At 42.2% G+C, this 576,716-nt stretch overlaps 3 protein-coding genes and 1 long non-coding RNA gene across 11 annotated transcripts; 2 read left to right on the top strand and 2 right to left on the bottom strand.

The window, feature by feature from the left end:
• Positions 1-4,499: 4,499 nt before the first annotated feature.
• SAP130 (Sin3A associated protein 130) lies at positions 4,500-36,552 on the bottom strand. 5 transcript variants are annotated; one of them, XM_067538866.1, is made up of 21 exons: positions 36,427-36,552; positions 34,894-35,011; positions 33,110-33,345; positions 31,985-32,143; positions 29,487-29,598; positions 22,987-23,111; positions 22,084-22,208; positions 21,105-21,255; positions 20,035-20,125; positions 19,644-19,748; positions 18,006-18,147; positions 17,627-17,748; positions 15,747-16,049; positions 14,455-14,629; positions 12,609-12,713; positions 11,169-11,530; positions 10,115-10,360; positions 9,650-9,775; positions 8,034-8,137; positions 6,714-6,827; positions 4,500-6,514 (listed from the first exon to the last, which is right to left on the bottom strand). In XM_067538866.1, exons 2-21 carry the CDS (start codon positions 35,003-35,005, stop codon positions 6,356-6,358), a joined length of 3,174 nt encoding a protein of 1,057 aa, XP_067394967.1. In that variant the 5' UTR covers positions 35,006-35,011; positions 36,427-36,552; the 3' UTR covers positions 4,500-6,355. The 5 variants fall into 5 exon arrangements, with proteins under 5 accessions (XP_067394967.1, XP_067394964.1, XP_067394965.1 ...); XM_067538863.1 differs by having other exon boundaries at positions 10,115-10,363; XM_067538864.1 differs by having other exon boundaries at positions 14,455-14,632.
• UGGT1 (UDP-glucose glycoprotein glucosyltransferase 1) lies at positions 36,102-121,962 on the top strand. Of its 4 annotated transcripts, none has more exons than XM_067538857.1 (42): positions 36,102-37,895; positions 40,576-41,046; positions 46,772-46,909; positions 50,774-50,856; positions 51,453-51,583; positions 52,865-52,977; positions 55,742-55,916; positions 57,518-57,614; positions 59,466-59,544; positions 59,808-59,908; positions 62,626-62,725; positions 64,716-64,776; positions 68,375-68,466; positions 69,309-69,459; positions 72,497-72,616; positions 73,253-73,338; positions 73,764-73,899; positions 74,934-75,065; positions 80,467-80,631; positions 80,834-80,954; positions 81,794-81,892; positions 84,241-84,264; positions 84,812-84,906; positions 86,713-86,919; positions 87,919-88,050; positions 89,103-89,233; positions 93,189-93,284; positions 95,067-95,169; positions 96,762-96,841; positions 97,728-97,917; positions 100,624-100,782; positions 105,791-105,876; positions 106,253-106,337; positions 108,215-108,303; positions 108,859-108,963; positions 109,882-109,966; positions 112,277-112,459; positions 113,862-114,022; positions 114,539-114,653; positions 116,921-117,037; positions 118,431-118,599; positions 119,654-121,962. In XM_067538857.1, the coding sequence occupies exons 2-42, from the start codon at positions 41,039-41,041 to the stop codon at positions 119,677-119,679; spliced, it is 4,626 nt and encodes a 1,541-aa protein (XP_067394958.1). In that variant the 5' UTR covers positions 36,102-37,895; positions 40,576-41,038; the 3' UTR covers positions 119,680-121,962. The 4 variants fall into 4 exon arrangements, with proteins under 4 accessions (XP_067394958.1, XP_067394959.1, XP_067394960.1 ...); XM_067538858.1 differs by having other exon boundaries at positions 36,103-37,895; positions 40,576-40,892; XM_067538859.1 differs by lacking the exon at positions 40,576-41,046 and having other exon boundaries at positions 36,103-37,895.
• Positions 121,963-163,274: 41,312 nt separating this feature from the next.
• HS6ST1 (heparan sulfate 6-O-sulfotransferase 1) lies at positions 163,275-437,938 on the bottom strand. Its single transcript, XM_067538867.1, has 2 exons — positions 437,035-437,938; positions 163,275-170,516 (listed from the first exon to the last, which is right to left on the bottom strand). The coding sequence occupies exons 1-2, from the start codon at positions 437,550-437,552 to the stop codon at positions 169,808-169,810; spliced, it is 1,227 nt and encodes a 408-aa protein (XP_067394968.1). The 5' UTR covers positions 437,553-437,938; the 3' UTR covers positions 163,275-169,807.
• Positions 437,939-533,037: 95,099 nt separating this feature from the next.
• On the top strand, positions 533,038-534,947 carry LOC137146980 (uncharacterized). Its single transcript, XR_010918116.1, has 3 exons — positions 533,038-533,167; positions 534,388-534,467; positions 534,792-534,947. It is a non-coding gene; the product is annotated as an uncharacterized lncRNA (long non-coding RNA).
• The last annotated feature ends 41,769 nt before the right edge of the window (positions 534,948-576,716 follow it).

Genomic DNA, 576,716 nt, shown 5'->3' on the forward strand with positions numbered 1-576,716 from the left:
ATTCCCCTCTTCTCACTTTGTGCATGGCTGATCTGTACAAAGCTATTTAATCCTCTTACAACAGATGCTCACTGTTACTCTCACAACCTTAATAACCCAGTTGTTTACAAACATCAAGGGCAAGAGTGGGTCTAGAGCAGGATACTAAAGACAATAGAAAACATGTCACTGCAGCCCTGTCACTGACTTCTTGTAGGGTATGCGTAAGTGTCTTCACATTTGTATATTACTGTACCCTTTGTAGTATCAGTAATTTGGCACCTGAGTGTGCATGAGACATGAAGTGGCTTTAAAGCACTTAACGTTGTAGATGAAAAACTTAATAGTACAAGCTATTGTAATTCAATCAGAATTCATCAGAATTTGAGTCTTAGCAATATGTAAGAAGACAACTTTAAAAAAAGCCTCAATGCTTTTGAACTGTTCACATACTGTACTTAGTAATTTATGCAAGTTGAAAAGGCTTGCTACTGAAGCAGGTAGCATTTAATCTTTTTAAATTGCTACTGAATTATGAAGGTGAGGGATTAAAAGCACTGGTTTGAACCACTTATTGTGTAAACTTCCTAAACATTTCTGCAAAAGCAACTCACTTCTGAACAGTGAAAATCCCCTCTTGCACATTGTCTGCCAATCATCCTGAAGTGATGCAATGAGTCAATTATATAGCTATAATGAGGAATAGCAAAGTGTCATTCATTCACAAACCTAAATAAGGCTTTGTACCAAGTTGATACCCTCATTTTTTTCATCATCCCTTCCTCCCACTCTGCCAAAAAAAAAAAAAAGGGGGGGGGGTGGAAAAAGATACTGAGGCAGAGGAAGTAAGACTATGCTATAATGTTCATAAATTTTGCAGAACAAAAGTTGTCTTGGGGACCAGGACTGTGTGTCTTGCTTTAGGGACATTGCAGATTTATGGTACTATGGAAATAAGACCCTGGTCCAGCAAAATGAAGAATGTGTTTAAATCTTTGGACACTGACTTTGATGGGGCTACTCACATGTAAAACTATGCACATGAGTAAAGACATGTCTACATGGGGAAACTGACCAGAGTAGCTCCCTCTGTGAACACTTATTCCAGAAAACAAGTGAGTTTATTCTGGAATAATTATTCCACTTTGGAAGTGCACCCATTATTCCAGAATAGAAATTACTTTTTAGAGTGTTCATAGCGGGAGCTATGGCAGATTAGATTATTCTGCAATAGCTAGCCTATCAGTTCCCTGCGTAGACAATCCCTAAGTCTTTACAGGATCTGAGCCTAGGTTTGTAACCGAACAAAGGGCTATGGTAATAAAGTTGCTTTGGCTCAGCTTTAGGATAAAGACAGCGCCCTATTTATACAATGGAAGCAGAATCATTAAGACTTTGAGAGCTATTTGTATGCTAATCCCGACCCTTCCGTATCTTTTTCACCTATTCAAAATCTAAGGAAAAATATTTTTGTCTTTCAAGTCCTTGAATTAATTTCAAAATATAAACTTATTCATACATAATAATAGCAAGAAATAGGTCAAAATGTTAGTGTCCTGAAGCTATAGAGAATTCAAACAAAACAAAAGGAAGAAATTACGTAGCCTGTATTTTTTAATAGTTTAAGAAATACTTTGACGTAGGATGCATTGTTGACCACTATGCAGGCAACTTTAAGGCTGGCAGAGTAGTAAGAGCTGGGTTTGAGTTGTAAAAACACTTGAAAACTAGTTAATCCTATTGTTGTGTTGACCATCCTGACTACAAGTTTAGCATATAATTATTTTAAACTTGTTTTTATTTTAGTTGTGCAAATTTCTATCAACCAGCTTATAAAGTTGTCATTTTGTAATGTCGCTGAAACCAAAAACTTCATTCATAACCTCTCCCAAGTGGTAGCTTGAGTAGATTTTAAAATAGCGAAGCTTCTTGAAGCTAAATAAGAATACTGTTTGGGGTTTTTCTAGAGCGGTCATCACTGTAGTTTCTAAGCACTGACTTACAATATGTTCTTTCACATTTGCACTTCTGCAGCACTTTCTAGGGGACAAAATGTTTTACAAATATTAAGCAATCTGTATAACATTCCATTTTACAGGTGAGGAGACTGAAATATGGAGGTTAAGGTTGGGGCTTTTGAAAAGGTCTAAGCAGCCACTGAATTTTAATGGGATTTGGGTGCCAGGTTCTCTGAAAAATCCCAGTTTAGCGTCTCGTCTAAGGACACACAGGAAGTCAATGCAGAGAATAGGGAAAAGAACTCGAGCCTCTGGCCTCTAGTTTTGTACCTTAACCAGGAGATTGTTGCCCCCACCCCTTAACGTTTAGTCTATACTTAACATTCCAATTATGTAGCTGCATCACTCAGGGTCATGCAAAATCCATACCAAAGCATCAGTTAGTAACCTAATTCCTGCTGTAGATATGACTAGGCTGCTAGAAGAATGTTTCTATCAACCTAGCTCCCTTTACTAGAGGAAGTGGCGTACCTACTATGACAGAAAACCCTTTTGTAGGAAGAGTCCACACTGGTGCTACAGTGCTGTAGCACCTGTAGTGTAGACAAACCCTCAGAAAGCTACCTACCCAAGTCCTGATATCAGTTCCATTCCTCCTCCAAAGATTTTTGCAGCCACCAGACTAGCAGGATCTGATGGGAGTGGGAATGTAGCAAGGAGCTGAATGATGGGACTCATCCAACTTCAATGGTTGTAAAATCTGTTATTTTAAATGTAAAAGTAAAGATTCTGTCTTTCTTCTGCTATTTGAGGGCATTTAGGCTGTTGCTTATTCTACAGTGGTTTTCCACTGTGCAATGTATATTGCTGCTAATGACAGCACCAGAACCGCCACTACTGAAACATGTAATCTCTTTGGCAACCCTGAACATTACTACAAATCACAGTATGATCATTTTTATGTGTGAAGAGCTGTTAATGGTCAAATGTTATCCTGCTTGGCTTCTTGTGCTGAAGATGTGACCTATTCTTGAAGTCTTATAAGTATTCCAGGAACCTAGTCAGTTGAATCAACATACGAAAAAGGAAACTGAGGCCATGTCCGGGGGCTGTGGCCAAGAGAAGAGCTGCATGGCATGGCCAGGGCACGGCCAGGGGCCGAGACTGCAGCTGGGGGGTGGGTCTGGGAGTGGAACCGTGGGTGAGGGCGGGGCCTGAGCAGAGTGGTACTCCCTTCCTGTGGTACTCCCTTCCATGGGGGCTGGTTCAGACCTTAGTGTGCCCCCCTGCATGTTGCTTTCCACCCCACTCAGGGGGTGCACCCCCCAGTTTGGGGACCTGTGCTCTCTGGGATGAAAGCTAGAGTACTTTGAATAAGGCACTTTCTAGTAAAGCATAATGGTGGCAAACACTAGGCATTGCTTATAGGAGAGAGGGGAGCATATGCCTGTGAGCCAAAAACTAAATCTTAGTTCTAGGTATTTATGTTGGGAAAAATCTTTTCATCTCTCTGTCTTCTTTCACATCACAGCAGCATTGTGAAGAATAAGGAGTGTAGTGTGTGGAAGACTTGGAACTGAATGGGAGAAATATCAAGAATGCATCCCATTTCACCCCAGAGAGGTTGCCAATATACTATCCAGAAGCACTTTGGAATTAAAAAGTAGTATCACTGAAACACACTCACAACCAAACTTAATTTAGGAACTCCCTAATGACTGTAGTAGAAATGGGATTATTGGTTTCACAATAGTTTGTTAGCTGCCAATAAAGAACGAACTACTAGTGTTTCCTCTGAAGAAAAGCTAAGGCCTCAAGCTCCAGGAGCTGTAAGTCAGCCTAGATGAGTTGACAGATGTAGGAAAATCTTGTACAAGAACTACTGGCTCTGCCAGTATTGTATCACACTTTCCAGTGCTCCAGCCCTTACCCAAAATGCTAAAACTTCATTTACATTTCTTCGGGTTGCCAGAAGAGGTGGCAAAATGCTGTGAGGATTGCTACTGTTTCAAGGAAAAAAAGTCAGGTTTTATCCCCAGTACAGCATCCCACACACCTGAATTCAGAGAGCTCAGTCCAGATGCATCCTTCAAGCCAGCTGGTGTAAATTGGTATACGGTAACTCTGTTGAAGACAATGGAGCACCACTAGTTTGCAGTAGCTGAAGGTCTGGCCCAAGACTGATGCAGAAAAAAGTTAGAGATGCAGTATCAAGTTACAGGCAAACAAAATTTCACAACTTTTTTTAAAATTATTTGAGCACAAAGTGGCTCTTAGCTGCTTCTTGTTACTGCTTAAAAACAGTAACTTCCTCAGCACTAAATGGACTCTGAAGTTGCCTGTATATTTAAGGAATTTCAGCCTTCCATCCAAAAAATGAAGATCTTTGATATAAATTGATGTATAGTAACAATCCCACTTATTACAGAAACCATTTAGGCTTAGATGATAATGTCCTAGTTGAAAGGATTACATTAACAATAGCTTTTTGGAATAAAACAACAAAGCACCTAAGAAGATGACCTATAATGTCAAATACATAGTGTTCATGTAAAACAACCGTATCTGATTATGACAAATTATTTGGTCAGAAAGCCATTTGCTGCAGAATCCTGGCAGTTAGACTGAAAGGAGAATTTGCTGCTCGTGATAGATAAAATTGAGTATTTCTAACTTCCAGTAAAACCTAGGTTTAGCTGAGCAGATTCATTCTTCAGAGAGTTTATATTAATTTATGCCAAACAGTGTTTTGACCAAGTTATGTGCATTTCCCAGCATTCAAGACAGCTCTTGTCTGAACCATAAGCAAAACAACTGATAAATGATTTGGTCCCAGTGTTTTATTATATACAGCTAGCCTTCCACATTTTGTAGTATGAAAAATTAATTCTTTTATCTCTTTGCAGAATTACAATTTTACAAGCCTGTAAGTACATATTTGAAAAAGCTTTCAATGGTATTGTAATGACCTTTTTATTCTTCTCCCCACACAGAACGTTAGCAGCTGTTCCCACACCACAATTTAATTCTGTTCCATATTAGCCAAAGTTACTGTAACATTAGAAATGTATTCTGGAGTTGTACATTTTAAAAATAAAACTAGAGTCGGATCAGAATGAGATTGTTGTCCTGGTAGATGGGTCTTAAATATGATGCTGCTTCTTCATCTGTAATAAAGTTTTATTCCAATTCAGTGCTTCCAGTCCTCCTAATCTCTCTCTACTGCAAAATGAAACAGCTCTTCTGGACTAATTTCAGATAACCAAAAAAGTACACTGAGTTTCCAGTGACTATTAGCCACCTGAAGATTAGAACTCCAAATGAAAACTGAATTACTTCCTAAAGCAAGGTGGTATCATGAAAGTTTGTGTACTGTTCAGTTACTCAGAATTAATAACTCTGCATTAGAGTATTAATAACTGCATTAGAGGATGAGTTTGACAACCCTTATGGAGACTCAAGATAAAACTGAAAACCACACTTGCACCTATATTGGCTGAAACCCCAATTAACTCTTTCATGAAGAAGAGGCAGATTTTTTTTTCCAAAATCCAGCTCCTCCTCCCTGCAATGTCTTTCAGGGGATGTGTTTCTTTTAGAGCTTAGGGGTTGCATATTTTTTTAGCATAAAAATATACAAACAGCTCAGGTACAAAAGCCTCCAAGTCCTTTATTAATGTTTTCAGAATGTATGTGGTACATACAATTAACAGTATCACACCAGCTACAGGAAGTACTATGTTGGAAGAGAAGTACTTCAAAACAAGTATGAGAGCACCAACATGGACACACACAACAGATACTATAAAATCACTTTGAATTGGTTCTTTAAAAAAAAAAAAAAAAATTGACAGCTAGGACTTCAGAACCATGAGATTCTATATGTGGTGGATCTCCTAGTGCAATGGCACTGGTTTAAGAAGCTCCCTCAGACACTGGAAAGTCAGAAGCACTGAATGGGGGGGGAGGGGGGGCTGTAAACTGGAAGTGGTGTTATTTTCAGTGGTTTGAAACACTCACAGCCATCTGAGCCAATGCTTTCAAATCAGATTCTTGAGGTCTCCTGCAGGAATCCATGGACAAACCTGTAAGTTGCCTCTAACTGGAAATTGAAAAGGGGACTGTCCATCACACAGTGCATCACGAGTACCAATTTGTAGGCACTGACATCGGGAGAGTTAAACAAACGTGACTGCAAGGAGTTTAAAAAGGGATAAGCCTGAGAAAGAAATCTTTGTTCATTATGACAGATCAATGCCAATCCCTCCCGGGCACTGGGCTCCACACATTCATCTGTATTCTTTAGAACTCATCATTTTTATTCAGATGCTCTACTTAAAAATGAACCCAAAATAAAAAAAGACTGAACTCCATTCTGTACACATTTCTCCATTTCCAGAGTCCTTATTCTTCTGGCTTTAGACCTTCTCCTTTCGCTTTAATTTGGACACTTTCTTGACAGTTCCATTCTTGTTTAAGAGCTTCAGAACACGCTCCTTGTGATCCAAGACCTTCAGCATGGAGTCTCGAGCCTCACTGATCTGATCCATCACAAGTTTGCACCTCTGCATATTCCCCTGAAATACACACCACGGTCATTAAAAGCAGAACTCACTCTCATTTCCAAGTCTAAGTCACCTTTGAATAATCACACTTGAAATACACTTCTAATATTTCCCCCCATCTTTGGCAGTTAGTAAGAATTGCATGATAGGTAGGACTAGAATGAGTTTATAATTAAGAGTAAAGTAGACATACTGAGTCATCAGCTTCTACCTGTATTAGTTCATTTATCCGATGCAAGTCATCATCAGTTGCTGCCTTTTTCTTGGGGATTATCCCTTCCTGCAGGGAGGTGAGGCGCTCATACACGTCATGCTCCAGGTTAGTCTAGAAAGACATGAGATCTTAGTGAGAATGCCCATCATTGGAACGCACAACATTCCTCCATGTTAAGAAAATTATTCACAATTGAGGCTATTCTGCTCCTCTCTCAGCTACTCATGTTAGTTATTCATGAGATGGAGCTTTTGATGCAGAGTGATGTTATTCTTCATCATGATATAACAGGATTGCTCCACTTTTGAATGAGCATGGATCCTAACTATATGCACTCTGGCTCTTGTCCTGGAAACAAATGCTTTGAAAAATTCAGAGGGGTACAAATTGCACCCCCACATCTGAATCCAAAGCAGCCCATATCCTTCTCAAATGCAGAGCTGCTTCCCTTATTTCCCTGAGCACTATTCTGGGAATGCAGATGTTTGGTGGAGATTGGTGCTAGAATGCAGAGCAACGACCTCACCCTCACCCCAAAACAGAAATGTCTAAGAATATGGAGCAGTGCTGCCTCCTCCTATCAGCAGTACATCCAAAACAAACACGTATTCAGCCCTGTGCATCAACGGAGGGAGTTGCCAGTTTTGAGCATCTGTACAGAATGCATCAGCTCTTATGTCTAGATGAAAACCACCACCACTCTGAAGTTTCTGAACCACATGCACAGAGCACTGCACGGGTACACAAATGTGGATCTGCATCCACCACAATCAGGTTACCTCCAACCGCCATCTGCAGTGTAATCATCCACACCTGCACACACACGCAGCTCTGGGGCCCCCAATCAGCTGTATGGAGGCCATCCCTGCTGCAGTTTCTGCCATTGATCAGCCCCACGGAACAATTGATGGGGGGCTTCCCCTGTGGGCTGCCAATCAGCTATTGGGCAGCTGCCTGGAGGAGCTGGTCACATGGAACAGCTGATCAGCGGCCAGCCCCCATCTCAAGCCTCAAAGGCTATAAGTTGCAGACAGCTGCTTACCCGCATCCAATCCATCATCTGCAAAAAAATGATCTGTGGATATCCACATATAAAGCGGATGTCTGCGGATTTGCAAGGCTCTACACATGCAACACATTTCTGATAACTGGAGATCATATGGCCAGCGCTTTACAGCCACTACAGACCAAACAGTTTGAGATACTCCAGTGTCTTATATTGTTTTTAATTTGTGATGCTTACAAAAAAGCTAATGCTCATCTTGGAGCGCTCTGGCTTTTCCCATGTTGTAGGAATGGCAATCCCCATTCACTTACCAACTGCAGTAACTGTGCTGCACAAAGATGGACTTTCCAACCTTGCGCACGACAGGATACTCCTTTCTGATTGGCAATCTCCTGCAGCATAGCCTTCTTCTCTTCTAAAATCAAAGAACACAAACCTGACATGTTTAACATAGGAACAAAAGACAGTCATGAGATTGTAAGCTTTTTTCTTCCACATGCTCCAATGAGAAGTGAACACAGGTCATTTGGTCAGGAGAGCAATATCTACTCGCGTGCCAGATATCTGAAGGCTGCACACACATGGAAATGGGCAGCAGAACCAGGGAGGTGGTGTGTGGCAGGATGACAGCAGGGTTAATGCTCCCGCTATGGAAATAAAGTGTGAGCTGATCTATGTTTCTGCCTCTACATGTCATTTGTACCTGGGAAGGTACAAACAGGGCAGCCCAGCCCTGCTCCTCTGCTGGCCCAACCCCCTCAGTACCAGGGAGCGGAGATGGAGGCTGGAGTGGGGAAGGGGCAGCCGGGCAGAGTCATGTAATTCTGGGGCTGGAGGATGGTTGTTCCCAGAGCCAGTTGTATAAAAGCAGCAGCTAGCTGCTCTGGGTGCCTGCCCAGACTGCCATGTATCTCCAAGGCCAAGATGAGTGCCTACCCCACCATCTTCCCTCACCCCTCCACTGTCTGAGTCCCTCTGTGCCCCAGGCTCCTCAGCGCACACCCCAAGGCCCAATCCTCAGCCCCCACATTCAGAGCAAACTTCTGCTGCTTCTCTGTGGAGGGGCTGCGTGTGTGTGTGTGTGTGTGTGTGTGTGTGTGTGTGTGTGTGTGTGTGTGTGTGTGTGTGTGTGTGTGTGTGTGTGTGTGTGTGTGTGTGTGGGGGGGGGGGGGGGGGGGGGGAATTCTGTGTTGATTTTTCCTGTCTTGAAACAGTAGACCTCAAAGATCTGTGTGTGGAGACTGAAGGTTTGTCTCACACCTATCCACAACTACAAGTCATTTCCTCTTATAGACATGCTTATAACCACAGCAACAAGCATAGTCAGATATGCACAGTCCTCAAAAGCCCTTGGATCGACAGTCTCTATTTTCCTAATGTTAGAGAGAGATGCTAAAAATGGAAACATCTGTCAGTTGACAAGATGAGTTATTCTGAAACCAGAACGGTAGTTTTGCGCTAACTTGGCATGTTTACTTGCTGATCAGCAAAGCGTGCATCTCAGAGTGCTGCAGTGTACATCTACTTTTAGCACATTTTCATTAGTAGGTTTCTCCTGTTGCTGATAGAACATATTGTTCAACAGACACATGCCATAACAGTTTTCTGTCATCTGCAATATGCTGGCTATTCTTGGTGTGTATTAATTTCCTCTACAGGATGAAAGGTCAGACCTGTTGAAGTGTGACTGTCTCCCTCTACTGTCTAGAGGTCTGACGAGAGATAGCACTATTGTTAGCTAGTGGAAGTTTTCCTTTAACTCACACAATGAATGTATCTGAGCAGGAAACAACTTCTATTTGCCGCACTACAGCTACTTAATTCCTTTCTCTACATGACTACAACCACTCATAAAGCCAACTGATCACAGAATTACGTAATGCAATGCATCAATGGCAATAGGAAATCCCATAAAAAGGAAACCAACCTTTCACTCTGACATCACTGTATCTCTGAAAGTGGTGATAGGCAGCCTTCCAGGGGTTGCGATAGTGACGGAGCAGTGTGATAGGAGGTCTTGGACGCACAGGGACGTACCTCACACCTTCTTCATCTAAAAAGGAGCCAAGAGAAACAACTGTCTGCAGTATCAACTAGAAGAGTCTGGCATGATCCAGTGATTTAAGCAGCAGACCAGGAAGCAGCAAATGCTGAGTTATCTCAGCTCAGGTGCCAATTCCCTCTCTGGGGTTGGATAAGCTACTTAACATTTTACAAGTGGTGAAACTATGAGAAACAGATGTTTTGAAAAGTACAAAGGAAGTGCTATTAATTCATAGCTCGGGTTTCTTGTTTAACTTAACAAACAGCGCTAATTTGGAGGAAAAGAGAAGGAAGAATAGAGCAGCTATTTGAGCAGAGAGAGCACAGTTACCATCAGAGGTGCCATTACCTATATACTCTTTTGGAGGGGACTTGCGCTTTTCTGCTTTCACCAACAGACTTTTGGCAGTGGATTTCTCATCATCAGTGCTATTAGTCTCCATCATGTCTCCTTCTTCTGTAGAGATTACATGCTGTTGTTTCCGGGGCTTTTTCCTTGGAGAGGCACCTGGTGGCAAGTCGTTCGGGGGCACTGAAAGGTTGTTGGCCAGCAATGTAAGAGATGGAGACATGGTATTTGTAGTCAATGGAGGAACTGCTAAGATAGAAGTAGGAAGAGAAAAGTTTAAGAGTCTGATAGTCACCAAGACAGAGCAACTGTATGTCAGCTAGTGTGAAAGTGACAAGCTAATACTGTCTAAGAAGTGGTGTCAGAGTGATACCTACCATGAAAACAATTACATTTTGCTGGGGGAAAGAAGGCCTATTAGCTGTCCAAGAAAAAGGAACTTAAACACTGTCTTTATGGAGAAGAAGGAAATCTATGCTTAAGGGTTTTAATATCAGTTTTGTATGATTTGAAGTCAGATTTTACCACTCTGTTGTTACCTCAGTCTCTCCTCCTCTCAAGACATATGAAGTAGCCAAACAATTGTACAAGAAAATACATGAAACTAGGCTCCACTTTTAAAGGGCAAGGGTTCAGCACCTTCTCTGCAAACTTAAATTTAAGATGGACAGTTCATGGTCATATTCTTTACAATGCCCTCCCCTGCTATGACTAAGAAACTGATTTCAAACCCATTTATCTATAAATATTCCTTGCTTAGGAATCAGTAGGATCTTCACTTTCAATTCCAGTTGTCACTGGGACACTAGCCCATCAGAACTTCACACCCATTTATGTTACTGAAAACAAGATTCAAACAAGTTTGTAGACTCTGGACTTACACTGAAATAAAATAGGAACAAGAGGACCTTTAGAAATTATTTGAAGTTTGCCAATCATTGCAGTCAGCCTTTCTGTACCACTATCCAAGAGAGTTTCAGGTTGGCTTTGGTGAAGACCTTACCATCACTCCCCAGAAAAAGAGTGACTTCATTTAGTTTAATCAGAAGCCTACCTGAGACTGGTCGCAATATGTCCATTGGTTCCACTTCCTCTTTGATTTTTATCTCTGGTGCTGCAGGTCCCAATACTGTGGAGAGGGCCCCACTCATGGTTGATGGAGGTGGAGGAGCAGCCACAATTGTGGTAGAAGAGGCTGGAGCAGCTGGAACTGCTCCTGGAATGGTTGACAGAGGTGCTGAGGGTTGAGAAGGTGGACTAGCTGCTGCAATAATTGTTGGAATGGCAGATGGAGGTTGCTGAGAGGTAGGTGGGACTGCAATGGTGGGCTGCTCGTTGCTTTGATTGGACACTGCCTCCATAGACACAGTGACTGGAGTAGCCATAGAGACATGGATTTCTGGTTTAGGCTTGGAACTAAAACAAAAACTAGTGTTAGTTTAATCCACTCAACATAAGTGCTGCTGCCACAACTTCCTACCACAGACAAAGTCTGTAAAATTAATGAACTAGCTTTGGAGCTAGGTCTTTCAGAAAACCCAATTTTTCTGCCCAGTATATGTTGTTTACCCAAGTAACGTGGAATACTTTGGGAGAAAGTAGCATTTCATCTTATTTTCACTCATTTTGATTTTTCCTATTTGCTATGAAAGCTAAAAGCTGAAAATTCACTTCAAATTGTTCATCCTTAACTCACATGACATCCAGATATTTTACACTGATCTCACAAGTGATCAGGAGATTGATTTCTTATGCAATGAGATTTTGGTATCATTAGCAGTCTCATGACTAGGTCAAAATTAAAAATAAAAATAATCTATGGCAGGGGAGGTGATGGAAAAAGTGGGATGACACACATTCTTCTCTGATTTGGATCATGAAATTGGAAAGGTGGCTCTATCTGAACCCTCTATAGCATTCATTTCCAGGCACCATGACCTAAGAGCTATAGGACCTTTGCTTTACTTTTAAGACAGAATGCCAGGAATTTTTTTCCTTGTGCATTATCAATGGTGATTGCTGAGCCTGTCTTCTATAAGCATATTGATACCAACACTAGTCACCTCCCTGCTGAAGGTTAATTGGCTAGCCAAATGGAAAACACTGTCTGTGAAGAATTAATTTTCTATTCATCAAACCCAAACAGAAATATTACGAAGCCCTTCCTTTTAAATAAACATTTGATGAAACAATAAATGTTAAAATAATTAACTTCCAGTGATAATGAGATGTTTTAAGGGCTTAGGATCTTGTACATCTTTACAAGTGTACTATGTAAAACACCAAAACAATTACATCAGTTGAAAGTACAACTCTGATGCAATACAATTATTCATTTAAGTTTCTATTTTACTTCACAATGAATGTGTGTCATTTTTACACAATATTTTTCACACACCCTTCTCTCCATCTAAATTTCATTGGGTTTGGGTTTGGCTCTGGCTCATTATACAGGGGACACCGTCATGTACAGTTTGCTGTTTGAAATCCTTACCCAGCAGGTCTGGGCGATCCAGATGTACTCCGCATAGAGCTCTCCATACGGGTACTAGCTACTTCAGAAGGCTGAGGGGGGATCAGACTCTTCCGGACTGCCAGTCTGAAAGACACAGATAAGCCTGAAATTGCTGCTGCTCAGGTACATTGCCCTTATAAACCTGAACGCTAATGAAGGCAGAAGAAAGTCTGTATCTCTTGCTGCCACAAATGGAATAGGTTGTCTTCCTGTGCTATTTGCATTGCACTCCTAAGGTGGTGATGGATTAATACAGTTATGATCAGATAATTAAACAGGATTCGCTTCTAGCATTTCTTCAAAGAAGGCTTCCTATTTTATCTCCCTGAAAGAGTAAATCCAAGCCATTGGTTTCCTCTCACCCATTTTGAGAACTTCTCCACAGAATGCCAAGGATCCCTACCAATTTTGCTGTCAATCTGCCACCATCACTGTGTTGAGGACACCAGCCTCCAACTGTGGAGAATGGGAAATCTACCACCACAGAGAAGGGGCCACCATTCCGCCAAGGCTTCCCAAGGCTCAGCAAACCACCCAGACCTCACATTGCTCTCAGCTGTGAGATTACGAAGGTGAGTCCTGACGGCTGAATGAGCATTTCTCACACGGCAGCATAATCCTATACTGGAAAACTAGTGAGTCTGGCAGACACACGTGGCGATCACTATAAAATACTTGAATAATCCCATAAGATTTAATTCTGAGACGATCCAATCCCCACAACCCCCCCCACGACCATTCTAGGAAGCAACAGACCTTTCAAGGTGACCTACATAAACAGAAAATTGGGCTATTGTCCTTTTTTCTGTTTCTTTATAATTTATGTTTTTTAATAAGACTGAAGTTTCTGTTTTTTAAAAAAGACCTTAAATATCAGGTATGTCAAGTCTAGTCTTGTAGGGCTCATTGGGAGTCTCAAAAGCTGAAGGCAAACTTTTTTAGCCCCTAATTGGCAGGAATGAGTTATTGAATCTAAAATTTCTTCCCCATCCTATCTATTCAGGCATTTGAATTAAAAAAAACAGTCTAAAGTTAAAGCTATAGTCCTCTCTTTGCTAATCAGGTTTCACTTTCATGCCATTTCTGTGTTATAATCTTACTCTTTCTCCAGTCATCCATAGAGTCTTCCAGGAAAAGCAGGGCAGACAAAAACTGAATTTCTAATTATAAAAAAGTGCACATATATATATATATATTTTTTTTTAAAACAAGAAGCAGAAAAAAGTGCCTCAAATATTTTGTTTCCCCAAGCAGGTCACATTTAAGAGCTGGTGTCAAACTGTCCTTCTATACCCATTACTGACAACAGGATATGACTCAGTCATCTGTCCTAAAATGCAACCTGGATGAAGTGTGTATTTCATAGAGATGGGCATTTTACTTGCATCCTGCACTGGTTGAATTCTCTTACAAGACCCTGCCCACTCTCACTGAAGTACACGTTTCTTCTATTTGGACTAGACCAGTGGTGCCCAACCTTATTACACAGGAGGGCCATATAAACCAAAGCACAACACTGTGTGGGCCAAACAGATTCTACAGATTTTAATAAGATTTAAAAAGTCAGCGGTATTAATTTATGTTTTAAGTTCAGCTTGTTTTGTATGTAGTTAGATAGACTGTTTCTTTGTACAGTACTGCCTATTTACCCACTTGTGTATGCATGATGACAAAATGCTAATGAATCAACCATTAGTATATTGTGTTGAAGCAGGCTGCGGGCCTTATGAAATGCTCTAGTGGGCCATGTATGGCTCACATGTTGGGCACCCCTGGACTAGACTGAGCAGAAGAGCAGCTACATGCCAAGTCTAGTCCTACTCACCCATCTGTGGCTGGTTTCTTCCGGAGGATGCTGGGGCGTGGGGATGAGCCCTGGGCAGGTGCGCTGGCGCTGGCATTCTGGCTGTGGGTTTGCACCACTGTAGTCGCGGTTGGAGCTGCATTGAATGTGTTGCTAATAGGATTGGCCACAATGGTGGCTCCATCTGCCAAGACCACTGCTGGGAAGCATAAAAGGGACATGAAGGAAAAGGAGAGAGAGAGGCAGAACAGAACAAACAGAAGATGGGGAAAGCAGCTGTTATTAAAAGAAACACTTGATGAGAATGTAGGTATTTGTATATTTTCTCCCCAAGCTCTCTCCTAGTTTTGAAGTGTAGCGTACTTAGTGAATGTAACCTACTGTACAAAGCAACTGAGTAACAACCTTCCCTAGGGGAGATAAAAGCCATCTCCTGCCTAACTGTTGCTAGGTAAGACTAGCTTTCCAAGAAAAATGGAAGGGGCAGAGCTTGCCAGGGAAGAATGTTGGTGTGAATGCATCACTATATGCATATGAGGAGCACACTTCCAAGAATTTCACGTCTTTGACAATGCACTTGTAAATAAGGCACTGTCTCATAGTGCTGTGTCCTGACCTTCTGCCAGGATTTGGCCAACTTAGTTCACCATTGATCCAGGACATTTAGGCAGGTGAGAAGTAGATACTTGACAACATTTGCCTACCAGCCAGCTGAGTGACTAGAGTGGTTTCTGAGGTGCCAAATGCCTTTTCCTCAGAAAGTCTTCAGGATAGTTGGACTGATGTTTTTCTCACATGAGGGATTTTTCCCAGGGTAGTCTAGATGGTGAAGGTATTTTGCAGTCACTGTTCAAAGTGTGACCGTAATGGTTTTCATGTCTCAGGCAATTTATAGGCAATATATCCTACCTGTGAGAACAGCTAACCTTCCTGAGGAGACTCATCCTCATGCAGAGGTTTGTCAGGTTCTTCAGCTGCAGTGGCACTTACAGGTTTAAGTCATAACATTGTCAGACCAATACTAACGTCAACCACCAAATCACTAAAATCTGCTTGTAACCTGATCATGTAATTTTGGCTTTTATATAATAGAAGAAAAAAAAATCTACTGAGAGTGCACATTAGTGTATTACCACTGTAGCTTTATAAAGGTTTGTGCTGTATAAAGACTACTGCTCATAAGGGTGTGGCTTCCCAGAGAGTTAGACTAGCTAAAATACTTCAATCGACTGAGAAGCTGGATGTGAATTCAAGGCTCAGTTGCTCCCTTGAATAGAGCCCGTACATAGCTTGCACTAGTTGGCTGAAGTTACCTGAAGTCTTTGTTTCTGTTTGTGGCTGCTGAGCACTGATTGGTGCAGGCTGGAGTCCTTGTGTGCCAATTGGTGCAGCTGGGTGGAGTCCCTGTGTTCCAATTGGCGCTGGCTGGATCCCCTGTGCACTGATAGGCGCTGGCTGGATCCCCTGTGCACTGATAGGCGCTGGCTGGATCCCCTGGATGTGACGGGCATGAGATGCATCTACAGTCATCAGCTGCATGGGATTGAGGTGCACAGTGGAGGCCACTCCTACACCAGTCTGAGCTGTGATGGCAGAGTTGGGGGCCTGAGCTGAAACTGAGAACAGTGACATGAACATCTAATTATTTCCACCCCAACAGACTACTTCATTTTCCTATGGTGCACAGTGAGGGATTCTAAACACTATTTGGATTTTAATTTAAGATAGAGCAATTTGCTTAAGCATCTGCAATCTACTGTTGAAGGTAACAGAATTTGACTAAGATTTTTCCTGCACAAACTAACTCCACAGATTGCTTGGAGCCGTAAGAAATTCAGATGCCTTAATTTTGCATTTATAATGTCTGTCTGTTGCCACAAGATAAATTTAACTGAAACACTAATTAGAAGGTGGGATGCCACAGGAGGAAGGGAGCAAAGCCTTTGTTTAAAAGAATCCGGTCAAGTTGTTCTTTAACTCACAAGTTTAAAAATTAGCCATTGGAAGCTTGCAACTAACTGAAATCTGTATCCTATCCCAGACAGTTTGGTCTCTACTTTTGCCACCGACGTGTTACTTAGGAGTCCTTTGAGTGTCAAAACACAAATATTTTCATTTTTTGAAAAAAAGGAAAACTGCACTAAAGCATTTAATTTACAAAGAGGCTTGTAAACTGGTAACAGGTAGGTCAAGTTTTGAACCTACTAACGTGAATTAAAAGAGTAAAAGATCTGTGATAGTTTACAAAAGCAGAGGGAGGAGTAGAATCCAAATGTGGAATGCTTTTAAAATATGGTTTAGTTTAAAATTTTCCCTAATTTCATCTCATCCTAAATACTTTACACTACAACTGCATGAACTGGTTTGTTCTTAAGCCCAACCCATTATTCAACACCCACAATGCTGTGGAATTTAAAGCTTAAGGCAGAATGGTGCTCCAAAATATAAGCTCTCTTTTTAAAGAGTTATTTCTAGATCTCACGATTGCAATGCTAACCATGAAAACAAGAACTATGTGAACTGACATAGTGTTGTATTTCTGAGTCTGCAGGCAGCTTTAATCAATAGCCAGAGATGTGAACTGCTCCATTTTTGTCAATGGAGTATTAACTCTGAAGCCTAAATCCTAACTTATATAGTTAACTTTCACTGCTGATCAGTTCACAAGAAAGAACCCACTAACGTACTTATCTCACCATTCTAAAAGCCTCCTCAAGGTACCAAAGACCCCACTTTTCATCTACCCTGCTGCAAAAGCCTCCAGATTCTCAACTGGAACCTCAGCATCCATGATGCATTTATGTATTGTTAATGATACGTAAATGCAATAGCACACTGAAAACTCCAAGTGTGGGGACAGTGGGCAGCAAATTGAATGTAATATCACAATAAATAATACGGGACTACAGTACTGAAGTTAGTGACATCAGAGACCAGAGCAACTCCCAGTTATGGAGACCCATAACTTCATCAGCAAAACTGCGTATGTAAGGTAAAAGGAGTGCGAAAAAATATGGGGGGCGGGAGACACATCAAGGAGGTTTGGCTCTGGATAAACACCCAAATTTGTTTAGCAGAATCTCGGTGGACCAGTACCCTGAACTCCACTGAATATTTCTACCAGTCAGGCCTGGCATACTCTTATTGCTGCTCCAAGACTCCTCTAAAAGTCACTTGCATGGCAATTCCTTACCAGGGTATTGGCGGATGGTGGACACAGAGCTGGTGATGGGGGTGTAAGTGTGTGCAGCCAAAGGGTAGGCAGAAGGCGGATACGTTGGTAAGAAGTACTGGAATTGGACCGGCACTGACTGCCTACAGATATGAAGATACAGCAAATGTCAGACAAAAAATTACAATTTGCACCCACCTCTTCAACCCAGTGTTCAGACCACCTTCCCTTAGCAAGAGTATCAATTAGCCCCAACTATTCTAGAGATCCCTTTTAGTTAGCTAAATTCAGAAACCCCAAACCCACATAAGCATTTGCCACCACGTCAATTTATGCATATAATAAGCCTCTAGCAGAGAAGCAGCCAGGCACTCTATTCAGAGAATTCTTTCCCACCTACCTGTTGTCGCTTCTGGTTTCCATTGCGACTGGGTTTGGAGATGCTCGGTGTCCAGCTATGGGAATGAGATTACTCCTCTCTGCAGTATAATCAGACTGGATACGAGGAGAAGTGTGCGTGATTTGCTGAGGAACCACCTTAGCTGCACAATGAAAACAAGAAGCCAATTAACTGCCAGACTGGGGAAGAGGACAAATACAGAAAAGGAGGGTTTGAAATCCAGACACTTAAACTCATCCCAGTGACAGTGACCAGTCTTTATTTCACGAGCAACAGGGCAGAATCAGAGAAGGAATGGAAACTCTTATTCATTTATAATGTGTGCCCGTAGGGCTCTAAGTGCACATATAAAAAACACATAATACTTTATATCAAATTAAGTTACCTCAATCCTTGAATAATTTTAATTTTTCATGATCAGCCCTTTTCCCCTTTGCCAATAGCTTGAGTGGACAGAGCTTCAGGGAACAATATAAGGGTCAATCCAAATGGTGGAAAAGGAGAGGACAGAAATTTCAATGAGAGCAAGCAAAACCCAGGAGGGCCATGGGACTTGCCAGTTGCAACTGGTGAGTGGAGACCAGGCTTCCCTTTCCAGGCCCTACAGGAAGCTTTTTAAGAAAACTACAACGTCCTTCAGAGATAAGAAGTGGCTGAAGACAAACATAGCTTGCTGGAATAAATTCAAACGCAAATTCAACATGGCCAAAGTTTAGACCTTTACTATTTGTAGAGACTGAAAGTTGGGATGCAGAGTGTTGAACAAGCAAGTGAAGATGCATAAAATTTGGTACTTGGCCTTTACTGATATTAAGCAAACAAACGATTTTACACTTGATATTGGAATTTCTGCTAGTCAGAAATTGAGTTTGCCTCCAGCCATGGTAGAGGTTCCCTAGAGACAAAGCATACCTCGTGTTACCATTCTCCATCTCTGCATGGGGAAACAACTAGTTGTATTTCTGTAAGGGTTTCATGAAAAAATTGGCTAACAGAAATATAGCCATAGACCTGCCAGTACTCTGGTTTTACAACTTTTCTTCTATGAAACAAAACACCTAACTCAAGATGCTTTTCTAACCTGAAAGTTAACAACACTACCTTTAGTCAGCAGCAAGAAATTTAAGAATTTCTGAGCAACACTATTAGAAACAGATATCTCAGCCACAATCCACATCTAGGTGATATGATGGTGAATGAGGACACAAACTGGACTAAATGCCCTACTCTCAAACACACACTGGTCAAATGTGACTAAGCTCCAGCTAAAACTTCTAGAAATAGTGGATGACTTACTCCTTCACTGAGGTGAGGAAGACATATTTATATATCCCTTAGTAGGTATATCCCTCAGTACATCATACTGCATAGTAGGACGTTCCAGGAGGCTCAAGTTTGTTTGGAATAAAGACTCAAGTGAGGCGCTCTATAGTTAACTAGACTAACCAAGTGCTTCCAGAACTCTTCCCTGCATCATTTAAAAATCTACATCTCTCCCAACTTAGATTGATTTTTTTTTTAAATGTATCTTTTTCACTTTGCAGGTAATACAGATGCCCTAGACCATCCTGGATGCACATGTAAAGAGCGACATCAGCTGAATTACATGCATTCCCATGAGAAGCTGAAATCACTCACCAACTGGGATGTTTGAGGTGGTCACAGCAGTGGCATGGGAAGAGTGGGAGGGCATTGTCATGGTGACAATTGTACTTGTAGGAGCTTGGGTGTGAGACACTGAACCTGAAAGACAGAGAGTGATGCTAGAGATTTCTATGCAGCTCTATCCCCCTAATATCCACATCATAAACAGAGAGAGAAAACTAGAGAACAAGCATTAGGCAATTTCTATCCAGTCATTCCTTCCCCCGCCCCCCATGTTCCTCCAACCCAACAAAAACAGTCCACATCCTAACTAGGGACAGGATCTCTGATAACTATTTGCAGAATGAAGATGTTCTGTCACCCTTTGTCACCTCACAACTTCATGGAGAAGTGGTGTTCCCGTTACTGAGCTGTGAATACTCACCAGCTGTGGTAGCTGAGGCAATTGTATTGGTTGCCAAAATAGGTGCCACAGTTGCTGCCGCCACCGGAGTACCAGTACTAAAAATGGTTTTCTAGAGAAAAGGAAGTTTCATGTCAAGAGAAATTTACTGATATATTTTACATTTATTTGCTTTAAAATCATATTGCATCTGTTCTTAACAGTACAGAGCACCACTTCCTAGCCTAACTTTAAATCTTGTTCATCACTTACTCTGGGCCATCAAGACGTTGTGGTTCAAAGCAATAGAGAAATATGGGGTACGGCTGTAAAAAAACAATTGTGGACCACTATTTTCTCATGGAAACCGCAGTTTCCAATGTTCATCACCTCTTTTTCACAATGCCACTCAATGAAATTTGGCATAGTGCCCCCTCTGTATGATGGCCAAGAAGCCAGGCCAAAATTCACTGAGGGCCATTGCAACTTGGGACATGTGGTAGGAGCAGTGGTGGAGCCAGATGAAAAGAAGGACAGGGCTGGGCTCTCTGTGCTGGTCAGGGCTGAGTTCTCTAGAGGGCTTGCACCATTCAATGCCTCAGCTTTGTGTCGAGTGTCGCCGTTTGCACTCGGTCTTGCTAGTGCTGGCCTCACACTTCACCCAGATGCGACTCTGCTTCTGTGAGCAGCAGCAGCTTCTGCATGACCACACCTTTCGTTGCTGCTGGTAAGTGCAGCCACTTTGGGGCTAGGGCTTTTCTCTCCTATACAGCGATGGGATAAAGAAATCCTGCTGACGCGAGCACCCTCCAAATGGCCTCCCGGGATCTCTGAGTTTGGGCTGGCTCTCCCCCCGGCAGCCTGCCACCTACACACACTGCTGCCCTCCCCTCCAGCCGACCGCCCACACCCAATTTATCGCCTTCCCCTGCCACACCCACCCAGCAGACCACCCAACCACCTGACATTTGCCCATACACCATTTGCACTGACCGCACCAAAACTGCAAGATGAACAAGTGTGTCCATAACTTTTGAACCTAAAAAAATCACAAATTTTTCAGAGTCTTAACTATGGAAGAAACTACACTGATCTCATCTCTTGGGATTTACCTGAGCCATGGTATGGAGCTGCTGTTTTGGTGTTCCTATGGCTGGATGAGATGGCAATGTGATCCGAGTTGCCGTGTCCCGTGGCTGTGCAGGGCGCTGAATGCTAATAGCTGCAGAAGGTGGATGCTGCTGGATAGACAGGGTGGGCCGACTAGGAAAAGATAAAAGGACATTCAGAGAAGTACCCTTTATTTCATACCCAGAGAGTTAAAACAAGGTACAACGCAAGTAGTGACATCACATCCATTTGTCTTCTCTTTTAGGGCTACATTACTATCAAATACATGTTACCAAAGTGATAGAATTTGCAGAATTGCCTGCTGTATAATTCTTATTCTGCATCTTCCCCAGGTCCCTAGCTGGGAAACACAGAGATTCCTGAGTATCTAGAGATACAAACATGAGCAAAACAAACTAATTTCAATTTCTCCCCACACCTGAGATATTTTGAGTATTCCAACATTCATATGCCATTTTCTACAGCAACTTCTGCTAGAAGAGGATAGGACTGAATTATTCAGGTGCTCCTATGGCAAATGAGTAACCCCAGTTCCTTGGGAAACATATCGGTCAATGAGCTCCCGTTTATCTGTTTTTCTCTCTTGGAACAGGAAATAATACTTAGTATTTACTGTGCTTTTCATTTACAGAGCTACAAGCATTTCATACAGATGGGTAAGCATTATTATCCTTATCTTACAGATAAACCCACTGAGACAAAGGGTAAGTGATGTGCCTAAGGTCACACAGCAAGTCACTGGCAGAGCAGAGCAAAGAATCCATATCTCCTAACTCACTAATATGTGCTGTATCAATTGGACCTCAGAAGAGATTTCACTCCAATTCCTGTATAAAATTTCTGACATTCACAGGGTTATCAGTTCTGGACTCCTAGTACCCACTACTCCCCTTCATGCTGTCTTTGTGAATGTCAGGAATCTTAGGGCTCCTCAAGACACTCTCCTTAATATATATTTACCTAAGGGTTGACTCGGTAGCATGTGCGGCTGTTGTAGTAATAACTGGAGACTGAGCTCTTGTGGCTGAGACTGTTGCTATTACAGCAGGAGGGATGGTGCTTGAGGTCGTCACAGGAGGACGAGACTGTAAAGATAAAAGAATAATAAAAGCAAGTCACAATGATGCAAGACAGTAGCTGGGAAACACTTTGATAAAGCCAATTTTCCTGGATCTCAGTATAAGATACTGGCACTTGGAGATGTTCCAAGACTTTAAGACTCTTCTGTGAACTCCAAAGAAGCTCTGGCCTGGTTTTCAGAGCAGAAGCGTCAGAGGCAGTTGATGATCAAAGGCAGTTAAAAGACCAGATTTGTATGGAAACTGTTCCAATGATGCAGAACTTCCATATGCTATTAAAAAATGTTTTTTATATTGATGCATTCCATTCACGACTATCCAAGGTAATCTATACTGTACACAGATATGCAAACATGGTTATATTTGGATATAACTATACAAATATTCACATTTCTTATATATGTGTGGACTCAGACAGTCACATGAGCGCACCCCCCCAATCTCATTTTAAATATATATATTTCCAGGTCCAGTATTTAGCTTTATATCACTCCGATTAAGCTGATTTAAAGTTTGAGTATAAAGTAACAGCACAAACTCAAGCCAGGCCTTTTTGGACTGAAATAAAGTTTTCAAGCATTTTCAAAATGAGAACTTTTCCAGAGCTTAAGCCATCTGTAGACAGTTTAAAGGTCTGTAATCTCCAACTCACAGCCTACAAAAAAAGCTTGTAAAGCTTTCTGCATGATGCTGCCAATGCAGACTTCATAAGGCTGGTATGTGAGTGGATGCTCCCCAAAAGTCAGAAAGATCTCTGAATGAACCGTAATCAACTGCTGCTTGCCTGGATTGGTTGATGAATGATGTGCTGAACAGCTGGCTGAGCTGTAGCTGCATTTGGCAACTGTGAAGCTGGCCTCAGGACTGTGGTTACTTTAGAGCTGGACATCACAGCAGCAGCTGCCGCACCTGGAGAACAAAGCATGTGTGTTATTGCAAAACACATCAAAATGATTGCATTACCAATATACAGAGGGGCATGTAAAATTAAGAAGGTCGTAGAGGAGTTTTTAAACTTAGGGCTGGGGGAATGCCAATGTGGAGGAGCACGCAGTTTGGACAGAGACATCCCTTAGGGGATTTATTAAAGGGGATTCTCTATATCCTAGGAAAGAGGAGAGGACAGAAGTTGATAAAGTATAGGTAGGAACTGAAGAGAAACAGTCAGATAAAAAAAAAAAAGAGTCCCATTCAATTACATCACATGAAGGCAGGCAACTAAATTTTGACAAATATTATAAGCACTTGTATACAGATACTATGAGTCTAAATATTAACTTAGTCTAAATATTAACTGGGTGAACTTGAGTGCCTGGTATTAAATGAGGACATTTATATAAAAGCATCCTAGAAACTTGGTGGAACAATGATAATCAACACGACATGATAATACCAGGGTACAAAATATACAGGAAAGACAGAGGAGGTTGTGCTGGTGGGGGAATGGCACTATAGGTGAAAGAGAGCACAGCAGAGTCAAATATAGTAAAAATCTTAAATGAATAAAACCATACGATAGTATCTCGATGGATAGAAATTCCACGCTTGAATAATAAGAGCATAGCACTAGGAATATACTGCCGACAACCTCACCAGTGAAATGCTCAGGAAGATTAGGCTGGCTACAAAAACAGAAAACTCAGAAATAATAGGGGATTTCAACTATCCCCATATTTTCTGGGTACGTCACCTCAGGACGGGATGCAGAGATAAAATTTCTAGACACTATTAATAACAGCTTCTTGAAGCAGCTAGGCCTGGAACCCACAAGGGGAGAGGCAATTCTTGATTTTGTCTTAAGTGGCAAGAGATGAATACAGCTGAACTGGTCAGTAATAGAGACCATAATATAAATTAAATTTAACATCCCTGTGAGGGGAAAATACCAAAGAAACGCACCTCATTAGTATTTAACTTTAAAAAGGGGAAGTACACCAAAATGAGAAAGCTAGTTAAATGGAAATAGAAGGAACAGTCACAAGAATGAAATGCCTGTAAGCTGCATGAAAACCTTTTAAAGACACCATAACAGAGGCTCAAGCTATATGTATACCCCAAATAAAAATAAAACAGTAAGAGGAGCAAAACAAACAAAAAAAGTACCACCATGGCTCAACAGAGTAAAAGATGCAGTTAGAGGCAAAATTACATCTGTTAAAAATCGGATGTCAAAACCTACTGAAGAAAACAGAGAGCAGCATGAACTCTGGCGAGTAAAATGAAAAAGTCTAGTTAGGCTGACCAAAAAAGAATTTGAAGAACAACTAGCAGAAGACAAAAAAAGTAACAGCAAAAAAAAAATGTAAGTACATCAAAAGCAGGAAGCCCGCCAAAAAAAATCAGTGGGGCCACTGGTTGATTAAGGTGCTAAAAGAGCAAGGAAGACAACGCCATTAAGGAGATGCTAAATGAATTCCTTGCATCAGTTTTCACTGCAGAGCATGTGAAGGAGATTCCTCATATTCGTTACCTAAAAAGAATAGCTCAGGTGCGGGAACTGTCCCAGAGGGAGATGTGAAGAGAGGTTTTGGAACAAATTGATACATTAAAAAGTAGTAAGTTTCACCAGGACCAGATTGTATTCACCCAAGAGTTCTGAAGGAACTCAGAAAATATGAAATTGCAGAACTACTAATTGTGGTATGTAGCCTATTGCTCAAATCAGCCTCTATATCAGATGACTGGAGAATAGCTAACATAATGCCAATTTTTAAAAAAAGGCTCCAGAGGCAATCCTGGCAATTATAGGCAGTGAACAAAATTTCAGTAGCAGACAAACTGATTGAAGCGCTAATAAAGAACAGAATTATCAAACACTTAGATGAACACGTTTTGTTGGGAAAGAGTCAACATGGCTTTTGTAAAAGGAAATCATGCCTCGCCAATGTATTAGAATTCTTTGAGGTGGAAGTCAAAAAACATGTTGACAAGAGTGATCCAGTGGATATAATATACTTAGATTTTTAGAAAGCCTTTGACAAGGTCCATCACCAAAGGCTCTTAAGCAGAGTAAGCAGCCATGGGATTAAAGGGAAGGTCCTCTCCTGGATCAGTAACTGGTTAAAAGACAGAAAACAAAGAAAAGGAATAAATGGTCAGTTTTCACAGTGGAGAGAGGTAAGCTGCAGAGTTCCCCAAGGATTTGTATTGGAGTCTAGGCTGTTTAACATATTCATAAATGATCTGGAAAAGTGGTAAACAGTGAGGGGGCAAAGTCTGCAGACGATACAAAATGACTCAAGATAGTTAAGTCCACAGCTGATTGTGAAGAGTTACAAAGGGATCTCATAAAACTGGGTGACTGGTCAAAAAAATGGCAGATGAAATTAATTGCTGATAAATACAAAGTAATGCATATTGGAAAACATAATCCCAATCATACATACAAAATGATGGGGTCAAAATTAGCTTTTACTACTCAAGAAGGATCTTGGAGTCATCTGAAAACATCTGCTCAACGTGCAGCAGCAGTCAAAAAAGCTAACAGAATGTTAAGAACCATTAGGAAAAGGATAGATAATCAGACAGAAAATATAATACCACTATATAAATCCATAGCATGTTCACACCTTGAATACTGCATGCAGTTCTGATCGCCTCAGCTCAAAAAAGATATATTAGAATTGGAAGAAGAACAGAGAAAGGCAAAAAAAATTATTAGGATGTGGAACAACTTCTATATGAGGCGAAATTAAAAACACTGGGATCGTTCAGTTAGAAAAGAGATGACTAAGGGGGGATATGATAGAGGTCTATAAAATCATGAATGGTATGGGAAAGTGAGTAAGAAAGTGTTTTTACTCCTTCACATAACACAAGAACCAAGGGTGACCCAATTAAATTAATAGGCAGCAGATTGAAAACAAACATAAGGAAGTACTTCTTCACACAATGTACAGTCAACCTGTAGAACTCATTGCTGGGGATGTTGTAAAAGCCAAAATTATAACTGATTTAAAAAAAAAGAATTAGATAAGCTCATGGAGAATAGGTCCAACAATGGCTATTAGCCAAGATGACAGGGACAAGTCATGGAAATCAGGTTGGTCAGACTTCTATGATCAGATGATTGATTCTGTGGATGTGGGGAAAGCAGTGGATGTGAAATATCTTGACTTTAGCAAAGCTTTTGATATGATCTCCCACAATATTCTTATCAGCAAGTTAAAGAAGTATGGGTTGGATGAATGGACTATACAGTGGATAGAAAGCTAGCTAGATCATCGGGCTCAACGAGTAGTGATCAACAGCTCCATGTCTAGTTAGCAGCTGCTAACAAGTGGAGTGCCCCAGAGGTCAGTGCTGCAGCCAGTTTTGTTTAACATCTTCATTAATGATGTGGAGGATGGGGTGGATTGCACCCTCAACAAGTTCACTGGGGGAGAGTGATAGATACAGTGGAGGGCAGGGATAGGATACAGAGTGACCTAGACAAATTAGATGATTGGGCCAAAAGAATTTGATGAGGTTCATCAAGGATAAATGCAGAGCCCTACACTTAGGACAGAAGAATCCCATGCACTACTACAGACTGAGGACCAACTGGTTAGGCAGCAGTTCAGCAGAAAAGGACAAGAAGCTGGATATGAGTCAACAGTGTGCCCTTATTTCCAAGAAGGCTAATGGCATATGGGGCTGCTTAAGTAGGAGCACTGTTAGCAGATTGAGGGAAGTGATTATTCCCCTCTATTCAGCACTGGTGAGGCCACATTTGGAGTACTGTGTCCAGTTTTGGGCCCCCCCACTACAAAAAGGATGTGGACAAGTTAGAGAGAGTCCAGCAGAGGGCAACAAAATGATTAGGGGGCTGGAGCACATGACTTATGAGGAGAGCTGACATAACTAGGCTTGTTTAACCTGCAGAAGAATGAGGAGGATTTGATAGCAGTCTTTAACTACTTGAAAGGGAGTTCCAAGGAGGATGGAGCTAGTCTGTTCTCAGTGGTAGTAGATGACAGAATTAGGTGCAATGGTCTCAAGTTGCAGTGGGGGAGGTCTAGATTGGATATTAGGAAAAAAAAATTTCACTAGGAGGGTGATGAAGCGCTGGAATGGATTATCTAGGAAGGTGGTGGAATCTCCATCCTTAGAGGTTTTTAAGGTATGGCTTGACAAAACCTGGCTGGGATGATTTAATTGGGGTTGGTCCTGTTTTGAGCAGGGAGTTGGACTAGATGACCTCCTGAGGACCCATCCAACCCTAATCTTCCATGCCTCTATGATGCAACCCCGTACTTTGGGTGTCGCTAAGGCTCTGACTGCCAGGAGCTGGGACTAGATCGTTTGATAATTGCCCTGTTCTCAAGCATCTGGCACTAGCCAGTGTCAGAAAACAGGATACTGGTCTAGATGGATCATTGGTCTGAATCACTATGGCCACTCTTATGTTCTTATTTTGTACTTCTAGTTTTCATTCAAGTGATGCAAACTTCAAAATTAAGGCTAACAATAATGATATTCAAGGGATACAGAAAGGTTTTTTTGGCTTTTATTATTAATCCCAGAAAAGCCATTCTGCTTTGTTGGTCCTTTTCCAATTTCTTACATTTAATGTTATTTTATAAATCTGATCTTTTTCAATTCCAAACTATTGAACTAAGTGAGTAGGAGTAATTGAATATTACATGTTAGATTCATATGTAAAAAGTGATCTAGCAATTGTAACATATCTGCATTTGCCAAACTGCAAAGGAAAGATGAATGCGCAATAAATGGAGGCTACTTTTTAAAACACCACAGCACAATCCATGGTTTCAGTTCAGTAATTTGTCTACCGTTTGCTGTGCCAAAGTGATCAGACAGCTACAGTGTGAAAAAATTGCTTCTCTGATTTTAGTCATCACCCAAGACGTCAAGCATTTCAACAGCAATTTTAGCTTATAGGAAAAATTAACTGTGTGTTTGCAAGAGGATCACGAACATAATGATTCAATGCAAATAATATGCAGTCAAATCATTTGATGGGATGGAAACATACACTATTGAATGAAGTCTGCAGAAATTGTAAATAATTTAACAAAAAGAAAATATGAACAAGACATTGGAATCGGACAGGCTGAAAATAAAATAAGCATAAAGTGAAAATACAAAGAGCAATTTATATTAAAGTGGGTTCCCCACAAAGCTCAAATAGACAAACTAAATGCTCAAAAAACAATGACGAAAATAGGTACATGAAAGGATAGGCTTTAAAGACTGTAAATATAGCTACACATTCTTTCCCATCTACTGTGATGTAGGACAGTTTTGCATATGCAACATATTGCATGCACAAATATAGGATCACAAAGTACAGCGTGCCCAGAGTACATACTGTTTAGAGCTGTATACCTGTTTGTGAACAAAAATCACTATTAAGAATGTAGAGCAAATTTTTTAAAAATATTAGCGTAAAGTTTTAGATTTCTTTCCTGAGCAATATTGTGATCCAAAAATACACATGCTCCATGAAAGTACAGAAAAGAGGGAGATGGAAACAAAATTTTGGTAGGTGTTTTTCAGTATCAGTCTGGCTTAACCTAAGACTGGAAGCCCAATTCATACACCTTAAGGATAAACCTGCTATCAGAAGCCTATCCCTCAAAGATCTCTCACACTAGCTGACCCGGCCTTTCCTCTTAAAGCAAGTGATCTCCTGCTTTCAAGCTACAGAAAGAGGCTGAAGTCACAACAGCCAAAATCATGGGAGAAGAGACAAAAGTCTGCACAGCTAGAACAGTTAGCTCAGACATATATTGTGACGGCTGGATAGGAAACCAATTGTGAGGCACAGCACCACTCAATATAGCAACATGCATGACAAGGAATAGGAATGATATTGTGACAGCTGGATAGGAAACCAATTGTGAGGCACAGCAAGGAAGTAGGAGAGAGCAATTTTGAATGATAGACCTACCTAAACTATGCCATGTTTTCTAAAATACCCCACTGTTTTGCCAGCACAGTGTTAAAATAGAAGAGATTTAGTTGGGGTTGGCCCTGCTTTGAGCAGGGGGTTGGACTAGATGATCTCCTGAGGTCCCTTCCAACCCATATCTTTTATAATTCTATGATAATATGCTGGCAGCCCCCAGGCCACAGCACCTAACCAGCAATAGGCAGTTTTAGACAACATAACTCACTTAAAATGTCAGCAGCTACCGGTAGCCCTGTCTGCACTAGCATTCTTACTGCTGGAGTGGCACCCACATTAACAAAAGTAGGAAATTTTAAAGGAAAAAAAAAATTCAGGTAGATGCAGCCTCCCTGAGCAAGTGTGAAAAGGAGCCATTGTGCTGACTTCACCTCGGGGTAAGTGAGAAGCTCCAATGTGTAAAGGGGGGCCAGGAGCACTACTTCGGATGATAGACATCTGAACATTTGTTGCCATGATATGATGCAAGTTACTGGGATGTCCCTGCAGGAAAAAAAAAAGGATTCCATGAGAAATGTTGACCAGAGAGAAAGATCACATTCACAGGTAATTGCCCACATTAAAACATCAAAGGCAACAACAAACCACATTTAACAGTTTTGTGGAAATACACCAGTATACAGAGGCATTACAAATGAGAGAGGGTAGAGACGGACATTTCTGTAGGATGAAGCTACAACCTCCTTCCATTTTCTATGGAAAATCTCAAACACACATCTATTCAAGCAAGTATGTGTCGGTCATCAATTTCTCTCCTCCCAAGTCACTGTCCCATTTCAATTGGGCAGGTGGCATTTCTGCATCTGATGATCTCTTTAGACAGTTTCATATCATCCCTTCAGCCGAATCAATAGAAATATAGGAAATGGGGAAGAAATGAAACATATTAAATTAAGGCCTCATGTTTCATTTATAACTGCCTTTCTAGACATATTTATGAACGCCACTTATAAAGAAATAATTGGCACGAATCCCTAGAAGTTAGAAACACCTACCCTAAAAACTCATGTACTTGCTAACAAATAAAGTTTATTAGGTATCACACTTATGTTATATTATGTTTCATAAAACACTTTGTTAACCTAATGGTACTTCACTTGCTAAAACTAAGTATTTGTTTTGGCAAACTAGCACTGAAATGCAAGAATCAGAACTGTGCTTTGGCATTAACTCCTTGACAGGCATTCTCACCAAAGCCTTGCCTACTCTCAAAGCTTTCAGAAGTTCTCCATTATTGGTCTGGTGCAGGATAGCACTGATGTGGCTACACAAAAGCAGAACTAGTGTAAACCAGATGCTTACCAATACATCAACTGGACTTACCCTGAATAGAACAAGGCAACAAGGAGTTAAAAAACCAGCATCCGTTTACACTAGCACATCTGTTGGTGCAGCTGCAGAAGGGGGAGATTTGAAGAAAATGCTCAGCTACAGACACAGCCCTTCATTATTTCAGTCTGCTTGCAGGTCAGTATGCTACCACTTTATTTGTTATGTCAAATGGAATCTCAAAATGAAAACTAGTGGCTTTCTAAATGAGTAAATAACAACTTCACCTTTGCAGAAGAAGGGATTGTGCTTTGTACTGAAGAATGAGTATGAATCAGCAAATTTATACAGATTTCTCTGGCCCCAGTTTATCAGATAGAGCACTGGAGATGCAACAGTCATCTGCCCAGCGTTTTTATGGGGTGGGGCTCCACCACCTTTGCTTCATCTCCTGACTCAACTGCATTTTTCTTATACATTAGTGGAGATGTCTGCTCCCATCTCCACGCTCTTGTGATGGGTACTAATACTTTGGGGAGCAATAATGGAATACAGTAGAGGCTTGTTTGCAGCAACATCTTGTAAGAGCAACCACTGCTTATGAGCAACATTTCCCCTGGGAATACTTCCTCTGCTGTGAATTGTCCACTCAGTAACAGCAACACAGCTGCTGCACAACAGCAACATTTGTGACATTGTGATTCACATCCAGGGCGGAAATGGAGGAGATGTAAAACTGCATCTTCCCACTCCCCTCCTGATCCTGGCCCATCAGTGCAGCCCCAAGCCACACAGCTCCAAGCCACTTGCCCAGACTGATGGAGCCTGCATAGAGAACATGTGCAGGGGCAGTTTGGGGGGAGGGTATGGAAGAGAGGGGTTTTTCAGGGAGTGAGCAGCAGATGTGCTGCTGGAAGGTTTCCTCCTTCCTTCCTTAGTGGCTGGCTTGCAGGAGGAGTGGGAGGTGGTGGTGCTATTTTGCAGTGGGGGGTATCGGGGAACCCCTCTGTGCACTGCGCTTTCCTCTCCATCTCAGTTGCTGGCGGCAGAGTGTGGGTGTGCTCTTTTGCAGTGAGGTGTCAGGTGACCCCTTCCCCAGGGTACTGACCTGTCCCCTTCCCCCTCCTGTCTCTGCTGTTCGTGCTAGGAGCTGCCCCTCTGCCCCCATTGCTGTGCATGGTGCCCTTCCCAGCCATTCATCCCTTGCCAGGGTGAAGCATGCAGTTGCCAGTGGCAGTGTGCTCAGCTGGTCCCTGGCAGCCAGGCTCAGTCAGTCATTTTGCTGCCCAGGGGCTCCCCTGAAAAACCCAGGGTGCCCTTGCCCCATTCCCTCCAAATATGGGCTTCCTCCATTCCCCTCCCACAACATGGCTGCCCCACTCCTTCCGAAACACCCTTAACTCTTCATCCGTCTTTGGTCAGATGACACTTCCCATAACACCAACAGCCGTTTAGAAGCAACATAGCAAAAGGGCACAGATAGTTGCTACTAATGAGTGTCTACTGTAGTTCATCCCCCTTCCTAGGTCTCTGCTTCTGGACAGAGGACTATCAACCAACATCCCACTTTATTAAATAGCAAAAAAGGGAAAAATAAAACCTGTTGTCCACTGATTGTTGCCACAGGAATAGCTGAGGCCTGTGGGATACTGCTTTCCATGGTTACTGCAACCTGCCCAGGAACCTTGGTGGGAGCTGACAGAGCAGAGGGGGGTGCAGGAGCAATGGGTCGGCTGGGCATGGTGGGCTTCGGAGGAGGCTGCAAGGAACAAGAAAAACAGCGACAACTCAATACAAGGAAGTAGAGCTCTCACCTCCGAAATCACAGCCGCGTGAGGTTTGTATCAATAGCACCTACAGGATGTGTGTGGTTTGGGGGAAGGGAAGAAGCATGGGCCGCTACAGACCACTCCACTTTCAACTTAGAGAGACTGGAAGGAAAGGCTAAGGCCCTCTCCTTGCGGACACAACTTAGCACAGCAGGACCCCAATCATGTCTAGACACTCTGGGAGCTACCACAGAGCAAACAAACATCACAAAATACCGACAATCAGACAAATAATAAAAACATTAATCTCCCCTTTCTCTTCCTTTCTTAACCTGTGGATTTTCTAGGCAATTTCTCCTCTGCCAATTAGATCTTAGATCACGTTTAGTTAAGGCGTTAGACGGAAAAAGAGAAAATAGCTGTAATCAGCTCTTTGCTCAAGTTACAGCCATCCCTTACACAGGTCTCCTCCTCCTCCTGTCCTCTTAGCCCCATCCTCACAAAAAGGATTCTGCCCAGCTGCAGGAATTGCCTAGTTTGTGCATGATTCTCCATTGCTCCATAACATCATTCTAATGCTCTATTTATATGCACATTGACATTCTTTTCTCCCTCTTCCAGGAATGAATGGGGGGGTTGTAAAATTCATTTAGATTATCCTTAATCCCGGAAATAAATAAGTAGAAAAGCCACAGAATACTCCATAGGGACAGCAATGTTCCCAATCTGCCATCAGGAGTACAGGCACCATACAGAAGAGACACATATTCACAGAATAAGATCACAGAAAAGAGCTGAAATAAATAAATAAAGCAATTTATAGAAAATAACATTTTAGTCAAGAAGTAAATGATATGCAATGGATGTTAGCCTAGAGCTGTTTAACTGCACTGGGAAAAACTAAAATAAACCACTGGAGAAGATGATAATGAACTCATTCACAGCCACCGTATTACCTTCATAAGTCCCTCCGAAAAGGAAAGTGGCACTGCTGGGGTCAGATGTGCCGGTGGAGCTGTCACTGTAACTGCAGCGGCAGACTGGACAGCATGGTGCGGTGTCAACATCTGAACCTGTGGGTATGGCCGAACAACCACTGGTTCCTGCTTCTCTTCACGAGACTGTAGAGAGCTACCAGGGCCCACATGCTCTCTGGGAGCAACTTCTGACTCTCGATTAGATTCATCACTCACTGGTGAGGAAAGAAAAAAGGAACTCTAAGAAAGAGGATAAAAATGGGTAAAAAGTACACACTCGTTGCCCACAACCCTAGATATGGAGTGCCCAAATGTATACATACAAAGGGAATTTGTTTAAAACCTCCTGAACAAGAGACATTCACTAATCCTGGTATGATAAACCTGCTCCAAAAACGAGTCTCCAAAATGTCATAAATCCTCCTGCAAAGGAGCTCTGCATTCCTTTTAGAGACCTAAGGATTATCCCCATATGTCATGGTCTAACCCAAGTCACTCACAAGGCCCAATCATCCTTCTTAAAATAAATCTCTAACTGTAACCTCTCTTTAAAGTGAATAATTGAATTTAAAGGAACAAAATAAATGGATCAAGGCCATCAGGCAAATGACTTAGGCCTCATGACATGGATTCAATTTAATTTTTTATTAAAGACTTCACTAAATGCTAGATTGTCCAACTACATCATCTAATTAAAAGTAAGAATAATGAGAAGTGTCAAAGCAAAAAACTACAATAATCAGAACAAAAAACTTCCACCGTGGCAGTGATAATTAGACTAAAACTGGAATTTCTATTTCCATCTCATAAATTTATAAGAGTGCAGGAGGCTCAGCTGTAAAGTGTATTTTAAACACTAGTTATCTTTAGGCAATCAAAACCTACATAGAATGTGTTATATACTTACTGTACAACTCTCAGAATCTCCTACCATAATTACGCATTTGAATACTAAAAACGTATTTCCTTCCATCTTACTCTATAAGATCAGATCGACTTACTGCTGGAGGCATCAGTAATGTGGCAACTCTCACTACTCAGGCCCTGATCCTGCAATGAGCTCCAGGTCGGGGCAGGCATCTGGTAGCACAGACCTCATTGCAGAATTGGGACCTAAGACATCAAACACCAGTCAAGAGTTATGGAGATAATGAAACAATAACAGGTATTTCTAAAGTGGATTTGAAAACTATTGGACATTTAGTCTCATTTAGCAAATAATTAAAGGAACACTGACAAATAAAAATGGATTTTTTAAAAAATCCACTTTCTGAGAGTGTCCCTTTAATACATCAGCTAATCATACAGTTCTATTTAGAGGTGAACATGGTTTGTGTTTACTTGTGTCTGGTTTCCTCTGAAGCCGCTCCAATAGTTCCCACCTACCTGTAATTTATTTGCATTTCCTCAATGGAAAGCCCAACTAGTATGTCTTACACCAACTATAATTTACTTTTTAGATAATTTCTAAACGGGTTTATGGTCAAAATGTTTTTGCTATAACACTGTTTTCCTAATGCAACTTGCATGTTCCCAGCCCATTCTGATCCAGCATCATATGCGGGGAGTGGAAGAAGAGCTTCTTACAATTCTTCAAATTAGTATACCTACATATATCAGAGTTCAAGTCATGTCTGCCCTTGATGTGCTCAATCATCTCAATAAAATTCTGCAGAGCATGCATAGAATTAAGCCATTTGTCTCAAAATTCCCCAGAATGAAGTTAAACAGTAGGAAACATGAAACTCCAATAGCTGTCGTACCTGTGGTTGTTGGGTTTATCAGTCCTGTAGATCCACTGGTGGAAATTGAGGGTGGTGCTTGTCCTAGTCCTGCAGGAGGGGCTCCAGAACGGGGAAACTGCTGAGAACTCATTTCCACCTGTGCAACGTGAGGAACATTTTAAAGTTGTGGTTCTTAACCTTTCCAAACTACTGTACCCCTTTCAGGAGTCTGATCTGTCTGGCATATCCCACGTTTCACCTCCCTTAAAAACTACTTAATTATAAAATCAGACATAAAAATACAAAAAAGTGTCATAGCACATTATTACTGAAAAATTGCTTACTTTCTCATTTTGTCTGTATGACATTTTAGTTTGTACGGACTTCGCTAGAGCTTTTTATGTAGCCTGTTGTAAAACCAGGCACCTATCGAGAAGAGTTGATGTACTCCCTGGAAAACCTTTGTGTACCTCTAGGATACGTGCACCCCTGGTTGAAAACCACTGTTTTAAAGCAACATAATTCTAGCAATATGCTCAACATAAAACGCTAGAGCTGACCCTGATGAGATTGACCCCTCCCATATCATCCAGGTGACAATTTGTAACACAGCCCTGGAAGAATGACCATGAATCTTAATGGGGAAAAAACTGGATTGCAAGTACGCTCGGTCTCGCTTGGCGATGGAAGCCGGGCAGCGGTGCACCCCTGTGACTCACGCCGCTTCCAGTCTGATCCCCGGGCGCGCGGCCTTCAGCTGGGTTGTGGATGAGAGACCCCAGATTGGGGGTGGGGAGGGAATCGTTTCCCAAACCGGCACTGCGCGGAGAACATGGGCAGCGCTCCGTACACAGCACAGCGATTGTGCAGCAGCCCGGAGCGCCTCAGCTTTACGCAGCCCGCTGCAATGGGCACCCGCTCCGAGGGGGGTCCCCAGGCACCCCTGGCCTGCAGCGGGGACCAGCCCTGCGCGAAGAGCCAGAAGCCGTAACAACGGGGACCCCCCATCACCCGGCGGCTACTCGCGCCTCCATCCGGTCCGCGGACTGGATGGAGTAGGGCAAACGTCATCACTAGCGCCGCGCCAATCCAGACTGACGATAGGCCACGAGCCAATCGAACGCAGAGCTGGGATAGTGCCCTCAGCCAATCCAGAGCCCGTCCCACTGATGACCTCCCGAGAGAGCTATCCAATGGGATAAGAACCTGCGGGCCAAGAGAGAGCAAGTCTCCACGATAGGTTCCGCCTCCTGTCGCTGTGAGGGACGCCGCCGCGCAGAGCCCGGATGTTAATAAGCAATAAAGCGCAGCGCCAGCAGCGGCCCCCACAAGCCGCCAGCCATTCGCACCCGCGGGCCGACTAAAACGAGCGCGGGCAGGCCCCCGCCAAGGAACCCCTCGCGCCTGGCCCCCGCGAAGCCGCAGCAGGGTCTGGTCCCCTCCTGTCAGCTTCCCGCGATCATCTCCCGCCGGGTCCGCTCCGGTCGCCCGGAGTCCGGCTTCGACAACCCTTTTCGGGGTTTTCGGCCGCCGGACCTCACCACGCACGGACCCCTCCCTGAGCCGGCCTACCTGCTGCCCCGCGCGCGGTGAGGCCTTGCGCAGCTGCCTGAGGACCCGTTTCTCCCGCTGACACCGATGCTCAGCCCGAAGCTCCTTCCAGTCCACCGCCGCAGCTACCCTCCTCCTGATTGGCGCCGGTCGGTCCCGCCCATAGCCGCGTTATCCCCGCCCAGCCCGCTCAGCGATTGGCTGAAACGGCGGCATCGAAGGGGCTTCTGGGAAATGTAGTTCAAACCGAGGGCGCCTCTGAGACAATTTCACCAGATTGCAGAAGGCGGGGCCTGAGTTTGCGCAGCGATTGGTCAAGATAGCAGCGCCGCTGGGCCTTTCGGGAAATAGAGTTTGGCTCAAGGGTGCTAACGAGGCAATCCCGCGAGACGCTGGTTGCCGGGCGATGATGCCTAGCGCGACAAGCTTTCTACCCCCGTGGCCTGCCTGTATGCTGGGTCGCTCGCAGTCGCTGTTAATGCAGCCTTGAGTGAGTGCTGCTGCCGCCGCAGGCCTCTGGCGCTGGAACCTCGCCCTTCAGTGTGCGGCTGTGCAATGGTTTGGACCGGGCCCGATTCCCCTGGCTGCATCATGCGGCTTGAGGCCCCTTGGCTGGCACACGGCTATGGCCCGAGATGGGAAGCGAGCTGTTGCTTTGTCCGGAAGATACCAAGCTGTGAGGGGCTGCTCAAACTAATAAATATTTATTCATAATCTTGTTAACACCTGTAAACGTTCATACGAACAAAATAACATTTCAGTAAACCAAGAACATCTACCTAATCACTAATCCTAGCAGGAAAACCCTTAGGGACTCAGAGGAATGTGAATTAGCTTGCAAGAGAGGAGATAGATATATGTAAGGCCCTACTAGAACTGCAGGATGATTGTCAAATAATTGTGACTAAATTACAGACAAGACATGGAAAATTGCAGAGAAGTAATTAATGGACCTTTTATTGTTTCTAGTAATTTGGAAAACATGCTCCCATCAGCTGTGGGCAGGCTTTCCCATAGTCAGCAACCTGGCTGAGGACTTTGGTTCCTGCTGTCTGCCATGCGTGGGGCAGACAGCGAGGTTCCTGCCATTAGCCATGTGCCTGGCGTGGCTCCTGCTGTCAGCTGCTCAGCTGACAAAATTATGGTATAAGCCTAATATTACAGAATTTACAGTTTCCGTAATATATCAAATTAGATAGGGCCTTATACTGATGGGAAGGCTGTGGAGATGGAAGATGGTTAGGTTTGGTTTTGGAGGTGATGGGGATGTAGACCTAATAATAGGACCTGATCTCTTTTCATCAGCAGAAAAAGTGGTTAATGTCCTTATCCATTTTACAGCTGAGGAAATTGAGGCACAGAAATTGTGATTTGCCTAAGGTCACTCAGGAAGCCCGTGGCAGTGGAAGAGCCAGGAACAGAATCCAGGTCTCCCAAGTCGCATTCCAATAACATGGAAGTGTTTGGGTAGTAGAGGAGTGACTGAAAAGGTAGGTGGCACCTTCATGGGTCTTAAATGATTTGTTTTTTCAGAGATTGGGATGGGAAGCAGGCTGGGGTTTTGAGGGGCAGAGGAGGGTGTGCCTGTGGTGGGAAGTTTGGCAGCATTGTGTCTGGGGCCTTGCAGAGCAGTGGTTAGAATATATTTTTGTGACAACGTCTGAGCTTCTTCCATCAATTCTCTGGTGCCAGTGAGGATGTTGATTGTTTTTTTTCCCTAAGCTACTGAGCCTCTATCAGGTTCAGTGGATTTTGGCTCCTTGACCACTAATTGCTGGACAGCTACTGAGTCCTCAGCAAGAACATCCTGGACAGTAACAACCGCACCTGGGTCCAAGGTATTCTGTATGGTTGCTGTTCAGGACTTAAAATAGAATCCTAGAAAATTAGAGTTGGAAGGGACCTCAGGAGGTCATCTAGTCCAACCCCCTGCCAAATCATTCTAGCCAGGGCTCTGTCAAGCCACAGCTTAAAAACTCTAAAGATGGAGATTCCACCACCTCCCTAGGTAACCCATTCTTCACCACCCTCCTAGTGAAAAACTTTTTCCTAATAGCTAACCTAGACCTTCCCCACTGCAACTTGAAACCATTTCTCCTAGTTTTCTCATCTACTAGTGAGAACAGCCTAGCTTCATCCTCCTTGGAACCCCCTTTCAGGTAGTTAAAGGCTGCTATCAAATCCCCCCCCTCATTCTTTTCTTTTGCAGACTAAACAAGCCCAGTTCCCTCAGCCTCTCCTCATAAGTCATGTGCTCCAGCCCCCTAATCATTTTGGTTGCCCTCCGCTGCACTCTCTCTAACTTGTCCACATCCTTTTTGTAGTGGGGGGCCCAAAACTCGACACAATACTCCAGATGCAGCCTCACCAATGCCGAATAGAGGGGAATAATCACTTCCCTCGATCTGCTGGCAATGCTCTTACTAATGCAGCCCAATATGCTATTAACCTTCTTGGCAATCAGGGCACACTGCTGACTCCTATCCAGCTTCTTATACACTAACCTTTTCTGCTGAACTCTAGCTTGTCGGTCCCCAGTCTGTAGCTGTGCATGGGATTCTTCCGTCCTAAGTGCAGGACTCTGCACTTGTCCTTGTTGAATCTCATCAGATTTCTTTTGGCCCAATCCTACAATTTGTCTAGTTCACTCTGTATCCTATCCGTACCTTCCAGGGTATCTACCACTCCCCCTAGCTTAGTGTCATCTGCAGACTTGCTAAGAGTGCAATCTACCCCTTCTTCCAGATCATTAATGAAGATGTTGAACAAAACCAGCCCCAGGACTGACACCTGTGGCACTCTGCTTGTGACCGGCTGCCAGCTAGACATGGAGCCATTGATCACTACCCGTTGAGCCCGATGATCTAGCCAGCTCTCTATCCATTTTATAGTCCATTCATCCAACCCATACTACTTGAACTTACTGATAAGAATACTGTGAGACTGTATCAAAAGCTTTGCTAAAGTCAAGGTATATCATGTCCACTGCTTTCCCCACATCCACAGAGCCAGTCACTTCTTCATAGAAGGTAATCAGGTTGGTTAGGCATGACTTGCCCTTGGTGAATCTGTGTTGACTGTTCCTGATCACCTTCCTCTCTTCCAAGTGCCTTAAAATGGATTCCTTGAGGACCTGCTCCATGATTTTTCCAGGGATTGAGGTGAGGCTGACCAGTCTATAGTCCCCTGGATCCTCTTTCTTCCCTTTCCTGAAGATAGGCACTATTTGCCTTTTTCCAATCATCAGGGACCTCCCCCAATTACCCTGAGCTTTCAAAGATAATAGCCAATGGCTCTGAAATCACATCGGTTAATTCCCTCAGCACCCTCACATGCATTGCATCTGGGTCCATAGACTTGTGTATGTCCAATCTAAATAGTCCTGAACCTGTTCCTGGTGGCTTTGATCTCAGGGTGGGCAAGTTGGGCTTTATTCTGTTCTGTAGTGAAGTCTGCTTGGGTGGCTATTTAACCATGCTGGTATTGGCCTTTACTTGTGTATAGTCCTGCTCACTTTCATCTGGGCCTGGATAATATCCTTTCTAGCCTAATATTTCAGCTCATGCACCTGAAAAACTCTAAAAGGCTGGGTTCAGTTTCTGGGATCTGGCCATTAGCTCATGTCTGATTTCCTTGGCTGGGTACAAAACATCCTTCACTCCAGATACCAGTAAGCTAATTTTTTCCATTACTTACACCAGGCAATTTATGAGAATAGATAATTACACTAATCTCAAGAGCTCTATAAACCCAGCCCCTGCCCTGCTGTTACACAAGTAGCCTGCTGCCTTTAACACCTCAGAATGCAGAGGCCTCACAGTTAGATGGGCAGCAATTGCCCCCCTCCAGGACCAAAGTTTCAGAAGTGTTTACTGCGGGGGGGCCCCCATCTTTAGACACCCCTAGCCAGAGAGTCAGACAGGCTGAGCCACTGCGTCCCCTGCCTGTGGGGCAGAGTCACCCTCCCAGCAAAGCAGCCGCTGCTGTCATGTAGGGGGTAGAGCTGTCGCTGCTCACGCACTGCACTGATTTAATGGGGGATTGAGGAAGCCTCCTCATTTGTGGGCGAGGGGCATTTCTAGCCGGAGTAACGCGTCTCTCCCCCAAGGCAGCGGTTTTCCCGCACGTTCCCTCCTTCTCTCTCTCCCTCCCTCCCTCCCTCCCTCGTAGTCTGGAAGACTCCGTCTCCCGCTCCAGGCCAGTCCTGCCTCAAGGCCTCGGACCCTGATGGAGCAGAAGTAAATTCAATCACCCCGGCCTGGCGCCTCCTTAAAACAACCTCCGCCCCACATTCAAGCTGGCTGTCGGGCGACGCTCTAGCCGCTCCCCAGGGTTACTCTCCGCATCTCTGTGGCAGTCGGTCTCCATGTATCCGGCCTCAGGGCGGAAGAGGAAGCGGGCTGCCCGGCCGGAAGGAACCTACCCGGAGGAGCGGCGGCGCGCGGCGGCTGACTGAAGCCGGAAGGGAGCGTGGCGGCCGCTCACAGGTGCAATAACTGCAGCAGCTCGGGGACTCCGGACATTCGCACAGCAGGTTCCTTAGGCAGCGCGCGCCCCCTCCGCTGGAGCTCGGGTCGCGCGCCCCTGCGCCTGGCGGTCCCTCGGCGCCCCAGGAGCCCGTCCCTGTCCCCGCATGCGGTGGTGGGCTGCGCCTGCCGGGAGCGCCTTCTCTCGGGGGGGAGGGGAGTGAGGAACAGGGGGATCATGGTGTGTTCGAAGGCTGCAGATGTTCTCGCAGGGAGGCGGGGAGGAGACCCCGAACAGTGCTTGGGGCAGGCAGGTCTCAGCTGGAGGGCGACGTTGGTCAAGTCACAGCTCGTTTGTCCCTGCCACCCTTGCGCATAGGCTGGAGTTGTGGGGACAGGCCTTACCCCGACAGACGGGCTAGGCTTTGCCCTGCTTCACAACCCACAGGTGCCCGCTGACCATCTTCTGTGTCACTTGCTATCTGTCCTGCTTGCTGGGGTCCAGCCTGGCCTTGGGCCCAAGGACTATGCTGTGATGGGGAGAGCGTCACCTGTGCAAGCTGAGTCTGTGTGAAGTGCTACATGATCCTAGCGTGGCTTGGTGCTCAGCATGGTGCAATGAGTTCTGCATTGCACTACTGTACGGTTCATTTCTGTTTGAACACATTGACAGTAATGTAGAAGACTCATTACTGGAGGGAATAACTCTGCACCACAGCAACAGCTCTCGCTGCCCTGTTACGATGTGGGGTGTAGAGGGCACTCTTTCCTGTAATGACAATCTTGTAGAGGGAGTGTTAAACTGGTCACAGGTTTTTAGCTTTAGTGGAAATATACTGATTTCCAAACCACCCTGAGGCGGTCCTGTGCTTTATTCACACACACAGACAATTTGGGAGAGATTTTCAAAGGCAGATGGGTGAGTTGGGGAATCTAACTCCACTTGAAAGTCAATGGGAGGAGTGAGGCATCTTCCTCCCCTTTTTGTCTGAAAATCTCCTCATTTATTATTAATAAATAGGACTTACGGGGAGCACACTTCATTTGTATTTGGAAACTAAGTTGGTTAGTGAACTAGGTGTCAGAAGATATAGATCCTCGTCCTACCTCTGGCAGTGGTTTGTTGTGTGACTTTGCACACCTCACTTAATCTCTATGTCACTATCTATAAACTAAATAGATACGCACTGCTGTAAAGTTCTTTAGGAGCTAGAGCTTACAAGTACTGGGTTGTTAGGTAGAAGTGATCTCCATCCTATTAAAGCCAATAATTTGTATTCAGGGTAGTGGCTTGAGGTAGACATCTTCTTTATTAGGTTTGTGGTTGCACCTGTGGCTTGGGAACTTGCACCATTACAGTAACAGAAGTGAATATCTGGCTCTCCGTTTCTACAAGAGTTAAGAGGGGCCATGATGCAGAAATGAAACCTTGGTTTGTGTTGTCCTGATTTAACTGTGAAGACTAAGTAGGATTTATGAGGGAGTCTGATGGTTCCAAGGCTGTTCTTCCCGTCAGCTGTGCCTCAGATGATATGAAATATAGATACAAATTGTGGAGAACGTGTACAGTAACATATTTAATTAAACAGCGTCCAACATAGTGAATGTGACACCTGGATGTGGACACAACAGAAGCTTGCAAAATAACCGTGTCAGTTAATTTCTCCTGGTTCTTTTTATAGGATGCCTCTTGCAGCCCTTTTGACAGCCTTGGCTATTCTTATTGAATGTTCATGAGCAGGCCATAACACCAACAGCCTGGGGCATAGCTGTTATCATGCCAGTGTATTCTATACAACCTCCAGAATGAGGGTTTGAGAGAGTTTTTTTCACCTACTGACATCCTGCTAGATCTGTGCTTAAAAACCATGGACAAACTTTCCCTGGTCAAATATGAACTCTGAAGCAGAACCTGGCATGTATATTACTTTTCATTCCCATAGATTCTAAAACACATTACAAATAACAGCCCCTGTCCTGCCAATATTAGTAGGGCTTATTCACACGCAAAAGATTCCCAAACTGGATCCTATGTAGTAGTATAGCATCAATTATCCTAATGTATTGTACTAATCATCTTTGGTCCCAACTAGTCAATTTGGTGACCTTCTGGCCATGCTGTAAAATACATTTGTTTGATGGGATTTTGGAGAAGGTGGAGGTTGTGCTTCTGACATGAAGGCATGGAAGTGGCAGGTTGTGATCTTGCTGAGTGCTGCTGAGACGTAATTTGTGTTAATGTGTTAGGGTTCCCAAAGCCAGATCTCATATTTATTTAGCTTCTTAACTAATATCTCTGTCCCTTTTTTGGGTCTCTGAGTTGCTTCCCAGGGGAGGGGCCTTTTGCCATTCACCTTTCCCTGGAGTGGAATCCTGAGATTCTCTGACTTCTGGATAGAGTTTAGTGCCTAGGTTCAGAGACCTCTGTAACTTGCCCCATACTCAAGAGTCTTGTCATCTGCTTGCTTCTTTCCCTGTGGAAAATGAATTTCCAGGACACTTCAGCAGCTCTGTTAAAAGCCACTCTATTTATGCAGTAGAGAAAAGTGGAAGAAGATTTTAAATGAAACAAACACTTACTTTATAGTGTCAGAGGTCAGCCTATTCTCCTTTCAGTTCTCACAGAGTATGAGAAGTCCTCAGTGTGTCTGTCATTCATGCTGGGTTGTGTGTATTTCCCCCACCCCTCAAACCCCCCACATGTGTTGCCAGGATCCCTTGAAAAACTTTCCCTTGTTTTGTTCTCGGGAGCTGTTACCATATTCAGGGAGCTCAGCCCCTTCCTCATTCTCAAGCCACCCCAGATATTTCTGACCAGTTTGGCTGATGGCAGAATTCCTAGAAATCCAAGCATGGACTAGTCTGGTCAATGGATTGTCTTGGTGATTATTAACCATGTTTTTGTCCATGACAGACGGTCTCCTGCTGTGCCAACATACTGTCTAGACAGGACAGAGTTCATTTTTCTGTTATATCAAAACTATAATAGCAGGACTGCCCCCATCTAAGGGATAGGGCAGTTTTTTTTCAAGAACACGAGAGCAGGTCTCTACCTTACCAAAAAAGATGGCATTAAATCTTTAATTGTACATGTGCAAGAGAAAACCTTGAGACAAGGTTCTATCCAAAAATATTCCCACACAATACACTTCAGAGCTCAAATTATTGGCTTTGGAAGGAAGAGTTGACCTGAGTGGAAACTGAAACAATGTTTCTTGAGTGAGCTCTGGAATGAGATCTAACAGTGCGCTGCACTGATATGCAATAGTTTGGGACAGGAAGGGGCCATCTTGTGAGGCACCGAGCATCCTCTACTTTTGTTGAAGTCCATGGAAGTAGGGGATTAGCCAATAGTGTTGACTGGGCATAGTCTTCCCGCACTATGAACGAAGTACTGCTGCAATCCCACATGCTGGCAACTTGGCCACTTCCCTGGGGCAACATAAAACAGGGATGGTGCAGCTGAGCAGAACACATGTTCATTTAAAACCCTCTTGAATAAATATGACCAAAGTTAAGGATCATATAATGAAGTAAGACTGAGGGAGGGTAGTTATCAGTGGAATGTTTGCTCCTTTAAAGTCACTTTTTTCCAGCTGAGTGAGTTGGTTTGGCATAATGGAAGAGGAAAGTTGTTACTGGCAGAAAGCAGCATGGAAAAGATGCAGGGATTAGACTGAGAGGTGGGTGCAGTGGAGTTATGGGTGGGCCCATTTTAATTAAAACAAACATTTTAATTAAAACAAAATTAAGTTTTGCAAGAGGAGGAAGAAGTGAATGCCAAGATGTAAGCTGGATGGGGATGGCACCATGGGGAATCTAGTAAATGAGGTCTAGAGTTTGAACTTCCGAGGAATGAGACAGGAAGCTAATGGAAGAATTTGAGACTCAGGATGAGACTCAGTCATTGTAGGCAAGAAAGTTAACACTAGTGGTAAGATGGTGAATGGATGGGGCAGTGTGGAGGAGTGGAAAAAAGTATCTAATGGCATTATTTCCATATCTTGTAGCCTATAGCATAGCTTGCCCTTCCATTAGGGCCCTCAGTTTTTGTCCATTGGGCCCTCCCCTCATCCTTAAGTCAGCCTCTAGGGAGAACTGAGGGCTCTTGGCTCCTTGGAAAGTGTATCCCTTAGTGAAGGGACCCATTATATCAATTGTGAACCTACCAGCCCTTCTTTGTAATCTTATTTGGCTCCCATCAGCTTCGAGACTGACTTTGGTCAGGACACCAGCAATATGTCTCTACAATTATAGTGATTAAAAATCCTATGCTTTTTTCATAAGTAGTCAGGAGCTTAGTCTTGCATCTGATTTCAACTTGATGAGTTTGTAATATGCCTTTTCAGGGCACACTGTATGTAGAGGGGTGACTGGCAGCAAAATTATGAAGCAGATACAGAACTCAAAGAATTAGAGGGTGGGTAATATAACTAATGCCAATCAGCATTATTTATGGAAGAGAACTTGTCAAACTTTCTCTTTTGCGTTTGATGATATTACAACTTTAAGTATATTACATAAACGCTATCTTTATCAAACTCCTGTAAGGCATTTTACTTGGCATCACACAACATGTTGATTAAAAACTAGAATGATACAAAACAATGTACATTAAATGGATTAAAAAAGCGGCTGTGGAATCATAATGAAGCAGGTGTGTTTCTAGTGGGGTCCTGCAGGGATTAGTACTTGGCCCTACGCTATTTAGCATTGTCAATGAGCTGAAAGAAAACATATCACTGATGAAGTTTGTAGATGACAGATGCGGTGGGAGTGGCAAATAATTAAGAGGACAGGTCTCAAGTATTTTGAATCTCTTGGTAAACTGGGTGCAAACGATCTGTTTTATAATTTGGCCAAATGTAAATGCATATATCTAGGAACAAAGAATGTAATCCATACTTACAGGATGAGGGACTATCCTGGTAAATAGTGACTCTGAAAAGGGACTTGGGGATTGTGTTGGATAACTGAACATGAACTCCCAATGCGACACTGGTCAAAAGGACTAATGCAGTCCTTGGGTGCATAGATGGGGGAATATCAAATGAAGTAGAGGGGTTAAGTTGAGTTTGTATTTGGCACTGCGATCACTACTAGAATACTGTGTCCAGTTGTCGTGTTCACAGTTAAGGAAGGATTTTAAATTGGAGAGGGTTCAAGGAAGAGCCACAAGAAAGATTAAAGGATTGGGAAATATACCTTATTGTGAGTCTGAGGCTAAACAGACTGAGCTTCTTAACAAAGAAGGTTAAAGGGTGAACTGATCAGTCTATAAGTATCTATATGGGGAAAGAGAAATTTGATAATGGGCTCTTCAATCTAGCAGACAGAAGTCTAACAAGACCGAATGGCTTGCAGTTGAAACTAGAAACTTATGCTTCATTTCCAATTTACATTTTGTCTAACAGTCAGGATAATTAGCCATTGGAACAACTTACCAAGAATTGTTGTGGCTTCATCATTGGCAATTTTTAAATCAAGATTGGAAGTTTTTCTAAGCCATATGCTGCAGGTCAAACAGTAATTATTTTCTATGGCTTATATTATCCTGGTTGTCAGACTAGATGATCACAGAGGTCCCTTCTGGCCTTTGAATCTAGGAATAAATGTGTTTTTTTTTTAAAAATCTGCTTATGCCCTTGTGTTCCCACGATTTTAGGCCTGACTGTAGCTGAGGAGTTTAGTCTTACAATCCTTGTCTCTTACTATTCCTATGTTCTTCGATTTTAAGCCCAGGAGGGACTATAATGACCATCTAGCCTGACTTCCTGCATAACACAGACCATTATATTTCAAATTGAATTTGGATTTACGTTTCAGTTAGATGAGGATTCTGTACAAAAAAAAAATAAATTGAATGTTTCTGAGACAAACTCTTTTTCCCCCCGCCCCAGGCATTTTCTAGAAATGGGAGTTTTTATTGTACTACTTGGAATTTGGTTCGGCTCTTCTCTAGCAAAGGCAGATTCTAAAGCAGTGACAACATCCCTGACTACAAAGTGGCTGTCAACACCTTTGTTACTTGAAGCAAGGTAAGCGTGCAGGCTGTTGCTTTCATTCACAAATCTGAAATGTAGAGGCATACAAATGCTAGCTTGTGTGATAAATCAGAGAGAGACTATAGTAAATCCTACAAGGATATTAATTGGTTTGTCAGCATAACTTAGCAACTAGATGTAAACACTAATGTGCTTTGTCTAAATAGTTTTCCTGTTTTTTCCCCCCAGTATTGTGCCCTTGATAACACAGTGCTGCTCTCATGTCCCTTTTTCCTGTGCCTGTGTTAACAGGCTGGTATACAGTAGAGGGATGCAACAATAATACTCCTTACCCCATCATTCCCACTGCTGCTTCTCTAGCTAGATTATCCCTGTGCTGTGCCCCACTTCATCAGCAGAGAACTCCAACTAGTTGAGGCAGCCTGCTTGTCAGCACAACTGACTTCTGGGCTCTTGCCAACTGTAGCATTCAGCATAGTCTCATAAGCATGTCCAGAGAGCGCAAGCCCTCCCACCTCCTTCAGGTCTGAGCAGTGAGGCTATGCTGTGTATTCTCATGTAGTTCTGATTTGAAAATATGCTGGTATGCTTACACATTCTCTACTGTAAATGAATTAAAGGTGTCAGACGTTAAGTGCTGAATTACTGACAGCGTTGGGTTTAATTCAAGCTCATTTTGATACTCATAAAAGATGAAGGAAACAGTGCAGGAATGTTAGTTTGGAAAAAGTGTGAAGGGGAGAGAGACAGACACCCACCCATTCACCAACCATATCGCTAAGCACCAAACACAATTGGCTCAATCTTGGTTCAAGCCATCACCAACCTTGGCAAATTAAACATGATCACTATTCTTTTTGGAGGGTGTGTGTGAGAGAGTGAAAATATTCCAATACAGCTGATAGACTCTTTTGGATAAGTTGCTCTGTATCATGAATCAACATTTGGCACAGTGTATTACATACCTGAGCTTAAGTATTTTTACCGTTGCCTTCCCCTGGGTAACCTGGCCTGGAGAAAAGATTGTAAAATATAAGAGACTTTTAAATAAGTCACCAAGAACAAAGAAATAGATGTGTTTAAAAAAATAGTGTGGACAATGTTTTAAAAAACTATTCACTTTTAAAACAAAGTGTTTTAAATAGGAACTTTGTAGAAACATTTACAGGAAAATGATACAGGTTGGTAACCAAAATAGGACCTGCTTTCTCTTATGTAAATGCGTATAGAAACAGATCTTATCAGCAGGGGATCTGTGTATAGGAAATCCCTTATAATTAGCAATACCTAAGTGGTTTAATAAAACATCAATGTCAGGAGTATAGTGCTTCTGCGAAACCATCCAACAAGTCCATTTGCCCCCCAAAGCAGGAAAAACAAATTTAAGGAAGGAAACAAGATTTTTTTAAAGAGCTGTTAAAAACAGTGGGGTGGAGAGAGCCTTGAAATTAGGAGAAATACCATTACAAAGGCCTTTTTAAGAAAAAACATTAAGTATAGATGATACCAAGGATGGTATGGTACGTTCCTACCTCACATCTATCAAGCTGAGACTAAAACCTTCAAGTCTAAACAAATGAGGTGGTGGAGAAAGTCCCAATGGTAAAGTAGGTATGAAATATTCTTTGATCATTGGTTCTCAAACTGGAGGTTGTGATCCAACAGGGGGTCGCAACATAGTTATGTGGGGGTTGCAAGTTGTGAGCCCCTGACCTGGCACAGGCCTGTGTGTCCTGACCCTAGTGGAGGAAAGTAGGGGGGAGGGGGTGGGTGGGTGGTGTTATACAGCTACTGTTCACCCCACCCTCAATGTTCCTCCACACACACACACACACACACACACACACCCACCCACCCACCCCCCAACTGTGGGGTGCGAGGAGCAACATCACCTGGGCTGGAGTGTGAGGCAAGCATCAGGAGCAGCTGCTCTCTGCCCTCCCCTTATGCAGCCTAAGTGGGGAAAGTGACCTGGATGCAGGGAGCCCAGATGTTGCTCCACTCTCCCTCACTCACAGCCCCCTAGGGGCGCGGGGAGGAGCAGCGTTCAAGTGTGGAGTAAGTGGCAATTCCAGCCACTTTGTGCATGCGAGTCAGTTTCCTCAGGTGGGTGCAGGAATGGGGGGGTGAGGGGGAGTGCAAGGGTTGGGGCAAGGGGGGGGTCACACTCAGAGGCTTGCTGTGTGAAAGGGGTCACCGACATAAAAAGTTTGAGAATGACTGTTCTTGATGATAAAAAACCCTGTTTTTGTGGGTGAGAGATAGTGAGGTAATGAAGGTCCTAACATGACTAAGATTTAAAGGAATCATCAAAATTGGCACCTTGATAGATTATTCTACAGCCTCATAGGTCTTGTCAGGAAGCTATTCCTGATTTTCAGACCAAGATTTAAAAAAAGGTACTTGAAATTAGATTCTTAAATAAGTATTTAAGAGTTTGTTTTAGACACCATTTGCTATTCAGGTTGCTAAAAATAGCAAGGAAAATGATCCCTGTTGCCATTATTTTAGTATTTTGGTTTGAAGAAGCGATCTGGTGTCAGTACATTTTTATACTGATCATAGCTCCCGAAGAAAAAAGTCTCTGGCAGAGATCAAAACCAGTTGGGCCTGCTAAGGAAACATGATTGGTAAACAGGGGTGCCATAATCTGAAGCCCATCTAAAAGTGGGCTGAATTGTGAGATTCCACTCTAAGAGCAGGTACTGGGCCTGTCACTCAGACATGTACATGGAGAAAGAGATCTCAGAGGTACAGCTGAGCCTGACCCATGACACCACTTACTACAAGAGACCACACATGCACCAGGTCTGCACTGAGAAATTAGGTCAGTATAACTATATCGGTCAGGATGTGACAAATCCACACATCCCTGAGGAACGCAGTCAAACAGACCCAATACCCCATGTAGATAACACTGTTGATGGGAGGACTTCTATATTCACGAGAGGCAGGTACTGTCAACAGAATACTGACCCTGATGGGAGAAGCCCTCCTGTCAGCGTAGAGGATGTCATGACTGAAATGCTACAGTGGTAGTGTGTTAAGGGTAAACCTGCCCTTGAGAAGAGATTAAGTGGGCAAAAGACAAGGAACCCAAAATAAATATTCCAAATGCTAATGAATGCCTTCAGGATAAGTGCTGAATATATCTTAAGACTCTGAGTGGGCTTCAGTATTTACTCCATAGCTCAATGCAAGATAATGGGAGTGTGGATGAAACTCCGGTGCTGAATCCTCCCTCCAGTTTGATTTACTGAAGCTAGTAGAGTGGTTTGCTGCGTAGTTGTCCTCAAGAAGTTCAAATCAGCATTAGCTCAAAATAGATTGAAACTAGGACGCAAATTGCGGTCATGGTTATCTTGCTCCCTCTCTTACCCTGCTGCTACTGGATTTCATAGTCCAAACAAATCTCTGCAGCGTATAATAAACTTTTCATATTAGTCCTGATCAATAAAGTAGCTAGATTTTTCTGTTAGGAATGGTTACAGGATTATTAAAATAGGGGAGATATTTAATTTTTTTAAATGAAATATTCACATAAGTGTTCTATAATTCATTGCATAAATGGTTTCCCCACAAATATTGCTAGCTCAGTAATAAGGGATAGACTAAAACCTCAAGTTATGTACACTTGTGCATTTTAGTGCTCACGATTGTGATGGATTAATAAGTGCTTTACATGTTTCCTCTACGCAGTTCTATTAATGGGCATTTGTCCTTAATTGCCATATTCCTGCTATTCCAGCCTTCTTCCTAATCATGATGTTTGTTTTTCTTAGATGGGCAGACACATGCTAGGGATTAAATGTGCTGTAAGAGATAATTTTATAAAGTACTGTATTTTGAGGGAAACTTCATAAAACAAGTTCTTAAAGATTCCCTCTCTCTGTTCAGTGAATTTTTAGCAGAAGAAGGTCAAGAGAAATTCTGGACTTTTGTTGAGGCCAGTCAAGATATTAGATCGGCAGATCATGGTGGTAAGATTCTGTAACTTTTCCCTTCCTTGATATTAATCAGCGTGGATGAAAAGTAAGCAAAATATTTTATCGTGTATACAATCAGACAAATGGAACATAAACTAAGTTACATAGGTGGAGTTTGTCATGCAGATGACCACCTGAACTGGGCAATCAAATAGCCAGTTGATTAAAGCCAGTCTGTGCTAAAACTGAATTGTCAGGTTGTGTCATGACAAAAAATATTGTAAATTTTTTTCCTTTTGTGTTTGTTGGGAAAAAGTCATTTTGTAAATAGTTGGCAGCTTTTGACTGTGTTCCCTCATTCCTCATGTTTAGGCCCCGATCCTGCAATTGGATCTACAAGGGCAGGTCATTGTACCCATGTGAAGTTACATGGAACTCAGTGTGGATCCAACTGTAGAACTGGGCTCTAACAGAAAGAGAGATGCTTCATATTGTTTAATGAAATTGGCACTTCTTGTTTTAGGTTTTAACTACATTATTGGGTCCCATGCACTGGTCATTTTTGTGAAAATCCATGATTTACAATTAAATGGCCCTCTTCTGCCACAATCTCAAATGCAGGGCTAATTGCTTGTGCTCTGGCTTTGTAGGTACTAATTATTCCTCTTACCATGCAATGCTGAAAGCAGCGTGCCAGAATCTGTCACCGCTGCAGCAGAACTTGTTGAAGTTTTCCTTGTCTTTGCGTTCCTACTCTGCTACAATTCAAGCCTTTCAGCAGGTTAGTACAGAGCAATGGAAGTCATCTAATTACTCAGTGTTTCATAGGATTCAGGAAGTAGCTACTTCAGCTACCTACAGATAGTAAGTTTGTGGCTCAGATGGTAAAAATGAGGTAGTTTGACACTTGTTTTCAAAATAGTAAATGCCTCCATTCCATGTCAGTCAAACTCTCACTTGTTTAGAAAAACAAAGTTACTTTTGAGGTATAAAACCAATTAAATTACTTTAAATATTTTAATGGGAAATTAATGGCGACCTGAAGAGGGGAAAAAAGGAGTTTATACCTTGTTTAGCTTCTTTCAGATGGCTTAACTTTTTAAAAAATCTGATGCTTGCTTCTACTTGAGAAATATTAATGCAAGTCTTTCACTGTTTTGCCAGGAATCTCCCTTCAAGGCCTCAAAGATACAGCTTACACAATACTCAATTAATGTTCTCAAATATATAGAATATACATTTTTATCACAACACAAACTTAACTGTGAATCGTTGTTTTGATTTGGGCATCTCAACTACCAATTCCTTTTTAAATAATTGGGCTTTGTAAGTAACGAGGTAGATAAGTATATAGTTGTCTCTAAGCAACCTTAAATGGTACTTGATTCAAAGAATTGTTTTATTTCTGGACTTAATCAGGTTTCGTGTCCATGGCATGAGTGATGTCACCAGTTCTGTTGTGGAGTTGTAAAGATATTAATCCATGGATGTGGAACTGGGATTAACAAAATCCTTAAATGGAAATTTGCACTTTTATTTTACAGTGCTAGTACATTTTATAGTTTGTTATAAAATATGCACCCTTCTGTAATGTACTTTATTTTAGTAATGGCAGACTTGTGTTCCTTTCTGAGGTGTTTTCCTTTACATCTTGAGTGATTTGTTATGTTTAGAGAGAGTGACCTTTTGGTGCTTAATACATAAGGAATTGCCTGATATGCCAGATTTCTGTGTAAAATAAAACTAATGTTTAAAATTGGAAAAAGAGCCCTATTATAAATACTCTCTGCAAACCATATCATTTGTGAAACTCAGGTATTTCTAAATATTGTCAAATGGGTTTGGTTTACTTTATTTTATTTTGTTTAGCAGGTAGCTTTTAATTATATTAGTACTGGGAAGTTCTACATAATCTTGAGCGCCTTGATTGGGAGCCCAGTATTATTACTGCCCAAAAGTTCTATTAGTTTCATTTTGTAATAAGATAATGTAGTGATTTCTATCATCTTTGTTCTAAGGAAAATTTTACAAACTATATTGTAACACAGATATTTTAATACAGATAGCGGCAGACGAACCTTCGCCAGTGGGTTGTAACTCGTTTTTTGCTGTGCATGGGAAGACGACTTGTGAATTGGATACCCTTGAAATCCTTTTACAAACAGCTTCAGAAAGGTAGTCTTTTATATAATATCTAGGCCAAGCTACATATTAAGGTGGGGAAATTTTATTGAATTCCTGCTTTCCACATACTCTGTTTCCAGGCTATATTTGCCCTTTCTTAGGCAAAGTAAACACCTATTTGCAGTTTGTTCTTTGGTATCAAGCTGGTCAGGAATAATTTGTCTCTTATCCTTCTCACTTTCAAATATTGTACCATAAAGCAAGGATGTTTTAAAAGGATAATAGAAGTGGAAAAGATCTGTAGAAGGGCAGCAGTAATTCTTAGAAATGTGGGAAAGTGTCCATGTAAGGAGAGTTTAAAAAGATTAGGACAATTTAAGAGAAGAGATAAGTAAGAGCTGACCTAATAAAGATAAGTTAATGAAAGGTGCATCTGATTGACTTCTGCTTGACCAATTAACTTTTCTTTAAAAAAAAAAAAAAAAAAAAAAAAAAAAAACACACACAAAGGAAACCCATCAAAAATAAAAGGCAAAACATCTAAAATGGATAGTTCTTCTCCAAACTCCTCCAAAATGCATTTGTAACCAAGCTATTTCTGGTGAGCCAGGATGATGTGAACACAACAGAAAAAGGAGGAGTGGAGGAAGGGTGTGTGTGTGGGGGTGGAATACAGAGAAAGAGTAGTAATACTTAATAAAACAAACGATGTATTAATCCTCGTCTATACCAAAAGTTTAGTCCCATGTTCCCATAGTTCTCTTACCTCTAGAGCAAGTCCAAAGTTTCCTAGGAAGGTAGGCCACAGTTGGTGCCTCATTCTCCCCAAACTCAGAACTGTTATCCCAAGGTGTTTTGCCCCTTTTCTGGAACTGTTTTTTCTGCTAGGGATTTTCTCCTCCTAGTCTTCTTAAGAGTTGCCTCATTTATTTTTCTCTATGGAATGAGCTGGGCCTGGCTTATATAGGCCCAGACCCCTCCCACTCCCAGCAGTCTGTGAGAGGACTGCTTAATTGGAGTCATCTGCTTGCCCCTCTGGTCCCATGTGAGAGTTAACTCTATCACAGCATTATTAATCTTTGGAATTTGCTGCTTCTGGATATTATTGGGGCAAAAATTTTAGGATTAAAAACAATAATTAGGCATTTAATATGAATAATCAGAAAAGCCACAGTTAAACTAATGAGGATAAAAGTTGTAGTGTCCCTCACAAAAGGAGCAAAATTTAGGTATAATAAACAGAGAGGATTCTTTATATGGATTGCTGGACAGAAGTTGTCTCAGAGTTGTTACTACACAGGGTCTGCCTGAATCTTGCTCCAAATTAATCAGTTCTGGAGCAGATTGCTAATAATATAAAAATGTCTGAGAATGTTTTGGACAACATTTTTTTGTTTGACAGCATGTTTTGAACTGCCTGAGGTTAGGCAGGGTAATCACTGTTGCATAACTGTCCATTATGAAGGTTTATGTCTTCCTCTGTATTATGGTGCTGACTCCTGTTGGAGAAAGGATAGTGGAATAGATGCACACCCTGGGTCAGATCTGTGTAGTATGAGGACAGACACACACAGCCATGCTTTAAGCAGCGACTAGAGAACTCACTAAACATGGGAACTTTCTGTTCAGGAAGTCCCCCGCTGCAACTGCTCTCTGCTAACTGTGAAGGATCATAAACTCTCCAACCACTCCAAAATACGGATGTGGTTCCTGTGTTCCTAGGACAGTGATGTGTTAGTATAGTAAGACACTAATCCTTTGACCATGTAAAACACTTTAAATTTAGATATCATATAATATGATATAGTATCATAAAAGACTAGTCAGTGCCACCATATTGTCATTTTACTAAGGCAGTACAATTCTGGACAGCAGAAGGCTTACAAGTTATTTCTGAGAGTGGCTCTGTTGTAAGTGTTGCACATTTTTAAGTCTAGGGCCACAAAAACTAAGAGCTTATGGTGACAAATACATGAGTCTCAGCTCTATTTTCATTCAGATATTATTTAAAACGACACAATAGGTCATCTTAAATTTATTTTACATCATAACTAACAGGATTATGCAAGGAAATAAGTGAGTTGAAATTGGCAGAAAATCCTGGTAACAAAACTAAAAAATGAGACTTTACAAAATCTAATTATTAACAACTTAGAAACTTAAACTACAATCTGTCTTCAGATTCCTCTTTCTCGGTTTTGCAGCTTGACTTTTTGTAAACGTAAAGGTTGGCATCTTTTATTTCTAGTTCATGTGCAGGTGCATAGTATCATCTTGCCCATGCATTGCACTGCTAATGTATTCTGTTGATAAATCCCATTGGGAATATTTTGAACCTTATTTTGGGGCAAGATTTGAAAAGAAGAGGAGAAAATACAAAAGAATATAGAACAAGAAAACTAAGCCTATTGGGATTGGCAATGCCTCTTCAATGTCCGTTTTGCTTAGCTTATTTTATTTTTTAACTAGGACTTATACCTCAATAGCTTATTGAAAACATTAAGCAATTTGTTGCTTATTTATATAAGGCTCATGGTTAGGTGCTTTCCAAAACTCTTTCCCCCAGCTTCATGCAGGTTTATGGCTGAAGACCTTTGGAGCCCTGGTTTTCCATTTTATCAAAGTTTTGCCGCCACACACCAATGAATGATAAGCTTAATAATGAATAGAGAACAGTCTGAGATCTTGTCCTTTGTGAAAAGACACCTAATGGTTATACAGGGAGAAGAAAGAGATTTTGTTGTATCTTGCTCAGTTTCCTCTTTCAAGTGCATTTTAAAACCACAGTGATTTAATTCTTCATGTTTGCTCTTAGGCTGAAGCCTTTTTTGTTCAAAGGAGATCACGAGTACCCACTCTCAAACCCTGAAAGTCCGGTTGTCATACTCTATGCTGAGATTGGCACAGAGGAGTTTTCCAAATTCCACAACCTGCTTGTTTCGAAAGCCAGTGCAGGAGAAATCACTTACATCCTCAGACACTATGTTGCTGTAAGTACTAATACTATTTTGAATCAATTTCTTTGGAATTAGGAAGAGCCTCTGGCTAAGATTTAAAAAAAATGGGTGCCTAAGGTGAGGCTCTGACATCCATGCTCAGGTACTTAAATAAGTGGCCCAGCTTTTGAGAGGCGTGCATCTGGATATAGGATGCTGATTTTAGGCAACCATTTTTAAAATCTTGGCCCATATTTCCTGTTATAGGAATAATTTCTTTGTATTAACTGCAATTTTCAGACAGCATTTCTGGATTCAGACATACCTGTAAAGGCAAATTAAAATTACTTGTATCATTTAAATGTCTAAGAAAAAGAGGTCCTTTTATTATCCAATATTTGCATGGATATGGTGAAACACAGAACATTTGTGGTATGAGCTAGGTGGGTAAAGAGTGAGATGTATTTTCCAAATGGAGGCCACCCCTTTTATATGGAAGTAGGATTGAATGTCATTGCTGAACCATTCACCAGTCCTACTGTGATCTGCTCTTGTTTCTCCCTCCATCCCATCAATCCAGGAAAAAAACAAACCTCCCCCACAACTTTACTTTCTATACTGGTTCTCAAAAGAAATGGTTGTAGAATGAATGTTTAACTCTATATTTTAGTGGCTTACAAGAGTTTTGATCTGTTTAGTTTCTCTTCTTGATGGTGTGGTAGTGTTGATAAAAGCCATATATGTAGTACTTGGGCTGTCCGCCAAATTTGCTATATGTGAAGGTCATCGGTTGGCTCAGTTTTAGTGATGTTTGTACTTTTGGTGAGATACAGCAAAAAGAATAATGTTGTACACCACCCTCCTCTTTTTAAATATAACATGATTCCACGTGACTGAATTCCCATTCTTTGCATAAAATGCTTAATTCTGGGTCTTGGTTATACTAGCCATTTGATTATAATATGTTGTAAGACACATACTTTTATCAAGTGCTCAGAAGTGTCATCTAAAAATCGTGAAACATAAATATATGATCTCCTCTCCTGAAGTGTTAATTGGTTTGACCATTTCTGGGGTATTCCCTATATATTTTTACCATTCAGTGAATGGTGGAGGCTGGAGTATTTTCATTCCCTTGCTTCACAATCGATTGCTTCTCAGAAAAAAAGAACTATTTTTTCCCCCCTTCTGTTCATTTTGATTAAATAAATGTATCCATTTCAAGTTGGTTCAAACATTGGCTTATGCAACATCATTTTTGTTTCATTCTGTTCAGTATTCACAAGATTTATTTTGGACACAGCCATGGATTCCATCACAAAACCATTCACCAGCCCTACCATAATCTGCTCTTTCCCATGATTCTATGTCCTCGTCTTCAGCTAGCCTAACTGCAAAGAGCCTGGCAAGAATATAAGATATATAAATGATTGTTGTACGCCGGCAAAATAACTCATCCTGGAGCCACTTCTTATGTATTTTATATTGTACAAGTTGTCTGAATGCTAAAATAACAGACTTTCATGATCTGGCACTTCAACAACTTTAAATGTGTGTCAATACGAGCTATTTGCTATAGGAAACACTAGCTTAGTTTGTTGTACATCCATACAAAGACATGCAATGTGCGGTGGTTTTGTTACCTTGTCTTACAGAATCCAAGTAAAGAAAAAGTCTACCTGTCAGGCTATGGTGTGGAACTGGCTATTAAAAGCACAGAATATAAGGCCAAGGATGATACACAGGTGAAAGGTGAATTCCTACTTAAAATAAGAATTTTATATAAAAATAATCTGAGTTATAATAAAATGGTTTTATATTTCTTTTCACATGAATAATTTTTCTCCCAGAGGGCAGGAGATGGTGCTCTTCTTCCCTGTCTGAGCTCTGCAGAGCCACCATCTCTTCCTTCCCACACTCCGTGTTGTCGTCGTCCTCCTCCACTAATTTGGGAGCAGGATTACTCTCTTCAGAAGATATTGATGTCATTCTTTAATTAGACTGAGCACTGTTGAGCACCACCAAGGCATTTCTTCTTACTTACCCCTCTCCAGAGCACAGTATGGTTCCTCCATCAGCCTTCCAAGCCCCTGCCACCCAGTGAGATGGAGATTAGACTATTTAAAATTAGTTTTGCCCCTACCACCATCACTGGAGCATGAATAGGGGCAGTCCCCATTTCTGGAAATCTGACACAGAATGGCTAAACTGCATATTAGTTAAATTCATGTGTGAATATGTATTTTATAGAATTGTATTTAAAGATTTTATCTATGTCCATTTAGCAGACATCAGATACTTCTGGATTTTTAAAAAGAAATTGCTACTATCAAAAGTAAATCCAGTTTTTCTAATCTGTTTTAAAATATTAGCATTAACTTGATCACATCTGTACTTGGAAATTAATGTTGTCACTGTTTCTGCCTATATGGCGCTAAATTCAGTAGAGAAATAGTCGTAGTAGTCACACTGCATTTAAATAAATTTCCTTTCATTCAGTAAATACGGATCATTGTTGAGTTAAACAAAACTTATACTTCATGCTGGACGTTTTAGGGTTTGCAGTGTTACCTTTTTTTAAATACTTTGTCAATATTCTCTCTGAGACTCTTACAATAAAATGTTTTGCCATGTACAAAAGTGATCCCTCAAATTATTCTAGATTGAGCAGAGTTCATTCAAATGCCTTTTTTTAAGCCTAAATTACTAATAATCATTTTGAAAATAACTGGCATACTGGAGGAGCATCTGATTAATTTTAATTTAGGAAACTTTTATTCTTGTTACATTAGTGTGTGAGCAGTTCCATTAATGTATCATTACAATTTCACCAATACTTTTGTGTGCTGGTTTATGGAATAGAAGCTGTTTTCACAATCAGAAGGGAAGGAAACACTCTTTAAAAAAAAAAAAAAAAAAAAAAAAAAGAAAACCCCCTCACATTCTGGAGAAAACTGAATCTGTGGGAAGATCTTTTAATAAGCTAAAGTACTTTGTAGAATTGACATATCTATATTACACTGAAAAATCCTCCCACTCTAGTGAGTTCCAGTACTCCCCAATTTTTCCTTTTCTGATCCAACCCTCTTTTTCTTTCTACCGTTGCCGAGTCTTCTCTACATTTAATACAAAAAGGCTGTGGTCTTCTTTGGGGCTCTTAATATCCCTTGCGTAGAGGAGTATAAATTGCAGATTCACTTCTGAACCTCTATTTCTTGTGTTTGTCAGCTAACACAGCACCCTATTTTTAACTTGTTTAAATTTTTAAATTAAATATATGCTAGATACTTAGGGCAGATGTGGTCTAGTATAATAATCATGGGGCTGGGTTGTCAGAAGAACTGGCTTCTATTTCCAGTTTTCAAAATGATTTCCCATATGACCATGGGACGTCTCCCCAGTTGTCCTCATTTGCCCCATCTGTAAAATATGGAGATAACATTTCTTACCCACATTGTGTAAAATACATATCACTCATTTGTATATCTCAGAGTAAATATTCATCATTATGGCTTATTGCTGTTATGTAAAACTAACCAAAGAATATATGTAAAAAACTGCCTTCTAAATAGTGTAGTAATAGTGTTTGCCATGTATATATAGGTACGGAGGTGAATGCTACTGTGATAGGTGAAAATGACCCTATTGATGAAGTGCAAGGATTTCTCTTTGGAAAGCTCAGGTAAGACATTCTTTTGGTAAAAATCTATTGCAGCATGTTACAACTTTCTCTTTTTTTTTTTTTTTTTTTTTTTTGGTTGCAAAATCAAAATCCCAAAACAATCTAGGCAGGCAGTTAGAGTTAAAGAGTTTTAGCAGTGCACTCATAAGAGAACAGAAACGATATGTAACAGAGAATGCTGACATTTTTGGTGTGCTAATTTCTTTGGATTAGCTACAGTTTTACTGATCTAGCCCTAAGGAAGGTCTGTTTTTTCCTTTCAGGCAGTTGTATCCTGACTTGAAGGAAGAACTGAAAGAGCTCAGAAAGCATCTTATTGAAAGTACCAATGAAATGGCACCTTTGAAAGTATGGCAATTACAAGGTAAATTATATGTGGAATAGCGTCTTCATAGTTGTATTGAAATTACATTTATGTAAAAATATGTCCTTTTCATGGTCCCTCAATGCAAGTGATATTTGCTTATAGGAGAGTATACTTAAAGGAGCTCTTAATTGTAAATTCCTAGAATGGCTTGCAGGTTTCAGTTTAAACCTTCTTTGGAAGTAGTAATAGAAGTAGGTTTTAGTAAGTTTCCATACCAACTAAAAGATCCATGAAGTTTTCCTTTTACACAATGACCACATTGCTGGTAGTCAAACACTCTTGATGTTCAGCACTCTTGCATATCTTCTGGAACTGCAGGGTGCCAGCTTATAGTATCTGCAAAGTGTAGAAAAGAAAGTGAGGGAAGTGGAATATCATCTTTTGTCACGCTCACCCTATCTCAGAAGGTTCTGTTTTCTCCAAATCACTGAAAGACTAAACTCAAGATGTTATTTATCCTGATGTCAAAGCTTTCTTTGCCCTCACTTTCGACTACTTTACTCTTTAAGGCCCTGATGATGCCATTGTTTAGATGTATACTTAGCTTTTCTCATGTAAGCAATCCCACTGACTACAACGGGACTACTCCCATAGGTAGAAATAATGATGTGCATATAGTGTTTGCAGAATCAGGGCCTAAGGGCTCAGTCCACTGCGATGCCAAGTACCCTCAATTCCCATTATAGTAGACTTTTTTTCTAGGGAGGAATATAGATAACTCATAGGAAGGAGTGAATGTAGGACCCCAGTCCTGCAAGTTTCTTAGCACTACTTTCAATTTTCATTGTGGTCAACAGAAAAATCCTGTATATATTGATCTGGTATCTTGTACAGTATGATGGCATCAAAAGTTTTCAGTTTAAAAAAGAGAAAAATAAATAAAAATACCACCAATGCAGCCTGTAGCAAGGAGGTGTGGCCTTCATCCGAGCCTGGAAGGAAGGGTCGTGATCCCACTGTTGGACGGATTCGGGAACTGCAGGGCTTAGACTCTGGAAACAGAGGGGTGGGCCCAAGTCAGGAGGCGGGGATATAAAAGCCCAGCCCACCAGCTCAGTCAAAGAAAAGCAGCTGCCAGAGAAGGATGCTCTTTCCCCTGGGTGGTGGCCTGAGCCCAACCCAGGCCCCACAGCAGGACGGTGTGAGCCCTCCACTGGCCAGAGCCTTGAGGGCCTGCCAGGGCTACCAGGCCCTAGCGACTGGGAAGGGCTGCTGGAGACTATTGACTGGGGAAAGCTCCTGGATGCCAGCAATGACCTAGAAGAGCTGCCGGACCTGCCGGAACTGCCTGAGCTCTGGGGGCCAAAGGGACTACCAGGGCCTTGTAACCTGGAAGAGCTTCCATCCGCTGACGGTCCCAAGGAGTTCCCGGGCCTGCCGCCAGACGACGATGAGGGACTGGTGGGACTCCCGCTAGCCACCTGTCCCAGGAAAGCTGAGAGCAACCCCAGACTCCAGGTACCCGGGGATAGGGAGGAAGTAGCCTAGGGGCAGCTGACTAAGGTCTGACTGAGTTACACTTGAACCAATGTCAGCATATTGTGGCTGGAGCCCCGCTGACCCAGTGGCAGAATCCTTTGCCACTGGTAGGCCCCTGAGCTGGGACACAGTGGAGTTGGGTGGGCCTGGGTCCCCCTCCCGCTCCCTCGCCTAGCCACCCTTGAAATGTTTGACTCCTCCTGGACTGCTGCCGAAGAAGCTTCAGACTCCTTTGCCGACCCTGCCCGAGGGCCGAGGGCTACGGACTCCTTTGCTGGCACTGTCCCGCCCGAGGGCAAACCCACTAACTTTCCCCCTTTTGTAAGGAGGTGTGGCCTTCCTCAGAGCCCGGGCCCGAGGAAGGGCCATGATACCCCTGCTGGATGGATTTGCCAGCCTACACAACCAAATGCAAACACCTTATTATTGTAGCATGAATGTTTCCTGGGCTTTTCACCTAATTTTTTTTTTATATTCACTATTTTCACTTCTGCTGCTGCAAAATGTAAACTAATTTAGAGTTCCTGTAAAAGACATCAAGTGAACTTTTCGTTTTCCCTCCCTCATTCGATCCATATTTGAAAAGCTTTCTATATTCTGCGCTTTATTCCCAAGAACGGTTGTAGTAGTTTGTTAAACAGGCCTGTGAGAGGGATGCTAAGGGCCTCTGAGAAACAAATAGCCAAGGCTATTGCATGTACAATATAGTGGCATAGAACCTGCTCTACAAATGCTGCTGGAGAAGAACTGAAATCATTAAATATTTCAGAAAGTTAAGAGCAAAATGATAAATATGCAATGAAATATCTACTTAAATCATGTCATTGTAAGGTCCTTTTGTAAGGGTGCTTGATCCATGAAGCAAGCATCCAGACCACCACAGAGTAGATTTATTCATCCGAGCCATCCAACATTCCTCATGTCTGTGGTTAACTAGAATTCTTAGAGCTGTCTGCAGTTTAGGAAGGGTTTCAGTTTAGGAAGCCATGTTCACAAGGTTGGCTACAAAAGGCTGTAGATCAGGAAGAAGACAAAAGAGAGCACCTAATCGGGACAGACAGAAAATTAAACTTTTAAGATTTCCACGTGCAATAGATCATCCTCTGAAATGTTTGTTTGTGTCCCACGCCTTTGAGTGACATGAATATGGCAATTGTGTGAATTAAATTGGTTTGGCACTAAATGCATTGCTATTTTTAGTTTACAATCCTTGACTTAACTGTTTTCATTTTTAGATCTAAGTTTTCAAACTGCTGCCCGCATCCTGGCTGCTCCCACTGTAGATGCTTTGATGGTCATGAAAGACCTCAGTCAGAACTTTCCTACAAAGGCCAGGTAATTCAGTGCAAAACATCAGGAAGTCTTCTCATTTAATAACTTCCCTAATATTTTTTCTTCTCTCCTGCATGATTAAAAGTGAAGTAGGCCTATTAAATGTTCCTTGGGTCTCCTGTAGCTGAAAATAAATAAGTACAAGTCTTGCACCTGAGAGAATGTCCTTCGTAAAGATCTTTAGCATAAGGTTAGGGGAGTGTACAGTGTTGTCCTTCAGTAGAAGTTGGAATTGACCACTGGAACACTAACGTTACCTACATGATTTATGTGCTCTACAAGCCTTTTTCATATTGTGATCTTACTTGTGGTCCTCAATTGTGTATTAGATTTTTTGCACCAGTTCCCAGAATGCTCCAGGGTGTCTTGGTAATTGGCACAGTGGTTAAGGGGCACATCTGGGGTCAGAGGATGACTGTGTGCCAGGAACTGAGCAAATATACTTCTATGAAAATCTGGAGATGGACAACATCCATGCTGTGATTGGAAATGTGTTTAAACAAGGTTGCTAGCTGGTTTCTCTGACCAGTGTGGAGAGAGTTTTTTTTTAAATTCTTACGATTTGGATGGCAGGAATGATGCAGCAGCTATTGCCGCCCCTTTGACAAAGTGGGAGGTATGCTGGGCACCAAGAGGAAGCCATTTGTTCTACTCCTATCTCTTCCACTGATTGGTGTTAATAATTCTGTGCACTTCACAGCAGTTATTACTGAAAAAAGCCTCATACCCTCTCTTCCCCACCTTTGGCACATGTTTTGGCTCCTGATGTAGGGGTGTGTCTTAGTGCATTCACAGAATGGGCAAGGAATGAAGCAGAGGGCTGCAAGAAGGGAAGACATGTTCTCTTGTGTTTAAGGCATTGGATTGGAATCCCAGAGAACTGGATTCTATTCCTGGTTCTGCCACAGGCTTCCCATATATAATAGTGGCCAAGACTATTGCATACTCATAAGCAGGCTGAATTAAAGATACATGAGCAACCATAATTCTGGCATTTCCCAACTTTTGAGTATTCGACTTTTGAATTTTAACATTCTTTTAACATACAAAAAGCTATGTGATATTTATGTTGTGGGTAGTGCACATAAAGCCTCATTGTGCATGTCTCTGTACTGACATAGAGGTAGATGCTAAAGAGCTTAGAGTCTAAGACAACTGGCAAAATCCAAAGCACAGGAGAAAGGAGGATGCTCCGATATACAACAATGTGCATGTACACATCTGCTGTATATCCTTAGCTTTGTAATTAAATATTGACTTTCCTCAACTTCTCTTCAGTCTAGCCATTAAATGTTGGCTGACTCCCTTAGGCGTTGGCAAGCTCACCATTGCTTTGAGTCTGTTTTTAATATGAAAAGTTTCACAAGTTCTTGGATTCTCTTTATGAAATCTTTGCTGTACTGCTGAAAGTGTTGAAATTGGATTTCTAGTCGCTTAGAATGCTTAAAATATGGTTCTGGCAAGCATTAGATGTGCAGTGGTCTGACACCACATTATAATGCTTAAAGTTGTTACTCTAACACAGTCCTTAATTATCTCTTCTAACTTCTACTTATTTACAAATGAATTTAACTAGAGAAGGTCCCTCTGCACCAATTAAAATTTAAAATGCTGGAATAGAGATATGGTGGTAGCACTCACTTTACAATGATTTCTTGTGCTGAATTGAAGGCTTGGAACATTCCAGAGTTGAAATTTAGTCTTTTCAGTGGTAGTTGCTGCCTGGTGTAGGAGTGTCAAAATACAGGAAAATTTACAGAAGAGTAAATTTTGAAAGAGTTATTTGGCCTATCCTTTTATTACTATTTTAATGATGCCCAAATATGTGTTAAGTGCTTCCTGTTGCAGATAAGACCAGATTCCTGCCATGAGGAGCTTACAAATACATTTCAGACAAAGAATGCAATGTGGGGTGACAAGACAGCAGAGGTGGGGGGATGTTGGAAGGGGAGGACTGGTAGCATCCATCAAATGTGATGTTTTGTTTCCTTAGAGCAATAACAAAAGCAGTTGTTTCCTCGGAACTCAGGACAGAAATTGAAGAGAACCAAAAGGTAATGCTTACAGAAAATTATCCAGTACATTTGTACACTTCACATAGCTTTAAACTTTGAAACTAACCTTTAAAAATTTTCAACACTATTTTTTTGCTGAAAAGTAGAGGCCAAAGTTTTTTCATTTGAATACGTAAAGTTAGGCTCCTAAATCTAAATTTGGGTACAGAATAAAAGTGTCCGGTGTTTCAAATATGCATGAAGGAGCCTAATGTTTCTCACCCACATTTGAAAATACTGGCCAGGACGCCTTAAAATAAAGAAAACGAGAATGTGGAATGTCATTGTGGAATGATGGTATCAGGCTCTCTTCTTCACAGATCCATAACAGGTGTGCTCAATAGTCAAGAGTGTCTGCTTGTCCAATGCTTGTCATTTAATCCTCACGTTCATCAAGGATATTAAGTGTGTCATTTAAGTATCCAGTAATCTGAACTCAGATCTTCAAACCGTACTTGTTTTTCTTTGTAAAATTAATTTAAATTTGGTGAAAATGCTGGATTGACAGCTCTGAGAAAGAAATGCTCTTTTCATCCCTAGAACAGATCTAACACAAGCAGCAGTGCAAATTTTTCTACAGTGCCCTCGTGAAGTGTTTTACTGCTTAGGGATTATAGGGTGCAGTGGTAACTTGTTTTCCATGCCAGTTCAATCCTTAGCTTCTTTATTAAGACTGCTAACAAGTATCAGTTTTGGTGGTGACTTTTGTGGTGATTGTTTGTCGACAAGGTACTGGACTGAAACAACTACTAACGCGTAAACACCTGAACACAAAGACTGTTTTCAGTCACCATTAATCTGAATTGGATTTGACCAAAGTGACAGGGGGGAGGCTCTGAATCCCTTTGTCAGTGCCTTTAGTCAACTAGTCATCCTGGTTAATTTTTAGATTTTTTTTTTTTTTTTTTTTTTTTTTTTTTGTAAAGGAAAAAGGTCTTTGTTTGAATGGAAGTTGAGGCTGAGTTTCTAGCCTCATGTTTTGATAACCATCTGGGTTTTTCCCAAGATGTAAAGAACTGTTGGAAACATGCCATCAGAAGTTTAGACACAAAAATTGCTTAGGCATATTTTTAGATTATATTAAAAAGATGTTTGAGTTGTTGGGGAGGTGTGGCCTTTAGGAAACCTAGGGTTTGGGGAGTAGAAAATAAGGAGCTCTTAATAGGGCTTTGTTGGGCAATGATGTAAAAGGCAGAAGGGACTCTGCCCAATTGTCAAATCCCAGGTGAACTGACAATTAAGGAACATCATTTCTGGATAAGGAAATACCTCGTGATCTCATTTATACAGAAGCAATTTAATATATATCAATAAAACTACATGTTAAACATAGGGCCTGACTCTTCTCTTACATCATTTCTGTGCCTGTGAAACTCTTGACTTACCCTCTTGTTACTGAGTGGAGAAGGAAATTGTGGGCCTCTGTGTAGTAAAGGATTGCTTTATTATTGATATTATTTTGAGGGTGAACAGAAGACGTTTGCAGATTTTGTTTGTTCCTTTACCAGTTGCTTAATAGCCATTTATCAAATATATGGTTTTGTGTGTATTTGTTTTGTCATCAGTACTTTTACATAGGCTCCAGTGTGCCAGTGTTTGATGTAGGAAAATAATAGTTAAGTGGCTCTGATGCAGTGCATTGGGAATTAGGCAAACCATTCCAATTAACCAGTGCCAGGAGTTGTACAATACACTGAAAATGTACCCATTATGACTGTCCAGATAGATGAGTAGAAAATACAGGTTCGAAACAGTAATCAAAGAAAAACAAAGCAATAGTATCTTTCTTATGAGATCTGTAAATTTATTTCACTCTAGCTCCACATTTATAGAAAGGATACAGGTTTGTACACAGCTATTTCTAGCATTAAAATATGAGCAGCAACTGCTCAGATTTATAGACCCAGTTACCCAGTACATTCCAGCTGCTTTGAGCCACTCTGGCAGTACAGAGCAGCCAGGAAGCTTGCTTAAGCCTTTTGCAGATTCCCATTATGGTATGTAAATTCTTTAAGTAGACATTTTAAATAGGTGTCCACAAGAAGGTCTGATCTAACACATATCATGATCAACCAGTTCATGTTACTTTACAGTTTCTTCTTTCTCAACCTTGTTTCAACTCTGTTTGTCCTTTTCACATTATTATTGTCTCTTGTTACCCGCAAGTAGTAACTGAAACAGTATTTCTCCTTTATTACTGTGCCTTTTAACAAAGTTTGTGCAGTAGAATTGCCACTATGTGGCTATGCTAGGGAAGAGACAGAACACTATATTCTCTATAAATTTAAATAATAGACTCTCCAAAATTAGTGGTGGGACAGACTGTTTAGAATTACTTTCAACATATTTAGTCTGTTCTCCTGTTAGTCCCTTGAGCTGTGGCTCATAGATCCATGCTAAATGGGTTGTGTCTAGCTAGAGGTGCTTGGAAAAGTTCTGAAACATTCAAAATTTAGACATAAGATTTTTCGACAAGGCCTAATGACATCCCTAACCTCTGGGGTGTTAAGCTAGCATGGCAGCTTTGTGGCATTAATCAGTTGCCAACCTCATTGTGGCCTAATGGATGGGGCATTGGACTGGAACTCAGGAGACTTGCTCTGCCACTGGCCTGCTGGGTGACCTTGCACAAGTCACTTCACCTCTCTGTGCCTCAGTTTCCTCATATGTAAAATGGGGATAGTGATGGTGACCTCCTTTGTAAAGTGCTTTGAGATGTATGGATGAAAAGCGGTGGATATGAGTGAAGCAATGTTATTTCCTTCATCAACCCTGCAGCCAGTCGCACCACTCAGTATAAGCGACCGCCTCTAGCCCTCAACCAGCACACTCTGATGTTGCCAAGTCAGCAGCAAGCTCCATTAACAAACCCATCCAGCCGCACTCCCACCCTGGAACCAACACCCATCTCAAACCTCACCCTCTCCACCTGACTGTATCCTAAAGCCTTCCTTATTACTTTCCACCACTGCAAAGGATAAGAGATACAGGCTGGCTGGATGGGTTTTCAACTATTTTGTGAGTTCCACTATACTGTTTAAATGAATGATGATGAATCTCTTTAAAATATCTAGAGGGGCAGCCATGTTAGTCTGTATGCAGCAAAAACAATGAGAGTCCTGTAGCACCTTAAAGACTAACAAATTTCTGCAGGACTCTCATTGTTTTTAAAATATCTGCATAGAGATTAGGCTTCCATAGAGCAAATCAGTGGCAGAGCTGGGAACAGAATTTACGTCTCCTGGCTTCCAGTCCAATTTTCCTTTTCTTAATTTTATTCCATTATTCCTCTTTGCTAAATAATTCCTACCTGTCAAATACTTGTAGGTGGCTGCCATATTCTCCCATAGCTATTTCTCCTCCAAGCTATAAGCAATTGGTTGTTTTAACTTAATCCATATATGCTATATTCAAAGTTACCAAAAGGCTGCTGTAGAGAACTAATATGGTGCATTTTGTGGAGTTAATATACAAATGTAAGGACATTAATAGATTTGAAACGATACAGAATAAATGCTATGGAATTTTTTTATGTTTAACATTGATTTTTATTTAGTTTTTAGTATTCGTCTAATGGCTTTGTTACACTTCCCTTCAGTACTTCAAAGGAACATTAGGATTACAATCTGGTGATTCCGCCTTGTTCATCAATGGACTGCACATTGATTTAGACACACAGGACATATTTAGGTATGAATTACTTGTATTTTTTTTTCAGAAAAATTATTATGGTTTAGAATCTTGAAAGTGTGTATATAGATATTAAGCTTGTTTATGAAGAAGTGTGTATTTTTTTTGTAAATTCAGCAGAGAAAGAATAAATGTAAGTCCTACTTCTCCCCTCAACAAGTAAAATATGGAGTTTGGATTGTTGTGGTATCACTGATGCACACTGCTGAGAATATGCTGGAGTTTTCCAAGATTTTTCCATTGTTCCAAGATTTCTAGCTGAAATCTGTGTTTACTGCAATACTTGACACAAGGGTGTGAGCAAAAGAAAATTATTCTCTTACCACTATTCCTGTTGTATACAATTGAGATCTAGTCACTAGTTTTCCAGCTAATTTATTATTTCTTATATTAGTCATTAGCTAGTATTTTAAAGCTGGTGCAAGTCAGTGGTGACCAAGTATTACCTTCTGATGACTGTTTGGTTGTCAGTGAATTATGGTCTCAGTTCACGTTCTAAAATCCACCTTACAGTTGACTTTCTTGTTGGCAGTTTCGACAGAATGGCTAAGTTATGGAGACAAAATTATCTTAACCATCAGAAGGGCAAACCTTCCCTGTTGCTGCCCATTGCTTTGGCCTGTTCTGTGAAAAAATTTTGGACTTGAGTGCTGTCAATCAGGCATCAGTCAGATACATACAAATTCATTTAAAGAGAAAAGCAGAATATTAGTTCTTAAAGGGTAAATCCCTGAAAAAATGTCCATCTGAAACTGCCATATTTGGGCCAGAGTTTAGCCCTAAAAAATCAGTAGTTGTATCTTATTATATGTATGATATTGAATGATTTGTATTCCTTCTAGCTTGTTTGATGTGTTGCGCAATGAAGCTCGTGTAATGGAGGGACTTCACAGTTTAGGAATTGAGGGCCTTTCCTTGCATAATGTTCTAAAGCTAAACATCCAGCCATCAGATTCAGACTACGCTGTGGATATCAGAAGCCCTGCTATTTCAGTGAGTATGTTTTTTTTTAATAAGAGCCAGCCTGTTCAGCAAAAATTGTATTTGAGCTTGGGGCTTTTAGTTGCTCATAAGTAGACCCTTTGTAGCATGTCATACACGTGCAATATTATGTCTTATTTATATGACTAACTAGAACATTGTAGAATGCAGAATTGTAAATTCTTTGCTGTGCAGAATGTCTAATTTAATTGAAATCATGTGACAACATATCATACTGGATTGTAAACTCTTTGGGATACAGTCTGTAGGTATGCAGTAGGTGTTGCCTAATAATGGAGTACAGATAGGTGAGGAAGCACAATTGATAAGGTAGTTAATACAGGAAGGATTCATGTGTTCAGGAATTTGTCTCTTCCCTTAAGCCCATGTGACAAGTGGTATAAGGTTCATCAACTCGTAGGGGACGAAATGAAGGAAAGCATGTAGTGGAGAGAGAGGAAAACGAAATTAAGGGAGCAATAAAGAGAGGAAGGAGATTGAGGAGGTTAGAGAGGAAGTGATAGCAGAGATTAGGTGGGGGTGAGTTTATGGAGGCCCTTGAATGTGAGCGGGGAGGGGGAAGGGTTTGAATAAGATGCTGGGGTAAGGCAGGACAAGATGATGAATTGGTTCAGGGTTAGCCATAGACAGAGGCATCAACACTTCATGACAGCTCCTTGTGAAAGAAATTATAACTACAAAATAGACAGGAGAGTATAACAAGTGGGGGAAAATAAACCCAAATAATCCAGTGCAAGACTTTCATGTCTGAAAAACAGCCCATGTAGCTGAGGAGGAAGCCTGCTTCTGACCAAACTTGCCTACAGCAGCACAATTGAAAACAGAACTTTCTTTGACATCTTGATTGGAGGATATAAGTAGAGATTATACAATGCCCCTTTTTATGTGCAGTTCTCCAACTTTGTAAATTCAACTGAATAAAAATCTAACTAGGAATTCTCATAACAAAAAAAGTGCATGGGAAGATTGAACCAGTCAGACTTGTGCAAAATTGAAAAGGCAAAATAGATATTGGATCCATCATGGAACCACCTACTACTTTTTAATTTAAAATAATTTGCTTTCTAACTTGATGGAACTATTAGAGAATCAGATTAGGAGCACTGTGTATACTTGGCCTTCAGGAGAAAGAAGCAAAAGAAAATCTTATGACTTTTTTGGGAAAAAAAATGTTTACCTGTTACTTTGCAAAGCAATATAGAAGAAAATCCTCTAATTTGGAAAAAGCATCTAGATTATCAGCAAGAGACTGGAATACAATTATGTTAAAGCATAAGGATAGAGTTAGAGTTCATGGTTTACCTGCTCAATTTAAATAGTGAACTCCAGTATCTTTAAAGACAATTTTTCAGAAACATGACAGTGAGATGTTACATCTATTGCTCACCAAGTTAGAATCCACAGTGAAAAGAAACAGAAAGGTCATGGAGGAGCACAGCTTTTTTCTGCTATAAACAACCAGACAGTGCGAAATCAGTCTTCACGTTAGGAAACACCACACACATTGTTTCTAGAGGGATCCCGTTAATGGGAAGCTGGCTTCTTTCAGCATGGCTGTGCAGTTCTCCAGTGCTCCAAGCAGCCATTTCCTGATTTCCTCTTCTTTCTCCTGTTATGCTCTAGGATGTTTTCCTGGAAGTCTTGTGTTTCCAGCTGCCTCTTATCTGTACTCTTAACTCTTGCCTCCTAGCTCAGAACTTTGGGGTTTCCTAACTTGTACCTCTGGGATGTCCCTGAATAAATATGTAATTTTTTAAATTTTTGCTGAATGTGTGGATCAGCCTAAAGCAGGCTCTGTGCATTGTTTAAAAAAAAAAAATACTCTTGGGTAAAAATGAGATGATGAAATGATGAACCTTGCTCTTCTTGCTGTTGACAACTGTCAGATGTTAATACTTTAAATTTCTTACAACCTCAGAAATTAAATAGATAGGAGTGTTTTTAGACAGCTTCCCTCTTCTTCAGGGTAGATAGTATCATTGGTGGTTGGATTCATTGTGATTTAACATGAATTTCAGTTTACTGCTGAATAGATCTAACCCTTTCAAGCCCTTGAATAAATTAAGTGGTCTAAACTGCATGTAATTGCTCTTTGATCTGAAACATCTCAAACACGTTCAGCAATAAAAAAGCAAACTTTTTGGAAACAAACAATGGTTGGAATTCCTTTGAGAGTACTGTGCTTCACTTCTTCACCTTACTGGATTGTCTAAGAAAATCTAAATCAGGTGGAGGGGAGAACCTTTTATTAGAGACTGGCCAGCTGATAAATGTTGTACAACTCCTGAGATGTTGTTCCTCTTACTGTACAGAGGCACAGTAAAAAGTGAAAGTAAATATTAGAGGCACATGTTTTTTTTGCAGGAACTTAAATGGGAGACTAACCCAAGCCACAAACATTAGGAAAATAAAACCAGATCATGTATATCTTTGTTGTGATGAGAAATGGCTTGTCCAAACAAAAAACAAATCCCTAGGATTTATACAGCCTCCTTTTAATACCTGAGAAATGAGTTCTACACCATCGTGTAGTAAAGACTTTCTGGCATTTGGTTAGGTAGTCTCTAGAATCAGAAAACATTAATATACCATTCACAGCTTTCTGCAGCACTGTGGAGCAATACTGACTATAGGTACCTTTCTTTTAAAAGATGAAAGCCATCAAACACTTCTCTGCTCTTACTTTTTTTCAGTCTGGACCTTTATTGCTTTGCCTTTCCCATTTGTGTTTATCCTATTATCATGTCTCTGAGATCAGGCCTTTCAGCATTATAGAGGAAAAATGGAAATGCCAAGAGGAGTGGAAATCTGAAACTATGCATGGTAGAAGAGATGGCAACAGTGGGGAAAACAGATTATCAGAATCTAACCTTTAGCATATCACTTTCAATTGGTGCTTTTCAGGACCAATCAGATTTTATTAAACTAGAATGCTTAATGCAATGCATGTTTTATATTATTTCAAACTGCTCACCTTAACTAATTGCAGGTCATATTAGTTTAACAAACAATGATTTATTTTTCTTAGTGGATCAACAACTTGGAAGTTGATAGCAGGTATAATTCCTGGCCTTCCAGCGTGCAGGAACTGCTGCGCCCCACCTTTCCTGGAGTAATCAGACAAATTAGAAAAAACTTCCACAACTTTGTAAGTAATAACTTAACTAGAAATAAGGTGCACATTTTTAACAGAGAGGGTAATTTAAGCATTGGGACAACTTGGTGGATTCTCTATCACTTGAAAATTTTAAACTGAGGCTGGATGTCTTTAAGAGTGATTCTCTAACTCAACCAAAAATTATGGGTTAGATGCAAGAATTACTGGGTGAAATTCTACTGCCTATGTTATACATGCAGTCAGACTAGATGATCATAATGGTCCTTTCTGATTTCAAAATCTGTTAATTATTGTAATAGTGCTTTTCCATGGATGGGATGAGTGTGAATTTGTAGGAATGCCCTTTTCATGACCTGCTAATGCTTGATGATGGCTAATGAGGTTTTTTGAACTTGTCACTGGAATATCACTTTGCCTCACCTGGAGCACCTTGCAAGATGGCACTGGGCTGAGACTAAGGAAAATCATGTTCAGTTTCCTACTGTACCACAAACTTCCTTTGTGACTGTAGGCAAATCACTTAAGCTGTTTGTGCCAGTCAGTAAAATGTTGATAGTATCTCTGCAGTGACACACAAATAAACCTGTCCTCTTAATCATGAATCATTGTTCTGGCCTTTTTATGGAACAAACTAATGTAAAAACCTTTATTTTGTAATTACCAAAGGTTCTTATAGTGGATCCTTCCCATGACAGTACAGCAGAATTGCTTAATGTGGCTGAGATGTTCTTCAGTAACCACATCCCACTGAGGTAATGCTACATTTTTATGGCAAGGGGTTAGTTTAGCTTTTGTGGCTTTCATGATTATTACAAAGTGCTCATCATTAGCCACCTGGAATGTTGTAGAAATGTTCAACAGTTAAGTGGGCCAGGAGAGCCAATCCCTCCAACAGAACAAAAGAAAACAGAGAAAGAGAGAAACAGTAGGAAAAAGGAGGGCAAAATGATCAAAACATGATTGACTCAAAGTCTTGAAGACATGATGGGATTCTGTGAACCCTGGGGAATGTGCTGTAGAGTCCCTGAATCAGTTATTAAAGTCTGCTTATTAACATACCTAACAAGAACCCTGCTTAAGATTTTTATAATCCTTGGCTGTTCTGTGACTTTTGAGACTTCACTAAGATTTTATTTGCCTAACAGGCTCATGTTCTTTTGAATTGTTTTCTTTACAGGATTGGTCTGGTCTTTGTGGTTGATGATTCAGAAGATGTTGATGGGCTACAAGATGCTGGGGTTGCTCTTCTCAGAGCATTTAATTATGTTGCACAAGAAGTGGATAATAATTATGCCTTCCAGACGGTTATATCTGTAAGTGTTCATAAATTCATGTGTAATATCCCATATATATGAGAGACTGTCTGTGTTATTGGAATAATAGGTCATAAAAGGAATCTGTCATTTCTGCAACTCTGAATCTGTCTAGTTTCTGAAGTGTACTTCATAAACCCTTTTTCCTCTTTAATATTTTTTTGGTTAACATTTTGCTAATGAAAACGAGGATCAAATAGAATTGATTTGGTCTAGATGCTGTGAGAGCAGCACAGTGCCAGTTTTCTGCCACCCTACCTTCCATTCCCTAGTTCTGTCAAAGCACCTCAGTCCTAGCCTGCTGTACCGCTTACTATTGTAGTTCTTGGCTTGTTTTTAGTAGAGACTGTGAATCCTGGCAGGTGAATTTGTTATGGATACTAGGATGAGAAAAGCAAACTCATTTTCACTTGCAGCTGACTGTGTAATCATGTTAACTTAAAATGGTTACAAGATGGACAATTTTTTAAAATTCAGTTAAATTGCTAGTGACGTGAAAACTATGCTTTGTTCCTCCTCAGATTTATTTTGACATATTAATGATTAGTTGCAATTCAAAGAAATAATATTTAGCACACTCAAGAAAGGGAAACACAGATGTTTCCTAATTTACAAGGGGAATGTCGGCCTCCTGGATCATGGTTGCCCCACATATAAGCAAAAGTCCTGGGACATTTCCGAAGAAAATCATGTGGACCTCCTGATTTGTTTAATGTGAGATTTGCTTTACTGCACATTTTTCCTGAAAACATTTGAATCACAAGAAATTACTGCCATTCTGGCCAATACTGAAGTTAGGGAATATAGTGATAGTCTTCTCAGCATAAGAACTCTTAAATTGAGGCATAGCAGGCTAATTTTCAAGACTAGCAGTGTTTCATCATTGGCTTGTATTTATATATAGTCTATCACACAATAAATAAGTTGCCCTACACATTATGTATTAGGAGTTGGAATATAGCTGATATGTTATGTTTGGGAAGGAGAGGAAAAATCAGTCTTGGCTGTAAACCTGCATTGCTTTCCCTCCTCAGATATATAACAAAGTAAAAACTGGAGATCAGCTGAAGGTTGAACATGTGGTTAGCGTTCTCGAGAAGCAATATCCTTACGTAGAAGTGAACAGCATTCTGGGGATTGATTCTGCTTATGATCAAAACAGAAAGGTAAGAATTTTGTGAGATAAAGCATTGTTATCCTGGTATTTCACTGTTACCTTTAAGATATAGTTTACCTTACCTCTTATAATATGATTTCAGCCAGTATACAGAGCACGGTGGAACTCCCACCTGATTTTTTGCACTGATGTATTAGTTTTTCAGAACCAAGTTGCCAAATACAGTTTTCTGCTCTCTTTCTCCAGTGTAGCAAGGCAGCGCTTATTAGTAATAATTTCCCCTCATATGCACAAAAGGGGACGGAAATCATTTTTAATAAATGTGTTGAGTGCCACTTTTTTTTTTTTTTCTTCTTCCCCGCTCCGGCCCCTTTTTGCAGAGCCAGCGGGAGCCCCGCTGCCGCTGGGGGCTCCAGCCCTGCCCAGAGCGCCGGCGCAACAGTCAGCTGGAGCACAGCTGCTGCCGGGGGCTCCGGCCCCGCTTGGGGGCACGGAGCCGGCAGGAGGCCCGCTGCCGCCAGGGACCCCGGCACCGCCTGGAGGGTCCGATGCCGTGACAGCCTCACTGCCGCCGGGGGCCCCGGCACCGCCTGGAGGGTCCGGTGCCGGGGGGAGCTGCTCCGGGGGGAACCCCGCTGCTGCTGGGGGGGCCCGGCACCGCCTGGAGGGTCCGGTGCCGGGGGGAGCTGCTCCGGGGGGACCCCCGCTGCCGCCGGGGGCCCGCTGCCTCCGGGGGCCCCGGCACCGCCTGGAGGGTCCGGTGCCGGGGGGAGCTGCTCCGGGGGGATCCCCGCTGCCGCCGGGGTGCCCCAGCACCGCCTGTGTCCGGTGCCGGGAGAGCCCCGCTGCCTCCAGGGTCCCTGGCACCGCCTGGGGGTCCAGTGCCAGGAGAGCCCCACTGCCGCCGGGAGCCGGTGCCGACCCCCTGGGGGAGCGTCCTCGCTCTACCCCTGGCAGCAGATTGGCGGGAGATCCTCCTCCCGGTACCGGGGATCTCCACCGCCCTTTGGGGGGACCCACGCGGGCTTGCCCCGGGACCCCAGCCCCTTCTCCCTAGGTGGCACATTGCCGCCAGCCTCCGCGTTGGCAGGGGCACTCTCCCACTCCACAGAGTCGGGGGTGGACCCCCGCACAGAGATGCAGACCCGGAGGGGACTCGACGGGTCGTGGCTGGTGCATCTCTGTCCTCGACCCTGCCCGTACCCACGGCGCAGGGGAGTGTCCGCTCTCCATGCGCTGTCCTCGTCCTCGGCACCGGGGATGCTGCTCCGTGCGGAGTGGGATCCGGTGCCGACGGTGCCCTCCGCACTGAGGGGGAGCCGGACAACCCGGACACAGAGCGGAGCAGCTGGATAGGAGCAAGGCTTTAAACCTAAACTCTTTAAAGCCTTGCATATCTGACTCTGTCTGCTCCCCCCCCAATAAGGCACCGAAAATATAGCCCGGCCACCTTAAGTCCGTCAGGGACTTCTTCCTAAGCTACAACACTTAACTACTTAAACTAACTAGGTACTTTGATTAACAAAGAGATAGAAGGGGAATGGCACTTGCAGGGAGCAAGTGCTAGTTCCATCCGACCAGAAAGAAGAGACTGAGGGTGCGTAGGGCCGGCAGTGCCTCATGTGCTGCGGCATGGGTGCAGCACTCCAGGGGGCACCAGAGCCGGCCCTACGGGGGCTGCTAAGGGGAAAAAGTTTCCGGGAACCGTGCACTGTGGCGTGCACACACCTATATTGGAATGGATATGAGCAATCACTCGAAGATAGAATCATTTTTAATAAATGTGTTGAGTATATGTGTTATGAAAAATAAATGTATATGAAATAAAATATGTATATTACAAAAAGCTAACACAAAATCTCATAATGCTCCTTAGGTCACATTTTCATTCTGATAATATTTGTCATTTCAATTCAGTTTGTAACTGCCTTTTGGACAAAACCAACAAGCAGCTGGAATGCATAAAAATAAAATAATGGCAAAAATAAGCCCCCCCCCCCCCTTTTTTTTTTTTTTTTTGATGTGCAGTAACTAACTTGAGATAGCTAGCTAGATTTGGACAAGGGGAACGTAGTGGACATAGTATATCTACACTTTAGCAAGGTATTCAACAGAGTTCCTTGTTGGATTCTTTTAGGGATTGGATCAGTTTGGTTTGGATAACAGTGGAAGAGTCAAGAGTAATTAATTATACTGTGTTAGATGAGATCGGTGTCAGTTAGGGTTCCACAGGGCTTGGCTAGGAGTCTAATATTTAATAACTTCATAAATGATCTACAGGAAAGAATGAATAGTGAGTACATTTGTCAGATTTGAAGATGACCTGAAGCTGGGTAATATGATGAACACTATGGAAATTAAATTAGTTAGGATCTGTGGTGGAGGAATGGACAGAAATCAAATAATTATATGTTATAAAGATAAATGGAAAGTCCACATGTGCGTAAAAAGTCCATGAATAAGTATAAATATGTCTGGTGAGGAAACAACCATAAAAGGACAATTACTAAGTTAGGATGTATACGAAGAAGTGATATTGCAGTATGTTAGGACTAGGAAAGTACTAATTACTTCCTACTATAACTTTGGTAGAGATGAATTTTAGATTATTTGGTGTAGTTCTGGGTTCCATGCATAGCACAAATGTAGCTGTGTGTTCCTGCTCAGCTCATTTTATGTTTTATGTTTTCCACTGTTTTATTTGTTTTTTTCCTTTCCTGGCTGAACCTAACATCTTGATGGTGACTAGTACTTGTATAGCTGGGGAAGTATTTCATAGGTGTCAGAATGCCTTTTAAAAAAAACAAACAAACAAAAAACCAGTCTTCTAAACACTGGGAGATCTTGTCAGTATACAGTAGACGCAACATGATTCTCACCAGTTGACTTCATCAAATGGAACAGGCAGAGCTCTTGATGGGACAAATCCCACCCCTCCTTGTGCTGAGGCAGAGAGGTCTTTGGCAATCAAACTGGTGCTATTTCACTGTAGTGGGGCAAGATTTGAGTAGGAACATGGCACAGTGGGGAACCCAGCTCGGGTGGGGCCTGCCTGTCTGCAGTCACTGTGGGAATTGGGGTAGGAATGAGAAGTTCTGCTGATATGTAAATCTCGGCTTTCTTTCTCTACCCAAACATACATGCAGAGCAGGGAACACTGGGACCATGGAGGCTGCTTCAGCCCATATTCTGGAATTTGGTTAGCTTTCGTCCACCATCTCATCCTGCAAAGTGCTCTGATGCTCATCCCAAGTAATTCATAATGCATGCTGGGAAGATTGATCTAAAACGAGTACATGGTATTAGCTAATCTCCATAATTGGGTTGCCTCTTTTGGCAGGTTGTAACAGTGCTTTGAAAGTTCTGAGGCTAAAGTGGAAGCATGGTAGGAGGAAGGAGGTAAAAGAAAGGAAGGCCATATCTAGTTGCTGGCTAAAACTTTTAGAGTGCAGAGATCATGATTAATCAGGCTAGGGTATGAAACTGGGCTGCTCTTGTATCCCTACTGGACTAGGTGCCCCTGACCCATTGGACTTTTTTCCTCTCCCATAAGATATTTAATTACTGGACTTGGATGTTCAAACAAAGCCCTTTTAAGTACAGAAAAGTTAGTCCCTGAAAGGTTCTCTTAGAGCGAGTGAGAGAGAGAAAGCTGGAGGGATCATTACCTGATACTAGAGATTGTGGCCAGATCTTAAAAGTTGCAAGATCTTTTGCTCAGAAGGAATGATGTCTTAACTTTTAACCTTGATCAGCCCTCTTATAAAAGGATGAAAGGAAAAACACTAATATGGTTTTGTTAAATATCTGCTTGATCTGGCAAAGCTGGGGATATTGTATAAAGAGGATCCTATTTTGGGGTAGATGCTTGTGATGGTTCTCAGAGTACCAGGACTGTGAATCACTTTGTTACCCCCCTTTGCTGCAGTGAGAGGAGACTTGCTTGTGCCTAACTGGGAGTCAGATTCTTGACACCCCCAGCCTCTTAGATACCCAAACAGTCTCTGGGCTGTGCCATCCCTTACTTTGCCTTGCAGGCTAATAGGCGCTCACGGAGCCCCTTTGAACTATTCCCGTGAAGAGTCCAGCCTCTTATCCACTAGATACTCACAGTAATACCAGCTCTCATGTTCTCAAGGGAACAGCGTACACATCAGCTTGCATGATTCATCTCAAGATCAGCTCTTTGTATACTACCACAGTCTTGAGATATATGTATAGTGAAAACAAAAATAAGTTTATCATCAAATGCTCATCCTTCAAGAGAAAGGATAATGGAAACAAAAGGGTTAGATATAATACAAAATCATGACACTATTTCTAGAGACCTTGCTCTGATCTACACTTACCTGGAGATTTGGCAGCTATGCAAGCTACGGAGAGTAGCTTGCATAACTCCCATCGACTGCTGTGCTTCCCTTCTGCGCGGCATTTTCACTTCACTGCACTGCGCTGATGGGAACCGCGTACCCCTCAACACAACGCTATGCCACTTGAGAGGGTGGTTTACTAGCATCAAATTCTTGATCTATTGAACGGGTCATCACTGACTGCTCAATCGATCCAGATAGGTTGATCTGACAGCAACGACTTTGCCGCCATCAGCATAGACATGCCCTAAATTTAACAGGCTAACCTGTCTAAAGAAGTTTATCTCACTCCAAATGTCCTTCACAACATTTCAACCAGGGCAGGTTATGATCATGTTTTCATGAACATAATCATGCTGCCTGATAACTTCCTAGATTCAGGATGAAGGGGTGTCTTCCTTGCCTTCTCTTTATATCCCCCAAAGTTTGTCTGAACACCAGAGTCAGGGTAACCCCTTGTAACTTATTGTCTACTGTGCTGCCTCCCTGTTGATTTCACATTCCCCTGTTGACTTTGTACGTAAATGGGACTTCCATTGTGTTGATTTACAATGCTTAATTTACATGTTGACAGAGAGGGAAATGAATATACTCCCTACCACCATCCTTTGTCTGATAGAAAACCTGTTTGTCACCTCCGCCTGGATACAGGCTTTAGGAACATATTTTCAGTGTGTGTATTATATACACACATAACTCCTTGCATAGTATCTGTACATACATTTCACAGCAATATACGTGCCCAGCATGATCCTGGTTTTCATTTAAGACTGCATGTGATATTTGTCGAAGAACCAGAACTTACATACCAGGATCAAGATATTCTTGGAACCCCCTTGCCAGTTGGCATTGAGGGTCCTAAGGTCACAGTGCTGAATTAGCTTTTAGATTATTGAATATAATAAAAATGGACCATAAGATGGTTAAATGAAATGGGGAACTTGTTGTTTTAACAGTAAACACCAGCTAATGTGTTTTCATAGGATCGTGAAGAATAGTGTATGTTCCAGTGAAGGCACATAATTCTTCTATGCAGTAATGAGATCATGTGGTGATGCTTGTTCTTTCCTTTTATATCAGGAGAGCAGAGGGTACTATGAGCAGGCAGGTGTAGGCCCTCTCCCTATGGTGCTGTTTAATGGAATGCCTTTTCAAAAAGAGCAGCTGGATCCTGATGACCTAGAAACCATAACAATGCAAAAAATCCTGGAAACCACCAGCTTCTTCCAGAGAGCTGTGTACTTGGTAGGTGATGTTTCTAAACTGGGATTTCAAGGGGAGCCTGAAAGGTGAAGTCATGCAAGTTCCTTTAATAAAACAATATCACAAGCAAGGCCTATGTTCACACAAGCCACTTTAATTCACATGATTACTTTGTTTTCAAGCAGTTTAATAAAGATGTTTGTAAAACAGTAGCTTATGCAGCAATTTTTCTTCCTTCCTTCAGGGTGAATTGTCCAGTGATGATGATGTGGTTGACTATATCATGAACCAGCCTAATGTTGTTCCAAGAATCAACTCCAGAATCTTGACATCTGACAGAGAGTACCTAGATCTAACTGCCACTAGTAAGGGACACTTTCAGCTGCAATCAACTCTCTCTGTATAAATATTTAATGACAAGAATTGGCATTTCCCAGTGGAACACCCAATTGCAAAATGTATTATCATTCATACTGTGAGAGGAGAGATTCCAGCCCCCTTGGTGCTAAGGGAGTCAGCCTGTGTCCAGTAACAACATAAACATTTATAGCTATGTCCAATTTTTTCATAGTAATTATGCATTTCTGTTTTTTCCTTCTACATTCTCTAGGGGAATTTAGTGACTCATGAAATTGAGAGATTAATAGCACTAGCAAAAGCTAAGAATAATACAATTATGTACTATGTGAGTTTCAGTAAATGCCGCTCTATTACTAAACCCCTGTTGAGCAGAAACTGATGAGGTCTCCTTGAAATACTTAAGATTTGCTGTAGTACAGATTTCAGTGAAACTTTGCATAGTTAAAATATTAAGCAGTTATACTCCATGCAGAAAGACTGTGTAGAATAATAATACAGTTACAGATGCACATGTGTGATCTTACTTGAATGATTTGGAGAGTAGTAACATAATGGATTTTTAATGCACTTTGCTTTACACAGAGATTTAGTTGAATTGAATGGGACCTGGTACCACTGATTTCAGTTGAACTTTGCATAGGGAGAATGATATGTAATTTCTGGTGTGTCTTGTAACAGTAACATTCGTTCATATATTAGCCATAAACGGTAGAAATCATTGCAAAAACAGCAAGATATTAGGGTAATGTGTGGCTTAAACATCATTAAATGTTGTTGTTTTATTTCTTCTAATGGTATCATCAGTTTCTGCACCTAATGTGTTGTTTTTATCTTTTTCCTGCAGATAACTTTTTTGTGGACGATTTTGCTAGATTTACTGTCTTGGATTCCAAAGATAAAACAGCTGCTGTAGCCAATAGTATGACCTACTTAACAAAGAAAGGTAATAATCATGATAAAATATAAACTGAAATCTACTTCTGTGTTTGTGAAGCTCCTAATACGACTAAGTCTTGACCTTCATTGAGACCTCTGGGGCACTACAGCGATGTAAATTTTAATAACGCACTCTGCTTACTCAGAGCTTTACAAACAGACTACTTGAAGAGAGGATCTTCAGGGAAGGAAAAGTAAAGAGAGAATTTGCGAGGAGGACATAAAAGGAAAGACTTCTCTAAGAACTGGTCTGAAGGCAGGAAGAGGTTGAGACATGGCAGGAAATGGGAGACTATCAGGCATATGTAGCCCATAATAGGTGCAAAGCCAAGAAACTGTAAAAGGTTAAGTAGGAGCAGTAAGGCATTCAGCAGATTCAGAGAAGATTAGGCAGTGAGCTGGTGGATTCTACTAGAGTCCATCAATCTCTCTAGGTTCCTCTATGGCCTTGCCACCAAAGTAATTGAGCTCTTTGGCAAAGAGAATCTATTGCTAACATCCTTTGCAGATATATAAAACTATTTGTCCTCCTTTTTCCCTGGCTCTTCCTCTCCTCTCCCTCCTGAACCACCTGTAACCTATGATTGTCTACTACCATCAAATGATTCTTGCAGCAGTACTGTAGTACTGGTGTACTTATGCTAACATAGGCCCAATCCTGCAACGTGCTGAGCACTCATCTCTATTGAAGTCAGATTTTAAAGATGCGCTGATGAAAACTGAACATGGTATTCCAAGTGACAACGTGCCACTCATTAGAATGCCAATTAACCTCTGGGTCTCCCTGCCATGTGATATTATTTGACAAAGAGCCTAGATAAATATAGAAAGGATTAGATGTCCTTATGAAAAGATATAATTTGCAGTTACATTGGCTAAGATAAAATGTACAAGGGATCAGGACCCTCAGCTTTGTGACCTAAGCCAAACAATAGTTTCCTGAGATACAGAAGAAGCTTGCATTATTGTTCAGTAATCAGATTGACCATTAACCTGGTCTGATCTTGCAAGTCTTGCATTTCTGTGCATGAACTGCTTGGTCAAATTTTTTTATTACTTACATTACAGTTGTAGTCAAAAGACCCTATCAAGGTTGGAACTCCATTGTGCTGCATGATGTACAAACAGATATGATCCCTGATATGAAAAGTTCATAGTCAATCAGCCCTTTGTACGTTCCCATCTTGGCTATTTAAACTTCCTGACTTACCAATACTGTCATGATTTTTTTCTTTTTCCTTCCTATCCTTGGGACTACTCATATGTTAAGTGCCTCTTTCTAGTTTCTGCTGACATTGTCCCCAGGCATTGCCTTCTTCCTATACTGTTAAATGTTCCCATTATTCTGTCCTCTGCTTAGTCATTTCTTCATGTGCAGCCAATTATAACTGTTCCTTGTTTTTCATTGTAGCATTTAAAACAGACACTACATCTCCAAACTGTCATTTCAAAGTACCTTTTCTATTGTAGTGTACAATCTGGATCCGTAAGAAGCAAACATTCCTGTGGAAAGTGGATGACAGCATGCATATTTACTAGCCAGCTGGAGGACCAGTTGCCCATTCACAGCTAGATTTCGTTAAATCTGATTAGCTAGTATCTGATTATACAGAATAATGTGGCATGTTTTCTTTTCTAAATAGTGGAAAAGCCTAGGTGTTGCAGACTCAGCAGTTGATATTCTTCCCTCTGCATTGGTACTGAACTTGTGCTGCCGCTCCTGCTAAGGGTATGTCTACACAGCAGCTGAGAGGGTGATTTCCAGCTCAGGTAGAGCTCTGCTTGCTACCTCTGCTTGAGCTATCCTGTTAAAAATAGCAGCGTGGTAATGGGATGGCAGCTAGCTGGATGCGAACAGTCCCACTGGACCTCCTGGATGCATACTCTGATGGTGAGACTGAGCTGCTGCTCATGCTCACACTGCTATTTTTAGCATGCTAACTTGAGCAGACCTAGCACAGGTATATCTAACTGAGCTGGGAATTACCCTCTCAGCTGCTGTGTAGACGTACCCTAAGTGAAACATAAAAGCAATAGCTGGCCACATCTAGATCATAATATGCCACTTCTTGCAAAAATAGGAGTCTTGGCTCCAGTACCTTCCTCAAGTTCTGTTGTATGGTCACAGTTGGATATAATATTTTGCACTCGTTTAAAAAACAAAACAAAACCCAAGCCTTTATTTAGTGTTGCTGGCAAACAATGCTTGCTCTTACTCTCAATGTTAGCAATTTGGTCACACGATCCCTGCGTATACTATGCTGTACAGCTAGCTCTTTTATATCTGTGGAGTTTGTTATAGAAATTAATAATATTTTCCTTTTCTTCCACTGTTTCCTTTTTCCTTGTGTCCAGGAATGTCCTCCAAGGAGATCTATGGTAACTCAAGCTTTAGCACTTTCTTATGTTGTTATTTTAATACGTTAGGGTTCTTTGGGGATTTTCTGATATCTGTATAATGCTGGCCTCAGAAACCTATAGGTAATAGAAAAACTGTCTGACGCATGTTTGTTTTATTCCTTTAGACTATCTCTCTTTGTACAAAACTGATTCTGTAAACTAAAACTTCAGAAGGGGGAATAAAGCATGTTTGTATCCTTGTGAGAGATTATAGGTTACTTGCAGGTTCTTAGGTTCCTTTACAATTTTTAAATTTACCAGGTAGTCCAATAATAATTCAGTTTAGAAGCAGAATGATGCATGTTCCTCCAATGTGTTAAATCAGAAAATCAATTCTAATCTAATAGTAATACCACTTTTCTTGATACATACAAGTATCACTGCTTAACTTCATCTGCACCTTTCTTTATGGCCCTTTACTTTTGTCAAACCCCTGCATGTTTGTGTGTGTTCCAGTGTAATGCTAGTGTGATAATATTCAGCAGTTGGCTCTGTTCCCAAGTGTTGCATTTTTATTCTTCTACAGATGATTCTTTTGTTAGACCAGTTACTTTTTGGATTGTTGGAGATTTTGATAAACCTTCTGGGAGACAATTGTTATATGATGCCATCAAACATCAGGTAGGTGGTAGCCTTTCATCTTAAAGGGAGATGCAGTGGCTAGAGCACTGGAGTGGGATTCATTTCACACCTCTGTGCCAACATTTCTCCTTCCACCCTTTTTCTGTCTCCTCTGAGATTTTTGGTTGTAGGGACAGTCTCTTACTACATGGGGCCTAGCACAATGGGGCACCCTATCTCAGTTGAGGCCTGTTAGTGCTTATCCTAATGCAAAAAATGGACACCGTTCAGGCTGACAGACCTAATATTGGGAATGCATGTGAGCATTGCACATAACTTCTGCTTTGTCTCTCGCTCATTTGCATTGAAAATGGAATGTTAAAATACATAGGAATTTTTTTCTTCCAGTGTTTTGGACAAAAATTCTGATGTATTTCAATGCAGTACTTGCTCAGAAAATTAATTATACATTCAAATAAACATGTCTGGTGTAATTACTTTTTTTTTTTTTCCCTTTCAATCTCCGGATATTTACCTTCACAAAATACACACAGAGAAATACTAACTGCTCAGAGTGCTACTTAATGTATCTCTCTAATTCCCTCCTCAGGGAAAAGCCTGAGTAAACAGATGAGACTTACACATTGCCCTGGAAGGTGCTGAATTTTCTTTTTCAAGAGTGAGAAAAAAATCAGTTCCTGCATTGTCACAATTGCGGATTTTAACATAAATATATGAAACTTAAAATTTTAACTTAAATTTTCAGACATGTTGGCAATACTCATTAAGGGTTCTAGTTAAGACAATATAGTAATTCATTACAAACCATGAGTCAGGGAGGAGAAGTTTGTTATAGTTGTGGTGGGAACCATGCCTTTGAATTTCTTGACTACGGTTCACTTACACACACAATAACATTTCTCTAATAACTTAGATTTTGTATTTAATATTACTTAGTTGTGGATCACTGTTAATAAAACAGCATGGCCAATTTTCTTTCTTTAATTTTAATTTTTCTGGGTTCTAAATAAGTTAGTGTCTGGCAAGTACTTTGAATTTCTGCAGGCATGCCACCTAAAACTGGGATTTTGTCAGACCTTGTCGATCCTGGTCTTGTCATACTCATGCTGGATCATTACTGGATGAAATCGCTAAAAGAAAACAGATGCCGTGGGAAGTGATGTTGGTGTTGCAGTAGGGGATGCTATTCCTTTCAGTACTTGAACCAGTGCTACTCAAGGGTGTCAGGTGTGCAGAGGTGGTGCTACCTGATGTACCAGCTTTATGATCCTAACCCCTTAGGCTCATTAGTACCCTACAGTGCTTGTTGTAAAAGTAGAGCATTAACTCCAGTTTATCCTGGCTAAATTTCAGCTTGAGTAATTATGTTCTGCCAACCTAAATTATCCTTTAAGAGTGGAAAATATATCTTTCCTGTTTTTCCTAAATAGTCATTTAGTGTTGCCAAGTTTCATTGCTGCGGTGGCTATGCTTCATTATAAAGCAAAGTGATAATACAAAATATACACATAATATATACGGCAATCTGCACGGTGCTTTGGGATCTATTTAGTATCTGGATTAGTAAGCTTTTTGTGACAGGAACCTTGGCTTCATACTTTCTCTAATATTCCAAGCATGCTGGTGCTATGCAAATAATAAATAAGTTAGTTTAAAGTCATTCTTTATCATTAGTCCTGTTAGCCTTGAGCTGCTGACTACCTGATTTGGAATCAATATTTCTCACTAGGCAATACACAGCAGTTTCCTTTTGAATTCCTTTTTATAATAATAGATGTATACCCTTTATCTAAAAACAGACTAGACTTCTAAATGTGTTCTAACCAGCACTTGATTAAAACACAGAAATCCAGTAATCATGTCCGAATTAGCATGATTAATAACCCCAATGAAGATCCAACCAATGAGAACACAGTCATCACCAGGGCCATCTGGGCAGCTTTACAGACACAAACCTCTAACAATGCCAAGAACTTCATCACTAAAATGGCTAAAGAAGAGACTGCAAAGGCACTGGAGGCAGGAGCTGACATCACAGAATTTGCAGTTGGTGTAAGTACTTGTGATGGCTTTCACTATCGCGGGATGCTTTGCTAGCTCTTCTGATGAACTTCTTAGGGTAAATGCAGGTTGTAACTCTCGATTTAATATGCTCACACAAAATGTGAAATAATGCTAGACAGTAATATTGTAAGTCTTGTCCTTAAAGTGTTAATTTTACCAAACTCAGCATGATTTCACAATTGAGAGAAGATTTATTTTATTTGTAAGGCTTTGAAACACAGTAGGTTCTTGATTTTTAAAAATACCTTTTTCTGTGCTAGTCTAGTAAAACACTGTTTAGATTATCTTTCTTCAAAATTATGTCCCAAAAATGCTTCAGATCATTAAATACAAGGCAGAAAACAATAGTTTAAATTAAAGCATCCTGTTATAAGGTCAAAAAGAGAAGGGCTGAGGAATGACAGGCCCACTATTTTTCATTTTAATTACTTTATGCATTTGTTATACACATCTTCCCTTTTCTGGGTGTATGAAGTTTTCAAACAACATAAGGGGAGAGAAAATAAAAGAATAAGAAAATGTGATTTTTAGAACTGCAAAAATTAGCAACGGGGCTTCAAGGCAGGGTAGTTCCTGAAACTATTGCTGAGTCATTTTTTGAAATTAGTTAGGTTTCAATTTGGTGGTGTCTCTTTAATAAGTACAGGAAAAGCAGAAAATGTTTTCAGATTAAACTTGAAAAAATGATACCAAGTCATTAAGGATAAAGAAATTTATAAGAGCCGTTCCGAAGACAAGGCGCTCTCATCAAAAGTGGTCAATTTGTTTGTTTGAAAAGGACAAAAAGAGGCTAGGTTTCAAATAGAGAATAGGAGAAAGGGAATAAAGAGAAAAAGGGTTTGTGGGGTTGTAGCAAATTATGAAGAGGCTTGTAAAAATTTGATAAGTCTGTTTAACAAGTAGTGTCTATCTACCACAGGGCATTTATGCAGAGTCTCTATTATGGTTCCCATTTCAGTGAGAATATTTGTTCTTTTTTTCTTTCAGGGCATGGATGTCAATACTTTTAAAGAGGCCTTTGAATCCCCCAAAGTGGATTTTATTCTGTCTCATGCCATGTACTGCAGGGATGTTCTTAAACTGAAGAAAGGACAGAGGGCAGTGATCAGCAATGGAAGGGTGAGGTCACTTACCAGACTGGGAAACAGGCATATTCAAAATGTAGCAAATAAGGAGGACTTGAGTGACAACAAGGGTCTAGGAATGAGATGCAGAATCTTTCTTCTTTAGATCACTGGTTCAAATCCAGCCCAGGTTAACTGTGGCCAAAGGTTGTTACATCTGATGGCTCTTTGTTCTGTGTGAAATTAGTGGCTGCTGTCAATACAATTTCAACTGGACAAATGTCCAGGTAACAAAAATGTCGGTCGTGACTAGCACAACTTGAAGTACAAGGGCTGAAGGAGCAACAGAGACTGAGCAACCTTTTACCCCAGAGAGGTTAACTCCAGTTCAAGGCTGAGGCAGATTCACTGGGCAGTGTGACAAAGTTGTGCTACTGCTGTCTGTGCTGTACCTCTCCTGGAGGCGGAGAGCTTTAGTGCCCAACTCCCCATCTAGCATCTTCCACAAGCACTATTCAATTTTTTAAATAAATCATCTCGCTGTAATGTTCCACTCTCAAGAATGAAACCTGTTTGTCCACACCAATTAATTATCTTTTTTCTCCTGACTTCAAACAAACAATAACAAATCCAAACAGGTGCCACTAAGCATTGTGTATTTTAGAGTGCTAATTACATTCCCTGTCATGTAGTCATACATTGTAAGTGATGAGTCATAGTGTTTTATTCCTGTCATTGAGGATTCACTGGGCAACTCTCATATATCTGACAGTTTGAGAAATATGATGTGCTAGTGTTCGTTGAACATCTGGATTCTGGTCTAGAAATGCATTGCACCTTCAATAATTTGATCTACTTAATATGATGCGTCTTAGTCGCCAAGTACCCAGTGGATGCTATGAATGTGTATTTCCCATAGCGACTGGTCTGATCCTGCACAGTGCTGAGCACCCTTTGGGAAGTGATTAGTACCCTCAGCTCCCATTGATATTAATGTGACTCAATGGCACTTGCAGGATTGAGACCAAAGTATGTATCTTTAAAATGTCTTTGAATTTTGTATCAGTATAGCATTTGCCTAATAAGTCTACTCCATTTTCTTTGTAGATTATTGGCCCATTGGAAGACAATGAGCTGTTCAATCAGGATGATTTCCACCTCCTAGAGAATATTATACTAAAGACATCAGGACAGAAAATCAAATCACATATTCAGCAACTGGGAGTAGAGGAAGATCTGTAAGTAAATATGAACAGGAACTAAATAGACTGGTTGAAAGCAAGGTTCTGTCAGTAACATGGCCTTCTGCAATGGGAAAAGGGGAAAGGAAGCCAACTGTTGCCTCAGTTTGTATAAAGTGCACATTATACTATAAATAAACAGTCATGTATTCATCTTGCCAATAATAAAATATTTAGAGGAGATAGGGGGAAAAGACATTTTAAGTTGCTGTGTTGGGTTGAATCAGCTTTGATGGCCTTCTGCAGCCCATAAACTCCCGTGCAGGAATAAATTATTAAGGGGATCCGCAGACTATCTAAGCTTTCCAAAGGGGTCCACACCTGCATTTGAAATTTTTTAGGGGTTTGCAAATGAAAAAGGTTGAAAATCACTGCTCTATATTATTAAAATAATCCTCTATACAGCAAGCTTAATGGTATGGGTGCAGAACATTGCTCTGGTAGTCAGGGGGTTCAGGCTCAGGTCTCTTGGCTGGAGGAAAGGGGCTAGAACAGCAACAGTAGGCAGAATGGAAAGAAATAAAAAAAAGAATAAGGGTGGCATCCCAAAAAAGAAAGGACAAAGATTCTCTCTGCACTCAAGCCAGGTAAAGTTAAAACCTTGCTTTAGCGCACCCTGACTACAGAACAGCTCCATGTACCAAGAGAAAAAGAACTTTTTAAATGGGAGAAAAATATGGTTGCTACTCCCTACTGTGGCCTGTGTTTAGAATGAAATCTCTTACTTCCTACAAAAGAATCAATTTGTTCCTAAAAACAGACTTTCTCTGTGATCAATCTCTGTAGTTAAACTGCAAAAGCCTAAATTCACATAATGCTAAAGGCATGGCAACTCGGCTGCTCTTTTTTTTTTTTTTTGCCATTTAAGATTAGGTTTGAAAGGGTTTTAAATCACATGCTCCTGGGTACTTGGATTTTACAGTATATGCAGATGTTGGATTATTACAGTATTTACTTAAAAACAGGAGGAGGAAGAAAATGGGGAAGAGAACATGATATCATGATGCCACAAAGAATACATTTTGCAGATCTATTGGGGTTTAGCTGTTCTTTGCTGATTAGCCTTTAATATTTATTAGACTATTAGATACAAAATACATTTCTGTATCAATAACAGTGACTATATAAGATAAGAGCTTTTTTAAAGTCTTAATTTACCAGCATTTCATGGGGGAACTCAGGAGGGAAAAATGGATGGAGAGACAGATCCATATTAAGGCACTTGGAAGAGAGGAAGGTGATCAGGAATAGTCGACATGGATTCACCCAAGGGGAAGTCATGCCTGACCAACCTGATTGCCTTCTATGAAGAGGTGACTGGCTCAGTGGATGTGGGGAAAGCGGTGGACGTGATATATCTTGACTTTAGCAAAGCTTTTGATACAGTCCCCCACAATATTCTTATCAGCAAGTTAAAGAAGTATGGGTTGGATGAATGGACTATAAAATGTATAGAGAGCTGGCTAGATCATCGGGCTCAACGGGTAGTATCAATGGCTGCCGGTCACAAGTAGAGTGCCCCAGGGGTCGGTCCTGGGGCCGGTTTTGTTCAACATCTTCATTAATGATCTGGAGGATGGGGCAGATTGCACCCTCAGCAACTTTGCAGATGACACTAAGCTACAGGGAGCAGTAGATACCCTGGAAGGTAGGGATAGGATATAGAGTGACCTAGACACATTGGAGGTTTGGGCCAAAAGAAATCTGATGAGATTCAACAAGGACAAGTCAGAGTCCTGCACTTAGGATGGAAGAATCCTATGCCCAGTTACAGACTGGGGACCGACAGGCTAGGCAGCAGTTCTGCAGAAAAGGACCTGGGGGTTACAGTGAATAAAGAAGCTGGATATGAGTCAGCAGTGTGCCCTGGTTGCCAAGAAGGCTAATAGCATAGTAGGAGCATTGCCAGCAGATCGAGGGAAGTGATTATTCCCCTCTATTTGGCATTGGTGAGGCCGCATTTGGAGTATTGTGTCGAGTTTTGGGCCCCCCACTACAAAAATGATGTGGACAAGTTGGAGAGAGTCCAGTGAAGGGCAAAGAAAATGATTAGGGGGCTGGAGCACAAGACTTATGAGGAGAGACTGAGGGAACTAGGCTTGTTTAGTCTGCAAAAGAGAAGAATGAGGGGGGATTTGATAACAGCTTTAACTACCTGAAAGGGGGTTCCAGGGAGGATGGAGCTAGGCTGTTCTCAATGGTAGTAGATGACAGAACAAGGAGAAATGGTCTCAAGTTGCAGTGTGGGATGTCTAGTTTGGATATTAGGAAAAAGTTTTTCACTGGGAGGGTGGTTACCTAGGGAAGTGGTGGAATCTCCATCTTTAGAGGTTTTTAAGATGTGGCTTGACAAAGCCCTGGCTGGGATGATTTAGCTGAGGTTAGTCCTACTTTGAGCAGGGGGTTGGACTAGCTGACCTCCTGAGGTCCCTTCCAACTCTAATCTTCTATGATTCTATATTATGGGTTTATCAAAATGTATTTTTAAAAAATTAATCATCTTCAAGTTCTAAGGAACACACACAAGTTTCCAAAAGACATTGTTTCCTGTACACAGCCATCTGTTTACAGTTTGAGTTTGTAGGATCTCTTGAGTATTCCATTAGTTTAGTTTGTGTAGCCTGCAAAATTCACTCACTTTCCTGTGCCTCTGGCTACCTTTTAAAAGCCAGTAGTGTGCATTTTTTAACATGATCAAAAAGGTTTTTTAAATATAAAGACATTCATTGTTGTGCTGAGATCTTGCACACCACAATTCTATCAGAGTGAGTTTTAATAGTGCCAGAGATCCCATGCCCAGTAAGAGGAATGGGAGAAGGTTTAAGGCCTGTTTCTAGGAGAGGGGCTGGGAGTAAGGGAAGAAGGGTGTGGTTTGAAATTTGGGCACAGCAGAGCCCAGGTTCTAGCAGATGGAGGGCCAGCTTTGTTGAGAGGTTTGGGAATTGGATTTAGCTCTGGATTAGAAAACATACCAGAAATTAGCAGATTTCATCGGGTTTTATGGTTTTGTTATGAATGGCTTGTACAACTGTCACTATAAACCCATGAGACTAGGAGTTAATTATGGAAAAACTGACAGATTCTTAACTACAGCATCACTAGCTGGCACTGCTATAACATGCAATCCAATTTTTATTGTTTAGTATTTAATTCTTCAAATTTATGTTGTCACAGAGTTGGAGTTTACAAGATGTGTTTTTCTTTCATCTGGAAAATGTATATGATACTTAAAATACTAGATTAAATATTCATGAGAATAATAAAAGGGAAATAATTATCCACAATGATTCTTCACTAATTATGGTACTATGTTGCATTCAAATTTGCTTGGAGCACTGGAAAGCAATTCCATGCATCAATGAGAATTTTAGTTTTAAAAAGGAAACTTTTGGAGCAGCCCAGCAAGAGTACTCTGCACTGCAAAGTTATGAGAGCTGGTTTCAAATCATCTCTTACTGAACTGGCAGAGGCTGGACAAACTCTGGAGGCAGCATGTTCAGTCACTAGACATGCAAACTGTTTTGTATTGCTCAACAATTAACCCCTCTGGTACTTAATATAGTGATTTTTTTTCCAAAGAGTCCACTCTAATCTCCCTTTGCTGGTGATAGTGCCTTATGGGTTCCTCAGGGAAATAGTGGAACCGCAGGGTGACAGGAGAAAGTAGGATAATAGCTCCCATATTTTGGGTTAGATTTTAATCTCAGAAGTTTGCACCAGATATTTTCACACTGTTGTGTCTCAAAAATTGCACTACTGCACATATATATTAACAATAAAGATTCTGTAACAACATAATACATTTTTTTTTGTTTTGAAAAAGGCAGTAAAACATATAGTCCATGCACTGAGATTAGAATCTGGGCCTCTTATTTTGTATATGTTAATCTTCAGTAATACTAGGGGAAATACATACATATCTTGGAGTACTTGAAAACCTTCTCTCTTCCAGTGCAAGTGACTTGGTAATGAAGGTGGATGCTCTTCTGTCTGCTCAGCCAAAGGGAGAGGCCAGGATTGAATATCAGTTTTTTGAAGACAGATACAGGTATCAAACTAATGTTAAATTTAAAGTACATTTGTTGAACAGTGTATTTCTTCTTCCTTGTCTTTGATGCATATTAATTAGCTGTATATCTTGTTAAACTCTGAGTCGTCATTTTCATCAAAATGGCAAATCCCATGTGGCCTCCTTGCAGATTTAGTTTTCTGTTATGTAGGTTACTAATCGAATATTTTCAGGACACAGTAATGTTTCAGAGCAGTTTTGTGTTTCACAAAACATAATAAAATAAAAGCATTTAATGAGAAATTGTTTGAGAGCAAGAGCAAATGGCTAGTGCATTTACACACTATGTCACTGTTGTAATAAGTGGGCCTGCAAATTTGCCCTGGTTGTAAACTCAGTCATAAGACGTGAATAAAAGTTCATAAAATGTCACAATAACCTGTAAAAATAAATGTTGAAGAGAAAAGGTGCGAAAGGAAGACAGTCCTTGAGTTATATCTGTAGGCCTTTTTGTTTGTACTAATTCAGTCTGTGTTAAGATCATGTTTGGTAAACAAGAAAAGTGTGGAACCAGAAATCAATAGACCTAAATTGGTGTGTCAGAAATTAGACCTATTTGGTGGACAAAATAATGAGGGAATTGGCCATTCTGCTGATCACTCACTTTTGGGGTCCTTAAAAGAAAAGATTTCACCATCATGGCTGCCACTCCTACTGTGTCTGTGGACCCAGAATCTACCATAACACCACTGGGCCTTTGTCATTCTGATCCTGAGAGATGTCCTGTCCTGACCAGACCAGGCCACAGAAAGGGACCCAGGTGACATCGCCACCTCCACCAGCTCTGGCTAAATCCCACACACTGGAATGTGAAATGAGACTTTGGTTCCTGCTTCCCCACCCCGGTGTCCTTTTTCTTCCTCACATTATTTCTTCTCTTTCCTAGCTCTCTTCTTCTGCTTTCTAAAAAGAATCTGGCTTAGCTGGCCAAAACTGTATATTTTGCAACACTGCCATCAGCCTGTGTGGCCAAAGAGACAGTTCAAAATACTTCCTAGAGCAGATTTTTTAGAAAAACATCTACTCTTGATTTTAAAATTGTCCGTGATTGAGAATCCACCACAACCCTTCGTAAATTGTTCCAGGACTTCAATAGCAACAGCAAAAACAACAGTTCCACCCTGTTTTAGCTAACTTTTTCTCTTTTCCCCAAAAGGGACACTTACTACCATCTTTAGTATCATCTAAGAAACAGTCAAACATGGGGTTTTCCTTTTAAAGACTCTCTACAACTAAAGAGAAAGGGAACAAGGGATATTGCTAGAACAAACGCCTCACTTAAAAACATTTGAAATGTATACTATTAACTGTTTTTTTCCTTCTTTTCTATATCTTTAATAAAAGGTTAAACTTTTAATGGTGTATTTGCCAAAGGACTAAGCAGGGTGAGGTGTCTGTACACCAGATCTTATTTAAAAATTGTTTAATGTTGGACAGTGACAGTCATGTTAATACCTTTGATTCTCTGGGCTAATTTATTCCATCAAAATTAATATATTACCACCCAACCCACAGATACTTAGGCTCACTGACCCCCGTTCAGAAACATACTTAAGCACCTGCATAACTATGCTGAAGTATGTTTGAGTAGTCCCATAAAACACCTTCCTGAATTGGGAATTCGCTGGGTTTTTCATCCACATTCATCCCACATTGGGATTGTAAGAGCAGAGGAGGAACAGAGTTTTTTGTTTATCCATAAATCTGTTAGTTTAAAATGGCTTTTTTAATTCTTGATTTTTGTCCCCTTTTCTTTTTTAGTGCAATTAAACTTAGACCGAAGGAGGGAGAGACCTACTTTGATGTGGTGGCTATTGTTGACCCAGCTACCAGAGATGCTCAAAGACTTGCTCCGTTACTTATGGTATATATACAGCATTGTAATGCATTAATCAGCAGTTAAAACAGTAAAAAGAGTTTTCAACTTTTATAATAGTTTGTTCTGTAGTTATGGATTGTTTCTCTTTCTCCTTAAACGGGTGGTGGGTAGCATAGCTGAAGCCTACAGTACAGTAAAAAAGCATTTACGGTAGCATGAGAATGACAAGATTAGATTGTTGGGATGAGAAAAGCTTCAGTTATGTGAAGTGCAGAGAGTTTGTTAGTCATGTTTTAATGTAACATTTGCTATTCCTTGATGTCATGTTAGTAAAATGATTACTTATTTGAAATCCCAGCTTGTGTTTGAAAACAGAATAAACAGGCTCGAAAATCATGATAGTGGAATTATTAAACGCCGGGGGGGGAAAAAGTCCAGGTTAGAGGTGAGGGGGCTTAGTTTAACTGACTTAAGACCAGTTTCTCAGGAGGACTGTGGGCTTTAATTTTGTAAAGTGCTTTCCATTCTTGGAATGGAAGGCTCTCTAGAAATTCAAAGCACAGAATTGTTAAAATAAAACACTTCATCACTAATAATTAGATCACTAGGTAATTTCTTTAATGGGAAGCCTAACATTAAAAATTTAGGCCATGTCTATACTACAGAACTGACAGCATAGCCCCCTAGTGGAGACGCAGCGCAGGCTAACTGAAGGAGTTCAGCTAGCATAGTAAACCACTTGCCCAACAACATTTGCTAAGATGACAGAGGCACTCTTCTGTCGTCATAGTTTCATCTAACCTGAGGTTTTTGTCAGTATAGCTATGTCAGCAAGAGGGTGTCTCTCTTTCACACACCTATCCAACATAGCAATGCTGGCAAAACTTTGTAGTGTAGACCAGGCCTTAGGCTACGTCTACACTACCAATGTAGAAATACTTGTATACAAAGTGTTCCAAGTGTGGACTGGCAAAGCTGAACTTTGTATTGGTATAGTAAAACCATCCCCCACAAGCGAACAAACTATACTGGTAAAAGTGTAGCTTTGCCTGTATACCGGTGTCTAAACTACAATCTTCTACTAGTGCAGTTATGTCAGTCAGGGATTCCCCTCTTTATACCCCCTGACTGACATAGCTATGCCAGCAAAAGACTAATGTAGACACAGTCCTAGATGACTCCATATTCTACAGTATTTTTCTGTTTTGACGTAAATGATAAAATTAGACTCGCATCTCAGATATTTTTTGAGATTCACTTGGATAGAATATAACATAACTAACTTCAGCATGTTAATGAAAAGCTAATTACAATATAGTATGTAATAAATAATTAAAAAGGCATGTCTCAAATAATACACACTCAAATAATTTTTCATTGGATCATTTTATACAAGTTCAGTTCAACAAACAGTATTTTTGAGGGAGAATCTGTCCACATCTTAGAATATCCCCCAAATCCTGTTTAAAATCATGAGAGCAGATAACGGATTCACTGCACCAATTACATGAAATAAAATTTGTGGAAAGCAGGGTGAGAAGGGAGATTATTAAATGTTCACTAAGGCACAGTCTGCAAAAATAGTAGTCCTCTCTATAGTATGAATTTTAGGGTATATATGTCTTTCATATTTTTAGGTTTTGAACCAACTGATAAACATGAATCTAAGAGTTTTTATGAACTGCCAGTCCAAACTTTCTGACATGCCTCTGAAAAGGTAAGGCATACCATGTTGGGGGGAAAGACCTTAGTAAACACTGCAGTGTTAAAACATTGGTGGTGAACATTTACAAAAGATAAACATGCAATTCTGAAGTCAGCAAAGGCCCCTGAAGGCTACAGTTCTGATTCATGGCAGCTTTGGAAGTTTCAAATTTTGTTTTCATTTCACAATGGAACAAAACTTACCCTTTTGAATGTTCTCGAAAAACCAGAGTTGTGCTGAAATGTCCCTTTAGGATAGAAACATGAGCTTTTCAGTTCAGGAAGTGGGGAGGAGGGGTGTCTGTGTGTGTGTCTGTGTCTAGAAGCTGGTAGGTATGGCACTGGCATGGGATGTTTGGATCCAGCTTCAGTTCCCTGCTCTGCCTGATTCAGAGCGGAGCTTTTCATCCCAGATCACTCTGAATTGGGCAGGGCAGGGACTTGAACATCGATTTCCCACATCTCATGCTGCTCTCTGAACCACCAGCCAATAGAGTGTGAGTGTCTCCTCCTCTCCCATGAAAATTTTATCAAAATCAATATGTCTCAGCATGTTTGGTCACTTTGGTCTCTAGAATCTCTTCTGTGACTTTAACTATAGTGGTTCAAATGCTATATTAAGATATTGTAGCTATTCAATAAAACACTTCTTAGAATTCAATTTCAGTCTAGATTCTTCTGATAAAGTTTTTAATTGGTGAAGATGAAATTCTGACCTATGTTAAGTGTGATTTCTTAAACAAAGAGCCTAAAAATAGAAGGGAACAAAGGTCCAGTAATGGGCTTTCAGAGGGTCTGAGGCTCTTTGGAAAGATGACTGTCAGTGAGAGTTAAAAGGCAGGAACTATTCATAAAACTTGGCAGCAAGATATTCTAGGATTTTCCTTTTGAAATTTCAGCTTTTATCGCTATATTTTGGAGCCCGAGATTTCTTTCACAGCAGATGACAACTTTGCTCCTGGTCCAATTGCCAAATTCTTGGATATGCCTCAGACTCCACTGTTCACTCTGAACCTAAATACACCTGAGAGCTGGATGGTGGAGTCTGTCAGAACGCCGTATGACCTTGATAACATTTATTTAGAGGAGGTAAGACTTCAGCATTTCCTATTATTTAGTGTGTGTTTGTATATGATTTTTCTGGGGCTTGTCTTTGGACTTTTGGAAGCTCAAAACCATTTAATGCTGTGGACAGAGGGGGAAGATGAGGGGAATGCTGCATTTACCCATTCCCACTGTAGTGCAGGTTCCACAGAAAAACTGCATCATATATGTGCAGCATTTCATAGACATAGTCCTAAACTAGAAATAAAACTCTATTATGGGGCCCCTAACTTTTTTTATTTTTAAATTAATTTGTAAAAAAAAAAATTAGTTCTTCTTATAATGCTCCATACAAAATGTCTTGAATTTTTCAAAAAGTATCCTTTCAAAATTTAAGTGTTTTTCAACTCCTGATTTATTATTTAGAGAGATTTTTGGGGTGGGCCTGAGAATATCACCTCAATGTTCAGGCCTGCCCATCTCCTCCCTCCCTTTTCTCTCTGAACATACACCTGTCTGCTGTTTCTCCCTGTTCATTTTCAGTTCTGCTGCTGCTGTTACTGATACCCACTTTCAGGTGCTGGGGAAGAGCATGCACCACCACCAAATAGTGAAACTGACTACATACAAAGGAAACTGGAAACTAAATGTTCTCTTATCTTTTCTTTATAGTGACCGTAACAGTTACCTGTCATAGTAATAGGTCCAACATTTTCAGACAGAAATGAGATTTTTCAATTTGATAGTGACCCTTTCCAGATTTCCAGAAAGAGAGGGAGTAAAAAGAAACAAGAAAAGTGAAATCAAAAGAGGACTCCATGTTTAATCCAAGAACGCTGATAGTAAAATAAAGGAAGAATATCTGTCCGTACTGTCACTGGTTGGCATTTAGAAAAGTGTTACAGGATGGAGTGAATAAACCAATTACGGTTGGCAGTCACGACTTTCTGACTTGCTAGTCTAATAACTGACATTAGCCAATCAGATAATAGATACTAGTGCTGGGGCCTCTTTATGTGCAGTACAAGGTAAACCACATTCACCTAACTAAGTTTAGGAAATTGCTATAAACGATGTAAGGTGAACAGCTCTCATGCTTCAGACTCAAGCTGATAAGCCTGAGTGGATCTGAAAATATCATTTATTTTTTTCCTTTGGGTTAAGCCATTGCACAGTTGACCAGGAACGATTAGATATTTTGTGTGTATCTAGTGTATGTGCAAGATGCCGGATTGAGTGCCCTGGAGGCTGAAGTCCTCTATTTATCCACAGAACAGGTCTGGCATGGGCAGTGGCAGTGCAAGCTTCCCCACCAATGTGCCTCAACCCTGACCTGGAGGAACCACCTCTAGAGGTGAGAGGGTAGTTCAGTCTCCAGAACCATTCAGTCCTGGGCTTGTCTGCTGAGATTGCCAACAGCAGTGCCAGCTGAGAGGGTGGCTCTTATGATATGGACTTCTGTCCACTGCAAAGTAGAGCAAGACCACCAAAATCACTTCAGATAGGTCACTCAATAGCCAACAGTTGGTAACAACTTTTGGCCACTGCCAATCTGGATTACATTCAGACTGAAAATCTTTATAACCTACTACCAATTCACCTTTGTTTTTGCCTCCTTCTGATGTATCGGGTAAAATCCAGTGCCAGTACAGTGCATTAGATAGACCAATGGTTGGCTCTAGCATCAATGATCCTGTCCTGATTGTAAAGCAAATAGTATTTGTATCATTTATTAGTTTATTATCTAATCAATTAAATTATAAATAGGCAACTAAAAGGCCAGTACTAATCATTTTATACCTCTAAATTTATTTTTACCAGTTGTATTTTCCTTTTCTTTGCCTGAACACATGGAAAGATTCTGAGAAAAAGAATCTGAATGTAACTGAGACTTTTCTAATCTAATCACTGTCCCAAGTCACTAAACAATACTTGCACTGTTTTTGTATTTGAAATCTCTGAGATGCAGATCTCTGAAGCTAACAATTAAACTGAGCATTCTGGAGCAGCAGGGAGGTTGGACCATCTCACAAAATATCATAACACTCTGCACAATCAGCAGTCTCCTCAGGAGAAGGTCCAAGCCTAAAGTAGCAAGGGGTTAGGGTTGAGGTGCACTGAGAATTCTGGGTGGGTAATTTTGCTCTGCAGATTTGTCCTGCATTATTTGCAGCCAATTGCATCAATCTCTTTCAGACAGCACTTAACTTACTGTGGGCATTATGAAAATATATCTATGGATATAAAGATTAAATGATTTGTTTTAAATTATTGGGATTGGACTGGACAGAACTCAACAAATCTGGATTCAGTTTCCCTTTCTGTCACAGACTCTGTGTGACTTAGGGCAAGTCACTTGAACACTCTTTACCTAAATTCTCCATTTCCAAATGCTTCTTTTCTCCCACCCTTTGTCCTTTTTGTTTAGACTGTAAGCTTTTCAGGGCAGGGACTGTCTCATACTATGTGGAAATACAGTGCCCAGTTCAGTGGGGTCCTAATCTCTTTTGGGGCCTTTACGTGCTACTTAATACCAATTAATAATAATCCACCCAAAACACCATCCCCTGAATCAAAATAAAAAGTGCTTTTATTTAAAAACAAAAATTGAATTGTGAGAAAATGAGTTAAATATTTTAGAGCATTATTAATCAAGCCACTAGAAAATGTAGCCAGAATAACCGATTTGAGTTATTCCTAAATGCAGCAATGGCTTTTTTTTTTTTTTTTTTTTTTTTTTTTTTGGTGCAGGTGGATAATATAGTAGCTGCAGAATATGAATTGGAGTATCTGCTTCTGGAAGGACACTGCTATGACATAACTACAGGACAACCACCTCGAGGACTCCAGTTCACACTGGGAACTTCAGCCAACCCTGTCACTGTTGACACTATTGTCATGGCCAATTTAGTAAGTGACTGGTGTTATACAGGCAACAAATTACATCCCTCAAGGTTCTATCCTCTGTTGCTCATGATACATGCAAAGTCTATTGGCAAGATCATTTTATTAACATTTTATTAGGTTTATTAGTTCATTTTATTAGGTTGCCTTTTAATATGTTGACAATACACATGTGAATATTGCTTGCAGGTGATGGATCTTGCAGTTTGGTTACAGTTGTGGAAAAATGGTTGGATTATGTTGCTGGCTAGATGTGTTAGAGCACCTTATTCCTAGCACCGTCAAGGCAGAAGTCTTGCTTTTTGGTAGGATTATCAGTTGTCGTTATCAAGATGGTCTTGTTCCCTCCACATTTCGACTTACTGACAGGACTCTTGCAGGTGGTAGTGTGCCATTTTAAGAATATTGGCATGTTGAACGATGGAAAACCAGTCAGTGGTGTAATTTGTCTCCAAAATGATCTTGTAATAGCAACTCATGTCCTCATGACCATGAGGCTTTTTCATTTTAATTCCTTCCTAGTATGGCTTCTTAATCACATCTTGTTCAAAGTACAGTAGTATGATTAGTCACTAGTTTTATTGTTTCTGTTGGCTATCTGTGGAGTGTGAGCTGATCTGAAATTGACCTTATTGATATTTAAACATTTTTGTCATGTTGTCATGGCTATGTTCAACACCAACGTGAGTCTTGTCCAGAGAGGCCTTTGAACCTACCCATTTTTCAGGATTCCCTCATAACATCTTGGATCAGTAGACCTGCTGATCTAACTACTAATTCATAGCTTTACTAAAGTGGATCCTAGGAGTGGAAATAGCAACTTCTTGACACTTGTCTCTGCTTTTTCTCCCCTCCAGCACTTCAAAACACACATTTAAAAAATTTCTCTCTCATTAGTTTCCTTTTCCATTGTCTTTTCTGTGTCTGAACCCCTCTGACCTTCTGGGTAGTTAGAGAGAGAAAGGGGCTTTATTATGTTTTGTTTTCTCTTGTAGTCATAAATTTTATGAACAGCACCTTCTGTTGGGGCTCTAAAAACGGAAAGTACTTGATTTAATTTTAAAAAGCAACCAAGTTGCTGATGGGATGTGCTTCAGAATTGCTAACAAAAGTGTTAACTGTTTAGTCACACTTTTATGTATTTTTTACAAAATTCTACATTTTAAAAACAGGAGATGGCACACTCCTTCATAGTCTGGGAGTACAATGTAGTAAAATCTTATTCTGTGTGCAAGTTAGTGATAGAAAGGTAAGAGATGTATCTTTTGTAAAAATCTACAGAATCATAATTTCAGTGCTGCCACCCTCTGTGGAGTGGTAGGGTATGTGTGCGCCTCTACCTTCCACTCCCAGCTCCAGGTCCTCCTTCAGTTGTTGGAAATTTTGGTAATACAGTATTATCGGAAATGGGTCAAGTTGGGAGAAAGAGCTCTTGCATGATACCCATGAATGCAATGGCATCAAAGAGGACAAATATAGACCAATTATATAGCTATATAGTCGAGAAAAAGTTTAAATATAAACTTTTTAAAAATTATACTTAAACACATGGATGCATTGCTTTCATAAATCATCATCAGTGTTGTCTCTGTCTAGGGCATCACTGATAGACACGTTATCACACTAATCCTCATCTGTGTCGCACTTGCACATTGCACTCTCATAAGGCAGGCTGCTGGCCAAACATTTGCAGGGCAGTGAGCATCTGGTCTTTCCACACAAGCACTTGATTAGCTGAATAATTGATTTGGGAGCGCCTGGTATTTTACACATAAATGGTGTGATCAGTCCATCTTCCAAGACCCATCCATGCCCAATAGGGGAGGGTAGTTTTGGATGTGCTTGATCATCCTGGAGCCATTCCATTGCATGATTATATCTGCTATCAAGAAGACAAATTAATGCACCCCTTGTCAATGGCAATTTTTCTTCATTTGTCTGGTTCCTGGAAAACATTCATCAACATATAGCTTTGTAAGTGTCGTAATGTTGGTCTTCAAATGGTAAACTCCACATATGAATGCCTCCAGTGTGTTTGACTTCATCAGTGACTATCTCAGCTGTTCCAAGCACCTTCAGAGCAAGGAGAAAATCTTTGGAAGCTAAATCAAATACCTTCCAGTAAGACAATCTGGTCTTTCCAGCCAGCCTTCCAGTAGTGTCATGTCCTGAAAGAGCGTGGAAACATGGCAGTGTGGTGGCTTTTAATGATCCAAGTGATAGGAGCACATCTCTGAGGGATATACATCAATTTTGTTCCCCAGCAGCAAACACAAAAACGGAATCTTGCAACAGTCTTGAATAGCGTCTCAAAGGGAGCACTAGAACATCTGTGTCCTGTATAAAACCCTAGACTTTAGTAGCTCTTCTCTCTGTGGTATGGATGGCATACAAGATAATTTTTGTGTCAGCCTCCTCACAGGAATGACGAAGAAATTCCACTGAACAGTGCAATATCTCACGTGTTGAAATTGTTCTTAATTGATGCCTTTGGGCTTACTGCAGAAGGAGCAGGTGGTCTTGAAATGCATGCCATGGGACCTAGTATAAGGTAAGCCTTGCCCACCACTGCCACTTGTTGCAGCATTGTCAACTTTTTCCTGACGCTTGATGTACCTCCTCTCCACCCTTGCCAAATACAGTTGATTGGTGCACTTCCTATAGTATGTAAGGTGCCACCAAATGTCACGTTTAACCTGGTCCTCCAAGGTGATACTCCCCTAAAATACTAGGTACAGTAATCTTGGCATGCCCACTGATGCCTAAAAATAATCAAGACCAAAGTAAAAACAGTAATTTTGTATTAAATTACTTCAGGATTGTATTTAATTATGTTATGTGGCTATGTTCATCCTGTTTGGACATGGATTCCAGTAACTTCTAGTTGGATGCTGACATCCGAATCAGTGCCTCATCACAATTCTTTTGCCATAATAAACAAAGCTGATAATACCACTGAACTGCTTTTTTGCCAGTGATGGCAAATCAATTTGAAGTACCCCTTCTGCTTATAGTAATCTGTAACATTAAAAAAATGAATCAGGTGTCATGTTCTGGGTCTTCACTGATAAGACAGTACTGGCAGTCAAGGGCCATCATCTAAATTTGTGAGGGTTGCGTGTTTGACATGACTGTGTTAAAGTATAATTTTAAAAAATTGATTTTTTAAAAAATATTTTCTCAAATACATATCTACGTAATTGTTCTAGGGTTGGCACCATTGTGGTCAAGGGAGAAAGGCTTTTGAAAGATACTCAACTTGACCCATTTCCAATGACATATTACTGATATTTCCACCAATCGGAGAACCTAGAGTTAAGAGTTAAGTCCCCGTCATCACCCCCACCCCGCCACACCACAAAGGGTGACACCATTGAAATTATGATTCTGTGATTTATATTTCTTTGTACAAATCAAATGACACATCCCTTATCTTCCTGTCATTAACTTGTTCAGAGAATTAGACATGCTTCCAGACTGTCTTTTATGTAATTTTCTGAGGCTATGGCTGCATTAGAGAGTTTACAGCAGCACAGCTGTGCCAATGCAGCTGCGCCACTGTAAGCTCTCTAGTGTAGCCACTCCAAGCTGAGAGAGGAGAGCTCTCCCTTTGGCTTAATTAATCCACCCCCAACGAGCAGTGGTAGCTATGGTCAGCAGGAGAAGCTCTCCTGCCTACATAGTACTGTCCACATCGGTTCTTATTTAGGTGTAACTTATGTCGCTCACGAGGGTGGTTTATTCATATGCCTGGGTGACATAGATTATACCAACATAAATGGTAGTGTAGACATAGCTTCACTGTCTACTAAGGTGAAATATAGGCCTGATAGAAGAACTAATGAGACAGATTTTCACAGCTGATTTTTCTATATTATATAATTTCTACCTCCTTAGCTGGCAACTTCCATAATTTTGCTGTAACATGAACAGTGAGTATTGTGAGTGTGCATGCCTTTGGGGGTGGCTATTTTTAGTTAGCCATGTTGGGGGGGGGGGGAGGACAACGACTACATACTGTATTTATTTGCTTTTAAATGGGAATAGATTTATCTATCTCACTTTACTCCCTTTACTTTCTGATAAGTTGGTCTTTGAATAACTGAGTCTGATGAGATTTGGAAATAGCCTACTAAGCATGCACACTTCATTATTTTCCTTAACTTCAGAAACTTGGACTCTTGTGCTTTTTCTCCAGATATTTGCACTTGCATCTCTTTGATTGTGCAGTTATAATTACACATTTGGCATCAAAATGAAAGAATGTGAGCCTATATGATACATCATCACAAATATTTAGATCCTCAATAGATTTTATCACCTTAACAATGAATTTTCTGATTCTTCTGCAATTAAAATCTAAAACTTGATGGTGTAATAACATACTTTGGTGCATGTGTTTTGCATAGTAATTTTTAAAAAGTTTGTACCAAAGTAGTTTGTTGCACTAAGTGTAGGATGTTAAATCTTCCTGCTTTATCTGTGACTCTGCTCCAAAGAACTTTAATTCAAGTCCCAATCACTGTAGCATCAGAATGAATCAAACATTGTGTACTGAAGTTGGATCTTTTATGGATCATTACAGTGGTTAGCAAGTAGTGGTTAGAAAGATTTTTTTGTTTGTTTGTTTGTTTTTCCTCCAATGGAGGGAATCCAAACAAGTTAGACATTCTGAGTCATCCTTGCAGAAAAACAGGCTCAAAGTCTGTGTTTGGTGTCTGTTCCGACAGTGACTACTTGAAAAAAAATCTCCATCTGTTTGAAAGATTCTACCTGCTCCATGGGTATTCCATACTTTGAAATGGGAAATTTGACTGGAACTGGTAGAACCTTTCCTGTTCTTATTTGGGTTTTGAAGATGAAAGATGTTTTAATCATCTGATTTATGATCAAGTATATACAAATCTAAAATGGCTGATAAAGAAAAATGGTCAAATTGCATACTGCTAGGAAACAATAGCAAAAGTAGTTTAGGTTTTCACCTAAAGCAGTGTGTTGCTTTTTTCCTTTACAGGGCTACTTCCAATTAAAAGCCAATCCTGGGGCTTGGGTTTTGAGACTCAGAAAGGGGAGATCTGAGGACATCTATAGAATCTACAGGTGGGGCTATATGATAACTTTTTGTTTTTGTTCTTGTGAACATTTTAAACTGCACACACACAATATTGGTACATATGTATCTAGCCTTTCCTTTACCAAACAGCAGCTAATTGTTCAATGAAAATTGCATGCCTTGCCAGATACACACTTTGTTACCTGAGATTAAATCTAATAAATTCCCTTTGCAAGCTTGTATGTGTATGTTCACTTAGGGATTTATTGGATAGATTTTTATGGTGTTATGGTTTACACAGGGAGGGAACAACGCTGTTATGACAAAGATCTTTCTGACAAGTGCACATGAAGAAGAAATAGGAAACAAAGTGGCCTTTTTTCTGTGATGATGGTTACAAAGCTAAATATTTTTCATTTCTAGCCATGATGGTACAGATTCTCCACCTGATGCTAATGAAATTACTGTTGTTCTCAACAACTTCAAGAGCAAAATTATTAAAGTGAAGGTGAGTTTGAAAACTGTACTGCAAGAGATCCTCTTGAGCTTGGGTGGTTGGTTTGAGGTCTTGGACAATGGCAGTGGGAACAAAGGTTTTTTAAGAACTAATTATCCCTCCTATAAATTTACATGAGAGGCAATATATGCAAAATAAAGCAGAAGCCTCAAGATACTTAGATTATGCATGCCCTTTCTGGGGGAAGGAATGGCACTATACTGTTATTAAGCTGTTATAACAATACTTCGGTCTTACATGGCCTGCTACAAAGCCTATTGAAATCAATGGGAGAAACTCACTGGGAAGGAAATGGGAAATGGCAATACTCCCATTGATCTCAGTGGTCTGCAGATCAGGTCCCTAATAATGCATTTCATCTGTAGATCTTAAAGCACTTTACAAAGAAGTATCATTATCCCAGTTTTACAGGGGGTAACGGAGGCGCGAAGTAGTTGTGTAAATTGAAGGGCAGGTCAATGGCAGAGATTAGATTAAAATCCAGGTCTTCAGACACTCAGTCTATATCCTGGAACATTGGAACATATTAGCTATTTGATGTTTGCATTGTTAGTATGAAGGTCCCTCTCAAGTCTTACATCAAAAGTACGTGTGTGTGTGTGTGTGTGTGTGTGTGTGTGTGTGTGTGTGTGTGTGTGTGTGTGTGTGTGTGTGTGTGTGTGTGTGTGTGTGTGTGTGTGTGTGTGTGTGTGTGTGTGTGACCGATCTCATTCACAGCTTATAAATAGGAATAAATGGCTTAATTAATTATAAAGCATTGTTCACTTCCAGCACACAGTAGAATACTGTTAATGTGTAACAGCACAATATAATTTATATAAGAAAAGTGAGATGAATTGTAAAATTGGAAAGGAATCATTCTTGTGAATGTCAAGTGGAAGAGAATTTTATCAGTGAGGTGCTAAGTGTGGAAGTGTATTTGTGTGCTGATAGCAGTATTATAGTAGCAGTGACACTAAATACATTTAGGCCCCTTTTATTGTTGTGCATGCAATTAGTGATTGTGTATTCAGAATGAGGGATTTGACATATGGTTGCTCTAAATTACATGCAAATTAGCAACATAATTGTGCTCACTTTTTACAGGCTCAACAGAGCGCAAAATCTTAAATATATCCCTTAATCATGTTTAATATGCTTCCTCCTCCACAGCTAGTAATGATTATATAACAAACATACATCCAGCCAGTCAGTAGTTTAACTACTACTATGGATGTTTTACCCACTGGCTAACTTATACATTATTAAAGACCTGTGCTTAATCTACCTTCTTTCATCAGTGTAATTATAATCAAGGGTGAAAAGCAAATAGCATCAGATAACTATGGAGCTGTCTTGCCCTCAGAGGGCATACAGCAAAAGAAGGCGCAGCTACAAAATGGAACTGGATTAATCCATTGGTGGTGATGGTTGCAGCACATCCTATTCTCTCTTCCTCCCAGAATTTCTATTGTGCATTGGTTTGGCTTTGGTTTTTGGATGTGGCCTTCTTGCCTACTAGATTGAGTTGCTTAGCTCTAGTGCTGCACTCCTAATGTGACCACTGACTCCTTTTGGCCAATATAGAGAGTACTGTTAATTTTTTTCTCCATCATTCAAGATGATGACAAAAATATATTTTGACAAGTTTTAGCCTTCTAAAATAGAAAGTCTTCAGACCTGTGAACTAGTTTGGATTTTGCGTTAAAATTGACTAGTGAAAACTGAATTATTGTCCCTTTTGATATGTCTCTTAATATGTATGTAGATGGAAATCATTCAAACTGATAAACAAAAACATGGAGTGATGATGACTGCTTAGTATGTTATAGCTATTTTCTCAGCTGTTAATAAAATTTGTTGGCTAAAGCAGTGTTCTACATTTGCAGGTTCAGAAGAAACTAGATATGATGAACGAAGATTTACTAAGTGATGGAACCAGTGAGAATGAGTCTGGATTTTGGGAGTCTCTTAAATGGTAAAACAGGTTCTCTGTTCACTAAAATCCTGCAAGTCTGTTGAGACTGAAGGATTGTCTGGTATTTTAATGATGGACTTAAAGTACCAATAATCTATAGCTGTCCTGTTATAAATAGTACTGGGTTTGAGGGTTTAATTTTTAAAACTATACTAACAGTAATTCCTGAGAGTCCACTTTATTCAGCTGTGTAGAATGAGAAGGGCATCGCTTTGTAACTATATTCTCCTCCCTTCCCTCTACAAAGGGTTACTATGTGCTTTTCTTGGTGCCCTTGAACACTGTACATCTTCTAAAGGCCCCACATCACAGATAGCCTCCTTAGGGCTGAAGAGGTCTCATTAACAGGATTCTTTTCAGAGCCCATCCATAATATAAATCAGCTGGCAACAGCCAGCATTCCAAGATCTGAGCACATTGTATCTGCAACATGCTCAACCCCTGCCAGACTGGGAAGAGAGAGATTTGGCTTGGGGGAAAAGCCTAGCTTCCTACATGACACTGCAGACATGTATAAGTATTCTAATAAGGACTTTGTATTTTTCCTGATTTTAGGGGATTTACAGGTGGGCAAAAAAATGATGAAGTGAAGCAGGATAAAGATGACGTGATTAATATATTCTCTGTGGCTTCAGGACACCTGTATGAAAGATTCCTCCGGTTAGTCTAGAGACTGTAATTTTTGTTTCTCAATTGGTAGATTTACTGCTATTGCTGTTACTTAAAAAAGTATTTGGAAGCTGTAGATCCCAACAAATCTCCTTTTCAGTAGTCAGCTGACAGTTTGTTACATATGAATAGTTTGGTGCAGAGTTGTTAAGAGCACTGGCTATTTCATTTGGCATAGGTCTTTTTCCTTAATGTTAAGGGTAATATTTAAAAAAGTGAAATCCAGCAGTAAAACTCCCATTAGATTCAAAACAATTGGAAACTTTAGTGTATGGTATAAACTTGTCTGTTTATGCAGTTGACAGTAAGTGAACCGTTCAGGCAAGCTTTGTTTAGTAGATGTCACTGGGATGCAATATTGTTGTACAATTCTCACTGCTACAAAGCAATATTCATAGAACAAACCTTAAGGCAAAGATAAAAAGTTGATTTTCAAAGCACAAGATATTTATTCTATTACTTTTATTTGTATTCTTACACTATTTTGCTCTTAACAAAAAGCTAATATAGATTTAAGCCTTTTATCTAAATAGATAAAACAATACTGTCCTAATATTTGATTTACTGTTTATTGGATTAGAGAACCACCCACTTGGTATATTCATGCATAAAATGTTCAGTATTTTTAAATAATTATTTTGTACTTAGGTGTTCAAGATAATTTTAATAGGCTGCAGCTGTATATTTTCTTTTTGATGCATAATGGTCAGTAATCTGGCATAAATTGCAGTCACCAGAATAATGTAGGGAAATAGCAATCTAATCTAATCATTACAGAGAGCTTTCTGCAGAGCTGGGATGTACTAACTTTGTTTTAGCACTAACGGTAGTGGTCTCTTACAATTGGGGGAAGTTTTTCCTGTTGATTAAAAGTACAAAATCTTTGTTTGCTTTTTCTGCTTTTAACAGTATAATGATGTTATCTGTGCTGAAACACACTAAGACTCCAGTGAAATTCTGGTTCTTGAAGAACTACTTGTCACCTACGTTCAAGGTTTGTTACTAGATCTTTTACTACAGGTAAAAGTAAAAAATCTTTTCTAAGGGTTATTACATTTGTCATCTTCATACCTCATTTTTTTAGATATCTGTTCTTTGAACAGGTAGGTAAGTCCCATACTTATCAACATGAAAAGCTATGTGTATTAACCTATTGATATCTCTTTATTTTGACAAACAAGAAGTGTAGCTGCAGTCTTATTCTTCTGATGAAGAAGTTTGTGTAAGTGAAGATCAGTTTGACAGTGGGTTAACTTTGTAAGCTGGTATTTAAGGAGGGAGCTGCACATAGTAATAAGCATGGAGTAAGAGAATTCTTCATAACTTTGTTTAGAGATAAAGGTGTGGCTGTTAAACAAAGAAGGCTTCATTTTAAACTGCATAGGGAAGGTGGGTGCGACCTGTGAGATAGGGCGGTAAGGACAGAGCAAGAAGAGAGACAGCTCAGAGACTGGCAATGCCAATGATTAGAGGCATGGGAAACATTGTATGAGAGATTAAAATATTAGGACCTTTAATTTTTTAGGAGAATAATAGATGGCATGAAAGATACATATAAAATCATCAAGGTTATGGAGAAGGCCAGTTGGGCACATGTCCTAAACCAAGAACAAGGGGAAGCCTAATGAAATCAGAAGGCAGCTAATATAAAATTAATGTACGGAAATACTTTTTTTTACATAATACAATTAACCTTTGGCAACAAGAGTTTAGTAGGATTCAAAAAAAGGGATTACACATTTTTTATGACTAAGATGGGGTATATAGATATGACATATCAATCCTGATGCTTCAGGACAACCTTAAATGCCTACTGCTATGAAGAAACATCCTCCATGGGCATGTTAATGCATGATAATCTATTAAGGCAGTTTTATGCTTTCCCCTGATTTATCTGGTATTGGCTACAGACATAACAACATGGGCCTTGGTGGGCCAGGGGTTTCATCTGGTTTGGCTGTTCATTCTAAATGAAGATTCTGTGTTTATACAAAGAAAAATTAACTAAGGGTTAGATTCTGTAACCTTACGGTCTCTGCTGCCCCGGGCCAGAGAACAAATTGTGACTCTCAATTTGTTCCTTCCTTGTTCCAGTGGGGAAGTGCCAGCAGTAGATTACTTCCCCCTCAGTGCAGATTGAGCACCACGGGTGTGTTGGACAAGTAGTCATCTTGGTTTAACCAGGACCTTTTTCCTAAATTAGAAGTATTTTAATATATTAAGACTGTTTGTTGCTTTTTCTTTTCTAGTACACATTTCAAATGGTGCATTGTGACACCTTGGGAGCAATACAAAACCAAAGTCAGCCAGCCAAATCATTTATTGGACTTTCATGCCTAGTTTTTAATACCATTAATTTGTGCCACTATATTGTTTGAGTACTGGGTTTATGTTAAAGTACAGCAGTCCCTAGAGTACTCCATTGCAATTATCAAATAAGTTAGAGGGGGAAAACGGGAAAACATATTAGGTTCTCTAGTCCCAGTTCTCTATTGATCCAATTGCTTTCTAATGTACACATATTAGAATTTTTTCCAGGCTAATTTTAGTTGTTCAAGAGTTCGGGCTTCTCCCACTTCACTTGCGAAAACTTAAACAACCAAGTTGACCTTGCTGTTTGGAATCTTTTCCTGATATTTATCTTACCTTTTTCCCTTTTAGTTTTATTCTAGTATTTCATATTTAACTCAAGTAATCTCTTCTTGTAAATCAATCCCTTCATCTGTGGATCTGTTATAAAATAGATCAGTGTCATAACTATGGGGATGAAGGAATCCCAAGATGTTTAGATGGATTTCTAAGACTACATTCTGACAGTTACATTTATGGTGTGTGACTGTCACACAAAGTTCAGAACATAAGAACTGCTATACTGAGTCAAACCAATGGTCCATCTAGCCCAGTATCCTGTCTTCCAACAGTGACCAAGGCCAGGTGCCTGGCAAACCGAGACTAGGGCCATTTCAGAACATGGTTTTCCATCCCTGCCCATCCTGGTAATAGCCATTGATGGACCTATCCTCCATGAACTTACCTAGTTCTTTTTTGAACTCTGTTGTAGTCTTGGCCTTAACATCCTCTGGCAAGATAGGACTTATGCAGTCAGTTTGCAATAACAATAGAATTCTATTTAGCATAGAACAAAAAACCTATTTTAAAAAAGAATATTTTATGCTTTATCCAATGGCTGCAAAGTCTCTTGGGCCTTTTTTTCTTTTTAAAAATTGTCTTTGCTTCTGTCGTTTTGCTATAACGGGACAAACTCAGAACTACAGTAGAGACAAATCATTTTTCCCCTCCCCAGGAGTTCATTCCATACATGGCAGAGAAATACAATTTCCAGTATGAGCTTGTGCAGTACAAATGGCCACGTTGGCTTCACCAGCAAACAGAGAAACAGCGCATTATCTGGGGTTACAAGATCCTTTTTCTGGATGTGTTGTTCCCACTGGTGGTTGATAAATTCCTGTTTGTGGATGCTGATCAGGTAAGCTATCTGATGGCTTTGGAATCATTGGCAGAAATTACATGGTCAGAGTAAGTATAGTAAATATAGTTCCAGAGGGGTAGCTGTGTTAGCCTGTATACAGCAAAAACAATGGGAGTCCTGTAGCACTTTAAAGACTAACAAATTTAATTTCTTCAGGCATAAGCTTTTGTGGGCTGTAACCTCATCTGACGAAGTGGGTTACAGCCCACGAAAGCTTATGCCTGCAGAAATTAAATTTGTTAGTCTTTAAAGTTCTACAGGACTCTCATTTTTTTATAGTAAATATAGTTAAATACAAAAAAGCTATGTTAAAAGAACATTATGAAGGTTGCAAAGTAAAACACTCAGAAGTTAGAAAATGTGGATATAACTAATAGAAGAGGATAGCACATATCCGATAAGCAGCAATCACTGCACCCCACTGTGTCTAACCTTTGTCGAGCAACAAGGCAGCCAAATTAATGAATTTTATTGGACCAACTTCTGTTGGTGGAAGGGACAAGCTTTCAAGCTTCACAGAGCTCTTCCTCAGGTCAGGAGAGTGGCCAAACTAGATACAAGGTGGGGCAGATTAAGCATAAGGGGCTCACACAAATTATACAAAGCCACTTAAAATGAAGTGGGCAATTAATGCCTCTGCAGTTGATGGACAATAGAGTTAACAGGCTGCAGAGTGGTACAAATCGTTGTAATGGGCCACAAAACCAGCGTCTTTGTTAAATCCAAGGTTTTTAGCTTCCAGCAGAGTTATGATTTTAAATTCCCAGGCTTGTTTGTTGAAAATGTTATACAGGTTTCCTTTGAGGAAGATGACTGAGAGGTCAGGTGTAGAATGATGGCTTTGGGTACATTGCAATCAGACCTATGGCTGGCCTGTGCTGGCTGATTCGGGCTTGGATTAAGGGGCTGTTTAATTGCATTGTTGACGTTCTGGCCCAGCCTGGAGCCTGAGCTCTAGGACCATCCTACTTCACAGGGTCCTATAGTCCAGGCTCCAGCCTGAACCAGCTGGCATGGGCCAGATGCAAGTATTTAACTGCCGTGTAGATATACCCTAAGTCAAGTTATTTGTAGGTACCATGACCTAGATACCAGATTCTCCTTTAATAGATTCTTGTTAGAGTTAAAGCTATTTTACACTCTTTCCATCTTAGTTACTTGAAGAATTATAATGTGCATTATCCTATTCTGATTTGCTTGGGGCAGGGACTTTATCTTGCTCCATTATTACAATGTAGAATGTACTACTAATAAGTAACCCTTCTCTAAATGCTTATTCAACTTTAACTATGGAGTCATAACCCACGCCACAAAAAAACTCCCATAACCCCCATGCCAGTTTGCCAGAGTGTCTATGTCCACACTAAATAGAAATACACTTTCATTTCCTTTTGCTCAGATTGTGCGCACAGACCTCAAAGAGTTAAGAGACTTCAATTTGGATGGTGCACCTTATGGCTATACTCCATTCTGTGAAAGCCGTAGGGAGATGGATGGCTACCGGTTCTGGAAGTCAGGATACTGGGCAAGTCACTTGGCTGGAAGAAAATATCACATCAGGTACTGAAGAATTCAGTTTTACCAGATTCATTATAAGACTCTTGTTTGGATCGATCGATCGATCACTCACTCACACCCCGCACCCCCCAAATGTGAAACACTTGCCCTTGTTGCTGGCACACTGTGGTTGAAGTGCATGTGTATGCAATGAAATCTGTGCTGCTGTGTGTTTGATGGGTTTGCTCAATGCTTTGTTTTTCTGGGCTCCATCATGTAAGCTTGGGCAGCCTCTGAATTTCCCATTTGACACTTTAGGCTAGAGCATTTGCTGTAGCTTTTACAGATTATTGGAACTGTTGTTAGTTGCCAAAAGATCTATCTGACTTAAATGTTGAAGGTAATGAAAGAAGGGATAATGGGACAGCAATACTAGGATATTGTTTCTGAAGAATTTTTGAATGCGTACACCACGACCTAGTTTGTCTGTGAGGGTCCAACTAAGATTACATTGTTTTTTAATTTTGTAACTGAATACATCATTCAGGCTCCGTTATTAATAACTGTGTTTATGTTTAGTGCTCTATATGTTGTGGATCTGAAAAAGTTTAGGAAGATAGCTGCTGGAGACCGGCTAAGAGGACAATATCAAGGTCTAAGTCAAGATCCTAACAGTCTTTCCAACCTTGATCAGGTGCGTGTACACTGATTTTTAGTTTTGCAGTTGGATAGTAGTTTTCAGATACTTGAGACTCTCTTGTCTTTAATTCCTATCCAGATCATCTACCTTTTCTTCTGAAGGCAGTTCTATTTAAAGATTGCAGTTTAATCTGATATTTTATTCAGAGTTGACATATGCTTGCTTTGTTTCTTCATTGCCTCACACACAGTAGTTTTAAACCAATATTGTTCTGATGCCTTTACCAATGCCATGCCTCTAATTGGCTGCATCAGACACAGTGACAACTTTCAACAGCAATAACGTTACCATTATGCTGCAGCACATAATATACATTGGATACTGACCTTTGAAGGTAGAAGTTAGATGTGCGGTGAGTTGAAGGCAGAATAGCTACTTTAGCCTTACATGTGCTTTCTTCTGGTCAGTTGTGTTTAATCTTTTACATTATTTTCATTGACTATTAACTTTTTAATATTTGGTGGAGATTTTACTAAGGTTTCAAAAACACAAAACCAAGCCTCATACAATGGCATTATGGAAGGGGTCCCCAAGAGGAACACTTATATTGTAGCCATTCTGTACTAAGTGCTTTAGTTCTTCAGAGACTGCGTTGACTCTTAAAACTTTGCGCTTCCCACTGAAGTCCTCTCTTATGAGGAAAAAAAAAAATCAATCACACAAGGGCAGCAGCCACAATTCAAGTTTCCTCACTGCCTTGCAGATGGTCTCTCAGTATAAGTTTGACACATCTCTGGGTGTGAGAATTAATTCTCAATGTCCATTTGCTCCTTGGCCTCGCAGTTGAGACAGTCAGCAAGACAATACCAAAAGTGTTATGGAGGCGTCTTTGGTATGGACAAATTTTCTCTTAGGAAGTGTTGTCAGGTCACTAATTCAGTTCATATTTTATAGGACAATGAACAGTTTTTAGATTGTAATGTTGGTTACCACTAGCACTGACCAGATTGGAACTAGGGTTGTGAAGGTGAAAGTCTCTCTAACCCACTACCAAATTCTTGAGCTGTCCAGTCTGTGCTGGATTTTCCTAATTATAGGTCAAAGAAAGCTTATATATATTCAAATACTGACCTTTATAAGGTGCCATGTGCTAAGCTGAATATATGTTAGTGGAGTGACTTTATGCATCTGAATTTTATACAGTATTTTAGAATAATCTTGTGTGTAGGTTACCAATATTTCCATTAGTCTTAGTAGCCAGTGGGACTGTTTTGTCTTCTAAACACCTGAACAAGTACCAAGAGGAGCCTCTTGTTAATATCTCAAGAAAATAACCATTTGAGCTAGTCTAGTCCGACAATGAGGGTTTGATAGCTGGATTCATATCCCTTTATCACATGGAGTTAAAACCTCACATATTCTGACTTGACAAAATGATAAATGAACTGAAAGTTAATTCTGAATACTGAACTTTAAAGTTGATAACTAATTGCTTGTTTAAACAGTCTGAGGTTCTGGTTTTCTCCAAAGAATCTAGCTGCTATTAGGGATGTAAAGGGTTAACAGTTTAAATGTTTAAATGGTAATCAGCTGTTTAAAATGTTTAAACAGCTGATTACCATTTAAAGGGGGGGAGTGGCAGCTGGGCTGGCTCTACACCAGTAAGAGCTGGCAGGAGCTGGGCTGGGCTCCCTGTGAGAGGACGGGGAGACATGGAGCCCAGCGCTGGAGGGTAGCCGCAGCTGAGCTCCGTGTCTTTGCTGGTGGGCAAGCGTGGAGCCCAGTGTGGGGAGGGGGGAGCGAGCCGCAGCTGGGTGGAGGCGTGAAGCCCAGCACCAGAGGTGGGGGTAGCCGCAGCTGGGCAGCTCATGCTGGCAGGGAAGTGCAGAGCTTAGCAGGGGAGGGGCGGTGAGCCCAGCTGGGCTCGTTTCAGCTCCCTGCCAGTGAAAGCTGCCTAGCTCCCATGGCCAGGGGGCGGGATCCCAGCTAGGCAGCTCTCACTTTGCAGTGAGGAGCAGAGCCCAGCACAGCTGCCCCACATCCCCCAGCATTTAATTGGAGAGTTTATTTTTAGAATGTTTAAATGGATTTTAATTAAACTAATTTTTACATCCCTACACTGCTGTAGGTTTTGTTTAGGTAATAATGTTGTCGTTAATCTTTCACTCACTAGAAAGCCCCTATTTTTTGTTCTTGGGTATACAGTAAATACTGCTCTGCAGGTTAGGATTTCTCATAGAGCATCCCTTGGGAATTCTAAAAGATAAATGATTTTTTCTCACTGTTGTAGATACTGCTAATAAATGTTGTCTTTCAAATAGGATTTGCCCAACAACATGATCCATCAGGTGCCTATTAAATCACTGCCCCAGGAGTGGCTTTGGTGTGAAACATGGTGTGATGATTCTTCAAAGAAGAGAGCAAAAACTATTGATCTGGTAAGACTATTATGGCTCATAGGTAGATTTAAATTGAGATATTAGCATTAACTGTTGGTAACTTGCCAAAAAGTAGATATCACTTGCGCTGACATTCACCTTTCACCAAAATGTATTAGTTGGCATCCCAGACACACACAGCAGGGAGAAAGGGCCTTTCCCCAATTGAACTGAGTACATGCCCACTTTCTTTCCTCCTTGTTTTTGTAGACCTGTTGGGCCAGGCTTCATTTCACCCAATGATGGATGCAGCGTGTGCATGTCAGATCAAAGTTTTCCTTCTCCTAGGTAGGCTGCCCTCCCAGACTGAAGAGCTCCACCTTCCCTGAGCTGTCTGGTTATTTTTTAAAGGTGTCAGATACCCACCTTTGGTAAAAACACCTCTACCACATGAAGCCAATTGATTGGGGAGTTTGACTGTCAGAGGCTATCAGAGACACTGGACATTTTATAGATGTTGGGAGTTCCTCATCCCTGGCCATAACAGCTTTTTTGGGAGGTCCTATGGGTATATGAGCATGAAAAAGAGTTACACAAAGGGACAGATTTTGAAATGAAAGCATTGGGCTAGAAGTCAGTCTGTGATGTGACTGACAAAATCCAGGAAGTGCTACTTCAGACACAGGCAGAGGATTAATGAAGATAGCATGGCAGGAGAGGCCAGTATGAAAGAGCTCCACAAGGAAGTGATGGATTGCATCATAGAAGATGGTAAGCAGGTGGATTATAGCGCTGTCTTGGGCAAGCGAAGATGGTGGATGCTTGCATGACAAATGGACCCCAGGAGATGGGAAGAAGATGGAGATAATAGCACTTCCCATCCTCACAGGGGTGTTGTGAGGCCATCAGATACTATGGTGCTGAGGGCCATATACGTACCTTACATAGATTGTCTATGTTCATACTAACCAGCAGTTTTGTCTTTTTGCATTTTGCAACAATTGATTTGCCCCTTCCTCCCTGTATTGTTTTCTTGGCTATCGACAGCAGTGATATTAGCACAAGTTGGGAATATTTTAACTTGTACTCCCTCTGCTACAGCAAGGAAGGGCTTCTTTCAGTTGGTCATTAATGATAGTTGAATTAAAATTATTCTTATCCAGTTGGAAGTGTTCAGTTTTCTTTAAAGGTCAGACAAATTTGGAGCTTGAAAATACTTTAGTGAAGATTTTGAGAGAATGCAGACATCTTTTTTGCATATATGCAAAGATCATCTGTCTCAGTAATGAACTGTTCCAGAGGGGTAGCCGTGTTAGTCTGGTATACAGCAAAAACAATGAGAGTCCTGTAGTACCTTAAAAACTAACAAATTTCTGTGGGCATAAGCTTTTGTGGGGTGCAACCCACTTCGTCAAATGCATGAAGGTGCAAATGAACTGTGTTTCATTTGTAGTGTAATAATCCAATGACCAAAGAGCCCAAGCTTCAGGCAGCTGTGCGCATTGTCCCAGAGTGGCAAGACTATGATCAAGAAATTAAACAGCTATACAGTCATTTCCAGAAAGAGAAAGAAACAGGAACCCTTACTACAACAGATGGGATGAAACAGCAAAACAGAAAAGGTAAATTGTACAGTTTCCCATTTATAAAAATGGCTTTTATTAAAACTAAAAGGTTGCTGCCCTTACAGTGCATAACATAGTGTGTAATGGTATTCTGGTGAATTTCTTCCCTGCTGTTGGAAAATAGTTCATGCTTGACCATTTTAATGCAGGTGTATTACCTCATAGCATGCAGAAGATAACTACTGCCACTGTATGCTTTTGTGACTTTCTTCATTTGGGTTTGGTGGAAGAGTCCACTGCAGATGATGTAGGGAAGAGAAGTTTATTGGCCCCTTCCTTGACATTCTGTGCATTTTTCAATATGCAAATGTCTTAACAGAATCCAGGCTAAACAAAGTGCCTTACAGCTCTGTGAATTGAACAGAATGGGACTTTTTCAGAAGTTGAATGTCATCCCTACTACTGTGGAAGATTTGGCTGAACACAGACTTCAGTCTACCATTGCACATTCTGAATTAGTTTTCAGCAGTAGGTGCATCTGCATCATTGTAGACAATGGCTTAAGCGCTAATGTCGGCAGAACTAAACCATTTTCAACACTGTCGAGAAGGTCTTCATCTCTCTCTAAAGTAAATTATTTGTGAAGCCGATATGAAATACATATCTGTACTTGCTTTGGAATGTATTTTGAATAGTGGCAATATAGAGCTTATACAGTACACTTCGAGTCATCATCAATACTTTGCAAATATTAGTTAAGAAATGCACTTAGAGAGCAGATTTAAAAGTGGGCATAATTTTGACCACAAAAAGCAAGAGGATATATGAAGAGAATTGGTTGGCTGGGATTCATTAACATGAGCACAACCCTTATTAGTTACAACTTAGGGCTGGATGAAGGTTCATAAATTTGAGCCTACCTCTTAATTTTTCAGAAGAAAAATGTTATTTAATACAAAGGATTACTGTCTACAGACTGTCCTTTCAATTCATAGGGGATTCATTTGTGTAACTGTTCTGAGAGAACAATCCATCGGCTTGTAAAGCCAGTTGCGCTCAAATCCAACCTGAAAATGTGATTTTCATCTTATTTTTTTTCCCTCTTCTACAGATCTAGCGGCACATGTGGAATTATGATCCATGGGAAAAAATGAAGTTAGATGGTTCCATAGACAATTTTTATATCAAATGCTAGATTTTTTTCCAGGATGTCTGCAAGACTGCTGAATAACTGAATGAGATGATGATGTATGCATTTTTATTACTTGCCTTTGGGTTGATTTCTGCATAGGCTCATAGTTACTGTTTTTGCACCAGGAGGGGGGAGATAAAAGTGCCCACCGTGAAGTGTAAAATTTCAGTAACAGAACTTCAAAAATACATTGAAAAGCAGCATATCTGTTCATCTAGCTGTTGCCACATACATTACTGCTGGCAATGATTCTATTAGCCACAGATATCTTACTCAAGAGCACATGGAAAATGCATACTGAGTAAGTGGTGAGACAGTAATAGCATGAGAGTCTTTACCTCAAACGAGTGTTTTGAGATGGAGCTAGTTTTTCCAGGCTACATTAAGCTTGGAATTATGCCTTGAACTGGTCTAATGTTGCAACTGCAACTTTCAGATGGTCCATCTTCTACAAGGCGCTGTTCAAATTTGTTCATTATGCCATTGATTCTATTACAAAACAGCAGTTTCATTATTTAAATGGAGACATAGCATGTTTCCTGACTTTTGAAGAGTTGGCTCCGTGCAAAGCTACCCACACCACTTAAAAACAAACATCCACTTGCAGCTGTACATGCTAAAAAGGTTAACAATACTTGGCAATTGATCTAAAAATATCAGGATTTTTTCCTGACTTTTCCTTTCCTCCTAAATTTATTTAAAAATGCCCCGTTTCTCCCTCTACAACCTTTAAAGTTTTTAAACAAATCTGTAGGGCATTAATTCTGCTGCAGTTCATTGTTTCATGAATGTTTTTGCTGTTTATGAAAATCTGTGAAAGTTTTTGATCATGTAAATTTCATTTTTCAAACACAAGATGTCACATCAATAAAATGTTGGAGTTCTTAGGTCTTTCTGTTAGTTCTCACATTCACCCCTCTGTTTCCTTTTGATTTTCTTGGTCCTCTTTACTGTAGAACATAACTGATTCCTTGTTTGCACACTTTTATGCAATAAGTTTCATTTCAATACATAGAACAGAAAATAGCTTTCTCTGAATAACTGCATCTGAGGATTAGTGTCCTTACAGTTTCTTCAGCTGTACATTTTCTAATAAGCCTCTTTCAGGTATTAATTTTAAAAACAAGCCACGGCAGTAGTTCTGCCACAAAAGCACACTTATAAAGTCAATTACGGTCTACTCAGGTGCAATGTCTGTCTATTTTACCACTGCATGTAATTGTGGCGTATATTACCAAAACATTTTAAAACAGAAGTTGCTTTAAGAAAATGTTGATGAGATGAATTGAACAGTTTGGTTTGTAATCAGATAACACTCTACCTTTATGTCCAGACCGCTGTGGAGATGGGAATCCAAGCCTTTCATCCAACGTGAAGAAAAGGCTCCTCCATATTTTATATTTCAACATCCCTGAAAGAGGCATATTTTAAAAATGCAGATCTAGGTTGTCAAAACTGCACACACAGAGAGCCAGTTTTGCATTTAGCTGGCCCATTGTGAGCACATTTAGTTACAGCAATTGTCTATGGAGTGTGTATTTTGTTTTTTTAAGAAATAGCTCCCTAGCATTCTGGCCAAGATGATAGGTTTCTGCATTAGTCTTAGTTTAGCTTCCAGTGTTTTCTTTCCAAAACTCTATGTTCTGTGCTGTTACTCATGATGAAAGCCTACTCTGAATGTCAACAGTTGAGGTAGGTAATTCTCTGAAATCCACTTAAAGATACAAATTGGCTCAAATAACCCTAAATTTGTGTATAGAACTACTGTAGTGTTTTTTGTGTCAGTGTTTTGTGACTGAAGGGACAGATTTATTTTTGGATAGAAAGGTTTTTAGTTTTGCTTATTTTTATAAAAAGTGTCCACTATTTCCCATCACCACCTGATGGTAAGATCATTTTTGGCACTAAAATGGAGCAATGTCCACCAAGGCGGTAGTATCAGATTCACTGGGTCCACTCAGAGAAGATACACAGAGCAGTATGAAGGCCATCTCATGTATACCATCCAGCTGAGTGTCTGGCCATACCCCAGCTAGCACACTATTCGCTTTAGAACAGGGCAGTTGTATTCCCTCATAGCAGTCTCCTGAGTGCTGGACAGAGGGAAAAATGGCTCCCTAGTCCCCCTTTCCATCTACATACAGCAGGATTTGGGCCCAAGAGCTGTTATATTGTGCAAGTGGGATTGAATTTAGGTATTTTACAGGCATTTGCTATGAAAGGCCCCTGGCACTGTGCCCTACACTAACAGGCACAGAAACTAAGGATGTAAAAATTAGTGTGTGTAACTCCCTTGAACCCTTTGTATCCCTGTACTTTCACTGACATCTTTTACATTTTTAAAGCACAGACCTAAAGTGCCTCAGCCTACTTCTAATTGATACATGTGTTACCTACCTGGCAGATAGTTATATTGCACACGCACTTTTAGCAGATCTCCAATACCCAAAGTGACAGCTTAGCACTAGCAAAATAGAGGAAACTGCCTCTCTCGTGACCAAAGCCACACTATGCAGGTGAGTGGGACAGGATTTCATAAACCAGAAATTCACTAAACTGATATTCAGCTCAAATTCCATCATATCTAGGTAACACACCATATGCATCTTCTAGGCAGCAGCTCTTAATGCACTACTCACATACTTAAATTGTCAGAGCTGTATTAATCAAGACTGGAAACTCATTCCAGTGTAAATTTTTATCTAGTTTTATACATTATAAAGTTAGTTTTCCCAATAAAAGGCCAAGGGTCACAGGTGGTAACAGGAACCTCTAGCAACTTAAAACTAATGTTTCCAGTGGATTCTGAACAGCGCGCAAACACGTGTGCCAACTTCAAATTTTTGTTTGTGAAAGCCTTTAATACAAAATCTAATATACTGCCTCTTGCTAGGATTACCCATTTCCAGCTACTGACATTTCATGTCACTCAATGGGCTAGGTTAGCAGCAACTATATTTGAGGAAGTTCATATCTGGGGATTGAGACAGGAAACAAGGTTTAGTCTGCTGTTTAAAAAAAATCCATCCAAGCAGGCAGTAGAAGAGCGCACATTCTGTAAAGGACTGATGTTCATGCTGTGAACATAATCAGCGGCTTGAGGGTAAATGATAAAGGAAATGCAGTACATGTAGTTCGTATGTGGGTCTGTTTGTGTGTAGGTACTGTGGTACTATTAATGAAGTCTTGTTCATGATCAAGCTGGATATTTATTTTTCTATTACTCACTCTTCAATTACAGACCTGGTCTGTCTGATATTTTTCAGGCTGAGTGCCCTAGGAGGAGCATGGTTTGAAGACAAAAACAGTAAATTCTTGAAATATTTAGTTAAGGTGTGAAGTGTAAAATTGCTACTATATAAATCAACTTGTTCTTCAAAATTTAGTTAACTTAGAAAGCTATTAAGCTGGTCAAAGCTATTAAGATAATTTTACGTTCCTCCTGCTTGATAAAGATTATTATTTTCCATTCAACTGGGTCTGATTTAGAGGGAAAAAATGTCAATCACCTGGTATGGAAGCAAGTCATAATCAGTTATGAGCTGACTGAGAAACTTAAAATGAGAGATTCTGCAATTCTTTTGCATTGTTTTAAAAGTTCTGTACCTATTCTGAATAGTCACTATACATGAAGTATATGTACCAGCCACAGTCTGAATATGAAATACTCACCCTGCCTCTCTCTATAATGTAGTTGTTGCAGGTGAGACAAAGTAGAGCAAGGTATTCACTTTCTCTCAGGACTACAGGTAATAGTATCTTCTGATGGGATTGTTTTTTTACAAAATATTTCTTCAGAGGAGATGTTCTCTGAATACAGCTTTCTTTGAACTCCTACAATAGGATCTTAATTTTATTTAAGTAGAGCTATTTCTGATCTGATTGGTTGGGACTATACTCCTGGAACATGTCATCAGTTATACGGGGATAACGGTGAGATATTGCTAAAATGTGACTGAAACTGGCTTGACAATATCTAATTCTGGGTCCCCAGGCTGCTAGGATATGAAAAAAGCCACTCTGCAGCAACGTGATGGCACTGTTAAAGTAAAGCAAACCTTTAAAACTCAGTTGCGATTTTTCTTTCTATGACTGTCACCCTGTGGACACTAATCAAAATGGGGTATAATTTTCTTTTAAAGGAAATTCTGACTGCCCTCCTATTCCAAAATAAAAGACGTGGAGAAGTGTAAAATAAATTGACTAGCTTTTGCAACTTGGGGGAGGGGAAAGTACAAGGAAGGACATTGACAATTGGAAGGATCCAGCTGGGATTTTAAGGAACCTCGATACCTTTTCTAATCTTTTTGCATAATTAATTTCCTGTAATCCTGTTCAACAATACCATGCAGAGTAAAGATGCTGATACTTATTGGTGGGAGTTTTAAATGTCACCTGAACTGAGATTAGTGACTTCCCAGTACTGTGATTTAAAAAAATAAAATCTGTTCAACACAATACATTTTCCCCTTCTCTTCTTTAACATTTCTATCTTATATCAGATCTCCCTGTTTCTTGAGTTCATTAATAGGGCTACTGAGAAGACTACTGCCTGTTAGTCACTTATTTATTTTGTTTTTCATATTTGAGTGCTATTGTGGAAAATATTTGGTAATTTTTAGAGATTTCTAAACTGTAGTGGTTATAACATCCCTCATGCCCAGGCCTAAGCAGATGAAGTCAGGGTAGTTAAGGAGCCTGGCTTTACAGGTTTTTAGATCTATTAACTTTAAGGATGTGAGGTGTTTAAAAGTTAAACACCTATAGAAGTAGTCTGACTTTTTTCTCCATGGAAGATGCTGAGCATCTGCAGCTGTCATTACCTTCCAAAGAAACGCTCGGTGCTCATCTTTGAAAAATCCGTCCATTTATTTAGATGTCTACAAATAGATCTGGAACACTAGCTTTACGTATCCCAGTTTGAAACTTTTGGCCATATAATATGCACCATGATTGACTGTATATAGACAGTTGTGTATGCATAAGAGAGCTTGGCCCACTGCTTTACATTCAGAGTTTATTGTATTGTCTCAGGTAACTGGCAGGCAGATCTTGGTTACAAGTTACCTATATATATTAATATTTTGAAAAGGTCACTTATGACCTAAATATGTCAGTTATTCTGTATAAAAATGTAAAGTTCCTTAATTTTAAACACCACCAGACAGCTGTTTAATAGACTTAACAAGGAGAGCGGATGTGTGGCATGTAGATGGGTGTGAGTAACTCTGAATGCATTCAGTGCCAGAGAGTAAGACAGTCTTAAAAGGAATTTCCAGCAAGGCCTCCAGCTCCCATCAATAATCAGAGCCAACCCTTCAATTAAAGGGTTTATCTCTCTACTTCGAATTAATACAGGAGTGTCAAAATTAATCATAGGCAGGAAAACAGTGAAATGGGACTATGACATGGAATAAATACAACTGCAGCACAAGCCTATGGTAGACTCAAAGGTCATTTTGACAATGCAGCTTATTATACTACATCTTGCTACCTATTGGCTGAAATTCTGCTCTGTTACACTGCTGTAAGCTTGGAATAACACCAGGGGATTTGGCTTTACACTGCTGTAAACATTAGAATTTGCCCCTTGAACATCTTTGCTACCTAATGTGCTACTCAGTGTGGGCAGAGACTACCTCTATGTTTGCTCAGTCTTTCTATTGGGGAGTTAATAGAGGTCAGAACTTCAAAGAGATGCTGCTGTGCAGCAGAGGACTAGAAAAGTAGGTTCTTACTTGTAGTAACCATTAACAGGAAGGGGATACTCGCATTCTTTGCAACATCTCTGACTGTTGAGGATATTTGCTCTTACCATCAGCCTGCACCTTAAGATTCTTTTGAATTCTGCGATGCTATTAGATGCAACAATAGACCTCCTTCCATCTGCAGCTGCCTATAACATTTCATCCCTGGCTAGTCACGGTATTCACAACTTGTAACCACTAGAATTTATAAACACAATTATATTAAGGAACAAGGCCACACATTCTGAAAAAGCTACAACTGGTATCAAAAGCTCTGACTTTCATAACACAGGTTGCCATGAACACATCGCCTCTCTGCTCCTCATTGAAGAGAGTCCAGGTTAAGCACTCTCTTCTGATATTCCAAGCCTTCCATGACATTAGCCTTAGACATGTGAGAAGTTGCATCTGTCTATGACCTTCCTTGATAGTTATATACAATATGAAAGTAGCATTAAAACAAATGTACCCTGAATCCTACACCTCATGCACCAGCTAGGGTATTTGGCACATAAGAGCAAACCAACTCCCATCCACATGAAACAGACAATCTAGTAGACAGAAGCTTCCTAACATACTGTAGTAGGGCTTTATGGAATGCTGTTAAAAAAAAAAATCTCACCATTGCTAAGAGTGCTGAAAACAGCTGATGGAATCAGAGAACTCTCTCTCTTCTATTCTAGGGCTCACAATAGAGGGGATTGTTTTTGTTCAAGCCCCCACATTGCCTTTGTTTTTTGATCTTAAATGTGCCTTTCTCCTAGTTGCCATTAGCACATCATTACTCAATAGCACATCGTTAACAAGACAGAATAAATAATCAGGCCATTAATTAAGATTATTACAGGAATCACTGAAGAGTTAAAACAAACTAATCCCAAATACAGCCAAATGACAATACTCAGGGTGCCCTTGCAAGCAGGACTCTCAGAACTGGAGGTGGAAAGATCCCGTCCACATCTTCTCAGACAAGCTTTAAGAAATGTCATGAAGGTCGTCATCTTGGACTGAGTCTTCTCAGCAGGGATGGACACTGTGCTGTGATTACATACCAGCATTTCAAGAATCTGGAAACAAAACAGAATACATATAAAGCCTCACTGTGGTTTCTGGATTGTGCAAGTTTCCTATCTTGTTAGCATACAGCTGGCTAGTATAAATGGTCTAGTCTAAAATCAGCTGCCATGCCACATTGATTCCATCTGATAGCAGTTTGGTTTCTTAAGGAGTTGGTGCTTTCAGTCATGTTCCTAGCAAACAGACAGTGTCGACAACTGGCACAAATAATAATCCATAGCACCTTCTCTTGGAGGGCTTCACTGGGCTTTGCAAAATGAGGACTGATTTATTCCTCACAATACTGGAGAGAGGGATAGGTAAGTATTTTCCCTGGTTTTCAGGCAGGGAAGCAGAGACACAGAATGGGTGACTTGGCAAAAGTCAAAAAGAACTCCCAGTCCTGTGTCTTCAGCATGAGACCTATCCTCCACTGCTGGCACCTTTGCATTAGTGTCATCAGTTAAATGAAGGATTGAAGGGGAGTGCAGATCAAGCTTATACGCTCACCCCAGAGGTTCTCTCTCCAGCATAGGTTTAGGGAACATTACTTCCCTATCCTCTGGATTAAAACCCATTGCAACTTCTATGCCTTAGGCTTTAAAATTTTGTAATTGTAAATACAGTACATTTCTGAAGTCCCATCCTAGGTACAGCATGTTCCACTTGATTTCCCAAACTGTCTCTATCAATTTCCTCATACCAAGTTTGTACATCTCTTCTATCCTCCCCACATTGTGGAAAAGTCTGTTTACTGAATTTGGAATTAAAGAGGACCGAGACATGGTAGAGAAGCAAGTCTTAGAATTGCACCTTCTGGGTTCCAGAGTTAGTACTGCCACTGGCTCATTCACACCCTTAGGCAAGTCATTTAATCTGTACACCTCAGTTTAACCAGATGTAAAATGGATGCAGTAACATCTGTGTCAGGAAAGGTATTGTGAGAATTTGTGCTTATAAAGGACTTTCAGATCCTAGGATAAAAGTTGCTATGTAAGTGCACAGTAATAAAAATGTCATCTCAGATAAAAATTGCTGTATGTCATTTTGCTGAGTTTTTTCACTACCGCCGTAAGGTGAACAACGAGGGGACTGATGCCATTGAAGGCAGATGCAGAAGAGCCATGCCCATACCCCTTAGTGTTACTGCTTCTTCTAGATCGCCGCTTCTGTTCCATCACTATCTTCTTTCCAGCCCTATCACCCAAAAGATCCTTGCAGTTACACATACATTTGTCACCTCCCACAATTAATGCACAATGCTGCAGTGTCTCTCAGCAACACAGGCTATTGCAGGCACAACACATCTGTCCTCCACACACTATGCTGGCTTTCCATAGAATATCAAGCCAAGGTTCTCCATGGCCTGGGCTCAGGATCTCTCAAAGTTAGCCTAAAGCTCCTCATTCGGACAGTGGCCAGCAACTCTGCTTTGCTGGCACAATGGAATTATACAATAAGGGTAAAGCTCATCTATGAGGAAGCGGAGCTCTCTCCGAATTTGGTTTGAGGCTGTGGAATTAACTCCCCCAAGGAGCTAAAGGTATGTCTAGACTACAAGTGCTAGAGCCGCAGTGCTGCAGTGTAGACATTTGCTACAGTGCCCGAAGCGTTTTTTCCATTACGATAGTAAATCCACAGCCTTGACAGGCGGTAGCTAGGTCAATGAAAGAATTCTTCAGTCAACCTAGCAGCTAAGGCTCCAGTCTCGCACCCTGATCCACCGGGACAGGTCTGTGCTTGTGTGAAGCCCAATTATTTGAACTGAACTCCATGTGTGCACAGGGATTCATCCTTCCTGATCAGTTTGCAAGACTGGGGCCTTAGGCATGAACAGAAAAATTAGAGCTACATGATCAAGTCCATAGGAGACTTCACAGCTGATTCCACTCTTCACCCCCTTTCTTTCCTTTAACATCTCAAACCCAAAACCTATCAAATGCTCAGCTTGTACATTCCGGCCTGAATTCCTATTCAGGGAAGACTGATTTCCTTCCTTTGTGGCATTGCCTATTTTCTCTAGAGTGATTTCCACTCACGGTAGTGGGGTTCCAAGTGCAATGCAATGCCCTAGGATAGGTAGAGGGAATCCAACCCAGGACCTCTGGATCTGAAAGCATGAATTAGAGCTCAAAGACTGTACAGATTCACTCTGCTGTGTGATCCAGCCACTGTGGGTGGATAGAGAGCAACAGTAGGACCCTGTCTACACTTACCTCCGGGATTCGGTGGCAGTCGATGGGAGTTATGCAAGCTACGCAAAAAACTTGCCTAATTCCTGTCGACTTCTGGGCTCCTCTTCTGTGCGCCATCTTCACTGCACTGCGCTGATGGGAACTGTGTTCCCGTCGACGCAGCGCTCCACCACTTGCAAAGGTGGTCTTAGTAAATCGATTTCTGGATCGACTGAGCGGGTCTGCACTGACCGCTCAGTCGATCCAGAGAAATCGATCTGACAGCGGCGACTTTGCTGCCGTCAGTGTAGCCATAGCCTAAGTATACCAGAGTTTTAGCCTCTCAACATTTAGCTACTACACATGGTCGTGTGATAGTGAAAAGACAGAGGATGACTGATCGCTTACTCTACAATTAATTTTCCCATTTCCATTTTAGCTAGCAGCTACAGTATAACTATGCCAGTGTCCACAAGGCCAGCCCATAGGGAAATTCCCTCTTCTATTAGCATTTGTTTTGCCCTCATGTTCTCAGCCATATAGCTATATTTACCCAATCACAAGTATTGCTGACAGATTATGTACTCCATCTTTTTTTGATCTTTGCTGACTTGAAGATAATTAAAAAAGTCCCCCTCTTCCCCTTTCTGTCTGCTGCATGTGTGCCAGCTGCTCATTGAAGAATTCTGTTGAATTATCCGGATTCCAATCAGGAAACAAGTAAAATTGTTTCGGACTACTGGGGTTTATTGTTGACTGGACTTTATCACAATGATTGCTCAGGCATATTGCTCTGTGCTTTGAACACAGTGAAGTTGTTCCCTATTAACCTAATGTTGGGGGTGTGGGGAAATGAAAAATATTTCCTCTGTGTAAAGGCAAGTAATAAATAATCTCAAATACATGTTATAAACTGCAGTTAGGGCCGGCATAGCCATCTCACTTGGGGGCAATCCCAAGACAGACAGCAACCAAAAAGGCTTCCAAAAAGAGAGCATGAGCATAGAGCTGTATATCTTTTGAAACCAGTGCATGATCTTCCTATATCATTATCCATGGCTTTCAGTACCACTCTTTAAAAAAACAGACAACTTCTGACTGAAAATTGTTATCACCTGACCTATTCGGTGCAGTACTATGTGGTAAAATGAGGTGGTGTGCTCAGTCAACAAGCATCCCCCATCTGAGAAGCTACCATTACTTACTACTGGCAACAGGATCCTACCTACATCATTCGGGAGGAAAACAGTTTTACCAACATTTTTTACTTGTTCAGGCATACATGATTTGCCTGGCCATTGCGATCAGGGCATAACTATCCTTAAACTGTTTTAACTGCCTATCTATTTAAACGCAGTGTTTGAAATATTATGTCCCATGTTTTCAAAGATTCATAAAGTTTAAGGCCAGAAAGAACCATTAGATCATCAAGTCTGACATCCTGTATGTCACATGCCATTAAATTTCACCCAGTTACCCCTGTATTGAGCCCAATAACTTATCTGTCTAAAGCAGATCTTCCAGAAAGGCATCCAATCTTCATTTGAAGGAATCAAAAGATGGAGAATCCACCACTTCCCTTGGTAGTTTGTTTCAATATTCATCAATCTCACTATAAAAATGTGTGCCTTATTTCCAATTTGAATTTGTCTGGCTTCAGCCTTCAGTCACTGGGTCTTGTCCTGCCTTTCTCTGCTCAGCTGAAGAGCCCTTTATTACCGGGTATTTTCTCCTCCCTCCCCCCAAAAGGTATCAAGTCACAGCTCTGTCTTCTTTTACATAAGCTAAACAGACTGAGCTGTTTAACATCTCTTACTGTAAAGAATTTTATGTAGCCCTCTAATAATTTTTGTGGCTTATTTCTGCACCCTCTTCAATTTTTCAACATCCTTTTTAAAAATAGTGGACATCACAATGTTACCTCCCAACTCTTACTCACTGATCTCGTTTATTCATCCAAGGACTGCATTGGGAGTTGCTTGTCCACTAAATCCTTTTCAAAATCGCTGCTTCCCAGGGCACAGTCCCCCAGTCTGGCCAGCATTCCTTGATCCAAGCAGTATAACTCTACATTGTGCCATATTGAAACACATTTTGTTTGAATGGGTCCAGTTTACCAAATTACTCTGACTGCCATGTCATCACTTTTTACCACTCCACCAATTTCTGTGGCATCCACAAATTTTACTCAGCTGTGATTTTATGTTTACTGCCATTGGTAAAAATGTTGAATACTGCATGGCCTAGCACTGATCTCTGTGGAACTCACTAGAAACATCTCCATTCAATTTTGATTCCCCATTGATTACTACTATTTGACATCTGTCAGTTCACCAGTTCTTAATCCATTTAATGTGCTTTTTCAATAGCACATCATGCTAATTTTTAAAATCAGATTATCATGTGGTACTAAGTCAAATAACTTACCCTAAATATCATATACTCAGATTTTTGTATGTCTATATTTAACCGCTACAGCAGCACAGCTGCAACAGCACTTCACCACTGTAGCACGAACTACAGCAATGCAAGGGATTCTCCCATCACTGTAGTTAATCCACCTCCCTGAGAGGCAGCAGCTAGGTCAATGGACGAATATGTCCGCCGACCTAGCACTGTCTACACTGAGGATTAGGTCAATGTAGCTACATCTTTCTGGAGTACAGGTTTTTCACACCCGAGAGATGTAGCTATGCCAATATAAATTTTCAGAGTAGACCAGCTCCTTCCCAGTTATCTTTAGAAACAAAACTTGTAATTTCCTCAAAGAACGAAACCAGTTTGGTTTGACAAGTCCGATTTTCCATAAAACCATGCTGACTGCCATGAATTATACTCCCATTCTTTAATTCTTTATTAATCTAATCTCATATCAGCTTTTTAGCCCAGGACTAATGTTAACTGTTATGTTAACTGTTCCTTAATGCACTCAGATACAACAGTAACAAGAACCTATATAGAACAGAACCAGCCTATAGTCACCCAGATCATCCTGCTTGCTCTTTCTGAATATTGATTGTCTCATTGTTTACGTGTACTCCGACATCTGTGTGTATCCATCTGTTGTCTCTTGTCTTAGACTGTAAGCCCCTGGGGCAGGGACAGTTTTTTGTTCTGTGTTTGTACAGTTCCTAGCACAATGGGGTCCCGGTCTGAGACTGGGTATCCTAGGCACTATGGTAATACAAACAAACAATAATAATAAAAACATTGGCATATACTAGCACTCTTCTAGTCTTCTGAAATTTCCCTTGTATTACAAGACTAAATATTACCATCAGCAGGCCAGAGATCTCATCAGCCAACTCTTAGGATTCCTGGATGCAAGTTATCCAGGCCTGCATATGTAAACATGATTGTCCCTAGTAGATGTTGTTTAACATCATCTTTAGTTATTAATGGACTGAAAGGTATTTAGTAATTATGTGATATAAGCACATCATCCTGCTTCTTTCCAAATACATATTATACTTATAGTAACACATTTATAGAATACTTTGGCCTTTTCTGCATCATCATTAACAATTTTACCAACTCCAGTTCCTTATTTTCCTGAGCCCTGAACTGCATTTAAAATCAGTTAAAAGATTTCATTTTTTCTCCAGGGTAAATGAGGCTGTATCTGCCTCTACCACTGGCAGAGGTCAATTAACGGATGGACAGAGACTGAACTACTTCCTCACCCCAAAGGCATCTTTCCAACTCAGTGTTGAGGCAAATTACTGGGGTTGCATGGGAAGAATCTGCACTCCTCTTGACTATTTTTTTATCTGCAAATAAACAAAATATTTTTGTTTTCAAGGGTGTGTCAATCTCGCTCCTTTCATAACTACTAAATTCACTTCAACAAGTTAAAAAAAATCAAAGTAAGACTCCACACTTTTGTCCTTTCAAACTTTATGATATGACATAGCAACAATTTGCATCAACAATTATCTGAGAAGCTGCCTTCTTGCCATCTATCATAGGCCCTGATCCTGAGCTCCCTTATAGAAGGCAATAAGCCATGCCAGCTTTGACAGGAAAACAGCATTCAAAGTTGTGTGTGGTTCTTGAAAGCCATGAAACCAAATTAAACATGGCTGAACATGCACAAATTAAAATTTAACCCAAAAAGGCAAAGGACATGGTTTTCTGCCTGACACAATTTATCACATTTAGATCAGCTGAACGTTTGAGGTAGTTTAGAACCAGAGCATCTCCTATCACCAGAACTGTTGTTAGGGCATATGTAGCCCACAGTGAATTGGTTATCCCTGGCCATTGTTTTACTAGGTTTCCTGACCTGTAGATGGCGCACTTACACTGTTGGAAGTCATTGTGTGAGCTTGCTACTAAGCTTTCTTTTGCACTATAAATTCCCAGCAATGTTTAAACTGGGGAACATATTTGTGGTCTAATGTGGCATTCAGCTCAAAACAAAACAAAACAAAACATTAAAAACCAAAGAAAGGCAACTGGAACTTAGCAATCTTTTTCCAAATCAGCTAAGCTTAGAACTGGAAGTACACATTCTCAGCCCTGTAGCTGTACCATTCCCACTGCATGCGTACTGACAACACACAGTCAAAGGTCATTGCACCCTATAGATCTGCTGTTAAATATTAAAGAAAGATTAAAGAGCAGCCAATTAGGTTTAAAGGTAGCTGTCCTGAGAGTTATTTCTGCTCTCAGGGAAAGAGAGGGGGAAAGTATCAAATCCATGTAAAATCACTGCAGCTTTTTAAAAAAATCAGTAATAGTCTTGGACCCCATTCTACTCTCCTTTAGTCATGATTCTCCATTTTAAATCTAGCGTTACTCCATTGACTTCAAGTAGGGATAACTGAATACATCCTAGTATGACAGCACAATTTGGCCCTTGTTTGTACAAAATCAGCCAGTTTTGGTAAAGTACCTAACTAGTGGACAGGAACTAAGAAATTGCTTTACCAGGGGTCTCCCTAGCTCACTACCCTGTCTCGGACAGTAAGTACAAACAAGCTCTTTTGGAGAAAGATGGGAGAAACAATGTAGAGGACAATTTGGAAGAACCAGCCCAAAGATGATATTTCTTCCTGATTTCTGCCAGACAGAGACTGAATTATGCCCTTAAGTATGAGTTTTATGTCCCTTCCATTTACAGGACAAAACTGCCATGTAAGCAGCAGTTCTTATGCCCATTACCTTCCACTTGGTGAAGTGTAATTGTCTGGCTAATATTAACAGAAATAGACTCCTAAACAGTGTTTCTTTGAATGAGTCACATTTATTTTAATAGCTTTAATTCTGTTCACTGATTTGGATGAAGATTTTGCTTTCTTTTTTGTTTGGCTAACACCAAAGGTTTCATGAGCTTGATTTTGGTTTAATATTTTTAAAATCTAGTCCTGATTTTCATTACTGCAGCATGTCTGCTGAGTTTATTTGAGCTACAACTATGCACTTCCTTTGCCTTCAGATGATCTCTTACAATGTGTCTTTATGTCTCTTTCTGCCTATTTCTAGGGTTGGATCCACTAGGGACAAAAAAAGCCATAGCCATAGGGAATTTGGAAAGAAGAAAACATTAAGCTAAAATGCTATCTTTCCCTCCCCCAATCTTTGAAGTTCTCGCTTTGCCTGCTTTCATTCTGTATTTGCTGGAGAGCTGATGCATAAGGAACCCTTTGCCAGCTCATATCTGTGGAATAATAAATGCCCCTGATCACTTTGTGTTGCTGATCAAAGCAAGAACTGTGTTCTAAAAGCGGAAAAGTGATTTAAAAACAGCTTCAGCCCCATCAAGCACAAGCTTAATATTGTAATCTTTGGGGGTTTTTTTAAAGCTGTCTCAGCAAACCACAGGTATTTCAGGGAAGTGGGGGACGGGAAAGCAGATATTTGACAGCTTCACTTTACCTTTTCAAAGTCTCATTGCAGAAGAGCCTGACCTTGCAACCACTTAAAAGCTGTCTGATGTGTTCATCCACTCATTCATTTATTTTAAGGTTGTAAAGTTTAATGACCAGGCAGCAAAAAACAGACAGGGTTGCTCTCTTGCAGGGGTTTCAAATCAGAATGGTTGCATGGCACATTAACCAAAACACGTGTTCCCATGGGGCACAGAGGCACTACTGTAACAGTGGGCCACATTTCAGAACAGTCGGTTCTGATGGGTGTTGGCTCTGCTTAGGTGGGTAGAAAGGAAGGGATAGCTTTTCATCCTAATGTCTTGAGACTACCAACACCATATTCAGCTAAACTTAATGTAAAAATCTCTTCCTTCCTTTCTAAGAATCTTGGCCTTGCTTACACAGGAAAAATTTAGCAAAAAATCCCCCACTGGTGCTCAGCAGCACCAGTTGAAACCTGTCTGGTGTTGCCACCAGAGGTGGTGTGGTAATGAGCATGCTGGAAACCACCAGCGTCTGCTCTGACGTGGCAGACATGTGAGGTGTTAAACTGGAGAATGACAGGACCAGGCAAGGCAGGGTGGAAGGGAGTCTGTCACTCAGGCCCAACCTAGACTGAGGGAACAAGGCCTGCCTGTGTAACCAAAACGCTCATCAGTGGAGTTAAAAAAGGAGCATCCTGAGGAATTGTTCCTAGTTTTAAAGCCTGTGGACTGGAGCGGAGGTAAAATTCACAGAAGGGAGCCAAGAAGGATGAGGGCTTTGAGAGTTTGTAAAGGTTTGTAAAGGACAAGGGCTTTGAGAGGGCTTGTAAAGTTTCTTCCTGATCGTCCTATTGTCCCCCAAAGCAACAAGCCATAGGGCCCACCCCAAACCCAGGACATCCTCAGGGCTCTCCTCAGTGAGGAAGGATGGTCCAGTGGTTAGGGCACTAGTCTGGGTGTTCAGTTCCCTGCTCTACCACAGACTTCCTGTGCAATCCTGGGCAAGTCACTTAGCCTCTCTATGCTTCAGTTTCCCATTGGTACAAGGGGGATAACAGCACTGCCTTTCTTATGGGGCTGCAGTGTTAGAATAATTACAGCAAAGATTGTGAGACATCCAGATAGTACAATAATGGCAGCCACATAAAAAATACAAGCTAGGCTGGCTGTGTGAGGTCTTGTCTACACACAAACTTGCACCTCTTTAGTTAAACTGGTTCAGTTAAACCAATGTAAATACTTTTATTTCAGCCTGAGTGGCTTACTTCAGTTAACACCAAAACCTAATTGACTGAAAGCTAAACCAAAATAGGAATATCCACACAATTTTTCACATCAGTTTCACTAAACTGGCTTAAACACCAAACCTTAAGTTTAACCAGTGCAACTCTACCTGTAGACAAACACTAGGATGGTCCTGTGCCAAATGTTTGAAGTGTGACAGGTCTGCCCACCATGAAATGCAGTGAACACAGGAGTTCCACCAGGGGTAATGAAGGCCACAGAAGCAGCTTAGATAGATCCATGCAGATATCCATCTGCTGCACAGAGGTCCTGTGGACATGCACCAGCATTGTGCCCCTAGCAGCTTGACTCCAATGGAGCTTAGAGGCTAGTGAGACTCTGGCAGCAGTCGCCTCTGTCACCCCGTGAGCGGCAGGCAATACAGCGCCCAGCCTTTTTCACAACCCACTCATACCCAATGCAGTGCTGTCCAGTGACCACCCTCACACAGATCCTGTCTCCATGGAGACTTGTCTTGGGGGCGGGGGGCCAAAGGAAGGAGGGTGTGGTGCTATGGAGGAGCAAGATCTCCCAGCAGAGGTCCTCCTCTGTATGTGGCTTTTGGGGCGCCATCTGGTCCATTTCCCCCCCTTACTATTAACAAACGAGGTAATACCTTCCGCATGTCTCCCTGGAAGCATCAAAATCTAGAGGATGCAGCAGTCTGCAGTGCCGAGAAAGCTTTCATGAAATGAAGTGATCACTGTGACATCCGATGCAGAGGATTATGGGTTTTGTGTATGAAATATCATAATCCTCTGTGGAAGATGCAAAAATATTCATAGTCCTTGTTGCAAACAATTGCTGCTGGGGCCTTGTGGGGTAGTTGCCCAGAATATCACATAATACACTCCTAAAGACACAGTTAAATCAGATACTAAATGAGCACATTAAACATGGCTGCGATGGCAGAAAAGCTGCTGTATGCACGGACACAAACAAAATCATGGAACTTCTAACTGATGTAACTGACTGAGGCCCTAACTAGTTACAAACTCATGGTCCCATCTGTTGTGTGGAAGGGGTCTAAGAGTCAGGCAGGAGGCTGTTGATTTCTATAGTAATTACAAGCATGAATTTTGCTCACAAAAAAACAGGACTCCAGGCACTAACTTTTCTGGCAAAAGTTGGAGAACAGACAGAAAAAGTCACTGTATGTGTGACAGCTGGAGAGAACCAAAGCCAAGTCCAGAAAACACTTTGCTACTCTTTCCTTTCCTTTTTTTATAGCATGACTCCAAGATAAACCAAAACTGGAATCTTTTATCCAATCCCAACGTGGACACTAGAGATATGGATTTCAAGCAGATGAGATCTGCATCCAACCTCCCCTCATTTGAGTTTGTGGTTTTGCAAAACAAAACCCCATTATGCATCAATCACAGAGGGGCCAGAAATGGATCCAGGCTTCCAAATCTTTCCTTTAACACATATTTTGGGGGCTTGGGGAAATGTAAGCTGGAGCTGGACCAATCTACAGAAGGTGGTTTTACAAACTGAAACAATCCCACTCCACCATCTTTTCTCTCTAGTAAGAATTCGTATCTAAAGTCATAAATATGAATCCAATCTTCAAAACTAATTTGTTATATGTTCTCAGTCTATACATTACATGAAAATTACAAGCAAATAAACAAAGTCTTGTTAAAATCAGTAGCTGTGCCTATCTGATAATAGATATCTATAGCAGAATGAAAAGGACAGGAAAGAATTAATGCACCATCTAATTACAGAACACAATTCAGAACCCTCTTCAACTAATCAAGTGGCAGGATGCAGAGTGACCAAACGGGGGGGAAAACAAAACAAAACCCTCCCTGAAATAGGAAGGGGAGCAGGACAAGCAAAGAAAAACACTATAGTTTAAACAAAATAACCATGGCCTGTTGGTGGACATAGTCATTATTTTGACTCTATTTTTGTCCTTTCATAATTCACTTGTAGTTCTGATTTGCTGTGTCACTAGTGAATTACAAGGTCATTAATAACTCAGGGAAATGAATAATGTATCCGCAGTCAGCCCAATGGAATTCTATATCTGTGTCTGTCTGCATGTGGCGGGGGGTATTTATTATGAGTAAGGCATTTGTGAATGGTAACACCTAATAATATTTTTGGAAATGAATATAATTTTGCAGCTCAGCATTTCTGGAGAAGTACCAAACATGAAAGGTAGTCAATAACCAATTTAAATTCAGACTATTCCCATTTAATATGGAACAAAGGATGTAGAATATCTCTGCTGGAAATTCCATAAAGAATACATTATCTGTAACTATAACAACCAGTCACTGGATGACCAACTAAGTTCAACTGAAGAACATTTATCTAAAAAGTCAAACAATTTCCCTCTCCCCTTACCAAAACCTCTCCAAGAAGCAACTTAAGGGCTTGACTATGCAAGCCTTGTTCAGGTGAGCAGACCCCACTGATTTACATGATATTCATATATGGACTACTCCTTTCATGAAGGGTTTGCAACACTAGGCTTTTATACACTGTCTGTTATCTAAGCACCTTTTAATATACTACAGCTAAATGCATCATCCTTCTGTATCGTAATGCAAAGATTGGACGGCTCCTAAGGTACTTGTTGAATTGTGAGCTAATTAATGAAGAGCACAGAAAATTATAAGATTAAGCCCAGTATTGTCAGCAAATTCTGAATTAGAAAAGGATTATGACAAACTGCCGCATGAGCACATAGCTACTGTTTGAGCTGACTCCAACTTTCATTGTCTACACTTAAGAATTCAGATGCAGAGGAGAGCATCCTAGAGAGGACTTCAGGGTCCTGCCATCTGTCAAAGGTCAAACAAAGGAGCAATTCATGTTTGAGCTCAATGTATTGTACCTGAACACCGATGAACTATAGGGCCAGACATTGCTACAGACAATAACAGGCATCAGTTTTTAGGCATTATCGAGGAACAGGTCCAAAAAAAAGTCTTGGTTTGCATGGTTTCCTTCATTCTCAAAAAGTCCGTCATAAAGGATTGAGTGTAATCTAACCAAGAGCTTCAAAATAATTATCCAAACCAATCAACTGAGGTAGGTCTAAAGAGCTCATCAGATAAAAAATGAAAACATGGTTTCTTCCCTGAGGGTGAATTTCTCCTCCAGTGTGTTGGATATTAGCACAGGTCTATATGCTAATTTTAAGCCCTATTTTGAGGACTTGACTCGTGTACAGGCCTCGTGCTGTCTTTCTGCACAGAGGAATTTCACCATAAAACTAAACAACTCAAGATGACTAGTGCTTAAGAAGCTTAATTTTCATTAATCTGTGGACTATGTCAGCAGTTCCCAAACTGTGGTATGCGTACCACCGGTGGTACGCAGGCCATCTCCCAATGGTACACGTCCACTTGCTGCTGGGGGGGGCTGGCCAGGAGTCGCTCCAATGCCGCCCCCTCACCCTCAGCAGCACGGTGCCTGCTTCCAGCCCCACCCCTTTCCCCCGCCCCTAGAGGTGGTGGTACTACAGATGTTTGCGTTTTATGTTGGTGGTACACAACATGGTAGAGTTTGGGAACCACTGGACTATGTTATGGAAGTGTCATCTGATACTGAGGTTATATTGCCATAATATAGTCACTTGTGAAATAAATAATATACACACAGTGCTATAGAAGTGCATGGCTCTTCACAGATGAATAAAAAACGACGGATCCCTGCAACAAGGAGCATACCATCTAAATTAGCCATAACAAATGATGGATTTATGGAGTTATGAGAAAGAGGTATAATAATACAGGGCCCAGTCCTGTCAGGTGCTGAGCACTCTGGTCCCAACCCAGCAAAGCTCTTAAACATATATTTAACTTTCAGCACAAGTAATCCCAATGATGTCATAGCCTCCTCCTCTTCCTCATCTGACTTTAAATTCATTTATATTGTGGTACTAGTGGCACTCACAATGTTCTGCACACTTCCCCACCATGAGAAGAGAAGAGCTGAAGAGAGCTTCCAGCCGGAAAGCATTGTACATTTACTTACTAATCAACACACAAGGAGAGGAAACAAACACCACAGATAAACTCTCTAAATGCAACGGGTGGACCTCCTGCTTCTCTCCTTGACACTGTTCTGGTATTACTATTTAATTGAACCATATGTAATAAACCAGAGGCCATATACATACAGGGCTTGAGCCAGCTCCCATTGACATGAGTAGGAATTGGATCAAACCCACAGAGACCAATGTCACCAGTGGTGATGGAAGTCAGGATCTTTAGCACCAAAAGCAGAACTCCCTGGCACTCAAAATAAGGGACCAGCTCCCTTTGCTGCTGTGAATCTTGTCCTGTACATGAACCAGCCACTAAAGATGTCTTACACGGTGCTATGATTGCCATAGCAATGATTGTGGGATTTAGCTTGAGAGGTAGGGAAGGGAGGTACCTACAAGAGGATCTCAACTTCAAAAAGTTGTTCACATTATGAAAAATCTTGAGAACCAGTGACTGGAATTACATCCACTACTGGGCTGAAATTGTGTCAACTGCCTCCTTGAATCCTACAAAGTCTGATGAGTCACATTTGCAACTGTTTTATTCCCTCAAACAATTATGGATGGACTTTTTTAGGTCCTGACCCACGGCCCTTTTGAAGTCAATGAAATGACTCTCATTAACTTAGATGGCCTTTAGATCTGAACCTTGATGTCCAGGCTAAACCTATACACACAACACATCCTCTTCAACCAAATGGTACCCAGCTAAAAGGGGAACCAGAAGAGGCATCTAAACTTTCCCAGTGCTGTAGCTCAGTCTAAGATATTACACAATATTCTCCCTATGGGATATCAAGAACTTTTCCAAATGGGCTACAGAGAAAGTAAAAAGACACAACACCCCTATACACACCCTATACATTTGAGGCTCTATTCTGCCACTCTTACTCAAGCTGAGTGGCACCTTATTACATGGCATATACACTCATGGGGACAACTTGGGCACTTACTTAGAGCCAGCTATATATGCAAGTTGAGGGCCTTAGTTCCAGTATTTGACTGTTATTCTTTTCCCTTTCTCATGGGCCAAGTTACAGGATCATCTAAGTTAGGATGAGATGGGAACCATGCCAGTTATACAGCAGTTACACACAGACAAACAGTCATAAAATAGTAAGCTATTAAGTTATCGAGGGTGCCTTTTTTTAAAAGAAAAACTGCTTTTTCCCCTTTCAGACTGAAGGGCAACGGGAAGTCATGCATGCAAACATCTAGCAGCTAACTACATTATTCCCAGTAGCAACCCTGTCCAGGATTGGCCAGTTTTTATGTACAATATGTCATTCCGGAGAGGATTAGGACACCTGTACTGGGTCCCTTTGAAATATAAAAATAAGGAATATTCATCACCAGTTGAAAACCCTTCTTGATTTTTTACCCCTTGCTCCTGCCATTTTCTGACAACAGACCAACATGAAAGCCAATTCCTTTTCCCTTAAATCGTATTTAACTTCTCCATAAGTGTACCGCCAGGATGTACAGATGGAGTGGTCCCTGCACTCCACTGAATGCAAAGACTGCCACTGTGTCTGATCCTTACACAGCCTTTGCTTCCTCACCCTCCCACCCCGGCACAGGGGGCAGGGAAGGTCTGGCCTTTAGGGAGTTTATTGTTCAGTAAAATGAGATTCTAATAGCATTGCCTTGAGCTAGTCACCTTCAGGTGTTGCTCAAACTTCTCCTGCCCCCATAGGGATAAGTTTATGACCCTCATACCTGACCTGCAGCACCCTGGAGATTCCTGAGGAGCCTGCCAGTTCTGACACATTGTGGGATAATTCTGAGACATGCATAGAATTAGGACAATAGACAACCAAACCCAGGATTCTGAAAGTGTAGGAAATGAGTATTAGAGATATCTCTCACAAGCTACCTGATTAGAAGACACTGAAAATTAACTATGTCACCATTGTACGTAAACAAGCTATAGGACTCGCTACCTTTGAAAGACTTACAGACCTCTCAGAACCAAGTTAAGGAGTGCATGTATATACTATACCTATACTCTCCCTGTGTGTAAGCAAGGCACTGTGGCCTTCCTCCGAGCCTGGGCCCGAGGACAAGCTGCAACCCCCCTGCTGGGCAGATCAAGGCCTTGCAAAACCCCCCTGCTGGGCAGAACAAGGCCCTGCAGGCCGAATACCCTGGGAGAAAAGGGGCGGAGCCAGGACAGGAGAGGTCAGTATAAAAGGCCAGCCTAGCAGCTCAGTCAAGGGGAAGCTGCTGCTAGAGACAGATGTGTCTTCCCTGAGACTGCAGTCTGGGCCTGACCCAGGCCCTGTGACTGTGTGGAGCAACTACTCCACTGACCCGCGCCTTCAAGGCCTGCCCAGGCCACCAGGCCCAAGTGACTGGAGAGGGCCGCTGAGCCCGAGTGATTGGGAGCAGTTACCTGAGACCACTAGGTGGGAGAAACCCCCTGAGGCTGGCCTTGACCTGAAGGAGATGCCCAATGTCAGGGAGCCACAAGAGTGGCTACTCTCCACTGATGACCCTGAGGAGTTCCTGGACCTGCTGCTGGTTGATGGTGAGGGACTGGTGGGACTTCCACTCACTGTCTACCCCTGTGACCCAGAAGGAGACAACTGGATGCAGGTCCCCGGGGACTGGTTGGGAAGAAGTAGCCCAGGGACAGCTGACTAGCGAGTGGCTGAGTCTGTGGTCAAACCAGTCAACGTGTTTGTGGCTGGAGCCCCGCTGATTCACTGGCAAACCACTTTGCCACTGATAGGGCCCTGAGCTGGGACTCAGTGGAGTCGGGTGGGCCTGTGTCCCCCTCCTCCCCGTCTCTAACCACCCTGAGAGTGCATGGCTCCTCTGAACCTGCCTGCTGGAGGATATCAAGCTTACCAGCCCTACCTGCCTGAAGGCTGGGGGCTACAGACTGCTTTAGCATGCCCTGCCCTGCTCGAGGGCCGGGGGCTACAGACCGCTTTGTCCTGCTCTGCTCGAGGGCCAAGAGCAACAGACTGTTCAACAGCCCTGCCTGTTGGAAGGCCGGGGCTATGGATTACTTATCAGCCCTGCCCTCCGTGTGGGTCAGAGGACTACAGACTGTGAGGGAAGCCCACCTGGCCAGGGCTAAAGATTTATAATCAGCACTGCTTATTCCCCTTAACCAAGGTGCTGTGGCCTTCCTCAGACCCTGGGCCCAAGGAAGGCTCGCGACACCCCAGCTGGACCGTGCCACCAACCTACACTGTCATCTTTTGCAAACCAAAGCTACATATGGAGGTATACTGAGCCTTTAGCAGTTGTCATTGTAGTGAACAGTCATGTATTGAATGCAATTACTCTGTGTTTTCAGAAGCAATACAGAGTGACTTAACATCTTCCCCTTCTACCTCCTTTCCAAGATCCAGTCACTCCTTTCTAGCACCTCTGGTAAAATACTTGCTTTCAGGCCTGAGTCAACTCCCAGTTTGAATAGTAAAACCACCTCTTTCTCCTCTCCAGCCCCTCTGAGACTTGCCCTCTGCCATCCACACAGAAGGCTACTGCCAAGATCAGCTTCCTCAATTAATCTGACTACATCAATCCCCTTCTATTTCCATTGGATCTGAGGGAAGGAAGGTTGGGATTCTAGCTGTGGCTCAACTTTCTCCACAAACCTCTGACAAAATCTGGGCCATTTTTCCAGGCTTTCCTGCTCACCATGCATAACGGCAGACCCAGCCTACAGTTATGTCACTCCTTAGGACTCTCATACTGACACCCAATGAGGCCCATTGGTATGTCAATTGGGCATTCTACAAATACATTCCAGAGAGTAGAATTTAGTTCAAAATATAATGCAGCTCCTGAACTACAGTACATAAGCCTTATAGAGAACTATCTGAACGCTGATCAGCGGCCTACAAAGAATGTGTCATTTTCAAGTCAGTAACTCTAATATTTAGTCAGAGTTATCTCTGTAATGTCCTCTGGCCATATTAATTAATAGCCTCTTGTCAGACTATAAATCACAGCTCATCCTTTTTCATGTATAACTGTTTGTGAAGCTCAAATTAGAGAATTTCACCTTCTTTTTTAAAATAAGTGAAATTAACCCTGGAAAATTTGCTAATAAAAGGAAAGTGGCTAATATTTTTTATACTGAAAAACCCCACCTTATAACATAATGAGAAAACTTTGGAGAAAAAACAGACCATCTGGAGATATAATAAATCTGATAACTGGCAGCAATCTCAGAATCAAAGACAGAGCTTCATTACATTAGGAAAAATGACTTCTAATTAACTCATGAGGAAAACCTTGTGATTCATTCACCCTAATGGAGTTTGACAGTTCAGTCTTCTTCATCAGTGTCATGAAATCATTGTCCCTCACAAATTATAACTCATTCTCTGCTCTATAGTTTAGGAGAGCATGATAGATTAATTAGGTATTTAACCAGACTGAAGATAATTTTAATGAAGTCTACATTTAACATTCACAAATGTAACCAATTTTTAAAAAGTGCTTAAGAAAACTCTTTTGAGGTAATTAACACTTGCTTTTTTTGAAATCTGCTTCCTTTAGCCTGGATTTATATTCAACTTCATTTGTAAAGAGGAAAATTTGCCAGCCTTTGAACTGTTATGAGCCAGAAACTCTTAGTTTTACTCTTAATGATAATGGACTCTAATACTGGGGCAGAATCAACTCCCACTGCTATGTGACGATATGCATACTGTTTCTTTAAATATGCATGAAGTGGCCAGGCAGCCTGGCTCTTGAAAGGTCTTAGGCAGAAGCTTTACAGTGCAAAATCAAGTGGGACAAAGCAGTTCTAAGGATAACACTGTTTTCCTTTTTCTAAGCAAAGGTCCTTGTTCAGTGTTAGAAGAAAGCATCTTTCTGTGACTCTCTACCGTTACCACAGGACAACACCTTAGCAGGTTTAAAGTACCATAAGAAATAAGTAAACAGCAAGAACAAAAGTTTGGCTTACATGCACCCTTTCTCACACACACTTTTTAAGATGGCAGTTGTCTGAAGTGGCTCAGAAGTTCAGAAATTTAGAAGTCCCAGGGGACAGAGAGATCAATGGTTCAAATGCAGGTGAGATGGTGAAAAGTGCATTAAAGTGCAATTAATTAAAAATCTCTCCAATTCATCACAGGGCTATCACCTCCACATGTGATACATATAAGCACTCTGCTTCTTAATATCTCCAAATTAACAACAGATGTGTCCATCTACTCTTCTTTATGGCACTTTATACTACTAGTTTTATAGGCAGCACGATATGGATCATAGCAACTAAAAATATCTTTTGGTTTCAGAACTTCTCCAGTAGTCTGTGTTTATAATCCATATTGGGTCATAGACATATGTCAGCATATTCACATGGCATAATCATACAATCAGGAATCTGTAGAAGAAAATTATGGGACAAGAAAGTAGAGGATTAAAGTGTATGACAGATTCTCTCATGTAAAAATGACTGGTTAACATGCTACTTTTCTTACATCATCTGTTGTACTCAGATCCAGGAGTGTAATGGGAGTCTAATGCAGACATAACTTTCTCTTTCATTTAGAAGGAGCAAGGAAAAGTCCATTGAAAAGTATAAGTGGGCACTGGTGATGGTATTACTTTATCCTTCACTTTCTCTTCACTATTACTCTCACTAATACTTTCTCTTCACAAGGCACTAGTGCATTCTCTGATGCAGGTAAAAGATCCAGAGGTTTTAATGTCCTTCACTGTATGGGCATATGGAAAGAGGGGGTTAAAGACCAGAGCCCCCTGTCCTGCAAAGTGCTCTATATCAGTTCCATTGACTTCAGGTGGAGTAGCTTGAAGGACTGGGATTTATGATGTATATCAGAAGGAGGATACTTCCTGGAGATAATAGTCAGATGAAGGGTGTGTATGGAAAAAATATTTAGGAGACTGATAGTGGATAGGAAGCCACAATATGGTACAGGGCACCACAGCCAGAACTCAGTGGTACACCATAGTTTGACAGAGTCTTACTCATAGGTAGTCTGAGACGTTCTGCCCACTAGCCATGTGACTGGGCACGAGCAGGCAGTTTGCCATGTGGGAGAGAAACTGGAACCTATCATCATTAGTATTCAGTTTGTCTTTCAGGCCAGAGATGCCCTTTTCGGAGGCAGTTTTTTCTGCCCTTAGGATGTACCAGTCTCTTACTAGTTATGATTTCATGTCACTCATCATGAATCATGATTAGTAAAGTGGATTTGGCACGCTTCAAAGTTGGCTGTGATTTTACATTCATTAACTAGAACACCCTTGACCACACATTCCTCAGAGAATGTAAGTCCCCACTAGTACTTTCATTAAAAAAATAGTAAGATTCCTACAGTGAGTATCCCCCATTAAAAATACGAGCTAGGATGGTGCAACCAAATAACAAAGGGCACAGGAGGTACAAAAGATTTTACAAGGAACCTGGGGGTCAGATATATGCGTAACAATTCACCAAAGGGGGACCACACAAGGTCTCTGTCGATAGCCAGTAACCCACTGATTGTCATAATCATTGTGAAATGTATGTACAGGTAATATTTAAGGACTTAAGATGATAAATTTTAGTATAGATACATAAGTTCTTGGAAGTCAGGTGGGTCGCCAATGGTGACATACATCAGAAATCTTCCTTTCAGGCAGTAGATAGTAGACACCTCTCACCCGCTCTGGTCATCTGTGTATTGTATGCCTCAAAATGTAGGCCTACTATTTGCATACTGAGCCACAGGTAAAAGAAGAGATTGCAAAATCTACAAGAGAGGAAATTCAGAAGATGAAACAAACAGCACATTCATCCTGTTTATGAATAAAGACAAAGGATGGGACTGATATAATTTGAAAGGCAAAGAAACACACAGAATCCCTCAGTTGGGAGGCAAGTTGACAGAGTGTCTGTCTCATGAAAGGGGGATCCCAGCCAACCAGCCCGTAAATCACTGCCAGGATGTTGAGGGAGTGTAAGGGGTTCCTCTGCTGCAGCCCCTCTGCTTCGGTTCCCTTCTGGCCAACAAAGGACTCAGACCATTTGGTTTGCAGTCACCATTGCTTTTATTTACAAGGTGTATGTGAATTCCCACCACCTTACAGTGCCTTGCTTCAGCCAGCAGTCTCTGGGGCTGTTTAGGGAGACAGGCAAATCCTTCACACTCCCTTCCCTCTCTCTCTCTCCAACTCTGAGTCCCCCCGGGAAGTGTCACCAATGGTTCATGGGGTACTAAAGAAAGTTGGCAGACAGATACTGCCCCTACATTTAGCCCTTTGTCTCACTATGGAAGCAAAATTACACTCAGATGGCCTGATTTTCCTCTCATTTACAGTAGTATCAATCAGATGTAACTCCAATGAAACCCATGCTGTCACATGGAAGTAAAAACAGTGTAAAAGTCACAGGCCATTTCAAGACATCTGTTTTGCCACCCATTAGCAGCTGAAAACGCTACAGGGATGGAGGAGGGCGTGGCTCACAGGTTCACCCTCTTACACAGGCTCACAGAGCAACTGAGCAATGAAGAGGTCACAACAGCGAAAACCCCCATACTGGTCTTAAATAAATCTCACAGAATAATGTGCAATTTTACCGGAAGTCAAGAGCACTTGGCATAGACTCATTGAAATGTCAGGCTGGAAGGGACCTTTAGAGATCTGTCAGTCCTGTCTCAGCACAGGGGGAACTGGACTAAGTAAACCTAGATTATCCCTGACAGATGTTTATCCAACCTGTTCTTAGAAACCTTCCATGACAGGGATTCCACAACCTCCCTTGGAAGCCTAGTCCAGTGCTTAACTACCCTTAGAGAATTTTTCTTAATATCTAACCTAAATCTCCCTTGCTGCAGGTTAAGCCCATTACTTTTTGTCCTACCTTCAGTGGACATGGAAAACATTTAATCACCGTCCTCTTTATAACAGCCCTTATCATATTTGAAGGCTGTTATCAAGTCCCCCCTAATTCATTGTTTCTCAAGACTAAACATGCCCACTGTTTTTATCTTTCCTCATAGGTCAGATTTGCTAAACGTTTGATCATTTTTGGTGCTTTCTTCTGGACTCTCTCCAATTTGCCTATTTCTTTCTTAAAATCTGGCACTGAGAACTGGACACAATACTCCAGCGCCAGGTAGAGCATGACAATTACCTCTTGCATCTTACATACAACACTTTTAGAGACATAATATACCTCAGCATATTAGCCTTTTTTGTACCTACATCACATTATTAATTCATGTTCAATTTGTGATCCACTATACGCCTCAGATCCTTTTCAACAGTACCACCACCTTCCTTCCTACGTGTAATACTTTCATCTCATTGACTTCAGTCCAATTTGTTAAGAAAAGCTCATAGGATTAGGCCCAGAGACCAATAAAAGGAAGAGTGCCCACTATTTGAAATATAAAAGGCAACTAAACTACAATTTACCATATCATGAGCATGGGGTCTTCTTCAAATGGACAGAACTGGCTCACTCTATGGTGTTCTCATCAGACGATTGCCTCATGTACTTTTCATGATCTTTCCTCAGTATAAGGCTTAGATTCATAACAGTCCTTAGGTCACAAATAGCATTTTTCATTCATAGATCTCAAATAATCTTAGAGTTTGATAAGATTCAGCTTCACCATTTTACAGGTGGGGAAACCAAGGCACAGAGAAGTGAAGTGATGTGTACAATGTCACACAAGTTAATGCGGAACAAGGAATAAAATGTAATGCCAAGATTTTGTAAAGTGACTAGTTCTTTCAGATGACTGAGTTTTGGGCACCCAATTTGAGATACTGTTCAGGAGATCGATTTTCAGGACTTAGCACCTGCCCTGTCAATCAGGTCTCTAAAGAGTCTGAAATTGGACACATAAAAACTGAAGCACTAGTCATGTTTTAAAATCTTGGCCCAGCTCCCCTGATTCCCAGTATGGTGCATTAGCCTTTAGGCCAGGATACATACTACTAGAGGCAATAGGAGATATTTATTCACTAAATTTTAAAATACATCAGTGAATCCTATTTGTCAAAACGCAAGAGAAATAAAAAAAAAAAATCACTGATTTCCCAGGAAATATTTTAAATGGTTCTTACCTCATACCTGCCAGTTGTCTATAAATTGAGACAGCTGGCTATTTATTACTACATACCTCCTTGAGGTAACACCCCGTCATCTCAAAGATGTGGTGATAAAAATTTATTCATTACTGTTTGCAAAGCATTCAGGTACTATCTTGATGAGCAACATAGAACAGCATAGAAGAAAGCAATTATTCTGTATTCAGTATCAGGTTTGAACAATGAGCAGTAAATAAGGCATGGGAGCCACACATTAAACTGTGGCATTTCCTAAAGTTTGTGTCATTGACTTTGCTGCCTTAGCAACTTTGACAATATTTTTGTATATAATTTCCTACGTTTTTTAAAAAGGAAACTGAAAAAAATAAAACCCCAACAAATTCCATCATGCTGGCATCATATTGACACCCACACAGGTCCTCAGCAGGGTTGGAACCTTCAGATCCACCAAAGAACAATGCCACTTGAGTTTATGGAAGAACTGGTAGCAGTAGTAGGTTGTCATCCTTGATGTGAACCAGCACTAGAAGGGAATGGGACACTTCATCAATGGATTTCTCAGATATTTGCTGACAGCAGAGAAATGGTGAGACTCAGGAATCTTGAATTCCATTTCAAGTTCTGGAGAAGAGTATGCTCTAGGGCATAGTTTCTCAACCTGGGGTACGCGTACCCTTGGGGGTATGCGAGACACAGGCAGGGGATACGCAGCAAAAAACCCATTGAAGGGAGGCAGGCAGCAGCCGCCGGCTTCTGGGGGAGGTGGGAAGCAAGCACTGGCTTCCCACCCGGTCCCACCTCCTAGCTGCCTAGCTGCCACCGGCTTCTTGGGACACCAGGCAGCAGCTGCCGTCTTTTTGGGAAGCTGGGTGGCTGCCACCTGTGCCCTGGCTCTGAGCCGAGAAACAGCCTCCTGCGCCCTGGCTTGAAGATGGGCAGCCGCTGCCTGCCGCCTGTCCACATCCCCAGGGTCCTAGCCTGCACAGAAGTCTCCTCCGCCCCAGCTCGGATTGGGTGGCAGTCACCCACCTCCTGGGTGGCAGCCAGGCTGCAGCCACCTGCAACTTGCCCAGTTGGTAGCTCCCCTCCCCGGTGACCAGAAAGCCAGGCAGAGAGCTCAGCGGTTTGCCCAGTCCTGGAGCCGGGCTCTACTTGCTTTAACTGAGCAGTGAAATTGACAACTATGACAGCCCCAGATTTTACTAGTATAAAAATCTTAAGAGGGGCCCACACAGTGTGATTTGCCCCAGGCCTGCACCTCCCTAGAGATGGCCATGGGAAGTGCTGCTATCCACTCTGGGCCGCTAGTGCCTGCTCATACCTCACAAGTTCCCGCTGGTGTGAGGAGAACACCACGTGACCCCACCATCAGGCCATAGTGATTGGCTGGTGTTGACCTTTGATCCAATTTAGAGGTAGGGGAGGAGGAAGGAGGGGAGAAACAGCAGGGGGTTTTGTGGTCTGCCACATCCATACAGCACTGCAGAACTCAGAATTCTCCTGCTTTACGAGAAATACAGTCATCCAGCAGTAAAGGGGGAAAAGATTGTATTTCTCAGAGTGGAAAATTGAGTGGTGGGGTACTTATTACAATTTTCAGAAGTTAAGAGGTACTTGCTACTTAAAAGGTTGAGAAACACTGTTCTAGGGCAGTGGTTTTCAACTCTTTTCATTTGTGGATCCCTAAACATTTCAAAGGGAGGTGCAGACCCCTTTGGAAATCTTAGACATAGTCTGTGGATCCCCAAGGTCCCTGGACCACAGGTTGAAAAGCCCTGTTCTAGGGAGCACAGAATCTTCTGCTCTTGCTCCCGCCCTTGCTTACTCCTCCACCCAAGCCTGACCCCTTTTGCCCATCTGCTTCAGCCTGTCTCCAGTCTTGTCTCTTTCCCCTGCCGTTCTGGGTTGGAGCATTCTCAGTACAGTCAGAATCTTCAGGGAATGTAGCTGCCAAATCCTAATAAGCCTCCATTGATAATATGCAAACAGATTTTTTTCAAAGGTTTATAACTTGGCCAAATTAGGGCTAATTTTCATGAGTGGCATAAGTGGCATATTTGGGTTGACACCCCTCCCCTCACCAAATTTCAATGCTATGCTCCTAATCATGGGGGTTCTAGAGCTTTTCAATGGAACGGTTTGAAGCATTTTTTTGACATGGACAAAACAATGCTTTTTCCCCTAACCTCGTTCTCAGAAGTCTCTGAGCCATTTTAGTTGAAACTTTGAAAAATAATCAGCAGACACACAGAATGGGAAATTTCATTCTGAACAACTAAAGTTTGGCAAAATTATAAGCCATGGAAAACAGTGTCCTATACTGGGAAGTGTCAGGCAACTTTAAGCATAGGAAGTGTTAACAGCTCCTCCTATAATGTGCCTACGTTTTTAATAAATAGGAATACTATTGTGCTGTGCTGTAGCCATGTTGGTCTCCCGATATTAGAAGGACAAGGTGGGTGAGGGTGGGTGTCTTTTATCTGAAGAAAAAGAGCTCTGTATAAGTGCAAAAGCTTACCTCTCTCAGTAGCAGAAGTTGGTCCAATAAAAGATATTACCTCACCCACCCTGTCTCAGGTACAGTATTGGCATTTGAAATAAGCCTTTTAAAACATTGACTCTCTTGTCAAGCAATTAATCCCAGAGAAGAGATGCTATGGGGAAAAATGCATTTCCCACCCACTTCCCCACTTGCAGTGAGAACACTGCAAACCATCTCTTTGGACTCATGTTGCAGTAATTATAGTTTCCAGGTAACCGAGCATGTCTACCAAGGACTGGAAGCCCAGGGTTAATAGAACTGGAGTTAGTAGACCCTGGGTTTGTTAACCTAGGGCTGGAGTGTCTCCACTCATTTGTAACCCCAGTTTAGGAACTGTTGAACCCTGGGACTCCAGCATCTACACTGCATTATGTGGGCCTGAGTCCAACTCTCCATACTTGAGACTTCATAGCATCCTCCCCAAACGTGGCTGCTCTAACCCTTTCTTCATGGTGCAGTGTGGGAGAACCTGACTGTCCACCAAATTTGTCCAGAGGACAAGGAAAGTAGTCCATAGGATTATGGGATATTTTTGGCAGACTTCCACAGCATGAGTCCAGTGGGGCTGCATCTATAGAGCAACAGGGCTTGAACAGGGTCCCAGCTTGATTCAGGTTTGGACTCTCCACTTCCATGGGGTCCTGGGACCCTCCATCCAAGCCCTGGGTTAGCATGATTTGAGTGTAAATGGAAGTGGGCTAGGCTTGAACCTGAATTTGAACCCTGGAATTACATTGCAGCGCAGACATCTCTAGATAAGGAATCAAAGGGTAATGAGGAAGAACCACACAGGACTATTGGAGAAATACATAGCTATCAAGTAACCTTTATAAAGAAGCCACTGAAAAAACATACCTCAGCTAACGAGATTCCCAAATGGGGGGCTAGGGAGAGCGGAAATAATCAGTAAAATATATTGATTTAGCATCTAATTCTGATCTTCCAACAGATGTTACTGACATTATGAATTGCAAGTGCTTATATTTAATATAGTTCTTCTCCCATGCCGAGAGAGACTAAAATATCTGCATACATAAAAACAAGCAGGAGCCCAAAGGAGACAGACTAACAAGCAACAGTTAACTAATGAAATAACATTTGATGAGGCGATGGTAAAGGCCGTTAGTTGGCATGCATGCAGAGAGCTTTATTTATCAAAATAATTGTTTCTCCCACTAAACTGTCTCAGAAGATTTATGGGTTCTGATTTTCTTGCAGAAGCCCTTAAATGTGCAAATAAAAAGTTAAAGTCTATGCTCTGGGTAAACCATAAAAGAGTAAAAACTCTTGGCCTGGGTCTGGTATGGATAAAGGCTGCAAGATTAACTTTAATGCATTCTTTTCTATTCCACCCCAGAGGGTGGATGGAATATGAAATACATATCCACCTTTATACTACAATTCTCAGACAGGGGAATCCTCTTTGGACTTACTATGGGATCCCATGTGTGACATCTGCAAAAGTGACTGATCACTGTGTGGATCAGCAGGGACCTTGGTTGGGGGGAAGTGTGCTGTAGTCAGCAATCCGTTCCATGAGTGCTTAATTGGTGCCAGGATTTAGCACTTGTCTGTTAGGGATTTTTGCCCACTGGTACAAACCCCCAGTCTAGCTGCACTGCACTAACACAACTCTTTGGGTAGACACATGGCACCAACATGACTGATACCTTTTTAACCATGCTGGGCAGGCCCTATTTTTACCATAACACAGCGCATCTACAGCAGGTTTTGCACTGATGCAGCAGTCTCTAATGTAGACAACCCGTTAGGCAGAGCCTGTGTGATAATGCAGCAGTACAAACTGTGTTAATCTGCAAAGTAAGGCGCCAGGGAGCTATAACGTCTGTGAGTCCAGCACCACGAATACAGACTTGATGCTCTTTGACACAAATCCCCTCTGTTCTCCCCCACAAGTGACACTCCGCTAACACCAGGGAGAGACAAATGCAGCAGCAACAAACCCAGAAAACAACATCACAGCCAGCACAAAAGTTGACAGGGGAAAATAAAGATGGTAACTTACAGAGACCCAAGAAGCTGTATGCTAGCTGAGAGGGGACAAGAAGGAGACTTAAAATCTGCCCATTGTAGTGATCTGGGTTCACAGCAGAAATGCTGGTGAAAAACTTGTGTACAAACCAGCCCAGCCCAGTGCATTCCTGGTGCTTCACTTGTCTGCACAGGTGGTGGCTTTTGGTCTTCTCTTCTCCCAGGTTAACCACATCTTCTGTGCTCTCACAACAGGAAACGAGCCATGTCATGAACTTCTCTGGAGTGAAGGACAAGGCCATTCTCCCACCCAAGCTGCCCTTTGGTAAGAGGAAGGGACCTCTAGACCAGCACAGGAAGTCACCTATCTGCCATATTGAAACTGTCAGAGCACTGCAAACAAGGCAGGACTCCCCTGGCAGCCAGGCAATGTGGAGTCGGCCTTAAAGGGCTACAGCCCCTTAAATGGAACATTGCCACAGTTCAACTCAAACAGAGAGGAAAAGTGCAAGACAGAGAAAGCAGCTCTTTGGCTGTCTGAAGCTGTGAACACTGCCCTTTATAACTACACTGAGCATCATTCACCATAATCACTGATCACAAACTTCCTGAACATCCACTCAACAACCCCCAATCTAAGCTGCCCACACATATCAAATGGTGGGCACGTCCACTCCACCTGTCCAAATTCCATGTGGGCCACACAGATGATGAAAACAATACTGCAGGCTATGTTTCACCACCCTCCACTGCAGACATTGACCACCAGCATTTTGTTGCTGTACATCCCTCAGCACTTGGGACATGGCTGGCATGAGTTTACAATCAAACCGCATGAGCCCTCCCTGTCCTTCACAGAGAAGGATGAAGTGACCTTTTTAAGCTACCAAGACACTCCAAAACAGTCAGTTCTTGCCAAGTGTTATGGCTTGTCAGACACGAGAATAACAGGTTCTAGTCCAGTCCACTCTAGCTGAGTGGCAGGATGGTTCAATGTTTAGGGCACTAGCCTGGGACTTGGGAATCCTGGGTTCTGCCTCAGACTTGGGCAAGTCACTTAGCCTCTCTGTGCCTCAGTTTCCCATCTATACAATGGGGATAATACCACTGCCCTACCTCACAGGAGTATTTTGAGGAGAAATACACTAAAGACTGTGAGACAATCAAATACTATGGTGACAGGGGCCATAATAAGTACCTAAATTAGATATATTTCAGCAAGTGTGAGAACCCCTGCCTGGGAAGGACTCTAGCTCCTATTAAGAATAAACAATTTCTTCATTAAAATATCAGGTTTTTAGGCACTGACAAACTTGTTGACTCCTTAATTTTCATGACCCTCATAGTCAGAGGCAGTTTAGATGTACCTCATGGAGCCTCACAGGCAAACAGCTTTGATTTTGGTGGTTTATTTCCTTCTGGTAGATATTCTCAATTAAAACTCACTCCCCCCAGGGGCAGAATTTACTATACAGAAAATTGTTTCTCTCCAAAACACATTATTTTTGCAGTCACTGAGGGCCAAATTCTGCAATTTTAACTGGAGGTTTGATCACGACACTATATTGAAATATTTAATAGCCTGCAGGAAGACATGGTTAATTGGAATCAGTTTATAAACTCTTATGTGATGTCAAAATATTTCAGATTAAGAAATCACAAGAACATATGTTCAGTGGTAACACATATTTACGGGGACTGTTCTATTATGCAACTTGTCTGACCATTCATTCATTTGGCTGCAAGCTGTTGTTTCTGAAAACGGTGGCTGGTGGTAATAACATGCCCCCAACCTGAGGACTCCAGGGAAAGTCATTCATACTCTTGCAAAGGGCACATGATTTACAAGTGGTGTCACCGAACATGCCAGCAAACGGATGATAGGTTACCACTGACTCATTTCAGGTATCAGATCTCCAACATGAATTAACTAGGCCAGGCCATATGGAATTTCTTTACTGTTTATGACACCACTGAGTATACTATTTGGATTAGGTCGCTATAAGGAAGGATATTTTAATTGGGATCCAGTAATAAGCAGGACATTAAAAGCAGCATGAGTTGCATGTCAATTTTTTAACATTAATATTCAGTTGCTAATCAAACATCTGGATTCCATAACCACGGGCTGACGGAAGAATGCTGTCAGCGGGAAGAACGAAGAAGAAAATTTCTGCTTGTTAAACATTGTGGAAGCATTTGCTATCACTCATGTCTTCTTGGCTGCAGGACAACAGATACTCATCTTCTCTTTATGGCAGTAGTTCTCAACCTTTTCAGACTACTGTACCCCTTTCTGGAGAGTGATTTGTCTTGTGTACCCCAGGTTTCACTTAAAAACTACTTGCTTACAAAATCAGACATAAAAATACAGAAGTGTCATAGCACACTATTACTGCAAAATTGCTTTCTTTCTCATTTTTAACATATCATTATAAAATAAATCAACTGGAATATAAATATTGTACTTACCTTTCAGGGTATAGAGCATTATATAGAGTCATTATATGAAATTTTCATTTGTACTGATTTTGCTATATATGTATCCGGTTGTAAAACTAGGCAAATATCTAAATGGGTTGGTATACCCCCTGGAAGACCTCTGCTTACCCCAAGGGGTATGTGTACCCCTGGTTGAGAACCACTACTCTATGGTAGCCAATTGGGTTATTGATTTAGCAGTTTTTGGTACAGTACCAAGATAACTTTGTGGGTCCATCTAAACCAGTGTTTCTCAATTTCTTTCCCCCCACGGAACCCTTGAGCGCACATACCATATCCTCGGAACCTTTGCGCACCCATGCCATACCCTCGGAACCCTTGCCCGCCCATGCCATACTGTCCGCTGAAAAGTCAAGGAAATCTTCCTCTTTTCGGCGGTGCGGTATTTGCTTGATTCGGCGGCGCACGCTCAGAGCCGTTTTTGGTGGCCCCATCAGCTGATCGGCGGCACCAGATTTTTTTAACATTCGGCAGCGCGGTACAGCTTCTTCGCGGAACCCTTCTGCTCAGCCCGCTGAACCCTAGGGTTCCGCGGAACACCATTTGAGAACCACTGATCTAATCTAAGAATACAGTGAGGTCACTACTGGCAACATTGTCACTGTCATTGACTGGTACTGTGCCTTCTGAATAATGTGACCAATAGCAAGAGCTAGATTCAGGCAAGGGTATCAGAAGTCATTTCTCACAGGGTGAATGAAGCCTTTCAAAAACAGCATCCTCAAAAAGAGAAATTATCAAAAGCACATGCAAAAAAATCCTAAGCAGCAACACTACAGAGCTAAATGCTCAAATCTTCTTCAGATACAGAATGGTCTACACATTATTAGGGACAGTTTATTTTCCCCAATTTATGTGTAGATAGCTGAGCAGTAGAATAGAAACAGAAACCAATTTAGTATGTGTTGATTGTTTCCAAAACTCATTATTTCCAAGATCTGTGACTGAGTGGAAAGTGTTACCTGAGCCTCTTGTTCACCCCAGTCACTGTCAAACTTTGCAGAGCCTTTGGTTGCTTTAATCCATGTAGGCCGATGGGCAGTAATATACTATTCGATGCAATTCATTATTGTTATCTCCCTTTGTGTGCTCGTTTGTATATGAAATTTCATGAAATACTAATTACTACAAACCCAAACGACTCTACGATTATGGGTTGCCATGTATTTTTCGCTTCAGTGTATGCATTGATGTGTTTGAGTTTTCCTCTGTTGTAGATAGAGATGGGCCTGAGCTGCTGTGTTTGGATTGATGAGAATATTCCCTGAGGCTCAGTTATGTTCATATCCAAGATTCTGATGTGGGTTCATCTCTAACTAAAGCCACTGAAATAAAGGGTGGTGTGGTACAATGAAATAGAATGCCAGGCTCTCTCCTTCAAATGCCTCTTGTTCCTTTACAAATTCCATAGTGATAATTCTGTCACCTGGACTCACACTGATAAGTATCTAAAACTATACCTGTATCCTCAATGAAGTCAGTGGGTCTACTCACAGAGCAAGGTGTTGATTTAGGTCCATATCTGCACTCTCTGACTGGGCAAGCTAGAGAGAGCCCTCACTCGTGCCCCAGGGGAAGGGGGGACTGCACTATCCACAGAGAGTCAATTTATAGAGCAACATTGGCACCCAGGTGTGAAACAGACTTGCTCAGCTTTTCTGGTCACAGATACAAAGGTGAAAGGACTGCTAGAAAGAGAGTGGAATGTAAAGACAGGGTTAAAGCAGTGCATGACAGAGACAGAACCAAAGCCCTGACAACTCACCATTACCTCTTCTGAGATGGTGTTGTCAGCTTTTCCATACAGGAAAAGCAGGCCATCACCTGGGACGTCAGAACAGTTAGGGACTGTTTATTATTAGAATAATGGCAGGATGCAGAAAGCGGGGTGGGGAGAGGAGAGAGAGTTTCCAGTTAACCCAAGGCAGCAAATTCCCCAGAGCAGGCACTGGATAGCATAAGAGGACAAAGTATTATAGGAACAGGCTATCTGCCAACATTCTGGCCTGAAGGATAAAGATACATACAGGTATTGAAAAATCTCAAGGATCCTAAAACAAAAAAACCCTCAGGAAGCCCTTCCCTCTCTTACCTCAGTAACTACTTTCCCTACTTCTTTTACCCTGCTCTTAACTCTCTCAGCAACCTTTCTGCTCCTTTCCCCTCCCCAGCTCCGCTTGATTTTTATACCTATCTCAGTTCCTCCTTCAAGGGGGCTTTCGTCTCCCAGCTCACTTTAAGCCTGTGAGCCAGAACCATGCTGGAGATGATACAGAAGCATAGTGTGTAAGCAATAGCAGCTTACAGAGATAAGTGGCTGGGATAGTGCCGCAGGGGTACAAAGGGGAGTATACTTACAGGTGGCAGACATTATAACATTAAAAATCTCAGCATGTGCACCTTACAGTGTCCAAGTGCTTGTGGTTGTACAGCAGACTGGGCAGGGGCCATAACCCCAATCTAGTCAGTTATGCTACCTTAGAGTTATGTGCTCGCCATTCCCGCATGTATACATGCAGCACAGCTCCTGCATGGGTGGGCAGCCAGAATACAGCCACTAGGTTTCAATACCGCTCAAGCTCTCTTCCAATAGTTAGTTGCTGGTGCTACGTGCCATAGAAGTACTCCTATCGGACTCCTCCAATAAGGAGACGGATGCAGTTGTTAAAGAGGTGTTGAAGTGTGATATGCCTGCAGCAAATCCCCCATGCCATATTTTAGAGCAAAATTGGCAGAGTGGTAAGTTTACTAAGCTTTTATTTTAGTTGCTCTAGAAATCAGTAAAAAAAAGATTGCGGGCACCAGCCTTTGTGTGCTTTGTCTGCAGCTCCCAGACATATTCTTTGGCACCCTATGGATCTATGCAACAGGCAATGGAACTACTCCGAGTCAGCACTGTGGGTGACTGAGTGATTTACAACTCAGCCGTTGCAAAGGCAGTGCCCAAACACTGCAGGAGTGACAATGGGAATGCCAAGAATCATCCTAGCACAACGGCTGCCTCACTTACCCTAGGCAGACCTGTTTCCCCCCCCCACCCCCTCCCTATGTGTTCTTCTTACTGAACAAGCGACATTAGTGGAAAAATATTCCTAGCCAAGGGGAAAATAGGTGGAGGGGAGGAGGAGAGAGAGAAAAGAACCCAATCTCCACCCCACTTTTGTGACAGCAGGAGACCATAGCCCCGCTGCCTTGTGTCCAATGACACAATCAGTGCCACCAAGGAGCTGTGTGTGCAGACTCCAATGCACTACATAAAAAAAGTTACTTTCAAAAATACTGGGAAGCCCTTAGTTAAATTAACAGCATGTTAAGGGCTCTCCAACTCAAACCTGATGTTTTGATAGAAAACTGTGCACCCAAACAGAAACCCTTTCAATTGGGTAGCTCCCAGCTGGACTGTGCAGCAGCTCTGAAGGGAATGGCTGGGACATCCCCTCACACCAGCCTTCCCCAGCACCACAATCAGTTCCAACCCCCTTCACTGTCCCTATAGTCCAAGTCTCTCTCTAAGTATTATTATATGATGTGTATTATTGTAGTGCCCAGGAGCCTCAGTCACGGACCATAACCCCACAGTGCTAGGTGCTGCACAAACATAGAACAAAAAGACAGCCCCCACTATAAAGAGCAATCCTGGGTCCCTCCAGATCGGTGCCTGTGAAACAGCAGCACAGTTTCTATTTGGCCCTTTGGGTTTTACAGCACCCTTTAAACCGATGTCCTGCCAAACTCATTTCAGCAGGCACCTGCATCTGGATTGATCCCACTGAAAGCAACCGGCCTTCTCCCCTTCACTTCCTTTGCACCCAGAGGGCAGGGCAGGTTTATTTCCCCTCCTGCCCTGGCACCCCACGCTGCAGCAGCTAGAAGAAACTGCAGGAAACAGTTGGGCACAGGCCCTGCAGAGCCAGCCGGGGCAGATTTGGGGTGGCTCCGTGCACCAGGGAAAGGCGCCGGCACTAAAGCCCTCTCGTGTGCCACAGGTTTCCAGGCAGGGCAGGGCAGGGCAGCCCAGGGGGCACACTGCACAGCTGCCTCCTCCCAGCAGGGAGAGTAGCCACAGGGCCAGTCTTACCTGGGTCACCACTACTGTCACCAGGGGAACCCACAGCGCTGGCTGCTGAGAGCGGGACTCCGTTTTGGATCACGGGAGCGAGGCGCGCTGGGCCGGCCGTTATTTATGCCCTCGCACAGCGCCCCCTGCTGCCTGGACTGGAGTACTGAAGGCAGGCAGCACAGCTGCCTCTCACCGGATAGAAAACCTACGTGTTAGCAATTCTCATAATTGTACTGAAAGGCTCCTTGTTTTTCATTGTATTCTTGAAGCCCTGGAGACCCTGGAGGCAGGAGAAAACAAGAGTCTCTCAGCTTTCTAGCAGTCCTGGCTGCGCAAAGAAGCTTGAACTTGTGACCCCCCCCTTCCTCTCCAGGTGCAAAAGTCAGAAGGCAAATAAAAAATAGACAAAGGGGATGGATGGGTTTTAAAATCCCAGGATTTTTAAGCCAATCTCATGACTGTGCTGGACCTAATGAAGGACTTTTGGCTGCTTGGGGTTGGCCCCACTATAAAGAGGAGATACTAATTTATTGGTTTTGGGTGGTTGGGTTGTTTACAGGAGTGATTTTGTTGGTGGCGGGCTCTTCAATGTTTATAGCCAGAAGGAAGTAAAAAAGGTGGGAAAGTGCTTTAATGGGGAGAATATGCATAGAAGAAAAATATTTGCATGGAGGAAGAGAAGGAGGAGGTGAAGGCAACTGATTGGCTAAATCCAGTAAGTAGTGCCAACTGACTATAAATCTGCTCCTGGAGCTGAGGGGTTCACTCCAGCTCAGGGGGCCAGGAAGTCACTCCGGGTTAGGAGCTCAGCAGAGATGAATTATTGAGTGTTGGTTAGAGTTAGCCTTTTAGGGTTTTTGCCAGATGCCTTTTGCACCCTTATTTCATTTGAAAACTACTGTTGGAACCCTAAGTCAAAATGTGCTTTTTATGGGATTTTAAATTCTCTTTTTTTTTTTATCCTTACACTGTACTGATCACATCTTCCTTCTCTCTCCTCCCTGTATTTGTGAATCCATCATCCCTACTAACCTGGAGCATGACAGACCCATCCATCCCCCCAGTGGTCTCTTTCCAGCATTTTACAGTAGGCACTGATATGCCACATGAAATTGATACAGATTTGTACTTGTGCCCAAATGCAGCTCTCTCTCTTGCCATTCCTCCCTTTTCAAACAAAAACTGTGGAGTGACAACAACCCAATCCCTTGGGCTTCTCTTCAGCCTGGATAATGCCAACATATACAGAACACTTGGTGCCTGGACACAGTGACCCACTACCAAGGTTGAAAGCCCAACCACAGCTATGTATGACCAATTCCCTATACATACTTCAGGTTCACTCAGCCAAACTACCAGCATGATAGCATCAAGCAAAATCCTCCCATTCTTATAAAGCAACAGAACTACTCCTTAGATTGAGCAAGCATTGTATGGGCTGGACTGTCTCTTTCCATTCTGCTCACTAGAAATAGAATGACGATGACCTCAAACAACAGGGCTAGATCTGCAGCTAATCAAACCTAAGCATCCAAAACCAGACTTGCAAGATGTATGTTTAGTCCATTCCTCCTGTTACTTATGCTACTTATATCCAAATATCAATGAAGGAACTTCAGGCAAATTCCATGTGCAATGATCTGTGACCATACATGGATGGGCAGAAGCCAGTTGGTGCTTTCACACTGATGAGGATTTGAATCCTATAGGAGAATAGATAGCAAACTCTGAGATATTGTAGGTACTGCCTTTCAAAATGTTTTGATGATCAAAACACTAGGGATGGTGTTTGTTTAACTTTTTCTCTGTGCCATAAAAGTTTGCTTATTATAGCAAATGATGCACCTCAGTGGATCATTTACTTACTGATGTGCACACGTAAATAGACTTTATTGCTTAACATCCTTTGGCTACAGATGGTACTTGTAACACTCGTGAATACTGAGCAGTCTTTTCAAAGCATGCAGGAGGTCCTCTATCATTTTAAAATGATATGGAAAACAGTTTTGTTGTTCTAAGATAAAGATAAAAAATAAAAAGCCCAATTTCCTAGAACTTTTCAACATTGATTGTACTGCTCCCACTTGCAATATTGGCTTTGAGCTGAAGATGAGGAAGGATGTGGATGTTGCTGATTTTTTCAACCACTATTTACTAATATAAGGGGGGGGGGGAGGGAAGATGGAGGGTGAAACCTAATCATCTCCAGTCGGGGAGCAGTATGATCTTGTGGTTAGACCATGGGACTATGTGTGAGGAGAGCTGGGTTCTAAACCTAGATCTGCAGTAGATTCTCTGCATGACCTTGAATAAATTATTTATCCTCTGTAAGCCTTTGCTGTCTCAGAGTGCCGATTGAGATGGTACTATCATATCAGCACTTATCTGGTAACACCATCAGTGTCTGCAGAACATAACTTGAAATCTAAGTTTGGGGTATTTTTGTAAGTCCTTCTAATATAAAACTGGTGCAGTGATGTCTTCCTGACTCTGCAAAAAGAATTAAGGATCTGATTTTCCACTCACTCCCATCAGTTTTGAAGTCAATGGAGGTATTCCTGATTTACCCATGGTGTGAGAGGAAAATCAGACATTATGGTTCTTAAGGTAGAAAGGTATAGTCCTTAATATGTGATGTTAACTCTGAAGCCTAGTGATGCCCACATAAACACTAGGATGATTAATTATTGCACCACTGGCAATTTTAGCAGAAACATTCAACTACTCTCTGATTGTCAGTGAAGTTTGGGATTGTGGAATGAGCTTTTGTAGAATATCATAATTTCCTCCCTTACTCCTAAACTTTACAACTGGTTTCCCAATAAATAAATAAATAAATTTTAAAAAAATATTAAAAATTGTTGCTGTGCTATTTAACATAGTATATTTTTACTTCCTGCTTGGAAAAGTAACTCAGAATAAAGTTTGTTGTGAATATTTTTGAATATAAGACAATTCATTTCCTGTGAATATTACACAAGTATTGCAGAACAAACATGATTTTGCTGAACATTCCTGCCTGTAAATTTGTACACCAGAATATATTTTGTGTCACACATGAATGGGCTGTACTGCTTCTGTTTCCTTGGTTGGAGTGTAAGTTTTCTGTGCAGAAAATCTGAAACCAAGGGCCTCTATCAGGCCCACTGATAGTTTTATCACCATTTAATACAGCAGAACGAGACATATCACATTGTCAAAATGGCAGCAAATCACTGGAGAATACAGGTTCCAAAAGGCCAATGCAAAGATAACACACACAACAGAGACTCAGTTTTAGGGTTTATTTCATCTGCTAACATTCATTCTTGATCTAGACAAAAACAATTAGATTATTATTTTAATCCATTTTTTTTTTTTGTTGTGGAAAGAAAAGAAAAAAACCGCAACAAACCTCAACGCTTTTTTTGTAAGATGGTATAAATAAATATATAAAGCTTTAAGTGGTACTTGGCTCAAGTTAAACAGTTTTTTTAGTTCCTGAAATGAAAGCAAACCATACAGATTCAGCCCAGTGGAAACACTTAGGTGGATGACCTCAGCCACTATTATTTTAAAAGAAGCTGAATCTGTTTGATCTACAATTGGAGAGAAAACAAGAGTGAAGGGTTTTATTTTAATTTTAGTTTTTACCCTCAGTCACACAATCCCTAGAGATAAGAACTGAATTTTTGGTAGATAAAACACACAAGAAAGGGGAAGGAAATGAATGCCCTGCCTTCATTGTCCATTACGTCTGTTGTACTCCTCATACAGCAGAGTGGAAATTAAAGAGAACACAAGCGAAACCTCAGACAAAAGCAAATGACATCAACACAAAATCAGATCTGTTACCAATAAAACTGGTGGTAAATCCTGTGGCTGCTGTTCATTTGCCTGGCAGACTACACACACACAGAAACTTCACACTGAGTTTTTTAAAAAAAAGCAATTAAAATGAATGAAAAGGGGCAATAAAAATAAGTTAAAACATATTCCAATATGTACAAAACAAATCATGCTCAGAAACCATTTTAATATAAAATTATTCATTATAGTACAGCTCTCTCAATCCAGTATGTGGAAGGGACATCTGGGAGGGATGAGGAAGTGGGGATTTGGGGGAAGAAAAAGGCTTGATTGCAAATAATGCTTTTCATCTTGGATGGCTAAGAATTGTACTGAAAACCACTACCCTTAGGATGGGCAAAGCAAGCTTTAATACCCAGGTGCTTACAAGGAACACATTCATCTTGCCAGAATTTCCGTAGATGGGACAATCAGCCAGCCACAGATAACTGATTGTGTGTGAGGGACCCACTGATCATTGCTTTAACAGGAACTACTGCTAACTGATCTGTGCTTTAAAGGCCTGGCTCTACTATCATTCAGCCAGCAAATCTCATGTTCATTTCTACTACTGGAACATGATATGCTAATATTAACAAAAACAAGAACAAAAGCTAACCCAGCTGCACTGTGATTGAATCAAGCAAATTATGTGGACTGCATGCTGAAACATATCCCTTGAAATACTACATTTAGTAAGCCTGTGCGCAGATTACTGTAGTGCTACCTATTTGTTACCTTCAGAAAATTCCAGAGGGGCAGGATGGCTCAAAGAATTGGTAATAAGGGACAATGGAGCCTTTTAATTCGGTCACAAATTCAAGTGATACCTTGCTCAGTAACGACAAAGTCAATACAATGTGATAACTGTTCAGTGGTCAAGTAAGCAGGTGGTCTCTGTGTCTCAATCTAGTTTCTAATGGGCAAGCATCTACATCTCTATTGATAGCCTTATTTCTTTCTTGCTTGTGTCACCAGCAGAGTAACAAGACTAAAAAGCAAATGACCATGCAGTCTGCAAGACAGGCCCTAAAAGCATTTTGGAGGCTTTTGCTGCTACTGCCTATGCCTTCCTTCTTTTGTGTCTGGACATGGGACTGCCGTTTGCAGGAGTGACACAATCTGAACAACACTAAAATCACTCCAAAATTTTTCTTTAAAAGTGTTCTAACCAAAACTCAGGCAGGGATGCTATGCAAGAGAGGAGGCCAGCCTGAGAAAAAAGGAAATAAACACCAGAAAAATTACCTATGCTAAATGGTATTTCATTCACAAAGAATCCTCTCTTGTAAGATTTTTGTTTGCCTCTATGACTTTGTAGGATATGGCTGACTAGTCAAAATAGCCAGTCACTACTGCACATTCTTCAATGGGTATGGCGATAGGTGGCATCTAATTGTCAGGCGAGTGTTTGAGTGGGCAGGTATCTCATTCAGTATAACCATTCAGATGAGGGCTCATCAGTAACACCACACTTCAAGCAGTGAAGTGTCTCTTTTCAGGAAACTAAAAGCACAAAGGACTTGGTTCTTGCACTTTTTGTGTGGGCACTTATAGCTGTGCAAATGAGTGTAATGTGCTCCTGGATCAGAATTCTCTGCAAACTGGTAGGAACGTCACACCCCTTTTTGCACAGATGGAGTGACGACACAAAGAAAGTGGAGAATCACTGATGCCAGCAATGCAGCTATCCAGTGTAACCACTCACCCTAAGCATTGCTGCTTGGATAATTTCCTACAAACGCTTCATAAAGATCCCAACTGCAGTGAAGACTTTACCTGGAAGCTTCCTGCAATCATAGTAAGAAAACAATGTATAAATAGCAATATGTGATGATGTAATAGCGAGTGTTATATTGACTTTGGGCCTGACTCAACTCCCATTGAATTAAATGGGAGTCTTTCATGGACTTTAACAGGACATAGGTCAGAATCTCACAATTGTCTTCACTACACCTATAACTCTCCTACACCCATTGCCATTATGAAATATTTCCTTGCCTAATGAAGGAGCATCGTATATTAGCAGCTCTAAATGTATGGAAGTTCAAGGAGCAGCAGGGGTGATGTATTGGAAGAAAGGGGCACGTATTTAACAGTAACAAAATATCTGGCCAATAATTCCACTGGAGTTTCTTAAAGCAGATGTTATCTATTAATTTTAAAAGTACACATACATTTTTCATGTTATTGTAGCATCAAATAATCTGCTTCTAAAAACTGGTACAATTCCAAATCATAGTACATATCAATCACAATAGTCGCCATTCACATTATGTCAAAGAAGCTCCTGTAAACTCACTAAAGCAAGAAAATTCTGTCAGGGCAGTGATTTCTGTATCCTACAGCCTGGGTCCTGGCATCCAGCCCTTAGAATAAATTAGTGTAAGGTCTTTGGCCAGACAGTTTGGCATAACAGACTGGGTGTACTTTGTTTCCCTTAATCACACTTAGACTATGTCTACACTTGCCGCCAAATTTGGCAGCAGTTGATGGGAGATACACAAGCTACTCTACATTGCTTGCATATCTCTCATCAACTTCCTGACTTCTACTTACCAGTGTCTTCAGTTTGCTGTGTCGACGGGAAATGCCCTCTCATCAACTCAGCATTATTCCACTTGGCGGAGGTGGATTAGTAACGTCGATTTCCAAGTCAATTGAGTGAGTCTCTACTTCTGCGCAATCGATCTGGATAAATCGATCTGATGGTGGCAAATTTGCCACCCTCAGTGTAAACATAGCCTTAGAATTTATCTTCACACCACTTTTCACTAGTTAACTCTCACAACACCTCTTTATGGTAGGTAAATATTGTTATCCCCAATGAGCAGATGGGGAAACTGAGGCAGAGTTAAAGGGATGTGTCAGAGCCAGGATTTGGCTCTCTGGGCTGAGCTCAGACCACTAGAAATCATCACACCCCTCTCTTCTTCCTTTTGGGAGTTAAGTGAAACTATTAACAATACTCTGTAGTTTCAGTTCTTTTGTTGGTCACTGTAATAAATTATAAAACAAAAGTTGAAAAAAAGTCTACCACTGACATGCTCTTGAGGTCGGAGGATCCTTCTAATTTTGGACCATCTATTGTAAATTGATGCACTAAAATTCAGCCAATTATTTAGAGCCCATAAATGCAGAAATAACCTAGACAGACTGGGCCAAATTCTACTGTCAGCCTTGATCGTGCAGCTCCATTCATTGTCAACCTTGGTGTAAATGAAGGCATATTTTGGCCCTCAGTATAACAATTAATCTCAGAACTCAGTTCCAGTGTATATAGTACTGTATGAGCATTCACAGCATGCTCTCTTACAGAGCTGTTCTGATGCGTTCTTTGAATATGGATTAGCTTAGTAACCATTTGTGAATTATGGATCCATAACACTGAATGCACAGTGAGAAGCCTTTGGGTAAAGTTCGATAGTGTGCACATAAAACTGTTGCTTTTTATATTTCACATATAGTTTTGTGGATAAACATCCTGTAAAACGGCATTTTGTAAAAATCAATGTTTTCTTTAGTTACAGCAACACATACAAGCGCTGGGAACTAGCAAACATTGTTTTCCCCAATCCTGGAATTTAGAGGTGAAGAAATTGTAACACCCTTTTCCCCCAAACCACATTGCTTTGAGGAGGAGATTTTGCTTCCTACATTTCAGCCTGGAGCAAATATTTATGGCCACATTGTACACCCTTGAAAACTGGGGGTGGCTTTTAATGAAAGCACTGACAGACCCTTAAAGAGAGCAACACTAGCAGGTGTGGATTGACAAGCCTGATGTAACACAACACTTCAGCATGTCTCATTATAGTTAAAGTTAAGATGTGCATTAAGTGCTTTGCTGGACCAGACTGTGAGGGCATGATCCAAAGCCCACTGAAATCAAAGGAAAGACTCCCACTGACTTCAATGGACTTTGGATCAGAGCTATAATGGATATTTTAACCTCAAGTGTTGCCCAGGTTTCCTATCCAGATGCTCTTAGTCATCTTCCCTCTCTTTTGGGGAAGAGCATCTACAAAAGCAAGCTGTCTCACTCACAGTTTATGTTGTAGAAATCAGGCAACTCCAGTGTTGGGCATCCACCTCCCCTGCAAAATTCAATTTGAATTCTTCAGTGTTGGTAACAGAGTGCAAAGGCAGAGAGAGAATTAAAATACAAAGCAAGCAACACTTGAGTGCATTCCTATTGAGGGAAAGACAACTCTGTAAAAAAGACATGCTGGAGCTGAATATATCATCTCTCTGCCTCTCCTCCTGTAATTTCACTTCAATATTTGATCTGCAGTTAATACAGCCTTTGAAAATCAAGGTGTCTTCCATTTGATTCATACATTACCCTAAACAGTAGCCAGTTCAGGTCCTAGGGGCCACGTATGGAACAGACAAAACCTGCTTCATTTCCATGTTTCAGACTAACGCAGAAGTGCTTAGAATAGCAACAACAAAAAATAGATTGGGGAAATGATGTGGGGGAAATTAAACAATCTATTGCAGTTCTCTGAATTGATGTGAGTATGCAGAAACTGGTTAGACTGTCACCAGACTGGGGAATGAAAGTTACAAGACTATCTAAAAATGAGAAAGATGCTGGTCTGGTCAAGGCCTGAGACTGAAAACCATTACCAGCAATTTCCCTTTCCAGGTTTATGAGCGTACCTTGTTTAAAATAAGATCTACCAATATATAGGGTGCACTGTCACCAGATTAATTCAGACCAACCGTAGGAAATCTTATCGCACTGGAACAAGGTCCCAGACTGCTTTCTTTGGAATCAGTGGATGTTTTGCCATTGACTTAGGGGCAGCAGAATTGGGAACATAATTTATCTTTAAAAAAATAGCATTCTGGAAATTTAAGTATGGGTAAATACATGTGTTCACTGTAATTTAAGGTAACAGCAGCAAAAACAAACAAACATGTTTCCGTCGATGACTGAGTACTTGTGGGGTGTTACAGGAACTCTTCTTGATGCAGGTGCATGCGGGAGTGATGCTACCTACTCTCTCTCTGCTTGGCTTGTTTAATCTCCAGAAAAGGATTTTCATATGCTGTTTATAAGTTACATTGATTAAGGAATCAACTGCACATGTGAAGTGGTGACAAGATTGCGTGTGTGTGTGTGTGTGTGATTCTACATGGAATTTGGTTGTTTTTTATTTGGCTTTTGGAACTTGTTTGTGAAGCAAAAGCTGAGGATGTCTCTGCATGAATCACTAACTATTGTTACTATGGTGTAGTGGTGTGTGTGTGACACCAGTGCAATGTATCAAAATCATTGTGTTAAGTATATATTTTAGGTCATAGTCAATTTGCTTTAACGTTTCTCATCCTCTGCTGTCTTTCTTCTTTTAATTTTTATTATGCTCCATTTTCTCGACAGTGGTTGCCATTTGAATCCAAACAGCTGCCCCTGTGGTTAGATCAGAGCCTAACAGCTTAGCATGCAACCAACCTTGCCACCACTTTCCTTACTTTAACAAAAGAAAACAAACAACCAAAAAATATGCCCCTTTACCCTTCCCCCACCATAAAAAGATGGGGAAAAAAGGGAAACCTTGATTAAAAACTATTATCTATGTACATGTGTGTGTTTGTATATCTGTCTTTATACACAGGGGAAAAACAGATTAAAAAAAGATCCTACCTCTGCCGTCTGTTTCTGAATTTGGGAGGATAAGAAACATTACATTATATTTGACCTCATAAGTGGGTGGCTGAATTTGTGCATTTTAAATCTGAGTTATAATGTTGACCCTTTTTGTTTTTTACGTATTTATTTTTTTAAGAATCTCATTGGTCTTGTAAGAAACAGTAAAAAGACCCATTGTTTAAAGAAGAATTCTATCTTTGTTTTACAGACTTAGTTTTAAATAAAAGATTTGTTGGTGGTGGTTTTGTATTTTTACTTCCATGATCTTTTATCAGGAAATCCTAGAATCCTGTTCAGTATAAAAGTCTGCCTAGGCTACCACTTTTCTAATATATGGCTCATGTAGTCCTCAGTGGGCAAACGTCCTTGCTCTTCTGTCTCTTCCTTGGGAAGTGCTTCGTTGGACCGGTGAAGAAGCCTCTCTTCCCGATTCTTTATCCTTTGCTCCATCCTCTCCAGCTGCCGCTTGTACTGGTAGCGCTGTTGGAAAAGGTCCTTTGCATAGTCATAGAGCTGCATGTCCAAGTCATTGAGCTCCTCAATCCTCCGTATGGTGTTGTTATCCACCTCCACCCCACCTGCCCTTGTACTGTTGTACTGCATGAAAGGCCTGATGAATTTCAGATTAAAAGTTCTCTCAAACAGGTATTGAGTCTTCCTCTGGAATTCTGTCAAGCCAAAAAAGGCCATGTCTCTAAGGTTCTTTTTTGCGCTCTCTAGCAGGATCTGCGCTCGCTTTTTCTCGGGGATAAAAGACATGTTGTAGCAGCCCACCAAGCTCAGGTCAGCCAACATCCTCACTTGGCGGTTGTTTGCCAAGTTATACGGGCAATCCATGAACTCCTGCAGCGTGCACCCTGACCAGTCTGTGCCTTCATAGCACGATGGCAGCTCTTCAGGGGTTGGTGTCCTGCCATCACACATATGCAAAGAAGTTTTCCAGGTAGCTCCTCGTTGAACGTGCCTCCATTCACTGAGATAACGGGACACAGGGTCTCTCAGCAGCGTGATGTAGTAAAATTTTCTAGAAGAAAAAAAAATATTCTGCATGTGACAAACTGTTATTTGGCAAGCTGGGATCTATGGCACATAAACAGAACGGCAACAGTCAGTGTCTCAGCATTTATTTAATTTACCTCTCACAGATTCTTTTCTTCCTAGAATCTGTAATGTTAAGAAATTTGAGTGACAGCAGGACTATGTTCTCCTCATAACCCGTCTTTTCCATTTTAGTCATGCCAAGTCAGAACACTCACTCGCTCTCTCTCTTTGGGATATCGCTTTCCAGCAACAGACTGCAATGTCAGAACAAATCATCAAAATTCAACTGATCTACCCGCCTCGTAGACCAACTTTGGCTTTAGGGTCTGAATGGCCTTTCACACTAACATGCATGTTCACAGTCAGCCAAGACTCATTCTGTGGCACTGGTCAATGACTGATCTATTTATAAAGTGATCCCAGCACTTTCACCGCACCCACCTATTGAGTGGACAACCTAGCACTTTGTTTTTCTGACTACTGAACTGAAACTCAGAAGTCTGCATTGAGAAGCAGGGCAGCAGCACAATGTTTTTTTAAAATGGGAAATCAGGAAGGAAAAACATCCATTGTAGAAACAGATAAGAAGAGAGTAAGATTCTACCCATAGTACCTGCTTGCTCTCATTTCAGTTGATTCATACAAATTCAAATGAACCATGAGAAAAATTCTGATTTGCAAGCAGGATGGGTACAAAAGCAAGGCAGTCAAGAACATACTTAGTGATAAAATATATTTTCACAGCTCCATGGATAGTGGAGTGTATTAAAATACAAATGGCACCTTAAACTGTATGTCCAATACCTATGGTATGCAAAGAGTCACTACAGCCTCAGTCTATGTTGCACTTGACTACCCAAATATTCTGTCTCTGATAAGAAGGGTAGCTAATTACCAGTTCTGCCTAACTGTAGCCTGACTGCAAGGTCCATTGGAGTTATTTCATTGAATTCAACGGGCACTGGATCAGGCCCTTGCTGTGAAAGACTTCTAGTCGCTATGCAGGCAGGGTAGTAGATCCACTGAGGTGCCGCAGGTTTATCAGGCTGTGTGATGTCATTTCCAAATAGGAGCACAAGGAGCTTTACTGGAATTACACACAGACATGAGATACTCTGTATCTTGCCCTTCAAGAAGAATGTAGTGTGAGGAGAGAAGCAGAATTGTTTTCTGGCTGAACTATGTAGCTGTGGCTTGCTGCATTATTGGGATGGCTAAATAGATATAAATGTGACGGACATTAAAGCAGGTTATGAGGGCACTGCACAGTTTTTAGAAAAAATAAAAAATTCTGTCTTGGCTGAAGTTAGCACACACTCGTATTTTCCCAACACCTTCAATATTATTCTTCACCATGATTATACATGTCGAGTATGAAATGGAGCAATTTAATTTAAAGAAAATATATCAAAGACATTGACCAGGAAATCTAATTTAAAGAATGTTTTCTTTCTCACTTTCCTATTAATTCTCAAAGAGCCCCATGTAAAGCCCAGAACAGTCCATCAGAGTCCATCAACTTCATGGGGTGTTGGATCAGGCCCCAATTGCTCTTCCACTTTCTGTTTTTTGCAACCACAGCTGGTAAGAATGTCTGCTATTCATGGTAGTTTTTCAGTCTCACCCTGTGCCAGAAGCAGTGCACTGTCTAATAAAAAAACATTTATAGAACAAAGGAGGGGGGGAATCCTCTCAAGTTTCTCTGTCTCTCTCCCTTTTACCTTGCAACCCATAATAATGATTCATCTCCCCTGACTGGGATGCAGCTATGATTTATATAAGCAGTGCTAAGAAACCTCTAACAGATGGGGATAAAATATGACTCTGGAAAGAGCAGGAAAGCCACGATGGATGCCAGATGTTCAAGTGACAGACACTGACGCTAAACACAGCTGACATTGTTTGACTTGTGAACTGCAGTGAACTTTTTTTTTTTTTTTTTTTTTTAATTTACACCAATGGAATCCAAAGTGCATTTTGGATGAAGTAGTTATAAAACTGTATCCTACGTGGATTATGGTAGCACCTAGAAGCTTTAATCAAGTTCCAGGTCTCACTGTACTAGGTACCATATAAAGACAGTCAGAGATAGTCCCTGCCCTGAAGAGCTTACAGTATAAATAAGCAAGGGTGGGAAAGACGGGAGCACTGAACCTGAATATCGTGAGCCACAGTCCAGTGCCTTAACCACAAGACCATCTGCTGGCTGACTTCTTAACTGCAGAGATAAAATGTACATAGTATATGAAGAAAAACGAACTCCCGATGCTGCTCCATATAACGCCGTGAAATGCCAACATTCCAGTAAGACTAAGAAAGCTAGCATGTCAGCATTACTATGCTGCATGCTGGTACAGTGCCGGAGCTGCAGTAAGGCACAGAAGTGAAAGGATTAAAAAGCAATGTCCCTTTCTCCCCAGCACGACTGCAAAGGCTACTTTAATGGAAGCAGAGTACTAATGAATATTTTACAATGCGTGGTCTCTCGCTAAGATTACAGCAATGGGTGGCATCATGTCTGTGATGGGCACAGGAGTCTAATTATCCTGGATGATTTGGAGGGGGCACTTTCCAGCACAGCTGAAGATTAAAGTAGCAACCACTTCTCCTCAAAAGATGGAAGCTGATCTGCTGGTGAGGAAGGAAGATGCACTGTTGGGGACTGGAATACAAGCAGCAAGACGAGGTATTTGGTGATGCATTCAGAAGCTATGCTGAGGAGAAAGTCTTAGAAGTGGTGAGGCCACCAAAGAGGGCTTGAATAAAAGCCACACAAAGGATACTGAGAGACAAAGAAAATTATAAGTAAAGACCAACATTTTTAAATTTGGATGCCTATATTAAGGCACCCACATCTACGTCAAATCACCTAAATAAGCTGCCTGATTTGCAAAAGGACTGAGGGCCTGTATTTCCCATTGGCTTCAATGGGAGTGCCAGGGGCTCAGCTACTCTGAAAATTAGGTATTGAAATATGAATACAGGTGCCTATATTTTGACACACAACTGTTTGAAAATTGACTGTGTGCCTGAAGTTATGCTCTCAAATCCGTATTTAAAAATGGAAACAAGTGGTCTGACTGTCAAACGTACAAAGAACCCTCAGCTTTCAATAAATCAATGTAATGACACTAAGTCAATGAGAGCTGCTGGGTGTACAAGCAACTCTGAAAGGCATGTCACCTCTATCTAGTTGAATAATGATGGATTTAGTGCCTAACTTTAGGCACGCAAGCATGAATATTTGGACTCAAGATTTTCAAATTCTCCAAACTGAAGTGTTAGGGTTACGCTTAACTTCAAAGAAAAGTTAGCCACAGGGCTGAAACACCTTCTTTTAGCAATAGTAGGCAGCAGTTTATTATTAACACAGCAAGGAAGCAATGTATAAGAAAGTCAGAAGCCTAGAATTTTGCCTTCATGTGGTTAAAAATACAAGCATTGCCACTTGTCTGCAGCAGTTTGAAATTTAGGAAGAAACACTATTAGTAAACTTCTCTTTTGCCATCAGAGATAAAATAAACCCATAACATAATGCAGCTGTGAGTGCCCTTTCTATTCAGCATGGTACCTTATACAGCTACTGAACTCGAATACTCCTAAAGACTGCACTGCTCACTTCAGAAGTGTGGTCTTCTTCTAAACCAGACAGTTCTACTCAACATTGCCTCATAAAAAAACAATCTCGTTTTGATGATGCTGTGCCAGGCCTCACTGACCTTCCTGCTCCAGCAAAAAATGGAAGTCATAGTTGGAAAATTACTTTGGGTTTTTTTTTGGCCCATTTCAGAGGCAGACAAAGCAGAATCACAGTCCGTGTGCTTGGGGGCTCCCTTTCCATAAACTTCTTCAGGGGGCACAGGACCTCAAAGAGGGCAAATGAGGCTGAGCCATGGTTGCCTCTCTCCCTTCCCCTCTATCCCTTTCCATCCAGCCCGGAGATACAATCCTGCCTCAAAGTCCCCCACAGGCACTGCAACTTCAACACCACCCCTTACACTGTGCAAGCTACACGATCCTGCCCTGAGGAAATAGGCACTAAAAGATGGTTTTTTAAAAAATGAAAATAACCTGAATTTTCATGGTTTTGCTAAAATAACCCAGTTTTATAGACTCATAGACTAAGGTCAGAAGGAACCAATAGGATCATCTAGTCTGACCTCCTGCACAATGCAGGCCACAGAACCTCCCCTTCCCTTCCCCCAATCCCTCCCTGGAACTGCAGTTTGAGAAAACAAAAAATCATCATTACCAAGAGGAAGGTCGATCTTGTGGTTAACTTATACTGAGCTCAGGAAACCTGGGCTCAATTCTCAGCTCTGCCGCAGATTTCCTACATATCCTTGGGCAATTCAATATCTCTCTGCCTCAGTTCCTCATCTGCGAAGTGGGAACAATGCTTCCTTTGTCCATCTCATCTATTTAGCTTGTAAACTCTTTGGCGTAGGACTGTCTCTGACCATGTATGGGCAGCCTCCTTGCACAAAGGGGCCCTGATATTGGATGGGGCTTCTATGTGCTACTGTAGCACAAATAATAGTTAAATAATTCCTTGGGCCAATCCTGTTGAGAAAGCCCTCATGCCATTAATGGGAAGTGAAAACCCTTCTTATAAAAGACACTTTCATGCCTCGCTCTTGCTAGCTACCAGCCAACACGACTCTTAGCGACAGAGCAATAGCTTCTACGTATGACACTAATTCTCTCCATTAATTTTATTTACCGCTCCCTTTGATGCAGACCTCTTGCTTCCCACTGTTGATCATTAAAATGCACTGGAAGTTTCTAATCTTATTTCAGCAAAGCATTTACGTTGACCTTCTTCGGTACAATCCCCTCTTTGCTGTTGAGATTAACCACTTCCCCCATCTAGCTTGAAAAGGGCACTTTATTGGTTTTTTTCTGCTGTTTCTCATTTAACATTTAAGAGTTCTCATAGGAAAATGGTCTTGTGCTAACTACTGCAAGCCCTTCTTGTTTCCTTTGGTGGCCCTCAGCCAGGTAAACACCAGGCTAACGATAGCTTAGCCGCTTCTACTCTTAAGTGCTTCATCTTGGCTGCCAGAGATGGGGGCGGGAAAGGAAGCTGCAGGGGTCTACATCAGCTGTATAACCTCCATCTGTCAGGACAACATGCCTTAGGGCTACAATTTCTCCCTTAAAACAAAAAACAAAACAAAACAAAACAAAACAAAAAACAGGCTACAGCCTCCCTGCGTTCCTGAAGAATTAACTGAACTGAACAGGGAGCCTGCTGGCGTATAAGACTGAGAATGCTCTGCTTGGTTTAAATGAGATGCCAGTACAGGGTGGAACATGTGGCTGGGGAGAAGGTACCTATGTAAGTGAAGCCCATGTGTTGTATGCATCCTCACTTTAATAAAAAGACTTTTCTGGTGGTTCCTCCATCTCTAATGTTAATCAGTTCTTGCTGTAAATGGCCTATGACTAAAACAATCAGTGAGCCTGTCTCCCATCTGTCAAATGAAAAGGCGGTGGGGGCTGGCATGTACAGAACACTTTTGGTTGCACAGCTGTTTATCCTGCAAAAAGAAGTGCTCATCTGTAAAAAAGAAAGAAAAACTTGTGGTTCCATACAGCAACCATTTAAATGCTCACCTCATGGAGGCCATTAAGGGAATTACTGTGTTAGTATTTCTTTTCATTTGCCAAGGTTATCTCCCTTGAAAACAGAATGGCTCCTAATGAGCAGTTCAGGCAATGAGGTTACTGGACTGAGTGACGGCTCTCTGGTGATCCCTGAGCCATGAATGAGGTAGCAAGCAATTTAAATGGAGCTGAATATCTAAGTGCTTTATACATTTATTATGAAGTGATACTAGAGGTAACTTTAAAAAAAAAATGATGTAAGCTGTATTCTGCCCCTCCCCCCAGAGCCATAATGGAACTGTCTCGTAGTTTGGAAAGCATTTAACTGGAGAATACTCTGTTTAGCCAGTTAAAGCACTTGATTCACTGCAAGTTCCTGAGTGCTTTACCATTTATTTAATATCGTGAAATGCAATCTCTACCCATCTATTTTAGGGCTCCCTCCCTCTCTCTCCAGCTCCATAGTGTTCAATTTCTATTTTTCCATCTACAATCAGACCTCTTACATAACAACATGCTCTCTCCGGTAGAGATTGTAATTTAATATATGTACAATGATTACTTCCTTTGGTAGCAAATAGGTCTAATTTTCCTCAGTCTATTTCCTCTCATATGGTGTTCATTTAATCTCTTCCTGCATTTCACACACAATAACCTCCTCAAGCCCTTTAAAAGTCATAGTCAAAAACCAAAACAAACAAACAAAAACAAAGAATCCCCTCCTATGTTTAAATAAAGGTTGTGATACAAATAAACCAAAGCCAGGAAATTCAGGACTAAGGCCAATACTCTGTCCTCAACTCATGTAAATACATACTTACAGCTTTATTATTTTTTCAGTAGCACATCATGTAAACATGTAAAGCCAATACATACTTTGATACCTGCATTCATTTTGCATAACTGTATTTGTTTTGCCTAATGGCTTGTGCTCTTGGGACCTTTATTTTTAAAACGGTAGAATTTTTTATCATGTGACATACTCAGTACCATCATGTGCACTCTTCTTAGCTCATAGGTCACTGACTCAAGATGCTTGCTAGCAGCCCATTATACCACTGTAAGATTTAAGGGTAGACCAGCCCTAAGTCTTCATACCTGTTTCACACAGATGTTTGGTGCTTTTGACCTCTATTGATATAAAGGCTGCAAGCCAACTCCCTCGGATGTAAAAGGAGTCTCTTCATTGACTTTAATGGGGTTGGATCAGGTCCCTTGTCTGGATTTGTACTTTTCCAGAAGGTAATGTAGTCCCTGAAAATGGATTGGCTTTACAGTTGGCAGAATATACATATATATGGATCTTGTGGCTATGACCTGGCATAGATGCCACTACTCAGCACATATGTCAGTTGCTATGGACATGCAAAAACTGCGTGAAGAAACAAGGTTAAAAATGGAAGAGCTAACTCACACTTGCTGCTTTAGCTAAAGTTAACACCATTACTTGAACAGATAGCAAGGGCTGAAATACAATAGCACTGGGTTTTAGAGCAGAAATGGATCTTAGATGATGTAGATCTGATCTGATATTTGGGATTTTTAAACAGCTGTAGTTGCTTGTACAATGAGCATCCATGGCTTGTATTTCCTTATTTTACAACTAATTAAAATCCAATACCATCGACGTTTCAGTTACATAAGAATCTATAATAACCAGAAATAGCTAACATTGGGCTGAATAGGAATTTATCTCTGGTTAACCACAGAAACCTCACAAAAGGAAGGGCATACAGCTTCATCTGTTTTTTCCTGTTTATTTCACAAAGTCTGGGGTATGTTCAATGTATCCTGTCCCTTACTGATATAGCCCTTCATCATAATATGAGAAGTCACTTTGGAATGCCAGAGAGATGGTGCAATGTGTGTGCTTAGTGTTGAACACAGGGCTTCTTTCTCACAAATATTACAAAAAGGATAGCAGGTGCTGAGAGCGCGAGGAAGGAGGCAAAAATGAAGCCACAATTTGTTTATTAAAAAAGGAAGGAAGGAAAGAAATAAATTATTTTTAAAAAGCATTTTTTCATCCTGCTTAACCACCCACAAACAAACCCACAGAAATGGCTCCAAAAGTGCTTTAAGTGCTTTAATGTGATGTCTGCACGAAAAAGGATATATAGGCACCCAGCCACAGTTTAAAATAGGTCAGGTAGGTTCAAAGAAGACTGTAAGGGCAAGAACTTTACACAAACCAAACCAAAAGAAATTTCCATGTGACTTCATACAGTTCTAGAGACGGCCAACAGCCATGATGCTATAAGTATTCAGTCCCAACCAAAGTGAGGGAGAGGGTTGCAGAAACTTGGAGTAATCAAATGTTGATTTTGGAATCTGTCAGTGGGAAAAATATGCATTTTTACATGATACATTCCCTGTATCTGCACACACAGGTTGTTACGTTACCATAACTGCTCACAGTGAGAGATCCCTATTTCAAGTTGATCTGTAAAGGAAAAAAACGGGGTTGTGCCTCTTTTTGTTCCTTTAAAATGTACAATAAAGAAAGCCTGGAATTCTTGTCTTTGCTGCTGCTGCTCATGCACATGTGTCTGTCCCCAATTGGCTTTTTCTACCCCCTCCTCACTCCCATCTTTCACATGCCCTCCCCTCATAGATCCCTACCTCACATTCCGCCTCGTCCGTAGTATTAAGCGTCTGGGTGTTGGGAAGGCGAATGGTGCTTCAGTCCAACAGCCTCTGCTCCTCTCTCCGCTTAAACTGAGAGGGCCCAACTGCACAACACTTCCTCCTCCTTGTTCAGTAGCGCTCATAAAGGCTGCAGAATTGAAGTGGAGGAACTGGAGTGAACCGGGGAGGAGGTGGCTGGAACATGGGCTTCTACTGGAGGGGAGGGAGAACACATCTAGCCAGTCTGGGCATCCTGGAGTCACTGCACCCCTTAGGGTTGTGGGGCAAAAGTAAGACTCTGTCAAAAGGCAGAACCTTTGGCAACACTGATTAGAATGTTACTCTAGCCTGAGCATCCTCAGTACAAGAATGGCTGGGTATTAATTCCTCCTAAGCTATGAAGCTTGAAAAGTAATATGAAAATTTCCATCATATATGAAGTAAGGATACAGCTCTACCTAGGATCTCAAAGTCATGGAGTATTAATGATCTGTTGTAGGTAATATAATGTCTTACACACATCTCCAGTTTGGATTTGCTAGGAGTATACTAAGATCCATCTATCTAGGTATTTTTATGTTCTCACTATTCTAGCATTTTATGACTATTTTATAATTCAGTACAATTCAACTAATTTATCTAATTACCAAATAGACTCGGATGGGTGGTTTTCACAATATCTTTGCTGTTTTTAAAAATGTGAATTCAGTTCCTCTGTAAGCACAGGAGTTCCTGATGAATGGTCTTTCTAAAAGGAGTTCATTTCAAAAACATACATGAGTTGTTAAGAATCTAAGAAGTAAATTGTAAGTTCATTTGTCAAAGTGACAGATGTGATCAGAATGGCAAAATACAAGCAAAAAGAAAAGGAGGGGGTGGAGAGGAAGGCATTTCAAACCCTCTGGAACTTGAGGACCCACTAAAAGCTAATGTTACCTGCAATGTTTCTAAGCAAGTGCTGTCCTGTATTATCATAACCCTTCACTGCTCACACTCTTAGGAAATGGTGTCTTCTACTCAAGCCAGACACCAAAGATGACAGCAAGTTACAAATCAAATACCAACTGTATTATTTTTATTATATTTCTGAGGTCTCAAGAAGTTTGATGTGATCTCAATGACTATATTAAACTGGCTAATCAATAGCACATCTGAATGCTGACAAACTGCAATAGAAAGTTTCACCACCAGAAGAATCGCATCCATATGGTACAGAACAGACTGTGGAAATGTTGGTATACAATTCTTTGTCCATTCTTCAGTTTTTATTACTGCCCGCTTTATCATAAGAGGGGAAATTTCAGGGGGAGAAATGTTTACATTCTCTGTAAAAAAAATATTTTCACTGCTTTCACTGACTGGCTGTATAACGGAGGCTTTCATTTCTCTCAATTTCAGCACTACACAAAGTGACAGTATTAGAACTTTTACAAACAAATTACAGCCATGCTAGTTTTAAATCAGTTTATTAAGGGTTTCCCATGCTTATGTATATATTTTTTTTCTATATGACACTTATTTAAAAAATAAATCAACTTCTGAAGAACACTGTAGGGCTTGAGTGACTAATAATGAGGCACAGAGCTTTTCAACCTCTGTGACAGCCATCTGAATTCACACTGGATTGGTAGTGTATAAAAGTAGCTACTGTCTGTACAGTGGCTTCCTGCATGTGTCCACAACACAGAAAATGCCATTACAAGCTGCAATCTGTGCAGAAGGGCTGAACTACTCTCTTCCCCTCCCCATCAGATCAGAGCCACATTGGAAGTGTACTGCGGGGAAATCTGTATTGCTGTCAACCACGCTATATTAGTTCTATAGATTTAAAAAAAAAACAAAAAAACAAAAAACTTCAGGGCTCCAGCTTCCAGGGCTGTCAAGCCAGATGTAGAAAAATTTACACAAATAAATACATATTATACAAATAAAATTAACCTTCTATGTGCTGAAACAGTCTTTTGCATTTAATACTGGCACATTTCAGAAAGAAGAGCTGTGAACAGAAGCAGCTAACATGAGTGTTTCGGAGGAAGAGTAAGAGGTTTTCCTTCCAAGTTCAGCTCTGTGTGAGATTTCAAGATGGGCAACAGTGCCTGCGACAGATGTGCCATGTTTTCTTTCCTGCCTGAAGCCAGATGGAATTTTCTATGTTGCCCACAAAGTGTGTTCCAACCTTCCAAGGAAGCCAGATGATCCTTGCTGGGGATTCAAAACTCACAAAACTAGAAAGAACATTCTAAAAGAGACAAGTGGACAACAGGGCGGTGTGCGGTCTTCTTGGAGCTAAGATACAAGATGTCACTCTAAGATTAGATAGGCTTCTGAAGTCAATAGGCAAGGATCCATAGGTGATAGTATATATCAGCACTGCATCATGGGATATCTCATAGATAATAGATGGCTTCAGGGAACTCAGTAGTGTACTACTGAAGAAGACGACGATGATGGTCCAAGTGATCTTCTCTGGGATTCTTCCTGTCTCATAAGCCAAGGAAGACAGAAGGCAGGGGATACTGGAAATGAACCACTGACTAGATAAGTGGTGTAGGGTTTTGATTTTTTGGAACATTGGTCCACCTTTTATGGGTAGAGGAAGCTATATAATTTGGATGGCCTCCACCTTAGTAGAAAGGGAACCAATCTCCCCGGGGACAGGCTGGCTAGAGTAGTCAGGAGGGCGTTAAACTAATACCAAAAGAGGAGAGTAAAAAGAGGGAAGATATGAGCACTCAGCATAGAATCAAGATGCTGAGAACAAAACTAATCAACGAACCAAAGGACATGATGAGAAGAAATTCTTTAATTGACTGTACACCAATGCCAGGAGCCTGGGTAACAAACAAGAAGAAATGGAATTGCTCATTTTATGAGCATAAATTTGATCTAGTTGGTATTACTGGTGGAACAATTCCCATTACTGGGAAAATCAGTGGTTATACCTATTTAGGAAGGATCGAGTGGGCAAAAGGGGAGGGAGAGTGGCACTCCCTGTGAAAAATGACATTACCTGTTTCCAAGTCACTGATAACTCAGAAGAAAATAATCTTGAATAGTTATGGCTCAACACCCTAACAGATAAAGCACAAGATGGGATATTAGCTGGTATCTGCTCCCGACCATCAAATCATACTAGGGAGCAGGATGACTGGCTTCTTAAACACTTATCTATAAAATGTAGGGGAAAAAAAACAGTGGAATCATGTGGGCCTTCAATTTGAGAGACGTCTACTGGAGGTCTCATGCTGCTAATATAAAAACATCCTTGAAAGTCTTAATATTATAGATGGCAATTTCCTAACTCAAAAAGTGTTGCAACCAATCTGGGGAAATTCTCCTCAGCTTGACAAAGAGGAACTGATCACAGAACTAAAAATCACAGGTAACTTAAGTACAAGTTTTCATGCTTGATTATATGCATAATTTGTAAACAGAATAAAGTCCAAAAATATACACTTGATGGTTTAAACAGGCCAATTTCACAAATCTGAAAAACAATATGAACTAAATAAGTTGGGGGGAAGAGTTTAACTAAAAAATGTGAATGACAATTGAAATTGTTTAAGACCACTTTAACAGATATCCGAAAAGCCACAATCCCACAAATCAGGAAGAAGGCCATACTGGTTAAACAAATCAACTTGGTTTAGAATGGAAGTGAAAGCAGCTATAAAAAATAAATCTCAAAAAGCTGGCTAACTGATAGGTCTCAAAATGTAATGGTAAATGGGGAATCATCATCAAAGAGATTTGTTTCTAGTGGGCTCCCATATGGATCTGTTCTTGTCCCTACGCTATTTAACATTTTTGTTAATGATCTGGAAAATGTAAAATCATCACTGATAAAGTTTGCAGATTACACAAACTTGTGGGGAAGTGGTGATTAATGAAGAAGACAAATCACTGACACAGAGCAATCTAGTTCGCTTGGTAAACTGGATGTAAACAAACAATGTGTGTTTTAATATGGCTAAATGTAAATGTACACATCTAGGAACAAAGAATATAGGCCATACTTATATAATGGGGGATTTGATTCTTGGAATCAATGACTGAAAAAAGATTTGGGGGTCATGGTGGATTATTGGCTGAACATGGGCTCCCATTGCAACACTCTAGACCTTGGATACATAAACGGAAATCTCAGTTAGGAGTAGAGAGGTTATTTTACCTCTGGATTTGGCACTGATGCAACTGTTTCTGGAATACTGCATCCAGTTCTAGTGTCCACTTTCAAAAAGGATGTTAAAAATTCGGAGAGGGTTCAGAGAAGAGCCATGAGAATGATTAAGGTGTGTTTTATAATCCTTTATAGTGACAGACTCAAGGAGCTCAATCTATTTAGCTTAACAAAGAGAAGGTTAAGTGGTGACTTGATTGCAGTCTATAAGTATCTATTATTTGGGGAACAAATATTTAATAATGGGCTCTTCAATCTAGCAGAGAAAGGTATAGCACAATCCAACAGCTGGAAGCTGAAGGTAGACAAATTCAGACTGGATATAAGATGTACATTTTTAACAGTGGGCATAATTAACCATTGGAACAATTTACCAAAGATTGTGGTTGATTCTCCATCACTGGCAATTTTTTAAATCAAGATTGGATGTTTTTGTAAAAGATCTGCTCTAGGAATTATTTTGGAGATATTCTATGGCCTGAGTTATGCAGCATGTCAGACTAGATGACCACAATGGTCTGTTCTGGCCTATAAACATATGAGAAAGATGCACATTCTAGATTCTGCCACAGAGAAGGCACATTAGAAGCAGGCAGAAATAATACAAAAATGAAGAGGAAGCAGAAGCCATGCAATATGCAAAGGCACCTTGCATATTGTCAGTGACAAACAAGCTGCTACACTGGAAATTCCATTCTCCTTTAACCTGCAAGTTAGCCCTTCTCTCTGAGGCCTGGTCTACACTGGCCCTAGATTTCGGCGGCAGTCGACAGGAGATACGCAAGCTACATACAGTAACTTGCATATCTCCCATCAACTTTCTAACGTCTACTTACCACAGCGTCCCCACTGCACTGTGCCAATGGGAAATGCCCTCCCGCTGATGCAGCGCTATGCTTCTTGCCGGGGTGGATTTACAGAGTCGACTTCCAGGTTTGATTGAGCGAGTCTTCACTGCTGCTCAATTGAATCCACAAAAATCAATCCTGTACTGCTGGTGGTGCCACCGGCAGTGTAGACAGCCTGAGTGATTCATGGATCACAGGCAGAGAGACTCAAGGAAAGTTTCTACAACAACAGTGCAATGGGTAAAGAAAAGTGTCCGCATGAAGTTTTATGGATAAAGCATGAAGAAATATTTGTGTGTGGTGGGTGGGGGGAACAGTAGGTGAGCAGGCAGTAAGACAGACTGGAAGACTACACATTGCAGAACTACCAGTCATGCAAGATAATTGTACAGCAGTCTGTGTTTGTGTCAGGAGACTTCAATACAAACAGCTCAAATTTGTGCATCTTCTTAGAGTTGTTTGCAGACTGATTCAACTTAACTCAAAGTCAATGGGAGATCGTCTATTGATTTCAGTGACAGCTGAATCAGTCTATTGATCTCTAGTGGGATAGGGACAATCAAGGAAGTTACAGTACTACCATATATGAAAGATCTCTAAGTAGGAAGAAAAATGCAAGGTACCTCAACTCCCAACCCCATTCTTCCATGTGACAGTGCAGGAGAAGATTCACGAAACAGAATCAAAATGCTGATACAGCTTTGAAAAATAAGAAGGAAAAGCAACAAGCATCCATCACTCTTAATGGACTCCAACCCCCAGCCAGCCAGAGTACTGTAGAACCAATGTATTCTAAATACAGAGATCGCAATGAGCAGTGCAAACCAGTCACAGGACTGCATACAGTGCAATCTGTTAGGAGAACCCAAATGCAAAGAGCTCAGCTGCATGACACCTGCAGGCAGCACTGAGGTGCTAGTGAGACGGAACAACTGCAGACCAGCAATTTACAGTTGAACTAACATCCCAAATGGTGCAAATTAAAGGCATCTGCCAACAACAAGCAAAATGGCTCCCCTCATACAGATCCCTCCTCTAAATCGGTGCAGGGAGATATGCCTGCACTACTCTTCACTTTTCTTGCGAACAATGACAGGGTGGCCTAAGAAGAGAACCAAAGCACCTTCTTCTCAATTCTTTAATGCTTGGAAGCAGACGCTGCCAACAAACAGCAAACAGATAATCCCAAAAACAGCAGGGCTACTAATCACTTTTACATTTAAGATCACTTTGAGCTGCCACTGTATAATACTGATTCTCTAATTATTGCACTGGAAAGCACTTAAACACCAGATCAAAGAATCAGCTGTACAGATTGAACTAAATCCTGTCTGTGCAGCTAATACCTTAGAACTGGATTGCTTGTTACGTGTGCAAAATCCTGGATACCAATGTTTAACCAATGGTTTAAAACAACAGCCGGCTGTGTGGTCCTTTCAATAACGTGGGTGGTTGAAGTCTCTGGAACTGAATATATGTAAAAAAACCTGCTTAGACCTTTCACCTATGAAGACAAGAGAAGCCAATACCTGGTGCTTTTGTGAAAGGTCCTGATTGAGGGAGTCAGCCATTGCTGGGAAGAAAAATGATTGGTGAGAGAAACTATCTTGAACAAAGCCTGTATTTTGCTAGATTAAGTTTTAGACTTTTGATTGTAACCCTTTCTAAGTTTATTCCTTTTACTTAGCATCATTTAACCTATGTCCTACTGTTAATACATTCATTTCATTTTTACCATAAACCAACTCAGTGCTGTGTTTAAAGAGAAGGGTCTTTTTACCCCCACTTAAGTTAATAAGTTGTGATGTGTTTTTTGTGTCTTTAGAGGAACAAACAAACCATTTATTTCTCTGAACTGTCCAGGAGAGGGCAGGACGCAGCAGAGCACAAGATTTTGGGAAAATTTGGGACTCGAAGTATATTGGGGTCACCTTGCAAGTCGTAACCAAGGCTAGTGGAAGCCAGAGTGGGTCTGTGGACCAGGTGCTGGGGTCAGAGATGCTGGCCTGGGGCTGTCCACTTCACAGACACTCAGGGTGTGACCTGCATGCTGGTAGGCCAAATGGAGTGGTCCAGGTCATGAGCTACTATGACAAAGCATTGTGAGGCACCTTAGGTTACAGGGCAGGCAGAGATAAAACTGCTCACTGGTCTGACTCAAACTCCAGAACATCACAGTGTCACTTTTCATTGCAACAAAACTTGATCATTACATCAATTTTTGTAAAACTCATTTTTATGTAGGGTTGAAATCTTCTCAAAATAATGATAAATAAAAATGACGGGGGATGGATAGGTCACCAGTTGGTGCAATAAATCACTGTCTGTTTCTAACTAAGTTTCACTCTCGTGGTTTAGAATATCGTCAGCATGCCTCTGATTGATTTACAATTTAGTAATCCAGCCATCATTATCCATAATTCTACAATAAACCACACCACTTAATGTCGCTGTTACAAATGTTCAGAAGTTCATTCCCTGCTTTTTAGAGGGTGATAGCTAGACAGCAGCTGTAGACACCAGGATTAGTTGGGGAAAAAATCTGTCTCCAGCACAATAAAACATCCTTATGTTGCCATAACAATACCCTGTCTTTAAGACTAAAAGATATGCCACCAGCCATGGTATGCCCCCATCCAAGTCTTTAATAGTAAAAAAAATAATTTTCCTTGCAGTGCAGGAGTAGGAAAATGGACAGCTTCTGTCTAAAAGTTATACCAAGTATATGTCCTGTGATACAGGAACACTCCCCTCTTCCCACTCCCACCCGGCCATACATAAATGATCCATCAGTAGACATGCACTGTACATCTGATCCTCAACAGGTCATGCCTACATCAGGACAGTACTCTGTACAAGGCACAACATTTATAGAGATGGTGAAAGCGTTGTTTACATTTTGTTCTTAAAACTGTAAAATAAAATAATTAAATCAATGAGGCCAGAATGGAATTGCTGTGCAGAAGCACAGCAGCTAGGCACACAGGAAGGAGGACTGCAGACTGATTATGACCATGCTATTCATTATTCTATTAGAGTAACTATAACTATTACCCACTGCTTTCTGAAAACACAACTGGAGACTTTATGGGCATTGTTACTCATTTTTCACGAATTATTGATGTGGAAACAGTAGGTCAACTCCTGGTTTCAACTTCTTTTGCTTTAACCTGAAAACACCACAGCATGATTTGAGCTGGAAATTAAGATTTTAATTACTTTAAAAAAAATATATGGAGCACATAAGGTACAATTATTTTACAGCAAGTAGCATTATTTCTTTCTGCCAACTGGGCTAGCCACAGTCCATTTCAAGCAGACCTGCAGAAACTAGCACAGTAATTGCCTAGATTAAAAAGACCCAATGATTCCAGTGAGGGATTCACCACATTGAGGGAGCTGTCTAACGTGACTGTTAAATTAATTAGCGACACAAATCCAGGAGGATAGGAATGACCATTCCAAATCACACAAGTGCTCCATGTATCCCAACACCCAAAAGGGGCCAGAAGATGATGCTTCAGAAGAAGGTGTAAGAAACCATGCAGTAAGCACTTACAGGATACCAGCCCTCAGGAAAGTTTCTTCCCAGTCTCCCCTGAGGCAATCACCAATCAAACTCGCACTGGATTTGTGTGCCTCCACAGGCCTGTAGCAATGACTTCTCGAAGAAGCTGTGCTGGATTGGATTCTGATCTTGTTTCATTCTTGAAAAATTCTCTGCACACATGCACAATCTCTACATCCTTCACACATCCATGGACACCTGCATTGCTGCCACCATTTTTCCATCTGCAGACTGCATGGGATTCTCTTCCAAGATTGCCAGTGCTGCTCCAGGAGGACTAGATTGAGGCTTAAGCCTTGAATGTGAGGTTGAGTCTAGTTGTGGTGCTCTGCAAGGAACCCCAGGGAGGGACTGTGAATAAAGGAATCACGATTCTTTCCCCCTTGCTCCTGGAGTTGAAAGGGAGAATACTTTGCTACAGGTGTTTACCATATATAGACTACTGCCCCCTCATTCTGTCTCAGCTTCTCTGGCCAGTACATTTTATACGAGTGGAACCCTGGCTCTGACCACTCCCCACCACTGCTCTTCCTCCTGGCACCTGTGCCATGATTTGAGGAGGCTGAACATGTGCGTGGTGATGGAATTTATTCCCCTGTACACACAATTAGTGTTAGTCACAATCTAATCCTAAATCAGTCAAAGGGATTGCTATTGAATAACACAAGTCACATTTTACATGCCCCCACACACGCCCAAAAGAACTTGGGAGATGGGATCTTTTACCTGAATATGGGTCTCCCAGAAAGTAATATCAAGCACTAAACATTAGAACTCATGGTTTTGAAGGGATGTGAGGAAATGAATTTGTACACTTTTGCAAATTTGCATTTGATTCCCAGGCTGGCCAAACTGAATTCCCTTGCCTCTCCATCTGGAACTTCCCAATCATTTATATTAAGACTGTAGGCTTTGCCCAGATCTCACCCATTTCAGCTGCATGAAGAAATTGACAAGACCAAGAAATACTGACTGCTGGTTAATATTACTCCACACTAGAATTCTATAGAAAATCAACAGAATCAGGCCCAACAAGCTTTCAGATTTATTCTAAGGCCTTATGTTAAGGTGAAGGCCCCTTTACACAACTCTGCCAGCATAAAGGTATGTTAAAATGGGAGTATATTACATTTAAATTCACACTAAGATCCTTTTGCACTGCCGGTGTGGTGCAAAGGGATCTGAGTATAAATAAGATTCAGGGCCTATAGAATTTGAGAGATGATATCCTCCTTTCTGCTGCAGTTTTGAACCACCCTACTGTATTCCATAGCAGGGATATATCATAGGTGTGAGGATAGTGTTGCCTATTTTCAATGTTGTCCAACATTTTCCATTATAAGACCCTGTTTTCAGTTGCCAAATTTAAATCTTTCAGGTTGAAATTTCCATGCTGGGTTTCTACTTCAAGTTCATCAACTTGTAACCCCATACCTGATCTTGAAAGGGACTTATTTCTAACTAGTATTTAAGTGCCACATCCAAAGAGTATGTTTCTGACTAATGTATAATCTCTATGCTACAAATGTTGAGAATGCTTAGAGGAGTTTAACAGAAGCTCTAATACAAGTAGAAGAAACTAAAGACCAAGTATATTAGGCTTTGCAATAAGTATTGAAGTTTAAGAATTAGAATGAGGCCTAGCAAGGCCTGGTTGTTAGCTTAAGTTGGCATAAGTGCTTGGCCTAAGTTCATTAAATGTAGCAACATGTGCTTTGCAATAAATAAATAAGTCACAAAAGACCACATACACTGTAGAGTTGCATAAATAAGTTGAAAATAACAGCTTTTAAATATGTTTTGCAATAAGGTAACCATAGAGCTAACCACACTGACATATCAAAAGTACTGGGATAATGATTAATGCAAATGATTGGCTTGTGTCAATGGTTGGAAATCTAATTATGGTAAACCAGAATACCACACCTGGGTGAAGAGCTCAAGCTTGGTCAGATATGGTCACGGACATGTGTGGGTGGAATAAGTGTATAAAAGATGTGATTATCCCATCTTTTGTTGGGACATTAGGGTGACAAGAAGGTAGAAGCTTGTATTGTCACATCCCACTTAATATGCTCTCCACTTACTTTCTTTCTATCTTCACTTCTGATAATCTCTGTGTTTACTAATTTACAAATATATCGTGCAATTGCATTTATATCTGTATGTTTCTTTTAATTTTAAGTAAGGTTTTAATTTCTTTATATGTGTGTTGCCAATACCTTTCATAGCTACCTGGGTAAAGGACATACGTTGTTTTAGTAATTTTGTGCAATTTGATCAAAGTCTAATGGCTGGATTTTTTGAAAAGTTTCAACAAAAATGATTTAGCCATTTCCGAGGCTGGCATTAAGATGAAATACATTGCCTTTCCCATGTTAAAAAAATTCTTCCAGTTGTTTCACTGAGAAGTTCCATGCTTTGGAGAAGAAACTTGAAATAGGGCAAGGAGTCCCCCTAGTGCCAGTAATATGCCTTTTGCTATTTATGTGAAAAACTACCCAAATTTGGCCAAGTTATAAACCTTTGAAATGTCTCAGTTTGCACAAACTCAGTATAGACTTTGGCAGCTAAATTCTTCTGAGATTCCACCTGCAATGAGCATGCTCCAGTCCACAGCAGCAAGGGCTGAGCATGATTTTCCCTGTCTCTCTAGAGCCTCTCTCTACTTTGTGCTCAAAGTTCCACTTGCTGACACACAGGCAGCGTGTTCACAAACCTCCCTATGGACTAGTACCATCTTTGGGAGGCGTGCTCGCCTTCTCCAATGGCTTCCTAGACATATTGGCCCCCTCCTCTCTGTGTTTTTGAACCGGTGCTGTTTAGTAGCTCATCTGATTTATCATCATCTTTAGATAGTTGCCAAAATAGGGCCATTACACCCTACCCAATGCCAGTATCCTGGCAGATGGGAAGTAGGAGGCAGTGTGCTCCCCCTTCCTGCTGCAAGAGTTGTGCATTAAGATGCAGGGGCAGGCCAACACATCATTAGCCCTGGGCCTTACTAAATGTTTCAGAGGCTCCCTAGAAACTATGCACTAGGAAATGAAGCCCCACAATTCCTTCCATGAAGTTAGCACGGAAGCCATGAGATATCTTAATCTCTCTCTAGGATGTCTGGGGAGTTCCCCGATCCTGTACGTTACTCAGAGTTGTTGTAGCAGGGGAGGGCCTGCCCTTTGGTGGGCAGGTCATGCTGCTTTCTAGTACTTCAGTAATTCTTGGGACCGGGAGCCAAATACTCAGGAAGAGACGAAATATCTTCCCTCCTTTGGTCCTCAAGAGTGTCAAGGCTCAGGAGCAGCATTGTCATCCTCATGCATTCAAGTATCATGATATTTATTTAAAAATAATACTCGGTGGATGTTTTTTCTTTGCCTTCTGAGCCATTTCCAAACTTCTCTCCAACCAGGAGAGCTAGAAACTTTTTTTTTTTTTTTTTAAAGCTGAGATTCTCACGTTCTCACCTGCCTCCATATATCTTGAGACTCGTGATAAAATCATGAGAGTTGGCAACACACTGCAAGGGGCTGCAGGAGTGGGAAGAGTCATATGCTGGGCAACCATTCATAACAAGAAAAGAGGGACCAGTTAGCAAGGAGCCCAGGATCTGTTGGTGATCAGCAACTGGGCAAGGAAAACAGACTGGCTAGCTGGACAGCAAGGAGGAGAATTTCCCTGCTGGATGAAAACCTCTCTCCAGCTTCAGAACACACATGGGCCTTGGAAGTCAGACTCAGTTTGACAGAGTTCAAGATTCAATACCGAAGTGAACATTTCACCATGCTTACCATGGAAAGTAGCTGCATGACTGCTGGAGGTCTGCATGATTTAAAAAATAACTTTGCAATCAATAAATGTTCTGGAAACAGATTTTAAAAAGTTAAACACACATTATGGTTTAACCTGCTGTTCAAATGGGAACTGTAGGTGCTTTGATACTTTGACTGAAAGGTCATCTAGCTCCACCAGAGCTCCATTAAGTACCTCTGAATCCTGTAATTAAAAGTTAATTCTGCAATTCCACAAAGCAATTCCTCTCAATGACTCACTGCAGACACCCCTCTGCCTCTTCCAGAGAAAGTGCACATGGTGGAACTATTTCTCCTGCTTCTACAGTGGTGGAAGCACACCAGTGTCACAACATATATTGAAAACCTAGCTCTCCCACAGAAACACAATGAACACTGCATGTAAAGTGCAGATCTAAAACTGAAGCATTGGTCAGCAATGATATTATTTCACCTGACACCCAGTAGATGGCACTTTGCTTCTTTGAATTCTTGAAACTGACAACAGCTTCCACATCACAGCACCCAATACCGAGCAAGAAACAGTAGAACCTCTCATTATTACAATACATTTACTTCACTTCTCATGGGATTTGCTATGTGTCTTACATATTAAGGTCACAAGTGGGATTGAATTTAATTGGATGCAGGAAAAAAAACAACTCTGAATGTCTCCATTTCCCCTCTTGGTCTCAGCTGCAGGACAGCAATGCCAGAGTGCCATCTGACAGAGAGCAGTGTGCAGAATCATCCAGAGTCCCAGCACAGCTGGGTACGAAATGCACACTTTGCTGACAAGGCAAGGCACTGTAATGAAGACAAGAGCATCCTCCTAGGGTGATTCTCTGCACACACAATCTCCTTTCCAGTGTAATTTACAGTACATGCCACTGTAATTCAACTTGTGTTAACATTTCCAGTTTAATAGGAGACAGTTGCTGCTTGTTGAAACATGACATGCAAAATGCCTATTGTCCCGGAGTTAATGTATTATATAAATAATGATAGCATGTTAGTCAGAGTTCAGAAAGCTGTGTTTTATTTCTACAGTGTCTTGTGGCTTAGTCTTCTGGCTCAACCTTGACCTGGAAAGATCACTTCCAGAAGTAACAAAGTGTTGGCTCCACTCATAGTCTCTCTGCTGAAATCATTAACAAAGGCAACAACTATTACTCATGGGGCTGGTGGTTTTTCTCAGAATATAATGGTTTACATCCATAGACTTTATTGTGATGTGAATATGTGCCCATTAGGTCCTAGTGGGCTGAGACCATCAACCATTTCACATGTCACCAAATTGCTGAGTTTGTAAATGTTTTCAGTCCCTACCAACCTAGGCTGGCTGTAAGCTGGTGATCATGTTATGAGAAGTTCTATATCTGCCACATCACTAATTCCCTTAGTTACCCAATCCCCTAATTGTCTGTTCTGTATAGGAATTTGTCATTGAGTTTTAGGCCAATGGAAGTTGAGGGATAGCAGGGTAATTTAGATCCATTTCTCTGGATATTTTTATGGGCTTTTAGACCCCTCATATCTCAATTTTCTCATCTCAAACAAGGAGAATGTATTAAAAGAGGGAACCTGGAAAATGTTTAACATCACAGAATATGTAGGCGACACTCCCTTGGTTTGCTCCATTTAGCTTGATGATGTTTCCCTTTAGCGTCAATTAACTCAAGCAGAGAAAAGTGCCATCTGACAAGTCAATTTGGGATTTGGGGATGGTAGAATTCCCTTTACTAGTGCTTCCTTCTGTCAGTGAAAAGGTGGGTTGCTGCCTCCTGCTATTCCAGTCAGTCTACAGACAAGTACCAATGCTGGCATGAAATGCATGTATCTGAGCCTGAGATGAAAACAAAGGTAAGTGTCTCCCAATAATTGCTCGGAGCTGGGCGTGCCTGTCACTGCATGTATATTCTCAGCCCAGAGGTAGCAAAGAGAGAAGTACAAGCAGAGGTTGCGAGAAATGGAAAGGGGACAGTTAATACAGAAATTAGTATTAACAGAATCAGTACAGCAAAGATTCACTAGTGCACAGTTCATGAGAACAAGGTCCTCATGCTAGAGAACTCCCTGCAGGAAGGAGCTGCATCACCACATTAAAAAAAATCCAATCACAAATTCTATTTAAAAATTAAAAAGACTACCAGTTGCAATTACACTGATGATTAAAAAGATCTAACAGAAGTATATTTAAATTCATTAACTTAGTCCATACTTGCTACCTTGGGAGACCAGCTGCTCCTGGAATACGGGACAGCAAAATACAAACTACATTTTGCTCATATTTGATCAAAACCTTTTGGAAGTTTCAGTGATTGGGCTGTTAATGTTTCTTAGGTAATAATTAGGCTCTAGGGGCAGAGAAAGTTGTTTGGGAGAGAAAATGCTCTGTGCAAACACAAATAGTGGAGCTTTCTGCTTTGGAAAAAGTTTACTTCTGCATTACGTGAAAGCCAGAGGAGTAAGCATGGCAACACATCTCATCTGGAAGATTCAAGTCCCGCTCATACTGCTGCTTATTAGTATGCTTCCGCTCTGGTAACTGATGCCCACTACGTTTTCAGCAATATGCAGTAGTGGTTTGTGGAATTAGAGCACCAAGAGTTAGAGCAGAGGTCCCCAAACTGAGGGGGAGAGGGGGGCCACAGAGAACCATTCGGGGGATGGGGAGGACCATTCGGGGGGGGAGGATGGGGTGCAGGGCCAGGCCCCACAAGGGGTGGGTGGGAGTGCCACACTTCCAGCCGTGCTCCGCCTCCAGCCTCGCTCCTCCCCTGACCCGTTCAGCCACAGTCCTGCTTTGCCTCCAGGCTCAGATCCACCCTCATTCCCTCTCCACCCCCAGCCACAGCTCCCCTCTGCCCCCTGGCTCCACCCCCAGCCCACTCTGCCCTCAGCAGCTGAGGAAGCCTTGGGTGTGCAGTAATGGAGGGGGACCACAGACAAATTCTGTTTGTTTGGTTTTTTTTTTTGGGGGGGGGGGGAGAGGGGAGGAAGTGACTGGAAAAGTTTTAACACCACTGGGTTAGAGAGTGAGCAGATGCCTTTCCCATCCTCCTCCTTTCACCCTTCACCCACCCCCTCCCCACCACACACAGCGGAGTCCAAACACACATCCATCCTGCACTCTTCACTTGGTGTGGCTGCTCCTATGTTTACCTCAGGACTGCTCAGGTTCTCTCACCTACAAGATCCCTCCTTTTCCTTATATCTAGTTGGAGTTAATGAGGCATCTGCAATAGTGAGTCAGCAGAAGCCAGAATCTCCCAGCAGGGCGGCTCAACACCTTCTAATGAAGTGGATATAGAGGAAAAATGCAGCAGAGGCTGGGACTCCCTGCATTCACTTCCTTTTAATCATATCATGGGTCCTATTTTCTTTGACAGAACAGGAAAAGAGTTAGAGAATGTCTGTTTTTTTTGCTAGGTCTGACACACATTTGGCCTTCACTGAGGTATCTCTCTCTGGACACACATGCTATGGCTGCCGGGTACCCCTGTCTCACACAGGACAGATTTTCAAAGTCTACCTCTCCTAAGTTAGACGCCTTCCACCTCAAGCAGATGATTAAAATATTTTGGTAGCTTTGTGTGTGCATTTGATGATGGCGTGGGAGGAACTCATATCTGCAGTTGAAAATGCTGCTCAGATAGGAAACATATTTCAAGTTCTGAAGCTTTCCATGAAGTCCATAGGGGGTATGCTCCCATTAGGCACTGTATCAGAGATTTAGCCAACCACACACCCAGCCTCTCATTCTGAAGACTTACTTTAATGTTCTCTTTTCTGCAGGGAAAGCATAGATCTAAGAATTCCTTAAACATTCCCTGCTTCTCTCCTACAATTCCCCTATTCAAAAGCATGGTGAATTGAAGGACTTTTAGATGGATGGTTCCAAATGGTCCAGGATTTCAAAGAACCGAAAGACAGAGCTTTACAACAGCCATTTTAGAATTTTTTCCACTATAGCGCCCTGAAACCTGTGGAACCACTCCAATCTCCCAGCATCTATTTGGTATCTTATAAAACCAATTTGTATCACCAATATTCTTTAACTTGGCCTAGAATAAGAATGAAGCACACTTTCCAATCTACATCCTGGCTGGCCTGTGTCAAATGCACATTGCATCGCAGTGATGTAACGGTTTTATTTACTCTGCATTTAAGTGTCTAAAAATGGCAACTTCAGCTTCCTATTATCTAGCCCCAAACAAAGCCTCACTTCACTGCAATTTCATACATGCCTGATCCCTCCCATATAAATACACAACTTGCATTTGTACTAATGGATTACATGCAAGCATCAAGAAGAGAAACCTCAATGCCTATGTCTCATAATCAGGCTTGTCTAGTTCATCCAAATGAAGACAATGGAGATTTGGATCCATCTGCCATAGAGGTGACCCCTTGAATTATGATTTTCCTTAGTAACTGAAATACTGGATGGTTAAATTTATTTTATTTTAAAAACATCATAAAGGCAGCTGACTCTCTTTTAAAAACCAAAAGCCAAGAACAATTCACATATCAAAATTATTGCTTCAAAATGTTCTCCACATTTGAGTCCTACTCTCTCAGTCCCCACAGCTGGGACTACTGTGGCGATGGCTTCTGCTGAGACTGGAGGAAAGAACTGTTATGTGACTCATCAGCAATCCCTGTGGTGAATAAAGACATGTTGACAAATTTAGTCAGAAAGGTGATTGCAACATGTGGCAAGAGGAAATTTGGAGGGGGATAAAATGGGGGGAGGAGGAGGAGGAGGAGTGAGAGGGGAAGAAAAATGGGGAACCTTTGAGGTCATATTGGTTATAAAACCCTAACCACAAATATGCATCTTTATGAAGATAAAGATTGTATAGTCTTCTATCTACCTTAGAAAAAAGTTTTTCTACCTCAGCTCCTCCTTCTGGCAGCTACTAACTCCACTGTTCCCCAACTGCAGCAGGGGAAGTTCTCTCTTATTCCCAAATTTGTAGGACAGACCAAATCTTGCCCTGATACAGGAAAGCACTTACGTATGTTTAATTGTTTTTCTGCATAGGGATGCTTTCTTGAACAGGGACCTGAACTGGGTTTGCTCTGAACTGATTTACAATATCCCAAATATATTTAATGTAACACTGAAAGCAATGACTCATGATGGAATATTACACTGTGATGGTATCGTGAGCACCTACTGCACTTACATGCAGTAGTCCAATCACAGTGCTGCATCAGTAAGTGGTGGTGATGGCATCAAGACGCAATGATGTGAAGTCATTATGCACTGGCACAAAGGACAGTCCAATGGTGAAGGGCAAAATGTAAACAGGTGGCAGGATCCTTCTTCTTCATGCTACTGCTTCAGCTATCATCACATACACATGCGCACACTCTGGCTGGGGACAGAAGGTCCAGTACAGGCTCTTCTTGTCACAAATACTATACTGTACCATCAGTCTAAAAAAGTAGCTATCCATTGGTATCTTTATAGCACAGCTGTCCCCTGCTTGGTAACCGGCCTGATCTCCATTATCGTCAGGTATCCCCTAATTGGTAACCAGCCTAGTCTCCTCCAGCTTGGGGAAGGACTGGTGAGTTAACACCCACACATACTTTCTGAAGACTAGACACATCAGATTGGGAAAGGGTAGTTACTGCTCCGAGGTCTGTGCTTCCTTTGACATGAAAGAGATTTCTGAGAAAGCAAGTCCAAGTGACGAGAGAGAGGAGGGACCAGACTGTTTGACATGGTTTCTTCCTTGGAAGACCAAGATGCACAGTACTAGTCACTGGCCAAAAACAAGCCTTCTGTACCCAGGATGTTTGCCAGAGAGTCACTCTATCAACTGTCCATCTATAGATGCTTACATAGAATATTAGAGTTGGAAGGGACCTCAGGAGGTCATCTAGTCCAATCCCCTGCTCAAAGCAGGATTAACCTCAGCTAAATCATCCCAGCCAGGGCTTTGTCAAGTCACAGCTTAAAAACCTCTAAACATGGAGATTCCACCAGCTTCCTAGGTAACCCATTCCAGTGATTCACGACCCTCCTAATGAAAAACATTTTCCTAATAGCCAACCTAGACCTCCCCCACTGCAACTTCAGACCATTGCTCCTTGTTCTTTCATCTACTACCATTGAGAACAGTCAAGCTCCATCCTCCCTGGAACCCCCTTTCAGGTAGTTAAAGGCGGCTATCAAATCCCCCCTCATTCTTCTCTTCTGCAGACTAAACAAGCCTAGTTCCCTCAGCCTCTCCTCATAAGTCTTGTGCTCCAGCCCCCTAATCATTTTTGTTGCCCTCTGCTGGACTCTCTCCAACCTGTCCACATCCTTTTTGTAGTGGGGGGCCCAAAACTGGACACAATACTCCAAATGCGGCCTCACCAATGCCAAATAAAGGGGAATAATCTCTTCCCTAGATCTGCTGGCAATGCTCCTACTAATGCAGTCCAATATGCTATTAGCCTTCTTGGCAACCAGGGCACACTGCTGACTCATATCCAGCTTCTTATCCACTGTAACCCCCAGGTCCTTTTCTGCAGAACTGCTGTCTAGCTCATTGGTCCCCATTCTGTAGCTGTGCATGGGATTCTTCCATCCTAAGTGGAGGACTCTGCACTTGTCCTTGTTGAACCTCATCAGATTTCTTTTGGCCCAATCCTCCAATTTGTCTAAGTCACACTGTATCCTATCCCTACCTTCCAGGGTATCTACCACTCCCCCTAGCTTAATGTCAACTGCAAAGTTGCTGAAGGTGCAATCTACCCCATCCCCAGATCATTAATGAAGGTGTTGAACAAAACCGGCTCCAGGACCGACCCCTGGGGAACTCTGCTGGTAACCGGCTGCCAGCTAGATATGGAGCCATTGATCACTACCCTTTGAGCCCGATGATCTATCCAGCTCTCTATCCATTTTATAGTCCATTCATCCAACCCATACTACTTTAACTTACTGATAAGAATACTGTGGGAGACTGTATCAAAAGTTTTGCTAAAGTCAAGGTATATCACGTCCACCTCTTTCCCCACATCCACAGAGCCAGTCACCTCTTCGTAGAAGGCAATCAGGTTGATCAGGTATGACTTGCCTTTGGTGAATCCGTGTTGACTGTTCCTGATTCCTTTCCTCTCTTCTAAGTGCCTTAAAATGGATTCCTTGAGGATCTGCTCCATGATTTTTCCGGAGTTTGAGGTGAGGCTGACCGGTCTGTAGTTCCCTGGATCCTCTTTCTTCCCTTTCTTGAAGATGGGCACTATATTTGCCTTTTTCCAAACATCAGGCACCTCCCTCAATTGCCATGAGCTTTCAAAGATAATAGCCAAAGGCTCTGAAATCACATCAGCCAACTCCCTCAGCACCCTCGGATGCATTGCATCTGGCCCCATAGACTTGTGTACATCCAATCTTTCTAAATAGTCCTGAACTTGTTCCTTCAGCACTGAGGGATGTTCACTTCCTCCCCATTCTGTGCTGCCCAGTGCAGTAGTCTGGGAGCTGATCTTGTCTGTGAAGACAGAGGCAAAAAAGGCATTGAGTACCTCAGCTTTCTCCACATCCTCTGTCACTAGATTGCCTCCCCCATTCTGTAAGGGGCCCGCACTTTCCCTAATCTTCCTCTTGTCGGTAACATACCTGTAGAAACCCTTCTTGTTTCCCTGAAGGGCTCTTGCTAGCTGCAACTCCGATTGTGCTTTGGCCTTCCTGATTTTATTCCTGCATGTTCGAGCAGTATTTTTATAATCCTCCCTAGTCATCTGACCAAGTTTCCACTTCTTGTAAGCTTCTTTTTATGTTTAAGCTCACCAAAGACTTCTTTGTTAAGTCAAGCTGGGTGCCTACCATATTTGCTATTCTTTTTGCACATAGGGATGGTTTGTTCCTGCGCCCTCAATAAGGTTTCTTTAAAATACAGCCAGCTCTCGGATTCCTTTCCCCCTCATATTAGCCTCCCAAGGGATCCTGCCTATCAGCTCCCTGAGGGAGTCAAAGTCTGCTTTTCTGAAGTCCATGGTCTGTATCCTGCTTTTCTCCTCTCTTGCTTTTGTCAGGATCCTGAACTCTACCATCTCATGGTCACTGCTGCCTAGATTGCCACTCACTTCTACTTCTCCTACCAAATCTTCCCTGTTTGTGAGCAGCAGGTCAAGAGGAGCACGGCCCCTAGTTGGTTTCTCCAGCACTTGCACCAGGAGGTTGTCTGCAACACTCTCCAAAAACTTCCTGGATTGTCTGTGCTCTGCTGTATTGCTCTTCCAGCAGATGTCAGGGTGATTGAAGTCCCCCATGAGAATCAGGTCCTGTGAACTGGAAACTTTCTCTAGTTGACTGAGGAAAGCCTCATCTACCTCGTCCTCCTGGTCTGGTGTCTACAACAGACACCCACCATGACATCACCCTTATTGTTCTTGCTTCTAAGCTTAACCCCGAGACTCTCAACTGGCTTATCTCCAGTTTCATACTCGAGCTCAGAGCAATCATAGTGCTCTCTTACATACATCTACCCTTTCGCCCGTCTGTCCTTCCTGAACAGTTTATAGCCATCCGTGAAAGTACTCCAGTTGTGTGAGTTACCCCACTAAGTCTCGGTTATTCCAACCATATCATAGTTCCGGACTTCCAATTCCTCCTGCTTGTTTCCCAGGCTTCTTGCATTTGTGTTTAGGCACTTGAGATAACTGGCCAATTGCCCTACCTTCTCAGTGCAATTCTGGAGGCCTCCCCTGTTGCACCCTCCTCCTTCTGCTTCCCCCTGGTGCCCCACTTCCCCACTTACCTCCGGGCTTAGGTTCAAGCCTAGTTTACAGTTTAAGCTCAGTACCTTGTTAACAGGTTGCCCATTCAATGCTCATTGCAGATGATGGGTGCAGTATATGTGAACACCCAGCTTTTCTTTTTACAAACTAACAACATTCAATAAAGGAATTAAAAATTCTAAATAATACATTTCTCCCTAGGGCTGTGATTTTTAATACCATAATAAAAGGTTTGATTTGAAGAGCAGTTGCTTCAAATCCATAGTGCCTAAATGGAAATGTTATTGAAATGGTGAAATAATGCCCACAACCTGCAGGCTAACTAATAGCTGAATAACATTTTCTAGCTTAAGGCTAGTGGATGAAGTGTAGGTGTCTGAGATAGAAAAGAAAGGGCTTGCTTTCTATGGGGAAGTTGTATGAAACTAGGGTAGTGGTGGGGGTCTCTCTTCCCAGAGGGTCAAACTGATGGGAGATTCTTTGTGTGCAAATAGGTGAGGGTTCCCCTCAGTGTCCTAAACTGGGACCACTCTCAGGTTGAGAGTTTCTAAGCAGCCTAATGGAGTTAGGTGCCCAAATCCTATTTTAAGTGCTTCTGTTGAGGGGAGAGTAATCTGTTCTTTATATTTATCATCTAGAAATCATGAGGGCTGCCATGATACACCCTTGAGATTGGCCATCATGCCTTATGGATGTCCCGTGTACAAACCACATTCCATTTAACACTTGGGTGAGCTGTTTGCAGCCCTCTCTCAACTATAGCCCCTTGGCTGAGAGTTCTCAGGCTGACGGTGGGGATCGACTGCAGGTATTTTTAAGACTCACATTTCATACTTGACAACCAATACCTACCTTTTCAGTTAGTATTTATCCCCAATCAAGATGTGCGCTTTTTCTAAACAAAGACCTCCACCTGCCAAAGCCTGAAAAGCCTGTAACAAAGGCTTTTAAAAACAATTGTGGACAAAGATCCAGAATGAGGGATACAACCAAACACACCAAGGTGGGGGGAGCAAAAGGAGAAAGAAGGGGAGAAAAATTTGAGGTGAGTTGGAATTATATTTCTTTAACAAAAATATGCAGACTCACCAGCTTTGCCTCTGTCTAGTTTCTTTGATAGTGAATGAGAGTGAAGATAAACAGTCACAATGGGAAGCAGGTAAATCTGGTTCTGAAACAATTTGGTTCCTCTTTAATGAGGTGGCTTTGAAAGCAGTCTTTTTCCCTTGTAAAAATTATTTCTGCAGGAGAATGTGTTCTGGTTGCAAGTGACAAAATTATTTTTCCTTTTGTTGTTTAATTGTGGTGAGGTAGTCCACATATACAATAGCTACAGTTGAGATCCAAAGGGTTTATTTTTAGATCTGTATATACTGCAGTCTTATCTTGTATTTTTGTTTATTTGGATAAAGCTTCACAGGCCTTGCTTAAAAGATTCTTTTCCCCTCCAAAATGAAAAACAAAGACTTTTCAAAATTACCATGATTACCATGTGGCCAAATTGTAAACATTTCACTGTGTTCTGATCTATACGCTGAACACCTCACTAGTCACCATCACTTCTAATACATTGAACATGCCTACACCGTACGTGACAGTACTATATTTGTGAATATTTTCTCTAGAAGTGATATTGACCTCCCCCTACTCTTTTCCATTCTTTATTGCTCAGCCTCTTGTATTGATCTTAGAACTGATCACATGATGCAAGTGCATCTTCCAGCCCTTTCTGTTTTTCTGCTATAACCCCTTGTCTGGTTGACCTCCCAAGTCACACACACTTCTTCATCACATTGTTTTGCCAGATTATTCCCCCTTTCTGGGCATGAGCCAAAGCCCATTGAAGCCAGTAAAAAAGACTCCCACTGACTTCAATGGGCTTTGGATCAGGCCCTGCCTCCCCATCTACCAACTGCTTTCCCTGAAGCCAAAACAAATGCTGCACCAAGACTTTCAAGATGTGTATGCATCACATGTTGAAATATCATTTTTTCACAGCTGGCTGTTGCCATCTCAGATCACAGTCTGCCATAAGAAATGGAAAAAGCATACATCTGTGCTACACACTGGGAATTTACTATCTCTTGTTCCCTTTTCTTCTTCAGAAAGGGTCTGTAGTCTGGTGTGGACAAGACCAAACAGTGATCAAAATTACTTTCCAAAACCATGCACCAGACTAGGTGGAATCAACTCAAAACTGCTGTTGGGGGACCTGTGTTTGACTCATATTTAAATGGGGATTAATGCTCAAAGATATGACTCAGTCAGAGAGATTTTTCCAGACCTGCCCGCTAATGTGCCTGAACCCTAACCCGGAGGGAACATCTCTAAGTGGGACAGGGTGTTTTAGGCCTGGTCTACACTGCCGTCATTGTCGACAAGAGATACACAAGCTATGTGCTGAAAACTGCGTATCTTCTGTTGACTTACTAATGTTCCCTACCGCGGTGCCTTCCCTGCACTGGATAGACAGGAAATGCCCTCTGGTCGACACAACTTTTCAGGGGGGTGGATTTACTGCGTCGGCCGAAGAGCACTTCCGGGATCGATTGTGCAGGTCGCCACTGCCTGCTGAATCGATCCTGCTGTATCAATTCATGGAGCCCGACCCAGCCCTGACAGTGTAGATATACCCTTAGTCTCCATGCTCTTTCAATGCTGGGCATTTCTGCCAACATTGTCAATTAGGAGTCCAACTGTGATGGTGCTTATTTGCGAAGTACTGATGTGTTTGCTGAGAACTCTCAGCTTCATCTCAACCTCTAAGCTATATGACAGCGACTTTTGAAAATTATCTGTCTGAGCTGAATTTGAACCAGTAATCTAGTGACAAAAGGCTTATATGATACCACCAATTCTGTGAATGACCCAAATCCTTTGACAACCTTTCAGAAAGAAATACCATCAAGATCTGTTTAGGGAACTGAATACTGTTTCCTACTAGTAACGATGTCTTATTTGCCATTATCACCATGTCAACCTTCTGTACCCAGTTTGTCAACTGGGACTCAGATAGATGATCTCATTCCAAGCAATAGATAGCTGCAGCTGGGAGCTCCCAGTGACTCAGCAGCCAGTCAAGCAAGTTAAATAATTCTCCCAGGGTAATTTACCAAGAAACAAAATGTGGAAAATAAAAATCTTAGTACGAAGCTGAATTTCCTTATTTCCATCATTTCCCTCCCATGAAGGCACCAGAACCTCTTAATCTGCCCTCCAATATGTGGGGCCTATTGACCTTAATTTCCCTCCTTTGCACACATCTGGTGTGGGTTTTACATCTTTGTGACTGAAGTTTATGAAAGCCAAATAGCTCTGTACATTCAAAACCAACCTTTAGTATTCAAAAACTATGAGTCAGACCCTTGAAAATAATGAGAACAGCTTTAAAAAAATCACATCTCATGAACTGGATCTTACTCCACTCAATTCTCTCTGAGCATAATGGCCTTAGAACTCAGGATCCTCCTGGCTCCAGTTCACTTGTTTTAACCACTTGCCTACTGGAACTCAAACTGGAGGCTGTGGATCACTAGGGCCCTGCCAAAATAGCTTCTGTCACAGCAGAGAAACGTGTGTCCATTACCAAGCAATCATGTGGTCTGCTGGTTGCAGCCCAGTCCAGGACTATTGGAGAATTTCTAGAGGCATTTTAAAAGTAATTCCCACTCCTCTTCAGAATCCCCATCATCTCTCTGCTCAGTTGCTCTATTTCTCTCTGGTCAAGCTGTTTCTTTGATGTGATCAAATTTTTGGATGACCCAGAGGGTCTGCAAACACATGGGGTGATAGAACCAAACTATGAAGTAACTTGGAGGGACTCAAGTAATTGGGACTCTGGTAAAGAGGGAGATTTGCTACTAAAATAGAGTCTTACATCTAGGGAGAGGAAACAAACAACACAGACCCAAAAATGAGAGGATAACTATGCAGCAATATCCATAGCATTAAAGCAAGCTTAGAATGATCTCGACTCCTTAGACTGCAGTTCTACTTTGAGAAAGCAGCAATTTATTACACAACAGATTTGCTCTTTGAGTGCCTTTAGTGTCACATCTGCTGACTTTATCATAAGCTATTTAAGTACTTTTTACTCCTGTTACCACTGCAGAGCCACCACTACTATGAGAATGTGAACTGGATTCAACCCTGGCTTGTGAACCATCAAAAGAATTGTTAAGTTCCAACTTTGAGCCAAATTTTGTCCCTAATTGTATCTGTGTGGCCACAGTAAGGTTGCACAGGTCTAACTGAGGGCTTTATTTAAAGACAATGGGTTTGAACAGGTGAAACTGAGGCATAATTTGGCCTGCAGAATCTTTGAGACCAGTAATGACACATAAGCCGGAAGGAGCATGGCTTGATTTTCAGATCCCAGGCTGTGTTTGTAGGACAGATAAAAGGTATTACATGTAATTGGAATAGATCCACACTTTACTACCAACCTAATATTATTTTCTAATGTAAGTGTGAAATTGAGACTGGGTGTTTGGAAAGGGAAGTGTCCACAGGAGGAAGTGAAAACATTTCAGAACCAATGCACTAGACCCACAGACTTGTAATGTCAACCAAGGCCACTAATTACCCCTATGTGAAAACCTCATACTTTAAAAATACTATTTTGTGTGTGTATGATGGAGAGGGTAGAGACTCTTAATGGCATCCAGAGCTCAACATAAGCACCAATGAAACAGCTCTCAGAAAGTTACAGGATTTCTTTCTTGCAGCTGGCACCAATCTTGACCCATTGATAAACTTCTGGGTCACAAAGTCCAGGAAGACATAGTCTGACATTTACTATATGTTTGGACAGTGTCTAGCACAATGGGGCACCAGTTTGGTTCACCTCTAGGAACCACTGTAATATAAATGCTCACTTAGTGAACAGTGAAGGATCCTATCTGGAGAGTCAAATAATGACACCATCCCCAGCATCACCTCAAACCTTTCTTATGGCTGTTAACGTATTAAAGCTAGATGGATATTGCAGTATTGTCAACCCCAAATGTTCAAAAACCATGAGTCAGGCTCACCAGAGATCATGAGATTGGCTTGAAAATCATGAGATTATGTAAGAACAATAGATTTAGTGTTCATTTTATTTGCCTTCTGCTTTTGGAGCCTTTAGGGTGCACTGGGGTCACATTTTGGGCTTACATTTTGAAGCTTTCTCCACAGCCACGAGGGCTAGAACTTACTTTTTCTTTAAGAATGAAGGCTAAAATCATCACATATCCACTTGACTCCAGGAGCTGGGGCTTTAAGGAAAACAATAATTATCATGAGACTCATGACAAAATCGTGAGTGTTGGCAACCCTGACTGGTTTTCTGCTCTCTGAACCTGGGATTCCAGTGTCAAATGGTCAGTGTTAAAACGGTCATTTCAGCAAGAGGGCCAGCTTTAAACATGGCTCTGGAATGCCAAGTCAAACCTTTAAAATCAGACAACACTCGGGACCAGAATGGCTTACAGGACAGGCAGTGGGAGAGAATGACTGTCACATTTAGCTCAAGTGTTTAAATTTGGACTGGATGAGTGATGACTGAAAGCAGTTACTAACTGTTTAGTAGGCTGTGCAGAAGCAGGTCATTGAGTAAGTGTCCATATCACAAAAACCACCACCACCACCACCACAACTGGCAGTCTCAGCAAAGAGGGCCAAGGATGGACACAGATACAACCCACCTTGTCTCTTTGGGTCACAGTTGAGGCACATTAGTGGGGCAGGCTAAGGAAAGCTCACAGAGTAACTGCCAATAATGTATCTGCTCTGTGGACAGAGTTCAGTCTCCCTTTGGACTTTGTAAGCCCACTGGAGTTCAGGGTTTTGCAAATGTCAACTTTTTTTTAGGGTGAGGGAGGGCTGACTCTCCTTTTTGCATGGGATCGGGGAACATAACATGCAGAGTCCACTCCATGCACTACTGTTAAGGGGATAATCCCTCCACACATTTTAAAAAAAGGGAGATTCAGTTTAATCAATTAAAAACATTTTTCAAACCAAAGGGAAGTCTGAGATAGGAATGAGAAAGAATCCCCTCAAAAGCTTGGCTTACATGTGGTAGTGCTCTATGTAAGGTGTAAGAGTGTATATTCTCCCTCTCTATTCAATTTTTCCACTCAACTCATTTGCTCTCCCTGCTGCAGCATCTGTTTGCCAGCTAAGTTTTCACCTTACTTTTCATTGGCATTTTTCCTCTTTTCCCCTTATTTCTCTCCCAAGTGGAGCAGAAGCCTAATAACGTTCAAGTACAAGACAATTTTCAAACCCAACGTCCAAGCTGGTTAAAATTTTGACAAAATGATCTTGCTTGTCCCTAATCCACATGCCCCAGACCAGATGTGTTGTGAAAGAGATGCCATGCTTGGTTTGTGGGACATTACAAGCTCTGCCATAGGATTAATGATGGAAGAGACTGCACATTCCACTATTGTGCCAGAGCTGCCTATAGGCAGCAGTGGTAAACCAGGACAGTGGGGTCAGGACAATTCTCGGGCAGAAAGGCCCCAGGAAGGAAGTGTGTGGATGAGATTTGTTTGTGGACACGAAAGCACGGTGACAGGATGCATGCAATGGAGACTGAAGCCAGAGTACAGAAGAGTGCCCTGTCTGCATAACTCAGACGGGGCACAGAAATAAATTGGAACGCTGAAGCAGCAGCAGGATGTCACAGAGCAATAGGAAGGCACTGTAGGAACCCTCTACTGCTCCCATCCGGGTAGAAGGCACAACTAGCAGGGAGCAGTCCTGCTTTGTTTAATTTTCACTGATGTCTTCCTTCCCCACCCCTCCTGAGTTACAATGCAAGTTACATTACAGTATAAGTACATGCAGCTCTGAAGAGGCCACATTGTCTTGCTGCAAGCCACAGTCATTCCCTAGGTAAACGAAGACTTTAAGAAGTGAAATCCTTCAAACAGCTGCACTTGACAAGGTGACCTGAGAGTGGAATAACCCTGACCTCTGATCTAGTTAAATATCCCTGACTTGTAACTGTCTCAGGCCCTTACACAGACAGCAAGAATTGTGAAAATAAAGCAGTATTACAACTGAAAAAAAAAATCTTATGCATGTGAGATTTCCACGTCTGAATCCTGTCCAACATGGAGCTGACGGGACATATAGATAGTTAGGGGAGCGATGCAATGAATGGATAAACCATTCAAACTATCGTTCACTTTAGACTGAAGCTGATCTATTGTCAGCAGCCAGGTAGTCACCACCAACTCTCTCTCAGTGTTTTTATTTATGCTGTTATGTCTGCTCTGTTGAGTAAATTTTTTGGGGGGTAGAGGAGGACTTATTTCAGTCACAGTGCTTTGGTGTACTTCATTGAGAAGTGTACTTTTCTTGGGGAGAGGAGAAGTGAGATAGGAGAGAATGCTGAGGAGGAGGAGGACATAGTGCTGCCAATTCTCATGATTTTATAACGAATTTTACACTATTTGGTGTTTTTCTTAGGGCTCTAGTTGCTGGAATCAAGAGATACATGAAATCTCAGCTTTCAATTTTTGGAAAAAGTTTTTAGACCTCATGGCTGCAGAGAAGAGAGAAGAGAACATGACCCGAATGTATACTAAAGTTTTGGGAACCAGAAGGCCAATAAAAAGAAACCCAAATTTATGGTTTAAAAAAAAAATTACATATTTTTTCAGCCATTCTCAGAATTACTGCGGAGAGAGGTAGCCTGGAGGAGACCAACAGAGAAGAGGCAATTTAGGGCTTGTCTACACTGAAAAGTTAAGTCAACCCTGCTATGTCACTCAGGGTGTGAAAATCTACTCCTTTGAGGGATGAAGTTTAGCCTATCTAATCCCTGTTGTAGACAGCAGTAGATAGATGGAAGAATTCTTCCATAACATAGGTATCGCCTCTTGGGGAAGTGGATTACTACAGCCATGGGAGAACCCCTCCTGTCACTGTAGTGAGTGTCTACACTGAAGCGTTGCAGCTGTGCTGCTCTAGCAGTCAAAGTGTAGACATAGCCACAGACAGGAAGGAGACATTAGTAATAGATTAAGAAATGGGCTTTCAGTCACACAGCTTTCATTTCTTGGTTCCCCTTATATCTGCTGCCCTCCTGATCCCTTGCTCATTTGCACCTCATCAGACGGGGGGAATGTGGTAGAAATGTTTCTTGACATTTTGACAAGTTCCATCCTCAAGTAAAAGAGCAAAGGAGAACATATTCCCTCACCACCTCCTTAACAACCTAGGGTTGTGCCTAATGTCTAATCTGACCCTCGCTTTACAGCGTTCAGTGTCACCTTAGAAAAGTCAACTGTCAGCCACAAAACAGTGGAATCTCAGACTTTTTTCTGGCCCTCCCTCTTCCTAGAAGACTTTCTGGGGAATGTGTGGATACAGTGCATCTGCCTCCAGAGCACTCCCTTATGGCTACAGGTCATCGTTATACTTGCTTTCCACTCTCCGACCTCAGTATTTCTTTTGTATGGGTGATATACCTGAATGTTTGAATGCTTATATCCCAACTTCATCACTAAATTGATAACCCTTAATCTGGGATATTGCAGATTATGTACTCTTTCTATTGTATGACTTTCGAACCAATCCTTGTACCTTTTGGATAATCTACGCATTATTCCCAGATGTACAGAAACTCTTTCCTTCAAAAACTCTGTATTTGAGCATTTTATAACATTAGCTATAACAACATTTTTATGTTGTGCAGCTGCCTCCTGAGCACTCCCTCATGGCTAGAGGTCACTATGCAGCAGCAGCACCCTGCCCTTCTTTCAGGGCCTTTTAAGAACTCTCCATTCAAAGGTGGTTCAAATAATCCCCACAAATCCCATTTATTTAGTACTCTGATACAAACTGGCCTTGTAGGCCCCAAGCAGTTCAGTGTCTCTCTTCTGATTAACCCAAAATAACATAAAACAAACTAACACAGTCTTCATCCCAGATGGCCTTTACAGTCTTGTACAGGGGCTCTCCCCAGCCTCCCTGCCTGGAGAGCTTCTCCCACTCCATTCTGCTTCTTCAGCTTTTTCCCCACTGCTGACTCAGGGCCCTGTGCAGGAGCCTTCTTGCTCCCATCAGTTTCTACACACCTAGCTGCAGTTTCTTGGGCTTCCCCCGTTTACTGCAACTTTCTGATCTTTTTATCCTGGGATCATCTGATTCATCCCAGGTGCAGCTTCTTCTGTTATCAGGGTTCTGGCTTAGCCCCAGACTGTCCAGCCCCTGAAGCAAGCCACTCTGTCACGGGGTGGGCCCTGAACAATCCTGTTCAAACAGAGCTGAGAGAGACTGTTTCTGTAGGCACCAGGTCATATTGCCCTGTTTGGAAGCAAGCTGTGGAGATGTGTTCTAGTACAGAATCACAGCACGAGCATGAGTCGCTATGAAGAAAAAATGGTCCTTAGCCTTCTATAACTGGTGTTGTTCGAGATGTGTTGCTCATGTCCATTCCATGTTAGGTGTGTGTGTGCACATTGCATGCACAGTTGCCAGAGATTTTTCCCTCAGTGGTATCCGTAGAACCGGCTCTAGCACCACCACCCCCAGAGCTGCACGTGTATGCACCAGTATAAGGAGTGCTGCCGGCCCCACACCCTCTCAGTTCCTTCTTGCCAGTAACTCCGACAGTGCGTTAGGAGAGCGGATCATGGAAAGGACATGAGCAACACATCTCAAAGAATAACAGTTACGGAAGGTTAGTAACCGTTTTTCCGTCAAGTGCTTGCTCGTGTCCATTCCACGTCAGGTACTCACAAACAGTATCCCCTGGAGGTGGGCTCAGAGATCATGAAGTGTTCATTGCAACACCGCTCTCCCAAAACTAGCATCGTCCTGGGCCTGCTAAGTGATGGTGTAATGGGACGCGAAGTATGACCATGTTACAGCTCTGCAGATGTCCTGGATCAGGACTTGCATGAAGAACACTGCTGACGAAGTCTGGGCTCTCGTGGAATGAGTGGTCACGATGGCCGGAGTAGGAACCTTAACCTGCTTGTAGCAAGCCCAGATACAGGTGGTTATTCAGAACAAGATTTTCTGGGATGACTACAGGTAGCCTTCTGATCCTTTCTGCTACAAAGAGTTACGTAGACTTGCGGAAAGGTGTAGTACTCTGACTATAGAAGGGGAGGGCCTGCCTAACGTTCAATGTATGGAGCCAACATTCCTCAGCAGTCTTGTGAGGTTTTGGAAAAAAACACAGGAAGAAAAATGTAATGGTTATTGTGGAATTGTGACACCACCTTTGGTAGGAATGCTGATGAGGGCACAGCTGGACCTTGTCTTTGAAGAACACCATATAAAAGGGTTCTGACATCAGGGCTTTGATCTCAGAGACCCTTCTGGCTGAGGTGATTGCCACCAGGAAGGTGACATTCCAAAAGAGAAGCAGTGTGGGACAAGATGCTAATGGCTCGAAGGGGGGCCCCCATGAGCCTTGACAGGACTAAGTTTAAGTCCCACGGGGGAATCAGGTCACGAACCTGAGGATAGAGTCGTTCCAGGCCCTTGAGAAACTTGACCATCATCACGTGGGAGAACACTGATCTGCCCTGCACTGGAGGGTGGAAGGCTGAGATGGCTGTCAAGTGAACCTTAATAGAATCATAGAATCATAAGGCTGGAAGGGACCTCGAGAGTTCATCAAGTCCAATCCCTTGCACTCATGGCAGGACTAAGTCATACCTAGACCATCCCTGACAGGTGTTTGTCTAACCTGCTCTTACAAATCTCAAAATGATGGAGATTCCACAACCTCCTTAGGCAATTTATTCCAGTGATTTACCACCCTGACAGTTAGGAAGCTTTTCCTAATGTCCAACCTAAACCTCCCTTGCTGCAGTTTAAGCCCATTGCTTCTTGTCCTGTCCTCAGAGGTTAAAAACAACAATATTTTCCTCCTCCTTGTAACAACCTTTTATGTACTTGAAAGCTGTTATGTCCCCTCTCAGTCTTCTCTTCTCCAGACTAAACAAACCCAGTTCTTTCAGTCTTGCCTCACAGGTCATGTTTTCTAGACATTTAATCATTTTTGTTGCTCTTCTCTGGACTTTCTCCAATTTGTCCACATCTTTCATGAAATGTGGTGCCCAGAACTGGACACAATACTCCAGTTGAGGCCTAATCAGCACAGAGTAGAGCAGAAGAATTACTACTCGTGTCTTTCTTACAACACTCCTGCTAATACATCCCAGAATCATATTTGCTTTTTTTTGCAACAGCATTACTCTGTTGACTCATATTGAGCTTGTGGTATGACCCCCAGATCCCTTTCCACAGTACTCCTTCCTAGGCAGTCATTTCCCATTTTGTACACATGCAACTAATTGTTCCTGCCTAAGTGGAGTACTTTGCATTTGTCCTTATTGAATTTCATCCTATTTATCTCAGACCAATTCTCCAGTTTGTCCAGATCATTCTGAATTATAATCCTATCCTCCAAAGCATTTGCAACCCCTCCGAGCTTGGTATCGTCCACAAACATAATAAGCGCACTCTCCATGCCATTATCTAAATCATTGATGAAAATATTGAACAGAACTGGACCTAGAACTGATCCCTGCAGAACCCCACTCGATATGCCCTTCCAGCATGACTGTGAACCATTGATAACTACTCTCTGGGAACAGTTTTCCAACCAGTTTTGCACCTACCTTATAGTAGCTCCATCTAGGTTGTATTTCCCTAGTTTGTTTAAGAGAAGGTCATGCGAGACAGTATCAAAAGCCTCACTCAAGTCAAGGTATACCACATCTAACGCCTCTCCCCTATCCATAAGGCTTGTTACCCTGACAAAGAAAGCTATCAGGTTGGTTTGACATGATTTGTTCTTGACAAATCCATGCTCACTGTTACTTATTACCTTATTATCGTCTAGATGTTTGCAAATTGATTGTTTACTTATTTGCTCCATTATTTTTCCAAGTACAGAAGTTAAGCTGACTGGTCTGTAATTCCCCAGGTTGTCCTTATTTCTCTTTTTGTAGATGGGCACTATATTTGCTCTTTTCCAGTCCTCTAGAATCTCTCCTGTCTTCCAGGACTTGTCAAAGATAATTGCTAATGGCTCAGATATCTCCTCAGTCAGCTCCTTGAGTATTCTAGGATGCATTTCATCAGACCCTGGTGACTTGAAGACATCTAACTTGTCTAAGTATTTTTAACTTGTTCTTTCCCTATTTTAGCTTCTGATCCTGCCTCATTTTCACTGGCATTCACTATGTTAGACATCCAGTTGCCACCAACCTTCTTGGTGAAAACCAAAACAAAGAAGTCATTTAGCAACCCTGCCATTTCCGCATTTTCTGTTATATTGTTTCCCCCCCCCCTCATTGAGTATCAGGCCTACCCTGTCCTTGGTCTTCCTCTTGGTTCTAAAGTATTTGTAGAATGTTTTCTTGTTACCCTTTATGTCTCTAGCCAGTTTAATCTCGTTTTGTGCCTTAGCCTTTCTAATTTTGTCCCTACATACTTGTGTTGTTTATATTCATCCTTTGTAACTTGACCTAGTTTCCACTTTTTGTAGGACTCTTTTTTGACTTTTAGATCACTTAACATCTCCTGGTTAAGCCAGGGTGGTCTCTTGCCATACTTCCTATCTTTCTTATGCAGTGGGATAGTTTGCTCTTGTGCCCTTAATAATGTCTCTTTGAAAAACTGCCAACTATCTTCAATTGTTTTTTCTCCTTAGACTTGCTTCCCATGCGATCTTACCTACCAATACCCTGAGTTTGCTAAAGTCTGCCTTCTTGAAATCCATTGTCTTTATTTTGCTGTTCTCCCTCCTACCATTCCTTAGAATCACGAACTCTATCATTTTGTGATCGCGTTCACCCAAGCTGCCTTCCACTTTCAAATTCTCAATCAGTTCCTCCCTTTTTGTCAAAATCAAATCTAGAACAGCCTCTCCCCAGTAGCTTTCTCCTCCTTCTGAAATAAAAAATGATCTCCAATACATTCCAAGAACTTGTTCGATAGTCTGTGCCCTGCTATGTTATTTTCCCAACAGATATCTGAGTAGTTGAATTCCCCTGTGCTTCGGATGATTTTGTTAGTTGTTTAAAAAAAGCCTTATCCACCTCTTTTTCCTGGTTAGGTGGTCTGTAATAGACCCCTACTATGACATCACCCTCGTTTTTTACCCCTTTTATCCTTATCCAGAAACTTGCAACAAGTCTGTATCCTATTTCCATCTTAACCTCAATCCAACTGTATACATTTTTAATATATAAGGCAACAGCCCCTCCCCTTTTTTCCCTGCCTGTCCCTCCTGAGCAAGATGTACCCTTCTTTACCAATATTCCAGTCATGCGTATTATCCCACCAAGTCTCTGGGATGCCAACTATGTCCTAGTTGTATTTATTTACTAGCATCTCAAGTTCTTCCTTCTTATTCCCCATACTTCTCGCATTTATATACAGACATCTAAGACACTGATTTGATTCCCCCCCACCTCCAGTTTTGTCCTGTCTCTCCCTTATCCTGCTATAATAGCCCATGCTCCCCGCAAATTCCAGCCCTTCTCCCAAGTATTTTTGACTTACCCGTGGGCTTTGGTCATCTACCCCTTTCGAACCTAGTTTAAAGCCCTCCTCACTAGGTTAGCCAGTCTATATCCAAATATGCTCTTCCTCTTCCTTGATAGGTGGATCCCATCTCTGCTTAGCAGTCCTTCTTCCTGGAAAAGCATCCCATAGTCAAGGAAGCTGAAGCCCTCCTGGTGATGAAAGAGCCAGACCTCGGTGTTTCAGGTGGATCAGACAGTTCAGGACAGACCGAAGAGAAGACCGGGATAGAGAAAGATTCCGTCCGGAGGTCCAGCAAGTGAAACATTTCCATTTGTTATGAATGTAGCTCTGATGGAAGGCTTTCTGCTACCTAGCAAGACTTGCTGGACCTGTTCTGAGCAGGCCTGCTCTTCAACCATGCAGCAACCATGCCGTCAGGTGTAGGGAGGTGAGGTTCAGGTGAAGCAACTGCCTGTTGTCTTGTGAAATCAAGTCCAGGCAGGGTAGAAGCATGAGTGGAGTTGTGCCACTGAGAGGTCCAGAAGCATACTGAACCAATGCTGGTGAGGCCACACCGGAGCTATCAGTATAACCTTTGCCTTGTCCTGTTTGACCTTTAGGAGGACCTTGTGCCCCTGCAGTGAACAGAATTGATGGCATTTTCTGTTCTGTCTGGTGGCAACAGGTCCACCTGGGGAGGCCTCCACTTCTGGAAGATGACACTGACGATCTCCGGGAGAAGAAACCACTTGTGGTGAGAGGAAAAGGATCCACTGAGGCAATCTGTCAGTATGTTTCGGGCTCTGGAAAGATGTGATGGCTTGAAGTGGATGGCGAGCTTCACACAGAAGTCCCAGTTGGAGGGTCTCCTGGCACAGGTCTGAAGATCAAGTCCCTCCCAGTTTGTTGATGTAAAACACTGATGCAGTGTTGTCCATCAAGATCTGTACCATCTTGCCTGACATCTGGGGAAGGAATGCCTGGCAAGCCAAGCATACCACACTAAGCTCCCCAACCTTTATATACAGGGAGAAAGAGTTCTTCCTTGGACCCTGAGGTGGGCTCCCTACCCCAGATCTGACGCATCCAAAACTAAGGTTATTGATGGATGAGGGGTGGCAAAGGGTTCCCCTTTTGTTACAGATCCTGGATCCCTCCACCAAGTTAGTGAAGCGAGGATGGGTGGTGGAATCAGAATATTAAGTCCAAGTAATGTCTGCTCAGGGAATAGACTGACACTAGCCACATCTGTAGAGGTCTGAGGCATAGCCTCATAGGTATATGCCGCCTTGTGACCCAACATCTTGAGGCAAATGTGAGCTGTCATTAGCGGGTGGGTTGTAACCATGGAGATTAGGTCTGAAATAGCTTGGAATCTGATCTCCAGTAAGTAGGCCTTGGCCTGGATCGAACTGAGCACCGCCCCAATGAACTCTATTCTCTGAATCGGGACCAGAGTTGGTTTTTGCTCGTTTATCAACAGACCCTGCGGTTGGAAGGTGGCTTGTACTGTACTGATGCTGTGCTGGAGCTGAGCCCGTGAACAGCCTTTGATCAGCCAGTCATTGATCAAATGACTGTATGCCTCGACACCTGAGGAAGGCTGCTACCACCACCAGACATTTCTTGAAGACCTGTGGGGCTGCTGACAGGCCGAAGGGAAGTGCGATGAATTGGTAGTGGTGTTGGCCCACTACGACAGATGCCAGAGAGACCATGCAGAACCTCAGCTTCTTGAGATATTTGCTGAGGCGATGCAGGTCCAGGATGGGATGTAGAACCCCTCTGGCCTTCTGGATTACGAAATACTGGAAATAAAACCCTTTCCTTTCCTTCTCAAGTCTTGAGGAACCTCCTCTACAGCCCCCCACATGTAGGAGGGCTTGCATCTCCTGTACAAGAAACTGATCGTGAGAAGGGTCCCTGAAGAGGGACGGGGACAGGGGTGGAAAGGAGGTGTAGACAAAAACTGGAAAGGGTAACCAACTGTTACAGTGCCGAGTACTCAGTGGTCCAATATTATATATGAGCACGCTGGGCTGAAGGCTGACAAGAGATCCAAAAACAAAAGGGGGAATGGATCCGGAGTCAGGACTGGTATGCCAGCCTTGGGCATACCTTCAAAAGGCCTGCCTGGCCCCTCCGGGGTACTTATGTGAGCCTGACTGGGAGGCTGAGGCAGAAGGTCAGGGTTGCCAGCATTTATAGCCCTTTCCCTTTCTTTTGTAGGGCTCCTGTTTGGGAAACGCCGAGAATCTGAAAAGTTGCAAGGGGCCTAAAATGCCTTCTGGGGCATGTAAAGGCCTAGGGAGCACAGAGTAGCCCTCATGTCTTTGAGGCCATGAAGCTTGGAGTCCATCTGTTCAGAGAACAGAGAGATCCCTTTGGAGGGGAGGTCCTGGACAGACTGCTGCACTTCGTGAGAGAGGCCTGATGACTGGAGCCTGGGTGCTGGCTGCAGAGTCGGCCGCATCCAGAGCTGCCTGAAGTGAAGTCCTGGCCACCATCTTACCTTCCTCCAGGATGGTTGTGAACTCCTGCCTTAATTCCTGCAGCAGGAAGTCTTTAAATTTGGCCATTGAATCCAACAGATTAAAATCATACCTCCCCAGCAGAGTCTGCTGGTTAGAGATACATAACTGGAGGCTGCCCATCAAATAAACCTTGCATCCGAACGGGTCCTATCTCTTAGCCTCTTTATTTTTGGGAGGTAGCGCTTGACTGCTCCTGTCTGTCCTGCTCGTTTGCAGCCAACACCACCAGGGACCCCCCCGGAGGAGGGGGGGGAGAGGATGCGAGTACAGGTATTCAAACCCACTAGTCGGTACATAGTATTTCTTCTCTGCCATTTTTGAGGTAGAGGGCAGAGATGAAGGGATCTGCCACAGCACCGACAGGTCCCAACACCGCCTAATTAACTGTCAGGGTCATTCTGGAGGGGGCTGCTGTGGTCAGGATATCAATTAAGCTGTAAGCAGACTCCTTTAGCTCCTCAGCTTCCAACCCCAAGTTTGCGGTGACCTGTTTCAGGAGCTCTTGATGAGCCCTGAAGTCATCTGGTGGGAGTGGGTTACTAGGGCCTGCAACCACCTCATCCGGGAATGACAAGGAAGAGGCCAGCACTGGGGGAGGGACTGTTTCTTCTTCCTCCACATGCACCATGTCCATTGGGGCCACTTCAGGGTCAGCACAGGAGTCAAGGTCCAGTGCCGGATGGGATGAAGCAGTGGCATGTCCCTCAGACACTAGGAAGTATGACCAATGGGAAGGGGGCCTTGGTACCAGGATAAACCCCATGGGTTCCAATACTGCCACTGCACTGGCCAATGGCCTGATGGCCAAGTGCCAGCGGGGAAGAGTCTGTACCAAATTAAGGTGCATAGTACTGGTATGCCTTCGGTGAGGCGAAGGATTCCCCCTCGGATTCCAAAGAGGATTCTTCCCTTGGAGACTACGGCAGTGCAGTTCTTCCTCCAGGTGGTGCCTGGGAACAGGTGACTGAAGGGTCAGAGACTGCTGCAATGGGACCATGGAGGGTTTTCCCCTGGAAGGTGCCGCGATGATCAGTGCCGTGATGGATCTCACCGTCCCTTGATCCCTTCTATCCCATGTCATCTTGGCTGGCAGGAAGAGTTGGGGTGTCAGTGGGATTGGGAGTGACATCAGATCCTTTGCCTCCTGTAAAGCCTCCGGAGGGGATCTGCAGCTGCGAGGTTCCACGGTTAATCCTAGGAGTCAAAGACGGGTCCCGTACTGGACTCAGTGCTCTAGGTGGAGTTGCTGGGGCAGACAGTGGCTCTGGGGAGGATGAGTGACCCGCTGCAGGTCAGATTACGCCAGCCACTCCCTGCTTGTCCTTCTTTGGCATCGGAGAGTTCCCTCACTTGGTGTGCTGTTTCTTGTGCTTCTTCCTCAGCACTGCGGATGAAGAACAGTGCCGGTAGAGTGTTTCACTCAGAAGCCGAAGTGTTCTGCACCAATTCGGGGCAGCTCGGCCTGGAGACAGGTTTGAGGGCTGCCTCCAGGAGTAAGGCCCTCAGACAAATGTCTCTATCTTTTTGAATGTGTGGTCTGAAGCCCTGGCACTTTTCTTTAACGTGAGTTTCCCCAAGGCACTTTAAACAGCTAGAGTGCGGGTCACTCAAGGTATCAGCTTGCTGCAGGAGGCAGACGGCTTGAAGCCTGGGGGATGCTCAGCCCCTGGGGCGAAAGTCCCTCGATGACAGGGACAACTATTTACACTATGTACACTAACACTAACTAAGAACTATATACACAAACTATAATAATTATACAATATCTACAAAAGTCCAAACTAGTGGGAAAGAAGCCTTGCAGGAGCAAGAAGGATTGTTGTAAGCAACCATCATGGGCAGTAAGAAGGCACTGAAAGGGCACGGGGCTGGTGGTGCCACTTAACCAGCACATATGCACAGGGGCACTAGAGATGGTCCTATGGATACCACTGAGGGAAAAATCTCCAGCAACTGTGCATGCGATGTGCACACACCTAGCATGGAATGGACATGAGCAAGCACTCAAAGAACAACTAACTGTGTTACACACAATAGCAATCCCTAGAGAACATAAAGAAGTCCTGGCTTAATAGCAGCAGCTCTTGAATGAATATTAATAAAAAATAATAAATCTGGAATCAGTTAGTAAATAAACTAAAGCTACAAACAAAATTGGAAAAAATAAATGACAGTGGAATGTGTTTCCTTTAAATTAAGGCAGCTTGTCCCATCTTTCTATTTCTTTCACTGCTGGAACACTTCTTTTAAATTATATTTCAGCTGATTAGCCATTTTGACATTCCCTATCAGTCCTCTCTGTGCTGCCAGACTTGTTAACCTCTTCTCTGCTGTCACGTACATATTTACTGACAACAGTTTTATCCATGCAAACAGAAAGAAAAGCTGTGCCAAGTACATCCCACCCCACTGAACTGGTGTGCCAATCATATAGAGCTGGAGGCACCGTTGCTGATTATACTCAAGTGCCATGCTGACCACAGGGATAAGAGTCTTTCAGGTTCATTTACCATGTGACAGATGTACTATTCAGAGCAGTACTATTCTTTTGTTTTCAACAGAGGCAACAGTTCAAAAAGACTCTTAAAAATTCTTTGTGTGTACTGTCCTTAGTCTCCTGCTCTACACCCATTTCTGGATGGGGTCCAGAAGAGTTAAGTCCCTTCCCTTTCTACTGAAAACAATAGTCTAAAGCTCATTGTGAGACTCTGTCACATATTGTACAATGAGGCCAAATGAGACCCCAGGGCATCCCACAGTGATAATTCACCATCATGTAATTTGCCTGAGGGTTTGTAGATTAACATTTTCGGTAACTGGGTAGGTAAGTTTTCCCCATAGCCATTTTTGGCACTACAAAGCACATCAGGGGCTGGCGAATTCCAGTGGTTGCCACACATTGTGCAATATTTATTATATTTATAATGTTTTATGCTGTACACGCACTTTGGTACAACTTCAATCTGCCTCCCCAGCACTTCTTTCTTGTTTTGTTAGGCTTCTATCAATTAACTTTCTTAAATTCACACATCCTGCTTAAAAGGGCAGCTTTCTATGGGAAAATCGATGTTTATAACAGGGCTCTAATCTATAATGTGGTGTGAAAAAAACCAACAACATTAGTGTAGCAGGCTGAATTTCTTGTACCACACTTGCAGTTGCTGTAATTCTGCCTGTGACACTGGCATCCTGCCATGCCAGTGCATCCCTGACTATTCCATTTCAAGGGTTAAATTTACATGTTTTACATAATGAGTACACACAGTTTTCACTCCTAATTATATTCATCAAGTCTTCTGTGACTCCACTGTCTCTATGTAAATGCATGAAACAGCCTTCTATTGTTGACATAAGCACAAGGTTATAGTTCCAATCCATTCAGTCACCCTCTGGAATACAGCCAAACTTTAGCAGGACTGGTGGGGGGGCCAGTGCTCCATCATAAATACTGCAGGACCCCAAGGTTGGGAGACGTAAAGTGGAGCAAAATAACAGGATCTTCAGGGTTTTGGCAGGGACCCAAAGCATCTCAAGTAAGGATGGGGAGAGGCAAGACTATACCACATGTATCCCTTATTTGTTCACATAATAGGTGTTTATTTTAATAAAGTCACAGCTTAGATTTTTTTTTATTATTATTATTATTATTTTCAGCAAGGCTTTGTATGTTTCAGATGCTAAAGTAACCCTGGAAATTGTCTGAAAATACATCAGGCAAAATATCTGATTAGGCTCTACCTAAAAACATCACCTACCAGTGCTTTGGAATTCTGGCTGGGTGAGGTGGAAGAGAATTGGCTTCTCTAGGTAAATGCCTTGATTTCTGAGGAACAGACAGTCACAAAAAAGCATTTAAAAGACCCTAGAAAGTGTAAGCTGCGGTAAAGAGCATCTGGAGAAATTCTGCATCTGATTTGGGAGCACCCTGAGATGCACAGAAATACAGTCTATTTGTAGTTGTGTGTTACAGTGAAAACACTATGAGCTTTTCAGGGTAGCGACAATGTCTTTGTTTGGTGCCTAGCAGAATGGGGCCCCGATATTGACTGTAATCTCTTTCCACTACTGTAACTGAAGTAAATATGGAAGCTTAATTCACGGAGTCCTGTGTAAGCAGAGACAATGGCACTCCCAGAGCCCTACCACAATCTGAGGTGGGTGGGCACCTTCAAATCTTCCAAGTTGTTTGGACACTACCCAGTTGTTTGGACACCTTCAAACCTTCTAGAGCTTGTTTTGCTTACTGGAGATGCTGGATTGCCCCATCTCAACCCTTTCTTGCCACTCTGTTGCATACAGAGATGGACAGGAGATATGGAGTGGCAGGAGATAGACTTGGCACAGCCTGGCAAAACTTAGAACAGATTCCAAGGGGGTTACCAAGGAAAACACTTCCCTAAGAGTGTAAGATTCTTCTCTTTTGGGTGCATCTCCTCACACACTCAATGGTTAGTGAAGTAACAGAATATAAAAATGGCTACCTAATCTAAATTCTTATGCTTCAACTGGCCATTAATTATTTTGCCTCCCTACTGATTTCTTCAATGTGGCTTTCAGGTGATATTTCCACATCACGAGAAAGACCTGAGAGACCTGTATCATATTGACTAGGAAAATAATGATCTTACCTTTGATCCAGAGGAGAATAAAGGCGCATACACAAGGATATCAATGGCATTGGAAAGACAAAAGCAGGTCAGATGAAGGATGGAAAAAGAAAAAAAAGAATTAGTTTTATATTTCATTATGATCATGCCCGCTAAACAGGGAAAAAAGTTTCAATCAGATTTATTTTGCTTTCTTCAATCAAATAAAACAGTGAAACAATAGCACAAATGAAAGGGGGTGATGTAAAGAGCTTTTGTGAGTGGATACAATTTTCAAAAGATTTCTGCTAGGAATTTTTCATTAACATTCTTTTGCGACATTTGCCTGCTGTCATCAAAAGGAAAAAGAGAAAGAAATGGGAAGAAATGAGTGCAGATACATACAATAGGAATGCCATGTATCAGTATATTTGTCTACATACACAGACAATATTATCCTTTTGGCAAAACTTCAATGGTTCACAAACAGGCCACTGATGAGTTTGGCATGTTATTACAGAACCCCAAGTGTTGTTTTAATAGTAACTATTCTTCACCATTACCGTTACTTATCCTCGTGGTGTTCAAACTTATTTAGTAGTACTCCCTCTTACCAGTAATTGAATCTGTCTGCACCCCACTTTATTACTGCACAGCCAAGGCTTCCTCAGCAGCGGAGGAAGGCGGAGCTGATCTGGGGCGGTGGAGAGGGAAGGAGGCTGGGGTGGAGAGGGAAGGAGGGCAGAGTCAGGCTAGGGACGGAGTGGAGCTGCAGCAGGCATCAGAGCTAGTCTGGGGGCAGAGAAAGAGTGAGGGCGGAGCAGGAGTGGGGGATGAACAGGGTTGGGGAAGGGTGTGGCTGGGGGTAAGGAGCAGGGCTGAGGGTAAAGTGTGGCTGGAAATGCGATGCTCTCTCCCTGCCCCGTGTGGGCTGGTCCCAGCTCTGCTACGGCCTCCCCCCAATGTTCTTCTCTGCCCCACAGTTTGGGGACCACTATCTTACCCTTAAACCAAGGACAAAGCTTGAGAAGCCCATTAAAACTAAAACTAAAAATCTGTTAACACCAAAAGCACCACTGAAATGAATGGGTGAGGATTTAATGATTACTTCAGAGAAAAGAAAATCAGACTTCTTTCGGAAAACTCTGAGAAGCTACCCAGGGAACCCATTAGAGTAACTGAAAGATTTCTATTGCTACTGCAGGTTAGGTAGCGAATTTGATTCCTTTAGGGTTCTTTTCACAGGTGTCCTGATACAGTGATGAAGACTGCTAAAGAAATTACTATAAATAAGGAAAAACTAAATCAATTGGAAACTTACAGGTACACACACGACTTTCAGGGATTTGCTACTGTTGAAAGAATGTTAAAATTCTTCTGTGAATTTTACTAGTGTTTCCACAATAATTTCATTTTTGTTGATAAGCAAAATCACAAAAATGTCCCCCCTCCCTTCTCCTAGTCTTTTTAACAAAAGCCATAAATCATTAGTCTGGCTTTGTGTGAACAACTGTAATAAATTAGAAAGTAATCATAACAAGATTATATGATTTATTTATTGTTTATACGTTATTTGCATTGCTATAGCGCCTGCAGACTCTATTGTGTTAGTACCCTCCATCCCCAGCACACATACAGAGAAATGCTGCTTACTGCAGTGAACTTATAATCTAAATATAAGACAACAGATGGACACAACAAATGGATGGAGCAACCACAAGGTGGCTGAGAATACTAACTTCTTTTCCTGTCCCCATCAAGTATGTCTCTAGTGCTAAGAAACCTCGTTTAAGGCACATAAAGTTTGAAGACACAACAGAACAGATGAAGCATGTCTTGCTTCTTGTTTGGTGCAAGGTACAAGGTACAAGAAACAAGACCTAGAGCTTTCCACTGTTGAGTTTATGGAAGCAAACATCAGATGTGTGTTCCTCTCTCCACTCTTTCTGCTAAATACAACAGCACATACTGAAACGGGAGGGAGGGAAATCTTGGATAAGGCCACTCTCTGAAAGTAGCCAAAAGGGTGGAGAGATCACAGTCATTAAATAAACTCCAGTTATGACTGCATTCTAGCACAACTATTTAGCAAACCTGGTGAATGAGATATGAAAATGGGGGGGAGGGCAGGGTCGCCAAAGTCAGCAGGACCGAAAGCTACCCTGTAACTCTCTGCAGAAAACACATGAACCTGTTAATAGGGTGCCTGTTAGCCTCTCGTTTTTATCTGAGAGATCAGATTCACTGATGGGCGGTAACTCATGAATTGACCATTGAGAAGGGAAGATGGTGAGACTGAAGGAGGAAACAACAACTCTTATAAATGGAATTAACAGCTTTGTAAGGTGGGAGAACCCAAGAGGATATGGAGATTTGTGCACAGGGTTAATCTGGGTGCGCTTCAATTCTATGTGAAGTCAAATCCTGGAAAAACATTTTATTTTCTTTGGGAGAGGAAATATGGTTTTGCAAGAGCTATTGCAAGATTTCCCTATGTTATTGTCTCCTAAGGAGACATTTGGAGTTACATTTTCACACTGAGGTCTGATAGGAACTACAGAGCAAACATCTCATTGCTGTTAATGGGGGTCAACACACTCAACGCCATGTGCAAAAATCAGGAAATTTGCATCCTGAGAGTTTCCAAGATGCTCTGACTGAGATCCAATACTGAAGCTGATGCATACAATCAACTGGCAAATAAAGCCCAACAAAATGGACATTAAAGAAAAATGACACTCACATGTCTCTAACATAAGTGTTTTACATGACCAACAAGTTGCTTTGTATTTTACCAACCACTTTAGAAACTGCTTGATCTTCTTTCCGCAAAACATTCCAGAACTCAACGGGTTAACAGAAAGGAACACTCTACTTCACTTAGTCTTTACTCCTGCTATAAGTGCTATATGGACTGTATAGACATCACTATTTCTTCAATATACTAACAATATTCAGTCCAATCATCAAGAAGAAATGAAAGAGTAATACCTCTATTTTGCACATAGTGCCTCCCACTGGAGAGTCTTAATTCACCTCACAAACTTAATTAATGTAGCCTCAATGCATGTAGCATTCTCTAGTTTGCAAATGTGGACACTAATTAAAGGTCATATTGACTTGTCCAAGTTCACAAAGGAAATCTGTAGCACAACTAGAAATTAAGCTCAGGTTTCCTGCCTGCTCTTTACTCATAATGCCATGGTTACAGGAAGTTAGTACATCCATTTTGAAAACCGCCAATAAAAATGAGTACCATTACCAACAATGGTTAAAAACATTGGCTGTATGGAATTAGATTGTTCATCTGTTTGATTTGAGATTTGTTCTTCAATGACAAAGCACATCTCCAACGACTAACCTGCTGAGCATGAGCCAGATTCCAAAACCACTTGCAGATTTGAGGAGTTTATCTGAGATGCAAGTGTGTCAAAAATCAGATTTTCTTTTAGCGTGTACATATGTGCACAGTGAACTCCTGCCAGCACTACTACGAGCTACACCAGCAAATCCTCTTCCAGTGGTTCAGGATGAGATTACAGTCCAATTGTCTAAAGAGAACAGGATTGCTTGCCTAATTCAAAACCACTTATTTCTCATTAGCTGGCAAGAGAAGAGGGAGAGAGGGAGGGATGGAAAAAAATCAATAAAAACAACTTTTAATAATAATCACACTGGGGGAAATTGAAACTAAGTTAAATAAATGAAGTTTAGTAATTATTTTTAATTGCAAGGGCTTTCATTTCAGTTTTCAAATGGATCTCACAGTTGCCCTCTAAAACCTCACTATGTTTATGCAATAATGAATAACTCAACACAGCTTCAGTTAATACTTACTACACCACCAATAGTAATAGTTCTGTGATCAACTTATAGGCTGCATAGCTTTAAAATTCCTACATCTGGTGGTTAATACAGTTATGAATCACACTGCCTTTGCATTTTCTAATCAGGAGTTGTGCACATGCAACATTAGGCTATTCCCATTCATCCCAGTCTTCCACACTTATGTGCAAAGGACAGACTGACCCACACAACAGGTCATCTTGGATTGGGGGCGATCAAAGGACGGTCAGGGATGTTTTATCACAAGGATGGCATGCTAGTTTTCTAGCGTTGGGCACAGAGATGAGGAAAACACTAGATGCACATGCCTGTGGGAAATATGCCTAGATATGCCCCAGCATGCAAGATGAACAAATGAGGGGTTTGTCTTTCTTAAAACACAACAATTTCTGGAATCCTAACAATGGCACATTGATCTTCGTACCTGAGGAGGTGGTGAAAAGCAAGAGAGGATGCCCATTTGTAATTTAAGGGGACAATTCTGCTCTCTGATAGACCTGTATTGCTTTCATTGTGTCCAATGGAACAGAATGTGGTGATGAAGTTTTGACTTAATCAGACTAAAGCAAGAAATTGATGTGAAGACATTTGCTACTCACCCTTTAATCCTTAAAGTATCACAGTCTGAAGTGTGTTATATTACTCACTATGAGCCAGTTTTTCCAGATACTGGTCTTCAGTTTCTAAAATGTGGTTACCGACTCACCTGTGCGGGCAATTTAGATCACTTAAGTGTCTAAATCCCAGATTTGTAGGCACAGCGAGAGACTTAAATGTACATGACATGGGCTTTGGTCCTGCAATCAGTTATACAGGTGAGTAACTTTATTCACACAAGTGGACTCAGTGGGACTATGCTCATGAGTAAAATTACTCACATGCAGAAGCATTTGGAGGAATGGACCCTAAACTCTAGATAATGACAACAGGCTAAAATTACTGCAATTACTTGTGCTCAGAAGACTGTTAACAGCCCATAATGAAATCTAACATTTTCTTATGAGTAAATGGCATTGCGACATGGCACACAGGGTTGCAACGTTGCTTATATCTATCCTGGCTGTCCATCTGTCATGACCCAGAGTGGGTGGAGGCCACCTGCACTTGGCCTTGCTGGTGCTGGCCTTCATCCAGGTGCAGTTTCACCTCCCCTGAGTGGTGTGGACAGGGCCAACTGAGCAGCAATGACTTCTGCATGATCCTTAGGACTTCACCTTCACAGCTGCCTGTTTGTGCCGAGGGCCGAGTTCAAGGAGGCCCTGGCGACTGAGGCCAAGGTGGGTAGAGAGGATGGGGCTTGTCCCTCCTGAAGGGCATGGGGCTGAGATGGGGAAGCCGGGCATTGCCAGTCCCCACAGGGCCTCAAGGAGTCTCTGAGCTGGGGCTGACTCTAGGATGCAGGGGTTCAGGCCCCCGCACCCTGTCCTGGGGATTGGAGGGTAAAGGACCCTGCTGCCAATTTGACATCTAATCTGTTAAAAAACACAAGAGTTTAGTTCCTGCCCACTCCCAGCCTCCCTCCAACACCTGCCTGCCCCGCTGAGAGGAGCTCCCACACGTCTGTCCTGAAGGCTCCTCTACCTGCAACCTCAGCACACCTCTGCCTTAAGGGCAGCGCTACACAAACCTGCCCACCATGACAAGTGGGGTGGCTGAGCCACATTTGAGGGCTTTGTTACTTCTGTGCCAGTCAAAATCCTTCTTGCTATCAGGGTGGGGTAAGGAGGCACGTCAAGTTAAAATAAGAAAAATTTGAGAACCTTTGGTCTAAATGGAATATGTTTGGACAGTGCACAGCACAACAGGACCTTGATCAGGTCTTTTGGAGCTACTTTAATTCAAATGAGTAAACCTCAGCTCACAATGGCACATCCCCAAACGTTTCTGTAGACCTGTAATGTGATGCAAACAAATATGCTTAGCTCAAAACAATTGCTTGAGATAGACTGTGCTGTACAAAACAATTGCTATTTAAAACTAATACACATCCCTCCCCCTATAATTGACTAGCTCAAGTTTGGAACCCATTCTGATCTGAAGCCTTTCAACATTCAAGTCTTTTCCAGATAGAGAGCAGGTGACAAAATATCACATTAGCCTCTTTTCTTAAAGCCCTAATTTAAGTCACAACTGACAACGGGTTTTGCCCTTTCAGTCTAGTCTAGTGCGGATATCTGCCTGCTACACAAGTCACAAAAACTCAAATTCTGAAGTTCTTGTTGACTTTACTGGGAGTTCCCCAAGTAAGACTGGCCCAAACCAATCTCGGAAGGGAAGGGAGGCCAAGGGCTAGAATAGCAGGAACGTTGCATCACAATCTTGCACTGAGACACACATATTGGGACCAAAGGCGGGAATAGCAGATGACATAAAAATGAGAATGGAGACATTCTGACAGAGAAAAGGAGGAATTTTGGATTATTTGTCTGTTCTACATCTGGCTCAGGCTAAGATTATAGATTCTCCACTTTTAAAAGCACTGAAAAAAATTCACTCACAAAATTAAAAAAAATGGGGGGGGGAAGGAAAGGAATGACGCATCTAGATATCACCCCCTCTACACATACATTTTTGGCTTTTTATTTTTGCTGCTAATGTAAAACAAAACGGAGTTGAACTGATTGAATACACATTTTGTTGTAAACCAGATTTCAACACTAAATGAATGATGGAAAGATACAAAAAAACATCAACAGACCTTTAACTGTAACGGCTATGACAAGAGTTCCCACTGCAGTAACCTTTGCCTAGGTGAGGAGTGCCAAGAAAAGCTAAAATAAAAGAATAAACAACAAGGCACCAACAAGAATCTGAGGCTGGACTCAGTGCTATGTGATTTCATGTGGCTTTGTCCACACAGATTGGAATAAGAGGCAGGAGGATACCATTTTTAGAAAATAAAAATAAAGATTAAGGGCCACATTCTGCTCAATTATGTTAGGCAAATCCCATAGAAATCAAGGGGCTCAATCGCTGAATCAGGCTAAGCTGCCCAGGAATTGAGGGATGGGGAGGGAAAAATGCTTGTGACCCACCTTTATGACTCCTCCAGTCCTAGGGCTGGTTTGGCCCCAGTGCATCTTAGATCAGTCAGGCTACTCTGACAACTCCCACCATAAAGGGCAGTGTCTGGCAGCCAGGAATCACTGCACAGCACTATTCCAGCCACACATCCTTCCCCAGCTAGAACACCCTATGCTGTGTGTTGGGGCAAGAGGGATTTTATTGTCTTCCGTTGGTGAGCTTTCTGAGGCAGGGACTGTCTTCTATATTCATTTTTAAGTACCTAGCCCATCCTGAGTGCTATATAAACAGAAATAACCATGTCTGACATGACTTGGTCCTCCACTGCTAGGCAGAAATGTGAGGGAGAGAATGAGGGAAGGGGAAAAACAGAGAATGTTTATACTCTACCTATACAAAGTCCTTGTGCCTACATTTGCCTTCTTCCCTCTGGTTGCCTTCCAACAACCTCTCTTTACACCCTGCCTCTGGAATCCTAGTCAGATGTGGCAAGTTCCCCAGAAATGAGGAAGTAGTCCATTGCCAAAGGAAGACCAGAAGGGTGCTGGTGTGTATTTTCTGGGTTAAGGTTCTCCCTCCCACTAAGTTTATTGTTTCACTGTCCCTTCCACTGCTGTCGGATTCCTCTCAGAAGCCTGTAAGGCTGAGTTTTCAGTAGATAATAGCACTAGCAATAATGCTGCTGCTAACGCATTTTGTGTTAAGAAGCTGTTACTTTAACCCTCAAAATCTCTTAATTTTACAAAGCAGGGGACAAGATACAAATATGATAGGCTGATTTTGTGTACATGATCTGGTATGGTGGCATTATAAGCAATGGGTCAAATGTTGCCTTCAGTTATATCATATATCCCCATTGACTTCAATGAGAATTTAGGCTGATTAGACTCCCGTCTCTCACATATAAACAGTATTACCAACTACAAGTGTTTAAAAATAAATGAGTCATGTCCCCTCCTCAAATCATGAGGTTTTAACAATAATAATTGTTGGGTTCTTTTTATTTGCCTTCCTTTGTTGAAGCTCTCTAGGGGTCACATTTTCAAGTTTTTCTTTGTAACCACAAGGACTAGAAACATGCTTTTATTTTATTACACAAAAACTGAGATTTACAGGTCATAAAATGATACCAGGTGCTGGGGCTATAAGAAACAAAACATCAAATACTGCAACACTCTCCTCATCAAATCACAAGAATTAGCAACACACACTACGTTTCAATTACTCTGATTTAATGTTTACTGAAATCCAGCACCATAAAAATGACTATATGTACAAAAACAAACACCACCCCTTGCAAATGGGCTAACTGTGGTGAACAATTTAACTGATGAATTTCACGTCTTTTTCGGTTTGCAAGTTGCCATGGACAGAATTGAATTTTTATTGATTTGTTCATTATTTGAAATTATTCCACAGGCACTTCATGCAAAGAAATTTCAAAATAGATTGCCCACAAAATGTTTACTGCGCATGTTTATTATTGCTGATGTAGGATTAGTCGCATGCTATTATTTCTTCTCCCTGATTGGATGTGTTAAATTATAACAAAGAAGGGGAGGGCATGAGCAAGCCAATTTATAGGTAGGTTCTCACACCGCACCCACCACTGTGGTATCTGAATGTCTTTGATTCTCAGCCTTTGTTTCCTATAGAGAGAGGGCAGGAGTAGTTTTTGCAGTGAGGAGATATACTAGCAGGATTAGGACATTAAAATCTGTTCCATACAGAGGAGGTACGGCTCCCCCCTTTTGCACATTTAGGCTCCATTCTTCTCCTCTTTGCAACAGTTAGTCATGGAGAGATGGAGGGGGAATGTGGTATTATATTGGGTTTTTCCTTAGGGGAGGATTTGGGGGTTAGTTAATAATTATACTGCAGACAGTGTGCAAGGAGGATTTATTTGTGTGGAAATGTGGATTTTTTAAAAGTTATAACAAAATTAATGAGAAATGCATGCATGCACATAGATAATATACAGCTTTGATTATTGAGGGCTGGTTTCTGGGTGAAACCATATCAAAGTACATTGTGCCAGAAGCTCCCTAGGCTAGAGGGTTTATCTCCTTCTGGAAGTCAATCCTTCAATCCCAGAGGCAATTACGTTCCCCTTTAAACTGAAAATTCAAAACAATAGTTCCACATTTTTAAACACATACTTAAACTTTATTTAATAAAAGAAAATAAAAAAACCCAGCCTATGTCAATATATTCAAATATCTCCCACAGGACTGAAAAGGAAAAGAGCAATTCTTCTGGGGGATTTGGCTATCCTCCATCCTTGTCAAAAGTCGTGCCTGGCTCACCCCATTCTGCTACAAGACTTTCCCCAAACTGAGGGGCCTTCTGACCAGTGGAGGATGCACTCAAACGGAATTCTCCTGGACCCCAGTTAAGCAAATCGTTTAAGCATGTGCTTAAGCCCGTCCGTTTCCAGCATGTCAGTACATGCTTAAAATTAGGCACATGCTGAAGACATTTGCTGAAAAGGGAAGGGCTACTGAATTGAGGTTCAAGTAAACAGCTGCTACAGATAGAATGCAAAAGTACTGTCCAGTATAAAGATGACACACTTGCATAGCAAATGATGAAAATGAAGTTAGCAAGAACCAGTCTGCCATTTTGTTGATTGTGGAATGGAAAAATATGAGGGAAGGAAGGTGGTTCTGCGCAGTTACTGGTAAACTGATTATGAACCAGTTTGGGAACAATAGCACAAACTACTTCTGGTCATATAACCTCAAAACCCGAAGATCAAAGGTTTACTTGATTATTGTACGTACATATGCATGAATAGGAACACACTTCTGGGTCTGAGAATTACTTGTATTTCCTTACAATGAGAAAGCCACAGAGCAAAGATGAGCGCATTCAGGCTAACGAGGATGTATCAACACACACAAATGATCGCATCTGCACCAATAAATGTGAATTTGTCATTTCAATTCTGCTTTAAGTTTAACATTTTGTTAGTCTATTCTGTGTACAGTGCATAGAAAATCACACATGCAGATTTAGATCTGCTTTCTGAAAAACAGTTATTTGCTAAACACCAGTACAATGTCAAAATACGTAGCAATTCTAACCAATTTTACTAAACAGGATTGTGACATGCTGTATGGACTATATTCAGAGGTTGGCCAGGGAAGAGGTTAAACTGCCCTTCTAGCTAGAGGATGGACCACAGTTGTCTGCTCAGAGTACTGGGATGTACAAGGTAGCAGAGTGTACCACCTGTGAGAAATTAATTAATTTCCCTCCAACCAACGTTTAGAAGGACATGCTGTGGGGAGCTGAGGGAGGGAGAGTCAGGATCTGGAGAAAGAGGACTAGAAGTGAGGGGACGAAGGAGGGTTTGCCTCTTTTCATTGAGGAACCTGGTTGAAGCAAACCAGACTGCAGGCTTCGGCAGAGGGGAATCCTAGTGTGGGATTTTCAGAAGTGTTCAGCACTGGCTTAATTCAGCTCTTATTGAAGAGAATGGAAGTTTATCACTGAATTCAATGGAAGAACAGAGAGTTAAGCCAATGCTGAGTGCTTTTGAAAATCATACTCCCAGTATTTGTGATTGTGTCATGGGGACAAGTCATTCTTTACATTTACTTCTCTATATTACATTAAAAGCACATCACAAAGACACGTAATCTTTACCTAGGCCAGCAGAATACTTTCCTGCTCCGTCTGGCCTGTCACAAGCACACTATATTTGAAACTGAAACTGAAGTGATTCCTTTGAGAAAACACGCATATATGTCATGGAGGTGATGTGTTGAGACCAGGCAGATAAGAAAGATGGGAAGCCAGCAGCAATCTCGCTTATCTATGACTTACTATGTTCACAGTCCAAAAGAAATGATAACTGTATCTTTGAGAAACATGCCCCATTCCTCTCAGGACTGCAGCAACTATATTCACATGGAAAATAACTAACAACATCCTACATATAAAGGAGCTTTCCACAACTGATCTTCAGTTGTTCCACTTGAAGACTATTAATCTAATTTCTTCGTGATTATCTCCTTAGAAATTGGATCCAGCTGTTCAACAATCTTCAGGGAGAAGTTAATGAATACTGCTGAGCTTGCAGGACAAAACGTTGAGATTCAAACAACTTCTGGATTGGTTTTTAATGAAATATTTTAAAGTCTCTGCTTTTATCTCTTTTGAAAGCTTCAGAGGTAACCCTAACTCTCTTTTAAATTGCTTCCTCAGTTTTATACATACAGAGGAATTAAAACTCATTAAAATGAATCATACTGTTACCCCTTTTAGCCTGAACAGTTAGCCAGGCCTTCCTAGATTGTTTCTGTTAGGAGAAGAAATTGATTATATGAATCAGATAGTTCTTCAGTACAAACCTGTTTAACAAAGAATGTACATAAAGTCCTGTACATAAAGTCCTGTTTCTCCAAGCATAGTGGAAACAAGCAATAGGAGACTGTCTCTTTATTCAGAAACCCAAGTCTGCCTTGCAGTAAGTACGCTGCCCACAAGAATCTATATCTCTTGTCTTCCTCCAAAGGCCTTTCTCCTGCTGTCTCTCTCTTTGTTTTCTCTCATACCCAGACACAAACAGCCCCTATCAAACAATACCTCAACTTCTGTGTTTGCAATCAGTCACAAAGGAAACCCCTTCAGACCCCAGGGCTTAGTTTCTGCTCAGGCCTTGTAATCACCTTGGACGATGGCTTGTGTTGTTTCAGCTATTATTGAACAAAGGGGCATTTAATTGCTTCCTCATTTAACCTGAAAGTAAGGTGCTTAGTACATCCACTGGGTTTTACCAGGTCTGTGATTGATGGCTACCATTAATCCTTCCTAGCGTAATTTATTAGACTTTTACCACAGGGATAGATTACGGTGTTAATAATGTGAATCACTGCTTCCTGTGCAATAGTGTATTATTTCTTTTTAGTTATATTATAGTAACACTCATTTGGCCCAATCGAAAGCCCTGTACAAATACACAGTTAAGACATTCCCTAGCCTAAACAGCTTACCAATTAACACAAGACACGTCATTATAAATCGATATAAAAACAATTGGAAAGAATGAGGGAAGAAGGATGATGGAGTGTCAGTAATAAGGAACAGGTGGTTAGAAAGACCAGCTATGTATACAGTAAGATGGTTTTCAGTAAACTGAAGTTTATAAAAAATATGTAGTTGGTTTTTTGCTCCCACTATCCACTTCCTCCTACCTATCTCCCAGCAGAAGAAATTATGCTGAAGAGAAACTAGATAACGGGCATATGGAAGAATAGAACAGAAGCATCTTCCACAGGAAATAATAGAGTTTGATCAGAAGAACAGGGGAACATTATGGCACCATTCTAAAGGTGGAGTAGCAAATCCAGAAATGAAGTCTGGATCACCAATAAGGCAGAATAGAGAGACAGACCACTGTGCTGTCCTTTCCTCCCAGGCAATCTTTTTAAACAGTTGTTCTACAAAACTATTTGGCAAGAAGTGGTCAAGCACGGATGTAAGCTACATAGAGGTAAATATATATAACATATATAATCACTTTTGTACTTCCCACCGTTTAAGTTAGGCAAGTTATGTATAGACCTCCAGGGCAAGTTCAAGTTTACTCCTTCATACATTTATCTCCTAACTAAATGTTGACAAGTATAAGCGTGATATATATTTAATCTATGTTTAACTACTTCTTGCCAAGTAGTTTTGCAGGGTCATAATGCCTGCAGGGTAGCCTCACAGACTTCCATGTCATACTGACTCCTTCGTATATTTATCCTCTAACTAAACATTGGCAAGCATAGAAGTGAGACACCACTTTTTTCTGGGAAGGAATAAACTGACCTCTTGTCTGGCTTTGCCCTTTGTTGTTTATAATAATAAATAAAATAATAATAATAATAATAATATAAACAACTAACTTGCTTGGTATGCAGTCTCAATGACCAGCCACAACTGAGCCAATCTGCTGCGGACGAGTGGATAGTTTATTACAACTCTAGCATTTTACATCAGTTTACCATCAACAGGAAGCAAGCTGCTTGAAAAATGCCAGACAAATGGCTTTATGAAATCTTCCAGCCTTGCAAAGTAATGCTTTTAAGCAGCTAAACTGGGGAAATCTCTCAAATGAAACTAAGTAGTAGTTTTCCACCAGATGCACTGACAGACAGAGCAGTGTTTCAACTGGGAGAAAATCCTCCCCACTGTCAAGTTAAAAGCTGCACTATACTAATTATAAACCTGGGATAAAATCATGAGAGAGAGAGAGAGAGAGACTTTGCTCTTTACAAGTTGTGAAACACATTTATTCCACACAGAAACTCTCCTGCTTCAGCCCCGACAAGAAACACAAGGGGTTTGGAAGGTATAATTAAATGGATTGCCTGAGTAACATACAACATGCATAACAATTAAGCTACCAATTTTATAAACTCATTTGGGTTGTGTAACATCATGATGATGACACGTGTGGATATGCCATTTTTACTTCCTTGCTTATGGAAGTCAGTTTTTCTTGACTTCTTACCTCTTAATCTAAGAATGAGAAATAAAAAAATTGTGGAAAACAACTAATTTAACATATGTATTTGGTTTACAAGGGGGAAGGTCACACAGATTCAATGGCCAGAATGGACCATTCTGATCATCTAGTCTGACCTCCTCTATAACACAAGTCATAGAACTTCCACAAAATAATTAATAGAGCAGATATTTTAGAAAAGCATCCAATCTTGATTTAAAAATGGTCAGTGATGATGGAATCCACCACAAGTCTTGGTAAACTGTTCCAATGGTTAATTAATCTCTCCATTAAAAATTTATGCCTTATTTCCAGTCTTGGTCTAGTTTCAACTTCCAGCCATTGGGTCATTCTATCTTTCTCTGATAGACTGAAGTACCTATTATTAAATATTTGTTCCCTATGTAGATACTTATAGACTGTAATCAAGTCACCCTTAACCTTTTTGTTAAGATAAATAGATTTAGCTCCTTGCGTCTCTCACTATAAGGCATGTTTTCTAATCATTCTTATTGCTCTTCTCTGCACCCTCTCCAATTTATCAATATCCTTCTTGAATTGTGAGCACTAGAACTGGACACAGTATTCCAGCAGCTGTTGCATCAATGCCAAAAACAGAGATAAAATAATATCTCTATTCCTACTCGAGATTCCCCTATTCATGCACCTCAGGATCTCATTAGCGATTTTGGTCACAGCAGCACCCCGGGAGCTCATGTTCAGCTGATTATCCACCATTATCCCCAAATCTTTTTCAGAGTCACTGATTTCGAAGATAGGGTCCCACATCCTGTAAGTACAGCCTACATTCTTTGTTCCTAGATGTATACATTTAGCCATATAAAGAAAAAGTTTGCTTGCACCCAGTTTAACCAAGCGATTCAATTCATTCTGAATCAATGACTTATCTTTGTCCTCTTCATTAGTTACCACTCCCCCAATTTTGTGTGTAATCTGCAAACTTTATCAGTGATGATTTTATGTTTTCTTCCAGATCACAGATAAAAATGTTAAATAGTGCAGGGCCAAGAACGAATCCCTGCAGGACTCAACTGGAAATACACCTGCTTGATGATGATTCTCCATTTATAGTTACAATTTAAGACCTATCAGTAAGGAAACTCAGTAACTTGTGTGTTATTGTGGTAAATGGGAGAAGTCCATTTAAAAATGTCTGTGTGCATATTTCCTCCTCCCTTGTGATGTTTAGAAAATGAGTCTCTACAAGTTAATTTGCTAATTGTGTTATAACAAGAGTTATGGTCTGGGAATAGATGATGACTGTATGGATAGACTCCACAGGTTCCATATGGATTACTGTGCCCTTTTAAATATTGGAAGGGGCACCATGAGTAGTGGATGAGAGTCTTATGATGTAGATTTTAAAAATCTAACTATAAAATAACATTTAATTATTTCAATAATTAAATAATGTTGGTAAAGAGCTGACAAAGTATGTTAAGAAAAGCTCTAATATATAATACTGTACACACACATTTAGAGATATAATTATACACTTGACTTCAAGTGCATGTAGTGTCTACAATATAAAAGAATTGAGTCATGGCTATGTAAGTATTTGTGAAGTAACTTCAAAGGCTGACAGGAATCTCTTCTATGGAAAATATGGGAACTCTAGCATTACACACATGGGGAAGGCTATGTAGCTCAGGGGCTAGGTAATGAGACACAAAAAGTCTTTCACCCCAAGGTCATGGCCTTACATCAAGCCCCGAAAAATGTTTCCATCTAACGGCTGTTCACTGCCCTGTATAAAATGAGGCCATCTTAAATCCAGGTCCTAGTTAACAGGTGCCCACATTAAAAAAACCAAAACTGTATACAGTAATTGGCAAAGAAATCAAAGAACTGAAGAAGCATGTTACTGAATTACCCTCTCAGTCTGGAGAGGCCCCTTTTTAGGGCATTAGCTCAGCTATCACACTTGGTGCATACAGATCAAGAACAAGGCACAATGGCGGAGTATCGTAGGGGGGACCATTGCTCTCCCACTCCCAGTGCTGTACCTGTCCTTTAGCTAAACAGAGATGTTCATTCTCAAGTGTTCCCAATCTCCCAACAGTGCTATATTAACTTTATCCCCCACCACCCTACCACCGCTCTCAACAGAACTGCACTAATATTTATTTATTATCCCCCTTTTACACATGCAGAAACTGATAGGTTAACTCAAGTGTCCAAGGTCACAAAGCAATTCTGAGTCAGAGACGGGATTAGAACTCAGCCCTCCTGAATTCTAGCCGCATGCCTCATCTGTTAGAACACAATGCCTCGCAAGCAAGCCACATGACCTCTCTGTGCCGGAGTTTTCTCATCTGTACATCCACATCAATTATATTTCACATAGGTGTAATCTCCAAATAGATAGGGCAAATTCCCCATTCAATACAGGGTGGGCCATGGGGAGTCTGACCTTCAGCCACCTGGCCCCAGCATAAATTAAAGCTGTATGGCAGCTCTGATTTACATTGCTGGCTTAGCAGCAGCCAGATGGGCACGGCAGAGCTCTGCTCCACCATGTCCCCTCTCCATACTGTCCACATCACCCACCCCCACAATGCCCTTGAGTTGCCCTCTCCTTCCTTCTCTGCCTGGGGTGGGGCAGCTGGTACAGGAGCTGCCTCCACAAGCTTTCTGAGAGCTGAGAATTCTCCTGCACAGGAGAACTCTCCACTAGCTCCAAACAAAACCATATGTTGCAAGTAAAAAAATAAATAAATAAAATTAAAAAAATTTAAAAAAATCATCTTTCCTGAGCTCTGATTTATTAACCAAAAGGTATTTCGAAAGAATAACAGACGAAACCCCAGTTTAAGACTTCTCCCTAGGCTGGGCTGCTCCGAGGGTTCCTTGTCCCAGGAATTGTCTGTCCCAAATCCTAGCCCTCTCATTCAAATGGCTATTCACACTTCCATTATACCTGGGTGACACAATAAATCAGCTGCACAAATCAGCCAGTAACTCCTCTTAACAACACTTGTTCAGTAAGATAAACATCTGCTAAGAGAGTGGGGTGTTTCAAGCAAATGCTGCCAGCTTGTCACAATATTATGCTCCTTTTCCAGATTCACACACTGAGGCTCAGAAATGTTAAGTGGCTGTCCGGAGGCATTCTGGTCAAGTGGACAAGATGCGCTGCTGGAAGTGTTATATTTGGTATAATAGTTCCTTTTAGGAGAAGTTTATTAAAGAAAACAGCTACAAATACAGGCACAAACAATAGACTTCCATACAACTGGAGCTCCCTCCCATTTTGTCTATTAGTTCCTAGGGACCTTGTATGGAATTCTATACACAGAGACATGTAGTGACTGAATAATACACTGTGAGTAAACATATCATGGGGTCGTTCTAATCCTGGCTCTGACAACGACTTGTTATTGTCCTTGAGCAATTCATTTAGTTTTTCAGACAGCTTCCCTTTCTGTAGCATGGGGATTAAGATAGTTACCTAATTCATAACTATTTGTAAAGAGCCTATATAAATAACAAATTATTCATATTATGTACATAGATATATGTACCTATGAGTACCTATCTACTAGAGTGGTACAAAGCTTGATGAAAAAGAGTAGGTGAAAATGAAAATTTAAAAACTGCATGAAAGATTAAGATATAGTAATGATAGCAGCTCCACAGTTGCTAGTCATTGCTGCTATTTTTAAAGCAGGGATGGCATTGCATATCATACTAGTCAAAAACTTTCTTATACATAACACAAATGAGTGATTACAGCTCATCAAGCCAAAACCACATAACTAGACAGTGTGGTACAGCATATAGTGTGCTCTTTCCTAGAAATGTTAGGTTATTAATGTTCATTCTAAGTGCTTAACTGTTCACAAGTGGCTCTCATAACATGACATGAAACTAACGTGGTCAATGTAAACTCAAAAATAAAAGAATATTACATATGTGCTGTCATATTGTGAGTCTGTTTGAGAAAGAGATCTACACAGCAAAACCTATAATGTAGGCCCAAAGCTTGATTCTGTTATATTGAGTCTATGTGAAATATCCTTATTCTTTTAGTATGTGACAAACCACCACAGCAGTCTCTGTGAGGCTTTGCATTTTGAGTATGTATTGTCCAAAACTAACATCTGGTCATTGATTATCCTGTTTGTAAAGTTACCAAAGATCATTCTGTGAAACTGTTGCTATTGTTAAAGTACATATGTTTTAAGATCACTGCTTAAAGTAACATCAACAAATGTTTTGAAACAAAAAAATTCAATGTTAAATAAGGATGTTTTGTAATAATAGTAACTGTTTTAAATAAAAATAAATGTTATTGTTTCTAAAAGACACTTGTGTCTTCAGTTACAAATTTAAGTAAACGTTAAGAAATTAGGGTGTAAATAAATGAATAAGTAATGTGTGTATATAAGACCAGAGAGTGATGGAAAAAGGTGCCAGCCTCAACGTTCAAGGAAGTGAAAATAACAACTTTTACGACCCAGATGGCTGAAGACTGCCCACTCTGATAACCCTAGGATCCACCTCAAAAAACAAAAACACCATAAACTATAAAAATAACAACTATGGTCATGCTTGCAAAACATGGGTGATTAAATAATCACACCAGGATGCAAATGCAACATGACAAAGCAAAACCCATAGAGTGGCATAAGAGCGTACCCATATAAAAAGGAGACAAAAAATGAGGACTTTGGATTTGGTTCTACAATCATACTCCAGGAGCATTGGTGCGCACCAACAGACAGACCTCTGCTCCCTTCCTCATGCTTAGCCAGCTGGCCAGTTGACTAACACGAGCAACTGAGGCTGGTAACTATACTCCATCTTTGTGGAGGGAGGGAGGGAGAGAGAGAGAGGGAGAGAGAGTGTGTGCGCGCGCGCACGTGTGCGCAATTGCTTTTTAAAATTTTTGTATTCACAATAAACATGGCATATTGCCTTGTCCCCCTAAATAAAATCCTGCTATTTATTTTATAACATTATTACAGAACCACATAAGGGGGGGGGGGGGGCGGTGTTGACTCTTAGAAGATGGTCTTTAGTTAAAGACTGAACAGTTTTGTACTGGAAGCCTTGGATACACTATGAAGTACTTGTTTTAAGACAGAAGGATGCTTACTGAAAATGTTTCGCCATTCAGGTTTCACAGCAATATGCACCACACTAATACATAACACCCATTCACCCACCCACACAGTCTTAACCTTATGTGTTAAGTCTTAAGTAATAGTATATGCGCTTCCTGTGTATCTTCTATCCAAAATCTATTTTTAGAAACATGCAAATTTCTTATGAATATATATATAAATATACAATATGGCTCAAATTTTCAACCAGGCTCAATTAAGACATCTGCAAAATTCAAGGGAGCTAAACCTCACATTTGCTTGTTTGTGGATTTTTGTTCCTGGAAGTGATGTGTCCACAAATAATGGAGGACATTCATCAAAGCCAGTAGAAAAGTTAGGTCTCCTGTGTTCATCTACATAAATTATCTGTGACTGTGAAATATCTATATATGTAAACACACCAGTTTTAAAAACTGCAACACCTATCTCTCTCACACACACACTTTGGACAACAGCTGGAGAGATTAGGCTTTTGTTCCTCAGAAATGACAGGAAATTATTGGGGCGAAAATTATGAAAACTGAAGTAATTGCCATGCAAATCACCCAAGTGGGTTTGAGAGGCAAAGGGATTTAAGTCATCAATTTGCACAGATTAGGCAAAACTGAAATTCATTGTATTAAGAGCTCCTATTTATTTTTTAAAACTCTTCTTGGCTGGGAGCCATTAGGCACTTGTAAGAGATTAGAATCATTGGTGTTTGATGGCTTCTCCTGAAAGAAATATGAAGGGAGAAGTGGCATATTTAAGTAATTAGGATCATTTTCTGTTAACGCCTGTATTTTGCAAAAATATACTTTTGAAAGTACAAATAGACTGTAGATTGCCTAACAAGTCCCTAGAATGATTTCAGGCCATTTTCACTTTCTCCAAGTACGCTTTCACGCAGCACTCCTACAGTTTATTAGTGTTTCTCTTTAGTTACACTGACATACATGCTGAAGGTCTCATTTCATAAATTGTCTTGTTGGCCCTGCACATGAACCATCAACAACTGTTACTGGTGGGAAAATAACAATTGTGTAACAATAGTATTGGCATTAGACTGAGACCAGGTCTACACTACCACTTAGTTCAGTATAATTCACAACACTCAGGGATGTGAATAAGCCATCCCCCCGAGTCACGTAAGTTACACCGCCCTAAGTGCCAGTGTGGACTGCGCTTTGTTGGTGGGAAAGTTTCTCCCACTGACATAGCTACCACCTCTTGAGGAGGTGGCTTTGTTATGCCGTTCTCCTGTCGGCATAGAACATCTTCACCAGACGCGCTACAGCAGCACAGATGCATCAGTGCAGCTGCGCTGATGTCATGCTTCTAGCGTAGACTAGCCCTGAGTTTACCTGAGATAAAGGACTAACATTACTAGCTTTAAAACATCATACAGAGAACTGGATCTGCACAAATGTTCCTGATTCAACACCAGCCAACATACTCAGTCTCAACCTGCAAGACCCTCTGCTATTCTAACTCTGGGCCTCCCTTGAGTTGAGGTTGCTAACTGTGCCAAAATGCATGGTAGGTTCTGCAAGGTGGAGAACTATCCAATGGGAATCAAGATCAATCCAGTCAATTTGACTTGTGAGCTAGAGGACTTTACCTCAGGTTTTAATGGGGAAGAGATGAGTGCCCCAATGCATTATACTATACCATCTATCGGCAGATCATATTGCTCAATTGGCTGAACTTTCTCCATCCTATAATTCTGCACTGTTCCTCGTGCTTTATAACCAGCTGTTCTTCAATATGCTTTCATTCTTAACTGATACCCTGTTTCTCTGGGACAGAATTGCTTGCTGTAACTTGACAGTCCAACAGACAAGAACCAGAGGTATCCATAAGACACTGCTAGAATACAAAGAGATACCCAATCAGTGTAAAATATTTTCACAATATTAATGATAATTAATTTCTAAGACGTTTAGCTAGGACTGTTTCCTGGTTAGAATGTTTTAGTAGTTTATTTAATCTCTCTTAAGTATTGCTTAGTCCTCTACATCATTACAATATAAATTTGGAAAATAACTAGAAACGAATGACACAATCCTACTTATTTTAGGCTTGTGTCCGTGAGGAATTTACAAGAATAGATAGATGACCCTGTCAGAGGCTGTGTTCTTTCTTTTGCAGGTGATTTGTAAAAAAAACAAAAACAAACAAACAAACAAAACCCCACATTGAGCTTGTGCTCTTTTGATCCTTTAAAATTTATAAATAAAGCCTGAAACTAAAGGTGTGTGTGTGTGCAGGAGGGGTTCTTTGTTTAAAGTTTTCTTTCCTGCTTTTCTATATTAGGAATTCAGTTCTTGTCTAGCCTGGAAGACTATGGTGACTGGAAAACCAGTGAAATTATGGTATCAAAAGAGCCAAAAGAATGACCGCTGAGCAACTCAGAAGAGAAAAGAAGACACCTGCAAGTCAAACTAATTAACACTCTTTGGTAATTTCCTTTAACTTCAATGCTCAATGAGCATTTTTGAGAAAGGACCTCTTTGTTGACGATTCAGCAGTCCCACTGTTTCAATGAATTCCTGGGAGCTCACAATACTCATTGTTGAGACACCTTGGAGGTCTTTCAATGTAAGCAGGGAAGACCAGAATATGAAATACCTGACATATCTAAGGTAAAGTAAAACCAATACTTTAAAAATAATCTTTTCTTTATTCCTCAAAGAAACAAAAATGGTCACAAACCCAATTAAAGGTGTTGGTGGTGGTTTTTAAAAGCCCTGTGTGGCTTTGGACTTAGTTATCTTAAGGACCACCTCTCATGTGTCAATTCCAGGAACTAGCATGTGATATAAACTGTCTGGGATTGGCGCAGGGCTCTCAGATGTGAGCCCCTGCATCTAGCATTCACTCTCCTTGGTAATCAGCCAGAGCCTAAGTCTAGTGTGCTCTTGACTTAGCTTTTTTAAATTTATTTTCCCTAAGATTTATTTTTTTTTTTTTAAAATTCCTGACAAAATGGCAACATGGTTGCTAAAATTCCTGTAGGCATCAGGAAAGGCTTTACGCAAATTATATTTTCTCCCTTGTTAGTGAACAAGAGACTAGCTGCTACAGCAAATATTTTATTTATTTTGATTTTATAAAGCCTACTCTAGGTAAAATTTTTTTCCTGTTACTTAAAAACCCCCACAACACTTGACATCTTGCTTTAATAGATACATTAATAAAATAAAAAATAAGATAATAATAATGAAACAACAGTAGTTCAGGATCTGCTATTTACTTCTCTACACCAGAAGTATTAAAAGAGGGGTGGGGGGATCCAATTTCTAATATAGGGGGATTTCGGTGGGGTAATTTTTCTTCACTTAATTGTTACCTGCATTTTGGGGTTGGCCTCTATAAACTATCAGAACAGATAATTTAAGAGGATGAAGTGGAAAGACCCAAAGCAGTTTAAAACCAGAATGCAAGACCTCAGACAAGAATGACTGGCTGCAACCTGATCTCTCAGAGCTTAGAGACAAGATTTTAAGGCTTTCAGAACAATACATTTCTGCAACAAAGAAAAGGTCTTCTCATAAAATCAGAAAACAGACAATCTGAAAACAATCAAACCATTGTTTTCAATAAACTCTGGTCCTGTGAATGTGAAGTTATTTCTTTGAGTGACAACATAAAGCAGAAAATAGGGCATGATGAGAAGATATTACTTTGTTTGTTGTGTTATCACAGCATAAATATGAAAGTGGCAAGGGCTGTTTGCCATTCATCCTGAAACTTCTTCAAAGAAGAAAAAAATAAGCAAAGGTTTTTTTGGACTACGGAGGCACCACTCCTCTCAGTCAGGGTAGTTATCTGTCAGCTTTCAAACACCTGAGCTTGGGTCAAAATTATTCAATTCAGTAAAATGAAGCAATGGAAAGCATTCAAAGCAGGAAAACCGAGAAAACATCAACTGTATTTGTCAAATAGGTTTGCGTTCCCTCCATGCTGTTAGTGCCTGTAAATATAAGCCATTTTTGTTGAATTTGCTTTTAGTTCTACCCCACCTCCAAGGGTCTGCTGATTGGTGAAGCAAAGGGAAGTACTGCAAAATTCTTACACAGCAGGTTAATGTAACAAAACTGACAAGTATCTGTCTGATTTCCTCCACAAAAAGAGCAAAACAAAGCACCACATTTATTTGTTGTTCCTTTGCCAGACTGTGAGAAGCAAATAAAGCCACTTTGGGGGAAGAAGGCCTTGGCAGCAAAGGAGCTGTTGCTTCCTTTCCACTCCGCAGAAGAGATTGCGTGGGTATTTGTGCGCATGTGTGTGCATATACATGGGCAGAAGATGATGCAATATGGATCCATTTTTGCCCTAGGCCAGTTAACATTCCTTGCCCATCCTCTCTTTAAAAACACACACACAGACACACCTTCCAGATAAAGTCTGTTTATTATCCACACAAGAGACTTTCTGGGATTCATTCCCCTTTTTTAGCTTCACCCTGGCTCAAGTGCCTTTTTCTTATCTGTCTGATAAGTCCACATAATGCTTAATTGACTTTGCATATGACACTAAGCTAGGGGGAGTGACAGATACCCTGGAAGGTAGGCATAGGATACAGAATGACCTAGAAAAATTGGAGGATTGGGCCAAAAGAAATCTGATGAGGTTCAACAAGGACAAGTGTAGAGTCTTGCACTTAGAACAGAAGAATCCAATGCACAGCTACAGACAGGGTGACTGACGAGCTAGGCAGCAGTTCTGCAGAAAAGGACCTGGGGGTTACAGTGGATAAGAAGCTGGATATGAGTCAGCAGTGTGCCCTGGTTGCCAAGAAGGCTAATAGCATATTGGGCTTCATTAGTAGGAACACTGCCAGCAGATCGAGGGAAGTGATTATTCCCCTCCATTCGGTATTGGTGAGGGCGCATTTGGAGTACTGTGTCCAGTTTTGGGCCCCCCACTACAAAAATGATGTGGACAAGTTGGAGAGAGTCCAGCGGAGGGCAACAAAAATGATTAGGGGGCTGGAGCACAAGACTTATGAGGAGAGGCTGAGGGAACTAGGCTTGTTTAGTCTGCAGAAGAGAAGAATGAGGGGGGATTTGATAGCCGCCTTTAACTACCTGAAAGGGGGTTCCAGGGAGGATGGAGCTTGGCTGTTCTCAATGGTAGTAGATGAAAGAACAAGGAGCAATAGTCTGAAGTTGCAGTGGGGGAGGTCTAGGTTGGATACCAGGAAAAAGTTTTTCACTAGGAGGGTGGTGAAGCACTGGAATGGGTTACCTAGGGAGGTGTTGGAATCTCCATCTTTAGAGATTTTTAAGCTGTGGCTTGACAAGGCCCTGGCTGTGATGATTTAGCTGAGGTTAGTCCTGCTTTGAGCAGGGGGTTGGACTAGATGACCTCCTGAGGTCCTTTCCAACTCTAATATTCTATGATTCTATGACTTGCCTGGGGTCTTAGTTTTTATTTATTTGGGGTTTGGGGGAAGAGTCTGCTCTTTTTGCTTGCAATGAAAAGAATCCTATTGTAATGCCATCCATTTGAAATGGCTAGCACTTAGAAGATATTGTGGAAATATGATTTTCCTTGAGAAGAGGGTGGGAGCTGGGAATATAGCAGTGCTGAATTCTGGACTATTTGGGGGATTTTAAGGTAAAAAAATCTGCATCATTCAACAGAATGAACTATGGCTGGATTTCACAGGTGCTGGAAAGTGCCAATTCTCACTTTTCCTTGAACCCCAGCTAGTCTGAGTGCTGCCAAAGAGGGTTTGTTTTAACTAGGGTAGTTATAATGAGCTTCCGATCATGGACAGCCCACGTGAGTTCAATACGGAACAGAATTTGGTTTTATGTAGCAGTTTATATAATCTGGGTGAATCAAAGCGTTTTATAAAGCAATGGCTTAAACATGGGTAACAGGTATTGAAGGCCAATAAAGCTGCACTTATGAACTCAGAAGCTCTTCACACAGAGCCATTTGGGTATTAACCGTTTAGTTGGAAGAGGGAAGCAGGCAGGGACAATAGAGAGGGTAGGATCTGAATCTTCCATCCCAGATGTGCAATAGGGATCTTGGCTACCTGATAATGCTTCCCAACAGCACCGTACTGCAATGTCATCACTGAATATTAGCCTAAATTCTGAGGTGGGATTTAAACACATTCCTTTGTTATGTAGGTTACTGAGTGCCGCCTGTCTAGCCATAAATATTGCGTAGAGGTTATTACATGAATGAATAGGCATCTCCAAACAGCTTCTCTAACGCAGCAGTTTTATCTAACACTTTGCCAGCAATCTACTTTCAACTACTGCATGAAGAGACAGATCTATCAATGAAGATCTGATAGACAGTTTGGTGAGCTAGGGGGTGGCCGCTACAGATTGTGCACTAAATGAGTAATAAAAGATCAAGAGATTGTGCATTTCTCAATCTGTTGGCCCTAGGACAGTATTTTGAAGAGGCTGCTGATAGAAAAGGAAGGGCCCCATCATGCTGCAATGTGAGAGGTGGTGGCAGAAGCACTAGGCATCTATAAGTGTTCTGAACTCTGTGGATTCCATGGCGTTCGTGGGTCATGCAAACACTGCTGCTCTGAAAGAATGAACTGCAGGAACAGAACAGAAAACTGGAAGGTTCAGGAGCTTACACTGTTATTTCCAATGCAGGGGTTGAGATGGCCCTTAATTAGCTATTCAAATTGAAGAGGAAGGTACACTGTTTGTTGTATGTTCACTAAATATTAAGTCTATCCGTTGTATTGAAATTAATTTCTATCATTAGGTAACAGAAAAAGAGACTAAAAGGGTTGACTAAATTTCCTCTCCTTTTTATTACATTAAGGATTAAGAAACTCCATAAACCATTTCCTATATTTGCAGTAAAGTATCTGTTCTATCCTGTATTCTGATATTATAGGATAAAGTTTCTACCACTCCATTTTCCTATCTTCTCATCAGTACTCTAGAATAAAATGCTTCTCAAGAAGTAATTCCTGAAGTCTACAAGCACTAAACATTCTTGCTGAATGTCCTGTACTGACAGCCAGATCAGCATACACAGTATAGTAGATTCCCAAATAAATGCTCCTGTAGTGGGTGTTATTAAATGGGCATCCTAAAGCTTCGCTTCCTCACAGGGTATTTTGTACATAAATTAACTAAGGTAGACAAAGTGTTTTAAGTGCAAAGCATTATAATTATTAAACATAACATCAATGAGTGGGAATAAATCAATTGTATATTATATATTAATATATTATAATCAATTCCCTCTAGGACTAATGCAGGCTTGGCCTGGAACCAAAGCAGCTCTCTTGGGGAATTCTCTGCATGGTATTCCCACTTAAATACACTAGAAGCAGACATTTATCCATTTTTAGGCCTTCTATAATGATTGCATGGACAAAAACAGTGAAAGGGGGAAGACGTGGGGGCTAGGAGGAACATGTGGGGGAGAGAAGAATAAAAACAAAAAAAAGAAATGCAGCCTGAAAGTCAGGAAAAGCGAGCTTCCCGCAGCATAGCTCCGGGGGTGCTTTCTAAGTCTCTCAATAGCGATTCAAAGAGCCAACGCTTACTGGAGGAAACCAGGCTAAAGAGATTATCTAAGTTTGCAATTGTATATTGGTCTGGTTATTCTACATGCTGCTTCTGCTGTCCATTTCTATTCCAGAGATGGAGCTAAGAAGCTCTGCTTTGTTTGCTACAGCTCTGGGAAGGGAAGTAGGGAAGCAGCTTTTATCAATACTGTAATGTAAAGAAGTCCAAGCTCTCTCCAAATTAAGTCCAGTGCTAAATTTTCTCCTCCTCCTGTGGAAGTATGCATCTTTCAAAAGAGTACTCAATGTACAGTTTAGCAGGCATTGCAATGTATTCCACAGAGACCCAGTTGGGACCATACTCCTTGGATTAGCAAAGAGACTGATTCCTTTAACCCCTTTGCCACTGTCTGCTCCCTTGTACAGCTCAGTTTTCCACAGATCATTAATTCCAGTGGGCTATCAGAATTCTATCAAATATGTCAGACAGTATGAGTAGAACAATGGCTTCATGGACACGTCTGGCATGTTGTTTGACATAAACTTGTTAAACAAAACATCAGCATTCTGCAAGTCCAAACATTCTTAGGGCTTGTCTATGTGGTGAGATAGCACCCAGCAAGCTGGGGTGCACAGTGACAGTGCAATAACTGGCTGTCTGGACCCTGCTACTGTGCACTGAAAGTTCCCTAGTAGGCTTTGATCTACCTCTGTGTAGATGTGCACCCCAGCTTGCTGGATGCTAACTCACCACTACAGAGATGCCATTAATGTGGTATGCAATCATCTCAGCCTGAAAGACAAACAGTATCCTTAACAGAGAGTCCAGTAAGATTCAGATAGACATGCAGACATAAAACTAGAGTCCATAACCCTCTCTTGATCTTAATACCTAAGCATGAAGAGATGGGACATCTCAAAATGACGCAGCAATACAAAAAGCCTCCTTTGCCCCATGCCAATCCAGATACAGTCCTGGGTATTGCACAGAGAATGCACTGGCGATGTTAAATGGCAATCTCCTAATTATAGATGAAGATCAGGTGCCCATGCAGATATTGGTAGGTCTATCAGCTGCCTTCATTACCACTGATCATGAGGCCCTGGTGATGCTTCTGGAGGACTGTAATGGGACATGATAGGGCTGTTCTTGGGTGGCTCTGTTCCTTCCTTGCTGAATGTTCCCAGATGTTGGTTTTGGATAGTGCTGTAAGAAGGGTTAATGAAGAGGTGTGGCCTGCAGCTTGTCAATGACACCTTTCTCGCGGTCTCTCTCTTTCATCTACGACAACCAGTGCTGTTGAATGCTTTACCTGGTGGCTGCATGAATCATAGAAGATTAGGGTTGGAAGGGACCTCAGGAGGTCATCTAGCTGAACCCCCTGCTCAAAGCAGGATCAACCCCAACTAAACCATCCCAGCCAGGAACTGGGGCATGAATGAGAACTAGCTGGTTGAAATGTAATCCTGGGTAGGACTAAGGTAATGCTGGTAGTTTGGGGGAAGCAAATGGAGGATATAGCAAAAATACTCCTCTTCCTGCTGAGGGTGTGTGCCCATCACTGGTAACTGGAGCTTGTAATCTGGCATCCTCAGATGCTATTGGATAATAGGTAATCATATAGCAGAAGTGACCAGGACGGCTTTTTTAAAAAATCTTTGTCTTGTCTAGAGAGTGCAAGCTCCTTGTTTGGATGCAGATCTTCACTACCATAAAATCCATCTTTTATAAAACTCCATTGAATCAATCCTGAAAATGAAACTGATGCAGACTGCAGCATTTCACTTACTAAACTGTACATCTCACTAGCAACACACAACACTGGGGCTGCACAGTCAGCACTGGCTGCCTGTTGGTTTTCAAGTGGATTTTAAGGCGTTGGTTTTGTTCTATAAAACTCTAAAAGGCTTGGAACCTCCCACAGCAGTGGTCAGCACAGGCATTCAAGCTAATGCTCCCTCAGCATGACAGGAGGAGGACTACCAGTAGGTCAGCTTCCATGAATGGCTTTCAACTTTGGAATTTACTCCCCACCTGAGCCTGAAGAAGTCTAAATTTTTGCCTACAGGAATCTTGGTGACAAAGTAAGAAAAATAAAATGAATGGACCTTCACAGCAGCATCTTTTCCTTGGAGCTGAACTTCACAAAACTGGTGCAACTGCTCTGCTTTAAAAATGTAAACTTAGCCTATAACAACATGCCGTACCATAGTATTTTATTATGACACATAGCACAATTCTTTCTGTATCACTGTTGCTCATTTATACTTGCAACACTAAATACCTTGACCAGAGCCTTTTTCTTTTCCACTTTCAGGAGACCCTATAGTATTTGCTTTGCTTTTGTCAGGAAATTTCCATTCTTAAATCTTACATCTGTTAAGCTTAATAAATCTCACGATGTCTGTTCTGCTCATTTCTCTTTTTTTCTCTGTACTCATACATGTTCTGAGAGCAATGTCATTATTATTTATGACATTTCTACTGCTCTTGCCTGTTCAGACATTTTATGACTTGTGGCCACATTCCAAAGCACAATGTTAAGGGTTTAATGGCTGAGGCTGAAAACATTTTAGATGTGACACACACCTTGGCCTAAAATTTTATCATTTCTGCTTTATGTGCAAGGGCTTGTGCCACAGGGTTTGCCAGGTTACAGTTCACTGATAAGCGCTGAGGTCTTCAGCAACCCTTCGCCTAGGAAGGCCTCAGTATAATGCTTTGGAGGGCACTCCACTGCCTAAAGGCTCAGTGCACTCTGAACCATAAAAATGCATGAACATTGCACTTGCATTTCAGCCATTTCTTCCTTATTTTGGCTCGCTCTTTCAGCGCTGAAAGTTAAAATACTTGACTCGTGTCGCCAGGAAAACAAAGACTTGCAAGACAAATCGATTAAAGTAAAAAGAGAGTAGCTGTCTGGAGGGGTGTGATGTGAACATACTCTCACTCCCTGTGCTTCCTACTGAAGTGAATCTGCTACTCTGCTTGCAGCTAGTCTTTCTTGGATGATATAAACATCCCATTAACCATTGTGTTCATTCCTACAGGTCCTCTTATGAAGTGCAGGGGCAACGGGGAGGGAAATGGGGGACAACTTTGGAGGCTGAAGTGCCAAAGGAAATGGCGGAAAGGATTCTGAGGTGAATCTGCATTTGTGTGTCAGTTACTTACATTTCCAAAACTGACTACTAGATTTAAAAAATAGCCAAAACAAAGTGAACAACTGTCAGATACATTAAAAATACAAGCAAGTTTAGACGGAGAACACAAGGAAACTGCAAAAAGATCCTGAGTTTCACCCCTTCAGTGCCATAGGGCCATTTAAATGTATGGTCTAGAGCCACAGTCAGCATCAGTGTTTTCAATCACCGTTTTTTTTTAAAACTGTCACTGAAAATTATCTACAGACTTCTGTGTCATGTCCTTTCATAGGCGGCACCCCCAACTATCATCCCCTGAAAAATGTCAAGGGACTGCTCAAATTATATCAAGAATCCTATGGATGTGGGGTATCCAGGCAACCTCCAGAACACCTCAATTTAAATGGAGGCCCCTTTTTTGCCTGTAAATAATTATTTAAATCCCCTTCAAAAAGGCTGGCCTTGATTACACAGAGGTGAGGCCTGAGAAGGATTAAATTCCAGATTCAAAAAATCTTTGTAGTAGGACTCATCCCAGGTCACTCAGATACACCTCTCTCTTCCCCACAGTGCCCAATAGAGAAAACCTACCTAATGGTGAATAGATGCAGCAGATAGAACTGATTAATCAATTAAAACTCCTTTAAAACAAAACTTGCATTAAAATGCATGCAAAATAGATGTAACCCTGACTACTTATGGGCTTCAAAGGTTAAAAGAAAAAACAGCCACATGGAGAAGCTTAATAAGAAAATTTATCCTTATTAAAAGACGACAAACACGTAGAAACAGGCCCTGCTTGTTGAAGATATTTCTGAAAACAAATGCCTGTGGCTTCATTTAAAAAAAATTATTTATCTGAAAACTTATTTAAAGAACTGTCACACAAAAGAATTTTTGTTTTGCCCGAAGACAAACGCACCTACGGACAAGTTGCTGTACAGATCTCTCTGGCCTGTCAAGAGGATCACACCTTCAGCCTGTTTGATCCATCATGAATTCATATTTGAAAAGATGCTTCTTAAAATACCCCACAGCAGCCACTTGTTTAAAATATAAAAGTAAAAAAAAAATGAATGTGGCCCATTGCAATCACAACACAAGTTTAAACACAAAATCAAAAAGGCATTTGTATAGTATCGCAGAAACAGGAGGGTCTGTTTTTAATTTAATTCTGCTAGTAACAGGCCTCAAATCAGAGTTAATACAATTCATGCCTATCATAATGACCAATATTGTCTCTTTGGGCTCCTTTGTATGTCAGTAGCCACTTTTTTCCTCATACTTAGACTGTAAGCTCTTTAGGGCAGGGACCATCTTTCCGTTGTGTTTTTACAGCCCGTAGCACAATGGGGTCCTTGTCCATGACTGGAGTTCCTAGGTGCTATGGTACTACAAATAATAAATAAGGAAAACATCCTTACTCACTAAAACACTTAAGCAAATACTGCTGAATAGGGATGGACTTAAGCACATGCTTAAGTGACCCCCTGACTCAGGCCCTCAACTGGTATGAAAACTAACTGGCAAACATAAAATCAAAGATTCAAGTACTGGGCCAGTTTATGTCCTCTGCACTTGCTATGTGGGAGAACCACATTCAACTCTCAGGCCTGATTCATTGTTCTTTCTGCTGAAGAGGGGGTGGGAATCAGAATGTTACTAAGGCTGTGCACATATCCCTGAGGAAGAAGGGAAGATAACATGAATGACTCAATAGCTGATTCCTAGTACCATTCTGACATGTAGCCTTAACAGAGAAGGATCCCCAGGGCTCCCAACAGAAATACAGAGGACTCCCATCCCTCTTCCAGACTGCAGGAAAAACAAACAAAAAAGGATTCAGCCTTCAAAATGTACCAGGCATGTTCCATCCAACACAACTTCTTGTCACAAGAGGTATCTGGCAAGGACTTGGCTTAGAGATCTTCTAAAGAAGAACAAAGTGAAAACATAACTTTCATACTAGGGAAGACTGGAGGCAACAGCACATTACAGATGCCTTGAGAATGTAGTACGCCACACGTTCCCACTCCTGCTTCCACCACAGAGAATTCCATTCCGTTGGCCTTCTCCAAGGCCAGGCACTGCCACAGACACACCTATCACCGCCTTGATGCAGAGGAACCATCTCTGCCAACAAACTGACAGAGAATTTCAGTCTTAATAATCATCCTGCCCTGCACTTCCACTTGATCCACAGTCCCAGAAGGAAGATTAATCCACTAAGTTGCTGAGCTCCCAGAAATGATACGTAGAGGCAAACACCCATCCTCAGTGATTCTCCTTCTCCAATGATAATTGCAAAAATGCCTGTATTTGGCTCACTCTGACAAGCTGATTTTAAACCTCTGATGGAGCACGAGCTTTGTTGGTTCCATGGATAATGCTGCCAGTCCCAGTGCTTTCAAATGTCATCACTGGGGGGAGGGAACATGGCAGGGTCTACAAGGAGGAGTCGACATGCTCTGCTAAGGAGTGAATCCTGAGCACCTCTACAGTATGCCTGGGTTCCACAGGCACCTGTACAGTTTGGGGGGGGGAGGGAAGTAGAGGGGAACCGAGGCAGCCTATAAGGACCTTATACAGTCATTCAGGCCTAGATCCTCAAAGGTATTTCGATGCTTGGGAGGAAAGTGCCTAAATACCTTTGAGATCAGGGCCTCGGCTCTTTTCCCTCCCCGGGGAACCACATGTGCTGTCCAATGCGACTTATGTCAATTATTAATTTATTCTTTTTATTTGTAAGGCTGCAAATAGGTGCCCATCCTATGCTCTGGGTGCCTTGTGTTACAGGGAGCCGGTACTCTCTCCACAATTAAGTCTGAAGCAAGCTTCCTTATTACAAAGGTTGAATGTCAACAACGAAGACTTTTTAAATCTCCCCTCTCCCCCAATTTTTAATGGCTCTTCTCTCCAAACTCTGTCTTGGTTTACAAACTCCATATTTATTTTCTTTCTTCAGGCTGTAAACTCATTGGGGCAGAGGCTATCTTCTTGTTATGTATCTGTCCAATGCTTACCACAATGGGACTCTTAGCCACTATACAGAATGTCAATAATACTTTGCCATTGCTAAGGAAGAGTGCCTTTTAGTGTGTTTTCCCTCCTGGGGTCAGAAGGGAGGTGACACAAAGATACATAATACAAAGAGCTTGTTGTAATCAGTTGTGACCATTCCACATTAGGGTAGGCCGGGAAGAGGTTAACTAGAGCAGGAATATAAAGAGATGGTGCTGGAAAGCCGGAAGCAGCAGCACTGGAGGGAAAAGAGAGTTTATGTAGCCCAGCTATACCATGCAGGTCAGGAAGCAAGGAGTAACTGGTAAAGTGAAGAGCTATATTGTTTTAGTCACACTGTCAAGGATTAAAATTTCCTGTTGCTTAGTAAACCCTCCTCTAGATTTGGCCATGAATTCATAAGATGCCAGGACAAAGCAAATATTGTACTTAGCTAGGCATGTAGGGGAATGTGGATGTGGCAGTGCAATGGATCCAAAGCTGGTTTAGGAGGTCTCCAGTGAAATTCATTTGGTTTTCCCAGCCTTGGGCCAAATTCAGCCCTGGCATAAGTCATTCCAGAATTAACAAATCAAACCCCTATTTATCTACCTTGGGAGGGCAACAACACACAGACAATGCCAAAGGTTTTCTATCGCAAAACATACACCTATTTTGCTGGGGGAGTCGGAGGCAGTCATGACCCCCTGATGATGAAGAGGAAGTCACTGCAGCAAACTGAAAATGAAATGAAAGAAGGTGGAAGGAAGTGGAAATGTTAAGGGGCAGAAGCAGAATTTGCTGTTGTTTTTTAATTATTTGGCGCTAAGTTAGGTGGGAAAAATTTCAGAGATACTTCATCAAAATATTTCTGGAAAATAAACAGATGCAATCAGAAACATGTGTAAAGCTCCTTCCTCCTCTTACTCTGCAGGACAGAGGGGTTTAAAAATGATTAGGGATGGAATACAATGTAAAGCCCTGGAAGTCCATAACTCAAGCAGGTCACAGGAGGAAAAAGTGTGAGCTCACTATTTGTTCTAATTAATTCATTTCTTTGTAAATCACTCAGAATAGCCTTGATTATTTCAGCACCTTCCGAATATCATTGGAAGACAGCTTTCGCAAACTCACACCAACATTTTGTTGTCTGAACAATCATTCATCTCACAGAGAACCAGCTAATCTCCAACACATCCTCCCACTCAAACAGGGCTTTTTTTGAAAATAAAAATAATTAAAGGGGTGCTCTATAACTAGTCCATTCACCCTAAAAATATCTCAGCAAGTGTCAGAAAATTAACAGTAGAAACTATAAAAGTCTGTAACAACCAAGTGAAACGGAAGATTTTAAAACAAACTATAAACCCTCCCATGTTCAAATTTAACATCACAGGCGGCCTTCTTTTCTCCCTCACATTTCTCTTTTTCTAAAGGTTTTCTTCATAAAATTTTGTCACCGGACTAACTCTGGGTAACCAAAGTGCACTAACTAAAATGCAACAAATCATTCCCTTCCAGGCGATTTCTTCTTAATTTCTGTTCTACATCAGGGTTTTGTTACTTAGATGTACCCAGTGTGCCACTGGGGGGAGGGAGAAAAAAAAGATTAGCTATAAAAGAGATGATGAAAAGCAGAGAAATAAAAGGGAAGGGAGAGAAGAGACAGAAAGTTTCCTCTCTTTAGTCAAGGCAATTGCATATTCCACATGACTCTCCAAAGCTGGGCCAGCATAGACAAGTTGGCACTTGGTGCCCTGAAGGAACAGGCTGGCATTTTGGCATGAGGGTTTGAAAGAGAAACTGAATCTGGATCCAATGCTTGTTCTCCAGCTGACACCTGACTTTGGACAGAGCTCAACAGGAAGAAAGAAATCTGCAAAAAAAACCTGTGACTCCCTATCTGGGGAACAATGAGAAGCTAATGCAGCAGCCTAAATGAGACATGACTCAATTAATGAGAGCTGATGGGGCTAATGACTAAACAGATGGTATTCCTAAAAAAGAAGAGGGAGGGGGAATATAGCTGTGGTAATCAACCTACTGCAGCTTACATGGCAACTCTTGCAGATCCTCCAGGCCACTGATAAAAGAAAATTTTGGTGGTTTCAATTATTACAGAGGTTGAATGAATAAAAAAAAAGTTAAGACTATGAACTCAGGGTCCTCTCCCATGCCCTCTGTAAACAGGAAAAATGTTAATTAAAAATTCCCATGAATGTAACCACTGTTCAGTTAATATGGTGGGAATCCCACTATAGGCAAAGCTGCCAGGGTCCAGATCTATTATCTCATCTTCCTAGAATTTTGCCTGGGCACTCTTGCCATAGAAACATTAATGACCACAAGTGATCAGGAACTCCATCTTAAGACTTGAGCTAAAAAACAGACATATTTAATAGCTTAGTACCATACAGTACTGTGTTAATGCATCGATTTAATACTTACTCAGAAAGAAAGTCTGCCCCCTATTGAATCACCAACACCATATTCTTGGAGCAGTCTGGTTTCTTGGGAGATCTGATCAGGGTTGACTTTGCTTAAACTTGTAAAACAAGTGATTACAAGCCAAAATGGCATGGTCCACTGGACTGTCAAGACAAGTCAATATTAGGAAGAAGGGAGAGCTCTTCTCTTATAATATATGTCAACTTTAATTATATTTGTAACATTTTATAAATGCACCCAGAGAATATGGTTGCCACAGTTCTAGAAATCTAAATAAAATAAAATACTTCTAGGTCTACTTAGGCGATCTCTTTTTACTGTTACAGTACATTAATCCATCAATTATTCTTCGATGAAGCTGGTGTGATCAATACATACAGTGTTGTTAAAGCTTCCTGTGGATTAAATAAGTCTTTGCAGCATGTCTGTTCTGATAACAGGTTTTGTAACAATGGACCCCACTATGGTGTTTGCCAGCAGGAAGAGGGGGATTTCATCTTGCTCACTGATGCATTATGATTGACAGGAGGGTCTGTTCTAGGATGAACTTCTGATTTTCTCCCCACATCTACTGAGGTAGTTACACAGCTGAAGTAATACACAGCTGTCTCCCACTTCCAATCAGCCTAATGCAGCATGCAGAAGAGAAGAATTTTCATCTTTCCTGGATGCTGCTGTTGGGAAATAGGCTACAAAGAAAACAATAGCAAAATAAACCAACAAAATAAAATTCTCCCTCTTCACACCAATTAAAAATATGGAAACTGCCTTCCAATATCTGCAATTCACTAGGATTCCCCCTCTTCTTATTTTCTGGAACCCCTGATTTGGTACCCTCAATCACATATGGCTGGACCCTAGTAGTAGAGGGCATCTTTCTGCTTTACACAGAGCAGCCTTTAGCAGCATTTCACACAGAGGACATGCCAACAACCCCTCATCCATCCCTGCTGTTGCATTCGGGTTGTTTTCTCCAGGAAAAACAACTTGGAGCTGTTTGCCTTTTACATTCAAAACAAAAAGTGCAACTGGTTTCCCTCTGTGTAAGTAGGGCCTTTCAGGACCAGTCTGTTGGTGAGATTTATGACTGTTCCATACAATAACATTTATTCAAGGGATATTTGAACTGCTGCCATCCATCCTAATTTTTAAATGTAATCACTTTTATATATCTCATGATTATAGGCAACCTCTGACATGAATCTACTTTGAGTGCAAATACCCATGGCATTTGTCAGTAACATTTTTGACAGTCATGAGTAATTTTACTCTTAAAAAGGGATGGTGGTTCCAAGTGTGAGGGTCTCAAACTGTCTTTGGGGTTGTGGTTTGTGTGCAGGGCACGTTGAAGAGGAAGGGGTATTAACAATGGCCCTTTCACGACTTTGCCTTCATAGCACTCTACGCTCTGACCTTCAGGGGTGAGGCTAATGGGAGATTTAGAATGGGACCTTTGGGATTCTGCCCTGTTAGTGTTGTTTAATGCTGACCTTCAGGCTCTTCCTTCTGCTGCAGGGGAAAACATAAAGAAGCATTAGTAATCTAATCCTGGCTCCTTTCTGACAAAAAGAATGTGAGAAAGGATCTTAATAAATCCAGAGAGAGAGAGGAAGAGAGAGTGTGTGTTCAGTTTTGGTGCAAATGCACCTGAAAGAGAAAACAAACAGAAAACCTACCTATCATTTACCTTTTATCAAGTTATGTCTGTTAAAGCATCTGTGACACTTACCCTTCTAGGGGAGCCTTTCCATTGACTACAGTGAGCACTGGATCAGGCCCCAATTGATGGCCCCATAGAAATGGGGGGGGGGGGGGGGGAGAGAGATAGAGAGAGATAGAGAGATGGGGAAGAGGGGATGATCAGACAGATCATACAGTATGAAATTCCAGGTCTTATAATTCAGTGATTTGCTACTGTTTGCAACAGCTAACCCACAAACAATGAGATTAAACCTGATTTCTCAAATGATGGAAGTAGGATCTTCTCCTTGTGTTTCTTCATCCCTGTTAATCTGTACCAAGTACGAAATCTTTATCGGCATTCCCACAGGACACTTCCAATGGGCAGCAGGGGGATGGACATGCTGAGATTAGGCTTTGGTTCACACAGAGTTTATGATCAAGAGATAAACTGACCCCACAAGTTGAGTGCACTATTTCCCCAAATCGAGTTGCTGAGCTCCGCTAGAGAATATCCTGCATTCTCAATATTGAAATGCAAAGAATGATTTATGAATATAGGAAGTTTTAGGCAAAAAGGGCTTAAAGAAGCATGAGAGATTTAAACTGAACATATTGGCACAGCATCAACCAGTCTTTCAGAGAAAGACCAATAGTTCTGCAAAATAAATCTGTATAAGGGTTAGGGTGACCAGAAGGCAAGTGTGAAAAATCAGGACATGGGGTGGAGAGTAATAGGCGCTTATATAAAGACAAATCCTCAAATATCGGGATTATCATAAAATTAGGACATCTGGTCATCTTAATAAGGGTGCAGCCTCAGTCTGTTAATTATAAAAAATAGTAAGTACAAGTTTAGAAGGGCTAAAAAAGGTATCAAAATAATGATGCTTAGCTTTCAGTAGTGAGACACCTTTTCCCCCCAGATAGAAGAGAGAATGTGTAACCTTTCTGGAGCAGATCCAGCAATAGAGCCGCTTATCATACTCCAAGGAGAGTATGAAAGAGGAGGAAAGCACATCATCTTGTGGTTTTTTTATTTAATTTAGTGCTTGTAAAAAATTCCAGACTGGCAGCCTGGAAGCCTGTGCTCCTCTCCTCATCCACTAAACAGCCACAACATGAACCTGCAGAACAGTCTCCCCAGCACTGCCCTGCTGATGAACCCTAGCTTTTATTTAGGGAGGAGAAAAGTCCAGGCTCCAGATCTATTCAGTCCTTGATCTCTCAAATGACAGTAGCAATAGTGATAATGGCAGGTGGGGAGGGAATTCCATGCAATTTCCATGTTTGTTACAAAACTGAGGGCTACATGATCAGAAAACCATCTTCTTTAATGATGAAATTGGATGATTTAGCTGAGGTTAGTTCTTCTTTGAGCAGGTGGTTGGACTAGATGACTTCCTAAGGTCCCTTCCAACTCTAATCTTTTATGATTTGAGGGGTGGAGTGTGGCAGAGGTAAAGAGGGGAATCTCAATGACAATCCCATCACTAAACTCAAAGGAACATGTTGCAGCCACCTTCCCTATAACTGGTTTACATTGTAAGCTCTGTAGGGCTGGGACTGCCTGAATTTTGTAATTTAGGAAGACTGAAAAAATAGTCTGAAGACAATAATGTTGTCATGTTTCTGTCATGGTTGCTAAAGAATGGACACTAAGGATGGATTATTCAATTATAGAGAGAGAAAGGAGTGGATGCAGATGCAGAATACTGTATTCTGCATCTATTTTATTCACAGGTTTTTACAATTGTGAAAGAAAGCTTTTGATGACAAATGCAAGTGCAAAGCTTACAATTCACTGATGCAGCTCCACTTTTAGCACTACAGCAAAAGCAGTTGTGTTTAAACACATTCCCTCAGCCAGTAGCAGTTACTCCTTTTGCTGCCTCCCCTAATCATCACTGCCAAACCTGTGGTTTGTCTACCTGTTACCTCTGCCTCTGAACACATTAAAGAGCTTTTGTGTTGAAAGGCTGTCAGAGACCTAGTTGCCAAAACTAACTCTCTCAGTGCAGGATCAATACATCTGGCAAGACAAAAAGTAACTCTCACTGGGACTAACTAAAGGGTATTAGTTTATTCTTCGATGCAGATGACAGAGAAATAAACTGGTAAACATTAGGTTACAAAAACAGCCTGAGAGAAAGAGTGGTTTTCTTCACAATACCCCACTTTTCATCCATCTTTAATTTTCCTTAATCCTTAATTCAATAAACTTTCCAAAACATTTTGAGGTTTTGTGATTTTGACTGCAATTTAAATCTTTAAAATATGCACAGGGAAATTCAAAACAAAATCCTAATGCCTTGTAGGGTCTGAGACCTTTGCCTCAGCAGATCACTGGATCATGCGACTTACTTATGGTTTACAGAGAAAGTGAATAAAGATTAGTGCCGAGTTTCTTGTCGTCATCACAGTGAACTCTTGCTGAAGAACGTGATTTTAGCTCAGTATTGATTAGGCACAAAATCATGCCATTTGATTTTGCAATTGAACACTAGGGTTTGGAATTTAACTGAGAAATTATTTGAGATGAGAAGAGTGATCTTTCTGGCCAATTCCTTGTATTATGCACTTTGAGATCACTGATTTTTCTTACAGGCTAAACACAATGTTCAATTCACACTTTGTTAATATTTGGCATACATGAAGTTCAGTATACTGGATGCAGATTAGGGACCCTGAAATACAACTGATTCCACCTCCCTACCCTCCTGTGGAAAGGTAGTTCTTGCACCTCCATTTCACTAAAACTTAGTATAAATTCACTTGTAATTGATACAAAAGCCTTTATAGCTCAGAATTTTTCTGTTATATGATTTCACTTAAAGCTCCCCACTTAATCATCATAGATTTGAAAAGAGAATCTCAGCAAATGAAGGTGATTATCCAAGACAATGCAACACAGGGATTAATGAGCATGAAAAGTGTTTCTGGCCAAATGGGCCAATTTCTGCTGGGACAGGACTGATGAAAACGGGAGCCGATTTTGGCCCTATCATTCATTCCAGACACCTTTATTTTTTTATCCAAATTCTCAAAAAGTCTGTGTTTTAAGTCAAAGTAGGATATATTACAGACAACCACCATTATAGACACCATCCATCCCAGGTTGACTGTGCAAGTGATGGAATAGCTGCCAAATTTGACAACAAGAAACATGTATGTATATGAGTCTCTTGTAAAGATCAGCAGGCATCACTCTTATAGTGTCTGAAATGAAATGAAATATATAGAACTACGGGGGTGGGGTAAAGCCACCTGAAATATTTATAAAAAATATAGGGATGTATTTCAGCCTTTACATTACTTCAAAGCCTGAAAAAAATCAGAATCTTGAGCTAGTAAAACCCTTTAAGACAATGAAGGATTAAGACCAGGAATATACTGTGGCTGCCTGGATGGATGAGTTGCATTCAAATGCCCCATCTCAAAGGCGCAGTAGATGTGAAAACTAGCAGCTTTAGTGATAAAACAAAATGCTAACTTAGCTCCTGATCCTTCCCAAATATATAGTATTTTAATATGGAAGGCAGACCTTTCATATTTAATCTCTATTGATTTTATTTCCTGGAGAGACCCTTTGAGAGAAGTTAATAAGAAAGGTACTATAGAAATAAAGAATACAGTCTACTGCATATGCAAATATATGTGAATTTGCTGGGGGAAGGGGAGGATTTGCAGTTGAGCAGGTTAATGATAAAAGCTATTGCATTATTTCCCCCCCAAGCCACGCAGCTGAACACGATGGGATCTGGGGGGGAGGGGAGTGATGGTCAGGGGAGGGAGAGATTAAAAAATACAAAGACATTTTGGCTTCTTAAAGTGTTTCTGGCTGTCCTGATAGCATTGGTGTCAGCAGAGCTTAGCAATGCCATGTGGGAGATTTGCCTTCTCCAAGCCTCCACTCCACACTGGAAATTAGACAAAAGGGGGGAGGGATGCAGCCACAAAAGAGAGGGGAGGGGTCACTCCCCTTGGGAGCGGGGGAGGGTGGGGAGTTGTGGCTCCAACTAAAAGGGTTCCCTGAATTGTCTGAAGAATGGAAAAGGATGAGGGCTGTATAAACAAATAAATAAAAAGATGTGGGAGACTACACCCCACAGAAACAGTAAGGCCTCCCTTTTTTATTTTTTTCCCCATTACATCTTCAGAAGTTACTAAAGCTCATCGAAAAGTGTTTTGTCAGAAACCCCTCTACAGAGGTCTTCTGATCCCATTCGGAGGCATTTCAGCTCCTAATACAGCTGTCACTTGCACTCTCCCTGCCGCTCTAACAAAAAAGGGGGAAAATATAATACTAATAAATTTCTGTCTAACCAACTGAACTTCCATTGACAACCACCCACTGGGGGACTTTGGCCTGCAAGGGACACCCTGCTGGCTCAGAGAGAGGCCTGAGGCTTTAAACTGCTTTCACGCCACATTAACACCCTGCATGCCAAAGGCAGAATGGAAGAATCCAGTACAGTCTGGTCCCCAGAGCTACTGGTCGAGGCTGTTCTCTCATTCTCTCCCCTCCACTCACCTCCCTTGTGGAAGTGGAAATGAACAATAGTTTTCTCTCACTGCAAATTGGAGGGGGAGACACGCAGAAAAGCACCTTAAACTTCCCCCTTTGTGATTCCAAGCAGATAACAGTGAGAGCCATTGCCCATCTGTGGCTGCTGAGCAGACTTTGTCCCAGTTACTTAGGCTCATCTTTAAGCCTACTTTAGAATCCTGGCAGTTTAATACATCTTTAAGGGCTGTCATTACATCACTTGTGTTCTCTCTTTCTCCCTCACACCCCCTCACTCTCTTGGATGTTTCATTCCCGCATTTTCTGAAAGGCGAGCGGTTCAATTCCCTCCCCCCACAATTAAAAATCTTCACATTTGAATGGACGTATTTTCACGACCATTTCACGCTGAAACGGACCCTTTTTTCTCTGCTCCTGCTGCATAAAAACTGGGTTGAAAAAGCCCTTTTTATATATTTAAAACTCTCCCTTGCATTCCATGGAGTGCCTTCATTCTGTCACTCTGCCTTACTGGTGTATCTTGATGCCCACTAGCCTGTCTTATTACAATTTTCAATGTACTTGATCATGTTTGGGGTTTTCAACTCTCTTAACCTTAAGCTATGCTGCAGGGAGAGGGTCAGGTAAAGAGGATAAGAAAGGACCCTTTTTAGAAAGAGCCCACTAATTCTGAGGACCTCATTTTTTGGTGTCCAACTGTAGACAACCTCAGGCATGATTTTTAGTAGAGCTGAGCACCCACAACTATAAATGAATCACGAAGAGCAGCTGGTAGAACCCAGAGTCTCTGAACACCAGGCTCAAGCTGGGCACCCTCATTTATTATTATTACTTATTTGCAGTAAGGCAGCATCTCTAAGTCCTACCCAAGATCGAGGCCACAATGTTCTGGGCCCTTTACAAAGTAAGCGACAGTCCCTGCCCTGAAGAGTTTCCAATCTAAAGAGACAAGACAGACAGAGAACAGGAGGGGAAACAGCAGCACAGGAAGGTGGCATGACTTTCCCACGGTCACAACAAGTCAGTGGCAGAACTGCAAATAGAACCCAAGTCTCCTGAGTCTCAGACTTGCATCCTATCCCAGGACCACACTGCCTCTATCTAGTAGAGACTGTTGAAAGTTTGCCCAAATCTCCCCACTGCCATAGGGATCATGTTAATTTTACTGGAACATATTATGAAGTACGGATGGTAGAGCGTGGACCCAAAGGCATTGCCTCCTCTAAGGGCAGCAGCATAGCTGGATGTGAAGGTGCCTCATTTCTTCAAGCACTGGAAGACTACAGAAAACTGTGCAAGAAAAGGACATTCTTTGGTGGACTGAAAAATCTTTTTAATCACTGTAATAAAGACAGAGCACTTATTTTGGAGGCTGGGAAACCTACATTTGGGTCAGTAACCATTTCTTAACTCACTCCCTCAAATGACATGAGTCCTCTCCTTTCATGCTCAGGGGAAAGAAAAGAAAGCGACCCCAACAGCTAAATCGGACTCAGAATTTAAACAGCAGCAGTAGCTGAGCTTTTCTGACTCTGTTCACAGGAGGTGGCAGAGTTCTTTCTAAGAGGTAGTTTGAAGGTGGAAGGGAAATGGTGGAGAAAGGGGGACAAGGATAAAAAATCATCCTGGGTTTTACTGCTGCATCACAAGAGCACGTTAGCTAACAATTAGTCCAATTGGAAGAAACTTAGTCAGCCACACATCCCCAGTAACCCCGTACCTGTCTGACATTTATGCAAAATATCATTGTCTCTGACAAATCCCAGACTGGATTTCTCTAGTTTCTTAAGATTATGATTTTGACAAGTTTCCCATGACAATGGCAAGATGTGACATTTGCAGAGACCTCAGCACAGCATACTCCTCCACCTAGTCTAAAAATGTAATACACACATCAGAGACAAAGAATCAGCACTGGCATGGAATAGTACAGCTTTCAACAGACAGTACGACAAATCCTTTGCTATGCATGGAAGATGTCCTGCTGGAAATACTCTGATTGTATTGGTAGACCTGATTCTAAAGTCTGCGACAAGGTGGAATATCCTCTTTGCATTCAGAACAGATATCAGCACAAAGATGCTATTTTTAAACTGAAATCCTATAAAAGATTTCATGCCTATAAGAGACTGAAAAAGGGGAAAGACACAACAGGTTTGAGTGAGTTGAGCAAATTAATCTTGTGCCACTATTGAGATGGGAGTGGGATATTTCAAGGCTACAGTCGGCATCTTCCTTCTCAAAGTAGAACAGACATCTATTCCTGAGCATGATTGAAAAGTAAGCAAGTCAGCCCCAACTTTGCTGCATTTGAATTACAAACAGCACAATGGGTTCATGTATGCATCTGAATTACAAGTAGCACCATGGCACACATTTAATTAATTAATTAATTAATTTATGTGTGTGTGTGTGTGCGCGCGCGAGATGCGTGTATATATGTGTGGATATATATAAAGAAACTTGTGCAGAATGAAGAAAGCTTCATGGGGCTGTGGTTTACATAAAATGGGACATAACTCCACTAGGACAGACCTTCTAAATAGGGTCATTCTTGGTATACAGGGCATATATATATATACTGGAACTCTTCCCCATTCCACAATCCCTTATTTATCATTTCAGTCCTACAGCACCAAATCCTCAGCGAGCTGCACTGAAGTCAATGGGGCTATGTTGATTTTCATCAGCTGAGGAGTCATCCCATAGTATTTTCAAGGAAAGAAATGAGAATTCTTTAGCATTACATACCTATTGCTCAGTTATGAAAGTAAAAGTACTAGACTGTGGAATTTCAAAACGACCACCTGTAGTTACACTGGGTACAATTTTCAAAAGCGCTCACGTGAGTTAGGTTCCAAAATGATGTAGACATTTTTCAAAATTTTGCCCACAGAACTCAACTCCTGCTTTGTTTCTAACATCATGGAATACAAAACAAGTTGGAAAGTGTATTAAGAAGCAGGGTTTAATAGATTTAAAAAGGATTAAAAGACAGGGTGACAAAAAGCTTGGGCTTTCGTGACCAGCTCTGCACTGTACTCATTAGCATGAGGGCTAATATAAAGGGGAATGAGTAAATAAGTGGAGATAAAAGAAGAACTGACCCCTACCATCACCCAACACTCAGAGCTAGAACTTTTTATTTTTATTTCTTAAGGTTTGATTAAGTTTGTTAAACAACAACAAAAACAAAACAAACCTTTCCCCTTTGAGTTGCATTTTAAATCTTTGAAATGATTTATAAATATTAACTAATTAATCCTCTACTGTCAGGTGAAGTTTTATCACCAACATTCTACAGGTGGGGAAACTGCACGTGAAAGCACCTTAAATCTAAATAAAAAATTCCTTACACTTCCGGTTGGACATGGAAATATCCAGATTTCATGAAAGAGGCAAGTAACCATTCAGGGTGCACTGGATATCTCAAAAGAAAGGCTGCTGTCAAGATTACCAGCCTGATTTGTGGAGCTGAGAGATTTGGGTAGACATTGAACCAAATCAGTAGACCTCTTGTCCACAGGTAATTACAGTCATGTTTCTATCTTCTCCTCCTCTCCCCCCATCAATAACTACCTTATTGTTTTTAAAGCCAGAGAATAAATTAAGCCTTTGCTGAATGTAATACTTTGCCATTTGCCAATCCTCTTGTAAATAAAATTACAAGAACTCTGAATGTGTTTCAGCTGCTGGACCTTTGAAATTTGGGCATGATCAACATAAAGAATGAGTGAACACAGTTTCAAAAGAGAGCCTGTATCTATGGATTAATGAAGTTCACTAATACAGCTCCCCCCATCCCCCCTCCTTCCCAGCCTCACTACATTCCCCCAATGGGGGAGAAACCACTACCACATCTGGCTATCCATTAGAAAAAACTCCCACTGAACCTGAAGAAATCCTAATTTATTGTTAAAATTCATTAAATGAGCTAACAGAGTTTTGTAAAGATTCAAATGGGCTTTTCAGGCTCCAGCCTAGCAAGAGATCTATTCCTGTTTGTTATCTAATTGTCAATTAATGAGTCCAAATGCTTTGTGGCAGACTAAATGGGGGAACTAACAGCTCTTCACAAGGCAATCAAATCAGGTAAAATTAAGATAAATTGAGTTTTCTACAAAGTCCTCAATATATGCATCTTTGGAAAAGCACATGTATATTAAAAATACATAGTAAGAATAGAGCCCCGTCCTCGTCACATGGGTCCATTCCATGACCTCAACCATTTTGACATGCTCAAGAATTCCACTGAAAGTGGCAGAATGTCTTAAGAGATGTAATTTTTAACTACTGTGGGCCAGATTCTCAGTTTGTGTAAATTGCAGAGCTCCACTAATGTTTGGACCTATTATCTGTAAATTCCACTTTTCCATCCCAATTCTCACTTTAGGTAAAATATGTTCCTGGGAATCTTTCATGGGACTACTCAACCCATTCAGCCCCACAAATCCACTGGAAGTTCCTGGATACTGTTCTAATAATCATGTGGATCTGCCTTAAATATTTCCCATTATAGTCAAGTCACTTCCTAAACTTTATCTGAACCGTCATTTAATTTTCCCATATTTCTCTTCTCATCTTTGCTAAATATAACACTGAGCCCATCCATAGATCTGCACACAACTTTACAAAGATAGTTAAGAATCGTTATCCATAGGGCTGGTCATTTCCTCCATACCTGCTTACTCAGGCTCACCACCATTATAGCCATGCACATGAGCTAAACAGGAGGAGAAAGCAGAGCAGCAAGGAGAGTTTTATTAAGACATAAGCATCTTTGTGATGAGCAGTGAGAGAAAATTAAAGGGAAATAGTTTGCTTGGGGTTTTGGTAGAATATGTAAAGCTTGTCTAAGTGCATCAGGCGCTCTAACATCGACACAAGAAAGGTACTGTAGTTTCAGTGTGCATAATTACTATCCATTCTGCCAGTGTGCTAACAGTGAATGGGAGTGAATGACAGCTGCCTGGGATGAAGGTTTGGAAGAGGGAAAAAAAGCTAACTGGTTTCTTTTGCCTCTTCCTCCATACAGTATCACTAAAAAGTATGTGAAGTGGAAAGTGTTTTGGAAAAGATAGTAAATTCACCATGAAAATGATCTATCTATCAATCAATCAGGAAGGAAAAACACTCAAGATGGATGGGCTGAAGTGTAAGCAAAAGGGGAGTGGGACAGGACAAAAACAAAATATGTTTTCTGCCAGCCAGAAGTTAGTTTGGAGGGAAGATTTCAGATTTTATAACAGTCTTTCCTTTTGGCCTGTCTCAGAGTACAATGCTGTAAATGCTTAGGAAGGCATGCCACAGTCAGCATCCTTCAGGAAACAACTCTGCATGATGAGAAGCTCTTCATAATAAGCATGGGGAGGTAGAAGGGGAGGGGCAAAGGAGGCATTGGAGAGGATGATGTGGAAAATGCTGCAAGAACAGAAAATTTAGATGGTTCAGATAACAAAAACCAAAGCAAACTCTTGAGATCTAGACTAGTCCCCTTGGACCTTTTAATTCCCTAGGGGGAAAGGCTAAAATCATTCCAAAAGAGAGCCAAACATAGACCCAAGCCTCCCCCCTCTCGTTTTGTGTAGTCCTATTTTAAGCAAAGAAATACCTGGTTCCTTTTGGAAGGACTCTAGGATGCAACACAAGCAGTAATCAATGAATAGGCAAATTCAGTGGAAAAGGCAGACAGCAGCTCAATCCTCACTCTCTGAGTTGGGTGTATGATTCCCAGCTCAAGAAGATATCTCCCTGCTAGCTCTGATTCTGCTAATTCACTAAAAACAGCATTGCTACAGCAGCAGAGGGGATAGCTGCCCCAAGTACAAATCTTTCCGAATTTATAGGCACATATTTGAGGTACACAGAGCATAGCCCAGGCAGCACCGGAGACGCTCTCTCTCTAGTGAGGCTAGTGTGATCAAAGCTAATGCAAGCATGTCTCCTGGAGCTGGACTCACACTCCCATCTCTCAGAGTAGACATATGTATGGTTTTACCCAGCATCATTACCTGTGAGAAGAGAACTTCAGTTTCATAGAAGTTTGTTTTATGTTTGCCAACTTTCGAATACCACTGTCTTTCTTTTCTTACATCCCACCATAAGCAAACAATTGCATAGACCAGCAATATTAACGGACACCATCTTGTAGCCTTAGATTATTACTTCTCCTGCTGCAAGCTTGTCATTTTATGATCTTTCAACACGGTTGTTTTAAAAAAAGTTTATTTGTTTTTTAAGAGGTCATTTGAAATCCTCACACAGGGTCACCCGGTTTCTCTCCACTTCTAGCAACCACAACTCACCCCGCAGGGATTAGCTTTTCTTCTGAAAATTGAGCCTGGACCAATCCCAGGACAAAATATCTGGTTTGAAGCACAACCTGAAGGTCTTTGCTGCAGACATGTTCCACACCTTCACACAGCAGCAGACGTTGGACATGATCAGTCTGGCAGGGGATAGGCTTTTCTGCTGGATAAAAGCAGCAATGTACTTTGGAGGAAAGGAAAATAGCTCAAATTGTGACCATACATAACCATACATAAGCTGCCTAGACTCCCAAAAGGATAAATTCAGTAAGTTACTCTAGTCACTGGGGACAAAAAATGTCCTTCCACATTTCCCCTCAGTTTGCGGTCTTTTGTATACTTTGCTTGGCAGCTGTTCTCACACTCCTCAAAATATTTTCAGATTCTGAGTATGGGAACAATGCTGAGGCCACAACATTTTTCCATTAATTAATCCTGTAACTAAAATGACTACAGTATGATTTGGGTCTATCACAAGTTCTAATACAGTCTGTTGGAAATGTGTGTTCTCTCTTTTCCTGCCCTTCACCACAGTGTCCGTGGAACCTAAACCTTCCTTAGTATGTCTCATTAAAATTAAACTGGAATTCCCACAAGAAGAGCCTGTCAGAACACTGTAGTTTCTACCTGTGTATTGAACGACCTGATGTAACTAATTTCCACAGTATTCTGGAAAGAAAATGTAATGACAAATTCTCTCAGAATGCAGAGCCCAATGCTCCTTTGGGGTAATGTCAGTGGATTTACACCAGGATATATTTGTTCTATAGTTCCAAAAAACAAACAAAAAAAACCCCAAAACCTAAGTTCAGTGTCCACCAGGTGGGAAAATGTAACTTTTGAAAGAAAAAAATGCTGTATGTTCTTTAAATAAACTAGATTTTCAAGGAGTTTATTTTAATCATTGACCTCTGTCCTTGCTCCATTCAGAACATTTTCTCTGGAGGCTTTTCAGAACCTGACGCCAAAGAAATGCAGAGTCTGACAATATCTCAGACTCCATTCTAACAATGGGCAAGGAAATTGTAGAAAATGTGTGTCCAATGTAAACATTACCCTACGCCAAATAGAAGGGCCAAAACCCCATAAGTCAGATTCTCTCTCTCTCAAGTAGACATTATGATTTCCATGACAGTTGCACCTTATTTCACTGGCAGTTGATTCTAACAGCAAGAGCGAGTTGGAACTGTATCTTTGACCTTTATATTCTACCATTCCCCCAGCTCAGTTCAATCACATCTCAAATAAAAGAGAAAACCTGCACTTCTTTAATGACCAATTCAAGAGACATTCAGGAAGAAATGTTTTTTCTTATCTGTTACCTTCTTAGTTTGAGCTGGAAAGTTGATTAAATTATTTAGGAAACAAAAATGCACAGTGACTTGATTTTTAAAGGAGGGATCCTCCCAAACATAAGTTTTGTCTATTTCAGCTTCTCATTCCCTTTATTCCTTCCCACGTCACTGCTCAACCCTTATTGGCTGAAACTCTGGACAGAGACTTGTTTTGGAGTCTTGAATGAGGCACTGACCTGACTGCAAGCTTCTGCCACCTAATCAAGACAACACAAGTCTCACAGCAATGCTGTATGGCAATTAACATTTATAATTTTGAAAGAGGTGCTGCAACTCTGATTGGTGTTATCCTGGTTTTGCTAGTGAGAGTACCAGTGCAACAGTTTTGCACCTCAAAGAACAGAGAGAGATTCAGTACAAAGTGGAGAATCTTTCATCCAATCAACCACAGGAAATAAGTTTAATAATTCTCTCTCTCTTTTTGTCAGCTACATTTTTGGTTATCACTGATTTGTAATTTTTAAAGAGGAAACGCTCATACTTTCAGTGAACATATAGCTATTCTCATAAGGTCAAAATGGTGATCTGAATAAAATCCAGTTCTGCTTTAGAGGCACTGTAAATGTAGCCTGATTTAAACTTTGCAGCCAGACCCCAGACAAATATGCTGTTAGCTGACTCTGCTACTGCCTTCTACTAAATAAATGCTGAAATAAAATAGATGAGACTTAGACCTGCTTAGATCATCTCTATAACATGCTTAAGTTTGGAGTTGCCCAGGAGAACAGAACAGGTTAGATGCAAGAAACTATTTGACCTTATCATAGAAAAAGTCAAGGTTCAATAAAAGTATACAAAAAATTGCAGACATAAATGCCACAGGCAAAGCAGTTTGCACTCACATTCAATAGTGTCTTAACTAAGTCATTAAACAGAAATTCCCTGCAAAACAGAAACTGCTGGCAACATTGAAAAGGTGTTGGTGATTTTAGCTAATCAGGCTTTCCTTCCTTTTTAAAAAGCCCAACAATTTATTTTAATATCAGTCAATTGTACTAGTCTATGAAGTGTGGTAATGGATACTAGAACCATTTCAGACCACATATTAAATCTCACTCTGCAGTGAATGGACTTCTGTATCTTCCAGATTATCTTTATTCCTCTCTGTTTCACCTGGGAAGCTTATAATTACTAGCCTCCATGGAACTGCAACACATACAGTAAAATTCAACAAAGTAACTCACTGGATGGTTTCACTCATTTTCACACTTTCAGTCTTTTCTTATAGACCTAACCACTATAGAATACAGCTAACTAGAACCATAATGACTCACAGCATTGCCAATCATGTTTGCTTTTAAGGATCCTGATGAGGGCTAGTTCATTCTTCATTAAAAAAGAGCCACTATTTGAAAGGTAGAGAGCACTCATCTTTTTATTAATTCACATTAGACCTGGAAGACAAGCCATCTACCCCAAGGCAGTAAACACTTCAGAAAAGAGGATCACACCCAGTGCTGGGGTGAGACAAGAGAAGGTGATCCTGAGTTCGGAGCAAGGAAAACCAGGTCAAATTACTATCTTCTTGCGTACAGGGCTATGAAAATTGTAGAAACATGGCTTGGTTTTATTTGCCTGATTATGATGGCAGTAATAGGAAGAGAAAAGGAGGCTTTACAAGAGACTAGAGGATCACATGATTGAAAAAGCACATGTTGTTAGAATCTGATCAGTGTGAGAACTGTAATAATGGATTAGTGCTCAGAGCAGTGGCTCTCAACATTTCCTAAACAGCTGCACATCTCCTTTCGTTCAGCAGTATGAAAAGGGTAGGCTGCGAGTGACCTCCTGACACCTGCTTGGCACCCCCTAGGAGTCATGATCCCTAGAGGGAAAATGCATGTGCTAAAGACATCAAAAAGCAATGTGTGTGATTCTCCATTGTGTTACAACAGATTTACACCAGTGTAACTCACTTGAAGTCAATGGAATTATGCTGGTGTAATGAGGCCCTTGATTTTAATGTGGATGGTTTATATTGCTCCTCAGTTCTGTTTTGTACATTTCTTAAGCTGCCAACAAGTCTGGGTGCAAACTTCAGACTCTCTTGTTATGTTTTTTGAGCAAGAGAAAGTGACAGGGGAAAGATGGGCCACTATTTGGCTGCCCAGTGGGATCAGCTATTTGCAATTTTGGGAGACTGCATTCCAGTACTGGTGAAGTGCACATTTGTGTATAATAATTTTGCTTGTGTACTTGCTGAGACAGCTTAGTCCTAAATCTGAAGAGGATTCTTGCCAGTCATCAGTGTTTTAGAAGAAATACTATAAGCAGTTGAACAAAGTATTGAATCAGTTGCACGAACAAATATCCATTTGATGGCCCTAATTTAGACTGGGAACATCAATTTGTGAAAGAAAATTCCATCATTACAAGGAACAGTTTACATATAATCAGATGTGGATTTTCTCTTCTAGCCTGGATTATGCTGCCAGGAGCTTCTTGATTTCAGTGACTACCTTCAGGATCACAAAAGTAGAGAATGTGGATAATTTCAATTTAAAATGGAAAGGATATTCTGATTCGGCATGTTTCTCTCTGGGAGGTAAGCCATTGTCATTTAGATCCATTGCTCTTTCATCTGGCATTAAGGACTATCAAATTCACTGATGGAAGTCTGAGGGGTTTCCATTTTGTATTTTTGTCCCTGGATACATTTAATTTTCTCAGACCTAAAGTGAGCCTTAAATCTCCTTTTGTTGAGTTTGGGACGTGGGGAGAAATGAGGAGGAAGAAAACAGGATGAACTACATCCTTTCCCTTCTTCTTTACCCAGGGCAATGTCTTTTAGTCCTGAGAAATAACAGCATGGTAACCTCAGTGCTGTTTGTTGTCCAGTCCTGCATCCACTTAGGTTTAATCTGGTTTGTAGGCAGCACTTTTGGTTCACAAAATAAATATTCCCAAAGACAAAGTTACCTTAGCACTGGGATATCCTGGGGTTTCGGCTGATGGGCCAGTGCTTTATTTTTAAATTGGGCCCTCCGAGACAGTATGAAACCCTGAAGGGGTTGAGCTTTCAAGGCTTTGCATGACATTATCTTCACCACAAAGTGCTGGTGGAGGAAGAGTAGAACCACATAGTTAATCTATAACTAGGCAGCTTTATTTGGCTTGCACTTTCTCTGGTGTGAAAACTTCTCACAAGAGGTCTGTGGAAACAGAGCAGCCTCACTTTGGAGAAGCAACAAGATAACTCAGGGGACAGAGCAAAAAGATTCCCCCCCCCCCCCTCGCTCCAGGCTACTGTGCAGTATGCACTGGTCTCCAGCATGGGGGACTGAGAGTGCTAGTCTTTGCAAAGGCTACAAGCACTGAACTAAAGTAGGGCAGCAGCCTGGAAAAATGTAACAAACTAGAGCTGTTGCAGTACTTAATTACACTAGCAAGACACTACTTTGCAGCATCACAATTTTCATTTTATCTAATAAAGCATTTGTGTTATGTAATTATAAAGCAAAAACCACCATGCTATTTTTCCAAACATATTCCAAAACATTCAGAGGGCAGAGATGTCTGCAACCTTCCTCCTGCCCTCCCGCTACTACATTATCAAGATGGATGGACCAAAGTCCCCCAGCTAACCACCTTGTGGTACAGGCAAAATTGGAGGGGTGATTCGCTCAGTGTCTCTGGAGCTGTATTGAGCCACTCAGCTCCTAAGGGAAATAGGCTTATAAAGAAAGCTTATTCTGTTTATTTAAGCATCTGTTCAACAGATTTAATAATCTCCCTCTCCGCCCGCTTTTCAAGCTACACAAACTGCTCGGCTGTTTGCTCGTGTGTGTGTGTGTGTGTGTGTGTGTGTGTGTGTGTGTGTAGTTTTTTCCCCTGCAGTTTGTAGACACAGTGAACACTGGAAGAAAGCAGTAAGAAGTGGGGAGAATAAGTTCTCTGTCTCTCTTTCTGCTAATAAGGAACAGCAGTTCTCCATTTTATGGCCTCAGTCTCCCATGTTTCTGTCCCTCACATATTTTCCCCAGTGTTACATTTTATTTAAAAAAAGACTACAATTTATTTACCACAGAGAAAAAAAAAACTTATTTAGAAGGAAGACTGTCTAACCTACAGTCATCAGGGGCCTGATCCAAAGCACAAGGAAGTCAACAGAAAGACTCCAAGATTTCCCTATGAGGAAGGGGGAAAGGAAGGGGCAGTAGTCTGAAACAGAAATAGAAATCAGTTCTCCAATTCCTGTATCATTTGAATTCATGGTACAGCTGCAGAGAAACGAGAGATACACTGCCTCAGCTTTCCTGCAAGTACTGTATATCATCATGTTATTGTTTTTCCCCCCTCTTTTTATTTTTTGATTGTTCCAATGGGTGCAAGTTGCCTGAAAATAATAGGAACCATTAATTTAAAGGGTTTCTTTTTTTTTTTTTTTACAATAAAATACCCTCCCTAATATTAAAAAGCAATAAACCTGACCCATGTGTGTCTTTCAGTCCTAAGAAGCCATAAGGAGGCTTATGACCCATTCATCTTCTTTAAAAACAAAAAGAGGAAGAAAGGTAACTTCTACATAGTTTGTTTTCTAAGGAGACAAATGCTGGCAATTTTATTTTCATTTCTAGTGACTAAAAGCAGAATTCTTCAGCTGCTCATAACAAGAATCTTATATAGAACCAAGATGTCAGGGAGAAATCCACTACTTTTAACACTGAGATGAATGACATCTTCAAGTAAAAATATGCCAGTTCAGTCAGTTGGTGCACAAAGCAATATTCTGCTGTATTGAGACTTAGAGCATAACCGTTGCAGAAATGTCTCTCTCTCTTACAGACCACTCACCACGTTTCAGCACTCTGAATTTAGGATAAATATCAGCAGATAAGCACACTGGACTATGCTCAGAAGAAAACCTATTAATGATATATTGTCACCTCAAACTTATAAGGCGCTAGACACATAAATCCTGAGGAATTGAGATAGAATATAGTAGAATCCACTTATAGTTAACTCCTCTGATATAACAACATGTGGTTTCTAGTGAAGCAAAATTAAAGTCCCAAATTGTTATATGCAGAGATTTTCAAAGACTCAAAGGCTCTGGATACTCAGTTTGCATTAATTTAATGCGAACCGTGTGTTTAAAACCCTTTGGCATTTTTTAAAATCTCAGCCTGAATTAGTGAACATAGAAATTATAATTCCAATCACAGTGAAGTTGTTTTTTGAGGGAGAGAAAAATTATTTGGGTTCCACTAACATACAGGGGTGTATTTTGAATACAACTCCATACTAAAAGAAATAAGTTAGAAAGTGTTAAGATAGCATGACTGATCATCCCCCAAATCAGTAGAGAATGTTGTATGCAGCACTTTATATATGGCTTTTGAGTAAATGGGGGGGGGGGGGGGGAGGAGGGAAGAAACTAGGAAGTGAAGAGTCTGATATTTCTCCTTAATTGTCATATTCTTTCCCCTTACTACCTTGGATCTACCCAGAAACTTAAACTAGCTATGCTAAAAATCAGATGACAACTCTCAGACTGTTCAGTTTATCTTTCAAGTTTATCATCAACCAGGTTTATCATCAGACATATACAAGGGAATATAAAGAACCCTGCAACTCTAAATAAATTTTCATGTGAAAAGTTATGAACTAATTTTTTTTGAAGTATTTAACACACAGGGTTTAGCATCTGAGCTGGCAAGTCAAGTATTTCGCTTCAAAGAGATGTCAGTACCTTTTGATATGGCTTGAAACCAAGACAGATGATATTTGCTCTGGTATTCTGATATTACTATAGCTAATGCACTGAAAAACTCAATAAAGTAAGATGCTGGGGGGGGGGGGGGGAGGAATTGGGGGGGGGGGGAAATGGAACTAGAATTACTTAGAGCAAAAGGAAAAAATGAAAAGTTAAATAACTAAAAGGGAGTAAACACCTTTGATCCACTGCGTCCCTGTCTGTTATGCTAAATTTAACTCAGATCCACAGAATTCAGACAGTTCCTGCTCAGCTCATCTTGCTAAATCTGACTTAATTCCTGCATCAATCTCTCCACCTCCACCCCAGTGTCTCTCGGCATCTGTGGCTTTTACACATCTGAGAGACTACAGTCCCTCTATTGCATAGAGTACTACCTTACAGAGTAATAGGAAAGTTTGTTTCAATTAAATTTGGCTTCACATGAATTGGGTGAAGAAGCCAGCTTCTGAAGCCTGAAGAGGGACAAATGAAGACGAAGACAGAGAGGGAGACATCTTTAAAATCCTTAAAAATATGGAAGAGCAAGTGTATTTTTGGTGAGGTAGAATGGGGAAAGTGTACACATTTTTCCTAAAAATGTGGACTTTCCCTTCCAAATAGAACAATTATTGTATATGACAGGGGTTGAATAAGATCCCAAAGGCACAATTTGCCAAAAATAGCACACAGAATTCTGGAAGCCCTTTGAGCAGCACATTAGGCCAAGCTGGACAAAAAATAGTTCATATCTCATTATAGAACTTGACATAATGAATTTGAATTGAAATGTCAGCTAGAATTTGGCTTTTTCTTTCTAATGGATTACCTCCTCAGATTTCAGTGTGTGTGTGTGTTTTGTAAGGGGGAAGTATGGTACCATTAACATTACCTCACCTCTCCTATACCCAAAGAATTCATCTTTCTCTTTTTTGATTTCCTGAGGGAGCCTTCCTGCACACATCATTAAGTGAAACTTGCCTTTACAAGAGTAAGTCTCTAAACTACTCCATCTGAAACACTGGCCTTTCATTTTCAAGAAGAATCAAATTGAAAGAAAGAAAAAAATATTTTTTCAGGAAGTGCTATGTAAATCAGCCATCACCTCTGTGACCTGACAGAGGGAAGGCAAAGCCAGTGTGAGATAAGACTCCTGTAGAGAAGTAGAGGTGAGACAGATTTCTGACTTTACTTGCCCAATTCTTCCACTCTCTCAGAAGTTCTTATACTGGAAATTCCACTTTACCATTGAGAACATAAGAACGGCCATACTAGGTCAGATCAATGGTCCATTTAGGCCAGTATCCTGTCTTCCGACAGTGGCCAATGCCAGATGTTTCAGAGGGAATGAACAGAACAGGTAATCATCAAGTGATTCTCCTATCGGCCAGTCTTTAGAGACTTACTGAACTGCCTTTAACCAGGTTTGCAATGCTACAATTTGTAACAAGAAATATATAAAGTGTCCGGGCAATAGGTGGGTCTGAAATAAGTTATTACAAAACTATTACTTTTTATAAGAAAAAGTAATGGCATGGTTGGCTTAGCAGCTAAAGCCAGCTGTTCACATGGCCTTTGGGCTTGATAACTATTAGCATGGTATGACTAAACTAGGGTTCATAACACCACTGCTGCATGGAAAAGGTCCACTGGAGGATATTCCAATGAGATTCACTTCTGATGCTACATAAGTAATTTGTAACCAACAAGACGTAGATATAAAGAAATCAACCGTTCCATAGAAATTAGGGAAAAAAGGAAACAGCTTTCACTGACCATTTGACAACCAGCAGAAAAGGAAAGCAGCAAACCTACAGCAAGATCCCTCAGAGAGCTCTATGAGGCATACTCAAACTAAATAAGGCCTCCCAGTTTTGTGGGGGCAGACTTACTCTGAAGCATGCAGCAATGGTTACAAATTCATTAGATAACCCAAATGAATTAATTTGATTACGCTGGAATAATTCTAAATGTGCTCCATAAAGTGAATCCATATAAAACCCATGCCTGTTGTTTGTTTGCACTCTAGCACAGTACAGAGAAAGGGAGCCTTGATGAACCACATGGCCAGAAGGAGAAGCTGGGGAATGAAGCAATGAGAGGTGGTCACTAGAGGGCAGAGTTGGGGTTACTTAGGTACCTTAACTCTGCATCTTCAGATTATAATGTCTACATTTCTTTAGTTTAATTTAAGCCCTGAATTTCCTGCCTTTGTAATGCTCGTTTTGAGGACAGTTACAACATCCTGTATTTTTATGTTGCTGATATGTACCACAACACCAGTATAATGTAGTTTTTAATCTAAGACTACTTCCCCCTTTCTCACCTCCTATACCACGAATCTATACAAATCCTGCCATTACAAAATTATAGCTGGGATACTTGGACCTGTAACATGCTTTCTGTGATGCACTGATTGTATTTTGTTAATCTGTGAGCTTTTAAAAACTAACACACACAATGTAATGAGAGTTTACATAAATGCATTTTACATGTGTATTTAACCTTTGCACAATTGTTCACTTCAGTGGCTAACGAGCTGTTAAAACCAGAAGTTTTAAAAGTTTGGACTATTGTGCTGTTTTACAACATTTTGTTAGCCAGATATTTTAACTAAAACAAGATAAAAGGAGATGGAATCCACCTTTTAAGCAATTGTGACTAATAGTCACAGTGGAACTGTGAGCAAGTGATATGAAGGTAGCAGTGAGAGCGCCTTTGGAGCACCACTCCCATCAAAAAAAAGTGGGAAACAAAACAGATGCGTAAGCACTTGTGAATGCTGCGTGCAACTGACATGAAAATAACTCAGTGTCGCCAGACTGTTGATCTTCCCAAGGAAAGAACTATTTGACACCTGCTGCATTTCCCCAAATAGCAAGGTGCTCCTACTACCAGGGAGCTCCAAGGCAACTGCAAGGGACATCAAGGATTTCAGTGCAGTTTATAGAACCACCATAGTGGAGGGTTTTGGGGCACTTTCAGCGCTGTTCAAAATCAATATGCTCATGTGCAGCCACTAAGACCTCAAATGCCTCACTTAAGATTTTGAGCCACCACTGTGCGGAGCATCAATTCGCTTCTCTCCACATATCTCCAATGTGGCAGAAGGCAGCAGGCTCCCATGACTTCTAAATTAAAATTATCTTATCATTTAAAACATTTGGAAACAAAAAGTCTCTCGTCCCTTTTCTGCAATCAGCTTGATTAAAAAAAATAGTCTGGGCAGAGTTCAAGTTCATAAGCTTCAGTACAATGCGCTCAGCAGAACTCACTTGAACATGACAGGCAAAGGGGAAGAAACACGAAAGAAACAGAGTTGAGACTTACCTATACATTTCAGCACATGGAAAAGGGCCGACGAGAAGATCCAAGAGCAGCAGAAAAACAGAAAAGAAAACAAACAGTTAATTGAGAATAGGGACAGTTGATTCAGGCACATTCGAGCAGCAGGTTACAATATAAATAGCACTTGGTCTTGTAGCAATTGGCCCAGACTCTCAACGTAACTCTGAGGTGACGATCTGGCCCAATGTCTCCTCAAAAACTAGATTCCATACACTGGATCACAGATGCTTTAGAATTATGCCATGATGGAGACGCACTAAAGTTTGGGCTAACTCTGGTTAGGTCCTCAGCTAGGAAAGGCTACTGTCAGACAGGGCACTGTATTGTCTCAGTACATGACCAGTCAAAACCAGCAAAGACTATGAAGCAGGGAAGGATGTCTCTCTAAGCTCACAATTAAGTAAAAGCCTGGCAAAAAATACTTTCCTTCCTGAGTATATTTTAGATCAGCAATATCCTCAAAAAGAAAATGGTTTAGCATATCTATTTGTCTTGGTCATTTTAGTGAACATTAGACAAAGCAGTCTGGCAGAAAAAGCTGTTTTCATCATAGAGAGAGAGCTCTTCCTCTGTGTTTAGAGTTCATCCCTGGGAGAGACTTGACACTTAGGCCTGGCCTGCACTACAAGCTGCCTTGCGTCAACTTAACTATATAAGTGTATACACTACAATTTCTCTCCTGCTGACATAACTGCCCCACTATGCTGACTTCTTAACTCCATCTCCACGAGAGGCATGGAGTCAATGTTGATGTTCCTTATTTTGACTGCTACAGGCTTTCAGGAGCCATCCCACAATGCCCCACATAGACAATGCAATTGATACAAGCGCTCCTGGCAAGGACATGCACCACAAACACAAGGAGTGTAGGGTAGATATGCACAAGCGATGTGATTACTGAGGTGACTGTATGCTGACATAAATTAGGTCAACTTAATTTTGTAGTGTAGACTTGCCCTTATTTACCAGCACAGACCTTTCAACAAGCTATCTAAAGGTAGGAAGATTTCCCCACTTGCCCCATCATGCATTTTAAACTATAGATAGGGAGTCTCTGTGCTAGAAGCCCCACTTCTCCCACTTCACTTCAACATAACTCCAGAAAAATGTCTACACAATGAAAGTATCCTCTTTAACGGAGCACTGTCTCCAAGGCTGTCTGAATTTTAGTTCCACACATTCTGTAAACAAAAAGAAGCCATTGGAGGCCTGAGGGGCACGGGAAAAGCAGTGAAAGAGTCCTTAACTTGGTAAGAATAGTTTGTCTGTATCAATAGCCCTAATTGACTTCTCTGAAGACAGACAGACAGACAGCGAATAAAGCAGGGGTAATTATTGTCTGTGACAATGCAACTGACAAGCTTGTCCCCTTGAGGAGAGTGCAGAAAGTCTATTGTCTGTCTGTGCCCCAAACAGAAAGAATTCACTTTCTGAGAACTCCATTAAAAAGCACACTGCAGGGCTGGGAGATTTGGCAGTGCTGGTGATGGGGTTATAGTCATTTAATTCAGTGAGTCTGAACAAATAACTCAGGTGTATTAGCTGGGGAAGGGAAGAGGAGCAGAAGGGTGTGGTTTTGCCCTGGGGAAGAGAAGAAAAACAAGCACAGTCAACAAAGGGGCTGCCCTGCTCTTGTTGCAACATACCAAATGATTATGGACTAGCAGATTTTCAATTCAGCATCAGGGCCTGTCTTAAAAGAGACTGTTGCTTTAGGTCAACTAGAAATAAACAGAATACAATTGAAAGGGACGATGCTGTCCAGTCCAACTTACCACACACAAAACTGATATGCCTTGCAATGTTGCCCTCTAGAATGTCAATCATAGCTTGAAAGGATGCAGAATATTTTTTAAATTATGTTGATTTCAGAACTGAGTTCAGGGCCTCACTGTGCTAGCCACTGTATAGAGTAAGAGACACTCCCTCTCCCAAAGAGCTTCCATTCTAATTAGACAAGACAAAGACTGGGAGGGGAAACTGAGGCACAGATTGGTGACGTGACTTCCCCACGGTCACCCAGCAGGTCAGTGGCAAAGCAAGGAATAGAACTCCAGTCTTTGAGTACTAGTCCTTTGCCCTATCCACAGATCACACTGCCTCCTGTGAATTAACCTTTATTTTACAGATAAAGAAGGAATATAAGGAATACATATACTTATAAAGAAAGGAAATTTCTCCATCAGTCAGTGTCCATGCTTACTTTTTTTCTCACTTTAAAGCCTGTCAATGGTTGTGTGTTTAGGGAGCTAATTTAGATAATGCTGAAAATTAAAAGTCGGTGTTGCCAGAGGTGCTAATTTCATTTTAATTAATTTAATTATTTAATCAATCACTTCCACTCTTTCCAGCACCCTTCCCTGTGAGCATCCCAGAGTGCTTCACTCCAAGGAAAATACCACAGACAGAATCAAAGCATTAAAAGCTTACAAGAACGATTCAGGGAGCAGTGTATGGGAATGCCCAGTTACCTGCTGGTTCTTTACCAATAGCAGATCAGTGTAGGCTCACCTCATGTACCCAGGGATGTCCCCTACACTACACTGCCTGAAAGCAGTATGAGGTGAGTACTGCCTTGTGTTGAAAGTCTGTTTTGGGGTGCAATGTTCTAATTCAGCCAAACAGTTCTCTAGCAATGACAACACTCCTGCAGCATGCACCAGTCTGGGCACTGAGTGGGGCACGTGAATAAATGTGCTACCAAAACTATGAGGGTTTTTTTAACTCATTCAGAATCATGTGATGCTGCCTTAATGCAAGATATCCCCAGAACTGAAGGAAACAATGCATTTGGGCGAACATGGGCTAATGATGTAGGCCAAGTCTTAAGAGGTGCTGAGCGACTGCAAGTCTCATTGAAATCAACAGGAACAGCAGACATTCAGCACCTCAGGATTACCATTATTTATATTACCGTAGTGTATAAATCCCCAACTGCTATCAAGGCTCCACTGTGCTAGATACTGTATATATTTTCTCTCTCTCACACTCACACTGCCCTGAAGTCACTGCCATAATCTAAATAGGCAAAACAAAGGATGGGAAGGGAAATAGAGACACAGGGTGGAGAAGTGACTTACAAGATCAGAGAGCAAGTCAATGGCAGAGCTAGGACAGAACCCCAATCACTTGACTCTCACTTCAGTGCTCTATTCAGTAGACCACACTTCCTCCCACTATAAATATCAGGATTTGGCTCTTGCTGAGCAAAGTATACAAGTCAATCTGCAGCTTGAATAGAGATCAAGGATGTTATTTCAGTGCTGGCATTGTGCTTAGTGATTCCTGCTCCAAAAGTATGTCTACACTACAGAGACTCTACTGGCATGGCTACATTGGCATAATTACACACACAGCCCCATAGTGTAGATGCAGTCTACCCCAACAGACGGAAGGAGCTTTTCCTGTGGGTGTAGGGACACCACGTCCCTGAATGAAGTTAGCTGGGTTGATAGAAGCCCTTCTCCATGGACATAGCCGTTCCTATCCTGCGGGTTCCATTGGCAGAGCTACGTCATTCCAGGGTTTGAGGTAAGTATGCCGATCTAACTTTTTGGTGTAGATCAGACCCAAGTAAGCATTCCAGAAGTAGAGATCAGCATGTAAACCACAAATGCTAACAAATGAAGAAAGCATTACAGACTGGGCATGATAAAAGAATATACAAGACTCATGGCATCTGAGAACGGCAACTCAGAGCTTCCTGAGTTGGCAAAATGTGATCTTCACAATTGGGGAGTCTCAAAAAGACAGCAGAGCCCGATCCATTTCAGGAGACGACAGAAAAGGATTACCATCCAAAGAGATGCCAGGAGCTCCACTGGAGAGATGGCAAGTGAAGCGGGGAATGGAAAAGTGCTCCATAACTCTGCTATCAGTACCCTGTTGGAGAACACTAACTGTATTTTCAAGCTTCAGTACCTGAAGATCAATCACAGAGCTCAGAAAGCTGTCTTGAGATCTGTAGGAAGTGACAGACGCATATCACCTGAATATGTAAAGTATGAAAGTGGAGGCCAATCACACTGATGTAATGCAGAAGAAGTGAGTAAACAAATCAAAATGAGTCTCAGGCTGTATCTCCACACAAGTTGGGCAACACGAGAAGCATAGGGAAGCCAACCGATGTACAATTAATACTACTGCTGAGAAGGTTTAAAATGTGTACATGGGGTGCGTGATAAACCAAAGCAAACATTCAATTGATGCAATAAAATGTAAAGCCATGTCCAATACCACAGGTAGGCCCATACCAACAAGTGAGTGGAAACCTCTGATAAACATGCTCAAATCACTGCGGACTGCAGAAGAGCAATCTGAGGCCTGGTCTACACCGGTGGCTTACTTCAAATTAAAGTCCCTTAATTCGAATTACTCCTGCGTCTACACTTGCACGTTGTTAATTCAAATTAAGGAGCCTTTAAAATCGAATTAATAAAACCACCTCTGCAAGCGGATTAGCACCTGAAGAGCATCAGTTAATTCGCATTAGTGTGAGTGTGGACGCAATGGGACTTAATTCGAATTAATTGGCCTCCAGACTGTATCCCATGATGCCCCATTTCAGTACCCTCCCCCAAAGCAGCCCCGGGGAAGATTTAAATCTTCATTTCCTGCGGTGAATGGGTTTAAAATCCAAGCTGCGAGCACCCTCACCTGCCCCCCCACACACAACAAGCCCTTTGCAGTTTGTCTCTTTAAGGGTTTGAAAGATTTCACCACCCACCCCACTCCCCGCATGGTGAATGCGTTTTAAATGCCAGCAGTGAGAGGAAATTCTTTGCTACATTGTTTCAGTGGCCAATCATGGAAATTGATACTTTCTTAAGAGTTTATTCACAGTGCCTCATGTGGATACATTATATTATGCTTTCCATCAGTGAAATGGAAACATTTCTATCACTGTATTAATATACTAACTGACTCCATTGTTATTTATCTTATGTTCTACAGACACCTGCAGAATCAAAATCAAAGGCAAACAATATACAGGGGGTGATAGGGGGAACATAAAAGGCAAACAGCATACAGTTCTCAAGTAATCCAGGATAAGCTGCGATGTATTTGTCACGGTCAAAATGAGAGCATAGTTCAGCTGGCTCCATGTGCCTGCAGCAATGGCAATCGGGGGAGTAAAAAAACAGCATGAAAATCCTTTTCCTGTTTGTTTGGGGATGTGGGAAGAGGGTGGGGGAAGCAGCGCTTCATCCTGGGATGATGACACTCGTCACAACAGCCTCTATGGTTAGTTGCACTGTGGGATAGCTTCCCACATTGCACTGCTTTCTAATTCGAATTAAGGCTGGCCAGTGTGGACACAAGAAACCAGCACAAACACTGTAGTGTGGACAGTTTGCAGCGCTTTCTATAAATCACTTTCTGTAATTCTAATTAAGCTAATTCGAATTAGTGCTGCAGTGTAGACATAGCCTGGGTGTTACACACACTGGATGCAAACCAGAATGAAATCCATCACAAGTCATTTGGCTGAAGAAACCTCTGACAGAAATCTCAGGCTGCTTTCTAAGTCCTCCCAACCTTGTATATTAAATAAATACAATTTGACCCTCTCCACTTCCTGGAATTTTTCTTTTACCATAATCCTGCCTGAAAAGACTTACCTGGCAGTTTGTTTTGTTGTCAGCTGATTCATGGGAGATCTTGGACTTTGGCATTCAAACCTGAGCAGTTACCACACCAAAGTTCCACACAGCACTAGCAGGACGAGGGTGGGGGGAGGAGATGTGGAACTGTATGCATAATATTTTCTTTTTCCCAGAGTAAAGTGCCATCTGTCATCCCAGCTAAATGTGCATGTCAGAGCCATAGCTTCAGGAGTCTCCAAAACCTTGATTGGTTACTCAATTTGGTGACATCCTTAGAAATCACAGGTCACAGATGGAGCAAAGAGATGGGCTTGTAACCCTAGCATCAGCTCTGATTAAAGTTCCACAATGTAGCAGAATGGCTCCTGTGACAAATGAGACACCTTAGAACAGGGGTCAGCAACCTGTGGCATGCAAGATGATTCTGAGCGGCACTCACGCTGCCTTTGGTGCCAGGGTTGTATAATTTTTGATGGTGCCGGGAGTGGCTCCTGGCCAGGGCGCTGGGCCACGTCACGTGGGAGAGAGGCGGGGTGGGGCCAGAGGGGGAGACCTTATAAATGTTAAAATGTATTACTGGCATGCAAAACCCTAAATTAGACTGAATGAATGAAGACTTAGCATGCCACTTCTGAAAGGTTGCCAACCCCTGCCTTAGAAGCATAAAAACATCCAAAGACTATTATATTGAGATGTGCCAGATGCTACGGGCAAAGGGATTATTCAGAAACTTGCATATCGATGATCATCATATGTTTCTTTGTGAACTAGAGACTGTGTACCAACTCCATAATGGAAGGTTTCAAAGCACACATGTATTGTTTATTGTTATATGTTTTTTCTGTAATGTTTTTATCTTAAAATAAGTGTACTGTGCTCCGTAAAAGCTGGCTGGTCACTGGTAACCACTGTCATCGCCTGTGGGAGACAGCAGAAGCTAGACTACGGTCAGACTTGTTAGTGAATTGAAGGCGGAAGCCTAGATTCCCGTCCATAGGGAGAGGGACATTAATAGCTGGAGGTCTGCAACCTAAAGAAGCACCCTTGAGCAGACCATGGAGGGGGAAGAGGTGCAGTAAAACCTTGAATTGAGACAACTACTATTCTGGCCAACAGCAGGGATTGAACCAGGGACCTCCAAAGCAGAAAGCAGAAATCTGTTAGCTTGAGATAAAGAGGTAGGCCTTGGAGCTAGGGGTTGTAAAAGACTCATATTTCCAGTGGATCAGGCACACAGAATGGGATGAACAACACTCACTGCCCAGTCGTTGACCCTGGCAGTTGCACTGAAAGACAGGTGGGCTAAAAGAGAACAGTGGGTGGGTCTAGTTGCCATGGCTTCTCATTAGGAGCAAAAATAGAAGGCTGGGCAGATGACAAAACTCACAATTATAGGTTTGGGGAAATTAATTGATTTTTTTCCCAGCGTGAACAAGGCAAAATTTGATGCAGAAAAAAAGCAAGATAAGGTCTTTTTTTTATTCAAAGCCTTCTGGTTGCTGAGCATTTCAATGCACCGATTTCTTTTTTATTATTTTGAGAAGTAGGGATAATTAATGGATCTGAGGTTGAAATGTCCTGCACACACCAGAAATCTGAACTTCTGTGCAACCTGGGCAGAAAACATTTCAAATATGAAAGCCAGGCTAATTGGAACCATACTGCCCTAGGCAAAAACACTTCAGCTCTTCCTCTTGCCACCAAAGGCAGCAGGTACTGCTTTTTTCCTGAATCATGCCTGGAAGGCATGGCTGTTAATCTGTCTCACAATATCCAGCACCCTAAACTCTGGTCATATAGACTCTGCTCATAACTGGGATCCAATTATTCCTCAAAACCACATGTTGGGATGTTTGAAATGTGGCACGATGGCGCTAACCCCAGAATAAAGAGTCACTGCTGTCTTGCATGTACTTCATGCTTTGAACCTATTTGTGTTTTTAGCTGCTGGCACCATTGACAGGGATGCTGTTCTCAATTAAAACCAGCCCATTGCTTCCCTAAGTTCATTAGGACCAGGGCTGTTCATTCTGGCACCAGCAGCATTTTCTTTTCAATTAATGGGCTTAACAGGTAGCAGATGCTAGTGTCTTCCTTTCTCTCCTCCTCACTGTTGTGAGCACCCTATTACCACCTTCAAAATCTCTGATAATGATTTTAAAGAAAGCACTGTTATAGCTAACATGGCTACCCCTCTGGAACTGTTATAGCTGTTATTGGAAGAGTAAACAAAACAAAACTGCCCTTTAGGAATCTGTGTTGCCATGCAGGCAGAACCCACAGAAAATTTCTGTCCTCTTCATATGATAGTATGGATAAAAAAAGCTGAGTAGAGCAGGATGAAAACTGAATGAATGAAGTAAGTTTGAAGAAGCATGGGCTAGTATCTCTATAGTTTAGTCTTATCTTGAGGTGCAACAGGAAAGAATGGGTGGGATGGGAAGGCATAAGGAAAAAAGAGAGGGTTGTTAGTTATTTTTCTTGATGAAAAATCATGTATCCTATTTCAGATCTTCCTACAACCATTCCCTGAATTAAGGTGCTATCCCCATGTTCCTGATTTCAATTGATCCTTGGTGCTGTATGTGTGAGAATTACTTAAAATGATTTTGGGGGGGGACTGGATGCACTCCTCCTGGTCAGCTGGCAAGACACGTAAATCGCCCACAGCTGTACTGTTTCATCAGCAGAACTTTGTCAGATTGCTGATTTTGGATTTCCTTTCCCCTTTACAGCTCTCCCCTACTGCTAGCTCAAGCATTCCTACTCGGACAGCCCTTATACACATTGCAGAGCCTCCATGACACTCTGCTTACTGACCCAAGAACCTCCTCCGTTCTTCAGTGCAGGCTACACATAAACACTCCTGTTCCTGTCAGGAATATTCTCTTCTCCTCACAGCAGCTTCCCCTGTTGCTGCATGGACTCCCAGAATACTATCCTCCTGGCTTCAGGCATCTCACTTCCACTAGGCTGTGAAAGCCTCTCTTGTTTAGCAACGACTTTTAAGTGTGACATGGCTTCTAGGCTTAATGAAGAGATGTTAACTGTTGAAGCTTGGAAACAAGAAACCAACACTTATTTTGTCCCATAAAGTAGCACAAGTCATAGCCCTTACACGTGGTGATGGCAGATGAAAAATACAGCCCTGCGTAAAATACCCTGTTCTATTAGGTCAAGCAAGCAGTTGGGGGTGGAAGGGAGAGAGGGAGAATGAGAACGGTTTGATTTGTTGAAGTTTAATCCTTCCTTCTGACTACTTTATCAATGGGGATGCTTCCCTCTTCTACCTTAGTCCCCACGCAGTTTATGATCACTTCCTACTTAAAACACACTTGTTCCAGGAGGTCCATACAGACAGATTCCTAACTTCAAAGAAGTGTTCAAATAGAAGACGAGAAAAATAAGAGGATGCAGTAGGAAGGAAACACTGTGTGCTAATTTTCACTAGTCAAATCCTTGCTTGTGGCTGCATCCCAGCCACCTCCCATACTCCCCTCCCCCATCCCTTTGCTACATGATCTATTTTCATCTTAGTCCATCACAGTGGAATCTGAGCATTGCCTATTTAGACTGACTGATCCTGTCTTCATATGCATCTGTAAAATACCTAGCAGAGTAATATTTTCCTAATATACAGCTAAGAGATCGTTTATAAAAGACTCCTCCCGCTCCCCCTTAGTGGATCCTTGCTATGCCCAATGAACCTCAAAGGATTCTGTCTCCATGTCACACCCAAAACCTGACATCAATGCCCTGTCTCCTGCAATCATGGCAGATTATCTCCACTCTGATAGCCTAGTGAGAGCTTCCAAAACCACCAAGCTTCAAAGAGATTTCAATTTATCAATAATACTGACACAAACTAATATATGATGGATCAACCAGTCTGATAAGTGCAATAACTCTTACAAGGAGAATAAGCTATTCCTACAGCACCAAAAATGTCATTTTATTTAGGATTCTCTTTTAACAACCTTACCCTTTTTACAGGAATTCACTTTTAAATTTTAAATTCAAGTGAGGTGGTTATGGAAGGTGCTGGATTGATAGCTCTATAGGCTGCTATCTCCACAGGACAGATTCAGTAAAGACAATATAAGACCTCTTCACAATGCCCCAACTCTGTGCCAGGATGCTACCTGTCAGAGGCCACCATTCAAATGAGATTACCAGTCACCACGTTCAGCTGAGGCTCAAGTGTTGGCCTCTTTGCTGAGATTAAAGAAAGCCCTGCTACCGGGGTAGCAACTAAAAGCACCCCACTTAACTAAGCACTGCACAGACATAACAAAAGACAGTCCCTGCCCCACAGAGCTTCAAGTCTAAATAACTGTATTTAAACACAGTTTGTGAAGCATGGGACCTAACTATACCTTAAAAAAAACCTGTGCTGGGGAGCTGGTTATCACACAGCTTTCCCCAACAAGGTTAAAACAGTTATGGAGTACAGACTGGGATTATTACCACCCTTCAAACACACCCCAGAACCATGCTGCAGCCTTGGAGAGATCAGGGCTGAGGCATATTTCAGAGACATGGTTAAATTACAGTTAAGGGCCCAATTCCATTTGGTCAGATGTAACTGCATTTTAGCCCTCTCAGGGGACAACTGACTTAACTGTCATGAGGTCAAAGGTTATTTTTATTATAAAGACAGACAGACAGTTGGTCCTAATCCGTTTTTGTTTGTTTTTTTTTCTTGCCCATATGAGGGCAGGCAAAAAACATTTTACAACCACATTAATGAACCATGATCTACCAGGGTAAAAATGCAGTGTCCTAGAAAGAAAGATCCCATTAAACAATTGGGTCACAATCACATTTTACAACTGTGTTTAAACTTGGCCATTTTTTGCAGTGCAATTGGGGCCCGAGGAGGTCAATTACTCCCAATGGGGTGGTGAACTTTGTGATGTGGACATGCCTCCTATGAATACATTTGAAATCACACACCAAATTTCAGACAGGCTACCAAACAGCTGTCAGATGATAACTCTCAGTTCTTCCAACTCCAGTCAGCTTTAACTGGTGACAGGGATGTGAATGGCCCCATATCCCACTACCCATTGCCATCTGGCTGGTCCTCTCTGTTCAACTCACCTCCACAATTTTTACTTTATGGACTTCATTTCTGAACACTGTACTGCAGAGGGACTTGAACTACTCGCACATACCACCACCACCCAAGTCATTAACATCTGCGCTCATGTCATGGCAGAAAGCCAGGAAATAAGACGGAAGAAATAGTTTGCCTTTTTTTTCCCGGTATAACAAAAGTAACTTGCCTTTCCATTAAGGCAGCTGGATCAGCTCAGGCTGAGGAGAGATTGTCCTTAATTAATTTGATATGATTCAATTTAATTTAGAAAAACGTAAGTAGCCCAAGGGAAAACCCCTCTACTGTGCCTATAACTGAAGGCTGTTCCAATTCAATATCATCTTTCATGTAAACTGTGAATGTGAAAGGTAAAGTCGCATAGAGAGCTAGTTTAGAATGGAAATACTACATAATATCAGCTGACAATCGTGGGGGTGGGGAAGAAGAGATGAACAGTGAAAGAAAGAGTTGGCAAGATTCATCCTTAGTTTTAGAGAGAGGTGGATTCCTAATATTAAGATCTGGTCTTTGGAAATTAAAGGGAAACTGGGACAGTTAAATCTCTGAAGTTAATATTAGCCCTTCAGCTATTTAACTGTATTAAAGTGCAGAAAGGAAAGTATATGGAGGGATGAAACAGTTAACTAGGGAGAGAAAAATCACCTCTCTGTGCAGAATGAGACAAGAAAGTACAGAACCAGACACGATAAGAACAGAACTATATTATAATTAGATTCAAAAACAATTGCCAAGGGCGGTTCTGCAAGGTAAGTTGGTTCTGCTGTCCACTGCGGGCAGGGAAATTATTATTTTTGAAACAACAAATCTAGCAGAGGTCATACTCTAAATTCCCCTCCTAGCATGTCTAGAACAGTTTGAGAACATTGTTGTAACTCTGTAACTATGTTAAGCGTGGAACATAAACCATGTTACAACTGTACTTGGTAGTATGTATTTGAAAAATGTTTCAAACAGGATTACAAGCAATAGGGCAGAAAGGGCCAAAGAGACCCCAGTGCATTCTAAGTAGGCGCCTGCTGAGATTAAAGACATTCTTATTGGCTTATAGAGCACTATTACTTCTGCTTTATGAGATTGAGAAACCATGAAAACTATAGGTCAGGGGTAGGCAATAGACTGATCACAGGCCAAATCCAGATCGCCAGACACTTTTGAATGGACAGCGAAATCTTTTTATTTACTTATTATAATTGTTTTTATTTTTGTATTATTTTCTCTGGAGTCTGGACCTTGACTATACCTTGACCAAGAAATGTGGACCCTGAAAAAAAAAATTTACCCCTGCTATCAGGGAAGGCTGATTTCTGTCACCCTCATTAGCACCAGGGATTGGGGAAACACTGGTGATTTTGGCCAAGCACCATTTTCACAGAGGTTGCGCCTCTTGGACTCACAGGATTTCCCTGCCAGTCATTTTGGCTAAAATCAAGTACTATTAGAAGGGGACCTCTTCCCTCACTTTTCTCTATCGCACCATCCACAGATCACATGAATTATGCAAATACAAGAAGTTATTTTATTTTTCAGGATGTTTTTAGTTTATCCTCTAGGGGGTAATCAATATTAAAGCAACAAAACAAGTGCAAGACAAATTGCATGCAGATTTAAAAAGGACTGCAGCTAAAAAAAACCCACACACTTCTCTTTTAACCTTCAGATACAACAACTGGTTAGGATTGTTGTAAGTGAAAGAGCAGACAGAAACAGACTTTTTCTGTATTTTCTCTGTTGATTTTGGGCGAAATTCACTGGTGTGCAGAGGCCCAGCAGCAGAAGACCAATGCATTAATGAAATTCCACTTACAACCTACTGAGAGGGTTAGAGAGACAAGGTGGGTGAAGTAATATCTTTTATTGAGCCAACTTCTGTTGGTGGAAACATCAAGATTTCAAGAAGAGCTCTTCTTCAGGTCTGGGATAGGCACTCAGGCCATCTACACTACAGACTTATTTTGGTATAACTACATTGCTCAGGGTGTGGATTTTTCACATCGTCACTATGACGAAGCAGGTTCTCCTGGTGTACTTGGGTGGCCCATTCCATGATGCCATGTATTAACCCCTGGTGTACATAGCACTATGTCAGCGGGAGAGCTTCTCCCATCAACATAGTTAATCCACCTTCACAAGAGGCAGTAGTTATGTCGACAGGAGAAGCTCCCCTGTCCGTATAGGAGTGTCTTCACTTAAGCACTACAGCCGATGCAGTGTTTTAAGTGTAGACTGCCCTCAGTGTGTCACAGCTAAATACAAGGTTGAACAGATAGTTTAGCATAAGTAGTTAGCACATATTCTAAGAGTCCATTCAAAGTGAAGTGGCCCATTAACACCCCAGTAGTAATAGGACAAAAAGGGGGGGCTAGTGGGTTACAGATAGTCATAATAATCCATAAACCCAGTGTCTTTATTAAGATCATAATTTTTAGTGTCAAACAAAGTTATGAATTTAAGCACCCAGGCATGTCTTTTGAACATGCTGTGCAGGTTTCCTTTGAGGACGAGGACTGATAGATCAGATACAGAGTGATCACTTTATGAAAAAGTGTTCACCCATAGGTGATGGTGTTTTTGTCTTTTATCATTTTCCTGTGCGAGTTCATTTGAGAGCATAGTGATTGTCTGGTTTCACGTAGTTGCTATTTGGGCATTTACTGCACTGGATGAGGTACACCATATGTTGCGATAGGTACATGTATGACCCAGGGATCTTGAAAGCTGTATTGTGGAGGTTGTTGATCATTATATCAGTGGAGATATGTCTGCAGGCTTTGTATCTGTTATTCTGGCAGGGTCTGGTGCCACTGAGTTGGTGTATCCTAGTCTGTGGGGAACTTGCTTCTGATGATGACCTTGGAGTGGCTGGGGATTGTTTGAAGGCCAGAAGTGGTGGATCAGGAAAGGATTTATTTCAGAATGAGGTCCTCTTTGAGTATGGGTTGTAGTTATTTGATGATAACCCATATTCATTCCAGTATGGAGTGGTAGGCAACAACTAGGGGTGTGCAGTTGGAGTGGGTTTTATTTCTGTATTGAAGCAAGTTCTCTCCGCATGTTGGGGTGGCCTGTTCCATGATGCCATCCACTTCTCTGGTGTAGTGTCCTTGTTTGGTGAAGGTGGTTTAGAGTGTGCTAAGGTATAAATCCCAAACTTTCTCCTTGGAGCATATTCTGTGATACCTGAGTGCCTGGCTGTAGATAACACATTTCTTGGTATGCTTGGGGTGGTTACTGGATCTATGAAGGTAGGTGTGGTGATTCAGCTGTGAGACCTTTCCCAAACCTGAAGAAGAGCTTTGTGTAGCTCAAAAGCCTGTCTGTCTCTCAACCTGTGTGTCCGGTGTGTACAGTTTCTTTGTTTGTGCAGTTCTTTCACACAACAGGTGAGAGGAAAACATGGTTTAAAATAGGAAAATGACTGCAAAACTACAAACACTGGCAGAGAGATAGTATTTTAAACCTTTTATAAACACAGTTTTTGAAGCTGACTAAATCTAAGATGTCAAGGTGAAGAGTGAGAAGTTTAGGGATTTCAATGAGCTCAAAATGTCCCACATCAAATTAATAAAAATCACTTTCCCTATTGTAATTCTATCTTAATGCCAACAGGTCAGCTAATTTCTATGCTAAAGGACCTTCTGGGATGGAATGCTTAGATATTGTACCAATATGGAAACCTAAAGCAAGGCATGTGTATTCAGTGAAACATCCTCTCATGATACTGGAAACATCCTCTCATGATACCTCTCATGATCCCCACAAAAACAAGATCTCAAATTCTCCATTTAGGAATAACTACATTTGAGGAGAGGAAAAAGCACAGCTTGTGTGTTATAAGTTGTTACTAAGCACGCCATCATCTATCAGATGCTAAACATTCCTTCCTGAGCGACTTTGCCTCTCTTCTGCCATAGACCGCATGGCAAAAGCTCTTGTAATAATACAGCAATACAGCCAAAGTACATTCCCTAGCCAGGAGCACACTGTGCATCCTGTTGTCACGCTGGGGAAATGCATTTGGCAGCTGACTCATACTGCATACTGCCTGACATTAAAGGACAGGCCAAACATAGGAGAGTGTTGTGGGGAACTGTGGCTGGAAAGGGCAATTGCTTGCCTATATATACGACATCATGCGCTTGTTGGATCCATCCATCCATTTCAAATGTCCACAATATGCCAGGATGATTGCAAATGTCCATGGCCAGGATTCAAATGTCCAGATCCAGACTCCAGGAGGACTGGAAAGTTCCAACTAGGTACTGAACCCAAGCCTCAGAAACAATGAGCGCAATGTGTGAGATCACAGGAGAAATCTTTCAAACAAGTCTCCCAAATGCAACTAATGAATCTGTGATAATGTTCACCAACTTTTCTTGTGGCAAGAGTGCTGATGAATCCTCACTCTCATTTGCCACTTTAAACACATTCTAACAGAGGTATTTAAAGAGCTCCTGACACCTGACAGAAAACTTTGAAAAACATGATCTGTACACTACAGATTAAATAGGTTGTAATGAGGATGTGCTTCAGTGTACTGTGTTCCTACTATACAACAAACGACAAAAATAACTGAAAAGCTCATCTGCTTATTCCTCAACTGCAGTCAGAATTCTCCGTTCGAATACTTTTCTGTGTCAACTAACTGCGATGTCAAACAGATTACGTCATCATGTAGAAAATAAGCATCAGAGGCTAAAACTTTACAGATATTATAAATCCTGTCTTAATTCATGTCTCTACGTAGTACAAAAACAACAAAATCCCAAAAGAGAAATGCATGTGCCCCTATGTAATAAACACATCTACATTAAGTCTCACATTCATCATATACATTAATTTACAGAGGACCAAATTTACAAAGACAAAACCATGGGAGCTCTTGGGTGCCAAGTGCTTTGGAAAATTTGATCAAGGTTTTAAAAAATTCCTATGTAAATTTTGTGTGTGTGTCTTTAAGGATTATAAATTCACGCACTTAAATATCACTCAAACTACTAGAAAAAAAAATCATACTGCCCAATTAATACAAATGCAAACCTATAACAGTGCACTATGGGATGAATGAAATATGGACTCTTACTTATCATGGCCCTTACAGTTACACATTCATGCTGTAACAGGATGCACACCTGAAGCTTGTTAGTAAATGCCCCGGCTGCAGTTTGGGAGACTGTAGGGTTTGAACTTGCTAGTTTGATCTTGCGGCTTGCTCTCTCTAACTTGCTAGTTCAAAGCCACACCAGGCAGCTGTTAATCTCCATTTCCTTATTTGAGCTTTGTAGTGGTTTCGTCTCAGCGTTTTGCAAGACTGCATTGTGTTCTGGTTATAATAGCAACACCACCTTGGATTAAAAACAAAACACCCCTCTCCACCCCCATTTCACACAGTTTTTAAAAGTGGACAGCAGTAAGACATACACACTCAACTAATACAGTAACAGAGAAATGCAATAGTTCTAGAGGTATCCATGTGAACATCACTCTTATCTCTTCAAGTTACAGGTGCTTGATTTGGCAAGATGTGGCTTCAAGTCATGATTATCACAAGGAAAAGCAGTTAACATTTGTTAGGTCCGTAACTGGACTCACAGCCTTAAAAGATGACCTTCAAATGTGTTTGGAAAATTAACCTCTGTTTTTCTGTGATTAATTACGGATGAAACAGGCCTGTTATGTCACTCTGTCAATCTCTCTGCCAGTGTAGAACTGTTCTTTACAGTACATTCACTATGATTGGTGTAGTCTAGCCCTTAAAGTCCCAAGTTATGGAACTCGCTCTTCTCTTGGGAGACTGACTACTTCACAGCTGAAATCATCTCATCGGCAGGATAGTCTCAATGCCTAGCCAAAATCAGAATCTATTCTAGATGAAGAGTAGCTGGCTGAAGCTGAACCCTGTCAAAGCTGCACTGACAATGTCAGTTTTGTCATGGATTAAAGCGTGGTTAATAGACTGGAAGCCAAGCATTAAATGTTCATTTCTCAGCGTCAGAAGAGGTTAATGTGATATCTGAGGTATCAGTACTACGTCTAGTAGTACTTGAGCATATTGATTGTAGTAGTGCATTCTTTGAAGTAAATGGCGTATCTCTCAATGACTTCTATGGTGTAGCATTTGAAAGGGAGGGTGACTAGTGAGATAGTTTGCTGATGCTCAAGTTATTTAGGCGATATCCCTAATTGGGAGGGATTTTGAGGAACTCCAGAAGAACCTAACAAAAATATATCATTGGACAACATGCTGTTAGATAAAATTCAACATATACAAGTACAAGGTAATGCAAATGGGAAGGAATTAAGATTCGCTTGTACTCTGTTGGGTTCTTTCTTCTAACCTCTCAAAAAAAAAATCTAGGCATAATTATGGGCAGTTCACTGGCCAGCGTTCAGAGACAGGCAAAACACAATTAAAGTATCAGTTTGTATTAAGAAATGGATAATGTCCATTATATAATGGATAATGTCCATAATATAGAATGTATTCCAGAGGAGTAGCTGTGTTAGTCTGTTTTTAACAAAACAGTGAGAGTCCTGTGGCACCTTAAAGACAAATTTATTTGGGCATAAGCTTTCGTGGTCAGAAACCCACTTCATTGGATGCATGAAATGGAAATTTCAGTTTGGTAGGTATATATACACATGCAAGGATGGGTGAGTTACATCAGTGTTTCTCAACCTTTTAAGTAGTAAGTACCCCCTAATTTCTGAAAATTTTAATAAGTACCCCAACACTCAATTTTCCATGGGATTTTATATTTACAGACTAATGTGAGCCATACGTTGGAAGAAGGGCTGAGTATATAAGGCCGTGATATGACAGATGTCAGATCTAGTGTGGATAGGGTTATCACCTTTACACTCGGGGTGCACAACTCAATTATGTACCTGGGCTAGAGGTGATGTTGGCCAAAGCTAGGAGGCTTTGAGTGGCATGCCAATGCTGGGGAATATAAAGCACTGCGCCAAATTTTTTGCCATAGATTTGAGAGGAGGAAGGGGTGAGAGAGAGATGGGGAAAGAGGGCGAGAGAGAGAGAAAGGAAAAGAGGGTAACTGGTAAAAATCTGGGGCTGTCATAGTTGTCAATTTCACTGCTCAGCTAGAGCAATAAAACTGACAAGTTTCCTGGCACCAGGCTTCGAGCAGAGGAGGAGGGCTGCCACCTGGGCAAGTTGCAGGCGACTGCTGCCTGGCTACCAGTCCGGGAGGTGGGCGACTGCCACCCAATCCGAGCAGGGGCAGACGAGGCTTCTGTGCCGGCTGACACCCAGGGATATGGGCAGGCGGCGCTGCCCGTCGTCAAGCCGGGGTGTGGGTGGCTGCCACCCAGCTGTGAGCCCAGCTCACGAGATGCGGGAGGCTGCTACTGGGCTCCCACCTTGGAGCTGGACCCGGAGGGAAGCGGGGGGGCTGCTGCCTGCCTCCCGCAGAAGCTAGCGACTGCTGCCTGCCTCCCAGCTGGGAGCTGCGACCGAGCAGGGAGCAGGCAGCTGCTATGTGCCTTCCCCAAAAGCCAGCGGCTGCCATCTGCCTCCCAGGTGGGACTGGTTGGGAAGTGGGTGGCTGCCGCCCAGCTTCTCCAGAAGTCGTCAGCTGCCGCCTGCTTCCCCTTCACTCTGTTTTTCCCCAGGTACCCCCTGCCTGTGTCTCACATACCCCCAGGGGTACGCATACCACAGGTTGAGAAACTATGAGTTACATCACTGTAAGGAGGGCAAGTGTTAATGAGATAAATTCAATCAGGGTGGATGAGGCCATTCACAACAGGTCTGAATAGAGACTGGGACTAGCTAGCCCACTACAAAAAATAATGTTCCCTCTTTTGACATTCACACCTTCTCATCAACTGTGTTTCTTAATAGGCAAGCCAAAGAGCCAGGGAAAGCTACGAGATCTGAGAGTGCCATGCATCCCAATGAATATAGTTCACCACACCTTACAACTAGGGAGGGGCTTCCATACGAGGAGAGATTAATAAAAAGACTAATTAATTTGGAAGAGAAGAAGAATAGGAGACTAGATAGATAGTTATATGAATTAATGAAAGGTATAAAAAGACTAATTGGACACTTTACCATCTCAAAAGAAGAGAACAAAGAGAGCATCTGATTAAATTAAAAGGCAACAAGCTTGCAAAAAAAGGTAAATACTTTCTTAAGCAATATATGATTAACTTGTGGAACTTACTGCCATAGGGATATTATTGAGGGACTTGTCCTAGACAAATAAATATTTGCTGCTGTTCTAGCAAGAATCCTATTATAGAGGATATCAGTCTGCTTGGATCAGAGCATGAACTCATGACTATCTGAGGTCAGAAAAAATATCTCCCACTGCAAAGCACTGCACAAAGTGCATAATGTGGGTTTATTCCTTCCTCTAAAACATCCAGTATTTCCCACAGTTTGAGACAGGATACATGACTACAAAGAGCATTTTTCTGTGCCTGCATGGCAATATCTATATTTATAGAAACTGTTCCATTAAAGAAAGATGCCTTTAGGCTCAAAGATGCTCTCCTATATGTGATGTGACCACCTTTTTTGGTATATTCCCTGCTCTGTCAAAAATACATTTTGATATTTATTTCTAGAAAAAATATTGTTCTCCCCTGACAGAAAGGGCTTTTGCTTTCCTGTCCCTCTGACTTGTGCATTTCCAGTCAGTTATGATGCAATAATACACGTCAAACATTTTGGGTAGACAGTCCCCAATACAGATTCAATCACCTCTCAAGTTCTTATGGACCAGCATCCTTGTTAGAAGTCTACAGACAATATAACTAAAATACCAGAGCCCCTTGACCTAATGGAACAAAACAATCACCTGCAATCAATCCCGTGGCTTCAAGATACCCTGCATCTTCTGCACCAATCACACTGGTTCACTGAATTACATCCAATGAAGTGTAAAGATGGCAGAACATCATCCCCTACAACAGCAGCACAATAAATTCCTACAGAAAGTTATTGCAGTGAAGGAAGCCAAGAGAGCCCTCTATTCCTCCATTAAGAACTCTACTAAGTCAAGACCAGCTGAACTAACCTGACTAGTCAGCTGGCTAACAAACCCAAACTGCGTTATCCAAATCTCAGATATAACCACCATTCATCTCAAAGAATTGATTACTTTGCTGAACACATTAACCTAATACAGGCAAGTCTCTCAGGGAGAAAGAACATTTTTTTACTGAAGCTAATGAAAAGTATTTCAGTTACTTTCCTGGCTTCACTTCTCAGTGACACTCAAGCTCATTTCTCCTGGTATTGCCGATGTCCGGTGATATGTTCTAAATAGACATCCCTTGACCACCTGATGATGTCCGACACCATGAGTCACTACATCAGCCAAGTGTAACACTGACGGATTCCACATTCCCGCAACATCCACTCATTACTGGGATCCCATTCACCGAGGTCTCTGACAATCAGTGTGTATGTTTGAACCTTGTAGCCCCCAGCTTACAAGGCATTAGCCACAGGGACATATTTCTCCATCTTTCGAGCTCAGGCATCAAGGAAGTCCAGGGTCCTGCTCTCAAAAAGAATTGTGATGTCCACCATGAGAATCCTCTTCTGTTCCTCATTGATAATGACGATGTCTGGTCACAGTTGACTATCCATTCCAGGGATAGAAGAGTTCACAGCAAGCTTCCTCACGGGTGGCTCGTTGACTTTGACTAGGTGAGTCTGGATGTCATTGTGGGGTGCAGTTGACAGGCTTTGGAATGGGGCTTGCTGCACCATAAGATGTAGGGTAGCATCTCACTGGTATAGCTGCACTTTTTGCATTGCTTTTCCCGATTCCCGCAGTGAACAGCTCCGTTCAGCGGGACGCAATTGAGCTTGGCCCTGTAGATGAATCACGAGTCAGCAAATTGGGTGAAACTGCCTCTGGGGAGGAAGTGGTTGCTGGTGTTCCACTTGCACGTCACCTTGAAGGCCTTGCTCTGGTCCAGCTTCTGTCTCAGTTTTTCCAGGTGCTACCAATGGATGGCATCCTTCAGGGTCCTCTCCAGCATGGTTCTAGCTCTCAAAGTGATGATTGTGTGCTCCATATTCTTAGCCGGTGGCACGAGGACTTCCAATTCCTGACATTCCTCACGCCATGTCGAGTGGCAGCCAATACACTTTTCCAGTCATCACACAGCATTGCAGGCATGAAGTTCTAAGTAAAGCAAAGTCTCCCCCATCTCTTCCATATTCACATTCCAGGGAGCCACTCAGATATGTGGCAGCATCTTGGCTGAAAGGGGTCCTGGCGATTCGCTTCCTGATGATGTCATGCTAGAGAAAAGATCAAGAACCAACCTGCCTTCCTTGACAGGGTTTCGACTAATCACATGAGCAGAAGCTCTGAGGGACATCTTAGCCAAGACCTACAATTCAGAATCCTGCCAAATATGGCTGGTGAAAACCAGCAAACAACAGATCAGAATCCATAAATATTTCCTTCAAAGAAGGCAATCTACCTATCTCTCTGAAGCATGCAAAAGTCTGAAGGTTTCAAGAAACAAACACTGGGTGGTTATGATCTGGCAAACTACCAACCCATCTCTGATTCTATCATGGTTATAGCATTCAGCTCTACATCTACACTATGTATGATTCAACCACATCTATTGCCTGTGAAAGATGTGTACTAAGATGAAATAGTTGGCTGAAGTTTAACCCAGGGAAGACAGAAGTTGTTCTGGTAGGAAGAAGGAAACATTTCGAGGAGTTAATTAAGAGCCTGAAGCTGCAGTGAAGGCATTTGCCTCCGTTTGTCAAAACAGTATATAGCTTTGGGATACCAGAGTCACCGCAGTATTCTTATCAGCAAGTTAAAGAAGTATGGGTTGGATGAATGGACTATAAAATGGATAAAGAGCTGGCTGGATCATCGGGCTCAACGGGTAGTGATCAATGACTCCCATGTCTAGCTGGCAGCTGGTAACAAGCGGAGTGCTCCAGGGGTCGGTCCTGGGGCAGGTTTTGTTCAACATCTTCATTAATGATCTGGAGGATGGGGTAGATTGCACCCTCAGCAAGTCTGCTGATGACACTAAGGTAGGGGGAGAGGTAGATACCCTGGAAGGTAGGCATAGGATACAGAATGACCTAGAAAAATTGGAGGATTGGGCCAAAAGAAATCTGATGAGGTTCAACAAGGACAAGTGCAGAGTCCTGCACTTAGGATGGAAGAATCCAATGCACAATTACAGACTGGGGACTGATGGGCTGGACAGCAGTTCTGCAGAAAAGGACCTGGGGGTTACAGAGGATAAGAAGCTGGATATGAATCAGCAGTGTGCCCTGGTTGTCAAGTGGGCTAATAGCATACTGGGCTGCATTAGTAGGAGCATTGCTAGCAGATCGAGGGAAGTGATTATTCCCCTCTAGTCGGCATTGGTGAGGCTGCGTTTGGAGTGTCCAGTTTTGGGCCCCCCACTACAAAAAGGATGTGGACAAGTTAGAGAGAGTCCAACGGAGGGCAACAATAATGATTAGGGGCTTGAGCACAAGACTTATGAAGAGAAGCTGAGGGAACTAGGGTTGTTTAGTCTGCAAAAGAGAAGAATGAGGGGGATTTGATAGCTGCCTTTAACTACCTGAAAGTGGGCTCCAGGGAGGATGGAGCTGGGCTGTTCTCAATGGTAGTAGATGACAGAACAAGGAGCAATGGTCTGAAGTTGCAGTGCGGGAGAACTAGGTTGGCTATTAGGAAAATGTTTTTCACTAGGAGGGTGGTGAAGCACTGGAATGGGTTACCTTGGGAGGTGGTGGAATCCCCATCTTTAGAGGTTTTTAAACTGCGGCTTGACAAAGCCCTGGCTGGGATGATTTAGCTGAGGTTAGTCCTGTTTTGAGCAGGGGGTTGGACTAGATGACCTCCTGAGGTCCCTTCCAACTCTAATCTATGATTCTATCACTACTCCTTGATAATCAAGCAGTGATAATATTAACACCTTATTCCACCTCTGAATTGTCTGGTGACTATGACTGTTTCAGGGAGATTGACTAGATGACCAATGAAATATTCACCATCATTAACTGCTATTACTATAGGTCAGCATTCCACTTGCAGCCAGAGTGGTTAATGAATACTTTAACAAAGTCCCTGTAACTAAATGTGCTATATCAACAATTTTAAAGAGCAAAAAATATAGCCAAGGGATTAGACAAAATTGGTTTCATAAAGGCACAGAGCAGAAATCCAGGTCATGGTTCATCTCCTTTTTATTTCAAATAGACTAAAGGCATGTCTACGCTGCATTGTAAACCTGGGTCTGTGCTGGCAAACTCTGCATTTCCTAGCCCGTGCTTGAGCATCCATGCTGCATTGTAAATCTGGGCTTGCAATTGCTATACCCAGGTCTCAGAGTCATGCTAATGTGTCCATACTGCAGTACGCAGACCACCTGACTCAGATCTGTGGCTCGAGCTGCATCCATACTGCAAAATGGCAGGGCTTGGACCCAAGTCGCAGCGGGACTTGGGCTCTGAGCCAGCCTTCTAGCAGGGTCCTATGAGTCCTACTTGCTGACCTGAGTCAGACTGATGTGTGTGTGGATGGAAGGGGGACTTGGGCTCAAATCTAAGCCAGGGCCTGGGATTAATGTGCTGTGTAGAATGTGGGTAATCTACACTGGAAAAATAAACTCCAACAACAACAAAACATCAGCCTGTCCCAGAGCCTGGGTTGACGCATTTGAGCTCACGGGGCTCACATTACGGAGCTAAAATAGCAGTGCAGATGTTTCTGCTCATGCTGGACCTTGCGCTCTGAAACCCAGCAAGGGGAGTGGCTACGAGAGACTGGGCTCCACTGCAAGCAGAAACATCCACACTGCTTTTTTAGCCTCACAGTACAAGCCCGAGTCAATTGACCCAGACCCAAACTCACTGCTGCAGGTGGTTTTCTTTCAGTGTAGATGTAGATATAGACCCATACTTTCTCTACATTGCACACTAAGTCCAGGCTCTCACTTAGGTTTGAGCCCAAGCCCTCCTTCTATCCACACACAAATCGACATGACTCAGGTCAGCAAGCACTCAGGATCCAGGTCCTAGGACCCTGGAGCGGGGTGGTTCAGAGCCTGAGCATGGCATGGAGACATTGAGTCCACAAGTGTGGAGGGGTCTCAGACCTGAGTTTACAATGCAATGTACTCATACACTAAAAGGCTGACAAAGCTGTCTGACATTAGTACAGACTTCGTTAGCAAACACTAGTCATTTGTGACAGGCACAGGTAAAAATCTTGCCTTGGATTTTAATACCCATCTGGCTACACCTCTGAGTATAGTAAATTCACAGATGGCAGCAGTTGGCCTCAGGAGGATTACAGTGCATACTGTGTGTGTGTGTTGGCAAGCCCGCTGCCCTAAATTAAAAGGTCCATAAGTAATTATTTGTCTTTCTTACTTGTACAGCAGAAAAACAGTATGAACGGTAACTTAGTTCAGCCTTGAACTCAAAAAGACCTTCCTACAAATAAGGAAGTGATCTGTTTAAGTGAAGATGGCTCGGCTGATCTATCTAAGTTTTTCTCTCATTAGCAGCTGTTATTTCCTACTTCTATAAGTTATCTATTTCACACACACACACCAGACTGTTTTTCAGACCAGTGCTATTATCAGATATCCTTTGTTTTTTTCATTGTTATACCTAACTTAACTAAGCTCATTTCAAAGCATTAGTATATGCTGTCTTTTTATAGCACAAAGCTGACAGATGTTCATATGTTAAATATAAACTTTCACTCTGTGCTTTTGTATCACACTAGAGCTGGGTGGTGGATTTTTTCCTTTTTAATTAAGGTTACAGTATTTATGGAAGAAGTAAACTAGTATAAGTAGGGTTTTTACGTGGCAAGGGACAAAGCTGAATCATTGTGCAGCTCCAGAGCACTCACAGTTGGAGGAGGTGTTGTCATCACTTCTTTTCATACTCTACATAAATCTTGTCTGGATATGCGTTTGAGCTAGGAATGCTTGAGGAGCAGCGTACTAGTGACTCACTGAAGAGGGAGCTAGACAAATGTCTGTCAAGTGAATTGAAATCTCAGAAATTGAAACGAATGGTAAAATAGTCACCTGTTCTCATGACTAAGTACATCAGCATGCACAGAAAGCATGCCTATGTGTTCCGAAATAAGCGACAGGTAATGCAGTAGACTCACAGTAGCAGATAATACTCTGTTTTGCCCCCTGTGATATCTGTAGGGGCAACAGGATACCATACAACACAATGCTGTAGACAACATCACGAGTCAGGTGCTTCGATCTTTGCTGTAACAAACAGTCTTCCACCTGAGATTGCCACCTTTGAAAGAACTCAGACATGGCCTACAAGAACCTACCTGCAATAGCTCAAGATGTCTAACTTAAGAATACAGGTACTAATAAGACTCTTTCAGAGTGTTTTATTGAAGGCAATCACTCAATCAGGTCTGGAAAGGTGGAGGCTGGAATGCTGCTATCTATGGGTTAGATTCAGCACTGGTGTGAAAGAGGACAAGGAAAGTACAAGATTCTCCCTTGCTCCCCTGCAGTCTCTGGCCAAAAACTCAAAAGGGAGCATAGTCGATGCTCCCTCTTAGTGGTCCCACTGGTGGTAGGTGCCTAGAAAATATTAGGTTAAGGGCAGGGTCACAGCTCCTGCCTACTCCACTTTGCCATCTAGCGATCTGGCTGCGTGCACAAGATGGAGTACATTGTGCTTTTCCCAAAAGTCATGCAGCAAGTATAGCAGTGTGGACTGCTTGGGAGCTCAGTGAAAGACTTTTGGCTGAGGAAGAGAGAATTCCTACCCCAACAATACATATACATGACCTCAATTGTTAAATGGTCTTCAGTGGCATTGGACTCAGGAGGGCTTCTCTTGTACAGAAAGGGCTAAATTAATGCATATTGGAAAGATGAAGACTTACCAGGCATTTGCCTGACTGGCCTCATTCTATGGTTGGCAGGCATGACAGTACCATCCTACCCTCAAGCACAGAGGACAATGATAGAAAGGCCATCTATCCGGATTCACAGCTCATCTCCAGATAAGTGAATAAAGCAGTGTCAAACCCACTCAGCCATGCTCGGGTGATAGATCTCAGCAAAAAGACATAAGCTTAAAAGAAGAGACACACAATCAAGCAGCAGCATCTGCCCCTGCAGAGAGAGCATTTGAGTCTTCCATCCACTACCTTCACCTGCAGAAGAAAACAGGCAAACATACATCTGCTTGGAGTGATGCTGTCCTGTGATTCATTAGCCATCAGACCCCAAGTTACCCAACCTGAGCAACACAAACTACTGAGCTCAAATGCCAAACCAATCCTCCCTGCAAACACGGCCACAAAAACACCTATTTCCTAATAGCGCTGCACCCGCCCCATGAGAAGCAAGACATATCAGTTTTATAAAATACATTTAGAAAAGCAGTGAGGCCCCCCAAAAGAGTGACTACTTTTGAGTGCTTTTTCTAAAAAGACTCACTGTCTATCAAAAAAATCCCCTCTGTGGAATTTTCATCCAGCCTACAAAAGGGCCATGGACAAGTTAAATTTTGCAAAGCAAGTCCTGATGGGATTATTCCCTGCCAGGCACTGAGATTGACACTAACTGCTCATGTCAGTCTGCAATCATAATCTAGATCTGTATTAGTATCCAGAAAATACTACTTCTGTTATTAACTAGGATAATAAAAATCTCTTGCCCCACCCAATCAGCCCCTGTGAGAAATCGCAATCTGAAAGCATATTGAATTCCGTCGACCATGAAAATCAATCAGCACTGACAACCTCAGCTAAAACCAGGCTCGCTGTGGCTGTTTTCAGCATCACTGGAGAGCTGCCAACCTAATCCCCTTGCTGTAAACATAGCCTTGTGAGCACCTCCCAACAAGGTAAAATGAACAGATTAAATGGTGAGGTAACAAACTTGAACTGCACAGAGTAATGAATGGCAAAGAAGTTCCACGTTATCCACCAGGGACGAAATTTTCATTTAACCTTTTCAAGAAGAGAAGCTACTTGTATGCCGATACTCAGCTATTATTACACTAGGCCAGGGATGGTCTTACTTTGCCGAATCAAACAGTGTACTGGAAAAATGCCAGGAAATGGAGGGGCAATTGGCATAAAATGAAGCAGACTGCTCCTTCTCTCAACTTTAATATGGAGGCGTGAAGACTCAGATCTCAGTATGCAAAGCTTGATCTCAATCTGAAGAACCATTCAGGTCAAGATGGAGCACTGCGTGGTGGAAGCTGACATTTCTGCTGTTTGCATCTCTGTGTTCAAAATGAGGATGACTACAGGTTTCACTGCAGAACTCTCTGGATCATACTATAGCCATCCTGGGAATAGGTATTTAAGGGAATAAGTAGTGGGTCACTGAAATGGTCAGAACTGTTACACACACAAATTTCAACATTAAAGCACCCTCCACTGGCATTTCTAACATTCAGCTATGTTTGCCCAATATTCCACTTGCTCATTACTCATTTCAGATGGCTCTCATTTGTTACCCCAAGAAACCACATCCAATTATCAAAATTCCACCAAAGATCCAGTGATATGCTCCACAGCTGCTTAATGTAAAGATTAGTAAATATTTGCTCAAAATGTCAGTTACCACATCCCATGGTAAAGATTTTCTTAAACTTATGGGTATTTGTGAGTACTATTTCTAATACCTCAACCACTTGTTACTCTTTCTCACTCACCTACACAGTCTCTGACCTGTTTTGCAAGTACCTGACAGTCATGTCCTAAGGATTATCTCACTAGCCTACCATGAATTGATTTCACTACACTGACATTTTATGAAGCCTCCCCTTTTGTTTTAAGAATTTCATCCAACAGGAATTGTTAACAGTTCTGTGCCTTACTGAATTAAACACTACATTGTGCATGTGTTTTAGGATATAAGTAGTTAAATACAGATGTTTAAATACTTGGCTCCAAACACATCCTACATTTCCCACCTTAATTCTGTGTCCAAAGGCTATGTACATTTTTTAATGGATTGTATACTCTCAATCACAAGCATTTCAATGCTCCTTTTTTTTGGGCAAACATTGCAGAACAGTTTTTGCAAACAGTTGCTCACACCAAAAAGCTCTTTGATACAACAATGTTATATCCTCTTATTATTCATTAACTTTCATGTGAACGGTTTTTTTGTTTGCATAAATGTGTGGGGAATGGCTGCTTTTCCCAGAGTTGATAGGATATATGTGTGCACAAACAAGAGTATTCATTATTGGCAGGGTAGATAAAAATGTATTTAAAAAAAAAAATCACCCCAAAATGGATTTTTTTTTAATTTAAATCAGATTTTTTTTAAATCAATAAAATACTAATTTTTTCACTCATTTAAAAAATAACAATTATAATTAAATCTCATCACAAACATACTAAACCTACACTTACAGTCTCATAAAAATGAATTAATGGCTCTAGTCTGTCCAGCCTAACTACCAGCTCTTGCTTCTTGAAAGTTCTGGGGTTTTAGTTTCTGTTTCTCAGCAGACTAAAGTCACATGTGCAAAGAAAGACACAGGCTGGACAGGATTGTTGTTATTCTGTGTTTATGTGGTGGTGGAACTGGGCCAAGCAAGGCACAGGAATTAATTAAGACATTATCTTAAAGACAGAGAGACAAAGGACGGAGGCAGAGTAGAAAGGAACAGTGGAGTGGACTGGAAAGAAAAAGGGAAGACATTATTCAGTACACACACAGCTTCCTATATCCCCCCACACTTTTGCCACAGAAAAACTGTCATGGATTCTTGGCGTAAGAGAGACCCTATCTGGGAATATTTTGAAGAAATTCCTTCCCTGGGTAAAAAAGGAAAACATGTCAACTGTAAGCAGTGCAAGAAGGAGATGCAGGGCCTAGATGCAAGAATGAAATATCATAATGAAAACTGCTTATTGGGAGAAAATGATGTGGATCAACTGGTTAGTAACTTAAGTAATTCACTTTGCAATGCATCATTCTTCAAGACTCTCTCTCTGCCTTTTAGTGTAAGTCTGATTTAACAAGTAAATTCCCAAGTTGTTTGCTATGTTGGATGTTGCTAGGAAAAAAAAAAGTTTAGCTTAGCAAATCCTTATGGCTTGTTTAATTAATTAACTAGATTTAGACCCTATCACCCAACTATACGGTATAGAAAGCTGTAGTAAGAGAAATCTAGAGTTGCCAGTTGCCACTGGGTGTCATTTTCTTATTTTATATTACATAATACATGCCCCTTATTTTGTAACATCATAGCCACAGACATAATGGTAATGCCATAAATCTATTCCCTATTTTACTTCAGCATAACTCAGCTTTCCCAAGGGAACCCCATTCTATAGTAGTTTTCTCAAAAAACACAAGTGCCAGTGAGTTCTATGGGGCTTACTCCAAAATTAAGTGCACTCTAAGTGCAGTCAGTCTTAGCTTTTTTGGTAATTTGGAATCGGATCTGCATCCTTGCTGAAAAAAATGTAAATGATTAACTGAATAACAGAGCGAGAAGAACTGAGAAGAACAATTATTCAAAATCATTTTTGAATTTTGTTTCAGGATTCTATTTTAGCATAAGAAACTCTGACTGTGACTGTCTATCTGCAACAACTTCAGAGTCATCCGTTGGTACTTTTAGCAGCCGTGCTGCAACTAAATGTATTTCAGACAACGAAGTATCAGTAGCAAGCAAAAAATTTCAATCATCCAGTAAAACCACCACCATGGATGGGTTTGTAGTGAGGACCAGCAAATATCAACAAGACACCATAGATGAAAAGATTGTTTGGTTCATTTTGGCCACAAATTCTCCTTTTCACATTGTTAACAATAAACACTTCATTAACATGGTTGAGTCCTTACGACGAGGCTACACTCCACCTGGTAGAGCAGACATTGGTGGAAGGTTACTGGATACAGTGTATGAGAAGGAACTTGAACAATGTGCAAGAAAAACTGAGGGGAAATTCCATTTTAAGCCTTGATAGGTGGAGCAATGTACACAATGATCCAGTAACATATGCCTGTGTGACAACAGAAGATGGGGTTGCATATCTTTCAGACACAATAGATACATCGGGAAATGTCCACACAATAGAATATTTAAAAGAAGTGGCAGTGAAAGCTGTAATGAACTATGAACAAAAATTCAACTGACACGTGCGCAATTTTGTCACAGACAATGCTGCAAACATGGCAAAGATGAGAAGATACTTAGAAAAAGAAACGGAAGATGCTCCTTAATAACATATGGCTGCAGTGCCCATTTAATGCATCTTTAAGCCAAAGACTTAAGTACGTCTTCTCCAAGAATAAAAGAAAATGTTGTTGAAGTCGCAAAATACTTCCGTAACAACCATTTTGATTCAGCTTCACTGAAGAGAGCAGATAGATCCAAACTAATTCTCCCTCAAAATGTTCGATGGAATTCTGTGGTTGATTGTTTTGAACAATTTATTAAGAACTGGCCTATTCTCATAAAATTTGTGAAGAAAACCATGATAAAATAGATAGAAATATCTCATCCAAAGTATCTAAAACTGGATTAAAGAGGAATGTAGAGGATATGCTCAGTATACTGAAGCCTATATCCATAGCCTTAAACAAACTTCAGAGAAATTGTTGCTGCATTGCTGATGCTGTCAAAATTTGGAAGGCATTTCAAGAGACACTGAAGAAAGAAATAGCTCACCGGAAAGTTAAACTGCAGGCAATAAAGAAGTGAATGGATCAGCACTAACTCCACCTCATTTTCTTGTGAACATTCTCGACCCCAGATATAAAGATAGATGCCTAACTTCTGAAGATAATGATACTGCCATGGCATGGGCATCTCAAAATCACTCCTCAGTTATGCCAGTCATAATAAATTTCAGGGCTGGGGTGGAACCATTTAAACTGTATATGTTTACTGATGATGTTTTGAACAAAGTCACTCTCCTGAATTGGTGGAAATCATTAGCCAGGCACCTTGAAACAGAGTTCCTTCAGTTGTTAAGCCAACTTTTCACAACAGTAGCTTCTTCCTCTGCAGGCACAGAGAGAATATTTTCATTGTTTGGTATTATTCACTCAAAGCTAAGAAATCAACTGGGAGTTGAAAAAGCAGGAAAACTTGTATTTCTGTTTCAGTCTATGAATAAAAATGACACTGGGAGTGGGGAAGATGACAGCTAGTTGAAGAAGTTTTAAGGACAGCGTACGTTTAGTGTTGTGATGACTTGTCTGTTAGTTAATAAACTTTGAAAATTAAAAAAAAAAAAAAAGTTTAAGGACAGCCCTCAGCCAGCAACTCAGGAGATTGCTACAATTGCAAATGTGAAATATTTATGTAACATTTAAGATTTAGTTTCATAAAATATAAGTGTTATTTTGTTTGTGTGTGTGTGATTTAGTTCTTACCATTCCTAATGTACTGCTGCTGCATCTGCAGCTTGACACAGGTAATGAGTATTATGTACTATTTCCTAAATTAATAAAAATCAAGTTATCTAAAAATTACAAAGTATATATCCTCCTAGATGTTGTAAAATGCTGTATTGAGTTGTAAATTAACATGTTTTAGTGATCAGATTTGCATCATTGTTTAAGAAATATGTGAAGAAGTGTCAATGGGAAACTTGATTTAAATCAATGATTTTCTCTTGGTGATTTAAATCATGATTTAAATTGCCTTGATTTAAATCAATCCACCCTGATTATTGGTCAGTAATTGATTGTTCACTATAGCTCATTCCCCTCTTTAAAATATTTTTCTCCCGGACTTGGATGATTTAAACAATACCAGGAGATTTGGAGACCAATCGCCCACCATGAATACTGAGTAGAAAATAATCAAAATGAACAATTCACAAACAACCCATAGGATGGAAACTGTCCAGTCTATCTTGTGGATAATGAATATGTTTGCAGAAGACAGATCAGTAAATGACTGATTTATAAACTCAAAAAAGGGTGGAATTTACATGTTATTATTAGCAACAAGTCTATTTCTGAGCAATCCTACAATAACTAGCCTAGTGTGCACGTGAATCATGGTGAAAAAAGCATTCTGATTTTGGTTTCAAAATGCAAGAAGTCTATAAAAAAAGATTGAGAAATTTGAAAAAAAAACAACCCTTGACAGTGTCATCCCTGTAAATATTTGCTCTTCTATTGCAGTTTAACAAGCAACATTAATCAATTCAAGGGAATTTTTAAATTAAATGTAGTACAGCATCTTAACATAGGCTATTGGCATTTTCCAATTTATCTAAAGAGTAAATGGTATATGACTGTGAAACAGTGAATGGGGTACAAAACCCCACCCCCCAAAAACCAGGACCAAGGAGTAGGAGATGCATAGAGGTATCTTATTCCAACATTTTCTTTAGTTTGCACCCATAATAACCTGAATAGACTAAAACTAAAGAGCAGGCTATTTGAAAACTGCGACTCCTTTAACATCCAGGTCTTGTATTAGGAACACAATTAATCCTTGCTCTGCCAGCCCATCTGAAAGCAGTAGGGACACCTTGACTAATTCTTAGACCTTTAATGCTTTCAGCCCCATTTCACTGAGCATCTCAACACCTTCCAAGTATAGGCTATAGAACTAGGGAACAGTCTGACAAAGTCAGATAAAAGAATAGTACTCAAACCAAAATATTTGTCAAACAGGAGTTACGGTTGCTCGGGGGTGCCTCGTTTCACCATACCCCTCTAGAATGTGAAAGTGGACAGCCTAAAACCAAAACCTCTAAAAACCAGCATTCCAGCAAATGCACAGCTAAAGTAGTGCTTTCAGTCAGACCCACTTGCCTTTCAGTTAGCCCTGCTTTGGGGCAACAAAGGTGTGTTTTGTTTTGGGATTTTTTGTGTATATGTAAACAGCAGGAGGAGGAGAAGGAGAAGAAACCACATGAGCCAAATACGCAAGGCCTGGCTTCATACATACCAGTGCTCTGACAGCTTGTAAAATAGAACACAGTGAGCATCACTACAGGGCTCCGATTATTTAAAGGGGTACTATCCTATTCCTATACACTGCTAAAGGAAAAACTGAAACCTCAGAAAACCAGGAAATGCATAGTTAAGACAAGGGCCATCCCATAATAATGGCACCAGTACATATAAGCATAGCAGTGTGAACAGCAGCTTAACTACAGCCAAACTGGAAGACAGTCATGTTGTGATATGTATATAGGGCAGATATAACATTCATATACTTTTTGACTCCAACTTATGATCCCCTAGAGGGAAATATTAGTCATAAATGCTTTGCAATATGCCTTTAATTACAATGTTGTTAGGGTACCCTCCAAGTTTTCAGGGTTTGGCTGAAAGAAGCTTCAGAACTCGATACCATAGGACCAATCTACTGGTATCTCTACAATTTTTTAATGAAAGAATACCTCAGAGCCATTCTTTAGCTGCGAATAAGGATAAAAAATGAGCCTAGAGTGCCAAATCAATATGCAGTATGCTGCCTGTGGAAGCCATCCAAGAAAGGGCCCGTTACATTTTTTTAAAATAAAATAAAAAATATTGAGAGAACCCCAAGCAATCAAAGCAAGAGTCATTTGTGTCTGCTTCCAGCAGACTCACTGAATGACACAGGGATTTGAACTGCTATTCATACACCAAAGGTATTTCCAAAAACCAATTAAGTCCTACTGGAGGGAAAGGAGATGAACGGGTTGAAGGAGGAGGGGAAACTAACACCCTGAAACTCTGCCATCAATGTAAACAGTTTGACATGATGGATCTGTGGAGACAACTACTAAAAATAGATAAGGGAAAGTGAGAAGGGAATGTGTGCTGTGTAGCTCGTAATGAAAAGCAAAGGAATTACTTTTTGACCCAACTATGCCTCCATAAGAGCTATGGTAATTTTTGTCAAGACTTGAAAGTGAAAGCGTAGGATGGACGTTTTAGCCAGATGGCACACTTCTCCCCATTAATCATCTGGTTAGAATTCGGGTCCGGACAGCAGCTCTGAGAGAGGACTGAGGCTCTAATAAAACATTGACAGACTGAAGGTGAGACTCAGCCTTCCTTTTTTACATAGAGTGAGGAGGAGAAAGACACTGATGATTGATATCAGCTTAATATGTTTGTGCAGCTTTATCAGGCCTTTTAAATAATGACTGAGGCAACTCCGCCTCCACCAAATCAATCACCGTGTCATAAAAGTCTGAAAAGCTGCAAAATGAGGGACCTGCTCCAGGGAAATACAGCGTGTGTCACATTTAAAGTGAATCTAGTTCCACTTGGGGGTCTGGAATGACATTTTTGACTTTAAGCACCTACAGAGATATTCAGATGTGGAGGTGGGAATGGAGGTGGCAGGGAAATCCAAAATTAGTGCCTCGCCTTAATGAAAAGATCACCCCTTTCTTATGTTAAAATAAGTCCAGTTGCATATACGCTCATTTATCCAAACACAACATTTATCAACCAAAATTGTGTTCTCTAAATAACTTTATGACAAATACACTGGAGGGAACAATCGTGCACTGACTGAATGAAGTGAACTAGATGGACTAATAGTTCATTCTTTTCCAGGATTCTGGGACTTTTCTGAGACGGCTGTATTGAAAAAAATGCAATGGAGTTTGCTGATTTCACCCTAAACATGTCTCCTCGTGCTACTTACAAAACTCTGAAAAGGTTGTATTTGGCAAAAGCCAGCTGTGATCCACTGATATCCTAACATGTACACACACACATACATCTTTGGGTGTACATACACAATGCCCATTTCTCTGACAGATTCAGGCTAGCTGGGGTGCAGAATGGTACCAGGCAGGCACTCATTCAAATACAAACACTGCCTTAATAGTTGCCATCATCAGGATGCCTAACGGCTATGCTGAGTCTCGAATGTTGCTCCACACTGCCGCAGTGCACCTATATATTCCCGCTCCATGGTCTGCTCTGGGAATTCTGAGTCAGGTCTCCAACCATCACTTGTCCCTGGGTAAGGATCCTGTGCCACTCCCTCTGCATGAAGGTTTTAAGGCTGCACAGCTCCCTGTCTTATACTGCAATACTCCCAGCAAGCCAGCCTGCCTAAAGCCTGTACTTTGCTTTCTCCCCAAGGGCAAGGCATAGTGTAGTGCCAGTAGGCAAAAGTTACCACCCAGCTCTTTATAACCAAGCACATTTATCCTTAAGGGAAAAGCACAACAGAAAAAACAGGAAAGAGCTTTAAACGCACACAAAACACACCAGCAGTCACCCATCAGTCTCATGGGGCCAACGTCTTTCCAGATGGGCCTATCTGTTTCCCAGATCAGTAAGAAGGCCCTGAATCAATTTAAACCCAGTCTTTTTATATCAAAAGCCCCTTCTTTGTCTGTCGGTCTCTGGAAAACCCAGTGTACACAGCTTTCCCGGGGGTGGTACCTCTCTGGGGCTAGTTACTACCTCAATGATTCACCTTAATCACTCCCCACTGGTTTTGGTTCCTGGAGCTGTAGTAAAAACCTCTCCACTGAAGTTGCACACAATCCCTGGTCCACAGTGACCCAAACAATATAATATGGTTCCCAAAGATGTCACATAGGGCTGCAGTATCTGTCACACTAAGGGACCAACTATCACAACAGGGATAGCCCAAGTGTGGCCAATGGACCAAATGCAGCTCAGTGTTGAAGATGAGAGGGACGCTGTGCAGAATACATGTTAAGTGTTCTGCAAAGAGACAGTCGCAAAGCAGCCTGCTCTTTGGGCTGGGCCCAGCAGCACTCTGGCCTGCACCTGTCTATTAAATATCAAAAGGAAAGAATTGTCAAGGCTCCAACAGAGACGTGGAAGACATCTAACTCCAAGGAGGAAGGGAACAAATTTAGGGTGGCTTTAGTAACAGAAACCTTCAAGTAGCCTGAGCTTTCTGGTATTTGCAACTCAGTCTGGAACCTTTACTTTCCCTGTGAGAAGGGCATTGATTGCATCAGGTTATCAGCATTCTACAGAGTCCTCTTTAGCATTGCTAGGTCACTCGGGACTGGTCTGGTAAAAAGATTCGCTTGCAACAGCCAAAATAAAAGCGCCTCGTGAAGGTGAAATGTGGGATCCTGGTCATTCAGAGATGGAAGGGACAGAACACTGCATTGAAACTCAATGTGTTTTTTTAAGGGGTGGGAATAAACAGCAAACAACTATAAGAACATATCTTAAAGAAATAATTGACAGTGGGACTGGAAACCCATAGGGGCCAATGGGACCAATTTTAAAAAATATTTCTATCTTCGAGTGATTGCTCATATCCATTCCAATATAGGTGAGTGCGCGCCCCGTGCATTGGTTCCCGGAACTTTTTTCCCCTTAGCAAGCCCCGTATGGTCGGTTCAGGCGCCCCCTGGAGTACCATGCTCATGTTGCGGTACATAGGGTGCCGCTGACCCCGCGAGCCCTCAGTTCCTTCTTTCCGCCTGTGATGGTTGCTGGAACGTCTGCCTCTTGCTTCAGCAAGTAGCATCCCCTTTGTGCATAGACTGCTGTTGTTTAATAGACTGTTAACGTTAAGTATAGTGTTTTAAGTAGTGTTAAGTAGTTAGATAGTAGCCCTCAGGGGCTCCAGGCTGGGCCATGCCTGGCTCAACCGGCTTCAAAGCCTGCAATGTGTGCGCGAAGGCTTTCCCCATGAGTGACCCTCACAACCGCTGCCTCCGAGAGCAGCACAGAAGAGACAAGTATCAAATTTGTAAGGCCTTCAAGCCCTGCACACAAAAGAAAAGAGACACACGCTTGAAGGCCATCCTTATGGAGTCTGCGCTTTGGCCAGACTCGGAATTGGCACCAAGCATCTCCTCGGTGGAGCACTCCATCGGCACCGACCTCGACCCTCCAGGGCCCAGCACCAAAGCGCCACAAGGGGAAGGACACCGCACGCCGGGACTCCCCCGCACTGTCCATCCGGCCTGGGGGGAGTCAGGAGATGCCCCAGCCACGTGCTGTGGAGATTACTCCTGCACCGGCATCTCTGAGCAGGGAGCCTCCCCCGACTCCTCGGGGTGGAGGAACGCCCCTGCAGGGACCGTCGACATCAGAAGCATTCGCCGCGGTACGCCCATGCCTCCGTCCCTCCCTCGGCCGAGGGCACAGGGACCGGCGTCTCAGGGTAAACCCACGCTGGGTGGCCCCGGTGGGTGGCAGAGACAAGAGTCGAAGTCTCCCCCCAGACGGTCACGGAGGGTAGAGAGTGTGGGCTCCACTCCCAGCTCCGACACAGAGTCATCGAGCTCCTCATCACTGCGGCACTGAGGGCGGTCAAGAGGCTCATGTGTGAGGTGACGCCGCTCCAGTTCCGCCTCGCGCAGGGGTCACAGCTCCAGCTCTCGCTCCTCTCTAGTGAGTCCTGCTTGGCGCCATTCGACATCCCCGGTGTGCACCCCGACAAGCACATGGAACCGGTCTCGATCCCCAGCACGCAGCCCGGCATGGATCCCGGTGCCCGCTGACACCAGTCATTGATCACCTGCACCGACGGCTTTGCCGCAGACACAGCAGCCCTTGGCACCGGCGGCTTCGGCACCTCGCAGCTGGTCACACTCCACGCGTCAGCACCAGCGGCACCGACCCCAGTCCCGAGGGTGGGAAGTGCCGCCACAAAACGTCGGGGTGGAGAAGGCGGTCATCTAGCTCCTCCAGTAGCTCGTCCCCTGATGGCACCGTAGACATCGACATTGGCGGTTGTCGTCGTCGTCATCCTCTCGGAGCCGCTCTCCTGTCAGCGGCTCTGGATCCTGGACCCGCCACCAGGTGTCCCAGTCGGCACCAATGCCAGCACTGGCGTGGCCGCAGGGTCCATGGCAGTGGCCATACTGGGGGCCTTGGGGTAACCAATTGGGCCAGGCCACTATGTCGGTCCACTCATCAGTGGCCCAACCAGCACCCCCCCGCCAAGCCAGCCGGACAAGGGCCATCCCCTCTGAGGAGGGATCAGACCTTGAGGAGGGTCCCTCCACGAGGACCCCTCCCGCAGTCCTCCTCCTCGTCCCTGGACGACGTGGCCGCCAGGGACCATAGGGCACCACTGTCCAACTTCCGAGCTCACCAAGAGGGTGGCGAGGAACCTAAACTTGGAGCTCAAGGAAATGTCGGAGGAGGAAGACCCCCTCTTCGGGCTGTCGGGGGCAGCAGGGCCATCAAGGGTGGCCTTACTGATACACGAGAGGGTCTTAAAGTTGGCCAAGGCCCTCTGGCAGACCCCTGCCTCGGCTGCCCCTACCTCGAAGGGTGCCGAAAAAAAGTACTATGTGCCCGCTGAAGGGTTTGAGTACTTATATAACCACCCTGTCCCGGGTTCACGGGTAGTGGATGCCGCCAACCAGCAGGACAGGCAGGGGGCCCAGGGTAACACCCCTAAGAACAAAGACTGTAAAAAGTTAGACCTGTTTCGCCACAAGGTCTATTCGACGGCAATCCTGCAGCTGAGGCTCGCTAACCACCAGGTGCTCCTCGGGAGGTATAATCTTAACCTCTGGTCCTCACTGCAGAGACTTGCTAAGATCTTACCCCAGGTGTTACCCCAGGATCAAGCAGCGGACTTCACTACTGTGACTGAGGAAGGCGCTGCAGTGGCGGGAGCGGCCTTACAGACAGCCGGTGACGCGGCAGATTCTGCAAGCAGGGCCATGGCTTCGGCCATTGTCATGCGCCGCTGCTCCTGGCTACAGTCATCAGGACTGTCCCAAGAGGTCCAGGAAGCCATCCAGGATCTGCCGTTCGACGGCGCTGGCCTCTTTTCGGACAAAACTGACGACAAACTCCATACCTTTAAGAATTTGAGGGCCATGCTGCGATCCCTAGGGTTTACACCCCGCAGGCCTCAAGGCATCAGTCTCGGCCTCAGACCCAGCAACAGTCTCAGCCTCCCCTGAGCCAGCCCCCCAGACCCACTCAGCCCAGGAGGGGTCAGGACCAGTACTGGGCACCTAACTGCCGTGACTGCATAGGCTCATCAGCGGGGCCCCAGCTGGGCCCAGGCAAGGGTCAAAATAATAAAAAGCCATTTTGATGGTGCGCACAAGGGTGGCACTCTTCCTTTTCCCCTGGATCCCGCCCGGCCTTTTCCCCACAGACTCCGGCCATACTACACCGAGTTGCAAAACATCACCTCGGAACGCTGGGTCCTCGGTGTAGTCCTCAGGGGCTATGCCCTACAGCTTACGGCCTTCCCTCCAGTCTCCCTCCTACCCTGTCCCTCTTCAGGGACCCCTCTCACGAGCATCTCCTCACACAGGAAATCTACTCCCTCCTCCAGCTAGGGGCTGTGGAAGAGGTTCCTCCAGAGGAGAGGGGAAGAGGATTTTATTCACGCTACTTCCTAATTCCCAAGGCCAAGGGGAACCTGAGGCCCATATTAGATCTCCACCGTCTGAACAAGTTCATCAGACACCGCAGGTTCCATATGATTTCCCTGGCCTCCATCATTCCTCCCCTAGATCCAGGGGACTGGTATGCTGCCCTCGATTTAAAGGACACACATTTTCATATTTGTATCCTTCCCAGTCACAGAAGGTTCCTCCGGTCTGTGGTAGCTGGCTGCCACTACCAGTTCTTGGCCCTCCCCTTTGGCCTCTCATCCGCCTCCAGGGTTTTTACAAAGTGTATGGCGGTGGTGGCGGCCCATCTGCGCCGCAGAGGGGTCCAGATATTCCCATACCTGGATGACTGGCTGATCCGGGGCAAGTCCAGGGCCCATGCAAGGAACAGCCTGAAACTCATTTGCGCAACATGCACCAGACTGGGGCTGCTCATCAACGAGCAGAAGTCAGTTCTCACCCAGGTGCAGCGCATAGATTTCATCGGGGCCACCCTGGATGCCACCCAGGCCAGAGCTTTCCTCCCACAGCCTCGCTTCGAGGAGATGGCTGCCATAATCGACAATCTGTACAGGTCCCCCACGACAACAGCCAGGCACTGCCTGCAGCTGTTGGGACACATGGCAACCTGTACATACGTGGTGAGGTTGGCTCGCCTCAAACTCAAGCCTCTCCAGGCGTGGCTGACCTCGGTGTATGCCCCAGCCAGGCACCCATTAAACAGAGTAGACACGGTTCCCAAGCAAATACTGACTTCTCTGAACTGGTGGAAGGATCCAGGGGAGATATTGAAGGGAGTTCCCTTCAGAGACTTGACACTATCAGTAACCCTGATTACAGATGCCTCGGATGTGGGGTGGGGAGCCCACATCAGCGGCAACCTGAGCACCCAGGGGCTCTGGTCGCCAGACGAGAGGTACCTCCACATCAATGTCCAGGAGCTCAGGGCAGTCCGCCTGGCCTGCAAGGTTTTCCTCAGATTTCCGAGGGGCAGAATGGTGCAGGTCCTTATGGACAACACCGCGGCCATGTTCTATATGAACAGGCAGGGGGGAGTGCGCTCCTCGGCTCTCCACCAGGCGGCCATTCGACTTTGGGACTTTGCGGTGAGGCATGACTTCTACATATCTGCCTCTCACCTCCCAGGGGTCAGGAACGACGAGGCAGATTGCCCCAGCAGGTTGTTTCTACCCTGCCACGACTGGTCACTACACCCAGAGGTGATAGCATTTGTTTTCTGCAAGTGGCGTGTTCTCCAACTGGACCTGTTCGCGTCGTCCTGGAACAGGAAGCGCCCGAGGTTCTGCTCGCTCCGGGGTCGTGAGCCAGATTCCATCTCCGACGCGTTCCTCATAGACTGGATGGGGACCCTCATGTATGCGTTTCCCCCCATTCCGCTGCTGCCCAAGGTCCTCTTGAAGATCAAGAGGGACAAAGCGAACGTGATACTGATCACGCCAGCCTGGCCGAGGCAGCATTGGTTCAGCATACTGCTGGACCTGTCCATAGCCACGCCGCTACCGCTCCCGAGGCGTTACGACCTGCTATCCCAGGACCAGGGTCACCCTCCACCTGACGGGCTGGAGGCTCTGTGGCTGACGGAGGGAGAGCGAGTCTGTTCAGCGCAGGTCCAACAGGTTCTGCTGAGCAGCAGAAAACCTTCCACTCAGGTGGTGTACCAGGCCAAGTGGAAGCGTTTTACCTGTTGGGCGCAGTCCCGGGGTATCCCACCGAGCTGCTCGCCCATACAGGCGATTCTGGAGTACCTCCTCCATTTGAAGCTCCAGGGTCTAGCACTGGCCTCCCTCAGGGTACACCTGGTGGCCATCTCGGCCTTCCATCAGCCGATGGAAGGGAGATCCTTATTTTCACACCCCATGTCAGTCAGGTCCTCAAGGGGGTGGAGAGGCTATACCCACAGGTCCGTGACCAATGCCTCCCTGGGACTTGAACCAGGTCCTCGCCATGCTGACAGGACCCCCCTTCGAGCCCATGGCTACATGCCCGTTGCTCGTCCTCTCTTGGAAGGTAGCCTTCCTGGTGGCCATTACATTGGCTAGGAGGGTCTCCGAGATAAGAACTTTGACCTCTGAGCCCCCCTACACGGTCTTCTACAAAGATAAGGTCCAACTGAGACCCCACCCGGCTTTCCTGCCTAAGGTGATGTCTCAGTTTCATTATAACCAGGATATCTTCCCCCCCGTGTTTTTTCCTAAACCGCATGGTTCAGAGGAGGAGCGGAGATGGCACTCCCTGGATATCAGACGAGCCCTGGCCTACCACATCGAGTGGACCAGGCCTTTCCGGAAGTCAACACAGCTGTTTGTAGCAGTGGCAGACCGGATGAAGGGCTCACCTGTCTCCACCCAGCGCATCTCCACCTGGATCACCGCCTGCATCAGGACCTGTTACGATCAGGCGAAGGTGCCCCTTCCAGGAGGTGTGACAGCGCACTCAACCAGAGCCCAGGCCTCATCGGCGGCCTTCCTGGGAAGAGTGCCCCTGCAGGACATCTGCAGAGCAGCAACCTGGTCATCAGTCTACACCTTCATGTCCCACTACACCATCGTGCAGCAGGCGAGAGAGGACGCAGCTTCGGCAGAGCCGTGCTGGAGAGAGCGGCTCAACGCTGACTCCTACCCACTTCCAAGGTATGGCTTTTTAATCACCTCTATTGGAATGGATATGAGCAATCACTCGAAGATAGAAAACAGGATTACTTACCAGTAACTGTTGTTCTTCGAGATGTGTTGCTCATATTGATCCCACACCCACCCTCCGTCCCCCGCTGCCGGAGTCGGCAGAAAGAAGGAACTGAGGGCCCGCAGGGTCGGCAGCGCCCTATGTACTGCGGCATGAGCGCAGTACTCTAGGGGGCGCCTGAGCCAACCCTAAAGGGCTTGCCAAGGGGAAAAAAGTTCCGGGAACCAGTGCATGGGGCGCGCACTCACCTATATTGGAATGGATATGAGCAACACATCTCGAAGAACAACAGTTACTGGTAAGTAACCGTTTTTCCTAGTGTAAGACTGTGCAGCTATTTTCCCCATTGGTGCACAGGGAAATTATGTACCTAAATCTGCCCCTTTGCCCTGCCCTCAGAGGAAAATAAACCTTTCCTGCTTTCTCATCAGTGTTTCGTAAATCGTCTTTTCTGCTGTCGTGACACTGTAGTCATAGTCACCACTATTGAAGTAGAAGCTACTGTAAGTACTGAGACCAATATGTCTACCTTGCACAAATGCACCTTTCCCCCCCAATTTGCATGTTTATTCTCCTGTTACGCAGTCAAAATCTCAGATTCTGAGCTCACTGGGACAGGGAACATTCTACTTGTCTGGTAGGGGAAGACTTGAAAAGCAGTTAAGTCACTTAGAAGCTTTCATTACATTGATCATCTGTTAGATTTAGGCTCTTAAGTACTTTCGAACAAATTTACCCAAAAGGCCCAGTACAAGAGTTTCTAATTCTTGATTGGGGAAATCGAAACTACAACTGCCACTATTAATAGTCATTGTCAATCATTAACACAGATTGCTATCTGAGATTGCTACAGCTTTTCCTACAATCAGAATAGGAGCTATCTGTGCTAAGAGGATAGGAATAGCTAGCCAATGGCTGACTTTTAAATGGTTTCTACTGTATTTCAATCTTATTCATAACCATACTAACCTTTCAATAAAGAGTACCTGCCAAATAAAAATGTCATTGCTAAGCTTCTGTTCTATTTTCAGTTCATATTTGGTATCAACCTTTTAATTCTTTTACTTCTCTTTTTACTAAATACTCCTTTCCGTCCACGAAGGAAGTACATTCATTCTAAAGAAAATATTTCTAATATTAGTTTTAGACAAAATCTAAACCAATTACCTGTTATACCCTTTGTGTGGAATTTTCCTTACTACCTTTGCAAGTGGTCAGAGATGTGTGCTTTTATCTGGCACTGAAGTCATAATCTCTAATTTGCAACATCACAGCTACTTCCATGGCAACAGATGGTGACATCAAACCCAGGATCAGGACTTCACTACAGCTTCAACAAGGATTAGCTTTGGGTTGAGGAAGTTAAGATCTAATGCAAACAAAGATCCCAGAGAATTTGTTGCAAAGTAGTTTGCTTTTTGTGTAAATTATCTTGTTTACCCCAGTAAACCCCGAGGGCTATTGCACTCAGGACCTACCACTGCCACCTAGACTAACAGCCATCTTTCAGCAAAGAGACATTGGAGTTACAATATAACTCCCTTACCATAACCTTGCAGACTTTTGCCCTTCTCTTTAACATGTTACATTATAAATGCAGCAAGGTGAATTATTCATCTTTAACTGCTGCTCGTTATCCTTGGAAACCTTGAATGGGACTGTTATTTAATCACACATGACACATTCTGTTTCCCGGGGGAGGATGCTTAAATGGATTAATTCACTGCCCTTTCACCTTTAAGTTACCAATATAGAACCGACTAGAGGGTCTCAGCCTCAAGGGTCTCTCTAGAGAAATCAATTTATTAACAACTGCCACTCCCGGGGGCCTCCGTTTGGTGGGACCCCACATGGAGTCTAAAAACAACTTCCCCTAAGGAGAGCTATGGAGATGGATCTTTAAAGGACATGGCTGAGGAAATGCACATTTTGCAGCTGTTCCAAGTACCCTGGCCAGCAGAAATAAAAGCAAAAACCTACCACAACCACTGGAAAAAACTGTCCAAACAGACAAAGTGACACAAAAATCAGGGTTACTTACCAGTAACTGCTGTTCTTCGAGATGTGTTGCTCATATCCATTCCAATATAGGTGAGTGCATGACATCATGCACTGGTTTCCGGAACTTTTTTCCCCTTAGCAGACCCTGTAGGGTCAGCTTAGGTGCCCACTGGAGTACCGCGCTCATGCCGCGGTATATGAGGCAACGCTGACCCTGCGGGCCCTCAGTTCCTTCTTTCTGCCGACTCCGACAGTGGGGACGGAGGATGGGTGTGGAATCGATATGAGCAACACATCTCGAAGAACAATATTTACTGGTAAGTAACCCTGTTTTCTACTTCAAGAGATTGCTCATATCCATTCCAATATAGGTGATTAAAAAGCCATACCTTGGAGGTGGGTAGGCGTCACTGGTGAGCTGCTCTCATCAGCACGGCCCTGCCGAACCCCGCGTCCTCTCTCGCCTGCTGCACGATGGAGTAGTGGGATGTAAAGGTGTGCACCGATGACCAGGTAGCTGCTTTCATATGTCCTGCAGGGGCACTCTCTCCAGGAAGGCCACCGACGAGGCCTGGGCTCTGGTTGAGTGCGCTGAAACAGCTCCTTCGCCTGCTCATAACAGCACTTGATGCAGGCAGTGATCCACGTGGAGATGCGCTCGGTGGAGACAGGAGAGTCCTTCATCTGGTCCGCCACTGCCACAAACAGCTGCATTGACTTCCGGAAAGGCCTGGTCCGCTCGATGTGGTAGGCCAGGGCTCGTCTGATATCCAGGGAGTGCCATCTCCGCTCCTCCTCCGAACTGTGCGGTTTAGGAAAGAACACGGGGAAGAAGATATCCTGGTTATAATGAAACTGAGACATCACCTTAGGCAGGAAAGTCGGGTGGGGTCTCAGTTGGACCTTATCTTTGTAGAAGACCATGTAGGGGGGCTCCGAGGTCAATGCTCTTATCTCGGAGACCCTCCTAGTCGATGTAATGGCCACCAGGAAGGCTACCTTCCAAGAGAAGACGAGCAACGGGCATGTAGCCATGGGCTCAAAGGGGGGTCCTGTCAGCATGGCAAGGACCTGGTTCAAGTCCCAGGGAGGCACTGGATCACGGACCTGTGGGTATAGCCTCTCCACCCCCTTGAGGACCTGACTGACATGGGGTGTGAAAATAAGGATCTCCCTTCCATCGGCTGATGGAAGGCCGAGATGGCCACCAGGTGTACCCTGAGGGAGGCCAGTGCTAGACCCTGGAGCTTCAAATGGAGGAGGTACTCCAGAATCGCCTGTATGGGCGAGCAGCTCGGTGGGATACCCCGGGACTGCGCCCAACAGGTAAAACGCTTCCACTTGGCCTGGTACACCACCTGAGTGGAAGGTTTTCTGCTGCTCAGCAGAACCTGTTGGACCTGCGCTGAACAGGCTCGCTCTCCCTCCGTCAGCCACAGAGCCTCCAGCCCGTCAGATGGAGGGAGTCCAGGTCCGGGTGGAGCAGGTGACCTTGGTCCTGGGAGAACAGGTCGTAACGCCTCGGGAGCTCCACAGGAGGGGCGATCGACAGGTCTTGCAGCATACTGAACCAATGCTGCCTTGGCCAGGTTGGGGTGATCAGTATCACGTTCGCTTTGTCCCTTTTGATTTTCAGGAGGACCTTGGACAGCAGCGGAATGGGGGGAAACGCATACATGAGGGTCCCCATCCAGTCTATGAGGAACGCGTCGGAGATGGAATCTGGCTCACGACCCCAGAGCGAGCAGAACCTCGGGCACTTCCTGTTCCAGGATAACGCGAACAGGTCCAGTTGGGGAACACCCCACTTGTGGAAGATAAAAGTTATCACCTTTGGGTGTAATGACGAGTTGTGGTGGGGTAGAAATGACCTACTGAGGTGGTCCGCCTCATCGTTCCTGACCCCCAGGAGGTGAGAGGCAGATAAATGAAAGTCGTGGCTCACCGCAAAGTCCCAAATTCGAATGGCCTTCTGGCAAAGGGCTGAGGAGCGCACTCCCTCCTGCCTATTCATATAGAACATGGCCGCTGTATTGTCCGTGAGGACCTGCAGCATCTTGCCCCTCAGGAATCTGAGGAACACCTTGCAGGCCAGGCAGACTGCCCTGAGCTCCCGGACATTGATGTGGAGGCTCTTCTCCTCCTCCGACCAAAGCCCCTCGGTGCTGAGGTCCGTACTGATGTGGGCCCCCCACCCCACATCTGAAGCGTCCGTAATCAGGGTGACCAATGGGGCCAGATCCCGGAAAGGAACCCCTCTCAACACCTCCCCGGGAGTCCTCCACCAATTCAGGGAGGCCAGGACCCTTGGGGGAACCGTGACCACCCTGTTCAAGGAGTGCCTGGCTGGTGCATACACCGAGGCTAACCATGCCCGGAGAGGCCTGAGTTTGAGGCGAACCAGCCTCACTACATACGTACAGGCTGCCATGTGCCCCAACAGCTGCAGGCAGTGCTGGCTATTGTCGCGGGGCACCTGTGTAACTGGACGATTATCGCGGCCATCGCCTCGAACCGATGCTGTGGGCAGAAGGCTCTGGCCTGGGAAGCATCCAGGGTGGCCCCGATAAAGTCTATGCGCTGCACCAGGGTAAGGGTGGACTTCTGCTTGTTTAGGAGCAGCCCCAGTCTGGTGCATGTCACGCAGGTAAGGGATAGACTGTTCCAAACGTGGGCCCTGGACCTGCCCCAGATCAGCCAGTCGTCCAGGTAGGGGAAGACCTGCACCCCTCTGCGGTGCAAGTGGGCCGCCACCACCACCATGAACTTTGTGAAGACTCTGGAAGACGAGAGGCCAAATGGCAGGGCCAAGAATTGGTAATGGCAGCCAGCTACCGTAAACCTGAGGAAGTGCCTGTGGCTGGGAAGGATGGAAATTTGAAAGTACACATCTTTCAAGTCGAGGGCGGCATACCAATCTCCTGGATCCAGAGCAGGGATAATGGAGGCTAGGGAGACCATGCGAAACCTGAGATGTCTGATAAACTTGTTCAGTCAGAGGACATCTAATATGGGTCTCAAGCCCCCTTTTGCTTTGGGGATGAGAAATTACCTGGAGTAGAATCCCCTCCCTATTTCTTGTGGAGGAACCGCTTCCACCGCCCCGAAGAGGAGGAGGAGGAAATTCACCTCCTGCAAAATGAGTTGCTCATGAGAGGGGTCCCTGAAGAGGGACGGGGTGGGGCGGAAGTGTGGGGGGAAAGCCGTAAACTGAAGGCCGTATCCCCTGAGAACTATGCAGAGGACCCAATGGTCTGATGTGATATTCTGCCACTCGGCGTAGCAGGGTCTTAGTGTTTCCGCAAATGGGAAGAGTGGATCTGGGAGAGAGGTATTGGTGCCACCCTCGGGCGCACCATCAAAACTGTTTCTTATTATTATGCCCCTTAGAAGGCCCTTGCTGGGAGGCTGCAGACGAGCCAGAGCGGTTGTGGCGTACGAACCCCCTGCTCCTGTCTTGGCCCCTACGGGGCTGAGAGGGTCCGGGTGATGGCCTAGGGGGCGGTTGGGCCTGGCGTTGGGGCTGCGGCTGAGACTGATGCCTCGAGGCCTGGGGGTGTAAAGTCCCAAGGATTGGAGCGTAGCTCGTGAGTCGTTTAGGGCATGCAGCTTCTTGTCTGTCTTGTCCGAGAATAGGCCTGCCCCATCGAAGGGCAGGTCCTGAATAGATTGCTGCACTTCCCGGGAGAGCCCGGATGACTGCAGCCACGAACACCGCCGCATGGCTATCGCAGAGGCCATGGCTCTGCTGGCAGTTTGCAACACTGCCCCTGCCACGTTGACGCCCTCCTCCAGGACTGTGGCAAAGTCCACCGCCTGGTCCTGGGGCAACCCCTCTGTGAACCACCTCATAGAGTTCCAGAGGTTCAGGTTGTACCACCCTAGAAGGGCTTGATGGTTCGCGATTCTCAATTGTAGGGCCCCGGTGGAATACACTTTGCGGCCAAACAAGTCAAGTTTTTTATTGTCCTTGTTCTTAGGCGTGGTGCACGGGCCACCTTGCCTATCTCTCTGGTTGGCCACATCAACCACCAGGGTCCCCGGGGCTGGATGGGTATATACAGGAACTCAAACCCCTCTGCTCACACATAGTACTTTTTCTTGGCGCCTTTAGAGGTGGGGGCAACCGAGGCAGGAGTTTGCCAGAGAGCCTTGGCCAGTTTAAAGACTCTCTCATGGACAGGTAGGGCCACTCTCGATGGTCCCGGTGACCCAACCACCCCAAAGAGAGGGTCCTCCTCCTCAGAGAGCTCCTTAAGTTCGATGTTCAAGTTATTGGCCACTCTTTTAAGGGGCTCCTGGTGGGCCCTGAAGTCTGGGAGGGGCGCCCTGTGGTCTCTGGCGGCCGTCTCATCAGGGGAAGAGGAGGAGGATTGTGGAAGGAGCCCCGTGGAGGGTCCGTCCTCAGGGTCCGATTCCTCCTCAGAGGAATGGCCCTTAGCTTGTTGGCTTGGTGGAGGGGGGGCACCGACTGTGCCACTGAAGACGGGACAGATACAGTTCCCTGCCCCATCTGCGCCCCCCCATGGGTCCCAGTAAGGCCACTGCCAGGGCCCTTGTGGCCACCCCGGTGCTGGCAGTGGCACCAGCTGTGGAGAATCATGGCAGGACTTGCCCTTGCGAGACTCGGAGCCGCTGGAGTGGTGCCGACGGTGTCTGCGGCTTCTGCTTGTCTTTGCCGGGGACCAGCCTCTCGACGACCCCGACGAGGCTGAGGAGCGTTGGTGCTGTCGCAAGCAGTGCTGATGGACGGATGAGCGGCTCGACGAGCTGGAGGAAGAGGACCTCCGTCTCAGTGCCGAGAACTTCTGGCGCTGCTTGCCCTTTGGGGACTGGGAACGGTGCCGTCCATGCTGCCTCGGTGCCGAGCCCGACTCCGAGAACTGCGATCGGCGACGTGTCAGGGTGGCCGGTTCTTTCAGTGCCGGGTCCTTTGGTACCGGGATATGCGCTGGGGATTGAGACCGGTGCCGTGGTGGAGAAGGGCCCGGTGCCGGGGTGCGGGAGCTGCGTGCACTGCGTGAGGCAGACCTGGAGCGATGCCGCCTCGAGTGCAGTGCCTCTGGTGCCACGGACCAACCTCGGTGCCGCAGGGAGGAGGAGCTTGATGACTCATAGTCGGAGCTGCAAGGGGAGCCGCCACTCTCTACCCTCTCTGGCTGTCTGGAGGAAGACTTCACCCCTGACGGGGGTCTCGACCATCGGGTTTACCCCAGGACACCGGTCCCTGCGCCCTCGGTTGGAGGGGGGGGGACAGAGGCGTAGGCACGACAGCAGGGCCCGTGCCGCGTGTAATGACTCCGGCGTCGACGGTCCTTGCAGGGGCACTCCCCCACCCCCAGGAGTCAGGGGAGGCTCCCTGCGTGGAGATGCAGGCACCGGAGCAGGCTTGACGAGCCCTAGCTGGTGCATCTCCTGGCTTGACCCCGGCTGCGCAGGCGGTGCAGGGGAGTCCTGGCGCTCGGTGCCCTGGCGTCTTCTTTTCTTGGGCACCGGAGACTAGCGGAGTTGGGTCAACTTCGGTGCCGGTGGAGCGCTCCGCACTGAGGAGACGCTCAGTGCCGCAGGAAAACACGCCGGTTCAGAGTCCAGGCGGATCGCCACCTCCATCAAAAGAGCCTTCAGCCGGATATCTCATTCTTTTTGAGTCTGCGACTTGAAGGTTTTGCAAATTTTACATTTATCTCTGCGATGCTGCTCCCCCCAGGCATTTGAGGCAGGGATTGTGAGGGTCGCTCATGGGCAGAGGCTTGCTGCAAGCGGCACAAGATTTAAAACGAGGAGAGCTGGCCATGGCCCGGCCCTAAGCCCCTAAGGGCGCTTCTATTCTAACTACTTAACAAACACTTAACTCTAACTATTCAAACTACAATTACAGTCCATAAGGGGAATGCTACTTGCTAAAAGGCAAAAGGTTCCAGAAACCGTCACGGGCGGAAAGAAGGAACTGAAGTCCCGCAGGGTCGGCGGTGCCTCATATACTGCGACATGAGCGCGGTACTCCAGGGGGCGCCTAAGCCAACCCTACGGGGTCTGCTAAGGGGAAAAATGTTCCGGGAACCAGTGCACGGGGGTGTGCACTCACCTATATTGGAATGGATCTGAGCAATCACTCGAGGCAGAACATTCAGTTATCTTCCACTACTTAACTGGGGCTTCAGGAACAGGTATTCATGCCTGATCATTCCACTAACTATGAAAGATATTTTCATTTAATACACACTCACCCCATAAACAAAAAGATTAGTTTTATTGCTTCATATTGTACCAGTGTGGTAGATATTTAATTCTTTCAATGACTGGCATATAACTCTTTAGTAGGCATTCTAAAAGGTTTCACTACACTCCTGTATTATTTGTGTGTGCATGGTCACTATTTACATGAATTCACTGCTTGTGAATGGTGCCAGATTGATAGACTATCCCCAAAACAGCAACTGTACAAGTTTCCTTATCTCATACACTTCAATGCCCCTCAATCATGATGTGAAAGGACCACCTTTAGGGCTAAGAAGATCTTCATTTCCATTCAATCTGCTAAGGTGCCTGCTAGGGTAAAAAATTCAGTTCCAGTGTTGGCATTTTCAAGGATATGGATATATAAATTAGATTACTGGTCCTCAGAAGCTACCTGTTACTTTATAGGGAGTTAATGTTGATTAGTATAAGTCCTCAGTGAAGAGGAGGAAATCCCCAGCTGCTTTCTTAAGACTTAATCATACACAGTATGTGAAACATGTGAAAGAACCTGAGACCTATTTAAAGTCTCACAACACCTTTTCTATACCTTCTGCAGTGCTCTCCACTGCTACGATGGTGTTAGTTTCTTCAATTTATGGTCTGTAAGGTCTCATCTGATTAAACGCATTATGTGTATGTAAAATGAGTGCATGCGATTAACAGAGAAGCAAAGTAATCCAGCAAGACAGCAGTAGAGATGGCAATGTAGACATTTATATCAGTGGTTCTCAACCAGGGGTACATGTACCCTGGGGGTACTCAGAGGTCTTTCAGGGAGTATATCAACTCATCTAGATCAGTGTTTCTCAACCTGGGGGTTCCAGCCCCAGGTGGGGGTCACAGGATGGATTTAGGCGGTTGCAAGTGCAGTGCCAGCATTAGGGAATGGCAAGCAGGGCAACTGCCCTGGGTCCACGCCACAGGGAGCCCCACGAAGCTAAGTTACATGCTTCAGCCCCGCTATCGGGGGCTCAGGCTTCAGACACAGATCACAAGTAAAAAACTGACGCAAGTATCACAATGAAATGTAAGTACAATATTTATATTCCAATCAATGTATTTTATAATTATATGGTAAAAATGAGAAAGTTAGCAATTTTTCAGTAATAAGTGTGCTGTAACACTTTTGTATTTTTATGTCTGATTTTATAAGCAAGTAGTTTTTAAGAGAGGTGAAACTTGGGGTACACAAGACAAATCAGACTCCTGACAGGGGTGCAGTAGTCTGGAAAGGTTGAGAACCACTGATTTATATAATAGGACATTTAATAGTATTCGCTTTGAGACATGTTGCCTTTTGTTTAAGTGACAGATTTCTTGACTTTCCTCCATACATACTTTTATGGTAACAAAAAAGTCTTTCCAGCTATGTTGTTAGCTCTGCTCCCCTCTTCCTCATTCCCAACCAACCTTCCTCATGCCTCTATCAGCACAACTACTATCTGGGTGACATAGCTTAGAGACTGTTTTCTCCCAGAATGCTTCTGGCCAGAGGTCAAAATCATTCCTTTCCTGTAAAAGAACATTCAAACTAAAGGCACTTTGCCTCAAAACAATCTAGCATTCACATGATCTAATTAAAGAGAAGAATAGAGAAAGAAAATGAAACAATAAATGGAATTCAAAACAGCTGCTATTATGCCACAGACTTCCCATGTGACCATGGGCAAGTCACTGAATCTCTGTGCCTCGGTTCCCCACCAGTACAATAAGGATGATAATATTTACTTTCTCCTACCCTTTGTCTGTTTGAGGCTCTCCCTATGTATAGGTACTTTGTCTAGCACAATGGGGTCCTGATCTAGGTTAGTGTCTCTAGCTGCTGTTATAATGCAAATAATAACGACATTTCATAAAATAATGATAATCTCAGAGAGGACATCTAGGCAAACACCTTGGGGGGTTCCAGATATCATATTCCACAAGTTAGCCCTTTTAAGATTAAAAGGATCTGAGACCATAATTGGGAGAAGAGTTCCAGAGGGGTAGCCATGTTAGTCTGTATACAGCAAAAACAACGAGAGTTCTGTAGCACTTTAAAGACTAACACATTTAATTTCAGTAGGCATAAGCTTTCATGAGCTTCAGCTCACTTCCTCAGATGCATATGTATACATTGATATCATTTCTACCAACTGCATCTGCGGAAGTGAGCTGAAGTTCACGAAAGCTTATGCCTGCTGAAATTAAATGTGTTAGTCTTTAAAGTGCTACAGAACTCTCATTAATATTGGGAGAACGCATGACACTTAAAAGAGAGAAGCAGAGGATACTTAACCCAGAAGCGATGTCTCACATGCTGTCTGCCAACTGCACAGAATACAGATCAGAACAAGTAGGGGGAAAGAGAAAACTCTCTCTAGGAATGAAAGGCTTTGCTTCGGTGGTGCTGCTGCTACTACAAGACGTGCCTGCCCAGTTTCACTTTTGCCAAGTATAAAACTAGCTGTGTTAATCACACCATGTCTTGGGTTACATTTCTTCTCTCTATTTTAAATCTTTTTAATGTTAAAGCACAAGCTCATTCACCTAAGAGAAAGAATCATTTACCTGGCTGCACATGGAGCAGGTCCTATAGCAGCATAAAGAAAACGTATATGGCTTGGGTGAAGAGAGAATGATAGTGGAGGTGTGGGAGGCACTTAGGTGCTCAGATAATACAGTGATGGGATTATAAATAGATAGATTATATAATCAGCTCCTATAGAGAAGAGCCTAACTGAAGAGAACTGACAATATCTGTCCAACTAGTAGGGCCAGCAGCCCTGGTAATATAAAAGCAGCATGTAAATTCCTCCCAAAAGTTGGACAGATCTAGGGAAGAGGTTACTTACTGGTCCATGGCCTCTCCTTATACTGTGTTTTATCTATTAGTTTGATGAACAGAAGGGGAACAGCTTTTTCCCTCTCAATGGGTCAGAATGAAGGAAATGAAGGATCTCTGGGATAGGAAGATTAGAAGGGGAGAGAGAGAGAGAGAAGCTATCAGAAAGGGAAGGCTTTAAAAAAAGAGACGGATTAAACAAAAATGAGGCAGTTTTAATAGAAACAGACTAAGTCTGAAACTAAGCAGTCAGAAGAATGGTAACAACTCACACCACAGAAAGTGAGCAGAGTTTCATTGTTAGAAGTCATAGTCAGGTATATCCAAGACAATTGCTGCTTTCACAATGCTTAAAACATATATCCCTGCCAAGATTATGATGATGATCTGCAGCTTTTGGTCTTATAAAAGAATCATAATTAAACTCAAACCTTCTAGTCACCCCAGTATGGTGGTGTAAGACAACCTAGGTACCCTGTATTTGACCTACTTTATTTATTGCTCCCAAAATAGCAGTCCTCTCTCAGGATAAATGGTTCTTGACCAGCAGATGAACCCAGGGTGAGGCTCAATCAAGTTCCCCATGTACAACCTTACCCATCTGAGCGTGAACTCCAGAAGCCCAGATCCCCATTCATATTTTATACTCCACAGACTTTTCCACTTCTGCTGTCTCCATTTTTAATGCATTGCTGGCTCCCTTCCCCCAGCTACATATACACTATTTTCTGGTTGTAGAAAAGCAATGAAGTGAGAACCAGAAGTGAAGCCCATGACAGCCTGTGCCTCCCACTGACACGCTCCCTTGTTTATGTCAAAAATCATGGGCATTAAATGACAAAAAAGCAACAGAGAGCAGAAGATGCGAGGAATCATTTATAAGGCAGTGGAGACGTGACAGACCTTCAAAAAGCCACAGCCACGATTAGCTGGGGGAAAGAGTTGGGACTGCATTAAGTTGCATTTCATTAAGAAAGAATAATACTGAGGCACTATTAAGGGGTTCCATGTGACTGCTACACCACATTTAATTTAATGTCTCTCCCCTCCAGTGACCAATTCACCCTACAGCTTCTTACAAGTCAAGACTTGTGGGTCTTAACCTTACAAGTGAGAATACATTTGACCCATTAGTTACCCTATTTAAAGGCTTTTGTTAACCCATAGCATGAACTTGGGCAGTGATTTTATATTGAGACTCCAGATCACAGTAACAGATGGTCTCTTAAAAACACCTCCCCCTACCTACCTATTTATTCAACTTATGTTGTGTAATCAGGATTCCTTCCTTATTCACCATTTCCTAGGCAATATAGTAACTCTCAGAACTCAGTCTGGGGCACTGGGTATCTGAAATGCTGGTCATGGGGACTGCCTCATGCAATGTGTGTGTTTGAAAGAGGGATGTTGGGGGCATTCTTCCTAGGAGATACACATCAAAACTAAGCCTTCAAATGAGGAAATCTTTCCTGGTTTAAGTCTGACCTATAAAAAGTTCACATACATTTGGGTGAAATTAGAAACAAAATAAACATAATACTGACTCTACAATGCTTTCCCCTGCACCTCTTTTTAGCTTTTACAATGTCTGTAAAAGAAAAAAATATATATATAAGTAATTTATTTATTTGTTTTGTCAGAAAGAACTGGAGGAAAGAGAATGACTCAGTCCCCAAATAAACTCAGTCACCTTTCAATGTTTTAGTTTTGCTGACACGGGAAGGGGGTTTCCCTGTAAAAGAGTTCAGAGTCCTCAATGCAGATCACTTAAGACATGTACCTGTGACACAAAGGCCCCTTGGTAAAGGGTCCCCTGTTCTATGCAATCAACTCATCTCAGACCTGACAAACTCATCACACCGAACATGTGTCTTGCATGGTATTTATCCATAAGGGGTAACATGTTACCAGGCAGCCAATGAGTGTAGCTGAGCCACAGAAAAACCAGCTGACTGGCTAAAGCAGTGAGTGGGGCTTGCTCTGAAGCCCAACAGCTGCAGAGGATCAGTGGCTGCTCAATGCAGACAGCAACAGATTCTCTGCCTCCCTGTGCTTGCCTCATTTGAAGCCCTGCTCCTGCCTTGCTTCTGCACTGCTCCAGCCATCCATTCACTGAGGAAACATCTTGGGGAACAGCCATCCATTCACTGAGGAAACATCTTGGGGAACAGGGTTGTTTTTCATAAAAAATGGTATTCTGGTTCTTATGGAGCCAGCCAGCTCTGCAACCAACTGAACTCTGGGGGAAAAAAGCCACTTTATTAGATAGATTAATAGATTCTAAGGCCAAAAGGGACAATTATCATCATCTAGTCTGACCTCCTGCATTACACAGACCATATAACTTCCCCTAAATAATTCCTAGGGCAGATCTTTTAGAAAAACATCCAGTCTTGACTTAAAAATTGTCAATGATAGCAACCATCACAACTCTTGGTAAATTGTTTCAATGGTTAATTAATCTCACCATTAAAAATTAATGCCTTACTTCCAGTTTGAATTTGTCTAGCTTCAACTTCCAGTCATTCAAACATGTTATATCTTTCTCTGCTAGACTGAAGAGCATATTAAACACCTGTCTCCCATGTAGCTATTTATAGACTGTAATTAAATCACCCCTTAACCTTCTCTTTATTAAGCTAAGTAGATCCACTCCTTGTATCTCTATCACTATAAGGCATGCTTTCTAATCTTTTAATTATTCTCATGGCTCTTCTCTGAACCCTCTCCGATTTACCAACATCCTTCTTGAATTATAGGCACCAGAACTGGACACAATATTCCAGCAGAGGTCTCATCAATGCCAAATAGAAGAATAAAACAAACTCTACTCCTACTTGAGAGTCCCATGTTTATGCATTCAAGGATCAAATTAGCTCTTTTGGCCATGGTGTCACACTGGGGGCTCATGTTCAGCTGATTATCCAGCAGAACCCTCAAATTTTTTTCAGAGTCACTGATTCCCAGGAGAGAGTCCTCCATCATGTAGCATGGCCTACATTCTTTGTTCCTACATGTATACATTCACATTTAGTCATATTAATATGCGTATTGCTTGCTTGCACCCAGTTTACCAAGCAATCTAGATCTAGATTGCTTGGTAAATCAGTGACCTATCCGTTCACAATTTGTGTGTCATCTGCAAACTATCAGTGATGATTTTGTGTTTTCTTCCAGGTCACTGATAAAAATGTTAAATAGTGTAAGGATAAGAACAGATTCCTGCGGGACCCCACAGGTAATACACCTGTTTGACAATGATTTCTTGGTTTACAGTTACATTTTGAGACCTTTCAGTTATCAATCCATTTAATATGTGCCATGTTAATTTTATACTGTTCTAGTTTTTTAATCAAAATGTCATGTCTTACAGAAATCTAAGTATATTACATCAACACTCTTATCTTTATCAACCAAACTTGTAATCTCATAAAAAAAAAGAGATATCAAGTTAATTTGACGATCTATTTTCCATAAATCCATGTTGATTGGTATTAATTACATTACCCTCTTTTATTTCATTAATTAAGTCCCCTATCAGCCGTTCCATTATCTTGCCTGAGATCATAGGTCTGTCAACCTGACATTAATTACCTGGGTCATCCTGTTAACCCTTTTTAAAAATTGACCCAAGATGAAGCTTTCTTCCAGTCTTCTGGAACTTCCCCAGTGCTTCAAGACCTACTGAAAATCAACATTAATGGTCCAGTGAGCTCCTCAACCAACTCTTTTAAAACTCTTGGATACAAGTTGTCTGGATTTGATGACTTAAAAATGTCTAACTTTAGTAGCTTTTGTTTAACATGCTCTAGAGATGATAATGGAATGGAAATAGTGTTATCATATGATGAGACTATATCATCTATTTTCCCCCCAAATGCAGAACAGAAATATTTATTAAATACTTCTGCCTTTTCTGCATTATTAATAATACCATCTAGCAATGAACCAATACCACTGTCAGGCTGGTAGTTGTCCCTAATATATTTAAAAACTTCTCCTCATTGTCCTCCACTCGGCTGGCCACAGATTTCTCCTTGTATCCTTTGGCTTCCGTTATCAATTTTATATAATCCTAACGTCTGATTTATATTCATCACTATCAACTTCCCCCATCTTCCATTTGTTGTTTATATCTTTTATGGCTGCCTTCACTTCCCCTCTAAACAAAGCCAATTTTTTAACCAGCACAGCCTTCTTTCTCAATTGTGACTTACTGGGCATCTAGTAAGGTGTTTTAAATGATTCCCAATTATAATTCACATTTTTTGATTAAATTCTTCCTCCCAGTTGATCTGGCTCATAACTGTTTTCAGCTTTGTGAAATTGGCCCTATTAAAAGCCCCAAGTTTATATACTACTGGTCTGGTCTTTATTCTGTTTGCTCATTGTAAATGTGATCAAGTCTTAATCACTTGTGCCTAAGCTACCATTAATTTTAGTGTGCAATCAGTTCCTCTTCAGGTAGTCAGACAAGGTCTAATATAGAATTGCCCCATGTTGGCTGCAACACTTTTGAGTTAGGAAACAGTCATCTGCTATGTTTAGAAATTCCAAGGATGTTCTAGTACTGGCAGCATGAGACCTCCAGCATGTGTCACTTAAGCTAAAGTCCCCCATGATCATGCAACTTTTTTCCCTACACATTGTAGATAGGTGCATAAGGAAGCAGTCATCTTGTTCCCTGGTATGATTTGGTGTCTGTAGCAGATGCCAACTAATACCCCATCTTGTGTTTTATCTGCTAGAACATTGATCTACAAGCATTCAAAATAATTTTCTTCTGAGTTATCAGGGACTTGGAAACAGGTAATGACATTTTTGACACAGCATGCCACTCTCCCTTCTCCCCTTTTGCCCTCTTGATCCTTCCTAAACAAGTTATAAACCAGTGATTTTAACATTCCAATTGTGCGACTCATCCCACCAGGTTTCACTAATACCAACTAGACTGAATTTATGCTCATAAATGAGCAATTCCGATTCTTGTTTATTACCGAAGATAAAGGTAACTATTAATAAGCATAGAACGAGGTTTGCATTTGATGATTTTTTTTTTTTTTTTTTTGGTATTATAAGCCCTTGTGAAAGGGTTGGAAAGACGTTGGTGTACCAGGACTCCATAAGACTGACGGGTGACTCCTGATGTGTTTAGTGTGTGTTTAAATCTGTTAATTGTTTTTATTATGTTTTCTCTGTGATGCTTTTCCTTCAAGAAAATGTGCTTGCTTAGAAAAAGCTGTGTGGTAACTTGTGCCTGCTGGCAATATACTGTTCACAGCCCTTAGGGAGAAAGCAGACCACAGGTGCGGGCCTTGAGGCAGTCTGGATTGCTGGGGATATCACAGTGTAAGGCAGGGAGCTGTGCAGCCTTAGAACCCCTGGTCAGGTAGGAAAGAGAGGAAGGTTTCTGCCCAAGAGAGGTGACATCTGGAAGCCAGAAACCTTACATGGGTGCCCTTGAAGGAGCAATATGGGGGAATCCAAGGATTGGAATTCATGCTTCAGGCTTGCAAGAGGCATATAGCACCACTTGCTCCATGGCTCGATCCATGGTGAGAGTCTGTTCACATTAGGAAAAGGAATGGGGACTGCCCCCGGGAAAAGACAGCATCAGTAATCCTGCAGAAAAGCTGGTTACTCTGGGTAATTACTGGGCAGCTGGGAAATCCACAGCGGATGGAGGCTTTAATGGGCCTCCATCCCCTTCATGATTCTCAGAGATCCCAAATACCCACTGTTTCTCTGAGTCACAAAACTATACTCTGATACACAACTGCAGGCTGACCGTGATTTGGCTATGGGCTGACAGGTGCAGAATGGCAGTGAAGTGTGCATTTGGAAGGCTCAAAGCAAGGGGAAACTATTTAACAACCCGCAATCAGCAAGGGGTGTGTGTGTCAATCTCAGCCTGTTTTCCGCACAACATTTAGGTAAGCAAGGGTGAAGTATTTAACAGACTGTGGACTCAGAAGTCCATGAGCCTTGTAGCAAGCTAGATTATGTACAGCTAGAATGACAAGCAATGCCACCTACGGCTGTGATCTATGTGAATGTTGCCTGCATTAGGTGTGTGAACCAAACTGGCTATTTTGCCCGCGCATGGGTGTATGGGAGGATGGAAGAAACTGAGGTCTGAAATAGGAATCATTAAATGTTAGCATTTGCTTCTACTACATATCACTGTTTCCTGTGCTGCTGTTGGGTTTCAGCTTGTATACACAGGCGTGCTTTCCTTTTTAACATAATTTATGTTAATGTATACGAGACTGGCGGGGTGAGGGAGTTTATGGAGTAGTGATGTATTGAGAGTACATTACTGCAGGCAAATGGGCTCTTAATCCAGAGATTAATAAAGTTGAATTGCAGCATTTAATATACTAACATGCTGGCCAGGTGCAAAACAACAAAACTTGAAACAAATTTGGACTGCAGATTCTAGGAATGTGAAATACGCATTCTGGGGTTCCAGTTCTCCTGGCTCTGCTCAAGGGAGAGACAGAGTGCCGTGAGAATGCATAGGAGGAAGGAGGTGACTGTGAGGCAGTCCAGTAAGAACAGCTATAGCTCTGCACCACGCAGCAATCTATTAAAGAGGTGGTACACCTGAACAGGTGCAGGGGTTTGCTGATGGTATAAGAGGGCTAGTGGTCTGTTCCTGCATATATTCTCTCAGATTGTCCTACTGAACCCTTCCTCCTGCAATCTCATCGCCTAAGATGACATTTGTTATGCTAAATAATGTTTCTTCTCTTCCTTAATTGGTCTTGTCTTTTCAGTGGGGACTGCCGAACGTGGCCGAGCTGGCCTGGATAGGCAGGGAAGGGGTGTGTCATGGCTTCAGAGCTGGAGATAAGGGGGCAGGTGTGGAGTTAGGCAAAGGATGTGCAAGGGAGGCTGTTCCCTCATATAAGTGTGCAAAACCATCCCACCAGAGCACCACCAACAAAAAGCTGCATCTCTTGAGTGGAGGGCCAGTCACTGGGTAGAAGTGGGATCATTGCTACTGACTGCTAAGAACTGTGCATACCCTAATGTATTTGTTCTCCTGTCTCCTCAACTCAGCCCCTCTTACATCTTGTCTTCTAGTGTGTGAGCTCCCTGGAGTAGGCACTGTTATGTATTACACGTTTGTAAGGCACCTAGTACAATGGGACCCAATCTGGCTGAGCTCTTTAAGTGTTACCACAACCTAAATAAATAATAAGAACAAACTTCTCCAAAGTCCTTCTCTGCCTAGAGTCCCCTGCTTCCATCTCTGGAGCTTGGAATTCCCAAATGGCATTGTGGGATCCCAGCACAATGGGTCTTGGACTGGACGGTGGTTTTTTCCTGGTTCTTCACCAGCTGGGAGCTGGGCACTTCAATACCGCTCAATAGTATGTTAAGCTTCACACAGCATCAAGCACCAAGAATATGATTCAGATAACATTTAAAGAGGAGCAGATTCTCCTCCATGCCCTGGAGTGGCTTCTGTTCCTGGCCCCATTGTAAAGGAATTTCAGCCCTTTTATTTCCTCCTGGCCCTGCTGGGATGGTGATAATATGATGGGCATTCATACTTCCTGCTGTAGGCCAGGGTTTTGCCAATTTCAGAATTCAGCTGTGACTGAATTTCCTCCTCCTCAGCCTAGATGTTATCCACAAGCATTATAACTACCTCAGCCACCTGGCAGCATGCTTGGCAGATGGCTTCTGAGAAACACACACTGCAAAACTGGCTTGCTAAAGAGAACACAGTGATGACTAAGAAGTGACTGAGGACATGAAAAAGCATGTAATGAGATATTCTGTGTGCACAATGCTGTGTACCCAGGCAAGGGGCTTCTGGACCAGTAGAATACAGACTCTCAACAAGCCTGGCAATCTATGCTGTGACTGGTGTGCCAATAAGATAGTGTACTAACTGAATCACTGGGGCCAGCCCACAAGCACTTGGCTGCTTCTGCACGGGTGGAGTGTGACATGGTTGTGTGTAACACAGTGGTTAGACTTATTCAAAGCAAATGCAACCTCCAAGGGAGGTATGACATCTGTGTGACATGGGGAATTTTTATACATGGATTTGTGACATGTTATAGATGTGCTAGGAGTCCAAACAGCCACTAGGATGCAAAATTTATCTAGTGAAGACAAGGCCATTCTCCTTCCCTTATTTTCATTTGAGCACAGATGCAAGATAAATGTAAGTGGTTAGTGGCATGGTCTATGCAAAAATTTTCTATTTAGTTGTAATTAGTCTTGGTTCTTTCCTGAGACACTATGAACACTCAGCTGAGTGAAGACTTATCTGTTTGTTTAGAGATAGCTGGTCTGCTAGTTCATTTTTGGTTTTCCAGCTTACTCTCTACAGGGAAGCAGACTACATAATTTCTTCACTTCTGCAAGGGTACCAGCACTGACACAGCCTCTCTCTGGAGCCCAGAGATTTGGTGCTGGCCAAGGTGCTAAATGGAAGATGGTGTTCATCCTCTCCTCAACTTTTGTGCATTGCTGGCTGCCTCAGCCAGAACACGAACACACACACACACGAACACACACACATACACACACACACACTTCGCCAGACGCTTACATCAGGGGACAGCACTGATGAGTCTGCAGCACTGAAGTGGGAAATGCCTTGAGCTGCAGGTTGGGGCATCTCTGCCATCTGTTTTTGTGAGCAGCGGTTCTGTTGACAGGCTGGGATTGCTCGGTAGTGAATTCCAAACTAGTCTATCCTGCTTGGTCCACAAAGAAAGCATTTGACTGTCTGGGTGATGGCCCATATGGGAATACTCTCTATTCAAAATTCCTACTTGCTTTTCTCTCTCAGTCTACTAGGAGTGAACTGGATAATTACTGATTTCTGGAGTCTGCAGAAGGTCCCAGTTTTAAATCTGCAAGCTGTCTCTATTACCTAAACAGCAAACTTAACAAGTGGGCCCTCTTTATGAACACATGGGATTATATTTCAAATCCCATAATATACATGCTGTCTCTCTAAAATTCTCTATAAAGAGATATCTTTCCAACATAGATACACATGAAGAAAAGAAAGAATCTATTTCACATACAATGAGCTCCAAATTTTCTTTCAATTCCAGTGTAAATCCAAAGTAACGTCAGTGAAGTTACTACTTACTCTAAATTTTTCCCTAGTATAACAGCAAAATGTTGCCCTTTATATGGAAATATTTCTATATTCTGTTTTTTTCTAGTTTAAAAACACAGATCTGTTATTTCGCTGGTGAAAACTCCCAAGTTCTAAAAGGCTAAAGAGTCTCTGAAGGATTCAGTGCCCCATACTTTCCAAGAGCCAGATGTTCCACAATCATCATAGATACATACACATATCTACACACAAAGCATAGACAAATGAGAAATATACTTCCATCCATAAAGAAAAATTTAGAGGGCTAAAAAACCAAAAAGTGAATTTCGTTTCAATATTCAAATATAAAGAAAGAAAGAAAGAAAAGAAAGAAAGAAATAGATAAAACCATGTTTTACAGACAGGTTCTTAGATTGTGTGATGGCTTTTACCAGCATCTTAGATCAGGTAGGCAGGCCTAAATTTTCAAGTAATTAATGGGTTTTGTTGCCCAAACTGAGACACTATAAAAGGGCCTGATTTTCAGAAAGTACTGAAAACCCAGCCTCTTGAAATCAGGAATTTTTTTTAGCCTGTCCTGGATTAGGCACCAAATGGTGGCACTAAAATCACAAGTAATTTCTTACAAATGTAGGCCCACGGCTGGGATTTTCAAAGGCACTCCACAGCACCAATTTAACTGTGCTCACTTCTGAAAACCCCACCACAGACTGTGGCTCCTGATTTATAGGTGCAAAATAAAAACTGAGGCTCAGTTAATAAAATTTGAACCTGTCACTCTGGTAACAACACGAGTGGATTTTCTCTTATATGCTGTAAATTTGTCAGCCCCACAAGTTATCACTTTACAATTATACTGAATTTCTCATTTAGAAAGCCCACTGGAGAGGAACTGATAACCTTAGTGAACCTGGACAACTGACGATGCCATAGTCGCAAAAGAATACAAGATCATCTTTGTTTCTAAGCAGGAGCTGAAGGGACCCCGAGGGCTCAGCATCAAAGCCCATGACCACTAATATGACATATTGTAACAACTGCTTTCTAACCCCCGGGGAAAATATTCTGGAAACACTGCATGATAAACAAAAAGGGACAACAACAGAGCATACAGACTTACCTAAATGCATCAAATGGTCAGATGGGTTCGGGGGTGAGGAAACATGAAAAGGAAAAGAAGAAATAAATTAGTATAAAGGCATGTAATTCCAATTACCTTGACGACAGGAATTAAATGCTAAAAAGAAAAAAGTAAATAAAGTGTTAAAGCTCACTGCAGGACAGTTGCACTGCTTGATTTTTGTATGGCAAACTGGTCAGCCACTACCTTTACTATATAATGCATATGAGCTGAGTTTCACATAAGGTGGGTGAGATAATATCTTTTCTTGAACCAGCCTGTTGGTGAGAGAGACAAGTTTTCAAGCTACACAGAGCTCTTCTTCAGATCTGGGAAAAACATGGTGTCACAGCTAAAAACAAGATGGAACAAATTGTTTAGCATAAGTAGTAAACATATTGTAAGAGACCACTCAAGGTGAAGTAGCCAGTTAACACCTCTGCAGTTTAAAGGGGGATTAGTGAATTACTGACTGTTGTAATAAATCATAAATCCAGTATATCATGATTTTTAGTGTCTAGCAAAGTTATGAACTTAAGCTCCCAGGCTCATCTTTTGAAGGTGTTCTGCAGGTTTCCTTTGAGGATGAGGACTGAGAGGTCAGATATGGAGTGATAGTTTCGTGTAAAGCATTCACCCAGGGGTAATATGGTGGGTTTTGTTTTTGTTTTTTGTCTTATTTTTCTGTGAGAGTTCATTCCAGAGTGTAGTGATTGTCTAGATTCACCCACATAGTTGTTATTGGGGCATGCAGTGCACTGGGTGAGGTACACCATATGTTGTGAGAGGCATGTGTAGCACTCATGGATCTTGAAAGCTGTGTTGTGGATTTAACAATGTCAGTTCCACTCAGCGCTGCCTTTGTTGGTGTTGTTGCTTTCTACCTTTAGCAAGTTGGTTGGTAGATGAAGAGGAGGAGGGTGGAGAGGGCTTGTCAACATGATGGGAGAATGGCATGTCAAGAAACCCTTAACGCATTGCAGGCAAAACATAATCATTCCTGCAGGGTTCAGTGGAGTGGCTTGTGTAAGGCTGGGGGTTCAATAGCAGTCTCACCAGAGATCCCTCTAAAGGCTTGGCCATACTAAGTGCCCTCAACTCTCTCTGATTTCAACTGAGCAGTTTTCACAACCTGATTCCCCATTGTGCCCCTGGGTTTTGTGATATGCTAAGCCTGGAGCAAATTTCAAGAGGAGACTGTCGCAAAGGGAAAAAAAAAAAACTATGTCTTTAAAAAAGTGAAATTGCTAGGCAGAGGACTATGAGGAAAAAAGGGACTGTAGGCAGCTGAAGAGCTGCAAGTGGAACAGGTGGGAAGCAGGAGGCAGCCTAAACAGAGGGACAGTGATATGTGATGAAGAACGTTGGGGAAAGAGGAAAGCGGGGAACAAATGACCATTGGGGACAGGAAACTGAGGGATCATGGAAGACAATCACTGCCACAAGCTGCATGCCGAATTAGAGTATTTTCTTTATATTTTCATAACTTTGAAAGAATTTAATACCAGTTCAAATGAGCAACTCTTGAGGACAGGCCGGAACCCAGCTGTGCAGACAAGTTATTCACAAATTTGTCCTCATTTGGTTCTGCTAATGCACCTTAAATATTGACCAGCAGTATCCCTAGCTGTTCCAGTCCTGGCACCCTACACAGCTTTGCTACTTTCCCTCCATATTGATCTCCAGCATGCTTACTATTCTGGATCTGTGTCCCCACAAAGATTGTTGATGCACCTCAATATTCACAAGTCAGGACCGTGCACTATCAGTGCAGTGAAGGGTATCAGGAATGGAACAGCCTGGAATTGTTGATGGTCAGGATTGAGGTGCTGTGACGCTGGCTGGATTAGGAGAACCATTTATGATATTATTTAACATCAATATGTCAAAATTACAATAATGATGATTTATCTGAGGTTAGTCCTGCTTTGAGCAGGGGGTTGGACTAGATGACCTCCTGAGGTCCCTTCCAAGTCTAATATTCTATGATTCTATATGCCATTTCAGGTACCATTAGAAAGGTTATAATTTACTAAGTATGATGATATTGTTTATGTTCATGTGTCATATGTGTATTGGAAGTTATGGATATGTTTGATGTATCTGTATTTCAATTTATGCTGTGTTTCTGGTAACACCGCAGACAGGATGGCTGCAGCACTAGCTGCTTGATGGCCCATTAAGGGAACTCAAAAGGTACAATAAACCCAGTGAAAGAACCTAGGGGCTACACCTGATGAGTCACCAGGACTTAGTCATGTGACCCTGGACTCCATCTTATTTCTGTAAATTTCCAAAGCAGCATGGCAAAGGCCAAGGGACATAAAAGGCAGCCAGCTGCACCACATCCATTTTGTCTTCAGTCGTCAGTCTTCACCTACCTCTGAATCAACTACTCATCTACAACTGAAGCTGTGAAACAAAGGACTGAGACCTCTCCAGGTACTGGATGTATACCAGAGGGACTATACAAGCCTGCAAACTCCACAATTCTACTGAAAACCTGATACAAATGATTTGAAAGTCCATATATATATATATATATATATATATATATGTATCTGATTGCTTTAATCATTTAACATTTCTCTTATTTGTTTCTTTTCTTTTGTAATAAACCTTTAGTTTTAGTTACTAAAGGATTGACTATCAGCGTGGTATTTTGTGTAAGAACCAAATTTATACTGATCTGGTAATGTAGCTGACTCTTTGGGGTCAGGAGAACTTTTTTGGTAAAAAGTACAGAGTTTTAAAGAACTTATCTCTTTATTGGGAGCCAGAGACTGAAATCCAGTAAAGGGGCTGTATATATTTTGTTTTAGCTTCTTGATAACCAGTGTGGGGAATCAGAAGCATTGTTTGTGGCTGGTTGGGAAGTCTGACTTCAATGTCACCCACCAGTGCTGAGAGAACCTACTCTCCTTTTGCAGCCTGCCTTGACTTTGCCTTTTTCAGGTGGCTACCCTAGGCATGGACGGGTCACAGGTGCAGAAGACAAAACGATGTAGAATCCAAAGAATGGATTGCAGGGGTCTTGTCAGAGGTAAGTGGCCGTGTTGGATTGCTCATTTTGATGGGGGTCAGCATCAAAGAAATCATCCAATAAAAAGAAATCATCCCTGCTAGGGTCTGGCTTATTAACAAAAATGTAGTTCCCAGATACTACTGCTTGAAACTTCAGCCTAAACAATCTCCTCTTATCTGTCCCAAACTGCAGTCCCTCTGCCTGAGGGCTACCCATGCCTCACATCCAGATGAGTCAACTGTAAGCCAACTGTGCTAGTACATAGCAAAACACTACCACTTAACACGCCCCCATAGGAACAACATCTGCTAAAAACGTGGGGGTTTCAGGCAACCACCTTCAGCCTGGCACAATGGATATTCAATCCATCCAAGTTATGAAAAACTCCATTAGTATTTACACACATTCAGCCTGATTAACTGACAATCTTGGGTACACCATCCTCGTCTGAAGCCAGCCTGAAGAAAGGGGAACTGTGGCTTGATAACCTTGTTGATATGCACCACAATCAGCCTCTCTGCAAGCTTATATGTGACACAGTGGAGAGAGATGGGCTGATAGCTCTTGGGATCTGCCAGGCATTATCCTGGTTTCAGAATTGCTACAACCTCTGCCCTGCAACAGATTTTTGGGATGCAGTTGTCCTGCAAAAATCAAAGCAGCAATCTTTTGGCCTTAGGGCCTAGGTGAAGTACGAACTCCATATGGATACAATCCAGACCTAGAGCCTTTCCTGTTTTCATAAGCTTTATGGCCTGGTCCAGCTCTTTCTCTGAGAAAAGAACCTCAGGCTTGAATCCACACTAGGAGCCTGCCACTTCTCTGTAACCTCAGTTTTAACTGCACAGCTGAAAGACTTACTCAAGTGCTGGGTGAGGCCATTAGCCACTAGCAGGGATGTGATGGAGTTTCCTACTCACTGCAAATGACTTTTTGCTGAACATGGAATCTCCAAAAAAAAGTCTTTGGAGATTTGGCCGGCTTTCTAGTTAGAACACCTGATTGATTCATTCAGTGTTAGTGTAAATCATCTTACTGGGTATGAATGTGATAGTCCAAGGTAGTTCATCTGGAATCCAGCAATAGGAAACCTACTATTTTGTATGTTCAGGAATTAATTGGGTGTGGTGGGATAACAGAGTTCATCGTTTTGGCTTTTAAACAACATATTTTTAGTTAGAAGCCTTGGGGCACTGGCTGCCACAGGAATACAACTAAAGTAATTATTTTAGTTTAAATTGTTTTGGGAAATAACACCACTTTGCACTTAGGCAGTGCTTTTTCTCAGAACTTAAAGCACTTCACAGAGGTATCATCCCCATTTTACAGATGGCAAAAACTGGGGCAGAATAGGATTTAAGTGATTCGTCCAAGACCCCACAGGACACCAAAAGCAAAGCCAGGAATAGAAAACAAATGATAGCTCACAGAGGCATACCTACATAAGCATTATTTCAAATAATCCATTTTACATTCTGAATGATAACAGAGAAAGAAATAACATTCTTACTTTTTTGTCTTAAAAATGACATTTTATAAAAGTGTTGATGACTTTCACAGCTTCCAGAAGCAACTAGCATAGAGACTAATCCATATGGTAGATTTTACATTCTTCTGTATAACCCATAAAAAGGATTGCATACCATAGAATGAAACCGTACCGATGCTAATTGTCACTAAAGAGACTTCAGGCTCCCTTATTGTATGAAGCTAATTAGGTTCACGTTTTCTTTTTATAGGCTGTTGTGAGAATCACAGTTTCCTCTCTCCCACACATTTAAAAGGCATTTGGTGTTAGGCATTGAGACTTATCGAAACTTTAGGATATTTAGTAAGCGGCAAAAAAAAAAAAAACCAAAAAAAAAACAGATTCTTCCCCAAAATGTCATTTCCAGGGCAATAAATGAAAGATATGTTCTTTTGTCTTTATTCATAGTTTTCTGGATGGAGTCACTCTCTACTACCAAACTGTCAAACCCCTTTTTTGATCTGTAGTCATAGCACATACTTTTGGTTTTAACTAATTAGCACAGCACCCTTACACTACTCAAGAGCTTTTGTTGGGATTTTTGGGTTTTTTTTTTTTGTTTTGTTTTTTGTTTTTTTATACATATAGTGGAACACTTAAAGTTTGTTCTTGAGAACCGGGAGCAGATCTCAGGTCTCCAAAAACTCAGCCCTCTGATATTCCAGCTGTTCCATGAGGTCTCTGAAATTAAGGGCTTGTCTACAGTTAAAACGCTACAGTGTAGACACTACCTAAACCAAGAGGAGGGATTCTCCACCTTCCTGAGAGGAGGTACGTAGGTCGATGGAAGAATTCTTCCATTGACCTAGTGCTATCTACATGAGGAATTAGGTTGTCTTAAGTTCATGGGGTGTGGATTTTTCACACCTCTGAGTGACATAGTTATCCCAACCTAATTTTCTAGTGTAGCCCAAGCCTAAGAGGATGGTATTTTCAAAAGATCTCAGAATTGACTAATTCTGTTCCAACTAAAGCAGAGGATACAGAGTTAGGTCAACACTGAGCATGTCTGAAACTCCCCCACCATGGGAATTCAATGTAACTCACTCTGAAGAATCAGCACAAAGCACACCTTTGGCGAAGTTATTACGATGCACAGTAATTTATTTTAAAGATACTACACAAATATCAAGTATTATTTTACTAACTTTCCCTTCTAAAATGTTTTTCTTTTTAATTTATATTTCACAATTAAGGAAATGCTGAGCTTCAGTGTTCTATTGTGATGGGAACCATGGCTGATGCAATTGTTTTGAATGAAAACTAAGTGACATATGTATGAAGAAGTGGCATAGCTTAGTGGATAAGACACTGACCTGGGAATCAAGACACCATGGTTCTACTACCAGCTCTGCCATTCTCTTGCTATGTGACGCTGACACTTTTGTGTCCACTCCCACACTGTGCTTGATAGTCCCAGCACTGAAAAGCTTACAATCTCCCAATACATGTTTGTATGCTACTTAGCACAAAAGGGCCCTGATCTTGATTAGGGCTTCTACGTGCCACTGTAGTACAATTTTTTATGGCGTCCTCACCATATTTCTTCCTGGAATCTCTATATTGAGGTGACAGCCTTGGATTGGCAAAATTAAAATGAGCTAAGACTACCTTAATGCCCATAGAACTGCCTTTTCCTGAGAATTAGTCACTGTCCCACACAAAAGCAGTCAATTGCAGCTCCTATTTCAAATACAAGTAAATGCTTCTGACCTTCTCCTTGGCTTGGAAAGACCACTAATGTTAGTAAAATGGATGAAGGTGAACTTTCAGAGAGAAAAAAGTTTCTCTGCTGTGGTCCAACCAGACTGACTTGCTGTCTGCAGTTACAAATTCAAGAGGTCAACATGGTTGATGTTCAAAGCCAGCAGGCTGCATTTTCTTTCCCTTAGTTCTCTGTGCTGAATCCAAACTTTGGTGCCAGACTTGCCAACATGCAACAAGACATAAAAACCCATTGAGGAACAGCAGCCACCAAAAAAAAAAAAAAAACAACAAAAGGGCCATACAGAGCCCCTGGGAGCACTGACTTGTACATCAAACAGATTTTTCTTAAAATAATGCACACAGAATATACACATGGATACATTAATTATGACCACAAGGGCAGGGAAAAAACATCCTAAAATACAGTCGTCCACTAATGGGCTGACCACAGAATAACTCTGACTGTACTCACAGGCCTTCCATTCACCTGAGCAGCTCACTTCCCGCTCTGGCTTTCCCCACAGAAACTCACGTAATGAAGCAACCTTAATTGCCTCCACACACACACACACACACACACACACACACACACACACACACACACACACACACACACACACACACACACACACACACACACACACACACACACACACACACACACACACACACACACACACACAAGATTTTTAACCCTAAGTGTATTAAGAAGACTGCCAGATCCCTTTAACAAAGGCCACCCCAACTCTAAAAATGAATGAACGAACAAACGAATGAAAAGTACAGTTCCAAGTTCGGTCTCTGGATTTTGAAGTTACCAAAACCTTGCTCAAAAGCTCTACCCCAGGTTCTCCTCCTCCTCTCTGCCTTCGTGTCTGAAAACACTTCAGTGACGCAACTAATTGCCAGTCAGACACAGATGACAATTATCTAACCCTCCTTTACCTACCGGTATACCAAGAATAAAGTAGTTTAATAGATTTTAAGGCCAGAAGGTACCAGCTATGATAATCTAGTCTGACTACACACTTTCACTCTGTCATTTTTGCACCCAGCCCCATAACTTGTACCTGAACTAGAGCAATGAGTCTCAACTATTTCAATATTGGACCTCTTCCCCAAATGGGACCCCATTCCTATTTAGCAATATGGGAAAGGCAAGGTGTTGTGACCCCCTGACATCTACTTGATACTATCAGATTGGGAATCCATGAACTAATGCCCATTTTAGAAAGACATCCACCCTCAAATTAAAGATCCCCTATTCATGGAGAATCTACCACAACACTGGGTAAGCTGTTTCAAAGGCTATTTATTGGGGAATGAGGAGCCTGTGTTCAATGTGCACTGTCATCATAAAACGGTATCACTCTACTATGGTATCTTTTGACTTGATCACTCAGTGGCAAAGAATTTGGTGGCTACAGTCCCTAAATGTTCTCTTGGTAATGAACAGAAAGTCATCCCCATCAGAGACATAGTGCAGAAGAACAGTTCAGTTCTGCTTGTGTCTCAAATGTGATCAAAGATCTTCACAGTATTATGAGTTTGGCTCACTATACTTACAGGGGGAAAACAGGTATCTTCAGAAAAAAGTTAACGTGAACTGTGGGAGCACAGTAAGTCAGCCTGCTGTTTGAACCATAAGACAGTAGCTCTAAGGATAGGCAATGTTCATAATCCAATCAGGGAAGGAGGGACATTAGTTCCGCCAAAGTCACTACCAGCCTCTAATGGCTGGCTGTAAAATATAGAATTGTAGCCTTAAAGGAAGCTGTTTTTTTACTTGCTTGGCTAACAGGTCAGCATAATGTTAAATGCAACTGAGTGTGTGCATCCGCTGTAGGGTGGGAAAGGAAAACAAAGATAATGAAAGGGTGGACAGAGGTGAAAGCTCTAATGCCTACACTTGGACAGGACCAATGTCCTCCTGCAGAAGGTGCAACACACACATTTGGTGGAGGAGTCAGCTGAAACAAGGAAGAGCCCACAAAAGCCAACATCATCCTAAAGGAAAGGCAATAGAGAGACATAACAAAACTGATTTGTGGACGTAAGTAAAACAGGAGCTAAAGGGGGGCAGGAATATACTGTTATCGCTGTGTATACTAAATAGTCTAAGTTTGCAGGCTTTCTGCCATACATGTTCCTGATCTCATGGAGGGACAGTAATTACACAGGATATAAATTTTTTCAAGGTCCAAATACCATTTTTATGTCAATGTGATTTATGGTCCAGTCACTGTCAAAAATGAAAATGCTGCTCATATAAAATACTGCCCCTTGTATCAGGGATGAAGGGAATAATAGGTTCTTACAACTGTTTCCCCAGGGCTGAAATAGTTTTCCAGCTAAGGGCCTTTTCATTTTGTTTTAAACTCTTTTTGAACACTCTACACTGATACAATCAAATAACACAGGGTCAAAGGGCGCAGACTTTGCTCTCTATTTTCTATCAGTGACAAGCAGATCATTTAGGACCTTATCCTAAACTCATTGAAGTTAATACAAAGAGATTCCATTCATTTCAGTGGGCTTTCAATCATGCTTTTACACTATAAAGCCAAATTTTTCAAAAGTTACTTGTAATTTTGGGTACCCAACCAGATGTCTAAAAGGGGCCTGGTTTCCAGAGAGCTGGAGCTCAGCACCTTTTGAAATTCAGGCCCCTTTAAAGTGTCTCAAACTAGACATCCAAAAACACCAAGCATGTTTGAAAGATCTTGGACTCAGCTCCTCAGCGCAAAGACCTGGTATTTATAATTGGCTGGAAAGCGCAGTGTACTCCTATGCCACTATATACACAAAAAGGTCATGCATCTCTAAACATAGATGCAATTCAGCAGATAATCTTCCACCAAAACTCAAAGTTGATAATGTTTTGATTTTTTGGTTGGAAGGGGTTGTCTAAGGCATCCACCTAGAGTTGCTTGTCATCAGTTAAAGGCAAGATATATGTGTCCATGAACTCCTCTGCTCATGTCCCTCTGCAGCTGCTGCTATCAGAATAATCCTGCTTGTTCTTTTGGGAATGCAGCAAGATCTAGATAGGGTAAGCCGTTTGTTACAGAATCTGAAAGTCGGTAGAGACGCCTATATCTGAAGAAGGAATCCCCAGAAAACCTGAATCATGGAGGTATTAGGGTTTTCATCTGGCCATGTGCAGACAGAGACTCTTTGCACCTTACAAAATTTCAAAATAAAGTGAACCTGTTTTTTCCACTGAGTTCTGAAATTTACTAGAAGGTTGAAGCAGATACATTTTTGATGTTTTCCCACCACTTGTGAAAGAAAATGTGAAAGGCATACAAATCCTAGACAAATAAAACTGAAGCAGGGGGGATATTTATCCACTGGAATTTAACTGGTTTAAGAGGAACCTGGAGATGGGAGATTGTTATGTGTTACCAGTCCACAAAAATCAAGACAGTAATCTACAGATGGCATCCTTGTCTGCTTGCTGACCGCTACCGTGTCCTAAACTTAGGTGTCGACTTTCACTTCTCCTAGCCCGTCCTGCCATAACCATTCCCTCGAGCCAATCCTTGCCTTCCTTTTATATCTGCCATTGCAGGAGACAGTAGAACAAAGGAATGCTCTCTGACAGTTAGCACCAAGAAGGGTTATTTGGGATAGGAGGTTATAAATTTCTGACTAAATGGTGAATTAATCGAAAGGGACCTTTTCTTGACTTCATGTTATCCCCCAAAGAACCTGTTTCTTAGAGCCAGGAAGGATCACAGATGGCAGTGAGAGGTGTAACCACAAAGATTTAGAAGGCTGAGCAGTCACAGGGCATGACCCAGGTCAGGACCATGATTGGTAATAGCATGGTGAGAGCTTTGCCATGCAGTGCACAGAATGAGGTTGTGGAAACAGGAAAAACTTTAAACAGCCTGCAGCTCATCACCACATTGCCAGCAGCAAAGTAAGCAGAGAACAGTGTTTTTTTCCCTGCTCCATTCTCACCTCTCTTCCTTCAGCCCTTTTATTTCAACATGTGGATCACGCTAGCCAGGTGACAGTCTGCAACCCCCCACCTCTGCTTTCTCCCTGGACCAATCAGGACGACGACTGGAAGGGGAAGGAAGACATTTAGTACACTGGCCACACTGTTTGGCCTCAATCTACAAACTGCCTAATGAAATGTCCGTAGCAAATGAACAGGTGCTAAACTGCTCTAGGAATGTTCTCCAATTCCAGTGATCCATTGGTTGCAGGCAGCAAAATCATCACAGTCAACTGGCTTAAAAGGTCAATCAGGCAGACCATGGTCACAAGAGACCTTTGACCTTCAATTTCCATACTCAATGAGCTTTAGTTTTTCCTCTCTGCTTTCCCAAAACCCAGAATGCTTCTTCGCCCAAGTCTCCCCTCCCCTTTCTGGCAATGGAATTTCTTGAGGATGCTTCTACATTATTCAGAACAAGTGCAAATGTGTGACCTAATCAACACGCTGAGACTTAACAAAAGAGAGTTACAAACAGCTAGTCGACTCCTGAATGGAGACACAACTCTCCCTCCCCCTCCAACATCTCTCTCTCCAGCATTTCCAAGAGAGGCTGAAACTGTTAATCTGCATCACATTCCCCAAATTTACTGAAAGCAGCCTGCTTCCCAGTTCACAGCAGTGGGCGTGATTTATTATTGCATTTGGACCCAGGTTGTGAGTCACAGCGTTGGTTGCATGCAAGGAAGCATTAAAGAAGCCAGTCAATAAGAATCGAAGGGAAAAACCAGATCTAAAACCAGGAAAGGAGAGTGAGAGAATGTGAAGAAAAAAACAGGAGACTGATGTTGAACTACTTTCATCAGATTTTCTACACTCGGTTTAAAATTAAAGGGGACAGCTCAAAAGCAGGAGTGAAATTATGTAGCTCTAGAAGCTGAATGCTATATCTTCTCCTGGCTGATATCCTAAAGGAAATGGCAGATAGCATAAAATTCCCAAGATTGTCAAATATTTCAATTGGCTTTTCCCTCCATTAAAGAAAAAAAAAGTTTAGATTTCTGCATCTATAAAATTTGTTTTTTTGGCTATAGACCATAGAGCACAAAAAGCCTGCCGGTATCTAGACAGCTAGAAGCTGCTGTTTAGGATGGGAAAATCAAAACAAAAGGGAAGAAGAAAAGTCTCAATGTTTTCCACAACAAGGACATGGCTTCTGTGTTTTAGAAGTATTAGTTCTGGCTTCAGTCACAAGCATAACAGAATGTGACGAGTCCCTCCCACTTCCTAGCTGCTACAAAACCACACCACAGTTTGGCACAATTGGCAATCTCTGCTCAGGGAGGGACCAGGAAGAGTGCAGGAGGTCAGTATGGAGGTGTTCTGCCAGAGCTATGGGAGAGGGGATCTTATAATCCACATGTGTACACTGTGCCTGGCTCAAATCAGTGCTATCCATGACAAGTAACATTAGACTTTTTTTAAAAGTAGTAGTTTTTTTTTATTTTTGTATTGTGCACAATATTACTGTGGTTGCATAGGAGCAAATGTACCAGGTTGCAGACTAGTTCCAATTATAAATCCCAATTTCTTCTCTCTAATGTGCTAAAATTCTTCGTTTTGGCTGACATTTTCTATACTTGGTCTCAGCTGAAAGGTGGATTTTTGAGGGGCTGAGGTGAGGAGAAAAAGTTGGAGGACAATCTATTCAACCTTTTGTGAATTATGCCAGGCCAGATACATACAACTCAGACATAAAATTGGATATATAAATTAAGTGCTCATTTTGGAAAAACATCTATGGTCAGATTTGAAAAAATTGATTGAAAGAGCAAGGTGCAAGATATGAGAAAAAATTACATCTGAGCATGCTCAATAGGTATCTATATTTTTTTTAAACAGAACTTTTATTCTGCAGAGCCCTTACCTCATTCACTGAGGATTGCAGCGCATCCTTCCTCCTTCACTATGCTCTTTGCAAGGTCATAGAAAACATATATCATATTAATTGAGAAATAGCATGTTAGCATGTCAACCAGGATTGTATGCAGAATGAATGTGCACATTGCAACTCAACTTTGGCATTTACTGATTTCCAGGTGATTCACCATGCAATTTTACTTTGTTTTAATGTAAATTATATACCTCACTGTACGAGTGAGCAAACTGTGTTGCTATATTAACTACAAAGGCATGCACAACTGCACTGTCAATGCTGGTAAGAAATGCTACAAAAAATCATACTGTGGACAAGGAATGTATCTTTCAAAACCTCATAACTACGCCACAACACAGCCAATTAGCACCAGAATGCTTAACGTATATTAGAATAAGTTGCAATTCTCCCCTCCATGAAGGGAATAATTTGTTCCTCGCTCAAAGACAAGTGTATTTTACTCAGATTTTCCAAATAAATGTTATCTACAGATGGGAAATAGTCCTAGAAAACTGCACCTTAGCAAGTAAAACATTCAGAAAGTTACAAGGAACTGAAAACGGGGGCACAGGGGGTCTATAATGAAAACATTCACACAACCTATGGCTATCACTAACGTTCCAGCTATGACAGCTTAATTGAATGATTTAGTTACCCGGGACAGGCTGCTGTATCCTGTTCATGAGACCTAACAGCCCACCTACATTTGTACATAGCTCCTGGACGGACAAATTCCAAAGCAAATGGGCCTGCTCAGAGTTGTATTAAAATCTCCTCTTTAATTCTATTTACAATTCTATTTTAAATGCCACAAAGGGTTCCTGAATTTCCCCTTAGCTGCTCAGCAGCAGATGGAGAGTGCACAAGCAAATTATTCCCGGCTCAAAAAATGAATTTCCAATTGACAGCAAATTCCACAACAGTCCCGAACACTACTAGAGTTTACAGAGGTCTGGGCCATGCCAGACAAAGGTGGGAAGAAAGAGGTTTTAACCCTGCATTCCTAACGAAGAATACTTTTCTCCTTCCTCCCTCCACAGCTTGCCTCTGAAAAAGCTCCCTGTCCCCAGAGGGCAGAGGGACAGAATAATTTAAAATTATGACAAGAATAAAAAGATATGATCTGTAGAAACCCCGAGTCAGTCCCTTTCTTCCCATTTTGTGTATATATCACTTTAAACCAATCAACTCATATGCCAGGAAGCAAAAGAATATTTGTTTAATTTATGGGAGAGGGAGCTTTTAGTTTACTCACAGCCCTGCTTCTTTTTGTTTTTAAAGTGAAACAGATGAAGAAGAATACACTACTTTGCTTTGTTTGTTTTAATTCCAGGCTGTTAAATAGCTGAACATCATATTCGTCAGACTCTGATGTGGAATGACAAAACTCATTTCTAGAATGTCGGGTGCCACGTTCAGTTACTGCCGGTTCAGATCCACACACCTCTAAACATGAGGAGCTGTGTTGTAGAGATTTGATGTTTTAGTCTTAGAAGTAACAGGAAGTGGTTACCTTTAGCTCACTTAAAGGGGACTTTTGTGAGAGGAAGTGCAAGGGAAAGATTTGGAGTCTCTAGAAGTAAAGTCCCATCTTTCTGTGCAAGATTCAATTCCTGTCCACCTGCAACACCCTCCCAATAATTTTGGGATGGGGATTGGGAGCAGGGTTTTTACTAATATCTATTTTATATTTGAGAACTATTAACTATCCATTCAAATGTTGTCATTGTTTAACAGCTGTTTTGCAGCCACTTATAATTTGAAAGAGACAGTGTGGTCTACAGGATAGCGCACTAGACAGTCAGGAGACCCTGGTTCTAGTCTCAGCTGTGCTGCTGACCTGCTGTATGACTTTGAGCAAGCCACTACACCTCTGTGCGCCTCAGTTCCTCCTCCCCTTCTGTCCAGTCTAATTAAATAGGGAGCTCTTCAGAGTAAGGACTGTCTCTAACTAGCTTTGTATAGTGCCTAGCACAATGGGATCCCAATCTCTAGGCAGTACAAATGATAAGGGAGGATGCAGCTAGGCTGTTCTCAATGGTAACAGATGACAGAACAAGGAGCAATGGTCTCAAGTTGCAGTGGGGGAGGTCTAGATTGGATATTAGGAAAAAGTTTTTCACTAAGAGGGTGGTGAAGCACTGGAATGGGTTACCTAGGGAGGTGGTGGAATCTCCATCTTTAGAGGTTTTTAAGCTGAGGGTTGACAAAGCCCTGGCTGGGATGATTTAGCTGAGGTTAGTCCTGCTTTGAGCAGGGGTTTGGATTAGATGCCCTCCTGAGGTCCCTTCCAACTCTAATATTCTAAGATTCTATGATAATTTAATAGTTGAAGTGCCAAACTCACTGAAGTAGCAGCACGTTAATTATTATTTTATGAATCTTTAATTGTTGAGTCACTTTAGTGAGCAATTGCTCTGGGTTGAGCAGGGCATTATGGAGGTAATGGAATGATGTGCTGGAGGGTCCCTTGAGGGCTAATCTTAGCCTCTTGTTAAAATTCCACTGCCCATCTTAAGGGCGGGCTAGGGTGATTTCTGGCCTCTAATGGAGTTTCACACACTCTCTTTCTTTCTCTCTCTCGCTCTCTGTAGAAACTGTTAAATCATCCCTGCCATAAAAGACTTTTCCCTGTGGCTTAGAAAACTACTCCCGAAGAGCATTTTTTCCCCTTTTGCAATGCATCAGATTGCACCAAGTGAGAGGCTGGGTTTTGGGTTTTGTTGTTGTTTTTAAATGTCCATAGGGAGATTATACCCAACCCTGCAACAAAATGTTCACACTCACACCCACCATTTAAATTTCAGCTGAACCCTACCCTATCAATTTTTGTCAAATATTAATATTTCCAGCAATTGGAGCTTAACAGAAGTTTTTAGTTTGTGTTTGTTTTTAGCTTAAATATGAAAAATTAATAGAATCTGCAGTCCCTTACTCCTCTTCTCTCACACCAATATGCTGAAAGAAAATTTTAGTGGGAGTCCCTTGTTAGAATCTTGATTGCATACTGATGTAGCCAAGAGCTGTACAAGTTCCATGCACACACCTTTCCCATTAAACTTCTTTCCAGTAGCCCCATCCGTGTTTCCAGCCAGTGGCATCTCTTGACCAGACACCAACATCAGTGTCAACCTGTGTGTCAGTTTGGAGACATGGGCTCATTTTCATTTAGGACCATGGTGACCAAAGTCATTTTTAACTTAAGACCCAAGACAGGATCTGAACCTAAGGGTCGAGTAGTGAATACTTATAATTCAGAGGAGATAACAGTGTAAGATGTGCCCCTATTCCATTCCCTATATCGGTAGACTGGTTTACATCTGATACAGGGAGGTAAGGTTCACTCTGAAGGGTATGGTGGTGTGTATCTGCTTTGGCAACTGACACATGACAAACTGAAAAGAGAGGAAAGGTAGAGTGATGCACTGAAAGATACAAGCCATACAGATTTCATGTCAGTTAAAGAAGCCAGTGATGTCCATTTTAGCCAGCAGGTGCTGCTCTGGGAATAGGAACAGAGATTATGAGTTATAAAGGCTGCCAGAAAACAACTGAGCCATTTAAAAATATCAACCAACCAAATAACATGGGGACATGTAAAAGAACACTTAAAACCACAACCATCAGCTAGGGAAGATAAGGCACAAACATTTCACCCCTACTATCGCTAATGCTCCACTGGTGTGAGACCACCACCTTTGTCATCTCATTAACGAACCTCCATTGGCTAATTACCCAAACTACTGTGTTACATTAAAAACAAGATCATACTTCACTCCATTCCCCTCTTTCTTCCATTCCTGGGCAACTGTCTGCATAGCTGTTCCAAGGAAATCAGATGTGTCAGCAGCTAGACAACTCCCACTGCAACCCCAAAAACCAGTCTGAGAACTGCTCTGGCCATGGAATAAAGGAAGTGGGCTGGAGGAAGAAAGGACAGTAGGATCAGAATGATATTTTATTGATCATTTTCTGAGTGCTTGGCCTGTCTCTTTCCTTCTGCCACATCCCCTCCCCAATTACTTTCAGTCCAAGGGGACAGAATCAAGGCTTCTCTATTCATGGAATATTTATGGAGCTGGAGACCTTGAGGCCTTGAAAAGAAGGAAGATTCATGCATAATACAGAAAGGGAACATGCAGTGCAAAAGAGGAATTTACTGCACAGGACAATTGAACGGTGTGGCAGAAAACCCACTAGGAATAAAGGGATGATTCACAAGTCACGAACAGTGGATGGGAGACAAATGTCAGGGTAAGTAACCCAAGTACATTCAAATGGGGGTATTGACATTTTCTGTTACTAATTATTAGCTGATTAATTAAACCACCCTTTCCTCACTGGCAGAAACTTTAACTGCTCCAGCCTCTCCTGGAGAAACTAAAAAATAACAATCAGAAGTAATTCTACAGAGGAGCAAGAAGCAATTCTTAAATGTTAGCCACTGAGCAAAGAAAGATGGACCAGCAGGAATAGTTCAAAGTAAAATATCACTCATGCAATATTATCAGAGACCTTGAAATGATGCAGGACCTGATTCACAGCCTACTGAAGTCAATGGACAGACTCCCATCAAACTTCAACAAGCTTTGGATGAGGCCCACAGTCCTGACCAAGGCAGTTGAAGAATTTATTGGACAAGATGGTGTCCACAATGGAAAGGGTTACGGGCCATTTTTTTTTTTTTTTTTTATTTACCTGAGTAAATAATCAGTTGAAGATGAAAATTGATCAGTGTTCCTAGATTACACAAATATGAGGCTTCTGTGATTTAATACTCCAATCAGCATGCTCCCAAAAAACAAACCTCCAATATACAAGTTAATTCTACATCTGCTACTTCAGTCAGCCAATGAAAAGAATAGAGCCATATTTAGCATTACACAGAACAAGTTTAACATTGAGGCCTGGTCTACACTAGGAAATTAGGTCAGTATATCTGTGTCTTTCAGGAGTGTGAAAAATCAACCCCCGCCCCGAGCAATGCAGTTAAACCAACTTTATCCCTGGTATAGACAGCGCTATGTCAACAGGAAAATTCTCCCATCAAGTGTAGATGGCGTCAGGACAACCCCTCCCATCAGTGTAGATGGCGTCATCACTGAAGTGCTACAGTGGGGCAACTTAAACAATGGTGCCACTGTAGTGGTTTAGATGTAGGTAAGACCTTAGTCAGCTTTGTCAATAAGCAGCTGAGTGTAGGGCAGGGAGAGTAAACAAGGAGGCAGCATGATTTCCTTCAGAAGTGACAGGAGGGAAAAAAACCAAACTAAACCCACAGACCCATTTTCCTGTTCCTGTCTACACAAAAAATGGACTCCGGTACTAAGGACAGCTGATATCACAGCCTCTTCTCTCTCCTGACACCTTTCCTCTATCAAAAACAAAATACGGCAGAATATCCAGGGGGATTAGCAAAGCAAGTGCCTGTTCAGTGCTCTCAATACAGGTTAAAGAGAAAGGGGAAGAGGATTTACAATCATTAAAATCCCCCAGAGGATCATAACACATACAGGCTACTGTACTGCATGCATGTGATTATTTGTAATTCTATTTTCTTGGGTGTTGTTTCAAACAATAAGCCAATACAACAAAGAACATATCCTCTCAGTATGACCAATACTACAATTCTGAGTTCTGTAATGACAGTTTCTTGAATCCTCCACTGAGTTTTTATGGAGATGGTTATTGGGAAGGGAAGACAAATATAAATAAAAGAACGCCCAGCATGTTAAAAAAAAAAGGGGATGGGATCACGTGTTCATGGCAAAGCTTTTCGATACAGGTTGCAGAAGAGGGAAAGAATATGTCTCTTTTCTTGCCTGTAATGGCAGAAGCAAAAGATGTGCTCATGTCCCCACTTACCTCCCCAAAGTCACATACCACTAACCTTACAGAGCAGAATATTAAAAAAAATTTAGCAAACTACAAGCTATATCCCTGCCCAAATCCCCCTCTCTATTTGGGTTTCATGGGGGGAGGGGGGGGTGAGAGAGAGAAGACAAATTTTTACTCTGCATTGCATTGTCCTGGACCCCTCCTCTGTCCCTATTTGATGGGAGGTAACATTTCTTTTAGTGTCCCAAAATTCTGACTGTTCCTCCTGATTCTGGTATTTGTTGATCATTAACAGCCTTTGATTATAAAAGAAGAAACACAACCAAAGGATAAATGTCAGACTTTAAAAAAAAAAAAAAAAAAAAAAGCTGTATTTTTGTTTTAAAACAGTTTCATTGTTCACAATGCAGTGCATAAATGCGGAGTTTTCAGTCTTTGTTACTCCCTTTCACTTATCCCTTTTTACCCGTTGGCTCTGATTTCTGCATAAGATGCTGAGGGTGGGGGGAGAGGAGGGGGCAGAATATGCCTTTCCCCTCATGCTTTTGAGCAACTGGAGACATATAACAGACTTGTGTTGAATTCCTTGTTATTTTACTGGAGGGCATGGAAGTATAAACACAACTAATAAAAATACCCTATCACTGGGTTTTTTGGGACTTTTTTTAAATTCCAAAGGGGAAATGGAGATAATGAAGGCACTGTCATCATTTCAACTTTCTCTGTGAAATAAAATTAAAGCATGCCCTTCAATTCACTTTGAAAAGCATCTGAGTTCAATAAACTCTTTGATGAGGATTAGAGGTGAGGCTGAAAGCAAATGGTTTCTCCTCCTTGATAAAAAAAATGCATTCCAATTCCCAACCTTTCCCCACCCCCTAGGCTGAGAGTGTTTCGTGCATATTTGACATGTTTTCTATCTAGACAGTGATTTCAGGGAAGCTAATCTAATTCCAGCCTCTTTGTTCTTTAAAGTAACTCAGATGTTCAGCATTCCTCACAGAGAGCTGATTTCTTTGTGTGTGCGCGCACATGTATCTGAGTACGCTTAGATTTGTATCTTGATTTTACATGTTTCAAGTCATAAAAAAGGTTTTGCATTAAGAACAAAAGCCACCTCTCGGGGACCTGGTGAATGTTTACAGGATTATTATTTATTCCTGGTATTACAGTAGCTCCAAGAGGCTCCAACCCAAGATTGGCACCCCATTGTGCTGGAGGCCTGTATGCACACATAGTGAGAGACTTCCCTGCCTCCAAAGAGCTTACAGTCTAAACAGACAAGACAAAGGGTGAGAGGGGTTAGAGGCATGGGGGTGGAGGGAAGAGACTCACCCAATGTCACAGAGCATGTCAGTGACAGAGCAAGGATAAAATGTGATGTACAACAGAGTAAATTCCTGATGCAATTTTAAACCTTCAGGTTCCACCTAGTATGGAACTCAAAGATATTTCGGCCACACTTTATATTAAGGTTCCATGTAAAAGTTGTTTCTAAAACATTAATAATTAATTAACCATTTCATAGACCATCTATTAATCAACTGTTACAGATTGTGGCAGAGTCCAGCAGATCAGCAGGATGCTTATAACCATCTATACATAGTGGCTCCCAAACCTTTCTCTGCCGTAGCACACCTTGATACCTTTAATTATTTTGAGGCACACCGCCATATATCTCCAAATTAACTCATTCATGAGCCAGTTCAGAACTCTTCAAGTAGTTTTTCAAAAAATTCCAGGGCACACCTGTTCAGGCCTGACAATACACCAGTGTGCCACAGCACACTGATTGTGAAACACTGACCTAACACATGTACCACACATTTGTAACATGCTTACAACAGCTATTAATCGCTAGCCTTGTGTTAACCAACACTTAAAAATCTGACCACTATTTGATTATTGTTTTTCATTTAAAAATTGTTCACTGCAATACTGCTGAGGAGCCACACTTGTGGACCAGAGCCCCCTTGTGCTAGGCACCATACAAACACAGAACAAAGCAACGTTCCCTGCCTCAAAGAGCTTATTCAGTCTGCCTCGTAAGAGTTCTTAACCGGAATATGATAAATCCTAACAAGATGATTCTGAATCTGATACTATAGAATGAGAAATATATATGAAGTTCTGAAGCGTAGCCACTTATTTTTGCTCATTAAAAGTCCATTTAAATATCATGTCAGCGTGTATCTTTCTGGGTCTCCAAATACATGAATATAAATGCACAGATTACACTGAATGAATGTAATACCATGTACTTGCAATTTACAATGCCTGTTAACTTGGTCCTCAGTTTGCCTCAGTACTTTTTGGTAATTCTGTAAAAATTTAAGTGATCAAGTGCCGCCTCTTCTTCTCTTTCTACTCTCCACTACTGGAATATAACAAAACTCCACAAATGTTGGGGGATGGTCTGGAAAAAAAACCACATCAATTAAGCCAACTGGCATTATTAAAAGAAAAAACCTTCTCCCTGCCCTCTCTGCCACTTCCAAAATTTTAGAACAAAATAAATTCCCAATCGATATTGGGGCTTTTGATTGTAATTAAAATGACAGGCTTGATTCTAAAGTAATCTATAATTGAAGGTGATATGTAACTATTGCAGTGATGTCAAAAGGGTTAAAATAAGATCTCAACCAAATAAATCACATGAAAGTATATTCCACAAAAATCACTGAGAGGCCTCAGATTTTCCTCGCCTTGCTTGCAGTTGTGGGCCTGACAGCCAAGTGGTGAGTTTTTAAGACTATCCTACATAAACAGTACTTTCCCAGCAGGTTGCATTTCATCATTTCTTCAGTAGGCAAAATTCCCTTAAGTGATCTCTGGCCTAATTACCCACAGGTGAATGTGCAGGAAGTAGAAGTCACAAAAGGCTTGGTCTCAGGAGGCCATGTAAAAATTCAAGGCAGCTCTCTGCCAATACTGGGCTTCTGTGAACCTAGGCTTGGGAGGAAAGTGGTTCGCATGTTACAGGCAGGCAATGCAGGGAAACAATACATTAAGAACTACCAAAAAAAACACACAAAATCCAATATGTTTGTGTCACTGTAGTCCATTCCAATTCCATCTTTCTGTTTTTCACCTCACTTTATCACTCAATGCCTTCCTTAACTAGAAAAGACTCAGGATCGTGTGGATAACAGTTATTTTCATGGAATCCAGAAGGCAAACTCGTAATATAATTGGACAGTGGAAATGGTGTATTTTTCTTATAAGCCACAATGGGATGTATTAGTTGGACATGTTGGTTTACAGTTTTCAAAAGGGTGTACAAGAGTCAGTTGCGAATACAACAGGATCCATTAACAAATGGCTCACAGCCTCAATGGCTCACAGCCTCCGATTTTCAACAATTAATCAGCATATGAAGGCAAGCACCACATTCTGGGTCCAAATTTTACTTTGTGGATCTATAGTATTGCTGATTACAATAGTAAGAAAAGGTGAACATACTGTCTTGTGGCGATAGTGCTTTTCAGAAAGACAGACTAGCCCTTCACCTAGAAGGTCTTGCTTTTTCACATTTAGTTATCTCACACTTCAAAGGGCCAGCATGCTCATAGCTGGGTTCATAACAATTAGAAATAATTAAATTAGAAAAGCTATTTTCTTTAAAGAAAAAGAGGGCCAGAAATAAATTACCAGACTCCGTGGTGGCCTTGCACCAAATCTGACCAAATTAACTCAGGTTCAGGTGACAAACATCTTTTGTGCCAAACTTTTCCCGCATTCCAGATGAGAGAGAACTAATGAACTATCTCAAAGTTGCATCGCCAACAACTCCTCCTCCAAAACACACACACCAACAGAAGCATAGCAGGAACATAGAGACAAGAATGTTGATTTCCCCCCACACACACTTTTTTAATATATATATTGCCCATTTAATGGGTAATTTCCTTTTATAAACAATGTAGTCCAAATAATGTGCCAAAGTATTTGGATAGATGATTAATGAAATAATAGTTTCCTTGTTTACCAGACTGAGGGATGAAATCTAAAACCGTGGCTCCCAGAAGAGCCAACCTTTCTCAACTACCATAAGGAGGAGGGCTGGAATATGAGAGCAGTCCACCCCTCTGATAAAAAATAAAGAACCCCCTTGGCCTTCAGAGTAGTGCTATTCTTTGATTGATCCCTGCTTATAAACAAGTGTTAGCAGACTGATGATTTCACCAGAAGCCTCTTACTCATGGGACCTTTCTTAACATTTTCCCAATGGGCTGATATAGAAAACTCCAAAGAATTTCTTCCATAAAACATTTCCCTGTGTCCTGTTTGCCCTGTATGTATTTGGTCAATGAGAGTTCTCTAAAAATCCATCCCGGTTTCCTAAACACTGAACCAAATGAACTTGAAGCCAAGCTTCCAAACCGTCTTAAAATTCTGCTTCTTTTCTGTGAGAAATTTTAGATTTACCATCACCAATTTGATTATTACCTAGAGTGCCATCCTCCTGGATTTGGCTTGATGGTGTATTGAGAGGGCAGTTAAAATGAAAGGCAGATGGGTGGCTTCGCATTTTGGGATGTGATCATGTGACGTTAGCTGCTGAAACCAGTTACTGTGACTACACAGATATGGAATAATGCAACCTGTGTAACGACTACTAACATATGAACAGCCATACTGGGTCAGACCAATGGTCCACCTAGCCCAGTAAACTGTCTCCTGACAGTGGCCAATGCCAGGTGCTTCAGAGGGAATGAATAGAACAGGTAATCATCAAGTGATCCATCCCATTGGCCATTCCCAGCCTCTGGCAAACAGAAATCCCTGTGTATCCTGGCTAATAGCAAGTGATGGTCCTATCTTCCATGAACTTATCTAATTCTTTTTTTAACCCTGTTTATAGTGTTGGCCTTCACAACATCCTCTGGCAACAAGTTCCACAGGTTGATTCTGCGTTGTGTGAAGAAATACTTTTGTTCATTTTAAACCTGCTGCTTATTAATTTCATTTGGTGACCCCTAGTTTTTGTGTTCTGAGAAGGAGTAAACAACACTTCCTTATTTACTTATTTCTCCATACCAGTCATGATTTTATAAACGTCTATTATATCCCCCCTTAGTCATCTCTTTTCCAAGCTGAACAATCCAGTCTTATTACTCTCTCCTCATATGTAAGCTTTTCCATACCGCTAATCATTTTAGTTGCCCTTTTCTCTACCTTTTCCAATTCCAGTATACCTTTTTTGAGATGGGGTGACCAGATCTGCATGCAGTATTCAAGATGTGGGCATACCCATGGATTTATAAAGAGGCAATGAGATATTTTCTGTCTTATCAGCCATCTCTTTCCTAATGATTCCCAACATTCTGTTAGCATTTTGATTACCACTGCACATTGAGTGGATGTTTTCAGAGAATCATCCACGACTCCAAGATCTCTTTCTTGGTAACAGCTAATTTATACCCCATCATTTTATATGTATAGTTGGGATTATGTTTTCTAATGTGCACTACACCTTGCACACTTTGATAGCCTCTGAGTGGATATGATGTCACCTTTGATACAAATGTACACAAAAAGTTTGGGAGATTTTCGAAAGGGTTTTGTTCTCTCTAAGTAAAATGTAACGGTTCGTCTGACATCCAGCATATGGAGGGCTGCATCCCATGTATTAGCATGTGGTTTCAGGTAAAAGGTAGGTAAATGAATACTTTGGTTAAGGTGGAATGCTGATGAAATTTGGGGAGAAATTTAGGATGAGGTAGTAGTGTTACTTTATCTTTATGAAATATTGTATACGGTGGGTGAGCCATAAGTGCTCCAAGCTCACTTACGCATCGTGCCGATCTAATTGCTCCCAGGAATGATCATTATTACACATGTCAATGAAGGTAACAAGTCACTAAGGGCTTGAATGGTGGCTTGATAAGGGTCCTTAGGACTAAACTGAGGTCCCAAGGTACGGTGGGCGGACGTATATCTGGATACAGTTTTGTATACCAGTCATGAAATGTTTCACAACTGGGTGTGCAAAGATTGTGGTATCCTCTACGAGACTGTGAAAGGTAGTAATAGCAGCTAGGTATACTTTAAGGGATCTCATTGATAGTCCTGCTTTTTTTATTTCCAGGAGGTAGTCCAATAGGATTGGGATAGGCGCTACTGTTGTATTGATTTGTCTCTGTTGACACCATAAGGAGAATCTACACTACTTCTGGAGGTAAGTTTTCCTAGTAGCAGGTTTTCTGCTATTCAGTAAAATATGCCTCACTGATTCTGAGCATTGTAGTTCCAGTAACTTCTTCAGATGTGGATGTGCGATGTGTCCCTTGTCCTGGGAAAGGAGATTCTCGAATAGTGGGAGAGAGATTGGCATGAGAATCAACATTTGTGTCAAGTAAGTAAACCATGTTTGTCCGGGCCATGCTGGTGCTATCATCACCTTCACTTTGTCTCTGCAAATTTTGTTTATGGTTTTGGATATCATGAGAATGGGTGGGAATGAATAAAGGAGGCCTGTATCCCAGTTGATGAGGAATGCATCTCCCATTTATCCTCTGCCCAAACCCACTCTGGAGCAGAAATAATGGCATTTATGATTCATTGTCGCAAAAAGATCGATTATGGGGTAACCCCATTGTTGGAATATGTTTTCCAGGCCTTTGTTGTGCAATTCCCACTTATGATTGTTGCCAAATTGTCTATTCAGATTGTTTGTGGTGGTGTTCTGGATACCAGGTAAGTATGCCGCTGATATGTGGATATTGTGGCCTATGCACCAGTTTCATAGCCTTATGGCTTCTGAACATAGGAAGTTGGATCTTGCCCCTCCTTGCCAATTGATATAGAAAATACATGCCATGTTGTCAGTCATAATTTTTACTGTTTTCCCTGCTATGAGGTAGGAAATGTCGACAGGCAATGGGGACGGCACGTAACTCCAGCAGGTTTATATGCAATTTTCTCTCCTGTATTGACCATTTTCCTTGAATGGTGTGTTGTTGTAGGTGCACTCCCCATCCTATTAGTGATGCGTCCATAGTGATCATGGTGGAGGGTGTTTCCCTTATGAACGGAATCCCTGATAGAAAGTTGTGTCCACCATTTTAACGATTGCTTGATCTTTTTTGGCATTACATTTTTGTATAACAATTGCCTGTGTGGTTTGTAGATTGAGGAGAGCCACATTTGGAGGGCTCGCATGTGCAACCGTGCATGTTGTACTACAAATGTGGTGGCTGCCATGTGCCTCAACATTTGGAGGCATGTGCGTACGTTCAAGGTCGGGCTGTTTTCTATTATGGATTCCAGGGTCATGATAGTGTTTGCATCTGGTTTGTGCAAGGAATGCCTTGGCAGTGAGAGAAACCAGATGCACACCTATAAACTCTAGTTGTTGCATAGGCTGTAGGACAGATTTTTTGTAGTTGATCATCATCCCTAGTGTATGAAATAATGTCCTTGTCATGGGGATTGCTTGAATCGCTCCCATGTACATGCATACCCTAATCAGGCAATCGTTGAGATAGGGCAAAATAGTAATCCCTAGTCTGCAAAAGTAGGCGGCTACAACAGCAAGTATCTTGGAGAAGATCCTTGGGGCAGTACAGAGGCCAAAGAGTAACACTGCATATTGATAGTGGTTGTTACCTAGTGTGAATCTTAGGAATCTTCTGTGAGCTGGGTGGATGGTAATGTGGAAATATGCGTCCTGAAGGTCGACAGATGCAAACCAGTACCCTTTTCTAGTGCCAGTAATATGGTAGCCAGAGTGATCAGCCTGAATTTTTGAACCCTTATGAACTTGTTCTGTTTTCTTAAGTCCAAAATAAGTCTCCAACCTCCAGTTTTCTTTTGGGTGAGGAAATAATGGGAATAGAAGCCTCTGCCTCTGTGTTGGTAGGGGACATACTCTATGGCACCTTTTTGGAGTAAATGTTCTACCTCCTGTTGCAGAAAGTGCTTGTGAGATGGGTCCCTGAAGAGGGACGGGGAAGGGGTTTGGATTGTAGGGATAGAGGTAAAAGAGACAGCATACTCAGATAATTTCTAATACCCATTTGTCCGTTGTTATGCTCAGCCAGTGATGGTAAAAGGGGCGTAGGCGGTGTCTGAATGAGATGGTGGTTGTCCTGGGCTCTGGCTGTGGCGTGCAGGGGCGGTCATATAGACCCTCAATCAAATTCTCGAAATTGTTGTTTAGGAGGGGCAGCCTGAGATGTGGATGGCTGTTGGGTTGTCTGCCGGCGGTGTTGGGGCCTTTGTCTGGAGCATAGCTGCTCATACCGTCTGTTGTGCTGATAATGTTGATACTACAGTTGGCACCTGAAGGTTCTCCTTCTTGTTGCAGTTCTGTAGATCCCAAGCATGCAGACCACGTCCCTAGAATCCTTCATGGTATGCATAACCTCATCGGTCTTATCTGCAAAGAGTTTCGCTTTATCAAAGGGAAGATCCTCAATCGTTGTCTGTAGTTGTTTAGGAAAGGCCGCGGAGTGCAGCCATGACGCCCTGCGCAAGACAACTGCCGTTGCCACTGTTCTAGCTTCTGTGTCCACGATGTCGAGGGAAGCCTGTAACATGGTTTTCACAATCAATTAACCTTTTATATGGGATTGAAACTGTCGTTTTCTGTCCTCAGGGATTCAATCAATAAATTGGGATATCTTGATATAATTGCTGTGATACTAATTTGACAACAACGTGGCGTAATTTGCTACCCTCAATTGTAGTGTAGCCAAGATGTAGACCTTTCTGCCAAGCAGATCTAGTCTTCTATCTTCTTTATCATGTGGGTATTGATCTATTATGCTGCTGTTTGTTCCTCTGGTTAGCAGCTTCTCTGACCAGTAAGTTAGGTGCTGGGTGAGCAAAGAGGAATTCGGTATCTTTAGCAAGGACATAGTACTTTTTATCAGCCCTTTTGCATGTAGGAGGAATAGTGGTGGGTGTTTGCCAGATGTGATTGGCGAGCTCCATCAGGGCATCGTCCACTAGAAGGACGATTTCAGAAGTTGAGGTCTGCAGTATTCTCAGTAGTCTGTGCTGTGAAGCTGCAACCTCCTGGAGTGGAATATCCAAGCTGTCAGCTGCTCTCTTAAACAACTCCTGAAACTGCTTAAAATTGCCTGCAGTTGTAGGGGTGGGGGAACTACGGCCTCATCTGGTGAAGAAGATGAGTTGTGAGCCAATAGAGTTCTCTCTTGGTCTGCAATATCCTCCTGTTCTTGTGTAGGACTGGTTGGGGGAGGTCGATAAGGTGACTTTTCCCTGTATCTGTGGGAGGTTGATGGCCTACTGTGTGGTGCAGAATAAGCAGACCAGGTGTCCCATCCTGGCCAGTGCATGCAGTATGGAACTGGTGGAGCAAACCATAGGGATCCGGGACATGGGTACGACCGACGTCCAGAATGTAGACAGCATTTAGTCAGGGGTCTCCCAGGTGACAGTTGTTGAGGGGAAAAGGTGGCCTATTCACTTTCATAGTCCTCATCACTGGAGAAGGAGATGTGGGAAATGGGGTTCTCCTGACTGAACTGTACTGGGGAGGTGTCAGTCCCATATAGTGGTGTTAGTGGGGAAGATGCTGAGAATTCCTCCTCATCTGTGCCTGTGATTTTTAGTATGCTTTTGTGGGGTCGATGTCGTTAGCTCCATAGTTGGCATCAGTGCTGCAGTCTGCTCCATGACAATTCTCTGTGCAGACGTTCGTGTCGGTGCCGTTGGCACTGTTGATGTTGTTGGCGCCATCGATGCCTCAGAGGTTGTTGGTGGTGATGGTACCGCAGGCACAATTGGTGCCAATGTTGTGGACTTGCTATGTGTCAATGCCGTGCTGGTTGTCTGTGTTGGTGCCTCATTTGTGGCGGTTACCGTCGTTTTGCAGACCATTACTTTCGACAGTGCTGTATCGAATCACAGTTGTTTCATTTTATCTCTCAGCTCTTTAGTGGAGCAGTGAGAGTTCTTCCTTGTTGTTGAAATCAGTGTACCGGAGGAACCTAAAGCCTCTTGGTACCAACTCCTTTGTCCTTTCCTGGTGACCTCTTTCTCTTACTCTGCTCCATCACAGGTAGGGTAGAGTGCCTTTTTCTAGATTTGTCCAGCGAGCTGTTACCCTATCCAGGGTCTGAAGCAGTTCTCAGAAATCTCTCTAGAAGTATTAGATTCAGGCAGAGATCCCTGTCACGCCTGGCTCCAGCTTTTAGGTTCTTTCAGTGGATGCATTTTTGGGCGATATGACCTTGGCCTAGGCATCTAATGCATTCCGAGTGCCTGTCTGAAGCCGGCATAGCGTCCCTGCATAAGGCACACCATATGAAGCCAGGAAAGCCCGGCATGATATTCCTATTAACTATGAACCATGGGATAAATTTTTTAACTAACTTTAATGAGGAAAAATAACCTATTAATGAGTTTTTGAAGCGACGGTTGAGAAGGAATTGAGGGGGTCGGGTTGTGTGCATGCCAACAAAGGCACCAATGGCGCAACGAGACAGGGACGGCGTTTGCGTGACTCGGACGGGCACTACTGACAAAATCTCGTCAAGGATGCGAGGATGCGCCAACACCTGGAGTGGAGCACCCACAGGGACACTACTTGAAGAAGAAGCTCATTTAAATGATAGGTTACATTCCACAGTCGTTCCGCAATTTCACATTTGAGTTCCCTCAAAAACAAAAACTAGATCTTAGGTTTCCACAGGTTTAAAATGAAATGAGTACTCAAGTATACTCTGTTCCCTTTCTGAAAGTCTCTTACTGGATTTGAATACTCATAGTTACTGAAAAGGGGCACTGTCCAAGGTTTGATGCATCAAATGTTGACCTACTTTAGCTTTAATCTGCCTGTAGAGTCCATGCAGTTCTTTTGTTCTTCCAAAACACAAATGCTTTAATTCAATTTTTCAAAATGAAATAAGAACTAAAGCATTCTAGTATTCAAAGGCATTCAGATACCATGGTGCTGTGGTAGAAGTGCATCGATAGATTAGATTTAGATTGATAGATCAGCAATCCAACAGTAACAAACCAATGTGTGTGAGAGGAGGGGAGGTGACTGTAAAGAAAAAAAAAATCAATTTCAAGCTTATAGAGCTAGGCTGATCTGTGAACACCATAAAAATATCACAAAAGCATTTATTTAAAGAAACATTTCTCTCTGCTGCAAACAAGGCCTTGTAGTGCATGGGCTTCTTATCAGTTTATTTACTGGATTTCAGCATTGTTTTATTCTCATGCAGTCAAAGTTGCAAACGGATATCAACTCTATTAAAACATAATGAGACTGATTGGGTCTGGCTCTAAGGAAGTTGCAAGGAGTCTTTTCTCCCTTCCTTGTGCAGTCCATATAAGGGTCAGGCACAATTTCAGTCCCTGTTTCCTTCTCTATAACCTGAGGATGCCCATTTCCTCCACAGAGACATGGAGGAGGCTGGGTAATGGCTCCCCCAGCACTGGGCAACAGAGCTAGCTGGTCTCTCAAGGGGAGGGGTAAATAAGATACATCTCTGAAAGTGGCATAACACTAGGTGCACTTATTCCACATGTCTGGGAGCTCCAGGAGGCACTCTCTATTCCAAGGCAGAATGCCTCCCCAGGACAACACAGCTCTGCAATGCTCCCATGCCAGGCTGAGCCTCATGGACAAAATTGAATCCTACAAAGATATTGGTTTTTTTAGTAGTGTTTTTCAACTTTAATCCTAAATTTTTAAATATCTGAAAACCTGGAAGCTCAAAGTCAAGAATTTCCACAGTTGAGGTTCCTCAAAAAACATCAGCATTTAGTCTTCACAATAGCCTACAATCCACCAGCATGATGGAGATACATCTGAATTACAGCCCCAATTCTGCAAGGCCAGCCAAAAATACTAAAGGAACTGGGCATCTAGATCCCATTTGCGTCTTTGAAAGTGCCTTCCCCTTGTTTCTTTATATCTTCATTGTAATTAGAGTAAGGTAGTTTAGCACTTGGGGTGTCTACATTAGAACTACAGGTGAGGGATGGCAATTTGGCAGTATAGCGATCACAAGAGAAGGGACTGTTAGTGGATGGGCATTAATAATGGATCAAAACCTAAGTCTGATTACGGAAGTGTACATAATATGGAAATAAATTAAGTCTACCTGTTTAACCGTGTCTTTATGTTTTGGAGTTCTCTTAGGAGGAAGTTTCTTAGTTTTGTTAGAAACAGCTTGGAAACACATGTGCATTACAACTTACAGCAAGGTTTCATAAACATGTCTTTTCAACTGTATTTTTGTTATAATTATGCTCAGTAGAGAGGATATAAGGTTCTATTTAATTGAACAAAAGACACAGGAATATTAAAATCAAGTAGCCTCTCAGGAGAATTTGTAGCTTCTACGACTGAAAGGGTTTGGCTGATGGAACTTACTTATGAATGCCACCAGTGGTACATCAATGGAACCTTACGAAGTCTGCCAGGATCTAACAGAGCATTTTGAGATTCAGAAGTCCTTCAGAATAGCTACTATTGTCTTCATCTTCCCTTTTGAAAAACAGGCCTATCCATTAGATAATGTCTGAAAGATGAGAATAAAACAAGTTCCAGGTTTCTAGGACAAACTTTTTGCGATATAACTTAAAAGCATTAGACTTCTCCAAAAGGCATTTGTCAAAGTCCAACATCAGTGAAATATCCTGTCTGATGTGTCTTAAAAAACAAATAGTTACTAACAAAAGGTTAATAAAAAGCTACTTTTATGTTCTAACAGAGAATATAGATTTTTTTATATAGATACAGAATGCTTAAAAGGATGCCAACTTATATTCAGCGCTATCACCTCCAATTACACCTTAAATATTATTAATAATTTGTATTACCGTGATACATAGGAGTCCCAGTCAAGATCAGGACCCCACTGAGCTAGAGATATAGTAAAAGAGAGCCCCCGAAGAACTTAGAGTCAAAATAAATGAGACAGACAAATGGAGGGAGGGAAGTAATGTACATAGATAGTGACTTGCACATAGTCAGCCAAATTTATCTGTGCTGAGTTCTCGTCCAGAACCTCATCCACTACACCACACTGCGTAATCCCTTTTCACTGGAATAAAGCAGTTGGTTGATCTCAAACACAGAGAAACAGATAGTACTTCCTGGTCACTCCACATGAAGGACTGACAACTCCACCAATGTCTAAAGAGTGTAATGATTATGAACAAGCTTCTGAAGGGTTGTGTGCATCTGCTTTGTTTTAGCTAACTTTTTTTATGACAATCAGGGTCTCAAAACAGAAAGTTTTCAGTTTATTCTCAGAAGTCTCCTCTCCTACCAGACCCAAACCCCACAAACTCCTGCATTCTCTGCCCAATGTATTGCTGCAACAATATATGGTGAGGTCTTATCGCAATGCAGCATTGCAAAAAAACAAATCTACCATCAGCATGACTGCAAAGGTACACTTGGGTCCGAGTATAGTATTGTTTCAAGGAAGCATCCTAAAGTATGGATGCCTGTCTAAGAAGGGGTCCTGTAACTCAGACAACCAACCCTGTGTCCAGTGAGCCCTGGCTCCCCTTTGTTTTATCATCATATTTGGGGTTGGGTTAGAGGGGACCAGTTAGATGGTTGGCTCCCACTCTGTCACCTTTTGAAATTTTCTCCTTTTCCTTTTTAAAGATCCCTACTTAAGAGTGGTGTATTTTGAAGAGAGTAACTGAAGCAATTTTAAAGACATGGGCCTGATCCAGTGCTCACTGAAATCAGTGGAGCCTTTCCAATGGCCTCAACAAGATTTGGATAAGGCGCATAGTGAGCCAAAAAAACTTAGGAAAATGGTTGAGAGATTACACCCTTATCTTCAAAATACCTTCTCTGATTATCCCAAACCTTAAGACAGCTGTATCCTGGGATAAGACATGGCATGTGAAGTTTCAGGTGAATGAGTTTGAGACCACTGTTGCTTAATTATTTAATGCAGAAGTGCTGTGAAAGAAGAAAGTAGCAATAATTCTGGTGTTTTCTTATTTTAAAAGACATGAATTAAATTTTGCCTATTAACATTCTGTTTAACCTTACTTTTCTCATTCCTTAATGAAGCTTAAGGCTCTAGCTCACCTTCCCAAAAGCATTCTGCACCCACATAAAAAATTTCCCAGCTTAAGCTTCATGCTTCCACATTCCAAAAGCCCAGACTTACCCGGAACATTTTTTAATACAGGTAGTGTTTCCATATATTGTAGTGGGAAGATTTTCCAAGATAGAAAGGAAGTGAGATGTTCAGCCCTGATGCTTTCCTGTGGATTTTAAATTATTTATAGAAGTTGGGGAGTGGGTGGGGAAGAGATGAACAGAGCTTCATACACAATCTTTTCTGCCACCACTGCTTTTGTATTGGGCCAGACATGATGGAAAGAGAGTGGCATTTTTGTCTGAGGTGTAGGTGATGTGTCCTAAAGCCTTTTAATGGACAAAGTACACTTCCCACGCCATCCCTCTTCGCACGAACCATTCTCCATATGTACTTCAAATTATCCTTGTTTTTCTACCTTTAATTTTTCACATCTATTTGTTCCATTACCTCCCCTAAGATCAAAACTATATCTACAAACACAGATACAGACCTCACCTCTATACATTACAGAGCACTCAAAATCCAACAGCTTTCATTGTGATGCCTAAACCCATGTTGTGAGTAATCGGCTCAAACTAAATGTATACCCCAAATGAAAAAAACAAAACAGTGAGAGGACCAAAGAAATGCTGCCATATGTAAACCGCAGAGTAACAGACGCGGTTAAAATCAAAAAGGCATCCTTTAAAAATTTGAAGTCACATCCTACTGAGGAAAATAGAAAGCAGAATAAAGTCTGGCAAGTCAAGTGTTAAAGTATAATAAGGCAGGTCAAAAAAGAATGTGAAGCGCAACTAGCAAAAGACTAACAGCATATTTTTCTTTAAGTACATCAGAAGCAATCAGCCTGCTAAACAACCAGTGGGACCACTAGATAATCGAGGTGCTAAAGAAGTACTCAAGGAAGACAAGACAGTTGCGGAGAAGCTAAATTAATTCTTTGCATTGGTCTTCACTGCAGAGGATCGGAGTTAGAGTCCCACACTTGAGTCATTCTTTTTAGGTGACAAATCTGAGGAACTGTCCCAGATTGATATGTCAATAGAGAAAATTTAAAAAAAACCTGATACATTAAACAACAACTAACTAGGACCAGATGGTATTCACCCAAGAGTTCTGAAGGAACTCAAATATGAAATTACAGAACTACCAACGGTAGTATGTAACCTATTGCTGAATCAGCCTCTAATGTAATGCTGACTTTTAAAAAAGGCTCCAGAGGTGATCCTTATAATTAAAGGCCAGTAAGCATAACGGCAGTACCAGGCAAATTGGTTGAAACTGTAGAAAAGAACAGAATTATCAGAATTATAGACAGACATGGTATGTTGGGGAAGAGTTAACACAGCTTTTGTAAAGGGAAATCTCACTTCACCACTGTATTTGAATTCTTAGATGGTGTCAACAAGCATATTGACAAGGGTGATTCAGTTGATATCTGCATTTAGACTTTCAGAAAACTTTTCATGAGGTCCCACACCAAAGCCTCTTAAGCAGAGTAAGCAGTCATAGATAGGATAAGAGGAAAGTCCTCTCATGGATCTGTAATTGGTTAAAAGATAGGAAACAAAGGATAAGAATACAAGGTCGATTTGCACAAAGAAAAGCATTAAACAGCAGGTTTGCCAAGGGTCTGTACTGGGACCAGTGCTAGTCAACATACTCATACATAAATTATCTGGAAAAGGGGGTAAAAAGTGAGGTGTCAAAATTTGCAAACAATACAAAATTACTCAAGATAGTTAAGTCCAAAGCTGACTGTGAAGAGTTACAAAGGGATCTCACTAAATTGGGTGACTGGGCAACAAAATGGAGATGAAATTCAGTGTTGATAAATGCAAAGTAATACTCATTGGAAAAAATAATCCCAACTAGACATATACAATGAAGGAGTCTAAATTGGCTGTTACCAATCAAAAAAAGATCTTGGTATCATTGTGGATAGTTCTCTGAAAACATCTGCTCAATATGCAGCACCAGTCAAAAAAGCTAACTAAATGTTAGGAACTATTAGGAAAGGGATAGATAACAAAACAAAGAATATCATAATGCCACTATCTAAATCCCTGGTGTGCCCACACCTTGAATACTGCAGGAAGTTCTGGTTACCTCATCTCAAAAAAAGAGAAAGAATTGGAAAAGGTATGGAGAAGGGCAACAAAAATTATTAGTGGTATGGAACTGCTTCCATATGAGAAGAGATTAAAAAGACTGGGACTGTTCAGCTTGGAAGAGAGACAACTAAGGGAGGATATGACAGATGTCTATCAAATCATGAATGGTGTGGAGAAAGCAAATAAGGAGGTGCTATTTAACCCCTTCTCCTAACATAGGAATCAGGGGTCACCCAATGAAATTAATAGGCAGCAGGTTTAAAACAAACATAAGGAAGTACCTCTTCATACAACGCATAGTCAATCTCTGGAACTTGTTCCAGGGGATGCTGTGAAGGCCAAAAGTATAACTGGGTTAAAAAAAGAATTAGATAAGTTCATGAAGGATAGGTCATCAATGGCTATTTGCCAAGATGGTAAGGGAAGCAACACCATGCTGTAGGTGACTTTAAACCTGTGTCAGAAACTGGGACCGGACAACAGGGGATGGATCACTCAATAATTGTCCTGCTCCGCAGAGGCCTGTGCAAATACAAAATTTGTATCCACATCTGATCCACGATCTGAAAAAATGGTCCATGGATATCCGCAGATTTGCAGGGCTCTACTGTTCTGTTCATTCCCTCTGAAGCATCTTGCACAATCCACTGTCAGAAGACAAGGTTCTGGGATAGATGGACCACTGGTGCGACCCAGTATGGCTATTCTTATAAAAATCTGGCCTGATATTATTACATAAGAGCACAAAGCCACCCTAGAAAAACCGATGCACATTATCATAGGTCAGTACTATTAAAAACATTTTTGTGTTTCTTATGCAACCAAGCAAGCAAAGAAAGAAAGACCTTGCCATAAAATCTCTAAAAATGTAAAGACATTCCAACGTAGTTTACCAATGTGCAGCTCATTACACTGACATTATCTGGCAGGGAGACAATAATCCTGTACACAGATCAATACTACTCTTTCTCCAGACTGTCTTTTCAGAATAAAAATGTGTATATATACTTTGGTTCAAACTAGTCATGTTTTTACAAGTCAGTAACCTTGAAAACACTGTTTCAATCATTTTTCCCATGCTGCTAACTTTCTTATCTTTCCTACCATGCCTAAGAATCCTCTGATCAGAATTTTAACAATAAGCTCTCTGTTTTCACTTCCCAGTGCTCACTCCTCCAACCAATTGCTGTGCACAAGAACAGAGCAAGGAGGCTGGGGTCAGAAAGATTTAGGGGCCCTCAATATCACATTCAGTGTTTGATGGAACACCACCAATACGAATATTGGGAGTTTCTGGGGCCCTTATGAACAGCTTGGTGCTCTCGCCTGGGAGCCCCTTCCATCATGCTTGCCACATAGCCTGCCTTTGTTGTTTTATTTGTATACTTGCATTTCCTTTTCTGCTCTTGCCTCTAGTGACACCAGTGATCATAATATAAAGGGTCCGATCCTGCTCCTGTCTATTAGGTTCTTATACATAAGCCATCTCTGTGCTATTGGAGTCTTTCCATTCATTTCAATAGGAGTTCAACTGGGTCCAAAGTGAAGTTTATAAAGGAAATTCTCAAACAAAAAAATGTTTCAGGAAAAGATTATGGCTGACATATAAAATGCAACTGGCTCTTTCCTGGATGTGGATATATTCTGTGATGTATTTTCATTGATTTTTGTTCCCCTACATTAACCACTTTCTTAATATTTTTCATTTGTCCTATAATAAATTAGGTCTGTATCTCAGACACTCCCCCAGGAGGTTGACTGGGTCAGAGAAGAAAGAACTAAGAAAGTAAGCTAGCTTACTTCTGAACCTGAAAGGGCAATTAAGGCTTTTTGCTCAGTGTGTTCCTGCTTTTTAGTCACTTGGGCTCCAATTCTCCACTTGGATCTTCACAGACAGAACCCTGAGCCCCACACAGTCCCACAGCTCAGCACAGAGGTCCATCTGGACCTAACCAGACAGCTGCAGGAGGATCAGGGCTTTGTCCCACCCCTTGGATCCTTTACTTGTGACTACAGTTCACATTCAACACCAGAGCAGGACCAGCACTCGCTCCCTACTCTTGCTGTAAGGGCCTTGCAGCAGGTTTTACAGAAGAAATGTGAGAAGCTACAGTGAAATTTGATCGCTTTTCCAACCATTCATCGAAGTGATTACAATCCCTATTCTCAAACAGGATAGGAATAATACTTAGCTAAGAAACTTAAACTCAATCCTGGGAAAAGATTTGTGTTCATGCTTAATCTTACACACAGAACAGTTCAACTGAAATCATCAAAAGACCTTATTTTCTACCCAGAGCACATATAGTCAAATTTTCAAGAGAACTCAGCTTCCGTGGTGGCACTGTAGCGCCAAATTAAGTGGCAAGATTTTCATAAAGGTGTCACAATGGGAACTGCTAGTTGCTGAGCTCTTTGGCAAGTCTGGCCTATGAAAACAATGATTTAAAAAATAGAAAAATCAGAGTGAACCCTTTGAGCTCTTTTTGGCCCTTGTTTTCTAGTCCTACATCTTCTCTGGTAGCTAAATATTTGGATTTGCTTGTTATAGATTTTTGCCTTATACTGTATCCAGAGAATACACAGCCAGGGACAAAGCTATTTTTCCATCCTGAACTTTAAGAGCCTCTCTGAGACATTCCTCAGCCATAAAACTGTTTCTCTCTAAGATTCCTGGAAGCTTCTGCTTCTTATTTTCCCCTGATCAGTCATCTTTCTGTGACCATGCCTATCGGGATCAGTTTATTTTCTCTTCTTTTTGACTCCAGGCTCTGGCCATGGAGTGACTCTTATCTAACTTATGTCAACATCTTGTGGTTGTAGTGGATTTATCATCAGTTCTGAGGAACTACTGATCTCTGAAGTGTTTTGTCTTTTCAATAAAGTTAAGTTAATAAAGAAGTAAACTTTCCTTTTTAAAGTACAGTATAAAAATGACCCCACTGATACCTATGAGCAGTGAAAATGAGCAATCACATAGGATTTGTAGGCATTTCAGGGACTGGGTATTAACTAATCAACACAATGTTATTTTCTCTTTCACTTTCAAAAGTGACAGGTTACCACAGGGTTCAACAGGAGAAAGGAAGAGAGGGTTACTCACATAGTGCAGTAACTGAGGTTCTTCGAGATGTGTGTTGCTGTGGGTACTCCACTTTGTGTGTCATGTCCCATGTCCTTGATCGGAGATCTTTACAGCAGTATTCATCCAGGTCACGTGTGCGCAGCTCTTGCCTCGTGGCATCATTGGTGCCTTTTCTGGTACACAAGCAATCCAACACCCCTCAGTTCCTTCTCTACTATAGAGGCCCGTACTAGAACTCCAAGTAGAGGGGAGGAGGATGGGTAGTGGCACACCCACAAGGACACACATCTCAAAGAACCTCAGTTATTGCACTAGGTGAGTAACCCTCTCTTCTTCTTTGAGTGGCGCCCCCGTGGGTGCTCCACTTTAGGTGACTATAGGGCGGTGCTCTTCATTTGGTGGCACTGTCTGTACAGATGAAAGAACTGTTAGCCCTGGGTTATACTTACCTGGCAATTTGGCAGCAGTCGACAGGAGTTATGCAAGCTACACAGAGTAGCTTGAGTAACCCGCATCAAATGCTGTGCTTCCCTTCTGCGCGGCGTCTTCACTGCACTGCGCTGATGGGAACTGCGTTCCCATTGACGCAGCACTACGCCACTTGAGGGGGTGATTTACCAGCGTCGACTTCTGGATTGATTGAGCAGGTCTTCACTGACTGCTCAATCAATCCAGATAGGTTGATCTGACAGCGGCTACTTTGCCACCGTCAATATAGACATACTCTCAGTCCTAGTATAGCATTGCTACTAGATGCATGATCAACTGTATAATGCCTTGTGAAAGTGTGTGCGGGGGTCTATGTAGCTGCCTTTCATATGTCTGTTGTGGGAACGTTGTTAAAAAATGCTATAGATGTGGCTATTGCTCTGGTTGAGTGTGTTCTGGTTCCTTTAGGGGCTTGTAAGTTCTTTTGTTTATAGCAAAGCTGGACACATTCTTTTATCCATTTGAATAGTCTTTGGCTAGATATAGCTTGCCCTTTTGTGCATTCTGCAACTGATACAAAGAGCTTATCTGTTTTTCTGAATGTTTTTGTTCTTTGTAGGTAAAAAGCTAGCGCTTGTCTGACGTCTAGTGTGTGAAGTGCCACTTTTTATGCATTACTATGTGGTTTTGGATTAAAGGTAGGTAATTGTATAGGTTGGCTAATGTGGAAGTTGAACTATTTTTGGTAAAAATTTTGGGATGGAGATCGCATCGTAGAAGCAGTGTGATTGGTTTGTATATTGACATGTTTAGAAGATCTGAGTACCACGTCTCTCTGGACCAAGCAGATGTTATCATTATCACTGTCATCTTGTCGACCCTGATTGTGTGAATTTTGTGAATGGTCTGGGGTATCACTGGGATGGGTGGGAATGCGTACAGGAGCTATTTACTCCAGTGGAGTATGAATGCATTTCCCATCGAGCCTGGCCCCATTCTTGCCTTTGAGCAAAAGCAATGTCATTCGCGGTATTGTTTTGTGGCAAACAGGTTGACAGTTGGATAACCCTGATGCCCAAAAATGTTGTTCAGAACCCTGTTGTTCAGTTCCTACTTGTGGTTCTGGCCAAAGCGTCTGCTGAGGCTGTCTGTGATGGTGTTCTGGCTTCCCAGTAGATATGCTGCTTCTATGTTGATGTTGTATTGTATGCACCAGTTCCAGAGCTTCACTGTTTCACTGCATAGGGAATGGGATATTGCTCCCCTCCCTGAAGCTTGATATAAAACATGCATGCAATGTTGTCTGTCATTCCTTTATTGACCTGTTTCTTATGAGCAGTAGAAAGTGATGGCAGGCATTGCGAACTGCTCGGAGCGCTAGGATATTTATGTGCAGTCTGACCTTGGTCTTTGACCATTGTCTCTGTATCCTATGGTCGAGGAGGTACGCTCCCCATCCCTGAAGTGACACATCTATGGTAATCATGATCAATGGTGTATGTTGTGAGAATTGGATTCCCAACATGTTATTTTCTTTGGTCCACCACAGTAGGGAATCTCTGACTTTGTTCAGCATCGTTAGCATTCTGTTTAAACTGTGTCTGTGTGGTCCGTATATTGAGGTGAACCATCCCTGAAGGCATCACATATGTAGTCGGGCTTATTGGACCATGAATGTTGTCGCCGCCATGCGACCCAGGAGTTGCAGGATAATACTTGCTGTTATTTTTGGACTGTCTCTTACTAGTCCTATTAGTTCTGTTATGGCCTTGAATCTGGGTTGTGGTAATGATGATGTGGCTATTACGGAATCCAGTTGTGTTCCTATGAATTCCAACCGCTGTACTGAGTTGAAAGTGGACTTTTCTTTGTTTAAGTTAAGTCCTAGTTTTCGAAACAACTCTATGGTTTGGTAAGTAGCTTGTGTAGCCAAGGTTTGGCTGGATGTTTTTATTAGAAAGTCATCCAAATATGGGAAAATTGTGATTCCCGGTCTCTTCAGATGTGCCAAAACTACTGTAAGTACTTTGGAGAAGACTTTTGAAGCCATAGAGGCCAAATGATAATACCTTGTATTGGTAATGTTTGCCGGACACCATAGATCTTAGAAAGCATCTGTGTGCGGGGTGGATGGTGACATGGAAGTAAGTGTTCTGAAGGTTGAGGGCTGAGAACCAGTCCCCTCTCTGCAGTGCTGGTATTATGGTGGACAATGGGAACATTTTGAATTTTTGATGCCTTGCGTACTTGTTCAGACCCCTCAGATCTAGTATGGGTCTCCATCCTCTGGTCTTTTTCTGTATCACAAAATAATGGAAATAGAATCCCCTCCCTCTGTGTTGCAACGGCAATTGCTCTATTACTCCTAGTTGCAAGAGATAGTTTACTTCTTGGTGAAGTATTTGCACGTGAGATGGGTCCCTGAAGACGGATGGGGAAGGGTTTTGGGTAGAAGGAATGGATGTGAATGGGATAGTGCATTTTGATTCAATGATCTCTAACACCGATCTGTTTGTTGTGATTGATGACCAATTTGTGATGGAATTTTCGGAGGCAGAATTCAAAGTATGTGGTCAATGATAATGGCACTATTTAATGAGTAGAGTTCTTCAGACCCTCGACCAAATTCTCTAAACTGCTGTTTGGACAATGCTTTTTGAAAGATTTGTCTGGTTCCAGGTCAGAGGAGGATCTGAGGGACTTCTCTATCAGTATGAGCCTTCAACCTCAGGTCCCTGTCTCTTCTGGCCCTGGCCTTAAGATTCTTACAATAAGTGCACTTCTGTGGCAAATGTGTTTTGCCCAGGCAGCATACACATTGTGAATAGCCATCCGACCCTGAGATAGCGTCTCTACATGAAGTGCACCTTTTAAATCCTGGCAAACTTGGCATGTCTTATGAGTTTAATCTATTCTACTAGGGGAAAGGGAGAGAAGTTAACAGGGTTTTGTTTTTTGTTTTTTTTAAGGAAGAAGGGTAGGTAGGATAAACTACTGGCTAAACTATGGTAATTATGACTAAATTAAACTAGTCTCTAATAATATTCAAGTTAGGATGAGTGAAAAACCGTAGTTGCTGATCTTGCTCTATTTCAGACCGTAGACAGTTGAGAAGGAACTGAGGGGATCAGGCTGTGCGCACGCCAGAAAAGGCGCCAATGGCACTTCAAGGCAAGAGCTATTCAATGCGCGACCCAGAAGAGTACTACTGTAAAGATCTCCGATCAAGGACATGGGACACGATGACACTTAAAGTGGAGCAACCCTGGGACATCACTCGAAGAAGAAATGCAGTTTAAAAATAAATAAGCAAGCAAGCAATGTATTGGAAGAAAAAAAAAAAAGAAAAGAAAAGACCCTCCCCACACACTTAGGGTATGTCTACACTGCAACTGGAAGTAGAATTTCAGCATGTGTAGACACACCTGAGACAGTGTTAATCTAGCTCCTATGTGTACCAAGAGCAGTAGCAGCCCAGATTTCAATGCGAACTAGCTGTCCCTAGGGATCCCCCCGGGTGAGCTTGTGTAGCACTCATACTTAAGCCCATGCTGCTATGGCTTGACTGCTGTGTGGTACTTCCACTAGCTAGATTTAAGATAGTTTGGCTATCTCTACAGCTGCTGAAATCACACCGCCAATTGTGGTGTAGCCTTACTCTGTGCACCTGATCCAAAATCCACTGAAGTCAATGGAATGATTCACATTGACTTCAACGGGCTTCGGATCAGGCCTTTAAGAGTTCAGACTACCACATCTACACAGCTAAGGGCAAGAGCATATGACTGGAGCTGGTAGGGTCCATCATACAGGATTTTGCAAATGCAGATTTCTGGCACAACAGCCATCATCTCTCAGATCAGGAGTGAACTTTGGGTATTAATATGTAAATGCTTCTGAGCTGCCATATCTTCTGTGCCACAACAAAGAGATTTGTTTACAGAGTTCCCAAACTTGGAGCATGCCAGCAAACACTCAGGAACAGAGCTTTTTTCCCTTTTTAATTATTTATTATTAATAAAGGCACCTAAAACAATGTTTATGCAACTAAATAAGTGGCTTGAGTTTCAAAGGTGCTGAGTACCACTGACTAGAATGAGATATACCAGTGCTCAGGAGTTTTCAAAATCAGACCACTTATTTAGTTGCTTAAGTAGAACTTTATGGTTCTTCACTTTTAGGGATCCGTGTCTTGGAAATTTGGGACTAAGTGTGGGTCCAGCTGGGAATAGAATCCCGATTTCCTCACAATCAGCCCTGTGTTTTAAGTACAAAACCACTCTTGTCTTCTTAAGCAGAAAGATGTATAGAAGCTCAAAACAACACAAACATTAAACATGTGAATCCATGTTTAGGCAGTGTGCAAAAACTATGATGTAGTCATGAATTGTATAAGCCCAGTATTGGGAGTTTCACACTAAAATTCTCCTCTCTTCACTCACTTGTGTGTGCTGTCTGACTGGTCAGAACAGTCTGTACATTGCACAGCTATGTCCCCACAAAGTTGTTGATATCTTAAAGAATGCTTTAGAAAAACATCCTATTTAAAGACAGTTCTTTTGACATCTCTTTGATTTTTACCCTTGCCAGCTCCCTTTTTTTGTTATCAAGAATGTTTTCATAAAAACAGGTTGCTCCTTGCAGATTTTTCCCCACACACAAGGTCATACTCTTTTTGACCACTATCAGAATCAACACCACCATAGCTATGATATCAGCAACAGAGGATGACCTTCAAAAAATATGTCCAATAACTTAAAAAAAAGAGGAGGTGCAGACACACACAGAGAGGAAAGAAATATGATAAAACAACACAATCTCTGACTGGAATGTTTTTCAACATTTTCTCATGAGGCATCAACAAGACTTTAAACACACAAAAAGGATTCCAAATAAGTAGGAAAGATGATAGTTGGTTACAAAAGGTTTATTCTTTCTCAATATTTGGTTAACACAAGGCTTCATAATATGTGGTTAACCAAGGGCACAGAGTCCATATTGCATGATGAATCCATATCACATGCTCTCTAATATGCAAAACTAAACTGGTTAAATGCCTTTAAGAGAAGAACATTTTAAAATCTGAAAGGGGAGTGAGTGAAGAGGAGGATTAGGAGTAACTTTGTTTTAGCATTCAGAGGTTTCTAACCCTGAGTGTCTATCTCCGTTCCCCTCACTGCACCATAGCATATTTTCCTTAGATCAGGTGCCTTTTCAGTGCCTTTTTTGGTATGTCCCCCTCAGATAACTCATTCCATTAGCAGTGCTACACAAGTGCATGGGAATCCTCGGTTTTTTAAACACAAAAGGATAATGGATTTCTATTAACACCAAAGAATCCTGGACCAGATGTTTAAACAATATCACAATCCCCAAATTAACAAGATCAGTCATGGGTACTGAACATTGCACACAACGTCTCCATCAGATTTCAGTGATTTTCCTGCTTTTAAAAGTAACAGCACTGTGAAAGAAGTCCTTGCCTCTTCCCTGCAAATACTTTATTGAGGGAGAATTATGTTCTTTATGTATCTATCTATTATCTCAATTAACAATAGAAAGAGAAAGCCCAGCTACAGGGCAAGTGACAGACAGCACTCTCCAAAGAGCCAGCATCTCAAGCAAGCCCATTTGCAAACTTCATTCTTCAGGACAGTGAGATGGTAATAAAAGCCTTCAACATTCCAGGGTTAGGAATGCTCCAAACGTAATCAATCTCAATTCTCAACAGCCTAGCCTCTCTGTGCGAAGTTGTGTTGTAATATCAGTTTGAAAAAGATCTTGATATGGTATAGAGGCCACCTCCCTCTCCTTCATACACTGGGAGCACACAGGGTTATAACTATCATCTTAAGGAGGGTTATGGTCCCCATTTCCTTTCTGCAGCCAAAGCTGTAATGAGACTAGACTCCAGCAAGGGAAAGTTCCTCACCTAGAGCAGTGGTTCTCCAACTCTGTCATGTTAGCTAAGTGAACGATCACATCATTGGCCCATGACACTTCTCAATATCCCAACTCACAGTTGCTTGATTCTCGAATGCTTTCCTGGTGGTCCACGGTCCATAGCTTCATTGATTCATGACTTGATCCTGCACCATAAATCAATGATTAAAACCACAGACTTTCTCAGGAGCTGGATCAGATCCACAGAGAATAAGCAGTTAGGTTTGGTGGAACTCAGTCTCAGGCTAGGTGAAAACAGGGCGGTTATTGTGGTAGAAATCTACCAAGGAGCAGATCAGAAAGAGTATTATATGTGATCAAGTATAATAATTAAAGACTACCATAATTCACACACACAGGGAACAGAAGTAAGAGTGAGCAGGTAACCTTAACTGTCATTTCCTGCCATTAACGTTTCACTTGACAATCTTCACATTCTTTTAATGATCCTTTACTATTATTTTTGTTTAGATTTTTATAATTATGAAAAATAGCAAGCTTGCTCCCTTTATGTAAGTAACTGGAAACATTATTTGGAAAATTAGCATGTTTTCTTTCTTATAATATAGGCACCAGAAATTAAGGTTTTGGCTTTTTAAAAAAAAATAAATCATGTTTCCCACATATAGGGAATACGTGAAAAGTGTAAGCAACAGTTAATTACTATCCAAAAACTGCATTCACAGAAACATATGAACAGAACCAAAAAATCAATTGGACTGTAACATTCAATAACCCCTCTAAAAACTTTCATTCCCCAAAGATAAAATTGTGGGGTTTGAAAGAAAATTGTGAACAAACTCAGAAAAAGGAGGAAAAGCCATTTTTCTCTCTCAATATTTTAGGAGAAAGAAACCCAAATAAAATAATTATAACTATGGCCTTCTTAAAACATCAGCTTATTTTCAGAGACCTACTTATTGGGAGGCATTGTGCCCGACTGATAATAACTCATTTGTTAATAACATCCATCAGTGATGGACCATTTTGGTGGTTATATAGTACCAGCCACATTACAGTATCTCAAAATGATTTACAAACCATAGGCCCAATACTGCAAAAAGATCTGCCTACATGGACCCCCTACTCCTGTATGGAGTTGTGATGCCAACAGCACTCTGAACAGAAGCAAGGGTCTGCAAGGGCAAATCTTTCTGTATCTCTGGGTCCTAAATAGGAAGGGATAGGCATGAATCCTTTCAGCTACTACTGAAAATGCAGTCATGTTTATGATGGAGACTGAAAGTGAAGTGGATTCCAGTCCTCACAACATTCCTCTCAGGTGTGGGTTGAGGCACACTGGGGCAATAGGGTGAGGAAATATGTCCTACTGGTTCCCAAACTCAAACTACTGAGAGTTCAGTCTGCAGAACTGTCCGCTCAGCAACTTGCATGATCACTGTGTTCCCTAAGCACCCATTTTAAGGACGGGTGGGCAGTAGGTTTCACAGGATACAGGAATGAAGTGAATACATTGTGTGAGAAGACAGTAGGATCTTGATGTGCTGCAAACCTTCATTTGTTGATGCCTTAGCTTAGCCACCAAAAGATTTTATCTGATCAACCGGGATGAAACAACAATAGAAAATCTATCAGGTAGTGGCTGTGGAGCATCACAGGTCTATTAGCAATTGACTGATTAGCCTGTCTGAGGAGAGTCAGACTTTCTCAAATCTCTCTCTCAATAAACTGTTAAAAGTCAATACTGCACAGAATGAAAATTCAATTTAAGGTACCAGGGAAAAGATGACTAATTATTCTTTTACAGCACCATTGATCTTCCCAGCTCTCCTTTAACAGTGGAATGGGCAATACGTACACCACTGACGGTAATCTCAGCAGAGCTGGGACACCGAAGATGAAAAGGCACTTTCTAAAAACATGCCAGAATGGATAAAACCTAAAATATTAAATTTGAAATAAATGGCTCTCAAGTGCCAGACCTTCAGGGCTTCTCAAGGGGAGGTTAGAAAGAATTTAGAAGGTCAAAAAGAAAAATGCCTGGTTTTAAACAGGACTTCAGCCAATTTTTTACATCTTAAATATACTGAACACATGGAATACGGTGATCTTCCCTACTTCATGTCAATGCTTTATATAGGTAAGAATTCGTGACTCTTTCTGCTTGCAAATAAGAAAGACTACATGCAATACGATATGTAAGCTCCTTTTAAAGAATGGTTTCTATACAATTCTATCTACTCATTTTTTGCCTGGAACAGTGAGACTGTTTGCAGATATACCATCTACATGAGATGCATGCAGACTTAAACACTATTCTGGAGGTCAATGTTCTTTCTGGTGCACTGGCAGCTTTGGGATGTTGTTCATCAGTCCCTTTATGTTACACACACTGTGAAAAATCACTACCTAATTTCACCTGCTGAGCTAATGATCATGTTGCCTGCAATGACAGATCTACCTTGGGAGGCTATGGATACATTGCAGGCGGGGGAGGGAGAGAGAACAACACATTGGCAAATGTGAATCAATTTTAAATCACATGGGAGACAGATAAAAGAAAAAGCAGTATTTGCAGGAATGACAGCCACCATCATATCTGCCATTACAGAGGGAGATTATATGGAAGTTGGAAAAGTAGACAAAATACCCATCTATGTCAACAACAGTTTGCCAGGCACCACTGAACTCACAGATCTGGTTCTGCCAATTTCTAGTGAAGGCTGAGAACAAGAAAGTGCAAATCCAAGAAAATACAGTGCAAATTCAGCTTTTCTGAGCCACAGTAGCTTTGCAGAATTGTGCTTTTGTATTGCAAACATCTCCCCCATTCTGTAGTAGTCACTAGCAACCATTGCTCAGATTGTGGGCTCAGCTTAGATCTTTGTCTACAAAAGCACCCCAAATGACAAAAGCACACCCAAATGACTAGAGGCTCTAGGGACTGAATGAAAAGATAAAAAGAAAATCATTTCACTCATACAAGTGGTCCCTCCAAAACTTTGCTGGGGAAGCTTGTTTTGCTGATGCCCTGGCTCTGTAGATAAAAAGAGGCTTTAAATCTTCAGTGCTATCAGTGTGGCACTTGTGATCATAAGCCCTGGGAATCAGCACGCAGTCCAAGTAGTGGGCTAGGCACTCATGATCTCCAAAGGGCACCAGAAGGGAAAAATCTTTCCCACCAAGACTACCGAGTAGCTCTGGAGTCACTCTATAACTACAATGGGAGCCTCAATTTAGCAATAGCTCCCATGCAACATGCACCCCAAGATCTTCAGAGAGAAGCAGCGAATAGGACACTAGCAGCCCTGCTCCCATCCCTTCTCCCAGTCTCCTTCCAACCCCCAGCTGTACCTGGCTTGCACTTCATTTGGCTTATGCAACACCTACATGCTCTCTCAGAGTAGCAGAAATGCACCAGCACAGGGGCCCTCAATGAGGGGCAGAATTTGCCCCATAAAAAAAAATCTCTCAAAACTCCCCTCTGAGACAAGAACTCACACTCAGGGCATGTGATTTCTAATCCTAGGGTTACAGCACCCAGCTCACTGTTACGGGACAATCATTCTGTGAGGAAAAAATTGATCGGAGTGCACAAAATTCCCTGATTGCATAGTCCTTACTGCCTTGTCCTCTACACCAGTGTTTCTCAATTGGTGTTCCGTGAGACGAATTTCAGGGTTCCGCAAAAAACTGAAACCGCGCCGCCGGAAACAGCCGACAGCGCGCGCCGCCGAAAACAGCCGACAGCGCGCGCCGCCGAAAACAGCCGACAGCGCGCGCCGCCGAAAAGGGGAAGATGTCCCGGATTTTTCAGCGGAAGGTATCGCATGGCCCCGCAGAAGTTAAAAAGGGTTCTGCGGCCAAATTTAATTGAGAAACACTGCTCTACACAAAGAATCTTTGGTGTCCTAAGGACTAACTCACCCTAATATTAACTCGTTCTCCAAGCAGTATGAGAACATGTAATTAAACTGAAAGGAAGTGAAGGAAGCAAAGGAAAGACTTCAGCATTGATCCTGTTAGTGTTACGGATTTAATGCAATAATTGGACAATACAAATCTTTTAAAATTTACAACTGGGTCTGACATTTCCTGGCTATCTCAATTCAATTGAAGATATCAGGGCTGGATGATTTTGTTTGAATATCACAGAAGCACGAATCTAAGAGCTAAAGATCCATTCTGTTTCAGAAACGTTCCTGTAAAAAGCAAATAAAATAAGGCAAATATTTGGTGCCATTCCTCACTTTGCCCAAGCCAAGGACAAAGCTTACAGCTTATTCCCCTCCCACATCAGCAGAGAGACAAAAGAACTGTGAGACACAAAAACATTCCAGATAAACAACCTGCCCAGCAACCTATGTCGCTTTCTGAATTCCTCCAACCAAACCTTGATCCAATCAGAACCAAACCAGGTTTTTGGAACAAGACCACAGGCTGAGTGGACAGTCAGAGATACTCCTCAACAGGATACCATAAACTAGTCAGTGAAGATGAAGCTATCTAGGTTGTCAAAAATAGTGGGTGTGTTTTTCTCTAAAGGAACGTAACTGCCAATTTGAGTGCCTGAAATTCTATGTAGGCATGGTATTCCCATATCAAGGGAGTCCTACTATCACATGAGATGGGGAAGAAAGAAAGACAGAGAGAGGGCATCACTCTGCAACGCAGAAGTGACATTCTCTGTCTCCACCACTGGGAAGATGCCAATTGCTCTCTTCCCTGGTACCACCCTTCTTTCCCAATTAGTCCACAATACCACTAGTAGTTATGTGGAATTATACCAGTTCCTTTCTTCCCCACACAGCTGCAGTGATTAAAAGAAGAGGGGATGGAATGAGCCAAATATTGTGGGGAGAAGAACTGTGTAGTGTGGTACATGGGGATAACACCAAAATGAACAGGGTGGAACTAAGGAGAAATTTAGGAAGAATATGAGGAAGCAAACTCCTGATCACATATCAACTTCTGGAATAGCCTATGACTTTAAGAACCAATCTGGATTAAGCACTAGGAACCACACTATAGGGAGCAATCTTACCTTGGCAGGGATCTCGACTGAATGATTGAATAGGTCTTTTCCAACTGTACAAATTCTATGCACAAACATTCAAGAACAGAGAGCTGGGCAAGAGCCTAATCTCCTAATGTTAGGGGTCCTCCAGCATCTAAGAAAGAAATCCTGTATACACAAGCAACAAAATGCATTCAGATCAGAAGCAGATTTATTTCACTGTCCGCTGGCAAAAACCCAGTCCAAGTTACATGGCATACAACTTACCTATATAAATAAAGCTCTCTTATAGGGCTCTGCCACTGGGTAATTGAATAAGAAGCTGTGGCTGTCCCTTCCAACCCTCTTATTTGAAGTCAAAGAGTCCAGGACCCAGAGTCCCAATGTGTTAAAAAAAACCAAAACACCATGAGTATCTGCTCTTAAAATCAAAACAGAGATTTCCATTAATCTAAGGGCCACAGAATCAGCAGGAATATGCAGCAGAAGCTGGTTTGAGAATTTCTTTTCTAACACCCTTCCTCCTCCTCCTCCCTCTCCGCCTCCCCTTCTGTTCCAGGAATGACATAGGCAGAGAACCACTGAACTCCCACTTGCACAGAAGTGCAGAGAGCTCAGTGTGGTGAATCAAGTAGCAAGGAACACAAAACTGCTCAATAGATGGGTACTTTGTGGCTTGGAAGACTCTTGGCCACCTTCAAGGAAACGGTAACAGCACCCACTGGAGTCAGTGGACACTGGCCTTGCCTTGTGGACTGGGGAATTTTGTAACTCTGACCCAGGTCAATTGGTTTCTTCCCAGTACTCCCACGTATCCCAATCCTCATTACAGAAATGGACTCCATCAGTTATTAAACCACCAGCTCCTCTTTCACAGTCCGGCATCCACAGCCAACAGTGTCACTTCACCCCATCAACCCCCCCCTTTTCCTTCCGTTTCTTCCTCTGGCACAAGAATGGAAAGTTTCTCAGATTTGTGGAATGAATACTTCCACTGGGCTCCAGCCAGTTACAGGAAGGAATTGCAACCCATATGGGATTCATAAGCTTTCCCTTCCTGGGAGTGCTGAGCACTTCAATAGCCATTGCTCGGCCAAGCAAGCAGCCTGTTTATAGCCTCGGTAAAACAAATCCCTTCCTCAATGTGCTAATGTACTGATAACATGCAAGCAGGACTGCTCTTGTCCAATCTCGATGAAATACCAAGGGTTTGGATTTGTAAGTCCAGACCTTAGACATGAAATAGTAGTAAGCTCCACTGGAGCATATCGTTTTTCTTCTCTATGATCAGGTTATTCTCAAGGGCAAGCGAATGTATCAAAAGCTTTAGAATACAAGGTATGTTTAAGTTATTTTTCATAACTTTTTTTAACTTTTCCTTTCAACTCACTATCATATAGGGCAATACTATCATATAGGGCAACACCCCCCTCCCCCCAAGTATGTGCAACCTCATGTGTTATTACTTACAATGGATGTTCTTTTGATTTTAAAGAAAAATATAATTTTTAGTAGGAGGCGGAGGTGTTCTAGGGGGAGAGGTGTAGAGGGACGTAGGTCCAATCTTGCAGACACTTGGACACATCTTAACTTTACTCTGGTGAACAGTCCCATTGACATCAGTAGGACTATTTGCATCAGCAAAGTTAAGCATGCACATGTGTGTGTTTGCAGGATGTGGGCCACATGTGGCCTCCTGTGCCCGCTCGGAGCAAGACCGACTTCAGAGGGATTCAGCCCACACGGATCTCATTGCAGGATTGTAGCCCCATAAAGACAATCAGCTTTGCCAAACTGGCAGCTATTGAGTTTGACACACAAATGAGCGGAAGAGAAGGAAAAAAGTTCTTCCACAAGAAGGTGCAATTGATCTAGAGACCACATCTCCTCCCATCTATGTCATGCTGATGCACTTGTATCATTTCTCAGATAACACTGGAAGGTTTCAAGATGCTCACCAAATTTTTTTAAATTATTATTTTAAAGGGAATTGGTCTTTCCACAGAAAGGGATTTTTCCGTGGCCATTAGTATTTTCCACTGATTTCTACATGTTTTGAAAGTTAACTAGTATTGTTACTTCCCACTAAAATTATTTCTAGGCACCACTGCTTTAATAACAGGGTGCTTTTGTAATCTGCTTTTCCACATTTCTGAGAGTTGTTTTTACTTCCTTGGCTGTGTGTATTCTTCTCACGGTCACAGACCAGTCTGTTTACAGTGTCTGTTGCTCACTGCTAGTGAACAGCTTTGTGCCCATTTAAAACAATGGGCGCTTTGCCACTGACTTCCACACCAACAGGATCAGGCATGGGCCTTTATAATGAAAGTAAATAAACACCTTCATTTTCACGCATGAAATTGGTAACATTAAAATGGGGGGAGGGGAAGAGAGAAATGCTTTTTTTCTTTTCTAATAAAAAAGTGAAAGTAATTGCCATTTAAGTGCTGCTTGGAGGAAGAAAACCACCCAGTGAAGCTTTTTATTACATTTACTGTTTAAGGAAGAGATGAAAAAGGTTCTCCCTCTGTGAGAAGCTGCAGTGGGCCCATCCATGTCTCTCCACCCTACCAAGGAAAGGTGCCCAATTCTGAGTGATCACTGCAGTAACAGTAGGGCCCCACTCACCAGTTTCCATGAAGTCTGTCCTATTTGGTAAATGGATTCAGAACCATGAAAAAAAGATACACAGCTGAGAATTTTTGGTTGCAACTGCCTCAGTAGGGCTCTGGGTAGAACAGGTATCTTGGTCAGCAATCAAATGCCTGCAAGCAGTTTCAAAGGGAAAGGCTATAGCCCAGTATGATAAACCTGACCAAACCTCTCTCTTCACTAGTATTCCTGAAGCTGTTGCTTGCACTGGTTTCATACCTTTGCAGCTGCTAAAGGGTAACAGTAACTGAAACAGAAGAGGCAGGGATGTTGTTAAATTTGACTTCAGTGCCAAGTCACTACAACCCCAGCACCAAAGCAGCTTCAATGAATCATAACTGACATTTCCTTAATACAGCAGCAGCTACTGAAATTGCAAGATATGCAAGTGCTATTTCCCACTATTTTATTTACATTAGCATAAGTAGGCAGAATAAGTCAAGGCTGCATTGCATCCCGCTAAGTAGTGCTGAAAGCATCATTTACTAGGGACAGCCTGTAACCCTATGTGTATCTAATAGGGAACCTGTCACTTTGTTTATATTTGGGCTGTAACAATATACAAAGCAAAAATTACTGCCTATTCTCATACTAATAACCATATAGATACAAATCATCACACATGCTAGTCTGCATTCATAATACCGCCCAAAATAGCCACTGAATATGTAGTGCAGGAATGCTCAACTTTTGCAGTACTGAGGGGTGCTTTGGCAATGTTGCCTCTTTGGAAGAGTCCAAGGGTAACACCTAATTTGAGTATAAAATTTATGGGCTTGATTCTGAGCTGGTATAAACTGGCATAGCTTGTTCATGGCAATGGAACTACTCCAATTTACACCAGGTGAGGAACTAGCCCTTTTCCTCTCAAGTGTCCAAAGCAAAACACATTCATCCTTTTACCTGCCTTTACCAATGACCAGGTTGTTCAGCAACAATATTAATCTGCAGCTGATCAGTTTAATCCTCTTCTACTTACATTAGAAGAAGGCAAAAGAAAGCTGAATTTTAAGTCTTATCAAGTTGCATCCCGCTCTTGTGCCAAACATCGTTCCCTCCCTGAGATAATGCACAGTGGATTTCCTACAAAGTCCAAGCAAGAGGAACAGCACATATTAGGCTGCCAACACACGTAGGCAACACAAAAAGCATGGTTACTATGAGCAAAGAGAAAACCAACAGACCTTTGAAATGGCCCCACTTAAAGCTAGCTTCCAATGACATTCAACAGTTTCAGAAGTGTGATGCCCCTCTCCTCCTACACAGCTGACTAAAGACCATTTGTGACCATGCAGTGGACCAAATGTGGTTCAAGGCAATCAGTTTTTCAGTGCACTTAATTCAATGTAGTATCTGACAGGCCTGAGCGCATATCTGCCCAATACCACACAATTATTCCTTGGCTTTATTTTCCAGCATCAGCTAACACTTATCTCCGAGAAAGTGATAACGTCCCTCTTACTGGAGATTTTTTTGGTTTGTCTTATTTTATGAGAATTCATAAATGATACAAAGGCTTATCTCCAGATTTCTCCGTTACCTGCAGAAGGACTGAACAGCTCACTAAAAACAATGGGATTTTATAGCTGTCAAGATCTCAAAGACCACCAGCATGAAAGATTTCCTCTACACAACAGCCTCTTCTCAGTGACCTTAGCAAATTACCTTATTGACAGAGTTAATCACAAAACACAAAAATCAACCAGATTCACTCAGCCACATCCACTAATAACTCTGCATAAACTCTCTGTGCACAAGTCAGACCCATTATGGATCCTTCACAAGTCACTAGGTGTGTTTGAACTCATGATTGCATTCACACCAGTCAGTCACCAAACACAAGAGCTGGCAACTTCATACCTGAAGAATCTACTTGTTGAATTATTTTTTTTATAATTTAAGCAGCAAGGAGCAAGTAGGGATTTTTCTAAATCAATGCAGATCTCTTTTATAGCTTACTCTCCCTTTGTGACATGCTGTAGAAGGGGCTCTGGCCCAGTCTGGTCCTTGCGGCCCTTCCTCAGGCCGAGGCTCGGAGGAAGGCCATGGCATCTTCCAACAAAGAGGGGATGTTAGCGTCCATAGAGGCTCGTCAGCCCAGCCCTCAGGCAGGGCAGGCAGCCCCGTAGGCTATCGCCCCGGCCCTCAGGCAAGGCGGGCGAGTAAGCAGTCTATTGCCCCGGCCCTCAGGCAGGGCGGGCGGATAAGCACTGTCCTTGAGCCGAGAGGGTAGGGGACGATACTCGTTCTCCGGGTGGCAAGGCTAAGGGGGAGGGGAGGAGGACGCAGGCCCACCCAACTCCACTGCGTTCCAGCCCAGGGCCCTAACAATGGCAAAGGCGTTGTCACTTAGTCGGCGGGGCTCCTGCCGCAACACGCCGACGGGGGTTGCCCCCTGTACAGCCATGCCTATGGATGTCCCTGGGCCACTTCCTCCCTGTATCCCCTGGTACCTGCGTCTGCTGGTTCCTCAGGGTCGCTAGGATACACCGCCCGTGGTAGACCAGCCAGTCCCTCTTCGTCCACGGGCAGCAAGGCAGGGAGTTCCTCGGCGAGGGGCAGCTCCTCCAGGTCTCAGGGCAGGGGTCAGCCTCAGGCAGCTCCTCTAGGTCTTGTCCCATCTCCAGGGACTCGGCGTCCGGCAGCTCTTCAAGGTCGGGGCCGGCCTCGGGGGGGGGGAGAACTCCCAGCCCTCAGTCTCAGGGGGCTCAGTCCAGTCGTTTGGGCCCAGAGGCCTGGCCCCGCCCTTTGGGTGTGTAGGCCTTGGCCAGGGGGCCCGGAGGCCCTATCCAGCCCTTAGATGCGGGCCGCTTTGGTCGCTCCCGGGGCCTTGGTGCTGGGAGGCGGTTGACTGGGGTGGAGGCCCGGCCCGGTCCAGGCCTTTGCTGCAGCCGGCGGGACGGCACATCTGCCTCCGGCAGCAGCTCTCTCCCTACTGAGCAAGGGGGCCCACTTTTTGTAGTTACTGTCCTTACTGAGGCTCCGCCCCCCTGCTGCCGGGTTGGCCGGCCAGCAGAACCTATCGGTGGTCAGCTCCCCAGTTGCCGGGCAGACTGAGCTGCCGGCCTGTTCAGGGCCTGATCCTGCCCTTGCAGCCCTTCCTCGGGCCCAGGCTCGGAGGAAGGCCACTGCGCCTTCCTACACATGCCGATAATCAGAAAGCTCAACTAAATAACTTTTCTATTACAGCTTACTATTATTTCCCCACACCCACCCAAGAGGATGGGTCTAAAGAAAGCAATTCCCAATCCACTGAAAAATCCTCAATGTAAAGTTGTATTAGCAAGCCTAACAGAAAAGCATGTTAGGTCAATGTTCTATGGTTAGATACCCCATCTACATGGAAGACGGAGTGAATAAATAAGACAGACAGACAAGGCAACAATATTGTACAGTAAATAACTAGTATAAACAACGAGAGCCAGGACATTTCAGGATACATGGTATAGCTCTATTCCTGATCATCCCTTTTGTTGGTGTTTTGTCTCTTTACAGTGGGGTAATCTTAAAATGTGTGCACACATGCAACCTATGAGAGTACCCCACTCTGAAGACTTGCAATATCCACTCAAGACAAGAATGGAGTTTAACTCCATAGCTGCGATTTTCATGGCTTTTGTTACATGTTTATGCATCTCTCTCTCACAAAGTGAGATTATATCTTTAGATATTTTAATATCTGAGACAAAGGGATAAATTAAAAGTGGAGTCTCAGCTTAACTCTGAATTTCCTGCTTTTGTAGGCTTACAGCAGGCTTTTGATGTCATTTCTACTATATTGTGTGAGATTTACTCAGTCTCAAATTTATGTATTCCCAGAACATGGCTTGCAAGACTGTCTCCCACAAAATGTATGTGCACATATATAAACACAGTCAGTCATCAGTCGAATAATTATTGGCTGGGAATATATCTGTTCTATCATTCTGATCACCATCTCAAACATCAGGTGCATGCTGCTCACTTACCGTTAACCTCTGATGGAGTTACTCAAAGTTGGGCATTGTCCACACATGGTTAAGATGCTTAGAGGAAAATGGCCTTGTCTGTCTATCACAGGACAAAGGAATACATCATTTTAATCAAGTTAGATAATATATTCTTTCCCTTTCAAAGGCAGCTTGAGTCCCCAGAAGAGCAGGATTAGAAGAAATCTGTAGTTGCCTGACAATGCACAATCAAGTATTATGATGTGATTGTGCTGAATTGTAATTTTAAGGTGACATTTAACAGGTGTTTAATAGCCATCCTGCAGAGAAAGGAGGGACTTAACAAACGCCTGTACTTTTTCCTGTCCTACTCAATATTTAGTGACACTGGCAATATTCGTATTAAAAACTCAGGACATATAGCAGGTGTGCTAAGTTTGTTTGATGACTCTGTCTTAGGGTTACAAACTGCTCTGTCCTACTCAATCTAGCAAACTGGCTTCTTCAGTCAAATGGACAATGAGAAGGGTGATTTTGTAAAATGATTGCACAATTTCACTGTGTCTCAAATGATTGCTTTATTGAGCTCCTGGTTTTAAAGCAAGTGGCTTGGACTCTAAACATTCGTACGGAGGAGGGTGGCTACCTGTCAAGGCCAAAGCACTGGTGGGAAATCACGTAACATATACTTGGTGGTGTAGTTCACTGCAAATATTTACTAAATACATGGCCCTTAAGCGATCTGGGATTTTTTGGTTTGTTTGTTTTTATGCCACTGCAAAAGACACTCTCACCACACCCCTTTAGGAGATAACTATCAAAAAAGGCTATGACAGAAAGTTGTTCCTGAGGTTCTAAATCCTGGCTCCACTGACATCAAGTGAAATTTTGCCACTGACTTAAAAAAGGGTCAGGATTTCACCACAAACCTCCAAATTCCCAGGTGAAGGCCAGCTGTTGAAACCTGCTGCGAGTGCCACATAAAATAATTATGTCACCACCACATATAGCACTTCTCAAGCTCAAATCACCAAGTACTTTACAAAGGAAATAGGCATCATCACCACCATTTTGCAAATGGAGTTATAGGAGTGAATCGATTTGCCCAAAGTCACCCAGAACAGAACCTACCTCTTCTCAATTCAGTCAGGTATCCAATCCCCTGGGCAGGAATGCCCCTCATAGTAGTCTTCCAATTTTATTGCAATATTTATCCACTACGATGAGCCTCACATTAAAATATGAGATGCCTAGGAGAACACGCAATACCAGATTGCAGCATCCTCAGAATGATATTAAGAGCAAGGTTAAAAAACAAATGGATTTTAGACACACCATAATATCTTATCAGATAGAACAACTCCATTAGTTCAATATACACACAATCAAAAATGATGCAGCCATCTTTCCATAAGGGTGCAACTTTAATTGATCATATCCATTTTTCTGCTTGATATGCAAACCGGTCTAGAGCAATATTTTTCTGTAGAGATGAGGAATTAAGTGACTCATAATGAGAGAGAGACTTTTCTGAATGAAATAGTTTGGCACTTGTCAAGTATTACATCTGTGGTACACTCAGAGCTAATTGTATTAAATTAGTATTACTTAGCCATTCCCATTCCCCTCTCTTCTATACTCAGCTAGTTATCAGCATTACCTAGGTCCCATTAAGAACTAACAGGCTGATTTTCAGAATGAAATTAAAACAAAATGCAAAAAAACAGAACTCTGTAAGAATTTAAAAACTGCCAGATTGGGTCAGATCTTGGTTTCTCTTGCACAGCATCCTGTCTTCAACAGTGGCCCATACCACAGCTTCAGGGGGAGTGATTATGGAGTGATCCACCTATCTTCCCCTCCTGGTGTCTGGCAGGCAAGAGATTTAGAGTCACCCCACAGTCAGGATTACATCCCTGATCATTTTGGCTAATAGCCATTCAGGAACTATCCTCCATGAACTTATCCAGTTCTTTTTTTAACCCAGAGGTTAGTTGTGCGTGTGAGAAAGTTATTTCATTTGTTTTTTATTAAACTTGCCACTTATTAATTTAATTGGATGACACTGGTTTTTCAGGATTTTTATAGACTGCTATCATTTCTCCCCTTAGTTGTCACTTTTCTAAGCTGAACTCCAAAAATCATTAAAAAACCACAATACTTAACTATTTCTACATTCTGGGTGGGATTCCCAAAACTCAGCAACTTCAGTGAGAGCAACGTTAGGCCAACTCCAAGTGCATCTGAAAATTTCACCTTCTGATTTTTGCCTCTAAATAATTCAAGTAAAATTTGCTGACACAGTAAATGGTGTCACAGTGTGTCAGGCCAACGTAAATCTGTACAGTTCAGCTTTAAATTTCTGAAAGCAGAGGTTTGCAACTGAGTTGCAGACAAATGAAATTATAGCATCTTTAGGCCCACTGAAGTCAAAGGGACTCTGCATGGGAATTAAGAATCTATGCTATTTTTTCAGGATAGGAACCTGGGGTCTTTTGAGGGGTAGATGGGATAGTGTGTTTGCTTTTCTCATCTCTGCACCCTCTTGCTGCTCACTACCCTAGTTTCATTGCCACTAAACACAATGGATCTGGAACACCAATATCACATCTGATGTATTGGCAGGAGATATTTTGCCATTGTAGAATAATAGTCAGGCAGTGGTATTTTTCTGTGAGGGAGGAAAAGTCTCAACAAGGATCACATTTTCAGATGTCAAGCACTGAATACTGCTGTATATAGCAAAGGAATATTAGACCTTGATCTGTAGTGGAATATTTAAGTACATAATGTATCTTCAGGCATCAAAGGCATCTGAACCTGCCATGACTTACATATATTCTTCACTTTAAGTCAATGGCTTAAAAGCTAGGCATGTGCAAAAGTGTTTACAGAATCAGGGCCTTATTTTGTATTTATATATTATATAAAATATCATTACTCATCAGTTTTCAAGCTGAAAAGCTGATTTCCATGTGTTCCATGTGTGACCCATCTGTGCTTAGGGTAGTCCACGTGAAAATGCCAAGGGCAGGGCAGGCTGCAAAAGGAGAGCAGATATGCAGATTCTCCCAGCACTGGTGGGTAACACTGCAGTTAGATTCACCAACCAGCCATAAACAGTGCTTCTGATCCCCCACACTGGTTATCAAGAAGTTAAAAACAAGAAATCACACAGCCCCCTTTATTGCATTTCATTTCTGGTCCCGAATTAGTAGTAGGTCCAGTAAAGAGATAAGTTATTAAAACTCTATTCCCTTTACCAAAAATGTTCTCCTGATCCCCAAAGGGTCAACCACATTACCAAACAAATGCATGTTTGGATCTCACCCAAAATATCACACTGCCAACCAAACCTTTAGTAACTAAACTAAAGGTTTATTATAAAGGAAAGAAAAATAGAAGATGAGTGATGTTAAATGGTCAGAGCAATCCGATACATAACAACTGACTTTAAAGTCCATATATATCAGATTCTCAGCAGGATTGTGGCATTTGCAGACTTGTACTGCTCCTCTGGAGTATATCCAGTACCTGGATGGATCTCAATCCTTTGTTTCACAGCTTCAGTTGTAAATGAGTTGAGGCAGGAAGCAGGAAGGAAAAGAAAAGGAGGGATGGTGTAGCTGCCTTTTATATGCCTTTGTCATGTGGTTTGTCCTGAACACAGCCACACAGTACATGGCATGGAAAAGCCTCAGACTCTCCAAGTCCCCTGCCCAAAGGCATGTTCTTACATGCCCTGGTGACTCATAAGGTGTATCTCCTGAGTTTTTTCCTGGGATTCATTGTACCTGTAAGTTCCCTTGATGGGCCATTAAGCAGGCTTAATAATGCTGCTGCCATCCTGTCTGGTTTGTCACCCAGAAACACAGCACAAGTTGAAAATACAAGTATGCCAGACATATTTAGAACTTGTAATACAAAGTTGACACATACATATAAACGTGCTTATCAATCTTAGCAAATTATAACTTTTTCAACGACATCTGACATGGCATATCTTGTCTGATTTATTGTGATTTTGCAATATTGATATTAAATAATATTATAAATGGTCACCCCCTAATCCAGACAGTGTCACACCATGTTCGGTCAAAGCACTCCACAGAAATATTCCAATTGTTTGTACCTGATAAGTTTATCTCAGCCAACAATCTAAACGTATTTGCTGCTCACTCCGTGCCAGCAAAGGATGTCTTGCCATGTCTATCTACATGGCCTTTATGTTGGGGAACAGTGTGTCAGTGACTATTTGCTTCAGCAAGGAGCTGGCAGTGATGGGAAAGGCAGCCAATTTAATTTAATAAAGGGAGTCACATCATGACATGCAGTTGTCCATTAACGGAACAAACCCCCTCCCTCTTTCCCCATTTGGCAATTGCAGCAAATCTTCCATGAAAATACATTTCCTATAATGTTCTGGTCATGGTCGGCAAGAGCTGCAGCCCATTTCCATAAAGCCACCAAGTGGAAAATTGCCTTGGCTGTTAAAATGGACTAATGTGAAGGAATTTTTTTTTTTTTAAATGTTGAAAACATCAATCCTTTTAAAAAAAAATTCCAGTTTTCAGAATATTAACAGGTCACCTGCTAGCACTAAGGCAGAGTCTTCGAAATAAAAGACAGCAAATCAAATATCTTTAAAGGAAAAAATACAAACTTCACTCAAGCAGCACTTATATGATGTTTACAGAGGAAATGTACTGAGAAGAAAAGACTGAAGGAGTCTTATGATTGCAATCCTATACTCACCAGACTACAAACCTCTTGCTGGAGCTACTAATGGACAAAAAGGTTTGGTTCAACCCCCAAAAATTAGAACCTGATTCTGCAGAAAAGCACAACGACTTTAATAGGGCTACTCATATGCTTAAAAATAAGTAAGTGCGTAAGTGTTTGCAGGACTGAAACCTGATTCTCCACTCTGTTATATCAGCTTTACCTGGTATAACCAACTCCCAGCAATTTCAGTGGAGTTACACTGATTTCATGCCTGTGTCACAGTGAAAGTTCAGATCTATAGTACTTATTTGCACTTTTCAAAGTCCTTGCACGCATGCACACACTGGCCTCTTCCCTTCCTCACCCCCTTTCCTCCATCTCACACCACAGAGATGATCTTTCACTGGGATAAGCAGGCGCTCGCTCTCTAGATTTGGCACACTTTTACTGGGCTAGCCTGTTGCTCTGGAGAGGCAATGGAACTCAGAAGATTTGAAGACTGCAGCCAAAAGGATCATCAGACCTGCTGAGATCCACAACTGGATTTCATAAAGGTTTAAAGTTATGTCTACACTACAATAAAACCCCTGTGGCTGGCCCATGTCGGCTCACTGGGCTTGAGCTATACAGTTGCAGCAGCATAGACATTCAGGCTGGGGCTGGAGCCCGGGCTCTGGGACTTCCACACTGAGCCCAATGTCTACACTGCAATTTTATACCCCTGTATCTCAAGTTAGCTGACATGGGCCAGCTGTACTTGTTTTACTGGAGTGTGGACATACCCTCTGAGGCCTGTTTGGGTTGGGGGGAGCAGTACAAGGTATGTCTACACTGTAATTAAAAACCCACAGCTGGCCCGTGCCAGCTGACTCCAGCCAAGGGACTCCAGCGAAGGGGCTGCTTAATTATAGTATAGACATTCAGGCCATAACTGGACGCCGGGCTCTGGGACCCTGTGAAATGGAAGGGTCCCACAGCTCGGGCTCTAGCCCGAGACTGAACATCTATGCTACAAATAAACAGTTCCTTTTGCCCGTCTCCCTGCAAGCCCGAGTCTGCTAGCATGAACCAGCAGCAGGTGTCTAACTGCAGTGTAGACAGACTCTCAGAGAGCAAATTCTCTAAGGAATAATCTACAAAAGAATGTTGCACGGGTTTATCAGTTTTTAAACAATGTTAAACTGACGCATACCCCCGTGTGAACACTCTTATTCTGGTTTAAAAGTGATTTATTTAGGTTTAATTTAAACCTGTTGCCAATCAACAAACTAAACCAAAAACCCCCCACTCATACAGAGGAAGGAGTGTCCATACAGGGGTTTTCACCATCTTAACTATGTCAGATTAAATTCACACATTAAGTTACACCGGTGCAACTTTCCCATGTACACAAGGCCTAACAATTAGAACATCTCAAAGGTTTACTCGTGTCAATGTTTTGCCCAGTTCCCTTTTACTGTACGTTAACTTGTTCACCTACTCACCAGGTCTATGAATAGAAAGACAGAAAGAAAGAAAAAACCAACTGCTTCCAACTATTTCTGAATCCACGAATCAGAAGGAATAAAGTTTGTTTAGTTAATCAAAATGGATCCCAACAAAGTTCAACACATGCCAGCTCCTGGATTAAGATCTAGGGGGCATGATCCAAATGCTAAGCATTTCACTGCCAAGGTTGATAGACCCCAAATTTGGCCAACTCTCTCTCTCTCTTCTTCTTCTTCTTTTATTTGTTCACAAAAGGCCCAATCCAAAACCCAGAAGTCAGTAAGTTTTAGATCAGGCCCAGACTCCAGACAATTCCTTTATTTATTCATTTATTTTTAAAATTATAATCACTTCACCTTTGATGCTTCAAAATGTTTTCAAAAAGAAAACACCAAAACACACATGCTGCAACCCAGCACTCTCAGATCACCCACAACTAAATACATTTAATGGACAAACTTGAGGATTGGGGAAGGGGGGGGGGGGAAGAGTACCATGGTAATCAACCCATTTGGTAATGAGAGATTTGAATTTTTAAAAAATTAATTAATAATACTTTGCCTTTTTATGGCTCCTATCCTCTAAAGAGTTTACAAGCCTTTCACCAACTCTGGAAGTTGGGATTAACAGCATTATTGTCCACATTTTACAGACTGGGGAAATAAGGCAAGGAGAAATTAAGGCTAACATTTAGGATGTTCCCTTTCTGGATGCTCAAAATTAGACACACCTTGGGTCTGAAAATGCAGAGCAGACACTGCTCCCAGTGATCCCAGAGAACTCTGGGTACTTAACTCCCCTGCAAACCAAGTGCTGTGTGTCTCAAACAGAGCACTCAAAAATGGACACACTCAAAATTAGGACACCTTTGAAAATATAGGTCTCCATTAGCAGCCCAAGAGCACACACAGATGTGGTAAAGCAGAGAACAGAACCTAGGAATCAAACTCCCAGCTACCTACTGTTGTCCCAGATCATTCCCCTCTTTAACACAATTAAAAACTGATTGTAAAAAAGCATTGAGAGAGTGTCCTTCCTACATTTAAAAACATTTATGTGGTTCAGTCCTCTCCCACTAGTTATCTCCTGAACGTGGCTGCTGTGTCCAAAGAAAAGTATCTGGAAATTCAACAATGAAGTTTCTGATTTTTCTTTGTTCCTGCTTGCCCAAGTAAAAAATGAAAAGGAATCTACACTGTATCTACTATAAAAAAACGAGAGTTCTGTGGCACTTTAAAGACTAACACATTTAATTTTTGTAGGCATAAGCTTTCGTTCGACTCAGCTCACTTCATCAGATGCAGAGGTAGAAGTGAGCTGAGTCTCATGAAAGCTTATGCCTACAAAAATTAAATGTGTTAGTCTTTAAAGTGCCACAGAACTCTCGTTGTTTTTGCTGTATACAGACTAACACGGCTACCCCTCTGGAACTGTATCTACTATGAACATAAAAGCTACTTTACTCTCTCTCAATCCAAACTCTACTGACATCTCCTATGGAAAAAGAACCTTGCTGCATTAATACATGTACTTCAGACAGTCTGTTTTCAATTCCTGAGAGGTAGCGGGAGGGCATGCACGAAGGAGAAAGGAGGAGCTGAGACAGAATGTCCTACACGCAGTCAGAAGGATTTGTGTGTGGTTTTAAAATATGGTTAATTCCTTCTTGGTCATCTTTACAATTTCTATCCCTCCCGAGTGAAAGTTTAGCACATTCAGGGTCACTGAGTAGCTAAAATATCATTAAAGAAAAATCTAACCTTTTCTACTCATCTGTGTTTCCTGTAGCCACTCAGTTACCTGTCTCCCTGATATATGGCTCCTGCACTGCCACCACGATTAAAGAAATAATGGTTTGTTTTTATCTAGACTTAGGCTGATTATTTTCTACATTTCCTCCAACTTCATTCTAAACTCAAGAGATGAACAGGCTGCTTAGGGGTCCACTAATCATTTCATCAATGTGTTATGCGCTGTAAACAGGAAGCTGCCTTACAGCGAGAGGTCTCCTGTTCTTCTACTCAAAGATTTCACAACAAGACTGCACTACATTTACACAGTACTGCATACAAAAGTGGAGAGAGCGAGAGATTTTAACTGGTGGATGAGAGTTGCAGAACAGAATTGTTTCACCTTAACCACTCTCGGTTTCCTTGCCACCTGGACTAATAAATCACAAGTCTCTAGGCACACAAGTTAATTAAAATAAGGAAATTTCATAGTATTTAGTCCTGTTTAATGGGTGAAAACAGAACTGAGTTCTCCTTGACTAAGAGACAGTCAGTCACAAAGTTTTAAAGAGATTGTAGCATCCCAAAGAGCAAAGACATGCCGGCAAAGAACTCCAATCTGGAACTCAGCCTGGGAGAAGAAAAGTACACTGGCCAATGATTTGCCACCACGCAAACAGTGATGAAGGAGGAAAGAATGAATACTAATAAAAATGGGGTCCCCACTATATTTGCAAAAGGGGGCACCACAGCTGCTCCTTTCACAGAGAAATGTGGGGATCTCCATTCCCCCATTCAGAAGTGATGAATATTATGTACTGAAGTTAGATCCAGGATTCATGCATCTCCCCACAATCACACTGCATATTGTGGTTAATTGTGCTGCAAGGCACAGGAAGCTGGGAGTTAGTTTTCGTGAGTTCTGCTCTTCAATTCTCTGCTGTAGATATTCCTCCCCCTCTCCTCTTTTTGGCCCTGTGCAGTGCCCTGACCTTTCCTCTAGATAGGTTAGCCCAGTTCTATCCCCAGAAGAGAACAGATGCTGAGTAAGGACAGCCCAGCAGGCTGTGGATGTTTTTGGCTGGAAAGGGCACTTAGCTGGGAAACATGTAATTTTCACCACATTGTAAACAAAGCCTCTGCTCCCAACCAATCTATAGATTCTACTGTGCTATTTGACGCACAGTTCTGCAAATCTGTAGATTTTGGGGTAATATTCACAGCACTCACACAGTGCCAGATTCTCAGCTGGTATAAGTCAGCATAGCTCCAGCCATTGGAGATATGCCAATTTACACCTGCCAAGGATCTGGTCCAAAAATGTTTTTGCCAATACAGCTTTGTATGCATAAGTGAAAACCACTTCTCACCAAGCAAACCTGCTTCTCCTCTCTCCAAAAATCAAGCATTCTGTAAGAGAGGCTGGGAACCAAAGCATCACCTTATTAATGAAACTGGTTGTTGGAAAATATTGTGAAAATATGGAGAAGCTCATTTCATGCTGTTCTATCAGAGAGGCACACAGTGTTGGAGCATAAAAGCAGATTGGATAGTGCAGATGGACAGTGCGTCAGAAACTTTTCAAAGTTTTCATTACACTTGGAAAATACGTACTGTGCAGAAATAAATACTAAGCCAAAGGGGTGTTTCCTTTCTTGTTTATATTTTTTAATCATTCGCAGTCATGCGGTTATAGAAGATAAACCACACTTCCTGAGAGGTCGCAAGCACCCGGTAAACTCGCTACATGTTTGTGGTATTTTGCTGTGATAATCGCCTCCTCCAATTTAGTGAGTGTGAGTCTGGTGCTGTTCCTTTGCAATACACAATGTTCCCAAACATAAAGCTACCAGATTCACTCACAGTAAAGTGCATTCCCATCCAGTTGCTTTGTGTGTGCAGAGCAGATATATTAGTTGCTTTGAGTGCTAATGAATGTTACTTCCCCTATCTTTGTGACAATCTGAAAAATCTGCCACGAAGACCATTCAATCAGTGGTTTTGAGTGCAGCTAAATTTAAGGGACAATTTTAAGTCTCCTTAAAACATATTTTAAAATATTAAGAAATACTCTGAGCAATCCAGTGCATACATACAAGCTTAGCACTGGAGTTGTGCCTAACACTGGAAAACGTTCTAGACAGACCAAAACAAATACATGATGATGATTATACTGCATGTTATACTCTATGCAAACAACTACGTCATGAAAACAATGTTACAGTGAAGTGCCCAAAAAATCAGGAAATGCAAACATTATGATTGCACTTTCCCCATACTACACCAACCCAGGGATTGTGTTAGGGAGAAGAGGCATGTAGACAGAGCATTACTGTGCTCCAGTTAAGCTTGGCTGATGTAATGGCCTCTAGAGGAGGAGAACTGGCCCCAAAATTAGGGAATCACAAGTGGCTCCTTTGCATTCTCCCTTCTCAGTTGCACACAGCTGACACCAGACACAGCTGAGAATCTGACCCATACAGTAGACAACTTTTAAGTCAAAATAGGGCTTTAGAGACCAAATTTTGAACACAATATAAAAAATGCTTGTGAAATCAGCACATGCCCTATTTTGGCATATATAATTTGACACTGGCATAGCCGGGCCTGTCCTCATGTCCTCCAAGCAGGTTGATGCAAACATTTTGTGGGCATGGTTTAGAAAGCAGCTTCACAAGTCTGGCCTGTGGAATCTACAATAATAACTGTAAAGGATTTAGTAAAGAATTTTGAATGAAGTAATTATGTACTTGGTAATAAATGTGCTGCTCTTATTCTTTAATTAGAACAAACAACATGAATTACCAGGGCTTTATTTTTGGAGTGTAACTGTACATCCATATTTATGTATGTTTTGTAATCAGCTGCAGCAGTGAAACAGAATTACTCTATTTAACATACTTCCTTTTTTCTCATCCAACTACAATAGATACAGTGTTTTGACGGTGTTTACATGAACTTTATTCATTGCTTTAAAATGTTGTGATTTAGAGTTCTTGGAACATCTCTTCGGTATGCACACTTTCCTGGTAACAGTTGCTAAGAGGAAAAAAAAATGTTAGACACAAGTTGCTGCCATGCAGGATGAAGGTCTGAGAACATTTGGTATGTGAGATATGAGACACCCACATTTAATGATTCAGTCCCTTCTCCCTCTCCTCTTGCCTTACTTTTCAACTCCATACATTTTCCTCCTCCTACCCCCACCACCACTGGCAGAACTCCCTTACTGCAACTCTAATCTTTTATTTAAAAAAAGGGACACATTCAGAAATATTAACATTCTATACATGACTCCCATAAATAACCAGAGATGATCTCAGCATCTTTCCTCAAAGCAGAGTTTGAAAACTCCATTTAAAGTTTCATTTCTGCAGAAACTCATGGCTTGCGTTCTTACACTCACTGAGAAAAGCTTTCTACTTGCTACAAGTTTCTGCAGAAATGAAACTTTAATTTACTAACAAAGTTTCTGTTTCTAGCTCTTATAATTGCCACGGTAACTGTCTAAATGTGAACCAAGTCTGCAGATCCTTCAATGATCCTGCTGCTGCTAGTAGATTTCCTAAACAGATGAAGAATGAAATTAACGAGACTCTGGTCAGTTTTAATTGCTACTATTCAGAACCCATGTGAAATTACTAGGGGCCAGTCAAATAATATCAACTGACCACCCAAATGACAACCTAATGTGTGACCATGTTCAAATACTGTCAAATATTCCAGCAAGAACACTCTGATGTAAGCAGCAGCCTACCATTTTGATTGCATCATGGTGCCATTCTTTCACTTTTTATAAGGTAAAAAAAATGCAAAAACAACTAAAATAACTAAGTTAAGTAACTTGGTTTTTAATTAGGCATAATTATCTTACGGTATGTCTATACTGATGGCGGCAAAGTTGCTGCCGCCAGATCGATCTTTCTGGATCGATTGAGCGGTCAGTGAAGACCCGCTCAATCGATCCAGAAGTCGACGCCAGTAAACCATCCCCTCAAGTGGCATAGTGCTGCATCGACAAGAACGCGGTTCCTGTTGGCACAGTGCCTTGAAGACACCGCACAGAAGGGAAGCACAGCAGTCAATGGAAGTTACGCAAGCTGCCGCCGAATCACCAGGTCAGTGTAGACCAGGGCTAAGACTAAACCTGCTGGAAACAATAAAGTCTTACTCTTTTATGTTACTGTTATTTCTGTTCTAAGAAGTTACTGCTTTCAACTGCTGGACCATTTTTTACCATATTTAACCAGTCAATTGACCAATTATTTTTGGACTGATGAAATGCCCAATCCTAGATTAAGCTATTCCATGATAGCTACTCTAGAACAGCTCCCTTTATTTTGACACTATTCTAAAAATGCATGATTTTATTACAGAATAATTACTTCACTCACAAAGCAGACCAATTATTCCAGAATAAAATCACTGTTATTCCAGAATAGGGTGTCCACATGATGGAGTTATTCCAGAATAGCTAAATTATATTGGAATAGCTATGCCAGTCAATTTCCCTCCTCCCATCTTTCAGACAATGTTTAAGAACTACTGATTCATGTTGCTGCTTTGGGGAAACTATGAGTAGAAGCATGTGTAAGCAGTGTGGTTGGGCAGGAAGGAGATAAAACCAAAAAACAGAAACTTGGAAGAAGAGCACAGGTCTTCACCTCGCCTCGATCACAGCAGCCAGGAGGCTCAGAAGTAGAAGGTAGGGTTAGAAAGTTCATTCTCTCTTCCAGAGACTGAGGGATCAAACTGAGCAGATTCCCACTAACACAGAAGGCTATAGGAAGGATATAGTGCTCAAGCAGGGTTGAGGCATGAGCTGTCTGTCAGGGCAGGGAGCAAAGTGGTAGGTTCCTAACACTGCTCCTTCACCTTAATAATGGAGCCCTGTCTATTCTAACCTTTTGTATTTACCATTGACTAATACATTCAGCCTAGCTGGTATCTAGTAAAGCATTCTTTATGAAAACGAGGTAGGATATGAGGCTAAAATAGGGGAAGAAAAATTAAAATTACTTAGACAAGTTAGATGTCTTTAAGTCACCAGGGCCTAATGAAATACATATCCTAGAATGCTCAAGGAGCTGACTGAGGAAATATCTGAGCCATTAGCAATCATCTTCAAAAAGTCATGGAAGACAGGAGAAACTCCATAGGACTGGAAACAGGAAATATAGTGCCAATCTATAAAAAAGGAAGTAAGGACAACCCAGGGAATTATAGATACTTAACTTCAGTACCTGGAAAGATAATGGAACAAATAATTAAGCAATCAATTTGCAAACACCTAGAAGATAATAAGTAACAGTCAGGTTGTGGAATCTCCATCACTGGAGATTTTTAAGAGCAGGTTAGACAAACACCTGTCAGGGATGGTATAGATAATGCATGGTCCTGTCATAAGCATGGGGGATTGGACTAGATGACCTCTCGAAGTCCTTTCCAGTCCTATGATTCAACACCTGCCACAGAGTTTTATTTGGGGGTTGGAAGGTTATTTGTCAGCTAGCCCTGCTGCTCCTGATTCTTCTGCCTTGGAGGGGGAAGACGGGTCAGTTTCTTTCCTATTTTGGATGGGAAATTGATAAGTGAAAGAGGCACAGAAATCAGAAATAGTAGCGACCTCATGCTGTAAGTTCTCATGGAGAAGAAAAAAAATGAAAGCAACGAGGAAAAAGTTCACCAATGTATGCAGCACTTTCAGGAACTAAGCCAGAAAGCCCCATCAACTCCCAGTGACTTCAATGGAACAAGAACATGCCTATTTCAATCAGTAATTCTAGTTTTTTAAAAAAAAAAAACCAACCACCCAAGTTTACATTGTAAGTTTAATTAAATATTTTGTGATATTCTATAAATAGCAAAGAGATGTAGAAATAAAATATTTATTGCATTTTTACTAAGTTACTGATAATGTGTCTATTTTTCGATCTGTATAAATTCTACAGAAAGCTATAGCAAGGCAAGACTGGAATAAAAAAAGATAAGACTTTTTTTCTTTTTTTTAAACCCACAAGGCCCAATTAGGAACTTGGAAAATTTGTCTCATAAGAAGTATTTTTTGTTATGATTTTTTCAAGGAGGTGCTACTTCTAAGATCCTTCCTGTCCCAGGAGCAAAGGAAGATGGAAGATTCTGGAAATGAACCACTGGCTAGGTAAGTAGTATAGGATGGAAGGGTTTGATTCTGTGGAACACTATGAAGAGGGGGCTGTATAGTTAGGATGACCTCCACCTCAGCGGAAGGGGGACCCATCTTCTCAGAGAAAGGCTAGCTAGAGTCATCATGAGGGCATTAAACTAATAAAAAAAGGGGAGGATGAAAAGAGGGAAGATATGAGCACTGAGCACAAAAATCAAGATGCTGACAACAAAAATTAAGTAAGGAACCCATGGACATGATGAGAAGAAATTCTTTAATTGCCTGTATACCAGTGGCAAGAGACTGGGTAACAAACCAGAGAACATAAGATCATAAGAATGGCCATACTGAGTCAGATGAATGGTCCATCTAGCTCAGTATACTGTCTCTGACAGCAATCAGTACCATTTAGGAGGAATGAAGAAGCAGGAGGAGAAAGACCTGGGTGTATTAGCTGATCACAGGATGACCATGAGCCACCAATGTGATGTGACCATGAAAAAGGCTAATGCAATCCTAGAAAACATCAGGTAAGGTATTTCCAGTAGATATAGGGAAATGTCATTATACAAGGCAATGGTGAGACCTCATTTGGAATACCATGTGCAATTCTAGGATCCCAAGTTTAAGAAAGTTGATAACATTCTTTATTTTCCATTAGTATATCAAGAGGATGTTAAAATAGCAGCTACTAAAAGTTAGACACTTTTAAATCAATAGGTCCAGAGAATTTGTATGCAAGAGTTTTAAAAGAGCAGGCTGAAGAGCTCACTGGACCATTAATGTTGAATTTCAATAAGTCCTGGAACAATGGGGAAGTTCCAGAAGACTGAAAGAAAACTTATGTTGCACTAATATTTTAAAAAGGGTAAACCACATGTAAGTATAGGTCAATCTTACATCAATCCCAGGTAGGAAAATGGAGCAGCTGATACAGGACTCAATTAATAAAGAATTAAAGGAGGGTAATGTAATAAATGCCAATCAAGATGGGTTTATGGGAAAATAGATCCTAACAAACTAACTCGATATCTTATTTTTTTTAAATGAGATTACAAGTTTAGTTGATAAAGATAATAATGTTGATATAATATATGTAGACTTCTGTAAGTCATTTGACTTGATACTGCATGACGTTTTGATTTAAAAAAATAGAAAGATATAAAATGAACATGGCACACATTAAATGGATTATAAACTGGCTAACTGACTGACCTCAAAATGTAACTGTAAATAAGGAACTATCATCAAATACGTACGTTTCTAGCAAGGTCCCACAGGGATAAAATATAGGGTGAGACAAGAGCCCACCACCAGACTAGAAAATGTTTTATTTTCCTGCAGGAAAGTGGTTTCTCGCCTCATCCCACTCCATCAAAACTCAGTAGTTTTGAATCAGGTCCTAGCAAGTCAATGAAAGATTGCCATTGTTTTTTAATGGAGTTTGGATCAGGTCCTTAGTTTCCAATATCTCACGATGGAGTCTATGTTTTTCAACCCATTACATAGTAGGCATATCTGTACTCATCTGGATACTGAAAGAAAATTCTAACCTTTTGAATATAAGCCCAGGGTGATATGATAATTTTGTTTCAGCACCAATGAATGGATTTCATTTAAAACAAGACATGGCTGCAGACACCAAATGCTGCTGCTTCTGTTAGCTCAAACTGTGTCCTCCCACCCCCTTCCCATTTCAGGACGGTCATCTTTCTGCCAGCAAGGAGCAAACTGATCATAAAAGAATGGGCTGGGGCATGTGAGTAGCTGCTGTTCCATTTAAATACAACACACACACACAAAGCAGGAGTCATTAAAAAGAAAAATAGGTATATTATCTGTTTGTGTGTTATATATATTACACCTGTAATGTACATTCAGAAATAAAAACAAATTTAGTGCACTTGTATTATGTACTTGCACTGATCACTGAATATCATAAATTACTTTATTGGGAACAGCTACCAAAAATGCTAACTAAATGAGTGGCAGCTGTTTGACTTTGTTTAGAGCTGGGCAGTCAAGCTCCTTATTGCCTTTTAAACTAGGTGGGCAGAAAGAGATTGAAACAGGACTGAATGTCATGAAATTTAAATAGGACAAAGAAGTTTAGCCTGATTAAATGTCTGAGAAAGACAAACGCCTCTTTCATTGGGCCTCATCTTCCTCACTGTAGCAAGGCACTGCGGCCTTCCTCACGGCGTGGACCCGAGGAAGGGTCGCGACGCTTCTGCTGGGCAGAACAAGGCCCTGCAGACCAAATACTCCAGGAGCAGAGGGGCAGAGCCAGGACCGAAAGGGAAGCATAAAAGGCTGGCCTAGCAGCTCTGTCAGGGGGACGCTGCTGCCGGAGAAGAATGTGCCTTCTCCAAGGCTGCAGTCTGGGCCTGACCGAGGCCCCGCAGCTGTGCCGAGCAAACACCCCACTGACCGGAGCCTCCAAGGCCTGCCCAGGCTGCCGAGCAGTGACTGGATAGGGCCGCAGGGCCCTAGTAGCTGGGAAGAGCTACCCAAGACCACTGACTGGAAGAAACTCCCTGAGGCTAGTCCTGACCTAGAGGAGCTGCCTGCCACTGGAGACCCACTGGAGCTGCCTGAGCCCAGTGTACTGGAGGACTCCCTGGGACCTGCCATCTATGGACGGCCCTGAGGAGTTTCCGGACCTGCCACCGGCCGACACTGAGGGACTCGTGGGACTCCCGCTCGCTGTCTACCCCAGCAACTTGGAGGAAGACCCCTGGCTGCAGGTACCCAGGTGGTGGGTGGGAAGTAGCCCAGAGACAGTTGACTACAGAGTGGCTGAGTCTGTGGTCAAACCAGTCAGCGTGTTGCGGCTGGAGCCCTGCTGATTCAGTGGCAAACCACTTTGCCACTGATAGGACCCTGGGCTGGGATGCAGTGGAGTCGGGTGGGCCTGCATCCCTCTTCCCCCTTCACTAGCCACCCCAGGAGTGCTTGGCTCCTCTGAACCTGCCTGCCAGAGGATACCAAGCTTTAACAGCCCCGCCAGCCAGAAGGAAGGGGCTATAGAGTATTTTGCCTGCCTCGCCCTGCCTGAGGGCCGGGGGCTACAGACTGCTTACCACCCCACCCTGCTTGGGGGCCGAGGGCTATAGACCACTTTTCTGTGCCTGCCCCGCTTGAGTGCTGGGGCCTACAGACTGCGTGGATAGCTGGCCCCACCTGGGGCTAGGGCTAAAGACTCATAACCTGCCAGCTTTTTCCCCTTAAAGCAAGGCGCTGTGGCCTTCCCCAGAGCCTGGGCCCGAGGAAGGGTCGCAACACCCCTGCTGTGCCGTGTTGCCAGCGTACACTCACTTATAAAGATGTTACTCCATTAGCTTCAATAGACCCATGCCTGATTTGTGCTGGTGTAAGCTAGATAAGAATCAGACCCATAGACTCATCATCAAGTAAAAGCAGGATGTTCTCAGGAAATCAAACCAGGCACTGGATCGAAGCCAAATGTCACCTGATCTGCACAGATGTGCCACACTATATGTCATTATAGCACTTACTCAAGGTGCCAACTCTCTTGTATCAATGGGCCAGTGCTGACTGAAGACAATTATTTTTAAATACAAAATACAGGTGATTATTTGCAAACAAACATAAAATGTCTACAGAAAAGCAGAGGTAACATTAACCATTTCTTCCAGTATTGGAGCTTCCTAGCACAGAAAGATAACGCCAGCTTTGCCTTGAATTTCATTGGGTTCAAGGTATATATCCTCTATCTCTTGTCTGTTAGGGACTTGCCCTGTGTTTGTAAAGTGCCCAGTACAAAGGGATCCTCATCTCAGCTGAGGGCTGTACAAGCTACTATGATAGAGAAACTGCCCATGGAATGAGGAACACAGTGGTCACCTGGTCCTCTTTGCAATGACTAAAAAACTAGAAAACTTGGTATTCTTGGCTGCCGCAAACTGATCTGATGACAATTTGCCCCAAAATTTGTAGACTTGGGCTACGCTTACACTGATGGCGGCAAAATCACCGCAGCCAGATCAATCTTTCAGGATTGATTGAGCGGTCAGTGAGACCCGCTCAATTGATCAGGAAGTCAACTGAGTAAGTCCACCCCCTCAAGTAGCGTAGTGCTGAGTCAACGGGAACAGCTCAGCGCAGTGTGAACAGCACGCAGAAGGGAAGCTGAGCAGTCGATGTCAGTTATGCAAACTACTCTGCGTAGTCTGCGTAACTCCCGTCAACTGCCGCCAAATTGCGCGATCACTGTGAACCAGCCCTTGTTGTAACATTTCTCAGTTCACCTCCCATTCCTCTGGGAGAGCTTTTGATTCAGGCTGTCTGCTCAAGAATTGATGGGTGCTTCCCATGTTGGCCAGTCTTTCTACCTGGTCCATACCCAGATGCAGTGAAGCCAACTGGCAGGAATGCTTCAGCAGACTCCTGTCTCCGCATGAAGTAGCGGACAACCAGAATGAGAGAAATGACTGCAGGCAGGAGGGCAATGCTGATTGATAAAATCCTAGAAACCAGGAAAGGAGGAGAGCAAGCTTTAACAAGGCAACGGGGAGCAGCAGGCCAGATTCCAGGCTGATGGGCTTCCTGCAGAAAAAAGAATGTGGTGCATTCACGAGCAAGTGGGGTGACACCTGTGTTTAGACACACTGGACCTTGCTTATCTCACTGGGAAGTCTCGGCACAGAAGATTTCACACCTACAGCTTGTGTGCAGCATGGAAAGAGGGCTGCTGTTTCAAATTAGGCCTCAAATCTGGATTTACGAAAAATCTAACACCAATAGAAATTAAAAATCTTTATACTCTGTTAATAGACAGCACTGAGGCCCCAGTCTGCCAGGCCCCTGTCTATCTCAACTAAGGTTTCTTTGAAGCAGTTTATCCCATCAAGCTTTCAAAAGAGCAGATGATCCAGGGAGTCACTAACAAAAGAATGTGCAAGCTAACCCTGCATAGACAACTGCTATTTCTATGAAGACAACTGCCCATCGGAATTGTTCATCGGTGCACACAGACCATATTTAAACCCCTCTCAGTCATTACTCTCTCTCTCTCTCTCACACACACGAATTAAGAATAATGCTGTAGATGCTTCGTTTCTGTCAATTATGAGATACCCTCTCAATTTATGCCATATGCAAATCCCTCTGGAAATGGCAATATGCTACACCCTGAAATAGACTGTGATGGCATCTATAAACTGCTGTTCATTTAATTTCCACCCACCCGCCCCCCCTCCAACACACACTGTGTTTTCTCAAAATGTCAGTATGCGCAGGCGAGCAACTATGTCACATTTGGCAATCCAATGGATCTGTTGTCTGTGTTTGATTGAAACTTCAGAAACCTTTTGGAGCACTTTACCAGAATAATTAAATGCTGTCATTACAGATACTTTGGACAACACATTTATAACACTACATTTCATGTCTCATTTGCCAACAAAGTTTAGAAATTCAAGTCAGCATTCCACAGTAATTAATACACTTTTTAAAATGACATACAGCCCTCTTTTGCATAATGCTACTGCTTAAATAAAGCATCTAGCTATTTCAATCATGTAAACATGACTCCAGTTTACGTGTTTTGAAGCAAAACCTCTTACCCTCCTCCCCAATTTCCATTTTAAAAAGAAAACAAAATTCTCTCTTGCTTATGAATGTGTCGTCACTACCTGCTTGTCATGCCCCTATATCATTCTCTATTCAAAATCTATGCAGACTCCTAAAGCACCAAAGGGCACCTTTGTTGCTTCTTGCTAGCAATTACATAGTTAATTGTGTATCACCAGAGCCTTCAGGGCCAGCTTCTGCAAGATGTTGAGCTGCCTTCCTCTATTACCAAGTGATAAGAGCTCATTGCCTTGAAAGATCTTTCCCAGCTGCCTCTCAAAACAGAAAGGTTCAAACTCTGCTGCAACCAAGATGGTTTTGCTAAAAACAATGCTCATATGTAACTCAGATCTTTATTTCCTTGACACTTTTGGCATGTGTATAGCATCCATCAGAGTTTCACAAATACTAAACTTCTGGCATCTTTGTTTAAATAAATAGCATGAAAGTTGGACACAGACCAGCAAATTCCAGGAAATAAGGTGTCTGAGATTGCATCACAAAAATGTAATTGAAAAACACTGCAACCTTACTGGAAACATGCAAAACTAATCCATAGCAAGTCAAAGAACAGTGGAGACTCTTAACCAAGGCACTGAGCTACTTGCAGTGTCAGGTGCCCTCTCCGTGGTTCAACCTGATGCATGAGATAAACCTGAAATACTTGTACAAGGTCAGACAAAGATTACACTGGAACATCTGTCCTTTACTAGTTGAGCCAGCTGTGCCATACTGTGGGTTGCCATGAACAACCCAGCCCTCTTTTCCAATGCAGATGGGAGTGCTTTTGACCACCCGGAATCAGATCAATTTTACTATAGCCCTGTTCAGTTTGACATCTGATCGCCTGGACAGCTGGCTGAGACACACAGCGAACTGCCTGGCTCTGAGCAATTCTATCACTGCAAGAGCTGTGAAAAGAGAACTAGAAATGAAGTCCTTTAGTTGGCCTCTCCTGAGAGCACGTGCTGCAACTGTTATTCACGCTTGGGTTTCATTACTTAAACACTGAAACTAAGCCCAGACTTTCCTCCTATGTGGCTAAGAATCCTATGATAGGTTCACTTAGCATCTGTGGCTTTAAGCCAAGTAAACCAATTCTCTCTCTCTCTCTCAGGTTGCAAGCCAGGCTGAGTTCATGAGATTGTGTCTGAGTTGGCGGTTCTTATTATTATTGGTGTGAAGACTTGGGGAGGGTCAGAGGGAAACTACTAAAAATAAAAATAAAAAAATAAAAGTTCTCTACTCTAGGAGAAAGAAAACTGAGTTGATGAATATTGGTTTAGGTTCCATACAAAGTTTGCACCTGCTTTTTCTCTGTTGCTGTGACACCACATCTCCTGCCACTGCTGTAGAGTTTTGGTTTTAACTTGAAAGACTCCCAGAGCATCTAAACCATTGTCTACTAGGAATAGGAAGGTGACAGCCAGAAATCTAGAAATACAAGAATCTCCCAGGTTTTGAGGGCTGAGCTAGCCTCCTCAACTGGTTTACAAAAAGGATTTCTTTAAGCTCTTTTCAGAGATGCTACTAGTCCTGGTATGCTGCTCCTGGAAGGGGAAGGGAAGGCCAGGTACCCTATCCCCTTAATTCCAAGATGCTAAGATGCTCCCAGATGTTTATTGACCCCACCACACACACAGCTGTCCCCCCTGCTACTTATGATTTGTATCCTGAATTTTCACTCTGAAAGTCTGGTCACACTACTGCCACTCTGTGTCTGACTGAGCCAACGATTAGAAGTGACAAGAAGCTGAGCAGCAACATTTTTACATCTCTTCTGTAAAGAGCCAGAGGGCCCTGATTAATGGAAGCCAGAATTGCAGACCGTTATTTTCCCATACTGCTATCTAAAACAGGAAGCATCACAATAGAGATTATGCATCCTGTACATGTCTTCCTGCCATCTCCACTGCTTTATCTATAGAAAGCAAGAGAATATGTTGGACACAGATACAGTGCCTGGGTAATCAAATCAGAATTCAGTCAAGGGATCTGTATTGTATCATAAAGCATAAAGAGTGCTGTTCAGGTGGCTCAGTCTCTGTGTCTATCTAACCTTTGGGCATTCTTCTGAGAGTGCCAAAAAAAAGAAGACCAGTAAGTGCCATACCATCCAGTATGGATGGTTACACTTGTGGAGCAGACCTCTCTCATCTGAGAACGGGACTGATATTTGTACCCTCTAACTATTTATGTTAGGGTACTTCTGGCTTTAAAGAGACCGTGTAAAGTCAATTTCAGAATAATCCAGGTGCTATTACTAACTCTGGTATGGAAATCTCTTTGCATCAACTTTTCAGGACACTGTGTCAAGTTAAACAGTTTACATATTAGCTCCACTGACTTCCACAGAAAAGAGGCTCTCTCTGGTCCTGTCAGTGATAGGCAATAATCCACCAAGTCCCAAAATCAACACATACGGCCCAGAAGAGCAGCTCTCTTTCCTCCTGCTTCCATCAGCACTCACTTGCAGATTTAGAAGTGGTCCAGACACTTGGCCAGAAAAGAGACCTCTCACAACAATCCCTAATAGTCTATGGCATAGTTTTTCAACCTGTGGTACGCGTAACCCCTGGGGGTACGCAAGACACAAGCAGCGGTACGCGGTGAAAAACCCAATGAAGGGAGGCGGATGGCAGCTGCCCACTTCCCACCCGGTCCCAGCTGGAAGGCAGGCAGCAGCCGCTGGCTTTTGGGGGAGGCAGGCAGCAGCTGCTGGCTTCCCACCGGGTCCCACCTTCTAGCTGGGAGGTAGACAGCAGCAGTCCCAGTCCTGGGAAACTGTACGACAGCCGCCGGCTTTTTGGGAAGCCGGGTGGCAGCCACCCGTGATCCGCCTGGTCCCAGCTCCCAGGTGGGAGCCCGGCAGCAGCCTCCTGCACCTTGCGAGCTGGGCTCGCTGAGCCGAGAGAGAGCCTCCTGCGCCTTGGCTTGAAGATGGGCAGCAGCTGCCTGCCACCTGCCCACATCCCAGCCTGCATGGAAGCCTCCTCTGCCCCAGTTCGGATTGGATGGCAGTCGCCCATCTCCTGGGTGGTAGCCAGGCTGCAGCCGCCTGCAGCTTGCCCAGGTGGTAGCTCCCCTCCCTGGTGGGCAGAGAGCCAGGCAGAGAGCCCAGTGGCTTGCCCAGTCCTGGAGCCTGGCTCTACCTCAGATTTACTAGTCAATTTCACTGCTCTAGTTGAGCTGTGAAATTGACAACTGTGACAGCCCCAGATTTTACTAGTATAAAAATCTTAAGAGGGCCACACACAGTGTGATTTGCCCCAGGCCTGTACCCCCCTAGGGATGGCCATGGGGAGCGCTGCTATCCACTCTGGTGGCCTGCTCATACCTTACAAGTTCCCACTTGTGTGAGGAGAACACCATATGACCCCATCATCAGGCCATACTGATTGGCTGACACTGACCTGTGCTCCTATATGGAGGAAGGAAGAAGGGGAGAAACAGCAGGGGGGTTTTAGATCTGCCACAGCCACACAACATTGCAGAACTCAGAACTCTCCTGCTTTACAAGAAATACAGTCGTCCAGTGGTAATGGGGAAAAAGATTGTATTTCTCAGAGTGGAAAATTGAGTGTTAGGGTACTTATACAAATTTTCAGAAGTTAGGGGGTACTTGCTACTTAAAAGGTTGAGAAACACTGGCCTATGGAGCTAGGAACTACCTTAGGAGGGAGAAGGTAAGGGAATCCAACTTTCCTGAAATGTTTGGATGACCAAGTGTCTCACTTACAACTCCTTAATGTTTTAGGATTCCATCCTTCAATGTTACAAGCAACCTTCTGCAAAGTGTTCTTCTGTTGTCAATGTCTCTTTCTTTGTAGTCAACTACTGACCAAAACCAGCATCCTGTAGTATAAGTGAGGAACTATTAATCATTCAGAAAGGTGCTAGAGTTTTATAAATTACAGTTGTATTCTTTTCTATTGTGATTTATGATGTCATTATAGCCCAGCTACACCTCAAGTGTCAACCCCTCTTGTACCAGTAGCAAGAGGACAATAAGGAAAATGGCTCCGTCAGAAAAAAGTCACACTGGAAAGCAGGAGGAAATTATTTCCAAATAGAAATGGTGTCACAGTGGACAGCTTGCAATAAAAGATTTAGTTCTGCATTTGTTTGAGTATACTTGGAAAACTGATTTAGGAGAACTATTTATAGAATCAGATCACTACAGCACCCATTCATGGCTCACCCATATGACAAGGCCAGAGGCAGTAAAGGATATCTCGTTGCTCCCTAAGATACAGTCCTGCCTTCCCACCAAACAAATTGGTTTGGGGACGAGGCATATTCTAGTGGTCTGGGCACTGGACTGGAGGCTGAGCAGTGTTGATTTCTAATCACACATTGCTTCCTCTGTGACCTCATGCAAGACATTGAACCTCCGCCTTGGGGGTTTCCCCATCTATAAAAAGAATACTTACTATCCTACATCAGAGTGGCATGAGGATTACTATATGAAAAATATATGGCAGATGAAAAAGTATATGTATACACACGTGCGACATACAGCGTGCACACATGCACTAAGTATCTGCTCTGAAGTCTGTGGCTCTCATGCTGTCAAGCTAACGGGTTCAGAAAAGTTTTGTCCCTACTGTGCAGGTAATATGTCTGCAGGACCTCTGAGGCGACATCTTACAGATGATGCAGTCAAAGAGAATTCTACCCATAACATTTAAGGTCAGACTGCAAGAAGCCCTCATGTGGGGTGTGAGACATACACAAGAGGCTTTGCACAGTTGATGCACAGGCCTGTCACAGCTGCAGTGCCTGCACTCCAGGTGCCTTCCCTTGGTCCACTGAAAAGGGTTGGGAAGTAGGCAGAGCCAAAGCCCAGCTGCTTCCTCTCTACACCTGCCAGCCACATCAAGGGAAAAGTGCTGTGTCACTTGAAGTCCATACTGCCTAGTACATAGGGGAATGGTGCTCCTCCTGCTCCCCCTCTCTGTAGTATGCTGTGCCCCAGAAGCCTGAGGACAGAAGCAGTCCCTGTACTCCACAGAATGGCAGTTCAGAGAGATTATAAAACTTGCACTAAACAGCTGAAGAAACCAAGCACCCACTCACGTAGTACCAGGCATTGTTTTAGGAACAGAAGAGCTGTCTGTGCAAATAGCATGTACAATCCTGTCTCAGCACACAGTCAAATAGCACCCTAGAAACCTGCCTGTGCAAGTCAGGACAGACAGTTGGTTAGGAGGATTTTGTTAGCCGCTCACATGTACCCAATAAAGAGGGCAGCAATCTAACTTCTGTAAAACCAGCAATCCATAGATATTCTAGACACCTCCTGGTTGGGCTCTATAGAAGGTCACGGGATAGAAACAGGGAAAGCTGCACTGGACTACGTTCTCTTGGTCAGAGAGAGAGAAATGAAACATTTATGCTGATCTGTGAGACCTGTTGGGCATGGACAGGGTTGCTTTACACAACAGTCCTCAAAGCATCATGCAAGGGAACTGTTCTTCCTCCCCAAGGCCGCAAGGCTTATCCTGCCAATAGCTGTAATTTAACATCCAGCTATTTTGTAGAGGTTTGATAGTCCCTCTAACTCCAGGACAGTGGTATGGGGTAGGAACTGGGCCTCCAAGGACAAAGTCCAGGCGGTCAGCATTCTATGAGACAGTAGGCCATAAGGCTGTGCTGTAGAAGCTGACCCTGCTACAATACTCAAAGCCAGAGTCACCAGAGTCTGACTTAAAATTTATATCAGCATAGCTACTTCTCTCAGAGTGTAAAAATCCACCCTCCTGAGAGACATAGCTATGCTGACCTCATCCCCGGTGTAGACAGCATTAGGTTGACAGAAGAATTATTTAATTGACCTAGCTACTGCCTCTTGAGGAGATAGATTAACTACAGCGAGGGAAGAACCCCTCCCATGAGCGCAGGCAGTGTCTACACTGAAACGCTACAGTGGTGCAGCTGCAGCTGTGCTGCTGTAGTGTTTTAAGTGTAGACATAGCCTTAGCCCTTTCCCTTCAGGCAAATGGTTAGCCACACTGATCCATTCTTTCGTTGCCTGCAGGCCAGGCTACTGCTAGTCCACCATGAGGCAGCCTCTCTCATGAATGGATCAGGCTGCAGAGAATATACAAAACTGGTGCCATGCAAACTGCACTAGCTTCCCCTTCATTAGCAAATCCATTTCAAGATACTTTCCTTGATCTTTAAGACCCTCAATAGGCTTTGCCCATGCTTGCTCAGGGACTGCATCTCCTTTGATACACCACCACTTCAGAAATTACTACTGACCAGCTTAGCATAGAGCCTAGGGTCAGACTATCTGAAGGCAGACTCAAGGCCTTCCTAGTTAACTTCAGGTAGTTAATACATTTAGTCTGACACTCCTCAATGTTTTTTTCCAATGTACAAACATTTATTGTTTACACCTTGGACTCATTCCTTAGGCCTTGTCTAAGCTAAGATTTAAAAGTATGTTGTTAACATGTATTAGCCAACACATTTTAGTAGTCAAGTGCAGAAGAGGCACCCTGCCTTTGACACATACTAAGCCTGTCCAGTTTAGGGATGTAACTTTCATTTTAAAAAGATAACTGTTTAAACTATTAAAATTATATTGGTTAACCGATATAATTGTGTTCCCCCATACTGCGCCCCCTTCCCTCAGCCCCTGGGTAGAGTCCCTACCCAGCTCTGCGGGGGACCCCCCGTCTCAGACCCGTGGTCCCCACTGTTCCATAGTGCATGCACCAGGGCCTCTGCTTCCCTAAGCAGCAGAATGGCCATCTCCATCGTGGCCTGACCATGGAAACAGAGAGCCCGTTCCACTGGTTAACTGATAAGTATTAGTCTTAACGGTAAGACTAATGCTTAACGGTTAACCATTTAATATTTTACATCTCTAGTCCAATTAAAATCTACGGAAAGTACATACTGCCTACTCCACACTAGAGTCTTTTCAAACATGTTAGTTACAACAAGTTACAATTTAACACCACCCTTTAACGGTAGATGAGGCAAGGCCTCAGTGGCAAATCCTGACCTATAGAACTCCCAAGAAAAGTAAACTGGGAGAAAGCTCAAATCTTGCTATGTTCAGGGCAAGAAACTCAGGCCATGTCTACATTGGGAAGAAAGGTGTTGACTAACACATATTAAAATATATGTTAACACGTGTCAAAATCCTAGTGTATGGTTAACACTTGTTAGCTGGTCGAGGGAACTAATGTTTATCTCAACTGGCTAATATGTTAAAGCCATAACTTGTCTTATCTTCAATAGGATTATAACACGTATTAGCTAACACATTAAAAATACTCCTTTTTTCCTAGTAAGACAAGACCACAGAAATTAACACTTAAGCTAATAATGCAGACTTGCTTAAGTGATTGTTAAGGAGATGGGTCAGGCAGAGAAGCTGGCTGCTAGGGAAGTTGGTATCCACATTCTCTTTCAGCAATTTGGCAAAAAGTTAACTATAATGTTTAACCCAATCCAAGATGCATGTATGTGTTTTCCTCCAAATAATGAATGGATCAAAGCGCTCCTTTCCTGGTTCCAATTTCAAAAGCTCTGCTTATAACAAACAGACGTTAAACTCTGCCCCAGCTTTGTATTAAAATTCCTTCTGCCTTCTCCTTTATGATAAAGGCCACATCATACGTTATGAGACAGGATCACAAGCTAGGTTTAGTCCACTATTAGAAATCAATTGTGCATTTTCTGTTTTTAAAAACCCAACAGTTAATAGTTTGATGTCCTCATTCAAGAGGCACTTACAACACAAAAAGCTTCATCACTACAGTTAGCACAAAATGGATTACAGTGTCATCAAAACATATTTAAAAAAGAAAATCACGAGTCTCACAATGTCTGGTGGTTTTCTTAAAGCCCCAACTCCTGGGTCAGTTGATTACATGACAACCTCAGCTTTCACTTAAAAAAAAAATTCTGGCCCTCACGGTTGTGGAGCAAATCTTGAAAACATGAACCCCAAAAGGTTAAAACACAGTTGCCAACTAAAAAGAACCCCAAATCTATTTATTTCTTTAATGTCATGGGTTCTGACTTATGATTTTTAATCACTGGGTGTTGACAATACTGGGATAAGGTAACCCCTTTTCAAGACAGGCACACTGTTGCATCAGGGCAGGGAAACCTGGCATTGCTGCTCTACTCCTGCCACACCCATTAGTTACCTACAGCATATCAGACCCCTAGGCTGCTTGTCTGGCAGCTTTTAGAAACACTAATTCACTAGGTGGAGGGAGGTAATTAGCTGGCTCACCTCTCACGTGGGTAAGAGGGCAAAGCACAAATTGCTTCTAACTGATTGATTCCTAACTAACTGGCTTATCCCAAATTAACAAGGTACCTGATTTTCCTGACAGGGGATAAAGGATTCACAGTATAACATTGCTCACTGCAGAACCTTGTTGCATAATTCCCCTCCTTCCCCGCTCCCCACAAGAGCTCTCTCAAACATGTATTTGTTGTACTAGGTTGCAGTGGAGGACTGGATGGTTCAGGTGCTTAGTAATGAGTTGTAGAAATTTTCACCACTAGGTGACCAGTTGGAACCTGATCCAGGTTCATAGAAATGAGGAGTTGGGGGCAACTCCACAAACAGGAGAAGCAGCCTACACTAGTAGACTAATGACTGGACAGAGAGTAGGATTCCTGTATTCCAATCCCACCTCTGACACTGACTCTTTCTGAAGGGCTGAATCAAGTTACTTATTTTACCTACATTAAGCTTTTTGCCAAACATTTCCACCATTGCTATTAATAATTTTATTATATAAGATGCCTCAGCCATGAACCAGGACAAAAAGAGGATCACTGCCCCACGGAGCTTACAAACTAAGGCAATGTCTATACTGATGGCAGCAAATTCGCCGCCGCCAGATCGATATTTCTGGATCGATTGAGCAGTCAGTGTAGACCCGCTCAATCAATCAGGAAGTCGACGCTGGTAAACCACCCCCTCAAGTAGCGTAACGCTGCGTTGATGGGAACGTTGTTCCCATTGGCACAGCGCAGTGTAGACAGTGCGCAGAAGGGAAGCAGAGCAGTTGACGTGAGTTACGCAAGCTACTCTGCGTAGTTTGCGTAACTCCCGTTGACTGCCGCTGAATCTCCAGGTAAGTGTAGACCAGGGCTCAGTATAGGACAAGAGAAATAGATGGATACAGACGGCATTGTATAAGGAAACAATGAGACACTATTGGTCAGCATAACAGGCAGAGATCTCAGTGCAACAGCTGCCTAACCATCAGGCTGTTTCATAGGCATCACAGCAAAGATGAGTTTTAAGGATTTGAAGGACGATGAGGTAGCTTTGCAGATATTTATGGGATGCTTCTCTCATACGTAAGGAGCAGCATGGAGCAAAGTGTGTTGTTTGAAAATTGAATAAGCACCAAGTGGGTGATGAAAGCTGGCCTTGTTGGCAGCGTAGAGGAAGATAACACCTCAATAATGTATGAGAGACAGGTAGGGTAAGGTTTGGTCATGATGAAAGACCTTGAAACTGAAGACTAGTAGCTTATTGTTTCATGCAACAGAGAAGGGAGAGCCAGTGGAGGGATTGCTAAGAGAGGGTGACATGGTCAAAACAATAAGCTAAGAAAAACTACCTGTGCAGCAGCATTCTGCATAGATATGAGCAGAGCAAGATTGCATTTGTCAAAGCCAGAGAAGAAGATGTTGCAGTAACTGAGACACAAGATGATGAGAGCCTGGACAAGAGTTTTTAGCTGTGCGGATGCATAGGAAAGGCCATCTTCGAGAGGTCATGCAGAAAGAATTGGCAAGACTTAGACACAGCCAGGATATGAGGACCTAGAAAGAAATAAGCACTGAAGGTAATGTCCAGGTTATGGACCTGAATGTCAAGCAGGATGGTGGTGTAGTCGACAGTGATTGAGAAAGGAAGTGGGGGAGAGTTTTGAGGGGAAACATTAAGAGCTCTGTTTTGGCCATGTTGGGCGTAAGCTGATGGACGGACAACCATGAGGAAATGTCAGAGTGAGAGGCAGAGATTTAAGTTTGGATTAAAGGCGACAGGTCTGGAGAAGAGAAGTAGATCTGAGAGTTGTCAGCCGGCCCCCCCCCCCCCCCCCCCAAAGATGGTCGTTGAATTTGTGTTTACAGAGGAGACTACCCAGAGACGACATGCAGAGGGAGAAAAGAAGGGGACCAGGACAGTGCCCTAAGGAACCCGCACAGAAAGTTGGGGGGGGAGGAGTGAACATGCTAGAAGAACAGTTGGAGAGGTAGGAAGAGAACCAGAAGAGGACTGAGGCACAGAAGAGCCAAGCATGGATAAGGTATGAAGAAGAAAAGCATGGTCGCCAGTGTCAAATGCAGATGACAGCTTGAGGAGGATGAGGATAGAGGTACGGCCAGGAATGAATCTTTAGATTATTTGGGAAGAACTGTTTCAGTGGAGTGCAAGGGATGGAATCTGGATCAGAAGGCATATTACCAATACCATCCCTGGTGATATCAAGAGCAAGAGCTTTGGTATAGCCAAGGTGCTGCTGTAATCACCACACCAAATACACGTATTCTGAGCAGATCAGATAAAATAGTTATTTAAACTCCAGCAGCTCCTCACCTCGCCTCCATTGCAAACAGCATCTGTATTGGTGCTCCATCATTGCTACCACTGGTGGAGGTGAACTGGTGGCAGCAAAGACCCACCCAAAAACACAAAGGTCGTCTGCTCTGAAAGGTCTTTTCTGCATTTGTGTATGCATTTTGGAATGGCGCCTGGAGTGTGGAGTATTTTACTTTACACAGATTTTTATTTAAGTAGACTCTACTGTACTTGATTAAGCCAAAGTAGACAGGATAAATCTATTCATTTTTGTCTCTTGTGCAGCAACATGAGTCACATCTGTCTCTTTGCTTTGGAGAGACCTAGTTAAGGGAGATGAAAAAAAAATAGCACAAGAGTAATCCCATCTTTTCCAATTTAAAGTATGTTAACAGGAGGCCTGGTTGACCGATTATGATTACAGTTTATGATTCTTGTGCTCCTAATTCTTCCAGTGTCTCCACAAGGAGAGCAAAAGATCTCAGGGAACTGATTAGTCAGCAAACTACTGCTGTTTTTCTCCACTAGAAAGCATTGATTTTTTTTCAAATACTTGCAGTACAGGGTTGTTGTTACCCTAAGTCAAATCTTTGCTGAACGTGAGAGGGTCACACAGCCAGAGCCTCTAGTTTAAACATAAAAAGTCAATTCAGCTTTTACAGTATTTATTTGGTTTTATCCCCAACCCCCAAGAGGTCTGAGGGGAAAACACAAAAAATGACTCTCTTTTGAGAGAGAGAGAGAGACAGACAGACAGACAGACAGACCAACCGACACAATAGAACACAGATATAAAAAAAGAATCTTGCAGGTTTTACAAGGAAACGTAAAACAAATGTTTTTGAGGATGTTACTGGGATCACCTGTCTTACACCTATTATTTCCAAAAGGGTGGATGTTAAACACTTTCTGAAAGTCAGGCCCTTTAAGGGATCTCACATTGGGCATCCAAAGATCACTAGTCATTTTTGAAAATGTAGAGACCATACTATTTGGCTGAAGAATTTAGAAGTTTTAGTTAATACTTCAAGATTAACACTATTAGTTTTCCTTAAAAGGCAATAAAAACAAAAATACAAAGACAACTCAAGAAGTTCTAGTAAAATCTAACCCAAAATAGGACACTTTTAAAGTCACAGTGCAGCAAAAGACATGCTAATATTGTACTCTACAATGAAGTGTAATCAAACACTTTCCAGTTAATAAGCCAGAGCACAGTTATGCAACAAAATGTAGCATGAAACCAGAAAAAGTGAATTGCAAATCACCATTTTCTTGTTTAAAATAGCAGGAAATTACCAAATAATTCCTCTATAAAAGGCAGGAGAGTATAATGAAATGTTTATCATCATTAACCCAGGGTAGAGGATAAAGCAAAAGGAAAAAATATGTTCAGATGTATTTAAGAGATCATCTGTATAAAGACACATCAGTTGATTATAGAAGAAACAGGATGGTTGCACAAGTCGGGAATGTAGATGAAAAATATGATCTTCCGATTTAGAGTTAGGGGAGAGGTGGGACACAGCTCCCACTCAACACTTATTTTAGATTAGCACCAACTGCTGTCTGACCTCTGCAGGATAATGCGCACCAATTTTTGTGGGTGCTTTGACCTATGAGTGAAAGCACTATGCGAGTATCTTCAGCAATGACTTCACCTTAGGGCTAGAGATGTGAGACAGAAGCCCTCTAATCCCTTTTTAGGGTAAGGACTAGAAAGGCTGCCTGTCTCACACTTCTAATCAGAAGTTTCTGGCAGTGGCTCAGCACATACCATGTCAGGCCCTAACCCTTAAATTGTGCCCTGACATGCAGCATATAATGCAAATAATCATAAACAAACCCCATTAATGGTGGATTATTTAAAATTCACATTTAGCATGCACCAACATTTCTTAACATAGGTTTTTTATTTTCAGCAGAGACTAGATTGTTAGGAAACAAACAACAAGGACTAGGAGCTACTGAGTGCTCCCTCCAATGGTGATGATATAACCAGACCACTTGCAGCATCAATTCAGACCTGAAACCTGAAGTGCTACAGAATAGACTGATTAAGGTCCTGGTCTCTTGATGGCAATAATCCCCAAAGGATTATGCAGGGAGAGAGAGAGCACTCCATAGAGAATCCAATTTCTGAACTGAAGGGATAGCAGGAGGGGAGAAATGCACAAAAAGCAATATAATGCACTTACAGGGACTGTGTCACCTTAGATCTGCACTAATCAGAATATTCCACTGATCAATCAATAGTTCTAAATCCATTAGGAATGATAGAAAAAACAAAACAAAAATCTCTTACAGATGGCTACTGTTTCAGAGCCAACAGAATCGGCAATGGACTCCATCTCCCCCCACACGATTCTTGTTTTCTCAACCTTGTGAGGCACCTTCCATGGTATCATTCCCTTCGATCCCAACCACAAGCAAATTCCACTAAAGAATCCTGACTCAACAGCTATACCCATTGCAACTATTAACAGTGGAAAATAGGAGAGTAGCCTTGCTCCATGAAGAACAATTCTTAATTAGCCAGGGAAAATCCCCCCTGCATCCTAACATTTCCAAGGAATTTAAATGCAACCAGGGCTCAGCTTTATGGAAACACGTCTGGGGCAAGAGGAATAGGACACTTGGCTTTTTGGAGAAACCACCCACCTGCATACCCACACCCCTATAGAGTTCTATTTATTCTTAGAACATTCAAGTAACATTTTTGCCATGAGTATGGTAATACAGCTGCCAAACTACTAGCAGTTTGGAACAAAGAAACCTCCCATGGGAAATGAAGTAAGATATAAACAACGGTCCTGATTCTGCAAGTGACTGAAACCAACAGCTTTATGATGCCCTTCCACAAATACAGCAGTCCCTATTAAAGGTAATCCAATAGCAAAATGTGTTGCAGGCAGGCAAACACACCAGGACAATGGATAGGACACACTAAACCAATCAGATTCACCTACCTGAACTTGAACCAGGTATTTCCTGTATGTTCATCAAACCACAGCTCTACAGTCAAACTTCACTTCCAGGCCAAAACAGCTGCCATACCACAACCACACAACTCTCCTGACTAACACCTATCATAAACCTCTGCGTATGCTGAAAAGCTTGTCTCTTTCACCAACAGAAGTAGATCCAATAAAAGATATTACCTCACCCACCTTGTCTCTCTAATATCATAAATGTAGTCACTGTTGTGAACAGATGTATAAGAAACAGATTAACAAACAATCATCCGTAACCATGTGTGGCAGCAGCCACAAACAAGGTTCAGATAAGGTAAGTAGTCAGCACAATGGGGATATCACAGAATGTGAAGTGATCAAACACTTGCAGACACAGCACAAAACTATGTATTTTAGAAGGCTGTCTCTCTGTTCAGTTTTGTTTGGCTACAAATGTCCTTCCAGGGGGACCATAGAAATCCTCAATTACCATGTGTCTGCACGAGCAAAGGCTTTAAGTTGTCTCCAGTGAACTTGTAGAGTGCCTACAAGTTCATTAAGAGTCCAATCCTGCAAGTCAGTGGAAGTTTCACAGGAAAAGGTGTCTAGTCTCTTCTTAGTTTGGGGTTAGAGTGAAGGGAATGCCCAAAGAGGGAGTCCCAGGAACCCCTAGGTTACACGGGGAGATTCTTCTGGCAGTGCTTTCCTAAAAGAAGCACAAAGGAAATTACGAATGCTTCCAGCTCCCATGCTAGCACGCAACAAAAATCTTTCATTCCTCCCTTTCAGGGAAAGAATCCTTGGTATACAAAGCAAACATGCCGTGCCTTGTCATACCAGGTAAGTGCACAGTGGCTTTATCAGACCTTAGTCACTTCAGGCACATGCACTTTGTTCTTAAGTGTTAACATAAAGTCACTTGCAGCAGCATCCCACTGAAGGGCAGGTAGCTCACAAAGCTTCTTAATCATAGATTCCTGCAAGAGCGCACAGGAAGATCCCAAGCTAGTATTGATCTGGACCGCACTAGCTTCAATAGGTATATGTGTATCTTTTAGTGGTAGTATATATTGCAGGATTTATCACTCCACTTTCTTTAGGTCAGAACATGCCTTTGTTAGTGGAACTCCCGCCTGGGGACATTCCAATATGACATGACACTCTGTGGATCAGGATGTCCTAGCCATGGCTCTCAGTGGAATGAAAGTGATTAGTTTTGGAAATTTTGCATGCACTTGTAGTGTGACAATTATAAGTAGCATATGGTCCACTGTACGGGAACAACTAACATTTTTAAAAGGACTTTGTCTCTTCACATTTGCTTTACTTTTCAAAGCATAATATACAGAATTGAGCAGTTAACAAGTTTCCAATTTTAAAATCTTTTGGCAAAAAATCTTTAGCTCTGGAATGTCCTTCTTCTTGTGTTAAAAGACTTGTGATTGCCCGGTGTCTTATTTCTAATATAACATGCCTATGTGTTGTACCCCTTTCTGGCTCTGAAAGGGTCAGGGGCAGAATCGAAGGGAGATAAACTCAAAGAAAACCTGTGAATCTGTAATTTGGGGGGAAGGAGGGGAATCATGGTTTTCACACAAGCTTTAATGAAAGGATTAAAGCAATGCAGTGTTTCAAAATCAGGTTAACACAAGTAGACACTAAAGCAGGGACAAACCTAAGGAGTCATCTTTTCCACTTGGCCAGCAAAGGACAGACATGCCGATAGTAATTAAGCCTGAGATATGGCATTAAAAGAGCACTAGATGACTCAGGTGAAGAGAATACCTTAATTCTAGGAAAGTAGTTTATTTTAAACAGAGTTTAAAATTAGCTAAAAGCCTGATCTCAATGACTAAGCTAATTCAATGATTTACAATCCACCAAGCTAAAATTGTCTCAGCTTACCTTATTATGTATTACTTATTAATTATTACCATATTATTTATCTATTACTTATTTATTACTTATTATTACTCTTATTACCATGTTTAAGATCCATTTCTCTTGGCTGTAGAGATCAAGGCAACTGGATGCAACATGTATGGAGTTCCATACCTGGCTAACTGGCTGTAACATATCTGAAGGGCAAAGGACTTCAGTTTCCCACATTCCAAAGGCCTTCTTCTCCTCTCGCTTTCAATAGTTTTACCTTGTTATCATTCAACTGTCTTCAACAATGCTCTAGCTCTCTGCATACACATATAACACACCCACATTCCCAGAAGCATGTATAAATCTGAGCTTATAAAAACTGATAATATTCTAGAAATAATTTGGTAAAACCTCTCACTCTCAAACAGTTGATCTCTAGACAATGTGTTTCCACAGCTCCTAAGCGTACAATAAAAATCCCATCTAGTGCAGATCTACACAAAGTAAGATATATGTGGTATGAAACTGTGAAAATTCACACTTTAGAAAATCAAACTAACAAAAACCCTCCACATTACTGGGCTCTGCTAATTGTTTCTTTTTATAAATAAAAACAAAAACCTGAACACTGTAAATAGCTTGCCAGAGAGACTCCAGAATCCAGGCAAACTGATTTTCTTAAGTATGGGTGTTACTGAAAACCTACAACAAACCTCTGAGCTTTTGCATTTAATATTCTTATATGGTATTTTATTGTTTAAAAAGGATTCAAGTCTCCAGATGAAGGTGGGGAGGGGTTTTTTTTTATTATTATTATTATTTGTGATCAGAAAGAAATGTTCCTCTCAATTTCTTAAGCATTCTGTGAAATGTAGATGAAAAGCTCAGCAGGTGAACGTCTGTGACAGACTTGCATATAAACGCATATACAAAGACAAGATTAAGTTAGCCTCTTGAGGAGGCTCATTAAAATAAATAAATAAAATAGTCGCAATCTACAGTGGTTGAAACAGAAATTAAAAGGGGGTGGAGAGCAAGACAGTTCCAGTGTTCTGCCAAATGTACAGGTTATCCTAACACAACTAGCAGCTTGAGCCGAATAGATATTTAAAGCAGTTACATGCCTTATAAACCATCTCCATGTGAACAATGAATCTTCACGAAAATAACCAGTTTACATGCTCTTGTTTTTATATAAAGAATTATAGGGATAGCTACAAGACTGTTTTCAGTGAGGAGAGGTGGGGAGAATAAGGGAATGGATCTTCCTTAGTTTACATTTATTAATTTTTGGCCTTATTGTTCCCACAGAGTACAATTTAAAGGGGGAGGCATTGGGCTCATACATGATGTGCACTGCAAGAGAGTCTTGAGAACTTTTAGCTCTTCTCTGTTCCTGGAACAGTGGGAGACGGATGCAGCAGGCAGAGTGAAACACCACAGTGCCATTAAGGACTGGTCCAAGAATCTTTCCATTCACTTCAAGGGCTTTAAGACAAGCCCAGAGTGGAGAAAACCAAAGTGAAACTGGATCACATTGCAAAATCTGATAATGAAAATTAGGCTAAAGAACTGAGTTGATACAAAATATAATGGTGAAGATTTTAAAAAAACAACTCAAGATTTTGGGCATCTCAATTTTAGGTGCTTAACTTGAGACAAATGAAAGAAACCCAAATTTATAGAAAGCACTGAGCTTTTTAAAATCAGCCCCCTTTCAGGAGTCTCATATAGGACACCCAAAATCACTAGACAGTTTTGAAAGTCTCGATCAATACGTATTAAGTTCTAACTGTGGAACACAGAGAACAGGCTTCTGTTCTCAAAAAACTTGTAATCTACTACCTAACAAAATCATCCTACAGAGATTGTAGATAATATACGCTTTTTGGTTCACAACAGAGCTCACTTTAGTTCCAAATGTTATAAAATAAATCAATCTGTTCCTTTTATTGCATGTACAAAATGTAACATTTACTTCAAGAAATGCTCACCCAAAAATCCTTTACAAGTGTCTTTTATTTACAAAACATGGAAACAAAGTCACTGAAACAAAACAGCATACACTTTAAGCATGCTGACCCACTAGAGCTAAAATGTCTGTCTCTTGTTTACCATATCGGTGCAAAAAACCAACCAAACAAAGCAACCCTCCCAGGAATTTGCTGTCTTTGGATATTCTAGCACGCCCCATCATTAAGTCCAACACAGAGCAGCAGAACAATAAAAAGAGCAAGTGCATTGTAAATTTATGTACCATATCTAGGTTATGGAATGTAGTGCAATAGAGGGACTATGCAGTGATAAAGCTACATTCCTTTCAAAATTAACAGCTTTTAGCTCATAATTTGTACATGTGGACATTTCTGAATGACCTTCAAACTTTCCAAGGCCCACAAGACGACAGATTTTTCATCAGAGGATAACCTCTTTGTTTTGGGCAACAAACATACAGTTTCCTTTCAAGCAATAGCTTGAAAGAGCAAAGTTGTTAAACTTCACTTTAGGTACTGAATATAAAGGAAGAAACAATGTTCAGACAGGTGAATTTCATGTCTGCACTCCAGAAGAGCTCTATACGTAACTAGAGAATTTTGAAGTCTTACTGGGTCCAAGCAGACCCCAGATGGTTCTATCTGCAGCTTGTTCAAGTGAGAATTTCATAGTCAAATCCTATTTCAACACTAGCTTCTCTCTTGCACAGGTCACATTAAAAACAAGCACTGTTTTGATGGCCGAGATACATTATTTAGATCAGGGAAATGAAGTGATATGGTTGCTACTGTAGGGGAAATGATTCAAGAATGTATCCTTTTTCACCTGAACAAATGAAATTCACTACCTCACGGATTTTAAACAAACATCTCTCATTTATGAATCCTGATTTCATTACAAGCCAGAGAAATGTTATCTTTTTGTGAAGGTGCATGACCAACACAACGAGCTGTACTGTGGTACACAATAGAGCAGCATGTTAGGACAACATTACAAAGTCAAGTGGCAGCTGTTCATTGTACCAAAAATCACCCACAGTTCAAAATTAATGAAAGGCCAAGCACAGTATGTGTTAACAAATCAAGATTACTATCATCAGATTACCTAAAACCTCCACATCACAGCCCCAACCTTTCTGAAAATCAAGTCCTAATCCAACCTATGTGAGGTAACAGAAACAAAGAGACCGCACCACTGAGAAAAATTAGTATTAGAATACATTGGGGACTAGATTTTTTCAATACATTTTGAGCACAGATATTTTAAAAGTGTCAAGTACCTTAAATCCCAAAAACCAAATACTACAGAGAAAACAATCCCATTTAAAAATTATTGAAAAGGTGCAATACTTAGCAGCTTTGGTTCTGAAGTAATTACAAAACACACTGAGGATTCTTCCACCAAATCCACTCCCCAAAGCAGAACATCTTCAGTAAGAACTAATTATTAAGCCTTTAAAGTTAAAGGTAACTGAGCAACCATGTAACAAGACGCTTACTATATATTCGCAATCTATATGTTCTCATTAACACAGCATTAGGCTGTTCTGAAGTAATTGTATGAAAAAGCAAGGAGAGTAGGGTTAAATACTGAAGGTAGAGTATGTTTAAGTACAACTGACAATCCTGATAAAAGCACATAGGTATCTGGATAGAACCATAAATCTGTAGACAGGTCTTTATGGTAGGTTAACAGTTTGCTAGTTGAGTGCCAAGATTTACAGACTATGTGTTTTACCAGATTTGAACTTTGAGCACTTTTCATTGCAGCACTTCACTAAACCACATTGGCAACAGGACAGGCGCAGGGTATTTTGTTTATAAATGTTGACAAGTGCCTTAAAAATAAAAGCTCACAAGGAAAACCTGAGAGGACTCAATTCCTCTGGATATGTGCCTTGCTTTGCTGCTTCCAGGTCAGCCAGCAGGACAGTAACTCAAATATAGTATTAGGATGACTAAAGCTGAAACTCACTGAGATCGGTTGTAAAGAGCAATAATCATAACAAAGGTGAGAAAGAACATACTAAAAACTACATACAGCTTTTAGGAGAAGACCAACTGAAATGGTTTAAAATGCAGAAGAAATAAGAACAGTGATGCAAAAACAAATTTACTCTAAGGCTGCCATTCACTAAAGGGATTATGTATGCTATTAACAATATATGTACACACAGCACATGGCATTAATAAAGACTGCATGAAATATTGCAAAACTCTCAGAATGAAACTTAGGGAAAAAATGATACACAGGATAGTAATAACAACCATAATTTACATTCACTAAAGAGATTGTGTATGGTATTACCAATTATATGGATCAGCTAAAAAAATTACCATACCTCTTGGAATCAAAGACACAAAAACATGTTAAATTAGGGAAGCAGGAATAAGAACAATTGGAGATGCTTTTATAAACAAGCCAACTGAAGTTTACATAGATTACTGTAAATTATTATTTTGAGAGCACATTAAGATTGGGGCAGTGGAATGAAGGATACAAGAGGACAGGAATGTCTGTATGAGAGGGGATGGGGGGTTGGATTAGGTACATGTAAAGACTGAATTTTGAGTGAGTTGACTTGCCTGGAATTTTTGGGTGATGCTCTGCCATTTACCAAAGTAAAAAAAGGAGGGAGATAAAGGGGTTGTGGGCTGAGGTTTGCAGAAGAAACATGCATTTTCATCTAAGGCTTTTGAAGCAGCACTCAATGAGCACGGAAAAGGATAGGAATTGAAGGGGGTATACAGGGTGGGTATTTACATGGTGCTTTTAGGGCTGTATAGGGGTATGCAAAGTGGAATATGGAGTTGATTGTGCATATGCATACAGGAGGATTGCAGGGGATTGGTTGTCTTGGGTGTCTCTTGCCTGGAATTGAGGCAATTGTAGGGTTTAGCTGGGGTGTAGGAGGATTAGGGATGCAGAGTAATATAGGGTACACAGACAAGGATAAGGCTGGGCTGAAGTATGGAGAGAGCACAAGATGGGATGTGGCGTATAGGATAGGAATTGGAGGGTTTAGTGGAAGGAGTAGAGGACAAGGGTGCATAGTGCTGGATACAAAGAGTGCGATATCAGAGGGGGCATATGGGCTGAGGGTGTGATGTATAAATCAGGGGGTCCAGAGAGGGGTGCATAGGTGGGGGAGGTGCAGTGGCAAGTGCACTGGTTCTAGGATGCACAGGGAAAGGATAAGCTTGAGTAAGGACTACTGAAAAGGATGCATGGGTTGAGGATGTAGTACACAATCTGGGTTTGCAGAGCAGAGATGTAGCTCATACAGTGAAGTGGGTGAAGAATGGAGGGTCAGAGGGAAGGGGAGGGGCAGTTTATGTCATGGTGGGGGCTGGAGTGCAGAGAGTGCCTTGGCTGGGGTGCAGATGGGGGGTGCAATGCACGCAACTGAGGTGCAGAGGGGGTGGCTGGGCTGAGGGGGCAGAAGGGAGGTACAGCACATGCTGTGGAATGGGCAGAGGGTGCAATTTGTGTTGTAGTGCAGGCCAAAGGGTGCAATGAATGCCATGGGGGTGCAGAGGGCCTGCCCGGGTGGGGGGGTGTAGTGCACGCCGCAGGGAACTGTACAGAGGGGAGTTCCCGAGTTAGGGGTGCAGTGAACGCCGCGGGGGATGCAGAGGGGGGTGCTCGGACTGGGGGTGCAGTGCACGCCGCAGAGGGGGGTGTCTGGGCTGGGGTGCATGCCGCGGGCTAGGGTAGGGCAGCCGCTCACCTGGGGGCTTTGAGCGCGGCACTTTCCCGCTTGTCCAAGACGCCGGGCACGCAGCTGGTGAGCTCGGTCCAGTCGGCGTGCAGCCCGCAGCTCCAGCCGGTGGAGAAGCGCGAGAAGAGCCAGGTCTCCCGGCGGTTGGGCCGGTAGCAGGTGCACTTCTTCTGCCCCGGCCGGCAGTCGCAGGGCACCTCGAGCCGCACGTTCTGCACCAGGTGGCGGCCGAAGGTGGTGCCGCCCGTCTTCTGGATGTGCAGGAAGACGATCACGTCCTCGCCCTTCATGTCGAAGGCGAGCGCCCGCTCCAGCGCCCGCACGGGGAAGTAATACTTCTTGACATAGTGCGGGTCCGGCGTGGGGAAGAGGTCCAGCTCCTCCGGGGCGGCCCGGCCACTGGGCGCGCCCAGGCTCAGCCCCGGCCCCACGTACTGGTACAGGATGAGCATGAAGCACACCGAGCCAGCCACGATCAGCAAGAACTTGCTGGTCCTTTCAACCATGCTCCTGCCAGCGCGCTTCATGTGTCACCATCTCCCAGGGCTGGGCACGCGGGGGGCAGCGGGGCGCGGGGGCGGTCCTGTCCGCCCCCCTCGGCGGTTGGCTTCCCGGAGCAGCCCCTCTTCTCCTCCTCTGCGTCGACGAGCGGTCCCGAGGCTCCCGCGACTCGTCCCGCCGCGGCTTCGGGGTAGACTGAGCTGCTAGGGCAGAGCGAGCGCCCCGGTTCCCCCCGGCGGCGCCTCTGCGGCGGGATTCGCCGCCCTGCCCTAGCCCGGAAACGCGCGGCAACGCGCCGCCGCCCCTCAGCCGGCTGCCCGCGCGGGGACACTAGAGCTGCGCGAGCCCTTCCGTTACTGCTGCCTAGCGCGAGCCCACCATGCTCGGAGCCCAGCATGCACAGCGCCGGCTGGCTCCGTTCTCCACGGCAGGCTCGCGCACCGACAGCAGCAGCGAGAGACGGCGAAGCCCGCAGCCCTTTCAGCTTTCAGGTTGCAAGCACCCGCCCGCAGCCTTTTTCCCCCCCTACCCCTTCCTCTTCCCACACGGGCGCCGCTGACTCCGCTCAGAGTTCTTCCGTTGGGGAGACTCACAGACGTTTACAGTTCTCTTCGGGCGGGCGGCGGGACCCCTTTGCCCCCACCCCCACCTCAGCGTGCCCCCAGGGCTGCCGAGGTGCAGCGCTGCTAAGCTGGGACAACTCAAACGGGAGATTTCAAAGGCAGGCGGGGACAACTGTTGGGTGAGAGTGTCTCAAGGAAACACTCTGCAAGGCTCGCATCAGGGGGGCGCCTTTAAATGCAGCCTTGGAAAGAGGGGCTTGGCTCAGCCGAGTTTCTATATTTCTCTTCCCTTTCGGAAACGAAATGATTAGCCCTGAGGGGCACTGGCACGAAAACCCCAATGGGTCGGCTCCTCCTTCCTTGTGCTCTGACGTCACCGCTGGCCGCAGCAGCCTTTATTCTGATGTCACGATGAGGCTTGTGACGGCTGGAGGTGGGAAGTAAAGTAAGCAGCAAGCACGCGGGCTAAACTTCGGGGGGAGGGGGAGGATGATTTTATTTGTGAGGGAATTTGTGTTGTTGACAAAAAAAAAAAAGTGTTTCGGAATAGAATGCTTTGCAAGGACTTGTGCTCAACACCCCCCCCCCCCCCCCCCAACCGTGCTGGGAACCCAGCTACAATATGATGGTTCTCAGGATGGTTAAACGATGGTCAGGGAACATTGGAATTGCCATACCGGTTCAAACACATGGCCTACCTACTGCAGCATTCTGTCTATGACAGTGGTCAGCACTAGATGCTGGAGAAGAAGATGCAGAAAACCCTTCAATAAGCAGCTCTGGGACAATCTTCAATTACTTCAGCAGAACTGTGCTAGGCAAGTGCTTAAACAGGGTCCAAGTGAATCAAATGAACACTACTTGAAAACTTATGAGTTCTTTCCCATCCTGGAGGAAGGATGGTACAGTGGGTAGGGTGTTAGCTTGGGAGACCCAGGTTTAATTCCCTTTTGTGCCACAGAGTTCCTGGATGACCTCAGGCAAATCACTTAGTATCTGTGCCTCAGTTTCTCATCTGTAAAATGGGGATGAAAGGTCTTGTGTAGATAAATAGATTTAAGACTGTAAGACACATAGATACTGTGATGGGAATCATGTGAGTACCCTACCTAGAAAAAGGTTATTCTCTATGCAGAGTCCAAAATACGAGAAAATGCCTCATTTCTACCAGAAGATCTTCAGCTCCTAAATATTTTATTTTCTGTAATTATTTCTATGCTCTACAGTTCTCATGCATTTCCACTGACCATTTAATTTAATTGTAAATTATGACTACATTTTAAAGAGTCACTAGTTCTTTTCCTCCACCACAAATAATCCCCAATTTTATATAATGTATAAATAAATAAAATTAAGTTACCTCTTGCAAAGAGCTGGTTTCTATTTATAAAGGGTTAGGAGAAATGTAGTACAAGAGCTTAGTCTGAACTGTATTACCAATAAATATGCTGGATTTGGAGATGACTGCATTACTCACTAGTTTTAGAGCCACAGTGAGTTACGCAGTTCTTCCCAAACAAGTAACAATAAAATCTTTATAGCCCCCCACAGCATCATATATTGTGTTTATATCATTTATTTTGTTTGATATGTTCCTTTTAAAAGTCTGCTTCTGATTTTCCCCTTTTCATGTATGTTAGAAACACCAGAAACAATGATGTCATTGTTATATGCAATGCTTAGCAGCATCTGCAAATGTAGTTTAAACTTAGTTTCAGGTTTGACATTTATATTTGGATTTGGGAAATATGAGCATTTATGTGATGGTTTATGTAAGTGGTTGAAATATATGCTGTATCATAAAAACTACAAAGCAGTTTTTAGTATTGATGTTTGCCTCTGGTTGTAAAAGACTGTAACCAGCAGAAATAGCCCATTGTGTTAATTCCAGTTACACAGGCTATTTATTGTTAATGACTTGATGGTAACTCCAAGATAGAGAATATTTTAGAATTTTTGCTTAGATATGATAGATTCATGAAAAGTTGTAAAGGTGGATATGTTCCGTTAGATTCTATTGCTAGTTTTTATTTGTGGTGAGAATACCGTTTGTTATTTTGTGATAGAATACACTAAAATATAATTTACAGAACATAAAACCAACCAAAGAAAAAAATTCAGAGGTACAGTTCAAAATTTAATGTTTTCTATACTCTAATACCTTTCATCCAGAAGGACTGCAGAATGGTTAATATATTGGAAGTGTAGGGAATTATTGTACACTTCTGAAATGCAGAAGAACATGATAAAGGCCATATTGGGTCACATCAACGGTCTATCTAGCCCAGTGCCCTATCTTCCGACAGTGGACGGTGCCAGATACTTCAGAGAGAATGAGTAGAAGAGGGCAATTACCGAGTGATTCACCCCGTCCTCCAATCCCCTCTTCTGGTTATCAGAGGTTTAAGAACACCCAGTGCATGGGTTTGCATTCCTGACCATCTTGGCTAATAGCCATTGATGGACCTATCTTCATGAACGTATCTGATTCTTTTTGAATCCGGTTATCCTTTTGGCCTTCACAACATCCCCAGGAACAAGTTCCAGTGCATGACTGTGCATTTTATGAAGAAGTATTTCCTTACATTTGTTTGACACCTGCCTGTTGCCTATTATTTATTGGGTGACTCCTGATTCTTGTGCTATGTGTAATGGTAAATAACTCGTCCCTATTCACCTTCTCCACACCAGTCATGATTTTATAGACCTCTGTCATACCCCCCCTTAGTCGTCTCTTTTCTAAGATGAACATTCCCAGTCTCTTTAATCTCTCCTCATAGAAGTTGTTCCATACCCCTAATAATTTTTGTTGCCCATCTCTGTACTTTTTCCAATTCTAATACCTCTTTTTTTGAGATGGGGCAACCAGAACTGCACACAATATTCAAGGTGTGGGTGTACCATCAATTTATATAATGGCATTATTATGATATTTTCTGTCTTATTATCTATCCCTTTCCTAATAGTTCCTAACATTCTGTTAGCTTTTTTGACTGCTGCTGCACATCGAGCAGATGTTTTCAGAGAACTATCCACAATGACTCCAAGATCTCAGTATGCATAGCTAGCTTTTCCTACCATCCCATGGATCTGAGAGGCCTGTTTCTTTACACTCTCTCCACAGAGTGTGTTTCTCTCTCTCTCTCACTCAGAGAGTCTGTCTCCCTAAACAGCTGCTGACAAGTGACTCCCCTTTTCTCCTTAAGAAAGGCTTTTAAACTCTTTAATATTCATTTATATCTAGCTTTGGTAAAATAAGGAAACAGGATTCTTGAAACTAACAACAAGTGTGTGTTAGGGAGTTCTTATCTATATCTGTTGTGTTGATTCTCTGTTTGCTCTTCCCACAGCCTCCTGTTAAGTTAGATCAATACAGTAACACAGGAAATTCTAATAACTCAATATACCATAATTTCCCCTTGCTAACCAGATCACATAGTAGTAATAAAATGGTTACAAAACAATGTGCATAATATTACAAATCAGCTCCATGTCCGTCACACAGGTATGGTCTGACTCATGTAGAAAGTTAATCATCACATGTAATTAAGATCTTAGTTTTAAATCTCATGAGATTTAAACCAGAGATGGTACTCAGTGAAGCCCAGTGGCCCTGACCTTCAAAGGTATTTAGGTGCTTAACTTCCATTGAAATCAATGAGACAAAGTGGGTGACATAATGTCTTTTATTGGAGCAACTTGTTTTGATGTGAGAGACAAGCTTTCAACCCACACAAAGTCTTCTTCACATGAAGAAGAAAACGAAGACGAAAGAAGAAGCAGCAGCAGCAGCGCAGCAGCAGCAGCTCCTCCTCTCTTTGGCTTGAAAGCTTTTCTCTCTCACCAACAGAAGTTGTTCCAATAAAAGATATTACTTCACCCATTTTATCTCTCTAATATCTTGGTACCGACACTGCGACAAACACGCTGCATTGAAATCAATGTGAGTTAGGCACCTAAATATCTTTGAGGAGCTGAACCAACACCCCTAATGTCAATGGGAGTTTCCCCAAGCAAGGATCACATACTGAGTTAAATCTGCAGCGCATTTGGCCAGGATTATAGATTGACTGGAGGGGGAGGGGAATAAATAAAACCCACCACATGCTTGTATTCCAGAAGGTTAGTTCTTGGACATGGGAGCAGTGTAGATTTTTTGTTTTTAAACAAAACTACGTTGATGGTGTCCTCATAACTAGGATAGTATGAACAGGTGAAACACTGGGCCAAATTGTGATCAGTTACATAGTGTAAATCTAGAATATCTAATTATTTGTCACTCCAAATTTATGCCAGTGTAATAGAGTAGAATTTGGCCCTATCTGTGCAAGTACAGAGATTGTGGTTAGGATTTTTAAAAGAACCCAGTTGATTTAGGAACACAAATTCCATGAATTTTTCAATGAGATTTGAGTTCCTGAATCACTAAGGTGCTTTTGAAAAGTCTCTCCGTTTTTTGTAGCTTTCCTCACATAAACCCACATAAATGTGATCACTGATGTACTTAATCTTTACATGTTATCATTTGCCACAAACACATTTAAATCAATTGCATATATGTGACCAAGTATAAATCAGATTTGTAACAGGTACCAAAACTTTATGGTCTGAAGGAGTACAAAACGAGACAGCATGGTCTAAGCTGTTAGAGCACAGGACTGGAAATTAGGTGACCTGGATCATAATCCTGGGTACTTCCACAGTGCTTTGAACGATTAAGAGCTAAGCATTTTATTGATGGTTATTTCCAGCTCCATCCCCTGTGCACATCACTTTACCAAAATTAAGCATCGCAACACCCAGCAGGTATTCCATTTCACAGAAGAGAAATTGAGACACAGAGGTTAAATGTTTCCAGAGCCTTTAACGGAGGATGTGGAATGGCAGTCTAGAAGTGTTATTAATAGCTGTTGCTGCCAAAAGACAAAGCTAATAAAGTCTTCTGATAAGATGTATTTATTCTTAGTTTAATCATAAAAGTGATCAAAATAAAATACAAATAACTGACAAATAGAGGAAAAACTCAAAATTGTGTATTGTATCCTGAATCTTGCTATATTTGGTGTATTTTTCAAAATCCCAGCCCCTGGAATTGGAAGAATAAGTGAAAAATCTTAGTTTAAAAAAACCTTTTAGTCCTTCTGGTTGCAAGAAAAACCCAAAACAACATGACCCAACATTTATTTTTTAAAATCTCATGAGTAAAGCAAATCTCATGATTTTTTAATGCTTTATGTGGCAATACTGACATCTAGTCAATTTTACAAGATGCATTTATTTTTTTTATTTTTTTTGCCATTTTTGCTGGGTTTTGTGGTTTTGCAAAATTTTTCCTATTTAAAAAAATATTTCCCCCCTGTTGCAGTAAAAGAGACACGAAAATTGGGGGAAAGTGGTTAACTGGACATGTTGTTTCACCGTTTTCCCTGTAGAATCAAAGTGCTTTCAAAAGCACAAAGTGAACTGAAAGATAAAAATGCTTTCTTCCAATGTCTTTCCATTTGGGATTTTAGGTATAAGTTCTTATGATAAGCAATATTATGCCATCAAATCTGGCACAAGTACAGTGCCAATGATCCTAAGATGGGCAAGATTTTTAGATAGATATGGGATCTTAACATTGATAATGTCCTCTTAGGTCTGATATGCTATAGTTTTCATCAGTAAGAAGATCAGGAGATTCTCTTGACTAGGAAGAATGGTTGAATTTAGATCAAAGCTGGCTAAGACATGACCAGCTAAAATTGAGCTGAAGGTGTTACCCTGCATCTCACTAGGGAAGACGAGAAATTGAGTTCAGCCTTAGCTGTTACTTAAGTTTGACCTAAACTCAACTATTTTATTTACTCATGATACACCAAGGAGGTTAAGGGCTTATACATACTAGCGTTTTCTTTGGTGGAAAAGCCACCCCACTGAGCTACGTAAGTTACACTGACCTAAGCATTGGTGTGAACAACACTATGTCAGTGGGAGAGTTTCATAGACTGCCACATGGAGAGGTGGAGTAATTATGTTGATGGGAGAGCTCTCTCCCATCGGTATAGAATGTCTGCACTAGCAACGCTACAGCGGTGTTGGGGTCAAACCAGGAAGAGGATAGAGCTTTTTGCAGATGACAGCAAGGAATAATAAAATGTTCTCAAGTGCAGTGGGAAACACGTAATAATTTCTTGCTGCTGTCTGCAAATTCTTAGTTATTGTTTTAAAAAAAGCAATTGCATGTTTTGCTTTTCCCACCAGAGAGGATAGGGCTTTGCTGCAGAACTCAGGTGATCAGCACTTGAGTGCAGGCATCCGGGTTGGCCTAGTGTGGGTGTGAGTGGCCACCCTACAAAGCCATAGACAAGTGCAGCCATATTGGTGCTGCACCCATCCATATGAGGTGCTAGGACTTCTGGGAGTATATACATGGTTCTTAGCACTTCAGTAAGATGAGCCTACTCTATGATTTTTTCCTAGTGAATTGTGGGGGAACTTCTCTGTCCTTCTGGGTATACAAAAAGCATTGTGGGAAAGCGATGGAGGACTATTAGCCTGCATCCTCACTGCAAAATGGGTGGGTTATCAGCCAAAGCAAATAGCACTCAACCTTTAGCTTATGGCCCAGGCCAGACCAGCTAGCTAGCTTGGGTGTAAGGCACCACTATACTCAAGTGAGAAGTTTTTGTGTGTGTGTGGATGGGAGCTCAAGTGAACTCTACAGTGAAGACAAAGCCAAAGATGCCAGCAGAATACAGTGTACTTATTGCAATCCTACTAACCTGCCCTTGAGCAAACAACAATCAAACAGCAGCAGGAGACCACATCACCAGCCCCCTTCGAAACACACAATCCTCAATGAGGTGTTAATTTCAAAGTCTAATTGGAATTAATTTCAAAGCCTAATTTAAATATTAGCTTTATTAAGTAGGGTATTCTAAAGATTTATCTGCCACACAGAAGTTGCACCTCAATCAGTTTTTAACTGAGCTATTTAGCCAAGCCAGCACAAACTCATCTTTAAACACGCATTTTGGTTTCAGACTGGCTTGTTTCTGCTTGTTTCAGCTTGGTGCTGAGTCACAAGGTCTGCCATTCAGCAGTTAGCTTTGGAATAGCCCATGTCTTAGGTCAATTGACACAATTAACACTGTTGTCCCCTGACCTTATTAGAACATGTTTCCATTTGTAGTGCAGACAACACCTGAGCCATGTCTGGAACCATGCTAAAGCCCACAAGGCTAGGCAAGTCCCATGGATAGGACGCAGCTATATTTTTAAGCTCTTGCTCTGAAACAGTTTCACAGGACTGCCAGGAAGTGTTAGGTGTCCTTGGTAACTTTCAAGCACTCCAAGTCTAGGCAGTATTCAAACAGAGGAAAACCACCTAGGTTAATCCCCTGAGGCATCCTGCTAGTACACATAAATCTATACACTTGCACAAAAGTTCAGCTCACCAATGCAGCATCTACAGGCTTCTGTGTAATGACATCATGTTACAAAGTAGGAAAACTAAGTTTATGATCAGGATTTAGTCCTTCATTTCCCAGTTTTATAAGTGTCCATGTACACTACAATTATAAGTTAGTCAGGTGATCGATACAACATGGGTATCTGCCAATCCAGTTACAATACTGATTTATTTTGTAATGTGGTAACTGAGCTCTTGAAGCATACAAAAGCTACAGGTTTTAACATGGTTTGGGATTGTCGTTCAAACGTGGAGATCCTGAGGCAGTAATCCATCTAGGGGATGGGTTTGTTAGCCCACAGAGAGGGCAGAGGGCCAGCTGTTCTTCATCCAAGCTCATGCATTGCAACAGCTGCGAGACCGTCTGGGCTTGATGAAAAGGGCAGAGCTGTGTGTCATCGGCATATTGCTGGCATGATCACCCATTGGTATATGGAGATTAAGTAAGAGCAGTGAGAAGATTGGGCTTTGCAGGACTCTTCCCCAAGTCTTCTCAGGTGTAGAAAAGCAGCTGCCTGGTATGACAAAGTTGTAAAGGAATGAGTGTAACCATTTCCTCACATTCTGTAACATCTAATTAGGACACAAAGGAGGGATGAACAGTACCTTTTAATTTGTGAAATCATAGGTTGGCGAATAATCTAAAAACATCAATATAGTAATTGCACTTCTGTCCAACCTCTGAAGGAAATCTCTGCAGCCACCATCATTTCTGTTTCTTGATCTGGTCTGCAGGCATATTAAGTGGGTTCTTCAATGTCAGGAAATGTTGCTGGTGACAATTTCCTATCAACTTCTCCATAACCTTGCTTAGGAAGCAGAGGTTAGAGGAGGGCGGTGGTCAAAGTTGCTATCAAGTGTCTTTTGTGGCAGAGAGGAATCAATCCAAATTTTGTAGGTGACTTGCAACTGAGGAGAGTTCCTTTAATTGTGTTTGGAAGATGCCATGATCTTTGAGAAGGATTATTGTCCTCTTTACTTTTGTGGCATAGGATCATACAGAGTCTTTTTACTAGCTTGTCAGATTCAGAAAGGGTCTTTTTCCACTGGTGGCTCCAATACACTGCCTTCCCTTTTCATCTGAGTTTAGAGAATTCTGGTGATCCATGCACGTGGTGACTATAATGGGACATTTGGGACCAGGGTGCTAATTGCTGTCTACGGTAGGTCTTAGTGTTTTATTGGATCAACTCCTTGGTCCTGACAGAATAATTGGCACAGGGTTCCATACTAAGATAGATGCATTCACAGGATTTTGACTAGTACATCTGACTCTCTGAGATAAGAGCTAATTAGAAAAGGACTCACTCTTGTTTGTTGGCTTTTAATGATGAGCTGAAAAGGGGAACTGAGTGAGCAGAGAACCACTGGAGTCACCGATTTGAGAGCTACTCAGGAGGTGATCTCTTTCCTTACCAAAAATTAGGACAATATATAATGAAATTAACCTTAAAGCAGCATAATAAACATTCATTATATATGCAATTGCACATCACTAGGTATGCAGCTAAACGGGATATTAGCAGAGCTCGGATGAGTCATGAAAATGCAGTAAGTCACCTGAACTCTGCTAATATTCAGTGCAGCTGCAATAAATCATTACAGTGAGTTCAACTAACTGACAAGTTGAGCTATCCACTACAACTGCATGTCTTGAAGCATATTCCTTTTGATGACTTTTAACATTTTTGTAACAATCGGCTAGTGCATCCCAATTTAGGAAAACAGCATCCTATAACATGTCTGGCTTTGTGTCCTGATCAGATTCCTTTCAACAATGCTCATTCTATCAGCATTTTAGCATAGAGACTGAAGCCTTGATATTTAAGAGCAGTTTAGAAGCTTGTTATTTCAAGAACAAGTAAACGTTGCTAACTTGGATTTAAAATATAGAAGTTCCTATTAAAGGTAAAAGCCTCTGAAATAAAATTTGCGTATTGTATCTTTAGTATATTCTCCCTAAATTTAAGTACCTCATGGAAAAAGACTGGAAAATCTGACTGCCAGCCTCCACTTTGTAATAAAAGCTGCGTATCTGAGAAACAGAAGATCAATCTCAGAGGCTTTCTCAAACTTCAAAACCTGTGTAATGTTGGTTTAGAGAGAGTGGGGGCAGCACTGTCAAGAGTAGCACAGATACATTTACAATCCAGCTGACACTACAAAATTGTGGGATTTTCCACACATTGTTTTCTCATGGTGATTGCGATTGTCAGCATTTTATCAAAACATGCTTTATAAAAGATGTAAAATCAAAGCGTGAGAATTAAGAAAGTGATATTAGGAAAAAGGAATTTTAAGAGGATTGCAAGATCAAAATTAAATCCTGATAATTTATAATTAAATTAACCCAATAAAACTACCTTAAAGGAGCCTTAAGAGTTTAGTTTAAAGTCACACAAGTAAGGAAATTAAGAGGGAAGGCAAGAAATGCAGGATGGCTATCTAACTTTTGATTGGAATTCAAAAGGGATGGAAGGAGGGAGAGTCCAGTGAAGTGAATTAAGGTTGTAGCATTAGATTGCTTTTTCAAACTGCACTCCAAATGTATTTGCTTTTGCAGCTTGTTTGAACTATTATTTGTCTCTCTTTTTCTACTTTGCAACATAGTAAGTGCCTAACCAGATCAGTCCAGTGGCCTATCTAAATCCAGTATTGTGTCTCTGAGAATGGAGAGTTGCAGTTATTTCAAATGAAGGTGCAAGAAACCCCATAATGGTTTCCTGCAAGCCTCCTGCATAAGGTAAATTCCATCCTTGCCCCAGATGGTGGCTGACTTCTAAATGAAGTATAACACCTTACAGGCCTCATACATTTACCTGTTTTATGTTACTGGAGGTACTATCTGTACTGTGCAAGTGGCTGATTCTTTTTTTGATATGTTCGATGCTCTTGGCATCGGTGATATCTTGTGGCACGGAATTCCACGTCTTGCATTTTAAAACAGTTCTAGAAATAAGCTAAAACGTATTACTGTCACAGTACAGTGGTAGCCTGAGAGACAGAGGTTGAAGACTCATGAGAAGAGTGAGGAGAGTAAAGGCAGAAAGAAGTCTTGAGCGCACTGTAAATATGAGAAATAGTGGGTTTTGCTTTAAAACACCATGAACCTATGAACTTCCAGTAACAAATGAACATCACCCCTTTGTAACCATAGTTAGACATATATGAAAAGCATCTGCTTAGAAAACCCAAGCTGCTGACAAAGTTGCACTGAATCCTGACCTAGACTGAGTTTGTGAGGTCTAGGCCACACTTTAATCTTTTTGCTCCACCCTCCTTTGTCTTCATCCAACCAACTGCCTCCACTTATCCCATTCCTTGATGTTTTTGTTATAGTAAGACAATTTCCCACCTTACTCTGTTAGCCCAGAAAGAAAGAAGGGGCACAACCAACAGCTACTCCATGTGAGCATGAGCCAAGAAGCCAGTAGCTTCCCACTCATTCCCCATTGGGAAAATGCTGTGCTACATTTCCTGAAGTACTGTATTCCTAGCACTAGATGGTGCTACATAAAAATGAAAACATTAGTCCTACCAAATTTCCAAGACCCAGCCTATCATGTGGTGCAAAATGGAGTCCAACAATCATCAGCAAATAATGCTGACATCTCCTGTTTTTAAAGAAAACTGACAAACAATAGTACTCTGAAATAAGAGGGCCCAGGTCTATTTCCTCTAATGTGGTCAGCTAGGGAAAAATAAACTAGCTCTAAAGTTTTCACCTTGCAGCTGAGGTAATCAAGTCTCCACCATTCCCGTTGAGACTTTGGTTGTACATTAAAAGGCTTTAATACAACTAAAATATGTTTTTACATTAACCCTTTAACAGGTCTGTCCCTTGAGTTTCCTCATTATTGGTAGCAAATAAACTTTCTTACTTAGATTGCAAGACTCTTTGGGGAAAGGAGTCTTTTTGTTGTAGGTTTACACAATGCCCAGCACAATGAGATCCTGATCAATAACTGGTGGATGAGGGCATGTTCTAGATCCTGCTACAATACAAGATATTCATTATCCTTCATATTCATGTCAGTCATATCAATGACTGAGCAACAGAACAAGCAAGGGCCAATAGTGCAGTGCTTACAGAGTCTCTATTCCAGCATCTCCCCCATTCAAGTTATGGAGTATGTAGTTCTGGTCTGTATGCTACACTTTAAAAATTGTTGTCTGTGGAGGCAGCTGCCATTTTGTGAGGCAAAGTTGATGCACATGAAGTGCTCTCTACCGCAGATGTAACTCTGTTTTGTTGTTTTCCTTCATCTAAAATTAAAGAATTTTCAACTAAAATGATGTGGTTGCCCTTGCATCTGGAAAAGTGTCAGAGGAGTTCTGGAGACATGGATGTTTTTACACACACAAGAGTGAAAAAGCTGAAAAGAAATTTTCTGCTTAAATTAAGAGAAAAGGTTGAATGGCCACTTATAGAAATATGGAATATGTCCATTTGAATGGAAAATATGATGTTTCAATTTAGATTCCTAGACATGATCAGAATTTTCACGCAAATACAATTGAAGCCAGTGGTAAGAGATCAGTTTTCCTAACTGCTTGAACTGGATATTTGCAGATCTATGTTTTCCATAGATGGAAAGCAAGGACTTGTGATTGGTGCATAAGGTATGCTTCTAAGGAATTGAAAGGAAGTAGAAAGATACCTCTGTTTCTGCCCAAACTAGTAACACTTTCTAGTTATCTGTGATTTTGGTAAATTGCTTCAAGAAGACTTTAGAGATCTCTAGAATAAGAATCCCTGAACTGAGAAAGGCTGTTTAATGCTATTCTTACAAATGAACCGAGCCCAGAAGGAACTTGTGTTCAGGACTACCAAAGCTGCAGAAATATGGGATACGTTTTTAAATAGAAGCATTTTTCCTTTCAGAAGGAATTAGGGCTCATTTAAATGGGGAGTTGATTGGAATAGCCATTGCAGAAGTATGGCAGAATAGTTATTATGGAATCCCTTAATCCATAATGGCTATTCTAGAAGATCCCCCCCAGGTAAATGCTATTCCATAATAATTAGCGCACTTCCAAAGCAGAGTAGTTATTCCGGAATAAAACCAGTTTTATTCCTGAATAGAATGTACACACAGGGCACTATTTTGGAATAGCTGTTGCTACTCTGGTCAATTTCCCTGTGTAGACAAGCCCTTAGTTTATCTGAAGAATAGCAGAGATGTAGAAGCGGAAGCCACTTTTGGGAGAGAGACACATTCTTGATATTTCTGTTTTAAGCATGTACCAGAAGTAGGGGCTTTTTGTTAATGTCAAACTGTTACAGAAGCTAAATGCCAATAGATCGTCAATCAGCTAGATGTTAGTGTTATTAAACGTTGACATTCAAACCAAGAGGCAAAATTAGGACTTTTGCGAAAGCAAAAGCAAACCTGGGAAATTACAGTGTGTTGATGCATTTTAATTCATAACTTTCTCTTCCCTTGCTGGTGACTTGTAATGTCTCATTGCTGGAGGTGAGAGTCATCATTTCACATGGATGTAAAGACTGGTAAGTGAAAACCTAATGATTTCTTGCAGAACATTATAAGAAGTTCCTCTCAAAGACAGACAGAGGCATCAGGGTAAGTAAGGCCATGTCTGCACTACAGAGCTTACAGCAGCACAGCTGCATCAGTACAGCTGTGCCGCTGTAAGATACGGTGACCAGATAGCAAGTGTGAAAAATCGGGAGGCCGGGGGGGGGGGGGGGGGTAATAGGCACCTATATAAGAAAACCCCTCAAATATCAAGACTGTCCCTATAAAATCAGGACATCTGGTCACCTTACTGTAAGATTACTTCTGTAACTGCTCAATGCCAATGGGAGAGAGCTCTCCCGTTGGCATAGTACAGTCCACACTGGAAATTCTGGGTGTAACTTATGTCTCTCAGGGGTGTGTTTTTTCAAACACCTGAGCAACATAAATTATACCGACAAAAGTGGTAGTATGGACATGACCTAAGTGTCATGGAAACTGGTTACTATGAGAGCAAAATGATTTTTTTTTAGTTAAAGCGGTGGTGCCAGATCATGAGCTGTGCCAGTTTATTCCAGCAGAAGATTTGACTATTTGTCCTTAGTTCTCTGTGGACTGAAAATGGAGTTTCTAGCAGTAAAGGATTACTTATTATGGTGTATAAGAGTAGTAATGCTAAAACTTTACATGCAAAGGTGCTAGTTGAATTCCAAGCCATAGTGAAAGTTGTGTGTGGACAAATTGCTTTTAGTGACCAGACAGCCCATGATGTAGAAAAGGAAGTTAGAAAAGGTGAACTATGTATATGTAGCCATCAGAACATGCCATGAAGTACTCAATGTCATCCATGGAAGTAAGCAACTAAATCTTGGTAAAGATGACATATTAATTTTTCAAAAGAGAGTGAGCAAGTTGTGGTTGATGCTTATTCTTTGTGGCTGAAAGTAGCACACAAACTTCTGCGGATCAGATGAGTGAGAAGTATTTGCTGCCTATGGATTAGCAAAAGATTGTTTTAGGTAATGGTCCTCAATTTGTTTGAGAAATGTCAAATATTCCACAGAAAAAATTCAGCAAAGCATTCTAGAAATGCTTATCACCCAGTATCAGACTGGTTAGTGGAGGCTGTGGGCAGACAGGTGCCTTTCTACACTAAGGAATTCCTGTCATTGTAAGCATTGGCATTCATCAGTAATCTTCCTGAGGAGTCCAAGGGACCCGGGAAGCTGAGTAGCACATACCGCCTCCTCAGCTGTCCGGAAACCTGCATGGCATATAATAAATAAGTAAAAACTTCCAGTGGAAGCCCACTTGAACCTCAGCCATCTCTTTCTGGGGGGGCAGAAGGGGGGCCATTGACTGTTCTGTCCTGGGGCCTGAAATTGCTGTCAATGGACCTGATGGTGGAGATTGGATACCTGTTCAAACCCTACTAGACTCTTTGGCCTTGATTCCCTCTTTACTGGGTGGTATCTCCTAGTCTACCAAGTTATGTCACCAGAATCAGACATTCACAGTAGGTTTAGCATATCTTCCTAATATGATTCTTCTGCAGTTTTCTGTGCTTTGAGTAGTGAAAGAGTTAGCAGTGTTCACATTGAAAGTATTTGTCTATGGTATCTGACTTAACACCTCACTGAAACGAACAGTGGCAGTTCACACCTCTAGTGATTGTTTCAGGCTCTGTGCAAATTGGGCAGATGCTGCTGCATGGCTTTACACTGTTCATGGCTGAGGTTTTCTTCATAACCATAACAGCAGGAGAGAGAGACTTACGTGGAAGCTTAGATTCTGGAGGACAAGCTGACATCTTGGGAGAGGTGCTGGTATGCCACAGCACTCTGTACCTGCCAAATTTGTACTCTGTAAGTACATGATGGTACAGAAATGGTTGGGGATGGAAGGCTAAGGTGCAGAGCGGTTGGGGCAGCTTCACAAGCCAGTTCCACTTTATAGTAAGGGCACTTATTAGCTCATTCATGTTCAGTTGAGGATGTATTTGGGAACTGCAATCTCAACAGGGAAATACATGGCCTATTGGGACATTGTAGATGCTGGGCGTGTGGAGCATATCTTCCTGCTAAAGAAGCTGCTGAGATTTTTCATTAAGAAAAATGCTACTGAACACTAAGGGCTGCAATGCGTGGGCCTATGGCACAGCAAACCTCATCCCCTTATGCTCTTTTACAGCCATCTCGGACTGTGTGCATGATTACATGAGCATGCTTCTCCACTCTCCCAGCTAAGCAGGTGGGCATGGAATGGGCAGAACCTAGGCTCCATCCCCCAGCACCAGCCAGGGCAGATGAACCAACAGGGACAGACAGGTTACTGGTCTGGACTATCTTTACCTCCTGGAGCAAGGTGGGAACAGGGAAGATATCAAGCCTCGGAGGCCCAGTTGTTTCCCTGCACTGCTGAGACCCGGGGCTGTGCAGCTATGGACCAGGCCATAAAAAGGGCTTGAGATAGAGCCCCAGTCTAATCTAATCACATTCTACCATTCTTTTAAAAGGCAGAATGCGATTGGTCTGCATTCTGGACCAAATGCCTGCTGAATATGTTGATGCCTAACCATTATGAACTGTGCCTCCACGTGACCAAAAGCCCTTTGTATGTGACATAGTGTTAGAAAAGTGCTTGTCACTGACAATGGTGTTCAATATTTGACAGCTTGTGGCTTTGGCTAAATAATATGATAAACTCATGTGACCAACAGTCTCTGTTACATGAGTAGTTGTAAGTAACAGGGAAGGCAAGCAAAGGTATTGGAAGACTACAAGGTCTTATGGTATGTAGAGTTACATTACTACATACTAATTCACTAGCACAACTAATGGGTTGGAACAGTGGTTCCCTACCTTTTTGTCTTAAGGGCCACAGATATCATTTTTACAACCCTGAAGGGCCACCAGTCTCTGCCAGCAGCTCCCCTCACCCCACACATACTCTGCAGCCAGATGGAAGGAATTCAGTGAAGAGGTTGCCTCTCTCCTCGCTGATCTCCCGTCCCCCTGACTGCAGCAGGGAAACTGCACCTGTCCTGTAGCCCTGTGCACTCCACCTGGGTCCCTAGGCAGTGGCTCCCTTCTGCATCCAGGGGTATGGAAAATCAGTGCTCCCCTCCCTCTGACTCCAGCAGGGACCCCAGCACCTAGGGACCCAGGCAGAGCACTTTGCTGTGCTCCCTGCTACAGCTAGGGTGAGGGGAGCGCTGATCTCCCATCCCCTTGGCTGCAGCCAAGAGCCTGCACCAGTCTTTTAGTCCCACGGCAATGGGCTATGCCTGGGTCCTTAGGCAGCAGCTCCCTATGCAGCCAATGGGAGGGGAGTGGCGGGCCACTTTGAAAGCCACTGGGGGCCACCTTTGGCCTGCGGGCCACAGGTTGGGAACCATTGGGTTGAAAGGTTATGGTTCATCCTTTGCACCAGCTACACACCAAGCAGACAAATATCTAAAAACCGCCTCAAGTTCAGCCTTCAAAGCAATGGAATTGCTTTCTAGTAGAACTGCAATGGGTTCAGTCACTCAGCTGGCAGGAACTGGTGTTTGGAGAGGTACAGCAAGAACAGAACAGACCCTCCTGTTTATTCTCTCATAATGTTAGAACCATTAGTCACTAGACATTAGTGACAAGTACATTTAAACTAGAAATTTCTTCACAGGTCAGAAATTTTGAACTCAAGTATCTGAAGTTAGGCACTTCGCCATATTTAGGCACTCACATTTCCAGCCTGTGGAACTCACTCCTGCAGTTAGTCAAGGAGTCAAATACTGTAGCTGGGTTTAAAAGAGGGGCTGGAGAATGTTAAGGCCACTCATGAGCTGGACATAAGCCTGTGGTGGTACAAGTGGCCAGCTCTCATATGTCAGTGTGCTCATTAGTTAATACAAGGGTCAAGTGCTTTCCATCACCAGCTCACATGCAGCCTGATTTGACGAGAGAGCTTCTATAACGAAGTGAACTGAGATATACGGAAAGATTCTGAAGGTGACAGTCCATATTTGCCAGCTAACTCGAAAACGATACATAGGGACATTTGTGGAGAAAAATATGGCCACACCCCTTAACTCCATTAAAATTGGAGATGGGCCTGAGCCAAATTTGATCCAAACATACCTGAAACTTGGAATGCTCAGGCCAGATGAGAGTTTTGTACATGTCTTTTATCTATGTAGTTGCAGAAACAAAGCCTTGGAGCCAAACAGCTCCAGACCTTTGCATGTTTGAAACCGAATCTGGACTTTGAACTTTGTGAAATGGATTAAGCTTTAAGTGCTGGGGGGTAGGGGGGCAAGAGTTGTTACTTTTAAGAGATAAGGTAAATTGCCATCCTTACACTGGTCCCATAGGCTTCATTACCCCTGAAGATGGTACAACTCTACTTACTTGTCTATTGTCACCAGATGTGCTCCTTGCATCTGCCTGTCTACAAGGGTCTGTATTTCCCCCTGTATTAATAGATGTCGAGCCAATGCTGTAGGATCTCCTGGTGTACATGCTAACCAATATTCATTCTAATATCCTCTGTTTAAGTTCTTGTAATAGAACAGAAATGGTCTAAGGCAGTTGTATTTTGGTAAAGCGTCATTAATCATTGTTTTCTGTTTCCAAAAGGAAATCCAAGGCAATTCTGGTTAAGAGACCTTTAGTGATTATGGCCACTGAAATAAGGAAAGCATATACATTTCAGGATTAGATTGCTTGATTGTTACACTTTTTGGATGTAAGTTTATTTTGTATTATCCCCCCTTTAAAGTATTAACATTTCATTTCTTAAGATCCCTTCATCTTTTGATCTTGTTCTGTTTTATCTTTCAACAATATCCCCTTAGAAAACAGATAATTAATTCTCTTTTGTTATCTTGATTTTTTTATCATAATTCAGTTTTGAAGATACATACTGGTTGCAGATTAAATTCAGTTCATGACAAAGTCAGTTAATTTTCCATCTAATGTCTTTATCAACTTGACCGATTTGGACGATAGGTCTGATGACACCTCAAAATTCATTGTTCTATTATCAGCCTCTTCTTGAATGTTAGGTTTGTATTTTTTTATTAACATGTTTTGTCTGAAGTTAACAAATTTTTAGATATTTCTACTACAATCCTCAATAAGGAATGATACTTTAGTACTAGAAGTGAATGTGTGAAATTGTTTTAATTCTCACATGCTATAGTTAAGATTTAGAGCTAAATTCTAAACTGGTGCAAACAGCCATTGCTCCATTTAAAAAAAATGGAAATAGGCAGATTGACACCATTTGAATATTTCACCTTTAGTTTCTCAATAGAACAAGCTCCTAGTTTTTTATTTGGCTGAATAGTATATTCTACCAATATAGTATATTCTAATGTACACCAATAGTATATTCCAGTGTTTAAAATCTAGCTTGTGATAGGCAATTTACACATACAAGAAGATTATTACTGTCTTTTTAAACCAGAAGATGTGGTATAAAGTAGCATTTTTGGTAATTAGGTATGCAGAGCAATTAACTAATAGGATATAGGGAAATATGTTAACTGGGCCTCAGATGAGCCCATTATGGGACTGCCCTTCAGCCACTGAAATGAAAGAGGAAAACCTCAGTGGTATGTCTGTACTATAAATACAAAATCAAAGAGAATGTTATTTGTACCACTTATAACCTGATCCTGCAACCCCCAGCCGGTAGTCCTTACTCACACAAATATCGGGGTTGGGGAGGATGGGAATTTGAGGGGGTTATGGACTGTTCCCCCTATGACTGGAGCAATGTTAACTGGCCACTTCATTTTGAATGGTCCCTTGAAATATGTGTTAACATCTTATCCTAAACAATCTGTTTCATCTTGTATTTAGCTGTGACCTGGTCTACACTAAGATTTTACATCAATACAGTTATATCTCAGGGGTGTGAAAAATGTCGACCTAACCCCTAGTGTAGATAGTGCTAGGTAGATGGAAGAATTCTCTGTAGGTAGCATCTTCACTGAAGCATTACAGCTGTGCTGCTGCAGCATCTTACGTGTAGACAAGCCCTAAATTTAGGCCTTGTCTAAACTAGCACTTATGCTGGCAAAGCTTTTGTTGCTGAGGGGTGTGAAAAAACACCTCCCTGAGCGACATAAGTTTCGGTGGCATAAGAACTTGTGAGGACAGTGCTATGTTGATGGGAGAGCATACCGCTATTCATTTAGGTGGTTTTATTATGTTGGCAGGAGAGCTCTCCCCCGTGGACATAACGTGGCTACACAAGTGGAGTAAACATCAACTACACTGGGGTGGTCATTGTGTGCGGGTGGCTCATACTTGTCTTGTAAATTAAGTGGTAAGAGGACCCATCGGGGACAAAGGAAATGCTACAAGGATATCTTGAAAGTATATCTTAAGAAGGGAGGCATTGACTCCACGAATTGGGAAGAACTGGCAGGCAATAGACTGTAATTGTGTCACATCATACACCAAGACTCAGCCCGTTTTGAAGAGAATCACCTTGCTCAAGAGGCTGAGAAATGGCAGAGGAGGAAGGAAAGTGTACAGCCTCCTGGCCAACAGTTGTGCTGTCTCCAAGCAACCACCTGTCACATATGTGGAAAAATCTGTAGAGCATGATTTGGACTCCTCAGCCATCTTAAGTCTCATCAATGACTTTCCCTCTGGCAGACATCATCCTTGTATTGAGGGATAGCTGCTGCCACCGACATGGGCATAAGTATTCAATTGGGCTCCAATGCCAAGCTAACTGTTCAGCAACAGCTGTTGCCTTTGCATAATTTGGGTCAGCTCACAGCACAGTGGTTTGTAACACTGCATTTTAGCACTAGGAATTTTGAGTTATCTTCTCAAGTGCTGGTAATGGGACACAGTCTAACAAAGCTGCAGCTGGAAGGTTGCTAGGAGAGAAGAAGTAAGACCAATGTACAACACTTTACAAGCAAAAATTGCTGCTAATGTATCAGTTTTCACCATCCCTATATAATGCCCTCTTTGAATAAGGATGCCTGGTTGAAACCATTTTGGGAGGTATTTTTCCTACTAAAGTTTTTGTGTATACTGAACTTCTCATTCCAATGGGAGGAAGTTCCCTCCTATTGCAAATGAACAGTCTTATAAGGAGAGCCTTGGAATGAAGGTACAGCTAATGGGCTAGTTTAACCTCATTATTTGTGAAAGCTTGCAATGGATTGTTACTATGTGAATTACCCAGAAGATGATCTGCTGATGGGAATGAACTGTCATTCCTGAAACAGTGCATCCACACTTATGGATTAATGGTGCTGACTGTAAAACATGGGTAAAAAGTCCTTATTTAGTAAAAGCACAGAGTTATTCTTGCTGATTATTTAATAATGGCAATTATATGGTTGTTTACACATTCATATGTCTACTTACTGAGGACTGAATGATGGTTTTTGTGCATGGGTATGCTAGAGAGGGAAAAGGAACCCCTTTTCCTTTGTTCACCTAGGCAGGATGCTTGCACTATGGCTTCCCTTGCAGCTCCAAGTCCCCCAAAGGATGTGTTTAGCTAGCATGGAGATGGCTGTAGCTCTGTTGGTTCTCATATGTATTCTAGAAGGAAGTTCAAGGTGGCTGACAACTAAACCCATCAAACATTCCCCCAACAACAGATTTGACCATTCTCACTTCTTACTCTAAAAGCACACAAATGTTCTTATTCTTTTAGCAAACTATGACAGTAGCCTTTCTACTTCAGAACTGTCCTTGTGGCTTAACTTCTGAAATAGCAATCTGGGTGGAGAAAGTTACATAACAGCTGAGTTCTAAAAACGGTAGTGTTTTCTTGATGGCTTTTATAGTAAGACCCAAATGCCTAGAAAATTTCTATTCTCTTCACAGTTGGGGTGAATACAGGCCACACCTGTGGGACAGAGAATGTAACTTTCTCTCCCATATGTGTTTGCCCCAACTCCCCTGTGTGCTCATCACTGTGTAGGCATAATGCCTCCAGGGGCCCCTGCTGAGACAGTGCTCCTCCAGAGAAACTGGTCTGTAGCTGTGCTGCTGTAGTGCGTAGCCATGGTCAGAGTTTCATCATTCCTCTGTGGTCAGCAAATGTCTGTGGAAACCTCTGGTGAAGTGTTCTTCTCACCCTCTTCTAGCACAAATCCACAAAGAGGATGACCACCTACTGTTGCTGTCAGTTACTCAGGTACTTCAAATGGCAGAAGTCTCTGCAGTGGAGCTAAAGGTTTCAACCCCGCTGATGACCCATGTGAATGTCGATGCCACATGAGGGAATTTGTTTTTTCATTTTGTTTTTTTAAAACCTAGGAAATTACACATACAAAATCACGTTAAAAGAACACTAAGATGGTAAAGCCAAGCACTCAGAAGTCAGGAAATTCCAAAATTCAGGTTGCCTTAACAGCCTTAATTTGCCCCCCTTGTGCATCTGAATTTTGATACAGTAATTCTATCACAATCTTCCCACAGGACTCCTGCACAGAATGGATGGTGCTCACTGAATGAGCAGCTATTCAATATCTTGTTTTAACATCATTGTTCGGTGTGTGAAGCTGTGCCTTATGTACTGCACACTATTCAGACCTGTGGAGCTGGCAAGATGAACAGAGTCACTCAAAGCTCCTAAGTGAGCTCTGCTATTAGTCCATTTTTCATTATGAAATAGGCCAGTTTGCTGTTCCTAGAAGACTACAGTAGCTGTGAAGATACACAGGTGATTTTGACAGTGTCTTAAGTCCTCATGCAAGGACTCTTTACAATGTTATTTGACAAGGAACTAAGGCCAAAATCCTCCTGCACACAGGGATGCTATCGATCTGTATAACTCACTCATCCTCTCCTCTGAAAATCTTTCAGGATTGCATGGGTCAGAGCCTCAGATGATGCAAGTCATGAGAGCACCAATGAAGGTCATTGCACAATGCCAAATGACAGTAGCTAAGGCACTAGTCCTTTAGTAATTCTTTCCTTCTGGGGAAACTTTATAAGAAAACGTCCATTCTGTAAGGAGTGGCTCACTGGTGAATGAGAAATCTAGATGGACTGCCACCTCGCCTATATGGCTTGAAAGGCAAAAATCAATGCTTCTGAACAGGGTGCTGCTCAAGTGGGAACAGATTGCAACAGTCCATGAAAACAACTGGGTTAGCTGGCTTCACTATCCCTACTGTTACTAAGGTCAATGAATCAGCTGCCAAGCAGTGTACAAGAAATGCATCCAAATCAGGTACACAGCTACAGTGCTCAGCTTTTGGGAATGCGGGAGGTCAACTCTGACTGCATTCCTGGGTAACACATGCTTCAAGTGCTAGAGATAGATGCTACCAGTGACCCCTTTGAGAATATAGGTCAGCATCAGGCTAACATACCACGTCCTTCTCAGGTGGCAAATTCAGATGGCAACATTCACCTCCTTCTAAAGTCTTTGATCTTTAGAAAGAAAATTAATATCCGTAATGCTGCAAGGAAATAAAAGGGAATCCTACACAACAACAGGATTACCTTATTGACAGATACTGACCCATGTAAAGTTTTCATCAACCTGGCAGATGTTTATGGATTTACAAATGAAAGCATAAATTCTAAACTATGCTGAACTGCAGGTCAGGTAAGTCAGGAAGGAACACCTATTGTGGGAAGGCCTGGGCTGAACACAAACACCCTAGAACTCTGGTTTGTCAAAAATCCAGATCTAGATTAGAATTTTGCAGCTGGAGCCCATCTCCAATTCTGGGATGCAAGACAGATTCTAGTTCTGCTGGCAAGCTCAGGAAAATAGCAAAGGATTTGAAAGTTTTGAATACATCCTGTAGCCTAAGGAATGGCTACTTTAATATTACTGCTTTGAGTGTTATTTCTGTTTTTTGGCAGATGATTTGTCAGTTTAAATATTACCAAGGACTAACAGTTTAACATGGAGAGTTTTTTCCAAAACTCATCTTCAGATCTATTATACATACACATAGAAGATGTCTGTTTGGAAACTTCAACACAAATATTTCCACTGCCCGTGAAAGAGAGGCACTTTTGCTATTGATTATTCAATGTATCAAAAAGAGAGGGGAAAGCCTGTGGTCCATGCACAGGACTATGAGCAAGGACTCCTTGATTCTACTACCCAACTCCTTTTGTTGTCTTGGACAAGTCACGTGACCCATCTCATTTTCCCATACATAAAAAAAAGGTTAACTTACCTTGCAGGGATGTTACAAATATTAATCCTTTCAATCTATTTTGAAGATGTGAAATACAAGGGGAAAAAAAATTTATAGCAGTTTTTTGATAACTAATATACCAGCATTTGCCTGATTGTCAGAACAGTCACATCCTGCCGATACATTGTGCCATAACATCCTGCCAATCATGAATCAAAGATTCAATATGGTTTATACAGAGAGCTTTGTATATTGGAGAGGTCATAACACTTTAAACATGTGATATTTTTTATATTCAGAATTAGGGAGGGAAGGATTAACTGGCTTAGAAAGAATCAGTTCAATACTATTCTCATCTTTCTAGCACATATTTATAGCTACCTGTCAAATATCTTTATGGTGTTTTGGTAGAATAGTTTAACGTTGCTTTGGCTTCTCTGGACATTTATTGCAAAGTTGTATACTTTTGCCATTTAAAACTTGTTCCTGCATGAATGAAGGTGATCGTAGCTTTGCCACTGACTTTCAGGACTAGGCCACTTGTCCATATTATTGACAACTGAACACTTCACCACCACCTTGTTACCTTACCAATTAGAGATGCACAGGAATCACATCAGTAACCAAAACAACACAAATGTAGGTGAGATTTCTCATGAGAGAGCTCCTGTTTTACATCTGACCTTTGTACACGCTCTTGCAGAAGCTGCACCACTTAATGAATTTTCTAGATGTCTCTTTAATCACTTGCTCATATACTAATGTACCAGTTAATCTAACAAGAAGGCCACAGATGTGAATATGGAGTATGTAGTTGTCCTGGATTGGACTACATGAAGGAACTGAAAGAGTTTCTTTTAATGGTAAGGACTACATTTTATCATCAGGTACCAATGCTCAGTTATCCTGCCACTCAGCGTTAGCGCATACTACATTAAAAATCTCACTGTTACATAGGTCACATTAAGAAGGAAAATATAATTAACATACAGACATTAAAATATAGCACTAGACTCACCTGTAGAAGTCTGCCACTTTATGCGGCTCATAAACAGCCAGTTAAAAGATGGGTTTATAGCTGCTATGACAGGAAGCACTCAGTGTACTGGTGAATCTGCCCAATAGGGCCAAACTCAGGTATCAGCAGCTGCAATGCCATTGAAGTGATATGAGTTTAAAGCAGAGTCCAAAGTTATCTACATGCATATTTTGACTGGTCAATAAACAGAATTTTCACAAGTCTTACTCTGCATTATGCCTGGACAGACCTTCAGGAGGTCTACACAATTGGCCTTTGTGCAAATACACTATGCTGGGTTTAACTTGTAAAGCCCTGTATTGTTTGGCACTCAGCAACTTGAAGGACTACTCTTCTCCAGGCCATACTGCTACAGCTGAGATCAGTGGAGGCAATTTTGCTTCCTAGGTATCAGTGACAAGGGCCTGATAAGGGCATGTTATCAGTGAGGGCTCCTTAGTTCAAGTATGTATATTTTCCTCCTTGGTCTTGCCACAGATGCGCAGAAGGCCTATCTTTCTAGGTACTTTGGGAGGCTAGATGAGATGAAGGCTTTAGGTGGGATCTTATCATTAGTGGAGGTGGTTGTGTGTAATGTCTTCAGCATTTGTGGGGCAGCCTTTCTTGAATATGGAGAGATGTTGGATATTAGGAAAAAGTTTTTTTACTAGGAGGGTGGTGAAGCACTGGAATGGGTTACCTAGGGAGGTGGTGGAATCTCCATCTTTAGGGGTTTTTAAGCTGCGACTTGACAAAGCCCTGGCTGGGATGATTTAGCTGAGGTTAGTCCTGCTTTGAGCAGGGGGTTGGACTAGATGACCTCCTGTGGTCCCTTCCAACTCTAATCTTCTATGATTCTATGTTTAGAACTCTGGACCAGGGAAATGTCCACCCCAGATCCCGCTTTTGCTCAGCCTCCTCCCCTCAATGTGGAGCGAGGGTGGAGCCTTGGGGGAAGAGGCAGAGCAAGGATGGGAAGAGAAGTAGCACAGGTGGGCCCACGGGGGCAGAGGCCAAGCCTCCCCAAGTCTCTTATACCCACTGCCCATGGGGGCCATAGAAGCCGATATCTCACTCCTAGGATAAGCAAAGATGTTAGGGTGCATCTCCCGCATGCAAGTGGCTTAAGACCAGGTTCCTATGCTGCTTGCCTGTGTGCCACTTTGGTCCCTGCACAAGTGATTGCCAATTGGCGCAGGAAAGTTTCCTACAACAGGGGAAGGAACAAAGCAGCTCTGCAAAGGAACCTTCAGCAGAGGATTGGTGAGTACCTCCAGGAAAGTTTTCTATAGATCTCTCTGGAGGATTCCCATGAAATCTTGGTGTGCATTAACACACTTTTCCACCGCATTGCTTAGCTGCACAGGAGAATATGAAGCACACACACACACACAGGTAGTCTTGTGCATTTTTATCCCTTCACCCACTTTTAGAATATAACAAAGCAAAGGACAACTGTACCTCATATAAATGAGCGGTCTCTACTCAGAAAGATCACTTATCAGAGCTCCCCTCTCCTGCATCATACACACTAGAGACAGAGTGCTGGGACTGGTTTGAACCCTCTGGGGTTGAGAAGAGGTCCTGGCTCCCCACGGTACTGGACGACCCTCTCACTTGTCCTGCAACTCAACCTCCTCATCCACAACTTCATCTTCGGGATTGAGTCCGCTGTCCACTATTTCCAGCCCCGCTGAAACAACCACGGGGCTCTTGGCTGTGGAGTTTGGGTTGCCACCGAGGAGGGTTGCTCCTTATAGAAGCAGCAGGTCTTCAATGGAGTACCAGAGCGACAGTTTGACTCTCTTGCATTGAAGTATACCTGCCTCAGCTCCTTTATCATTGCTTGGAACTGATATGTGTCCTGTTCAGAACCCTTCTCCAACATGCCATGAGAAATCTGACCATAGGTATCGAATTTCCTATGGCTGGAGCAGAGCGAGCACTGCATAGCCTCCTTTCCCCCTTGCAGGCTGGCAGATCCATCCAGCAGGGGCATCACGGCCCTTCCTCGGGCCCAGGATCTGAGGAAGATCGCACTTTCTTACTACAAGGGGAAAATTAGTGGGTTCGGTCGCTGCTCAAGCCTGCACCTGGTCCCCAGGCAGGGTGGGGCTGGCAAAGCGTCCATAGCCCCCAGCCCCCAGGTAGGGTGGGGCTGGCAAAGAGTCCGTAGCTCCCTGAGCAGCAAAAATTTTGCCAGCATAAGTGCTGTTGCAGACAAGACCTAAGACTCACACACTTCTTTGTGGCAGGGACTTTCTGTCATGTATTTATACAATGTCTAGCACAATGAAGGCCCTGATCTCCATGAGGACCTCTCAGTGCTGCAGTTTGCTGCTACTAATAATGCAAACTTCTGTGGCTAGACTTGGTTCAAGACTTCTAAAAAGCAGTTTTAATGACTTGTAAAATGCTAATAGTATGGCTTATTGAAAATGACTTCTGAAGAATGGCCTAAATTGTACTTTCCAACTGAAATACTAAACAGCTGTCTAGGCGTGGGAGAGAGAATCTTAATCAGAGATTGACTTACAGAACAAAGTTCAATCACTCTTGAAGTAAGCGTGAGCCAATTTTCCTGTAACACTACTCGTCCTAACTAATGGAGAAGTGAGCAGAGAGCCAATATTGAATGGAAAATGTACCAGAAGCTTGCCTGGTGAACAGGGGACCAAGATGTTTTGAATTCATAATATTTGAAGTGATCATCTGCCTATTCCCCCAAACCTACACTATTGTTCTTGCAGGGCATGCAGCTCAAAAAAGAAAGCTGAGTGCAGCCAAGAAAATAGCATTCCTGGCTGCTGTGAGCATCTTGTGACTGCAGCTCATACAAAAGGGAAATATTGAAAAAATGTTCATGAATTGGGTGTGTTTAGCCATTACCTTGCAGTACCATAATACCCCTAGATTGTGGGGAAAAATGCTGGTTGCCGTGACTGAAACAATACAAACTACACAACTTGATTAATAAAAAGCTAATCTGAGCACTGCAAGTTCAGTTTGTGTCCCATGACCAAAGGATTTCATATAGTTTAAATAAACAAATATAAATCTACACAGTAAAATCACTTTTCTCTCCATCCTCTGCCAGCAGGGAGTAGATAAGAGAACACAGAAGCCTGTTCTAATAGACAAAATACAAACAAACTCAATGGAATCCAGTGATAACAGTTTCAATTTGAGAATCTGTTCCCTGTATCTAAATGTGTCAAAACTGACTGCTTGTCTGACTCAATCTAAACCCAGTTGAAAAATTCTACCCCTGCCATAGATTTATCTGACTCTCAACCGGTAGATACTCCATTCTGGGGGGATCTGAAGTCTGCTAGTAGAGGAGCAAGAATAGGAAAAAGAAGGGCAATTCTTCTATCACTGTTGTAACTTTCATAAAGCATTCAGGCAGGAGGAGCATTTTTCAGACATAACTCTGGTGATTATGGTGAAGCAATAGCTTCACGGTAGTTAGGATTGTTAGAGTTCAACTTCAACAGGAGCTTTTTGTTTTGTCAAAAGCTCATTGAAATGGCAAAAGTTGAAACAGAATATAAATGTTAAGCACCACTTGAGTTTTTTGTGGTGGCTTGATGAAATATGATCTTATTTATTCTCTGTAAGCTCCAAAAAATCTCTCCTTTTGGTGTTTGTTTTTTGTTTTTCTCCACTGTATGATCTTAATTTTCTTTGAACTGCATTTGCCAGACTTAAAACATTTAGTACTTATCTTTTGGCCACATGGTTGCTCCTCACATGCCAATTTCTAGGGTGTTATAGTTGGAGTTCATCTGTAGAACTCTCTTTGTAGCCATTATGAAATGTGTGCCAAAGCAAACCCACCCTAATAAACTTCAATGTGAGGACAAATCTGCTTTTGTGTGTATGCCATCATGCACTTCTGGGGAAGCTTACCTTTACTGTGACCTCTGTGGTACATAACTTCACAAATGTATGGAATTTATGACAGTCATTCATGCTGAACTGTTGATATAATTGATATAAAAACATACAAGGTCACTGTCAAGGTTTCATGTTAGAGTGCAAGTTAGTCTGAAGTTGGGATGGGTACTCCTCTGATAAGTAGGAGATGGAAAAGAAACCTTTATGGAGCATTGGAGTGTTACTGATGTGGTTGCAGGCAATAAAAGGTGGAAACAAATGCACAGGTCTTTCCCCTACCTTATTTCCATGCTTTCAATGTTTGGGACTGATCAGGTCTGCCCTGCTGCAAACTTAACGTTGTTTGTTTGCTAATTGATCTTTACTACCAGTTCCTAATGGAGTTGGTAGAATAATGTGAACTACTTGCATACTAGTTTTCACTACATTTGAAACTGGGGTTTGAGTTGGCTTGTTTGTATCCTTTTATTTGCTAATTGTGAAATTCATAAAACTGATATTTTGTTCACATGTACTGGGTGTTCAAACTTCAGGCCTGTAACTGAGATCAGTTTAATTCAGTTCAATTCATTTCATGATGAAAGTGAACTACCTTCAGGTGGAAGTAGTATGAAATTTAGGGCATCCAATCAGGCAATTTAAACAAGAACATGTGATTTAGGCCACAAAGCTTGAATACCAAATTCCAAACCCCTAACACTGGCTGAATATTCATTTTGCACAATTTACAAAAATCATCTGTAATTCAACTACACTTGTAAAAATGAACTTTCACACACTTGTAAATACTGTGAACAACTAATGGAAAAATGAAGGAAAATCATCAGACCAACTGTTTGCAGGGAATAAGTCTGACAAGCTCTAAGGCTGCCAGCACCCATGACTTCTTCATGGAGGAGGACACTGGTTTTGCTTATAAAATGAGAGCAGTTCTGTGCATGTGTGTATTTTACTAGCTCCACTTTCTCCAGGTGAGTAAGCATTGAGTAGGAGCCAAAGTAGGTTGGAGGTAGTATAGCTGTACTGGTCACATCTGACTTCAGATGCCAGAGGTGATCCATCAAAAAAACCCCAAAAAAACAACCCTGAACTCCTTTGAGTGCAAGTCCCAGAACAGGGCTACCTTGGGAAGAAGGTACATCTCAGGCTTGCCATCTGAGCTAACTACCCCTGAAACCCTATCCACTCTTCCCTATCGAGTCTCCATCACCTCCCTCTTATCACATCCCTCACCCTATCTCCATGGAAAGTGATGCCCAGGGCCCAGGATGCCCCAAATGTCTCCTGTCAGTCTATGCTCTCTTGCAGAGTAGAACAGGACACTTCTGCCCCTAGAGGAGGAGGCTCTTGGGTCTAGGAGGGAGGGTGAGTTCTCTCTGGGACAGTGTTGGGCCCTACTTGAGATGTAGCCCCCAATAGGGCTCCCACCAGGTAGTTTTGCCTCCACATTGGGCTTTGAGGAGTTTTTGGATCTGTTGGATCCTTCATTGCAGGCTGTCTGTATCCAGACATACTCCCAGCATCAGCACAGGAGTATCTTCAGCCACTCAGTACAGCTACTTACTACCTAGGTGCTTGGTCCCACTCAGGATGCAGAGTGGGTGCCCTAGAGCCGAGACCCAATCCCGCTCTCCCCCAAACACGCCCACTACTATGCTGCAGCTGTTACTGTTGGCTTAGAATGTATGTGGTCTGGCAGGTGATGCACAGACTGGTATGGAATGTGAACTGGAGAGTTTGCTCACTTGAGTACATGGGTTCTTTGCTGGAAGTGCTGTATCTGCCTTACCCCTATAGAGACACAGAAGGAATGTTTATATAGCCCGGCATGGGATTTAGCCCTAAGAAACAAATAGCTCTGTGTGTGCAGTGCAGTGAAAATTGACAGCAGACAGCTTCTGATGATCTGAGACCTTAAATGCTACACAACTTTCCAAAATGATTTTTTTCTCCTCTTCTTAACGCCTTCCAGGGACTTTGTGGACTCTACAATGTAAGTGATTAACCAGAAATCCTTAATCCTGGGGCTGAGAGGTAAATATTCAGCAAACTGCTTCTGTGCTCTTCTTTCTCCCAAGACATCTTCCAGTGTCCACTGTGTTTAAAAAAAAAAAAAGCCCAAAACCTTAGGTGTGTTCAGATGATCGTACCGCTTGATTAGCTGATCAGACCTGATATATCTGTGAAACACACCCTGTGGCTTATGTAGTCCTCAAGCATCTAAGCAGAGAGGGAAGTCTATAGGCTGCTCTAGTTACAACTTTTGAAAGTTATAGCATGTTAAATAAATCTTACTACTGCATAGCTATATGTTGCCTGGAAATTGGCTATTTCGTGCATCCAATGGATTTTTGCAAGATAAGCAGGCTTGGGGAAGGAACCTGTTAAGTGATGCAGGAAATAGTGTTGGTAATTTTACTATGTGGCATTCCTCCTCTTGATTCACTAGTGAGCCCATGCCCCAGCATGGTACTGAGGGCCTGCGCTGTCATGAGAGGTAGGAACTCAGGTTCTGACCACCTGAGGTTACAGAAGTGCCATAATATCTTTAGTAACAGTAGGATGGCAGGTTGTCATGGTCCAATTCTAGCTCAGGAAATCTCATTCTGCCTACCAAATCCCCCTTGCAATTCAGATGGCTACAGTCTTCTTCATATCCTACCAGGAACAGTGCACAGCAATACTACACAACAATTAAACAACTGCTGTGCTGAATTCCACAGGTGGCTTAGATAAATCTTGCCTGCTTCACAGCACTTTTAGCTTTTTGGATGAAAGTTGCTATGTATGTGCATAATATATCTTGTACTAAACTGAATTCTGCTTGCCTGCAAAGAGGTAAGCTGGGCGGGAAGAGACACCTAGAGTGACATTGAACTGTCATCAAGTGCCTTCATTATTGCCAGTTAGAGGGCGTGGTCTGCATCAGACATCCGCTCTCTTCACCAGTGCCATCCTTGGTTTATCTGTTTTTGGAGTAACCATTTATTACCTTGCTCTCCAGTGAGAAAATGTGGAGGAGCAGTGCCTAGTATTTGGGATGGTGTGTGACACACTTCACATTTTTTCTCCCATCTGCCACAAAATACCCTTTGGTGAAGTTGTATACTGTGAGTGATGGGGGCTGTTAGCTGAAGCAGGGAGACTGGGATAAGCATCTGCACAGCTTGGAGGCCTGCATGCGCATGCATTTCACTCTTGGCTGGAGCCTGAGTTTTGTTTTTGGATGGGTTTGACATGGCTCTGATATTTATAAATCACTCCATATAGATTGGATTTTGGCTATTTTACTGCATCCAGCCCAGTACAATGTACTACTGATATGTGCGACCTTGAGCTTAAAAAGTCAGTCTGACTCTTCTGCTTTTCTTACACTAAACTACTGAGAGGGCAGCTTACATAGGGGGTCACACACAGGAAATGACCTCTTAACCTGAGTATACAGAAACAAACTGGCATTTCCTAGGGCACCACTGCCCCAGGCTGGTCAAAGAAAAAGCCAAAGGTGCAGTGACATGGGTCCCTTACGATTCCCACTTTCTCTGCTCCCCTCTGGGGTTAAACTGAACTTTCTCTCCGAGAGAAGAATGCTAACTACTGATTCACCAACACCACTTCCTCAAGCTTTCCTTGGTGGTCTCCCATCAAAGTAGTGACCTGGCTTAGGCAGGGGTGTGCACAAGTGGGGGCAAGCAGGGGCATAGCCTTTGGGCCCAGCTCTGCTTAATCTGCAAGGTCTGACAGGATCACATCAGGTGGTATGGCTGTGGAGACAAAACAAACAACCTAGAGCTGTCACAATCTTCCCACTTCATTGCTGCCAGATTGTGTAGGTTAAGGAAGTCCAGAGTGGACACCACAGGCTCTGCAGTTTCCTGTCCACAGGTATCCTTCCTAGCATTATAAAAATGGATTTTCCTGTAAGCCCATTCTGCCTCACTGTTGCAGATGCAAAAGTGAAAGCTCTTGTGAATGGCAGAAGTAAATATTTCCTTAGTGTGTTTGTGAAGGAAGCATAATCCAATTACAAAAAACAGGGATGGATGTGTAGTTAAAGGCATTGCCAAATTCAGTGTGCTTAGGCTTCACTTGGCTACCACATTTCTCAGCACAGCAACACAGACACAGCCTGATCCCAGATAATGGCATTAGTGGTCACAAGTTAAAAGGGAGCCACAGCCTACAATAATGCAAAGTATAAATCATGAAGGAATGGTCAGCCCATCGACTCTCCTGATGGGTTTGATGCCCTCAGATGTCAGAGGGGGCCTTGCACAGTGGACTGTTGTAATTAACCAGGAAAAACTTTTTCAGAAGTCTGTTCTTCTTGGTGAACTTCATAATAAGTTTATAAACTATGCTGATATTCAACTCCATCTGGGTCACTGACAGCCTCTTTCACGGTTCAGAGAACAGGAGAATGCCATTCACTCTTGCTTTGCGGCCTGTCTGTAACCCAATGCTCAGGTTGGAGGTGACACTATTTCATTCTGCTGGAAATGACCTCTGAGGAGGGTTATAAACTTACAAGAGAGGAAATTTTTCTCTTTACAGTATTTTGAAAAGCTTCCCATTAACTCGATATGTCACTCTAGCAAGTCTATTATCTCCCTGCCGGAGAGAGGAGGAGGAAGGAGAGCAAAAGAAATGAGCTTATATGGAGCGATAGATGGATAGTAAGAGTCAGCCCACTTGGTACCTGTTAAAATATTGTCAAAGTAATTGGATAACTCAAACTATTTCCTATTGTCTATCTGAAGTATATAGACTTACTGGGCCAAACTATCTGCTGGTGCAAACTGATGCAGCTCCACTGAAACTAATGAAGTGGCACCAGCTTACGCTAGCAAATGTAGCCCTTTAATAGAAGATGACTTTCACGGGGGGTGGTTAAGGTTTTGTGGCCCTGAGTGCACACAAGATTGAAAGAGCAGCTTGAGCACAGGGTAGGGAGCTGCTGGAGGTAGGGGTAATAGAGGAGCTGGTTAGACTGAATAAGATAATGGAGAAGAGGTTCTTCTCCAACTCTTTTATTATTGCTTTGTTAGCGCTTCCCTAATATCATGCTATATATACCCAGGGTTCATAATACTACCTGGTGTGTTTGGTTGCTGTATCAGCTTGAGACCTAGTTCACTGCATAGCCCGGTGAATTCCACAGCAGGGAGGGGAGGGAGTTGGATGCATGTTGCTGTAAAGCCCCCCCTTTGCAAAAAAGTGGCATTCAGGAAGGAGGCCAGGATGCAGCTGCTGTCAGCCAGACCCCTCTCCATGATCCTGCTACTGCAGAGGGAGGATGATGCCATGGGCCTATCCTCTATCAAACATAGTTGTTCTCCAGCAAGGGGAGAGGCTTGTCCCTTCTTAAAGATCTCCCTGCTCTAGAGGAGGGAAGGGGTTGGAGTTGCCTATCGGCCAGTCACCCCCTTCACTAGCAGCATGATCCTCAGGAAGCAGGAGTAGACTGGCAGCTTCTCCTTCCCTTATCTCCTTCGCTGGAGAGTACTGCGGGAACAGACTTTGCCCAAACATCCCTGCTGTGCTCTGCAGATGAGGTGGAGAAGCAGCCCACCCTCACCCCCTACCTGCAAACATGCTGCATGTGGAGTGAGAGGGAGGGAGCTGTCTCTCAAAGAACCCTCCCCTCCTCCAGAGAAAGGAGGCAGCAAGCCACCTTCTGCTTCCCCTGGAGATGGTATTAAACTGACTGGAGAGAAGGCAGTGGGGCACAACTGGCTTTCTTAGCCTTAACATTGTGCTGCTTCAAAGGGAGGGCCGGGAGCAGCCTTCCCTAAGCTTCCCCTTTCCTGGAGACCTTGCTTCTCTCAGTGGAGGAGCTGGGCCCATAGATGCATTGTGTTGTGGGACTATATTCTGTGACAGATGATGAAGCAAGATTACCTGCAATGTGGGCCCTGACAGGGGTGGTAAATTTGGGAGGGGTGGAGGAAAGCCACTCGGTACAAGGATGGCAATCAGAAGGCCTTAAGAGGAGAGAGAGTTGGACTGGGTACTAATGACATGCAAATTATGTGCATTGAGAGAGCCTCCCATCCTCCTTCAGCTGGGCGGGCAAGACCAGGAGCTTAGCTCGGGTTCCTTTTTTGCTGGTGCCAGATGACTTACACAGAAGCATTCCTTTAGTCGTCAGATGGAAAAGCAAGTTTGTGGCTTACCTGAGACTTTCACACAGATGACTATTAATAGACTAAGTTCCTGACTGAAGACTTGTGCCCAACTTGAAATGGATTTCTCATGCAGAGAGAAGAAGCAGAGTGAAGTGATTATGATGAAGACTGCAGTAATTGGCTTAAAATCAAGTGGCATTACTGCATGGTAAATTTATCCTTTAATTACTCCCTGTAAAAAATGACTGAACACATGTTTAGAGAGAGAGTTTGCAAGTAGATGGAATGAAAATGTGCCTCTAAATGCGTGTTGTGATTGACTATTTCCTGCGGCTTTTGCCAACATTCCCTTTACTTCACTCTCTCTTTTTTAACCCATAAATCAACATGAGTCTCATCTACATGTGCAAGTCCATTTCTGCAGCCACTTATTCATTCTTCACTGAGTTGAAGGTCTCTGAGCTTTTAACACATACTGGCTCCATCAAACACTGAAATGATACTGCCTCCTCTTTACGCATAAACCTCTGTCTGCTTTTGAAAATATCTGCTTGAATCCTGAAAAGCTTCAGCTGAGGTGAGCTGGTGGGTCCCATGGTTGAGCTGTAGTCCCCTAGTAAAAATAGTATCCCTGAATGAAATTAAGTTATTAGATGAAGATTATTTGCCACCCATAAAAAGGCAGAGGCAACATTTAGTAAGAGTGGTTTACAAAAAAAATGATGATTTACAGATGTGGGGGGAGGAACTTCTGCCTTTTTTACTCGTGCTATATGTGTAAAATTGCAAAATCTGGTTTATATAAAAAGAAAGGACCTGGCCTTCCCTTGTAAAACTTTGAACTTTAATTTCAGTGCTGATACGACCAAGTGACAAGGACTTTAGACTGCCTGTGAAGGGAGGAAAGAAGGGAATGAAGCTATCAGGCCTTTATCACAGAATACTCAAGAACTACTGTCATGTCTTATGTTCACTTAGCTAAGATTCTCCAAGTGAATACAGCCCCCATTGAAATACTGCGCCCTACTGCCTTTTAGGTGCTTTTGGAGTCATTAAATGAATGAATGACAATGGACAAAACTTCTTCAGTATTAAATAGATTAATGACCAGAGCATTTTACCAGCTGTGGTGATCATGAATTACAACCATAATTTGATAATGTTTTAATCTAAAAAACCCAGTGCTATGTTAACACTTTAAGTGCGTCAGATCAGGGAATATCTCTTATGTGGTGTCTGTACAGTGTACAGCATAAATGGGGCCGTGATCTCAGATCAGGTCTCTAGGTAATGTCAGTTGAGTGCCACATTCAGTTTACTAATAACCTAATTTTCATCCCTAACTGCTAGGTGTGCAATCTCTGCCTGGGATCTAAAAGTGAAGCTGGGTGGTTCTTATATGCCATCACAGAGCCTGCAGACTACATTATGTCCTCAATTACACCTTAATGTCTATAAATTATTCCCTAGGGTGTAAAGTGTAATTCAATTAAAACTGAGGCCATAGCTTTGATAGCGGGAGTAGCACAGGTTCTACTTGGGCTGCCCAATTTTTCTTATTTGGGATAATGCATAAGAAGGAAAGACCCTGGCTTGACTTTCAGATCCCAGTTTGAGTCTGCAGAGCTGGCTTTAAGAACCACTTTACCTGTAATCAGAGAAAATATGATAAGGGGTCACTGGGATAACATGAACAGAAGTCTTATACCATGTTTATATAGTCATGTTCCTGACAACCACTCTAATCATTTTCTTTGCTCCAATAATGGTGGTAATAGTGGGGAACTGAGGTCAGAGGGTACTCCATATTGGCCCAACTTCCTCTTGGCCAAGGAGCACTGGACATCGTTGCCTTTGGTAGTGATAGAGTAGCCAGGGGGGTGAGTTTAGAACATAGCGTTGGCACACTGCAGCAACAGCTCTCTGGAAACTCCTTATATTAGGTGGAGCAAATACTGCTGCCATAGGGTCATTCATCTAGTCTTGTTCTCTCTATTTGAGCCAACAAATTCTTGCTTGAGAGTTAAGAAGTCTCCATCCAGATAAAAGAATAGTAGCTTCTTTTAACCACCAGATGGGGAAGCAATTTTAATCCTTCCTTCATACACCCTCAGTAAAGTGAGAAATAACCAAGAGCCTGCTTATCTCTTGAGGCAGGCTTCTTAGTTTGTTTTTCTCTTCCACTTTCTCTGTCCTTCCCCGCTCCCTGTTTCTATTACCTTCACTCCTCTACCTTCTCCTTAGTTTGTACTGTTCTTTTCATACTTTCTAGGCTGCTTGCTATTCCTCACTATTTGCTTATTTTCTTATGGCAGTTTTGCTGCTCACTTTTCTGGTTCCCCCTTCCCTCCAACTGTCTAATTCCCATGCATGGACATCTTGGTTCCAACAAAGTTTCTCTTTTATTGTTAGATCACTCAAAACCTTTTGCTAGTATAACCCTTCTGGCAGGGATTTCTGGCAGCAAAAGAGGCTGGGTTCAAATATCAAGGGCTCCCTCCTGAAACTAACTAACACCACCAGCTTGAGCTCCCACACAGAAACCTGGGAAAAGCTAGGTGCCCTGTCACAAGCACTGAGTCTATATATAAAATGAAGAAAACTTCATTGAGGGGAAAAGGAGCATTGTGCTAATTTGGGACAATGCAAAACTATACAAATAAGTAAAACTCTCAGCCCCCACATTTTCTTGGGCAGTCGTCCTTTGGCTCAGTTTACCCACCTGCTGGTGTGAATGTCCAATGTATAAGATATCCCTTTCACACACCACTTCCCTTTTCTGTGCACCCCACTCATGGGTGAGTGGCAATGTCTGGTGAGGTCTGGGAGTGCATGCAGTCAGGTCCATCCCCTGCTCCTGAGCTGCCACCTGTGACTGTGAGGTTGTCTTCATTCCATCTCCCACTGCTATGTTCCCTCTTCACTATCTCTCACTGCACTGTCGCCTCCTGCCGCAATGCTCTTTGTGGCTCCTCAGGCTCTATCGCCTAACCCAGCTGTAATGATTACAGCTCTGTTGATACTGAGGAGGTGTATTGTGACACCAGCTTTTCCTTGTCTCTTGTCACAAGGCTGAGTCCTCAGGCTCCTAACCCAGGGTAGTGATATACAGCTGTAGTGGTAGGGATGCCTCGCTGTTACCTCCACAAGGCTGGGTCCAGGTCCTTGTCGGAGATCACTCAGATATCATTACACTGGGGAGGTAGTTCAATGGCCTGTAGAATGCTTACGCACAGTACTGGACAACAGGGATTCATTTCGGGCTAAAAATTAAGAACCCTTTTCCTTGCTTCTAAGTTTCATTACCCAGCGATGCCGGCTAGAGGTTTGGTTAGGGTGAATCGTCACTCATGGCATGTTAAGAACAGCTCTGCTATCCTTTTGTCACACAATAGAGATATTAACCTCTGTACCCAAAACTTAAATGAATTTTAATGAAAATGACTCAAATGTTCATAGTGGGAGTGCGGGTCCCAAACACGCAAATGAAGTCTACTCATTCTGTCTCTGTCTGGCTTCATCAATAGATGGTTGCAGAATACTCCTTCCCTAGAGCTGTCACAGGCTTACAGGAGGTATTAGAATAGCAGTAGAGAGGAAAATTTGCTTATGTTATGACACTTCATGGCTCTTCTTCTGCAGCAGCCATTGGTGCTTTCATATAGATGGTCTGGATGCTCTGCATTGAACTTTTCAAATAAGTCTAAGGTGATATAAATGCATCCTCAATTTAAATTAATGGGGAAATCCCCTTAGAGTGATCTGTAAAGACTCCACAAGCCTCTCTCCTCAAGGAGAGTTCTTTAGGTTCTTCTTTTTGGGGTGGTCAGGGTGGGGGATTGTTTGACTCCTCCAATAGGTGGCCTATCACAGCACAAGCCTCTTTTCCATAAGAACTTGCATATTAAGCAGATCTTTCAGTGCTGGGTTACACTGTCCTGTAGATAGTATTCCTAACAGTCTCTGCTTCCAATCAGTGCTATCAGCGTTATGGAGATGGCTTCTTCCGCTGTGTTTGGTTTGAATTCGTGTGTTCCAGGAATTTCAAGACAGTCCCACCCATCCCTTATTAGGGCTCCTCAAAGCATTGTTAGCCCTCTTATTTGTGCTTAGGGCAATGGCTTATTGTTCTGCCCAGACAGCTTTGATAAGGAAGTCCTCATTTTAGTTGCGCTGTGGTTAACAAGGCCTGTCACACTGAATGACGTGTTCAAAATATTTCGCAGATTGCTGGTACACCCAGAGCCTGAGAAAGTAGGTGAGTGGCTTTGTCCTGACCTGTACTTCTTCACCTGCTCTCATTCGTGTCTTGAATCAAAACACCAGGCCTGCTCTGTTGGAGCTACTCTTTCAGGCTTCAGCTTCAGGTCCTCACTTGATCTTCAGAGTCTCTTATTCTGTGGGTTATGTCCTCTTAGGAATCGTTCAGGCTGTTTATATACTTCAAAAAATGACAACTATATTCTTGCACTCTCCAGTGTGACTGACAATCCTCATGTGCTAACACAGTGTATATCGTATAGCCTATCAGGGCAGGTCCTGGCACTCTTGCCTACCTGCATGATAATACGAGCTGGTATCCTTATGGTGTAGTTCTATGGCTCCAGGTTTGTTTTGCCAGTAAAATTGCTACCATCTGAAATGGCCAGGCTTGTCTCTGAGAGATTCTATGGCTCACAGCTAGCGCAGGTGCTTGTACTAGCCTACAAAATTCTGCGTGGGCTGTGTAAACTGTTGAGGCCAACCTGTGGACCAGATTGTGCCACACCCCTTCCTTCAAAGAACAGGCTGGGCAGGGGAGTGTGCAACAAGCCATCCACTCTTGGCACACACTGCTAGACCCGCTCACAATTGCAGTCATTGTGCTTGAGGTGGATGGGTGCGTACGTGTGTATGTGTGTGTGTATGTGGACTACTTCCTCCAGGTGCCTGTGAAACTTGCATCACCACTTAGGGATGGGAAGAAGCAGAGCCATGGGTCCACACCCCCCACGCCAGCCTGTACAAAGGGGAGCAAGCTGAAATCCTTCCTCAGGTCTGCTCTGTCCGCTACTCAGACCTGTACTTCAAGGCAGAAACCAGCCCTGTGTCTTTAAGGCACTGGCCTGTGAACGGGGCAGTGGAGCTTCCTAAGACACACACCCAGAGCATGTGGACTGTAACTGACAGGTCCTTGCACTAGCATGGAAGAAGGCAAGAGGTGCCTGGCCTACTCCCAACACCCACATCGTGCTCGCCCACATCAGTGCATATTCCCAGTCTTGCCCTTCCCATGCATATTCCTTGGCCAGCGGTCTCAGTATAGTGCATCTTTATTCTGCAATATCAAAGAATTCCAAGGACACTTGGATTTGGGCTTGTCGTTTAATTTTTATATAGCACTGTAACTATTGTGAGTATACTGAATGCATTAAAAAACACTTACAGATCAGGACCACTGTCATAAAGGGTTCACCATCTGGCTCACAAAAATATGAGGGCCCAAGAATAGGCAAGTACCTCATTGGTGAGTTTGCCATCATGGGAAGGCTTCATATCAGTGGGGGTTTCAGGAGCAATGTGGAGGAAGAGTATGTGCCACTATTTCAAATGTTGGGGCTGCATGAAAGGAGTAATACCAAGAGAGGGGGAAGACCCTTTAAAAATGATTCATCATGTATGGAAATAAAATCTGTTCCAGCAGCGCTTGTAGCGCCTACCAATATAGTAACTTTTTATCAATGGCAAAAAGTTGTGATTGCCACTGTATTTCTGAATGTGCTTTCTTCCATTAAAATTAACATTTTTCAGTGCCTATCAGTGTTCTGAACTAGTAGTCAGGTTATGAATGCCTTTATTAATCTCAGAACAGGTACATGTGAGTGTTTTTCCAGTGCACTGTATGTGCCCAACTACCTCCTGGCATTAAGGGACCATCAGCAGGGGTGGTTAATAATCACAGTAATGCCTAGAGGACTCAACCAAGATCAGGGCTTTGTGTGAATGCACAGCACCTAGCAGAATAGAGACAGACCCTTCCCCAAATAGCTCACAATCTAAACGGACAAGACAAATGGTAGGAGAAAGGAAGTATTTTCCCCATTTTACAGACTATAATGGAGGCTCAGATCTTCTAAGGTATTTAGGTAACTAACTCCTAATGATTTCAATGGGAGTTAGGCACCTAAATACCTTGGAGTGTCTGAGCCTCAATTATCATCTGTAAATGAGGGGAAATACCTCCTAAGTGATTTGTCCCAGGTCTTACAGGAAATTCTAGCAATTAAACCCCCATCTCCTGAATCCCAGTTTAGTGTCTTAATGCCACAGAGCATCTTCCCTTTTTATGTACACACTCAATCCTTTCCCTCTCCTCTCAAGCATCCCACACAGCTGTCATTGTGTTTGAGGCTTTTGTGTTGTTAGTACTTGTCCACTAGGAAATGGACCTGTCAGGGGTGAGCCATCAGATAAGCCACGCTTGATTACTATTGCAAGCTCTCTGGGACAGGCAGTAATTTACTATATTTGTACAGCACCGAGGACAGTGGGGCCCCAATATGGCTCTTCTGTAATATAAATATTTAATAATTGATGAGATTTCCAAAAGTATAAATGGCAGTGATCTGTTTTATATTGGAAATGGAGAATGCATGGTAAAGGGCTCTCTTCATTACCATTATCTGAGCCATCCAGGCCCATTAGACGTGATCTAGAAGGCAGGCAGAGGCTTTTTGTTTCCCAACATATGGACTCAGAAGCTTCCAATAGTTTGCAAACTTTTTTTGAATGGCAAAGAAGCATAAATGGGCCTTGGGAAATTGTAGGCATACCAAAAATCAAATAAAATGAACTTTAAGCTGAAAAACTGTACAAAAGTAGGAAGCCCACAGATTTGCCACCATTTGAATCTCTATTGATCTCCTCCATACCTTTCCACTTTTTTGATGTTGTAGGCTATTCTTTTCCTGACTGCACACAAACAAATCCTGCACTGTTATTAGTCCTTAACTCTGGGTCTGGAAAGATAAGGCAAACTTTACTTGGTTTACCCCTGAAATAACTGTATAGTATCTCTATACAACTGTACCATTAAGGGACAATGGAAAATGAAAAATAGCTTTGGGGCCCTGTTTCCAGACCATCTAGCACAATTTTCCTTTTGGTTCCATTTTATGAACTCACACACATGATACTTAATTCAACAGTTACACTCCAGTGTTGAAAACATTGACCTTTCATCATATTCAAGGTCTAGTCTTGCAAACTTAGTGTCAGTGGTTGTATTGCTGTCCTAGCCAATATATCAAACATGCATCAAACGCACACAGTCTACTGAGGACCATTGTGCCAGCCAGAGTGGCCACAGTTGATGGCATCACACCAGGCACTGTTCCCAGATCTGGCTCAACCCTGGAAATTCACAAATCTCTGTGATGGCTCCGCGTGCAGCCCCAGGTAGGGTCAAGGTGTGCATCCCTTGTATGTCGAGGGAGAGCTTGTGAGCACAGAGTGCTGGGTGTTTTTGTCTGTCCTGGTGACATGGTCAAAAATCATGCGACACCACTTTTGAATTTAATGAGTGAATGGAGGAAGGCCAGAAATGAGAGATTATGACAATTTGCACAAAGTCGAACCACCATACAATCAGGATTTGCTGCTGACAGTGCATATAGAATGCCACTAGCCACTCCAAGTCAGCCTGGGAGATGGTCCAGGTTTCTGACCCATATAGCAATAGAGGTAGAATACAGATTTGATAGATCCTGAACTTTGTTTCAGCACAAAGATGTTTTTGTGTTCATAAGTGAGACATGGACCTCACGCATGAGGTGATGAAACCTATTTATTGAAGAACATCTGGTTTCCTGTGACTGTTTCAACTCCGCTTGCAGCCTAGGTAGATGAATTTGTCAGTGCTCGCCACAATACTCAAGCCCATTTGCATCAGGGGATTCTGGTGGCCCAGCTCCAAGATTCTGGACCTTGGTCTTCTGCCATGAGACATTCAACTCCATTAAGTGGGCAGCACCTTGGATGGCGGGGCTGAAATTCTCTGACTTCTCTACAAGCAAGGCAGTGTCTTTGGCGTGGCCTTGGTCGATGAACACTTCTTGACCAAGTTTGATTCTGACGTGTGGAGCAGCAAGTCCTAATATACAGTCAATAGCTCGACGGAAAAGTGCTGGAGCAAGACTGTATTCCTATGGCGCACCTGAGGTTGTGTAGAAATGCAGCAAAAGCTATGAACCAGTATGCACACTTGCGTCGGTACCAGTGTGAAGATCTAGCACTAGATTTAGCATAACATCTGGACCATGACAACAGCACCAGGATTAAAGCTCCTGCTATTTACTGACTCCTGGAAGAGGAGTGAGTGTGGCAACTCCAGGCTGATCTCGTTATCATCAGTCCCTGGAAAGCTCTTTGCTCGTATTCCATTTGGTAGGATGCTCCTTAACAGACATCACTGTACAGAGCAATAAGGTTTCATGGGTGGGTGGTCAACCATGGACACTGTCCTTGCCCTTTAGCTTTTGACTGAGCTACACCAAGAATTTAAACGCCCAATTCACATGACATATATTGACATCAAAATTGCTTCTGATTCAGTCAACAGATCAGCCCTTTGGCTCACGCTAGCCAATAATCTTCCTGAAAGAGGAATTTATTGCTCAATAGTTAATTCCTTCACTCGCCATGCAAATGAATTGGTTAAAGTGAGATATATTCGTGACGCTCCAAGATTTTTATGCAGATGAGGTGAAATGTGGAGTCTGTTAGAATAAGCCTGTCCTTGGGAATTGCATCCCCATTTAGATTCACAGAGGCTTCTCATCAGGTACAAGACTTTGAAGTCTTGTAGCAAAATTACCCTAAAATAAATACCTTGAAGTAGTAGCTGCAAAAGTAATGTAAAATTAAGAGATGCAAAGCTTGTTGAAACTAAGCTATTATAATGCCAGAATAATTATCAATCTTTTCTGAAAGTCTTTAAATGGATTATCTAGCACAGTACTTTTTCTTTTTCTTTTTTTTTTAACAGTTATCTTCTATGATGCTTTAATATCTTTGACTTGCCCTTAAATACTGTAGAAAGTCAAATTCTATTTCTAATTTGTAAGGATTTAAGAAACCCTTTAATAATGATATTGTAGAGGCTTTTGCATTGGCTCTAGCAGCATGTTGTCCAGGAATAAAAATGCAGCCCAGTTCACGTAGAGTAAAACCATCCCCAAGTGAGAGGCCAGGCAGTATACCATAGGCTTTTACTCTTCAGATTGGGCAAAAAGATGAACTCCCTTCAGTAACAGATGAATCAGAGGTCAAACCATTAACAGAAAAGTTACTATGTAAATGTATCTGAAAAGTATTGGAAAATGATAGGTAAAGCTTTTCCTGTCAAACATTGCAGTTCATTTGATAGAGCTTTCACTAGTCAGCCCATGCCACTGAGATTGTGCTCTGTTTGTCAGCAGTGGTAGAAACTGACGATATATGAAGGATTTGTTTTCCCCAGTATAACTAAGATTTTTTTTAAATGCGTTTGTGGTTAGGCTAGGGACCATATAGTTTAAAGACACTAAATGTTACTGTAATTGTGATACTCTGTCAATGAGCATGAAATAAGACTGAACAGAACAGAACCCCATAGTGGGTGGAAACACACACAGCAAAAATAATGTTGATAGCTAGGGACACAAAATTATTCTCTAGAGAAATGTGCAAAAACTTTGGTACAGTTTAATTTTGCCTTGAGATACAGAAAACACTTCCCCCTAATGAGAACGTTGCTAAGAAAAAGGGAGGGGAGGAGCTCCAAAACATCTTGGGGGAGAAGGCAGACCACTAAATGAATTGACATAAGTAGTCGCAAGGTGCGTAAGGTAATATCTTTTACTGGACCAACTTCTGTTGATGAGAGACAATAGAAGTTGGAGCAATAAAAAATATTACTGCAGCAATCTTGTCTTTCTAGTATCCTGCAACCAATATGGCTACAATTAGACTACAACTACACTACATACAGTTGCAAGCACTCTGCTTTTCTTCAGCATAATGAAATTTGCAGATGATACATATGATGCTTGCAGACCAGGTGCCAACTCATGCCAAGAACCCATGCCTCACTGGAGCACTGACAAATACATAGCTGGAACTGGTTTGGCTCACCTGTGTGTTAGTATTGTTAAACTAGGTATTTGTATTATAAAAGTGTGCTTAATATTTAAACTTTATTGAATGCTTGTAAGTTGCAGCATGCATTAACCTTGCTTATAACATCTGCATCCTATATTGTAAGGTGTTTGGATTATAAACTTCTGTGATTGTGTAAATCACCAGACAGGAGAGTGACAAAATAGATTGGAGTACCCAGTCTGTGACTCCATGGTTAGGCTGTTATAGTGCCTGAGAAGTTTACACTTGATAACTGGTGGGTGAAATCAAAGTATAGAACTCAAAACCAATTTGAGGTTTGTGTCGTGCTTCCTGACTCTGTCCTGAGGTTGGTACCCACACGCTTGAGCCACTGCAGGAGAGCTTGACAATACAAAACTAGGATTTGTTTTGAACTTCAATGAGAGAGAAATATGCAGGGGCCTAGAGAGGTTGGAAATACAACCAGGAAACAGGCAAATGGGATTCAGCTTGGGGAAAATGCAAGTTAATACACATGAAGAAAATAATCTGAAAATTACGGGTTACTCAATAGAAGGGAGAAACCAAGAAAGCAGTATATAGGAAATGGATGTGGAAATCACTGGGCACGGCAAATTGTGAGTAGCAGGGAACTGTTGCTCAACCCTGTGCAGGTGCATGGGATCTTCCCATTCAAGCACCAGCTACGGTGGTGATCCTTGTGCCAACTCGAGAGCTATCCCAAAATCTTCTATAAAGTATTATATATAAGAGTAATACTATCTGTAAGCTGAAGCTTTCACACAGGGCACAGCACTGATTCAGGTTCTAACAATTCTAGCACCAGCATCAATAAAATAAGTGAGGAAAAGGCAAGATGGTAATCAGAATGGTATGATTATAAGATCTGTCTGTCACAATTTCATGGTTAGCTGCACCTTTGACCTCTCCCTACTTCTCCCCTCCCACCCCCACTTGGTCTCCTTCGGGGGCACTCACTTAAGGTTTCAGACTTCCAGCCATCACCTCTCTTGAGTGGAGACCTGCATTTGATTTCTACAACAGATCTGCTGGGGTCCAACACCTTTGAGTCACTCTTTCTCCAGATGTGACAACAGTTTCCAACCAGCCTTCATAAAGTAAAGTTCATTTATTTTTAGGGCAAAAGCATATAAAAACAATAAACATTCCTACCTGCATATAAAAATCTCCCATCTTCCACATGGGGAGTCTGGTAGGCAAACATCCCTTCAGCAAGGGGTGGGGTCTTGTTAAACCCAATGTCTTGTTCATTTGCTGATCTGAAGGAAGAACCCTACGTCTGTTTAAATTCAGCCTTTTCTATCAAAAGTTGTCTTTGTCCCCCAGCCTTCTGAAAACAGGTAAAACCAGTCTCTCCTCCTATTCCCAGGAGGTCATGCTTCAAAGTCTGGGAATGTATATAGCGGGCCTTAGGATTTTGAATTAATCATTCCTTAATGATTCCAGATTCTGCAGGAACACCCACCCACCCACCCTCCCCTGTGAGGAATAGACCTCACCTTTATTGATAGAAAGGGCTATGACTATTCTATAGCTCATACAATCTGTCCCATTTCAGTGTAATGGCTTTTTGATGTTTTCATGCTTTAAACATAAAATACAATATAGTTCCCAAAGTTGCTGCACATGGTTTGCAATATCTGTCAGATTGGCATCTCATGCAAACATATGTACAATTTATGTCTGGTTTGTCCTTCCTCAGGGGGTCTTTCTTCCCAATTGGTCAAAAACACTGCATGTGCATCGTTCCGTCGATGAGGTTTTGTACGGGAGCCTGTGTGTGTTATCTCTCAATTTGTCAGGTAGTCTGTCAAGACTTTGTATTCTCAGTGTATTGTTTGACTTCTTAACAACTTCCAGGCATTTGCAATGATGCTGTTTCTTTTCTGCTTCTCCAACCCATTAATATCTGATTAATATCCTACCTGAGTCTGAGATATTGTTTGATATGACTGGTTATAAAGTTTATTTTTTGTGATGTTTATTCTGGATTTATTGTGGAAACACTTCTGTAGAAATGCTAGAAATATGTGTGAGCTAGATATCCAGTGGGCTTCGCTTGGGATACATGTAACAACATATCTGGTAGTCGAAAAACTAATATCCAATTGAAGGAAAGCTATTAATAATAACAAATACAGTGTGGTATGCCTACCTTCCATATTGTGGAAACCCAGCAGACTATTGACTCCTACTCAAATAGGCCCACATCTGGCTTGTATTTAGGTCCTAATCCTCTGACTATCAGCACCAAACACAGGAACCCAGCTGCACAGATCCAACTGTAGGATTGGGGCTCATAGCACACATGTAGTCACCTGAGCAGTCACACTGAGTCACATTCAGTGGGTGTATTCAGATGAGTAAAGTGCTTAAGTGTCTACAGGATTGAGCTACAGATCTTCTTCTGGGGTATTTGTGTCTCTGCACAGAATTTGGAGGTGTATTTTTGCTGAATCTAGATATCAGTTGTAGATTCCCAGAAGTTCTTCTTAAGGCTGCTTACAAATTCCTAGTTAGATTGCTCTTGTCCCTGAAATAAAATACTATGCTTGATCCTCTAGAGTAACATGTGGCTTTTGAGTGGAGAGTACAATGTCTACTGCACATGCTTTGAAACCTCTTTACTTACTTCTAATATCTCTCTCCAGTTTACAGGATCCTAACCGTCTCATTGTTTGAATGCAGGCATTTGCACTATAATTCACACAAGCTCCAGCAAATGTTAGGTAAACTCTTCCTCCTGTTAAATTAGCCAGTTTGGAGTGAGGATTCTGTCTCTCATCTGTGTCCCTGCACACCTGTTGGCTGGAAAGCCAGGATACTCAGCTTCAGATGAGGGACCAAGATTTGGCCCTGAATATATTTCACAAATAGAACTGAAAGCTTCACTAGGTGCTACAAAGCATTTTGATCTTTGTGAAGTGCACAAAATTGTTTCTAATGACTATTTTGGCTGCTTGGATATTGCTGCCATTGTCCTAAGCTGTGGATTGTCAGATTCTATATCAGAGTTGAGCTCTGCACTTGTGCAAGCTTTGTGAGGCAGGGTGTTGCAGTAGGCTTCCAGGCTGTCGCTATGGGATTGATCCAAAGCCCATTGACGTTAATGAGAGTCTTTTTATTGACTTCCGTGGATTTTGGATCAGCCCCTGTGAGGCCAAGTGCTTGGCCAGCTCTTTTCTGTTCCGAGATCTAATAGAGTGTTTTCCAAAGGTTCCTAAAGATTTAGGAGCACAACTTCCATTAGCTTCCCATGGACTTATGCTCCTATATCCTTTAGTCATTTTTGGAAATCACATCATTAGATCCTTAATTTCTATACAAACACTAAGACATAAAACTGACTCAGATAAATGTGGAAGGCTGAGTGTCCCAGCTCCCACACATTATTAGCAACAATGATTATACTTAATTGTTTCAGTTTTTCTAATGTGTTATGAATCTTCATTCAATGCGATTTCAAACACTGTACTCACAATAGATCTACTGTACACCTGCTCTCACAATAAGAGCTGTCTGTGCTGTACACCTGCTATCTCTAATTTTACAGTCTATTCTACTTTTTATCCTATTGGCAGTTTCTGTAACACTAATTAAAAATAAATCTGCATATTTCAAGTCATTTGCATTTTTCTTGACACAGCAGCAATAGAGGACTCCCTCTATGTCAGTTAAAATCTTGACTGAATTGCATTTTTCATAGTCTTCCTGAAATGTCTGGTCACTTGTAGTCTTAAAATGGGATCTTGTTATGATTGACATCAGATCCTATAGTTCATGTCCTACGGAATATTTTCATAGCATGGATATGAAAGGCTTCAATATTGTGTTAAATTTTTTCTGTTCTTTATCTTGCTTAATTTCAATATTGTGGCCAATTGAAAGGTCACAGTCATAAAATTATGACTCAATTACTGACGGAGAAGAGCAGTAGAAATTAAGGAGAAATCTTTCATTTCAGCCACAGAATTTAGCTGAGGAACAAGAGAATGTTTAACCTTCTCTGAGCCTTATGATTTATACAACATTCAACAAAATGGTGGTGTTAAAAGCCTGGGCCTGTGTTCTCTGGATGTGAAGTGCATGGTGTTAAAAAGGCTCAGGCCTCTCACCATGCTACCTATGAGTGAAAATCACCCTTCTGCAGAGACTGCACAAAGACTGTTTTGAGGGCTTAAGTTGTGCAGAGCCGCCTGCACAGGGCTGAATGTTACGCTGTGTGAAATTCACTCCCCTGCAGATTTGTGCTGTGGAAGCTCTGCAGTAACCTCACTTGCCTAGGGGTGGCTTGGCATGGCAGTGTAGCGGGTATGAGGGGACACTTGCATAGTGGCTGTGGAAGGACAGCAGCTGCTACATCCATTTATAGGCTGGAGTACACTAACAGGCTGTGCTGCAACTATATGGTATGCTCTAGAATGGGAAAGTTGGATTTTGTCTCCCTGAAGCCCTCTGTAGGATATCTGTATAAAGCCCACTTAGTCTGGCTGCATGCGGGGATGGCCTTATTTAACCATATATCCCACATGCACTGAAGCTGAAGTAGCAACTTCCTATTTTACTAATAAGAAGCGTGAATAAGAAGTATATAGCAATGCAGTGCAAACTCTGACAAAGTGCAGATCGCTTTCTACATCTACACAAAGTGCATACAGTGTGTATTGTAAACTATTTGCTCTGAAATAAAGGGCATAGCCTTGGGAGAGGTGCCGCAATGGGAAGCTGTTACTGTATTTCAGTAGATTTTGTTTGGAAACCAGTGTTGATACAAACTCTTCTGTTGGTTCCAAGGTTGTCATTATTTGGAACTTATGATGAAAACACTCCTTCCCTAAGGGAGGTGAAATATAATATTTAAGTATAATTTAATACTTAGACAAGGAAAGAGTCTGCTAATTAATGATTTGTGCAACAAATGAGCTCATATACTGAATTGTATTGCTGATCTCAACACTTTTTCAGTAGCGCTAGGGAAGGCATTAACATTTGAAAAAGTATTATGTCAATTTGCAAGAGCAGTGTGTGTAAAGAGTCTTTGGTCACTAGAACCAGTTCCAACCCACACACAATACGGGCCATCAAAACCTTTACAAGCTTCTATAGAAGCAATAAACAAGAGAAAAAATATCATTGCATTGAGATGGTGAGATCCAGTGCTAGCCTATGTAGATGTTAAGAACCGGCAGAACTAATACCAAGCCACGGAGTTGTGGTCACATCTCAGGTGAACAGTGAGACTCCATAGCAGATGTGTCCACTGTAACTATAGAAAGCCAGTTAAAGGGATACACAATTTAACCTCTTCTCTCAAACCCTTGCTATCCCTAAGTGTACTTGCCAGATGTTTGTGCAAAATTATGCAACACTGCAAAAGATGCCTTTCTCCGTGTTTCTTTATGTAACTGGTGTATTAACTGATCATGTAAATATGGGCACGTTCTTCAAACGCCTGCTAGAATCCATGTTACTGTGATGCCAAACATGCAAACACTTTGGTGCCTACAATACTTTATTCCATCGCAACACTTTCTTACCCATTATTCTACCTGAGTCAAGATCAGTAGATTGCTGTAAGACCAACCCCTTCCTTTGATACATAGTTTACTGTGATGGGATATTCACCCTGCATCAGCCTAGACAGGGTTAATGAGGCTGAGGAGAGGCCAATTAACTGGATAGGCAACAGCTATGGGGAATTAGCTGGCCTAAGTACCCCCCTGGGAAGGAACAGACTGAGGTAGGATCAAGCTAGGAAACTGGCAGAAGAAGGGGGCTGAAGTGAGGGAGCCGGTAGCTATTCTCTGGACTGGAGAGAGGGAAAGAAGGGAAATTAAATGAAGAGGGTGTAGGAAAAGGTGGCAAGGTTTAAGGTGGTACAAGCCTTGGCTGCTGATTAAAGAGTCACTGAGTTGGAACCCAGAGCAGAGGGCGGGTCTGCATTCTCCTACCAGTCATTGGGGAAGTGGTATGGTTTGGGCAGTGAAAGGAAAACTGCCATCTTGGTGGAAAAGACTTTGATACACTGGAAGGGGGGAGAAAACATAGTGACCTGGCTGGTGGGTCAGGCCATGAAGATAGAGCACCATGAGACAGAGAGAGAGAGGCGTGGCAGCAGCAGGCAGTCTGTCTGGCAGGCAGTAGAAGGGGGTGTTGGACCGGAATGTAACTAATCTCCAGATGCAGCCAGAGGGAGGCACACTAGTGGTGAGTGGACCTGTGACACTTACACACTGTGTATTACAGAAATGAGGTATGTGTAACTTCATATAGGAATGTAGGACTTCAGTGCGGAAGGGAAGCAGCCACTTCAGTGAAACCCTGTTCAGTACACCTGATACCCTAAACCAGTGTTTCTCAATTAAATTACACATACACTGGGTACCCTCCGCCGAAAAATCCAGGACATCTTCCCTTTTTCGGCGGGACGGAGAACAGCTGCTCGCGGAACCCTAACAGTGTTCCTGCGGAACCCCAATTGAGAAACACTGCCCTAAACTAAGCAAGGAGAGTGTGAGATTCCATGCTGTCTTTTTGCATTAGAATTTACATTCTGGGTGGGAGGCAATGAAGGGCATGCAGCTGTGAGCGCTTTCCATTATCAATGCCTGATGCCTTCCTTACTTGGCTAGAGGGGAGCCAAAAGCATGCAGATAAAATGTAAAGCATGAGAAAGTGGGAGTAGGCCATAAAACCCCTCCATTTCATCTCCATGCAATTGATTCTACTGAGGCGATAAGATTATTCTGGTGGTTTGGCTTGGGAGAAACTACTCTTCATGGGGCCAAGTGGATGCTCACGTTAAGGCTAATGAGTCTTCTAGCAGGAATAATGCCTGATCTGTGCCTGCATCTATCCTGTGCGGTGTAGTATTGCCCAGATGTTGACCACAAGTATCAAAGTGTTTGAATTACTTTTCAGACTTAGGTGCTCTGTTATATAGGTGCAATTCCCCTTGAGTGTGACGGGATTTGTACACATTACTGAGAGCAGGACTTAGCCCTTGGTGTCTTTCTGAACTATCACAACACACTGGGAACTAGGTTATTTATAAAACATGGGGCAAACCTGCCAATGCTTGCAGTAAAATACTACATCCCTATGCACCCTCTTTGATCCTTACGCTTAGACTCTGTGGAACATTTTCCTTACAAAGATGAAAAGCAGATGGCAAAGAGAGAACATATTTTGCAGAGTCTATTTATGGCTGGCTTACACCTGGTACATCTTTCACTAGTTGGCCTGAATCCTTGGCATGTTCTGTGGGCAGGGTTCCTTATAGAATCTTTTTTAGATGGGAGTTTGTCTCATCAGGAATGAAATATCAGGATCCAGATCTCTCATACCCTCCTTTTGTCTACTTCTTTCTCCATACTGAGTTATATTTAAGTACTTCTACAGCCTGATCCAAAACTCATTAGCTGGTGGAAAGATTCCTCATTAACTTCAACAGGCTTTCAGTCAGACCTTTATCATGGAACAATAATGCAACTAACATACTAACTATTTTCCCCTTGTTAAATAGTATGCCAAATAGTTCTGGATGGGATTTAAAAACTGCAATCTTGGGCTAGTGCCACACTCTATAGCACAGTCCTGAAGCTTGCCTGGGAATATACTCTTATAAATACTTCCCACCAAGGCCCCAAACCAAAATCCATTCACTTCAATGGAAAGTCTCCCAGTGACTTCAATGGATGGGGGCCTAATAGCATAAGGGACTCTGTTACAAAATTGTGTTGGTGAGGATTATCTGCTGGCATATTTCAGATGCGAGATCAGTGAGTTTGCACGATGAGAGACTGACCTCACTCATTGGCAGAGCCTGAGAAGTGTCATTGTAATGAAGGAATTGCAAGAGTGCTTCATGTCTCTGTTCTTGCTCCTAAGGAGTAGAGAGGATGGGAGGAAATAGCAAAAAGTCTCATAGGCTGGCCAATAATCAACTAATTTTCTTCAATGTTAGTGCCTTTTGTAGCACTCAGAAGGGAATGCCAGGGTTATATTTACCTGTGCTTTTAAAGATTGAAGATCTGCTAAGGAGGTCCAAGGGGATAGCTATAGGGAGCAGGGGCTAGTTGCTGCAACTCTTTGGTGTGCTCCAAATGGACTCAGTAGCAATGGTGCTTGTAAAAGCTGTTTGTTTGGGGTTTTTTGGGGAGGATACTAAGTTAATAAAACTCCAGTTTTAAAACTATCCCTGGTCTGACAGTCTAACACCTTTCCCCTGTGCATTCAGGGCTATTACCCCATTTTTATTTTATTTTTTTTTAGTTCAGTGGGACACTGTTATATGCTCTAGAACCAAAATTGAATGACAGGCAAAATGGCATGAAAATCCAATTTTTGGGCAGGGAGGGGAATTGGGTTAGGTGCAACTGAAAATCTAGTGACAAATTTCCTAGTGCTTGTATTAGAATCTGATGTTCCACTGAAGGGTATTAAAGTGTTACTAATAATGTCTTTCCAAAACTAATAATAAAACCCAGCTATCATTTTCTACTCGTAGCCACTTTTAGTCTCCACTTGTGTGAACAATAAACTGAACTAAAACCGAAAAGAAAGACAGTCCAGTGTTGCTGTTTTAAGAAGTGGGTGGATGACTTGTAGCGCACAATCTGTATTTCAGTAGTTCTCAGAAACCCCACCCAAAGACTGGGTCCCCATTGTGTAATGTAAAGAACCACAGAGAGAGGCATATAAAGAGTTTACAATCCAAATACTGAAAGCAAAGGGGGTGAAAGAAGCAATGATCCACATTTTGCAGATGAGGAACAGAGATTTGCCTAAGTTTGCCCTGGAAGACTATTCACTTGAATCTCTGTCCAACGTGTGTTAAGTACAAGACCACTTCATCAGATTGGGCTGGATTGATTCTGGTTAAATCTTAACTGTCGAAATGCAAAATTTGGAGGCAGACATTGGCTGATATGTTATGAATAGAATGCAATTTATCACAAAGATAGACTGTGTTCCTGGTACTTCAGTGATTGGAAGGAGCTTTGACAATGACACTGAGGGGTTTGTTGCCATTAGAGAGCTTAATGCTTGAACATCAGCTGCCAAAATTATTTGCAACCAGGATTCCTGGTGGCAGGTATAGTCACACTGAGATGCCCCTACAGTGATAAGTCTCTAGTTGAAACGCTAGATGTAGGACAAGCAAATGACTTCATTGCTATGAAAATAGTTTCACACCAATCATTTTGAACACAGTAGGAAACAAGTTACATTTGGCAGGCAAGGATCTTATCAGAAAAAAAAAGAGCTGTTGAGCTCAGGAGTACAGTTTTGTTCTGTAGATACTGGAGAACTACACACATCTGGGTTATTGCTTCCTTCCCCCAAATGTACTAGGTATGCAATAACAATTATTTCTAGCTGAGTTACTCTACTTGTGCTGGGATTTCTCAGCTCTGCTCAGCACTCTGTTCTGCAGCAGTACTGCAGACATTCACTAGTTCAATTAGTTAAAATGGTCACTGAGGTAGCTAAATGAGCCTTTTCAATCAATTCCTTTCTCCCTTTCGAAAAGAAGGGGGAGAAAAAAGGGAGAAGTCACCATATGATGGTAGCACATTTGTTATTATGGTTAGCTGAGGCAATAGGGCCTCATGGAATTTGTTGGCTAGCATTGCAGGGTGGTGGTGTACATTGTTTTACTGAGCTCTGGTTACCAGTTTGGATATAGCTAGGGTCAGATTTTAAAAGCAAGCATCCAATTGGTGGTAAAATGTAATTCAATTGAGGTCAAGGAGTTATGCCAAGGATTAACTTAATCCAGTGTGTGTTTAAATTTATTTATTTTTTTTAAATTGTGCTTGCTGATGGGTCTGCATGGACCCTGGAATGTAGACAAATAGATTATCCTACTCTTCTGGGAATGGATGGATTTTTCCAGTTCCCTTCTGCTGTTTTCTCTGCCTCCAATTACTGATCACCATTTTGTCATCTCTTTTCTTCTCTGCTATAATAAATATTTACCGTAGATGTTATGGGAGAGATCCTCAGCTGGTGTAAATCAGTGGAGCTCTACTGACTTCATTGGAGCTATGTTGATTTACACCAGATGAAGATCTGGTCCTCATGCTGGACTTACTCGGTGCCTTGTCAAGATCAGGGCAAACTGACTGCAACTCATTGGAAACGAGTTTTGAGGATTTCCTGGTAGGCTGGGGGAAATACCTGCTCTCTCAGTTTAGGGGAAGAATGTGTTTTCTTTTATTACCCCTCTCCAACTCTTCAACCAGTTACAAATCTGTGTAGTGCTTGTATCCTCAGCTGATTCTGGAAATCTAAGTAGCAATAGTGGCTACAAGTTTTTTGTTATCTGTGCTTGATAACAACTAAGAGGTTGTCACCTAATACCTCAAACATAGATCTTGCTTGCAATTGTGTTTTCTATGCCTATTTCATCTTAAAACTAGATTATTGCAATCTGCTCTATGTGGGGCTAAACCATATAACCATTTGGAAACTGTAGCTGACGTGGAGTACATCTCCATGATCTACAGTGGCTTCAAGGTGCAATGTAAGCTGTTAGTTTTAACGTCATGTGTATGCATTTTTGGAGGCTGGTTGAAAACTTGCCTCTTCATATAACATGTAAAAAGATTGTGTTGATTAAGGGTTAGATGGGGAGCCAGGGCTCCTGAGTTTTATTCTCAGTTCTGCACTCTTAATCAAGTCGCCGTACCTCTCTGTGCCTCCATTCACTCCTGCCTAAAATGATTATAAAATACCTGCCTATCTTCAGGGAGTTGTGAGGCTTAATTAACGTGGGTCAAGTTATTTGGAAGGCTTGGGTGAAATGCACTATATAAATGAAGTACTGTAACTAAATACCGCTTAGTCGAGCCCTTACTGAAGTGTCATAATGAAATGATGTTCATACCTCAATGCAGCTTTAGTGATTCGCTACCCTTTTAATTAATACACAATGCCTATGGCAGCTAGATTTATTTCTTTAAGTTTAGGGAGATAGGACCCAATGTTTTGTTCTGTTCTGTGCCAGAGAGGGGAGAAGGAAGTCTCTAAAACTCATAATGGGAGGGAGCAGTGACCTCCTGCCCATCCAAGGTGTCTGCAAAGCCATCCCATGGGTCTGGGATACAATTTGGCTCTGCAGGGGGCTAGCACTGGGGCACAGCTGCTCTGTTGCCTTCTCCCCTTAGCCATGGAGATTTCTACTTGGAAAATGCATTAGTAGTAGTTCCATGCTGGTCTGACCAGGATTAATGTCCTCTTAGTGTTTCTACACAAGTAGTAATTCCTGTGGCAGTTAAAACTGCTTAAGGGAATTGGACACTCACTTTTTACTAATTTCAGTGGGAATTGGACATCTAAGACCCCTAGGTGGTTTTGAAAAATTTCAGTCAAAGAAGCTTACAAAACTTAATAGAATTTTTCTCTTAGTATATAAACTTATAGGAAAAGAGGGCTTGTTTGACTTAATTATTCCTCTTTAGTGCTGTAAACCTGAACACAGGAACATCCCAATAATATTACAACTAAGACCGATGAAAAGGCAACCTACTATAGACAGGCAATACCTTTCATCAGTTTTAAAATCAACTATGAATGTGTTAGTGCAAGCAGGTGAACTAGAAACTTGGTTCTAGCAGATGTGCCAATTCAATCCGGGATCAGAAACCACCCCCATCTCTCTTAGGGATTCGTGGCTAAGTTACTGATGCCAAGAACTTAGAAGGATTAAAAAAGAAATAGTTTATGAGAAATCAGGACATCCAGTTATATGAAACAGGATAAAACATTTATAAGATCTAGATCCTTATGCTTGAGAACCTAAGCCAACCACTAACTGCCCAAGGGTTAGGAAAAAGCTTTCCTTGTGGACAAATTATTCAATAATTGTTCATGATGTGGCTTCTTGCACTTTCCTTGAGAGCAACTGGTTCTGGCTACTGTCAAAAAGATACTGGATTTAGATGGGCCATTGGTTCACTCTGGTATACCAATTCCTATGTTCCCCTGTCTAGCTTTGTTATATAAGGTGAGTAAATAAAAATTAAAATAATTAAAAAATTAAAAATTAAATTAAAATATCTTCTAAAATTTCACTATTAATATTATAAGGTGGTGTTAGTAAAGGTCTCATTACTGCTTGCAACAATGACTAGGCATTAGTGCATTGACTGCTCTATACTACTCTAGTATTACTTGTTTTGCTTGTATCTTGGTCCTCCGTTTGTGTGTTTCTCTTTTGTAATGTCTGTCTGTACAGTGCCTGTCATAATGTGACCCTGATCCCTCACTGGTACCCCTAAGTGCTACTACAATAAAAGTCAAATACACAGCATTCTTATAAACCCTGTGAACAGACAAGCGGGATGAGGATTTTCTTTCTTAATACAATATTTGTTTTCCCTGTGTTCCTTTAACATTTTGCCTATTGTTCCTACTAATTGGGGACCTGACCCTAGGGCAGACTTAACCAGTTAGCTGGAACTGGACTCTTAAAAGGAACCTTCCTTTGCCCAAGCCAGTTGGAACCATGCAGAGGGTATGTCTTCACTGACTGCGGCAAATTCACCACCGTCAGATAGATTTATCCGGAACAATTGAGTGGACGTGAAGACCTGCTCAATCGATGTGGAAGTTGATTTAATAAAATCACCTCCCCAAAAAGCATAGTGCTGCGTTGACGGGTACACATTTCTGTCAGTGCACCATACTGGAGACGGCACGCAGAAAGGAATTTAGGAAGTCGACATAAGTTATGCAAGCTACTCTGTGTAGCTTGCGTAACTGCCATTGACTGCCACCGAATTTGCCTGTCAATGTAGACCAGGCCTAAGTTTATAACGGCTGGAAAGCTGTTTGCATATCTAAAACTGAATAAAGGAATGTGGCAGGGTGATAAGTGAGAGAAACAAATCTAAACAAAAATCTTTCAGTCAAATTATCAGCTGTTTACAGTGGCAATGCTAATGTAGTGTTTCACATGGGACCTTCCATACATGGGTGGTCAAAGCTTTTTATAAAGCAAAGAATTAAATACTGACAGAGCAGTAACATTGCAGACAAGTCATGAAGACATTATGCACGTAGCAATAGCTCAAACAGTCTTGGATACGTGATCTTGTGAAAGAGGTGAAGTTGACCAGCTCAAACTAGCATTATTCTTTACATCTTTCAAAATGGTCAAGGAGGATGATTTATTAATGTCTATTCTGACATCTGGGGTGATTGTCCAGGAAGATACTGGGTTATAATCATTCCCAAATGCAGTGTTTTTACTAGTGCAGCCCACATCCTTCTCCAAGAATGCATTGTGATGCTGGCACTTGATAGGAGCTGAAGTCTTGCCATCAATCGTCTGTTTTTCTGGTTAAAAGAAGTAAGGCTGCAGCCAGCTGGATGCTACTGACACCTGGGGCTTGGTTCTGTTCAGGTATGCTGGTTTTACACTGAGATCAGTACAATTAGTTTGGGGTTTCGTTGGTGTAAGTGAAATGAGATTCAATCTTTGTCTTTTGGACTAGAACAATATATGAGGCTATAGTAAAGTACTTTGACAACTGCTACTGGAATATGACTTCGAGCTTCTGGTGGAAAGGAGGGAGGAGAAATGAATCCACATGTCCCTTACTTTATCCTTTTATTTTAAAAGGGCTTTCACCCATAATTGATGACATACAAATATTTCTACAAAACACTGATATATAGCGAAGAGACCAAACTCATTCCAAGAGTAACTCCAAAGAAGCCTACCCAAGGTTAAATTAATTGCTTAATGTAACTAGATTACTGGAAAGGTAATCTTGCAAAGGATTTATATTGTTTTTTCCATTGGAAAAGCAATGAATTCACTTCCCAATACTTGGCATTTCCTGTCCTGTCCCAGATGTCAGTAATAACCATGGAAGTCTACTTAGCTATTAGGGCTAGAGTCTTACTGTGCAACTCCAAGACGAACAACTGGTATAGGAATAATTCTAGTTCTGAACTCTTCTAGTTCAAGAAGGCTGCAAATATGTCTCACAATGCGAGTTATCACTAATAATCTAGCAACTGGGGATTTGCGTCACTGATTCCATGGTTGCAGGTTTTATTGCATGACTCTCCCTTGCCATAGAATTATGCTCCAGAATTTTAAGCTTCCATTTTTGTAGCTCTTCTTGTTAGGAAGGAACCCTTCCACACACAGGAACATAGTGCCAATGGATGCAGTGATGTGTCAAGCTGTCTGCAGACTCAAGGCAAGTGTGACAGCAGCCCTGCTAGCCTTGGGCCAGCTTGTACTGTGGAGGGTGTGAAAGATGGCTCCTTTGTGCAGTCCTGCTTTGAGCAGGGGGTTGGACTAGATGACCCCTCCTCCTTGGTGCACCCACCCAGTACCAGAATTATGCTCCAGAATTTTAAGCTTCCATTTTTGTAGCTCTTCTTGTTAGGAAGGAACCCTTCCACACACAGGAACATAGTGCACAACTTGGAAAGATGGCTCCTTTGTGCACCCCTCCTCCTTGGTGCACCCACCCAGTACCAGGCACAACTTGGCCCTGGATGAGAAGTCCAGTGTCTCGTAAGGCATGTCCTAGAGGCTGGGTGAGAATAGTTGGTATAATCTATGGGCAATTGAGAGCAGCTAGACTGTGAGGAGACAATTACCTAGAAAACAATATTTCTAAAGGAATAATCAAACATTGATAATGAATGGCCTAGATTGAGAATCATATAAAAAACACAACAATGGAAAGGCCAAGTATTGTGCTCCCCCTTCCCCTCAACCCTGTAAATCTTTCTCTCTCTCAAGAATAACTGCAACTTTCCATTGGGATGATTTATGGGGAACACTTGAGAACACGCTGCTTAGATCTATCTTTGTCATAAAACACCCTTGATTTAGGCCTTCTAACCTGCCTGATTAAGTCTTCTGAACTGTCTGTTTTGTTACCAGATTTGCCCTTCACCTTGGGGTATGCTCATTTATTAGGGTTACCTTCCTGGAAGGGGGCGTGTGATTCTAGGGGTGTGATTCTACTAATGTACTGCTTGTGTTACTTGTGTGTTTATAGGGCTACCAGCCCCCTCCCAATGGAGCTATCCTGCAGGACCTAAGGTTTTCAGGGCTGGGTTCCTCCAGCACCACATTCAAATAAACCCCCCACAGATACACACATATACACAGTTCAGCTCAACTTAGTGCGTCTGAGTGGACCGGGCTATCAGCACTCTCAGCTGACCCCTTATATGTCCCTGAACTCAGCAGGCTGGGTGACACCACACTCTCAGTGGCTACCCTTATATGCCCCTGTGCAACACACCAGAATAGAGCAGGCTGGGTCCAAACAGCACCTTTTTGGCTACTCCCCTTAATTGCCCCTTGGATTCAATCAGGCTGGGTCAAACAGCACTTGAGCTGCACCCTCATTTGCCCCTGGACCCCATAGGCTAGGCAGAGTAGCACTTCCTGGCTGTCCCCTTCATATGCCCCTTTACACCACAATTGTTCTAGCAGTAACCCCCTTGATGAGCAAACCCCATAGGATTTTTGGGCACTCCCGAGATCTTTGGCCTAGGTAAGAGAAGCGTTACTACAGAGCAAGCTAGGGACCAAGGACACAAAGGAATAAAATAAAGTTTGGAGAGATAGAGAGAGAAAGTGGCAACCAGCTTGATTATAACAGTTATTTTATTGCTAGGTATATAAAACTTACAATACTAATAGTAATACCATACCAGGAGAGAAAAACAAGCAAACACTTACAGTACTACACAATTACAGTTGGGGGTATTGGAGAAAGCTATCCCAGGTTTGATTACAAAAGTAGAAAGTTATACCTGGACTAAGAGAGGGAGAGACAAGTTGTGTTGGGGGAACAAGGGAAGGGGGGGTTGATCTCACCACTCCATGCAGTTCAGAGGTTCCCAGGAACAGGCTTGTCAGTTCAGGGTCTGGAGGGCTTTGAGTCTGGCAGAGCCCCCAACACAATCAGTCAGGAAGAGAAGACAGGTTACAGTGGAACTGATGCAGAGTTTGGACCCAAACATCAGAACAGAGGTTTGAGTTTTGATAGGGGATTAGTAGATGCCAGGTTTGTTTATGGATAAACAATGTCTGGACAAAAGGAGCTGATCATTCCTGGAAGGGCGTCTTTTCTTGAGAGAGGGCTCACAATGCACCAGGTTTCAGTGTTTTGCATACCAATAACTAGAATGGTCTGATAACTGCGGAGCTGGGTGTGTACAGGTGTGAGTTCAGTTACATCGAGAGCAGAGATTTCCCAAAATGCAGTGCTTCCCTGCTTCAGCAATCCCAGAGTTCAGTGCATGTTCCATCTTTGATGTAGATGAGGCTTCTGTTCTTCATTCATGTGCTAACTGAGATGCTTATGAGGCATGGGGAGTTGTCTCACCCTTGATGGGAGGGTTTCAGTTGTGTCTCTTGTATGAGGCATGGGGAGTTGTCTCACCCTTGATGGGAGGGTTTCAGTTGTGTCTCCTGCCTTTTCATATTGAAATGCCTTTGGTTTCTGGTTCAAGCAGCCTTTGGTTTCTGGTTCAAGCATGGGCTGGTGGGGGGGTAATTCAGGTGAGCCAGAGAGAGAGAGTTGGGTTTTTGCGCTCTGGTTTCCCAAGAACACAGAGCTGCTAGGTAACAGTTTAGAGAAGACTTCACTTTGTGAAAAGCTTTCAGGGAGTTCACGTGTATTATAGCAGTGTGGGATTTTTGAGACAGCAAACAGCGAACTGTTTTAGTTGATGTACTGTGATCAAAAATAGAGGCCTGGCCAGGTTTACTGTAGTTTCAGATTGTTCCTGAGCCTTTAGGATTTTCTGTTTTGGGTTATTTTGGATTCTTCCACTGTTTCAGAACGAAAGCCTTCCCTGCATAAAAATACAAGTCCACTGAAGGTTTAAGTCAGGAATTATCCTCAAAATGGATTCTTTAGGGGGCTGTGAGGACTCTTGGGATTCATTGCTCCATCTCTGTGCTTCCAAAGCACAGATTCTTCAATCTAATACTATCAGTGATTAGTACTGGCTGCTGTTTATTACATCAGTCACAATTGTCTAACATGTGCTCCCTCATCTCAGTATCCTCCTATTGTGTCTTGTATTTAAATGAAATGTGGGGCAGGGAGCATCTCGTTGTTGTGTGTTTGTGTTAGGTACTGTAATGAGACCCTGATCCCTTGTAGGGACCTCTAGCTGTAGCCACAGTACAAATATTATTTCAGAAGGTAGTTTGCAAGCTTGGTGGCTGGCTTCAAACTGTCTGGGGAGAGAAGCTGGTCTCCAGCTAGCCCCTTCCCACTCCTCAATGGAAGGGAGTGGAGCAGAAGTGGGAAAAACTTGGGCCCAACCTATGCTGAATCACAGCTCAGAGCTAGCAGTCAGAAGCCCAGCTGGCCTGGCGAGAGGATCATGCAGGGGGCATTGTGCCTCAAGACACCCCTCTTATGCACAGTTCCTCTCACGTTGGCTCTATGCTACCAAGTGGTGGTGGTGGGCTTAAATTACTGCTTACCTGTGCTTGACTATTTGTGTCTGGGCAACCCCCAGCTAAAGTCAGTGGGGTTCCATGAATGGCAGAGACATCCACTCAACTGGAGTCACTGGAAAGATCAGGGACCATATCTGTCTCCTGTGCACAGAAGACCTCATGTGGCCTGGTAAATCTCCTACAAGCTGAGCATGAACTTTGAAGTCAACCATCAACTGATGGAGTGCCCGTGACCAGCCCACAGTGGCACATTGCTGCACCCTAAAATTCCCCCAAACTGTCACTTTTTTATCTCTACAAAATGTTGGTAGGAAACAGATTTCTCAAGACAGATAAATGTATGTAATTGCCTGCTGACTTCACTGTTCAACAAAGTAAACTGCAAATTCATCTCTTGTCAGGAGTCCTTTTCCCACAATTATATCTTTTTATAACAGCAATGAGACAACTTCAAAAGAAGAGTTTATCATGAGATTATGCTGATCATGAGATCATAGCTTTTATAGCTCGACAGCACATGCCTAACTTTACTTTTCCTTGTTATTCAATTATAAAATGCTATTAGCAAAGCTGAGCAATATGCATGGCTGATGGCAAGTAATAGCTGTGCAATTATGGTACAGCAATCATATTGTTATGTCATAATAGGCCAACTTCCAAATTTAGCACTATACATTAAAAATCTTCGGGATCGTTGTAAGTGAAATGCTGCCAACAGCAACACCAATACTGGGGAGAGAGGTTCTGAAACCATAAGTCGGCTGCATGCTTTAGATTCCAGCATTGTTCTGAAGCGTGTGGAATACCAGTTGCATGGAACAACAGATACGTATATTTGCATTCCAAACAGGCTCTCTCCCAGCCACCACTCAAATCCTAGATGGAGTTAGGCACAGCGTCAAGGAGATGTCATGTGACTTTGGTAGACTCAATGTCAATTTCTTCTAATGCTGAACAAGGAATTTTGTTGGACTAGGGGAACCAGTATCAACCCTAAAACTGTCTGGTGCTCACTCTCTGCTTCACTGCAGAGTGTCAGCCTGGAATTTTCCCAGGTTTCCTGCTACAGATTTAAATAGTACACACAACCTCACGAGAGTTGCCCAACTCCTCCTTGGGCCAGACCCACATACTGATGGAAGGAAAGGATTTCCTGGTAGAAACTGTAGAGGTGAGAGCAGGCCAGCTAGTCCTTCCCTCCCCTTGGGATAACAGCCACCATTCTGGATCCCAGAGAGCTGCAAGATGCTGGGGTCTCTAATGGTCCTCTCACTTCCTGGCACTGTGTGGGGCAGGAGCCTCACTAGCCTGCCCCATGGGGTGAATGCTGTCATGTGGGAGGCAGACTTGCTGTGGGTTTGGAGCAGCAGTTTGCCTTCACAGCCCATTGCTGTTAGCTCATCTCCACAGAAAAGGGGATCAGTTGGTAAGAAGGGTAGAAGCGGACGCTGAGGTTTTCAGTGGCGGAGAGGCAAGAGCCAAGGGTTAAGGAGTTTCTATGTGAAAGGCCTGGGGGAAGGTAAACACTCGAGGAGGGGAACAGGAAAAGGCTTTTGTGGGAAATGGAAGATAGAACATTAAATCACAAAAAAGTGGTGCTGACAAAATGTAAAACAAACAGAGGGTGGGGACAGAAGTGGGTAGGTGTAAAGTAGAAGATAATACATACTCAAGCCCTGATCCTACAAACATATCTACTATTATCCATGCAGGAAGATCTATTTAACTCAATGGGCCTCAGGCCCCTATCATAGAATCACAGAATATTAGAGTTGGAAGGGACCTCAGGAGGTCTTCTAGTCCAACTCCCTGCTCAAAGCAGGACTAACCTCCAATAAGGTTTGCATGGAGCCCCACAGAGGTCAGTGAAACTGTGTAGATGCAGGGGGCTGCCCATATGGATGTCATTGGAGGATTAGGACGTCAGACTAGTGGACATGCACAGGTATAGCTATTCTGGTATAGCCACACTGGTGCAAAAGCCCCACATACAGACCAAGTTCTTTGGGGCTTTCTGATTCAATGTTTGCCAAATGCCTAGTGCATTTTTACATGCCTAATTCTTGTATCCTGAAATTGGGATTAATAATTGTTAATGCAAATGTCTTGCTCTACATTTTTTGGTTTTGTACTTGAACAAATCAGTTTTTTAAAAGGAATACAAGTCAGATGAGCAAAACATTTCTCCTTTTTTGTTCTTGCTCCCATGGACTTTCTTAAGGCTGGCTTCATGTAAGGCTGTATTTACTATTTGTGCCTAATTGTTCCCTGATCAATGTTTTCATTCAAATAAAATACTGTCCCTCTTAAAATGAAAACAACCCCAGAGAAAACCCACATTATAATTGCAGCTATGTCCTTCAGGGCATGCTTTATTGTACCATTAACATGCTGCTTGGGTGGTTGAAAGCACAAGACCATCATAACACCCCTGAGGTAACCTATTATGATGGAATAATGCGAGTCCTATTGTCTTAGTGCTCAGATGAACCACACAATTATCAAACTAACACTTCAGTCATTCTTTGTTTTATTGAACCTATTCCACATGTTTTTTCATAGTTCTACAGCAACTTGAACTATTGTGGCTTAATCATAAATTGCAACCATGAAGTAGTTTAATGAAAATTTTAACTTCTGTTTTGGCTAAAAAATATTTTTACTTTTTTTGCTGGCTGCAAGACTTGCAGGTTAAACAGAGCCACATTAATTCTGCAGATGATGTCAGCAGGGCCTGCTGAGATAATTTAAAGACCCAATGTGTAGGTAACAAATCTAGAAAATTGCTGTTAGAGCAATGAGACTGCACTTTAATGTCTTTCCTTCACAGTGTACATGAATCCATTGGACCCTTAACAACTAGCTGTTAATGGTATGTCTACATTTGGAGCTGGGAGTTTGATTCCCAGTTTTGGAGACAGACTTGTGTTAGCTAAACATAGTAGTGTAGGTGGCAGCTTGGGCTAGCCAGACAAGTACATACCCACTGGGTACTGGACAGGTCTGTACTTGACTAGCTTGTCCCACAGCTCGCAGCTGCCTGTGCTGCTACGTCTACACTTCTATTTTTAACATGTTAGCTGATGAGAGTTCACATGAGTGTGTCTCCTGGGAATCGCAACCCCGGCTCCAACTATAGACAGACCTTAAGTCTGTAAGCCTTTTAAAGAACAAATATACAAAAAAGCAGCTTCAAAATAGATACACCTCAAATGGGAAATCTGACAACAGGACTTTATAATCAAAGGGGTTGGCAGTGCCTGCTATTGGAGCCCAATTCAGAAAAACATCATCTGGCACTCTGCCATTATTACCCAAGGCTTACATGGCTTCAGCAAAAGTGTATTGTGTTTGTGTATTGCGAAGAGGTGTGGTCATTTGGTGCTCCTTTGAGTGTGTTCTGAAGCCCTGTCGCATCACTCTCTGACAATGACCTACATTTTGGGGGTTAAATCCCAGCAAGAGTTCTCAGAATTCCAGTTAGGAGTGCCTCTATCAGCTGAGACAAGGAGATGCAACAAAGTCTGAGAGGGAGGGCTAAAGCATTCATTACCTTGTGGCTTGTTCCGGGGCTTTACACTAGCATTTCAAATGGACGGCTTTTAATTCAGCAATGCAAAGAGAATACAGTCCTCAAAGTGTGTGCTGCCCCTGTAAGTACTGCCTGTAATTGAGTGGAGCGCTACACCAGTGTTAATGCTCTGGGGTAACTTAAAAAAATCCATTTCTTTTGTTTGCCTTTTTGCCTCCTTCTCATGCTCTACAAGAGAGAATTTATGGTCCGCAGGTTGGGAAGAAGAGGATCAAGATTTTAGCTATTAATTTTCAAAAGTTAACAAACAAAGATGTTGACTTAGTGGAAATTTTATCGTTTTTGCCTTAATTGCTGGAAGGGAATAACTGGTGATAAATCCAGGTCTTTTATTAATATATAAATAAATTATGATAGCGGCTATTCTGTCTCTAGAATGTAGGTTGAAAACCAGATTGCCATGGCTGGGTGACATTTACTTTTCTATCTGTCAATATTTGAAGGGTTTTATTACTTTGCAGTGCCAAGTTTAAAATGAATTAAGTGGCTAATGGAAAAATTAAAATGGAATTAATCTAACTAAATAAAACTGGTTGTCGGTGTGTTATCCTCTTGGAAGTGACTTAATGTGCATTCTGAAACAAAGACATTGAATTAAACTGGGTTATACTCAGAGTTTAGATGTTGTTAATTTTACCTATTCATTCTAGTTAGAAACTTTTTTGCCAAGAACTATAGTTAGGTCTTGGGTAAAGCTTTCATTTAATATTGTTAACTGTAGAGTTTGGTGCCTAGAGACAGAGACCAGACAAGGGATATCTGTATACAGAAGACACAAGTTTACAAATAGAGGATTCTAAATGCCAGCTTCTATTATAAAAAATATTCTGTAATGGGAGCATAGTGGTACTGCAGCGGCAATTAATGGTTTACACTGGTTGTATTATACCACCAAAGTAGTAAGAATATTCATTGTAATATGAGCCATTTGTGACATAGCAATGTTTTCCCCACCTTTTGCAGACCATTGATAAAAGGGTGGTAGAATAAACTTAGTTACCCACTGTATCACTTCTGATCTCTTTATAACCTTTATATTTTCTACAAGCATTTCAGAGATTGGGTGACTCTTATTTGCACTAACCAGGTATTGGTAGAAGATAGTTTTATCTCCTCACTTCCGCTTTTGGAAAGAAAAAATATAAAACTTTAATTACAAATAGATTTGGGCTCTGAAGACAGAGGCCTTTGCTCTTACTGGTTTGCTTCTGCAGTGGTTGCAAAGGGCCAGATTGCCCCTTCCCCTGAAGAATCAAATGAGAAGGGGCCAGAGGCTGGGAAATCTCAGAAGTCGAGATGCTGGCACTTCCATGAAGTATCCCCTCCAGGGGGAAAGATTTAGGGAGCTGCAGAAGATACTGGAGGCAGGGTTTCCTAGGACTATAGTCCAGATATCCTGGGTGAAGGACCCTGTGCTCCAGTTCTGCAAAAACACCTGTGCTCTAGCAGTTGCCATATTGCTATTAGCTAGGTTCTCCCAGAGATGTAGCCAGAACTAATTTTTTGGCAGGGTCTGTAGCTGACACAGGTAGGCACAAGCCCTGTGTTACAAGCGAAACAGAGACTGATATAAACGCAGGTTGAATTACTTAAAATCTGATTGGGTGAGCCTACTTTCAAAGTGGGTGGGCCATGGCTGTAGCCATGGTTCTGCCAAACCTGGGCAGTATCAGCCACAGAAGGCTCCCAGAGAGAGTTTATATGGAAAGAAGGCAATTTAAAGATGTGACATTTGATTATTATAATGATTTCTAAAAATCACCTATCAAAGGCTAATGTCTCAAGGTCGCCCCCTAAGTGTAAGTGAGATGCTCATTCTTACTCCCTGTGTTGTTCTCTGGGTAGCTGCAACCCTGTGGTCTGGTTCTGGGACACATCTCTCTGGCTGTGCCTCTTAGTGAGCCCACTCTCTGGGGGAAAAAGGAGGGGTATAAAGCAGTCCAACTAAAGGAAAATACTTCTCTGACCCCTTTCCCTGTGCAAGGGAAAGGGAGCAGTCTCTCAGGCCCCACTGGCAATCCAGTTCTTGCCCCTCAGTGTGAGTATATCTCGGAGCTTAATTATGGGGGGATTTCAACAAAGAAAACCAGCCCGTCCTGTCCTCATCCTCAGAGGGCTTGGGCAGGCAGCCTATGCAAGCCACAGGTCAGTTAGTGCCATAGATCCCCAGTTTGGAAGCTCAGAGCCCTGGTCTGCTGGCTTCTGAGTGCCACTCCCACTGTACTGAGTTCCTCTTTTTAAGGGTTCCCCTACAAGCCTCACTAGTACCATAGGCTGGGGCTGATTGTAACCCCAGGAGTTCTTTAAACCTATCCTGGCTGGTGACGGGCATTGTCTGCCCCACCACAGGTCCAAAAATATGGTAGTCACTTTACAGAGAGAGAGAAAGACAAGGGAACAGGGAGATATTTCACATGCTTTCCCTTCCTAGTCCATTTGCTTTTGTAATATTCCTGCCAGCTCCAACCCATTGCTAATCCACAATAACCTTAATTCCCAGCCCTCTACCATTACCTATTACTCAAAAGCCCTGTTTTCAATCTGTAACTAGTCTTTATTAAATACCCATCATACCCTAGTGAAAGTGTCCCCCCAAACATAGCCCCAGTCTTTCTTTCACCTGAAATTCCTGCCCCTGTATTTCCCTCACAACACCCCTAGCCACTCTTCTAGTCACCTAGCCACATGTTCCCCCCCATCCCAAGTCACCACTGCAGATAGCAGTCCTTCAGAAAGTTTCATCTGCCATCACAGGGAGCTTCCAGTAGACTGTGAAAGTTCATTGCTCACCCCACTGGTGACTAAAGAGCTCCAACCTCTTGAAGGGAGGGCTTAGACCACCGCTCTGGGACCTAAGTCTTTTAGTGTCTTTGGGGAGGGTGGACAGGATGAGTGCAGGCCCTGCCTGGGCTGTTTCCCCCACTGCTGTCTCCTTCCTCCAAGGCCCCTCTACATACAGGAGGTGACTGGGGAGTTTCAGCCCTGTGTGGCTCTGAGGAGGAAGGATTCACTGTAGGCTTAATCTTCCAGAGCAACTCCCAAGTACAGTCCTGGGAGTAGACAGGCAGTTACTGGTGTATAGAGTTTTATGCATTATACTACTCAACTGCCTACAGAATAACATGTACTAGTCCCATTTTATAGATTGGAAAACAGACTGGGGGTAAGTGATTTTCTCCAAGGCCCTCAGTGAGCCACTGGAAGGGTTAGGATTAAAACTCAGAAATTCCCTGATTCCTAGTCCTGCACCAAGTCTATTAGGCCATGGTGCCTGTTGTGCTTGTGTTCTCCTGTTAGTTGATCACTTTGCACTCTTTCTCTGAAGTTTCCTAGGAGTAGACCTGCTGATTCACAGATGCCCTGAAAGCATCCATCAAAGCTGTGACTCATTCCAAAACAGATGATAGAATCATAGGGTTAGAAAGGACTGCAAGTGTCATCTAGCCTAACCCCCTGCCCAGATGCAGGATTTGTGGTGTCCAAGCCATCCAAGACAGGTGGCTATCCAGCTTCCTTTTGAAAACCTCCAGTGAAGGAGCTTCCACAACCTCCCTAAGCAGTCTGTTCCATTGGTCGAATGTTCTTACAATCAGGAAGTTTTTCCTGAGATTTAATGTAAATCTGCTATGCTCTAGTTTGAACCCATTGCCTCTTGTCCTGCCCTCTGTGACAAGGGAGAAAAACTTTTCTCCATCTTTTTTATGGCAGCCTTTCAAGTATTTGAAGACCGCTATCATATCCCCTCTTAATCCCCTCTTTTCCCAAACTAAACATACCCAGTTCTTTCAGCCTTTGCGCATATGGCTTGCATTCTATCCCTGTGATCATCTTTGTCGCTTGCCTCTGGTTCCTTTCCAGTTTCTCTACATCTTTCTATACATTGGTGACCAAAATTCGATACAGTACTCCACCTGAGGCCTAACCAGTGCCAAGTAGAGAGGTACTATCATCTCCTGCAACTTGCATGCTATGCTCTGTTAATGCAATCTAAAACTGCATTTGCTTTTTTTGCAACAGCGTCACATAGCTGATCTATGTTGAGGGTGTCATCCACAACTCCCAGATCCTTCTCAGCAGTGCTGCTGAGAAATCAGTTATCCCCCATTTTGAATTTGTGCATGTTTTTTCTTTCCTGACTGTAGCACCTGACATTTGTCTTTGCTGAATTTCATTTTGTTGTCTATAGCTCAGTTTTCCAATTTATCAAGATCCCTCTGAATTTTAGCTCTGTCCTCCAAAATGTTGGCAACCTCCCCTGGCTTTGTGTCCTCTGTAAATTTGATCAGTATGCACTTTATTCCTATATCCAGGTCATTAATAAAGATGTTAAACAACACCAGAGCCAGAACAGATCTCTGTGGAACTCCATTTGAGACCTCCCTCCAATCTGACATCATTCCATTAATAGTTAATTCATACCTGCTATTGAGTGGGATAAAATATTCCTTTGAACTGCAGAACTTTGCTTACAGTGTCTGACAGAATCTCCCTCTAAAGGACAAAAAGGCTATGTACTGACTCACAAGAACATAATAAACAGATAAGAAGTTTCCTTTCAAACACTTATGGTGCCAGTTCATTGCCATGGATGAAAATGAGGCAATAAAAGCCAGGCTTCTGAATCACACATTGTGCAACAAAGCAATTCTAAATGTGAAGAATTTAAATTTGTGGCTGGCTGTGGCGGTGGTTTTCAGGACTATTATTTAAACAAATCAATGACTCGATTGACTACAGTTGAGTTCTCGGATGTGAGAAGCTAAGACACAGATCAACCTCCCATAGCCTGAACGTTTTCATGTGGATTTTAAGAGCTCCTGAGAGCAGTAAGGTAGCAGAGGCCATCCTTTACTTGTTTCACTTGAGAAGGGGATTAGAATTCTAAACGTTAGAGCAGTACTGTGCAATGGGGAATCTTTATCCCAAGCTGAAAATTTAAGCATATCTTATGCTTTTATGCATTTGCTGGGCTGGACACACAATCTTCTTTCAGAGGTAAACGGCCTACAAGTTTCCTTTACAAATTCATACCTGCTGTTGAGAGTGGGTTAAAATATTCCTTTGAACTGCAGAACTTGGCTTGCAGTGTCTCTGACAGAATCTCTCTCTAAACATGCACACTGAGGCCACTATCCATACTTGAAGTTACTGTGAAAAGGCAAATAGCCGTAGTAACACTGGAGTATTTGAATGCCATATTAGGGTAGTAAGTAATCAAGATAGAATTTAGCCAGAAAATGTTTCATCACAATGGAAAGCGCTGTAGAAATTGGAAGGTAGAAGGAAAACACTATTTTAGATTAAAAATTCAAAGTTTGGTTCGTGACCACTAAGGAATCCATGGAAACTTTCTGCTGTGGAATCTACAGTGCTGGATTTTCACCATAAAACTTGTGCATTTACACAAACTTGGGATCACTTGCACTGTCCAAGGGTATGTAACTTGTAAATGTAAATAAAAAAGGAAAATGGATCCATGGCTCCAGAAAGTTTTAGAGCTGCCCTCCTTAGCATCATCTGGGTTAAACTTCTTTTCATTAAAATTCACTGCCCATCTGCAAGAGGGGTTTCTTCTCCAATCTGTACACATGTACACACCTGTCTCCTATTAATAGTAGTGGCTGACACACACACACACACACGTTAGCTAGAGAGTAGAGCTCAATGACCTTGCTTTTGCAACTCCTTGTGTTGTACATAATAGGGAGTGAAAGGTGGTTATTGTCTAAGGCAAAAAGGCAGAGGCAAAACTCAGGGTATGCAGTCATTTTAGATGCACTCAGTAGGAAGCCTCTAGCACCTTACACACCTATGCTGCATAAAAAATAAAGGGATATGCTATGAGTGGAGAATAAGTGTCTAAGGAACATAGGCTAACATGATCGTTGGCATAGCTCCTCCTTGTAGGGATTACTTCTTCTTGAATGTCTGGAAAGCACTATGCACATTGTGGGCAATCCTGTCAGTGTGTAACTAATAGTAATGTAAATGTGGTGCTTAGTGACAGGTACTCCTTTCACCTAGTCTTCCTGCTATGTAGCCCCCGAGCAATAAGCGTATTAATCCTGGATCAGTTTCCCCCTTCTCTGCCTGCCTGCTCTTTGCTTTTTATCTTGTGCTTAATACACACACAAAACACTCCACATCTGTGCTGTGCAGCATCAAACCCAATAATATAGGACTACATCGCACAACTGCTTCAAAGCTAAACACGCACTTGGCCTTGGAATGAGATTCAGCAAGTGGCTTTAATCCTCGTCAACACTTCATCTTCCTTGTGTGCTGCCTTGTGTAATATCAGCTCTTCCTGTCACTCACTCACCTTTCACTGACATTTGGTCATCAGTCTAATAGCAGAGGTGCTTGTCATGAGATTCTTAGTCACCTGTAGCAGTATATGTAAGAGTTGAAGTTAGAATTCATGAATCTAGATACTTGCAGATATGCAACTGAGGTTTAAAATGTTGTCAACAAAACATGAGGTAACATAAGTACCTTTACCTAGACTTTTTGTCGTTAGATGGACACTGCAGAATGCCTCAGACAAGAGGTTATGCAGTAAGATTTTGAGCTATGTTTCTTTATTCTTATAGTTTACAGTTGGTAGATGGAGAATGTAGACTTTATTGTTAATCTACTGGTGCACAGCTGGTTGAAGGGTTTATTCATTGGATATGGCTTCTGGTTCTGCCTGTGAATTTTCTACAAACTAATCACATCAGAATGTATCTATAGTAATCCAAAATTTGTAAATCTTCAATTAATGGCTTTTACAAATAATTCTTGGCCCTTTCCTGAACTGTGAATATTTGGAATTTGATTTTGGGTCTCTGGTTACCTATGTTTCATAGTATGTTCTCTCCTGTCCCTTATTTGATGACTTACTGTTCATAAACAGGAAGAATGCCTAAAGAAATCACTGGGACATTGAATCTGTAACGGAGATGTGGGTGGAGGGGGAGATCTATTAAATGTTAGGACACTTAAAACTCTTCCAGTCCATTACTGCATGAGATAATATTTTGGCTACATATGTGGACCCCAGACTTAAATCTGCAGTCCTCCTTCCTGATTAAGGGAGCAGAGGAAAAGATTGACTATAGAGTTGGCTAGACAGCCATTGGCTCTAGCGTCTGTGTCCTCTTGTCATGTTTGTCTACTAGGAGCAAAGGTGGTTGTAGCTGTGCGATCTTCCTTCCTCCCTCTAGTATTACTACTCGATGGCATCCCATTTCTCATTGCTCCTTTCTCTCCTATCAGCCCTCTAATGCTGTGCTGTGTGACCAAAGAAGCATATGTATCCTTGTGCCTTGTATAACGGTTGTTTCATTGGGTATTTGCCTCCTAGCATTGTTCCACCCTCTGTATCTGGCCACACTGCGTGGCACATTTTGCCATGTTCTGGGGCTAGAACATGTTCAGAGTCTCCAGGTAAAAAACACTCGCTGATCCAGCATCTCTGCCCTTCCTCGCTTCCTCACTGCTACTCATGCTGAGTTGTTTAGCATTTCACTGTCTTGTTCTCCTGTCATCTTCCTGCCTCTACGGCCTTGTTTTCACTGAATGCTAACTGCAGGGTAAGTAATTGCTGCTTGTCAGTGCCTGGTAGCCTACCCCGTGCTGTGCGACGGCATTGTCGATGTTAGTATGCTACTGTCATACTCTACGTCTGCACTGGCATTGTGTGTAGCCATGACTAGCAATATCTGGGCTTGTGTCCCAAGATTCATAGTGTCACAACTCACTGCGTCTCTCTAGGCTCACATTTGCAGGGTGTTGTAGGGCAATTTTTCTGTCTGCTTTTGAGATTGTATGTGAGTGTGGGGGGAGATCCAGCTTGTGAAATTCACTTCACTTCCTAGTAGTAGCCATGCTGGTGGTATGCTGTTACGGGCCAAAGATTTTGCGCTTTCTAATTACCAGCACTGTGCGTTGCTGCTTTTTATGGAGACACTGTTTCTTTTTCATGTCTCTGCAACTAGCTGCTGCTTGTGTTGCTTGGCTACCAACTTATACTTGGATTTCTTAAGGGCTGTTGTTCTGCTATTTTGAATACTGGAGATGGATGAAGTTGGAAAAACTGTAAGTAGGGTAGGACCATGGATGCTGACTAGACAGATACAAAGATAGACCATTTCCGGTCAGGCACTGGAACACAGGTAGATGGCAAGACAGTAGACAGGAATGGGTGCTGAGGGGATTTCTGGGAAGGGATGGTAGGGCCATGATATCTTGATTGTCGTGGGTGCCCATAACTGTATTAACCTTGTGGTAACAACACATATTTAAAAACTACTTCATGCTCTGCCGTCTGACTCAGAATGTGGTGGCTGCTTCGTTGTGCAGCATTGATAGTGGTGCATGGACATGTGACTGTGCTGAGGTCGAAAAGCAGGGCTGAGCCTGAGGTTAGCACACATTGAAGACAAGATCTCACACCCTCAGTCCTAATCTGGTACAACTAGTGCACGTGGATGACCAGATGAGTGCTCTCAGCTTGAATACACTGTTCACATGTGAAAACTCCTGTATTTGTGCAAACATAAGCTTCTCCCCAGACACTTAGAGAAAAGCAAATAGAAGCGGTATCTGGTTAGATCATGAGTTGGATTTAGTGAACATGTTCAGGAATCTATTTTCCCCCTGTTTGCTGAACTTTATAACAAGGCATTATTAAAATGCTTGGCCATATTTGTGGTAGCAAGTAAATTTGTGCACTTAAATCGTTGGAAGTCATTAATTCATTTGTGATAATCGCTTTCAACGCAAGAAAATGAATGTGGAAACTTGGCTCATCTTACTATTTCTCTCTTTAATCACTTCAGTACTACAGGGTCAAATGCAAAGGTGGCATCCACCCATACCATCATGTGCCACTGGCATAAATGGTAGCGTGGAACGTATGATCAAAGGTACATTCTACCTCATCAGACAGATCTTTAATATTTTTTTAAGACCAGCACGTGTATTAAGTCCATTCTGTATTGCATTTATGAAATGATTGAGATGAACTGAGACATCTCTGGTATTTCAACTACTTTGAACCTTTCATTGTAGCACCAGCATAAGTCTCAAGTGGGCAAGTGATTTATTAGCATGAAAATTAGGCATCCCATGCAGCCACAGAATGTTGTCAAGAGACTCTTTTCAAGGACAGCCTGAGTACTTGGAGAATCACATGTGTCATTGTGTCATGTTTAGTTATCTTGCCTTGTTTATATATCTCAATGTTGGTCTTGAACTTTCTAAAAAATGAAACATGCATCTTGCAATCCCACCAAAGGCAAAACTAATATTTGTCTGCAATTTGCAAAATGATTAAATTACAGTTCAGCCACTTGGCAAGAGAGTGATACTGAAAGCCAGGAGGCTCTAAGTTATAATCAGTGTTGTGAGTGTATGCAAGATTACATTTCAGTGAAAAGTAAAATATTGCTGATGCAAATAGAGATGTTAAAAATATGCCTACACCACTGAAAACTGGGACCAGAGTTTTTGAAGCCCTTCAGGCACCCAAGTGGCCCTGTAGGCAGATAATCAAATCTCTAACTTTCCCTGAATCTTAAGTGACTTTCAAATGCAATGGATTAAATATTTTTAAAGGGTGCTAGGGTCCAGTGGCTTATACTGTATTGATTGGTTATAACTGGTTCTTGCTCTGATTCAGAAATGGACTGGTTTGCCCATATGCAGTCTGACTTGTTTTTGTGTTTTGCAGTAAGTGGTGGGAGGCTCTTTGTGGCTGCCACAAGATGGCATGTCAGTTGGGAAGGTATTTGCTCATCTCCTAGCCATCTTGCATTCTGATTCTAATGAAATTGATGGCTTATTGGACAACTAGGGGAGAAATCATCAAAGCTGACCCAGGGATGCTGGGGGAGTTTGTGGAATCAGAAAAACAAAGATTGTGATGGTTTACAATTAGTAAACACAAGTAATATGTTAAGATACTGCTCTATGGAGTATGGTAGAGCTGTCTGTTTTTTACTATGTACTATATTAATATATTATATTATAAATTATATATATTTATTATATTACAGTAAGGAACTCTTCAGTACCTAACTTAAGTATGTGGTTGGTTTACTCTTTGGAGATGCTTAGAATGATTGTTGTTTGCTTAGTAGATTTTTACCTTGTATAAAGCATTCACGTGACATTCAGTAGAGCTATGCTTGATATGATGGCCTATGCAACTGTTGCATGAGAATTCAAATGTCTGTGATCTGCATTGTAAGCTGAACTTTAGAAAGTGTGCTCTAATTGAATGTACCAAAGCAGTTCCACATTTGTTTGGTAATTGCCAGGCACTTTGACATCACAGTGATGTGTGGTATAAGAACCTGAATAAAAGTGGAAAAAATCTAAAAACTACCTTAATTATGGAATTGCTGCCAGCACATCCACAAACAAGGACCTGTGTATTGTGACAAAATGGACCTAATTCTATGGCAGTTTCAGATAAAGTTACATAGGATATGTCTTCAGTGATGGTGGCAAATTTGCCGCCATCAGATCAATTTATCCGGATCGATTGAGCGGAAGTGAAGACCCGCTCAATTGATTTGGAAGTCGATTCAATAAAACCACCTCCAAAAAAAGCATAGTGCTGCATCGACGGGTACACATTTGTCATCAGCGCAGCATAATGGAGATGGTGTGCAGAAGAGAATTTAGGAAGTAGATGTAAGTTACGCAAGCTATTCTACATAGCTTGCATAAGTCCCATCAACTGCTGATGAATTTCCCAGTAAGTATAGACCAGGCCATAATGTGACCTATTGGATGCATATTTAAAAACTAATGGATTTGCTACAGTAACCTTTGTATATTTTAATTCAATTTAATTTTATACACTACCCACATTCATTGTGCTCTGACTGATTTCTAGGCTTCAGAGTTTACAATCTGGTAAGGTGAATGGAGCACTTCACACCTCTCAGAGCTATTGTCAGGTTGTCTGCAGGTTCTCAAAGAGCAGTGCTGGTTATTGGGTCTACATCTTCAGGCTTTTTCCCCTACAACTAATGAGGAGGGCTAGAAACTTAATTTTAAAAAGAGAAAAACTGAGATCTTGTAGCACAATTGTCTAATAAGGGGCAAATTCCTGCCATGGAATCATGAAGTACACTGAGACTAGGTTATCAGTTATATTTAAGGAGATCTGTAATGCCTCTTGATTAGTGAAAAATATAGGTAAATGAGCTTCTTCCAAACTTGAGGGAAAGTGAATTTTAAATGGCGAGAGATGATTAAACTCCTTATAATTCAATGGTGTCTAAACTTTGATCTATTCAGAAGTCCTGAATTCTCTTCCCTGCCATGATGCCTCTCATCCCAGAACAATTGATATCAATTGGATAGACTGCAAGTGCTTCACCTGCCGCTGAAGTGTGGGTGTGTGTGGAGTTGAAGAATGCAGTTGTTTGGCAATCCACAGCACTATTAGAGTTTAGGCCAGGGATTGATGTAGCCAATGGCAATTGCAGGGAGACTTACGTAAGCAAGATGTAATGGCTCACATTAGACACTGGCTGGGACATGCCTACTGTAGAATCAGAGAAGGTTAAGGTTGGAAGGGACCTCGGGAGGTCATCTAGTCCAACCCCCTGCTCAAAGCAGGACCAACCCTAACTAAATCATCGCAGCCAGGGCTTTGTCAAGCTGAGGCTTAAAAACCTCTAAAGATGGAGATTCCACCACCTCCCTAGGTAACCCATTCCAGTGCTTCACCACTCCCCCAGTGAAACATACAATAGTTTGTTTCTGATCACACTGGTGAGGACTTCAGTTTATCTGACTTTTTTTTTTAAAAAAAAACAGCACTTCCAGAAGCACTATGTTCCCTAGCACTAGCAAAAATGTCACAGAGTTGCAAATAGTGGTACAGATAGTGTTGAAATGCCAGCAGCATTGTCTAACCTGTTGCCTTATTGCTAGTAATGTTGCTCAAAGTGGTCTAAATGACACTGTTGGCAGTGGTGGGAACTTTGTCTATTTTAGGTTCCCCACACTGCTAATCCTGGTGGAACTGAACTGGTGTTTAGCAATGACTTGAAATTTCTCTGTACCCAAACAGCTTTGTAGAAATGCCTTAAACAAGGCAAAAATTTAGCGTTAGCAATGAAGTGCAACTTAAGAGGTGCTCCTAATCTCCAAAAGGAATAATTGTTGCATATTTGCTCGGATTCAGCAGTTTGCTCTGATTTCTTTCCCAGCGAATTATGAACATGGCAGCACTCCAGTTTTTATTAAATCAATTTTATTAAATCAATTTTAAAGCAGCTAAATAAAATCTAATTTGTCATTTGATAAGAATGCAAAGATAATTTTGGAGTGCTTTTAATGGGCTTAAAGTTTGACAAGAGAGTCTCTGGTAGTGAACCCCACCCTACTAAAAACCCTCCTAATCAAATCACAAGAACATGGAGTCTGCCTGTAATTGATCACACTGCCAGTAATTCAGCAGCCCATTTCAGAGGAATATCCAACTCAAGCAGTTGGACAAAATGATAAGCTAAAACTCTGGCAGGTTGGGATTTTCACTCCAACACAGTCTTCAACAGGATAGACATTGCAGTTTGTGTCTCCCTCAGTTTTAAGAAGTTTATTTAATCAGACAGATCCTGTTGTTATTAAAATGAAAGGAATGTATGAAAATCCCTAAAGGTCAAAATGACAGCACACTTCCTTTCAGCATACTGAATTTAGAATTAATAGCCATTGGGATATGATTGTATTCTTTAACCTGCCAACCCATTAAGCCCTTTGGCCCCAGTTCTACAAACACCGTACTCATGTGAGTACAGTGACTTGTGCTCTGATGTTATAGGATCAGGGCCCTAAGAGGTGCAGTGCACTCACAACTTCCACTGATGTCAACAGAGCTGTAGATTACAGAAGACATGGACTGGATTTTCTGTAGGCCGTCATTGATCACGAGGCACTAGCCCACGTCAATGCCCAACTAATGCACAGTGCTGCTTTTTATTTAAGTACCTTTTCAGTTAATAATTACAACAAGATTTTTCAGGCCATGCATCTTTATGAGACTACTGTGCTCGTCTGATAACTGAAGTGAGTTACCTTTCCTACGTTCCAAAGCCAAATAGCCTGATGTGCACCTCTTATTGTTTCTTAGGCCTCAATTGTGCTGTGTTGATTCAAACTGGTGAGCATGTGGCCAGAAGAGTAAATGCATAATGGGGACTACCTAGCGCTGTATGTAAACAGCTATGGCTTTGCCACAATCACTGTGCATGAGGCGCTGTATTTGGGTACTATCTCAGGAGCAGCACAGGGAGGGAATTGTTCCTCAGACAGCAATCCCTCTCTGGTCCTCCCCACTTTGTTCCAGGGAAAAGTAATTTGCTGTTATAGACCAGAAGCAAATTAAATCCTCCTCTGCTCTGGCTTAGCTCTGCCTGGCCCCCGGACTGTAGAGAAGAGGGAGTATGTGCATGAAGCCCATGCACTCCTGCCTGCCCAACGCCAAGACCCAGCAAGACTGCAATGAGGCTTAAGGGGTGTTTTCACATCCCTCCCCTGCTGTTCAGTCCAGGACAAGGTCTAGCCCTCAGTAAACCACAGGGACCTATAACTAGGCTTTTACATCACAATACTAAACATACACCCTACAAAGCTAAGTTGTACCAGGTCTAATTCACTTCCCATTCTGCAGTACTTCAGGGCAGAGACTCGTCCTGGAGGCAGTGCAGCTACTGGCCTCCTCTCTGGATTTCCTGCACTGGTGGAGGTTGGTAGGTACGTACTGAATGGGCATCTTCCTCCGCTGCTCCATTCCATTCCCTTACCACTCACCAGCACTACCTATTTCTTGGGGCTGTGGGCCCCCAGCACTTAGGAGGTTGGTGTTCCCTCATGTTGCTACAGCCATTCAGACTCTGCTGAGATGGTTCGTCTTCCGGCATTGCTGGCAAATCCTGAGTGAATTAAACTCTCTGGTGGCTGGATCCGAGTTAACCCTATCTCCTGAAGATAACAGCACCTCTTAAAACTGAGTTGTGCAAGGCATTTTTGGACAAAAAAGTATACCCAGAACCTGCTCCTGCGCACAATCGAGTTCTGCCACTGACTTCAAGGAGAGCGGGATGGGTCTGACTATACCTACAGTTTGAGGATAACATTCTGATTAAGCAACTGACACAAGATAGTGTATTTCCAGTAATTAGAGTAGCCTGCCTCGGGTGGTGGCTTGAAGCACAGAGCCCAAGACTCAGTGACTTTAATCATATGAACAAGAGCCGTAATTCCCTAGAAATCATTGCCCAGACCTGCATACTGGCTTAATAATAGCACCCTACAAAGACATGCAGCGTACCTGAATTTATTTCTAGTTCTAGTCTGCTTAGGTTGGAGAGGGAGTGCCTCGCCTTGCTCATTTTAGTGAAACCCTTGAGCTGACCAGAGAGCGATGGTGATATGCTACTACACTCAGATTCTCCATATCACAGCTGGAAGATTGATGTTGGAGGAATGCTTGGGAAAGAAAACAAGGAAATATACTGCCCGTAGAGTCTGTGCTATTATGAAATGGAATACATACCTAAAAGGGAAAAGTCAGTGCTGGGCAATGCTGACATGGATATCGAGTAGGGTGACATGGAGAACTAATCAGAAGTCTCCCTTTGTGTCCAGCATTCAAAAGCCCTTTCATAATTCATATCAAACAGCTGCCAACATGGATGATGGGCTAAAGAAAAATCACTAAGTGCCTGTGAAATGTTACTGCACAAGCTTGGATTCCCCCTTGGTGACTGATCAGATCCTTTGCTCAACTCTTCCTGGGATGCTCTGCTCTGTAGGCCCCTAGATGTATGAATGAAGAAACAAAAACCCACAGTTCCCAGGCCTGCTGGTTTTTAAGTCTTGAACAGTAATTATGAGGGAAGAAACAATAACCCAAGCTCAGGGGAAGCTAGCTAGCTGGACTAGAGGCCTCATGTGCTGGCTGGATCTCAGCTCCCAGCCAAGTTCAGGAGGCTATACACGTCCCAACAGGCAAGTTTACAATGCCACTCGGCCAAGAAAACTCAATTTCAACCCCTGTTGGTCCTTGAGAAACCTCTCTAGTAGATACAGGCCCAGGTGTTCCTCTCCTGAACCCTGATGGGCCAGTGCATCTGTCAGGTGTGCTGGCATTGTGTGCATTTGCACACTCCAGTTTGGGCTCCATGCCTATGCAGTACACTGGTAACATCATGCATATACTGTCTCAGCACTTCATATGGGGTTACGCTCTTGGCCAAAATATGATACCCAACATGAGCTGGAGGTGTGGTGGGAGCAAACATAACTGTTAAAACACTATTGTGTCTGTCCTGCAAATGAGCATGGAGCGGTATCCTGCACAGAGCCCCATTGACTTTGGTGGAACTCAGGTGTCCACTGCACAATGCTCATTGCAGGACCTAAGCCCTTCTAAGATGCTTATCTACTTGATATTGAAGTGCTGAATAAGACGAGTCTATGAAATGACTTTGTTCATTTCCCCCCTGTCCAAAGGAGTGTGTGAAGTCAAGTACTTGATTAGTAACCGAGAAAGAGATTTTTCCTTTTCTTAGTCACTTCAAAGTGGGGCAATGAACGGAGGCAAGGCTGATAAAATTAATTAAGGACCGCATTAAAGTGGTCCTTAAGGGCTAATTGGGTTACTCAGAGTATTATGGGTTGGCACCATGCTCTGCTCCTTCTTTACTTCTTTTTTAGTGAGTGGTTGTCCCGTTCCCCTCCCCCATTCTGTTTACATAGTTGAATAAAGCAGCACTTTCCAAACCTGCAGTACTGTAAATGGAGCATGTTTTTTGTGCACTGTGTAGTCCCTCTATGAAAGGACCATTTCTTGAAAATGTTTACATGGGTAAGAGGTTGGGGTGAGTATACACTGCACCGTTGAAAGATTGGGGGTTTGAAAATCTGAATGATTTTGAAGGGGAACGTCTGTAAAACTACTTGAAATTTGCAAACCTTTTTCCTCCTGTAATTCAAACCCTTGTATTTAACTTGGGACAAACTTCTAGACTGCTGGAGCCAGCAGGGATAGTATCTCACTGTATTGCTGAAGTACTTGGCATCTCCATCTGCAGTCAATGAAGAAGCTGTCCTGGGACTCGGGCATACTCTCTCTATTCACTATGACTGACACAGATCAGTATTGACATAGACACTGTTGCTAACTCTTGCAATTTTTTTACAAGTCTTGCAATATGTTTTTTCTTGAAAGTCCAGCTCCTGGAAGTATGTAATTAAGAATCTTGGCATTCATTTGAAAAAGTTACTAGATTTCATGATTGTGGGGAATAGGCTGAAAACATGATCAAACTGTAGCCTTAAAGGCTCAAAAAACCAGCAAGGAAATAAATCCAGAAATCAAAAGTCAAGTCCCCTCAAAAACTGAGCTTTTTAGAAAATACTTTTGAACACTTGTAGCTGGCAATACTGCTTTCTTAAACGTCGCAGTCCTTGACATCTCTAAAGTCCCATTTTAAAATTTTTTTATGGCAATTCTCACTGAAATGCTGACACCCTGTGTCATTCAGGAGTGCTTTCAGCATTCCAACTTTGGGGACTTCATTCCTCTTCCTCCTATTCTCCAAGAGTAGCTCTGGGTGCCTAGCTGCATTGCTGATGCACTCAGTACTTCTGTCGTTTGCACCACCATTCAGGTGTACACAGTTCTGCAGCTTGACTCCTCCCTCTACAAGGCAGCCTCTGCCTTTGAGTATTTCCACCAGAGCTTAATTTGTGGTAGGGCTTGCTAGAGCATGGCACCTCTTTTCATGCCAGGGCAAAGCCCCGGCCTCTCTTTTGTTGATGACATTTAGTAAGGCACACAATTCTATACTTGTGTGCAAGGTGTGACCTTGCATGTGTGGTCATGCTGTGCAAAGGATGCCATTTTGAGCCCTGGCACTTTAAAAAAAACCCAACAAATTAAGCACTGCTTGACACCATCTAAATGCAAGTATGTTGCTTATACTCCGGGCTGCATGCCCTAGTTCAGTGGTTCTCAACCAGGGGGTTTGCGTACCTCTGGGGTACACAGAGGTCTTCCAGCAGGTGAATCCACTCATCCAGATATTTGCCTAGTTTTACAACAGGCTACATAAAAAGCAGTAGCAAAGTCAGTAAAAACTAAAATTTCATACAGACAATGACTTGTTTATACTGCTCTATATACTATACATACTATACATACTATACATATACATAAATGTAAGAACACAATTTATATTCTAATTGATATATAATGATAGGGTAAAAATGAGAAAGTAAGCAATTTTTCAGTAAGTGTGCTGTGACTCTTTTGTATTTTTCTGTCTGATTTTGTAAACAAGTAGTTTTTAAGGTGAAAATTGGGGTATGCAGGACAAAACAGACTCCTGAAAGGGGTACAGTAATCTGAACAGGTTGAGAACCCGGCCTAGTTGCCTCAGAGGAGACAAATTGAGACCTTTTATTGGCTAGCTTTCTCTTTCCTCTCTTTGTGGTCTCTTATTCAGTCTTATGAAACATGAGCCAATAACACTTGAATTTGAGTCCAGCCTTTGAAATCATGATGTTCAAATAGCTCAAAATTAGGCAAGATTTCCTCAGCCCCAGTAACAATCCCTATTGCAGCCAGTGATTGTACAATGAAGCTCTCAGACCTTTGATAGTACCAGTCATTAGCAACCTGTCTGTCCTTGCAGCAGGGGTATATTGACTCCCTGGAAAATAATCTGATGCACCTACTTCTTGTGCGTAACAGCTTTCTGAAGAATACCATCCCATTTCTAATGGGGTCCTGACACCAACAAAGAGTTAACGCAACACAGGAAAAGTTTGATTGAAGTTTTATTCAACACTTCTCAGCAAACTATGCTTATCGCTATTTTCACTTCAGAAATGGTCTGCAGTTCACAGCAACCTATATGATTCCACACTGTAATAAGGGAGTAAAACTTCATTCCTCCTGGCTTTTAAGAGAATCTGGAGTTCAGGAGAAGCTAGTGAAGTTTACTATCTCCACGGAATCTTTTCCAGTGCACATCACCAGCACTTTGGCATTATCCTCCCACCTCTCTGATGTCTAAGATCTGAGATTTAAAGATAAGAAAACAATGGATTTTCTTATTATTGCTTTGTGTGCTTTCGCTCAAATATGATCAAACCTGTTTTGGACATTGCTGTTGAACTGAATTCTTAATCCTTTGCTCTCTGTGGGAACGTGCTTCCACCCCTACTCATGTGTGGTAGTACCTTGCTTAACTAGCACTCCTATTGAAATCTCTGGGACTGCTCAATGTGACCATGGATGGCTAACTCTGGCCTTTGTCAGGCCACAATCTTGCACAAACAGACCCATCTACCCATCTTTACTCACATGAGCAGTCCCATGTGAAGTAAAGGGAGAAGTAGTCCCCTAGGACTCTAAGACTAAGGGGTCCCCTATATCTGTGGGACTGCTCATGGAAGTAAAGCTGAGCACATGGGGCAGTTTGTGCAGGACTGAGGCCTCTGAGAGTTTGCGGCATAAGCAATACATTCAGATTGCAGAATTGCTTACAGATGTGGCTCAGCAGTGAAATGTTAGTCAGATTTTGGCTTCATTGTCCACTTGTGACTACAATAAAAATATTTTCAAAATATTTTGCAGGATTGCTACAGCTTTAGCTCAAAGTTGTCTACTGTTTCCCTTAGAACACAGGAAACTCTAAATGAGCTGGATTGAAGGAAAACGATAAATTCAATGGAAACTGTAGTGCTTTTCAAAGTTCTCCTCTCAAATCACAGATTGTGGATGTTGTTCCAGCTATTTGAATACAAAAAGGATGTGGACAAGTTGGAGAGAGTCCAGCGGAGGGCAACAAAAATGATTAGGGGGCTGGAGCACAGGACTTACGAGGAGAGGCTGAGGGAACTGGGCTTGTTTAGTCTGCAAAAGAGAAGAGTGAGGGGGGATTTGATAGCGGCCTTTAACTACCTGAAAGGGGGTTCTAGGGAGGATGGGGCTAGGCTGTTCTCGGTGGTGGCAGATGACAGAACAAGGAGCAACGGTCTCAAGTTGCAGGGAGGGAGGTCTAGGTTGGACATTAGGAAAAAGTTTTTTACTAGGAGGGTGGTGAAGCACTGGAATGGGTTACCTAGGGAGGTGGTGGAATCTCCATCCTTAGAGGTTTTTAAGCTGCGGCTTGACAAAGCCCTGGTTGGGATGATATAGCAGAGGTTAGTCCTGCTTTGAGCAGGGGGTTGGACTAGATGACCTCCTGAGGTCCCTTCCAACTCTAATATTCTATGATTCTATGATTCTATGATTTGCAAGGTCCAGTGAAACATGTACACTGTACTTGAGGTAGGGTTATCTCCACTTACAGCTTTCTTCAAAAGTTGTAAAATACTGGATGTGTGGGGAAATTCAGAGGCATCGTTTGGGGTTAGGGCTCCAAGGACTGTTTCTAAGTGGACTTCCTCAACTTCCTATACTGAAAATTCCCACCTTGCAGCAACTCTTGCTCACACCACTTCTGAACTGTGGCTCATTAGCCTGTCCGTGCAAGCCATGGCTGAGGATATTCCAATGTTATCTTATTACCTGTGGACAACTGCAGCCATCTCCTGCATCTCCCCCTACTCCCGTCTATCTTCTCCCCTCCTCTGTCCCCAAATATTCCTGGAATTTCTTTTCCCCTCAGCAACCCAACTTTCAGAAGGTGTAGAAAAGCAGACCTTGCTGGAAGGAGGCCAGAGTGCTGCAGATGCTCTTTGGTGGTGTTGGAAAGGCCCATAGACACCAGATAAACAACTGTGCAATATCAGACGGCAAACGACTTTGATTACTCTTCCTGGCTCCATGAAGAGGAGACACACACGTGAACTCATCCCATCATCTTGATTTCTGGGGGAAGGGAATACAAATCCCTGACAAGAAACTGCATCTTTTTGGCTGTTTGAACTAGGGATGTAACAGGATAAACGCTTAGACAGTGAGCAGCAGTCTCACAGTTCAGTGAATTAATCGAACGTTTACACGAGAGCGGGGGGAGAGGGAGGGAAGGCTCGTCCTGAAGAGTGCGAGTCACCTCGCTGAGGAGCCTGCTGGTGGCCAGAGGAGGGCGGGAAGTGTTGGGCTGGCTCATCCCTAAGAGCCTCAGCTGCCCAGCTGAGGGGGCTGTTCAACCAGCGTGTGCGGGGGACCCAGGGGCTGGCTCGTCCCCGAGAGCGCAAGCAGCCCAGCTGCAGCAGCTCAGAGAGGTCCTGTGCTGTGCGGAGGAGCCACTGGGCTCAGCCATTAACTGAGCAACTCAGTCATTAACACGTAAATCACCAGTCAGTAACTCCCCCAGTCATCAACACATTAACTCCCCCATTCTTAACCATTTCATTTTCACTTTTAAACAATTAAAACTATTTATAAAGCTGGAATATAATGCAAGTATTTTGTGTGCATCTTTAACCATTTTCCTTGTAACTTTTAAACAATAAAAGCTATTTATAAAGCTGGAATGCAGTGTGTGTCATTATTTAAGCTGACAAAGGAGCAGGTCACTGCAGTAAATCAGCAAACACTTAACAGGCTGACCTGCGTGACTTTTGGTCTCCCATGCAAGAGCCAAACCCACATGATTCTGCTTAGTTTCCCTTCCCCCCAACTGAATTTCACAGTGGAAGGGGCTCTCAGCCTTTAACCCTTTAAATGTTCTATTAAAGAGATTGCTCATTAACTGAATTTTTACATCCCTAGTTTGAACTGTGAAGGGCCAGAGACTCCAAACTGAAGCCAGATATTCCCTGGGTTTGCTTCCTGGGTCCACCCTGAAAGACACTTTGAAGCGATAGATCACTCTTAGGATTTAGTTGATAACTCATTGTGTGTATAAGTTTGCTTGCTTTAACCTATAAATAACGCTTATTCCTTTTTCATAATTAATAAACCTTTTAGATAGTTTAGTTTATCACAGGGTTGGCTATAGACTTGGGTTTTGGTGTAAGATCTAGGGTACCAATTCATCTGGGGTAAGTGAGTGGTCTCTTGGGACTGGAAGCAACCTGAATGGGGTGTGATTTTCGGTGTAAGTGATCATTTATCACTTAAATCCAGTTTGTCTGGGTGGCAAGATACACTGGAGAGTCTAAGGGGATTGTCTGTGACTCCATGGTAAGACGGTTACAGTGATCCAGGAGTTCTCATTTGTTACTGGCTTGGTGAAATCTAATTATAGAACACCATATCAGATTGGGATGTCTGCCCTGTTTTTGACAATCTTCCCTGAGGTAGGTACCTCACGGTTGTGAGCCACTCCATACAGCATGACAGAAACCTTGTATGGTTTACACAGAACTAGATTTTGTTGAGCCCCATGGCGTTAATTCCCTCAACTTGCCTGAATCCATACCCTTTGTCCACCAGTAGATGGTATGTCAAGGCTTGACAAAAGTCCTATGCATATATTGGCTTTTTGTTCAATGGAGATGAGTAAACAGAATTAGAGGCTCTAATTTTATAGATTAACAAAATGATCATAAAATGAGATCTGTAACCTATAAGAAATAACAATATGACTGAATGAAGATCAAGGAATAAGGGAGTACGAAGAATATGGATGAAAAGCCCAGCCTTGTATCATGTGAGAATGAATTAAAGATCTGCTCACGGCCCCCAAAGCTCAGGTGGCTTGCAACTGGGAATATCCAGAGCTTCAGAACAAATATCATGGGGAAATGGTATTTTAATAACCTTTTTCTGATGGCTGGTATTTCATCCTGTATTTGACCTGCTCTTCTGAATGTTTGTCAAAAATAGTTGCTCTACTAAAATCCTATATTACTCACCAGTCGGCTCTGAAAGATCAGAATAACCTATTCAGCAAATTAAAGCTGGGAAGCTCAGGTTTTTAAAATGTTGTGTGATGGTAAGTGGTGATATTTGCTGGGGTTTTTTTTATCAGTATATATTAAAGAAACCTTTGTAGCCTAGATTAATCCTTTTTTCTATTAACTATTTACCTTCAAAGTTCACTCTGACATTTTTCATACAGTTAATGATACAGGGTCAGACAGGAAGGAACAAACATTTATAAAGGCAGTTATTAAAACTAGAAGAGTTTTCACTGGAAAGAGTAACAGTAGCAATGTTTAAATCTATGTATTTGTTAAAATGGGCACAGCTAACTGTGAAAGGAATAGACTGGATGCAGCAAAGGTAAATACAGTCTAAACAATAGACCCTGTATTTGCTCCCTACAGTTATGCTTGGTGAATGAAGAAGTGTGATTTAGGGTTTATAGGCCTGAGAGCCAGGACTCCTGAGTTCTATTCCCAGATGTGCCGTTGATACACTGCGCAGTCTATGGCAAGATCACTTAACCCCTCTGCCTCGGTTTACGTATCTAAAGTAGCTATAATAAAACTTTATGAATGTTGAGACTATATATAATTATAGTTAGTAAAGCCTTTTCTGTTTCTTGGCTGAAAGGTATACTGTACAGCTTCAGAGTATTAGAGATCATAACTGTGTAATTTCAAATTTACAGGTCAGGAAAACTGGGTTTTTCAGTTGTGTCAGGCCAGTGGTTAAGCTTGCCTAACCTTTTCTATTATAAGACTGTCTTCTAGCCCTTATAACTTTGACAAACTTTAACTGTATGGGCTGACATTTTCCAGGCTGGATTTCTTTTTGTAAAGCTTCAGCACAATTGGTTCAGCTCTTTCCAAAAAGAAGGCTAGGCAAAAGGTTCTGTCTGTGTTAAATTCTTAAAGATGTTTTGACAAGCAGCTTTAGTGCCTCCACGCATTAAATTTATCGAGGATGAAGTGAGTCATCTAAGCAGAAGGGGGCACCTTTTGCTGTCACTGTGAAAATCCACCCAAATGGGGCTGAGTTATGAGCTCTGCTCATTGCTGTTTGTATATGATCAGTAGAGGTTTGGCAGCTAAATTCTCTGAAGTTCTGATCTTCACTTTGCTTTAATAGTCTTGTCTTTTTTTTTATGTAGCATTCAGACAACCCAGGCAGGACAAAAACATGAATATTGTCCTTGCCTCAGCAAGCATGGGATTCCCCCCCTCACTCTCCCCACCACTAAGTCCTGTGCTCGGCTTGGGTTGGGGTGGCAGTGGTGGGGAGCGAGGCCCTGTGTCCTAGATGGACTCCAGCCTGCTCAAAGACAGGAAGCTGGAGAGGAGGAACACTAAGCCCATGCAGCAGAATGGCAGTGTGGAGAACTGGGGTCCTGCTGTTCTCTCTGCTTGCAGACTGGCTGTGGGTCAGGGAGGAGGGAGTTTCTGTCCCATCTGAAAACTAGTGGTGGGCTGTTGCTGCCACAGCAATGGTCTCTTGTGTGGGTGGTCGCTGCTTCGAGCATCCCAAGTGAGGTTTGTGGTCACAGCAGGGGAATGGCGGCAGGAAGAGCAGTGCCAGGGTGAGGCCACAGAAGTTTCCTGTGGGGTTGCATCTAGGGTGTCAGCTGGTGCCTCTGCTGCTTACCACCAGAATTCTATTCCGTGCCAGTGGAGATCACTTACCCAATCTACACAAACATTTTAACCTCTGTTATTGCAGGAGTTTCATAATCCCATCTGGTATGATCACTCCTACACTGCAGGCCCCCATGCCCCACTGGAACACAAGCTGACTAGCATGCAGCCAATAGCAGCAGCAGTTCTTAAAATAGCAATTGCCTTGGTCATAAACAAAGTTTTCAGACCAGTCTAAAATATGCATGTGGAATTTTTTTAAACCCAGTTTACTGTCCGGTATGTTATAACCGGCAGGGCTCGAAACATTATTATTGGAAAGGAGAGATTCACATCTTTTGAGTAGTGGATGCAGCACTTGGTTCCAGCCCTGGAAGAGCTGGAGTGACTGGACTTTAAAAATGACCTGAAATAGCTCTTCTGTGGGAGCATGTGTCAGTGTCAATATTTTTAGAGACTTCAAATTATTTTTCTCTCTCTCCCTGAGCCCTGTATACTTGGAGAGATGGGGCCAGATACTTGCCTTGTGTAACCTGGCATAGCTCCATTGACGTCAATTAAGCTATACAGACTTACACCATCTGAGGATCCGGCTTCTGGTGGGATACAAAAGTTATAAAATGTGTTGACACTCCCTAATCTTGTCTGAAAACACATTTCATATACAGAACCCAAGTGTGCAACAGGTTTTATTGACCCTAGTTTGGAATTTGTACATTGTTCATGAGGGGGATTGGCTGATCATCCCAAACTGCTGCTGATAAAACCTTTACATTGTACACCTAATCATGTATTCTACCTGTTTTTTTGTTCTTGAATGGAGAACCAACAGTATTAGAACATGACTACTTTTGGGGCCTGAAAGGCCAAGGTGACTTAGTTAGCCTGTGCTACACACTTTTTCCTGGTGTGGATGCATCCTTAAAAGCTAATGCAGGGTGGTCAAAATACCTTTTTTTCCTAGTGAAAACAAGGCCTAAGAACTTCTTCCTGTTTGCAAATTCCAAGGCCAGTATTGCAGAGAGACTTAAGTCAGTACCTGTCACCTTTCTCAATTGCCTTGTCTTGAACTTTATGGAAGGGGGCGGGGGAGGGGGAGAAGGGAATCAAATCCCAGCTCAGGCTTCTCTAAGCTCAGGAGGTAAAATGGCTCTTTAATGGCTTGCGGGGAGGGGGCTCTTTAAACCTCCATGGGCTGCAGGGGTAAAACAGTGCTGAAAGAACTACACTTTTATCTATTTAAGTATTTCCAATTTCTTTTTTTGCTGAGGTTCCTTTATTTCTGAGGAGAAATACAGGAGTCACTTCCTTTCAGATTGAGAGGAGGCAGAAAAATTGAGGTATCACAGAAGGCTGTGTCAGGAAATTGACAGAGTCTCGTCCTGGGTTGTCTACCCACACTTAGGCTATGTCTACACTACCGCGGGAAGTCGACTATGTTTAATTTGACTTTCAGCAGCCGATTTTTAGAAATCGCATCAGAGTGTACACACTATGCTGTTTGCGCTGGTTTCTTGCGTTTACACTGACCAGCCTTAATTCGAATTGGAAAGCAGTGCAATGTGGGTAGCTATCCCACAGTGCAGCTAGCTACAGCGGCTGTTGGGACGAGTGTCATCATCCCAGGATGCAGCGCTGCTTCCCTCCCCCTTTCCCCCCCTCCAAACAAACAGGAAAAGTATTTTCACGCTTTTTTTTACTCCCCGTGATCACCATTGCTGCAGAGACATGGAGCCAGCTCAACTCTGCACTATAATTGTGAGTGTGACAAATACATCAATTATTTTAGAAACAGAGCAAGAAGCCGAAGCAGAGACAACACCGATGCCACCGAGGCTGCCCTGCCTCGAACATCGAACAGAACAATTCCCGATTGCTGCAGGCTGTAACGAATCATCTGCAGTCTGTGGAGCGCCGGTTCTGGTGCAGGGAAACAAGCACAGACTGGCGGGACCACATCATTATGCAGCTGTGGGATGATGATCAGTGGCTGCAAAACTTTCGGATGTGAAAGGCAACTTTCCTTGAACTGTGCTCGGAGCTGTCCCCATCCCTGAAGCACATGAACACTCGTTTGAGACAAGCTATGATGGTGGAGAAGAGATTCGCCATTGCTCTCTGGAACCTGACAACCCCAGACTGTTACGGCTCGGTTGGGAATCAATTTGGAGTCGGTAAATCTACAGTGGGCATAGCCGTGAATCAAGTGTGCAATGTGATCAATAGACTTCTGCTACGAAGGATAGTGACTTTGGGAAATGTGCAGGACATAGTGGAGGGTTTTGCCACGATGGGGTTCCCAAACTGCGGAGGGTGGGGGTGGAGAGGGGGCGAGGGGGCATTGATGGGACGCACATCCCTATCTTAGCACCTGCTCACCTAGCGACCGAGTACATAAACCGCAAGGGGTATTTTTCCATGGTCCTGCTGGGGCTTATGGGTCACAGGGGTCGTTTCACTGACATCTATGTGGGGTGGTCTGGGAGGTGCATGACGCTCGTGTATTTCATAACTTGGGGCTGTTCTCTAAGATGCAGATGGGCACTTTCTTCCCTGACCAAAAAATTCACATTGGGGTGTGGAAATGCCCATAGTGATCCTGGGGGATCCTGCTTATCCCTTGCTCCACTGACTAATGAAGCCATACACAGGTCACCTTGACAGCGACAAAGAGTGTTTTAATAAGAGGTTAAGCAGTTGCAGAATGGTTGTAGAATGTGCCTTTGAGCATTTAAAGGGTAGATAGAGGAGTCTCCTCACTAGGCTGAACATGAGTGAGAAGTACCTCCCTTCTGTGATATCTGCATGCTGTGTTCTTCATAATGTGTGTGAAGCAAAGGGTGAAAGGTTCCCCCAGGGTTGGGCTGTGGAGGCAGAAAGACTGGCTGCTAATTATGAGCAACCAGATGCCAGCACTACACTGAGAGCTAACTGCGTAGTGCTTTGCATTAGGAAAGCTTTGAAAACCAGGTTCTGCAATGAGATGCAGGACTGATTTCTGTTCCTGTATGTTGTTTGCCTTTGGTGAACCCCCAACAATATCTGTGCCCATCAAATCCGTCCTGAACAAGAAATGATTTAATAAAGAAACTTGTTGAAATGATGCAAAACTTTATTTCTGAACATTCAAGTCATGGGGAAAAGGGGGGGAGTGTTCATTCACTGTCTCAAGGGGTAGGGTGGTAGCTTGCTGGCCAGCTATCAGCGTTGCCCCCGTTGCTTTCTGCTCGCCTCCACCCCGGTACTCCACCCATGTACTGCAGCTTGGACAATCTCCTCTGAGACCTCTTGGGGGGTGGGGGAGGGCAGCAAAGCCCTCGGTTGGGGAGCATTATGGACGGGCTGCAGCAGGACTCTATTCTGCCTCCGCTTCTCCTGAAGCTCCACAAACCACCAGAGCATGTCTGCCTGGTCCCGCATGATTCGCAGCATCTCCTGTGTGGTACTGCGATCATGCTCCATCATTTCTCGGCGACTCTCTCTGTCCATGTCCATATTCTGGGACAAGGTGAGCTGCCACGCTCTGTGCTCTGTCTCTGTGGCTGCCGAGGCGTTCATGAGCTCGCAAAACATGTCATCTCTTGTTTTTTGTTTTTTTCTTCTCCTCTTCCTAATCTGCGATTGTCTTTCCACAGCATTTTTTAAGGGTCGGTCCAGTGCCCAGGTGTCTACAGAATGAAAGAAAAATAACAAGGTAGCCACAGTTAGCATAGAGAAGAAAAGGATACAAACGTAGCAATTTAAATAATGATTCCCTGATACAATGTAGAGAATGATCTGAAAAAATGTAGCAAGTGATTCCCTCTCTCTGCTTGTATTTTAAACCCTTACATAGAAGAACTGCAGACGGCACGGTGGTGGTGGGGAAATCTCTGATTGTATTTTAAACCCTTACAGAGAGGAACTGTGGATACCTTGGGGGTGGGGGAGGGGAGGCTATGCTTAAAACACAGATTTGCTGGACACAGCGGGGTACCAATAGTGTCCCACCATGATGCTGGCTACCTTGATTGCGCTGAAGAATCCTACCGTGCATGGAGGAAAAAGGCAGCCCTCCCCTGAAAAGTTTTGCGAAGGATAATAGATTACATACATTACAGTTTTTCTGTGAGATATCAGCTGATGATAAACATAGCATTTCTCATCATATTAAAAAACTGATCCCTGGTTAACCCCCCAGTACAGTCACCAAAACGCCTGAAATCCCCTTCGTGCCCCCCACCCCCCCAATATAAAAGGACAGAAATGCTAAGAAGAAAAAAAATGCATCAGATGTGCCTTCCCTGGGATCATTTGTGCTGTCCTGTGTGCTGCTGGACTGCTCGGGGGTCAGGAATAAGTCCTGACTTTCTGGGAGAATGGACACCCTGCTCTCCTGCACCCTGCTCTCCTCAGTTTCCTCCTTGTCCACGGAGTCCTTATCGTTAATCATGGACTGTGACCTAGCAGAGGTATCAATGTTGCGGGGAGGCACCGTGGTGGGATTGCCATTGAGAATTGCATGCACCTCATCATAGAACTGGCATTTTTTGGGCGAGGAGCCAGAGCAGCTGTTAGCTTCCCTGGCTTTCTGATACAACTGGCACAGCTCCTTGATCTTCACGCAGCACTGCTGAGCATCCCTCTGGTGTCCTTCTCCAGCATGCCCTGGGATATCTTCCCATAAATGTCCAAATTCCTTTTGCTGGCTCTGAGCTGAGCCAGAACGGACTCTTTGCCCCACAGCCCGACAAGGTCTAAGTCCTCTGGTTGACTCCGTGCCGGAGTGTATTTGGGCTTTGCAGTAGCCATGCAGAGAACAGTGACAAAGCTCTCTCCACACTGGCAGCACAGGAAATGAAAATCCAAATCTTCCCGGGGCTTGAGGGGAGGGGACTTTTCCTGCTAGCGTGACCACAGAGCAGCACAGCATGACTGTCCAGAGCGGTTAAAAAGGGGCATTGTGGGATACATTCTGGAGGTCAATTAATTCGATTTAAGTTCTGTTGTGTCTACACTGACACTAAATCAATTTAACACATTCGAATTAGGCGCTACGCCACTTGTAGAGGTGGTTTTATTAAGTCAATTTTACAGGCACCTTAATTCGAATTAACAGTGGTGCCAGTGTAGACGTGGGTGTAATTAAGTCAACTTAAGTGACTTTAAGTCGACCTAAGTCACCAGTGTAGACCAGGCCCTCGATCCCCTTCCCAAGAGCAGGTATATCAGTTGGGTAGTAAGTAAAGTATAGCTAATTTATGGGATAATTTTCTACCTGGGTTTCTCTGCTTGGTGCCAAAAATTCCATACCCTAATTAACCAAAGCTGGCACCTGTCTCTGTGGTATTTGGATCCTATTATCATAGTATTGGAGTGCCTCAAACCAATCATGTATGTATTCTCTCATCTTCCCTGGGAGGCAGAGCGGTGTTATCCTCATTTTACAGATAGGGAAACTGATGCATTAGTAACCTGAGCACTGGACAATCTCTTCTTCCTGTCTGGGAGCTCATCTCTGTTGGTATTGTTTCATCTTAAAATATTTTCCTTCACAGTAGTGGGTGAACCCAGGGAAGCTGCATGGCCTACTGGCATCCTACTGTGTAGTGAAGAGGCAGCTAGCAACTGCATACAGTGGATTCATCTCCTCCCACCAAATGTTCTAAATCATTCCCCTTCATCCTGTTTTAAGTTTTAGTGTTTTACATACTTTTATTGCAGAAATGTGCTCTTCTATCAAAATCTTCAAACATGACAGTGTATTTAAAAGTCCGGCATTCTGGGGTGGGGTGGGGAAAAGCTAGTAAACACAGCCCAAGAAATTTTTATAGAGTTGTGGATTGTTTGTTTTAGCTCCAAATAAGGCAGTAATGACTACAGTGACTGATTTTTTTTTTTTTGATCCGGTCAGTCATAAGTGTTCCTTGCCAAACTTCTGTGCTCTCACACTGTCTATCTAGGTGGCTGCCCACTCTGAATTCTCCAAGACCATGAGTTCATGATAAATATTTTATTTAGCTGCATCTAGCTGTTCTGCAAAACATCTTCAGTGTCCAATATTAACCCTATAATCTATTTAATTTAGAAAAGTTACCTATGCGTGTTGTTTTCTAATACTACAGCACTATATTTGAATATTCTCTGTCAACAGGGACCCGTTCAAAGTTACCTGGCCATCTCTGACCCCAGGATCCCCATCCGGGAGTATGTATGGAGGTGGCTGCCCACCCAACAGTCATGGGACTCTGCAGTGCTGCCTGCATCGCTGGTTAGCATGACGCCATGAGGTAACCAGCCAAACATTTCACTGCACCTCCAGCCTTCTTTTTTGCTGCCCAGCTGGCTTCTGTCCTGTGCACTGAGAAGACCATGTTGAGCAGCATCTAAGCTGCACTTTGTGAAAGCCTACCCATGTTTTTATTTTGCCCTGTTACACCGGGCAGCTTGGAATAGGATTGCTGAACGGCAGCACTCTACTGTCGTTAGTCAGTGGCAAGGCAGACTCTTCAGTGGGCAAAGGCCAATGCTGTGGGCAGCAGTGTCCAAATACAAATCCAGTTCAGTTTATACCACAGGCTTTCTGTCATCTGGACTTGTAGGCAGTGGTTTACCGAGATCTTTTGATATGGATAGAAAATGTAGGGGCTTTTTATGCCATTTTCCTGGGTTTTCTTTTCTCTGAAATCCATTAGAGGCAGAGGACTTTTCTAGGGAGAATGGGATATGGAAGCAGATGTATAAAATAATTATAATTCTACTGTAGGCTCCACTATCTTCCATTTTGTCTGCCTCCATTTTAATTTAGCCACTCCCCATTGTGTCCCAGATATGACACCGAGCTAGACCAAAATGGTGTTTCTCACTTTTGACATTCATGTCTTGGATAAGCCTTTTAAAGAGTCTCATGCTGTCAGCTGATGGCGGAATTGTGGATAGACTGTCAACTACAGCAATGCATCCATCCTTTTCACTAGTCTCTTCCAGTGAACATGGTCCATTGTTCATTCCATAACATAGGAGCAGAAAACTCATACAATTAAAAAGATTGATATCAATGAATCCCTACCAAACCTATCTCCTTGGTGCTCTCAGTAGTGCCTATATATGGCCAAAACTTTCAATACACGGTGTGCTTCCTGAGTGTTGAATGCCTTCAACTCCTACTGAATTTAATGGGAGATGAGCGCACTCAGTAATTGGCAGGAAGTGCTAGGATAGGGCCCATCCTTTGCTGACCACAACACACCATTAAATCATCCATGGTGAGTATTGGGTAGATGTCAGCCAGTATGAGTTTGGTTTATGATAATTCATCTGTGATCTGTCTTGTCTCAGACCTCTTCTGGCTAAAACCTCGTTTGTACCTGCATCTCTGTGAACACATCTTTTGGTGTGCATATAAGTGAAGAGGGTGGATGGAAAATCAAGCCTATATTCCTGTTTTGGGACTCTCTCCTGCTATCACTGAAGCAAAACACAAGACTCACATTAACCATTCTGCCAGCAGGACTCAGCCCTTTGTGAGGAATAAATATTAGCTGCCTTACAAGCTCTGAAGGTGACATCTTTAAAAATAGACTCTTCCTTGTAAGTATGAATAGGAGGATTCCCTTGACCTTGTTCCTGTCAGCACAATAGTTAAAAATAAAACCCTGATTTATTTATAAGGTGCCAGATATAAACACAGCTGTTCATATGAGCTTTCTTGATTGCAGTGTGCGTGCACAGCTTTGTTTATGTGGGGCGCCTCAGAATGAAACTGTAGTTGTATTAAGTGTCTCACTAAGTCAGTGGAAGCTTTGCTAGTACATTACAAAGTGCTTCCTGGCAGTACAGAGCAATACTGACACATTTACCTTTATTTAATATAATATGGGACCGATACTTTTTTTTTTTTTTTTTTTTTTGGAGGGGCCTTATCCAAAAGACTCCAATTATCAGCAGAGAAGAGATCTGAGAACAAGGAATTTGAACTGAGAGCAAGGAAGAATAAGCCTGATGAAGGCACTGGACTGGGCCTCATCTCTCTGTTCAATTTTTGGTTCTGCAACAGACTCATTACGACATTGGGCAAATCACTTAATCTTTGACTGTTTCCCATCTGTAAAGTGGGAATTATGCCACTCTGTCTTTGTCCCACCTTTTGTCTCATCTGTTTAGATGGGAAGCTTGTTAGGAGCAGTGGCTGTCTTAGTACATCTGTGGACGGCACCTAGTATCATGGGGCCAAGATTCCATTAGCATAATCCAGATTAATAGGGTACACTTCACATCAGCATGTGCAGAACAAGAAAAGCCTCTTGATCTGCGAGGGCAGAATGTGTCTAAATATACCTGTGTTTAAACAAGTAGGCAATGCATTTTTAAACCAAGCATTCGCCATACTCTGCAAAGAGATGTCCCTCCAGTCCAATCCTATACCAGAGGCACAGGCCTTTCTGCTGCTTTAAAGTGTAGTTGGACCGGAATCTTTATGATTGTTCTGAGTTCTGCACAGATGAAGGCTTTCTAATGAAGTTACATTTCATGAAAGAGTGAAGCAAGCTAGCTTTGGGACCTGAGGTTGCTGAGCTGGGGCCTTTTCCAAGCTCCCTGCCCAGCTCCTCAATTTGAAGCTCTCTGGCAACTCTTGATGGCAGCTGAAGAGATGGCCTCGGTGGACTTGGGCCCTCTACTGCAGACTGTTCTTCTGTACCTTCCAGACTCCAAGCAGCCAGCTGGGTACAATATTACTGTCTCTGTAACATGCTTGTAATTAAACTGACAGAAGCTGTGATGAGCAGGAGCCCTGATTTTTTCTAATTTTTTGAGAAGCTACAACGGGAACTTCAGAAGCTGTTTATTAATCTTCTTTTGTCATGCCTTCAAACTAATACAAATCAGTAGGGAGATGATGTGTGTAGAAAATCCTACACATGACTTTAATTGTAGTGATTTCTGGTCCACAATATACATGACTCTGCAATGTCGCTCAGTGATGTAGTAGTGAGCACTGGCATCTCAGGAACCTGGGTTGAATTCCCAGTCCTTTGTTTGCAGGGCTCGTGGTGGTCAGTCCCTGTGTATGAAAGGTGGGGCAGCAGTGCTAAATTCTAACGGGAACCTTGTCCATCTTCTCTAGAGGGTGGATGGCTACAACACAAGATGTTACGGATGATGGGATTAACATGGAATAAACAGAGTTTCTCTGCCATATGGGGAATATATTTTGACTGTATGTGAAATCAAGAATCAGCTCAATTGAGAACCCAACAGTTGAAAAAGCATATTCTTTATACAAGTTTAAGCAGAGGACCATACACATGTGTGGGGGAGCTGCAAGAACTCACCTCCCCAGGTTGGGGTGGGCAGTAGAAAGATCAGAGAGGGAACCTGTTGGTCTCACTGCTTAGAGAGCGTGTGGCTTCTTGGATTTATGCTACCTTTAAGAGACTGACACTCTAAAGCAGCACTGTGCTGTCTTTGATCAGTCACAAATTTAAAGATATGTTCAATTCTGTGTTAATCAGGGATGACAGAGCAATCGAGTAAGTCTAGCTAGACTCTTCTGTTCCCAGGAGAGAAAACAAATATACCAATGCCCCATTCCTCCCCAAACCAGACACAAATACTTGTCAAGGGGAGTGATGGGATATGCAAAGAAATCTTGTTTTACAACTATGTAACTGGGACTAGTACTTCAGCTTAGCTCATCCATCTCTTCTCTGTGCCCATGATAACTTACACTGGCCTCTTCGCAGTACAGATTGGTGATAGAGATGATGGTCTCCATCATTGCCAAGATTTCCAAGGCCTTACCTTCTGCTTGCACCAAATTGTTACCCACTTCCCCAGCCTGCCTTTTCACTCTGAGCGATATATTGGTTGTTCCATGAATGCTTTCCACACCTCAGACATGTTGGATTAGATGAAAACTGATTGTACAGGCAATTTACAGAGTGGCAATATTAACCTGTACAAAATAAACCTGCCCCGTTGATTGCTAACAACAGCTTTGCTAGCTGGGCCATAAGGCTACAGCTGGGATTTGCAGAAGGGCCTAAGGGGGTTAGATGTCCAATTTCCTTAGGTCCTGTGACAATTCTAACATAAATGATCAAACACTGTTTAGAAGGTACCTGAAACTTTTAGATGGAAGAGCAAAGTCTTTCCCAGGCTAAATGCTGTCACTGTGGGCTTGTCATCTTGGAGTTCAAGCCCCACATCCAGTAAAGTTTGTGTGGAAGGAGAGCTGCTTCTTCCCTATAGAGGAAAGGTGGGACCATTGATGGGGTCTAGATTTCAGAATCCTAATTTTATGTCATTTCTGCATTTTGTATAGTTTCTGTATGGCTATGGCCTTGAGTTAACAGTTCACAGGAGAACTGAGAAACAAGCCCAGAAAGAGGTTGGAAATTCTTTCTGTAAAACAAAAAGAAAACACAAAGCTAACTCATCATAGGCCTTTCAGTGAAGAGATGTGGAGGAGGTGGCTTTTCTCCTATGTGGCCGAAGATCGGTTGCTTAAAAATTAAAAAGATGTTTTAGGAAAATGTTCAAGGATCCCAGGAATGGGTCATCTGTAGAGAGGCAGATCCCCTGTTTTCTGGTAAAACAGAGAAATTTCCTAGGATGCTGACCAGCAAGTTTATATTCCACAGCCAAAGCTCACAAGAAAGGGAATTCAAGAGAAAATCCAAATTCACTGAGGTGCAATGACTTTTGAGGGCCAGATCTTCAAAAGAGCTCAGCTCCTAAAGGGAAATTTTCAAAAAAGTTTAGTTCTAAATAAGGCATCAAAGTGGGCAGACTTTCAAAAGAGCTCCGCACGGTGGATGTTGAAGTCCTGTAAATCTGGCCTAGATCTTTGAGGTAGGTAGTTGGGGCCAGATTTTCCCTACGGGTGCTTCACAATATTGTCATGTCTGGAACTGAAGGCTATTGACTTAGTCTTTCACACAGGTATCGGGGTTTCTATCCAGAGGGGAAAAAATAGTGTGTATAAAACATTAGTAAAAATTGTAATGGGAAAGCCAGTATTATGTACCTTCACTGTTCACTCATGGTAATAAGAGGACCATGACAGTGGTTTGCAAATGCTTTTATATTTGCTGAGATACATGCACGCATGTGTGTGTAAGCATACACACTCTTATAGAAAGGAGCCAATTCATAATTCATGTTTCTGTAAATGTTTGGAATCTGTGAAAAACAATCTGTGGAATACCAGTGCAGCGTTTCACAGACTGTCTGGCCTAGGGCCCTGAAAACAAATAGAGGACTCCAGTTTCCCTGCATTCTGTTTCTTGTTCTGTGTATACACCCTGGTGCAACTCAGATGCAGAAATAGTTCAATTTTGATTCCAATTTCTACATTTGTTTTGGTAGGATTCTCTGCTTTGCTTACTTTGTGCGACTGAACAGATTTATAGTTCCAGGAACAAAAGCTGAGATTTTCAAAGCCAGTGGGGGTTTAGCCATGCAACTTGCATTACAATTAATCTCCCAATGATGTATTAGTCTCAGGTCAAGACTTTCCTAGCAGATAAGGGGGAGGGGCACAGTTCAAGATTTTAACTTATACTGGGGACCCGGAGGATTTTGGTCTGTATATCTTCCATCTTTTCTCCAACCTTAAGTCATTCCTACTTTGGCTACTGTACATCTAAGATTACATGACTGCAGAAAAGATGGAACCTGTGAGCCTGACCATGGCCCATTGAAGTCAGTGGACAGACTTTGGATCAGGACAGATATGGGGAAAGTTGGTGCAGACTTTTCTAAACTTTTTAGTATCTTGGCACCAAGGCAGCAAAAGCTGTGGGCAGATTCTGCCCTCATATGCACACAAACCCCAGCAAAGTCAATATGAGTTGTTTGTGCTTACAGTTAGTACCCTGTATCAACAAGTTAGGGACAAGATGACACACAACTCGGTAGGCAGAATGAATTTTCAGCTAAAAATGTTAAGGTGACCAATACCCTGTATCTCACCAGAGAACTAAACTAAAATGAATGGTGGGGGATACCAGCCAGTAGCCCAAATCCTGGCCTGTGGAAGGGCTGCTTTGCACCATTCTTCTGGGGGAAAGTGGCTCTAAAACCAGTGTAACTGGTCCTGGGAGGATCACCCCAATAGATGGCTATTCTAATGACTCTCATACCTATTGCTGCAGTTGTTGTAGAGGGCAGGACTGGGGCTGTGTGTCTTGAATAGCCATGACTACTCTTATGGCCCCTTTGGGCTGTTGGCAGCTGGCATATGTTTGGCATCATTTAGAGCAGTTTGTGGATTGCTCTAAATTAAGGCTATGGACCAAGGTGGCAAATCTGGCCTGGGACTGTAGGAATGCAAAGGGATTCTTAAGGCCACAGTTGCCTTTCTACCTGATTGAGCTGTGTGTTCATTGAGTGCAGTTGGGGCTTGAGGCCCACTTTTAAAATAAGAACCATCTACATTTTAGGACCATGGGACTGCAGGCTGCTGAGCAGCTCCAGTCACATGCAGAATCTCAGACAGCACTGCCAGAACTAAAGTGAGATGTGTTCCTAATCTTGTGGGACAGATTCATTTTCATGCAGTATCTTGCTGAAGCTGTACAGCATGCTAAAGCCTATTCTTCCTAATTGGAGATCCAGAAAGCTGGAAAAAAGCTGTGGCTTTCATCCAGTGAATAACTTCAAACACAGTCAAATTTCCTGTGGGTTTCGTTTCTTTTTTTTTTTTTAAAAAGGGACAGTGTCAAGGATTCCAGCTCCCCGGGTTTATTTTTAAAGAAAGGGTTTTATTAAAAGTGATTTTTGTTTTGTTTGAAATGTTCCCTTCAACGTTTGCAATCCAAACACTACAGCACTGTGGTAAGGCATAGGAATTGGATCCAGAAATTGAATCTACACCACAAGGAAACGGCAACTGGATCTGCCTGGGTGGATCCTCACACCTCTCCAAAGTCCCCTCAAAGTTAGTAGGTCTGCTCTGGTATATCTGATGGCAAGATTGGAGCCAAAATTGTTACTTTTAGTGCCTGATGTTCTCATCTTTAATTTTATTGCTTGACAATATTCCTTTAAATAAAGTTTTAACACATTGATTTTTTACATGACAGTTTGAATGAACACAAATGTCAAAACAGCTGATACCTTAATTTTTGGCTGTCTAAGAAAAAACAGTCCTTGATAATTAATTTAATTTCTAAAGAACTGAATTATTGTCCAAGAATCATACAGAACCCAAATCTGTATCCCTCTAGCCCACCCATTCTATAAGCCTCCCTTTAGTGCTTTTCAGGATGGAATATTTATTGCAGCTGTTGCTTGAACGTTATGTATAGAGCTGGTATTATAAAATGTCTGTGCTGGGTGGGAAAACATAGAAACACATTGTCATGCATACTTATCTCTGCATCTTAAACACTTCAAACTTAATGACATTTGGCAAGTGAATATGTTATTATTTGCTTAACAAATAGTCACTGCAGGAAAAAATACTGTGGAAACCAAGGAACTATCTGCTGCATAGCTGAGCCAGCAGTTTTGAAATAATTTTTATAACCAGGGCTTATTTGCATTGGAATTCATATCCCATCACATCACCATTCACCTCACACTTATTTAATAAAAATGTTAAAAAGTACTAGCTAATTTGAGACTAAGGGTTTTATCAGTATTTATTATCCTCTGGCACAGAGTGCTGCCCCTTATTGTTCATGCAAAAGAAAGACAGATATATTGTAAGAGCAGAGATGAATTTTCTATAATGCGATTACAGTAATAAAATGGACTATTAGGTGCTCTTCATTTTTCTTATTTTCAAAAGCTGTGAGCAACTGTGGTCCCATAAGGTCGTACGTGTGTGCGCCAGGAACTCTTAAGCCAGCTCCATAAAAACTACTGAACAAAATCTGTCAGCTGGAAGGAAACAAAGTCCTTTCCTAGAGAGTTTTTGCTTAATATTTATTAAAAATGTATTTGCTATACCAAAAGCTTTAAGATTGAATTCAGAAGAATGACCCAAGGAGGTGGCAGGGGAAAGTTATATAGGAGATACAGCCAGACAGCCCATAAAAATCAAGACATATATTCTAGGCATACAATGAATCTCCATTACAATCAAATCACTAAACACGAATATTGAAATCCTGCCCTATAAATACATTATGTTGGCACAGTGAAAGAGAAATGTTTCAAGTTTGATTGCAAACTAGCAAACTTATGGCTAGATTCTATTCCTGCTGAAGTCAATGGCCCTGTTCCCACTGACTTCAAAGGGAGCAAGGTTGAAGTGATTATCCATTGCAAAACCCAGTTGGAATCCATTTCCAACAGACACTGGCTCATACTAGAAACTCCCTCGGAGGAGACATATGGTACTAGCAGATTACATTCTATTCATTAGGAATATGAATATTTTTCATAAAGAAATACAGGGGCAGATTCAACAGCGCACTGACTTTTATGCATTGTTACAAAGAAGTTGTAAACCCAACGTAACTGACTGGTTAAGCCAACAAACCAATGCAAAACAACTGGAGTGTTCTAGTGAATCTAGCCCATAGAGTTTAATAGTTACTAGCCCTTTTGTGTGAGGGTTTGAATTAGACTGTTGACCTTTGTACCAGTAAATAAAATCATTCTGGTGGCAGAGACCATAATAAGAAACCTGCTGCACCCACCCATTTATCAGAAGTATTATTGCACTTTTATTAAGAATCTGACTGACAGAATGCTTTTTAAAAAAAGCAATTTAATGCCCAGCCCTCTGATTAGTTTATATAGCGATAGTCCAACTGCACAGCAAGGGCCTCTTAGCAGGAAGTGCTGAGAGTTCTTGACTTCCTCATGACTTCAGTGGAAGTTGGTACCACTCTGAAGTTGCTCAGTAACTCCCAGGCTTAGACCCCAAAGAATCTCACTGTTAAATACAAGACTACACCCAAAAGCATTGAGTTATGCCTACATCACAGTATAAACAGTGATGCCACCTTTTCACCTATGAAACGGGGAATTTGGCTTCTAAAGCCCCAGTTCAGGAAGGTACTGAAGTACGTACCAAATTTTAAGCACACGAGTAGTCTGTGGTTGCCAATTTTGGCTGGACATATTCTGGGAAGTTTCATCATATAACATAATCTTTAATTAAAATGATTAATCTTTAATTCCTGGAGACTCCAGGACAATCCTGGAGCTTTGGCAACCCTAGAGTAATCCCACTGGTCGGTGATACTTCTCACATGTTTAAAATTAGGCATGTGCTTAAGTAACTTTCTGAATTGGGGACTAAAATGCAATGCTGCCCCTGGGAAAACTGAGGGAGTAACTATATGGAACTAGCCAGTACTTGGGGCAGTCCTCGATAAGAACCTTGATGTTCGTATCAATGCTGCTGCTGCTTCATTTCCAACACAAACAGGTTACCAAGCTCAAAGGATATCCTGTACAACTGCAAGGAAAAGTCTGTTTTTTCTATCAAGCCATGTACATTAGTATTTTTAGGACATAATTTTATGTTTTGTTTCTTTCCTGAATCTGCTTTTCTCCTGCTGTGGCTACATAACATGTTATTAAAGTAACCGGACTTCCTAAGGAAAGTAGGAGAAGCTGTCAATAGTTACTAAAAACAAGCCTGGACAGAGCAGTGTAAGTTTAGTGTCAGTAGGAAGAGATGAACCTCCACTGTGTTACAGTGGCAGCCGGAGGCCACTAACAAAATTGGGGTCCATTGTTAGGCACTGTACATTCATATAGTAAGATTGTCACTATCCAAGCGCTTACAATTTAATGGACAAGACTGTTCCCAATCTGTAAAAGGAGGATCCTATTTATTTCCCACCCTTTTATTGAATCATAGAAAGGTGGGACTGGAAGGGACCATGAGTAGCCATTTAGTTCACCTACCTGCACTGAGACAGGACCAAGTTAACCTAGACTGTACCTGACAGGTGTTTGTCCAACCTATTCTTATAAACCTCCAGTGACAGGGATCCCATATCTTCCCTTGGTAACCTATTCTTGTATTTAACTATTTTTATAGTTAGGAAGTTTTTCCTAATATCTAAGCTACATCTCCCTTGTTGCAAAATTAACCCTGTTGCTTCTGTTCCTACCTTCACTGGACATGAAGAACAATTGCTCAACGTCCTCTTTACAGCACCCCTTTGTCTGAGGCAGACAGATTAAGAGACTTGCCAAGAGTCATACAGTGAGTCTGTGGCAGAGGTAATTAGTCAACGCAGATCTCCCAAGTCCCAGTCTGCGCTTTGACCAGAAGGCTACAACATCTGTATTTTAAGATACATAATGAAAAGCTTATAAGAATACATATGCTACCTAGGGTACTGGCACAGAATATGATCAACAGACAAAGCTTGTGTCCAGTGCATTTTTCTGCATGGTTTAAGTAATTAGAGCACATCTAGTGAGCTACAAGTACAGTGGAATAGAAAAAGGAAACTTATCTTAAAAAATCATTGGTGAATTTCTTCCTTCTAACTGCTGGAGGTTACCCCACTTTTAGTGCTGCCACGGGCATTGTCCTTTCAGACTGCAGGTAAAGACAGAACAGATTGTATGAAACAGTCTTTCTCCACAATGGAAGACATAAATGGACCTTTCAGGCTTTGGGAATGAAGTTAAGTAGCTATAAAATGTGGAGAAACCTGGGGAATCTTGAGGACTCTCAGAGGTACTAACCCCATTCTATTTTTTTGCTCTGCTATAAAACTAATCTGAGACCAGTTAGGCATAAGTCCAAACTAATGAGCAATTAGTCATAGACCTTGAGTTCAGCCCAGCTGTGTTTAGTACAGGATCTGTGCAGTAGGGTGTGAGTAAGGGGGGTCTTTACACCCCTGTAATCCTGGGTAGATAGGTGTAGTCCTATCATATCCTCAGGGCTACTCTCATTTGTTGCACTTGGTGAAAGATAGCAGCGTGAAGCACTGCTCTGGCCATGCCTTTTCAACATGCCCTGACACTCCCCTGTGCTGTGGTTGTGGGAGGGTGTTTTTCCATGCTGAGGAACCTACCCATTTAAGGCAGTTTTGTGGCAGTTTCATGACACCAGAGCAACATAATGGAGTCATGTTACGGCTGGTGATTTAGACCTATATAAGTCTGAAAGGAACCTAAACTCACAATTCACATCTTCTTCTGGCCTCCTCAGCAAATAAATTATGCTAATTTAGACTCATCTCTGACTTTGACTCCCCACCTGCTCCCACTCCAAAAATCAACCCTACCAAACAAAAAGCCTCTTTCTATGTGAACTGGGAAAAGGAAGAAGAAGCTGTGCCTTGTTCATGCAGGCCCCGTCCTTTAAAGACCCTTCTGGTCTTGTCTCATCCTCAAGGCTGTATTTCAGTAGCTTTAATTAAAAAGGACAGCAAAAAGGATTATAAATTTAATGGGAGATCAGCTTTCCTTTGTGCTACCTGGGTATTTGGAATATTGCATCTCTCTCAGCAGAACATAAAAAAAAATCATTAAATGAAAAAGGAGATTATCTTGCAGATTAAAAAAGGATATAATGCAAAACTCAGCCAGCAGGTGAAGGGAGATGGAGAGATGAATGTGGCGGACATTACTTCTCCCGTCTATTAAAGTGAATGGAGAAACACTGTGAAGTTTGCTGTTAGATGATCCCTGATCTAGAGCTAATGTACTCTACCTCCATTCCCAACTCCATTGAACTCTACGCTAAAATGAAAGAAAAATGAATTTCAGTGTGTAGCTAAGAGTGAGGATATTTTAGTCTATTATAATCTTTCATTATGAATTCCTCTTTTATGGCAAGTACTTGTTTAGCAGGCAGGGTTTTTAGCTCTCTCGCAGAAATACTACAGTGAGCTGGTGATGCTTTCATGCATAAGTCTATTCTGATCCTGCCTATTTCTAAGTGTAACATGTACTACCTACAAAAATCCATAGGGTAAGGCAGTGGGTGTGATTCTCCTCTCACTTAAACCAGCAAAACTACATTGACTTCACTGGTTACTCCTGTAATACACTAGGGTAAGTGAGCAAAGAATTGGATCCACTGGGCTTGATTCTCCACTACCTGGCACCTTATGCAGTCATTTATACCAGTACCACATGAGTATACACTACCAAATCAGAATTCTCATTTACTGCAGTGGTAGCCTTTTACACACTTATGCACAGATAACTATACAAGGTGCAAGCTGATGGAGAATCAAGCCATCTTCTTTGTGGATCTGTGCACACAGTATGTTGGCATTGCAGTAGATTGTCTGTACTGCTCACTGCTGTGACTGGTATTTTATCATCCCACTGTTTAAAATGCACAGATCTCAGCCAGATTCTAGGACTTCGAATCATTTAGATACAAAATTGGAATAAAAAGAGGAATGCCCACTTCATGTGTATGCTCAGTTTGCAGCTCAGAGTGGATTCAACACAAGTCTTTCTGCAGCACTTAAGGAAGATGCAAAAGGAATCTCAGCATATCAAAGCATTATGTGGGTAATACCTAAGTACCTTCAGCCATAGCTTTAGTACCTGATTGGAACCTTTGTGTGTGCTGACTATACAAAAAATTTATAATAATTACAGAGTGCAAAGATGGCAGTGCCAAAAGATATAGAGCTTTATTCTTCTTCATTTTCCCTGCCGCCCCACCCCCAAGTCTATGGGATGACTTGGATATTTCTTTTTAATCTTAGAGAGGAAAACACAACTTTTGCAGTATCTCCTTTCATTTTCTTCCCTCAGTGAAAGTACTAGACCTAAACTAATGTACATAGGATCAGATCCTCAGCTGCAGCAGAGGCTATGTGTATACTGCAATAAGAAACCACAGCCCCAACTCTCAAAGCCCAGGTCAATTGACTTGGACTTGCAGGGCATGGGCTGTGGGGCGAAGGCCTGCACTGCAGCTTTTAGCCCTGCAGCCTGAGCCCGAGTCTGCTGACCTGGACCAGCAGCAGTAGCCACGTTGTGGGTCTTTTATTGAGATGTAGATGTACCCAGAGAGGCCTATTTACACTGGCTGAGGATCTGTCCAGTAGCTTTCTTCATCATGTCTTTTATAATGAAATATATATTAATATTTGCCAGGAGTAACTACGAAACCAGACCCAAGTTGCATAGCACTTACTCACATGAGTAGTCCCATTAGCTTCAGCTTGAGCAAGGGTTGCAGAATTGGGCTATTTATTTATAGTAAGAGCCGTGTGCTAGGCAGTTGTCTGATTTTTATCAGCAGTGCTAGTGTGACCAAGTTGGGCCAAATTCATTCCTGGATTGATTTTGTCTATGATCTTTGAGAGCGACTAGAGATTTTTGGATGTCCCACTGAAGATATCTTTAAAGGGCCTGATGGTTCATAATTACCAGCTGGGAACCCAAAAATGGAGACACCCGAAATCATTAGTGGTCACTTTTAAAAATCTTGCCATTGACTTAAGTGGATGAATGTTACACTCGTGTCCATGCTGGAGGACCAGGGGTATTTCCTGGGTGGACAAAAGAGACCAAGCAGCAGGCACCCATTCAGATTGCTAGCTATATCCCACCACCTTTCACTTATGTGCTTTTATTTTACATAGAATCATAGAAATGTAGCATTGGAACCTTAATAGGTTATCTAGTCCAGTCCTCTGCACTGAGGCAGCACTAAGTATTATCTAGACCAGTGGTTCTCATCCTTTTTTGGCTGAGGACTCATTTGTAATGTTTATGGCCTGTCGCGACCCAGTAAATAGACTGTGGGTGGTGGACCTGGGGTGGTTTTGTTTGGATCCTACCCTTGGGGGATGCGCCCTACAGTGGCAGCTCCTGTGCTGTGTGGGTGGCTGGGCTTGGCTCTCTGCACCAACTGGGCATTGCAACCTCGGGGGTTGCAGCACCACTCAGGTTTGGCCCTGCACCCCTGACTGGACCAGATTCATGGGAGTGGAGTTGTGACCTGGCTCATGGGGTTGCAGTGCCACTCAGTAAAATTTGACTTACCTGGAGCACTGGACTCCCGTCATCACAATGGCTGGTCTAAACCTGAGTGGCGCTAGGACCCCAGAGGGTGTAGTGCAGTGCTGTATAGTAGGTCTCCAGCACCCAGGGACCATACTAACACTGGCATTCCCCCCTCCCCATCAGTGGCAGCGCCCCATGAGGGGGAGGTCTGCAGGCCTGTGTCCTGCTCTCCCTACTCCCCACCGTCACCATGGGAGGCAGCAGCGCCCCCCGGGGGAGAGGGGTGTCTGTGGGCCTGTTTCCCATTTTCCCCCTGCTGTGGAGACATCGGGGGCTGCCCGGAGGTGGGGGGTAGGGGAGGCGTGACGGGCTATGGTCCCTGCAACTCCCTCCTTGCACCCAGTGCAGGGGTGGAGGGGCCGGGAGGATTCCCTGGCTGCCTGCGACAGGGGGAGGCTCCTCCTTCGAGGGCCTGTTCGGCACCCCTCCTCAGGCTGGTGCCTGGGGGCATAGCCACCCCCACCCGTCGGTACGCCACTGGAGCAGTGCCTGGGGCAGGGAGGCGAGCCCAGACAGCCAGCCACGCGACCTTTTGAAACCTTTTTGAAACCTTCTGGCAACCCAATTTTGGGTCCCAACCCCACTCTGATCTAGACTATCCTGACAGGTGTTCGTTTAACCTATTCTTAGATTATTTTGAATTCTAAACCTGTCCACTAAAGCTATTGAATAGAATTGGACCCAGACAGATCCCTGCAAGATTCCACTCAATATGTCCTTCCAGCTTGACCATGAACCACTGATAACTTTTCTGAGTGTTGTTTTCCAGCCAACTATGCACCCACCTTATAGTATGTTTGTCTAGGCTACATTTCCCTAGTTTGCTTAGGAGAAGGTCATGTGAGATAGTATCTGAAACCTTATGTAATTCATCTGACACTTGAGTTTTTCTCCTATAGCCATCAGAGCATCTGAAGTAAGTTGATGTAGCTGCACTGACCTCAGGACAGCAATGGCAACTTATACCAGCAGAAGCTCTATCCCACTGTGCTCTACATCAGCAGTTAACGTGTGGCTAATGTGGATGTTTTCCCACTCTTTGTAACAATACTAATTTATACATCATTTACATTTGATAAACCCAACACTGAGGTGCCACAGTTACTATAAAAAGAGAGGAAAGTTATAGGCCCAGTCTCAGGTTCAGCTGAGGTATGCTCAGTGCAGGACTCATGGTGGGGATTGGGCAAGCATAGTCCTCTGGTCCTTAGAGCTGTTCTCATTGACAGCAGCTGGTGATGATCCTCCTGTGGATTGCTGGAATACAGCAGCACTTCAACCACATCCCCCTAGCACACATCTACACAGGCAGGGAAGCCTGACAGGAGTCTTGTAGTCAGCCATGTGCCACCTGGGATTCCCTGATATTGGGGGAAATCTTCAGTTTAGCATGGCTTTACAGCTCCGTTGCACAGACAGACACTGTGTATGAGAGGGATGTAACTGAGTTGCAGAGATCAGAGCTGGATTTCTTTTTGTTTATGTTTTGGATCTGAACTTGAATTTCTTCAAAGTTTGGGAATATTTAGATTCAGTGATCTAGTCCAGGCACCTCTCTTATTATGCATGCATGTTCACACATACACACCAGCAAGCTACGGTAAAAGAACGTTAAGGTTGCAAAGTCAAGCACTTGAGGTAAGGAATGCCAGAATTATTGTCTTAGTTCATCTCCATCACACATATGTATTATGATAAAGACTTTAATTACATGATCACGTACTGTTTTGCCACAAGAACCCTCCCTCATTTGATGCATAAGATGGACCTGCTTTGGGGATGAATCAAGGTTGTGTAGTCCATCATATGCACTGAATGAAGCAGAGGGCTTGTGGAAAAACAATATGTGTCAAGGCAATTAAAGACTATATCATAACTAATATGCATAAAGGGGCTGAAAGGGGCATAAAGGGACCCCCTGCATCCTTTGTTGCAGAAGTTCGAAGGCGCATGCCAGGTATTGCGGGAAGAGAAAAGATGATTTCATAGGTAAGGGAGTTGAATGCTGCTTTGGAGAATCGGACTGGGGAAGTCACTTAAACTAAACTTTTCACAGGTGGTCATTAGCTTTATGTTCCTCTTTTTCAGGAGCCTAACTTGAGACCCTACAATTTGATTTGCAGATGTGCAGAGCACTCACAGCTGCAGCTGAATAGAGGTGGGTGACATTTTTCAGACAAATAGTTTATTTACCAAAAAATGCAGTTTTGGTCAACCTGAAACAATTTGAGAATCTGACCTGATAGTTTTTCAGGGCCAGCAGAGGGTGAATATCTTTAAAACCTTTAGCCCAGCAGTTAAGTCACTGTGCTGGGATGTGGGAGATCCAGGTTTGGCTCTCTGCCTTGGAGCAGGAACTTATACTCAGGTTACCTACTTCCCAGGTGAGCATCCTACCTACCAGACTATAGACTATTCTTGGGTTGCTCTTAATCTCTCCTATGGAAGCTGTTCTACTTTATATAAAAATTTAAATATTCATTGTGCCAAAGAGCAACCAAGAATGACTCTTTAGCTTAGTGACTAAGGCACTCGCTCCGGAGGTTGGAGATGTGGATTTAAATCTTCTTTCTCTACCTGCTTCAGAGAAGGGTTATAAAGACACACATACAGAGAGTTTGTGGGCCCTGATATGGAGTTTTCCAATTTGCTGACAAGGTAAAAAATGTTTGGAACTGAATATTTCCTCTGAGTTTTCAGATTTCTGCCCAAATATAAAAAAAAAAATTATTTGCCCAGCTGTAGAACTGAAGTCAGAGGTGTTGCGCTTTGAACCTTAACTGCTGCATAATGCAAAGTGCTCTGAAAATCTGAGGCATTTCAGATTGCACAAGTAACCTTCGTTCTGACATCTCCTAACTTGCGTGCTTGGCTATGCAAGCTTAATAATGTTCTTTGAATGGTATTCCTGGGCATGTAATTTCCTAGCTTTTCAATACAGTGAGCTGAAAACAAATTCCATCGTGTGGCATCATATTGACACCAACATAGGTCATCAGCAGGGTTGGAGCCTTTAGATCCACCACACAGCTCTCCGCCACTTGAACTAACAGCAGCAGTAATAGGTTGTCCTCCTCTGTGGACCAGCACTAAAGGGGGGATGGGATACTTTGCCTGTGGGTTTCACAGAGCTTTGCTGGCAGCAAAGGAATGGTGAAACTCAGGCATCTTGGGTTGCATTACAGGGTCTGCAGGGTGGTGTTCTCTACTGGGCATAGACTTTTCTGTCCATTCCCCCCAAGATTGGCATCATGCCCTTCGGAGAACTGAACTGGTCTCTGTCCTTTTTCTTCCCACCCCTGGATCCTCATCCCAGTCCCTGTCTCCTTGCCTATCTAGTCCCATTCCTCCCTTCTGGCTTCCCATCAGATATGTCTCTCCTCCACCTTGGCCTCATTCCCCAGTCCCCCTGGCTTCTAGTCCCAATCCCCCTTCCTGAGCTCCTTATCCAATCTCAGTGTACCTTCCCACACTGGCTACTTGTCCCCATCTCTTTGTCCAGCCAGGCCCATCAGATCTGTCTCCCCTACCCTCCCTCTTCACTTCCTTGCCTGTCCCCCCAACTCCTCATCCAGTCTCAGTTTCCCACCTCACCTACTAGGTCTCAGTCCCAGTCTCCCTCCCACACCCAACTCCTAGTTTCCACCTCCCCTTCCATCCAAATCAGGTTCTATCCCCATTCTCTCCCTCCATCAGGCTACTTGTCCCAGTCTACTCTCACCACCAGGTAAACATCATGTCGCCCCTGCATTCATATCAGGCAGCTTCCTCCCACATGCTGCTGGGGAGAAGGGTCATGGAGAGCACAGGAGAGACAAGCTCCCTGTTCTCTGTTTTAGTGCTTAGACCTGTCTGCAACAGCCCAGATCTGCAATTGTAAGGAAAATCCATTCAGCCCCTGGCTGGAGTATGCCCTATTTAGACGGAACCTTCAGGGAATTTAGCTGCTAAAATCTAAGAAGCCTCTACTGAGAATGTGCAAAATACACTTTTTCAAAGACTTATCACTTGGCCACATTTGGATGGATTTTCCTGGGGATGGTGAAAGGCATACCTGTGACATAAATGACTGACACAGGTCCCTGATCCAAAGCATGGGGGTAGTGAGAGCTTTTCAAAGAAAAGGTTGCCAGAAATTTTTTCAATGGCCAAAATATATTTTTCCTTATCTCATTCCTGGATGTGGCTGAACCATTTTGGCTGAAATTTTTGCTACAGATTCTGGCTCAGGAAGACACCCTGCATGGAGAATTTCAGCCCAAGCAGTTAGTTTGGCAAAGTTATAAACAACTTAAAGGGGAAGTGTCAAACAATCCTAATAAAAGTCAGTGCACCCAGCCTTGCCTATAATAAGTAACATGCACACATACATATCTATTTTCATACCATGACTATTTTCCTGCATACTAGACAGATTAATCTCAGGTTTCACATGCTTCACAGCTTTGTTTTTGATAAGTTATGGAAAAGTAAATAAAAAGAAGTCAACATGTTGAATATTTCTCAGCTAAACTATTTCATTTCAGTTGTTGAAGTGAATGATGCATGAATTCCTAGACAATACTTTTACCAAATTGCTTTTGAATTGCTATGATGTCATCCAGAGTTAATGTGTCCATGATAAATAATGCATTAAGAAATACTGATTTTCCATGGATACAGTAAGAAAACAATTTTCAGTTGATATCCGCACCCTTGTTTTAGTCTTTCCAGTTTCTGTGTATGTTCCTTTTGGTTATTATAGCTTAGACAAGCTGAAAGAAAAATCTTTCTTGCAAGACATTGAGTTTAATTTAATCATCAAGTCTGGAAGTATGTGGTTCTGAAACTAGACACATGTCATGGTAAGTTACTAAGGATAGAATGGAGAGGCTCCTTTTAGTCACAGAACTCGACACATGAAATCTCTTAACTCAGAAAACCACACCATTAATGCAAATTACAGCTGTGCCCCCTCAATGGTGGGAAACCAGTATGCATATTTGGCCTTTATGATTCTTCTGTGCTGTGAAACTAGATACTTTGCTTGTGAATTAATTCATAAGTTGCCTCTAGGAGTCTTTGTGCTAAAATCATTGTCACAGGCAGTCCACCTGGACGCAACACAGGAGTTTGATCTTTCACTGGCACTTTGGAAAATGGATCAGTAGCAAAATGCCTCAGTTTTTATGAGTTTAACATTTGAATTCCCAACATTTTTTGGAGCTTGTAATGGATCTGCTTATAAATGTAAGAAAAGGAACAGAATGCAGATTCCATAGGCTGTGTCATATTTAAAGATTGCTGCCACATCTGTAAGAAACATTCAGATTGCAACCTTTCTTAGGTAGAGAATGGGCAGAATATACTGTCTTGTCTCAGCAAATAAACATTGTGCTAGTGGGTGTCACCAGCTGGTATGATTACATAGTCTTAAGTACTTAATATGCAATCAAGGATTTAGTCTGGGAAGAAATGCTTGTGTAGGTGGTAGTTTTTGCTTATAGAAGGTTCTGGATTGCAGGAGCTGTGAAAGTGGCAGGAGAGTTTACAGAAAGAATTGAGTGTAATAGAGACCATGGCAGAGAGCAGAGCTGCTTCCTGGGAACTGGGTATTGGTGTTAGGCTGAGGTTCCTAGAAGGAGGGAGTACCTACATCTTGGTTCCAGGACTGGTGTGTATGTCTGCCCCTCTCAACATCAACTTGTGACATCGCCTTATCCTTGGAAAAGTCACAAGAAGGAAGAGACCTTGTGGAGAAGGTACTCCTTCAGTGCCTCCCAGGCTGGGATCTGCTGGATCTTAGTCCCATTTACCTATGAAGAAGATTATAGTCTCACACATAAAAGAGATCTTTGAAAATAAGGATTTATCCAAGATATGCCGGAAGTTTATACTATAGGCCTACTACTGTGGATAGCCACCAGCTGTACAGTTTGCAAAGAGAATAAACATTTTCCTTTACATCCTATGACACTACATACAGCAGCATATTAAAACAATGCTGTAGAAATCAATAAGCCAATTGCAACCTTCAAATATTACATATATTTTAAATGCACGATGTGCACAGATTGTAGTGTAGCACCACCTTAAAATTCTTATTCAGATCTCTCTGCCTCTGTTTATTGCTCATTCTGGTTATATACTGACTTGGGACCTCAAGTGCAAAGCTTGTGAATGTTTATGGTTAATTAATTCTCAGTAAAGACAGAGCCAAGGAACCAATCAAGGCTGTGGGGACTCTACCACTAAAAGTCAGACTCTAGATATTTTGAGTTGGGTACCTGAGTTCAGAAGTCATTTCTGATGATCATCTTTGTTCTTGAGAATGTTTTAAATCCCTTCCATCCATGCTTGGGGAGGGAATGACTCAGGTTCACTGAAGAGTTACAGCAGCTCCTTTGGGAAACTTGGGTTAAATTTAGAATGGGGGGGGAGGGGGGAAACCACATCTTCCTGTTTCCAGGGTCTTGTTCTGAAAAGTCTACACAGTCTTACTCGAGGACTTGCTATGCAGGAGATGAGTCTTTTTCCTACTCCTCTTCTCCTTTGTCTTGTTCTCTTTCCTTCCTCTCATCTTGGCTATGAAAAAGGAATGACAGTTTGACTTGTTCCACACTAGTGACAAGTGTCTCCTTGAATTTCAGACCGGTGCCTATGTAGTTAGGATAGGGGCTACAGACAGAGCCAAGGAACACGCGCGCGCACACACACACACGCACGCGCACACACACAGTATAGAGGGCCATGGCGCAAATGGAAGTGCTCTTTCTCCTCCCTGAATCCCACCCCTATTTTTTTTTTCAGTCTGTGCCCTTGCTGGGATTTTGGTTAGTTTGTCCTCTCCCTCCAGCTGGCCTATTCTCTCCTCTTCTGAAGGATCCTCCCTGTCCCCATTCTTTTCAGTTGGTGTTGTCCTTTTTCTCTAGCTTGTTCCTCCCATGTTTCATTTCTCCCTCTCTCCATGAAGTTCAAAAGCTGGCGAAGGGTTTTTCTCACCCCACCAGTTGTCATCGCTTCCTGCTGGTTCCACTGAGCGTGGCTGCAAGTTTGCCGTTACCTCTGCACTGATCATGCTGTCTGCAGTTGCACACTGCTGCTCAAGGTGGCAATGGTGATTCTGAGCTCCTTCTTTATTCTGGATCCCAGGTGACAGCAACTCCCGCCCACCACCCCAGTGATTGCCCTGGTCACATGTCTGCTATGAACAAAGAAGCATGGAATAAGACAGAAAGAAGGAAAATATTTCTCCAGAACATCACCATCTCTCCTTTTTGCAACTGCTGCTGGTGTCCTCTCGCAGCGCTGCTGGTTTCGGGGGAATAGGTGAATCAATTTCTGGAACTCAAAAAATTCTTTGTGACCAGATAAGGTTTGCTGATGGGGAATCAGTGAATTGGATGAAGATGAGGGTTCTGACACCTCAGCGGAGCTAACTGCCTCCTGCCTCATGGCTGTGTCCTCCTTTACAATAGAGGGGCCAGGGTTTTTATGTCAGTCATCCTTCACACCATGCCACTTTGCCCCTCACGCAGTGGGGTCATTTTGAGAAATTCTCTGATTTCATTACTTCAAACCCCTTTCTCTCTGTGACCATGTCAAGCAGCCAACCCCTGTCTGTGACTGGCATACTTACCATTTCCTTTTGGGTTTGGGGATTCCCAGACTTGCTCCACACAGGTCTCTTCTCTCTGTATCTCTTATGCATCATGGCCACCAGATTAATTTTCAGTGGTTTGCTGACATTTACATAAATCACCCAAGTAGAGCAAAAATCCTCCCTCCCTCCTTTCTTGGCACAGTGTAAACCTCTGAGCCAAGTGACAGATAGTTTCTTCTCTGCTTTCTTGTCTCCTCTCTGGAAGTTTCAGCTTCTTGCAGTCACGCAACGCGTCACATCTCAGGTGATTCAAATGGCAGGCTTGGTGCAGGCCTGCCAGCCTGACAGAGGGAAATTAGGCCAAGCCTTTCCACACAAGGGGCTCATTAGAAAGAAGATCTCACAGACAGTTTCATTCAAAACACTGAACCAAACACAGGAACCCAAAGCTATTCTGACAAGAATCCCCACTCCTTGCAGCAACTGCAACACATGCAGGCTTTATGCTTTGCTATATTCAGCTTATAGGGGTGTTGCACATCGCTCACTTGTGTTGGTTGTTTGTCCATCTGAAGAATTACAGCTCATATACATTGACAGTCTCAATGTCAGAGCAAAGGAATGGAGATTCATTTTGTATCTTGCCCAGATACCTCTGATCAGGGCAGCACATGTACCTGAATACACTAGAAAGACTGCACGGTGGCCTGTATAGAGTACTGCATGTCCAGGAAGAACCAGGGGGACTGTTCTGTACTTCCATATAACAAATTCAGAGGATGTTCCTCCATTGTTTACAACCATCCGTACCACTTTTAAAGGGCTGTAGATAGGTTAGATCCCATTCCCACCAGGCAGAGATTCTTCTGATATTTACTTGTCTTTGGCCTGGATCATTCTGCCAAGATCCATGCATGAGGGGCCCAGGTTAGAGAGCAGTTCATCCACCTTTGGGGCTTTATCTCCTTGGGCCCCATAGAGGGCTTTTTACAGGTCTGGTGTCGGGGTGGGGTTGACTGGGTAGGAAATGCACATTTATATTAAAATAGTACCTAGAGGCACCATCTGATTAGGACCTCTTGTGCTAGGCACTGAGGTCAGGACTGTCTCTGACCATGTGCTAGAGACAGTCCCTGCCCCAACAGTTTATAACCTAAGCAGACAAGACAAGGGATGTGTCGTTATCCCTGTTTTACAGGTGAGGAACTGATTGTAACTTGCCGAAGGTCATAAGGAAGTCTATAGCAGAGCTGGAAACTGGGCTCAGTTTCAGTCCCAAGCCTTAACCACAAGGTGATCCTTCTTCAGGTCATGTACCCTCAGACAAAGCTTACAAAAGAAAAATATTCAATTAGATGACTTTTAAAGCTCTCCTCTTAGACCACAGGTTGAAGTAGTGGGATTAATCCATTTAACTCCCTCTCGTAACTCCATCTGAGACACCAAGATGGAAGGCTAGTGTCAATTCTCTCCTCTGCCACGACTTCGTGGTGACAGTATACCTACTTATTATCTCTATGCCTCAGTTCCCTGTCTATAAAATGGGGATAATAGTTCCGACTTACCTCAGAAGGTTGTTTCAAGGGTAAATGCATTAAAAGCTGCAATACTCAGATACCACAGTAATGGTTAAGGACAAAAGGTAGTTGTATTTTAACAATATTGTGTATCCACTAGTATGACTCTTAAATGTACAAAGTATCCACTAATATCTTTCCTATGTTGGTGTAAAGGTTTTATAGCACAGACTTCATTTCTGGATGTGCTTAACCGTTTCTGTGATATCATCATCATTAATGTGAGTCTAGAAGCTTCTAAAAATATAAACCCATGTTTGCTTTCCAGTTAGGTTTCCCTAAAATTCTCCTAGCACTAATAAGGTGAATAGGTACAAGGATAAGATCACAGATGGAGAAACTAACTGTTAAGTTGACAGTTTATGACAGTGAATTATAAGAATAGGCAGAACTGCTCTGAATGACTAAAAAACACCTAGTTTGAGTGTCTGGTTCAGTCAGGCATGTATTTAAATCCTGTTGACTTCAGTGGGACTTGGGCCCTGATTCAGCAGAGCACTTTAAGTGATCACATCAGGTTACTCATGTAGTTCAGAAATAACTCCATGTGTATTGTAGGACCTTGATGTTCACAGGTAATATATATCCTCCAAGTATGGACTCTTTAGCAGATGGAATTTTGCATAAATAGGTCCCTGTAGAAATATTATTGGATTTAAGGTGGAAAGCAAAGCTAGTATTATTTTAATATTAATTTGATCAATCCATTTGAGCAGGCAGCACTATCTTGCCACCAGAGGAATAAATTGCATAGAAGAACAGACTACAGCATTAGGCACATACTCCAAAAGAAATCCTAATTTATATGCTAATTAGCACAGATGTAAGAATTACAGGGTTAATTAAGCATCATATCCTTCCCACAATTTTATCTGCCATAGACACGGAGGTGAGAGGAGAAAAACCAAACCATTTAATCAAACTAAGCACCATTTTTGCTGCTTCTGGGGCTGCTCTTTCTAAACAACCCCAATAAGTGAATCATGTTTAGTGCAAAAGAACATCTGGGGAATGGGAAGTTATGATAAAAACATTTTTGGGAAACACATTAGATTAAGTGTCCTCAATAAAGTGAACTCTTCATTTAATTTTGATTAAATCAGTTTTAGTTATTGAACATGAAATAACTACCAATTGATTGAAGAACATAGTCACAGAGGTTCAACAGCTATGTCATAAGTGCTTAAGTGTTAAACCTCAATATATTTTAATCATCAATTTGTATTTAATTAGTGTACAAAACCTGTTTCATTACATTTAAATTAAATCCTTATTTCAGGCACATGGAGTGTGACCACATTTTGGCACACTGGGCTTGTTTAAATGGCAATTGCCAAATATTTTTATTTTTTAACCGGAGCTTTTAGGTTCCATGCCCATTGTTTGTAAGACCTTCATGGAAACTTCAAAATGTTTCTCTGTTTAAAAACAAATTGGGAAGCTAACTTGGCAGTGTTTTGAAGGAAAACTTAAAATGTGAGCCAGATTCTTTGCTTTGCTGTGTTTATGCTCTGGGAATCAGGAAGCCTCTGTTAGAGAGTCTATTCGGACATTAGTTCAGTAAAAGCAGCCTATGGGCTGCTCTAACCTGCATCAGCTGGCAAAGGTAACCAAAAGACCACTTCCATCTAGGACAGTCAGAGCATCACACCCTCCGCACCCTCTGAAACCTCCACTCAATGCCAGCTGGAGATTCCATGTTGGGAGAATCCTCACTGATGGAGAGGTGCCCAGTGTCCACGCCCTGTGCAGCAGCTGAGCTGTGCTAAGGCAGTGGAGCTGAGCAGCGAGTCTTTCCCCATGACTTTTATAATCTCCTGTGATGGGGGGCAACATTTAGGGAGTGGAATAAGAGAAAACAATAACTAGAAAGAATAGTTGTATACTCCCCAAATTTTCTTTTGTAGTTTAGCAAGTATTCCTGTTTCCATGGTGATATTCTTGAACTACAGTTGTGGCAAGAAAAAGAGGGCAGTTGCTAAAGAAGGATGAGAGAGAGAGAGAGAGTACAAAAGTCAGTGTTAATAAGCAATAAAGTTTGTTAGTGTTTCGGGTCCAGCAGAAAACGAGTCCCATATACTGCTGCACATGAAGTGGGAAGTGTAGGGGGATTCACAAACTGCCAATTTTAAATGAGTGTTCCTGGAGTTAGACTATCACCACCTTAGCCCAAGTGATGCTGGCCAAGCTCAGGCTGTATTAGGGGTTAAGCAGTTGGAAAGAGAAAGGAAATATTTGACCCATAATGCAGTTTGTCAAGGATATCTGAAAGAGAATAGGGGTCTCAGGCACCAAACTCACACAACCCCGTCAGCAAAGGACTTACCCTCAATAGCAAAGGGGTCAGGGAGCTGCTAAGAGGGAACACTCATTAGAGGTCACACTGAATTGTGTGATGCTTCTCCTGTACAACAGGAAGAATGGGGATCTCGGTTTTCTTCAGTATGGAACCTGGGAAGAATATTTCTGGCCTCCTCCACCGCAGATTACTGCCCTGCTGGCCAGACGGTGCAAGATGGATCTACTGAGAAACAGGAGTGGGAGCAAGTGCTGTGCACAGTGGGGAAGGACTGACCATATGCCAAATGGTACAGTTACATTCTGATTGAAAGGTACATTTACATTTCATTGCATTTATTTTTGAGGCCATTACACTTGTTATTTATAAATGTTAGATATTCAAAGTAGAAAGAAACTGTACAGTAGAAACTGTATCTCCTCTTCCCCTATAACTCCTCCTCCCTTTGGCAGTAACCTGCTAACCTGGTAACCCGAGGTGTGTGGGAACGGAAAGCCTCCTGCCTGTGTTGGGAAAGATAGAAATTAGCACTCCTGAGACACTGGGGGGAACTTACATTTCAGAATTCCCTTCTGACCTGGCGACTACATTTTCACATTAGTTTGCTTAAAATAAAAACATTCCCTTTTCATCTCAATCACACATGAACATACAATAAATAGTAGGGTTGGGAAGAGTGCAGGCAGACAAATGCAGCTACGTCTGGTGGCATTTTCTTCTCCTAGTTTAATGGCTGCTGCTGTGTCCCAAAAGACATTGCATTTCTTTTGAATTCCCAGTGCCTAATGCAGTCCAGTTAAGTCAATGGGCATCTTTCCACTGACTTCAATGAGCTTTGGACCAAGGAGTTCTTAGGTGTGCCCAGTGCAGAAAGACAGCACATTTACTGCTGCATAGTTGCCTGTGGAGGTGACTTGTGGGCCAGGGGATTTCCCCCTTTTATAGTAAGCCTCATGAGATGGCCTTTAGTGATTTGAATTCTTCTCACACTTCAATCTCAGCTCATTTTTTTTAAATACAGTGTATTCAAGAAATTTCAGCTTTTTAAAAGTTTTTACAAAATCACGTTAATGTACAGTATTTTGGAAAAGTCTAGTTCTGTAAGTTCTAAATAATTCACAGCACTTATTTTTCAACAGCAGAACTAGGATTTCTTCTGCCATAGCTGCATTAGCCAGTGCCTCCATGGTGTCCACACTGACAGCCACATTTTTAAAAGAACTCCACATTCAGCAGTCCCTATTTAGGCATCTAAATGAAGTGGTTACACTTTCAAAAGTCTTCAGCAGCCCCTGTTTTCTCAGTGAGATGCTGGAGGGTGCTAAGATTTCTGAAGGTCTGGCCACTCCATTTAGCTGCCTAAATGTGAGTGCTGCTCTTTAAAGAAGCTCCAGTTGTTGGATCCTACTTTCGAAAAGCAGTTCTGCGTCAGTATCTCAGATGTCAGTATCTCAGCTGAGTTTATATTTTTTGAGAGAGACGCTTGAAATACCGAGGGCAGGGAGCAAGGGGAAGGAAGGCTGGTGACATTTGAGAATGAGTGGGCAAACTTGACACAATGGAATGAATGTTCAAGATCCAATTATAGCAGCGGTCAGTTAAGTCAGGGTGGCTATGGAGAATGTGCTATAGAATAATATTTGTAGTCTTACTGAAATAGGGTTGTGGGCCTCATATTTAACCAAAACTGAAACCCAAGTACATCTTGGTTTTCTAAAAAAATGGGAATAACATAATTAAACATAATATATTAAAACAAAAAGACATGACAATATATGGGGATGCTATTGTCATGACCTGGCTTGTCTGTATGCATACCAATACCTTCTACAGAAAGGAATCAGAACGACTCAGCTGAGTGTCATAGGCCCCATAAAGCTAACACGTGAAGGCAGATCTCCATTAGCAGGAATAGAGGTCTGTACTTTCAGAGCATGCTGAATACGATTCTATACCCACCGCTGACACAAGGATCTTAGGTGGCCACAGAATAGCTACACTTATAGACTGATCAAGTGGCCTCTTATCCTTCTTTTGAAAAAAAGTAAATAGATTCAAGTTTCATTAGTCTGTCACTATAAGGTTGACTTTCCAACCCTCTAATTTAAGGCTGAAATAAGGGTGTAATTTGATCGGCTAACAAAAGTTTCTCACCTTGATAAAAATGGCACAGGAAGTGTATAATTTGGAACTTAACAAGCACATTCCCAATTCATTGAGCCCAGCAGGGGCTAAAAGTAGATTCAAACAAGAGCAGGAGTTCTGACTGCACTGATCAAGGAGCAGGGCCATTGTGAAGAGAGCATTTCTTACCTAAACTGGAGAGAGAAGGTGGAAACTCCCCTTAGCTTTTAACAAAAGAGGGGGAGCTGTGCTCCCTGCCCACCTTTAACCTCCGCAACTCAGGAAAAATGTAGAGAATAAACATTAAGTGGGAATAGCATACAGGTAACTCGGGGGCTCCTAAAAAGCAGATAAGGACAGGTCCATTCTACAGAGAGATATAGGTCACATGATAAGCTGCCTCACTTGTATATGTGTGTTTTAGTATGGCTAAAAGCAAGGTCATGTCTAGAAACCAAGAACATAGGACACCCTTATAGGACTACAGCATGTATTCTGGAAAGCAATGAATCAGAAATTAACTTGGGATCACAGTGGATAACTAACTAACATGCATCCCCAGAGCCACGTGGTAGCTGACAGCAAATGTGATCCTTGGATGTTTAAGCAGGGGACTATTAAGCAGAAGCAGAGGTGTTATTAAGAGATGACTACCAAAATACTGTGTCTGGTTCTGGTGTTTACACTTTAAAAAGGATGCTGGCAAAATGGAAAGGGTTCAGAAAGGAACTACAAGAAAGATTAGAGGACTGGAAAGGCAGCCTTACAGTGAGACTAATGAAACTGAATTTATTCAGGTTATTAAAGAGAAGGGTAAGAGGTGACTTGATAAGTCTAAACAGTGTTATAAAACATTCCACCCAGAAGTTATGGCCTTGATGCAGAAATTACTGGCTGAAGTTCTAACCTGGGTTATGCAGGAGATCGGGCTAGATGATCATCATGATCCCTTTTGACCTTAAAAATCTATGATCCTTTTCACTCCCCGAACACCTCTAAGCCAGAAATATTGAGGCTCCGAGCTATTAAAGTAAGTAATCCTTCTGTGGCTGTCTAGTTGGGTGCGAAGGCTGCTTTGCGCTGGTGGTGTGGCACAAAATGGCTGCAGCACAAGACCTGGCCCACTGTGCTCACAGGTCCTGTTCACAACGAACAAAGATAAAGCCATGGTCAAGGTCCAGACTTTCTGAACTCCAGCCTCAGTACTTTTTCTAGCAGCAGCTGCTTTGTTTCCCAAAGCAGACCCTGGGCTTGATGAGGCTGTCTGTCAATGATTAACCCTTTTATGGAGAGTTTCATGTCAGGAATTAATTTTAATAAGCCTATTTCTTCATAAACTTTGACAGTTAGCTAGTGTGGGGAACCACTCTATTGATAATAACAACTTTACAGTAACCCGCTTGTGTAAGTTCACTCACCAAAACATGACCCAAACCACCCTAACCAGATAACAGGTACAGCAGACTGTGTTTACCACTACCGAGCAGAGCAATCTTAAGGCTATACTGCATAGTGCATCTCCTGAGAGATGTCGCACAGAAGATGCAGCCCTGAGGGCAAACGATGGCTTTAAGTTACAGCAGCTTTGCCCAGGCTACTTAATGGCTGCTCTGCAGCATACAGCGCCTGTAGCATTAAGTCCTTTCGGCCCCTCCACATCCCACAGTAGCATTGCCCTTATGTTGGGCCTGAAGGACGCAGTGTAGGGCTATTTAAATTGGCCCTATGCTGCTTCTGCCCTGAGCAATTCTCTCCTGGCCTATTGTGATTTCTTATGCACAATGCAGAATCTGACCCCTTGTATTAGCATTGCTAGCAGACCTAGACATCCTGGGGCAAATCATGGCCCTTCAGGCCTGCAAAGGAACCTGACTGCAGAGTTACTAAAGTAGTCCCCTTGGAACAGTGAAAAGGCTGTCTTGATGCCTTGCAAGGGATGTTGTGTGGTGTGGGGTCCCTATCCATAGATGTGCCTTCTGCATCATCACCAGAGGGAGCAGGGCAGAAGAGGAGTGTGGGGTAGGCCTGGAGAATCTGCCGCTATATGAATTTAACCACTGTTCTCCTTGTGGGGACAGGGAATCGGAGCCTGTAGTCCTGAGCCATAGCAGTGGTTGCTCTGTGGGACACGGCCACTCCCTGGCCTGTGAGGTGGGGATGGAGGTGGGTGAGCAGGATTCCTTTCCATCAATCCCAGAAGAGCTCCCAACACACAGTGTGGTTATTTGCACCAGAAACAGGAAATTCGGTCTCTGCTTGCTCCTGAACTCCTTCCAGAGCTCTGACAGACTCATTACAACTTTCATTGGCTTGGGTAATGGGACACACAGTTCTTCAATACATCTTGTCTCTTCATGGTTCTCAGCCAGCACAGCTGATTGGCAAGAGATTGGGAATTTTATCCTGAATGGCCCAGGGAAGCAATGCTGTGCGAGAAACAGTCAGCATTACACATGCTGCTGTATATTGGGGTATGATGACCTTGAAAATTTAGCTGGCAGTTAACTCCTAGATCAGTGCTGCCCCCAGAGAATAGTCCTAGGGTATGTCTACACTTAAAATGCTATAGAGGTACTTCTGCAGCGGTGCTGCTGTAGCACTTCAGTGTAGACACTCTCTACAGCAATGGGAAGGAGTCTCCCCTTGCTGTAGTTAATCCCTGTCCCTGAGAGGCAGTAGCTAGGTTGATGGGAGAATTCTTCTGTCAACCTAGCACTGTCTATGCCTGGGATTAGGCTGACATCGCGACATATTCCAGGGGTGTGGATTTTTTACACTCCCTGAGAGAGACAACTATGCTGATGGAAGTTTTCAGTGGACACCAGCCCATATTTGAGAGAGACAGTTCATTCTGCAGCCATCTGCTTCCAAAGTGACCTGTAGATTACTAAAATATCTCCAGAATCTACTGCTCAAACTCCCATGGCTGTCAGATGTGACAAATTCACTGCCTTCAAAAGAGTTAATGGCAGGGAGAAAAATACGGAATTGAAAATCCTTATCCACTGGACAGAAAGGCAGGGTGGAGTAGAGAGATAAGAGAATCACACCCTAGGGCAATAGGAGATTCAAGACACAGCAGATTAAATCTCACACAGTCTTTTCCATCAGCACTTTAGAGCTCACAAACATTTATCTACCCATTTTATAGTGTTCACAGTCACTTCTCATCAGAGCTCTCCCTTAATCCAGCCACTTTAATGTTAATCAAATATTGATCTCTGTTGAAATCAATAAAAACATTTATTGACTAAGATTTTTAGTTTATGAATAAACACAATTAGAGGAGTCTTTTGTTATAAAAAAGTGGCAGAGTGGAAAGAGACTGGCAGGTAATTGATTCATTTGGAATTAACTTTAATAATAATCACATGTCCTCTGGCATTACAGTAAATAGCATACATACTTCCCAGAACAGCCTTCAAAATAGGTGGCCAGTATGTAATTTTATATTCAATGAAATTAAGCTTCTCAGGTATTAAAATGGATACAGAGCAATAAATAGTTTCAAAGATACACCAGGTTTTCGTCTCCATAAATCTTAGAGAACTGATTTTACCCTTTAATTGGCTCCCACAAAATAGCTCCCCATAATCTTTGGCTATTTATTATTTATATTGCAGTCATGCTGAGGGGTTCCAGCTGAAATCAGGTTATGGACTAGGTGCCGTATGTACACATAGTGAGAGACAATCCCTGCCTCAAGAAGAAAGAGTATTACCCCACTTCTATAGTTAAGAAATTGAGGCCTTGTCTACACTAGCATTTATACCGGCAAAACTTTTGTCGCTCAGGGGGTTGGAAAAAACACCCCCTGTGCGACGTAAGTTTTGCCGGCATAAGCGCTTGTGTGTACAGCGCTGTGTTGGTGGGAGTGTGTCCCCCACTGACATAGCTACCATCGCTTATTTAGGTGGTTTTATTATGTTGGCCAGAGCGCTCTCTCCCATCGACATAATGCGGCTACACAAGTGCTCTTATAGTGGCACCGATGCAGCTGTGCTGCTGTAAGTTTTAAGTGTAGACTAGCCCTGAGGCACTGAGGCCTGGTCTACACTGATAATGTAGGTCCACAGAATGCGGCTTCCGTCGACCACATATAGTATGCATCTCCAATGGCATGTCAGTTCCGCCGACCTAAATCGCGGTAAAATTCAACTTAAATAAACTACTTCTGCAAGTGGCGTAGCACTGAAGTCGAATTCCATGGGTCAAATGAGCATCAGTGTAGGCAGAGTACAAAGTAAATCAATGTCATTGGCCTCCAGGAGGTATCCCATAATGCTCTGTTGTGACCGCTCTGGACATTCACACTCTGCTGCACCATGGCCATGTAAACAGGAAACAGCTTCTCTCCTCAAGCCCCGGGAAATTTTGAATTCCCATTTCCTGTTAGGTCAGCATGGAGAGAGCTTGCCAGCACAACTGATCATGGTGACTGCACACCCCAAATGCACGCCAGCCTGGAGCTGACCTGAGGTCTTGGATCTCATTGGTCTGTGGGGCAAAGAGTCTGTTCTGGCTCAGCTCCAAGCCAGCAAAAGAAATTTGGATATCTACGAGAAGATATTTCGCGGCATGTTGGAGAAGGGGCACAACAGGGATGCGCAGCAGTGCTGTGTTAAGATCAAAGAGCTGAGGCAGGTGTATCAGAAAACTAGGGAAGCTAACAGTTCTGGTTCCTCACCAAAAACATGCCGCTTTTACGAGGAGGTGCATGTGATTCTCGGGGAAGACCCAACCAGTATGCCACTACACAGCGTAGATACCTCGGAGGAATCTGAGCTCAGGATGAATGAGGATGAGGAGGATGATGATGAGGAGAACAGTGCAGGCGAGTGGGGTATCTTTTCTCCCTGAAAGCCAGGAGCTGTTTGCTACACAGAAGCAACCCAGCTGGATGCAGGAACCGTGACTGACCGGGATGCCGGGAAAGGCACATCTGGTGAGTATGTACTGTAAATTGCATTTCTTTGGTTATATCCCCAGTCCAGAATCTTGTATCAGCAGAAAAAAGTGGTGTGTGTGGGTAGTTGCACTGTGAAATATGTATCCAAGGTGCACTGCTTTGATTGCCAACGTAAGCATGGATGGTGGGGACGCAATCCCCCAATGCAATGAGCATGGTGTGATCACGCTCCTCCAAATTCTGCAGCTCGGCAGGTGAAGGTCGATTTAAATTAAATTCACTTCACTCCACAATGTAGACATACCCTGAGATTCTAAGACTTCTCCAAGGTCAGATAGGAAGCCTGTGGCAGAACCAGGAAATGAACCTAGCACTCTTGAGTCTCAAGGCAGAGTCTTAATCACAGATTCATCCTTTTTCCAGCATATCTTTTCCATCATCATGGCTCTTAAGGTGTAAAGTCATTGCCTCTTGGTGCTCCTGGAAAGGGATGTATCCTTAAAGTCCTTGCTTTGCAAGGAATGAGGGCATGGAAGGACTTGCCTAGCCTCCTCTCTCTGCCCCTATATGCTACAGTCAATGGCTGCTGCTGCTGCATATTATTGCCATTTCATAGATAAGGAAGAATAAGGCAGAAGTGAAATGACTTGCCTAGCATCACAGGAAGTCAGAGCAGAGCCAGGAATAGAATCTAGTCTGCCCAGATATCACCCTGGTAATTTAATCGCTAGACCTTGGTTCCTCTTAAGACTCGGGAAGGAGGGCAAGTTTCCTGATCCAAGCAGGACCCCGTTCTCCATGTGACTCCTATAGATAGTCCCTGCATTGTGATTCTCTGCCACTTTGCTCCATTCTGAGTGTGCTAAGCAGGGAAAGAACATAGGTGGAAAAGGGAGAATTGGATACATTTTTGGGAGGAGGGTGTTACTTGTGTGGTTTTTCCCCCTTCCCATAATTTATATCCTTTGTTTGGGAGGTAAGAGATCAAGCCACCAGTCTTACCTTTGAGTACATTTATTTGAAGGTATATTAAAACTTGTCTTAAGTGATCACCCAGGGGACCAATAAGAAGCAGCTGACTTGTAGAGGTGGCCTTTAACTAAAGGTCAAGATTTGCACTGGAAAATTTGAGGACACTTTAAAGTGCTTTAAAGTACAAGAGGTTGCCTAGTGGAAGTGATCTTCACTGAACTAGATTTGCCAATACCTTTCAGTACGTTTATAAAGCTAATAGCTGTAATTCTGCACTTTGTATCAGACACAATGCTCAGCATCAGAAGAGCAATTTCTTCTCCTACTGGGGCAGAAAGTAACTAATACAGACTTTCACAAAATGTGCCTGCAATCCAGAGTCAGTGCTGGGCATAAGCAGACTAAACAATGGCTTAGGACCCTGAGCATCTCACTGGGACCCCCTATTTGCTTTTTATTATAAGAATTTGTCTGGTTTTGTATTGTGTCCTTAGGGCACCCAATGGCTAGCACTGACTCTGCTGCAACCCTGGGTGTTCCAGAATATACAGTGGCCAGTCTCCAGCATGTGAAAATGTTCCTAGTTACAGCAGTCTAATTCCAGAGCAACTCCATTGTCATTAATAGAATTACTCTGGATTTACATCAGGCAAGAACACAATTTGGCCCGTGCTCTCCCCCTTGTGTGCTGGATTTGGCAGTGCCCCCACTCCCAACACCAGAGATAATTTTAAAACATTAGTTGCAGTGTCTATTTATTTGCAGAAATAAACAATGAAAAATAGGTACAGGGAGGGTTTAGGTAGCACTGTTACGCTTCAGAAAAAAGGTTAGTATTTCTCATTTTAGTATAATAGAAATCCTAATTGTAAAAGGATCAGATTCTCCCAGCCAGGCTGCATTGTGCAGTCTCATCTCTAAAACCTGGGTTACTCTTCCAAATATATCCCCAGGTATCAGAGCCTAGGAAGTTTACATTAAAACCCAATTAACATACCAGCAGCCATTAGAGTGAAAACTAGTGATTGCAGCTGTCAGTTCCTCCACTACCCACTCAGATGTATCTAGTACTGAACATACACAATGGCTAACAGATCCCAGAAGTATCAGGTCATTTCGTGACTGTGATTTGATAGCAGGAGGAAAGGAGGGGGATAACAAGTTGAAATATGGGACACAGCATGGTCTAGTGAATAAAGCACTGGACTGGAACTGTGTTGTATTCCCAGCTGTCAATGACATACGGTGTGACTTTGGGCAAGTCACTTCACTTCTATGCCTGTTTCCCCTCCAACCTTTAATGCTCAGCTGTGTGGATTGTAAACTCTTCGGGAGTGAGAATAGCCTCTCCCTCTGTGCAGTGTGGTATTATGGAAACCAGATTTTGGTTGCGGTCTCTAGGAGCTGCTGTAATACAAATATAAATTATAATCTGCTGCCTCCTAGGGTGGGTTCAACAAGGATGCAGTCACATCTTCATTGGGCCTTGCATTAGAATCCCAGCATAGGCTCCCCTCTTGCAGTACTGATGCCCTCACACACAGCAGTGCACTATCAAACTGTTCTCATGAGATTCTGAAAGGGTGGTAGATACCTGAGGGCAGCAGGGTAATCTCGTTAGGTCTTGTGATGAAAGAGAAATGGGTTCAAATGGGTAGAGAGAGGAGGAAAGTCTGGAGATGCTGATGTTCCAGAGCACAGACACACCAGAACAATCTTCTAATGAAGGTAAATTAATGAGGTCAGCACTTGCCAGCCTGTCACTCAACTGGAACACTCCATGCTCAAAAAGAAGTTGACTAGGTCAGTTTAGAGGAACTCAGCAGGACAGTTTGTTCACCTGTTTCCTCCACAAGTAACTTTTCTTGCTACTGACGTGCGTGACTGGGAGCCAGCATTCCACCTGACAATTCTGTGAATGTCATCCGTCTTTAGAAGCCTCAGTTGCCAATAAACCCCAAGGAGACAGGGAAAGAGTATTATCCAGGTTCTCTTTTTTTCTGCTTGTCTCTTTTCCTTGCTCCCTCACTTGCTCCTGTGCTGGCCATGAGCACAGAGGGAACAGGGAATGAATGGTCCCACAAATTCACAGTTCACATAGGCACACTTGCTCTGGATCTGTTTATTGCTTTTGATTATTCAAACGAGTCGCCCCTTTTAAAAGGCTCAACATGAATATGTAGAGGGAATAAGTATTTAACTAGAGACTTGTGATTTGTTTTTTAAGTTTTAAAAAGTTTTCCTTTTGTGTGAATCTTTAATAAATGTTTAGAGTAACTTCTTGTTGGTTGTTATGACAACTAAGCCATTAAACCCTGAATCCTGCCTACTTTTTGTGTGGCAATAAAATAAACTAGTAGGGTAACAACATCCTTAACATCCCCTTTGATTCTCACAATAGCACCCTCCTAGGGTGGAGGCATACCTATATTTCGGCTTTGTCTTTAGTTGGTTTAATTTAGAGGATGTTTTTCCCTCCCACAGCAAATACCAGTTTTAGGACAGCTAATTTTTGGGTAGTTACATCTGGCAAGTAAATTGTACTGTTGAAAGGAGACACGTGAACAAACAAGAAAGGGGAACTATTCATTGATATTGTGAGATGCTACAAGACAGGCCACCTCTGTTAGGGTAAACACAAATCACATGAAATCTGTAAAATACAAAATTCACCTATGCCATCATTTGCAATGTAAATTTCCATAGCCTACAAAGAAGTTTTATCATTTTTATATTCAAACACTGGAATCAATAAGGGGTTTGGTAATGCCATGGGAGTGAATCTCTTGCTTTCATTGCAAGCATCATTTATCAGGGTTCTGACAGCTTCTCAAGCCACATATAACTAATTCCATCAAAGCAGCGCTTTGTTTTTTTTCTCCCCACACAAAAGAACTTAAAGGAACCTCAGAGCTCCAAAACCCAAACAGGATTGCCAAAGATAGTGATAATTCTCTTGCAGCCGTTGAACATTTTAGTCTAATCAGTGTCATGTTGTTTGGACCTCACTTATTATCAACATGCATGCCACGTAAATTTCTACAATGTTTCATCTTCATTTTCATCTACCACATTTACAGTATCAGCTACATAAAGGGCTTGACTGCTCCCATTGAAGTCAGTGGGAGTTTTGCCATTCCGTTGACTGGTGGCATCAGACCTTAGTGTAAATATTAGGTTCAGTAACAGAATAGTTAAAGCATACAGCAATATTTTAGCTAAAGTTTTCTGAAAAACAATACACAGTACAGTTTAAAGAAAAAGGATGATGAGGTTTAAGATGCTGATGGGGTGAGTTATGCTTTGAAGGTACAAAATTAAATGAAATATTTAATTCCATCAGTCACCAACAGTATTGAGACAATGGAGTCACTATTCGACTGATCTAGAGTACAATTATATATTAAACTTTTACTTGTACTTTTACAGTTAAATTAAGGTCAATTTTGCATTTCTTGCACACCCAAAACTCTTCATTGGCATCTATGACAAGTTTGCACAAGGAATGCAGGATCATTTGAGCATAAAATTACAGTCATCTGAACCTATTTCATAGCTTCTTTGAACCCAGATCTTTCATAGCTGCTAGCAGCTATCTATCATTAATAGCTAAGCTTTCATAGCTATATGAATCAGGCTTCAAATTTCCTGTTATTTACCAAAATACCCTTCACCGCTACTTAGTTACATATTCGCTGAGCCAACCCTTGCAGTCAGTTAAAGCCCAAGGTCACTCATTACTGTCCGTCATTTAGCCAAGATCTCCTACCGCTAGACATGAAGTTTGGCTACACAAATTTTGTGAAGCATTACATTTATTTTTTCTAGTAATTAACTTGTTAGGTAGTTTAACTACACCCAGAAGCTATAACTGTTACTCAGTTACAGATGTCTACAGATATGGAGTTGCACTGGATGTAAGTCAAGGCAGAATTTGGCCTGTAGCAGTAATACATGCAATCCTATTAGTTACAATGGAAATAGGTTACATTATGTGGTATTTTCTTTTGTAACGCAGTGGCAGCTGAGAACTCCGACTGAGACTGGGGTCCTCTTGTGCCAGGTGTTACACACACATACTGAGAGAGAATTCCGATGAGTTCACTATATAACCAGGCAAGACAAGGGAAGGGAGTGGGGACAGAAGTGAATCAGCTTGGCAAGGGCACAGTGGTAGAGCTAGTAACGGAATCTAGGTTTGCGGCCTTCAGTCCAGTGCCTGCTAGAGTCTCCATGAGAAGCTCCGCTTGAGGCTGAGGCAGGAATGCTTGGACTTACCACTTGGCTGTTCGGGTCACACCCGCTCCATTCACTGTCACCCAAGTTTTGGGTTGCACTGGTCTTCTGTGATCTTCCCAGTGGAGGAAAGGGTGCAGACAATTTCTGCCACCATAATTTCTTAAGGAAAACCTATGTGCTGTAAAAAGTGGTGCTTGCAAGTCACCAGGATTCATTCTTCACTCCAGATCACTACTGAGCCAGTGACTCAACGTTGTTCTAGGGAGCACTTTGAAAACTGGAAGCCCTTTTAAATGAACACCTTGTACAGTACAGCAATAAATTAAAAGAGAGAAAACTTGATAAAATTAATGATTAGCTAAACAAATGTTTATAGGACACAGCAAATCTGGGCCAAGTTTAGAAGGCTGAGTGTAGAAGTGCTGCCCAGCTTAGGCCTGGTCTACCCTAAAATATTAGGTCAAGCCAGTTACGTTGGTCAAGGGTGTGAAAACTCCACATCCCTGAGCAACTTAGTTAAGTCAATTTAACCCCTGGTGAGACAGTACTAGTTTGATGGCAGAATTCTTTTGTTGATTTAGCTACTGCCTCTCGGGGAGGTGGATTACCTACACTGATGCAAGAACCCCTCCTGTTAGCATAGGTAGTGTCTACAGTGAAGCACTACAGTCCGAGCTGCAGCTGTGCTGCTGTAGTGTTTCAAGTGTGGAAAAGCCCTTATACTCTCACATAACCTAACTTATACATACGTACTATAGCTATGTACACCTACAAACCTCATCTTATGAATATGTGTGGACTATTTAGGCTGGGTTTGAATAAATGTGTGCTCCCAGGACAGGATGTCTTCCTGACAGAGGTGCTCAACCACATTAAGGTATTGGGCTTGATGCATGAATCACTAGGTGAGATTCTATGGTTTGTGCTATGCAGGAGGCCAGACTAGGTGAACACAGTGGTTCCTTCTGGCTTTAAAATCTATGTATTTCTGGAAGTTTGGCCCTTTATTTCCTGAAACAGTAACAGATTTCTTCATCTGTAACATTATGACACAAATCGTATTTCCCATAAGTGTTCATTTCACAGGAATCACGTAAGTTTATATTTTATTTCATGACTGAATGGTGACATATAGAAGAATGACATATGTAGTTTTATTTTACTGATGCTTTAATTTAAAAGGTGATCATTAGACATTGCACCAAAATACCACTCTGTCAGAAACCAAGTCACTAGAAATCTTTAATCATCGCTATCAAAATCCTCTCTTCCTTGAAGAGAGAAGAGTCTACTTTCCACATCACAAGTTTCTCTGATAGGGTTTCACATTCATTTTCTCCAGACAGTGATTAGAATAAGCATTGTCAGTGGTTGGAGAGAACACATTAAGAATCATTTTACTTGGTTAAGACAAAAAATATAAAATCAATATGCCATTCCTGGCATTTAGAATTTCTTTCAGCTGACCTTTGACTGCCCTCACCTGCCTCTCCTTTCTTCCCCGAAGAAGGCACTTCTCAGAAACATCTGCCTCAGCCCCAAGGCTATTTCCTTATACTTTTAGACTAAAAAGGCAGCTATATTAATTTTTTGATGCAATATGCTACCCAAACTCCATCATGCTCCCTTTGGAATAGTCAAGAACACTCAGTAGTGTTTCAAACAAGCACCCTACCCACCCCCTTCTTAAGCAGCATTTCCTTGCTTTTAATGAGTGCATTAAAACACACAAGGAGTGCTCTTTAAGATAAATTGCATGATTATTTACTATTCTGCAGACCTTGCCCAATGTACAGAAAGGTTACGGTAAATAAAATGGATTGGAGTTCACAGACCTGAACTTTTGCCCACATCTCAAAGAGAAACAGCCACATATTTTCTTCTAAAATTTGAAGGAGTTCAGGTAATCCCATCCCTGTGATTTCCCCCCCATTTTTGCCGGTGTCTGCATTTCCTGGTTCCACCTCGAGCTGGATGCGTAAGTACCAAAATATGGTGAAAAGAGGTGTGCTCCTGTATTTCTGGCCTGACAGGAAGCAGGATGTACAGGCTTTTCCAGGAAAGAACCTGTGAACCTTTTTTGTTATTTGTTTTACAGTAGTGCTAAGGACCCCAGCTGAATCGTGGCCCAATTGTGCTGGGCACTGTACAAACATAGTACAAAGAGTCCTAGTACAAGGAGTTATGGTGTTGCCCCTTTTTGACCCAACCGGCTAGCCAAAGTTCAAGTCCCCAGGAATGTTCCAGCCAAAAGTAGAAATCGATGGAGCCTGGTATTTTTTTTGAGGCAATCTTATTTATTTACCAGGACTGTACAAAGTCCTGCTTCTCGGAACACAGGAGGAGCCAAGAACAAAAGGAATAGTTTCGTAGCTTACAGTCCCCAAGCCTGTTTCACCAACACCAGATTCAAAAGTGGTCTCTCTAGCTTTTTCCAGGGTCACAGTGTGCTCAGAGGCTGCTCCATGGCTTTCTTGCTTTTTGCCTCTGCCTTTCTCTGTTCTGTCTCTCTCCATTTCTGTGTGTTTTGCCTTCCCTCACTCCTTCTACCCTCCAAAACACTAACGATAGTCAGCAAAACACCTCCGTCCACTCAGTCCCAACTCTTGAGTGGGTTCTCAATTCCCTTTGGTCTTAAATAGAGGCTTGTGATGAATTTATCCTTACAGTTATGTTAATTGAAGGGGGAACTAGACACCCATGAATCTCAGTGAGGTTTTAATTTGATCCATAGCAAGATTTCCCCCAGCCAACAACAATAGTATACCTAGACAAGAGGTGGGCAAAAGGGAGTATTATCCCCAGGTGGCAGTGTTAGAAGTTGAACCTAGATCTCCTGCATCCCAATCAGTGCCTTAATCACTAAACAGTCCTTCCTGTTGATGCCAAATCTGCACACTCCAGTATTTCAGACAATACCAAGCTTCTGGGTGCTTCTTCCAAACAAGCCTCAGATCCCTTTGTGGTTCAGCCATAGCTGCAACGAATGAAAGAAATCAAGTCACTAGCACAGGACTCACTGTGCTAAGATATGTATGTTTATGGTATTACTGATGAGCGTGCACAGCAGAGACTAGAAGCTTCCAGGAGCCTTCACAGAGTCAGACTGAGCTGAGTGCATTTGCAGCCAAGGAAAAAGCTGCGCCTTCTCTCCAAACAACCTGACTGCCCAGTGCTTATTACATATCACTGAGTGAACAGGGAATGTTAGATTCCTAAAATGCCTTGAGTGAGTCTCAGAAGTTCCTACCTGTAGCATGCAATGCCTCAGTCTGGGATTTCAGGGGGAGCTGCAGATGTTCAGTACCTCTTAAACTCAGGACTAAATATGGCTATGGGCGCCTAGCAGTGGGGACTCACAATTTTAAAATGCTGATCAACGTTTCCAGGAGCGAAGCTGAAGCATGGCAGGTGATTTGGGCATATCCATAGGAAGTTGCCTGCACATTTCTTTGCTTGCTGTGTTTTGGCTTCAGATACCCATTTGTGATAGTAAAAGTAATGTGATTTTGCTAAGAGTGCAAAGAATGATTTGCCCTGAATTCTGATAAAGTATTGGCTACTTTCTTGGCTTTTAAAGCAAGTTCATCTCAATTTAAATGCTCCATCTACCTAAATCCCCAGGCTTGCTGAAAATAGAATTAACCCTCCCTCCTGCCACTAATCACTTATGATAAATTATCATTAAACCCCCTTAGGGTTGTACATCCTAATCCGCTTAGGCTGGCACAGGTTCATGTCAATATGGAATAAGTCATCTGCATGGGGTTTTAAGAAGGGGACCAGTCCCCAAGATTGAATTACAGCCTACATATTCCATCAGGAAACGGCTTCTCATTATTTATAAAATCAACAAGGTAGATGGAAAGCTGCTTTGGTTTGCAGATAAAGGGGAGTATTTGCTATGTGTTGTTGTTGGAGAGATTATGTACTAGTGTGGGGTGAGCCTCAAATGGTTCAGCCCTTGAGTTTTGTTCTGATAAGAACTCAAGTGTTTGGATGCTTAACAGAAGTGGATCCAAGTTACCCAAACCCTTGTCTCCCTAGGTGTCCTCCCTTTACTTGTGTGATAACTGACAGCCTGCCAAGAATGAAGGCAGGGCCTGTGATTTCACAAGAGTGATGTACTATGTGGTCACCAGAATGCATTTTAATATTTAAAGTGGCATATGAATGTGTTACTTGGTATCAGTGCATTGGTACAGTGAAATGGTCCAAGGTGTGCTTAGAGGATGAGATCTATGTTGTGTGATCAGTATGTCATGCGATTCTCTAAAGAACACTGATATCAAAGCAGAGTGCAATAGGAGGCCACTAGTTTACATCCTCAAAATAACCCAAACTCAGCCTGATGAGGAAGGATACAGCTAGACGAGGGTGACAGGATACTAGCCAAACCACAAGATTGCAGTAGGGCAGGCTGATGTAAGAGGGAGGTAGTGGTAAAGCAGATAGGCTATATTTTCCTCTCTGGGAGGGAAATGGCATTTCTAAACTTCAGAAAGAATTTGGTGCAATCTGAAGAACGGATGAAGGTTTAGGATCTAACCGGTTCACCCATTCATACTCTTTGCAGGGCAAATGATGTGATAAGACTAGAAGAGAGATGCTAAGAGCAACAGGTTGTAAAACAAGACTATACTAGAAAAGTGTCAGACTGTTTTTAAAACTGCTTTAGCTGCTTTTCTTTGGCCCATCACGGCCAGGGCATAGGGATAGACTATAGTTATTGGACAGTTTAGAAAGTGACAGTTTAACCACTGTTTAGACCAGCTGATAGTGCGGTTAGCATATTATCTGATAGCCATTCTCAAGACTTTGGTCACTGTTTAGTCATAAGAATGGTTTTCGCTGCTTTAACCACATTGTGTGACTCTCTTGTGCCAAGAAGAAAGCGATACTGACTAAAACTGGTTTAGTGTTTATTTTCAAAACCAGTTTCCTAGAACAATCTGTTCTGTAGGGGCAATGGGGCCTCAAAGGAACAGGCACCACACCACAGTTATCTGTGAAATGATGGTATTTTAAAGATACATCACATTTATGCAGCAACTGGTGTCTGGATATCAAATGCTTTGGAAGATTCCCTTCTGCAGAAGTAAGATCCAAACAAATAAGATGCAGCAAAAACAATCATCCAAGAACTCATTTCATATCTTGCCTGTTGCAATTTCCTTCTTACTCGCCGTGGATACTGCAACCTTGCTCCTCTCAAGTCTATTCAGAATATTGTTGCTAAGATCCTACTTGCACATTGCTCTGACCTCAACCCCTTCTCTCAGTCCCTCCAGTGACTCCCCCTTCACCTGCACATAGACAAAAGCTTGTTTTTAACCTTTTCAGCCCCTTCACAATTTAGCTCTCCCCTACCTTGCTGCTTCAATAACTTCAACCCTCTTCTTTGTTTTGCCAAAATTCTCCCCCTTTTCCAAGCACCGGTCAGCTTCACCTTTAAACATTTCCATACTTTCTTTCTAAGCATGTAGGAAGAGTGGGAAAGTTTGAACAAAGGTATTGCACTCCAGCCCAGTGTTTGTACAGCACCCAGAACCATAAGGCCCCCGTCCTATTGGGAGCTATCATAATGCAAATATTTAGTTGAATGTAATCATTCTCCCTACTGAGCCAATGGAAGTATGTAACTGGATGCAGTAGTACTAGAAGGAGATTAGAAAGGCATTTTAAGATCTCTTTTTACTCCACAAGATTTCAGGAATTGAGTCTTGGAAGTACAAAAAGAGAGACGCTTCCCACTGCTGCAGGCATCTTAGCTCTCAGATCTGGAGAGAGGAAAGGAATCTTCCAGGATTATTGCATTGTTATAGGAAACTGACATGATTTCCCCCTAGTCTTTGTGCTGTTTGGGCGCATGCACTTTGCATCCTCATATCCCCATAAACTAACACATAGTTAGCAACTACAGGACAGAGTCGACAAGTAATTTAAGACATTTCAGTTAGAGTTTACATCACGCTTATTGACAGTGAATTCATGACCTATTTGCTTATAACTAGCCAACGTTGTGCAGTGTGCTTTGTACAGTGTGCTAATTCCAGGATGGAAAAAAGCAATGATTTATAACAAAAACATTTTAAAAATGGATTTTTAAATTAATCAGATTTTTTAATTTAAATTAAATACAGGTTTATTTAAAAAAATAAAACCT

The sequence above is a fragment of the Emydura macquarii genome, unplaced genomic scaffold, assembly GCF_026122565.2.
Source record: "Emydura macquarii macquarii isolate MOO-44397 ecotype Brisbane River unplaced genomic scaffold, CSIRO-AGI_Emac_v2 contig_499, whole genome shotgun sequence".
In the NCBI taxonomy this organism is placed as follows: Eukaryota; Metazoa; Chordata; order Testudines; family Chelidae; genus Emydura; species Emydura macquarii.

Excerpts from the sequence above, each read along its gene's own strand:
- SAP130 (XM_067538861.1), bottom strand. The coding sequence starts at position 35,005 with ATGAGTTCTCAGCAGTTTCCCCGTTCTGGAGCCCCTCCTGCAGGACTA. Across the intron at positions 32,144-33,109 it reads TTTCGGAGGGACTTATGAAG|CCTCCTCCGAAGCCCACCAT; the intron begins GTAATACGGTGG and ends TGTTCCTTGCAG. Across the intron at positions 19,749-20,034 it reads TGCCTCAGCTACCACAGCTG|GTTCAGTGTCTCACACCCAA; the intron begins GTGAGTATTCAC and ends TCTGTCTTTCAG.
- UGGT1 (XM_067538857.1), top strand. Across the intron at positions 95,170-96,761 it reads GACTTGCTCCGTTACTTATG|GTTTTGAACCAACTGATAAA; the intron begins GTATATATACAG and ends TCATATTTTTAG. Across the intron at positions 109,967-112,276 it reads ACTTGTCACCTACGTTCAAG|GAGTTCATTCCATACATGGC; the intron begins GTTTGTTACTAG and ends TCCCCTCCCCAG.
- HS6ST1 (XM_067538867.1), bottom strand. The coding sequence starts at position 437,552 with ATGAAGCGCGCTGGCAGGAGCATGGTTGAAAGGACCAGCAAGTTCTTG. Across the intron at positions 170,517-437,034 it reads GCCGCGCTCAAAGCCCCCAG|AAAATTTTACTACATCACGC; the intron begins GTGAGCGGCTGC and ends TTTTTCTTCTAG.